The sequence below is a fragment of the Aquarana catesbeiana genome, linkage group LG02 (genome assembly GCF_042186555.1).
Source record: "Aquarana catesbeiana isolate 2022-GZ linkage group LG02, ASM4218655v1, whole genome shotgun sequence".
In the NCBI taxonomy this organism is placed as follows: domain Eukaryota; kingdom Metazoa; phylum Chordata; class Amphibia; order Anura; family Ranidae; genus Aquarana; species Aquarana catesbeiana.
In genome coordinates, this window is record NC_133325.1 from 196,758,979 (window position 1) to 197,222,090 (window position 463,112).

At 42.4% G+C, this 463,112-nt stretch overlaps 1 protein-coding gene across 2 annotated transcripts; it reads left to right on the forward strand.

The window, feature by feature from the left end:
• Positions 1-165,687: 165,687 nt before the first annotated feature.
• On the forward strand, positions 165,688-443,219 carry ERICH6B (glutamate rich 6B). 2 transcript variants are annotated; one of them, XM_073614158.1, is made up of 14 exons: positions 165,688-166,970; positions 247,541-247,884; positions 250,743-250,788; positions 252,721-252,845; positions 269,521-269,589; positions 299,403-299,479; positions 307,389-307,517; positions 316,816-317,042; positions 329,642-329,706; positions 333,759-333,904; positions 374,836-374,918; positions 386,440-386,595; positions 427,215-427,443; positions 439,700-443,219. In XM_073614158.1, the coding sequence occupies exons 2-14, from the start codon at positions 247,629-247,631 to the stop codon at positions 440,063-440,065; spliced, it is 1,974 nt and encodes a 657-aa protein (XP_073470259.1). In that variant the 5' UTR covers positions 165,688-166,970; positions 247,541-247,628; the 3' UTR covers positions 440,066-443,219. The 2 variants fall into 2 exon arrangements, with proteins under 2 accessions (XP_073470259.1, XP_073470260.1); XM_073614159.1 differs by lacking the exon at positions 165,688-166,970 and adding an exon at positions 178,788-178,953.
• Positions 443,220-463,112: the final 19,893 nt, after the last annotated feature.

The window sequence follows — 463,112 nt, forward strand, 5'->3', positions numbered from 1 at the left end:
CAAATGTTAGCTAGCAGGTTTTAAAACTTTACGTGGACAAATGTGTGTTGTGTGATTTTCCGAGCGTGTGTACACAAGTCCATCGGACAAAAGTCCAAAATATAAACATGTATGCTCGGAAGCAAGGACAAGCCAGAAGCAGTCGGTCTTGTAAATTAGCATTCGTAATGGAGAATTAACATTCGTGACGCGGCAAATTATGAATTCTCGAAATGCAGTGCACAATTCTATTCTTCTTTAATGGGATAATAATGAAGCTGCTTTGCTGGTGATACTGATATCGGTTTTGGCCGAGAGGAGATTAGCTGAGAGGAGAATCGCTCTGAATGGCCGCCGAGGAGGATGGAGGAGTCGGAATTGCAAACAAATTTTCAAAGGCTTTTTTATTCTAGTGATATCAAGAGTAATATACTTTTATCATTATTATTTGGGCAAGTTACCACAACATCATTATCCCGTATGTTGGTGTCCCTTGTCAATTTTACATTGTATTTTTTAAAATGTAACTGCCTACTCTCAAAATGTCATTTGAAGTAAAACACATAGCCAAGTATTATTCTCCACATTTTTTTTTTATTGTGCATTTAAAAAAGAAAACAAATAAAATTAGACATGCTATCTGCCAATAGAACTTAACCAAAAAGTGAATTCTATGCATCCAAAAATATAGAAATATACCAAATCAAATCATTATTCAATCAAAAAAATAATGTCAAAGCAATAACTCCAAGGCCAATAATAAATAACACGTTATCTCCTCCGATTCCGCAACATGGGTAGTTGATGAACGGCCATTCAGAAACTAACTGAAAAGTGTGAAATGAAAAGTGCGAAATGAAAAGCGCGAATCAACACTCACCAAACTTCTACTAATGTGACATTAGCAGAAGGAGCCCAAAGGATGGCGCTAAAGATCCGAAAAACAACTTAGTACGTCACTACGTTCGTAATTGTTGGTCAACAATAGTGTGGGCGTGTGTATGCAAGACAAGTTTAGGCCAACCCCCTTTGGAGAAAAGTCCATGGTTTTGTTGGCCAACAATCCAATCGTGTGTACGAGGCTTTAGGCTAAAGTTTTACTTTACTATGACAACTTTGCAACTGTGATATAATAAATATAACCAACATTTTTTAAATCCTTGTTTTGCTGTGGGAGTGAGTGAGCAATATTTAATTTTTTTTTTTATACAACCCATACACAGTGAAATCATAGTTTAGATTCTTTAAATTAACTGTATTGCTAAGAGACATAGGCCGGAGTATGGTCACATTTATTAAGACCTGTTTTTGTTGACCACTATTTTATGTGATATACTGTATGTACAGTATATATTGCCAACCAGTTCTACAAAGTTTTATAAAGTACACAGGTCATTCACATCAGTCCTTGCCCAGTAGTGGTGCAGTCAGGGGTGGCCATTAGGGGAGCACGGGTGCCGCCCCCCCATTCATGCATCCGGTCCCCATGCAGGATGCCGGATGCATAAATTCCAATGGGGGGGGTTTGAAGCACGTGATTAAAGCCAGAGGCTCTAATAGGGTTAAGGGATACAAATACACTATAAAGTATCGAAGGGGTTTTTCCTTCTTTTTTCACTAAGGAGTGATACAATGTTGGTAGAGAGTTGTGACTCTCTCCTCTTCAAAATAAACAATAGGTTGGGAAGAATATTAGGCATACAGTATGGGATAAAGGGTAAAAATAATTGGGAATAAGTAACAAGGGAGGGGGGGTTACTGAAGTTTAGAGTAAAGGGTATAGGGACACAAAAATATTATAACGTATGGAGGTCTTTTTTTTTCTCTCCTTTTCCTATATGAGAGGGGGGAGACTATAGAATATCCCTAACATTTTCTTTCTGTGGGGAGGGTATTCTGAGATTGATCCATGAACTATGTTGATTGTGCGACTATGTGTCGTGTTTTTTTATATATTTGTATGTTAAAGCATGTTTATTTATAAGGTTTTGTAATGAAATGATATGGAATGTTTTTATGTGAAAAATATCTTAATAAAAATAATTAAAACACAAACCACACATGTGAGGTATTGCTGCGATCGGTAGAGCAAGAGCAATAATTCTAGCCATAGACCTCCTCTGTAACTCAAAATATGCAACCTGTAGAATTTTTTAAACATCGCCTATGGAGATTTTTAAGGGTAAAAGTTTGTCGCCATTCCACAAGCGGGTGCAATTTTGAAGTGTGACATGTTGGGTATCAATTTACTCAGCGTAACATTATCTTTCACAAAAAAAAAAAAAAATGGGCTAACTTTACTGTTCTTTCAAAAAAGTGTATTTTTTCCAAAAAAAGTGCGCTTGTAAGACCACTGCGCAATTACGGTGTGACAGAAAGTGTTGCAATGACTGCCAAACAGCAGGGGGCAGAAATTTACCATTCAAATGTATTTTTCTTTTGTTTGAATGGGGCAAAAAACTGTTGGTTTTAAGCTATTTCCTGTGCTGTTAGAATTTTTTTTTATTTAAAGCACAAAATACTGCATCGGAAAATTCCTGTGATGCTTAGCACCATCTAGTGGCTAAATGTGGTATCTTCCATTTTAAATCAATGAAAAACTTTCCTTGTCAAAAGAAGTTTATTGAGTATACAATGTTATAAAGATACATAAAGTAAGTTTACAAGGATCTATAAAGTAAGCTCATTGTTTTACAGTAGGGTTTCTATAGGTAAATATAATGAAATTTCAAATATTAAACATTGGGTTTACGTAAACCTAAATTAAAGATATATATCATTTCCTTAGTTACTTTTGTAGGTATTTAAATGATTTATACCTACTATACATATTGTTTACAAGTAGAGTGTATATAGGTCAAATAAATTCTGATAATGAGCTTTAATCGTAAGGTGGAGAAAAGGAAAGAAAAAGAAGAAAAAGGGTTGAAAGGTAGAGGTATGGTCCACAAGGTTGTCCTGCTCGTCAGTTTATTATTCTTTTTAGTTCTCTTTGAAGCCTTAGAATGGGTGTCTCTGTAAGTCATTTAATCTGTTACCATGGCAACAGGACAGAGTCATTGAAGTTTGACAGGAACTGTTGTTTTATCCAAGGATGCCAAAGTTTTTCAAATTTTGGAATTTGATTTTGATCGATGGCTACAATCTTAGCATGGGACATTGTATTATTCATTCTGTGAATTGTTTCTGCTAGTACCAATGTAGGAGATTTCCATGCCTTGGCCACTGTTTGTTTTGCAGTCGTTATTAGTTGGATCATAAGTTTGAATTGAGAGAGTGTTAACCATTCCGGTTTTAGATTAAGTAAAGTTAAATATGGATCTGGTTGTATTATTTTTTTAAATATTTTAGATGCAATCACGAAGACTTCCTTCCAGAAGGTTTGGATTACCGGGCACGTCCACCATATGTGTAAATATGTGCCTATTTCTGGGCATCCTCGAAAACAAAGAGCTGAGGTATTAGGTGAATATTTTGCCACTTTAGCGGGTACAAGGTACCAGCGAGTTAGGACTTTATAATTTGTCTCCAGTGCTAAGATGTTGGGTGAAGATGACTTAGATGTGAGCCATATGTTAGACCAGTCCGTGTCTTCTAAAGTTCGTCCCAGGTCCTCCTCCCACCTCTGAACGTAAGAGGGTCTATTAAGATTTGCTACTCCATATAATTGATTATAAAGTGATGAAATTGTACCTTTAGCAAATGGATCTTTTGTACAGATTGATTCAAAAATGGATAATTGAGATAATGGTGTATCCCCCTTTAGGAATGGTGTATAGAAATTTTTGATTTGGAGATATCTAAATATCTCAGAGTTTGGTAGATCATATTTTTCTCTAAGCGATGGGAATGAAAGGAATGATTTAGATGCTATGAAGTCATTTAGTGTCTGAATGCCTGATGTTGTCCAAGCTTTAAAAGAATTTGGGTAGATCCATGCCGGATAAAAGGCCGGATTTCTGATAAAAGAAAGGAGAGGATTGTGTGGAGATTGTAACTGATATTTGGTTTTTAGTTTATCCCAGAGAGATAAGAAGTGTTTAGTTATGGGATTATGAATTTTAAAGCGGTCTTTAGGATCAAGCCATAATAAATTTGATATTAATAGTGGGTCATTTTCTGAAGCCTCTATAAATACCCATAATGGGATTTCCTGTTTTGCATGGTATTTGGACAGACTGGCCAAATGTGCTGCTCTGTAGTAGTTAGTAAAATTAGGGTATCCCAGGCCTCCTTTATTTTTGGGAAGATGTAGTGTGTGTATAGGTATACGTGGTTTAGAAGAGCCCCATATAAACGAAGTTGCTCTTTTTTGTACTATTCTCAAAAAATAGGAAGGAATTGGAATAGGGAGGACTCTGAATAGATAAAGCAATTTGGGTAGAATAGTCATTTTGATTGCATTAATCTTCCCTATCCAGGATAAAGGAAGTTGCGACCATTGTTTTATTAGATTTGTGATCTGTCTTAATACAGGAGGATAATTGGTTGAGAATAAGTCAGAATGAGATGCTGTTAAATGAATTCCAAGATATGGGATTGATTTTTCTGCCCATGTGAATGGGAGTGCAGCCCTAGCCGGGATCAATTCCATGTTTGTGAGTGAAATATTAAGCATTAGGCATTTCTTAGGATTAATCATAAGGCCGGATAGGGCTGCAAATCCATCAAGAGCTGGTATTAAGTTAGGACCAGAGACCTGTGGTGATGATAGAAAAAGTAATATATCGTCTGCAAATATACATAATTTGTGTGTAATACCTCCTACTTCAGTGCCAGTTATAGTTTGGTTTGTTCTGATGTATTGGGCCATGGGTTCGAGTATAAGGGCAAATAATAAGGGAGATAATGGGCAACCCTGTCGGGTACCTCTTTCGATATTAAAGGCTTCAGATTTGTATCCAGCATATTTTATATAGGCTTTGGGTTTATTATATAATGCTTTGATCCATGTTAAAAAGTGGGGTCCAAAACCCCATTTTTGTAATGAGTATTGCATATATTGCCAGGATACTGTGTCAAATGCCCTCTTAATATCGAGAGATAGAAAACATAAAGGGATTTTCCGTTTTTTAGCAATATGTGCCAATAACACTGCCCTGCGTATATTATCGCCTGCCTGTCTATTTGGCATGAAGCCTACTTGATCTCTATGTATTAATTTTCCTATAATGCTATTGAGGCGTTTTGCTATTATTTTTGCTAATAATTTAATATCGAGGTTTAACAGAGAGATAGGCCGATAATTCACATAGGAAGTATCATCAGAAAGGGGTTTTGGGATCATACAAACAATTGCCATTAGTGTTTCTTGCCGAAAAGAATGTCCATCTAGAAGTTTGTTAAAAGTTTCAGTGAGAATGGGAGAGAGTATTTCTGAGAATGTTTTATAGTATAAAGCCGAGTAGCCGTCTGGGCCTGGTCTTTTGTTAAGTTTTAGGTCTTTTATGGCGTTAGCAACTTCATCTATAGTTATAGGCTCATCCAAACTGCTTTTTTGATTCTGAGATAACTCAGGTAAGGTTATTTTTGAGAAGAAGGATTCAGCCTCTGTAGGATTAAATTCATTGTTTGTCTTATATAAAGTTGCGAGATGTGAGTGAAATTTATGGACTATTTTAACTGGATTACAAGTGTAAACATTTTTTGATAATTTCAAACGTATTGGTTTGAAAGATTTGTTAGTTGAATTTAATGCCCGAGCCAAATATGTACCTGGTTTGTTTGTATTCATGTAGAAATTGTGTTTGGAGCGTTTGAGGGATTTATCAACTGACTCAGTGAGAAATAGATCGTATTCCAATCTAGATTTTTCCAGATGAGATTTTGTACTCTGAGATGGATTATCTTGAAATGATATGTAGGCTGCATTAAAATTGAGTTCTAGTTTTTTTGCTAGATTTTTGCGTTCCCGTTTAAATAGTGCCATTTGTCTTTGTATTGTACCACGCAAGACAGGCTTATGAGCTTCCCACAGTGTTATTGGGGAGATGTCTGTTGTATTATTAAGTGTTCTTGCATAGCAAGACCACTTACTGTTATCTCACATATATATTATTCTTATTATTATAGCCAAATTTACCACCCTAACTCCTCCCACAGTTTTTACACTACATAGACAAGTAATATACCGAAACGTGCGGATTGTTCCCGAATGGTGTGCTATTACTTTGTGGAACGTTTCGCCGAATGGTTCACGAAATATCGTCGTTTTTGCGGCGAAATTGGTCCCATAGGAATGAATGGGGAAACTAGAGTGGGAGATGACAAAAGCTGGAAAATCAGAACATGATTTCTAAACTGCCGCCACTCCCTCATTTTCAAGCCCACCTACACAAATCTTATATCAAAACGTTCAGCTATCCCTGCTGCCACTAATCATGTCCACGGCTAAGCCATAGTCCTGATAGTTTTCACAATATGACCATTTGTTTGCAACTCACGCCGTCCATTGACATTCATTGAAACTACACTCTAGCCCCCTCCAAATTTGAAGGGCAATTTCTAAACTGCGACTGTGCCTTCATTTTTAATATTTCAGAGACATACTATACATCAAAATCTAGGTCTGGGTCTTGTGATTCTCACAATAAAATATCTTCGCTGTAGGATGTATAGTTTTTAAAATACGGCCATTTGTTTAGAGGTCATTTCAGGAAATTTTAGCCATTAATCAGAGTGTACTGTTAGTGTTTGTTTTGTTGCCATGGTTACCAAAGCTTCTGTTATACACAGGGGGGAAGGTGGCTGGAGCATCTCAGCTGATTACAGAGCCCGGGGGAGGGGACAGACACACCATGTACTGATTTATAATAGAGGAATATGATGGGGCAGTTTTGATGGGGTAATTCTGATGGGGCAGTTTTGATGAAGCAGTATTTGGGAAGCATAAACAGGGCATGAGCGTTGCTAGGAAACAGTGGTTGTAAACACAAGATGCTGAGACACCCCAAATGCATGTGACTTCATCTGCTAGACTTGATAATGCTTGTAGACTCCTCCCACAGTTTTCACACTACAGAGACAAGTAATATACCGAAACGAGCGGATTGTTCCCGATTGGTGTGTTATTACTTTGTGGAATGTTTTGCCGAATGGTCCACGAAATGACGTTTTTGCGGCGAAATTGGTCCCATAGGAATGAATGGCGAAATGTTCAAAACTAGAGTGGGAGGTGACAAAAGCTGACAACCCCATGATCAGCCAAAACATTATGACCACCCCATGATCAGCCAAAACATTATGACCGCCCCATGTAAAAAAAAATATATTTTTGAAAAAAAAAAAATAATTTTTGAAAAAAATAAAAAAAATAATTTTTGAAAAAAAAAATCATTTTTGAAAAAAAAAAAAAATATTTTTGAAAAAAAAAAAATTATTTTTGAAAAAAAAAATATTTTTGAAAAAAAAATTACTTTTAAAAAAAAAATTATTTTTGAAAAAAAAATATATTTGAAAAAAAAAAATTATTTTTGAAAAAAAAATTACTTTAAAAAAAATAATAATTTCGAAAAAAAAATTATTTTTCAAATAAAAAAATTCATTTTTGAAAAAAAAAATTACCTTTGAAAAAAAAAATTACTTTTGAAAAAAAAAATCATTTTTGAAGAAAAAAAAATCATTTTTGATTAAAAAAAATTCATTTTTGAAAAAAAAAATTACTTTTGAAAAAAATGTTCAGCTCTTTCAGCGAATGATGGAACTTTTTTACTACTATTTATACTTTTTAAAATATTAAGCTTTTTAACACTTTTCACAGTTACTCAAGCCACTCCACCCAGTTACTCCGCCCACTCCAGTTGTAGAGGCAAGAACACTTTCACAATTTCCCCAGAAATTGTACCTTTTCTAGTTCTTATTATTATAGCCAAATTTACCACCCTAACTCCTCCCACAGTTTTTACACTACATAGACAAGTAATATACCGAAACGTGCGGATTGTTCCCGAATGGTGTGCTATTACTTTGTGGAACGTTTCGCCGAATGGTTCACGAAATATCGTCGTTTTTGCGGCAAAATTGGTCCCATAGGAATGAATGGGGAAACTAGAGTGGGAGATGACAAAAGCTGGAAAATCAGAACATGATTTCTAAACTGCCGCCACTCCCTCATTTTCAAGCCCACCTACACAAATCTTATATCAAAACGTTCAGCTATCCCTGCTGCCACTAAACATGTCCACGGCTAAGCCATAGTCCTGATAGTTTTCACAATATGACCATTTGTTTGCAACTCACGCCGTCCATTGACATTCATTGAAACTACACTCTAGCCCCCTCCAAATTTGAAGGGCAATTTCTAAACTGCGACTGTGCCTTCATTTTTAATATTTCAGAGACATACTATACATCAAAATCTAGGTCTGTGTCTTGTGATTCTCACAATATAAAGATCTTCGCTGTAGGATGTATAGTTTTTAAAATACGGCCATTTGTTTAGAGGTCATTTCAGGAAATTTTAGCCATTAATCAGAGTGTACTGTTAGTGTTTGTTTTGTTGCCATGGTTACCAAAGCTTCTGTTATACACAGGGGGGAAGGTGGCTGGAGCATCTCAGCTGATTACAGAGCCCGGGGGAGGGGACAGACACACCATGTACTGATTTATAATAGAGGGGCAGTTTTGATGGGGTAATTCTGATGGGGCAGTTTTGATGAAGCAGTATTTGGGAAGCATAAACAGGGCATGAGCGTTGCTAGGAAACAGTGGTTGTAAACACAAGATGCTGAGACACTCCAAATGCATGTGACTTCATCTGCTAGACTTGATAATGCTTGTAGACTCCTCCCACAGTTTTCACACTACAGAGACAAATAATATACCGAAACGAGCGGATTGTTCCCGATTGGTGTGTTATTACTTTGTGGAATGTTTTGCCGAATGGTCCACGAAATGACGTTTTTGCAGCGAAATTGGTCCCATAGGAATGAATGGCGAAATGTTCAAAACTAGAGTGGGAAGTGACAAAAGCTGACAACCCCATGATCAGCCAAAACATTATGACCACCCCATGATCAGCCAAAACATTATGACCGCCCCATGTAAAAAAAAAAATATTTTTGAAAAAAAAAATAATTTTTGAAAAAAGTAAAAAAATAATTTTTGAAAAAAAAAAATCATTTTTGAAAAAAAAAAAATATTTTTGAAAAAAAAAAATATTTTTGAAAAAAAAAAATTATTTTTGAAAAAAAAATATATTTTTGAAAAAAAAATTACTTTTAAAAAAAAAATTATTTTTGAAAAAAAAATATATTTGAAAAAAAAAATTATTTTTGAAAAAAAAAAATATTTTTGAAAAAAAAAAATTATTTTTGAAAAAAAAATTACTTTAAAAAAAATAATAATTTCGAAAAAAAAATTATTTTTGAAATAAAAAAATTCATTTTTGAAAAAAAAAATTACCTTTGAAAAAAAAAATTACTTTTGAAAAAAAAATCATTTTTGAAGAAAAAAAAATCATTTTTGATTAAAAAAAATTCATTTTTGAAAAAAAAAAATTACTTTTGAAAAAAATGTTCAGCTCTTTCAGCGAATGATGGAACTTTTTTACTACTATTTATACTTTTTAAAATATTAAGCTTTTTAACACTTTTCACAGTTACTCAAGCCACTCCACCCAGTTACTCCGCCCACTCCAGTTGTAGAGGCAAGAACACTTTCACAATTTCCCCAGAAATTGTACCTTTTCTAGTTAATTAAGTGTTCTTGCATAGCAAGACCACTTACTGTTATCTCACATATATATTATTCTTATTATTATAGCCAAATTTACCACCCTAACTCCTCCCACAGTTTTTACACTACATAGACAAGTAATATACCGAAACGTGCGGATTGTTCCCGAATGGTGTGCTATTACTTTGTGGAACGTTTCGCCGAATGGTTCACGAAATATCGTCGTTTTTGCGGCGAAATTGGTCCCATAGGAATGAATGGGGAAACTAGAGTGGGAGATGACAAAAGCTGGAAAATCAGAACATGATTTCTAAACTGCTGCCACTCCCTCATTTTCAAGCCCACCTACACAAATCATATATCAAAATGTTCAGCTACCCCTGCTGCCACTAAACATGTCCACGGCTAAGCCATAGTCCTGATAGTTTTCACAATATGACCATTTGTTTGCAACTCACGCCGTCCATTGACATTCATTGAAACTACACTCTAGCCCCCTCCAAATTTGAAGGGCAATTTCTAAACTGCGACTGTGCCTTCATTTTCAATATTTCACAGACATACTATACATCAAAATCTAGGTCTGGGTCTTGTGATTCTCACAATATAAAGATCTTCGCTGTAGGATGTATAGTTTTTAAAATACGGCCATTTGTTTAGAGGTCATTTCAGGAAATTTTAGCCATTAATCAGAGTGTACTGTTAGTGTTTGTTTTGTTGCCATGGTTACCAAAGCTTCTGTTATACACAGGGGGGAAGGTGGCTGGAGCATCTCAGCTGATTACAGAGCCCGGGGGAGGGGACAGACACACCATGTACTGATTTATAATAGAGGAATATGATGGGGCAGTTTTGATAGGGCAATTCTGATGGGGCAGTTTTGATGGGGCAATTATGATGGGGCAGTTTTGATGGGGTAATTCTGATGGGGCAGTTTTGATGAAGCAGTATTTGGGAAGCATAAACAGGGCATGAGCGTTGCTAGGAAACAGTGGTTGTAAACACAAGATGCTGAGACACCCCAAATGCATGTGACTTCATCTGCTAGACTTGATAATGCTTGTAGACTCCTCCCACAGTTTTCACACTACAGAGACAAATAATATACCGAAACGAGCGGATTGTTCCCGATTGGTGTGTTATTACTTTGTGGAATGTTTTGCTGAATGGTCCACGAAATGACGTTTTTGCGGCGAAATTGGTCCCATAGGAATGAATGGCGAAATGTTCAAAACTAGAGTGGGAAGTGACAAAAGCTGACAACCCCATGATCAGCCAAAACATTATGACCACCCCATGATCAGCCAAAACATTATGACCGCCCCATGTAAAAAAAAAAATATTTTTGGAAAAAAAAAAAATTTTGAAAAAAGTAAAAAAATAATTTTTGAAAAAAAAAATCATTTTTGAAAAAAAAAAAATATTTTTGAAAAAAAAAATATTTTTGAAAAAAAAAATTATTTTTGAAAAAAAAAAATATTTTTGAAAAAAAAATTTCTTTTAAAAAAAAAATTATTTTTGAAAAAAAAATATATTTGAAAAAAAAAATATTTTTGAAAAAAAAAAATTATTTTTGAAAAAAAAATTACTTTAAAAAAAATAATAATTTCGAAAAAAAAATTATTTTTGAAATAAAAAAATTCATTTTTGAAAAAAAAAATTACCTTTGAAAAAAAAAATTACTTTTGAAAAAAAAAATCATTTTTGAAGAAAAAAAAATCATTTTTGATTAAAAAAAATTCATTTTTGAAAAAAAAAATTACTTTTGAAAAAAATGTTCAGCTCTTTCAGCGAATGATGGAACTTTTTTACTACTATTTATACTTTTTAAAATATTAAGCTTTTTAACACTTTTCACAGTTACTCAAGCCACTCCACCCCACCCAGTTACTCCGCCCACTCCAGTTGTAGAGGCAAGAACACTTTCACAATTTCCCCAGAAATTGTACCTTTTCTAGTTCTTATTATTATAGCCAAATTTACCACCCTAACTCCTCCCACAGTTTTTACACTACATAGACAAGTAATATACCGAAACGTGCGGATTGTTCCCGATTGGTGTGCTATTACTTTGTGGAACGTTTCGCCGAATGGTTCACAAAATATCGTCGTTTTTGCGGCGAAATTGGTCCCATAGGAATGAATGGGGAAACTAGAGTGGGAGATGACAAAAGCTGGAAAATCAGAACATGATTTCTAAACTGCCGCCACTCCCTCATTTTCAAGCCCACCTACACAAATCTTATATCAAAACGTTCAGCTATCCCTGCTGCCACTAAACATGTCCACGGCTAAGCCATAGTCCTGATAGTTTTCACAATATGACCATTTGTTTGCAACTCACGCCGTCCATTGACATTCATTGAAACTACACTCTAGCCCCCTCCAAATTTGAAGGGCAATTTCTAAACTGCGACTGTGCCTTCATTTTTAATATTTCAGAGACATACTATACATCAAAATCTAGGTCTGGGTCTTGTGATTCTCACAATATAAAGATCTTCGCTGTAGGATGTATAGTTTTTAAAATACGGCCATTTGTTTAGAGGTCATTTCAGGAAATTTTAGCCATTAATCAGAGTGTACTGTTAGTGTTTGTTTTGTTGCCATGGTTACCAAAGCTTCTGTTATACACAGGGGGGAGGTGGCTGGAGCATCTCAGCTGATTACAGAGCCCGGGGGGAGGGGACAGACACACCATGTACTGATTTATAATAGAGGAATATGATGGGGCAGTTTTGATGGGGTAATTCTGATGGGGCAGTTTTGATGAAGCAGTATTTGGGAAGCATAAACAGGGCATGAGCGTTGCTAGGAAACAGTGGTTGTAAACACAAGATGCTGAGACACCCCAAATGCATGTGACTTCATCTGCTAGACTTGATAATGCTTGTAGACTCCTCCCACAGTTTTCACACTACAGAGACAAATAATATACCGAAACGAGCGGATTGTTCCCGATTGGTGTGTTATTACTTTGTGGAATGTTTTGCCGAATGGTCCACGAAATGACGTTTTTGCGGCGAAATTGGTCCCATAGGAATGAATGGCGAAATGTTCAAAACTAGAGTGGGAAGTGACAAAAGCTGACAACCCCATGATCAGCCAAAACATTATGACCGCCCCATGTAAAAAAAAAAATATTTTTGAAAAAAAAAAAAATTTTTGAAAAAAGTAAAAAAATAATTTTTGAAAAAAAAAAATATTTTTGAAAAAAAAAATATATATTTTTGAAAAAAAAAATATTTTTGAAAAAAAAAAATTATTTTTGAAAAAAAAATTTCTTTTAAAAAAAAAAATTATTTTTGAAAAAAAAATATATTTGAAAAAAAAAATATTTTTGAAAAAAAAAATTATTTTTGAAAAAAAAATTACTTTAAAAAAAATAATAATTTCGAAAAAAAAATTATTTTTGAAATAAAAAAATTCATTTTTGAAAAAAAAAATTACCTTTGAAAAAAAAAATCATTTTTGAAGAAAAAAAAATCATTTTTGATTAAAAAAAATTCATTTTTGAAAAAAAAAATTACTTTTGAAAAAAATGTTCAGCTCTTTCAGCGAATGATGGAACTTTTTTACTACTATTTATACTTTTTAAAATATTAAGCTTTTTAACACTTTTCACAGTTACTCAAGCCACTCCACCCCACCCAGTTACTCCGCCCACTCCAGTTGTAGAGGCAAGAACACTTTCACAATTTCCCCAGAAATTGTACCTTTTCTAGTTGATATGTATTCCTTTAAAGCTTGTTCAATGGCCATCTGATGTAGTGGGTGTTTGAGCATTATGTCCAGTAAGTACCACGTTGGGTCATGCGCTTTTGGTATGGCTGAGGCTATAGTAGTGTATACTGCATTATGGTCAGACCACGGAATCGGAATTATATCTGATGCAATAATTTCTGGTATCATTCCTATTGTTAGAAAAATATGATCTATTCTGGTGAAGGTTTGATGAGGGTGCGAGAAATAAGTGAATTTCTTTTTCATTGGGTTACTTTCTCTCCACGAATCTACCAGATTGTATTTGGAAAGAAGTTGAGAAAAAGGTAATCTAGAGGTTATTTTGGATGGTGTAAAAGGTGATTTATCTAGAAATGGGAGGAGGACCTGGTTCGAATCCCCACACATTATCACTGTTCCTATTTTGTGTGTATTAATCACTTGTAATATATGTGAGAGGAATGGTGTAGGTTGTTTGTTAGGAGCGTAGTAGGAAATCACCGTGATTGCTGTATCCATTATATAACCCATGAGTATCAGGTATCTACCTTCTGGGTCTTTAATTTCTGATGATAAGGTGAATGGTGTGGATCGGTGAAATGCAATTAGAGTTCCCCTTTGCTTGGTACAGGCAGAAGCCGTGTAAATTTGTTGATAAAAAGGAGAAATATATTTTGGAGTAGAATCTTTGGTGAAGTGTGTTTCTTGGAGGCATACTATGTGAGCCTTCTTGTTATGGAAAGTACGGAAGGCTTTGGTCCTTTTTTGAGGGACATTTATTCCCTGAACATTCAGGGAAAGTATATTCAGTGGTGCCATGGCAATAGATCAAATAGTTTTGACTTACTTTTTGTTATGCAGAGCTGACTGCGCAGATCAACCTGTGTGGACTGAAGAGATGAATAGATAGAAAAGAAACCAGTGAATTCTGGAGTAAAGAGTAAACAAAAAACATATGAGATTAGATGATACATTGTATAAATTATTTTTTGCAAGTAATCACAATTTACCCGTGAAAGAGAATAAATATCTCTCTCAGGGGAATAAGTGCCTTCGTCACACTCCCACATAATATGGTTGGGAGAATGAGGAGGGCTAATGGGGGTACACGGATCTTCCGCTTACAGGAGAGAAGTGCTATGTCAAAAGACATCAAAATGATGTTTCATTAATTGGAGTGCAGAATATAGTTTTTGTTGAAATTATTTATTCCAGGGTGGATGTATATGGTTAGTCTTGCCCTAGGCTAAATAATTCAGTTAGAAAGGTACTGTTAATAACTTTGGTATTGATGAAGATAGTTTGAATTATTTTGGGATTTTAACCCTTTTAGAGTAAACAATTACATATTTTATTCATATGCAACTGTTTAGATATGTTAACTCATAAAATTGAGGTTGTATTGCTTCAGATTAGAATAAACAAAAACATAATTCTAGGAACTAGTTAGGTAATAATATATTTGTTTTAAGAAAAGAAAGAAAAAGCTTCCATTACTTCTGGATTATTGAACATATTTGTCCTAAAAAGTAATAAATCTATTGTTATTACCTGATAATATATAACTGAACAAGAATTTCCTTATTTCACTTATATATTCTAAGGCTATATGAATCAGAAGTAATAAGAAATATAACTGGAATGTAACATGATCCCACACAGTGTGTGACTATCAGAATGCAGTTACATTCAGTTATAAATATAGGTTTTTTATAGAGAACCATCTCTTAGTATAATAAATGAAGAGATATCAGGAATTAGGATGTCAGTCCATTGAATCTTCTTGGTCCATGGATGATGTGGCATAACGGCCTCTTTTGTGAGAATGATGATTCCCATTTTGTTCTGAAATTTTCTGGGTGCTGCCTGAAGGTGAAGATGACGCCATTCTTCTGCGTGTGGGAGTGTTGCTGCTTGTGGGTTCTGTCAGATTTAATTTTAAAAGGGTTTGTTGTAGTTCATCTGCTGATCTGCTTCTGTAAATTGTACCTTGGTAGTTAAATCTGACTGAAAAGGGGAAGCCCCATTGATACATAATGTTGTGGCGTTGCAGTTCCATTAGTTGGGGTTTCATGGATCGTCTTTTAGTAATAGTAAGTTGGGATAGGTCAGCAAAAATTTGATAATTGTGTCCTTGAAAATTAAGTTCCTTTTTTTCTCTTGCAGCAATTAGTATTTGTTCTTTCGTTCTGTAATAATGAAATTTTGTGATTATATCACGTGGGGGTCCATCTTTCTTTTTGGCTGTGAGGGCTCTGTGTACTCTGTCCAGTTCTAAACGTTCAATAGGGATATCTGGCTTTAGTTCTTGTAATAGAGCAGTAATAGTAGATTGTAGGTCTGTCACAGTTTCAGGTATTCCCCTTATGCGCAAGTTTGAACGTCTGGCTCTATTTTCGTAATCTTCGAGCTTAGTTTGAAGTATTAAATTCTCTTTTTTTAATTGTTCCAATTCTGTTATATTTTCTTGGGTTGTAATTTCAATTTCATCCATTTTTATTTCTAGGGCGGCGGTGCGGTTTCCCAGCTCTCTTATTTCTTTGGTTAGGCTTTTTGTTATTTGGTCTGAGGTTTGTTTTAAAGCCTTATGAAGCATCTTTTCAAATTGTAATAATATTACTGGGGATGCTGAGGAGGCTTGTGGAGAAGTTTGTGAGAGGATTTGTTCTGTATCTGACTCAAATGGAGAGTCTTGCTGTGACATTTTCTGTCTGTGAGAGCGCCCTGATGCTGTATCTTGTGAGGTGACTGGAGCTGCTTCAGCTGCAGTGAGTGCCTGTGAGCTCTTTGTGAGGTGATTTTTATTTCTGCCACGGTTTCCTCCCAGTACCATATTTCCTGCCCAAACTTTCACAGTTTGTTCCCTGGGGCAAAAAGGTTCAAATGGATACCTTTTGAGCCTGCAGGCTCCGCTTTGTCCTTCTCTTCTCTCCTCAGCGGTGTGGAGCTCTAACAATGCATGTCTGCTCTGCTAGGCTCCGCCTCCTGCCCCCCAATGAAAAACTTTCAACCAGCACAGAAAATAGCCTGACAACATTTGTTTTTTGTCTCATTCACACAGAACAAATGTATATGCCCTTTCACCTGGCAAAAATGCTGTGCATTTTTTTTTTTATAAATACAACCCTGGTGTTGGAGATGTGTGTGATTGAGTTAAAAATAAATACATAATTGTTGCTTTGGTTCACTATACAGAACAAGGCTATAGAAAGAATATATATAAATGAATACAGAGTACTAAAATAGACTTGAACACACTCAAGTAATTCAAATTGATCCTATGATGATAAAATGTAAAAAGCAAATGTTACCTCCAACGAAATCTGCATTCCAAAATGACATGATCTTTTCCTGTCACATCTGCCGATGGCACTGTAGAAAGTATATCTGTTGGAGACTGGGTGATTAACTTAAAACGTTTCAAGTCAAGGCATAGAAACATTGAGTATTTTTATACCTACTTACTGTGTTTATCTTTTCCATAAGACATTTCTATTCACTTGCGATGTGCATTTGAACTTGCTAGAAAAATCAGTCAATTCCATAGCATAGCCCCCCCCCCCTCCCTTTTTTTTCTGGAATGTCTAACTACTGTCTGACCCAGCATCTTTGTCCCTCCCATCACCTCCCTACATGTAGCCCTTTATGTAGCTGCCAGGGAGGAGCAAAGAAGAATAATATACAGTGTCAATTAAGCTGACAGCACAGTGCCTAGCAGCATTCGTCCCAGGGCTTTTGGATGTCTATATAATGGACGTTTTACAGGTGAATAACGTGCATAAAATATTTTAAATGCATATATAATCCTATGGGAAATTGTTGTGGATAAGCATTGTCTGGTGACAAGGTCTGTTAAGACAAAACATTTTATTTTTTTTATTTTTGGATAAAGCAGAGAATGACTAAAACCCTATCAGGTTTGTTTTCTCTCTCTGTCCTCTTCCCTTCCTTTCCTGAGGACACAACAAGAAGCAAAAGAAAATCCCACCAAATTGAGCTGAAATCACTTCTTGTCAGGTGTCACCAATGCAATGGCATAGCTTGGGTTACCAGGGTCTGGAGCCATCCTCAACTGCACCAAGCAGCACACTACCACACACTTTGTGGGAGTATTCCACTCAGTCTCTTCAACTCTGCTCACTGCAACCTAGAGCTGCCCAGCTGGACCCGTCCACATATTCTAAGAGGGGGAGAGAGAGGAATTGTGTCACTGACAGAACCAGGACAAGAGCAAACACAGATCAATCTCCCACCTTTTCTCACCCCGATACCTTACTAACTTTGCACTCCTAAGTACAGTGCCTTGCAAACCCCCCTTGGCTTTTTACCTATTTTGTTAAATTACAGCCTTTAGTTCAATGTTTTTTTTTAATCTGAATTATATGTGATGGATCAGTACACAATAGTCTTGGTGAAGTAAAATTAGAAAAATATATACATAAAACTATTTTTCAGAAATAAAAAACTGATAATTGGCATGTGCGTATGTATTCACCCCATTTGTTATGAAGCCCATAAATAGCTCTGGTGCAACCAATTACCTTCAGAAGTCACATAATTAGTGAAATGATGTCCACCTGTGTGCAATCTAAGTGTCACGTGATCTGTCATTACATATACACACCTTTTTGAAAGGCCCCAGAGGCTGCAACACCTAAGCATGAGGCACCACTAACCAAACACTGCCATGAAGACCAAGGAACTCTCCAAACAAGTAAGGGACAATGTTGTTGAGAAATACTATCAGGGTTAGGTTATAAAAAAATATTCAAATCTGTGATGATCCCTAGGAACACCATCAAATTTATCATAACCAAAGGGAAAGAAAATGGCACAACAGCAAACCTGCCAAGAGACAGCCGCACACCAAAACTCACGGCCCGAGCAAGGAGGGCATTAATCAGAGAGGCAGCACAGAGACCTAAGGTAACCCTGCAGGAGCTGCGGAGTTCCACAGACTGGAGTATCTGTACATAGGACAACAATAAGCCGTACGCTCCATAGAGTTGGGCTTTATGGTAGAGTGGCCAGAAAAAAAGCCATTACTTTCAGCAAAAAACAAAATGGAACATTTTGAATTTGCCAAAAGGCATGTCAGAAACTCCCAAAATGTATGGAGGAAGGTGCTCTGGTCTGATGAGACTAAAATTTAACTTTTTGACCATCAAAATGCTATGTCTGGTGCAAACCCAACACATCACATCACCCAAAGAACACCATCCCCACAGTGAAACATGGTGGTGGCAGCATCATGCTGTGGGGATGTTTTTAAGCAGTCGGGACTGGGAAACTGGTCAGAGTTGAGGAAAAGATGGATGGTGCTAAATACAGGGATATTCTTGAGCAAAACCTGTACCAATCTGTGTGTGATTTGTGACTAGGATGGAGGTTCACCTTCCAGCAGGACAATGACCCCAAACACACTGCTAAAGCAACACTTGAGTGGTTTAAGGGGAAACATGTAAACAGGACCGGTACAAGGCAGGGGCGGAAGGGGTGGATGCCCTGGGCGGTACAGTTTGTGAGAGGGAGGGGGGTGCAGGTGAAGTGTCGGCAGTGTGCTTCACAGTACACACTAGCTGGCACCCTTAGCTGTACTGTAGTCGTCTGTACCTTACTGCTGTAATGTGCCAAGTGCGCTCCTGCACCTGGCACAAACCTACACAGTCCACACCAGCTATACCTGTCAGAGCAGCCTCTTCACTCCCCCTATGAAGGCGCTTTGGCAGCCCTCTCCTATCTGACCTGTCATGTAACACATAGCCAGTAGAGGAAGTTTTCTGCACAGCTCACTTCCTCTACTGGCTTTTCTGAGTTAGCTCTGGGCACTCACTGCTGCTGCCCTCGAGCCCTTGTGCACGCTTCTGCTACCAGCGCTGTAAGCCACAGCTGCAGTGACTCTAGAGGCAGTTTGTCCCCACTTGCTGCTGCTACTGAGACATTGTAGCGCGGAGCCGAGGAGCTCTGAAACTCCTCCGCGGCTCTGTGCTACAGCAGGCAGAGCTCTCTGTACTCTGATAAAAAAAAAAAGCCTGCACATACCATAGAGACTGGTGGCTGTCAGAAGAGGTGAGGGATTGCCAAAGCCTGAAGTTGTGCAGAGAGGAGTGCACTGTAAAGGTGTGGGGGATGGGGGAATATGCACTGAAAGAAGAGTGGGTAGCAATTTGTGCAGCGGGAACAGTGAAAGGGGGGGTTAGCAGAGAGGAGAGCTGGGGGGATGTGTGCAGAGAGGGATCTGGGGGCATTTGTACATGGAAGAGAGCTGGGGGGAATGTGTGCAGAGAGGGATCTGGGGGGATTTGTACATGGAGGAGAGCTGGGGGGAATGTGTGCAGAGAAGGGATTTAGGGGGGATTTGTACATGGAGGAGAGCTGGATGGAATGTGTGCAGAGAAGGGATCTAGGAGGGGATTTATACATGGAGGACAGCTGGGGGAAGGTGTGCAGAGAAGGATCTGGGGGTGATTTGTACATGGAGGAGAGCTGGGGGGAATGTGTGCAGAGAGGGGATCTGGAGTGGATTTGTAAAGAAAGGAGAGCTGGGCAAGAATACCTGCAGAAATCCCCAGAGACGCATAGATAGTCTGAACGGTGACAATAATTGGGGGGGCGCAGTTTGCCATGTTCGCCCTGGGCACCAAATGACCTTGTCCCGGCACTGCACGTAAATATGTTGGAATGGCCTAGTCAAAGTCCAGACCTCAATCCAATAGAAAATCTGTGGTCATACGTAAAGAGTGCTGTTGACAAAAGCAAACCATCCAACTTGAAGGAGCTGGAGCAGTTTTACAAGGAGGAATGGGCAAAAATCCCAGTGGCAAGATGTGGCAAGCTCATAGAGACTTATCCAAAGCGACTTGGAGCTGTGATAGCTGCAAAAGGTGGCTCTACAAAGTATTGACTTTAGGGGGGTGAATAGTTATGCACATTGACTTTTTCTGTTATTTTGTCCTATTTGTTGTTTGCTTCACAATAAAAAAAAAACATCTTCAAAGTTGTGGGCATGTTCTGTAAATTAAATGATGCAAATCTTCAAACAATCCATGTTAATTCCAGGTTGTGAGGCAACAAAACACGAAAAATGAAAAGGGGGTGGATACATTTTTGCACCACTGGCAATAAACATCCTAGTGGTTGGCCAGGGAGACATAAATATTCATAATATATATTATAGTATCTGCTTAGTATTGCCAGGGACACTACTCAACATCAGGGAGAAGCAAGCAATAACACTGAGATTAGGAAAAACCTGACAAAAAGCTAAATTCTAAATACATGCTCAGGGTGACTACAGCCTAGCAGTGTTAAATTTAGGCTAGGGACTCTACAGCTTAGGGAAGGGTCCCTATATTTTCATATACTCTCAAATGCCTGGATATATCTACAAATTGTATTTAGTTTCTTCTTTGCAGGGAACAGTTTTATCCTTGGTTTCAATTTGTGTGACTAAGTGTAGTACCCATATCAACCAAAAAATGTACCCATATCAACCATAAAATGTACCCATATCAACCATAAAAATGCTGAATACTGATTAGTTGCTAGGGGTTACTGAATTATAATTTAAGAATAAGAACTTTTAATTGAACAACACTGAAGAAGAGATGCAGATGTTATTCCACATGAAATGTATGTTAACTATACTTTAATTTCCTTTTAACACATTCAGCTAATCTATATAGTAATTTTTTGGTTTGGAATGGATTTGGAATTGACATTTGGACCATGGTGATAGGTAGAAGACATTTAGTATATATGCATATGGATTCAAACAAACATTGAAGGTAGGTAGATTCTGACCCCTGTAGAGCATTTGCAATACAGCACTGCTTACTGAATGCTATTTGTAACCAAGGCTAAGCAATGGCTGCCCATATATATAGTATTACCTTACTTCACATGAAGATCTCCACCCTCTAGGACAGCCATTCTCAACCAGGGTTCCGTGGAACCCTGGGGTTCCTCCAGAGGTTGCTAGGGGTTCCTTGAGTTGTGGCTAATGAACCACCTTTTTGATGTCTACAGAGTTCAAGGTTCAGCATCACTTAGCAAAGCCAGCAGCATGACACAATATATTTTTAGCTGTCTTCAAGGGTGGCATTCTGAGCACCATTTTAAGGGGAACATTCTTCCTATTGACCACCAGTATAAGGGGCATTGTTCTATTGACCCCTGATGAATTGGTTTTAGTAAGGGTTCCTCGAGACTTGAACATTTTTGGGGTTCCTCTAGGCTTAAAAGGTTGAGAAAGCCTGCTCTAGGAGGCTGTAATGTAGGAAAAATGCTGTCTCAATTCTGATGCTGCAATCCATTGTATATCCTGCACCCATGTGAATGCAACCTTAACCACTTGCCGACCGTCGCATGTACATTTACGTCAGCAGAATGGCACGGCTGGGCAAATGGGCGTACCTGTACGTCCCTTTGAATTTGCCGCCGTGTGGTCACGTGCGCCTCTGGCGGGACGCGCGCAACCCTGCCGTGAGCTCCGTGAGTAAAGTCGCGGGTCCTGCAGACTCGATGTCTGCGGGGATACCCGCGATCGCCTCATGGAGCTGAAGAACAGAGAGATGCTAATGTAAACAAGCATCTCCTCGTTCTGCCTAGTGACACTGTCACTGATCATAGCTCCCTGTGATCGGGAGCTATGATCACTGACGTGTCACTCGTAGCCACGCCCCCTAACAGTTAGAATCACTCCCTAGGACACACTTAACCCCTTCCTAGCCATCTAGTGGTTAACCCCTTCACTGCCAGTATCATTTTTACAGTAATCAGTGCAATTTTATAGCACTGATCGCTGTAAAAATGACAATGGTCCCAAAAATGTGTCAAAATTGTCCGATATGTCCGCCATAATATCGCAGTCATGATAAAATTCATACATCGCCGCCATTACTAGTAAAAAAAAAAATTATTAATAAAAATGCCATAAAATTAACCCCTATTTTGTAGATGCTATAACTTTTGCGCAAACCAAACAAACGCTTATTGTGATTTTTTTTTACCAAAAATATGTAGAAAAATACGTATCGGCCTAAACTGAGGAAAAAAATTGTTATTATATTTTTTGGGGAAATTTATTATAGCAAAAAGTAAAAAATAATGCGTTTTTTTTCCAAAATTGCAGCTCTATTTTTGTTTATAGCGCAAAAAAAAAATGCAGAGGTGATCAAATACCACCAAAAGAAAGCTCTATTTGTGGGAAAAAAAGGACGTCAATTTTGTTTGGGAGCCACGTCGCAGGACCGCGCAATTGTAATTTAAAGCTATCGCAAAAAGTGCTCTGGTCTTTGGCCAGCCAAATGGTCTGGAGCTTAAGTGGTTAAGTTGGCCCGACACTGTTTTGTACTTGCCTCAATGAGTGGTCCTGGGGGCCCGCTCCTGCCCAACTTCCCTTCAACTGAAAAAAATCAAGGGAGTTGGGCAGAAAAAGGTCAGCTGAACAGTAGCTGCATGCTGTCAGATGCAGCTGCTGTTTGCATATTTTGACAGGTGACTGGGTTGGCTGTCAAAACAGTATAGGTGCAGCAGGAGATTTGTCCATCCACACTGCATAGGCTGAACTGAAAAAAATCTATATGTGTATGGCCATCTTTAGCCTAATAGAATCTGTCCAATGTCTAGTGAGCTCATCTGTGCATTTCTGTTAGAGCATCACAAGCCCCAAACCAAAAAGTAATGACTTAGATCATTTATTCCTAAAGCAGAACTACACTGCATCTTAGCATCACAAACCAAAAACGCTATTTAATTAATTTTCAATATTCAAAGCAAACTCACCCATCCATCCATGTTTTCATGCTTTATTTTGCTGGGAAATCACTTTGAAAAACACCCCTTTGCATTTCTGGATTTATGTAGAATTTACTTCCTGGAATCCACCTGTCCTTAGCTCAGGCATGCAATCAGGAGAGTGTGCTTAGCTTAGAATCCCCCCCCCCCCACCTCCTGAAGTCACCTGGGATTTATGACAATATTTGCTTAGGCCTGAAAACCAGAAACTGAAGACATAAAAAAACAGTTTAAAATATTAAATAAATAAATAAATAAATTAATATATATTTCCTTATCCCTTTACTAATGCTAGCAGCATAAGGATTAAAAATAGTCAATGTTGATTAAGAGATTGAAGTTCCACTTAAAAAAAAAAAAAAAAAGAAAAAAATAAGTAAATTGGTATGATTAACCGGTTCCTGACTGGCCCACGCAGATATACTGTGGCAAAATGGCTCTCCTGGGCAAAACCCTGTACGGGTATGTTCTATCCTTTTTTTCGGCTACCAGAGGGCACACGCACCCTCTGTATGGCGGGGGACCTGCCAGCTATGCGCGATTGCGTGCACAAATCCCTGTGCTGTAAGAGGAGAAGAGCCATACCGCTTGTTCCTACTTAGTAGGAAAAACAATATGTCTCCTCTCCTAGTCACTCCCATCCCCACACAGTTAGAACACACTGAGGGAACACACACAGTTAACCACTTGATCTCCCCCTAGTAGTAACCCCTTCCCTGCCAGTGACATTTACACAGTAACCAGTGCATTTTTTTATAGCACTGATCGCTGTATAATTGTTGATGGTCCCAAAAAAGTGTCAAAAGTGTCCGATCTGTACATCGCAATGTCGCAGTACCGCTAAAAATCGCAGATCAAACGCCATTACTAGTAAAAATTTTAAAAAATGTAAAAACTAAAAATGCCATAACTCTTTCCCATAATTTGTAGACGCAAACCAATCAATTTACGCCTATTGCAATTTTTTTTACCAAAAATATGTAGAAGAATATATATTGGCCAAAACTGATGAAGAAATGTTTTTTTTTAAATTTTGGGGATATTTATTAAAGCAAAAAGTAAAAAAAATAGTTTTTTTTTCAAAATAGTCACTCTTTTTTTGATTATGGCACAAAAAATAAAACCGCAGAGATGATCAAATACCACCAAAAGAAAGCTCTATTTGTGGGGAAAAAAGACGCAAATTTTGTTTGGGTACAACATCACACGTCCGCGTAATTGTCAGTTAAAGCGACGCAGTGCCCAATTGTAAAAAGTGCTCTGGTCAGGAAGGGGGTAAAATCTTCCGGGGCTGAAGTGGTAAAACATTAATGCACAAGGGGGCTGAAGAGAGGAGAAAGTATTCTGTAGTCCAGAGGGGGAGATCTGCGCATGGCTGCTTAAAGTTTCAGTACAGTAGCTAGTGGTTTTTCTGCACTTATAGCATGTTTAAAGAGAGAAAACAGTAAGAAATGTACATGTATTGCAAAGATGCACTGTGTATATTTTTTTATTTTGCCCAGACATACAATTTTATTTTTATGTGAAAGAGCTACATTTGCTACTGTGTATGCAAAAGTAACCACTTCTGTACAGACATTTACCGATGTTTATCATTTATTTGATTTCATCTGGATAGAAAGGAATTCCTAGGCAGGAAAACATTGGAAAATTACTGGTCACTCAAAATATTGCCTTTACAATCCATAGTATGGCCTGCTCTCATAATCTCCAAATTCATCTATTAACCATTAATGTTAAGAAAATTCTCTTATTCAGCCATCTTGTAATTTACTGTATGATTTTTAATTATTTTCAGCTTACAGTGACCACTTACTGGTGTATTTTGTTTGTTTTTAATATATGACCAAGCATTTGTTCATATCATTGGCCATCTTCTCTAGCCCTGGTAAATCATTTCAGGAGTTCTTTTATGAAATTTAATTTGATGTTGGTGGAGTTTGGCAGGAGAGCGGGGGGGTGCTATTGTAGTATGGCCTATTTTAAGATATTATAAAGTAAATGACATTTTCTGGTAATATGGTGACAAACACAGATAAGCCAATACTATATATAACAGAATAAAAAAGTATTATACAAAATGCAAAAATTAGATTATGTATTAGTATGCATGAATTTTCATGATTCATCTGATAAGCGCTTATTCCAGTAACTAACAGAAATAATTTCCTCTCTTGGTACAAACAGCATTGCCTATACATGTGAACAAAGTATTTCTAAGCCTTGGTTGATCATGCATGAAAACTTCCATTTAATGAGGTCTGATTTTCCAATGAGAAAGTCAGATAGTCAGATACATCCACTAATGGCATGATTAGGATCTTATGAAACATGACTGATAGATTTCACTTATGAATGACAAGGAGGAAATTAAAACTCAAATTCATGCAACAGTTCGTACGTCAATTTTGGATGGCACAAATTTAGAGGCTCACCATCCCACGTGCAGCATAAGTTAATAATGGGGTTTATAAGCTCTTAAGATATAATCAAATATGCTACAGTGCCTTGCAAAAGCATTCACCTCCCTTGGCATTTTTCGTGTTTTGTCGCCTCACAACCTGAAATTAACATGAATTGTTTGAGGATTTGCATCATTTAATTTACAGAACATGCCCACAACTTTGAAGATGTTTTTTTTTTTATTGTGAAGCAAACAACAAATAGGACAAAATAGCAGAAATGTCAATGTGCATAACTATTCACCCCCCTAAAGTCAATACTTTGTAGAGCCACCTCTTGTGGCTATAACAGCTCCAAGTCGCTTTGGATAAGTCTCTATGAGCTTGCCATATCTTACCACTGGGATTTTTGCACATTCCACCTTGCAAAACTGCTCCAGCTCCTTCAAGTTGGATGGTTTGCGCCTGTGAACAGCAATCTTAAAGTCTGACCACAGATATTCTATTGGATTGAGGTCTGGGCTTTGACTAGGCCATTCCAACACATTTAAATGTTTCCCCTTAAACCACTCAAGTGTTGCTTTAGCAGTGTGTTTGGGGTCATTATCCTGCTGGAAGGTGAACCTTTGTCTTAGCCTCAAATCACACACAGAGTAGTACAGGTTTTGCTCAAGAGTATGCCTGTATTTAGCACATCCATCTTTCCCTCAACTCTAACCAGTTTCCCAGTCCCGACTGCTGAAAAGTGGTGTTCTTTGGGTAATGTGATGTGTTGGGTTTGCGCCAGACATAGCATTTTCTTTGATGGCCAAAAAGTTCAATTTTAGTCTCATCAAACCAGAGCACCTTCTCTATACATTTTGGGAGTCTGAAAGTAATGGCTCTCTTCTGGCCACTCTGCCATAAAGCCCAACTCTATGGAGCGTATGGCTTATTGTCGTCCTATGTACAGATACTCCAGTCTCTGCTATGGAACTCCGCAGCTCCTCCAGGGTTACCTTAGGTCTCTGTGCTGCCTCTCTGATTAATGCCCTCCTTGCCCGGTCCGTGAGTTTTGGTGTGTGGCCCTCTCTTGGAAGGTTTGCTGTTGTGCCATGTTCTTTCCATTTGGTTATGATCGATTTGATGGTGCTTCTAGGGATCATCAAGATTTGGATATTTTTTTGTATAACCTAAACCTTGACTTGTACTTCTCAACAACATTGTCCCTTACTTGTTTGGAGAGATCCTTGGTCTTCATGGCAGTGTTTGGTTAGTGGTGCTTCTTGCTTAGGTGTTGCAGCCTTTGGGGCCTTTCAAAAAGGTGTGTATATGTAATGGCAGATCATGTGACGCTTAGATTGCACACAGGTGGACATTGTTCCACTAATTATGTGACTTCTGAAGGTAATTGGTTGCACCAGAGCTTTTGATGGGCTTCATAACAAAGGGGGTGAATACAATGCACATGCCAATTATCAGGGTTTTTTCTGAAAAATAGTTTTATATATATATATTTTTAATTTTACTTCACCAACTTAGACTATTGTGTTCTGATCCATCACATATAATTCAGATTAAAAAAACATTGAACTAAAGGCTGTAATGTAACACAATAGGTAAAAAAGCCAAGGGGGTGAATACTTTTGCAAGGCACTGTATATAAACTGTAGGCACCAATGTGCATAGAATCTTTTTTTTTCCAAAAGGTGTTTTCATGGGTGTGTAAAGTCACAAGAATAGTCTAATGACCAGATGAGATTCATGAATTTCTGGTGACTAAGGCATACATGGTGCAAATTTCTTTCCAGGCAGTGTTGACAGGGGAATCAAAAATCAGCAGGGGGGGGAGGTTATGTGGAAGGGGCTGGAAAATCCATCCCCGCTGGGAGAAGACAGTGATTATTGCTTGGAGCTGTAGCAGCCGCTAGTGATAAGCACAAGAAAATCTGGCAGACTGGTTGTACCCAAGTTGATTGATGGATCAATTTGGTACATTCAGCCTGCCCATTAACAGTTTGAACCGTATATGGCCAGCCTTAGTGAATGAAAGGATTAATCCAATCAGGAAAACAATCACCTGTAAAATTAGAAAAGGTTTAATTCACAAATTTTTAACACATGCCTAAGACATGCTTAAGAACCCCCGATTACTGGTAAATTACCTTGCCTGGAAAGAACTGTCGCTTATCAACATAAGGATCCTTATCATGAAGGGTTAGCCTTGAGAATTGAACCTACCATATTAAAAATATAAGTTGCAGTATGCAGAAGTATACAGTATCTCACAAAAGTGAGTACACCCCTCACATTTTTGTAAATATTTTATTATATCTTTCATGTGACAACACTGAAGAAATGACACTTTGCTACAATGTAAAGTAGTGAGTGTACAGCTTGTATAACAGTGTAAATTTGCTGTCCCCTCAAAATAACAACACACAGCCATTAATGTCTAAACCGCTGGTAACAAAAGTGAGTACACCCCTAAGTGAAAATGTCCAAATTGGAAATTGGGCCCAATGTGACTCGTTAGTGTTACAAGGTCTCAATGTCTTTGGTGTTATCGCTCTCACTCCCTCATACATATATCCGAGGATGTGAAAAAAAGAATTGCTGTGCTACATAAAGATGGCCTTGGCTATAAGAAGATTGCCAAGACCCTGGAACTGAGCTGCAGCACATCGGCCAAGACCATACAGTGGTTTAACAGGACAGGTTCCACTTAGAACAGGCCTTGCCATGGTCGACCAAAGAAGTTGAGTGCACATGAAAAGATATAATAAAATATTTACAAAAATGTGAGGGGTGTACTCACTATTGTGAGATACTGTATATATAGATATATAAATTGACCTCTTTCACCTTTTGGAATGGTATGTGGATGCTAATTTGTTTCTTAGGCTTCTGTCACCACACAAACATTTTATTCTCTCCTTCTCGCTCCATCTCAGTCTTTTTCTCTATTTTGTTTTTTAGATGCTCTCTCTGCTGTTGTTCAGCTGTATTTTGTGTGCTGTTTTTGCAATAGAATTAAATTCAGTTTCATTGACATAGACAAAAATCTTTTCTGATAGCTAAAGCAATAAAAGAGCTATTATGTGTTTGCTAGCTGTGTTTTGTGAAGGAAAAACTCCTAAGACCTTATTAAGGGATGCAAAATGTTATCAACAGAATATGAGTTGAGTAGATGAGTGTTGTGAGGTTCAAGGCTAATGTACTGTAAAGGCGGATAGCATTGATATTTTATTGACATTTATATCTTGCTATCTATATAAAGTATATAGTAAAACAGAAAGTGAGGTGAAATCTCACTGGAGACTTGTACAGCAATCAAACATAAAGCAGAAAATTGTTTCATACTTACCGTAAATTTCTTTTCCTGGTGCCTATCCATGGCAGCATACCTGTGACAAGCTCTGCCTTGGCTCCTCCCTCAGGACTAGTGAATATTATTTAAAAGAAAAGGATTTGTGCACTCCCAGCATTCTACGTAATATAGCATACTGAGGGTGGGATTGTATGCTGCCATGGATAGGCACCAGGAAAAGAAAAAAGTATGAAACAATTTTCTGTTTTCCTGGTGACTCCATGGCAGCATACCTGTGACAAATAACTAGCTGAAATGAGTGGGATGATGCACAGTAAAAGATTTATTTGAAAAAGGATTTAAAATAGGCAAATGCCAGCCTGATAGTCTGTCTGCCAGTTTCTACAGATAAGAAAGCTGCCGGGTCTACTCTGTAACGTCTCATAAACGCATGTTGGGATGACCATGATGCTCCCCTTTAAATCGTTTTGATGGATACGTCTGCTCTGGCTGTCCAAGAGGCAGAAAACAACTGGGTGGCATACAGCCCAACTGAAGAGAGGGTTCTAGACCCCTAGCCCTGTACGCCTTCTTAACCAAGTTATTTATCCATTAAACTATTGTACTAGAGCAGGGATCTGAAAACTATGGCTTCCCAGCTGCCACAGAACCACATGTCCCATGAGGTATTTTAAAGCTCTGATATTCACAGACATGACTAGGCATGATGGATACTGCAGTTACGGAATGGCCGGAGGGCCACATTCTGGGGGCCTCCACCCCAGACGATGCTGCTTTGCCCCTGGTTTTTATTTTTAAAAACATTTTTTGGGGTATTACAAATAGACTAGATGAAAGTCTGTAGGGAGTTGTGGCTTGAAAATAGTGTCTTAGTACCAAAGTAATATCATCTTCATGAAGAAGGTCGAAATTGGATCTGAAAAGATTGGCAGGGCCCAAGGCTCGGAGAAAGTAGAGGCAGAGAAGAACTTAGGGATGAATCCATGTACCGTTCTAAGTTCCACTCTATCCAAGTAGAGAAAATAATATTATTGTCTTCTGATCCCAGAGCCTGAAGTTCCAAGTGAGATTCCACAAGGATGCTGAATCAGATGGGGCAAAAGGCTGTTTGGATAAGGGCTCCAGAGCGATAGAGAGATCCCAAGTGGGAAAGATTTGTTTTAATGGATGGGCTTATCTTCTTGACCGTCTTTAAGAATTGGATCATTAAACGATCTTCGGCCCATCTCTTGTGGTCACAGCAGAGATTGCCACTAGTTTAAATTGCTTAATCCTAATCCTAAATCAGGTCTGTTTGCAGGAAGTCAAGGAGTTTGGAGGAAGAGGGTACATCAGGATTGAAGTTTTGCCATTAGCGAAATATATAAACTTATTCCAAACCTTGTCATACGTATTGTTCGTTGAATGCTCCTGTGCTTTGAGCAGAGTTGAAACAACTCTGGAGGAACATTTTAATGATTAAAGCCTCTGTGTTTTAACATTCTAATGTGAAGGTTCTGTGAGTATTCTGATGGGTGTGATGCCTCAAGCCAGAAGAAAGGGTATCAGAGGAATATTTACTTGTGGCTGGACACTAAGATATATTTCCCTAGGGAATCATGGGTCTCCCTGCAAATAAGGCAGGACTGTTATTACCGTTATTATTGCAAGTCTCAAGAGAATTTTTGGGGTAGGAGGCCGACGTAGGCCTAAATTAGATTGCATGCCCAAGGACTTGACAGGGCATCTATTGATTCTGTAGATGTAAAACAAACCTCCGCAAATTGGTATTGCTTGCTGTAGCAAAATGATGCAGTTCAGGAAAGATTCACTGGCCCACAATCCAACTGAATAACTTTGGTTGTAGGGACCATTTGTTGGGATCCAGGAATCCCTGGGATAGGTGATTGGTGTTTGTGTTTAAGTGGGCTGGAAGATAGACTACTCATAGGTCCTTCAGATTCCCCTCTGCCCAAATTAAGATGGGTTCCACTTCCCTTAGTAAGGAACTGTTGTGGGTTCTGCCTTGGTGGTGTATGTATGATGCTGCAGATCTATTGTCTATCCAAATCAGAACTGATTTGTCAATGATCTGAGCGAGAAAATTCTGTCGATGCAAGATAAACCGCATGGATTTCCAGGATATTTGCGATGATGTCTGCCGCATTGAACGACCTTCTCTCTTTAACCATTATGCAATGTGCCTCCTAGGCTATGGTAACTGTAGTCCAGAAGACATGCCTTAATGGACGTGGCTTTAAAGGCATCTCCCTCTTTGTCCACTAGTGCAGACCCCTGTGTATCAAACTTGTTTGATATATGGATTGGGACCGTATCTTGATAGCGTAGGCCACAGCATCCCCCTGTCAGGGTGCTGCGCACACCACACTGTCCCATGATATGTACACCTGTGCATGGAATGTGACATTCTAAAGGGAACGCCGCTGAGTTTGTGTTCCATTCCACCAGTCTAGCTTTCCTATGTCAGAGCTGGAATCAGCCCTTCTTTCTCTGAGTCAGCTCCCATCTCTCCACAGTTTCTCAGCTGTTGATGGTATCCTGCTCGTCAGTCCTGCCTACTTAAGCCATCCAGTCCAGAGGAGCTCTGCCTTCGCCTTGGTCAACATCACAGAAACCATATCCTGTTCAAGACTTGCTTTGCTGACATCACTTCTGGCTCCAGATCCTGCTTGCTGTTCCACTACATTGATCCCTGACTTCTGGCTAGGCTGACTATCTGTTCCGGTTACTGAACTTTGGCTATGTTTTGACTATGTTTGTTCTTTTTACTTTTATTATTAAACAAGTGTGATTTAACTGTACTTCTGTCTCGGCCTGATTTCATGGTTTCTGACAGTAGGCGAAAGCCATGAATTCAGAAGATGCAGTCAATCCACTTGTTGGTAATATTTTTTTCAGATTGGATGAACTAGATCACCGCATGGATCAGTTTTCCATGGTGTTACAAACACTCCTGAGTCACACGGCTCACCTGGAATCTCCCACTGTGGCCGCCCCGGTACAACCTATGTTGCAGGCCGACCCTGCTGCTGCTCCAGTCTCTGTGCAGGCACCTGCCTTGGGTATTACCTCTATAAGAGGTCTGTCTGGTTCCGCTCCACTTCCCCAGCGATTTGGGGGCAATCCAGTCCAATGTAGAGGGTTTCTCAACCAGGTTGAGATATACTTTGAGATGCCCCAGGCATTTCCCACAGACAAGAGAGAGAAGGACGGTTTCCCATGGACAGAAGTAAAGTAGGTTTCGTGATATCTTTGCTTTCTGAGAGAGCCTTGGCCTGGGCAAACCCTCTATGGGAAACGCAAAAACCTGTTGTCTTGAGCTACCCTGAGTTTGTGGCTTTGTTTAAAAGGGTATTTGACGTTCCCGCATGCTCTGCTTCTGCTGCCAAGTGCCTCATGTTCATCGAACAGAGTACGAGAACTGTTGCCGACTACGCCATTGAATTATATACTCAGGCAGCAGAGGTTGCGTGGAACAATGATGCCGCGTACACACGAGCGGACTTTATGGCAGACTTTGTCCGGCGGACTTTGACGGACTTTACGACGGACTTTCCGAATGAACTGACTTGCCTACACACGATCAACCAAAGTCCGACGAATTCGTACATGATGAGGTACGACCGGACAAAAACAAGGAAGTTCATAGCCAGTAGCCAATAGCTGCCCTAGCGTTGGTTTTTGTCCGTCGGACTAGCATACAGACGAGCGGACTTTTCGACCAGACTTGAGTCCGTCAAAAAGATTTGAAACATGTTTCATTTCTAGGTCCGTCAAACTTTTGGGGAAAAAAAGTTCGCTGGAGCCCACACACGATCGAATTGTCCGACGGACTCCGGTTCACCGGACCAAGTATGCTGTAAATTCCAGTCGTGTGTACGCAGCATTAGGCCCTCGTGGCTGCTTTTTCTCATGGGCTCTCGGATACCATCAAAGATGAGATAGCAGCCCGAGATATACCCACTGAGCTGGAGAAGTTGATCACGTTTGCGTTCCTCATTGACTCCAGACTCAAAGAAAGACTCTCTTTTAAGGAGCGCTTATGGAAGTCTCCTGTACTTTTGTTCGAGCTTTGCAGTCCCACCCGTGCCTCCCTCACCTCCCATGCCTCCTGGTACGGAGTCGGTCAGTGAAGGTGAGCCCATGCACTTGGGCTTTACGCGACTCTCTGTGGAAGAGAGGAGGAGGGAGAGATTGTGCCTTTATTGTGGCTAGGCAGGTAACTTTTTGAAGTCTTGTCCTACCCGTCCAGGGAACGCCTGAACCTTGAGGTCCTGTCACGGACAGACCTTAGGTGGCGTTGCTTCGTCCCCAGTTATCCAGAGCCCAAAGCTACCACAAGGTTTTAAAAATGTGATAAAAATAAAAATAAATAAAAACTGTTTTAAAAAAAATTCAAAGCACCCCTGTCCTCCTGTGCTCACTTGCAAATGCAGGCACGAAGTAGGTCCCGCACGCATGTGTAAACGGTAGTTGCACCACACATGTGACATATCACCATGAACATCAGAGTGAGAGAAATAATTCTAGCACCATTGCTCATGTTTAACTCTAAATGTATAACTTTGAATGGCCCTTAATGTGTCTCCTATTGACAATATTAGGTACCGTAGTTTGTCACCATTGCACAGACGTGCACAATTTTAATTCTGGACATGTTTGGTAAAAATGGGTATTATATTGTGTTTGTGTGTACTAAAATTAATTACAGTGTGTTTTTTTCCTGAAAATGTGTGTTTTATAAATGGCTGCATAAACATTATGTGACATAAAAATTGCAACAGACATCATTTTATTTCCAGGGCCTCTGCTTTCATAAAAATATATAATGTTTCTTCTAAACGTGCAACGTTTAGGAGATATGCACCCTGCATGCAGCCAATGACATCACTGACGCATGCGCTCTGAAGGTCCATCATACCTTTCCGGAAATTCAGAGCTTCATGCCATAACTGAGGGCTCCTGCGTGCATGCGCTGGAGTGACGTGGCTCCAGCCAATCACACGGAGCGCACAAATTCGGAAGAAAAACTGGGGGAAGATGTCAGCCTTCTCAGTGGTGACAGCGCGCCATAGGAGGGCTTCATTCTAAGGTAAGTATTTCAAGGTAAGTATTCCATAATGTGCTATTATGTAATGTATACTAGCATGTTATACAATTGCCTTACAGGTGTTTTGTTTTGTTTTTTTGTTGTTTTTTTTTTTGTTTTTTGTTTTTACCAGCCACGGTTTTTCAACTGCTTTAAACCATTTTTTTAACAAAAATAATAGACCAAAAGAAAACATTGGCGCAGAATTTTCAATGAATGAGAAAAAAAACTAATTACAATCCAACTCCTTTGTGTATACAAAAGGCCTAGAAAACACAGTCTAATATTCTAGTCATATTGGTGTGCATGTAATGTGTGGTCCATTGCTTTTAAACATCATGATGCAGTGTCCAAGAAGGAATTGCAAGAAAGAGTAGCAGAGCCTTAATTGTATAATGAAGAAAAGAGATGTAATAGTCTATTCCCAGAAAGATATATTAAAAAAAAAAAAAAGAAAAAAGAAAATCAAAACACTGCAACAACATATACACAACATCAATCATAAATATGCAATGAATACTTTCTGGGATTTGAAGCAGATTTTTTTCATGTATCTCTCCTTTTTTCACAAGCATATTTTGTCTCAGTGAGAGCAGCTTTCATCAATTATGTTCATTTAATCTGTACTTTTCAAAGTTAGGCCAACTTTCACCATAAACAGTTACCAGAGGTCTGTGAAAAAGTAAATCAATTTGCCTCTGCTAAGATTTTGATTTGCTGCAAGGTGGCTGGCGCAGTTTCACATGCCTTGCGCAGATTCTCTCCAGGTTCTTAAATGGGGCATATCTGTGTTTGGATCTTAAAGTGATTGTAAAGGTTTGTTTTTTTAAATAAAAACATGTTATACTTACCCGCTTCGTGCAACAGTTTTGCACAGAGCAGCCCCAATCCTTTTCTTCTGGGGTGCCCCGGTGGCACTCCAAGCTCCTCCTCTTCATCGGGTGCCCCCCTCAGAGAGCCGCTTTACATGGGGGCACCCATGCGGGGCCAATGGCTCCTACTGCTATCAATCTATCTAATGAGGATGAAGACAGCATCTGGAGTCGCTGAGCTTGTGCACATCGCTGGAACAGACGGGCTCAGGTAAGAATAAGGGGGGCTCTGGGGGCAGCTGCAGCACAGAAGGTTTTTTACTTTAATGCATTCCATGAAACCTGGAGACTTTACAACCCTTTTAATGCTCTGCCCCATGGAGTTTAATAAGTGTTGTGAGGTTCACTTTTACACAATTATGTGCTGCCAAAATTTTGGCACATCCACATTAGCTTTAATAAATCAGCCCCTATATGTTTGTAATTTTATTTGACTTGTTTGTTTTTCCTTTTGCATTGACCTTTTGGATAAACACATGAAAATTACCACAATGGCAAATGATTGTGGAGGTTGGTTACCCACCAGCTAAAATGTACACTGTTCTGCTAAATATGCTAGCCTAAAATTTTAATTACATGGACATAATAGCCATAATAAAAAAAAAAAAATGCTTCCTGGAATTCATTTTCAGTTTTGACTTGCATGTTTAGCAGGAGAATGGTCAATGGTAAATACTGTTTTTTCAGGACTTAATGATTACTCGCACATTTTGTATGTAAATTAAGTAATAATTTGCATAAGCATTTACATGACAAATAAAGCAATAGTTCCATGTTTGTCTCTTGATTTATAAAGGGTCATATTCAGGTAAGTATCACACATCTATTTTGTTTTCATGGGTATTCAAGATTAAACGCACAGAGGAGCACATTGAAACATATTCATGGTTTTTTAATCTTCCCGATGGCAGTCAATGAATAAAAAAGCCTTTATATCCTGAACTGGACAGATCACTAATGTTTCCTATTTATTCTGGGTCACAGCTTTGAATGAAAAATGAAAAACATGAAGCACCAAGTGATTTGTTAAGCGAATTGTTTGTTTCTTTCAATGTTAATTACATGCATACGCACTCCCACATTAATATGCATTAGTAACTAGTGGTAACTAGGCTACACTGAAATAGAATCCAATTTAGATAATCAAGTCCCTCAGAATATTGCCTGAAATTAAAGAAAACAGATAGGTAAGACTGTGCGAAAGAATATTATATACTACTAATTTAGAAGTGGCTGTGCACAATAGATTACTACTGACCAGTTCTTTTCTAAGGTACAGTGCCTTGAAAAAGTATTCATACCATTTGAAATTTTCCACATTTTGTCATGTTACAAACAAAAACATAAATGTATTTAATTGAGATTTTATGTGATAGACCAACACAAAGTGGCACATAAATGTGAAGTGGAAGGAAAATGATAAATGGTTTTCAATTTTTTTTACAAATAAATACGGTATGTGAAAAGTGTGGCATGCATTTGTATTTAGGTCCCTTATTCTGATACCCCTAACTAAAATCTAGTGGAACAAATTGCCTTCAGAAGTCCCCCAATAAGTAAAAAGAGTCCACCTGTGTGTAATTTAATCTCAGTATAAATACAGCTGTTCTGTGAAGCCCTCAGAGCACACCAGACAGGTCAGGGATAAAGTTGTGTAGAAGTTTAAAGCAGGGTTAGGTTATAAAAAAATATTTGAACATCTCATGGAGCACTGTTCAATCCATCATCCAAAAATGGAAAGAGTATGGCACAACTGCAAATCTACCAATACATGGCCATCCACCTAAACTGACAGGCCGGGCAGGGAGAGCATTAATCAGAGAAGCAGCCAAGAGGCCCACGGTAACTCTGGAGGAGCTGCAGAGATCCACAGCTCAGGTGGGAGAATCTGTCCACAGGACAACTATTATGCCCCGTACACACGATCGGACATTGATCGGACATTCCGTCAACAAAATCCATGGATTTTTTCCGACGGATGTTGGCTCAAACTTGTTTTGCGTACACACGGTCGCCCAAAGTTGTAGGAATTTCCGCTCGCTAAGAACGCGGTGACGTACACCACGTATGACAAGACTAGAAAAGGCCATTTCAGAACCAAGCGCGGCACCCTTTGGGCTCCTTTTGCTAATCTCGTGTTAGTAAAAGTTTGGTGAGAGACAATTCACGCTTTTTCAGACTCGTGGTTTTCAGATCGTTTTCTGCTGTTCAGTTTGAGCATGTGGGTTTGTATCTGCTCTTCAGTCCGTGCAAGCAAGCTACGCGTGACTTTGTCATTGTGTTCTTGTTCATTCGTTACTGTTTTTCAGGTCGCTCTTCACAGGCCTTGCTGTTCTTCAATGAGTTCTGTTAGTTCATTCTGAGCAGCAGACCGTTTTCTAGCCATGTTGCGTATATGTACTCCTCGTAGAGTTCGTGCTGTGTGGGCGCTTGGTGTTGGGGTCCTGACCTTGACACAAGTCCAGTCCATGAACAGGGTGGGGAGGAGTTCATGGACCAAGAATTGGTTGCTTCAGTGTGACCAGTTCTGTCATATGCCTTTGCTCCGTGAGATCCGTGAGAATAATCCTGATGATTTCAGGAATTTTCTCCGGATGACGGACACCGTATTTCACCGTTTGTTGGCTTTGCTGACCCCTTATATTAGCAGGCAGGATACCTGCATGAGGCAAGCCATCACTCCGGAGCAGAGGCTCATCGCCACCCTGCGGTACTTGGCGATGGGGAGAAGCCTGCAGGACCTTAAGTTCTCGACAGGCATCTCCCCCAGGCTCTGGGGATCATTATCCCAGAGACCTGTTCTGCCATCATTCAGGTCCTGCAGAAGGAGTATATTAAGGTAAGATTTTTATCCTTTAATATCACATTTTATTGTGTATAATATTTGCTAATATATTGTATTTCTTTCCTCATTCCCTAATTACCATGATTGTAATATGCTGTGAATGTCCCCTTTGTCCTCATGCATGCTGTTTTTTTATTTAATTATTTTTGTTGTCCTTCATACATATTTGCCTTCACTTACCTCCCCAGCATGGTCTCCTGCCCTATATTCACCTCATGTAGTCACTTAACAATGTATTTTATCAGCCCCATAGTAGTGCTTTACCCCAAACACCCCTAAAATGTTTTTAAATGTGATTGGTGCTTCAAATTCAGGAGTGCCAGAGGCTTTTTTTTGGGGTCCCCAAATCATTTTGAACCCTCCCCCCAACTGCTAAGTCAGCTGATACCAATTCTCTATCTATCCTCAATCATCTATCTGCTGACTTTGCCAAGCCCATACACACTATACCCATCTCTTTTGTGCTCAGATTTATGAATGAATTCCCCAAAGCATGTAGTGCAAGGGCCTGCCTGTATACTTTCAAATGGTACTGTTTAAAGTTTTGGTATCCTATTATTATCTTGATAGGTAATAGCAGAATGTCCAAATGTGATAAAATGTGTACAGTGTGTATTTATATCTTTGTATTATGACACTTCTTACCTGTCCAGTGGGCTGTCAATAGTGTAACTAAGAAGGGTCTGTTCAAAGTAATATACATTATTTAGGCATTCATCTCTCAATGAAGTGGAGAGGGTTACCTGTCCAAGAGTTCCCCCCCCTATAATGTTAGAAATGGCGGGGGGGGGGGAATCTGATAGGTGTACCTTATACTTTGATCTTTAAAAATTCCCATAAATAAATGGTATCTTGATTTTGGCCAAGAATGTTTGTGTCTAATCTGCTTTCCATGTTTATGTGCAAAAAGACAATTTTTTTTTGTTTTACTCCACAGTTTCCTTCCACGCCACAGGAATGGCAGACTGTGGCCTCCCACTTTTCCCAGAGGTGGGACTTTCCTAACTGCGGAGGGGCAATTGATGGAAAACACGTCCACATCATCCCACCACCCAACTCGGGGTCATACTATTATAATTATAAGGGGTTCAATAGTATTGTGATGTTGCCGGTGGTGTCGGCTACTTATGAATTTCTGTATGTGGACGTGGGCAAGAATAGCCGGATGTCCGATGGTGGAGTGATCGCCCAGATGGAGTTCTAAAGGCATCTCCAGAATGGCAGCTTGGACTTGCCACCTCCAGAAAACAATGTGGAAGGACTCCCATTCGTCTTCGTTGCGGATGAAGCTTTTGCGCTGGGGGACCATCTTATGCAGCCATTCCCGATGAGGACCCTCACCCCAGACCAGAGGGTTTTTAATTACCGGCTGGCCAGAGCCAGAAGAGTGGTGGAGAACATGTTTGGAATCATGGCCAGCCGGTTCCACCTGTTTCTTACACCCATACATATGGCGGAGTACAAACTGAATCATATTATCCTGGCGTGCTGTGTTCTACACAACTTTTTACAGCAACATTCTGCCAACTATGCTGGCTCAGTTGGGCCTGAGGCCAGAATTCAAAATGAACCAGCCCTGACAGCGCTTGAAAGTGGCCGTCCTGGCTTGCCCCCTGAGTGCCCGTGATGCCTGGCTAAGATACCTTGAATTCTTTGCAGGTAGGGGGCTATCAATATGGCAGACAATGTGTAAAACCTTTTTCAAATAAAATTTAAAAAAATAAGCAAATCTTTGGTGACATTTACTGCTTGTGTTTGTTTTAGCTAACCCTGACAGAAATGTGGTGAGTCCTGAAAATGGCGTGATTGTGTAACCTTACAAAGCGCTGTTGGGTGTTATTTACTTAAGGCAAAGACACTTTGCACTACAAGTGCAGTTTCAAGTTTCAGGATTTGCCCTTAGGATATAACACCCATTGTCACAGAAAACAGCAATTATAGCACCACAAAAGTGTTGTAGCGTTGAGACAATAATCAACACATTCTTGATTAACAATCTTTTTAATACCTGCACAATCACATGTGCATTTAGAAAAGGTTTTTAAAACAAACCAACATGTTTGTTGTATAACAATTTTTGGGGTCACATTAGAAAAAGTAGAAATGTCCATTTAAGATAAAACAGGCATGTTTAAAACCAACAAGAAAGACACAAATCTTGAACTTACAAAGTTCACATTTGGTAGAACTTGAAGGCAATATCAGACATGAGTATTTAGAAACTGTGTTTGATATTGCGTTCAGATGGGGTGAAGTCACCCCAGGAAAAGCCAAATTTTGAAGATGCACACAAATAGCCGAATGTCAACACGTGCTAGCTGCCATCATGGGGGATCAAGGGACGTGTTTTGGGGGTGCAACCCCTTCCTCTCAGCTACTTTATTATTGAGGAAGGGGTTGCACCCCCAAAATGTGTCCATTGATCTCCCATGATGGCAGATAGCACATGTTGACACACTGTGTGCCTCTTCAAAATTTGGCTTTTCTACAATTTGACAAAAAATTTTAAAAAATTGTAGCACACCAAAAAACAAAGGGATTTGGAGGGGTTTTAAACTCTCCCCAAAACATCAATGATGTTCTTATTTTTTTGAAGAACATCATTGATGTTTTTCTTGATGTTTTCCAAGTCCCTATTACACCCCATGATCTCCCCGATCAGGATCTGTGCACTTTCCGAGGTGAAAGGATCTAGATTCACAACATCACGATCACCTAAAAAGATAGAAACCAAAAAAAAACATGTATTATAAATATGCCGGCATCCATCTCTTATCAGAGCCTGTGGTTGCAGACAACTCACCTGTTGTGGTGCCAATTTCCACCACGTCTTCCTCCTCCTGCTCTGTTTGTCTTGGGTGGATTTCCCCATCTTCCAGAGGTGGGGGGTCTGTGGTCTCCTCGGATGAAGGGTGTCCTCCGAGTCTTTTCTCCCCTATGTAAAAAAAAAATGGTATACTTTGCACACAGATATTTGATGGCAGAACTATAAATACGAAACATTGTTTGGAAATATGGTACAATTTTTTTTGTGGCCAGAGTTCTAAGATGTAGCATTTTTCTTGTCCTTTGTCAAGCTTGAATACTTTACCTGTCTTGTACAAGCTTCACAGATGGAGACACCCCTATAGTATACACTGGAGCACCTGTGTGGGCCCCCTAATAAAAAGGGTGTTCTTGTGTCCCACACTAGTGCTCCAGCATCCAGATGTGAAAACTGCTGCTAAGTGTCCTCTCCTTACACAGATTCTAGTTAGCATTTCATTCTAGTTACAAACCAAATTATTTTGAGACAAGTAGGCCCTAAAAAATGTGGCCAAATGCATATGGACAAAACCATGGTGTTTTATAGGCTGAATGAACAATGTTTGATACGAACGAATAATGTGCCCATGAACATGAAAGTTGCCATTTTAAACTGGACAACAGTTAAGAAAAGCACATGGAGCAGCACGAACGTAATAAACATAAAAAGAATAGGAACACAGCACAACTACTTACTTTTTTGCAGCACTCTCCGGATCCTTCTGTACTGCTTGGGCTCCCTTAATTTGAGGTCCGACCACCGCTTTCTGAGCTGATCTTTCGATCGTCATACCCCGAAATTCCAGTGCAGACTCTTGACCACCTCCACCATGATCTTGGCCTTTCGGACATTGGGGTTGGGGTAAGGTCCATACTTTCCATCATAGTCGGCCCTCTTCATTATGTCAACCATCTCCAACATCTCCCCAAAGGACATATTTGAGGCCTTAAATCGTCGACATTTCAGGCTCCGGGCCTTCCTCCTCCTCGTTGCTGTAATTATCTGACACCTGCTGTGTCTCCGCCATGTGCTCTTCCCCCACTGCGACAAACGAGAAGGGGTGGGGAATAGACTAGAAAGAACGTCAGGGGCGGGCGGAGTTTCACGCATGCGCAGTGTCTATAAAGCGTAACACACGTGCGTAGTACGTACCATCTGTGAGCGGAGGAAGGAGTAACGGAGGCGCCGATCGTGATAGGTAAGATTTAACATTGGGCCTATACTGCTTCTAGATTGAGGCCTGTATTTGCACAAGTTTAGAAGACTTTAGGCTGACATTAGGGTTTGTCTTGTGTTGTGTCTTGCAGTGAAAATGGATATCTTGAAAGATAAGGACTTTATGCCAATCTTCATTGATATGTTCAGGGAGCTGCCTTGTCTATGGCAGATAAACCACCCTGAATATAAGAACCAAACAATAAGGAAGGCAGCGCTGGATAATTTGTTTGAATTTGTGAAGACGGTGATCCCCCCGGCAGACATGACCTATTTGAAGGTTCTAATTGGTGGCCTGAGGAGCACTTATCTAAGGGAGCACAAGAAGGTCCAGGATTCCCAGAGATCAGGAGCTGAAGATGACATTTACGTCCCCAGGCTGTGGTACTATGACAGGCTGCATTTTCTGGCAGGTCAGACTGGGGAGAGGGAATCCTGAAAAAGAATAAAGAAAGAAGTTTGTGAGAAGTCTGTGTGAATATGAGCAACAAAACTACTTCATTCTTCTCACATAATAAAGATGAACAGAGTGCGCTGTATTAAACAATTTAAAACATTGCAGCGTGACGAAAGTGCTGTATCCATTCCGAACGCTCATTTTAACAGACTTAGCTGTTCCGTCTCGGAATTTCTTCTGAGCATGCGTGGCACTTTGTGCGTCTGAACTGGCCACACACGGTCGGATTTTGTTGTCGGAAAATTTTATAGCCTGCTCTCAAACTTTGTGTGTCGGAAAATCCGATGGAAAATGTCCGATGGAGCCCACACACAGTCGGAATGTCCGACAACATGCTCCGATTGCATGTTTTCCGTCGGAAAATCCGACCGTGTGTACGGGGCATAAAAGTCACACACTCCACAAATCTGGCCTTTATGGAAGAGTGGCAAGAAGAAAGCTGAAAGCTATTGTTGAAAGAAAGCCATAAGAAGTCCAATTTGCAGTTTACGAGAAGCCATGTGGGGGACACAGCAAACATATGGAAGAAGGTGCTCTGGTCAGACGAGACCAAAATTAAATTTTTTGTCCTTAAAGCAAAACGCTATGTGTGGTGAAAACTAACACTGCACTTCACCCTATATACACCATGAAACATGGTGGTGGCAGCATCACGTCACTCTTTTTACATATTTATTTGTAAAAAATTATGAAAACAATTTATCATTTTCCTTCCACTTCACAATTATGTGCCACTTTGTGTTGGTCTATCACATAAAATCCCAAAAAAATACAATTATGTTTTTGGTTGTTAAATATGAAGTACTTGTGCGCTGCTATGGACCTCACAACCAACCAAAAGTAATGTACACAATAATTACCATATATAATTGCTTGAGTCATATGCATCTGACTTTACATAAAAATATTAACATAAGTCCCAAATAATAAAGTGCTTGTGCATCAAAAAGTGATCACGTGCTCAAAAAACAGTTCTTGAAAATTGTGAACACAATTGCTCCCACCATCCAGGTATCTACCAGGGATGTGCCCTAGCAGAGTTCCTATTTGTCTTGTATGGCCTGTGAATGGCGGTGAGGAGGAGATCCAATACAGCATAGCGTTTATTTATCCCTGGGTTTATGCTATAAGGAGAGGAGAGGAGAGTGGAATGTGATTTTCCATAAAGGATCCATATATTAAAGCCTTGTCAGACCAGTTGAGGATTTCGATACAGGAGAGGAGAGTGGAACGTGAACTGCCATTAAGGATATTTATACCAAAGCGCCACTAGACCTGTTGTGGACTTTTGTTTAAGGTGAGCAGCTAGGGCACATCCCTGGTGGCACTTTATCACTGTTTCACCTATTATCGCATATTATTATTATTATTATACAGGATGCCAACAGTTTGCTCGGCACTTTACAACATGAGGGTAGACAGTACAGTTACAATACAATTCAATACAGGAGGAATCAGAGGGCCCTGCTTGTTAGAGCTTACAATCTAGAAGAGATTACTGTATTTTTTGTTTTTTTGAAATTGGGGTTACTCATTTATGCGCATTTGTCTATTTTTGCTGTTTAGCTTCTTTAAATAGTGCACTCTATCACTGTTTCACTTATTATTGCATATTATCGCATATTACTGCAATTTTTGTTTTGTGTTTGTTTCAAATTATGGATAGGCATTCATGCATATTTGTATATTTTTGCTGCACAGATTCTTGAATTAGCGCACTTCATCACTGTTTCGAATATTATCGCATATTACTGCATTATTTTTTATTAGGTATGGCCATTCATGCACATTTGTCTATTTTTTCTGCATAGCTTCTTGAATTAGCACACCATTTTTTTCATTATTCTAATAATGTTTTTTGGTTGTAACATGACAAAATGTAGTAACATTTCAAGGGGTTTGAATATTTTTTCAAGGCACTATATATGCCAAAAATACCCAATAATTAAAAATATTTATGAATTTGTTTTTATTACTTTAAGATCCTAAAAAACGAATTATTTATTCACATTTTTTTTGTTTGTGTCTTCATGGACCACTTAAGAGCAGAATACTTTGGTAGGTTATAGTAAAAGGTAAGTCCACCACTTGTTGCCACTCACCTTCCAGGGACATCCACCATTCCTTGTCTACTTTGCACTCAGCCTGTTGCCCAAGTTGGGAATTTAAATTCACCCCAGCATTTTTGACGTTATATTGCAAATTCTGTTCTGTTTGGCTACTTCTGGTACTTGTGTTACAGACATTGACATTCTGTCTAAACAACACCCATACCTGCCATTGCAATTCTGTCAGAGTAATGTATTGTATCTCTGCTCATTTACAGTCCCTGCTTTTTTATATCCACAGAAGAGGTAAAGGGGTTCCTACATTTTTCTGTCTTTTTCTAAACTAATGACTAGAACAATAAATAATCATTTAGAGGTCCCTAAAAGAATAACTAGATGAGGAATGTGAGGTTAAAGCATAGGTGTGCGCAGCCTATTGCATTAGTGTGTGCACCCCAAAGCTCCAACACATATATGCATTTGACATATTAACCGGCCTCTTCCCCGCTCTCCATCCTGAAACAATGGGAGAAAGGGGGAGCCAGGGAGCACACAGGGGGACCCGGGCAACAGAAGGAAGAGGAACAGGAACAGGAGGGATGGCGGGGGTGGCATATATTGGTACAGATCCCCTTTATTTTCCTCCTGTGGCAGCTGAATGTTGAGAGGGAGAGGAGGAGAAGCCTACTTTCAGCTGCTGCAGGAGGAAAATACAGATTGATTCCACTAAATTCCACCCCCGCCGCCTCTCCTGTCCAGGTTCTGAGGGTCAGCAAGGAAAGATTGCGGTTTACCTGTCACCTGCCAGTCATTGGCGGGTTGTCAACCACAGGATTAGGGTGTGCCTAGGCACACCTGGCACACCCCTTGCGCACGCCTATGGGTTAGAGATTCATCCCATTCTGCAGACACAGATACAGCATGGAATGATGAAAATCTTTGTGTACAAAAACTAAGATGTCAGGAAGAGATGGTGGTGAGTCTGAGTCCATTTAGGGTATTAGATTAACAAAACTGGCAGCATATCTTGAAAGTACTTCTCTTTATACCATCCACAAATCAAATTGAGATTCCGTGTTGATGGGGGACTCCCTGCCACTGCCTTATTGTATTTTGTCAGTGGGGGCTCTCCCAGACATCAGAATACAATGATCACTGCTGGCGGCTATAGCCGGCAGCAGTTATTGAATATAAAAAGAAACAGGCTAGTTATAGTGAAGTTGATTGATAGTTCAACTTCACTACACCCAGCCTTCCCATAGATGGATCAAAATTGAGCTGGTTCCTGCTGAACTGGCTAAATTTTGATCCGTCTATTGCTGACTCGTTTGGTAAACCCAGTTTGCTGAAGTGAACCAGTAGAGTGGTCTAAGACAATGCAGACCACTCACATTTGTATGGCTTGCAGCCATGCATTGGGAGCCAATAGATATCCCAGTTTAAAGGTAGCTGGATCTTGTGGTGACAACGCTATATTTCATCTGCAGCTCCAATCCCACATTGAAAGAAGTAATATCTATGTTATATTCCACTATCTTAAGCAACTCCTTTAGCTCAACTCCCTTCATTGTCTTCCTTGGGAAACCAAGTTCATCAAAACCCTCTTGCCAGAGGAATAGGATGAGATTTGGCTTGCTTCCCCTAAATGCATTTGAAATATGAAAGTGCTGGAAAACTCTTCTAAGGTAATAGTGCACTGGCACTTTACTCCAGAAAGACTCGCCAATTGCACCCTGACTTATTCTGTCTCTTGTTTTAGAGGGTGCCAGGTAGAGATGAGCTTCGAGTTCGGGTCGAACTCATGTTCGACTCGAACATTGGCTGTTCGCAAGTTCACCGAACAGCGAACAATTTAGGGTGTTCGCGGCAAATTCGAATGCCGCGGAACACCCTTTAAAAGTCAATGTTAGAAATCAAAAGTGCTAATTTTAAAGGCTTGTATGCAAGTTATTGTCATAAAAAGTGTTTGGGGACCCGGGTCCTGCCCCAGGGGACATGGATCAATGCAAAAAAAAATTTTTAAAACGGCCGTTTTTTCAGGAGCAGTAATTTTAATAATGCTTAAAGTCAAACAATAAAAGTGTAATATCCCTTTAAATTTCATAGCTGGGGGGTGTCTATAGTATGCCTGAAAAGGGGCGCATGTTTCCTGTGTTTAGAACAGTCTGACAGCAAAATTATATTTCGAAGGAAAAAACCCATTTAAAACTACTCGCGGCTATTGCATTATACACACATAGAAGTTCATTGATAAAAACGGCATGGGAATTCCCCACAGGGGAAACCCGAACCAAAATTTAAAAAAAAAACGATGTGGGAGTCCCACTAAATTCCATACCAGGCCCTTCAGGTCTGGTATGGATATTAAGGGGAACCCCGCGCCAAAAAAAAAAAAAGAGAAGAGAAGAAAAGAAGAAGAGAAGAAGATGAAGAAGAAGATGAAGAGAAGAGCGGGAGCCTCCCCCCATGCCATGGGTGCGGAGCGGCCCCAGGAGAAGAAGATAGAAGACGCTGCGGAGGAGATGCTGGATGAGAACGCCGGAGGAAGAACCAGAAGAACCAGAAGAAGAAGAAGATGAAGGAAGATAGAAGAAAGAAGAAGCATTTAAATAAAGGAATTGTCAGAAACTGTCTCTTGTCATTTTTAACATTTTTGACAGTTTTTTAGTGAAATGGTAGGGGTAAGTACCCCCTTACCATTTCACACAGGGGGGGGGGGCGGGATCTGGGGGTCCCCTTGTTAAAGGGGGCTTCCAGATTCCGATAAGCCCCCCGCCCGCAGACCCCCACAACCACCGGCCAGGGTTGTGGGGATGAGGCCCTTGTCCTCATCAACATGGGGACAAGGTGTTTTGGGGGGCTACCCCAAAGCACCCTCCCAATGTTGAGGGCATGTGGCCTGGTACGGTTCAGGAGGGGGGGGCGCACTCTCGTCCCCCCCTCTTTTCCTGCGGCCTGCCAGGTTGCGTGCTCAGATAAGGGTCTGGTATGGATTTTTGGGGGGACCCCACGCCTTTTTTTTTTTTTTTGGCGCGGGGTTCCCCTTAAAATCCAAAGCAGACCTGTGGGGAATTCCCATGCCGTTTTTATCAATGAACTTCTATGTGTATTGTCGGCAATGCAATAGCCGCGAGTAGTTTTAAATGGGTTTTTTCCTTCGAAATGTAATTTTGCTGTCAGACTGTTCTAAACACGGGAAACATGCGCCCCTTTACAGGCATACTATAGACACCCCCCAGCTACGAAATTTAAAGGGATATTACACTTTTATTGTTTGACTTTAGGCATTATTAAAATCACTGCTCCTGAAAACTTTTTTTTGCATTGATCCATGTCCCCTGGGGCAGGACCCGGGTCCCCAAACACTTTTTATGACAATAACTTGCATATAAGCCTTTAAAATTAGCACTTTTGATTATTCATGTTCGTGTCCCATAGACTTTAACCGTGTTCGTACGAACTTTTTTCCTGTTCGCATGTTCTGGTGCGAACCGAACAGGGGGTGTTCGGCTCATCCCTAGTGCCAGGACATTGGGAGCATGGTGCTCATCTGGTGGACCTGCCTAAATGTTTACTGCCTATGGAAAAGGGTTTATACTATATTTAATTTAACCCTGCTGATTAATCTCTGAAAGGACCCTTTTGAATATTTATTTAAAAAAAACTTGCTGGCCACTTTATTAGATACACCTTGCTAGTACTGGGTTGGACCCCTTTTGCATTCAGAACTGCCTTAAAGTGGTTCTAAAGCCTTAAAGAGGAACTGCAGTCTGCTCACACAATGTGTAATAAAAACATCTTTGCCATTCTGAAGCTTCCCTCCAACCACTTTGCATATTATTTTATATGTACTGTGATTCTGTACTAGCCAAATATGCTATAGAAATCTCCCTCCACTAAATCTGGCTGCATACATTTTAACTGTGGGCAGCTGAAGCTGCTGCCTGTTAACTTCCAGGATTTACACAGACACACACAGAGGCACACCTGCAGCTCTCATTGGCCCTCTTATGACTCATCCTCCCTCCCTTCCTGGCAAACTCTCAGGAGAGTGAGAGAGAGAGCTGTGCATGTCATAAGCCTAGGCTTTTTACCCAACAAGAAACAGTGGACTGTGTAAGTTATTTACTGGTATAAAAAAATGTTTCACTATCTTAAGTTAAAACAACAAGGGCAGAAGATTTAATAGATGGAAAGATGAAAAAATAACTAAAGGTCCGCTTTAAGGTTCCTCACCCCCCATTTTTCTTACCTGAGCCCAATTCAATCCAGCGATGTGCACGAGTGCAGTGGCTCCAGCTGCTGTCTCCCTCCTTACTGGACAGATTGCTAGCAGCGGGAGCCAATTTCAATCAACTCCTGTGACACGGGAGCGGGGGATGGGGCAGAGTTCTGCTGCCTGTGTCAATGGACGCAGCAGCGGTGCTTAGGAGCAGGCAGGCATGGGTACTCCCATTTCCATGGGACACCCGACGAAGAGGGAGAGTTTGGAGTGCTGGAGAGGAACCCTAGAAGAAGAGGATCAGGGCTGCTCTATGCAAAAGCATTGCACAGAGCAGGTACAGTAAGTATAGATATGTTTGTTATTTTAATGAAAAAAAAGCTTTAGAAACACTTTAATTCATTGTGGCATAGATTCAACAAGGTGTTGGAAACATTCATAAGAGATTTTGGTCCATACTGACATGTTCAGTTGTAGCAGATTTGTCCACTGCACGTCCATAATGCGAAACTCCAGTTCCACCGCATCCCAAAGGTGCTCTATTAGATTAAGATCTGGTGACTGTGGAGGCCATTGGAGTACAGTGAACGTCTTCTTATGTTCAAGAAACCAGTTTGAGATGATCTGAGTTTTGTGACATGGTGCATTATCCTGCTGGAAGGAGCCATCAGAAGATGTGTACACTGTAGTCATAAAGGGATGGACATGGTCAGCAACAATACTCAGGTAGGCCGTGGCATTTAAACGATGCTCAATTGGTACTAAGGGGCCCAAAGTGTGCCAATAAAATATCACCCACACCATTACACCACCAGCGTGAACCAATGATACAAGGCAGGATCGATACATGCTTGTATGATGTTTACACCAAATTTTGACCCTACCATCTGAATGTTGCAGCTGAAATCAAGACTCATCAGACCAGGCAAAGTTTTTCCAATCTTCTATTGTCCAATTTTGGTGAGCCTGTGCAGATTGTAGCCTCAGTTTCCTGTTCTTGGCTGACAGGAGTGACACTCAGTGTGGTCTTCTGCTGCTGTAGCCCATCTGATTTAAGGTTGTGTTGTGCATTCAGAGATGGTATTCTGTATACCTTGGTTGTAACGAGTGGTTATTTGAGTTACTGTTTCTGTTGCCTTTCTATCATCTCAAACCAGTCTGCCCATTCCCCTCTGACCTCTGACATCAACAAGGCATTTTCGTCCACACAACTTCCTATCACTGGATATTTTCTCTTTTTTGGACCATTCTCTGTAAACCCTAGAGATGGTTGCACGTGAAAATCCCAGTGGATGAGCAGTTTTTGAAATACTTAGACCAGCCCATCTGGCACCAACCACCATGACACGTTCAAAGTCACTTAAGTCCTCTTTCTTCCCTATTCTGATGCTCGGTTTGCTGACTTCAGCAAGTCATCTTCACCGCGTCTAGTTACCAAGCAATTGAACAGGTGTACCTAATAAAGTGGCCGGTGAATGTATATCCACAGCTACCAAACAAACCATCACCTTTTCATGGAAATCTCCATCCCTCAACTTTCTGGAAGTCAGAACCATATACAGAGCATATTTAATACTGAAAAATTAACCACCTTACTGGATTTCCATGCCAATAATTTTTTCAATTTTGCAGCCATGGCTCGATTACTACAACCTCTTACAGAAGAACCTATATCGTCTCCACCTCAAACCCAAACTAGACCCTCCACCTAGAATAAACTCTTGCTCTTTTCGATGTACAGACTTTTAAGAGCTAGAATGGAAACCCGAGGACCCTGTTCTCCCTTCTTTCTACCTTTCAATGCCCTCTTTTACCCACCTGTCATCCTTCCTTAGCGTTCTATTTCCTTCTTTTCCCTCATGTCTTCTCTTTCTAATCTAATTTCTCCGCTGTTTTCAGCCTTGCACTTATGGCCTCTGCTACTGAAACACATGTATGTAGAGCTTACCGTTTTCCAACCTTTTTTTCAATTTAAACTAGCCCTCGGGCAACTAGTTTGCGGACGTTTTTTTCAAATCTTATCTTGATCATAATGGTATGCTTATGTTGCTACACAAATGATTGCATCTCATACATTATGTCGCATGATGTTGTGTTTGACCATTACATGTTTCTGCTCATGACATTTATTTAGCCATTATAGGCTTGTATGCATCCTGAATTAATGTAATATGATTGTATCTAGTTCTACAGGGAGCATGCTATATGCCAGTGTTTACTCATCAAAAAACAATTTTGGTAACAGAAATACCCCTGCCACCTATTTTCATACAAACTGTATATTTTGCACCCCTCCATCCTTCTTTGCAAAGTAATTTGTATATTCTAAAATAAGATGTGCAGATTGGACACTAAAACCCAACTGAGATTACTGATGCATTGACATTCCATGCAGCTTTATAAAAATCAAAAAGACGTGTTATGTTTATCAGTCTTTAAAAATAATTAGCTGAGCAATTAGACGTACTAGCAGCTTTGCTAGTAGCTTCACAATGGGAGCTATCATTCACTTCATTTTCTAATTCTATGGGTACGCTTTTGTATTTCACAGTAAATGAATGAGGAGGAAGCCACGGTAAAGCTGTAAAAGCAATAAAAGAAGTTGGTCCCAAAATATACTTTATTATATACAGTTTGTATTGTATGTTAATGTCCTATTCTCATCACATAGTACTGTTTCTTCTTACAGGTTTTTTAACTACTTCTATCTTATTTCTGGAACGGCAAAAAACGTATCTGTAACTCTCAAGTTAAAGCTGAACTTAGGAAAAAGTGCTAATTGCTCAGTTGAAATATGTAAATGGTAGCTTTCAAAGTATTTGTATTTCAGTTTATCCAGTTCTGAGATTTAAATAGCTCTGGCAAACAGCATAGCCAGAATGACAACCTGACAGAATGACAACCTTAGAGTTAAAGTAGAAATTCACCTAAAAAGGGAAGTTCCGCTTTTCCTCCTGCTCCCTCCTCCTCTTTCACTTTTGGATGTTTTGTTTTTTTTCTGGGAGAAAGTATTTATTATTGCCATGTGAGGTGGGGAGCTGGATGTGAAGCCAGAGGAAGTCACAGCCAGCTTCCCACATACAAGATGGCTGGGGAAAGCCCTACAGCAAAAACAAAAGATGGGATAGCTAAAGTGACTGCTGACCTCAAATCAATTTCAAAATGGAATGACAAAACTTGACAATACAATCTGTTATTCCTTTATTGTGGGTCTAATTCTTGTGTGCCTGCTGGAATTACAGAAAGATATAACTGGTGGTGTCCATGAGAATGAGGTGTCTCCTAGGGCTGGACAGGAGCAGAGGACCCAGATCTACCAGTGGCTCCTGCGGGGGGTAGTGCTACACTAGCAGTTAGTGGCAAAAATGTTCCTTACATTGATGATCAGTGGAAAGAAGAATCCTTGTGGAAAAAAGTCTCCTCACACTGGTGCTCATTGGGAGGAAAGAGAAGAAGTCCTCATACATTGGTAGTCTGTTGGAAGAAGAATGGCCCATTACACTAGTGGTCAGTGGAAAGAACGTCACTTACATTAATAGTCAGTGGGAAAAAAAACTCCCTTACTAAGAACTTAAATGGTCTGTGTTGTTAGTGTTTACTGACAGAAAAGATGCTCTTCTGGTACAGTGGCAGGTTGGCAGTTCTCATTTTCCCACCCTTGGTACAATGCTGAGTAGACATTTTGTTTTTGCAGATACTTGCCATACTGCTATATATGTAGAGGACCATTATGCACAAATAGCTTCAATTAGGTCACCTGTGGTCATCCACCTTGGTTAAAGAAGGCAATTAAAACATTAGGATGACATAGTCTATCCTGATTTCTAACGAGAGGGATTTAGCCGCCCTTAATCATTTATGCATACTTTAATCAGAGGCAATTCAACTGTTTAATGATGTCTTTTAGTCTGGTTTTTATGATAAAAAACTTGTAAGGGCTTACCTGGGTTGGAGTCCATGGTGCTGAGATGTATGCTCACCCTTGTAAATACACACAGCCCACGGTAACAAGGTAATAAGCTACCTGGGCTGTGAATCTGTGCACAGGGGCTTGACAGGAATTTGCCAAAGGATAGTCAAGGTAAAGCCGTAGTCAGGGATTCCAGAAGTCAGAATAAACGATAAGCAGAGTTGGGTCATAAGCCGGAGTCAGTCTTGGAACATTGTAACTATAACACAGGAACACTGGAACACAGGCATACTGGAACACAAGCATACTGGAACACAGGCATACTGGAACCTTTGGCAAAACAGGAAGCAATGAACTGACAAAGCCCTCAGAGTGAGGCACTGGAACTTCAAGCGGGACGCAGGCACCGTAACTTCAAGCAGGGACACAGGCACCAGAACTTCAATTGGGGACACAGGCACAGGAACTTCAATTGGGGACACAGGCACAGGAACTCACACAGGCACCGGAACTTCAAGTGGGAACACGGGCACCGGAACTTCAAGCGGGGACACTGGCACCGGAACTTCAGGTGGGGACACCGGCACCGGAACTTCAGGCTGGAAAGCAGGCAGAGATTCAGGGGTAGTAGGAAGGGTCCTAATAGTACCCACTTGAAGAACCTTTGGCCAAGGTGGGCAAGTTGGGCAGAGAGAGATAAAGCGCCCTCTTTATTCACAGTAGAAACAAAGACCATAGTCTCTCCTCCGCTCTCTTTCACCTTTAGATAGCTTGGACCGGATGGCCCCGATCTCCATGGGTTCCACATCTTCCAGGGTAGGTGAGTGTGTATCCTCAGGAGCGTCTAGGCTTTGTGGGGTTAGAGCTTCATAGCTTGGCACATACTGGGATGGCTCGGAGTTGTATCTGTACAGGGTATTCCTGTCCCTGGATACCCGTAGGCCACGTGAACAGAGAGCAGACTTGGGAACACTGGTTTTCTTAGAAACAGGAATGTGAGCGTCCAGAGCAAACATGAACACTTCCCAGCTGTCCAAGACTGGACTCCTTTCCTGTAAAAGCTGATGAGCCCATGTTTTGCATTGTCCAGTGAGCAGGTTGATGGAAGCACAAATCTTTATATAGTCGGTGGCATAGGTCCTAGGCTTAATAGCAAACAATAGCTCACTATCCATCTTAAAGCACACAAATGATGCTCGGCTACCGTCAAACCTCTCTGGCATTACCACAAATGGCTCAGGAGATGCTGGTTCCGGGGCTGGGCGTACTGTGCCTTTAAATAACAGAACTTCTTGCTGCAGTTCCAAAACGGTCTGGCTCAGGCTGGAGACTTGCAGAACAAGGAAGGTGAGCATCTTGTACATCTCTGCGGACTCCATGTTGGTCAGTTCATTATGTAAGGGCTTACCTAGGTTGGAGTCCATGGTGCTGAGATGTATGCTCACCCTTGCAAATACACACAGCCCACGGTAACAAGGTAATAAGTTACCTGGGCTGTGAATCTGTGCACGGGGGCTTGACAGGAATTTGCCAAAGGATAGTCGAGGTAAAGCCGTAGTCAGGGATTCCAGAATCTGATAAAACAATAAGCAGAGCCAGGGTCAGAAGCCGGAGTCTTGGAACGCTGTAACTATAACACAGGAACACTGGAACACAGGAACACAGGAACATTTGGCAAAACAGGAAACAATAAACTGACATAGCCCTCGGAGTGAGGCAGTGTTTTATACCCAGATGATTGGATAAACTGCCTAAGCTGAACCAAGAGTGACAGGTACAATCAGAGTATCGCCCTCAGTACTTCATACAGAACTAGGCATAGCTGGAAAGCAGGCTGAATAGAGAACTGAGGTGTGGCTCAGGGGTAAAGCAACAGGTGCAGCAAATGGAAGGGAAGGTTATGGGTTCAATACCACCTTGAGCCACTTGGGACGTGACCATGCCTGGCTGTCTACTTGGCACAGTAGGGACCGTGACAAAACTTGGTCTTTCTGTTCAGATTATTGAGGAGGAAGGGGGAAGCAGCATGTTGTCCCACTGCCAATTTATCAATAGAAACAAAGGCTTCCAAGGGGATGCTTTTTCTGAAGACAACTGTCTAAGTGTGGCATTTCCTTCAGTTTGTAGAGATTTACTCTCACTTCCTGTTTTGTCTCAATAACAGGATGTGAAGGGAAATCACCCCAATGGGACACAGACTGACAGGGTTTTAAGCTTTCCCTACTATATCCAAAACTGAAAAAATATGCGTATACATACACTTTAACAGCTTTTTCCACAATTCCCTGGTTCTTGAACATGCCAAGGGCAGGTAAGTTGCTCTGCTTCCTTCCCTCAGCAGCTCAGAGAGACCACACACCTGATGAGGCAAAGGTAGTTGGGCAAGTGATCTGCAGCTAGAGGAGAGGCCCTCCACTGTCAGAACTGGCATGCACACAGCATCTCTAAAAGACTCATCTGCTGTGAGGAGCACCTCCCCAATTACTACTTGAGTACCGCAGGTACAGTGAGGCGGCACTTCCTTCTTGTGCCTTGGATCTCATCGGCTGTGTTACCAGAACTGTCCTAAACTTCAGTTTGAGGGATCCTGATTATGAGGAAAAATCACAGTTTGTTATAGAGTTTTTTTAGAGACTATGCTATGCAGTCACATGTTACCCTAACTGAGTGATAAAAGAGTCCATGTTTATACAGCTTTCATTACCTGTTGTTTATTATTCTATAAAGTATGCATGTTATTTGCCATTCTTTTTTTTTCTTTGCAAAATGTTGTTGTTATTTCCAAAAAATATAGGAAAATAATATGAAAAAAAGAACAAAAATTGCGGTTTTACCTTATCACAACATCAGTAAAAATAACATGTGACCATTGAAGATTAGTATCAAATATATAAAATCATTCCATAACATAAAGTTCAGTAATTAAGGTTACATTAATGTTGACAAAGTGAAAACATTAGTTATAATCAATAAAGATATTGCAACTTTTATTGGTCTAAGCCAGGGATGTCCAAACTACGGCCCTCCAGCTGTTGCGGAACTACACTTCCCATGAGGCATTGTAAAACTCTGACATTCACAGACATGACTAGGCATGATGGGAGTTGTAGTTCCTTAACAACTGGAGGGCCATAGTTTGGACACCACTGGTCTAAGCGTTGATGAAATGTCTCCCAAACTGAGAGTTATGCCGCGTACACACGAGCGGACTTTTCGACTGGACTGGTCCGACGGACCGAGTGCGGCGGACAATTCGACCATGTGTGGGCTTCATCGGACCTGCAGCGGACTTTTTCGGTCGAAAATCTGACGGACTTTAGATTTGGAACATGTTTCAAATCTTTCCGACGGACTTGAGTCCAGTCGAAAAGTCCGCTCATCTGTATGCTAGTCCGACAGACGAAAACCGATGCTAGGGCAGCTATTGGCTACTGGCTATCAACTTCCTTATTTTAGTCCGGTCGTACATCATCATGTATGAATCCGTCAGACTTTGGTGTGATCGTGTGTAGGCAAGTCCGTTCGTTGGGAAAGTCCATCGGAAGTCCGACGAAAGTCCGTTGGATAGACCATCGGACCAGTCCGGTTGAAAAGTCCGCCCGTGTGTACAGGGCATAGTTATAATTCCAGAGTATACCAAGAGTATGTTTCTACAAAAATAAGAATAAAAGAAGATAATAATAAACTAAAAATATTTGAGTAGAGAATCCTAGTGTCTTAGCTCTTAGGAAGTGAAACAGTAAGGTTATAGGGGATGTTTATTTACTTGAGTTTTAATCAGCCCAAAGAGTTAGAAAGGGTAGCCTACACTCTGTGTATTGGAATGTTGTCATTAAGAAGGACATTTCAGAATCTATGTAACTATGTCATCTGATAAGGTATGTTCCATGAAAAGTTTCCATCTGTCGAAGAAACGTTTAGTAGGGCCCAAGAACAGGACTATAGTATCAAAAGTTTTGTATATACCTCAAAAATGTTAGTTCTTTCTTCACCATAGTGACCTTTGGAGATGATGGTGATGTCCAGGATTTTAGTGTAACTCTTTGGGCCGTATGTAGACAGTAGTAAAATCGCAGAGAAGGTAAGGATAAATCTGTGAGTTTGAAATACCCAAACAAGCAGAGTGGGGGGTTCTTAGGAATAATCTTAGAAGTGATTCCATTAATAAAATTGAGTACTTGGTCCCAGAATGTTGAAAGTATATGGAAATTTCACATGTGATGACCCAATGTGTGGCGTAGTGTGCCGCACCAAGAACATGTAGATAGTGTAGGATCAGCTTTATCTATCAGAAATGGTATAAAAGCTCTATGCATTACTTTAAACTGTGTCACTCTCCAGTTTTAACTGATGATTCAATTATAAGTTCTACGTAAACCCTCAAGGAGTTTGTCTGCCAGAGTATCATCTGGAAAGTCCTTAAGCTAGCTTTTCAGAAGTTGGTTCCTCTGCGGCTTTGTAAATTGAGAGGTAAATAAAGATTAGATATGGAGTATTGTCAGCGTTGTCTCACTTGATCTATCAGTGATTGTTGGAAAGGGTCCTTTTTTGAGGTATAGCATGACTTAAAGCGGAGTTCCACCAAAAGTGGAACCTCCGCTTATTTACTCCCCCCCGTGCCACGTTTAGCACTTTTCAGGGGGGAGGGGGGAATGGGTACCTGTTTTTGACAGGTCCCTGTCCCCACTTCCAGGAGACAGCGTCGCAGTGCCGTCCCTTGGAAGTTGGCCCCCCCTTCTTCCTCCGACGCAGGGCCAATTAGAAAGCACAATGCACTTCGTGCATTCGCAGTAGGGAATGGTTTCATGGCCGAGATCCTATAGTGGAGATGGCGGCGGCAGTACCCAACAGCCGATCTGAAAATCGGCTGGGGTGCCGACATTGTGGGCTCCCTGGACAGGTAAGTGTCCATATATTAAAAGTCAGCAGCTACAGTATTTGTAGTTGCTGACTTTTATTTGTTTTTTTCCCCAGGCTGGGACACATCTTTAATATGTTTTGCCAACTGATTGTATTAAGCAGCATGGTGATTTGGCAATTGAAACTCCTGGGATATTTCCAAGAACAGTTTCATCCGACAGGGATTTGAATGAAAAAGGATGACACCAAAAGTAGATCTTTTGAATTTCCAAATATTTAAAACTTCATGATCCATGCCATGTATGAACATTGGATTGCCATGTAAGGTGAGATATTTGGAGATTTTATTTTCTATTCTGACCCTGTTTTGCATTATTGATTTTACCTATACAAAAAAACTGCAAGTTACAGTTACTCTCCGGCTGATCTTTCAGCCAATACTGAGCCTGTATTCATGTTACAGTATCAATGCATTATTGGAACACCTGGCCACAAACGGTTAATTGTGGATTACATGAATTCCCTGACCAGTACTGGATTTACCATTAGGCACAAGCCTGATGTACTAAAATGTGATGGCTAGCTTTACAAGGGACAGTCACATAAGAGGTTTTAGATGTATATTTACCTTCCACGTATTTTTTCGTCATCATTAGTAGAAGTACATCACTTATCCCATATATGGTTGTTTCAAATTTTGTGCACATTTCTCATAATAGCTTATTTATCCATGGCCACAATAGCTTTTCCCACGATAGATCCATCAAAGCAATTTTAGTGTAAAAGATGATCCTATTAGAGAGGGGTTGGCTTACGTGCCAAAAGCTGTGTGCTTACAGACTGCAGTGCTGTTAATTTTCGCCTGACTCGACCTAAATAAAATGCATTGTTATGTTGATTTAATTGAAGAGAAAAGAACAATTGTCTATGTCAGTTCATGGCAAAAGTGGTCTATATGCTTTAACTTTCATAAGCATGGCAACCTGAGCATCAGGTACAACACTAATGTACATGACTTTGGTTCCACAAAAGAGAATCATCGTTTATTTCATTTGATGTTAAAAAGATTTAAAAAATCAAGAGAAAAAGGCGGAGCTGGTTTTAGGGCCAATTCACACCACAATGCTGTGTGCATTCCATTGTGGTACGTTAAACAGCCCAACCTTTTTTGTGGATGAAACGCTCGACAACACATGTGAAAATAGGGCAGGCTAGATTTTATCCCAACACAACATACAGGAAGTGTTTAAGAAACAAATTAACACTTCAAATCAGAATATATGCGCAGACATTGTTGTGCGTTGTTTGACGCATGTAAACATTCAACATTAATAATATTATAATAAATAATTATAGTTATATATATATATATATATATATATATATATATATATATATATATATAAAATTATATATCAAAATATAAATGTGCAATAGTCCATTTGTTACCACAACAAAATACCACTAATATAAACCAAAAAATACCTGAATATGCATTTTCCGTGATTATTGAACTTAAATAATGGTCTTAGCTCATATCTCCCATCTTATTGGTTTGCCTCTGGAAGGCGGTATTTGTGCAGGTCTATTCATAATCAGTAGTTAGATATAGTAATTCTGTTTTGTCACCAGAGGTGATATTATTTAATAATTAAGTATACATGCACTTTTTTTATTTATTTTTATTTTAATTAATTTTATTTATGTATTTTAGACAATACATATATATCATTTGACATTATATATTTTACATATATATATATATATATATATATATATATATATATATATATATATACACAGTATCTCACAAAAGTGAGTACACCCCTCACGTTTTTGTAAATATTTTATTATATCTTTTTATGTGAAAACACTGAAGAATTTACACTTTGCTACAATGTAAAGTACTGAGTATACAGCTTGTATAACAGTGTAAATTTGCTGTCCCCTCAAAATAACTCAACACACAGCCATTAATGTCTAAACCTCTGGCAAAAAAAGTGAGTACACCCCTAAGTGAAAATGTCCAAATTGGGCCCAATTAGCCATTTTCCCTCCCCGGTGTCATGTGACTCATTAGTGTTACAAGGTCTCAGGTGTGAATGGGGAGCAGGTGTGTTAAATTTTTTGTTATCGCTCTCAGTCTCTCATACTGGTCACTGGAAGTTCAACACGGCACCTCACAGCAAAGAACTCTGAGGATCTGAAAAAAAAGAATTGTTGCTCTATCATTTGACATTATATATTTTACGTATATATATATATATATATATATATATATATATATATATATATAGTATCTCACAAAAGTGAGTACACCCCTCACGTTTTTGTAAATATTTTATTATATCTTTTTATGTGAAAACACTGAAGAAATTACACTTTGCTACAATGTAAAGTACTGAGTATACAGCTTGTATAACAGTGTAAATTTGCTGTCCCCTCAAAATAACTCAACACACAGCCATTAATGTCTAAACCTCTGGCAACAAAAATGAGTACACCCCTAAGTGAAAATGTCCAAATTGGGCCCAGTTAGCCATTTTCCCTCCCCGGTGTCATGTGACTCATTAGTGTTACAAGGTCTCAGGTGTGAATGGGGAGCAGGTGTGTTAAATTTTTTGTTATCGCTCTCAGTCTCTCATACTGGTCACTGGAAGTTCAACACGGCACCTCACAGCAAAGGACTCTGAGGATCTGAAAAAAAAGAATTGTTGCTCTACATAAAGATGGCCTAGGCTATAAGAAGATTGCCAAGACCCTGAAAACTGAGATGCAGGATGGTGGCCAAGACCATACAGCGGTTTAACAGGACAGGTTCCACTCAGAATAGGCCTCGCCATGGTCGACCAAAGAAGTTGAGTGCACGTGCTCAGCATCATATCCAGAGGTTGTCTTTGGGAAATAGACGTATGAGTGCTGCCAGCAGTGCTGTAGAGGTTGAAGGGGTGGGGGTGAGCGTGTCAGTGCTCAGAACATACGCCGCACACTGCATCAAATTGGTCTGCATGGCTGTCGTTCCAGAAGGAAGCCTCTTCTAAAGATGATGCACAAGAAAGCTTGCAAACAGTTTGCTGAAGACAAGCAGACTAAGGACATGGATTATTGGAACCATGTCCTGTGGTTTGATGAGACCAAGATAAACTTAATTAGTTCAGACGGTGTCAAGCGTGTGTGGCGGCAACCAGGTGAGGAGTACAAAGACGTGTGTCTTGCCTACAGTCAATCATGGTGGTGGGAGTGTCATGGTCTGGGGCTGCATGAGTATAGCACTGGCACTGGGGAGCTATAGTTCATTGAGGGAACCATGAATGCCAACATGTACTGTGACATACTGAAGCAGAGCAAGATCCCCTCCCTTCAGAGACTGGGCAACATGATAACGACCACAAAAACACCCCCAAGTCCACCAGTGCCTTGCTAAAGAAGCTGAGGGTAAAGGTGATGTACTGGCCAAGCATGTCTCCAGACCTAAACCCTATTCAGCATCTGTGGGGCATCCTCAAACAGAATGTGGAGGAGTGCAAGGTCTCTAACATCCACCAGCTCTGTTATGTCATCGTGGAGGAGTGGAAGAGGACTCCAGTGGCAACCGGTGAAGCTCTGGTGAACTCCATGCCCAAGAGGGTTAAGGCAGTGTTGGAAAATAATGGTGGGGACACAAAATATTGACACTTTGGGCCCAATTTGGACATTTTCACTTAGGGGTGTACTCACTTTTATTGCCAGCGGTTTAGACATTAATGGCTGTGTGTTGAGTTATTTTGAGGGGACAGCAAATTTACACTGTTATACAAGCTGTACACTTACTACTTTACATTGTAGCAAAGTGTAATTTCTTCAGTGTTGTCACATGAAAAGATATAATAAAATATTTACAAAAATGTGAGGGATGTACTCACTTTTGTGAGATACTGCATAGTGCAATGCAAAGTTTATTTACATTAGCTGAGGAAGTTTATATACTTACAGTGTGACTAATTGTATCATTATAACCATACTCAAATGTCAACATATATTATGTAACGCATCGCTGAGAATTAATTGCTACTTGCCGATTATACTGTGTACCTGGTGTAAGCATGGTGGCTTGTAAAATGATAGCTAGCATTGCAGTGTGTTATTAAGTAGGGTTTCCATGGCAACATGTAAACTAATTGTCAGTGCCACCCAGCCCCATACCCTGAGGAGGTCATGTGATCTGTGACGTAACGCGATGGGCAGAGCTGATTGATGTTACTTCTGGTACGGAGTGAAACCAGCAAAACGGAGTGAGGTGTGATGAGAAGAGCAGTTTCTATCCCTTAAGTGCCTTTTTTTTGCATTGCCTGCAAGTTTTTTTATGAAATGTGAGTGCATTTTCCTTAATAAAGAAGGTATTAAGTTTTAAATGGTATTATACTATTAGTGGTTTAGGTCCTTATATCTGAGCACTGCTTCCGGTTGCTGTAAGGGTCCTTTAAGGAACCTATACACATATTGGACCCAAGTCCAGGAGTTGGATCCATAGGAAAAGATAAACAGACCAAGATTAGACACTTGAGACCTAGGTCAACATTGAAGGTAAGCGAGTATTTCACAGGTAGAGCACTGATTACAGTTGGAGTGGTGGCACAGTGGCACATGATTTAAAGGATATGATGCATGTTAAGTTAGCACTGGTGTTATATGTATGAACACTTATCCACAGAATACTGACAACATTGGATTGCTTATACCATTAATGAACTATCACTTTGGCAATAAATGGACTTTTGCATACTTACATTACACTATTATTGTTGGACGTCAGTATGCATAAAATAATGCACAAACAGCTTTTATTTTGTATATTCATGTATTTTTTGGTTTATACTTGTGGTATTTTGTTGCGGTAATAATTGGGTTATTGCACATTTATATTTTGATATACAGTATAGCATTATTGCTGGATATTCACATAGTTACATAGTTAGTCTGGTTGAAGTCCATCTAGTTCAACCAATAAAGGGAAAAAGAAAAAAATTATACAATCCTATATACACAATTCTATACCCACAGTTGATCCAGCAAAGGGCAAGAAACCCCAGCAAAGCATGATCCAATTTGCTCTTGCAGGGGAAAAAAATTCCTTCCTGATCCCCTGAGAGGCAATCAGATATTCCCTGGATCAGGGGCGGATCTAGAGTCTAGTTTCAGGAGGGGCGCTGCCATAAAATCATTTTTTTTGTGGGCGATTTATCGGGGAAGTGGCTGGTGTTGGTGCTTCATTCATCCTGACACCATGGTTGTTATGGTGTCAGCATGATTGAAGCGCATTATTTCTATTATTACATTACATGTTATATAAAATGAAATAGTTCAACTCACCATAATACAGAATCAGTGGGAGCCCTAAGTGTGTCACTTGCCACCATCGCCTGCCACCAGACGCGGATTGTCACTTGCCACGTCACCTGCCAGAAGTTGCGGATTGTCACTTGCCACATCACCTGCCACAAGTTGCAGATTGTCACTTGCCACGTTACCTGCCACAAGTTGCAGATTGTCACTTGCCACGTCACCTGCCACAAGTTGCGAATTGTCACTTGCCACACCACCTGCCACAAGTTGCGGATTGTCACATACCACGTCACCTGCCACACGTTGTGGATTGTCACTTGCCACGTCACCTGCCACACATTGCGGATTGTCACTTGACACGTCGCCTGCCACGTGTTGTGGATTGTCACTTGCTATGTCACCTGTCACACGTTGCGGATTGTCACTTGCCACACGTTGTGGATTGTCACTTGCCTGCTACAACTATCACTTTCCTGCTAAGGTGGGGATATTCACTTTCTGTGCTCCAGAGTGAAATCAGGCAGCAGAGAGATAATGTAATCTCTCTGCTGCCCACAGCTGCATGCACAGTGAGGGCGGAACTGCAGGGATAATTGGCCAGCCACCCGCTCACCTGCCAACTGGCCCGCCCGCTCACCCACCGAACCACCCGGCTGCTCACTCACCCACCCACCGAGCTGCCTACCTGCTGAGCCACACACTCACTCACCCACCCGCCAAGCCCACTCACTCACTCACCCACAACCCATTTCTAGGGGGGGGCAATTGCCCCATTGCTCCCCCCTGGATCCGCCCCTGCCTTGGATCAACTTTACCTATAAATGTTAGTAACCTTGTGCGTCAAACAACACATAAGAATGTCTTAATGCACATGTATATTCTGATTTGAAGTATTTTTAATTTGTTTCTTAAAATTATCTGTGCAATATTTATTAAAGAGAAAGAGCAGTGCTGCACTATATTTTATTGTTTATTGAACACATCACAATTGGTAGCAGCAGCTCAAAGCACTATTATTATTTTTAGAGAAGGTGACTGGCAGCGCAGGAATATTCCATTATTCATATCTTAAAGTACCTGCCCTAGAGATTTATTTTCTCTGTTGTTTGCAATGTTCTCTCAGCAACTTCCCTAAAACCATTTATTTAATTTGTAAATTTTTAGAACGCCTGAGATTAAAAACCACTTTTATATAAAGTATTTCAAATGACACAAGTAGCCCCAGCAGTAGGCCTACATATACAATTACATACAAATTAGGTTACAAGAGATATTTATTCTTATTGGTAGTTATTTAAAACACATGTCATAAGAAAAGCATGGAGGATATCCCTTCTTTTCCTTTTAAATAATGTCTGCTCTAGTTTCAATACTTTAAGGTGCTGGTCCAAAAAAAAATCTCTCTCTTTCCTAATATACATACTTGTCCTGGGTAACTAAAAAAGAAGGTCAGCAATTGCAGCTCAATGGTTCTCTCATGACAGGTATACTTTAATATATAGTGTGTTTCTGTAAAAACAGATAGCAAAAGAAGCAAGTCTCACATGTAACCCCACATGTTAACAGGCAAGGAGATGACATAATGATGTGAAGCTCTGCCATCTCTCAGCCTGTAAACATGTGGCTGCTTTGACAGTTATTAATTGTCAGCAGATTCATTCCTATAGAGAGAGGAGATTCCTGTATGAAGCATTTCAGTGCAGACCTGTATTTTGTGGAGGTGAATCGCAAAGAGTTCTTTACAATGATGGTGTGCAGAGGGGAATTTTTAATTACACATATTAATCTTAAAGACAATGGGCTATCATGCCAGGTTCCACCCATGTCAGTTAAGAAAAAAGAGGCTATATTTGGCATGGGATCACCAAAACTTATGACTGAAGCTTAGAAAAAAACATTGCATGCCAACGGTGTATTGCTGTTTTGACATGGTAGGGTAATCATTTGGTACGCACAACACAAATCTAGGAATCCAGCATACAGTAAAAACATCAACTGAGTGTATGTACCTGCCTATGGTGGGCCCAAGTCTTAGCATCCCATGAAATCCAGAAAAGCACATGTCCATCTACCCAAACTTTACATGGGGGGTACCTAGTAAAGTGGCTACTGAACATGTGTCCCTATGGTCAACCCAATGACTAGTACAAACAATGAAAATATTGGATGGTTGATCATTTGTTTTGTTTTTGTATGCTAGTCAGGGCCTGGATTTAAACCCCAAACCTCTGCTGCATGAGGCAATGTCTCTTCTTGCTGAGCTACCTGGAATGCTGGGCAGTTTCTGGGACAATTCCTTGAATGATCCTGTCTTGAACCATGTTTGTCTTGAACCCTGACCTCTTTGCTCCTCCCATGAACGTCCTGATTTAAGCAATGTCTCTGCCCTTCCTGTATGCCAGATTATTGTGCTCTCTCCGGCCAGTATCTCGCTCCTGTCTTTCTTGCTGCTGTCCATATTTTGCTACCTCTCATTTTCAACCCTTGGCTTGTTCCTTGACTACACTTCTGCCTGATCCCAACTTGCAACTACTCATTACTGATCCTTGACTTGTTCCTCAACTACGCTTCTGTTTGATCCCTACCTGCTTATCCGCTACTGGACCCCAGCTTGCTTACCTCTTGGTGGGACAATCCTGAGGACCGTGACCTAGTACTAATACTCAGCTAAATCCATCTCCACCATCAGGAGTTCTGGGCAACACTGGTTAGTGCTTAGACACCGCACCTCAGGTGAGCCCAAGTCATTCACCAGGGTGACTGCCTGTGTACCTATCCTGCTGATCCGTGATAGCTCTGCTACTGCTATAGCAAATGGTCTTTGAGCCTGACTCCTGATCGTGACAGCTAGTCTGATATTGAAAATGAATAGGTTACTAAAGTTATGGAAATTCTAGTAAAACAGAATACAACTTCAGAAGTGATGTAATATGTTGTATTGTATTGTAATGTATTCTTTAGTTTCGGGGCATGCGTGGTCTCGGTCACTCGATTTTTTCTGTACAAATACTATCCTAATTACACAAAAATTGTTCGTTCTGTTAACTTACAAGAAAAAGTTTCATGCTTGTCCCTTCAGATATTTTTGCATGAAGTGTCATGATTGAGTCTCATAAACTGTGTAGCAACAAGTAGATTATCAGACAATGGCTCCAAATGCGTTTTTCTTCCATATGATATTCTCATCATTTGTACTAGGTATAAGAGATCTTCCGGTTATAAGATCCAGAGAAGAACACATCCATCTATCCAAGCACTAGATAGGTATACCTAACAAAGTGGCTCCTGGGTGTATATAGAATAAAGGGTGGAATAAGGGAAAGGGGAAGGGGGAGGAGCAAGCAGCACCTGGTGGTGGTCAAATGAATAACGTGACCGATTAGATCCTACTCCCAATGGGTGTCTGTTGCTGTAACCATAAACGTGAATATAAAAAGAAAAGGTACCCGGTGTAAAGAAAGCCGAGTAGGGGGTTACTTTGGCAACAAGTATTGATCAAACCAAAAGATACAAAAGTATAAACAAGAATTTATTAAATATATTACTTTACAAGTATCAAAAGTAGAGAGTAAATAGATAAAATGCAGTATCAAAAAAACTGATCAAGTCCAAGGATGGACCTTGAAAAGATAGCCATGAACTGATTCAACAAACAGGACAAAACATTTGTCCTGTTTGTTGAATCAGATCATGGCTATTATTTTACAGTCAAAATTGGTGGCCTGAGGAGTCCATATAATAGTGAGCACAATCCGGTCCAGGACTACAGGAACAGCAGCAGATGGCATATCTGTCCCCAGGCTGTGGTCATACTACAGCTTGCATCTTTTGTCAAACCAGACTGAACCCAGACCATCACTCTCTGGTCTTCCTTACACGCTTCCTTCCAGGCTGTGGCTCTGGTGTTGGAGTTGTGGCAGGAGGTGGAGGAGGACCATGGTTCAACTCACAAATGTGGCTTTGGCTTGTGAGTTCGCCCCTCAACCCCTTATTTAGGGCTTATTTAGGGCCAACGCCTCACATAAGAGGCGTTGGCCCTCCTCCATTTCCAGCATTTTGCAGGCTGTCATGTAGGCATAGTCCTCTTGAAGACTGGGGAAATAGGCCAAGCGCTGCCTCCTCCAGGTTACTCTTCTTCCTGGCACTTTTTTGTGGAAGGCCAAGGGGAGGGACCTGGAATTCGGGCAGGCTACTGGGCCTGGACACTTCCTGGCTGCCACTTACCCCAGCCACCTCCTGGTTGCCACTTTTCACGGCCTCCTCCTGGCTGAGATTTTCCTGTGTATGAAAAAGGGACATAGTTTTAGTTTTTGGTTCATCAATCACACACAATTTTCAGCTCATGACTGTTGCAAATTGAATGTTAATAAATAGAAAAGACTATCATTCTGAGCCCAGCATTTTTCATTCTTGTCCCAATCATTTGTGGCCACTACTGTCTATTGATGTGTAAAACACTTTGTGAAATCAGAAATGAGTTATCAAAACTAACATATATTTAACATCATTAATTTGGAAACCAGAAATATTTGTAAGAATGCTATACCTGACTCAAGCTGGGCTCCTCCACATGTTGCTGCCTGGAAGGCCCAGATTGGTTGTCAGAAGCCTTAGCTGGGGGGGAAAGAAGCCTTGAAGGAAGACTGGAGAGTACTGGCCTGGGTTCAGTCTGGCCTGCCAGAAAATGCAGTCTGACATAGTACCACAGCCTGGGTACATAAATGTCATCTGCTGCAGCTCCTGATCTCAGGGAATCCTGGACCTTCTTGCGCTCCCTATTATAAGTGCTCCTCATGCCACCAATTTTGGATGTTAAATACTTGATGTCTGCCGTGGGGATCACCGGCTTCACAAATTCAAGCAGTTTCTCCAGCGCTGCCTGCCTCTTTGATTATTATAAAATGGGTGGTGTACCTGCCACAGACAGGGCAGCTCCCCGAACATATCAATTAATATTACTAGAAATTCCCTATCATTGAAGGGATCCATTTTCTCTGCAAGACACAACACAAGACAAACCCTAATATTAGGCAAACTCTCCTAATCTTGACCCAATATAGGCCTCAATCTATAAGCAGTACAGGCCACTGATGCACCAAGTTAAAATTGTACCCTCGTTATAACGATCGTCGCTTCCGTTACTCCATCCTCCGCTCACAGATCATACGTACAACGCACACGTGTTACGCTTTATATACACTACGCATGCGTGAAACTCCGCCCGCCCCTGATGTTCTTTCTAGTATATTCCCTGCCCCTTATCTTTCGGCGCAGTGGGAGAGCACATGGTGGAGAGGCAACACCTGCATGCAGAGGAGAGCAGCAAAGATGAAAGGCCGGAGCCACGAACCTCCTGATCCCGGAGGAAATTGAAGGCCTCAATTATGGCCTTTATAGAGATGGTGGAGACGGTGGACATCTTCAAGAGGGCCGGCTATGATGGGAAGTATGGACCGTACCCAAACCCAAATGTGAGAAAGGCCAACATCATGCCTAAAGTTGTGAAGAGTCTGCACAGGAATTTTGGGGTATGGCAATCCAAGGATTAACTGAGGAAACAATGGTCAGACCTCAAATTGAGGGAGCAAGATCAGTACAGAAAGATCAGAAAACTGCTTCTAAAAAGTAAGTACGTGTTGTGTGTTTCTATTGTTATTATTACTTGCATGCTGCTCCGTGTGCTTTTCTTTACTGTTGTACAGTTTAAAATGCAACTTTCATGTTCATCTGCACAGTAATCGGTTGTAGAATACATCGTTTGTTCGCCCACTTATAAGATGTTTTTGGCAGATACAGGTTAACTACATTTATTCAGGCCTATTTGTATTAAAATGAGTTTGTTGTGTAGATGGGTTTGTAACTAGAATGAAATGCAAACTTGATTCAGCGTAAGGAGAGGACACTCAGCAGCTATTTACACATCTGGACGCAGGAGCACTAGTGTGCGACACCAGAACAAACTTTTTAGGTTATCCCACACAGGTGCTCCAGTGGATACTAGGGGTGTCTCCATGTGTGATACTTTAACAAAAAAGGGAAGTATTCCAGATTTAGAAAGGAAATAAAATGTTCTTCAGCTTGGAACTCTGCCACAACAGACAATTGTATGACACTTCCAAGCAATGTTTCATATTCTTATTTATGCCCTCAAATATCTGTGTGCTAAGTATACCTATTTTATATTCACATAGGGGAGAAAAGACTCGGGACATCAGAGGACACCAGGGACCCCACACCTCCTAAAGAAGGGGAAATCCCAAAACCACAAGCAGAGGATGAGGAGGGAGATGTTTATGAAGTTGGCTAAATTGTCACCACAACAGGTGAGTGTCTGAGACCACAGCTTCAGATAATAGATGTATGCCTGCATATTTATAATACATGGTGTGTTTTTTTCTTTTAGGTGATGTGGATGTTGTGGAAGAAGAATCTCATTTCACCAGTGAAAGTGCTCAGATTCTCATTGGGAGAGAATGGGGTGCAATCGTGATTTAGAAAATATAAAAGAAAACATCAATAATCTTCAACAAAAAATCAAGAACATCATTGATGTTTTAGGCAGAATATAAAACACACAAAAATTGAACTGTTTTATTGTGTATTTTTGCTTTAAAAACACATTTATAAAGTATTTTAAAAGCCAAATTTTGAATATGCACACGGTGTGTCAACATGTGCTATCTGCCATCACGAGATATCAATGTACGCATTTTGTGGGTGCAACTCAATTAGGTGAGAGGAAGGAGTTGCACCCCCAAAACACGTCCATTGATCCCCCATGATGGGAGCTAGCACATGTTGACATTAGGCCTGGGATCAGGAGGGAAATCCCCAGTTTGAATCCCAAATTGTGTGCATCTTTAAAATGTGGCTTTTACAGGGGTGACATCACCCCATCTGATGAAGGCAATATCAAGACAGTTTGGACATACTCATGTCTGATATTGCCTTCACTTTGTCAAAGTTGAACTTTGTAAGTTCCTGAGTTGTGTATGTTATGCTTTTAAACATGCCTGTTTAACCAAAAAAAGGATATTTACAATGTGAAAAAAAAAGTTATACACCAAAGATGTTGGTTTGTTCCAAAACCCTTTTCTAACGCACATGTGAATGTGCTTTGAGTAAAATGTTTTCTACTCAACAATGTGTGGCTTCTTCTTTCAATGCTCAGTAGCAATTTTTATAGTAAGTTGGTTTTTACAGTGACAATGGGGATTAGTTACTAAAGACAAATACACTTTGCACTACAAGTGTACTTTCAGTGCAGTTTCAAGTGCACTTTTGCAGTGCACTTGAAGTGCAAAGTGGAATTTCTTTTAGTAAATAACACCCACAGTCAGTGCCGGGACAAGGTCCCCCAGCACCCAGGGCGAACTTTTCAAACTGCCCCCCCCCCCCCATCATGTTGCCTACACATGATCATCATACCTACAATTGGAGTGCAGAAGTCAGGATTGGATAAATTACAAAGTGCAAGGAGCAAAAAGAAATGTGAGTGCAGGAGTCAGGAACAGGGTTATTTTTAAAATAATAAATTGGGCCCTGCTTCTAGAGGGTGCGGCTTTCACTGTGCTGGCTATTGGGTGAGGCTTAAAGGGATGCGCAGTGCAAGGGTTCAGATGCAGATTTCAGGGGTCAGTAGTGATGCAGAGTTCAGACCTTTATGACTGTGGAGGGGGGGCATTCATAAGATCCAAATGTTTTTAGGCTTGGGAGGGTCTACTTTAAAGTTCTTTTACTGTTTATGTTCAGTATATCTACAATACTTTAGTGTGCATGAACTGGGGAGTGGTTCAGAAATATTAACCTGAAAAACATAATGTAATATATTGCAGCTTACCAATCATTAGATGTGGTGGCTGCATTTGTTTTTTTAGGCTTTAGGCTCCCACTCTGGATTAAAAAGCACAGGGGGCACAGCAGATAGCAGCACTATCAGTCTGGGGGAAGGGGAATATTAATTTATCTAACAGATTTAGATACACTAGAAATTGAAGTAAAACTCCAGTTTACACTTTATAATTTACTGTAACATATTTTTTCCCCTTTTTTAGTAAAAAGATTTTACTTAAATATATGGTGACCATTGTAAGCACCCCCCTGTCAGTGGTAAATGGTTTGTCTCATCTCTGTATCTGCAAGTGAGCTTGTTCTTTTGAAAAACAACAGACTTGCTGGCTGGATCACCAGATAAAAACAAAAGAAAGAAAGCCTAAAAGAGAAAACAAATACAGCCATCACATCTAGGAATTGGTAACCTGCAATATAATAAATGTTTGTTTGTGGGTTTAATGCCGCTTTAATGTCTATTCCACACTTGTGACCATGTTGCTGGTGACAGGTTTGGTATTGAGAGCAGAGGAAGTCATCACCTGACATTGCTACCATGCTGACAAGCTAGTCCTGCTGCTGGCTAGTTGACACCAACAACTGGATCATAATTGTGACATACTATACTTCAAGTCTGGTTTGCTAGGAGTTGGGTAATCCTGACAGTTTTATCAGTTACTATATCCCTGGTAGTTCCTGTGCCAATTTAGAACATACTGTTTATCACAAGCCTATGGAAAACAGGATCCACCATACCACACTTCAGCACACCTCTACTTTCTGCTTGCCAATTCCAAGTGAACCTGGGAAAGAGAACGAGGAGATCACACTCTGACATGGGGGACTCTGATTCCCAATGAGGTTTATGGCAAATAATGTCTTTGTACAGCTGGAATCTCCCAGCCTTTCTCTCAGCACTGCCCCAGTGTGCACATACACAGAGCTCTGTACTTAGACCTCAGGACTTCTCTTCCATCTCTGCTGACAATGTGGAGGGTCTGTCAGAGGAGATCTGTCCCTGTACCTTTTCCTGTGCTTGCACTGAGCTGTAATTTAGAGGCAGGGGATGAATGAAGCAGGACACACTGACAGAGAGATCAGGGGAGCTGACTGCCATGTTTACACATACAGAGCACAGAGGAAAGAAACTTACATTTTGGCTGGGTTCCTTACATGGCAGCAAGGAATGGGGGCCATCTAACACTGTGCTCCACAACCACTGTATCGATCTTTGCTGCAGCTACAAGTGTCACTCACAGATACAGCAAAGACATGGCATGGAGTTTCTGCACACTCCACACTTTGTGAAACACTGAAAACTCCCTGCATATCTCACCTTATTAAACAGGTTTACTTTTTTTCGTTTAGTGCAGAGTACAGCAGGTTTACAGCACAGCCAGATAGAGTTTAGATTTCAGTATAGATCAGGACTCACAGTTGCAGAAGACAGAAACTATCCATCCATCCATCCATCTGCTCACATCTTCACTCTGCCCTGTGCTGAGCTCTGATGTCTGCAGTGCTGGGCAGGAAGCAGTGATTGGTGCTACAGTGTAGTGTTATCTTCTTGCTCCGCCCCCTGTAGAGAAGCTCTTCCTGTGACAACCCCGATGGAGCCGGCCAGACCGAGAGGAACTCAAGCCCGACCTGGGACAGAGTGTACTCTCTAGCTTCTGAGATAGGACATGGATGTCACTCAGTGACAGTCACTGTACAGAGGAGGCAGCCAATGGGTGTGGGCGCATCGTTAGCCCCGCTTCTGGGCAGACTGTAGCAGCAACAGAGGATGCAGCAAAGAGCGGTGTGAAGCCTGACTATTCTGTGATTCTTATTACTGGCAACCCGGTGCCCCTCCCACACTCCGCCCAGGGCAGCCGCCCCTCCCGCCCCCCCTTGTACCGGCCCTTCCCACAGTGCTTTATAATTTGCCACAATCATGCCATTTTCATGACTCCCCAAAATTCATTCATGGTGCTGAAAATGATGATTTTCTCAGTAATGCATTACATACATTAACAACAAAAACAAGGTGTGTGTGTAGCAGACCCACAACATAATAATAGTTCGCTGAAGAGGAGATTGTCACCTCATGTATTAAATAAATTTCATTTGCACTATTGAAGAAAATATCCAAAAGGAAAAGCCCATTGGAGAACCTAGGAGACAGCTAAAAGAAACCCAGGCAGTAAATCAAAGGAAATCTTCTTTCAGTTTAAGTTCAAAAATTTAGCATAAAATGTTTCTAAAACATTTTCTGGCATATCAATGGCCCCCCACCCGCAAAGTACTCGACATACTTCTGTCTTACTTCATGGGCGCTTTGGTGGGGCAAGCCAGGACGGCCCGCTTCAAGCACCGTCAGGGTTTCTTGTTGAAGTCCGGCCTCAGGCCCAACTGAGGCCACATAGTTCATTGAATTTCTCCTTAAATAGTTGTGTAGAATGCAGCATGTAAGGATTATATGGTTAGGTTTATATTCCACCATGTTGATTGGCGTAAGGAATAGGCAGAACCGGCTGACCATTATCCCGAAAGTGTTCTCCACCACTCTTCTGGCTCTGGCCAGACGGTAGTTATAAACCCTCTGGTCCATGGTGAGGGTCCTCATGATTTCAAAACGGTCGGCTGGTCAGAACGAACTAACAGAAAGCACTGAAAAACAGAAAGGCCGGAGCTGAAAATCAGAACGAGCGGACAAGAACGCACTGAAAATCAAATACATAATATAAATACGAACTCACAAGCACAAAATGAAGAGCAGTAACGATCAGAAAAGCAGGAGGCTGAAAAGCGCGAATCGTCTGTCACCAAACTTCTACTAACACGAGATTAGAGGAAGGAGCCCAAAGGGTGGCGCACTTGGTATTGAACTTCCTCTTTCCAGTGCCGTCGTACATGTTGTATGTCACCGCAATCTTGACGTTCCCAAATTCCGACCAACTTTGTGTGACCGTGTGTATGCAAGACAAGTTTGAGCCAATATCCGTCGGAAAAAAAAACATGGATTTTGTTGTCGGAATGTGCGATCGTGTGTACGCGGCATAACATGTTTATGATTCTAATAGAAAAAAACATATGCCTTTACAATTACTTTAAAAAGGCGTATCTAATGAAGTGGCTAATGAGTGTATGTGCCTTTCTACTATAAGTCTAGGCCTTAGGATTTTACTGAAATTGAGACAAGAGATCTTTCAGTTATAAGATCCAGACAAGAACACACTTTTTTCTACCCAAACACTAGATAGGTGTACCTAATAGCATGGCTTATGAGTGTATGTGGCCATTTATGGTAAGCTTGAGCTTTAGGCTCTTACTGAAATGGAGATCAGTGATGTTTCAGTGATTTTTTTTTTTTTTTTTTTTTTTAATATATTTTTATTAAAGTGAAATATAACAAAAATATACATATATCTCAGAATGATTGCATTCTTGAAAATACAGCAGCAAGAGTTTCAGCACTCACAGATTTCAATGAGTATTTATAGGTTAACCCTCCAATAATTGGTTCAGAAGCTTAACAAAGTGTTGATATAGCATAGGGTTAATACTTTGTGAGCACCTGAAATAAACCAAGATAAGTGTACATAGGAAAAAACCTTACTTTGGTATATAGAAACTGAGAGATAAATAATAACAGAAAAAAATAAAATAAGAGAAATTATATGAAAGAGAAGAGAGTAGGAGAATAAGAAAGGTAAAAGAACAGAAGGTAGGAGGGGGGGTATGGGGGGGGGGGTTGTTGGTGGCATGCATGTCTACGCACCAAAAGGGAATGATATGTTAAGGTGTAGTTGGCTAAGCTTAGACTAGAGGTTTAAGAGGTTTGCGTTATAAGTTCCTTATAGGCAGATGTAGATTGAAATTTTTTCCAAGAATCCCAGGTTAGAGAATGTTTCTTAGAGGTACCTCTAATGTCGTGGGTGATGCTCTCCATAAGATGTACCTTATCGACCATTTGTAACCAATCTCTTATAGAAGGGATTGTTGGTTGACCCCATAAAGTAGGAATTAAAGCTTTGGCCGTGTTTAGTAAATGTGGAATAATTGAACGTTTATATGTTCTTATGGGAGTTTTTGTGGAATGAAAAAGAATAGTCCATGGGTCGTTGGGTATATTGACATCTGAGATCTGTAATATTAGATTGCGGATAGTGTCCCAATAAGGTCGGATGAGTGGGCAAGACCACCAGATGTGTGCGTGAGTGGCTTTGTTCCCACAGTTCCTCCAGCATAATGGGGAACTGGCGGGGAACATTTGTTGTAATCTGACTGGGGTATAGTGCCACCTAGTAAGCAATTTATAGTTGACCTCTGACATTTTTGAGGCCAATGAGGAAGTGTGGACTAATTGGAGGATCTTTTCCTTTTGATTATCTGTAAGGGAAGAATCTAAGTCATGCTCCCATTTGGCCAAGAATGGTGGGAAGTTAGGGTTTTGAAGTGTAATGAGAGCTTTGTAAAATAAAGAAATTCCATGTGAAGGGGGATCTTTTGGATAGAATATTTCTTCTATGGTATTTAATTCACTCAGACCTCTAAGCGGATTGGGAAGGGATCTTAAGAAATGTTGTAATTGGTGATATCTCCATTTATCTAGAAATGTGGTGGGTTTAGGAGTAAGTATCATGTTTAATGGTTTGAGTATATTGTCACGGAGGACATGGTGTAATAGAAGAGGTTCTTCCGTTCCCCATGATTTAAAGCCTGGATCTAATAAACCTGGTAAGAAATATTTATGATTGAGGAGAGGTAGTAGAGGAGAATCATACTTCCATGAGAATTTTTTATGTAGGGCGTCCCAAATATCTAGGGAGGATATAGTGAGAGTCGAGGTAGATCGAGCTAGGTTCCTACAAGAGCGGGGTATCTAGGGGGCTACCGAGAGATCCACACCACTTAAGAAGTACTCAATTTGTACCCATAGTTTCGATCTAAAAGCGTATTTCCAATCAGCCAGCCTGGACAAGATAACTGCTTGATAGTATGCCTTAAAATTAGGAAGTGCCAGACCGCCTGAGCATTTGGCGCGAAATAGTAGCTCTCTCGATATCCTGGAGTGACCGCCCTTCCAGATATATCTGGAAATCAGAGTTTGTAATATAGTGAAGAACCCCACTGGTACTCCCATTGGAAGCATTTGAAAGAAAAAAAGGATGCGGGGTAGTATGTTCATTTTGATTATGTTCACTTTCCCCAACCATGTGTGTGATAAATTGGACCATTTTCGTAGATCCTCCCTGATCCTATTTAGCAAGGGAATATAATTGTGTCGAAATAAAGAATGGAGATTGGGAGTCAGATATATACCTAGGTATTTCATGCTTTTTAATACCCATTTAAAGGGAAATAAGGGCTTAAGGGAGAGAGCTTCGGACTTGGAGATATTGATGTTTAAAATTTCAGATTTGGATAAATTTATTTTGAAGTTAGAAATGGATTGGAAGGTAGAGAATTCAGACATTAAGTTGGGAATTGAGATACGTGGTTGCTGGATAAAAAATAGTACATCATCCGCATATGCCGCGTATTTATGGGATCTTTTGCCTATTTGTATGCCTTTAATATTATCATTATGCCTAATTGTAGCTAGGAAGGGTTCTAAGGTGATAGCAAAGAGGAGAGGGGAGAGAGGGCAGCCTTGTCTGGTTCCATTATGTAAGACAAAGGGGTCACTCAACGTCCCATTAATTCTAATTTGTGCTGAGGGGTTTGAATAAAGGGATGAAATTCGGTGGAACATCCTAGGTCCCAGCCCAAAGTGGCGTAAGGTCATCTTAAGATATTCCCAGTCCACCCTATCAAAAGCTTTTTCAGCATCAGTGGAGAGGAGTAGGGTGGGCTGGGCGCATCTCCTAACGTATTGGATTAGGGATATTGCACGAAGTGAGTTGTCTTTTGCTTCTCTATTGGGTATGAAACCTGATTGGTCTGCTGATATCCAGCTGGGCAGAAGAGGGAGCAGCCGGTTTGCGATTACTTTAGCAAAAAGTTTGATGTCAACGTTAATTAGTGATATTGGCCTAAAACTGTTACATAAAGTGGGGTCCTTATCGGGTTTAGGGATGACAGTGATGTGAGTTGATAGAGATTCTGGGCGTAGACCTGAAGAGTGAGATATAGAGTTTGCATAAGCGGTGAGACGAGGGAGTAGGATATCGCTGAATGTTTTATAATATAGAATGGTGAACCCATCCGGTCCAGGAGCTTTGCCGGATGGGGATGATTTCAATGCTACCAGGAACTCCTCTACCGAGAAATCCTCTTCCATTTCTTTGAGGGCAGATATGGGCAATTTGGGTAGGTTAGCCGCTCTCAAGTAGGAAAGCAGGCGGCTTCTTCTTTCTTTTTGTGGTAGAGAAGACAGGTCATTTTTAACATTATATAGGCCTTCGTAATACTCTCTAAAGGCCTTAGCAATATCTGGGGTTGCATGGGCTAAATTCCCTGTTGGAAGTTTGATTTTGGGAATAAAGGACTGTGATTGTTTAGTCTTTAAAGACCTGGCTAGCAGCTTGCTTGGTTTGTTACCCCATTCATAAAATTTCTGTGATAGACGTTGGAATTTTCTTTTAGTATCTAAATTGAGAAGGGATTTTAGTTCTTCGCGTTTGAGTGTGAGGGATTGAAGGTGCTCTTTATGCATGGAGAGTTTGTGTTGTTTGTCTAGAGCTGCTATTTGCTGTAGAACCTGATCAATCTGTTGACCATGCTCCCTCTTTTTCCTAGCCCCGAGCTCGATAAGACGACCCCTAATAGTAGCCTTATGGGCTTCCCATACAACAGAGGGAGAGGTGTCAGAGGGTTTATTTTCCTTAAAATATTGTGAGAGATGAGAGGCTAACATGGAAACTTCGGCTTCATCAGAGAGAAGGCAATCATTGAGTTTCCAATTGTTAATGCGTCGTGGTAAGGAAGGCACGGTCAACGTCAGTGATACAGGTGCGTGGTCTGATATAGATGCGGTGCCAATGTGAGCAGATTGCAGGAGGGGAAGATGAAAATGATCTAGGAATATATTATCCATTCTGGAATAGGATTGATGTGTTGTGGAAAAGTGTGAATAATCCTTCTCCTTAGGGTGGAGAAGGCGCCAGACATCCATCAATTGAAGATCCAGGAGCTTTTTTTTAACAAGTTTCAGTTGTTTAAAGGAAATATTAGAGCGGCCTTGGGATGTGTCAATTGTTGGATCCAATGGCATGTTAATGTCGCCCGCTAGGATAGTAAGGCCTTTGGCGAAGTTTGAAAGTTTAGTTAGTGTTTGTGAGAGGAAAGTTGACTGATTTTGATTAGGACAGTACACGTTTGCAAGAGTACATTGAGTGTTACCTATGAAGCCCTTTAAGAAAAGGAAGCGACCATGGTCATCTGCCAACATGTCAGATAACCTAAAGGATACATTTCTGCAGAATCCAATGGCCACTCCTTTAGCTTTATTAGTGTCTGATAAACTATAATACCACTGTGGAAAGTGGGATGAGGTTAGCTTAACGGGTGTTGTGTGAGTTAAATGCGTCTCTTGGAGAAAAGCAATTGAACATGTGGTTTTTTTAAGTTCACGTACTAATTGGTGTCTTTTAGCAGCAACATTAAGACCCCTAACATTATACGATATAATCTTTAATGTAGCCATTGTTAAAGCATAGTACGTACCTTCAGCCTATATTTCCATGCATACCAGCCAGAGGGGGGGAGTGGAAATGATGTTCCAGTGATAAGCTCAAGGTACATGTTCATATATCTTAACTAAATGACATTTTGAGATAGATAAGTTTTAGTCACATTCTGCAAGTAACAATGATTGGAAATAAAATATTTTACATTTTAACAATTTGTATAATGAGGGTCAGGTTCATCTTTAAACTTAGTACAAAAAAAAAACAAAAGAGAGATAAAATGTGCATGCCAGGCTCATGTTTATAGTTTTTTTCTGCAGTGTTAGTTTTTCCAAGTAACAAAATGATAATTGTTATTTTTCACTATAAGTAATAGCACTCTAAATTTTCTATAACATTTTCAATTTCACATGCACAATTGTTCCAGACTATAATGATATTGTTACAGCCAAATCCATCTCAAAAAGAAATAAATTATATATAGTTTTCAATTGGTTAATCTGTGGTGCATAGCAAAAGCCTTTCGCCCTCTTGGAATCAATTTTAGCAGTATGCATATGAGGCATAAATTGTGATTTGTATCAGGGCCACAGAGTTCTTGATCCATAACACGGTTTACCTGCGATGGGTAAGTAAAAAAAAAACCTGATTATAAAAATACATGAGGCTGAAAGCAGAAGAAGGTATCATTTATTTTTAGTGCTATATAGAAAAAGAACACATTTTTGTACACATCAATATTTCAAAAGTATTTTGGAATCCCATCCGTCACAGTTAATGCTTACGTGAATAAATGGGAGGCTGGTGACAGACAGTGTCGTTATTTTACTAATTATATAATTTAGCTTTAGGTAAAGCATACAAATGAAAACAACAATTTATTGAATTTTGGAAACCACAGGTATTTGCTTTTCTGTAAATAACCACATGCAGAATTATATATTAAGGCAACAATCATTATACAAAATGTGGTAACCCATAGCAGAAAGCTAGCATTGATCTTCCATTGCTCCAGCTGGTGATATCTCTTTGCTAAATATATGTTAGAACACTTTGCACCTCATCATTGCTTTTTGCACTCTCCTAAAGAGATCCTGACACTCTACAAAAAAATTCAACCCCATAATACAGGTTAAAAAAAAGGCAAGACACGGTCATGTTTCCTTCTGTCCATGCTGCTGAATTCCTCGCCAATACGGAGAACTCTCTTGCTGAGGTGCACACTGAAACTGACACATCTAATGCCGCGTATACATAATCACACATTCCGACAACAAAATCAATGTTTTTTTTCCCGACAGATGTTGGCTCAAACTTGTCTTGCATACACACGGTCACACAAATCTTGTCAGAAATTCCAAATGTCAAGAACGCGGTGACATACAACATGTACGACGAGCCGAGAAAAATGAAGTTCAATAGCCAGTGCTTGATTCCGAGCATGCGTGGAACTTTTTACGTCGGAATTGTGTACACACGATCGGAATTTACGACAACGGATTTTGTTGTCGGAAAATTTGAGATCTAGATCTCAAATTTTGTTTGTCGGAAATTCCGACGGAAAACGTCCGATGGAGCCTATACACGGTTGGAATTTCTGACAACAAGCTCCCATCGAACATTTCCCGTCGGAAAATCCGACCGTGTGTACGCGGCATTGTGACGAAAGCGGGTGTCAGATCCCTGCCCTCCTCGCTAACTTGCAATGAAGGACCGGCCAACCTCATACCACGCTGTCACTTACGTAACAATGCCACTCTCAGCTGCGCCCAGCACAAAGATTTTCCAGCTTGCGGGACCACAATCTAGGTGCGAGCAGCCTGAGAGTGATTGTCACTGGGCTAATTACACAATTAACCCTTTAACTGCCACCACCCCCGTTTAAAAGACCGAGCCGGGGGAGACTCGTAATTTTAGCAATACCAATTATAATTTTAGAATAAGCGTCTGACACACACACTGCCACCACAGACAGGTCTGCTCAGAGTCTTACTCTACAACAGTAGCGCCCTTCAAGAGGCAGGTTCGTTTATAGCTTGCATTAAGAGCTTTAGAGACAAGGTTAACACTTTTCAACATAAGGGTTTATTATGAAAAGGTCAAAGTTGATGCAAATAAAATATTTACAGAAAAAGGATGTTTCAAAAAGATAAAGACAATATACAGCCGCAAAGCAATAAGGTAAAATTGGGAAGAAAGAATACTTTCAATTAATGTCCGAGGGTTGATCAGAGTTCGATCGATGAGCTAGGTAATCGGTTCTCGACTTGGCAGATGTTTCTTCTTGGATGGTAAAAGGAGAACTCACCATTGTCTTGGCATCTCCTCTTTTCTGTCAAATCAAAAGGGGTGTTGACAGCGACCAGTGACCAATCGTCTGGTCATCTTGTTTAGGGGTTGGTTGCTGGGAGGTGTCTACACTCATGACCACGTCCCAGGTAGATTTTGTGATACCTATTCATATATCTGCAGCTATAGTGTTTACAGACTCCAAATATCCATATTATTATTCAGCGTGAGATTTCCTTCAAAACAAGTATAAACATGCTATATCTATAATGTATAGTCTGCTTAGGAGGAATAAGTGGTACCAGTGGTTTCCCATATGACCTGACATAGGGGTGTCTGGACTTGAAACGTTACATATTATCTGAGGAAACTAAATATGTCCATATTATGGCTGTGCTATTACTAAGTTGGAAGTTATGAAACATGATGAAATTTCATACTTATTCCACGGTTTTAAGCTGGATGTGTATTCAGACAATTTACAACCGGGGCCTGTTAGGTCTCTGAATGGAGAGGGTGACAGTTTTACGACAGGCCTGAACGCTCTGCCCTTTCAACATGCTGTTTTTTACTGACCTAGCCTGGTTCTGTTTTCTCTGTTGAGATAACCTTTGCTGTTGAACTTAAAAAGCTTTGAATTCCTAAGACAAGGGAGGAGGGAGGAGGGAGTTCAGATTTCTCTGTAATGTTACATGGTTAGCCAAACTGTTATGGCTACTTCCACACAAGATGGCAGCTAGCTACAGCTTTTCATGTCCCGTACGTGATATCGTTACAGGCATAAGAGTGTTGATCTCCATGAACCCACAACTCATACTTATTCTTCCCTCTGGCCTCCATGTCATTACTGTATCTTGTAATGTGTAGAGGTCATAGGAAGAAACCAGTGAGAGCTGCAGGGGACAAGAGAGGTCAACACTCCTGAATTCAGCTTGAAACATTGCAGACAATTTCTTAATAAGCAAGTGGAGTTCAGTGATGCAGACAGCTGAAAATGTGAATATGTTTCCCCTTCTTTTCCAAGCATAGAGGACCTATGAAGAAAGGTTTACTGAGTTAAATGTATCCTCCCTTGAGAAGAGACATTTAAGGGGATATGGTAACCTTGCATAAATACATAAATGGTCTAGTGGTTTTAAACCCATTTGAAGCTTACCAATTCTTACATGTAGTAGTTGCATTTGTTTTATTTTTTAGGTTTTTATTCTTTTCTTTTCACCTGGTGAATCAGCCAGTAAGTCTGTCATTTTTCAACTTTCTTCAACTGACCAAGCAGTCCACCAAAAGAGGCATTTAGAGGGTTGAGACAAACCATCTAATGCCCCGTACACACGATCAGACTTTGTTCGGACATTCCGACAACAAAATCCTAGGATGTTGGCTCAAACTTGTTTTGCGTACACACGGTCGCACAAAGTTGTCGGAATTTCCGATCGCCAACAACGCGGTGACGTCAAGCACGTACGACGAGACTAGAAAAGGCCGGTTCAGAACCAAGCGCGGCACCCTTTGGGCTCCTTTTGCTAATCTCGTGTTAGTAAAAGTTTGGTGAAAGACGATTCGCGCTTTTTCAGACTCGTGGCTTTCAGATCGTTTTCTGCCGTTCAGTTTGTGCTTGTGGGTTTGTATCTGCTCTTCAGTGCGTGCAAGCAAGTTCCACGTGACTTTAATTAGTCATTGTATTCTTGTTCGTCCGTTACTGTTTTTCAGGTCGCTCTTCACAGGCCTTGCTGTTCTTCAGTGCGTTCTGTTACTTCGTTCTGAGCAGCCGACCGTTTTCTAGCAATGTTGCGTATGCGTACTCCTCGTAGAGTTCGTGCTGTGCTGGGGCTTGGTGTTGGGGTCCTGACCTTGACACAAGTCCAGTCCATGAACAGGGTGGGGAGGAGTTTATGGACCAAGAATTGGTTGCTTCAGCGTGACCAGTTCTCTTATATGCCTTTGCTCCGTGAGATCCGTGAGAATAATCCTGATGATTTCAGGAACTTTCTCAGGATGACGGACCCCGTATTTCACCGTCTGTTGGCTTCGCTGACCCCTTATATTAGCAGGCAGGATACCTGCATGAGGCAAGCCATCACTCCGGAGCAGAGGTTGGTCCCTACCCTGCGGTACTTGGCGACAGGGAGAAGTCTGCAGGACTTGAAGTTCTCGACAGGCATCTCCCCCCAGGCTCTGGATATCATCATCCCAGAGACCTGTTCTGCCATCATCCAGGTCCTGCAGAAGGAGTATATTATTATTATTATTATTATTATACAGGATTTATATAGCGCCGACACTTTACGCAGCGTTTTACAACATTAGGGCAGACAATACAAGTACAATACAATTCAATACAGGAGGAATCAGAGGGCCCTGCTCGTTAGAGCTTACAATCTAGGAGGGAGGGTAAAGTTATACAAAAGGGTAATAGCTGTGGGGGATGAGCTAATGGAGAAAATAGTGCAGTTGTTAGATGGAGGCAGGATAGGCTTCTCTGAAGAGGAAAGTTTTCAGGGATCGCCTAAAAGTGGATAAATTTGGAGACAGTCTGACAGATTGGGGTAGGGAATTCCAGAGGATGGGCGAGGCTCGGGAGAAGTATATGAAGGTAAGATTTTTATCCTTTAATATCACATTTCATTGTATTTAATGTTTGCTAATATATTGTATTTCTTTCCTCATTCCCTAATTACCATGATTGGAATATGCTGTGAATGTCCCCTTTCTCCTCATGCATGCTGGATTTTTATGTAATTATTATTTTAGGTCCTTCATACATATTTTCACTTCAATAACCTCTCCAGCATGGTGTCTCCTGGCCCTATATTCACCTCATGTAGTCACTTAACAATGTATTTTATCAGCTCCATAGTAGTGCTTTACCCCAAACACCCCCTAAAATGTTTTGAAATGTTATTTTTTCTTTAAATTCAGGCAGAGTGCCTGAGGCTTTTTTTTTGTGGTGTCCCCAAATCATTTTTAGTAACCCTCCCTCCCCCAACTGCTAACTCAGCTGATCCCAATTCTCTATCTATCCTCAATCATCTGCTGACTTTGCAAAACCCATACACACTATACCCATCTCTTTTGTGCTCAGATGTATGGATGAATTCCCCAAAGCATGTAGTGCAAGGGCCTGCCTGTATACTTTCAAATTGTACTGTTTAAAGTTTTTGTATTCTATTATTATCTTGATAGGTAATAGCAGAATGTCCAAATGTCCTCAAATGTGTACACTGTGTATTTATATCTTGGTATTATGACACTTCTTAGCCAGTGGGCTGCCAATAGTGTAACTAAGGAGGGGCTGTTCCAAGTAATACCCATTATTTAGGCATTCATCTCTCAATGAAGTGAAGAGGGTTACCTGTCCAAGATTTCCACACACCCCATAATGTTAGAAATGGCCCATGAGAGGGGGGGGGAATATGATAGGTGTACCTTATACTTTGGCGTTGTTAAATTCCCCTTACTAAATGCTATCTGGAGGTTGACCCATAATGTTTGTGCCTAATCTGCTTGCCATGTTTCTGAGCAAAAATAGTAATGTTTTATTTTTTCCCTCAACAGTTTCCTTCCACGCCACAGGAATGGCAGACTGTGGCCTCCCACTTTGCCCAGCGGTGGGACTTTCCTAACTGCGGAGGGGCAATTGATGGGAAACACGTCCACATCGTCCCACCACCCAACTCGGGGTTGTACTATTTCAACTATAAGGGGTTCAATAGTATAGTGATGTTGGCAGTGGTGTCGGCTAATTACGAATTCTTGTATGTGGACGTGGGGAAGAATGGCCGGATGTCCGATGGTGGAGTCATCGCCCAGACGGAGTTCTACAGGCGTCTCCAGAATGGCAGCTTGGACTTGCCAGCTCCAGAGGACAATGTGGAAGGACTCCCATTCGTGTTCGTTGCTGATGAAACGTTTGCGCTTTGGGGACCACCTGATGCGGCCATTCCCGATGAGGACCCTCACCCCGGAACAGAGGGTTTTTAATTACCAGCTGGCCAGAGCCCGAAGAGTGGTGGAGAACACATTTGGAATCCTGGCCAGCCGGTTCCGCCTATTTATGACACCCATCCATATGGCGGAGTATAAACTGAACCATATTATACTGGCGTGCTGTATTCTCCATAACTTTTTAAGGAAACATTCGGCCAACTATGCTGGCTCAGTTGGGCCTGAGGCCGGAGTGATACCTGAAACACTGACGGCGCTTGAAAGCGGCCGTCCTGGCTTGCCCTCCCTGAGTGCCCGTGATGTCCGGTTACGCTATCTGGAGTTCTTTGCGGGTAGGGGGGCTATCAATATGCCAGCAAATCTGTGAAGCCTTTTTATAATAAAAAAAATAATAAATTCTTTGTGGACATTTACTGCTTGTGTTTGTTTTAGCTGACCCTGACAGAAATGTGTTGAGTCCAGAAAATGTCGTGATTGTGTAACCTTATTATACAAAGCACTGCTGGCTGTTATTTACTAAATGCAAAAAAGCATTTCACTACAAGTGCACTTGCAACTGCACTGAAACTGCACTTGTAGTGCCAAGAGGATTTGCCCTTAGTAAATAACCCCCATTTTCACTGAAAACACCAATGACATCACCCCAAAAGTGTTGTAGCGTTGAGACAATAATCCACACATTCTTGCTTAACAAACTTTTTTATACCTGCACAATCACATGTGCATTTACCAAAGGTTTTTCAAACAAACCAACATGTTTGTTGTATAACAATTTTTGGGGTAGCATTATCAAAAATAGAAATGTCCATTTTAGATAAAACAGGCATGTGTAAAACCAACAAGAAAGACACAAATCTTGAACTTACAAACGTCACATTTTGGAGAACTTGAAGGCAATATCAGACATGAGTATTTAGGAACTGTGTTTGATATTGCGTTCAGATGGGGTGAAGTCACCCCTGGAAAAGCCAAATTTGGAAGATGCACAGCAATTTACCAATGTCAACACGTGCGACCTGCCATCAAGGGGGATCAAGGGACGTGTTTTGGGGGAGCAAGCCCTTCCTCACCGCTACTTTATTATTGAGGAAGGGGTTGCACCCCCAAAACGCGTCCATTGATCTCCCGTGATGGCAGATAGCACATGTTGACACACTGTATGCATCCTCCAAATTTGGCTTTGTGAAAAATCACAAAAACATTTTGCACATTGTAGCACACAAAAGAAGAAAGTGATTTGGAGGGGTTTTAAACTCGCCCCAAAACATCAATGAAGTTTTTATTTTTTTGAATAACATCATTGATGTTTTTCTTGATGTTTTACAATTGTAAATTACACCCCATGATCTCCCCGATCAGGATCTGGGCACTTTCGGATGTGAAAGGATCTGGAGCCACAACATCACGATCACCTAAAAAGAGAGGAACCCCCAAAAAAAATTAGGTGTCAAAAATATGCCGCCATCCATCTCTTACCTGAGCCTGTGGTCGCAGACACTCACCTGTTGTGGTGACTAGTTCTACCACGTCTTCCTCCTCCTGCTCTTCTTGGGTTGGGGGGATTTCCCCTTCTTCCAGAGGGGGGGGGGGGCTCTGGTCTCCTCGGATGAGGGGTGTCCTCCAAGTCTTTTTTCCCCTATGTCAAAAAAATGGTATAATTAGCACACAGATATTTGATGGCAGAACTAGAAATAGGAAACATTGCTTGGAAGTGGGGTACAATTGTCAATTTTAGCAGAGTTCCAAAATGTAGCATTTTCAGTGTCCTTTGTCAAGCTTCAATACTTTACCTGTTTGGTACAAGCTTCACAGATGTAGGCCCCCCCCTATAGTATACACTGGAGCACCTGTGTGGCCCCCCTAATAAAAATGGTGTTCTGGGGTCCCACACTAGTGCTCCAGTGTCCAGATGTGAAAAAAGCTGCTCAGTGTCCTCTCCTTACACAGAATCTAGTTTGCATTTCATTCTAGTAACAAAGCCATCTACACAACCCAATTTTTTTAAGACAAGTATAGGGCGTAAAAATGGTGGCCAAATGCATATGGCCTAAACAATGGTATTTTTGAGTCCAAAAGAAAAATGTTTGATACGAACGAATAATGTGCAAACACATGACATGAATTATGTGTTTGCACATGACAAACACATGACATAAATTAGCATGTCAAAAAAATGCTAAGAAGATCACTTCCAGCTCCACAGTACTCAACTGATAACATAGGAAGGCCATAAAGCATTCATGTTTTGTAGTGCACATGTAAGTCCTGAGGAGGCAGCAAGACACTTTGGTGCTCTAAACACATGACAAACACATGACATAAATTAGCATGTCAAAAAAATGCTAAGAAGATCACTTCCAGCTCCACAGTACTCAACTGATAACATAGGAAGGCCATAAAGCATTCATGTTTTGTAGTGCACATGTAAGTCCTGAGGAGGCAGCAAGACACTTTGGTGCTCTAAGCCGGTTAACAGGAAGAGAAAGAGTCCAATAAGCCTCAAATAACAACACCCAAGTGCGGGAGAGTACTTTTTCTTTTTTGTTGGCTATAACTGACAACAGATGCCCACTGGAGTTGAGACACCCTAAGACATGAAGTTTGTTACTGGCTGGATCAACAGGTGAAAAATAAAGGAAACAAAGCCTAAAATAGGAAAAAAAATGCAGCCACCACAAATGAAGACTGGAAAGGTGCAATATATTACATTTTTACTAGCTGTAACTTTTTAAAATCAGCGTGGCCATGCGGGGCTCCGCCACACGGCTGTGTAATTCATTCACACAGCTCTGTGGTTGTTAGCTTGTAGTTCTCAATGAACTACCATGGCGCTGTGGAGTGCCGTGACAGTTCAGTGATTCTTCCTGTCAGATTGTATCTGCTTGCCTGTACAGGATGTAGGGGCACACAGATACACTGAAAGGTCTGAAGGAGACCTGCATGGCACCAGCGATCACTGGTGAAATGCTTTACAGGCTCCAAAAAAATAAATAAATGCACATTTTTTTACCTGCAAAAAATGTGCATTTATATTTTTTTTCTAAAAAGTGAACTTATCCTTCAATGCCACATTATGCAAATGTAGCACCCCCTAATATGCATTCTAGTGTAGTAAAATGTATTTCTGACTCACAGTAGCTGTGTGAGTCTAGTTAATTGGTGGGGGTTATCGTAAGTCAGGCTGTAGGGCTCTACAGGTCAGGCCTCTGGTACCTCCCACTGTTTCTAGAAGCTTGGAGAAGTTTCTAGAAGCTAGTGGGTGGAGGCAACAAGGTAATTATCTGCAAATTTATGGGAATCTGGCCAATCTCCGGGCAGGAGACCTGGCAGGGTGGCTGGATCAGCCCATAAATATTGTGGAGCTGGGCCAGCAGGGGAGTCAGGCCCAAGATGGAGTACTGAGGTGTGTCATGTAGCCTCGAAAGGGACCCTGGAGCTGAGGGCAGGCTGGAGCTTTGGAAGGAAGGAAGAATGACAGAGGAATCTCCACTACCCTACAATCTCTTCTAGGAGACAACCTGGCTAGCATGGGAGGACCAGTACAGCAGGAGGCCTGAACAGCAGTATTCTCAAAAGCAGCAGGATTCCAGGGACAGTGTGGGTACATCTACATCCCTAGGGGGAAAAGGGAAAAAGCTGCCTGATGAAATATCCAGCAAGTTTTCTAGGACAGTGTCAATAAGCTAAACCCAATCCCTTGTTCTGGGACATTTCACCAAACAGCCAAGTTGGCTTGTACTTTAAAGAGAGGGGACATAGAGCTCCTGCAAGTTAGGACTTTTCTCAAATTCCACCCAGGGGACACAGAGTTCCTACAAGGGGAATTTCTATTGCCAATTCCATAAAAAAATGTTGCTGTTCCAGATGGAATACAGTCAAGGATTTGTCATTTTTGAGGTATAGATAGTGAAGGAGATTGTCCTCATTTGTTGTTCTTCAAGTCAAGTTGGGCATCCCATGATCCCTATTCCATATCCAAGTTGTTTTCCCACAATAAAACAAAAAAGCAAGCTCATGAACTGATTTCTGCTTCAAGATGAAAGCTGGAAAGATGTGTATTGCCTGGCTGTGCAGGAATAGGGGAACCCAAAATCCCAGGGGGGGTAGCTCTACACAAATGACACGGGGGCCCTCTTTGCTCCTGGAGGAAAGGAGTTTAACTTCTATATACAAACATGCTGAGTTGGACATTTTGTAGATAGGCAACTCCTATCCTCATATTGATTAGTGGTTCCAAATTAATAATAATTACTTCAGTAGGGAACAAACATAAAAGATACGCTCAGCATCTTTCCAAATAACTGTTCTGCTTTATTATGACACAATTGAAGGTTTTTATACACAGGATTACGTAGGTATCACATTAATATTACAATTGTACGTTTATGGTAACAAGGGACGTTACATAGGCAGGCTAATCAGGACTCGAAAGACTGCAAACATGTACTGAAAATATTATTAGTGCCGTGTGCACAGTGAGGGCAGTGTGCAATACATATAAAATAGAATACAATTATATATAGAACTTACAAATTTCCATTACAGTCTCCTCTCTTTTGATCAATATTTTAATCACTAACCATACCTGCTATCACCTTTAACCTGGAACCCACTCACGCTTAGGTGGAGGTAGTCCTGGCCAAAGAGGCAAAAACTCCATTGTGGAGAAAATAATAACTGAGCAGCTTTTTTCATTACAAAATGACTTTTCATTGTGAAAAACAAATGATTGATAAGACATATTTACAGAGTACTGGCTGTACACTCCTGTGGTCAGAATGGCTTTCTAGCTTAATTGTTGGCATGTTGACTTATCAGCATATGTAAACACAGACAATTCTACATAAAATGGAAAAGGTACAAAAGACAAATATGACTTCAACATGGCTAAACTGCTTTTCAAATATATATATATCCCTTACAATTAAAGTAATTGAATCAAAAAGTACCCTAGTCTGTGATCGCAAGAGGCAAACAAATCAAACACAGAGATTTCTTTAATTTAGTCATTTTTGCAGTGTCTGGTGTGGATCCAGGTGACTTTTCCTTCAAGTTTTGCAAAAACTGTACATGAAATAGATGCTGTATTGAGTCTCCAAACGTTTCCTTATATATAAATGTGTCTTAACAATCCACAAGTCACCTGGCTTTAGTTTTAGATCGTTCCAAACTTTTAGGATCTGGAATTGGGGAGAAAACACATAAATGAGTTTGTCAAAAACCTTAAAAGATCAGCAACATTCTCTGTGAGATCCGAATGGAGGACTTCAGCTGCTGAGACAAAATATAAGCAAGTGAGCAACACACTCACAAACAAAATCCCATAGGGAGAGAGTCCAACATCTCCTTAGGGGCTTGATAAAATATAAGAAAACAATCAGGCAAAAGTTTTCTAGTTTCTTACTCTACTTTTTCCGCTACATTGTAGACAGTAGGGAGTGTAAAAATAAAACCTCAAAACTTCTAGTAAGGACTCTCCTATAAAAATTATTTCCTCTGTTACTCTAGATTCTGCACTCTGAACTTACAAACTACTTCTGATAACAGAAGTAAAAGTGAAATGCAGCACTAAAAATGATAACCAATGGTAAAAGGCACATCAGACATCCGTCACTTCCGGGCTGTAGTGGATGGAATTACCTTCCCTGCTTACAGTTCGGACGAGTGGGAGATATAAGACTGTTTTATAGGCCACAGGAGAGCATGTGACTTCCTTTGTTGCCACATGACTCTCAGGCTTCTAGTGATTGAGACGTGATTTGTCTCTCGAGATTATGTGACTATGTCAGCAGACATGTCACGTGACCATTTCCCTGTGGTTCTTCCTTTTTCCTGCACAGATCCAATAAGAAGGATCGTGCAGTATGCAATACGATTGGCCATGCTAGGAATGATGCGGTCATGTGACCCACACTTCCGGGCTGTGGTGGATGGAATTACCTTCCCTGCTTACAGTCCGGATGAGTGGGAGATATAAGACTGTTCTATTGGCCACATGAGAGCATGTGACTTCCTTTCTTGCCTCATGACTCTCAGGCTTCTAGTGATTGAGACGTGATTCGTCTCTTGAGATCATGTGACTATGTCAGCAGACATGTCACGTGACCATTTCCCTGTGGTTCTTCCTGTTTACTGCACAGATCCAATAAGAAGGATCATGCAGTATGCAATACGATTAGCCATGCTATAAAATAATGCGGTCATGTGACCCACAGGGGGCTTTCATTAATAACCTGCATAATGTTTCCCGGGATACCCACATTTACAATCTGGATTTAGGCATTATGTATATGCTTTTATGACAAATGTACTGATGCATTGTAGAACTCTCTGAGTGGGCACAGATGATTACAGCACTGCGGAAATCATGATCATTTGGGTTCTCTCCCTATCATCTTGATTGTTATTATCTTTATTCTTATTAATTCCCCATTGGTCAAGGGATACGTTCCTTCCCCGTTAGTGGGTGGCCTCATTGGACAGTCCCAGGCAGTCAGCTGATTCCTCTTTGGCCTATCAGGAGTCAATTTGTCACATGACTCCATTGCTGGCGTTTGATTGGCCATATGATTGGCATAGTTTTTATATAAATTTGTACAGTGTAGGAGAGGAGTTTGATGCCCCTGTTGAAGTCCATGTAGACGAAACGCTTTGGGTGAACCTTACTCTTTCCTACACTTGATTTTATTGTTTTACACGTGATCACATTTTTATATCGTTTGTTGATTATTGGTTATATCCAATAAAATACGTCATTTTGATCTGCACTATTGGCGTCCTATCTATCTTTTTGGGAACCATCCATGCTCTGGAGACTTGTTTGTGGCTGAGAATTCCCCCTTGGGCTTCTGAATGGACAGTCGTGACGTAGACCATAGAGGATAGATCCCCCTCAAGATCCGGGATTTCCAGGACCAACCATTGTCCAACCATCGTTCATTAAGGATCTCAGAGTCTGTTTGATTCGGTGTCACCGGCATCCGAATCCACTTCTGCTGGTAAGCGTATTCCATCTATTCACTTCCTATGATCATACAACTCATGATATACAAGAGAAGATTTCTACATCAGTCCAACATTTATATTTAGCCTATGTTTGGGACTCTCTTGTATCAGATTCATAGCCATACATTGGGACTTTACTATATCCCGTCTAATATTAAATTTTTTGGTATTATGCTTCATGTGTTACAGCTATGTATATATTGGTAATGGTCACCATGTCTGATGTGCCTTTTACCATTGGTTATCATTTTTAGCGCTGCATTTCACTTTTACTTCTGTTTACAATATTGGTCATATTTTATGTAGCTGCTTTTCACATTGGGTTAGCGCAGTGTTATTTATATTTTCTTTGAGATACTTCTGATAACACTTTTTACTGTGGCATTTGCAGTAGCATTTGCCACTGGACATCCAGAGAACATGTCCATACAGACAAAATGCACACTCGTTAGATTCTGACTTGGGCATCTGGATATATCTTTTTGTAATCTCCAGAAGGGATGTTCAGCTTTTGGTAACACCTTTGGTAACAGGTAAAACAAGAAGTGGTATGTTATAAAAACAACTATGGTGAACCCTGGCTCTAGCCCATGCTCATTTACTAAGGCAGCCATGACTGCTTGTGACTGATGACATGGTCCATGTGTCAAGCTGGAGGGAAAAGAGTGGCTGGCAGACATAAATGATCACCTTTTCCAAAGTCCTGTTTCATAAGAAGTTGCCCCCCGTGGACCACTTGTTCTTCTCGTTCTGGGGTCCTTAAAGTTGAATTATTGATCCCAGCTATACTGGGCCAGAACTAGGGTGGAATCTGTGAGTTGCATAGACCCAGCAAGTGTCCGGGGCTGTAAATGCAGCATCCTTAGTCACCTGCTCTGCTTCCATGTGTGAGTATTTATGGCTACCTCAGCAAGAACCTGGAAGGCTAAAAACAGCCAATCAAATTAACTTTGCATGCTTGATTGGTTTACCTGCCGAAGTAAAAACAAACTTCTGGCCCTTCAAATGGAACCAAAAGCTCTCTATATCTCGACTATCTATATAAATATACACTATTTTTATAGCTCACAGGCTTTTCTAAAACATGGAGCTCTGCTTCTTGAGCTGGGGGAAAAGGATCCAATGACTCTGAATACAGAGTATCCTTCTGGGTGATAAATTGCATACTCAGTATGGGTATTGCCATCCTCAGTATAAAACCGTGAATAACTCTACAATAAATGAAATATCTGGGAGTGTGTCCTGCACTGGGCAGCTGATTCCTATACCATCAATTTAACACATGTGGTTTTCCTTTGTCTCCAGCCTCCTCCAATAGAGGCAATAAAGTGGCTGGATTCAAATGTACGCATTTTTTCATTGTTAGATTTGTACATAAACAAACTCATATTTTAAAACTTTCATTAGACAAACATTTAGTTAGCTGTATATTTGCTGTGCAGAATGTGGGACCATTAAAAATTAAATATTTGACCAAAATAATGTCTGTAACTTTGTCTAATAGTACCTTTGCATAAAAGCTACAGCTCTGATATATCGGGGTGAACCCTTCATTACTGGGTCCAGCTTGCATACATTATAATGGCTTGCTTTCTATCATGCTGTTTGTGTAAGAACCTCAGTTTCATGTTTCAAAAAGACAACTTTTTCCCGGCAATATTATAATAAATGATAACAATACCCTGCGGTCATGCAGAGATGTCCATAAATCCAAAATATTCTCCTGCTTATACCACGGCACTTACAAGGAAAAGGGGAACATCATTTCACAATCCACACATTCTGATTTGGATTTCAAAAATAAAAATAAATAAAAACAAAAGGACCAACAATCTGTATATGATGGGCCAGAAAGCACTCAGCCACATCAAAATCTATAAAATAATTGGCTGCAGGTGGCATCTATCCTGACAGGGTTTGTGAACTTGATGTGATGGGTCTATTATATTTAAGTTTTATTCATTATTACTCTCACATCACGGACCGCACATCAAGTTATTATCAGACCTTTAGATTTCATTCTTGTAGAAAAACTTCTTATGTATCCCATCCATCTTGGCTTTGTTAAATATTATGACAGCTGTATTCCAATTAACAACCTCATCTTAATCTTTTTTTTTTCCTCTCTCAATAAGGGCTTATTGTATAAATGTAAAATTACAAAATTGTTATCTTAAGCTAAACTAATCCCATTCATTACAAATTTCCCCATTAACCTGGATTTAATTTCCAACCAAAGGTTGTCTAAACCAGTTTCAATATATCTATATTATTAATAAAATTGTTAAACTCATATTAGAAATTAATACTCAAATGATCATTTCAATATCACACACTAATATATATCCACAGATAAATTTCCTTAAAGGGGGACATATTACTTAATTTTACTTAATTTAATGTAACCTTAATTTTACCATGTTTGGAAAACAGATTCAAAAATAATTGTGATCACATTGTTCATCATTAGATTCATTAACCCGGCACATTTTGTTATAAATGTTTTGCCTAAAAAACTGAAATTGGCATGGTGTCCTTCCAGCTTATCACTGACCTTTCATCCCAGCCACATTCTTTCATGAGAGCGCAAAGGAGGGGGTCACATCTGCATACATGTTCCAGCATTCACACACATACACAAATATCTCTCTAAAATTGCTTACATTTTTCCCATTTGTACACAACACATGCATATCATTCTCTCACTTTCTTTTAACTCTTTTAATATTTTCTTGCTTAACTTCTGCTTTCCTTATTTTGTTCTGATATCCTTTGCATCCCATTTATTGTAATATCATACTTCACATAGTCTAGCTTCTATGATTCTATGTTCAGACGGGCAGCCATAGTGCTCATCCCATCTTCCCTCTCTGACAACATATATAAAGTATTCTGTTTTAACTCTCCATTTCTCTGTTACGACTTTACTAGTTGTAGTGCCTGACCCCAAATTCATCCCACAACTTAACATCACAATGTCCCTTTCTGTCTAGTGTCAGCCTTGATCCATCCTGCTCACATAGATAGCTGCTTCTCTAGCTGTTTACTCTGCATGATTCTTAGTCCCTGTGGACTTTGGTGGTAACCCAGTTACCCATTGTGGATACCTGCCCACTTTAACCATTAATCTAGGGGCTCAGTATAGGCGGAACCACACCTTCGGTTCATATATAGGGCTCCTCTTGCGTTGGACAATTTTGAGGATCTCTTACCCTTCGTTCCCTTACTTAATTTATTGCCCATAATGACTGGCCAGTCTTATTTACGTGTGCCTATACCCTCTTGCCTCTAAACTACTTTATCTAGCAGATGTACTACATATACCTGTGAACAGCACTATTCTTCCCTTTCTTATCTATAACACTCCGATGGACAGTAGACAGTGATGACATAACATATAACCACCAATTAATACAGTTCAATTAAGGGGAGTAAAATAGGTACCCTTTGTCCCGAAAATGCCTTACCGATCAAGGAAGTATGATAACTCAAATGTAAGCAAAAGGCTTACCTCAGCCGGCTGATTATCAGAAATTCCTGGATTGTCTCAAGCTCCTTGTTTCGGATACTCAGGGTCACCTGCAAATCCTCTCCTAGGCAAAGCTCTCCACCTGAGTATGACATTTTGTAGATAGGCAACTCCTATCCTCATATCGATTCATGGTTCCAGATTAATAATACCTACTGCAGTAGGGAACAGACACAAAAGATACGCTCAGCAACTTTCCAAATAACTGTTCTGCTTTATTATGACGCAATTGAAGGTTTTTTTTATAAACATGATTACGTAGGTATCACATTAATATTACAATTGTACGTTTATGGTAACAAGGGACGTTACATAGGCAGGCTAATTCTAATCAGGACTCAAAAGAATGCAAACATGTACTGAAAACATTATTAGTGCCGTGTGCACTGTGAGGGCAGTGTGCAATACATATAAAATATAATACAATTATATACAGAACTTACAAATTTCCATTACGATGCTTCATTACAGTAACAGCTATGAAAATAGGGAACATATTTCCCTAAGCATTAGTTCTATTTATCTCTACAGATTGTTTTGAAAGAAGACAGAATACATTTCTACATATACTGAATATACCTAGCTGTTAGTATGTATAATTAATAACACTGTAGATTGTTGATATAGGAAATATCCAACTGCCTTAAGAGATGACTCAAGGGAAACTTTTACTGACTAATTAAGTCCAAATTAGTCCAACTGAGATTGTCTGTTTTCATAATTCTTAGACATCTGTGGGGCCATCTGCCAAAGTTGGAAATGCTTGGGAGACAGCCCCATAGATAATTAATTCTGTGCATGCAGATATTTTTACTGACATATCACATGACATGATCAATATATACCAACTCCATACAAAATAGATTCTGTTGGTTTTAGACTTGGGAAGAGTAAAATTATTATTTTAAGTTTATAATTGTTTGTGACCCCCATTGAGGAAAGTTATACTTCACATCTTATCCCATTGAGTGACACCAGCACAATAAAATAGGAGAACAGTTGTCATTGTAACAAAAAGACATAGACAGTTATTGTCATGAATATTGGAATAGTGACTGATTCATAATGCTGGGACAGATACTGTTAGGAGATGCTGATGTAAATTCCAACACCTGTCTGTCTGTTGTCTGCTAAAATGTGTATTGTAAATAAGTCTCTAGTATGGGATCTAAGAGTCATTAGATCCCCATTGTTGTTTGTGTTAATTAACTCTGCTATTGTGTGAAGAAGAGTCTATGTTGATTGTGATAATGTTGATTGGATTTTCTGAACTACAAGATGGCCAGTCTGGCCTAAAGGTCATGTCTGAGTCATCTAGGCTGTCTAAAGGGACTAGTTAATTAGCTCATGTTAATTAGGTTAATTAGGTTACAGCTGTATTGTTAGAGTAATATGAGCAGGAGGTCTGCACCTCCACTTTTAGTGTATAAAAGCCTGTATTTTGCAATAAAGGATATTCCTGGTTGAACTTACATATAGCCTGCCTGGTGTTTGTTGTGAGCTATCACAACTGGACTAGAACGGCACAGAGCTGTAGTTCTAGTCCCGAAGCATCGGATGACCGAACAGTCAGATGTTGTGATCTGCAGTCTGATTCTATAGCAGCAGAGGAGTGTCGGGAGAGTGGAACTGAGCGAGCAAGGGGCTCGTTACAGTTATAATAACCAGACAGAGGTTGTAACCCTTCCCCATTAACTGAGAAATTGTTCTTGTAAGTTTTTGGCCCCACGGGAGACACACCCTATTGCTTTCTGTTCTCAGAGAATGTGAAGAAAAATCTCTACAAAGGGAATACAGACTGCAATAAAAAAATATATTTCCATTTTGACCAAAACATTTTAATCTGGTTGCTAAAGGATCATTAACTGTTATATTTTACTTGTTTTTTGTTAAATTTACTTAGTTTATATACATTAGGCATACCAATTTTGATGTTTTTACTTCAGTCAGCATACTGTAGGTACTGTATATAAAAGCAAATTACTAATCCTATGCTTTATCTGTGAATTTCAAGTCATTGTGATTGTCACTATTAATTCTACACACTGCTTATTTGACATCTACATTCTCTAATGAAGCACAGCCCATCCATTGCTTTCTGTGACACTTCTCTCTAGATCATGTTAGGATGAAATGATCTAATACAGACTAGACAAATAAATCACTATGGCCACTGGTCAGTCCTCAGTTTCCATTTTATATCTTGATATATGTTGTCCATAAAGAGCCTCACTATGAGGGAATTGAAATTCTTAGCTTCTAACTAAATCATGGAAATGTCCTTTATACTTACCCCAGTGCTTCTCCTTGAAATGTAAATCACAGCATGTCCTAACCTTAGAATTAAAAAAAAAAAAAATACAAAACTTTGGTGATTTACAAGAAAGACAAAAAACTGAATAATACACATTGCTATACTGTGAAATGGACCTATCATAACCAAACTGTCGAAAATCTACCAGTTAGGCCTCGTTCACATCATGGTGCAGAGAAGTGAGAAGTCAAGTTTTTCAAGGGCACAAAAAAAAGCAATTCTTCTCTATGTGCCCTGTTCACACCACAATATGCAGATTTTTTCTGTGCAGGAATCTGCAACGTGTATGTAGTTTTCTTCACGAGAAAAAAACTGACATGACATCATTGGTGTGAACAGGGCACATAACTAACACGCATGAAAACTGATGTCAACGTGCATAAAAATGAATTGAAACGCAGATGAAAATTGATGTGAAACTGATGTAAACCTATGTTTCTGCAAGTGAAATCTGCACAGTTTTCTCATCAGTTCCCATCAGTTTTCATACTTGTATGGTGTGAACAAGCCCTTATACAGTACTTATATGGCAAGAGTTTCCCACCCGCCTTTCTTGTACTGTCCAGTTACCCTCATATAGCAATAGGCTTCCACCAGACTTTCTTGTACTGTTCAACACCCCAATGGATATACACATGTTACATGTGTTGCTGGGTTGTAGCGCCATTTATTTTGAATGGCATCCCAAAACACAATAATAATAGGCCTGCTTTGTAGCACGCCACAATGCACAGTAGTCAGTTGCAGTGCATTGTGTTAGCAAAAATGGTGCATGCCCAATTATCAGCACATTAGGGTGCATTGGAAGCCCATTCATGTCAGTGGGGCTACTTTAACACAATGCACATTAACCACTTCAGCCCCAGAAGATTTTACCCCCTTCCTGACCAGAGCATTCTTTGTGATTCGGCACTGAGTCACTTTAGCTGACAATTGTGCGGTCCTGACATCCTTTTTTTCCCATAAATAGAACTTTCTTTTGGTGGTATTTGATCACCTCTGCTGTCTATATTGATCACGCTGCTGGAGGGCTTCATTTTAAGGTAAGTCTACATGAATATTAGCACATTATGCTCTTAACTTTCAGGGGGAGGGGTTTTTTATGCCGACTTTTACTCCACAATAGAACGCTTTACTGCAAGTGTGTTAAAATGGTTGTAACCCTAAAAAAAAAAAAAAAAAAAAAAAAAATGGATCTTGTTCCCCTAAAGCATGTTACACAGCACAGTACTGCTGAGCCCTGACACTGTGGTCAGTTTACGTGCCTCCGTTATCCGCAGCTCTCCTCTGTCCTCCTCTCCCCCTCCCTCCTTGCCTGTCAGCTGTGTGAGTGCTGATCTGCTCCCCTCATGCTGCTGTCAAACCACAATGACATTCCTACAATCAGCTCTGCTATAGTAAATAATGTCCTCAGTGTTTGTGTTTTTAAAAAAAATGCCTCTGTGTACCTCATTTAATAGCGCCGATCCGCGCTCACATGACCTGCTGCCTCTCTCCTCCGCTCCTCTCCTACTCCTGGCTGACGTCAGCAGGGGTTTCTCAGCCCGGTCTGCCTTGCTGTCAGATCGAGAGAGGAGGGAGGAGGAAGGTCACGTAAGTGCTATGAAATGAGGTACACAATGGCATTTAAAAAAAAAAAAAAAACACATACACTAGGGAGATTATTTAATATAGCAGAGCGGATTGTAAAAATGTCATTGAGTGGTTTAACAACCACTTTAACACAAAAAAAGTAAATGTGCTTGTAATTAAATAAACTACTAAAAACACACTTTCTAAAAGCATTTCAAGCAAAGTATCTCATTACGCAAATTCTAGTGTTCCTAATTTTGTGAAATTTTGAAAGATGAAACTGGTAGTTTCACAGCACAATCAATTTTGCCAAAATCCCTCACCCCTTCCTATAACTGAAACGTCTGTCTTGTTAGACTGAATTCATTCATTTAGAAGGTTTGGAAATGCTTTCTTCAGATAACATTGGGCAATTTTCTCCCTCTTATTCCCCACTGTGGGTCCACTCCAGCCTAATTATCTACATACACATAATCACACAGTACAGTACAGTGAGCATGACTCTTTCAAGACAAGCAGCAGCACTAATGACAAGGCATACTTTTTCGTTTTTATCTATAACTAGCCTCAGGTCAAGCGTGCCTTCATCCTTTGTATCACTATTCTAAAATTGCTTTGAAACTTGAAAGTTTTGACCAACTAGAAATCCCAGTACTATCTATCAATTTCCCTGAGCATTTAAAATGATTAATATTTATCACTACAACTGCCGTTGTACCCAGTGGAATAATTTCATTTGCTGTAAAAGAAAGCTTAGTTAAGGTCAAAACATTTGCAAAAACATATCAGCTTTGCGTTAAATGAGAACATATTACCGTGTTTTAGAATCACAGAAATTCTTGAGATACTTGTATGAATTATTCAGAAACATGTTTTATTGTACTTGAAAACCTGGTAAGCCACGTATATATTCTCTTATATGGGTTATGTCGGTCATGGAAATATTGTAAGACCTTCAGCAATCATAATTTCAGCATTTTATTACATTTGAACATGAAATAGATATACTTCACCAAAATATAAAGAAATGCATTTAACTCCCAGAATCTAATTTCCTGGGATTCTCCACAAACACAAAGTAGGAGATGAATAAAACACACCCAAGTTTCAAGGTCATTTTCATCTGGAAGTATTAGCCATCACCGTACACTTTTTTTTTTTCAGAATTAAACATTTCATTCAATTACTAGCCAGCAGTTTTAGATTTGGACCCCTTTTGAACTCCTCTCCCAATGAATTAAAATTCTTGCCTGGCATTGTCAATTTATGCGGGTAAAGATATCTCAAGAGTTCAGAGCTAATTGAGTTAGATTGATTCAGCAGCTAAGGAGATGACTATACATGCTGAAAAGACATGAAAAAAAGCTTTTAAGAAATTAAAATATCAACCGGAAGGCAGAGCAAGCTTGAGCTAATAAAACATTAAATGTCTTTTCTAAGCATCCATGTCAGAATGCAAGGATGGCCCTGCTTTTATTGCATTAAACTGTCAGGCTGGGGTCTGCAAGATGAGCAAATGGGAAATACATGTTGCTGTTGTTTAAGTACTGTATAACATGTAATACAGAAATACAGTGGTTGATTTACATTGGTCCCAAATAGGTGGGCTTCTCAGGGGTGCCATGCCCAATTTCACATAGTTCACTCAGTGGCTCACTTCATAATGTATTAAAATGGAGGGTGGAGCCATCCAGTGTGCATTGCATCGGAGGCTTCTGTCAGCCCCACTGTGGGCTTCACTACATTTTGGGATGGCAGTGGAACATTTTTAATGGTTGAGATGGGAGGAAGTGAGGGGACAGAGACAGAAGGGGGTTGGTGGTGAGGAGAAAGATATGCATTCTCCATTTTTGTGCTGGGACAAACTGACTTGCAAATCCTGATCTCCACTACAGGAGCACTGAGAGAGGCTTCTTTGAAAATTTAATTTTTGCAGGGTTGTCTTCAGGCTCCATTCATAAATACATTGTAATTATATTAATACAATTTGTTTTAGGATTTAAAACATATCAGACCTGGTGCCCTGAGTGGGATATTTCTACGAATGAATATATACTATACATAAATACATAGATATATGCAGAACAGACACATTTTTTTATTTTAATTAGTGCTGTATAGGAATGAGCCGAACACCCTCCCCCCCAGTTCGGTTTGCAGCAGAACATGCGAACATGCATAAAGTTGGTTTGAATACGCGAACACCGTTAAAGTCTATGGGACACGAACGTTAAAAATCAAAAGTGCTAATTTTAAAGGCTTTTATGCAAGTTATTGCCATAAAAAGTGTCTGGGGACCCGGGTCCTGCCCCAGGGTACATGTATCAATGCAAACATTTTTTTTAAAAATGCCTGTTTTTTCAGGAGCAGTGATTTTAATAATGCTTAAAGTGAAACAATAAAAATGAAATTTTCCTTTAAATATCATGCCTGGGAGGTGTCTACAGTATGCCTGTAAAGTTTTGCCAGGAAAGAAAAGTCATTTAAAACTGCTTGCGTCTGTAATGTATTGTCAGGTCCCGGCAATATAGGATGAAAATCATTGAGAAAAAAGGCATGGATCCCCTCCCCCATGCTATTACCAGGCTCTTTGGGTCTGGTATGGATATTAAGGGGAACTCCGCACCCAAATTATACTATACATCTTGCCCTATATACTCTGCAGAAAATTGTCCCTTAGGTGTTGGTGGTACCAGAACACTGTAAGCCCTCAAAGTTACTCTTGGTGAGCATAAGAACGTGCCCTGCTGTGAAATACTATATCAAAAATTGTAATTAAATGCCCCTGTTAAACAGTGGAAGAAAAATTGGGCCTTTGGTGGTGGTGGTGCCACAACACTATAAGCCCTCACAGTTACTCTTGGTGGGCGCAGGAATGGGCCCTGCTTAATTATTATTTCAAAAATTGTAATTACATGCCCCTATTAAACAGATGCAGAAAAATTGGGCCTTTGGTGGTGGTGCCACAACACTGTAAGCCCTCACAGGTACTCTTGGTGGGGGCAGGAACGGGCCCTGCTGTGAAATATTAGATCAAGAATTGTAATTACATGCCCCTGTTAAACAGGGGCAGAAAAATTGGCCCTTTGGTGGTGGTGGTGGTGCCACAACACTATAAGCCCTCACAGTTACTCTTGGTGGGCGCAGGAATGGGCCCTGCTTAACTATTATTTCAAAAATTGTAATTACATGCCCCTGTTAAACAGATGCAGAAAAATTGGGTCTTAGGAGTGGTGGTGGTGCCCTAAACCAAAAATATTATTAGAAGCTAGTATAATCAAGATTGAGGCGGAATAGGATAGTCACTCTGCATAGGCAGCCTTCAAGGGATGCCACATCCATAGAAAAATCAATCAGTTACATCAGCATCAGGTGCTTGATAGCTGCTGATCCAAGACTGATTCATTTTTATGAATGTGAGCCTATCAATGGAGTCTGTGGACAGGCGCACTCTATGACAACGCCTCCAGCAGCACTGAATGTGCATTCAGAAAGAACGCTGGATGCAGGACAGGCCAGTAGCTCAATTGCATATTGAGCAAGTTCTGGCCAGTGGTCCATCCTCAAGACCCAATAACCCAGTGAATGGTCTGTTGGAAAGGTCTCCAAGTCTGCTCTTGCCCCTAGATATTCCTGTACCATGTAATGCAGACGCTGGCGATGGTTGCTTGAACCGATCAGACCTTGGCGCTGAGGACTGAAAATTGTCCAATGGCATCGGTCAGCCGGCCACCTTCTCCACTGCTCTTTCTCTGACTGAACAAAGCCTCAGCAACACGTTGTCCAGCACCAGGAAATTTTGACCTCCCAGGGTCTGGAAATGCATTGTACAAAACTTTCTTCAAGGCCTCCTGAAGATGTTTCATCCTCTCCTACCTCAGTGAAGGGAGGATGAGTTCTGCAACCTTACCCTTGTAACGTGGATCAAGAAAGGTTGCCAGCCAGTAATGAACCCTCTCCTTGATACCACAAATCCTAGGGTCCTTTCGCAGGCTTTACAGAATCAGGGAGGCCATGCAGCGTAAGTTTGCAGAGGCCTTCAATTCTGAGTCCTCTTGGTCACTAAGGATCACATGTTCTGTAACAACCTCCTCCCAGCCACATACAACTCCTTGGGTTTCTGGGGACTGAAAACCATCCCTTGAAGACTGCTGCTGAGTGTTATCCTCCACGGCCATGCTGACACAATCCTCCTCCTCCTCTTCTTCCTGTGTGTTTGGCGGGCCCGCAGGAATATTATCTGGCTAAAGGGGGCCTTAAGAGGTAAGGAAGTCCTCCTCTTTCTCACACTGTTCTACCTCAAGTTTCTTGTCCATTATTCCACGAAGCATGTGCTCCAACAGGAAGGCAAGAGGGACAGTATCACTGATGCATACATTGTCGCTGCTCACCATCCTCGTGGCCTCCTCAAATGGTGACAGGACAGTGCATGCATCCTTGATCAGTAGCCACTGGTGTGGCAAAAAGAAGCCAAGCTCCCCTGACCCTGTCCTGGTGCCATACTCACACAGGTACTCATTGATGGCCCTCTGCTGCGTGTGCAGCCGCTGCAACATTACCAACGTTGAGTTTCACCTGGTAGGCATGTCACAAATGAGGCGGTTGGTGGGCAGGTTTCATTCCCTTTGAATGTCAGCCAGCCAAGCACTGGCATTGTATGACTGGAGGAAATGACCACAGACTTTTCTGGCCTGCCTCAGGAGATCCTGTAAACCTGGGTACCCGCTCAAGAACTGCTGCGCCACCAAATTCAGGACGTGTGCCAAACATGAGACATGGGTCAAGTGTCCCTGTTGGAGGGCAGAGAGAAGGTTGGTGCCATTTTCGCATACAACCATTCCTTGCTGGCATGGCGTCAACCACCTCCGAGCCTGCCCCTGCAGAGCTGACAGAATCTCTGCCCCAGTGTGACTCCTGTCCCCTAAGCAGACCAACTCAAGCACTGTATGGGATCTTTTTGCCTGAGTGCTTGCGTAGGCCCTTGAACACTTACGGAGCACCGCTGGTTCAGAGGTCAAACCTGCAGAACAGGCCATAGAGGAAGAAGAAGAGGAGGGGGTGGAGGAGAGAGCTGTGGCAGAATCACCACTAGCATTTTGGAGGCGTGGTGGCGGAACAAGCTCCAACAATACTGAACCCTATCCTGCATCCTTCTCAGCTGCCAACAGAGTTACCCAGTGCTCCATGAAGGAAAGGTAATGTCCCTGCCCATGCCTGCTAGACCATGAGTCAGTGGTAATATGCACCTTACTGCTGACCACCCTGTCCAACGAGGACAAAACATTGCCTTCAACATGCCAGTAGAGAGCCGGAATGGCCTTCCGTGAAAAGAAATGGCGTTTTGGAACCTGCCACTGGGGTACAGCACATTCCACAAATTCACGAATGGGGGCAGAGTCTACCAGCTGAAAAGGCAGCAGTTGCAATGCTAGCAATTTGGCCATATAATAAGAAGGTTAACCCCAGTCAAACTGCTGGGGTCAAAAAGTGGCTACTTAAGCAACATCAAGTCAACACCTGGGCATGTATATAAAAAAATCAAAGTTTTTCGCTGAATTAAAAACGACTGCTTCAACATGTATAGACTGCATAAATATGCAAATGAATAACTAGTACACACTATATGCACCGCCAAATGCTCTCAAAGGGAACTGCCTTGGCGTGCAAGAAAAAAATGAAACACAAACCGGACAAAAAGAAAAAGCCACTGACATAAACATACATGAAACAACAGACACACATGTAAAAACAACCACAACACAGACGGTCCGGACGCCGGCTAACCATTCATAGTGAAACCAAAATGCGATAAAAATCGCATAGAGTACACTTCAACAAAGTTGAAACAGCAGAGGAGAGATGGTGACCCCCAAAGGCTAAAATCCCGAAGGGATATTTTCAGTGTCACTATGAATGGCCCCCCAGGGGTGGCACAAGCATGGTCATGGAAGTATAACCTGTTGCAGGATGTGCACATAGGATTGGATGGATGATGTTGCCACAGGGATATTGAGAAACTGCTGTATATGATTAATCATCTAGCAAGTCGCATATAACAGTTCAACCCTGCGATCTTGGACATAAGCGTGACAATAAATTCACGAATTCATATAGTGTGGTCGCAGTGGACAGTCACTCCGAATATCTGTCCATGAAATCAGATGATCCATACATCCATCTTCCTATTAAGGCGTTAAAGTCATTAGTGCTGGCATATGCCGTAGCAGCAGGCACACTTGGCCAAATGAAATGGGGATGAGATAGGAGGTAAAGGATGGAAAGAGTGAATAAAGTTTTAATTACGTTACCACCCTGTAGGTCAGCATGGATTTATCGCTGTGTCAATGCCTTGATCAAGGTCTCCATGAATCGGTCCTCTTCTGGCTACTCCCATGTGATGAGACAATCTCCTCTTGTCACCATGTAGCCATTGAATTGCCCGGAACTTATGGGACCAAACATACGTGACGCTGGTTGGGCGGTGGAAGCGTCTGCCTCTCCTATCTTCTCCTATCCTATGTCTCCTTTCCCATAACAGTGAGCGTATCGTCCAGCCGGCCGGCGTCACATGACCGCTGTGACGTCAACGCGTTTCGCTTAACCAATCAGCGTAGCTTCATCTGGACTAGGCGTGGTTGGGGGCTGTCACTTTCTTTTATTCGTTAAGTCATTCTGACAGCTCCGCCCAAGTTGTTATTTACATCGTAAGCCCATGGCGTGGCTTCGCTTTCAGACTGAAATGGTTCATTTAAAGTGAGGCTATTCACATGCATTTGTTCTCCTCTTGCTCTTTCACGGTGTCGATACTATAATAGACCTGATAGTTCAAGATGTTTTTCTGATTTTTAAGTCTCTAGTCCTGAATTAGTGAAGTCAGAGATGCCTAGAGCTACAGCAGCCTATTTTCTACATTTATGTTTTATTCATAGGCAAACAACCTGATCAAAGAGATCAGTTAGACCATTCCCTTTATCATATTTAAAGAGACAAACTACCAGTGACATAAATAATGACAGGACTCAACACACACAAGGAAAATATGGGCAAGATAGAATAGGATAGAAAAACTCAAAAGAGGATTCAAATAAACTGACTAGAGATTAAAGTTAGATTTGGGAGAATGGAGGATAGTGGGGCCTACAGCTAAAACTGCTGTAGGCTAGCTCACCGAACCATCAGTTCAGGTTCAATAACAAGTAATTTGTTCTGGTTAGCCCAGATGGGGATAGATATACTAAGTGTCTGGATGTTTTACATCTACCAAGGGTCCTAATGGGGATTCAGATAAACATCAACACCCTCCAAGCATACATACAGTCAAGGCCACATGATGAGTACCCCTTGGTTGACCAAGTGTCCTCATCAAATGAGTGGGGGTTTATCTCCCATGAAGGCCGTGACCGCAGGCCCTACAGGGACGGACATGTCCGTCAACTTCATGTTGAAGCAGGCGTTTTTAATTCAGCAATAAACTTTGATATTTTTATATACATGCCCAGGTGTTCACTTGATGTTGCTTAAGTAGCCACTTTTTGACCCCAGCAGTTTGACTGGGGTTAACCTTCTTATTATATGCCTTGTTCTTTGGCTATAGCAACATTGCCATACTCAGGCAAGAGTTATTTAGGTACATAATTACTCCTATCACCAGGGGTGTATAGAGTAGGACCTGGTTTTCCTCTTCTTTTTTTGGTTACATATGCTTTATTTGGACTTCTTAGGGTCCTTTCTTAAACCAGCTCCTACTATTATATTCCTAGCTTCACACTGTTTAAAATCGCTTAGTATACACGTTTAGTTTAAGCTCATATTTATCAACGATGGCGTTTGTTTTGGGAGATGAAATAGACCAAGAGATTAGAGTGGCTTTCCAGAAGGACTCATCCCAATCCACTAGCCTGGAGGAAGACATCAAAAATAAGTTCAAAGAACATAAAAAATAGCTTATAAAGCATTTGAATAGGAAATGGGACGTGTCCTTTTTGGAAACCTACATAGACCGTAAAATTATTCCAAGGGGACTGGGAGACCATACAGTCCCAGCTGAACATCTTCACAATGAAAGGTTCCTCCCTAAGTGGAAGGAACTATGCATAAACCATGGGATTTCAGTCATGGGCCTCATTGTTGAGGAAGAGAAAATACAGCTGGAAGAACTAAAAAAGAAGATAGATACTAGTGCCCAGGACCTAGACCCCCTAAAAAGTCTTGAAGAATTTGCCAGACAGAATGACATCCTCAAGAAGGAAATAGAGAGGGTACAACTTAGTCTTAAAACAACCAAACAATCTAAGTTTAGGAGAGATCTGGCCGACTTTGAAAATGATCAGGTATTTGACCTCACAATCAGAAGGGGAAGGAGTGGTTCTAGTAGGAGAGGATACAGGTCCCGCTCAAGAGGAAGACAGGAGAATTTGGGAGAGGAAGGAAGGGAAGAAGGGATTTCCAAAAATGTGACTTTTTTGGAACAGGAGGGGGAGGTTGTTTTGGAAAACCGCCCCCTGCCCCAAAGATCCAGATACTTAGTATATCTATCCACATCTGGGCTAACCAGAACAAATTACTTGTTATTGAACCTGAACTGATGGTTCGGTGAGCTAGCCTACAGCAGTTTTAGCTGTAGGCCCCACTATCCTCCATTCTCCCAAATCTAACTTTAATCTCTAGTCAGTTTATTTGAATCCTCTTTTGAGTTTTTCTATCCTATTCTATCTTGCCCATATTTTCCTGAGTAGTTTCTGTTGTTCTGAGTGTTTTGTTTTCTTTTTTGTTGTTATTTGACAAGTCTTTTGGTCACAAATAAGTAAAACTGTTTTCTTTTTAACTCCTTTCTCTTCTTTTGTTATTCAGATTTTTTAATTATGTATGTGTGTTTATTTACACGTTCAATTTTTTTGTGTAAGGGGTGCTATGTACCCCTTAGTTATTCACATGAGGGGCTGGTATCTGGGTTCCCCAATTGTTAAAATGGGCTTCCGGATTCCAGTAAGCCCCCACCCACAGACCACCACAACCACCAGATTAGGATTGTGAGGAAGAAGCTCTTGTCCTTATCAACATGGTGATAAGGTGCTTTGCCAGAGGGGTTCCCCTTAACAAGGTACCTTCCATGCTGAGGGCATGTAGACTGGTATGGTTCAGGAGGGGGGGCCCCACGCTCATCCTCCCTTTCCTGGCTGCATGCTTGGATAAAAGTTTGGTGTGGATTTTTGAGGGGGAACTCATGCTTTTTTTGCTTGATTTTTGATTGGAGCACTGATTAAAATTCATACAGACTTGAATTCCCTGGCATTATTTGTGGGAGTAAATCTCTACACCTTTTTTGTTTCTAGTCTATATGGTCAGGGACTTCCAGCCAGTAAATTAATGGGGCCAGTTGAAATCACTGGTTGCTAATGACATGGCGGGTACAGGCACTGTGAGAACCCTCTTTAAATGGTACAGCATTAAGGACAATTACTTACGTCTTCTGTTAAAGGGTTTTTTCTTGACCACTTTTATTAAAACAAAGTTCAAGACATTGCATGGGTTTCCCTCACAGGGATTTTTCAGCATTTTTCTGCCACAAAACAACTGTTCATCAGCCTCCTAACTTACACATGCAGCACTGCTGCTCGGGCCTCAATCCTCAAGCCCTTGTCTGTTTCCTCAAACAGTTTCCTTTTTTGGCCAGGGTGGATTCCTGAACCATAGTCATGTCTCTAATAAAGGCCCCGCCCAATCAATGTGCTTGTTGTCCACAAAACTTGAACCCGCATTTGGAGACTTCATCCCTCCCAAGTATCAAAAACAAGGTTTTATCAATCTCTGTGGAAACTGAAAATCCAGTTCTCTGTATGAGACAAGCACCCTGCAGCCCCTCAACCTTTCTGGATGAGAACCGTGTCTGCATGCAGTGTCCTTTGGTATAAGAAGATGGGCAAGTGCCCGCTCACCAATCCTGTGACAAGAAGGCCCGATAGAAAGATGCTCTGAAACAGGCTCTTTCAGGTTGGCAACCAGGCAACCGGGATGCCCAGCGATGTCGGTACAGGCACCCACACAGCCGATAAGGTGCCTGAGGCGGGGGGTCTGCATCCGACCATGGAGCTGCTGGCAGGAAAGCGGTCGCACCATCCTGTAATAGGAGCTCCTTTCTCCTGCGTCCAGTCCCTCTGCCTCATGGTCTTCTCTCCTTGCTCTCAGGCTGCCTCCTCTGGGCTTGACTCCTCCACTTTCCCTAGACATACTGTGGTATTTACTCTGCCCCCCATGGATTGCTATGGGGCCGCCTGTCTTTGGGATTACATGTGCCAAGATGCTCTACTCCAGTAGTCCTTCTTCTGTATTGGCTCTCTTCCCCTGCCAATGAGGAAGCAGGGGATGGAGCAAAGCAGGCTGGTGTCCCTGCAAGCAGCACAGGGGAGGAAAGGGGGGAAGAAATCCCCCGCAGCTGTGACATGCTCTGTGTCTCTTCCCAGTCTGTCAGCAGTATCAGTGCCACTGCTTATGTCTGGCAGCAGCAGCGGGATGTGCAGGGGGGAGACGGACCCTGGATCTGCACCCGCTACACATGCATTCTTGATTCTTTTTTTTTTTTATTCAAAAGCACGTTAAAAAACATGTCATAAATGCTATAGGCACATTAATAATCATTGCTTCATTCTTCATAATCAAAACATGTGAACAAGCTCTAAAGGATATTGTACTGACTGCTTTATCAGCATTCACTCTTCTGTGCCACTTGTACCAGTGCTATTTCTTTATAGGGTTCAGATAATATCCTGCAAGCGAATGGTCAGCAGTGCACTCATATATCTATTTCAAAGTTTTTCATATTTGCTACACAGCCAAAAGTAATGAATGTTCTAGTGCTCTCTTACGTGCCTCATTTTCTGTTTGGCTCTTGATCTCTTAGCAATAGTGCTTGATGTAATGGACAGGATGGAACACTAACATTTCAGTGTTACTGTAGCCTTCTGAAAATCAATATCTTCAGAAAAACAATACAGTCTAAAGAGTTACGTTTATAAAATATTCAATATTACATTTTTCCACAAATTGCCAATCTGTTCACTACCAATGCTTACAAATATTTTACTTTTCATAGACTGTTATTACAATCAATAAAACAAAGTGATTACCAGCAAAGATACTCATACATTCTGCTGTGACATTTGTTGTTTTCCAAAGCCCTCTATCAGACCTCTGCAATCTAATACAATGCAGTAAAGAATATGTTAACCCCAACATTTTATATTTCTGATATGTGCCTGTTGTACCATGTGCTTGTGTTAAAAAGTATCCTGTTTTCTTTTTATTGCTTCCTTTGTATGAAATACTTGGTGATCCTGGCCGTCCCTCTGCTTTCTTATTTCAAATTGACCACATTAGGGATGAAAGCACATCCATCCCAGCATGGTCAGTTTTCTGCCTGTGCTGGGAGCACAGCCGGCCTGTCCTTCAAAGGCCAAGACTTGTGCTGACACGACCCCCTGCACAACCATTCACTGGAAAGGTCTGTGTATTTCTGTTTCTTCACCTCTAGCTCTCTAAGCTCTTTATGCAGCTGAGAACAGAGATGATGTGATCACTTATAAAAAAAAAAGTATGTATATTGTTTTCTTTATATATACACAAATGTTTTGCCTTTCATTTCTATTTTAAATTGAATGGGTTGTTTTTAAGGTAAGGGTTTAGATATACTTTAACCACCTCAATACAGGGCACTAAGACACCCTTCCTGCCCAGATCAATTTTCAGCTTTCAGCAATCTCACACTATGAATGACAATTACTCAGTCATGCAACACTGTACCCATATGAAATTTGCGTCCTTTTTTCACACAAATAGAGCTTTCTTTTGGTGGTATTTAACAACTAGTGTTTTTTTTATTTTTTGTGCTATAAATAAAAAAAAGACTGTACATTTTGTGAAAAAATGCCTTTTTCTTTGTTTCTGACCTAAAATTTTGCAAATTAGTAATTTTTCTTCATAAATTTTGGCCAAAATTTATACTGCTACATAGCTTTGGTAAAAATTACCCAAATTAGTGTATATTATTTGGTCTTTATGAAAGTTATAGAGTCTACAAACTATGGTGCCAATCACTGAAAATTGATCACATCTGATCAGGCCTTCAGTACATCAGGTGAATCTAATTTCTTGGGACACTAAGCCCCGGTTCGCACAGGGGCAACTTGTCAGGCGACCTAGTCGCCTGACAAGTAGCGTCCCGTTCTGTGTAATGGAACCGTTCTAATCGGAGCGACGCAAGTCGCTCCGACTTAGAGAAAGGTTCCTGTACGACTTTGGGGGCGACTTGCATTGACTTCTATACAGAAGTTGTTTTGCAAGTGGCCGCTGAGTCGTGTCCTGGGTCGCCTGAGGCAGTCGCGCTGTAATCGTGCTGCCTCAGTGTGAATCGACCCTAACAAGTCAGGAAAGTACAAATACCCCCCAAATGACCCCTTTTTAGAAAGTAGACATTCCAAGGTATTAAGTAAGTAGCATGGTGAGTTTTTTTAGGTTGTAATTTTTTCCCACAATTCTTTGCAAAATGAAGATTTTTTTTTTTTTTTACAAAATCATCATATTATCAGGTTATTTCTCACACACAGCATATGCATACAACAAATTACACCCCAAAATACATTCTGCTACTCTTCCCGAGTATGGCAATACCACACGTGTGAGACTTTTACACAGCCTGGCCACATACAAAGGCCCAACATTGAACACCTTCAGGCGTTCTACGAGCATAAATGACACATCTCATTTCTCAATCACCTATTACACTTTTGAAGGCCCTGGAGCACCAGGACAATGGAATTGCCCCCCAAATGACACCATTTTGGAAAGTAAACACCCCAATTTATAATCCATGAGGCATAATGAGTCTTTTGAATGGTTCATTTTTTTCCAGAAGTTTTTGGAAAATGTGGGAAAAAAAATGAAAACGCATTGTTTTTTTACACAAAGTTGTCAATTTATAAGATATTTCTAACTAAATATAGTGGTGGCTAGATGGTACCATGAGATACAGCACCTCATCCCTAAATTAATCAAATAGCTAGTGGATGTGGGGACAGGGGATTATAACGGTGCTAGGGTAAAGAAATTACAAAAAGGACTTACAAAAAAAATTATAGAAAGGTTTTTTTTAAAAGACAAAAATTACAAAGTTTATTATTTGATAATAGTACATACATAGGAAAACACACTTAAATAAATTTACACTTAAAATACATTTGTGTACTGTATGCGACCCAAGGTGAGGTGGAATAGGCCAGATGGAAATGGCCATTGAGATGGAGGCTCGATTTCCTACATGTTTCGCCAAGACATTGGCTTCCTCAGGGAACAAGAGCTCAAAAATACATATATAAGGGTCTATATATATGGGGATACAGAAAGACATCATATAAACAAACTTATTTGACAATACAGTATTATGCACACAGTTGAGAAACTTAGTACTATGGCTGGACAATCATGCAACAAGGTATCACCACCAGTTCCGGTAGCACAGACGTACCTGAAACGTTAACACCCAGGGGGGGGGCGCGGGAGGCGTCGCCACAGGGGAATATTGGGCAAGCCGCGCCGTGTAGTGTGCCTGCAAGGGGTACACAGTAAACCTGGCAAAGGAATGTGTTGACAATATGTGAGTAAATGTTGGATGTTGCATGTAAGGGAGTACTACAAATGGTGCAGTTATGCATCAATTGCATAAAACGAAAATATATATATATATGTGTTCTATTAGATAAAAGTATAATAAACTCACACTCTTCTTTAAAAACAGTAGATTGCAATGGGCACAGGGTGCCTGTAGATGGATGCACACACACAGCAGGGCAATTGGCAGGATCGGCAATCAAATAAACAAAGGCCTAAATAGGGGAATAGGTTGCTTTAGGAGTGAAACTATTGATCGTTATGAGGATAACAAAAGAAAGATCTTCAAGAGGGAACTTACATAATGAGGTGCACTACCAGATGAAAGGCTATTATTAGCGCAGTCAATTGTAAAAGATTAAGTATTGTACGTTTTATTGGAAAGGCAGTAAGTGCAATAAGTCCTAGGGAGAGATGGATATGAGGGGGAAAAAGTTAGGACAACACAGACTATGTTAAGAGGAATAATGAAGCTGCTAAAAAGGCAAGGAACAAATTACCTGATCGGCCATGTGGCAGATAATGTAACTCATATGGGATCAATGTTGAGGATTACCGAAAAAGGATGATAAGTCCAAAATGGCTCCTATAAGGAATAGTTGTGGGCTCAATGAATGATAAGATAGAGACCAAGATTGTGCTAGATGTAAAGAAGAAGGAGGATTACCTTGTTGCTGTGTGTGGAGCATATACAGGCACGTCCCTCGTCCAGCATATGGGCTGAGGGACTGGCCGGTTACTGATATACCCCTCACACCTGATCAAATTGTGATCAGGTGTGCGGACGCAAGTGAGGGGCGCCCGCGCCTGCGCACAATTGCGGTGCCTCGGAACTGCAAGTTCCGACATGCACCGCGTGCGCATGCTCAGAGCAGGCGGGCCGCGTGGCGAATGGAAGAGTGAAACGCCATGGAGTGGGAGGTACCAGGGCGTCCTCACCTCACACTAGCCGTTGGAAAAATGGGGACCAAAAGGTCTGAGTACGGCGCGGACACCCAGGGCAGACAAGAGTAATCTGCCCTGGGCGTCCGTACAGGCACAAACAGCGTTGGCAATGCACCGCCCGAGGGGGGAGCCACAGCCACGCATCCCCCCAATGCGCCGGAGATCCAGGAGGCCAATGCAATCCGGTGGTGGGACACAAAGTGCAAAATAAAAAGTGGGCAGAGACACAGGGTGGGGGGACAGAGCCCCCACTAGCCCGGCAGTCCATAGGGGTCCATAGGGACAGCGGGAAATGCCAGTTACACAAAAGAACATATAATAAAGACAATTCATTATATGACATGAACTAAAACCAGGAAAGCAAATGGGTCAGAGGGGTATGTTGATACTATTGTCCAAATCGCATATTTTGTGAATGCAAACAATAATTGAACAAAAATCCAGACATAATTGAAAATTGTACATATAATGGGGAAAGCAAAATTGACAAATAACGAAGGTCATGATGGTGTAAGGTAACATAAAAAAACTGTAAAGAGGACCACAAGTGGAGCCATGGCAGGGGAATATAAGACCGGAAAAACAGAAAAACATAGGAAAACAGGAAAAGAAGAGAGAAAAGCAAAGGGAAGGAAAAAAGTAAGTGAGAAGGAAAGAGACAGAGAATTGAGAAAAAGGAAAGAAGACAAGTAAAGACTGTAAGCAACGCAAACTGGAAAATGGGCATTAAAGATAGAGATACGTAGTATGTTTGCAAGTATAGCTCATCAAAGTATATATATTTAGAGAAAAGGTTTAAAACTGATATTTTCGTTGAGTCCAGGGAAATTGGTGGCATTTAATGTGTGGATCCATTTTGTTTCAAGCTGTAGTAGTTTGTTATCGATGCTTCCGCCTCTGACATGTAAAGGAACATGTTCAAGTGCGGAAAACAAAATGACGTAAGGATCGAAATTGTGCTGAGAAGCAATGTGCCGGTTGATGGCAGTAGTAGTGATATTTTTATATAACGGTTTGATGTGGTCACGAATACGGATCTGAAAGGGACGCTTGGTTTTGCCAACGTAGTATGAGCCACATTGGCACTATACCAAATAAACGACTCCTACGGTGGCACAAGTGACCCGGTGTCTGATGGTGTGAATGTTTCCATCAGGCAGGGTCACCACTTTGGAGTTAGTGACAAAGGCACATATGTCACATCTGCCGCATTGGTATGTACCTGTGGCAGTGGGCATATGTGCCGTGTCCATCGCATGATGACTATTGATAAGTCGGTCACGAAGTGAGGGGGATCGACGGTATGTGATGTCAGGGTATGTTTTTACATATTTGGCAATAGTGGGATCTGATGTTAATAAGGGCCAAAATTGGTTGAGAATATGCTTAATTTGAGTATGTTGGTTTGAAAATTGAGTAATGAGTCGTGTCGGTTGTCTGGTGTCTGGTGGTTGATCGGAAAAGACGAGGTCCTTTCTGTTAAGTTTCTTTGCCTTATTAAAGGCTTTTTTCAAAAGAGAGTGGCTGTAGCCTCTATCTAAAAGTCTATTGTACAATTCATGTGCTGCCTTGAGGAAGTCTTCCTCTAGGGTGCAATTACGTTTTATCCTCAGGTACTGGCTGAACGGGATACTCCTAAGGAGAGGTCTAGGATGGGCACTGTGGGCATGCAGTATCGTATTGCCCGAAGAGGGCTTACGGTAAAGGGCAGTGTAGATTTGGCCATTGGATTGCAAGCCAATCTGGAGGTCCAAAAAATGGATCTGCGACTGGCTGAACTCCATGGTGAACTTAAGATTGAACGTGTTTAAGGTGAGGTGCTGAACAAACAAAACAAGTTCCTCTTTGGTACCTGACCAGAACAACAGTATGTCGTCTATATACCTGTACCAGGATATAACCCTGGACAGGTAGGGAATAGAGTGGGCCGGATCAAATAGTTCCCTCTCCCACCCCCCAGGTACAGGTTGGCATAGGCAGGGGCACACTTGGTCCCCATAGCCACACCCTGCACCTGGAGGTAGTGGGAGGAGCCGAACATGAAGTAGTTCCGTGTTAGTATAAACTTCAATAGTTCAAGGACGAAGTCCCCATAAGTGTCGTATTTGGGGCCTCTTTCCCGAATAAGTTTTCCAATCACTGAAATGCCTCTATTGTGGGGAATAGTATTGTAAAGACTTTCCACGTCTAGGGCTACCAACCATGTGTTTTTTTTGGTAGGGTTTGACTCTCAAGTATCCGGAGGAGATGGATGGTGTCCTTGATGTATGAGGGCAGGGCAACTACATGGGGTGCCAAGTATTTGTCAACCAACGCACTGGCGGATTCAGTGAGACATTGTCGTCCGGATACAATTGGACGGCCCGGAGGGTGATCAAGGGATTTATGAAGTTTGGGGAGTGAATAGAAAGTAGGAGTTGTGGGTTCTTTGACATTAAGGAACTTCCATGTGTTGGAGTCTATGATGCCCTTTTGGTAGGCTCCGAATATCAGCTGTTGGTATTCGGATATGTAGTGGTCAATCAGTGATTTAGAGATTGGTCTATACCAATCACCGTTGTTGAGGATATCAAGACACATTTGTTCATAAAAGGGTACATCCATCACCACCACGTTGCCACCCTTGTCGGCTGGCTTAATGATCAGTTCTGGATGGTTTTGAAGGGATTTGATGGCTTTGGTAAGAGCCGGAGTTAAATTGGAAGGGGAAGGGAGGGTGGGGTTTAACCCTTCAATGGTGGTGGTAACCTGTTGTACAAAGGCCCAAATGTTGGGGTTTGTGGATAAATTCGGAAAGTTGGTGGATTTGGGTTTGAAGGAAGTAGGAGGGGGGAAGGAGACACCAAGGGCGGAGGCCCTGGGAGCATGTAAGTCCAGGAGGTCGTCGCCGTCAGTGTCGCCCTCCTCCCAAAGTGACATCAGCTCCTCAAAGGCTTGTATTTCAGCTAAAGTAGGGACCTGTTGAGGGAGCCCTCTTTCATGGATGGATGCTGTACTAGAGGAAGATTTGTCGTAGATCACTTTATACAGCAATCTACGTGCAAAGAGGTGAATATCTTTGATAAAGGCAAATTTATCAAAGTCGTTCGATGGGCAAAATGTAAGACCGAGTTGAAGTACATGAATCTGATCCTTATTTAATGGAATGGATGATAGATTAATTACATCGGGAGTGGATGATCTTTGTGGATCGCCAAAGTTTGTGTTTGTGGATTGGGGGTTGGGCTCGAAGGAAAGTCCTGGCCCTGTCCTAAAAAAATAGGTGCAAGTTTGGGATCCGCAGGTAACGAATTAACTGGGAACATAGCAGTGATAGTGGGTTCACTTACCCTCCGAGTGCCAGTGTGCGTTTGAGAGTGAGGGAGTGCCGGTGTGGCTAAAGGTGCCTTGATAGTGGATGATTTTGGTATCGCTGACGACTTAGATTGTGCTTTGGTGAAAGGAGTAGACACGTGAGAGATCTTAGGGTGAACCGTGGATGGGTGAGAAGGAGGAACAGGTCCAAGCGTGCGATGTAGTGATTCCGAGGACGTGGCCGATAGGTCACCTTTTCTTCTTTTAGCCAGTTGTTCCTGTGTCAAATCTTGGTATACAGTGGAGGTGCTGGATGAAAAGGAAGCAGACAGGGTATTAGAAGCATGATTGTTAGAGGTAGGTACCTTGGAAGTAAAGGGCTTATTTCTAGGTTTAGTTTCCTTGGTGTTATCCCATTTGTAGGCATAACCATTTTCATGAGCGGCTAGGTCTCTTAGAAATTTGCTTTCTTTATCATTGATAATTGTGAGTGTGTATTCCTCCAGGTGAGCTCGCAGGGTTTTGTCCCGTTTGCTGTATCTGGGGGAAGACACACCTTGTGCATGGTCTGTGTACCATCGATTGATCGCAACATCAAGTTGTGCCAATTCGGTGGAATATTCATTGCATAGCATGGAAAGCATGTTGAGGGAGCATGACAGAAGGTTGCTCTCCCAAGATGCCTTCAATGAATCATTGATTTTTTTGATATTGGGGAATAGTTGTATTCTTAGTCCCCAAGGGATAATCTTGTGTTCAGCATATTTACCAAAATAGATTTTGTGCCAGTATATTCTGTCTTTCTTTTCCAAGAGACGTTGTAATCTAATAAATGCCCTGTCCAGTTCAGCGTCAGTCATAGTAGAAGCATTTTGAGATGCCTGGATACGCGTCATGAGACCCTCCCAGGCCTCTCCACAGAAGTCTGCCATGGCTGCACTTGGTAGATCCCTAAACAGCACTAAAATTGCACAAAGATAAAGCAGAAGAGATATGAATTTATCACAATGATTCAACAAAATAGACAAGGACAGCCGTAAAAGGTAGTTAAATTGCTAGATAGGCCAAAGCCTACCGGGACAGAAAAAAATACTTGGGTAGCATTAAAGAATGAGAGAAGTAATATAGTGATACTCAATGTTCATACAGGGGACCAAATCTAGCCGGAAGGACAATAAGCATTAAAGCTTTTTAATACTCAGTAAATATAGTGGTGGCTAGATGGTACCATGAGATACAGCACCTCATCCCTAAATTAATCAAATAGCTAGTGGATGTGGGGACAGGGGATTATAACGGTGCTAGGGTAAAGAAATTACAAAAAGGACTTACAAAAAAAATTATAGAAAGGTTTTTTTAAAAGACAAAAATTACAAAGTTTATTATTTGATAATAGTACATACATAGGAAAACACACTTAAATAAATTTACACTTAAAATACATTTGTGTACTGTATGCGACCCAAGGTGAGGTGGAATAGGCCAGATGGAAATGGCCGTTGAGATGGAGGCTCGATTTCCTACATGTTTCGCCAAGACATTGGCTTCCTCAGGGAACAAGAGCTCAAAAATACATATATAAGGGTCTATATATATGGGGATACAGAAAGACATCATATAAACAAACTTATTTGACAATACAGTATTATACACACAGTTGAGAAACTTAGTACTATGGCTGGACAATCATGCAACAAGGTATCACCACCAGTTCCGGTAGCACAGACGTACCTGTTATTTCTAACACATAGCATGTATATAGCAAAAATTACACCCCAGAATACATTCTGCTACTCTTCCGAGTATGGTGATACCACATGTGTGAGACTTTTACACAGCCTGGCCACATACAGAGGCCCAACATTGAAGTAGTTCTAGGAGCATAAATTACACATCTCATTTCATTCTTACCTATCACACTTTTGAAGGTCCTTGAGCACCAGGACAATGGAATTACCCACAAAATGACCCCATTTTGGAAAGCAAACACCCCAACGTATATTCTTTGAGGCATGGGCTGCAGATAGGTACTCTGATACTCTGATGGGCTGCAGATAGGTACTCGGTTACTCTGATGGGCTGGAGACAGGTACTCGGTTACTCTGATGGGCTGATGACAGGTACTCTGATACTCTGATGGGCTGCAGATAGGTACTCGGTTACTCTGATGGGTTGGTTACAGGTACTCGGGTACACCGATGGGCTGGTGACTGGTATTCGGGTACTCTGAAGGGCGGTGACAGGTACTCAGATGGACTGTGACAGGTACTCAGATACTCGGTACTCATATGAAATGTGACAGGTACTCAGGTACTCAGATGGACTGTGACAGGTACTCGGGTACTCAGATGGACTGTGATAGGTACTCAGGTACTCGGGTACTCAGATGGACTGTGACAGGTACTCGGGTACACAGATGGACTGTGACAGGTACTCGGGTACACAGATGGACTGTGACAGGTACTCAGGTACTCAGATGGACTGTGACAGGTACTCAGGTACTCAGATGGACAGTGACAGGTACTGAGATGAACTGTGACAGGTACTGTGATGGGTGGTGACAGGTCCTCTTTATTAGGGGGGGCAATCAGTGTGATTGGTGTACACTGTAGGCGGTAACGAGATGTTACCGCAATCTCCTTCTCACATACAATTGGTTTGTGAGGAGGAGAACCCGGTAACATCTTGTTACCGCTCTCTGTTTACATTTAGTGATCGGCTGTGAAAGGATCATAGCCGATCAAGTGGTAAACAGCCACCAGACAATGGCTGTTTACCAGCGTTGGTGACGAGCAGTGATCCCGGGAATACGCTGCCACCAACGTGCTCGCGATTGCGCGCATGCGCCGTGCAAAGTGGGGCGGTACCATCTGAGATCGGCCATGACTTCATCACGGCCGATCACTTGGTAAACAGCCATGCCCAATGGCTCCCCCCCCGGTGGCGAGCGGTGTCTCCGTGACACAACGCCACCGAAGGTACATGGCTGTGTGCACACGATCGCACGCATGCCCTGTTTAAATGGACGGACGTCATATGATGCCCGCCCAGAACAAGAAACGTGCCGCCTGGCCGTCATATGATGGGCGGCTAACGGTTAACCACTTAAGGACCGCCCACTGCATATATACTGCGGTAGGGTGGCCCTAATGCGCGAAATTACGTACCCATACGTCGTTTCATGCACGAGATACTGTGGCCATGTGCATTCGAGGGTTCTGCAGACATCGCGGACCTGGCTACCCACGATCGCTCCTCAGAGAGGCAGAACGGGCATCCCCATTCTGACAAGGGGAGTACAGTGTGATTGTCTGTTCCTAGTGATCAGGAACAGTGATCTCTCCGTACTCCCAGCCAGTCCACAACCCCACAGTTAGAAACACCTCCCTAGGTCACACTTAACCCCTTGACCATTCTCTAGTGTTAACCCCTTCCATGCCAGTGTCAGTTATACAGTGGATATTTTTAGCTCTGTTCACTGTAATAATTTTACTGGTCCCAAAAAGTCAAAAATGTCAAAAGCGTCTGATCTGTCTGCCGCAATGTCGCAGTCCCACTAAAAAAAAAAAAAAATCGCTGATCATCACCATTAGTAGTAAAAAAAATAATAAAAATGCTATAAATCTATCCCCTTTTTTGTACAAGCTAAAACTTTTGTGCAAACCAATCAATATACGCTTATTGCAATTTTTTTTACCAAAAATATGTAGCAGAATACATATTGGCCTAAACTGATGAAAAAAAATTGTTTTTTATATATTTTTTGGGATATGTATTATAGCAGAAAGTAAAAAATATTGTTTTTTTTTTTTCAAAATTCTTTTTTATGTTTATATAAAGTGAAAACAGTGCAGCGCTAATAATCATATGTTGAGTATTGATATATCAACATACTGTGATATACAAAATAAACTGTTGGCATATACAAAAAACTCTAATGCCCTGTACACACGATCGGACATTGATCGTTCTGATCAGTAAGCGGTGACGTAAAACACGTACTTCGGGACTATAAACGGGGCAGTAGCCAATAGCTTTCGTCTCTTAATTTATTCTGAGCATGCGTGGCCCTTTGGAATTGTCCACACATGGTCGAAATTTACGCAAACGGATTTTGTTGTCAGAAAATTTTATAGCCTGCTCTCAAACTTTGTGTGTCGGAAATTCCGATGGAAAAAGTCCAATGGAGCCCACACATGGTCGGAATTTCCGATAACAAGCTCCAATCAGACATATTCCGTTGGAAAGTCCGACCGTGTGTACAGGGCATAACACCATCATCTGATTAATAGTGTCTCTAAAAAAAAGTGCACTGTGAAAATTGTAATTCCACATTGGTAGTATAGTCCAATTAGTGATTAAAACATTAATCCATTAGTATATATTGATGGGAAGGAATCCAGGAGTGTTGGACTAAAGGAGTCACTGCCGTGTGTGCATCCACCACCCAGGGGAGAAGATTAAATACGCTTAATAGCATCAATCAGGCATGTGATATCAAAGCTCTGGATAGCAAGTGGTGCAATTCCTCCTCCTCAGCTGAATCAGCTGAGTCACCTCCGGCAACCTCGACCCAGCATGTGAGAATATGGATTAGGATGGCAATGTTCCAGATGGTAAAAAACCTCCTTCCACTACAGAACCATTTGGTAGGTTTATGGTTAACAGCATCCATAAAAAAACAACAGAAAGCCTCCACATAGTGAAAAACTGTTTGGTTATGGGTTTTGGAATAAAAAGGCTTTACATAGATTCCAAGATGTATTGCATCAAGTAAAAAATCTCCTCTGTGATCACAAAAGCATAAAATTCAAAAAGGTGCAATGGTATGGAAAGGACTCATCAAACCCATTTCTGAGTTTACAACCACTTTAATACTAGTGAGCTGCATTAATGCATGCTTTACTGGAAAGCATGGTAATTCGCATTATACCCTTCACAATTTTTACCACACATTTCTAAAATTTACTTCCTTCACAATTTTTACCACACATTTCTATACTCACCTTATGTAAAGTGTGATTATTGATTATGGATTATGGAAGCAATCTGAATGCAATGCTCATTTTGCTGCTTATGAGGATGAAAAGAAGGAGACAGATGGATCAGATTAAGCAGAAGAGATGTCATCTCTACTGGGTACATACCTTGACCTCCCAGCTTCCATCTATTGACTACTTTGCCCTCATGTTTAGAGAAATGTGAACTCACTAAGACAAGTTCTACAATTTTACTAGGATGTCGGTGGCAACCTTTGATCAGTTATTAGGCCTTGTAAGAGGACGTCTGAGCAGAATGCATACCAACATGAGACGAAGCACTAGTGCGGAAGAACGGCTGTTAGTGACTTTAAGGTAGGTTTTTGATATGTTGAACAGCTGCTTAAAAATATGCGTAATTTTTTTTTCTTCTGGTTTTCATTTTTTCTCAATTATTTTCAATTTTGTATTGCAGAAACCTTGCCATTGGTTCCAGTTTCACGTCCCTAAACCATCAATTTTTTATGGGAATCTCAACTGTGTCAACAATTGTCTCATCTTGTGGGAAGAACTGAAGAGATCAGTAATGCCAGAACCAACATCCAGCGTGTGGGAAGAAATAGCTGAGTTTTGGGAGAAAACTAACTTTCCAAATTGCATTGGGGCATTAGATGGTAAACCAGTCCGTCTAATCAAGCCACCTAATGCTGGTTCCCTCTTCAACTACAAGAAATATTTCCCAATTCTTCTGCTGGGACTCAGTGATGCCAATATGAAATTTTCTAGCGGTGGATGTTGGGGCCTATGGAAGTTCTGGAGATTCCAGAATATGTTGTAATTCTGTGATGGGTCAGCATTTGCAATACAGGAATTTGACATGCCACAATCAAGGCCTCTGCCTGCCACTTCTGGGCCGGATCTGCCTCTAGTAGTAGTAGCAGATGAGGCATTTGCTTTATCCACCTACCTCCTCAGGCCCTACACGAGGCATGGCTCCAATTCCAGGAAACGCATTTTAAATATCGACTGAGTAGAGCACGTTAAACGGTGGAGTGTGCTTTTGGAATCTGTACATAAAAATGGCATGTTTTATTAACATGTGACTAAACGGTTATTCCTAGATAAAAACCACCCTCTACTAGGTCAACCCCCACTGCGCCTAGGATGTTTCACCCAGATGGTGCTACACATCCGGTGAAATGACACCTACCTATAGCTGCCACTTAATATGTAAGACAAATATGCAATGGAATTTAAATTTGTGCTGAGTGATACCCAATCACCCCCCGTGACAAAATTAAATTGTGGCGCTCTCTCTAAAGAATTAAATCATCTCCTACAGTGAAAAATACAAAATCTAAAATCTAAATCTAACCCACACCCTAATAATGGTGTGTATCTAAATAATAATAAACGACTGTACAACAGGTATCTGAAAAATGCCTGCTGGTACCCTCACAATGTGTTCATTGTAAGAAGTAAGTGAAAACAACAATAGTGACACCAAAAATACCTAATACATAACGTGACTTAGTGTTAATATTAATCAGATGTTGCTATACAGGTTCACATATAGTAGATAGGTGTACAATCTATATATAGGTGCATAAACACAATGCAAAAAATAGTGTCCGTGATGGTAATCAAAACCAACATATGATGTGCAACGACAAGTCCTTCTGCTGTAAGCATGTGAATACTTCTACCAGAAATCTTCCACCACACCTCTGTGCTCAGTGACCACTCTCCCTATGGACAGTCACTCACCAGCTCCTCATGCCTCCACTTTCGTAAGAGGCTAAAAAGGCATAGATGACTGCTGCTACTGGCAAGGATTAGGCCATGTCCATCCAGGAGGTTCGTTCCATATAGAAAAAAAGACTTCCAATAGTGTAATACCGTAAACACTTTAATAATTCACACTGCAAATTACACTACAAAGGTTCCACTCACATTGTGTATAAAACAAACAGCACAGCAAACTCCACAGCACTCTGCCCGATTGAATATCAACCCACAGCTGAGATAAACCTCCTAGGGGGTGTGCGGTCACAGCGGACCCTCTAATCGCCAGCGTTCAAAGTGTCTCTCACCCTCTCGCCGCTTGCTTCATAGATGGGTATAGCTATCCTCCCCACTGGGTAAACTAAACAGCCAGCTTCTTCCTGTCACTAGTACGTGGTGTTCCTCTTCTTACGGCCACGCCCCCGACATGTTTCGATACGCCTGTACCTTAATCATGGGATAGGCCGTTTTGGACATCCATCATCCCTTATATTCCCTCCCATTGTCAATCTGACTGAGGACGCACAAGTGCGCATGCGCGCCTCCATATTCGACGGCCAATCGAATGTTCTCCCTAGTGCGCGTGCGCATCTCTCTCCCCAGCGTCTGCGCTCTACGAGTGTCCCCGTGACCGCAAAACCCCGCTGCTTTGTATAAGACAGCTCATAATGTAGCTGCATATTCTAGCGCTGTAAACTTAATTCCTCCCAGCCAGCATAGATGGTGGGCTACCAGATAGCGCTATTATACCCTGACATGTTAAACGGAACCCTTCCTATACCTTTCACATATTGCAGCGATTCACCTATATAAAAGCATGTATCCACATTATCTTCTCTATATTCTTATACACTCTCATAATACAATCTATTAAAAGCATGGTTACAAACTCTTCTAACCATTGCTGTGGTGAGAAAATTGGTATATCTTATAAGTATTGAATGAACTATATTTACGTATACATATAAAACCAAAAAATTAAAACATTAAATTAAATAAGCAAGAATGGCTGAAATACATTATTTCAAACCCCAACCCTCACTGTTTAGTAAAGGATGGGGAATAGATTCTATAAACTTCATAAAATTACACTACAAATTGATCTGCTCCTAAATTCGATAGACAAATAATGCTCATATTAATAATAATTATAAAATCTACACGAAATAAAAATCCAAAAATTAAAAATTTAAAATTACCCAAAATTATTTTTCACTCGTAGCAGCATGAGTGAATATGGAATATTGGACCATATAGTCTACCTCCAGGGACTATCTAAAAATCATTTAAAAAACAGTTAAGATCTAGTTCGATATTTAAGCCTCTCGGAGTTAAACTCTTAAAAAGAAATATCCATTCCGTCTCTCTCCGTGATAGGTCCCTTACTCGGTTGGAACCCCTCCAGGACGGATGGACCACATCGATACCGCAGAATTGTAACAGCGAAGGGTCTTGTTGATGTTTGGTCTTAAAGTGCATGGATACACTGTGGTACTTGTATCCATTTTTTATGTTGGTGAGGTGTTCACTAATACGGATCTTTAACTGTCTTGTTAAATGTATGAATGTATACGTAAATATAGTTCATTCAATACTTATAAGATATACCAATTTTCTCACCACAGCAATGGTTAGAAGAGTTTGTAACCATGCTTTTAATAGATTGTATTATGAGAGTGTATAAGAATATAGAGAAGATAATGTGGATACATGCTTTTATATAGGTGAATCGCTGCAATATGTGAAAGGTATAGGAAGGGTTCCGTTTAACATGTCAGGGTATAATAGCGCTATCTGGTAGCCCACCATCTATGCTGGCTGGGAGGAATTAAGTTTACAGCGCTAGAATATGCAGCTACATTATGAGCTGTCTTATACAAAGCAGCGGGGTTTTGCGGTCACGGGGACACTCGTAGAGCGCAGACGCTGGGGAGAGAGATGCGCACGCGCACTAGGGTGCCCTTATCTCCGACGGAGAACATTCGATTGGCCGTCGAATATGGAGGCGCGCATGCGCACTTGTGCGTCCTCAGTCAGATTGACAATGGGAGGGAATATAAGGGATGATGGATGTCCAAAACGGCCTATCCCATGATTAAGGTACAGGCGTATCGAAACATGTCGGGGGCGTGGCCGTAAGAAGAGGAACACCACGTACTAGTGACAGGAAGAAGCTGGCTGTTTAGTTTACCCAGTGGGGAGGATAGCTATACCCATCTATGAAGCAAGCGGCGAGAGGGTGAGAGACACTTTGAACGCTGGCGATTAGAGGGTCCGCTGTGACCGCACACCCCCTAGGAGGTTTATCTCAGCTGTGGGTTGATATTCAATCGGGCAGAGTGCTGTGGAGTTTGCTGTGCTGTTTGTTTTATACACAATGTGAGTGGAACCTTTGTAGTGTAATTTGCAGTGTGAATTATTAAAGTGTTTACGGTATTACACTATTGGAAGTCTTTTTTTCTATATGGAACGAACCTCCTGGATGGACATGGCCTAATCCTTGCCAGTAGCAGCAGTCATCTATGCCTTTTTAGCCTCTTACGAAAGTGGAGGCATGAGGAGCTGGTGAGTGACTGTCCATAGGGAGAGTGGTCACTGAGCACAGAGGTGTGGTGGAAGATTTCTGGTAGAAGTATTCACATGCTTACAGCAGAAGGACTTGTCGTTGCACATCATATGTTGGTTTTGATTACCATCACGGACACTATTTTTTGCATTGTGTTTATGCACCTATATATAGATTGTACACCTATCTACTATATGTGAACCTGTATAGCAACATCTGATTAATATTAACACTAAGTCACGTTATGTATTAGGTATTTTTGGTGTCACTATTGTTGTTTTCACTTACTTCTTACAATGAACACATTGTGAGGGTACCAGCAGGCATTTTTCAGATACCTGTTGTACAGTCGTTTATTATTATTTAGATACACACCATTATTAGGGTGTGGGTTAGATTTAGATTTTAGATTTTGTATTTTTCACTGTAGGAGATGATTTAATTCTTTAGAGAGAGCGCCACAATTTAATTTTGTCACGGGGGGTGATTGGGTATCACTCAGCACAAATTTAAATTGCAATGTTTTATTAACATCAATGCATCTGGAGGTTGAGCATGCAGTCAACATAGTTTTGGCATGCTATGCTCGACATAACTTTTTGAGGATAAAGGAGAAGGTGTCCAGTAAATCTCCAGAACTGATCTCAAATGAACCACAAGGTCATTAGGCTAACACTCGTCCCAGTAATCATGCCCTCCAAATATGTGAACATTTTGCAGACTACTTCCTTTCCAATGAAGGACAGGTTCCATGGCAAAATAACTTTATCTAATATTTTTTTTATTAGTTTTCCCATGTTATAAACTTGTTATTACCACTGTTGTACCATTTTATAATTTTAAACATGTTTACTTTTTTGTTACATTTCTATGGATACCAGTTTAAAAATTTTTGATAACATAATTTTAAAAAGTCAAACACCTTTGTCCAATTATATTGGATTTATTTTTAGGTTTGCTTTATGTAAACAAGTAACACACTTGGTAACCTAAGAAAGAAGACCTTAGGTCTTCAAAACACAAAACCTTGATGCTTGCATGTAAAAAAAAAAAAAAAATATGTTTCCTTTGGAATGTTGAGAACATTTTTCAGTTTCAAATATACAACACTATTTCTGACTCAGTATTGAAGGTGTAATAACATGAGTCACAATACATCCCTTACATAAATCACAACAATTTCAAGTATTCCTCTGTCATGTGATGTATCAAAAAATGTTTGTTAATACATATGGGCACTGTGAGCACAGTAAACAGCTTTGTTTCTTACTGGAGAAATTGTCAATAGTTTCTATACACACAAAAAAATATATGCATGCATGACTTGTTCTGAATTACAGGAGTGCAGATAACGACATCAGCCATCCACCTTGGAATCGTTGATAATTAACAGAGATCTTCACAACTTTACTTTATCTATGTAGTGGACGTGAACTACCAACTACTGCGCAGTACTGGGCTTACAGTGGCCATATGTATTACTAGAAAGAAAAAATTTAAACCACTTGGGTTCTGAAATGCACAAACTTCAAAGAGTATCCAACATCCTGCTGAGAGCTATTATGCCCCCTTTGAAGATGTGTCATTATATTGCGTGTGGTGATTTTGTGTCGGTAACCTCTCCTTCATCTCCTCTACTTCATTTACAAAAAAAACAGGAATTGGTTTGGCTAGATTAAACAGGATTTGTGAAGAGTGAAATGTCATTCATCTTATTTGGACACATTCTGGTTTTGCAGGCTATGTGCAGACATGTTGGCTTGTGACTGAAGCAGAGGGCACAAAGGGGAGGTTGAAATGGTAAAATTGAAGCAGTTTGACCATGCCATAATGAAAACCTGTCTTTAGTGGGGATAGCATACATTACAATTAGCAGGAATAAAAACTAACAAAAAATAAAACAGGCATATATATAACAAATTAGAGGCAGTAAACCAAACTCCAAGTTTCCATAAACTGGGTAAAGGGACTGTAAGGAAGAATGGCTTGGTTCCCTGCTCACATCTATGGGTGATTCAGATAGGGAAGACAAAGATGAGGATGGACGATATGGGTTTGACTGCTCATGCATTCTTTGAAAACCCAGATGAGATGGGAAAGGTGTGTTCGATGGGGTCCTGAGTAAGGGCTCATGGCAGGTGTAGTATCATGGTAATGATGGTGGGGCAGTGATTTAGTAAAAGATTCACTAGGTGTATTAAAACCCGATCCAACCCCAAGGCTGAAATCTAGGAAATGGGTGTTGCTGTTTTCAAGCGGAAACTATGAACATAATATATGCATATATCACCCTTGAAAGGCAGGAGAAGCTCAATAGCGACCCCTGCCTATGGGAACAGGGACAAACAAAAAAGGCAGTTCAATTTAAATTAATTTAATTGGTTACTTACCTGTTAACAATAAACTTTATTTAAAACTTCTGGAAGCTTCTGAGAAGGTCAGGTGACTAGAGGAACCTATGAGCAGAAAGAGGAAATTTAATGGTCATCACAATAATGGCAGCAGTTCAAGAAGAAATCATCTCCTGTGTCGGTCTTCTCACCATGGAAAATTTGCTGCGTCAGATGATGGACCGGGCCTCCGTTCCAGATTGGGATTCTTGGATGCGCTTCTGCCTTTCCTCGTTGACTCCACCGGCCCCTTCGGCTTTTTGTTCACCTCCTTCTCCCTCTCTTCCTCTCTCCTACAGCATCATGCCGTTCTGGCTTAACATCCGGGCCCATCTGGTGTGTCACTTCCTCCTAGGGCTCCTCCTCCAGTTCATCCTCCGACTGTTTCCTGGGCTCCCCTGGTGATTGTCAGCGCTTTGACTTCACCTTTAAAGACGTCGGCCGTACCTCAGTTTGCTTCGGTATCTAGCCCAGAGCCTCTGACGGAAGCCAGCGCATGCACAGTGGTTGCTGGCATTGAGCGGTCGGTGAAACAAAAGACGGTCCGCCGGATCGAATCCCAGGGACCTCCACCTAGTAAAAAGCGTAAGAAAAAAGGTAATGTAAAGGATCTTTGCAGAAATTTCCTTCACTGTTGCCTGTTATTTCTGAAAAGCCTGTTGACGGGACTGACCCTCATTTTGACTCAGCATTTTACAATGTTTTGCCTTCCTCCTCATTAATGCCTAATTTGCATACTGATAATATGTTTGACTCTTTGCCTTCTCCAGTTGTGCAGCCTTCATTGCTTACTGATATTGTTGGTGATGTTTCTTCTCCTACAGCTCTCAGTGCCTACTGCACAGACTGTTTCAGATTAATTTCTGGGGTCTTCCAGACCTATGGTTACAGCACAGTCTGTGTCACAGATGACACCTAGTGGTGAATCTGATCAGTTGCATACTTTATTAATGTGGATGTCTTCTTTTGCTTCATTTACAGATAATTTTTAAAAAATGTCTTTCTGCTGGTTTACATGCTGGGTCTTTCCCTACTGTAGACATGAGGCCGCCTGCGCATATTCCGCCGGTCAAAGATATTGCTGTTCTACCATTGTTGCACCCGACTACTCATACGGTGCCTGAAAGTTGTTTGAAAGAGGCCAAAGCGTGTGAGATTTCTCCGCTTGACTTCCATTTGTCGCCCACTATAAAAAATAAAATATGGAAATGCGATTATATTGATCTCCTTTCTTTTTTGCTGTCCTTTAAGGAAAATTGCCTGGATAGTAAAGATTCTGACAAGAATGATGATGATAAGAAAAAAATCTGCTCTGCGCAAGTTTAACAGCTGGCTCCAGGCCTTTTGTATCTTTTCTAGCGTTTTAGGTGAACAACACCCAGAACTATGCAGTGGTTTATTCTGGCATCTTGAAATAATCCTTGAAGCATATAAAAACTTCCTGGGATTGGCACGGTTCTTTTTCGACGAGTCCCTCTGGCAAAAACTTGCCGTGCTTAAAAATCTGAAATGGGGTACAAAAGAAGTAGGTTTGTGGTTGAACCTTCTCATACCACGTAAGCCTACTTTACCGATGCAATGTTCTCAACCTTCCCATTTTAAGAAAGGTTTATGCTTCGGTTTCAATGAGGGGCAATGTAAGTGGTTTAATTTTGTGTCATTATAGGCATGAATGTGCTACTTATTCTAGAGCTCACCCAGCCTCCTGTTGTTTCAAAAAATTACATTTGAACATGGGTCCTCCTTCTTTTAAGAGTAAATTTAGTGCTCGGAGTAACACCGGTGAAATTGTCCACCATGTTACCGTTCCTCCTCATTTGGACAAACCGTCAGACGGCAGACAGGCTCATTGACGGTTTTTCCTCTGGCTTTCAGCTACCGCAATTTTCTGGCCCCGGTTGTTTTTGTTGTAACAACGTTTCTTCTGTTCGCCATTTCCCTGCTGTTGTTTCTGAAAAGATTTCGAAAGAGGTGTCTAAGGGCAGAGTAGCAGGCCCCTTTTTGTTTCCCCATTTGTTGATTTTAGGGTATCTCATTTGGGTTTGGTACCTAAGAAAGAGCCAAATAGTTTCCATCTTATACACCACTTATCTTTCCCTGCTGGAACTTCTCTTGATGATGAAACTGACTCCATTTTGAGTTCTGTTACCTATGCATCTTTGGATGAGGCAGTTTTTAAAAGATACGCCTATTGGGTAAATCTGCCTTAATGGCTAAAGCTGATATTAAGTCAGCATTCCGCTTGTTGCCCATAAACCCTTCAGTGTTAAATTATTTTGGTTTTTGTCATAATGGTTTTTATTATTATGACAAATGTTTACCCATGGATTGTTCTTTATCTTGTACATATTTTGAATCGTTTTCCTCATTTTTAGAATGGGTTGTTACTTTCCTGACCGGTTCGGTAAATATATTGCATTTTCTTGATGATTTTTTTATTTTTCGGTCCAGCTAATTCTGCAGAATGCTTACATTTATTCACGGAATTTCATTTAACTTGTCAACGTTTTGGTGTCCCGTTTGCCCTTGAAAAATCGGTCTGGCCAACAACTTGTATTGAGTTCCTGTGTGTTACTATTGATACTGATAGGATGGAATTTCGTTTACCTCAGGCCAAGTTGGACTGTTTACGATTTATGATTTTGTTTTGTGATTTCCAAACCCAAAGTGACAGTTCGCCTGTTACAATCTTTGTTGGGCTTACTTGCCTTTGCTATTCATGTTATTCCTGTTGGCTGTGTTTTTTCAAAAAGATTATACAAAGCAATTTCTGGTTTTAAATCTCAAAATAATTTTGTGCGCATGACTTCCTCCTTAGTCTCGGATTTGTTGGTTTGAAATGATTTCTTTTCATCATACAATGGTTCCTTTTGGCAAACCCCTTTCCAAGATGCTTCGATTGTTTCTTTGTTCACGGATGCTGCTGGGAGTTCGGGCTATGGTGCTTTTTACGAGGGCCATTGGTCAACTGCATCTTGGCCACGCTATTGGTTTTCCATGGGTTATACGAAGAACATAGTTCTCCTTGAGCTATTCCCAATTTTGGTTTCTTTGGAACTTTGGGGAACTCACCTTCGCAATTCACGTTTGTTATTTCCTTCCGATAACAAAGGGTTTGCATATGCGATTAATTGTTTGTCATCAAAGTCATTGCCTGTTTTAGCAGTTTTACGTTGTATTGTTTTTAAGTGTTTAGAATTTAATTTGTGGATTAAGGTGAAATACATCCCATTATACTAATTATTGCTGATTCTCTGTCCTGTTTTCAGCTGGATCGATTTTGCAAATTGAAGCGGATCACCTTGGTCTACCTTGCCCGGAGCGCTTGTGGTCCGTAGTTTACAATCCGTAAATTCTGCAGTAGTCGACTCTCTAGCGTCTTTCACATGGGCGAATTACAATGCTGCGTGGTCCTTGTGGTGTGTTTTTCTGAGCTCTTTGGGTATTCCTTCCACTTGTATCTCTGGAAGTTTGGTTCTACAATTTTTGGAAAGGAAATGCCACTCACCAAGCCTCCGGACCTCATGCAGTCGCTCTCACCCTCTGGAATTGGATTCAGGTGCAGGCTCTGCACACGTTAGAGCAATGAAGAAATCCTGGACTGCCGCACTCTGAAGAAAGGCATCTTTATTGTAAATAATTAAAATCCGACATAGAATCCTTCACAGGGACAATACAGAGCACAATAGCTAACGTGTTTCACATAATGGATGCTTACTCATAGCTCATGAGTAAGCATCCGTAAGCATCAGAAAGATACCTTTCTTCAGAGTGCGACATTCCAGGATTTCTTCATTGCTTCTACGATTTTTGGACGATTTAATGCAACGCTCTTATTCCTATTCCCACCTAGTGAAAATTTTAGCCAGGATTTCATTCTTTTCCAAATTATGAGGTTTTCCTCCTTGTTCCTCTTTTTTCTTGGTTAAACAGGCCCTCAAAGGTTACTGTAAGCATTGTTTCCGCAGTGATACTCGAGTTCCAGTAACTTTACATCTTTTGCAACATTTGATGTCAGCCTCCTCTTTTGTTTGTTATTCTCCCGAAGAAGCATTACTCTTTAAGGTTTCTTTTAGTTTATTCCGCATTTCCAAACTGCTGTATAATGCCCCATACACACGATTGGAAATTCCGCCAGCAAAAGTCCGATGTGAGCTTTTGGTCGGAAATTCCGACCATGTGTATGCTCCATCGGACTTTTTTTTTTCACAAGAAATGCTCCATCGGACTTTTGCTGGTGGAATTCCCGCCAGCAAAAGATTGAGAGAAGGTTCTCAATTTTTCGGTCAGAAAAAGTTCCGATCAGAAATTCCAATCGTCTGTACCAATTCCGACGTGCAAAATTCCTACGCATGCTCGGAAACAATTTGACGCATGCTCTGAAGCATTGAACTTCATTTTCTTGGCTCATTGTTGTGTTATACGTCACCTCGTTCTTGACAGTCGAAAGTTCAGAGAACTTTTGTGTGACCATGTGTATGCAAGCCAAGCTTAAGTGGAATTCCGTCGGAAAAACCATCCAAGTTTTTTCTGACGGAAAATCCGCTTGTGTGTACGGGGCATAAATCTTCATCTTCATTAGATGGTTTGTTGTTTTCTGACATTTCGCTGGGTCCTGATTTTATTAAGATATTTTTAAATTTCAGCAAGACTGATCAGTAGGGTAAAGGTCGTGGATTGTAATACAACAGTCACCTGGTTCATCCTTCTGTTCTTTTTTCTTGTTATCTAAATATTTAATGTCACAACCCCTTGGTTCGAAACAATTCTCGCTTCACAGCTCTGGTGTCCCTCTTACCCAACGCCAATTTTCAGCTCTGCTTAAGAAATGTCTTACTTATTTGTGTTTAGGCCATTTACATGTTACTAGCCACTCGTTTCGAATTGGCGCAGCGACTGAGGTGGCCAAGCTGGGTTTCTCAGAGCATGATAAAAAAAATTGGGAGGATGTATTATGTGGCTTATTGGACATTCGTTCATTTACTGGGCTAACGTTCGGGCCTCTGACAGAATTTATGGACCTAATTTTAATTTGGACAATGCATCATTTTCTATTCATTGGCATGGCTGCCATGGTATGTCATGGTTTGATTTACGTTCTGTGTTAACTACATTACTTTCTTCATGGTCGCATCCTGATATTATTGTTGTTCACTTGGGGGGGTAATGATTTAAGTGTACATAAGACAGACTTGGTTTCACAAATTAAAATTGACTTCCTGCATTTACGTTCTATCCTTCCTGCTTCTGTTCTGATTTTTTCTGAGATCATTCAGTGATTAAAGTGGTTGCTTGATCCTGATCTCATGTATCTTGAAAAGATCAGAAAAAGGGTAAACAGGATTATTGCTAAATGTATGCCTTCCGTCCAAGGTTTTTCCTACAGACAAGTGGATTTAGAGGGAGGTTTGTATGGTTTTTATCGCCCTGATATGGTCCATCTTTCCGACATTGGGCTCGATATCCTGAACTTGGATTTGTGTAGAGTTGGCCGTGGCCTGGGTGGGGTGCCAGGCTATGTAAGTTTAGCCTGGCGTTGGGGATAGTTGGTGTATATGTGTTAAATATAGTTTGAGCTTTAATGGCTGAGCTATTGGTATGTTAAAGGTTTAAATATAGTTCGAGCTTTGATGGCTGAACTGTTGATATGGAAAAGATGCTGTAAGTTAATGGTGTAATTTTAGTAATATGGTTATAAATAAACTATAATTGGTAAAATTGTATTTGTTATGCCAAAAATAAAGGGCCGCAGCCATTTTTATCCATGTGTACAGTTTGATTGTATTTATTTATTATTAAAGTTTAATATGTGTTTTCAGCCTCTGGTCCCATGAAAGGCAGGGGAAGCTCAATAGCGGCCCCTGCCTATGGGAACAGGGACTGAAACAAAAAAGACAGTTAAATTTAATTTAATTTAATTGGTTACATACCTGTTAACAATAAACGTTATTTAAAACTTCTGGAAGCTTCTGAGAAGGTTAGGTGACTAGATGAACCTATGAGAAGAAAGAAGAAATTTAACGGTCATCAGAATAACGGCAGCAGTTCAAGAAAAAGCATCCCTCCCCCCTCCCTATGTCGCAGTACTTGTTATGTGGCTGCTTCCTTCTGCTGTAAGGGGATAGTTGGTGTATATGTGTTAAATATAGTTCGAGCTTTTATGGCTGAGCTATTGGTATGTTAAAAGTTTAAATATAGTTCAAGCTTTGATGGCTGAACTGTTGATATGTAAAAGATGTAAGTTAATGGTGTAATTTTAGTAATATGGTTGTAAATAAACTATTATTGGTAAAATTTTATTTGTTTTGCCAATAATAAAGGGCCACAGCCATTTTTTATCCATGTGTACCGTTTGATTGCATTTATTTATTATTAACGTTTAATATGTGTTTTCAGCCTTTGGTCCCATGACTTCAGTACGGTTATCAAGAGGAACCTCCCATATTACAGACAGTAACATTCTGCAAAACATCACATCTGGGTTTGAGATAGTGAAGAATTCATCATCATCTTTTGAGGCAGAGTTTTGAGAGTGTTTTTTTAATTCGTCAAGTAGTCGATCAAAATATTCTTTAAAAGGGGGCTCTTGCTGAGTACGGTGTGCTTGACAGGTGGTGGAACTTGACTGGACTCTCCTATTCATATTTGCCTATAAATAGAATGAGAATACAGATTACACTTTTCTAAAAATATGTCACTGCACCAACACCAGCTGCCATTTTTTGGCAATAAGTGGTTTGCAGAAGGAAGTATCAGCAATAAGTGGTTTGCAGAAGGAAGTTGTGGCATGACAATTGTGACATTTTAAAAGAAACGTACCACAGGTGCTTGAGAGGGTGGTTGATTTTCATCAGGAGAAACTGGCTCTGCATTTGTTTCTTGGTTTGTTTCAGCTTCAATTCCATTGTTTGATGATATACTTGCATGCCTTGCTCTTGCAGGAATGCTTGGGATGGTTCTAGGTAAAAATAATAGCATACAACTTTGAGGCTAAAGATTCATGGCTAATGTCTCTACAAACCATATAGTTGTTTTGGCGTTTACATTTTTTTATTAGAATCCTGTCAAGTGTAAATTACATGATTACCCTCTTGCAACAGCTGAGGGAACATTCAAAAAATAGGTCAAATTCCTTTCCAGATAAGAAGTGATTGTAGGAATATTATGCTAAAATAATGATTGCTGCAGACGATAGCAGCGAGCAATATTATCCAGAGACAGAGCAAATAATAAGGTAAAATTAGACAATATCTGAAGCATCTTTGTTAAAAAAAAAAAACACAAAATAAACTTACAATCACATCTCAGTGGTGCACCTTAAAAACGACAAAGCCTCTGCATGGGGGTTAGGCCTACGATGTGTTGGAGGTGCTCCACATCTCGCTGCAGATCTCTCTTCATTTTGTTCCTTCATGTAGTGGTTCCTCCATCTTGTAGAAATCTCCTTTCCTGCAATATATTCCATTGGAAAAAATTAAACATATTACAAACATGATGGATGGAGCATTAATTGACCATAGCAAACAATTACCCTAGGAAACTGCATTTGCTATTTTTTTAGGTTTGGTTGCTATGGGCAACTGATCCCATGTATGTGCACCCCCACACATCAATTGATTCACTCACACTGATTCTCCTGTTCACTTGCAGACATATTTTCCCAGCTTGGAATCAGAAATCAGTACACTTCCTCCCGTTTTCAGTCTCTTCATGAAACTGTCTGAGTATCCTGGGCATTCAGGGTCCCATATCTCTTGTCAGTCATGCACCAAGGCCATTATGGCCTCATGAGAGAAATCACATGCCATCATCTCGCCTCTCTCTATAAGTACGCTCCCTTCAACTTCCTGTGTCATTCCCAGGTATCCTTTGTGATTTTGATGTGCTTCCTGTTGTTTTTCTTTCTTTTGTTGCTGCTGCTATCCGCAGCAATCAGCCTCATAATATGTTTAACAAATCCTCAGCAATCAGCCTCATAATTTTGCTTCACGAAATGCTGCAGGAATTTTGCGCAATACATTAAGAGGGATTGAATTTCCCCCATTGTCCGTAGTTTACTGTTGGTCTATGATTAACCACCTGACAACCATGGTTCTGGGGTTGGGGCGTGTATTTGAGCCCCCTGCCAACTAGGGTTGCACCAATACTATTTTTTTACCACAGAGTACAAGTACTGATACTTTTTTTAGTACTCGACGATACCAATTACCGATACCTATCGCCTAGAAACAGTGGGTAGAGGGGTGGTTTGGATGGGGGGGGTTGTTAGGCAGTTGGGTGAGGGCAGGGGGGATTAGGGGGGTAAGTGAGGGCAGGGTAGTTGAGGGTGGGGTAAAATAGGGATTGTGGGGTGGGAAAGTTAGAATGGAAAGGGCTGTGATTGCTGGGGGGATAAGGATGGGGATGGGAAGGTCATTGGGAGACATGGGGGCAGAGGTGTCAGCTGGTGGAGGGAAGGAGGAGGCAGCAGGCAGAAGTGACAGCAGTGACTGCAGACATGGTACCGGAGACAGTCAGAGACTGCGGATATGATACAGAAGATGGTCAGAGACTGCGGACATGGTACAGGAGACGATCAGAAGCTGCGGATATGGTACAGGACACTATCAGAGGCTGCGGACATGATCAGAGGCTGGGAACATGATCAGAGGCTGTGAACATGGTCAGAGGCTATGGACATGGTCAGAGGCTGCGGACATGGTCAGAGGCTGCGGACATGGTCAGAGGCTGCGGACATGGTCAGAGGCTGCGGACATGGTCAGAGGCTACAGGCATGATCAGAGGCTGTGGACATGATCAGAGGCTGCAGACATGGTCAGAGGCTACAGCCATAATCAGAGACTGCAGACATGGTACAGGAGACGATCAGAGGCTGCAGACATTTAGGGTGGAGAGAGGAGGGCAGAACTAAAAGGACTGGTTTTTTTTTCTCTTTTTTTTTTCTTTTCTCTTTTTATTATTTACTTTGATATTTTCCCATGCCGGATAAGACATTCGGTATAAGTTATTGGAATGTCCGAGGCCTAGGGGACCCAACTAAGAGGGCCATGGTCTTGTCTGCACTGGGGGGAGTGGGGCTGGGCTGCTCTGCCTGCAGGAGACGCATTTGATCAGCATTACTGTGCCACAACTCCGTAACCGGAAGTTCCAATCCCAATACCATTCTGTTCATTCCTCCTATTCAAGGGGGGGTCAGCATAATGGTTGGGAGAGGAGCAGGGGCGGATCCAGGGGGAGGCAACGGGGCAATAGCCCCCCCCCCCAGAAAATAGTACTGACTCCAAGGCTTTCTCCCTCCGCCACCTCACCAGGTTTGCATTACGAGGCTTCTAAATGCAGTTGCAGGGACTTTATTTCTGCTTCCCCTGGCTCTCCCAAAGTCCCAGGTGGCCTAAAATATATTCCCTGGGCCCCATCAGTTCATTTAGAGGGGGCCAGTGGCATCATTATGGGGGTCTGGAAGCGATGTGACACCGGGGCCGCTGCTACACGCTGGCAGATTTGCAGCACAGCGGTGCGAGTGTCACTTCACTTCCCTGTCAGGCAGAGTGATCTCCACCCGACAGGAGCTTTCTAGTCCCGGCTAGTGTGACGTCACGATTCAGAGGCGCGCAGGATTGAAGACAAGATGGACTTGTAGCCAGCTCAGTGCACTGCAAGTGAGTGAGCACTTAGCTAAGGAATTGTTATGTTAATTAGCTACGGTGGGCATTCTTATGTTAATGAGCTACGGCGGGCATTCTTATGTTAATGAGTTAACACCATGCGAAGAGGTTAACGTTTTGGGGGAGGGGGGTTAAATAATTTACAATGGTAATTGTAATATGGCACATAGAGGGGGTTAATGTACTCACTGATGTATTACTGACCAGTGGCAATTAACTCCTTTGTGCTGCATTAATGACAGTGGCACCATCAATGTTAATTAACCCCTTTTATGCTACAGCATGAAGGGGTTTATAAACACTGCCACTAGTGCCACTAATGCAGCACAAAGGGGTTAATTAATTGCCACTGGTCAGTAATACATCAGTGAGTACAATAACCCCCTCCATGTGTCATGTTACAATTACCAATCATCATCATTATCATCATGATAATCACACAGTACAGCTGCGTTGAACCACAGCACCTGTATTGTGTGATTATCATGATAATAATGATGATATAGAATGACAGAAAAATTCATCTTTAGGCTTCATTCACATAGGGCGTGCAGCAGACATGCGTCTAACATGCAGGACTGTGTTTTACTGGCTTGGGGATGCATAAAGTGTTATATGCATCCCAATGCCAGCATCCCATTTATTTCTACTGAGACACACAGCTGCTATGTCCCAATATGTCATGCATGCAGATCCCAGAATGCAGGCAGGGTTTATTCAAGGACCCGCACCAGCATGTCATATTGGGATATAGCGGCTGTGTGTCTCAGTAGAAATAAACGGGATAAAACCACCCCGCTAGCGGCCAAATAGCGGCGCTAAAACAGCGCTAAAAATAGGGTCCTGTATAAATTGTTGGAGTTCACATCGGATAAAGTAGGAATCCCAGCAATTTTGGTAGGAGACTTCAACGAAGTTTTAGATAAGACCCTAAATAGATTTCCACATTGCCCCAACACAACAGGAGAGGGTTGACTATCCCGATTCTTGGAGGAAACGGGGTTGAGCGACATATGGTGAATGCGCAATCCGCAGGAACGGCAATACTCCTGCTTTTCTAGCTCTCACCACACCCTCTCTAGAATAGATATGGCCCTGGGTAATAGGGAAGGAACATTGTTGGTAAGGAACATAGAATATGGCCCAAGAGGAGTCTCAAGCCACTCCCTGCTGGTACTGACAATAAATATCGGGAATAAAGTCCACCCAAGAGAATGTAAAATCAGTCCTTATTGGCTGGAACTGATAGGTGACCCCGGAGAAGTGGTGACCGGATTAAAAGAATTTATTCAAATTAATGTGGCCACGGCTTCGACTGGAGTGGTTTGGGACTCCTTGAAGGCCTATCTTAGAGGCCTTATGATCCAACAAGTTGCAAGAAGCAAGGGGAAATCTAGGAAATGGGAAAGGGACATTATGAATGAGATGATGCAGGCAGAGAGGCGATGTGTCAAAGATCCAACCCCAGATAGGCGAAGGGAATGGCTGGATAAACAGCAAGCTTATAAAATGGCCGTTACAAGGGGGATAGAGAACAATGTCATTTTGGAGAAGGGGAGAGAGTGGGTCTTATACTGTCCCTCTTGATTAGATCTAATACCCCCCCCCCTACGCTGTCTTGGCAGTCAGGACATTGAGTGGAGAGATCTCTACAGACGCAACAGAAATAATGCACACATTTAGTGAATATTATAAGTCCTTGTATAAATCCAACAGAGGGGCTGGGAGTGAAAGGATGGATGGTTTTCTTTGGGGAATAACAATTCCAACTCTGACAGAGAAGGACAGAATGGACACAGAGGCGCCGGTGACTTTGGATGAACTGCAGCGAGCGGTGGCTGGATGTCCAACCAAAAGTCACCAGGCCCGGACGGGCTCCCAATAGAAATATATAAACGTTATGGTGAGATATTGTTCCCAGAATTGCTGAAGACACTGAGGTGGGCATTAATTAATGGCAGACTTCCCACCTCGATGTTGGTAGCTATCATTACAGTGATATACAAGGAGGGGAAGGATCAATTGGATGTATCCTCTTATTGCCCAATATCACTGTTATGTACCAACGTAAAAATTCTGGCCAAAGTGTTAGCAACTAAATGGATGTATTCAAAACCTTATACATCCTGACCAGTCGGGCTTTATTCCCAATAGGTCAACTAGTATTAACAACAGAGGAGTCTTTCTAAACATGCAGATCCCAACAGACAATGAAGGCTCTAGGGTGGTATTGGCCTTGGATCCCACTAAGGCCTTTGATAGTCTGGAATGGGACTACCTATGTCGAGTCCTAGAGAGATTTGGTTTTGGCCCCTCCTTTATTGAATGGGTGAAAATATTATATACTGAACCAAGAGCGAAAATAAAAATCAATAATGAACATTCAGAGCTGTTTCAGTTGGAAAGAGGGACGAGACAGGGCTGTCCTTTGTCCCCCTTGTTGTTCGCCCTCGCAATGGAACCACTTGAAATCAAGACCAGATCAATGTCAGGTATGCAGGGGTTCCGAAGGCAGACGGGGAGGACAGGATAGCACTGTACGCGGACGATGTCCTATTTTTTCTTGGAGACATTGAAACTTCCTTAAACACAGTGATACAAATGGTTGGGGAATTTGGGCGATTTTCTGGCTTGGTTATCAATTGGGAGAAGTCAGCCTTGTTGCTGCTTGACCGACTTGGCAGCCAGATACCATCTGGAGCCCCCACCTAAAAGTAGTGGCAAAGCTGAAATATCTGGGTGTTTGGATCACGAGTGATATAAACTAGTATGTTAATAACAATCTAACCCCATTATTACTTAAATTAAAGCAAAAGGGAGATATCTGGAGTTGACTCCAGCTATCTGTAGCAGGGCGCTGCAATTTAATAAAGATGATATGGTTACCACAGATACTATAGCTGTTTCACAATTCCCTGGTTTGGATAGGCCAAAAGTGGTTTAAAAGAATAGAATCCCTTTTTAGGGAATTAATTTGGAAGAAGGGCCAGTCTAGGATTAGTCTGCAAACTATGCAATTACCGATTAAAAAAGGAGGTATGTCAGTACCGCACCCGAGATCATATTTCTTGGCATCCCAGCTGCAACATCTAGCGGGCTGTGGAGATGCAGGAGGTGGAAATTCTAGTGGCAGAATTATGCTAACGGGGGCTCCACATAACATACTGATGGAGGCAATGGAGGCAGACTCATTCATCCATAGATGCCCGACTATAAAACTAGTTAGCAAAGTATGGCAGGTAACAAAGGCATTAATGGGGTATAATGGGGTGACAGAATATACTCCCCTATGGAATAATAAAAACCTGGCGGAAGTAAGGGGCATAGAGAGGCCCAGGGAGTGGGAGAGGCAGGGTATTTATCGGCTAATCCAATTATACGAGCACAATCTAATGAAAACATTTTCAGATTTAAGGCGGGAATTTAATATATCAAATAACTCTTCTATAAATATCTCCAGATCAGGCACGCTATTCAAGCACAGTTTAAGTCACAAAGAATCGAATGGACCCAGACTCCCAGCCTCCTAAAAATAATCTATTCAGATACAGCTAAAGGACTAATTTCTGAGCTATGTACCAGATTGGGAGCTAGAATATTAAGTGGAATAGGACCCTCTAGGTCTAGGAGTAAAATGGGATGGGGGGCGATGGGAATTTAATATATCAAATAACTCTTCTATAAATATCTCCAGATCAGGCACGCTATTCAAGCACAGTTTAAGTCACAAAGAATCGAATGGACCCAGACTCCCAGACTCCCAGACTCCCAGCCTCCTAAAAATAATCAATTCAGATACAGCTAAAGGACTAATTTCTGAGCTATGTACCAGATTGGGAGCTAGAATATTAAGTGGAATAGGACCCTCTAGGTCTAGGAGTAAAATGGGATGGGGGTAATGACCACGGAAGAGTGGGACAAGATATTAGAACAAGGGGCATTGGTTTCGATTTCCCCTTCACAGAAAGTATCTCACCTGCTCCTAATACATAGAGTCTACTATACCCCTAAAAAAATGTTCAAACTTGGGTGGAGACAGGATGATGAGTGTCCTAGGTGCAAGGCGACAGGTGATTTTATTCACGGTGTGGAAGTGCCCAAAGCTATTTAGATATTGAGTGGAGATAATAGATAGGATAAATAAAATCTTCGGAACCGCATTAGAACTGGCGGCCAAGACATGCCTGCTAGGGAGTATGGAGGAACGTAAAGTCCCTCTCCGCCATCCCCCTGCTCATACTCCTCTTTTGCATAGGACCTAGGTTGTTTTTTTCTTTTCCTTGTTTTTACTTTTTTGGGTATTTTTTCCTTGACACGACCCTTCGCCCCTGGGGGAGCTCTTTTTCCTTTTCCCCTCTGAGGCTCTGTAATAAATAGAAGTAAATATATATTCAATGATTGAGTGGTGTGGGGGAGGGGAGGTAGGGGATGGAATAATAAAGTAATAAATGTTTTAAGTATCGCAAAATATCACATAATGTATCACAATGTTATAACTCCTTTTTGCTATTTGAGAAAGATATCAGAGGCTAGGGACATGATCAGAGGCTGTGGACATGATCAGAGGCTGTGGACATGATCAGAGGCTGTGGACATGGTCAGAAGCTGCGGACATGGTCAGAAGCTGCAGACATGGTCAGAAGCTGCAGACATGGTCAGAAGCTGCAGACATGGTCAGAAGCTGCGGACATGATCAGAGGATGCGGACATGGTCATAGGCTGCGGACATGGTCAGAGGCTGCGGACATGGTCAGAGGCTGTGGACATGATTAGAGGCTGCGGACATGATCAGAGGCTGCGGACATGATCAGAGGCTGCAGACATGGTACGGGAGATGGTCAGAGACTGCAGACATGTTCATCATAGGGAATAGAAAAGTATCCAGCCATTTATTCACTGTAATCACAGTGGGGAACAGCTTAAGTTCAAAAACATGAAAACTTCTGTTCTGTATTTTTCTGTAACATGATCATCCTCTTTCTTCTAATACATATGCAGTGCACTGCAGGTTACCAGCCATGCTTCAGGTATCGGAGCATTTTTGCAAGTACTGATACTCTGAAAATGCTTAGTATCGGCACCGATACTGATTCCGATACTGGTATCGGTGCAATCCTACTGCCAACCCATGCTCTGATTGGGCACAGCATAAGTTTGGCAGCAGATTTCAGCCAAGGATTTCAGGTGAAACCTGCTGATTGGCTGTGTCCAATCACACACAGAGTTTTGTATTAACCACTTGCTTACTGGGCACTTAAACCCCCCTCCTATCCAGACCAATTTTCAGCTTTCAGCACCGACGCACTTTGAATGACAATTGCGCGGTCATACAACACTGTACCCAAATGAAATTTTTATCATTTTTTCACCACAAATAGAGCTTTCTTTTGGTGGTATTTGATCACCTCTGCAGTTTTTACTTTTTGTTAAAAGAATGTAAAAAACTGAATTTTTACACAAAAAATTTTTTTTAATTTTTTTATATTTTGTTATAAAAAATTTAAAACGGGTCATTTTTCTCCTTCATTGATGTACGCTGATGAGGCGGCAATGATGGGCACTGATAGGCGGCAGTGATGGGCACTGATGGGTGGCAGTGATGGGCACTGATGGGTGACAGTGATGGCCAGCACTGCCAGGTGGCACTGATTGGCACTACAGGTGGGCATTGATAGGTGGCACTTGTGGGCACTGTTAGGTGGCACTGTGGGCACTGTTATATAGCACTATTAGGTGGCACTGATGAGGCAGATGTGCCTCTTCCACTTGGAGACTGATGTCCCTCACATCCGAGCCGGTGATCGGCTTTTTTTTCTACACATGCTGTCAACGTGAGTAAAAAAAAAAAACGATTACCAATCTTTTGTTTACAACATGTGATCAGCTGTCATTGGCTGACAGCTGATCACATGGTAAGGGGCCGGGAACGGCCCCTTACTCGGATCGGTGATCAGCCGAGTCTCAGTAACTCGGTGATCACAGCGCGCACGGCGTGCACAGGGGAGGCCGTCATATGACGGCCTCCCAGGAATTCAGATCCGCGCTTTGGCCGTCATTCGGCAATAGCGCGGATGTGTAGTGGTTAAAAAACACAAAGAACTGTGTACAGAGAACAGGGATCTGGCTGTTGTTTCTTCCTGAAAAGCAGGGAAAAAAACAGCCAGATCAATAAATAAAAGCAGCAAACGATTTTCTGATTTTCCTCGTTGTTTCACAGCACGTTGGAACTGAGGTAGGAAATAATGTATGAAAATTTTCATATGACAAAGGCTTTTTTTTTTTTTTCTTTGTTTCTGATCAAGCACAGTCTTTCGTTTCTGATTTTTCTCATGTGAAAATTGCATGAAAACGGTACACATTAAACGAAAATTGTTTATTCTGTTCACATACCAGAAATATTTTGAGTTTGTCCCGTCTGGAAATTTTCATTTGCAAAGTCTGAATCGGATGTCAAAAGTTGTGTACACGCTATACGAAAATCGAATGATCATGCCTCGTACAGGAATTTTCTTCCGATTTTCTTATAGTTTGCACCCCCTTTACACATTAAGCACACAATTAACCCCTTGATTACCCCTTGATGTTAACCCTTTCCCAGCCATTGTCGTTAGTGTATAGTATTATCACTGATCACTGTATTAGGGTCACTAGCAACATCAGTGTCAGTTAGTGACCCTACCAGCCAGTGTCTGTTAGCGCCATATTGCCCACCAAACTATCACAGTCACACCATAAGACACTATAAGTCGCTGATCACCGCCATTACAGTATAGCGTCTAAAGATGCTAAATTCCCATTATATATCATAGTTTGTAGACAATATAACTTTCATACCAATTACTATACCATACACTTAAAAGTGAAAAAACACCTGGCAGTGACCAATGCCCCCCACCCCCCGTTTTACTTACCTGAGCCCTAGAACTTGACCCGGCGGGGATGCGCTGTCTCTGCCCAGGGGGTTCTCAGCTCTTGGTTGGATAGATTGATAGCAGCGCAGCCATTGGCTCCCACTGCTGTCAATCAAATCCAATGACGCGGGGGGCCGGGACCGAGTCATACATTTGGCAGCTATGGACGCTGAATGCTGGACTCGGGAGCGTGCCCACAAGGTAACCCCTCACACACGTACACAGGCACACACCCATATGTACACAGACACACACACACACGAACACAGGCACACACATATGTACACATGCACTGACACACACACATATGTACAAAGACACACACATGCACACACACACACACACACACACACATATGTTCACAGACACACACATGTACACCACCCCACCCTGTTCCTCTTCAGTTGTACATTAGTACTTACTTGGAAAGTGCTGTTCCTGGTCCCAGCTCTTGCGCAAAACACACAAGGAGTGCACATGCTGGAATTTACCGGAGGTGGCAGCAAAGAGCCCGATGTCAGTGACACAGCGGCAGCTGCTGACTCGCACACATTCTGAAAGACAGTGCAGCCACGGAGCTTTCATGCACCCCTCCCTGCCTTCTCTCATCCCCGCCAGACAGCCGGGCCCTTCTAGTCTCTCGGGCCCCTTACAAGTGTGTGGGCTGTACCCCCCTGATGGCGGCCCTGCTTCTCATTTACTAACATATAAATATACATTTTATACATACTGTATAAATGCTTCAACAGATCCTAAGGTATATCACATTTATCAATAGGCTAACATTAAAGAACCCATTCATACTTAGTTATACACTTTTCTTGTTGAAAAAAATCCAAACATGGAAATTGTAGGAGAAATATTGCAAGCATTTTTTGATTCCAGGGATAACACCCTTTTACACCAGTGCTTTTTATTAAATTGAAAATCTGTTTTTCTAAGGCTCATAGAGCTCAGAATCCTGTATAAAAAATCAATTAACAGAATTTGTCTCACTACATAAACTTTTACTGAGATCAGTCAGCCAGTGTGTTCAGTGTTTAATGGAGCCCCTGTAGCATGGCTCATAGAGATCTGCAGCTGCCATGATAAGAGATTACATTTTCAGATATTTTGAATTTCGTAGAGGAAGAATTTGCCAGTGAAATTCTGTTTAAACTACAGCTTTGTTGTGTATGGCATCTATATTTTAAAGCAGAGGTCGCCCCCCCAAATTAAGAGTCAGCAGCTACAAATACCATAGCTGCTGACTTTAATATATAGACACTTACCTGTCCAGGGAGCCCGCAATGTCGGTACCCCAGCTGATCTTCGGATTGGCTGTCAGGTGCAGCCGCTGCCATTCCTGGTAAGGGAACCTAGCAGTGAAGCCTTTGTAATTGGCCCAGTGGCGGAGGGAGGAGGGGGCCGGACTTCCGAGAGATGGCACCGCGGCGCAGTCTCTGGAATTTGGGGAAGGGGAACTGTCAAAAACAGGTCCCCGTTTCCCCCCCCCCCGAAAGGTGCTAAATGTGGCACCGGAGGGGGGGGGGGAAACGAATAAGTGGAGGTTCAACTTTTGGGTGGAACTCCGCTTTAACAAGTGTAACACCTCTGCCAGCCTCTACAATGTTGAGTATGATCCAGGTAAAACTATATGTGTAAGCGCTGCATAAATAATGGAGCTATATAGGTAATACAGTGGGGACAGAAAGTATTCAGACCCCCTTAAATTTTTCACTCTTTGTTATATTGCAGCCATTTGCTAAAATCATTTAAGTTAATTTTTGTTCCTCATTAATGTACACACAGCACCCCATATTGACAGAAAAACACATGATTGTTGACATTTTTGCAGATTTATTAAAAAAGAAAAACTGAAATATCACATGGTCCTAAGTATTCAGACCCTTTGCTGTGACACTCATATATTTAACTTAGGTGCTGTCCATTTCTTCTGAATCTCCTTGAGATAGTTCTATACCTTCATTTGAGTCCAGCTGTGTTTGATTATACTGATTAGACAAGCCACACACCTGTCTATATAAGACCTTACAGCTCACAGTGCATGTCAGAGCAAATGAGAATCATGGGGTCAAAGGAACTGCCTGAAGAGCTCAGAGACAGAATTGTGGCAAGGCACAGATCTGGCCAAGGTTACAAAAAAATTTCTGCAGCACTTAAGGTTCCTAAGAGCACAGTGGCCTCCATAAACCTTAAATGGAAGACGTTTGGGATGACCAGAACCCTTCCTAGAGCTGGCCGTCTAGCCAAACTGAGCTATTTGGGGAGAAGAGCCTTGGTGAGAGAGGTAAAGAAGAACCCAAAGATCACTGTGGCTGAGCTCCAGAGATGCAGTCGGGAGATGGGAGAAAGTTGTAGAAAGTCAACCATCACTGCAGCCCTTCACCAGTCGAGGCTTTATGGCAAAGTGGCCTGACGAAAGCCTCTCCTCAGTGCAAGACACATGAAAGCCCGCATGGAGTTTGCTAAAAAAATACCTGAAGGACTCCAAGATGGTGAGAAATAAGATTCTTTGGTCTGATGAGACCAAGATATAACTTTTTGGCCTTAATTCTAAGCGGTATGTGTGGAGAAAACCAGGCACTGCTCATCACCTGTCCAATACAGTCCCAACAGTGAAGCATGGTGGTGGCAGCATCATGCTGTGGGGGTGTTTTTCAGCTGCAGGGACAGGACGACTGGTTGCAATCGAGGGAAAGATGAATGCGGCCAAGTACAGGTATATCCTGGACAAAAACCTTCTCCAGAATGCTCAGGACCTCAGACTGGGCCGAAGGTTTACCTTCCAACAAGACAATGACCCTAAGCACACAGCTAAAGTAACGAAGGAGTGGCTTCACAACAACTCCGTGACTGTTCTTGAATGGCCAGAGCCCTGACTTAAACCCAATTGAGCATCTCTGGAGAGACCTAAAAATGGCTGTCCACCAACATTTACCATCCAACCTGACAGAACTGGGGAGGATCTGCAAGGAGTAATGGCAGAGGATGCCCAGATCCAGGTGTGAAAAACTTGTTGCATCTTTCCCAAAAAGGCTCATGGCTGTATTAGATCAAAAGGGTGCTTCTACTAAATACTGAGCAAAGGGTCTGAATACTTAGGACCATGTGATATTTCAGTTTTTCTTTTTTAATAAATCTGCAAAAATGTCAACAATTCTGTGTTTTTCTGTCAATATGGGGTGATGTGTGTACATTAATGAGGAAATTAACTTAAATGATTTTAGAAAATGGCTGCAATATAACAAAGAGTGAAACATTTAAGGGGGTCTGAATACTTTTCGTCCCCACTGTATATAAAATAAATAAACTGTAGCACATTTGGGGGTTCCAGGAAGGTAGCTGTGGCTGATGCTTGTTTTCTGACCTTCTCCAGATCACTCCTCAAAGTCTTGACCATGGTGCCTTTGCTATGCATTGTTATTCATTGATTTATCTATTTGTGAGATGAACCAATATATATGATGAAACCTACAGTGAAAGAAACAGAAAAAAGCTGATCAATCATATATACAGTATCGCACAAAAGTGATTACACCCCTCACATTTTTGTAAATATTTTATTATATTTTTTTATGTGACAACTAGGGATGAGCTTCGAGTTCGAGTCGAACTCATGTTCGACTCGAACATTGGCTGTTCGCAAGTTCGCCGAACAGCGAACAATTTGGGGTGTTCGCGGCAAATTCGAATGCCGCGGAACACCCTTTAAAAGTCTATAGGAGAAATCAAAAGTGCTAATTTTAAAGGCCAATATACAGGTTATTGTCATAAAAAGTGTTTGGGGACCCAGGTCCTGCCCCAGGGGACATGGATCAATGCAAAAAAAAGTTTTAAAAACGGCCGTTTTTTCAGGAGCAGTGATTTTAATAATGCTTAAAGTCAAACAATAAAAGTGTAATATCCCTTTAAATTTCGTACCTGGGGGGTGTCTATAGTATGCCTGTAAAGGGGCGCATGTTTCCTGTGTTTAGAACAGTCTGACAGCAAAATGACATTTTGAAGGAAAAAACTCATTTAAAACTACCCGCGGCTATTGGATTGCCGACAATACACATAGAAGTTCATTGATAAAAACGGCATGGGAACCCCGAACCAAAATTTAAAAAAAAAAATGACGTGGGAGTCCCCCTAAATTCCATACCAGCCATGCAATGGGTGCGGAGCGGCCCGAGGAGAAGAAGATAGAAGACGCCGTGGAGGAGATGCTGGACGAGAACGCCGGAGGAAGAACCAGAAGAGCCAGAAGAACCAGAAGAACCAGAAGAACCAGAAGATGAAGGAAGATAGAAGAAAGAAGTATTTAAATAAAGGAATTGTCAAAAACTGTCTCTTGTCATTTTTAACATTTTTGACAGTTTTTTAGTGAAATGGTTACCATTTCACACAGGGGGGGGCCGGGATCTGGGGGTCCCCTTGTTAAAGGGGGCTTCCAGATTCCGATAAGCCCCCCGCCCGCAGACCCCCACAACCACCGGCCAGGGTTGTGGGGATGAGGCCCTTGTCCTCATCAACATGGGGACAAGGTGTTTTGGGGGGCTACCCCAAAGTACCCTCCCAATGTTGAGGGCATGTGGCCTGGTACGGTTCAGGAGGGGGGGGGCCGCACTCTCGTCCCCCCCTCTTTTCCTGCGGCCTGCCAGGTTGCGTGCTCGGATAAGGGTCTGGTATGGATTTTTGGGGGGACCCCACGCCGTTTTTTTTTTTTTTTTTTTTTTGGCGCGGGGTTCCCCTTAAAATCCATACCAGACCTGAAGGGTCTGGTATGGAATTTAGGGGGAACCCCACGTCATTTTTTAAAAAAAATTTTGGCCGGGGTTCCCCTTAATATCCATACCAGACCTGCAGGTACGAAATTTAAAGGGATATTACACTTTTATTGTTTGACTTTAAGCATTATTAAAATCACTGCTCCTGAAAAAACGGCCGTTTTTAAAACTTTTTTTTGCATTGATCAATGTCCCCTGGGGCAGGACCCAGGTCCCCAAACACTTTTTATGACAATAACTTGCATATTAGCTTTTAAAATTAGCACTTTTGATTATTCACGTTCGTGTCCCATAGACTTTAATGGTGTTCGCGTGTTCGAACGAACTTTTTTCCTGTTCGCATGTTCTGGTGCGAACCGAACAGGGGGGTGTTCGGCTCATCCCTAGTGACAACACTGAAGAAATGACATTTTGCTACAATGTAAAGTAGTAAGTGTACAGCTTATAACAGTATAACAGTGTAAATTTGCCGGCAGCACTCATCCCCAGACCATGACACTCCCACCACCATGCTTGACTGTAGGCAAGACACACTTGTCATTGTAGTATTAGGGACTTTTTAGGCAACAAGGGAAAGGATATGAACAAAAATTATATAAATTATATTTATTTATTAAAGAAGATATAAAATTATTCGGGTGCAAACATCACCAAAAGTATAATGGTTAAAAAAAGCATGTTACAAAAGTAAATCATTAGTGCGTGGTAATCTTGTGGATATTTGGCCCGACGTGTTTCAGGACATTTTTGGGGTCCTTTCATCAGGGGCGTTCAAGGCAAGGTGAGACTACCATAGCACATTCTAAAAACAAGACATAAAAATAATAGTAATGGTAGAAAACAAACAGACAAAAGTAAAGAGCAACAAAGAAAGCCCATCATGCACAAGGGTCAAGAGAAGAGGAGCATCGTTGAGACCGAGATTGGGAGATCACCTACCGATTAGATGAACTTGAAATTGCATACACCTCCAAATGATATGCCAACTGGTGTCATAGGGCCGTAACAGCACAGCGGATGCCGTGGGGCAGTGTGAGGTGAAGATGACTAGTTAATTGTGACTGACCAAGAGATTTGCGTGGTTAAGTGCAAGTTGGTACAGCGCCTTGATAGAGCAAATGGCCACTCTCTTGGTGGCAAAATGTCTGCAAGAAAGAAATTGTATAGAAGAATAGTATCTTTAAATACCGAGCTTATAGAAAAAGCCATTGTTATCCACCATGATATTATTATTAATATGAATTATATTTATTTATTGAGGGACCCCCGCCAAGTCATTCATTAATAGACGCAGGTGTTCCTCATAACAATAAGAGTTAGAGGTAGAAGATAAACAGTTTTAATATTGGTCGTTGATAAATATCAAAAGAGGAGGGGCTTAAAATAGAGTCAGTTATATAAGATTATATTTATATATATTTTGTGAGGGGTTAGCTCGGCCCTGGATGGGTTCACCACACAAAATCAGGCACAGCAGACAGTGTTGCAGGTGAAAAAAAAAACAAAGGTGCGGTTTATTTATGCTATATGCAGTGACAAATATAACAGCAAAACAAAAAGAAACATGAAAAGAAATCCTGGTCAGTTTGACCGCTTACTACACACGTAGATTCCCTATCTAACAACTGGGTGCAGCCTTGTGCTGCCCCAATCCCTATCTCTCTTTTAGAAGTTTGCCACACAGGCGTTAACTCACCGCACAGGACAGATTCCACACTTCCCAGTCTACACACACAAATCTGGTTCCAGGATGGAGCATCTCCCTAAGCATTCTAGGGTTTTTTGTATATGTCTTAATGCGCCCACTTACTTCGGCTTTAACTCTTCCCCTGCAGGACTCCCAGCACTCCCCCTAGTGGTATAAGTCAGCATAAAGCCTGAACCTAGGGCATACATATTTTCCATCCTGGATGCAACCAGGTGATTTTACCTGCCTGCTGTCACAACATATATATTATATATATATAATATATATATATATATACACACACATATATATATACACACACACATTATATATATATATATATATATATATATATATATATATATATATATATATATATATATATATATATATATACACACACACACCCACACACACACACATATACATATACATATATATATATATATATATATATATATATATATATATATATATATATATATATATATATATATAGTTTTTAAGCACCTCCTCTTTTTTGATTTGAGCAATCCACCTAATTATGGTTTCCCCTGGCCCGACCTGTCTGAGTACCGCAAATATGAATTTCCAGTCGACGCGATCGAACGCCTTCTCTGCATCGGTGCTAAGAAACACAGAGGGCTTTTGGATCTGATTAGCAGTGTGTAGCAGATTCAGAACTTTAGTTGTACTGTCCCTAGCTTCCCTAGTGGGAATAAATCCCACTTGATCTAAGTGGATCAGGTCTTGGAGATGTCTGTTAAGGCGGGTCGCTAAGATCTTGGTGAACAACTTGAGGTCAGTGTTCAGCAGGGAGATGGGTCTATAGTTGCTACATAATGTCGGGTCATTGAAGAAATTTACCATACGAGGACTTAGTATCGGGAGTAAGGTCTTATAATATTGAAGGGTAAGGCTGTAGAGGCCCGGGGACTTACCCGGCTTGGTCGAGCCAAGAGCTTGTGCCAGTCCCTCTGAAGTTATCGGGGCATCTAGTTCATCTCTACTTTCCGATGACAGCGTAGGGATCTGAGCGGATGATATGTATCCATTTATCCGAGTTTGGGAACCCGTTGGGGCAGATAAGTTATACAGAGACGTGTAGAAATCCCGAAACACCTTGGTGATTTGGGTAGGTAAGCTAATCTTTGGGTCAGTCGGTATTGTGATTTGGGGGATATAGGTTAGTAATTTATTATCCCTGACCATTCTGGCTAGAGTTTTCCCGCACTTGTCTCCAGAATCATATATTGTAAGGCATTTTTGCAGCGCTGCCTTGGCCCTGTAGCGGAGGAGGTCATTGATTTGGGCACAAAGGAAGGTGAGTTCAGCGTCTAAGGGGGGGTTGGGGGAGCATTTATGTTGGGACTCGACGATGTGAAGTTTGGAAAGGAGCAGCTCTAATGGTCTTTCCCTTTCCCTCTTGATCCGAGCACCGTGTTTTATAAGGATACCTCTAATGACAGGTTTGTGGGCCTCCCACACTATTCTCGGGTTGCAGTCCACTGTTGTGTTTGTTTGGAAATAGAAATAATTCCCTGGTCACCTCCTCTAGAACCTCTGGTCTCTGTAGGAGACTTTCATTTAGCCGCCAGAAGCGCATCCTCTGGGAGGGGGCATCAGGAAGAGCATAAGTCGAGACAGGGGCATGGAAGGACCGTGTCCTTTGTCTGATGGAGGAAGCGTGTACTGCGTGAAGCTGGCCATGGGGAACAAGGAAGTAATCTATTCTTGTATAGATTTTGTGGGGGGAGAAATAGAACGTATAGTCCCTCTCCCCTGGGTGTTGAAGGCGCCATACGTCAACCACTTGGTCTCTGTGCAGAGCCTGTGCAATCCACTTGAAAGAGCCAGTGGGGTCAGAGGAAGAGGACGTGTCTACTGTGGGGACTAGGGGGACATTGAGATCCCCTCCTAGAATCAGTTGGCCTTCTTGGAAGTCTGAGAATGGCGGATAACAGTATCCTGATGGGGGCATATATAGTTGCTAGTGTCAATTGTACGTCACCTATAAGCCCTTTGATAAATGCAAAACGTCCCTCTCCATCTATCATGGAGCCTTGAAAGATCCAGGGCAGTTTACTGGATAGGAGGATGGAAACGCCTCTAGGTTTAGTTTTGTTAGTAGAATGGTAGGTGAGGGGATAGAATCTGTTCTTAAGGACGGGTAATTTATCTTCTTTAAGATGAGTTTCTTGAATGAAAGCTATGTCTACCCGTGCCCGCTTTAAGTCATTCATGAGCATGCGCCATTTTTCTGGCGTGTTCAGGCCTTTCACGTTTAAGGAGTATACCTGCAAGCCGTCCATCCTCAACCAGGGTCGTAGGGGAAGAAGATCTAATAGGAAAAAACAGAAGAGGGAGAGGTGGGGGAAGAGACAGAGAGAAGGAGGAAGGGAAGTCCCCTGAGGTGGGGGGGAGTAAGAAAAAAGTCAGAAGTAGGATGTGAGAGTTAGGGTGAATAAGTGTAGAATGAAGATCCAAGAGAATACAAGAGTAGAGTAGAAGTATAGAAGAATAGTTAGAACAAATATAAAAAAGGCTGCAATAAGAGCTAAAAGCCTCCGTCTAAAACCAGTGCTAATAAAAAAGCTTTGCTAAAACGCTCGCCAGTCAGCAAATTCGGGATTGAGCGTAATCCTATTGGGAGGAGAGGTTGGACAGAGCCGGGAAGAGAGCCCAACCCCCGTCCCACCCCACCCAGCAATGGTATTTATTGAACTTAACTTAACGGCATGAAATCAACATTTGATTTCATGCCGTTAAATTAAAACCGATCTGTTGAGATAGAACTAATTGTATAGAATAATCTGAAACCCCCGAAGGTCCATGAGTTCACCTCCGCAGCGATCCCTGAGCTCACCCCAAGGGTGGCACAAACCCCGCACAGAAAGCGTGGGGCTCCTGCCGCACCCAGTAGGAGGGACATAGCTCCCGCAAGACAGTGTGTATAAGGCGATGGTCCCTCACATCTGCCAATCCCCCACTAAGGGTTCGTCTCCCCAACATGTGCTACCTCAGTGAGGCAGTGAGGCAGTTCCCCTAGCGTGAAAGGAGGGAAAATCAAGATTTCCCTACCAGGGTGTCCCCAGCAACAACAGGTGGGCTACACGCCCAGCAGGCACAGCACACCACCCTATCATCCCCTACCTCACCCCAGTATGATCAGGTGGGTGTTCAGTCAGGCTCCAGTGCCTTGGGCCCAGAGGCCAAGCGTGGTCTCCCCCTAAGGGCCAGTAGCCAGTAGGGAAGGTCCCGTTCGAGTCCTAGTGTGTCAAGTCCCACTCACCCACAGTTGTCACATTTTACACAAATCTCGCATCTGCTATAAGTAAACAGTAAGGCACTTGGTCCTGCATGGAGAGAGACAGTCATGGCACATTCCAAGCAGAAAGCAACACTGGCATCATAGAGGGACCTTGTCTTGTAGTGAGGTGCTGATGGAGCCTGCAAGGCCAGGGTCCCAGCTGCATGCATGGCTGTGCCATGTCAGCGATAGCAGGGAGAAAATGTGTACACAATAGTGCCTCTCGAGAGCTCTTGCTGGTATGGGTGCAGGGGGTCGGCAGACAGTCAAGGAAAAAGGAACCTGTGCGGGGCTTTTCGCTGCAGGCAGCCCATGCACAGTACAGAGGTCCCCCATCAGTATCGGGCGGCTACAGAATCGCACCGGTCTGGAGCTGTATCAGAGCTGTGGGTAGGAGTGTGACGGATCCTATCCCACACTCCACTGAGTGCCTCCGTCAATAACACCGCTTCCTCCAGTATGACCATCAGAGAGATATAATATTATAGCTGCATTAAATACAAGTCTAGTCGATAATAGCTTGTAGAATCTTGACTCCTTTATTGGGCAGAATACAGCCTTTTTATACACATTTAACACAAGGGGTTAGATAACGAGGTAGGGCTGACTCATGGACACTCCCCCCCTCCCCTCTAGCAAAAACTTAAAAGACAATAATATAATTAACATGTTAATTAACACAACACTTAAGGCAGACCTGGTGACCAGACAGTTCGTCTCTGCAGGTTAATGTGATCAGCTCTTTCAAGAATCATGTATTGTTCAGAACAAACAACTAAGAATAGTCTTTGGGCAAGTCCAAAAAAATAAAAGATTAATATAGAAATACCAAATAACAGGGTGAATGTGTTCAGAAAAAGGTCCTTGCAGCCAGTGTCCGCGACAGTGCCCCCCCCCCCCGTCCCATAGTCCGGCAGACCCAACTAGATCCACCACGAGTCAGCTTGGGGCTATCCGGGAGAGTTTTATAGTTCAGTTTGCCGGGAAAGTCCATCAGCGTTCCCATTCTGCTTTCCTGGCCGATACTGTATGGTAAAATTGTAGGGCTGCAGCGCCAAACTCCATCGTAACAAACGTCCATTATCCCCAGAGACCCGATTAATGGATTGTGGTCGGTGAGCACCGTAAAAGATCGTCCGTAGAGATAAGGTTGGAATTTCTTGAGAGCCCACACCAGCGCCAAACACTCCTTCTCCACGGCTGCATAACCGACTTCCCTGGGTAGCAGCTTCCGACTGATGTAGGCCACTGGGTGCTCACCGCTATCAGGTCCTACTTGGCTCAGTACTGCCCCCAGCCCGAATGTAGAGGCATCTGTGTGGACACAAAAACGTTTGGTTGGATCAGGGGCAGCTAGAACAGGAGCTGAAGTTAGTGCATTCTTTAATCGTTGGAAGGCAGCTTCACACTCGGGGGACCACAGTACCTGTCAGGGAAGGTGCTTCTTAGTCAGGTCTGTCAGGGGCTTAGTGATGGAACTATATTGCGGGACAAATTTCCTATAGTACCCAGCTGTGCCGAGGAACGCCAGGACCTGGGTTTTAGTACGGGGGGTCGGCCACTTGGCAACTGCCTCAATCTTAGCAGGCTCAGTTCGTTGTTGTCCACTGCCTACTCGATGTCCAAGGTACTGTACCTCGGACATCCCTTTGCTGCATTTCTCTGGCTTAAGGGCTAGTCCTGCAGCCTTGATGCGGTCTAACATGACACCCAGGTGAACCAGATGGTCCTCCCAGGTATCACTGTAGATCGCAATGTCGTCCAGATATGCACAAGCATAGTCCTGGAGGCCATCAAGGAGTTGGTCTACCATCCTCTGGAAAGTCGCCGGTGCATTCTTCATGCCAAATGGCATTACTTTAGACTGGTATAAGCCAAATGGGGTAATGAACGCCGATTTCGGAATAGATTCCGCATCCAGAGGAATTTGCCAGTATCCTTTGCATAGGTCAAGGGTTGTCAGGAATTTTCCCCGAGCAATGCGATCTAACAGATCATCGACCCGGGGCATAGGGTAAGCATCAGTGGTGGTGCACTCATTTAATCTGCGGTAGTCTACACAGAAGCGAGTTGTGCCATCCCGCTTCGGTACAAGGACCACCGGGGAAGCCCAGGGGCTGCTGGATGGCTCAATGACTCCCAATTCAAGCATCTCCTTAATCTCATGACGTATCCCCTCTCTCACTGCGTCAGGTATCCGGTAAGCCGCCTGTCTTAGTGGCAGTTGTCCCGGGGTCTCCACACGGTGCACTGCCATAGTAGTGTACCCAGGGACTGTGGAGAACATTTCCCTTCTCTGACTAAGGACCTGTCTAGCTTGTTCTCTCTGCATCGGCCCTAGCTGATCGTCAAGCTTTATCATCTCTATCCCTGCAGTAATTCTATTTAGCTCCGGGAGCACCAGCAGGGGAAGATTCTCAGAATCTTCCACAGCTGGAGCACATATAGCTACCTCTCCTGATCTTTCCCAGTATGCTTTCAACATGTTCACATGAAAGGTCCGTCGGACTCTTTCATCCGAACATTTAGCCACTAGGTAGGTTGTGTCACAGAGCTTTGCCACAACCCGGTAAGCTCCCTGCCAAGTGGCCTGTAACTTGTCCTGCTTGGTTGGCCCGAGGGCAAGAACCTTCTGCCCAACCTCCAGAGTGCGGTTCCGAGCAGTACAATCGTACCATCGTTTCTGCCGCCTTTGGGCAGCCCGAAGGTTCTCCTGGACAGTGTCCGTGAGCTCCTTCAGTCTGTCCCTAAACTCAAGAACGTATGCTACGATAGAGGACCCTTGGGGATCAATTCCCTCTTCCCAGTGGGCTCTGACTAGATCTAGGGGCCCCCTCACCCGCCTCCCATACAGTAACTCAAATGGGGAGAACCCGGTAGATTCCTGCGGCACCTCCCGATAAGCGAAGAGAAGGTGTGGCAGATATCTCTCCCAATCCCTGTGAGAGGTTGCAAATGTCCTAAGCAGCTGTTTCAGTGTTCCATTGAACCTCTCACACAGTCTGTTGGTCTGGGGGTGATAGGGAGAGCTCTGTAGGGGCTTTATCCCACAGAGCCTCCATAACTGCTGAGTGAGCTCAGCAGTGAACTGGGTCCCCTGGTCAGAGATGATTTCGCGAGGGAAACCCACCCTGGCAAAGATCCGGAGCAAAGCATCAGCCACAGTTTCTGCATGGATATTTGCCAGGGGAATGGCCTCCGGGTACCGGGTGGCATAATCCACCACAGTAAGGATATATCTCTTCCCAGAAGGACTAGGTCTGGGCAATGGTGCAACCAGGTCTACGGCAACGCGGCTAAAGGGTTCATCAATGATCGGTAAAGGGTGTAGGGGAGCTTTCAGCGGGCCCCCATGCTTACCCACCCGCTGGCATGTGTCACAGGTCCGGCAATACTGTCGGACATCCCCTGTAATCCCTGGCCAAAAAAACGACTGAGTCAGACGGTGGAGGGTCCGGGACATCCCCAGGTGTCCGGCTAAGGGTATGTCATGCCCAATGCGCAGCAGGTCATGACGATATTTCTGCAGCACAACCAGCTGCCGCTTGGGTGGATGGGAGGCTGTCTTTCCCTCAGTAACCCGATAGAGTAATCCCTGGACCCACTCTATTCGCTCCCTCTCCAATCCCCCAGGGTCCAATCCTGCTCTTTCCCTATAGCTAGCTAAGGAAGGGTCACTAAGAGTTGCCTGAGCAAATTCTTGGGGAGAAGCCCAAGTTGGGGTAGGGATAGTTGGGGTAGTACATCTAGGTCAGGGGTGACAGGTCTTACCTCGGTCCCGTCCTCGAGGGAGCGCACCTCCATCCGGGTTTGCTGGCGGGTGGTAACAAGATAGGCTTCCGGGATACATCCAGGGAGAAGGCTGAATTTAAACGTCCCAAATCGTTGCCCAACAAAACCTCTGCAGGTAAGTTCTGCATTATTCCCACTTCCACTTCTTTGGCCCCAGAACCCCAATCAAGGTGAACCCTGGCAGTGGGGACCCGCATAACATTTCCCCCGGCCACCCGCACAGCCACAGACCGTCCCGTCTGCTCTGCCAGGTTTATCATTCGGGACTGTATCAGGGTAATAGTAGCTCCCGTGTCCCGCAGTCCCTGGGCAGCCCGACTATTAAACCACACGGCTTGTCGATGGTGCAAACGATTATCTGTAGTGGCAGCTTGCACAGGGTCTGCCTCATGTAGAATTCCAATATTCTCCTCGCTTGGGTAAGTCACATCATCTCTCTCCAGACAGTGTGCAGCAGCCCGGGCAGGTCCAAGGGGCCTGTTGTTCAGCGTGTCCTGGGAAACATTCTGCGGGCAATACCTCCTAACATGCCCTGCTTGGTTGCATCTGTAGCAGAGGTCCCCTTTTCCTCGTGAAGATGGTAGCTGGGTGGGGCCGGGGATCGACGGCTGGTGTGGAGGGGCAACGCTCCGTGGAATGTTGGGGACAGGCCGAGCTGGGGTCTTAGGCTCTGGTTGTACAGTCCGCCTTGAATCCACGTATTGGTCAGCTAGGGTGGCAGCTTCATCTACTGTGACTGGCTTCCGATCCTTTACCCAGTCTCTAACCTCATGTGGGGTATGATCGTAGAATTGTTCCAGGAGGATTAGCTGGAGCGCATCTGCCATGGTAACAGCTTGGCACCCGGTCATCCAACTCTCCGCTGCTTGGGTCATTTGATGAGCCCATTCTGTGTAAGGCTCTCTCTCCTTTCGGCGGAGGTTGCGAAACCTCAAACGGTGTGCTTCTGGAGTAATGCCAAAGCGAGCCAATAGTCTTTCTTTTACCCGGTCATAGTCCTGGCTGATCTCATCAGGGACATTATTGTACGCCTCTGCAGCCCTTCCTGTGAGACGGCTGACCAGGAGCGTGACCCAATCTGCTTTATTGACACCTTGGAGACCGCATTGCCGCTCAAACATTTGCAGGTAAACATCCATCTCATCTTCACCATCTTGAAACATGCGGAAGGCGGCATAGGGTAGCTTTTTGCGGGCCGCTGGAGCTTCCCGGTTGAACATAACTGACGCTCCTTGGTCCCGCTGGAGTTTAGCCATTCGCAGCTGGGACACCTCTGTTAACACTTGACTGATAACCTCCGGTGGGGGGTGAGAACCATACAAGGCCAATCACCACTGGACGTCACGCTGGAACTCTGTCGCCTCTGAGGTGTCTGCTGGTGGGTTGCTGGCCTGGTCAATCTCCATTAGTTCGGTGATGAGAGTCGCTTTGGGTTTGTTGCTGGAGACTTTTCCACGGGCTTCCAAGAGATCCTTCAAGGTGCTGCGCTTGAGTCTGTTCCATCTGCTGTTAGGAGCAGGGGGTCCCAGTGGTGATTTGGGGGTGCCTAGGCAAGAGGAAGCATCCCAGAGCTTGCCACCAATTGTGACGGATCCTATCCCACACTCCACTGAGTGCCTCCGTCAATAACACCGCTTCCTCCAGTATGACCATCAGAGAGATATAATATTATAGCTGCATTAAATACAAGTCTAGTCGATAATAGCTTGTAGAATCTTGACTCCTTTATTGGGCAGAATACAGCCTTTTTATTCACATTTAACACAAGGGGTTAGATAACGAGTTAGGGCTGACTCATGGATACTCCCCCCCCCCTCCCCTCTAGCAAAAACTTAAAAGACAATAATATAATTAACATGTTAATTAACACAACACTTAAGGCAGACCTGGTGACCAGACAGTTCGTCTCTGCAGGTTAATGTGATTAGCTCTTTCAAGAATCATGTATTGTTCAGAACAACTAAGAATAGTCTTTGGGCAAGTCCAAAAAAATAAAAGATTAATCTCGAAATACCAAATAACAGGGTGAATGTGTTCAGAAAAAGGTCCTTGCAGCCAGTGTCCACGACAAGGAGCAGGGCAAAAAGGGCTGATATATGTGAGAAATAAGAGGGGGAGAACCACGATGGAGGCTCCACATCAGAGCTGGTGTAACTGTCGAGCAGTGAGCCACCCTCCGGTCGGGTCAGCAGTAAGGGCAGAGGTGGTCAGGGAGTGAAGCAGAACATGGCGGTTGGCTTAGGACTCACGTGACCGCTCCAGGGAAGGAGCCCGGGATTGTCATAAACCAGATCTGTGTGACTGCGACAGAGTGAACCAGACATAAATAGGTGAGTAAGTTTATTAAGGTAAATGCATATACATGTGAATACACCACCAATACAAACAGAGTGAACAAACCAAACAACCAAACAGTGATAATAACCAACCAGTATATGTAACAAAGGGGAGTACCAGAATCATAGTCAAGCCAGGCCAGGGACATAGAGGGGGGTAGAGAAGGAAGCGCCACCTGAGTGTAGTATTAACAAATGATATTTAATGACACCAGGTAAAAACACACTTACAGGATAAAAACATATAAAAAGCTCATCTGTATAGGTATGTGGTCCTCGGTGTTCCCTCTGATCCTGTGGTGGTGACGCTGCAGGGATGCTGGGCTGCAGAAGGTGGATTTCCAGCTGGGAGCTCCTTCTGTGGCCATCAGGAAGAGACTAGGGGCCGGTGAGGAGCACACGTGGAGCGTGCATGACGTCATAGGTCGTCCGTCTGCTTCCAGGTTCGGTATCCAGGGGAGGGATTGTCCAGGGAGGAGGGCTAGCAGGGAGGTTGAGAGAAGGCTACACGCTCGGAGCCACTATTCCTTCACTGCTCCTTCAATATGTTCATTGGTGACGGTGGATCAGACACTTTATTCTTCATCATCAAGATTTTTTCTACACCTTAATTAAACACTTGGGTGACCATCCTACTAATATTAATGTTATGGACTTTTTAATATCCTACCATTTGCACTGTTGCACATGAAAATGCACTGTTGTATGTTTATTTAAACGCACATGTTTTGTGATGTGTATTATATATATGTTTCATATACCTCTCACAGGGTTTTGCACTTTATGATGGTTAATTGTCATCCATAAAATAATTTTTTCATTAGCGCAGTTCCATTTTCCAAATGATCGATATTACCAGTGGAGAGAACCTTCCCTGACAGGGATCTTTTCCTGTTTCTCTGCGGATGGGCTTACGGTGGGCTATGGTGTGAGAAGAGGCCCAATCTGCCAGTGGGACGTGGGAGGAATTGGAGCCAGTCCGGGACCTGTATGGGGTCTGATTTGAGGAAGGAGAACAGAGCCAACAGTTCCACAGGCGTAAGCAGGGTAAAGGAATCCGTGTCCCTCCCGAACGTAACCGCCAGCGGTGAGTACAGCCTCTTTGCTTTGCCAGTTCCAGGAACGGGCGTAGGAGGGCCCTTCATCGGAGTGTCACCCTAGAGAGGCCTGGCAGGATTTTAATATGGGCTCCATCGTGGTCTACGTCTCTGTGTTCCCATGCGCCGCGTAGGATGTCCTCTTTCTGCGTGTAGCAGCGGAGTCTGCATACCACATCCCGCGGTCTGTTCCAGATCCGTCGACCTTGAGCCCATAACTCTGTGGACTCTGTCGAGCTCAAACTACGCGGGAGGAGCCACCAAGACCCTGCGGAAGATGGCAGCAACCGTCTCCCCCAAATTCTTGGCACCCGCGCCCTCTGGGATACCATGGAGCTGCAGGTTGTTGCGGCGGCTCCAGTCCTCGATGTCCTCCATGTGGAGCTGCAATGCGATGGCCATGCCACGGTGGGTGTCTCGGGATTGCTCCAGGGCCGATACTCGATGTGCCAGAGTGGAGAAGGACGCTTCTCCTGCAGTCACCCTGTCTGAGAGCATGTTCACGTTGTCTCTCACTTCCTGGATGTCTCTGCTGTGATTTTCCTACAGCCGGAGGATCAGGGCCTCAATGTCCATCCTGGTGGGAAGGGCTTGTAGTAGCGACTGCATGTCCTGGTCAAGTTGACTTGCACCTTGTAGATGTGGTGAGGTAGCCATCTCGGGCCGAAAGACTACCGGTGTCTCTGAGAAACAGTCCGAGGTAGTAGAGGGGCTGGGAGACCGAGACCATGAGTCTGAGGCCTGGGCATCTTGGGGGATGCCGCATGAAGCTGCCACTCTAGCTCCCGGGGAGAGTCTCTGAATCTGTGAAAAAATAATGCTGTATATATCCTTTAGATATGCTGGAGCGGGTCACCCATGTTTAGGCTCTTGGTCTTTGTCGTTTTGCCGATAGCATACTGATGGAAGCGGGTTGATTGAGCCGGGAAGGGCAGGGTGAAGCGAGGAGCCACCAAAACGTGCGACTTTACTCAGCCATGTCCAGGCCACGCCCCTCCAAACCAAATAAGTCTATCTTGGTCTGAAAATTTACGAAAATTTGAGGGGTGTACTCACTTTTGTGAGATAGTGTACATAAGAAAATTCCAGCTGATTTGTAAAGTAACTCTTCTTTCCATTCAGGCTAAAGTAAGAGGGTTACTTACACTCACCAGCCACTTTATTAGGTACACCTTGCTAGTTTGACCTTCTTTTTCCTTCAGATCTGCCCTAATTCTTTGTGACATAGATTCAACAAGATGTTAGAAACAATTCCTAAGAGATTTTGGTCCATATTGACATGATGGCATCATGCCGTTGCTGCAGATTTGTTGGCTGCACATCCATGATGCGAATCTCCCATTCCACCACATCCCAAAAGTGCTCTTTTGGATTGAGATCTGGTGATTGTGGAGGCCAATGGAGAACAGTGACCTCATTGTCATGTTCAAGAAACCAGTTTGAGATGATTTGAGCTTTGTGACATGGTGCATTATCCTGCTGGAAGTAGGCAGCAGAAGATGAACAAGATAGTTACCACCGCTCTAGGTGACCGGGTTCAAGCTTCCCGTCCTCCGCTGTGTGGATGATTGTGAGAGCCCCAGGTGCCTAAAATTCACACATGTAGGAATTGAAGCAAAAGCACTTATTCACACATAGACTCCTGCAAATCAGGAGATTATTGGACGCATCATTGTGACAGGACGCTAGTTTTCTGTCCAACTTCCAATTCACATACGTTATCACGTTTTTTGAAAGCTGAAATCGTCGTACACATACACATATATAAAGAATTGCTTTTTATTATTATTTTTTATTATCATTTATATTTTTACCTTTATGTGATTTAATTTTTTATATTTTTTTTATATATATGCACCATACACACATATTCAGTTTTTTTTTTTTTTGTTTTTTTTTGTTTTTTTTTGACACCGCTAGTGGTGTTGGATGCACATTTTTTTACCACATGCATATAGACCCAATTTTCACTCTATACACCATTTACATTATACCGCAGCCACCAGTTCACATAGTTTGCCCATACTTGCGCCTATCCGTATGATAATTTATACGTTTGAACGTCAAATTCCAGCACTCATCTCATTCTTGTGATTTTGGAAAACAACAAATATGTTTTTTCGAAAACCTTGAAAATAATTTTTTATCATTCATATATGTTGACATTTGTCAACATGAACACATTTCATTTATATATTCATGTCTTCATTAGTGATTCCACTATAGGACGCACATCCAATCACATCTATGCCAAAAAAATCCCACACAGACTAACGACCAGCTGTTTAGAATCAGATAATCAATATGTAGTCATGTGGTAGACAAATTATGTGTATATAAGTCGCGATCACTTTTGTACAAACCAGCTATGAGTAAGCGCTCTATGGGAGCGTGAAACGCGTTAGCGGTTATGCTGTATCATCCCAACAAAGCCATGTACGGATTTTAATCATGTTATTACTTTTTCAATAAAGAGGATTTTATTTTTCACTTTTCCAATCCGGAGTGCGGCTGTCCAGATTTTTCCATCACACACATACCATAGGCAGCAGAAGATGATAGACTGCAGTCATAAAGGGATGGACATGGTCAGCAACAATACTCAGGTAGGCCGTGACATTTAAACGATGCTCAATTGGTACTAAGGGGCTCAAAGTGTGCCAAGAAAATATCCCCACATCATTACACCTCCATCAACCTGAACCATTGGTACAAGGCAGGATGGATCCATGCATTCATGTTGTTTACACCAAATTCTGACCCTACCATCTGACTGTTGCAGCTGAAATTGAGACTCATCAGACCAGGCAATGTTTTTACAATCTTCTATTGTTTAATTTTGGTGAGCCTGTGCGAATTGTAGCCTCCGTTTCCTGGTCTTAGCTGACAGGAGTGGAACCCGGTGTGGTCTTCGGTTGCTGTAGCCCATCTGATTCAAGTTTCGATTGGGTTTCGCAGGTTCCGGCGCTGTGATTGGCCGGAGCCGCGATGACGTCACTCCCACGCATGCATGCGGGAGCTGCCGGTCACGGCACAACTACTGAAGGAACGGCATGAGCAAACCGTTTCTTCAGTGCGCATGGGCCGATGGCGTCGGCTCATGCGGATACAGTGATGTTAGTACAGCAATCTTCCTGTGCTGAGCTGTTGTGTTCTGACAGGGGAATTTTCTGTCTTTTTTTGTTCATGAAAATGATTTTTTTTTAAACCCACTGGTGATCAAATATCACCAAAAGATGGTTCTATATGTGAGAAAAACAAGGATACAAATGTCATATATATACAGTGTTGAATGACCTTGCAATTGCCAGCTAAGGTAGCAAAAAATGATTTGGTCATGAAGGGGGTAAAACCTTCTGGTGGTTAAAGGAGAACTATGGGAAACCCAAATAATAGTAGATACATACTCACCTAGATGTCTGCAGCATTGATCTACACCCCCACTGCCAGCTGTACACCACTGATCGCTCCGTTCTCGGGTCTGCTCCGCCTTAAGGTTTTTTTTTTTAATCATACTTACCTAGGTCTGATGCTACATCTGTCCCTTGACAGCTCTAATGCCCTGTACACACGATCTGAAAATCAGACGACAGAACATCCGTTTTTTTTTGCATGCTAGTAGTATCTCGAACCTGAAGAGTTTACTAAAGTTACGAAAATTCTCGTACGACAGAATTAAAAAATCAGAAGTGATGTCATGTGTTGTAGTGTATTTGTATTGTATTTTAAGACGACAACTGTACTGATTAAACGAAAATCGCCCGATCTGGTATCGTACGAGAAAAATTTTCGTGCACGTCCGATCAGATAATATCGGCTGAATTGTCGTGAACGGATCTCGAAAGCATTGTACTAACGATCCGATTATTGTCAAAAGCGGTATTTTTCGTCCTATTTTTGGATCGTGTTTACGGGCCACAAGTCTGAGAACTGAGCGATCAAACACCGCTGATTGCTCAGTTCTCATGAGAGCAGAGAGTCGGTGACTGTCAGTCACTGCTGTCTGCTCGTCCCCCCCCAAACCCCCCACGCTCACTGGAGTTCTGGGCTGTGGAGGGGGCTGGAGTGGCTGACTCAGGCTGAGCCAGGTGCGGGTCCAGGCTCCTGGGTGGATCGCAACCATATTCTTTAGCCAAATTAGATAATCAACAGAACCGCGCTAACAAATACATTTAGGATTGTGGAAAACCACAATTTAAAAAATTATTGAAATAATCTCACAAAGTGTAACAAAATTAAAAAAACACAATATGTATTCCAACCCAGATAGTGATACTTGAAAATCATACGTGACTTAAAATAAATGAATAAAAAAAGTAAACAGTAAATAAATCAGTGAATAGTGGTGACTCCAATATGTGAAAACAATGACTTTAGGGATGACATGCAAATTTAAAGTGTTTTTGACGCATCGCATTCGTCATGAACTCGCATCAGTGTGAACCGAGCCTTAATGACTTTATTACTTCACAAAAGAATTACAAAACAAAATCTGTTTCACTAAATGGGATTGCATATTTGTGAATCCAAGCTGCTTGATAGAAAAAAAAAAAAAAAACATTTGCCAATCTTCTGGAAAGACAGACAGCTTGGCTATACAAAGAAACTGCACTAACATGAGTGACTGTTGCCTTAGAGACAGAACATACAACACAAGACAGGAGGTGAGGACATGCGGAGACAATAGACGGGCCAACAACTTCCACAGACAGAGAGGGAAGGCGGGTTCCAGAACACTTCAGGCCTGCAGAGAACTGGGTCAGGTGCAGTGATTTACTGTTCTCTTTCCAACAAAGACACAAAATAAATCAGACCACTTGTAGCTTAATGATAGAATCAGTAATGTGGAAGCAGCTTGTTTGTATATCAGCAGTGTTGCTCACAGCCTTTTCCAGCCTTCCTTTTGTGAGCACTAATTTCAGAGACATTTAAAGGAGAACTTTAGTAAGGAAAAAAAAAAGTTGTTGAGAGCCTTGATTAAACTTCAGTCTTTGATCACCTCTAGTCCCCCGCTGTTCCTTTTTAATCACTGCCATCGATTGTGGATGCATCCACTTTGACTTTTCACGTACTTTGTCATTAAACTAGCAGCAAGCCAAAAAAAAAACTTGCCAAACATCCTCTCCGGCAATTACAAAACGCAGAACAGGTAAGAAGTTATTTTTACGGCTTATATGTTGTTAAAGTTTGTGTTTTGCCTGGTGCCCCCTTTTAGTTATATTGGATGCTTTTATAACTGTTACATTTTATCCTGTTTGTACTGTGAATGTTGAAACTTTTTTGTCAGTCTATGTTTACTGTTTTCTGGCCTATTTCATGCTGTTGAGTTTTGACGCTGTTACGCTGTGTTTTTTTTTTTTTTTTTAATTTGCAATCAGCCATAACATTATGACTAGAGATGGACTCGGGCGTGTTCGAAATCCTACGTGCCTGATCCCACCAGGAAGCCAACACTGCACAGCGCTAATCACAAGCAGTGAGGCGATTCTCAATTTGCAGCTGCACGGATCAGGAAATGTCTCACTGCCTGTGATTAGCCATGTGTAGTGTCAGCTTCCTGGCGGGATCGGGCATGTGGGATTTCGAACACGCCCATCTCTAATTTAATGCGGCCCTGCGGTTGGTCACAGAACATCATGGGCCTGGTGCTGAGGATTTTGGTGGGCCTTTTTATGGAGATAAATAAAATGAAAATGCGAACAATTTTTGTTAAAACAAATTAAATTAAATAGAGAGGGGGAGTGAGAGAAAGAAGGGTGGGGGGGGGGATGAGAGAGAATAGGTGCCTTTGGGTAATCTTAGTAGGGTAGTAATGTGGCATGCATAGTGCACCATGGCGAATTGTGGGTGGAGCCACACTGCACTGAGCCCTCGTTCACATTGCAGCATTTCGTCATGCGATTTGACAGGTCAAATAGCACGACAAGTCGGAGCCTATTGCCAGCAATGGCACCGCTCTAATCAGAGCGGTGCCATTCCCGACAATACACATGCACTACTTTTCCAATTTCAGGTGTGACTTCATTAGACATCTACAGATTTCTTTCAAGTCGCACTGACAGGCGGCTTTGAAATCCTGCAATTTCAGATGAAGTCACACGATTTCAAAGCTCAATGTGAACAAGGGCTAAGGGTAGGAGGGGCTGCCCTACACGCAATGCATGGGAATGTGCGTGCTCTGTCACATCTGCATGATGTGAATGGAGCCTTACACTTACTAACCATGTAACAGGGGCATTTACTATGAAAGACCCTTCCCTGCCTCGCTGCATCTTTTTCGACCTCCTCTCAGTACACATGTGCATTCTAAATCCCCCTGCTAACCTCTGCACTGTCCCCTGCACCCCCTCATCTCTGCCTAAATCCACTTACCTCTGCTTATCTTTGCATCCCAGCCCCCCTGCACACCCCCTCTTTGGTCATGTTTGCCCTCCAAACTGTAATCCCTTCTCTGCTTACCTCTGGACACCCCCCCCCCCCCCCATATCATTTGCCCACCTTTGCAGTACAGGCTGATAGCAGGCTCAGTGATTGTGGCAGGCAGGTTTTGTTGTACAACCCCAATTACAGCAGCATTCAGCAAAGGTGATGGTGGACGAGGGCTCCAGAGTTTGACATACCTATGAAAGCTCTAATAATTTGCATATCCATGTCACCGTGATTTACACATCAGTCATGTGTACACTGCACAAAGCAGGGCTGGGCAGCATTGTTGACTCACAGCGCTGGGCTGGGCCTATCTTAAGGAATGGGCCTGGAGCTGCAGCTCCAATAGCCCTTATGTTAATCCGGCCCTGACCACCTACCTAATATTGAGTAGCTCCCTCTTTTGCCTTTAAATCAGCCCTGACCCATCAAGGCATGGGCGCCACTAGACCTCTGAAGGTATGCTGTAGTATCTGCCTCAGCCAGCTTGCCTTCTTCCCATAGTGCATCCTGATGCCATCTGTTCTGCAGGTAAACAATACACATGCAACCAGCCATCTATATGATGTAAAATAGTTCATCAAACCAGGCCACCTTGTTTCATTGCTCTGTGGTCCAGTTATGATGCTCACATGCCTATCGTAGATGCTTTTGGCTGAGGACACGGGTCAGCCTGGGCACCCAGACCATCTGTGGCTGCACAGCCCCATACACAACAAATTGCAACGCACTGTGTGTTATGACATATTTCTATCAGAACCAGCATTAATGTTTTCAGCCATTTAAGCTACAGTAGCTCCAGCCTTTGTTTCTCATCAGTGGCAGCCCATGACTCTGTCGCCAGTTTACCGGTTTTCTATCCTTGGACTCATTTTGGTAGGTCCTGATGCCTGCAGACCGGGAACATCCTACAAGAGCTGTAGTTTTAAAGTTGCCTACTACAGATTGATCTTTGTACTATTTCACTGTTATTATGCTACTGATACATATGATCTTTGTCTGCATTAAGGGTAACTCCACTGATTTTCCCAGAAGTCTGCACTAAGATATAAGATATCCCCCTGCAATAGGAATTTTAGTTTTTGTGAGATCATCTACAAAGGTTAAAGAGGAACTAAACTTTCTCAACCAACAATAACTTTTTTTAATCTTTATGCTGACAGCATTAGTTAACAGATATGGTGATATATTAAATGTTCTTTTGTTTTTTTTTGTTTTTTTTTAACATATTCTTCAGTTGTTTCCTGGTTTCTGGCCTAGGCCAGAATGCTGTCATACATCCCATAAGTCTTCATTGACATTTTTTTCTTTTCTCTCGGGAGGAGGGTTGTAACCTGTGTAAAGGTGTAGTTAGCCTTTATTATTATTATTATTTGTATTATTATACAGGATTTATATAGCGCCGACAGTTTACGCAGCGCTTTACAACATTAGGGCAGACAGTACAAGTGCAATACAATTCAATACAGGAGGAATCAGAGGGCCCTGCTCGTTAGAGCTTACAATCTAGGAGGGAGGGTCAAGTTATACAAAGGGTAATAGCTGTGGGGGATGAGCTAATGGAGAAAATAGTGCAGTTGTTAGATGGAGGCAGGATAGGCTTCTCTGAAGAGGAAAGTTTTCAGGGATCGCCTAAAAGTGGATAAAGTTGGAGACAGTCTGACAGATTGGGGTAGGGAATTCCAGAGGATGGGCGAGGCTCGGGAGAAGTCCTGGAGGCGGATATGGGAGGAGGTGATGAGGAAGCTAGAGAGCAGGAGGTCTTGGGAGGAACGGAGATGGCGATTAGGTTGGTATTTTGAGACTAGGTTAGTGATGTAGCTGGGGGCAGAGTTGTGGATGGCTTTGTAACTTATTGTTAGTATTTTGAATTTAATTCGTTGGGCGAGTGGTAGCCAATAGAGGGATTGGCAGAGAGGGGTAGCGGACACTGAGCGGTTTGTAAGGTGGATGAGTCTGGCAGCAGCATTCATGATGGACTGAAGGGGGGGATAGTCTGTTTAAAGGTAAGCCAATGAGGAGTGAGTTGCAGTAGTCAAGGCGAGAGATAACCAGGGAGTGAATCAGGAGCTTTGTGGTTTCATTGGTTAGAAAGGGACGTAGTTTAGAGATGTTGCGGAGGTTGAGGCGGCAAGCTTTGGAAAGTGATTGGATGTGGGGCTGAAAGGAGAGTTCAGAATCCAGGATAACACCTAGTACCCTGACATGTGGGGACGGGTGGATGGTTTTGCCGTTGCTTTTGACAGAGAAGTCGGGGGAAGAGGAACGTGGGGGAGGAAATATTATAAGCTCGGTTTTGGACAAGTTGAGTTTGAGGAAGTGGTGTGACATCCATACAGATATGTCGGTTAGTAAGTTAGTGATGCGTGAGGAGACTGATGGAGTGAGTTGAGGTGTGGAGAGATAGATTTGTGTGTCATCAGCATAGAAATGATATTGAAAGCCTTGAGAGGCTATCAGCTGACCCAGGGAAGAGGTGTAGATTGAAAATAAAAGAGGTCCAAGAACAGAACCTTGGGGGACCCCGACAGAGAAGGGAAGAGGAGTGGAGAAAGTAGAATTGTAAGTGACACTGAAGGTGCGTTGGGATAGGTAGGATGAGAGCCACTGAAGAGCACAGTCACGGAGACCGAGGAAGTAAAGTTTTTTTGAGGAGGAGGGGGTGGTGAACCGTGTCAAAGGCAGCTGAAAGATCCAGAAGTAGGAGTACAGAATAGTGTCCGTTGGTTTTTGCAGTTAGTAGGTCATTTGTGAGTTTTAAAAGAGCAGTTTCTGTGGACTGTTGAGGGCGAAATCCAGATTGAAGGGGATCAAGAAGGTTGTTTTTAATGAGGTGGTCACTCGGTTGTAAACCAGGTGTTCAAGGAGTTTAGAGGAAAAGGGGAGCAAGGAGATTGGGCGTAGGTTGTTAAGATTGGTGGGGTCCAAGGACGGCTTTTTGAGTAAGGGGGTGACCAGTGCATGTTTTAGAGCATCGGGGAAGATGCCAGAGGTGAGGGAGAGATTGAAGATGTGGGTTAGAGAGTGTAGGATGGGGTCAGAGGGTGACCGTAGCATTTGAGAGGGAATAGGGTCCAGGGGACAGGTGGTTAGGTGGGCAATAGAAAGGAGTTTAGCAACTTCATCTGTAGTAGTAGATTTGAATAGGGGGAGTGTCAGTTGTACCTGTTGACATGGGGTCTTAGCTGGGGGAGATACCTGTAGAATGGAGATTTCATCACGGATTGTATCAATCTTGTTTTTGAAGTGATTAGCGATTTCCTGGGCAGTGAGTAAGTCAGTGGGTGGAGGCGGTGGAGGACAAAGTAGAGAGTTGAAGGTAGAGAAGAGTTTACGGGGATTGGATGAGAAAGTGTTAATAAGAGTTGTAAAATAGGTTTGCTTGGCAGTGTGGAGGAAAGAATAGTATATTTGGAGGGCAGATTTGTATTGGTTGAAGTCTTTGAGAGACTTAGTCTTGTGCCACAGACGCTCAAGAGCGCGACTACGTTTTTTGAGAATTTTAGTGTCATCTGTTTGCCAGGGTTGTAGGGGTCGAGGCCTGATTCTGCGTGTAGTGAGGGGAGCGAGCTTGTCCAGGGTGGAGGACAGAGATTTATTGTAGATGGACATGGCTTGGTTGGGGCAGGACAGGGGAGAGATTTTGTCATAGAGGTGGTCAGTAGCAGAATAGAGGAGACAGGAGTTGAAGTTGCGAAAGCTTCTACGGGTGATGATTAGGCGATTGGAGGGAAAGGTGGTGGAAGACAGGGGGCGAGAGAAACTAATAAGGTGGTGGTCGGAAAGAGGAAAAGGATTGTTTGAGAAGTTGCACGGAGTGCATAGGTAGGAGAATACAAGGTCAAGGGTGTTGCCATCAGAGTGAGTAGAAGCCTGTACCCATTGCTTCAGGTCAAATGAAGAGGTTAGACTAAGAAGTTTAGAAGTAGCAGGAGTGTTTGTATTAGCAGGGATGTTGAAATCACTGAGAAGGATTGTGGGAATATCCGAAGAGAGAAAGTAGGGTAGCCAGGCAGAAAACTCATCAAGGAAAGTCGATAATGGTCCAGGGGGCTGGTAGATAACAGCAATTCTTAGGGAAGTAGGAGAGAATAGACGTATACAGTGGGCTTCGAATGATGAGAGGGAAAAAGAGGGAGGAGGGTGAATAACCTGGAAGGTGCTCTGGGGGGATAGGAGGAATCCCACTCCACCTCCCTTGCGTCCATTAGGCCTAGGGGAGTGAGTCCAGTGAAGGCCACCCTGGGAGAGGGAAGCAGGAGAAGGGGTGTCATATTCGTGGAGCCAGGTTTTGGTGAGAGCAAGTAGATTAAAGGAATTAGTGACAAGGAGGTCATGAACAGCAGTGAGTTTGTTGCAGACAGAGCGGGCGTTCCAGAGGGCACAGGAGAGAGGGAGGCTGGCGTTGGGAAGAAGAGGAATGGAGACTAAATTGTGTAGATTTCGACTACTGCCAGAGGGTGTAGGGTGATGGTGATGGTGATGGGTGTGTTGGGCACAGTTAAATAAGGGAGGCCCAGGGTTTGGGGAAATGTCTCCAGCGATTAGGAGAAGCAGAAGAGTGAGGGAGGTAATATGAGAATATGATTTGTATGAGGGGACATGCTTTAGTATCCTGGGGGGTATGTTAGCAAGTGGGCTTAGAGTTAGAAAGAGGTGATGAGTGCAGTAGTAGGGGGAGTGGAGAAGTGAGGGTGATATGTACAGATTGTGTGGTGGAGCAGAGGGATGTAGAAAAGAGAGCTTGAGGAGAGAGGCTGCAATTGTGAAGAGGAGGAGAGGTAAAGAGAGCATGTTTCAGAGAAGGTGAGATAATATGAAAATGAGATCACCTGCAATCTGCTATGGTTAGCTTTGTGCAAATTGCTGAAGTGCAAGAGCAGAAGTGCCACTTATTTTCAGAGCCCCACTTCTTTGGAAGAACCCCCTGTATGTTCCCCCGTAAAGAAGGCCTTGTTATATACTGTGTTGGGTGTGGATGGAATCTGGCAATTAATCAATTAGGAGGGGATATTAGGAACACAGCAAGCAGGGCATAACTTTCACACCGCAATCAAACTGCAAGGGGACTAAAAGGCCAAAATTGTAAAGATAAGGAAACCCATAATTTAGGTAAGACTTAATGGCTAAATAAACATTGAAATAATGTGAGCATGGCTACAGATGTAGTTGAGACAGCGGTGACAAACAGATTTACCAAAAATGTATATAAGCGGTCAGTCAATTTTCAGTTTGCAGGACATGGGAATATAAACGCAGATTACCAAAAATGTATATAAGCCTTTAGGCTGGGTTCACACTTGAGAACGCAGTAGCTCACAGCAGGAGTCCGGTGCGTCTCCATTCACCGTTTCAGGTCTGATTTCAGCCCGAATTTTGAATTCTTAATTCAGACCAGAAGATGCACAGGGCTCCTTTGCAATTTGCACCGGAGCAGCTGCAGAGATGTGTGAACCGGCTCCTTAGAGAGCCGGTCACAATCTCCTGCTATGTGAATTGGATGCAGGGAAACCCTCATCCAAATCACATAAATGTGAACCCAGCCTTAAAGGCAAGTGGCCAAAAATGCCAGCCTTCCATGCCTGCTCTAGGGACGTATGGCATCAGTTTAACCACTTGCTGACCAGCCGCCGCAGTTTTACTGCAGCAGAATGGCACGGCTGGGCGAAACAACGTTTTCTTACGTCGCTTCGCCTTTTGGCCACTAGGGGCGCATGTGTGCCCGCAATGCGTGCCCAGCAGGCGCGATGACCATCGGGCTCCCGCGATCGCTCGTGACCCCTTCCCTGTCAGTGACATTTACACAGTAATCAGTGCATTTTTATAGCACTGATCGCTGTATAATTGTCAATGGTCCCAAAAATGTGTCCGATCTGTCCGCCATAATGTAGCAGTCCCGATAAAAATGGCAGCTCGCCGCCATTACTAGTAAAAAAGAAAAAATAATAATAAAAATGCCATAAATCTATCCCCTATTTTGTAGACAATATAACTTTTGTGCAAACCAATCAATATACGCTTATTGTGATTTTTTTTTTTTTTTTTTTTTTTTTTACCAAAAATATGTAGAAGAATAGATATCGGCCAAACTGAGGAAAAAATTTGTTTCTTGATAAAAAAAAAATGTGGGATATTTATTATAGCAAAAAGTAAAAGATATTGTGTTTTTTTTCAAAATTGTCGCTCTTCTTTTGTTTATAGTGCAAAAAATAAAAACCGCAGAGGTGATCAAATACCACCAAAAGAAAGCTCTATTTGTGAGAAAAAAGTGGCCTCAATTTTGTTTGGGTGCAGCGTCGCATGACCGCGCAATTGTCAGTTAAAGCGACACAGTGCCGAATTGCAAAAAATGGCCTGGTCATTCAGCAACCAAATCTTCCGGGGCTGAAGCGGTTAAGCTAGAATGAACCTCAGCTGTAACTATGAATAAAATGGTGCAGCAATCCATGTTCACATCTATCCAGAGGAAAACAACCTGAGCTGTTAAGCCATGCTGGAATTTTCAGCTAATATAGCTAGAGCTCAATACATAAAAAGCACCTAGCTTTCCTTTGTAAAAGGACTAGTTAAACCTTGTCCTGGTGAGTGAAAAGAATATTCCTGTCGCCAGATCAAGGGTTAATCACAGCTAGCAATGCTGCTTGCAAATACTCTAGGATTAAACAGAATACAAAGAAAGCAAATAGTGTATGAATAAGAACATGAACAAATATGACCTAAATGAGAATGCATGCCAAATTCATATTTAAGCCTCGTACACACGATCGGATTGTTGGCCAACAAAACCGTGGCCTTTTGTCCAAGGGGCATTGTCCCACACTTTTTTGCATGCAAACGGCAAGGAATTGTCGACCAACAAACACAAACGTTCTGATGTACTATGTGGTTTTTCAGCTCTTTAGTAGAAGTTTGGTGAGTGTTGATTCGCGCTTTTCAGTTCGCGCTTTTCAATTCGCGCTTTTCATTTTGTGCTTTTCAGTTAGTTTCTGAACGGCCATTCGTCAACCAGACATGTTGCAGAATCGGAGGAGATAACGTGCTATTTATTATTGGCCTTGGAGTTATTGCTTTGAAAATATTTTTTGGTTGAATAATGATTTGATTTGTTATATTTTCTATATTTTTGGATGTATAGAATTCACTTTTTGTTTACGTTCTATTGGCATATAGCATGTCTAATTTTATTTGTTTTCTTTTTTTAATGCACAATAAAAGAAATTGTGTAGAATAATACTTGGCTATGTGTTTTACTTCAAATTATAGATTGGGAGTAGGCAGTTACATTTAAAAAAATAACTTGCCCAATAAAAAAAAAAAAAAAAAAAAAGCATAATATCATTCTTGATATCACTAGAAAAAAAAAAGCCTTTGAAAATTTGTTTGCAATAACTCCATCAGTATCACCAGCAAAGCAGCTTCATTATTATCCCATTAAAGAAGAAGAGAATGTGCGCTGCATTTCTAGATTTCATAATTTGCCACGTCACGTATGTTCATTCTCCATTACGAGCGCTAGTTTACAAGATCGACCGCTTCTGACTCGTCCTTGCTTCCGAGCATGCGTCTTTGTACTTCGGGCTTTTGTCCGACGGACTTGTGTGCACGCACTCGGAAAATCCATCAACAGACATTTGTCTGCGGAAAGTTTTAAAACCTGCTATCCAACATTTGTCCGTGGCTTTAGTGTCTTTAACTTAATTAAACATTGATGCTCTTAGTCAATTGCCTGGGTTCCTGTGAATGCAGAGTCTCCCCTATTTTCGACCAAGAAACAATGTATGTGTTCTAGATTAGGCTAGGTTCACACCTTTTTAACTCTGAATTTTCCTGTGTTTTTAATATGTTTTTAGGCGCATGATGCATGATTTTATTGCATTTTAATGTGTTTTTTGCTTTGGCCAGTAAAAGTCAATATCTGCTTTGACATCATTAGGTGTCCAGTGTGTTGGATCTGCTTTATGGTTTTCTGTATGGTGTGTTTGTGTGCTATCAGAGCAATCTTGAGCCATGTCTGCTATTCCAGCTTTTTTGCAGCAGCAGATACAGGGGGTTATTACTATACAGGTTTTATATAGCGCCAACAGTTTGTGCAGCTCTTTACAACATGAGGGCAGACATTACAGTTACATTACAATTTGGTACAATAGGAGTCAGAGGGCCCTGCTCGTTTTCTTGTAATATGGAAGCCACCTTCAGAATAAGGATGCCTCTAACCAATGTGAATGAGTAAGGGGTACTTAGTAGCCCTCCTTACTCATTCATGCCCAAAAAATGTATGATGTAAATAAACACATAGACAGCATTGTATTTTATTTTAAAAATAAAAAAATGTTCCATGGTGTAAATCCATCATCAATCATGTCATCCAGTGGTGTAGATCCAGCAATCACAATGAATGATGACCTGCTGACACATACTAAACCTGGAAAGTGCACAATCTGGTGCAGCAGCGCATGGTAGCCAATCAGCTTCTAACTTTAGCTTGTTCATTTAAGCTTTGACCAAAAAAAAAACTAGAAGCTGATTGGTTTCTATGCACAGCCACACCAGATTTTGCACTCTCCAGTTTTAATAAATCAACCCCAATATGCCAACCAATGTCAAGGATTGTCTCTCACTGCAAATGACGACAACCTGACTGGCTGCTGAATGTCAACAAATCGGGTGGATTGTAAATCCAGTGATTGTGACAGTAAATTATGCTTAATGCAATTTCACCGAATATGGTCATGACCATATGAAGAACGTCATTAACCAGGGTCCCCCTGGCCACTTTTACAAATAGAGTAAAAGAGTTTGAAAACAATCCTGATTTTAGGTTAAAAAGATAACGTGCTTTAAAGCACCCATATGATATAAACTTAAACAGAATCTAGCAGATCTTCGTACATCTTAGTGACTGTTGTTTAATCATGTTTGAGATATACTGTAGTGTGTATAATATATTATGGCAGAGCATTGCCCTGCCATGGTGTAGAAGGAGGTTGTGACCCAGAACTTGTCAACTGGACGGCTTGAGGGGCTCCAGGGAGCTTGTAACATGAAGAGGAAACTGGCCTTTCAGTTTCCTTATTGCTTTGGGACCTGGAACTCGTGGATTTCTGAGAGATCCGGGTGGGATGAAATCCCTAGTCCTGGGTCCTGATTTTAAGAATAGCCAGCATATTAATTGGTCAAGTGTGTGCTGGGCTTTTAGTAACAACCTGACCATGGTTCTGGGCTCCACCCAGCAGATAGGAAGTCTGCGTACCAGGAGTCAGGAGGGCTCCATGGGGGAGCCAGTGCAGCAAGAGGCTGCTAGCTGTGTGCACCAAGTTGGTCGGTGAAACAGTCTGTATGAGACAGATAAGGGCCTGGCGTGTAAGGCCAGAGCAGCAGTGCTGCAAGTGAGAGCCAAGTAGGCCGAATGTCATTTTGTTGATGGGAAAAGGGATGCTGAAAACCCTGCGAGGGAAACCTATGTAGTGGGCACCTACTTTTATGTAGGTGACCTCTTTGTTAGCTTACAATTTCAGGTAAATTTAGGCAGGCTTGTACCATATAGCAGGCCTGTTTGTTTATTTGGGATCTGAGTGACAGGTAGTTTGTGTGCGAGTTCTGGCCAATCATTAATTTGTTTGGCAGGAGGCGGGACTCTCATATAAAAAGCCGGTTCACATGGTGAGTGAGGAGTTCAAGTTTGGAGAGAAGCCCAGCCTGGTTCCAGGAGGGGAGAGGTTCCCCCTCTGGGGAGCCAATGGAGCCCCCCCTGCGAGGAGGGTGGGGAACCGGCACCCATAGAGGAGTAGATGACACCGTACAGCATGTAGTCGCTGGTGTCGTTGGCCGCCCCTGCGGGGAAGGGAGCGTGCCAGAAAAGAGGAAAGGGATGAAAGAATCATTGCAGAAGAAGTAGCAACTAAGCGGAAGGAAACTGGGCGATCGATCGTATGAGTGGCATGGACTATTGATCACTTGAGTGAAAACCCAAGGGTAGGGTGCTACCAGAGGCTGAGGGATGTTGGTACGCAAGTCAGTGAGACAGGTGGTGATGGCCTGTGACTTTGGGTTCAGCAAAGCCCCGGGATTCCAATCAGTCAAGCAGGAAAAGTTATTCAGAGTGACTTTTCTTTGGCTCAACTTGGGAGTACCATGCAGATGGGAAGTAGTGGTAAAGAGGTGGCGGTAAAGCTACTAGTACACACATAGAGATACAGACTCTCCTTGAAAAGTTCTGCAGATGAAGTTATTCAGAGTGACTCATTATCAATTATTCTCTATCAAATCTCCTTCCATCTTCCCTGATGAAGAAATCACATAGAGTGATTTCATATTATCCGCAATGATTCTAGGTCTTTGCATGAGAGGCAAAGGAAAAAATTACAAAGCACCAAAAGAGCATCTCAGAGAACCCTTCTCCTATCCAAGTTTATGTTACTTAAATAAAAGCAAGAGCAAAATGCAATATGGACTGTTTCTGATTGTATGGGCTGCGATGGGTCAGGTGGTAAATGTGAATTACGGATGTAATAATTAATCAGCCGCTCCTTCAGGGGTAAGCGCTACACCTATGTTTGTCTTCTGAACTTGCTTTTAATAAAAATGGGCAAACAAAGCCCTTAAAAAGAAGAACCAGCCAGTGGCGGTGTCCTTAAAGCTCTACATTTGACGCTGGTCCTTTACACATGGTGGAGAATGTGGGCACAATCTGAGATCCCTACAATCAAGTAAGTTCATCTGTTATGTGAACTGTGTTTTGATGCATGAGACTGCATAATTTGTGTGTGCAGGTGAGGAGAACCTGCAAGAGAAAGATAACTAGCCTTAAAGAGACAGTGCTCCAATTTGTTGCTGAACTGTGCAGTTATCCTGGAGTGACTGAGTATGGGGCGGTCAAAGCTCCTAAAAGAAGCAAGGATGGCTGAGATGATAGATAGGGCTCTGTGACTAGAGGGGTTGTTACCACCTGAACGAGCCCCATGCCCTAAACAGAGTTTGCCAAGGAGAAGGAGGGCTGTTGTTACCCCTAGCAACACTGGTGCAATAAGTGCACAGGTGACTGCGAGTATAGAGAATCCACCAAATTCTGAGTCTGCAGTGGATTGGTGCAAGCGGCACCTGGCAGCACTGAACCAGGTTAAAGAGGAAAGCAACCCAACCCTTAGTGTAAGGAGAGAGCGGCTGGATGCTCATATCTAGGGGAGGGGTGTTGTTGCCCCTGGCAATGCTGGTGCAAGTAGGTCAGCTATCAAGGTGCAGAGGCCTAAGCTTGAAAGCAGTGTGGGAAGCCCTGACAAGACATGGAACCAAGTGCGCTGTTTGCGGTGCAGTGAGTGGGGGCATGCAGTCTCCAAGTACTCTTTGTCCCAGGCTCCAGTGCAAAGCTTCCTAGCAAAGCAAAGGTCTGCATCTATGTTTGAGAAGCCTGCTTTGAGTGCTAGGAGTGAGCAACAGGCTTACCAGAAGTTTGAAAGGAGTGCAGTTGCCCATAGCAACCCCTATGATGTCAGGTCGGAGAACTGCAAGACAGATATTGCCTATAGAGGATCGTGGTAAGTTTAAAGTGACACCGCTTCATAGAAAGAGAAGTCTACGTGTTTGGGAGAGCCAGCAAAGTGCAGCTGGGAAAGCACAGTTTCCGTTAGCAACTAGAGAAAATGTGCCAATGGGAATGAGGAGCTACAAGAAAGAGGTGGCTCATCATCCTCATAGAGATTCCAGTGAGATCCTGCATGTTGGGAGAGTGCCATCTCCCTTAGCAACAGGAGAAAGTCACCAAGTATCATGCCTGGAATGTGGTCAACTGGGGCATGGGATTTTTTCTCGTACCAGATTGTGGAATATGGCTGCTGATATTGTTGCTGGGCTTAACTCTTCGCCTGCAAGCCTGGATTCCTGTATTAAAATGTTTGCAGTCACCCCTGGCAACAGAGAGGAAATTCCTGTTGTGCCTGCTGTAGTTTCATCCCCTCGCCACCAGAGGGAGTTGGCCAGTAGAAGTGCAGTACAAGAAAGTCAACATACTCAAATAAACATGGCAAGACCTGTTACTCGAATGGGTAAGACTGTTGCTGTTGAAGTCATGGGAAAGACTGACTGTGGGATTGCTCACACTGAAGTGGAAGTGATCCCAGAGGGGAGATCCACTATTGGTGCAGAAAAGGACTTGCCTCACTGCAGTGCCCTGACCAGTGGGGAGGCAAGTGTTAAAATTGAATTTGATGATGTGAAACTTACTGAGGAGTATGTTCATACTGGGATTGAGTTAACTAATGGTGATAATGTGATGCTTAATGAGGTAGGGCTATTCCCTTTAGCAATAGTATATAAGGCTGCAGAGGTGTCCATAGAAACCTCAAGAGAGCTCTGTGTGTTGGAGCAAGAGGTTGCCCGGGACAACTGTGGTGCCACTCTGATGGATAAGAGGGTACTTGACCTTGGTGATAATGTGTCAAATGGTAAAACTAAAATGTCTGAAATTACCTGTGGTGATAATGGGTTACTGCGGTCTGTCGCTGCTGACAGCAAAAGTCTTCATGAGTTTAATGAAGCCCCACCCGAGCAAGGTGGTGAAGTTATGGTATTGCAGCCTGCTGTGTTTTAAAAATGTTTTGATTTAAACAAAAGTGATATGTGCAATGTGCCTGCTGTGGAGCCACTCTGTCCTGTGTCTCCTTTGGCAGTTGGAGCGGTACTGCGTAGTACCTCTGATGGGAGCACAGAGAAAATAGACTGGGACAGATGGGCAACAAGTCTGTTGGCTTTATTGAAAGAAGTCTCAGTGTGTAACAATGGAGCGGACACCATTTCATACTTGCCAACAATCCCGATTTTCCAGGGACAATCACGATTTTTGGACCCTCGTCCAGATTTCAGCTTGTCCCCGATTTTTTTTTTTTTTTCCCCCAGGGATTTTGTTTTTGTCCCAGGAAAATCGGGAATGTTTTGGCCTAAAAACGGCAGCGGGCTACACAAAGATGGCCGCTGCCTTTGCCAGGAGTATTGTTTCCCCTTGTGTTCAGTGGAGAGGAGAGGGCAGCCAATCTGCTTCTCTCTTCAGTGCTGCAGGGATTGGAAACCCCTCCCCTCTCCACTGAACACAGCAGGAGGAGATCAGCCACAGCCAACCCCCGTGGAGCAACAAGTGACCACTCCCCTTCGTATTAGTGATGGTTTAGATCCTCCTTCCAGTATGTGGGAAAGCAAAGCAAAGAAGTGAGTGAGGAAAACATGTCATGCTGATTAACCTGCCTAGATACTTGTTTTTTTTTATTGTTAATGCCATATAATTCCAAGGTGATTTATTAAGGGGTTACTCTGAGATGTTTGCCTGAGATTGTTATATTTATGCCCATGGCTTTATTATTTGTGCCTGCCCTGGGTGTAAACAAATTTACTGAGGAACCACAAGAGCCAGCATGCCTTGCTTGTTTTTATACTAAAATGGCATTTCATCCAGCATAGACACCATTAGATACAGTAAGTGGTTTGTAGAACTACAAGAACCAGCATGACTTGTTTGCTATATAATGACATTGCATCACCCAGCATGGTCTAGGGTCCCTGATACTAGTGATACCAGGAGATAAGTGGTCTCTAGAACTACAAGACCCAGCATGCACTGAGGGACTTGGTATGACTGCAGCATTTACAGATAACTAGGCTGAGGAACTACAAGAGCCAAAATGCCTTGTTTGCTATATAATGACATTTCATCATCCAGAATGATCTGGGGTCCCTGATACTAGTAACACCAGGAGACACGTCTGTAGAACTACAAGAGCCAGCATTCACCGGGGTACTTGGTAAACATTTCCACATTTACAGATATCTAGTCTATAGAACTACAAGAGCCAGCATTCACCGGGGTACTTGGTATGTTGGTATGATTGCAGCATTTACAGATAACAAGGCTGAAGAACTACAAGAGCCAGGATGGGTTGTTTGCTATATAAAGACATTGCACCATTCAGCATATGTGATCTGTAGAACTACAAGAGCCAGCATGCCTTGTTTGCTACATAATGGCATTGCATCATCCAGCATGGTCGTACCCCACAGCATGCTGCCTCTTGTAGTTCTACAGACCACTTATCTTCTGCTGTCACCAAGGACCCTAGACCACGTTGTATGATGCAATGTTTGTGTATAGCAAGCAGGGCGGGCTGGCTCTTGTAGTTCTTTAGCCAACGTATCTGTAAATGCTGTAACTTGCATTAGGTACCCCAGTGATTGCTGGTTCTTCTTATTCTGTTGATTGTTTATCACATGCCACCACTTCTCCCAGGTACCCCAGTGCATGCTGGCTCTTGCAGTTCTTTATCCCATTTATCTCCTGCTGTCACCTGTACCAGGGACCATAGACCATGCTGGGTAATACAATGTCATATAGCAAACAAGGCATGCTGGCTCTTGTAGTTCGTCACCCTAGTTTGTACCAAGTACTCCAGTGCATGCTGGATCTTGTAGTTCTACAGACCACTAATCTCCTGGTGTCACTAGTATCAGGCACCCCAGACCATGCCGAGTGATGCAATGTCATTATATAGCAAACAAGGCGTGCTGGCTCTTGTGGTTCTTCAGCCTAGTTATCTGTAAATGCTCTAATTATAGCAAGTACCCTAATGCATTCTGGCTCTTGTAGTTGTATAGACTAGTTTTCTTTGGATGCTGTCTCTTATACCAAGAACCCTAGATCATGCCGGCTCTTTAGTTCTATAGACTAGATATCTGTAAATGTGGCAATGTTTACCAAGTACCCCGGTGAATGCTGGCTCTTGTAGTTCTACAGAGAACGTGTCTCCTGGTGTTACTAGTATCAGGGACCCCAGACCATGCTGGATGATGCAATGCCATTGTGTAGCCAACAAGGCATGCTGGCTCTTGTAGTTCTACAGATGAGTCCTATGCCTACATACGTTTGCTAGTAGGTGTCCCTCATTCCCATTGCAAAATGTTGGGAGGTGTGCTATGAATAGGGATGAGCTTCGTGTTCGAGTCGAACCCATGTTCGTCTCGAACATCGGCTGTTCGATCGTTCGCCGAATTGCGAACGTTATGGGCCGTTCGCGCTAAATTCGTGTGGCGCGTCACGGCCCATAATTCACTGCGGCATCGCAGTGCATTGCTGGCTGATGATTGGCCAAGCATGCACTATGACCCGCATGCTTGGCCAATCACAGCGCCGTCAGTAGAGAGAGCTGTAATTGGCCAAAGCCAGGGTGGCTTTGGCCAATTATGGCTCAGGGGATTTAGTACACACCCCACACTATATAAGGCCGCCTGCACGGCGGCCCTGTGTAGTGTGTGTTGCGGTGTGCTGAGAGATAGAGAGAGAGAGTGTCATTTGATTTGAGTTAGATAGATTAGGCAGAACAGTCAGTTAGCTGCACTTACAGTGTATTGTGTATATATATGCATCCCAGGTGTTGCATATATATATATACACTGTATTCAGTTTAGCTAGATCCGTTCCTGTTATCTTCTATCTAGACTATTTACATTTAATGCAGTGCGTCCTGCTCACAGTGTTCAGCTAGATCCGTTCCTGCTATTTACATTTAGTGCAGTGCGTCCTGCTCACAGTGTTCAGCTAGATCCGTTCCTGTTATCTTCTAGACTATTTACATTTAGTGCAGTGCGTCCTGCTCACAGTGTTCAGCTAGATCCGTTCCTGCAATTTACATTTAGTGCAGTGCGTCCTGCTCACAGTGTTCAGCTAGATCCGTTCCTGCTATTTACATTTAGTGCAGTGCGTCCTGCTCACAGTGTTCAGCTAGATCCGTTCCTGCTATTTACATTTAGTGCAGTGCGTCCTGCTCACAGTGTTCAGCTAGATCCGTTCCTGCTATTTACATTTAGTGCAGTGCGTCCTGCTCACAGTGTTCAGCTAGATCCGTTCCTGTTATCTTCTAGACTATTTACATTTAGTGCAGTGCGTCCTGCTCACAGTGTTCAGCTAGATCCGTTCCTGCAATTTACATTTAGTGCAGTGCGTCCTGCTCACAGTGTTCAGCTAGATCCGTTCCTGCTATTTACATTTAGTGCAGTGCGTCCTGCTCACAGTGTTCAGCTAGATCCGTTCCTGCTATTTACATTTAGTGCAGTGCGTCCTGCTCACAGTGTTCAGCTAGATCCGTTCCTGCTATTTACATTTAGTGCAGTGCGTCCTGCTCACAGTGTTCAGCTAGATCCGTTCCTGCTATTTACATTTAGTGCAGTGCGTCCTGCGCACAGTGTTCAGCTAGAGCCGTTCCTGCTATTTACATTTAGTGCAGTGCGTCCTGCTCACAGTGTTCAGCTAGATCCGTTCCTGTTATCTTCTAGACTATTTACATTTAGTGCAGTGCGTCCTGCTCACAGTGTTCAGCTAGATCCGTTCCTGCTATTTACATTTAGTGCAGTGCGTCCTGCTCACAGTGTTCAGCTAGATCCGTTCCTGCTATTTACATTTAGTGCAGTGCGTCCTGCTCACAGTGTTCAGCTAGATCCGTTCCTGTTATCTTCTAGACTATTTACATTTAGTGCAGTGCGTCCTGCTCACAGTGTTCAGCTAGATCCGTTCCTGTTATCTTCTAGACTATTTACATTTAGTGCAGTGCGTCCTGCTCACAGTGTTCAGCTAGATCCGTTCCTGCTATTTACATTTAGTGCAGTGCGTCCTGCTCACAGTGTTCAGCTAGATCCGTTCCTGTTAAATTCCTACTGACCGGCAGGCTTGTCTGGTTACAGTATATAAAGCTACCTGAAGAAAATTACAGGTGTTCTATTTGATCCTATTAGTACCACGGTCAGGCAGCTAGACTATTTACATTTAGTACAGTGCGTCCTGCTCACAGTGTTCAGCTAGATCCGTTCCTGTTATCTTCCTACTGACAGGCAGGCTTGTCTGGTTACAGTATATAAAGCTACTTGAAGAAAATTACAGGTGTTCTATCCCAGCTTAGTGCAGCTACAGGCCATTAGTATGTCTGGAAGGCCAAGAAGGAGAGGCAGACAGTCACAAGCCAATAAGAGAGGGCAAGCAGGCTCTGTGTCTAGTGCTGGTCGTGGAGACGGTGCATCCTCATCAGCACGTGGCCATGGGACACGCTTGGCCTTTTTTTCGGCAGCTGGCCATGTTGAGCCGCAACATGCGGAAGACTTGGTCGAGTGGATGACCAAGCCGTCCTCATCCTCCTCATCCTCTCTCACCCATGCCCAGGGTGCTTTGTCTGGCAAAGCAGCGGCCTCTTCCCTCAGCTCAATGTCATCAGTGACTCCTTCCCTAGCTCCACCATGTCCTCATGAGGATTCCCTCGAACTGTTTGACCACAGTGTTGGGTACATGCTCCAGGAGGATGCCCAGCGTTTGGAAGGCTCTGATGACGATACTGAGCTCGATGAAGGCAGTAACATGAGCGCGGACAGAGGGGGTGCCCAAGAAGGACAGCAATCTGGCAGTCATGCTCCCCCTGCTGCAGCATACTGCCAGGTTTGCTCCAGTGATGAGGAGGGAGGGGATGATGAGGTCACTGACTCAACGTGGGTGCCTGATAGGAGAGAGGAGGAGGAGGAGGAGGAGGAGGAGGAGGAGGCGGCAGCACATCACCAACGAGGCAGGATGCCCTCCAGGGGCCAGCCTAAGGGCAGCACATTGACTGCATCACACCCCAAAGCTCCACATGTGCAGGGCGCTGCAGTCTCTGCGCGTTATTCAAAAAGTTCTTTGGTGTGGGCCTTTTTTGAGACGAGTGCATCAGATCGCACCGCTGCTATTTGCAACATATGTCTCAAGCGTATCTCGCGTGGCCAAAATATCTCCCGCTTGGGTACCACATGCTTGACCAGACATATGTTGACCTGCCATGCAGTTCTTTGGCAAGCGTATCTAAAAGACCCACACCAAAGAACAAAGAGGATCTCTCCTTGCTCCTCATCAGCTGAGATTTCCAACCCCACTAGACCTTCAGTCCTCTCTGAGACCTGCAGTGAGAGGAATGAAGGTGTAAAATTAGGTGTGTCACAGCCAAGTACTTGTGGGCAATCTGCTTTTGGTACACCGACGTCAGATTGTACCAGGCAAATTTCCCTGCCCCAGCTGCTGCACCGCCGAAAGAAGTTTGCTCCCAGCCATCCACATGCCCAGCGGTTGAATGCTAGCTTGGCAAAATTGCTAGCACTTCAACTGCTGCCTTTTCAGTTGGTAGACTCTGCCCCCTTCCGTGAGTTTGTGGAATGTGCGGTTCCTCAGTGGCAGGTACCCAAACGCCACTTTTTCTCACGGAAGGCGATTCCGGCTCTCTACCGGCATGTGGAAGGCAATGTCCATGCCTCGCTGGACAGGGCGGTCAGCGGTAAGGTGCATATTACCGCTGACTCATGGTCCAGCAGGCATGGACAGGGACGTTACCTAAGTTTCACGGCGCATTGGGTGACTCTGCTGGCAGCTGGGAAGGATGCAGGACAAGGTGCAGTAGTGTTGGAGGTTGTTCCGCCACCACGCCTCCAAAATGCTGATTGTGACACACCTCTCTCCTCCACCCCCTCCTCTTCTTCTTCCTCCATGGCCTCTTCCTCGGAACCAGCGGTGCTCCGTAGGCGTTCAAGGGGCTACGCAAGTACGCAGGCCAAAAGATGCCATGCGGTGCTTGAGCTGGTGTGCTTGGGGGACAGGAGCCACACTGGGGCAGAGGTTCTGTCAGCTCTGCAGGGGCAGGTTCAGAGGTGGTTGACGCCACGCCAACTTAAGGCAGGAATGGTGGTTTGCGACAATGGCACCAACCTCCTCTCTGCCCTCCGACAGGGACAAATGACCCATGTGCCCTGTTTGGCTCACGTCCTTAACTTGGTGGTGCAGCGGTTCTTGGGCAGGTACCCGGGCTTACAGGATGTCCTGAGGCAGGCCAGGAAAGTCTGTGTGCATTTCCGCCGGTCATATAATGCCAGTGCTCGGCTGACGGACCTCCAAAAGGAGTTTAACCTGCCCAAGAACCGCCTAATCTGTGACATGCCCACCAGGTGGAACTCAACGTTGGCCATGCTGCAGCGGCTGCACACGCAGCAGAGGGCCATCAATGAGTACCTGTGCGACTATGGCACCAGGACAGGGTCAGGGGAGCTTGGTTTTTTTTCCCCACGCCAGTGGGCCATGATCAGGGATGCATGCACTGTCCTGTCACCATTCGAGGAGGCCACGAGGATGGTGAGCAGTGACAGTGCATGCATCAGTGACACTGTCCCCCTTGTCCACCTGTTGGAGCACACGCTGCGTGGAATAATGGACAGGGCACTTGAGGCAGAACAGAGGCAGGAAGAGGAGGACTTCCTTAGCTCTCAAGGCCCCCTTTATCCAGACAGTGTTCCTGCGTGCCCGCCGATCACACAGGAAGAGGACGAGGAGGAAGAGGAGGAGGAGGAAGATTGTGTCAGTATGGAGGTGGAGCCTGGCACTCAGCATCAGCAGCAGTCTTTAAGGGATCAGTCCCAAGAAACACATGGACTTGTACGTGGCTGGGAGGAGGTGGCTGCGGACCATGTCGTTCTTAGTGACCCAGAGGACTCCGGACCGAATGCCTCAGCAAACCTACGCTGCATGGCCTCCCTGATCCTGCAAAGCCTGCGTAAGGATCCTCGTATTCGTGGTATCAAGGAGAAGGACCAATACTGGCTGGCAACCCTCCTTGATCCACGTTACAAGGGTAAGGTTGCGGACCTTATCTTGCCATCGCAGAGGGAGCAGAGGATGAAACATCTTCGGGAGGCCTTGCAGAAAGGTCTGTGCAACGCGTTCCCAGAGACTGGGAGGTTACAAACTCCTGTTTCTGGACAACGTGTTGCTGAGGCTTCGGTCAGTCAAAGAAGGAGCGGTGGAGAAGGTGGCCGTCTGACCGATGCGTTCAGACAATTTTTTGGTCCGCAGCCCCAAGGTATGATCGGTTCCAGCAACCATCGCCAGCGTCTGTTTTACATGGTGCAGGAATACCTAGGGGCAAGATCAGACTTGGACACCTTTCCCACCGAAAATCCTCTGGGTTACTGGGTCTTGAGGATGGATCACTGGCCAGAGCTTGCACAGTATGCAATTGAGCTACTGGCCTGTCCTGCATCCAGCGTTCTTTCGGAACGCACATTCAGTGCTGCTGGAGGCGTGGTAACCGATCACAGGGTGCGTCTGTCCACCGACTCGGTCGATCGGCTGACCTTCATAAAAATGAATGAGTCTTGGATCACCACCAGCTACCAAGCACCTGATGCTGATGTAACCGAATAATTTTTTTTGAAATCTCAGATCCCTTCAAAGACTGCCTATGCTGATGCTGAGTGACTATCCCTGAGTAATTATCCTCTTCCTCCTCAATCATCACGCTGATAGCTTGTAAGAACATTTTTGGTTCTGGGCGCCACCACCAGTGCCTAAGGCACAATTTTTCAGCCCCTGTTTAACAGGGGCGTGTAATTACAATTTTTGATGTAATACTTTGCAGCAGGGCTCGTTCCTGCATTCCAACTAGAGTGTCTGTGAGGGGTTGCAGTGTTGTGGCACCAGCACCAGTGCCTAGGGCCCAATTTTTCTGCCCCTGTCTAACAGGGGCGTGTAATTACAATTTTTGATGCAATACTTTGCAGCAGGGCTCGTTCCTGCGTTCCAACTAGAGTGTCTGTGAGGGGTTGCAGTGTTGTGGCACCAGCACCAGTGCCTAAGGCCTAATTTTTCAGCTCCTGTTCAACAGGGGCATGTAATTACAATTCTTGATCTAATATTTCACAGCAGGGCCCTGTGAGGGCTTACAGTGTTGTGGCCACAGCAACACCTAAGGCCCAAATTTCTGCCGAGTATATAGGGCAGGACCCTACTTTCAAACATCTAACTTACAAACGACTCCTACTTGCAAACGGAAGGAGACAACAGGAAGTGAGATGAAATCTACCCCTAGGAAGGGAAATTCTCTCCTGTAAGAGTTAATATGGGAAAACAATTTCTCCTTTCCACTGATGCTTTCCAATCCTTGTTCCACAAAAAAACCCAAATTTTCAAAAAACATTTTTCATTGGGACAAAAAAGTGAGGTGAAATCTTCTGAAGAGGAGGAAAGACAGCAAAACAAATGTCACAGGGGTGATAACCCTTCCCTATGTTTTCCAAAAAGCTTAGAAAAGATTTTTTGGCTGGAGCTAAACACGTTAAAAATGTTCAAAATTACAAACAGATTCTACTTAACAACAAACCTACAGTCCCTGTCTTGTTTGCACCGCCTGTATACTGCTGTTCAGAGTATATAGGGCCTGGTGGCCCCACACCTTTCCTTATTTTAATTTGGGTGCGGGGTTCCCCTTAATATCCATACAAGACCCAAAGGGCCTGGTAATGGACTGGGGGGTACCCATGCCGTTTGTCTCACTGATTTTCATCCATATTGCCATGACCCGACATGACATTAAACCCGCAAGCAGTTTTAAATGAGATTTTTTCCTTTAAAAATGACATTTGGTGCAGGGACTGTTCTAAACATGGGAAACACGCGTCACTTTACAGGCATACTATAGACACCCCCCAGGTACGATATTTAAAGGAATATTTCACTTTTTTTTTTTACTTTAAGCATCATTAAAATCACTGCTCCCGAAAAAACGGCCGTTTTTAAAAGTTTTTTTTGCATTGATACATGTCCCCTGGGGTAGGACCCGGGTCCCCAAACCCTTTTTAGGACAATACCATGCAAATTAGCCTTTAAAATGAGCACTTTTGATTTCGAACGTTCGAGTCCCATAGACGTCAATGGGGTTCTAACGTTCGTGCGAACTTTCGGTCCGTTCGCGGGTTCTGGTGCGAACCGAACCGGGGGGTGTTCGGCTCATCCCTAGCTATGAAGCTTAAAGAGGAACTGCAGTCTGCTCACATAATTTGTAATAAAAATATCTTTGCCATTCTGAAGCTTCCCTCCAACCACTTTGCATATCATTTTATATATACTGTGATTTTGTACTTGCCAAATATGCTGCAAAAATCTCCCTCCACTGAGTCTGGCCGCAACCGTTTTCATACTTGCCAACAGTCCTGATTTTTCCCGGGACAATCCAGATTTTTGGACCCTCGTCCCGATTTAAGCTTGTCCCGATTATTTTCCTGGGATTTTGCCTTTGTCCCGGGAAGATCTTCTGGACACGGCTGCTACACGTGACCTCCAGACTGGGTTTCTATCCTCCCCAGTATGTTGCTGGTGCCCTTCCATGTTCCACCAGGCAGTAGTTAGTGTAGTGAGTGTTTGTAGTAATCAGTGTAGTGGGTGTTGTAATCGGTGTAGTGTAGTGGGTGGTGTAGTGGTAATCAGTGTAGTGTAGTGGACAGGTAGGTCAGTATACTGGTCAGTAGAGGAATCAGGTAGGTCAGTGTAGTGGACAGATAGGTGGGTGTAATGGTCAGTCTAGGAATCATGTAGGTCAGTGTAGAGGTCAGTATAGGAATCGGGTAAGTCAGTGAAGGAATCAGGCTGGTAAGTACTATTGTAAGAAGGGAAGGTACTCAGGGAGTGCTAAAAGTCTGTAGGTTAGGGGGCGCAAATTTCTTGCCTTGCACCGGGCGCTGACAACCCACGCTACGCCACTGCTGCTGGGGGCACCTGATGCAAGGAGGGACTCTGGTGGGGGCACCTGATGCAAGGAGGGACTCTGGTGGGGGCACCTGATGCAAGGAGGGACTCTGCTGGGGGCACCTGATGCAAGGACGGACTCTGCTGGGGGCACCTGATGGCATCTGGTGGCAGGTGACGTGGCAGTTGACATGCTCAGGGGTCCCACTGATTCTGCATTATGCTGAGTTGAATTATTTAATTTTATATTACAATGTAATAATAGAAATGATGCGCTTCAATCATCCTGACACCATAACAACCATGGTGCCGGGTTGATTGAAGCGCTAACACCAGGTGTTAGGAGTATCTTTATCTGCTGATTGTTAAACTCTGGAATACACATATTTCTATTGTGGTGTAGGATCTGGGGCTGCTGTCCCTCCATCCCTCTCCCCCTCCTTTCCCCCTCCATCCCTCATTCATCTCAGACTCTAACCACACCCCCTTTGAGCTATGCCCATTTAAGCCACACCCACTATTTTGCATAAACCATACCATTTTTACTTCTTACCCTGTGCCACACCTACAAACGCATGCCCCACCCCCTAGTAATTATAATACGACTCTGCCTACAGCCAAAAAAGTGTCCCTAAAATTTTTTTTACAATGTTGGCAACTATGCCATTTCTGCTGTCCTAAATGGAGGGACTGCAGAGCAGCTTCTGGATCAGTGCTCACTTGCTGCTGTTGCAGAGGATATTCCTCAGGAGATGGAAGGGACAAGAGAGATTGAGCACATAGCAGAGGTTGTGTCCACAACCTATAAAGGAGTTATTGATGTGATATACCAAACTAATGCTATCCATAGAGAAGACCAGGAACAGATCATTGACACTGAGCCTGAGAGTTTTGTGGTGACTCCCTCGCCTGGCTGCGCTCTAGGAGAGCACCAGGTACAGGAAGATGAATAATGGTATGACAGACACAGAAGAGGGGATAGGTTCAAGAGTGTAATTCTGGGAAAGATTTCCATAGGTCCAGGAACCTCCCAAGTTGCAAGAGTAAAAGTTCTGAGGACACTGACCCAAAGCTTAACAAGACGTCATTAAAAGAGTTTAATTCCCAAATAAAAGTGCCCACACTTATGGCTAAAAAGGTGTTTAAAAATGTGACCACTTTAGAAGTAAAGAGAAAACGGTTGGGAAAAAATGTCCAAGTCCTTAGTAAGTCCCCTAGTGTTAAAGTGTTTGAAGGTGTGGCCCCAAAGAAAATGAGCAGATGGCGTTTTTGGAAGCGCACCCGTAAGAAGGAACAGGGGTATCTTTTTAGTACCCAAGTCAGTGTAGCAGGGGGACACGGTGAAAGTCACCTGATAAGACTAGGTGTGGGTGATAGCTGGCACAGAGGTGCCAATCTGAAGAGGTTTGGCTGGTGTGTTACGCTCCCCCCGGGGTCGAAACAGGAGGGGAGGATATGTGGCAGAGCGTTGCCCTGCCATGGTCTAGAAGGAGGTTGTGACCCAGAATTCTCAACTGGATGGGTTGAGGGGCTCCAGGGAGCTTGGAAAATGAAGAGGAAACTGGCCTTTCTGTTTCCTCAGTGTTTTGAAAAGTCCACTTTGGGACCTGGAGCTTGGGGATTTTGGAGAGATGCGGGTGGGATGAAATCCCTAGTCCTGGGTCCTGATTTTGAGAACAGCCAGCATACTAATTGGTCAGGTGTGTGCTGGGCTTTTAGTAACAACCTGACCATGGTTCTGGGCTCAACCTGGCAGATAGGAAGTCTGAGTACCAGGAGTCAGGAGGGCTCCACGGAGGAGCCAGTGCAGCAAGAGGCTGCTAGCTGTGTGCACCAAGCTGGTCAGTGACGAGACAGGCAAGGGCCTGGCGTGTAAGGCCAGAGTAGCAGTGCTGCACGTGAGAGCCAAGTAGGCTGAATGTCATTTTGTTGATGGGAAAAGGATTGCTGAAAACCCCTGCGAGGGAAACTTGTTTGTCTTCTGAACTTGCTTTTAATAAAAATGGGCGGACAAGGCCCTTAAAAAGAAGAACCAGCGAGTGGCAGTGTCCTTAAAGCTCTACATTTGACGCTAGTCCTTTACTATATGTGTGTATATGTGTGTGTGTATATATGTATGTGTGTGTGTGTGTGTGTGTGTGTGTGTGTGTGTGTGTGTGTGTGTGTGTGTGTGTGTATGTATATATATATATATATATATATATATATATATATATATATATATATATTATACACTCTCACACACACACACAGCTAACAATCTGGTGTAGTGTGTGCAATAAGATACCCTGTGGGTTTTGAGGACCAACATAAACTGTAATCTGGCAATGGTCCATTTCAGCTTGTTGTATTATTGGAGCGTCAGAGCATACAAATGGCACTGCCAGGAATCCATATCAGGCTTTTGGCAGAACTGATGTGCAGAGGCTTGAAACAAACAAAATGTGTGGTAGGCTTATGATCACTAATAAAAAAAAAAACCCATAAGAGCCAGAAGGTCTTTCTTAATGTCAAAGGTTGCAGAGTCAGGCAAACTACCGCATTTTGCTGAAAGATCTCCTTTCTTGAGAGCTTTTAAAATGTCCTCTCAGGCGTCTGATTTATGCATTTAATAGTGTCACTTAGTTCAAAAAAGTAATGTCCCACTGGAGACCAGTATTTTCAGTCTTGAAGATATGTCACGATGTGTCTATATATAAATTAATTCTGTCCTGTGACTCTTGGTCTGTGTCACTAATATAAAATGAACTGGTGTACCTATTCTTTCTAATACTTGGATGAGTAAATCAACTAGTAGTAGACTTGAAGGATCTTATTTCATCACCTAATCTAACATGGAGAACATGCCAAAGAACACACCAAGGAGAAAATGGGGGATCTGATTCTCTGACTAAAATGTGTGTGTATTTTTGATAAATAGATATGTTATCATATATTAATGTTCTTAAAGTGGACATTCAGTAATTTTTTCAACTTTCCATCTATTAAATCTTCTGCCCTTGTTTTAACTTTGGGTAGTAATTTTTTTTTTCTGCCAGTATATACCTTATACAGCCCACTTCCTGTTTCTTGTCTGGTCATTAGCCTAGGCCAGTGATGGCGAACCTTGGCACCCTGGATGTTTTGGAACTACATTTCCCATGATGCTCATGCACTCTGCAGTGTAGTTGCACATCATGGCAAATGTAGTTCCAAAACATCCAGGGTGCCAAGGTTCGCCATCACTGGCCTAGACTTATGACATCATGCACAGCTTTCTCTCTCTCTCTCTCTCCCTGCCCAAGCCATTTTTCAGCTTTCGGCGCTGTTGCACTTTAAATGACAATTGCGCGGTCATACAACACTGTACCCAGATTAAATTGTTATCATTTTTTACCCACAAATAGAGCTTTCTTTTGGTGGTATTTGATCACCTCTGCGGTTTTTATTTTTTGCGCTTTAAACAAAAGAAGAGTGACAAGTTTGAAAAAAAAACACAAAATTTTATACTTTTATACGATAATAAATATCCAATTTTTTTTTTTTCTTTAAAACCAATTTTTTCCTCAGTTTAGGCCGATATGTATTCTTCTACATATTTTTGGTAAAAAAATCGCAATAAGCGTATATTGATTGGTTTGCGCAAAAGTTATAGCGTCTACAAAATAGGGGATAGATTTATAACATTTTTATTATTTTTTTTTTTTTGTACTAGTAATGGTGGCGATCTGCGATTTTTATCGTGACTGCGATATTGTGGCGGACATATCGGACACTTTTGACACATTTTGGGGACCATTCACATTTATACAGCGATCCGTGCTATAAAAATGCACTGATTACTGTATAAATGTGGCTGGCAGGAAAGGGGTTAACACTAGGTGGTGATCGAGGGGTTAACTGTGTTTGCTAGGGAGTGTTTCTAACTGTAGGGGGAGGGGACTCACTAGGGGAGGAGACCGATTGGTGTTCCTCTGTACTGGGAACACACCATCGGTCTCCTCTCCTCTGACAGGACCGTGGAGCTGTGTGTTTACACACACAGCTCCACGGTCCTGCTGTGTTACTGGCAATCGCAGGTGCCCGGCGGACATCGCGGGAGCCGGGCACGCGCACCGGGTGCCCCCGGTGAGCTGGGAAAGTGAGGCCGTCATATGACGCCCGCCCGCCCGCAATGAGAGCTGCGCCGCCTGGCCGTCAATTGACAGCCGGTGGTCAGCAAGCAGTTAAAATAATCTCTCCATCTCACTCAGTGGTGATTTTATGGGTGGCTTTCTATAACATAAAAACAATATGTTAATTGCTTGTAGACTTTGTATTTATATTTTTTCTTAATAGATATTCATAACTGTTTGCTTTTTTTTCTTTTTCACATTTTTTATTGGACATTTTAGATACACAACACAGAAAAAATGATGGCAAAGTAATGTGGATTGTAGTATGACAACTAAAGAGTATAATGGTTTTAGAATTCAGTCAGGGGCAATCTTCATATACTGGTATTATGTCATATGTGGTACTAATATCAGCACAGTGGTTAGCTGTCTCAGATGGTACAGGAGGAGAAAACCAATCTACAGTTTGGATGACTCTTAATTGGTAAGTGTTATATCTTACCCTTGTAGAACACTTATCAGTAAACTTTACATTTGTCCAGTCAAGTTTGTCAAGTTTTATCCCTATTGTGGGGTCACCAGTACAGTATTTGTAAATTGAAATCATATCCCCTCTCAAGCGTCTCTTCTCCAGAGAGAATAAGTTCAGCGCTCACAACCTTTCCTCATAACTAAGATCCTCCAGACCCTTTATTAGCTTTGATGCCCTTCTTTGTATTCGCTCCATTTCCAGTACATCCTTCCTGAGGACTGGTGCCCAGAACTGGACAGCATACTCTAGGTCCGGCCGGACCACAGTCTTGTAGAGCGGGAGAATTATCGTTTTATCTCTGGAGTTAATCCCCTTTTTAATGCATTCCAAAATTCTGTTTGCTTTGTTAGCAGCAGCTTGGCATTGCATGCCATTGCTGAGCCTATCATCTACTAGGACCCCCAGGTCCTTTTCCATCCTAGATTCCACCAGAGATTCACCCCCCCGTGTATAGATTGCATTCATATTTTTGCCACCCAAATGCATTATTTTACATTTTTCTACATCAAAACCTCAGTTGCCATGTATTTGCCCACCCCATTAATTTGTTCAGATCTTTTTGCAAGGTTTCCACATCCTGCAGAGAAATTATTGCCCTGCTTAGCTTAGTATCGTCCGCAAATACAGAGATTGAACTGTTTACCCCATCCTCCAGGTAATTTATGAACAAATTAAACAGGATTGGTCCCAGCACAGAACCCTGGGGGACCCCTCTACCCACCCCTGACCATTCCGAGTACTCCCCATTTATCACCACCCTCTGAACTCGCCCTTGTAGCCAGTTTTCATTTTTTCAATCCATGTGCTCACCCTGTGGTCCATGCCAACGGACCTTATTTTGTACAGTAAACGTTTATGGGGAACTGTGTCAAATGCTTTTGCAAAATCCAGATACACCACATCTACGGGCCTTCTTTTATCTAGATGGCAACTCACCTCCTCGTAGAACATTAATAGATTGGTTTGGCAAGAACGATTCTTCATGAATCCATGCTGATTACTAGGGATGGGCCGAACGGACCCCTGTTCGGTTCAGACCAGAATGCGAACACCGCGAAATTTCGGACCCGAATAAAGAACCCCATTGAAGTCAATGGGACCTGAACGTCAAATCTCAAAAGTGGCCATTTTGAAGGCTTATATGCAAGTAATTAGGCATACAATGGTTATATGGGTCCGGGTCCTGCCCTGGGGGACATGGATCAATAAAAAAAAAGTTTGTGGAAAACTTCATTTTTAAATGAGCAGTGATTTTTTTTGATTTTTTAATGTGAAAGCCTAAAAATGAAAAAATTCCTTCCAATATAGTGCCAGGGGGGTCCCCTTAGTCTAACTGTAAAATGGCAGATCTGTACCATGTCTAGAATCTGCTGCAGCAATAATTGAATTTGTAAAGCGAAAAAAAATGACATTTTTCCTGCAAGCTGCCTTTATTTTGCTCAGCAACAGCTGGGGAGCCAGTGTGTATGATAAGGCCACAATGTAGTGCACTGAGAACAAGATTAGAGAGATTTTGGATACATTCTGGTGTCACTTTGACTTTGGATAGAAGTAACGGGTGCGTTAAAATCGGTCTTTGGGTGTCGGTGACGCCTTCCCATCGTAACCCTATAGAGATAATCTTGATGAAAGCAAGAATTTGCCTTGCTGTAAAAAATTGCAATGATATGCACCTGTCAAACAGGTTCAGAAAAATTGGTCTTTGGCTGTCAGTGGTGCCTTCCCACCTTAACCCTATAGAGGTACTCTATACAGACAGGTGCAGAAAAATTGGTCTTTGGGTGTTAATTGTGCCCATGAAACCTATACCAAAAACATTCTTCCAGATAAAATGATTGAACACTCTCAAAGCTAGGCAGCCTCAAAGTCCTGCAGAGATTCCACATCCCAAAAATACTTAATCTGTGACATCGGCATCAGGGGCTTCATAGCTGGTAATCCACGACTGATTCATTTTATTAAAATTGAAACGGTCCACAGAGTCTGTGGACAGACGCGTTCTATGATAAGTAACAAAACCTCCTGCAGCACTGAATGCCCGTTCTGAAAGCACACTGGATGCAGGGCAGCCCAACAACCCAATAACATACTGGGCAAGTTTTGGCCAGTGGTCTATTCTCATGACCCAGTAAGCCAGTGGATTGTCAGCTGGAAAGCTCTCCATCTCTGTTTTGGCCCCGAGGTAATCGTCCACCATGTGATGCAGACGCTGCCGATGGGATGTGGAAGCTGACAGCCCTGGGTGGCGAGAACTAAAAAAATTCCGAAATGCCTCACTTAGGCGGATGCCTTCTTCAACGCTCCTTTCTTGACCAACGGAAGATTCAAAACAACGTTTTCCACCACACTGTAACCTACTAGAGTCAGGAAAAACGTTCAATAAAATCTTCTTTAATGTGTCCTCAAGAGATTTTATCCTCTGCACTCTCTGTGGAGACGGGTGAGTTCAGAGACCTTATAACGGTGGTCAAGGAGGGTTGCCAACCAGTAATCATCCTTCTCCTTTATGCCACGTATTCTTGGGTCCTTTTGCAGACTTTGAAGCCACGTACTACTCCCAAGGGTCCTGGGGTTGGAAAGCCATTGCTTGCAGATTGACGCATGTCTTCCTCTTCTTCAAAGCCTATGAAAGTGCCAGAATCCTCCTCCTCATCCTCCTCCCCTCTCTCCTCCTGTGTGGTCTGTGACATAGGAATGATGGTGTCTGCAAAAAGTGGGCCTTGAGAGGAAAGGAAGTCCTCCTCTTCCTCCTGCTGCTCTGCCTCCAGTGCTCTGTCCATAATACCACGCAGAGTCTGCTCCAGCAGGAACATAACAGGGATTGTGTCACTGATGCATGCACTGTCACTGCTCAACATCCTTGTGGCCTCCTCAAATGGTGACAATACAGTGCATGCATCCTTAATGATCAGCCATTGGCGTGGGGAAAAAAAGCCGAGGCGGCCTGAGCCTGTCATTGTGCCGTACTGACACAAGTACTCGTTGATGGCCCTCTGCTGCATGTATAGCTGCTGCAGCATTCCCAAAGTTGAGTTCCACCTGGTGGGCATGTGACAAATCAGGCGGTTTACAGGCAGGTGGAATTCCCGCTGAATTTCAGCCAACCGAACACTGGCTGGGTATGACCGCCTGAAATGGCTACAGACTCTTCTGGCCTGCTTTAGTACATCTTGCAACCCTGGGTACGTACTTAGGAAATGCTGCACCACCAAATTGAGGACATGTGCCAGGCATGGCACATGTCAACTTTCCCTGTCTAAGGGCGGACAGGAGGTTTGAGCCATTATCGGAGACCACCATTTCTGGCTCCAGCTGGTGTGGTGTGAACCACCTCTGGGCCTGTCTTTGCAGAGCTGCAAGAATCTCTGCTCCGGTGTGGTTCCTGTCCCCTAAACACACCAGCTAAAGCACTGCATGGCACCTTTTAGCCTGACTCTGGGAAAAGCCATTTGAACGCTTAGGGCGTACCTGATGTTCATAGGACAATTCTGCAGAGGAGAGCATGGAGGTGGCGGAGGAGGATGGGGTAGAGCTCACAGGTCTGGCATCATCGCCGCCAGCTGTATGGAGACGTGGGGGCACAAAAAGCTGCAGCACTGAGCCCTGTCCTGCATCCTTTCGAGTTGCAAGCAGCGTTACCCAGTGTGCTGTTAATGAAATCGTTGCCCATGCTTGCTGGACCATGTGTCAGAAGTAAGGTGGATTTTACGGCTGACTGCCTTGCCCAACGATGCCAGAACATTCCCTTCTACGTGATGGTAGGGAGATGGAACGGCCTTACGTGAAAAGTAGTATGAACTGGGAACCTGCCATTGTGGTACAGCACAGAATCCACCAGGCTGGAAGGCAGAAGTTGGAGAGAAGTTGGAGAGCCCACAGCTTTGACAAGCTTGCATTCAGGCGCTGGGCATGTGGGTGGCAGGGACTGTATTTTTTTTTTCCGCTGCAGAGAAATTTGCCAGCTACAATCTACAGCTGGTGGTGTGCTGCTGGTAGATGAGCTGCTAGGACCTTGGACACCCTGTGCTATACCATCATCTCCTGTCAGTGGAGGCTGATGAAAGGTAATGACTCAGTATCACAGGGGCAGACTGAAGTGGGTGAGGAGGAGGGACAGATTTATGCCCCTTTTGTGTGGCTTTTAGGTGCTCTTGCCAACGGGCTGAGTGGTTGGACGTTAAATGCCTTGTTAGGCATGTGGTACCCAAATGGTTGGTGTTTTTGCCACGTTTGATGTGCCTGTGACACAGTTTGCAGATAGCAACAGTGCGATCTGCTGCAGATGTGCTGAAAAAGGCCCAGTCAGCTGACCTGTGGGGAGTGGGTCGGGAGATAACAGTTCCAGAATGTGATGGAATAGTGGTTTCTTGTTGCCAACCTCCTTGGGGTTGTCGCCTCACCTTCAGTTTCCTCCTCTGCTCTATCTGGCACCCAAGTCGCACCAGTGACATCATCATCATCACCACCACTGGAGACAACTTGGCAATATGCTGCGGCTTGGGGAACATGAATGCCAATTTGTCTACCAGTGTCCCTCCCTCTCTCTAGGCTCATGTTACTGTCATCCTCAACCTCAGAACCAGCATCTGAATCCAGTAATGGCTGGGCATCATCGAGGAGCAAGTGGCTGACGCTGTGGTCAAATAACTCAGCTGACTCCTCAATGGCTGATGTTAGGGCTATGGCAGGAATAGATGTGGAGAAGGAGGCAGGTTTATCCACTCTGGAAACTGCAGGGGACTGCACACTTGTCTCTGCTTGTGTGACATAGGATGAGGAGGATGAGGAAGGTTTAGTAAGGCAGTCCACCACCTCCCCTGCATGCTGTGGCTCGATAGCATGGGCAAACTCACTAAACAGAGGAAATGATGCTCTGCCTGAGGACTGACCACCACGTCCACCTTTGCCTGTGGACACATTTGTTGCTGGCCCCGTTACAGTGCCAAGGGAACGTCTGCCTCTCCTTGTTGTTCTCCCAGACATTATTGGGAGGGAGAGGGTGGTGCTTATAAGCAAATGTAAAGGAGAAGTTGAAATCTGTATGTAGATGCACTTTAATCAATGTAAAGAGGTGTTTGGTGCCCTTTAATTTGAGTACTCACACTTCCGGACTGCCGCACGCCAATGTACGTCCAAACTTTGAAGGGGGATATCGTTGTTATGGCAGCAGCTAGCTGCCATAACCCCGGTATCCCCGTTTTCGTGCGGCGGTCCTCTTTCTGATAAAAGTGGTCCCTGCAGTGGATTCGCCGCGAGATCACTTTTATCGGTGGCGGGAGAGGGTCCCCCCCTCCAGCCGTGATCCGGTGCCCTCCGCCGCTTACTGGAGCCGTCGGTAGCGGCGGAGGCGATCGCGTCCATCTCACTCCTGTGCCTGGAGATGAGTGAGGCTAAGATGGCGCCCACTCGTCTCCATGACACTGCTGGGCGGAAGCGACGTCAAAACGTCACTTCCGCCCATGCCTCTTAAAGGCATATTTTTTTTCAATGTCATTTTTTTAAATGACTTTTTTTTTTTTTTTATTGCATTTTAGTGTAAATATGAGATCAGAGGTCTTTTTGACCCCCTGATCTCATATTTAAGAGGTCCTGTCATGCTTTTTTCTATTACAAGGGATGTTTACATTCCTTGTAATAGGAATAAAAGTGACATCATTTTTTTTTTTAACTGTGTAAAAATAAAAAAAATAATGTAAAATAAATAATAAAAATAACCCCCCCCCCCCGTCCTGACGAGCTCACGCGCAGAAGTGAACGCATACGCGAGTAGAGCGGGTGCAATTTTGAAGCGTGACATGTTGGGTATCAATTTACTTGGCGTAACATTTATATTTCACAATATAAAAAAAAAATTGGGCTAACTTTACTGTTGCTTATTTTTTTATTCAAAAAAGTGAATTTTTTTCCAAAAAAAGTGCACTTATAAGACCGCTGCGCAAATACGGTGCAAAAAAAAGTATTGCAACAACCGCCATTTTATTCTTTAGGGTGTTAGAAAAAAAAACATATATAATGTTTGGGGGTTCTAAGTAATTTTTTAGCAAAAAAACCTGTTTTAAACATGTAAACACCTAAAATCCAAAACGAGGCTAGTCCTTAAGTGGTTAAGATATTCAAAAAACGATTTACACCCCCCCCCCCCCCCCCCCCAATACAAACTACACATTACAACCCTGCAGTCTAGCCAGCACACCCTGGTATTATTGTGCAATATAACTGTACCTACAGCAGCATGGCTCTCACAGATACCCAGTATTTGATTCTTCTTCAGGTTGAAAGCTTTGCATGTTATTTTCTCCCCATAAGAGAAAAATCTAGATTATTCCAAAGAGATGTGTGTACCAGTATTAGGAAATGCCTTGCAGATTCCTTTCTATATTGTAACTTGTCACACAATATACTTCCGCAATAAGGATAACCACAGTGGCTTATGTTTATGGTTATTCATTTGCACAGAAGTGGTGGTTCCCTACAAAGGGTGAATGAAGAAGAGAAGCAGGGTCCCTGCAATAGTATATAGTAATCTGGCCATTCCAATGAGACTGCTCACCATTTCTTTATCCCCCTTCAGGCATGGAGGTCAGAGCCAAGGTAAACACTGTAGAGCAGTGGTCATCAACCCTGTCCTCAGGGCCCACTAACAGGCCAGGTTTGCAAGATGACTGAAATACATCACAGGTGATATCATTTGCTGCTCAGTGATTGGAGTATTCTAGTCTGCATCTCCCCCAAGGTAATACATAAAACCTGGCCTATTAGTGGACCCTGAGGACAGGGTTGATGACCACTGCTAGAGGACTCATTTTACCAGGGCAGCTTGAAGATGAAGACGACCCAACAGTGCTCAGGGTCACATTCACCTATTCGCAATACATTGTTGAACTATTGGAACTCTGCACTTTTTGATGAAACTGCAGTAATCCTTTAAGCACTATCTGACAGCAATCTGAGTGACACACAGACTCCATCAATCACTTTCCCAGCATTTTTATCGCCAGGGAAATGGAAATGCTCAGCAAGAATATTAATGGGGAACAGTAGGAGACTGACATTTAAAGTGTAACTCCATTTTTGTTGAGGAAATGAGGAAAGAAACAAATCTCTCCATGTTAAAATGAACAAGAAGATTCTAAGGAAGTTTTGAGTTAGAGATGGCAAAAAAATTGTCAAACGGGAATTCTGTACATATTACAGATGGCCCCATTGTTGCCATGTCTACAAGTAATTAACAAAATATTTTTTTCAGTTATAGAAAACCATCCATAAAATCACTCCAGACTGAGATGGAGAGATCATTTTAATAACCTTAAATTACAAAATAGCTTGTGTAGCAGTTAAATATGTAATGGTGCTGTTTCTTTTCTTTTTTTTTTTTTTTTTTTTTTTTTTGTAATTACCTTTTAAAAACCTGCTTTAAATATAAGCACACAGATCCAAGCCTATCAACACAGTGGGAATGTCCCAGTAAATGTATTTGCTAAACCCACATTTGATGTATATGGAAATTAACATTTAGGTTATCAACAACTTTATTACTAATGGAAAGAAAAGAGAGACTAAAGAATAGGAAGGATCCTAATCCAAATCCCATCAGATGATTGTCGCTTGTCCATTAGAATGATACTGAATTTTTCATTAATCTTCATTTTCAGAAATGTTGGTCTTTCCAGGTTATGTTCTGTTCTATGGTGTTGTTTCATTTGAGGCAGTTCTCACACAGTAGATTGCTGCAGGAAAATGCGCATTCAACACCTATAAGAATATCTAAATAGATCCAAACAGGGCTCTTTTTTTCTCAGAGAATAGGTGCAGAAACTCAACTACAACACCCTCCACCACCCTCCAGGGGGAGTGGTAGCATGGCACATCAAATGGTTGGCTTGGCCAAATTGCACTAAGAGTGGTAAGGTCCTAAAGGGGCAATATATACCAGGAACATGCTACATACAGAGTGAAGGGTTCAGAAGTGTGTTATACACAAGGCGCAGTGTTCAGGAGTGCACTATACACCAAGTGCAGAGTTTAGGAGTGCCTTACATACAGAGTGCAAAGTTCAGGGGCACACTGCGTACAATGCAGCTTTCAGAAGTGCCTCTTCCACAGCTCTTTATTTTGCATCCCACTCTGCAACCCTCATCCACATCTCACTTCCACCCCTCCTCAGCTCAGAAATCTGTACACACATTCCCCCCGCTTCCTTAAAAGCTCTATCACCTTCCAGGTGGCATATCTTTGTTGCTGTATTAGCTGAACCACCTGGCCCAGCTCTAGTACCTCCCCATTCTAGGCAGCTCCACCAATTGCACTTGCAGCAAGACATTCAGCAGGGGCATCAGCACCAAGCAACAGATGGGGATCGCAGAGGGTGCCCCCTACCATGGTATGCCCCCTCCCACTCGTGTTTGCACTGCACTGCACTTTTGACACCTGCATCTGACTTGTACTCACCCTGAGTGCAGAATAGGAAGGGATCTGTGAATCTGTGAGAGCCCCTGGCAGAGGTGAGCTGTCACTTCTAAACACAGAAGGCGGGCTTTTGTGTTTAGAAGAGACAGTGTTGAGTGGGGAACAGAAGGCTAGAGCCCAAGGTGGTCAAACTGAGTTCTGCCAAATTCCATCTGAAAAAAGCCCTGGGTCCCAGCCTCACTCTTAACCAACACATAAAACCTTTTAGTTTACAAACCCTTTTCAAATATATAAAATAAGTGAGATAAATGTACAAAGAAAACTATAGCATAATAAGTAACCATAATCATGGTGTACGTTTATAAATCATGACATCACCAGTGTAAAGAGCAGACACTCCTAACCATCACCTCTGGTGATTGTTGGGGTTTGTTTAGCCTCTCCTGTAACATAATCCCTGACCCAGGATGCTAAATGCTCCAGTAAACGCAGGGAACCCCTTCTGTGGATCTCTTGGTGTGAACAACTGAGGGTAACAGTCCACATACAGCAGTGCTGCCATGGCTATAATCCTTCCTGTCTGTAGTTTCGCAGCCTGCCTCCCAAGAAGTGAATAGAAACCATGGAATGTGTTATTCCCAAGACCAGCATGTTTTCTCCTTCTTTGGAGTTTTTCTGTTCATGTCCTCAGTAGTAGTGTGCTATGCTTTCAATCTGATAGTTCGTGCCTGCACCGTGTTTCAGTGCACATTCCAGAAGCCACTTCACAAGGAAAAACTAAAGTGATTACATTCCAGTGCATGTATCATTCTGAGAATTTGAAGTGAGCGGCTCTCATGCAGTGGCCATCTTGATCTTGGGCGAGCACTGCCCCAGTGGCCATATTCGGTTTGCTCAAACACTGTTCATCGGCCATCTTGAAAATAGACAAAGTATGCAGATTGGCCAGGAGATGGGGGCAGGTAAGAGTGGAGAAAATGGTTTTCAAAAGCTGGCGGCTTATCTATTATTGTGTTCAAAAGCTAAGTTTTGCATGCCAAATATTACAGTATCTCACAAAAGTGAGTACACCCCTCACATTTCTGTAAATATTTTATTATATCTTTTCAAGTGACAACACTGAAGAAATTACACTTTGCTACAATGTAAAGTAGTGAGTGTACAGCTTGTATAACAGCGTAAATCTGCTGTCCCCTCAAGATAACTCAACACACAGCATTTAATTTCTAAACCACTGGCAACAAAAAGTGAGTACACCCCTAAGTGAAAATGTCCAAATAGGGCCCAATTAGCCATTTTCCCTCCCCGATTTCATGTGACTTGTTAGTGTTACAAGGTCTCAAGTGTGAATGGGGAGCAAGTGTGTTAAATTTGGTGTTATCGCTCCCACTCTCTCATATTGGTCACTGGAAGTTCAACATGGCACCTCATGGCAAAGAACTCTCTGAGGATCTGAAAAAAAAGAATTTTTGCTCTACATAAAAATGGCCTAGGCTGTAAGAAGATTACCAAGACCCTGAAACTGAGCTGCAGCATGGTAGCCAAAACCATACAACGGTTTAACAGGACAGGCTCCACTCAGAACAGGTCTCGCCATGGTCGACCAAAGAAGTTGAGTGCATGTGCTCAGCGTCATATCCAGAGGTTGTCTTTGGGAAATAGATGTAGGAGTGCTGCCAGCATTGCTGCAGAGGTTGAAGGGGTGGGGGGGTGGGGGTCAGCCTGTCAATGCTCAGACCAAACGCAGCACACTACACCGCACAGTGCATCAAATTGGTCTGCATGGCTGTCATTCCCAGAAGGAAGCCTCTTCTAAAGATGATGCACAAGAAAGCCAGCAAACAGCTTGCTGAAGACAAGCAGACTAAGGACATGGATTACTGGAACCATGCCCTGCGGTCTGATCAGACCAAGATAAACTTATTTTGTTCAGATGGTGTCAAGCGTGTGTGGCAGCAACCAGGTGAGGAGTATAAAGACAAGTGTGTCTTGCCTACAGTCAAGCATGGTGGTGGGAGTGTCATGGTCTGGGGCTACATGAGTGCTGTCGGCACTGGGGAGCTACAGTTCATTGAGGGAACCATGAATGCCAACATGTACTGTGACATACTGAACCAGATCCCCTCCCTTTGGAGACTGGGCCGCAGGGCACTTGATGAAGACCCCAAACACACCTCCAAGACAAACACTGCCTTGCTAAAGAAGCTGAGGGTAAAGGTGATGGACTGGCCAAGCATGTCTCCAGACCTAAACCCTATTGAGTATCTGTGGGGCATCCTCAAATGGAAATTGGAGGAGCACAGGGTCTCTAACATTCACCAGCTCCATGATGTCGTCATGGAGGAGTGGAAGAGGACTCTAGTGGCAACCTGTGAAGCTCTGGTGAACTCCATGCCCAAGAGGGTTAAGGCAGTGCTGGAAAATAATGGTGGCCACACAAAATATTGACACTTTGGGCCCAATTTGGACATATTCACTTAGGGGTGTACTCACTTTTGTTGCCAGCAGTTTAGACATTAGTGACTGTGAGTTGAGTTATTTTGAGGGGACAGCAAATTTACACTGTTTATAAAAGCTGTACACTAATTACTTTACATTGTAGCAAAGTTTCATTTCTTCAGTGTTGTCACATGAAAAGATATATTAAAATATTTACAAAAATGTGAGGGGTGTACTCACGTCTGTGAGATACTGTATATCACTCAGCAGCTGCAGCCAAACTGCCAATAGTAGCACAGTGTTCCAAATTTGTACAGCAATTACTACTACATGTATCTGCATGTGCAGCAATCACAATTGATTATGGGGCAATGATCTTTATAGCAAAAATCACCCACGTGTGCCCAATGTTAATGTCCGGAAGCAATACGTGTGTAGCTTTGTATCATAATCTGATCTCTCTACTTAAAAGCAGCTCAATGTTCTGGTATTAAGCTTAGCTTTGTGACACATTTGACCTTTTTCAGGTAAAATTGAGAAATATGTGTTCTCCTGCTCTTATCACTTTTTGTGCATACTTTTTTGTGCATATTTGTGTTCTGCTTGTCTTGGAATCGGACAGAACACTAGCTGCATGGAGTTTGCATGTACCTCCTGTGCTTGTTTAGCTTTCTTCCGGGTACTCAGGTTTCCTCCCACACTCCAAAGACATGCGGTTAAGTTAATTGGCTCGTGTCCAAATTTAGGCTGGCCATACATTATACAATTTCTTGTTCAATTTTCCTTTATATTTACCAAAACCATATAAAATGAGGTCAAACCTAAACACTTTCAATTTGTATGCAATCAGACAGGCCTTTGCACTACATAGTTGAAGGTAAATCTAAAGGAAATTGAATAAGAAAATTGTATAATGTATGGCCAGCATTACTCTAGTATGTGTGTGCATGTTCATATGATAGGCATGTCATGTGAGATAAGGACCTAAAGCTAGTCATAGATGGATCGAAGTTCAGCCACTTTAGCAGGGACTGGACAAATTAAAATTTACCTATGGGTTGAGAGGAGTCAACCTAGTGTTCAACTCCTCTCGAATGGGACTGCTAGAAAATTTGTGTTCGATCAGCACATGCAGCCAATCAGCTGCAGCACTGATCAGTTTATTCTGGCAGAAGAGAAATCCAGCAGTCAGAATACAATAATACAGCAGGGAGGATTCCTTTATCCACCTTGAATGTGTGGATGGGGGAATCTATTGTTTTTTTTTTTTTTCTTTCTTTTTCTTTTTCTTTTTTTGATCACCTGCCTGGCTGATAAAAAAAATAATAATCTGTGGCCAGATTTAGATTGTAAGCCTTGAGTGCATGGAGTGATGTGCATGTGCAATATGTAAAGTGCTGCGTAAAATATCTGCGATTATTTAAAAACATGTATCTGTTTAGTTAAAAGAGGTTTAATTTACACATTTGCAGATACATGCGTAAGCTACAGAGCCCTGTCAAGGCATCCCAGTATTTTGTCCTCCACAGCGGAAGCACATGCATTATCTCAAAATTTAAAGTTGGGACTACAGAAAATACTGGGGTGCCTTGACGGGCCTCTGTAGCTTATGTATGTATTTACAAATGTGTGCAAACTAAACCCCTATTTTTAATACGTACTGTTAGACAGAATGATTTGGTTGGTTGCAGGCTGGTCGGTAAGTTGAGATGGGAATTTCTTGCATTTGTTGTCCCTCCATGTGCTCCTTGCTGCAAAGGCCAGTTATAGGTGAGGGCAGTGGCCATTTGTTTGAACTGTGTTTTTTATTTAAATACCTATATAATAATGATGATGTAGAACCCTCCTAGGTAGGTGCTAGAAGAGAGTATAGTTTTTGATCTTTCTGCTTACCAGGAAGATGGTCAGGTTATTAAACTCCCTTTCACAAAAAAGTTTTATCCCTATTGTGGGGTCACCAGTATGGTATTTGTAAATTGAAATCATATCCCTTCTCAAGCGTCTCTTCTCGAGAGAGAATAAGTTCAGTGCTCGCAACCTTTCCTCATAACTAATATCCTCCAGACCCTTTATTAGCTTAGTTGCCCTTCTTTGTACTCGCTCCATTTCCAGTACATCTCCTGGACATGTACCCAAGAAATGCTATGTCTTCTCAAGTAAAGTGCTGGAGTGTCAGTGAAAGAAAGATGTGTTGCACTGTGGAGGAAGGTGATGTCTGCTTCACAGTAATCGGTGCAAGTATGCTTTCAAGTGGTGTTCAAAAAAGCAGTAACCCGGGATGCAGGGAAATGGAAATGTCTGCCATGCAGCTAGGAACAGCGGGACAGTTTCCAGCAGCAGTGAGAGAGTCGGCTGACATGTGAGCAAGAGAGTGTAGCTCAGGCTCGAGTGTCGGCAGATGGGTGTGTGTCCATGGCAGGGAACACAGTCTGCATTACAGTTCCATTCATGGAAGCTGGGCAGCGTGATGGCAGCAGTGAAGGAGTTACTGTACCGAACGGGAGAGAGCGCGCTAAAGAGATCTGCCTAGCAGGAGGAGCCAATCGTCAGAGAGTCAGCTAGTCCGGGGCCGAGTCGCCACTCGCGGGCCGTCAATCGGAGGAGGGGAAGAGAGCTACGATGTCACTTCTGCCTTCGGGTGTAGCTGCAGAGGAGACACGTGCGAGCAGTAGCAAGATGGTGGGTACCGGAGTAAGTGCAGATGCTATCGCTTGTGTTGACGGAGAGCCTGCAGAGTGGAATGAGTCACAGAATCCAACCCTGTGGGATACAGGGGTCCGATTACTGCCCAGAGGAGTTCTGGCGCTGTGCAGTGAAGGAGATATGGAGCATCTTGGGCTGGTATGTAACAAGTGCCTGACATATCTGTGAGGCTGCGGGCATGGCGTCAGTGTGGGCACTGCGGCGACATGTTACTGCGACTAGAGCGGAATGATTGCCAGTCCAGAAAGCTGTATGTGAACTGGGAAGTAGGAAACACTTCAGAGATACTGACACCCATAATGGCTATTCCATTTGGGAGAGGATGGGGTGTGACGAGAACACCCCTGGGGCCGGGACCAGTGGTGCATACCCGCACCACCATCTCCCAGACCAGGGAGACCCATGTATCGGAGGTGCAATGTTTGCAAGTCGTGAAGGCCGATTCACGGCATCAGGGTGCATCAGTAACAGTCGCAGCAAGCAAAAGTCCAGCTCTTAAAGAGGCAGAGGGGCTTCAATGGAGCCAAAAGTGGAAGTCCTCCAGTTTGTCCAGTGAGGAGGAGGCAGAGATCATTGATGTGGGGTTACCCTGATTCGAGCACTGATTTGAGTCCCTGGAAGAGGGAATCAGTGATTGGGGATCAGAGGCAGAGAATGAGTGGGATTAAGGGACTGACTGAAGAAGAAGCTCCCCAAGTCCCAGTTCACTCAGTGAAGAGTCAGAGGCAGCAGTCGTTCGCATGAGGTGTGCGAGGAATCTGGGGTTCTGTGAGGCCTACGCCACAAGGGTCCCAGACCTATCCCCACCCCGCACCTATGCCCGGGCCCTAGCACAAAATGACGCCTATGAGAGACTGATCACCAAAGTGGAGCCCCACCTGGGAGAGGTGATAGGCAGAAACTCCCCAGGTTCTCCCATTTCCAACGTCTTATACAGAGGAAGGTGGCCATGGAGTATGGACACGACTATCCATATACCCCGAGGAGGATCATGGAGGAGATTGAGAGCAAGAGGGATGCCTGGTGTGATAAAGCTGTCTGGGACTTCTTATATGTCCCCAAGCCACACCAGAACTCATCCAGATCACCGCTATGGGACACCTTCCTCTCCATCAAGGAGATTTGGAATCTGGGGTGGTTGATGCACATTGACCGAGTGGAAATCATTGATTATAAGAATAATAAAGTATTCAGATGGCAAATCAATGAGGTACCAGCCACCGTTAATGTTACCATTAACTAAGGGAGGTTCCACCTATACCCTCCCGTATCTGATTTCACCAGGGCAGTAAGGACCCCTGTCCAGAGTTATCCCCAAACTCAGGGTCCCCCCATAGGGGACCACCCTCTGGCAGGTCCAGGGGGAGGGGAGGACGCCCATCCTACCCTAAGGGTAATCCCATTAGAGTTAACAATAGGTTTGAGTGTCTAGGTAGTGACCAAAACATTGGTAATCGATATATTACCGAACATCCCTCGGATTGGCATCAGGAATGGGAACAAGGTAGAGATTATTCTCCTGGTTTTTACAATGGAGATACAGTGGCCACAACACAGATACCCTCCAAGACATGAAAATCTTGGTAGGGGTGGTTCTGATTATAGCATAATACCATAATATATTTTTTTTTCCCAGGGGGCCACCAAATATAAAAAGGCTGATCGACCCAAAAGAGGCACCAGAGGGAGGAGGAGGGTCTGCTGAAAAAAGAAGGCAGGTTTGAGGGACTCAGGTTTGTTTAATTTGAGCACAGCAGTGATTTCCAAAGAAGATAAATATGTGCTCAATCATGGTCTCAAATTTGTTCCTCATCGACTGTTGAACAAGCTTGAGACCTTTTATTGATATCCAGAAATTTGTCCGTAAAATGCATATCAACAGATTATTTGATTACTAATCCCTTCCGTTTGGGAAACGGGGGTCCCACTGTGTTTAGAAACACCTCTTTGGCTAATGCCTCTGTTTTTAATCCTCCAGGCCATTTGGCTGCATCTGTTTCCGTATTCAAGATTTGGTCACCAAGGACCTTGAGCAATTGAAACCTAGGAGGAATAGGGGTGATTATATGTTTAGGAAAGGTCTTGAAACTTTGAAATCCCGTAAAGACATAGTGGTACGCAAAGCGAACAAGGGGGAGGGATTGTGATACTGCATTCAGATGCTTACAAGGGAGAAATGCTTCATCTTCTTTCGGATAGAGACACTTATGTCCCTCTCACTGGAAACCCCACCATAAAGTTTAAAAAGGATTTTGTTTCTCTTGTGGAGGATGGTTTCCAGAGGAAGATCTTACCCAAGAAGGAGAAGCTCTTTTTGGTTCTGGTAGCCTCCAGGGTGCTGGTTATATATTATCTTTCGAAGGTGCACAAGGACCCGGTACACCCCCCTGGAAGACCGATTGTTAGTGGCATTGATTCGGTTACGTCCAGTGTGGGTAAGTACATTGACCATTTCCTGCAACCGTTAGTGGTTAAAACACCTTAATTCCTACGGGATTCCATGCAAGTTATTAAGCTGCTTAACCACTTCCCGACCAGCGCACACCGATGTACGTCGGCAGAATGGCACGGCTGGGCAAATGGACTTACAGGTACGTCTATTTGAACTCCCCGCCGTGCTAATGTGCGCGCGCCGGCCGGGAGCTCCATGAGTCAGGTCGCGGATCCTGCGAACTCGATCGCCGCAGGGATACCCGCGATCCCCTCACGGAGGGGACGAACGGGGAGATGCTGATGTAAACAGCATCTCCCCGTTCTGCCTAGTGACAAGTGTCACTGATCACTGCTCCCTGTAATTGGGAGCAGTGATCAGCGTAGTGACACACACAGCCCACCCCCCCTACAGTTAGAATCACTCCCCTAGGACATACTTAACCCCTCCCTGCCCCCTAGTGGTTAACCCCTTCACTGCCAGTGTCATTTACACAGTAATCGGTGCATTTTTAATCGCACCGATCGCTGTATAAATGGCAATGGTCCCAAAAATGTGTCAAAAATGTCCGACATGTCCGCCATAACGTCTCAGTCACAATAAAAATCGCTGATCGCCGCCATTACTAGTAAAAAAAAAATTATTAATAAAAATGCCATAAAACTATCCCCTATTTTGTAAACGCTATAACTTTTGCGCAAACCAATCAATAAACGCTTATTGCAATTTTTTTTTTTTTTTTTTTTTTACCAAAAATATGTAGAAGAATACGATCAGCCTAAACTGAGGAAAAAAAATGTTTTTTTTTTATATATTTTTGGGGGATATTTATTATAGCAAAATGTAATAAATAATGCATTTTTTTTTCAAAATTCTCGCTCTTTATTTTGTTTATAGCGCAAAAAATAAAAATTGCAGAGGTGATAAAATACCACCAAAAGAAAGCTCTATTTGTGGGAAAAAAAGGACGTCAATTTTGTTTGAATCACGTCGCACGACCGCGCAATTGTCAGTTAAAGCGACGCAGTGCCGAAACGCAAAAAGTGCTCTGGTCAGGAAGGGGGTAAAATCTTCCAGAGCTGAAGCGGTTAAAGATGTTGAGTGGAAGGATGGCTATATCTTCGCCACTGCAGATGTGTCATCCTTATATACTATCATCTCACATCAACACGGTCAGGAAGCGGTCAGGCATTTCTTGAATTTGGATGATCTCATTGCTCCTTGGCTTGAATTTATCCTGGCATTGCTTGATTACTCCATAAGTCATAATTTCTTTTGGTTTTGGGGCTCCTATTACCTACAGAATAGAGGTGTGGCCATTGGGGCCAAATTTTCACTCAGCATGGCCAACCTCTTTATGGCCAAATGGGAAGAGGACGTCATCTATAGTAGACCTAGACCAGAGTTGGGGACTAGTCTTCCCTCGATGGATTTATGATGGACCTTAACAACAATGATAGAGGTATTAGATTCCAACATGAGTGTTGAGGTTCACTTCCTTGACCTAAGAATAAGGGTGGTGGAGGGATTGATTATTAACTCCACGTACTTTAAGGAGACTGACCAGCAAAAAGCCCTTATGTTTGCTCAAGTGCTGTTTGGAAAAGAAAGAGAAAGGACACTTTGCGAAGATTCGTTTGTATTTATGTGAGTTGCTACCCTGTGAGGAAAAAAAGGGGGTAGTGCCTCATTGTCTGTTCAGAGAAGGAGAGTGCCAGAGAGAAAGGGCTCCATTGAACAGTTTCTACAAACACTCACAAGTAGGCCAGCTATTGCTCAGGCTCCAGCACTAACAGCCGGCTGCCAGGAGAAGTTGTGTTGCCTCGGTGCCGCAGAAGGAAGGACACTCCGGTCATCAGTCGGATGGACTCTGCACCTGTTCATCCTAACTTGTGGGTCTGACTAGGATAGGCAAGAGTCAGTACCCTGGTAATTGAGTGGGACTGAATCTATTGCTAGTCATATGGTTCTCAAATGTGAAATGTGTCCAGTTAGTCAGACTAATGCCCTGTACACGCGGTCGGATTTTCCGATGGAAAATGTGTGATAGGACCTTGTTGTCGGAAATTTCGACCGTGTGTGTGCTCCATCACACATTTTCCATTGGAATTTCCGACACACAAAGTTTGAGAGCTTGCTATAAAATTTTCCGACAACAAAATCCGTTGTCGGAAATTCCGATCATGTGTACACAAATCCGACGCACAAAGTGCCACGCATGCTCAGAATAAATTAAGAGAGGAAAGCTATTGGCTACTGCCCCGTTTATAGTCCCAACGTACGTGTTTTACGTCACCGCGTTCAGAACGATCGGATTTTCCGACAACTTTGTGTGACCGTGTGTATGCAAGTTTGAGCCAACATCCGTCGGAAAAAAATCCATGGATTTTGTTGTCGGAATGTCCGATCAATGTCCGATCGCGTGTACAGGGCATAAGATGTTGTTCTGTTTTGTCTATTGCAGGAACACTACAGGACGGCGAGTCAAGAATTGCCCTTAGGGGGCTGGATACATCTGCAATGTGATGATTAGTGATAGGGATTGGTAAAGTGAGGAGGTTGCCTCTGAGGAGAGGACAGTCTCACTAAGTATATAGGGTGAATGATGCTATATACTTGTGTTTCTTTTCTTTGCAGGCATGCAAGAAATCTTAATGCCTCGGCAGAGGTTGTCCTCAGTCCATTTGTATATATAATAATATTTTGTACATATGTAAAAATGTTATGTGCAGCATAGTTAGGGGTTTTCAGTGTTTTCCCCGTCAATCAGTTTGTTTGGTGGGGAATGCACTAACATTGTGCACCTGGCAAAAATGCTCTTTAAAAAAAATGTAAATATTGGTACAGCAGATGTCTATATACTTTTCTATGTTATTTATTGTGCTAACTGGCCACATATGGGGGTATGCGCCATGGCCCTGTACATATGTTACTTCTCTTTTCCCCCTTTCCAAGTTTGTGGGATGCTCCGTATATATTTTTGTACAGGTATTTTTGTAGGGGCGGATGCCCAAAGCCAATGAGGATATGGCTTGTTTTGGTGGGGGGTGGATGTAGCACCCTCCTAGGTAGGTGCTAGAAGAGAGTTTAGTTTTTTTATCTTTCTGCTTATGAGGAAGATGGGCAGGTAATGTGTAGTGCTCTCTGCCTACAAGGGAGCAGGATCCAATGGTTAGGTCTGCTCATTGTGCTCAGGTATAGCTCAGCTTGTTTGACTGTCCCTCACTGGTCCAATAGGGAGGCATATTGGACAGTGGGAGGGGACCTGACAAGTGAGTGCACAGGCTTTGTTACAGTCCTGGCAATTGGCAGAGGAGAAGTGCTGCATTGCATGCTGGGATAATGTGTTTAAAGCCCTGGGGACGTGGTGGCTGCCCTCTCCTCCGCGGAGGTGGCTGTGCAGCCCTGGGTGGTCGACTCAGGGGCCTAGAGAGAGAAGCTGAACCCGGAAGTCCTGCAGTGCTGACTGAAAGGGAGACACCAGGAAGGATCTGATTCTGCCTACTGTGAGTACAGATCAGTGTCTTTGGGGCCTGTTGACTGAGGGCCGCCCCCTTCAGCTGGAAGAGTCAGTGGACAGGTGTCAGTAAAGGGGATGCTAGAGAGTGTCCTGAAGATAATGTAGTGCATCAATTCCGCTGCTAGTGAGAGCAAGAAGACTTTATTCCTCCATACATGTGGCTGTATGGCTAAAGCAGCGTGACTGCTTCCACAAGTAATCCGGTGAGGTCAAGTGAGAGTTGTTCTTGTCCATTGTGAATAGTTCCATTTGGAGTATCCCACTAATCCCTCCTCCCATCCAAGTTCCAAAATAAAATACAAAAACAGAAATACCCTGGACTGGTCATTGGGTAACAAGCAAGTGGGAGAAGGGTGGGACAAGCGGGAACTCCTTGCAACCAAATGGGAACCCTTAGCATCCAGCTGCTGGTAACCAGAGAGAGGCCTAAGAAGTCAACACTCAGCAAGCTCTATGGTGACAGTGCTACAATAATGAAGGGTAGAGCACTAATGCGCTACCAAAAAGTATTAATGACAAGAAAAGTGCTTAATGTAAAGTGCTTAATGTAAATTGCTTAGTGAAAGATTATAAACAGCTACAGCTAAACTTCTGTAGTGTTACCAACACCAGTAAGTATGTATATATGTAGTGAAGCAGCGCTAATTAGTTAAAAAAACAGAAATAAAGCAAAAGTACCAGAAATACTTTGCAAAGTGTATCTTAACAAAAAAACATTCATATAGATATGTTCAATTAAAATAATTCAAAAATAGAAAAAAATTCAAAAATAGAAATAGAAATAATCCGATAATAAAGTGCATCACATCATAATAATAAACAAATTAAATCAATTGAGTGAAAATAGTCCAATAATAGTTCAAAAAGTGCATCCAGAAAGAATTCAGAGAGATAGTCAGTCAGTCTCTTGTTTAAGCTTTAAATCAATCAATAAATTCCTATGCAGACAAGCGGAGATGAGGGGAACAGGGACAGGTAAGGGAGTCCAATTTACAAATGTAAAATGATGATATATAAACAGTCCTTTCAGAATCCTCCCCCAGTGGTGCTAGCCTCTCACCTTATGGATAGACCCCAAAGGGTCTAGTGGTGCATCAATGAACGTCAAGACGGTTCCTTTATCCACCTTGGGGTATGCAAGACTGGGAATCGCTGCAGCTTTTCCTCCAATCTCCATAGTCTTTTTTTCCTCACATACAAGCTAGGTAGGTACACCCTCTCGCTCTCCTCAGGTAGGTTAGTAGTTTGGTAGGTGGACTCTCACCTCTCCTCACAATGTGCGCACGGCGGTCGGTAACTGGTTAAAAAGCACAGCAAACGTGGCCCACTTTCTATCACAAGCATAGGCATGCACAGCCTATTGCATTAGGGTGTGTACACCAAAACTCAATCACACACACTGGACATGTCAGTAGGTGAAAGTTTGGTGTCAGTAAGACAGTGAACAGTGTCAGTGGTTTTTTAGTTTTATTTTATTTTCTATTTTTTACTATTTTTCTTTTTTTTGTTTAGTTTTTTAAAATATTATTTTTTCAACAATATTTTTAGGAGCCCCGTTAGGAGGCTTTGGTGAAATATCAGGGGTCTAAACAGACCCCTGATCACTTTTGAGACAGAGAAAGGGACTGAGGACACAGATTCCCCAGTCCCTTTTTCTTCAGCATCGACTGCACTGAACAGTGAATGAATGGGGAGTGCTCTGTGCTGAGAGGCTTCCTGTTCATTCACAAACTGAAACATCGTAAACGCAGTGTACAATGCTTCAGTTATGAATGAACACAGTGTGCAATCGCTCTCCATCCTGAAACATCCCCCTGTGTGCCCACAGCAGCAGCTGGCGGGAGAAGAGTGGATGGAAGCTTGTAGCTCTGGAGGGGGGGGGTGGTCAGCAGAGGGAATCTGCACTGCACTGGGTGTTTACGTTGTGCCCAGGCACAACTGGCACACCCGCGTGCGTACACCTATGATCACAAATAAAATGTTTCTAAAGAGCCAGCTGTACAAAAATGCGGGGAGGGAATATATATTTTCTGACCTTGTCAGGCGTGTGTGTGTGTGTGTGTGTGTGTGTGTATGTGTCGATTTATGCTTGAGGTACCGAGTGCTATAAGCAAAGCAGATAAGGATAGTCTGGAAAACATGAAAATGATTAGGGAGTGGCTGTAAATGCACTGTATGCCGGACCTTTAGAGTGCATGCACTGGTGATGTCACCGGCTGCATGCACTCTGAATATCTCCTAAACGGTGCAAGTTTAGGAGATATTCACAGTATCTGCAGGTAAGCCTTACTGTAGACTTACCTGTAGGTACAAGTGGTAGAACAGAGTTTACTACCACTTTAACCACTTGCCTACTGGGCACTTTTACCCCTTTCCTGCCCAGGTCAATTTTCAGCTTTCAGCGCTCTCACACTTTGACAATTGCATGGTCATGCAACACTGTACCCAAATAACATTTTATCATTTTTTCACAGTTTAATCACTGCTGGGTTTTTGATTTTTTTTTTGCTAAAAAAAAAATTAAAAAACGAAAATTTTGAAAAAAATAAATAAAAAAGTTTCCTTAGTTTCTGTCAGTAATTTTTTTTTTTTTTTCACTTATGTACGCTGATGAGGTGGCACTGATGGGGAGCACTAATATGCTGCACTGATAAGGGGCACTGATAGGTGACACTGGTGGTCACTGATTGGTGGTACTGGTGGGTACTGATAGGCGGCACAGATGGATGGCACTGATGGGCAGCACTGATGAGCAGGCACTGAAAGGCAGCACTGACTGCCACCACTAATTGCCACTAAATTGGTGTCACTGATGGGCACTGATTGGTGTCACTGATGGGCACTGCTGGGGCTGTACTGTAATTAGGGATGATCCGTGCCCCGATTTAACTGTACAGGTTTCACCAGTGAGGAGATGCCGCTGATCGGTTCTTCTCACCTCACACTCTGTCAGTGTGAGCCAAGGAGAGCCAATAAAGGCACTTGTTTACATGTGACCGGCTGTGATTGAACACAGCCAATTACATGGGTAAAGAGCCGCGTCATCGATTATTTACTGAGAACGGGGTCGCGCCGCTGGAGAGTTCCTCTTACTTCATCTATGAAAGAATGTCAACAGGACAAGAGGTGAGGGTATACCTCTCTAAGGCCTCATTCACACAGTCGTACCTATACATACTCCTGTACAAAGGGCCATCTTGGTCCACATGTGGTACACAGGTATTCTAATGTATTCACATGCAGGCAGTCCCAGTCATGTCTTTTGGAACGCAGCAGATTTATGGACATAGCCACTGGTCCCAATCTGCACAGTCTGCATTCGAGGACACGCACCTGCATGGTTGTCAAATTGGGACCAACTGCTACGTCTGTTCAGCCTCTGCGTCCCAATAGACAAGAATGAGACTGCCTGCATGTGGAAGCATGGAACACCTATGCATCCCATACAAGCAACAATGATCCTTTGCAAGGGTTTACAGATAAGTATATCCATGTGTATGAGGTCTAATAGTTCTCCAGATAGCAGTAAAAACCCAACAGGAATAGAAATCCTTCCTCACTCTATACAAAATTAGAACCAAAATCAGAACTTTGGATAACAGTACTAAGATGACAGGGGCTCTAACCTTTCTCACTCTATGTAAAAGTAAAGAAAATGGTTTTGGCTTGACATTCATTGAAATAAACTGGAATATATATATTTAATAATATAGAAATATACTGTAAAAAACTGATTGCACTATATAATACCATTCTTTAGTGCTACCAATTTAATATATAGAAATTATACTAATTATACTAAATGTGAAATTTACTAATTCACATCCACTTTGCACAACTTATGTTGACAAGTGTGCCGCTATGCAGTAATGGAAGGAGTAAAATACCCCTCCCTGAAGAACAAATCCTGCCAGCAATATAACATTGGGATTGGAAGAAACATTTGTGTTGCTGTAGAAAAGATTTCTGAGCTGGGACATTTTGATAAACCTGGACAGCACCCTATAAATCATTTTTTAGGTCTGAGATTATGTTCCTGAAAATTTTGCAAACAAGATAAACAGTTCAGGACATTTATCTTTGATTCTTTACAGTTGTAGGACAAGGAGACATTCTTCACAAAATACCAGACATGAAACAACATAAACATTTCAGGAATTCACCTTTTATCATTTAGAATGGTGACTACGCTCTTTCGAAAATACCAGATTACATTTTGCCTTCAAGAGGTTGCCCTAAACGTAACCTGCACTTTGATAAATGAAGGCAGTTCTGCTGATGCCAACAAACACATCAGCTGTGATTGCCACTGAGAATTAAAGGGGTTACTGATGCATGGAAGAACACAGTCATGGGAAAAATATCGAGCAACCTGCAAAGCATTATAATCTTTTAAGCGTGTTCATTTTATAATCCTCATAACCACTGGCTTAGTCTATGTGTTATTAGGATACTATTTAAATGAGAAATCATAAAGATAATTTGGTAGAATGTATTTTATCAAACTCATTTCCATAACCTTCTTCGATCCGCCTAGTAACGTCTTCAGGGGATCCATCATATTTTCGTGCTCTCAATTAAAACTCTCTCATAGGACATCCTTATATTGGCATTTATTCATCAATCAGTTTAATTCATCACATTTCATTTTAAAGCAACCAAACTTGCAGAAAAAAAATCTCATGAGAGCCATGGCAATTATAAGCATCTCCAGCCTTGCTGCTTCATTTACATGTGGAAATGAAGACAACTGCTGTATCTACTGTACTGTGTCACTTTTTTCATATCAAGAGAAAGTCTTATACAGTGATGGAATAGCGGTGTGTTTCATGTGTTGTAAAGACCCATTTGTGTATAGCAATCTTACAAGATAAATCAGGTACCAATAGCTAACACACCAAGCTACAGATTCACAGAACTAAAGGACCATTTAAGTGGATGTAAACCCTTACTGTATATTTAGCTTGCTAAACCACTATGTATCATAAACCACTGCCATTTTTTTATTTTTTATTAAGAACTATTTTTGATCTCTGCATGCTGCCCTGCGCCTTCTTTTCTTTTATTTCTGTACACATGCATATACGCTAGCACTGGCTACAGGTGATTGCTTAGGATGGGCTTCTTGAGGGGACAACAAAGCAACATGCCTATGTGTCAAGTACCTTGGGGCAGAGCCTGACGTGTAGAGGGAGACCTCTCTTACAGCCCCGGCTCAAGGACCACTGATGTTGCGACAGTGGCTGTGAGAGCGCTGTGAGGCAAGAGTGCCTGTAAGATCTTCAGTTGGTCACAGAGGTGCGTGGCAGGTGCATCTCCAGAGTTGGGCTGGACAGCTGAAGCAGTGGATGACAGCAGGAACAGCAGACCCCAGGCTGGGTAGGCAGGAGCTGGTAGCAGATGCAGTAAGACTGCAGCACACAGCAGATAGAGGACCAGCATTACCAGGCACAATGCAGAGCAGGACAGACGGATGACTGGATGCATAGTCAGACAAGCCAGGTCAGCAACGGACGATCGGGTATAAGCATAAACGGTAGGCAGAGAATGGTTGGGATGCAGGCAAAGGTTGGCAACAGGATATCAGGCAGATGTGTAGAAATAAATGAAGTCTTAAGGCAAGCTGAGGTCAGGACAGGTGGAGAGCATGCATGGTCAGGATAAGCCGGTCAAACACAGGCATCAAACAGAGGACACAGGAACAGGAACACAGGTAAAGCTGCAGATCAGACAGCAATGTACTAGTGCAGCTGCTGCACTTGTATAGGCCATTTGGCGCCAGCATTAATGGCAGATGCACGCATGCGCATAGGCGTTCCCATCTGCATGCAGATATTTGTACACATATTCGTGCGCATTTCGACAAGACGGGCACAACACCTTTAGGGCCAAGCCTGCACATGCGCATTTGCTTTTGCCTCGCAGCTTCATCATTATGCATTATGGCCAGCACATCCCTGACATTATGTAATTAGAGTCTGCATAGCTACTTATAGTCTCCAATGAGAGAGCATGTGACAACCTTGATGAACAATTGGGAGACAGGGACATATTTGTCACCCTAGAGATAGTACTTGAAAAAGGACAGTCATGGCTGGATTACCAAGTATTTACAGAAAGCTGTAGATTTAAACAATTAAAATGGATTTTTGAAATTACAAAAATATCTTAAAATGTATACAACATTTTTGTTTACAATTTCACTTTTATTGATTTTCAACTTTTAGACAAACATACAAAAATATATATAACACTTTTTATGATATTTGGATATTCTAATAGTTTAATAAAACAAATCGTATATTAAAAATACTCCTTCATCTTACTATAGTTTCCCTCTTCGTATAGAGCTAATGTATAAGGTATACCTTAGACTGTTCTCTCATCTATTATTCAACCTACACCTCTATACATACTACTAAATGACAGGACAAACATACATCCAACACACACACTCTACAAAACAAAAAAAGGAGGGGGTTTCCGGTCTATCATTACCTATAGATACTGTGTGAATTTTGTAGAGGTCCAAAATTCTTCTTATTATTGCCACATTTCCAGGGATTTGTTTACTCACTTTCTCTTCTATTAAAATTAATTCCTCCAGGAATCGCATCAAGCTCATTTCAATGTATACAACATTTTAATGATTGGGTTTGAATGTACTATACGTGGAGGGCACTGTAAAGATTTCTGCACATTTTGATATACAGTATCTTACAAAAGGGAGTACACCCCTCACGTTTTTGTAAATATTTTATTATATCTTTTCATCTGACAACACTGAAGAAATAACACTGCTACAATATAAAGTAGTGAGTGTACAGCTTGTATAACAGTGTAAATTTGCTGTCCCCTAAAAATAACTCAACACACAGCCATTAATGTCCAAACCACTGGCAACAAAAGTGCGTACACCCCTAAGTGAAAATGTCCAAATTGGGCCCAAAGTGTCAATATTTTGTGTGGCCACCATTATTTTCCAGCACTGCCTTAACCCTCTTGGGTATGGAGTTCACCAGAGCTTCACAGGTTACCACTGGAGTCCTCTTCCACTCCTCCATGACAACATCACAAAGCTGGTAGATGTTGGAGACCTTGCGCTCCTCCACCTTCCTGTTTGAGAATGCCCCACAGATGCTCAATAGAGTTTAGGTCTGGAGACATGCTTGGCCAGTCCATCACCTTTACCCTGAGCTTCTTTAGCAAGACAGTGGTCGTTTTGAAGGTGTGTTTGGGGTCGTTATCATGTTGGAATACTGCCCTGCGGCCCAGTCTCTGGGGGCTCTGCTACAGTATGTCACAGTACATGTTGGCATTCATGGTTCCCTCAATGAACTGTAGCTCCCCAGTCCCGGCAGCACTCATGCAGACCCAGACCATGACACTTCCACCACCATGCTTGACTGTAGGCAAGACACACTTGTCTTTGTACTCCTCACCTGGTTGCTACCACACACACTTGACACCATCTGAATCAAATAGGTTTATCTTGGTCTCATCAGGCCACAGGACATGTTTTCAGTAATCCATGTCCTTAGTCTGCTTGTCTTCAGCAAAGTGTTTGCAGGTTTTCTTGCATATCATCTTTGGAAGAGGCTTCCTTCTGAAACGACAGCCACGCAGACCAATTTAATACAGTATGCACCATGAGGTGCTATGTTGAACTTCCAGTGACCAGTATGAGAGAGTGAGAGCGATAACACCAAATTTAACACACCTGCTCCCCATTCACACCTGAGACCTTGTAACACTAATGAGTCACGAGCCACCGGGGAGGGAAAATGGCTAATTGGGCCCAATTTGGACATTTTCACTTAGGGGTGTACTAACTTTTGTTTCCAGTGGTTTAAACATTAGTGGCTGTGTGTTGAATTATTTTGAGGGGACAGCAAATTTACACTGTTATACAAGCTGTACACTCACTGTTTTACATTGTAGCAAAGTGTAATTTCTTCAGTGTTGTAACATGAAAAGATATAATAAAGTATCTCAAAAAATGTGAGGGGTGTACTCACTTTTGTGAGATACTGTGTGTGTGTGTGTGTGTTTATCTATGTATGTATGTATTTATATATATATATATATATATATATATATATATACATATATAGTTACAATTTTATTTTATTTTTAGTACAATGCTACAGTTTGTGTCTGTTGCTATGGTAGGTTCTATCCCCAAAATTAGGGGGTACATCCATTATATTTTATACCATGTTACTTGCTGCATGACTAGCAGTGCTATACTTGGAAAAAGCCATTTTTTTCCTTTACATGAATGTGTTCCTTGATAAAAGTGAGATCTGTTTCACAGAAATGTTGGGTGAGATATAAGCAAACTCCTGGTTTGTTTCATATCATAAAGGCCTCTTCGATATTTGGAAAGATATGAAGATTGATTCATTACTTTGAAGTACATCAGTCAGTCTGTTACTAGATGTTTTGTATATACTGAGCACCTGATGCCTTGCCATTTTCCTGTGAACATCTAAATCAATAAGATATTACTACACAATCTTCATGATAATGTAGCATTTGATATTCCTTTGTATAGTTCAATATATCCACTAACAAGGTGGCAATGAGTTTGAATCATGTGATCTTGTGATGTGCTTTGCATTATAATACAATAGCAAATGTGTGCCTGTTTGTTGAATGGACTGAAGAAAAAAAAGATGCATAGGAGAAGCATACCAACTCCAAGTAAATAGTGTTCATTGAAAATCCTAGACCAGGGATCTGTAAATGCAAAACCATTGTGCCACATAACCTCTGCGCTAGTGTGGATTCCATGTTTTTACTTTAAAACATTGACAGAAAAAATAGTAAAGTAAGTCAGTATTAGAAAAGCTTGAAGACTGACATTGATAAAGTCCCTGGCGACATATATTTTTATGTTAAAGTTCAACTCCAGACACAGCTATTTTTGTTTTTTATAATTTTTAATCAGCTCTCATGCATGTATACCCCATATGGCCATTTTTTACATTAACACTATGGACCTTTTTTATTTGGCAATATGTTTGTCAATACTTAAAGTGTATTTTTAATTTTGCAGCCAAATTGGGATAACAACTACTTTTTATTTGTTACATGTTCTTATTCAGATAGCACAACATAAAGCCTAAGTCTAGTTAACAAAAAAAAAAAAAAAGAAGAAAAATAAGAAAATAAGATTAGATAAAGTTATTTTGCCATGGAACCTGTCCTTCATCGGAAAGGAAGTAGTCCGCAAAATGTTCACGTATTTGGAGTGCTTGATTACTGTGACAAGTGCCAGTCAGATGACATCGGGGTTCATTTGAGATCAGTTCTGGAGATTCACTGGACACATTGTCCTTTATTCTTAAAAAGTTATGTAGAGCACAGCACGGCAAAACTACATTGACTGCATGCTCCACCCCCAGGTGCATTGATATTAATAAATCACGCCATTTTTATGTACAGATTCCAAAAGAACACTCCACCATGAGGCCTGATATATTCAGTCGATATTTAAAAATGCGTTCCTGGAATTGAGACCATGCATCATGTAGGGCCTGTGGAGGTAGGTGGATAAAGCAAATGCCTCATCTGCTAGAACTACTAAAGGCAGATCCGGCCCAGCAGCACCAGGCAGAGGCCTTGATTGTGGCACATCAAATTCCCCATATTGGAAACGCCGACCCATCACAGAATTTCTAAATATTCTAGGATCTTCAGAACTTCCATAGGCCTCAACATCCACTGCTGTAAATTTCATATCGGCATCACTGAGTCCCAGCAGAACAATTGAAAAATATTTTTTGTAGTTGAAGAAGCAGGAACCAGATTTATGTGACTTGATGAGGCGGACATGTTTACCATCCAATGTCCCCAATGCAATTTGGGAAGCTAGTTTTCTCCCAAAACTCCTCAGCTTTTTCTTCCCACACACTGGACGTTGGTTCTGGCATTACTGAGCTTTTCAGTTCTTCCCACAGAACGAGACAAGTGTCATGCACAATTGTTGACACAGTTGAGATTCCCATTTAAAAATTGATGGTGAAGGGAGGTGCAACTGGCACCAGTGGCAAGGTATCTGCAATAAAAAATTGAGAAAAATTCAGAAAGAATGAAATTGGAAGAAAAATAATTACACATATTTTTAAGCATCTGTTCAACATATGGAAAACCTACCTTAAAGTCACTAACAGCCATTCTTCCGCACTAATGCTTTGTCTCATGTTGATATACCTTCGGCTCAGACATCCTCTTACAAGGTCTAATAACTGATCAAAGGTTACATAGTTACATAGTAGATGAGGTTGAAAAAAGACACAAGTTTATCAAGTCCAACCTATGTGTGTGATTATATGTCAGTATTATATTGTATATCCCTGTATATGGGATATACAATGTATATGTGGTCACCGGGTGATGTTGACCAGGCCCCCCTAAACCGTCACAGTCCCAGCATGCCCAGGGACTGTGACGGCATAAGGGGGCGGGGTCTCCACCTATATAAGTCACATCGGAACACTCAGAGAGCATTCCAGCCTGAGAGACCGTCGTGTCAACATGGGAAGAAGCCCAGAAGCCAAGAAGCAAAAGGGCGGCATGAAGACATCGGAGGAGCTGGCAGAAGAACTGGAACACCGGGAGAAGAGGCCAGAGAGAGCGGAGAAGAACCAACCGGACGCCGGGAGAAGAGGAACCGGAGGGACCCCCGAAGTCGGACGAAGACCCCCAAAGCCGGAAGAAACCCCCCCCCTGGAGCTGTCGAATAAATTACTTTAAAAACCTGTGTAGTGTGTTTTATTATTGACACTTTTTCCCTAGGTGAATGGGTAGGGGTACCATGTACCCCATACTCATTCACACAGGGTGGGGGGCCGGGATCTGGGGGCCCTCTTATTAAAGGGGGCTTCCGGATTCCGATAAGCCCCCCAATCGCAGACCCCGACAACCAACGGCCAGGGTTGTCGGGAAGAGGCCCTTGTCCTCATCAACATGGGGACAAGGTGCTTTGGGGTGGGGGGGCCCCGCAGGGCGCCCCCTCCCCCAAAGCACCCACTCCCCCATGTTGAGGGCATGCGGCCTGGTACGGTTCAGGAGGGGGGGGCGCTCGCTCGTCCCCACCCCCTTTCCTGACTGGCCGGGCTGCGTGCTCGGATCGGGGTCTGGTATGGATTCTAGGGCATAGGGGGTTCCCTTTAAAATCCATATCAGACTTAAGGGCCTGGTATGCCCCGCGCTCGCCGAAATAGGAAAATGTGTTTTTCCTATTGCAGCGAGCGCGAGATGCAATACCCTGCCCGTGCGTCATATCTGGTCCGTCGGACCAGCATACAGACGACCGAGACGAACTGGCTTTCCGTCAGGAACTGAGTCCGGCGGACCAAGATTTGAAACATGCTCCAAATCTAGGTACGGCAGACTTTTGGGGAAAAAAAGTCCGCCGGAGCCTACACACGATCGGATTGTGCGGCGGACTCTGGTCCACCGGACCAAGTATGCCGGAAAGTCCGCTCGTGTGTAAGCGGCATAAGGTCCTTGGTGGTGAAAGGAAAATTACATCCCTTTGTTTGGTCACCCTACATTTAAATCATTATGATCAAAATGGCAAAATAGCAGGATACGCTTTGTTCATATTTCATATCTGAGGTTTACAACCACTTTAAATTTAGCTGTGAGATGGGTAATGGGACCAGAGAGGCTGGCTGATGTCATTGACCACACATGGCCATATTTGGTCAATGACATCAGCCAGCATTCCAGGCTCCACTGTTTACAGTAAATAGGGCTGGGGATGCCTCATTGGTTGCTGGAATTCTGGCACCTCATCCCTGAATAGGAAACTGTCATACCAGCTCTAATAAATTACTTCCTGCACAGCCAGAGGTTCTCTGTGGTCAGTGAAAAGGCCATTTATTATGCTTGTTTGCAAAGCATAAACTGCTAGAAGTCCTGTTGTGTTGTCTCATTTAAAGGATCAGACCACTCATCCACCTAACAGTATTTTTTCTTGTAGACTCTGTTGCTTGAGCATTCCTGGATTTGCAATCACATTACCAAATGATTTATTTTTTGTTTATCACTGAGAGTTCAGCATAGTGCGGAGAGTGCAGGAGGAGCATTAGTGCACAAGAACAAATAACACTCCCAGGTGGACAGGAACAATCAAAAAATATGAACAGGAAGATCTCACAGTTTGGGTTTCCAAACATATAAGAAGGCAAAGGCTTACTCAGCTCACAAATCTCTGCATATAACTAAAGTATCCATTTTAGGTACTCTGACTCTTTAAATATGGATTAAAGATAAAATAAAATCTATACTTTAAAGCTGAACTCCTGGCACAAAGGCTATAAGTTACCTTTGTGTGCAACAAATTCCTTTGCAAACCTAGTTATTACCTTGTAAAAGTAGCAATGATATCATTGCTGTTCTGTACATATACTGTGCAGAGAGCAAAACTGTAGGAGGGACCTAGAAGATCCTCCCTCTACAAGCTGCCTGCAAAAAATAACAGGTGGGGGTGGATACAAGACCCGTGACCCTGCACAATAGAGAGAGCAGCAGTGACCGTTTTTCTTTACAAAAAACAAACCATATGTTACCAGAATCAGTTTTACTAGAATGTGCTGGCCTTTCAATGCATTATTATAGTGAATATTGCCTAAATGCTTTTTCTTTTTTTACTACAAGATAGTGCTTTTGATCCTTTTTAGCCTGGATCACTGAATGCTGGGAGATGTAGTTTGGGTCAGAAGAGATGCCAATATCTTTGCAAACAAAAGAAACTACCAGATCCAGTGTGCCTAGAGGCGGGGGGAACGAGATAAATAGAAAAGCCCAGAAAAACTCAGAGGCATTTGGGAGTTAACTGCTGGTGTGTGAAGAAGGGAAAGTCCTGTGTTAGAGAGGGAGAGCCCCTTTTAAACACTTTCTGCATCGGTTTCAGGACTCGCATGTCTTGGAGAGCGGGGAGGTCAGCCGCAGACCACTGGACTGAGACAGAGTCAGATTTGTTTCCTGCTGCAGAAAGCGTCTGCCCTGAGGCCTATAGCTGGTGCCCCAGAGGACTTGAAGCACTGAACCCAGTCTAGCTGGCCACTGCCATTTCTATACAAAGTCCCATTGAGGTTCACAGCTGCATTTCAGAATCCACCACTTGTCAGAACGCTGCAGGAAGCCTTCTGCGATTTAACACCATATTAAAGGGGGCTCCCAAAGGAAGTTTGATTCTACAACTACAGAGGAGCTGGTGAATGCGCCATTAACCCATTAGTGATCCCTTATGCTGACTTCCTCCCTAATCGTGTGGAGATTTTTTGCTTTCCCTCATTCCTACTGACCTCTCCCATCTGCTCACTACTAAACACGGATAGTCATGCTGGCCCAAATATACTGTATATACAGTATTATTATTATTATTATTATACAGGATTTGTATAGCACCAACAGTTTGCGTAGCACTTTACAACATGAGGGCAGACAGTACACTTACAATACAAATCAATACAGGAGGGATCAGAGGGCCCTACTCGTTACAGCTTACAATCTAGAAGGGAGGGTCAAGTGGAAACAAAAGGTAATAACTGTGGGGGGGGGGGGGGGGGGGAGCTGATGGAGGAAATGAAAATACAGTTGTTAGGCGGGGGAAGGATAGGCTTCTCTGAAGAGAAGGGTTTTCAGGGATCGTCTAAAAGCTAATAAAGTAGGAGATAAGTGGACAGATTGGGTTAAGGCATTCCATAGGATTGGAGAGGATTTGGAAAAGTCCTGGAGGCGAGCATGGGAGGAAGTGACGAGGGAGCTAGAGAGCAGGAGGTCTTGAGAGGAACGAAGAGAACGAGTAGGTTGGTATTTAGAGACTAGGCTAGCGATGTAGCTGGGGGCTAAATTGTAGATGGCTTTGTAAGTAGTTGTTAGTATTTTGAATTTAATTTGTTGGGTGATAGAGAGGAGTAGCAGACACAGAGCGATTGGTAAGGTGGATGAGTCTGACAGCAGCATTCATGATGGATTGAAGAGGTGATAGACTATGTAGAGGTAAGCCAATGACAAGGGATGACCAGCGAGTGAATTAAGAGCTTTGTTGTGTCATTGGTTAGAAAGGGGCATATTTTGGAGATGTTGCGGAGGTTTAGGCGGCAAGATTTGACAGCGATTGGACGTGGTGCTTAAAGGAGAGTTCAGAGTAGAGGACTACACCTAAAACCTTGGCATGTGAGGATGGGCTTATAGTTGTGCCATCGATTTTGAGCACCTAACAGTATTTTTTCTTGTAGACTCTGTTGAAAATATTTCTGTGCTTGAGCATTCCTGGATTTGCAATCACATTACCAAATGATTTTTTTTTTGTTTATTGTATATCACTGAGAGTTTAGCATAGTGCGGAGAGAGCAGGAGGGATTGTCTAAAAGCTAATAGAGTAGGAGATGGCAGCACTCATACGTCTATTTCCCAAAAGAGAACTTCTGGATATGACACTGAGCACATGCACTTCTTTGATCGACCATGGCGTGGCCTGTTCTGAGTGGAACCTGTCCTGCTAAACCACTGTATGGTCTTGGCCACCGTGCTGCAGCTCAGTTTCAGGGTCTTGGCAATCTTCTTATAGTCCCATTCACACCTGAGACCTTGTAACACTAACAAGTCACATGGCACGGGGGAGGGAAAATGGTTAATTGGACCCAATTTTGATATTTTCACTTAGGGGTGTACTCACTTTTGTTGCCAGCAGTTTAGACATTAATGGCTGTGTTGAGTTATTTTAACTTACATTGTTATACAAGCTGTACACTCACTACTTTACATTGTAGCAAAGTGTCATTTCTTCAGTGTTGTCACATGAAAAGATATAATAAAATATTTACCAAAATGTGAGGGGTATGCTCACTTTTGTGAGATACTGTGTGTGTGTGTGTGTGTGTGTGTGTGTGTGTGTGTGTGTATACAGTGTAATATATATATATATATATATATATATATATATATATATATATATAGATAGATAGTAATAAAAATAACTAAAAATAACCCCTGCAGATTTTGTAAGTTTGCCCACTTACAAAGAAATGAAGGGTCTATAATTTTTATCATAGGTCTATTTTAAATGATAGAGACAGAATATCAACCAAAAATCCAGAAAAAACACATGATATAAATGTTATAAATTTGAGTTGCCGTTCAGTGAGTAAAATATGTATTTGATCCCCAAGCAAAACATGACTTAGTACTTGGTGGAGAAACCCTTGTTGGCAACAAAAACAACAGGCACATACCATGAATGTAGAACTGCGTTGTGACATCCGTCGCTCCAAAGATCATTCAGCATGAGGATGGTGAGGATATAATCAGTGGTGCCATTGCACATATTTATACATCCACCCCAGGCCGAGATGCCCCGCAAGTCATGCCCACAGTGACGTCAAATGGCCCGGCTGTAAGGTCACCGCACATGCATCCAAGGTCTGCGCATCCGCCATGGGGCCCAGACCTCCACGCGCCGCACCCTCTACATCCAGGGGAGATGGTGATGCGACGTTTGGCGGCTGCATAGCTGCAAAATGTTGCCTCACGAGGCACAAGGACCACGGCTAGGCTTGCATGTGGACAAAGAAGACAAACGGCCAGCTTGGTTAGAAACATGCAACAGGGTTGGGGACCCGCAGGACCCCGCATAAACATAAATATCAATTGCATTTCAAGAGGTTTTTGATCAAGAATAAGAATCTAGTATAACAGAATAGGAAAAATTCAGATATAGCCGTTGGTTAGCTTTATCTGGTATTTAAAAAAAAAAAAAATTAAGCAGGTATTAACCGAACATCGGAAGCAGTGACATCCTAACGGTGCAGACACAAACATTGAACAGATCAGATTGATATCTGCGAAAAGGCAAAAACGATAAGGACACAGAGGATCCCAGCCTAAGGAAGATACAAACATTCTTCTGCGCTGGGTCCTGCGAATCTTTGCATTATGTGTATGGGTTGATAAACAGTCAGCATGTGTTATTTCAATATGTGCTATGTACTGATTTTTTTATGCACACCAGTCTTTTGTTTTAAAGATGTATTGTTGTTTCTCTGTTTTATATGGAATGTAAGCCTAAGTTCTTGAAGAAACGTTTATGCGCGTAACATGTAGAGCCGATCTACTGCACGCTATGATCAACTCACACCAAGCCTGATAGAACAATAACTGTTTCAATAAGGACAATGTCATGATCATTCAGGAGTATATTTCTTGGTGTATGGGTTGTGTGCTGTAATAGCATATAGACAATTTCTACTTTGCAAAGTTTTTAAACTAGTGTCTGTCTGGTTGTTCTTTTTTAATCAGTTTGTAATAAATTTGTTTAAACATCTCAGTGCTTACTGGTGATTTTAGTCAACTAAAATATGACTAAAACAATTCAGATAACTAAAATATGACTAAAACTAAAATGGCATTTCAGTCAAAAGACTAACTAAAACTAAATCAAAATTTGAAGTCAAAATTAACACTGACTGCAACTCAATTTATAACATTTGTATCATATGTTTTTTCTGAATTTTTTGTTGATATTCTGTTTCTATCATTTAAAATACACCTATGATAAAAATTATAGACCCTCTTTTTCAACCAGGGTGCTTTTGGTTTTCTTTAGGGGTGCCTTGGTAAATGCCAAAAAAATTGCCCCAAAACTGTATACAAGCCAGTGGGTGGATCAAGCCTTCCTTTTAGTTACACAAAGCCACGGGTTTTCATTTTGCACCATTACATAGTGTTCTTGTTTGCCCCTCCCCTGCCCCTTCCTGTAAGCACTGGAGTCACATTAGCTGGGCAAGAGAGAGAAACTGAGGGATAAGGTAAACCATTGGACTACTTTTCAGTACCTATGTGCAAAGGTGTATTTGTTGTGGAAGAATAAATCACCTCTAATGTTGGGTGTCCTATGTGTGTGGCTGCTGTTGCATTATGTAAAACTATTATTTTCTTTTTTTTTTATTTTAGAATTGGGTACAAAGGGAGTGTGCATAACTTTAAAGGGCTCCTTGACTGAAAAAAGTTTGAGAAAAACCGGTATATACAACCATAATCATATCTCAAAGTGTTAACCCCCATGTGGCCACTTCCTAGTTAGTGCTCCAAAAAGTCCATTATTTTCTATGACTGACTTACTGTTTTTGCAGGGTTATTCCCCCCGACCTAACATGCACACCAACGTCTTTAAGGGCCCCAACATAGGCAGCAGAAGACTAACCTTAAAGTGGTGTTCCGGCCGAAATTATACTTTTTAAATAAAAATACCCCTATAATACACAAGCTTAATGTATTCTAGTAAAGTTAGTCTGTAAACTAAGGTCTGTTTTGTTCGTTTATAGCAGTAGTTTGTTATTTTATAAACTTACAGCAGGCCGTGGCCATCTTAAGTGTGGGCATCTGAAGCCAGACTGTATTTCTTCCTGGATCTCATCCTTGCAGATCTCGCACATGCTCAGTGCAGCACAAGCAGTGTAATAGGTTTCAGGTCAGGTTTCCATAGCAGCTGCAGTTTCAGAGGGTTGCCGCCCCACATGCTCAGTGCAGCACAAGCAGTGTAATAGGTTTCAGATCAGGTTTCCATAGCAACGGCAGTTTCAGAGAAAGTTGCTGCCCCTTCCCAGAAGGCATTGCAAACAGGAAATGATGCGATGGGCCGCGGCCAGGGAGGAGGAAGTGAAAAATGAATACAGCAGATATACAGTAGGTGCTGAGAAAAAAAAAGTTTAGTGAGTTTAGTGAGGGATGCTGAAGAGTTGTAAAAGTGGGTGGAACTCCACTTTAAAGACTGTACACAATTCACCCACTAAATAACACAATTTTCAGCATATTTATCTTTCTCTGTTGCTAATAAGCCTAGGTTTAGCTCTCTCACCCCAAGGGCCATAGACAAAGTAGCCCTGATCTGCATTAGTACCAGTTTATTGTTGCCCTATGCTGTTCATTTAGTAGGAAGAGCTACAGTTTATGCTGGTTTTGGTTTGACGTTAAGGTAGTGCTCTAACTATATCAAATGAAGCCATATTATATTGTATTTCCTTTTCTGAACATTATTTGTCAATATCCTCTGTTACGTTACCGCAAGGCCTTCAGTTTCATTTCAGGGTGACCCTGAGGTATTAACAAAAGCTATTAATCTCTACCTATTGTTGTGTATACCAGAGTTGCCAGTGGTGCTGAGCTCTTTTCCAAGATTGAGGTAAGAACAGAGGACCCAACATAACCAATGGCTCCTGTGGCGGTAGCGCTACACAAGTGTAATGTAAAAATACAACGTACACGAGCCTCTTGCCTTTAGACAATACCTTCTTATTCTGGAGTTCAGCTTAAAGAATATTTCCTATGGCAGTTGAACTCCATATTGTTTTTGATAATCATCTTAATTTGTTTCCAATAGAATTTATCAAGAATTTGTTGTTCAAGTTGAAGATAACCCAAAGAACTTGACTTGAAAACAGCCTCTCTGTATGTATCATTTGCCGCAACGTTCATCAACTCATCTAACTGACATTCTTGTCAGCAGAAAGAAGCAGGTTAATGATGTTTGTTGTTATTTCAATACTGTAGCAGCTACAGCAGCCTTTTCATCTGAAGTAAGCCTTACCAAGAAGAGGTGGAGAAAAAAGTAATTGAGATCAGATGATGAATAGGCTTCATGTTTCAAATCGACTTGTCTGTTCCTCTCCAGCAAGGTGTTGGATTGAGAAAAGACTGTGTTTTTATTAAGCAGGACCGTTATTGCTTTTCACCTATCTATCCAATCTTCCTGTTATGACTGCAGTATTGTGAAAGGAGGGGGAACCAGCGACTACCCAGCAAATGTAATGAGTCAGTACCTATTTCTACACGGTTGTTCAAGATTTTCCCAAAGTTTTGTAATTAAAAAAAAAAAAAAACCCCAGCAAGCACTATTTTTGTCTAAATTTGTAAACCTATACATGTTGCTGTAGAAGACATTTATGTCTAAAGTTTTCCTCATGCTTCTTACTGGCAGAACAAATACTTAAAAATGTTCACATTTTCAGTTTTGTATGTGGTACTGAGCTCGCTTACATAGTTTAGAATGAGACTGTGTTTAATAGGGAATGTACAGGACAGTATCTTTGGAGTTACATTGGAGGGGCCAAGGCCCAACATTAGACGTTGGGATACCTGTTCAGGGGGCAGCAGTAAGTGACTCACTTGCTACTGACCCCTGACCTCTGCATCACTACAACCCCTGCTTTATGCATCACTTACTACTGACCTCTACATCACTACTGAACCTCTGAAATCTGTGTTACTTACTACTGACCTCTGGTTAACTACTAACCTCTGAACTCTGAGTCACTACTGATCTCTGAACTTTGCATCACTTAATACTGATGTCTGATCTCTACATCACTTACTTCTGACCTCTACGTCACTTGCTACAGACTTCTGCATAACTATTTCATTTACCACTAACCTTTAAACTCTGCATCCTTTACTACTGACCTCTGAACTGTATCTCTTACTACTGAGTTCAGAGGTCAAAGGTTAGTGATGCAGAGCTCAGAGGGTCAGCAGTGACACAGAGTGCAGTAGTTAGTGAGGTTCTATCTCACAGTACAGTCAAACAGCATCTCCTTCCCTGCCATGCACAGCTTACCTCCTTACCTTGTTCTCACTCTCCTGCAGTTCTGTCTCTCATCCTCTTCCCTGGTCTAGTAGGTGGGGATAAACATCACAGCCAATCACAACCCTGCTGCAGCCCCCCCCCCCCCAGCACCCCTGGCATAAATAAACATTGTTTCTGCTTCAGCTGCTTGTGAGAAGCACAGCTGTAGCTGAGAGAGAAGTGGAAACAAATGCTATTTCTCCAACACATCAGTGTTCCCTACCCTAACCCCCCCCCCCGCTCTACTGAAGGCCCTTTCTGATATGACTCATGCAGCAGGGCAGGCTAGAACCCCAGGTGCATATTTGGCCACCTTCGGCCAGTAGTATATCCTTGACACCCAGTATTTAATTAGAATGAATCCTTGCAAACATTTTAGCTACAGCCCGGTTGTCCCTGCTTGTGTTGGTTTTGACTAGGGGTAGAGAAGGCCGTGCAATAAAAATGTTTTAAAATAATAAAAAAATGGAAAGTATAAAAAATAGGGATGGTGGGCGGGAAAATGTGGAACTGCCCAGGTCATGAACTAGAAGAAGGCAGTTTTCCCCAGTGCCAATCAGGAAAAAAAAGACATGGGAAGGTTATTACTGGAGATGGTGGGGTGGATGTAGGCAAGTGCTGCTTTGAGTTGCAAGGCTTCACTCTGGAAAAAGGGCAGTCAGTCTATGGCTGTAGGATTGTATGCCTAATATTGCTGCTACTGGCCCTCCCCCGCTTGTGTCATAACCTGGGACCTCTTCTGTGTCTGGCATTGACTCTTCTCGCTGAGCTATGTGGGATGCTGGACAGCTCCCTGCCTGATCTATTGAACAATCCTGCCTGATCCATTGGACAACCCTGCCTTGTGTCTTGATTGCTGTTGAACTTTGAACTCCTTGCTCCTCCCATGAACTTCCTACATAAGCCTTGCCTCTGCACTTCCTGTCGCTAGATTGTGGTCTGATCCTGCATACTTTTGGCTTGGGACCCAGACTACGAAACTCTCTCCTGCATCGACCTTGGCTTGTGACCTCGACTACAAAACTCTCTCTTGCGCCGACCTTGGCTTGTGAACCTAAAACTGATTATCAGTCTAGCAATTCAGACTTTCAAATCTCTTGCAGACCTGAGAACTTCCTCATAAATAGTGGCATACCATAATCAGCAAATAAGACTATAATAACACACTAAAAACAGCGCTAATGTTGAGCTATAACGGATATATGTGGCCAACTTCACAAACAAAAGTCCTTTGAGAGAGAAGGGCAGTAGACACAGTGGTTCAGAAAGTGTTCATAGGTGATCACAGTATAGAAATTCAGTGTGCACCTTCCACCGATCCATCCACTTCCACCCTGTGAGAACACACTCCCCTCAGGGGGTTAAACTCACCAGAGCCTAATAATCATAAGCTTCCAAGGAAAGAAAAATCCAAGCCACAGGCCACTGTCAGCACCCCTCCGGAGGAATCCCAGACGATCAGGGCTCACAAATCACCAAACAAACCACCATATCCTTTCCTTAATGGGCTTCCATTTTCTTTCCAAATTCTATTAAATGGTTTCCACTTTTATGTGTATTTTTCTGCAAGTGGTATCATAGTTATTTTTCCCCAAACTGCAAATTCCTGTTCCATAATGGTAGCTTAGCTAATTATGGCCCCCGGCTGGTCTCCCCTAAGCTCAGTCAGCCAGGATCTGTAGCTGCTGTGTGCTGTATATTGAATATACAATATACAGCACACAGCAGCTACAGATCCTGGCTTACTGAGCTTAGGGGAGACCAGCCGGGGGCCATAACTAACTAGCTAACTAGGCGCTACCTCTCGTTGTAGAGTTGGGTACACAACCAAAGGCCCCCACCTGTTAGCCTAGGAACAATACAATACTTATTTTTTAATTCCCATCAACACCTTTCCTGTGTTATTCCCTAGGTTTTGTGGCCTGCTTTTTGTTTATAGCATTCTTTAATAAAATAAATGATTGACTTACCAGTCCTTAGATGTGGTGGATGCATGATTCTGTAATCTTTAGAGAGCTGGGAGCAATGGAATTCATAAAGGTCCACAAAGGCAGGCAGTGTTTAACTAGTCAAACAGGTATAAAGAAAACCCATCAATTGTGTATTGGCCAGACCAAAAGGGGCCAAATTTTATTGTTTACATACACTTTAATATTAGCATTGGCTATAGTAGAAAATGGTTAACTTCTATTTGACATGCTGTGTTAGAATGCCAGGGTGTCACTGGGACAGAAAGTCCCAGAAAGCAGTAACGCTCTAACCCTTTCCACACTATCCAAAACATTTTTTTTATATTGGCTGGAGTTAGGCTTAAATATCAATTCTGTTGTGAATTCTACATGGTTAAAAATATCTAATCTCCGTAACCTCATCTTGACAACGGATTTGCATCAAGCAGTCTCCACTGAAGTACTATATATATATAAAATGTGTGTGTGTGTATGTGTGTGTATGTATGTATGTATGTGTGTGTGTGTGTGTGTGTGTGTGTGTGTGTGTGTGTGTATATGTGTATATATATATATATATATATATATATATATTATAAAATATTTATAATATATATGTATGTCACAAGATGATTAATATTAACACTTTAATGAAGTAATGTTTCAAAGTTAATCTATTGGCTTGGCACAGTACAAGTTGTCAGACTGCTCTTACTGCCAACCAAAACCTGCTGTACCTTGATCCCATATGCAAAGCTAGCCTAGCAGTCTCTATCATTAGTATGTAGAAAAGTGACAGTGACTAATGCCAGCACCCAACACTGGAACTGTTCTCTGAGAATGTATCGATTTTAAAGGTGGAAAATACAATTTATTCAGTGCTCATTTTGGATTTACAAATTGCATTTTTATTTATGGGATTTTTATTCTGAATTATGAATGTTCACATAAAAAAGGAAATCATCTTCTCCAAGCAACTCTTCATGTAGCGAAACATTAAACAAAATATGAGAAATTGCCATTATTGATAAAGACAACAAAGATTATTAGGCACATGTTGAGCTGGGAAGGATTTATTAATACTCCTTTTTGTAGAATTCAGAAGTTATCGGCACTGGTATTTTTCAGTTCAGAGTTGTCTGCAAGATTGAAGATTTAGTAGAGTTGCTCACCAAACAGGGAACATTTACCGTAGTTTAAAGTTGTAGCTTAGTGTTAGGGCCAGGAATTAGGGAATTACATTTAAAGTTGAACTACAGATACAACTTTTTTTTTTTTTTTTGGATAGAGTAAGGAAGGGTAAAGAAAACCCTGTCAAGTTTTTTTTTCTGCCATCTGTGCCCTATTGGGAAGTGAGAGAAAATCCCTCCTAAGTGATGAAATCCCTCACTCAGGTCACTCAGGGTCACCAGAGCTAGTGTCTCTATTGGAAGATTTTTCCTCTATTACTGTCCTGTAGACAACCCTGGATTTGGGATCTTCTTTTACTTTCACTTTCGATGATAATTGTAAGCATGACAAATAGAGAGGGTGAATCGTATGGGGGCACAGGCAGCAATAAAATGGGCGCTCTAATCCCTCTCCACTCTATCCAAAAAAGATTTCCCTTTATTTATACTTTATGTTTAAAAGATTAACGTTAGGTTTGCCTCTTGGTTGAACAGACTGCAAGAATCCTTATATTAACTGCTTCCAGAATGCCCCACATGCATTTACTGCGGCAGGACGGCCTCAGCTGCGTAAAATCACGTACCTGTACGTGATTTCGTGCACACGGTTTAGGGGGCACACGCATGCCGCTCCCGCTGTGTTTGGACACAGTGGGAGCCAATCGGCAGGTCCAACCCACCGATCGTTCGGAAGAGAACCGGAGCAGCGGTGTGCCGATGTAAACAAAGCACATCGCTACTCTGTCAGGGAGGAAAAGAGACAGAGATCGTGTTTCAGTTAAGCTGAATCACAACCTCTCTTTTCCTCCAGTGAATCCACTCCCCCCACAGTTAGAAAACGCCTCCCAAGGAACACATTTAACCCCTTCATCACCCCTGGTGTTAACTCCTTCCCTGCCAGTGTCATTTATACATTGATCAATGCATTTTTTGTTAGCACTGATCACTGTATTGGTGTCACTGGTCTCCAAAAAGTGTCACTTTGGGTCAGATTTGTCCGTCGCAATGTCGCAGTCCCACTAAAAATTGCAGATCGCCGCCATCACCAGTAAAATAAATAAATAATTACATAAAAGTCCATAAATCTATCCGGTAAGTTGTAGACGCTATAACTTTTCCACAAACCATTTAACATACGTTTATTGGGATTTTTTTTACCAAAAAGATGTACACAATACATAAATGGCCTAAATTGATGAAGAAATTCGTTTTTTTTGGATATGTATTATAGCAGAAAGTAAAAAATATTGTTTTTTTTTTTTTTTAAATTGTCTGTCTTTTTTTGTTTTTAGCGCAAAAAATAAAAACCGTAGAGGTGATCAAATACCACCAAAAGAAAGCTCTATTTGTGGGAAAAAAGGACATCAATTTTATTTGGGTACAGAGTCACATGACCGCACAATTGTCAGTTAAAGCGATGCAGTGCCGTATTGCAAAAAATGGCCTGGTCAGGAAGTGGGTAAAGAGGCACATTACAAACAGTACTTCACTATCAGTTCCTTCTCTGTCTCGCGGATGATTACGATCTATTAACTTTGAACACCCATGGGAACAACTTTTGTGAGAGGCTTCTGAGAAATCCATTTGTCCTAGACTAGATCTTACAGATCATAGCGCTTTTGACCCCAAACGGCAAAGCTGTGGATTCATGCAATTTGGTGAGTGGGGTCACAAGAGGGGAGTGTGGCACACAACACCGGCAATATTTTTTGGAGCACCAGCAATGTTTTTGAAGCACTCGTGCACTTTTGGAGCACTTAACACTTTATATACAGTTTATCTGTTCAATGTTTGATGGCTTTTTCACTATTTGTATAGGGTCATATCTATATTGTGGTTATGTCATTTATTTGCACCTTTAGTAAGCTGTATTGTTACATTCTGCCAGCGATGTTTATATCTATCCATTCTCCCAGGAAGTGGGTAAAACCTTCCAGTGCTGAAGTGGTTAAGGTGTATTTCCACTTTTACAGACAAACTGAGATAACACCTACTTTATAATTGTTACATGTTATCATTCACATAGCAAAAAGATGCTGCTTACCATTTCAGATCCTTTTTCTGATAACTCCAGCAGTGACAATTCCTAACTAGTTTTCTTTGTTCGTAAGGGGGCTGGAGAGCTGTATTTGCCATAATTAACCCTGTCTTTACAGTACTGGTAGATCTCATTATCAGTTGTAAACTAGATATAAATTCTTTTTTTCCTAACAAAAAGTTAAATACATTCATAAGGTCACACCTGTTAGTGTTGACAATCTGCTAGGAGTACAATTTTCTCAGCCTGGTTGCCCACCCCAGAAATCTGATGTCATAAAAATGGATCAGAGGACAGTAATGATCTATTGCACAGTTCTTCTTAAATGATGACTGAAGGATGAAACGTGTGCAAACTTGCCAGTTGCATGGTTTAAAGCGCCCTGGTGTCAGTGGTTTTTTGTGATGAGAATGATTGTGCTACCATAGAGAATAGTCCCTCTCCTTCCATCCACCATTACCCTGTTACTCCTCATCCTCTCCCATTTAGTTAGCCTTTATCCTCTATTTATATCCCCATTTGTAAATAAGCAAAACCCTTATTTAACCCCTTTTCAGCCCCTGCATCCCTTTAAGTTGGTCATTATGCCTGGGGGTTGAGAAGGAATTCCCTATCACATGATGTGGCCTGCGAGTGCACGTAGGTCTGCGAGTGGTCTGCGAGTGCACGTAGGTCTGCGAGTGCACGTAGATCTGCGAGTGGCCTGAGAGTGCACGTAGGTCTGCGGGTGCATGTGGGTCTGTGACTGTTCTGCGAGTGCACGTAGGTCTGTGAGTACCTGTGTATTGTCTTGTTGTGTACCTGTGTATTGTTTTGAGTATTAGTGTCAGGAAGCTAGCAATCCTCACAAAATTTAATAGGTACGATGCCCGGCGGGTGTGGAGAGACGACTCTTTGTACATCTTGCTGCATGTATGCGTTCCTTGATCATCCGAACGAGGGCGAATACTGCTGTGCAAAATGTAAGCACATTGTTTCCCTGGAAGCCCAGGTTCTGAATCTGGGAAAGCAACTGTCAGCACTGAGAAGTCCCTCCTTACTAAAGGAGAGCCAGGAACGGCAGGGGCCAGCACAGAGGCAGGTGGGGACAAAGAGGAGGACTGGAGCATCCCAATAAGTACGCTCCATCAGGGCTGTGTTTTGGCCTAGGCCGACAAGGCCTAGGCCTAGGGCAGGACTTTGCGGGGGGCGCCAAAAAAAGCCGCCCCCTGCATGAGAGAAAGTCCCCCCACCCGATTCCCGGCTCCCGCGGCCGCCCCCCACACACATGCAGCCCACGGCGGTCGCCTTGCTGTAGCGGTGCTGCTGCGTATGGGTGTGCTTGGCAGAGGGTGGAGGGGCGTGTGAATGGGTGTGCTTACCATGAGCTCACGCCCCTCCACCCTCTGCCAAGCACACCCATACACAGCAGCGCCGCCCGCTACAGCAAGGCAGCAGCCATGGGCTGCATGTGTGCGGGGGGCGGGCGCGGGAGCCAGGAATCAGGTGGGGGGACTTTCTCTGATGCGGGGGCGGCTTGTGACTCACACCCCCATAAGCGGTCGGTGACTGGCAGAGGTGGAGCCTTATGCTCCGCCTACCCTCCTCCGCACTGCTTTCCTTAACTCTTCTACTCGGCACTGGGGTGGGGTCTGGCAGTGACGTCAGGAGGAGAGAGAGAGAAGCACAAGGGAACCCCCCAGGACAGCAGGTAAAGTCATTTAATAAATTATATCAGTGTTATGGGAACAGTGTTGGCATTTGATGGCACAGTGGCTACAATTGATGGGCACAGTGGCTACGTTTGTGGGCACAATGGCTGCGTTTGTGGGCACAGTGGCTGCGTTTGATGGGCACAGTGGCTGCAATTGATTGGCACAGTGGCTGCGTTTGGTGGGCACAGTGGCTGCGTTTGATGGCCCAGTGGCTGTGTTTGATTTCCCAGTGGCTGCAATTGATGGGCACAGTGGCTGCGTTTGGTGGGCACAGTGGCTGCGTTTGGTTGGCACAGTGGCTGCATTTGGTGGGCACAGTGGCTGCGTTTGGCCCAGTGGCTACAATTGATGGGCACAGTGGCTGCATTTGATGGAACAGTGGCTGTGTTTGATGGGGCACAGTGAGGCTGCAATTGATGTCTTTTTTTTTCTGAATTTTTTAGTTTGTTTGCACCCCCCCAGAAATTTTGAGCACCAGCCGCCACTGGCATGTGTAAAGAGCTCCATGCATGCTAAAATCAATGCAAACCCTTTAAACAGTCCACATTTAGTGAAAGTGCATTAATATGCAGATCATGATATTGCAATAAAGTGCTCCATCAATGCTGAAATCAATGCAAACTCATTAAAGGGGAGTCCCGCCCCACCCTGTGAAAACATTAAAACTCAGCAGCTACAAATACTGTAGCTGCTGACTTTTAATATTAGGACACTTACCTGTCCAGGGATCCCGCGATGTCAACACCTCAGCCGATTTTCGGATTGGCTCTCGGGTTTTGCCACCATCATTCATGGTAAGGGAAACCAGACGGTTCACTACTGCACGTGTGCGAAGCGCGTTGCACTTTCTGAATGCCCCAGTGGAGGAAGGAGGAGGGGGGCCGAACTTCAGAGGGGTCAGCGTAGTCTCCAGGAAGTGGAGAAGGGTACCTGTCAAAAACAGGTACCTGTTCTCCCCTCCTCCCTGAAAGGTGCCAAATGAGCCTAAAGAGGAAGGGGTGTGGTTTACAGATGATAGGTTGGGTCTTAAATAGGAAGGGGTGTGGCCTCGGCAGCAAGGGGTGGGTCGTACTTAAATTAGGGGGAGTCCATGAGTTTAGTCAGGCCTAGGGCAGCACAAAACCTAAATACACCACTGCGCTCCATTGATTGACATTGGTGAAACCGGTCAGGGACCAGCACTGCTGGAACTGAGGGACTCTTCTAGCTGCCGGGGAAGAACTCCTCCAGTGAGAGTGGGGGGGCAGCGAAGGGAAAGGAAAGACAGATTCTGGTGGTAGGGGACTCAATTCTTAGAAGGACAGAGAGGGCAATCTGTAACAAAGACCTGAAGCGCCGAACAGTATGTTGTCTACCGGGCGCTCGGGTTCGGCACATTACGGATCTTGTGGACAGATTACTGGGAGGGGCTGGGGAAGACCCGGCTGTCATGGTGCAGGTTGGCAACAATGACAAAGTCAGAGGCAGATGGAGTGTCCTAAAGAACGATTTTAGGGACTTAGGAGCTAAATTGAGGAAAAGGACCTCCAAGGTAGTATTCTCAGGAATACTACCGGTACATCGAGCCACACCAGAAAGGCAGAGGGAGATTAGGGAAGTAAACAAGTGGCTGGTGTAGTAAGGAGGGGTTTGGGTTCCTGGAGAATTAGGCTGACTTCTCAGTCGATAACCGGTACTATAGAAGGGACGGACTGCACCTAAATGAGGAGGGTGCAGATCTGCTGGGAATGAAGATGGCCAAAAAGTTAGAGGGGTTTTTAAACTAGGCGATGGGGGGAGGGTCCAGAGGTAGAGATAGTCAGCGCGGAAGATATTCCAGAGGGTAGTATTGGGGGTATTAGTGGTAGGTTGACCAAAGCACAAAAACACAAGGTAAATAGTAGTAGTAGTAGTAGCAGCTCCTAGTTGCAATCTCGAAACACCCAATACGAGGACAATATGCGACCGGTCTAAACTGTGTGGCATGTTCACCAATGCCAGGAGCATGGCGGACAAGATGGGTGAACTTGAGATACTGTTGTACGAGGAGGATTTGGATTTTGTGGGAAATTCAGAGACCTGGGTATACCCTTTACCGCAAAGACAGAGAGGGTAAAAAAGGGGGAGGGGTATGCCTATATATCAAGAATAATGTACAAGTGAATGTGAGAGATGACATCACTAAGGGAGCTAGGGAGGAGGTGGAATCCTTATGGGTAGAGCTCCAAAGGGATGAAACTAAGGGGAAAATAATACTGGGAGCATGCTATAGGCCCCCTAACCTGAGGGAGGAAGTGGAGACAGATCTCCTATCACAATTTGGATTAGCAGCAAGGATGGGAAGTGTTATCATAACGGGGGATTTTAATTATCCAGACATAGCCTGGGCGGAGGGAACCGCGCATTCATTTAAGGCTCGCCAGTTCCTTAGTGTCTTGCAGGACAATTTTATGGGTCAGATGGTAGACGCACCAACTAGAAATAAAACATTACTGGATCTACTAATTACCAACAATACAGACCTGATCACGGATGTAGAAATACGGGGCAATTTAGGTAACAGCGATCACAGGTCAATTAGTTTCAGTATAAATCACACAAATAGGAAACATAAAGGGAATACAAAAACACTGAATTTCAAAAGAGCCAACTTCCCTAAACTACAAACCTTGCTAAAAGGCATAAATTGGGATAAAATATTAGGAACAAAGAACACGGAAGAGAGATGGGTTTGCTTTAAGAGCATATTAAATAAGGGCATTAGCCAATGCATCCCATTGGGTAACAAATTTAAAAGCGCAAACAAAAGTCCTGGGTGGGTTAACGCCAATGTAAAAATGCATATAAAAGCAAAGGAGGAAGCCTTCAAAAAATACAAGGTTGAGGGATCATCCTCAGCATTCAGACTTTATAAAGAATGCAACAAAAAATGTAAGGGTGCAATTAGGATAGCTACGATAGAACATGAAAGACACATAGCAGAGGAGAGCAAAAAAAAATCCCAAGAAATTCTTTAAGTATGTAAACAGTAAAAAAGGGAGGACAGACCATATTGGCCCCATAAAGAATGAGGAAGGACATCTGGTTACAAAGGATGGGGAGATAGCGAAGGTATTGAATTTATTTTTCTCCTCAGTCTTCACGAGTGATTCGGGGGGCTTCAGTAACCAAAACTGCAGTGTTTATCCTCATGACACAACAAAGGAAGCACCTCCATGGTTAACAGAGGACAGAATTAAAATTACACTTGAGAAACTTAACATTAATAAATCACCGGGACCAGATGGCTTGCATCCGAGGGTACTTAGGGAACTCAGTCAAGTGATTGCCAGACCGTTGTTCCTAATTTTTACAGACAGTCTACTGACTGGAATGGTACCAGCTGATTGGAAAAAAGCCAGTGTAGCACCAATATTTAAAAAGGGTCCAAAATACGTCCCTGGGAATTACAAACCAGTTAGCTTAACATCAATAGTATGTAAACTCTTGGAGGGGATGATAAGGGACTATATAAAAGATTTTAGTAATGAGAACGGTATCAGCAGTAATCAGCATGAATTCATGAAGGATCGTTCTTGCCAAACCAATCTACTAACCTTCTATGAGGAGGTGAGTTGCCATCGAGATAAAGGAAGGCCTGTAGACGTGGTGTATCTGGATTTTGCAAAAGCATTTGACACAGTTCCCCATAAACGTTTACTGTACAAAATAAGGTCCGTTGGCATGGACCATAGGGTGAGTACATGGATTGAAAACTGGCTACAAGGGCGAGTTCAGAGGGTGGTGATAAATGGGGAGTACTGGGAATGGTCAGGGGTGGGTAGTGGGGTTCCCCAGGGTTCTGTGCTGGGACCAATCCTATTTAATTTGTTCATAAACAACCTGGAGGATTGGGTAAACAGTTCAATCTCTGTATTTGCAGATGATACTAAGCTAAGCAGGGCAATAACTTGCAAAAACCTTGCAAAAAGATCTGAACAAATTAATGGGGTGGGCAACTACATGGCAAATGAGGTTCAATGTACAAAAATGTACAATAATGCATTTGGGTGGCAAAAATATGAATGCAATCTATACACTGGGGGGAGAACCTCTGGGGGAATCTAGGATGGAAAAGGACCTGGGGGTCCTAGTAGATGATAGGCTCAGCAATGGCATGCAATGCCAAGCTGCTGCTAACAAAGCAAACAGAATATTGGCATGCATTAAAAAGGGAACAACTCCAGAGATAAAACGATAATTCTCCCACTCTACAAGACTCTGGTCCGACCGCACCTAGAGTATGCTGTTAAGTTCTGGGCACCAGTCCTCAGGAAGGATGTACTGGAAATGGAGCAAGTACAAAGAAGGACAACAAAGCTAATAAAGGGTCAGGAGGATCTTAGTTATGAGGAAAGGTTGCGAGCACTGAACTTATTCTCTCTGGAGAAGAGACGCTTGAGAGGGGATATGATTTCAATATACAAATACCGTACTGGTGACCCTACAATAGAAATAAAACTTTTTCGCACAAGAGAGTTTAACAAGACTCGTGGCCACTCATTAAAATTAGAAGAAAAGAGGTTTAACCTTAAACTACATAGAGGGTTCTTTTACTGTAAGAGCGGCAAGGATGTGGAATTCCCTTCCACAGGCGGTGGTCTCAGCGGGGAGCATCAATAGCTTTAAGAAACTATTAGACAAGCACCTGAATGACCACAACATACAGGGATATACAATGTAATACTGACACATAATCGCACATAGGTTGGACTTGATGGACTTGTGTCTTTTTTCAACTTCACCTACTATGTAACTATGTAACTCTGTAACTATGACCAGTGTGATTGGCTTTTACAATGGTCACATGATCAGGAGGCCATCCCATTCGATTTTGACTAGACACCCAATTTGCACATATAGGCAGTCCCCGAGTTACGAACGGGCTAGGGACTGTAGGTTTGTTCTTAAAGTGGATGTAAACCCAATGTCATCCTTTCTAAACTACTGCCATAGGGGTTATCTATAAGGATATACATGCCTCCTGCATGTATCTTTACCTGTCAAATGTCTCCCCTCTGTCTGTTATGAGACCCAAAAAACTGCAGATTCTGTGGGTGGGTCTGTTGTCTGGAGCTCAGTGGGTGGAGTCGTGATGTCAGTAGACTCCCCACCCACCTCTACACTCCCCTTGTCAATATGCATTTTCTCCTGTTTATTTCTTACACTGAACTTCTGCTATGATCTCTAATATCCAGTGAAAAGACAGGAAAGTAACCACATGACTTCAGCATGCCAAATCATGCTGAGGTGTGGAACAGCCAATCCTTGCAGAGCTGCTGAAGAAAGGAGTGGGGGTGGGAATTAAAAAATAATGCATGTCTTAGGCTAGTGCACGAGATATGTAAATCACCTGTCACTCACAGCAAGGGGAGGATTTGACAAAGTTTTTCTCTGTTTGTCAAGTTTTATCTCACTGAACAATAAAAGAGGATTGCTCAGAGCTGGATTAACTCTTTGTGGCAAGACTGGGCTCAAATGATAGGAAATCTTATACTCTACATTATGACATAAAAAAAAAAAAATTCGGGTTTACATCCACTTTAAGTCGAATATGTTCGTAAGTCGGAACAGCATGGGCAGAACGGCAGATATGTTGTTTTCTGATGTTCCGTTGACCGTGGCCGCCGTCGAAAAAGGGTCCGTCGAATGTGCGCGCCATCGAAAAGGTTCCGTCGAATGTGCCCGCCATCAAAAAGGTTCCGTTGAATGTGCCCGCCGTCCCATTCGTAAGTAGGAGTTATTCGCAAGTCGGATGTTTGTAACTCGGGGACTCCCTGTATGTGTTATGTAAACGGCATAAGGTCTAATTGTCCATTAAAATCAATACATCCCAAATAGAATACATCATACACCCCCAGATCCATTAAATGATTCTTCTTTTGAGATTGGTAGGCTGGAGAACGTCTTTAGTGTGCAGAATTTGTATAGACAGACAAGACAATCTCATGTCTATAGGATCCTTTACTCCTGAATTAGCAGACTGCGTTCTAATGAACACTTCTCATCCATACAGTGAGTGACTCTGAGTTCTAGTATACAATGTATCAAAGAAAGATTATTTATACGTATGTTGCATTTATATATTGACCTAATTTTTGTTTCCATTTTGCAGAATGCTTTATCACAATGAACATGTTTGATGAATTAAATAACTAAAACAGTAAAACAGTACAGTCACATACCTTCTAAAGGAAATCATAATGGATAATAAATCTAAAGAACATCTCAAAGGGCAAGCACCAAGTCACAGTACTCTAACAGTGGAAAATGTGACCAAATTAGAGCTTCATTATGAATCTGTGGATGGGGATCTGAGGAAAGTGGAAGAATACATCAGGAAAAGCCAACATTTTGAGCAACAACAGAAAAGTGCATTGTCCTCTCATCCCATACTGCAGCCAGAAGAAGCTTTCAAGAACAGTGGGACTGGCACAGCAGAAGATTCCAGTATTGATGGTACGTTACTGTATCTTCTGAAATATATTGTTGGCCTACCGGTGACGGGTTCTAGGTAACACTGTACATGGAGACCCATTTACCAAAGTGCATTGTTAAGTAAGAAAAAGGTAGATGTTGGTGTATTTATTTTAACGGGCTGCCTTAAAAATCTGTTTGTGTTGCTCACATCATCAGTAACATTCTACTGTTCTAATGGCTGGAATATCTGAATCGAATTGGTGGCTGTCGGCAAGAAAAATTAGCAAAAACATGACCCGTGTTTTCTGGAGAAAAATGTCTGGTTGCCAACTGCATGCTGCTGATCTAATCTCAGCAAATCTTTATGCTTTTCTGTTAGGGCAACTCAGTATTCCTGGTTTCTGCTGGTCACTTGATATGTAATTTCAGCACTCTCACTCTTTCCAAGCCTTGTCTGTATTGATCTGTATGTCTATAAAGTGACACATACAACTTTTATTTTCAGAGGCTCTGAGAAAAACTAGAACATAAAGTAATATCCCTTTAAGCAGGCAAAGGCTACTTCAACCAGGCTTCTCCAAAATACACCCCAACACCAAAATAGCAAGGAATGTGTGCACCAGAGTGGCACTACATATCTAGTTTCTAACTGTAAATAAATTAGATATTAATTATTTGCTTATAAAAGCATGCAGCAAGGTTTGCTTGAAGGTGAGTGCCATATTTTACTTAAATGTAAAATCAGTGGTATAACTTGGGTATCTTGCCTAAGTCAAACACACATAATCATCCTTTCAAAGTTTATATACAGTATGTATACTTCTTTACTTTATTAGATATCCACATTAAAGCGAACCTTCAGTCATTTTTTTCTACTTTCCATCTATTAAATCCTCTGCCCTTGTTGTTTTAACTTTGGATAGTAAAACATTTTTTTCTGCCAGTAAATACCTTATACAGCCCACTTCCTGTTTCTTGTCTGGAAAAAAGCCTAGTCTTATGATATTGTGCACAGCGCCCTCTCTCTCCATCTCGTGAGAGTTTGTCAGCAAGGGAGGGGGATGAGTCGTAAGAGGGCTAATGAGTGCTGCAGAGCTGGAGATGTGCCTCTGTGTGTCTGTGTAAATCCAGGAAGTGAACAGGCAGCAGCTTCAGCTGCCCACAGTTAAAATGGTTGCAGCCAGGCTCAGAGGAGGGAGATTTCTGCAGCATATTTGTCAAGTACAGAATCAAAGTATATATTAAATAATATGCAAAGTGGTTGAAGAGAAGCTTCAGAATCACAAAGATGTTTTTATTACAAATTATGTGTGCAGACTGCAGTTCCTCTTTGAGTAAAAAACAAGTAGAACACTTGGTGGGGAACTTGTGCCAATTTACAAGAGGCATCCTCAGGGCCACTGTTAGAAATGATGGGGCCCCCCGTACAGCCTCCCTGATGGTCCCTCCTTCAACCCTGCCCTCGAACCTACCACTGGCCCCGCATTGAAACAGGATGCAGGTTTGTTGGCATTTACATATGTGTGTTGGACCGATGTGCACGTTCGCAATTGCACATGAGCACGGAGGAGCAGGCCGGTTTAAAATTATTTTTAATTTAATTTTATTATTTATTGTATTGTATAAAAAAATGTTTACACTGTATCTTTAATTTTTTCCTCTCTTTTATTGCTATCACAAGGGTTTAACAACATCCTTTGTGGTAGCACGGGCCATGACAGGTTCTCTTTATGGAGAGACCTGGGGTCTATTAGATCCCAGATCTATCCTCCGACCTCCAAAGCATGACATATATGGGGATGTGGAGTGTGTATGGATGATATATAGGGAACATGCGGATGGTGTACAGATGTTACATAGAGGGATAGTTTAAGAACACTCACCTAGATACGACGGATGGAACGTAGAGGGATCAGACAGATACAGTATGGACGTGAAGGTCGGGCAGTGTGAGCAGTCAAGTGCTCATTGTGAACAGTAGAGATCAGTGATGACAGCTAAGAGAAAGACCAGCTGTCTCTGTATACTAATAGTCACAAACACTGCCCCCGCCCCCACCCCTCCAGGACTCGCCCAATTGGATCCTGTATGGGATGGCTGCTCGCCTGCTGGTGTGTGTGTACCACGGTGGGAACTTCAAAGCTGTGGAGATACTTCCACGAGCCAGGACCATGTGGCCGGTTTTCTTGCTGGACGGGGAGTGTAGATTAGCGAAGCTGGGTTCCGCGAATGCCAGTGATACAAAGCATTGCTGAGCTGAGCAGAGAATCATAGTATCACTCCACCAGGGAAGGCAGCAGCAGCCGGGACTAATTGAGTAGCCGAGCTACATGCGGGGCAGAATGATGTACATGCTCCCTGAAAAAGTTCCTCCACTACGCTTACCTCCTGGGCCCCTCTGTTGACCTGATGGGGCCCAGGAAATTTGAATTACACCCCCCATAAGCACGTAAGAGTGAGGGAAAAGTTCAGCAAGTCATATTTTTTATAATGAAGTAATGAAATGCAATGATGCCCCCGTGGAGCTAATGGGGCCGGGCCCGGTACAACAGGGCCAGTTGTACTGCCCAGCAGCAGCCCTGGGCATCCTACTTGTACATAGAGGTCTTAACAGCCTCCACTGCAGCTACAGGTTGGTTTGTTTTGCCAGACATGATACAACTGCTTTGGAAACCATGATTTTATCACGTTTCTAAGGCTTTGCCATTGGACAAAGAAAAGAAGCCACTTTCATCCCATCGAGTAGGATTTACTATCATTTTAACGTAAAAAACCCAATCAAGACTTATGCCAGATTTATTTACAGTACTTGAATACAAACACAAACTGTACATTGTAGCTCTTTCACCATTTTACATCCTGGTAAATAATAAATACATTTTTTTTTTTATTTGCAGGCAAGGAAAAAAAAATGCAAATATATTCTGAAACAAAAAAGAAAAGGTATGGGCTTTTCTATTCTTGTCAAGAACTTTAAAAAATGAATCACAGTTAGGAAGTAGAGGATATCTAATAGAAAGAAACTATTCTTTCAGGCTTATCAGATAGTTTGATTTAGAAACTTCAATTTTGTTGAGGACTAAAGCTTTATTTGTCCAACCTTTAAGCCTCATGCACACTAGCAGCCGTCAAACGCCTGTTGTATAGGCATATTACTTTTTTTTTCCTGCCCTTAAACGCTGTTGTATGTTAGCCTATGTGTCAGTGAAAGCCTATATGTTTAGAGTCAGGGGCTTTTAGGGGCAGAAATCTGAATGCACCAAAAGAACCAGGAGAAGAGTGTTTGGGCAGAAAAAACACCCGATGTGCCTAAACATTAGGCACATGTAGTGCTTCAGCATTCATTCATTTCAATGGGCAGAATAAATAATATTCTGGCCAATTAAATGAATGAACTACCAAATGCTTGATGTGCCTGAATACTTCTATGCATGCCAAAATGTGTTTAAAAACGCAGAGAAAAGCAGCGTTAAAGACAAGCCGAAAGCCATGGTTTTTAAACACATTTAGGCGCATTTTTAACACTGCTTTTCTCCCTTTTTTGCTGTCTGTGTCCCATTAGAGGGATTTTCTTTCACTTTCTCTCCCAGAGACACAATCCAAAGTCAGAGAAATCTCACTTTATCACTTTCTCTCCCAATGGCAAATGTCACAGGACAAATAAAGTAGATGATTTGCCTAAACAGGTGCACAGGCAACATTAAAAACCTTGTAGATATTCTAACTGTTCTAAAACTGTACCTAAAACTAAAAAAATAAATAAATAAAAATGTTAGAGATGCACTTTAACCTAATAAACCCATTTGTTTAATTCTTTGTCTGCTTAAACTGATATATAGCATTTTACATCATCTAATATGCACCTTATCTATGGCTCTGACATGTATCTGTTCTAAATGCATACTGTTTACTAAACTTATGGTTTCACTGCCCTGGTTTACTATATTTAAATAGTTTTTTTTTAAAGAAGGGGTATTACATTTTATTGAAGTAATTCTAAGAGAAATTTAAGGAATGTAATTTGTGACATTTTGAAAATGCTAGCTGCCTGTATGTTGATCCACAGGTTTCAGTACTTGCTAAGTCACTGGTAAAGAACCGTGCAGGTCAGGAAAGTCAAAAAAGAATTGGAAGTCCTTGCCTTATTCTGAGTCAGTGGCTCAAAGTATTAAAGGCCAACTCTAAGCTCCCCCAGAGAGACCCTGTTAGTTTGAGACTCCCTGCCAGCAATATTTTATGTTTTTTTCCATACTTACCTTTTTCTGATGTATTCTGGCTGATCATCTGGGTCCTAGTCTTCAGGCAGTAAGCATTCCTGGATGATGCATAGAGTCAAGCTGGCAAGATGACATCAGTACCACACTCTGCATCAACAGTATGTGAGTGCTGGGTGCCAAGTTAAGGGGACACCCTGAGCTCATAAACTTTCCTCAGTCTTCCAGGTTGAGTGACCCTGGACATCTTGTGGTGAAGAAGAGGTTCAGTGAAGAGCAACCCTGGATTGAAGGTAAGTATTGCAGTCAGAGCTATTTTGGGTTTTAAAATCAGAGAGTCTGCATACGAGCCAGACAACTAGCATTTTCAGGAAAGAGAGCTCAGCAATGATTCTTAAGGTCTTGTATTACTACTTACTATATATCCTAACCCTCTTGAATTGTATTATATTGTAATTGTACTGTCTCCTTTTATATTGAAAAGCACTTCACAAACTGTTGCTGCTATATAAATCTTGGTATAATAATAATTGTATAATTGAAAAATGTGTGACTCCTAGGTAGTTCTGTGAATTTTGTGTGATAACAATTATTAAAAAAAAAACACTGAAAACATTTATAGACCTTACAAGTTATTTGAATATTTGTCTTATTCATACAGCAAAGTTCCTGTGACAACCAGTGGGAGAAAGCCGTTGGTAAATACAGAAAAATGTCAATATAAAAGTGTTCAAACACAAACAGAATGGATCTTGTCAGCTCTATCCCCAGCCATCAGTGGAAATGGTGAGTTAAAATCTATGAATTGGTTCTTTTCTGTCTTCTAATTTTTTAAAGGGAGCCTATGAAAACAGGAATATGGGAACTGCCATTACTGTTTTCTACTTATGTTTATATTGGAAAGTCTTTCACATAGAAATAAATATACAAGACAATGATGTGGCAAGTTAGGTTAGGATATAATATGGATACAGTGGTATAAATATAGAGCCTGTCCATATAATCCAATAGGAGGAGGATGGTAACACAGCTTCCATATAGCCGGGAGCCCAAGAGTAGGGGTGATTAAAAGGTGTCTACCACATACTTCCCTTTTTAAGCACATGATACTGTACCTGTCAACCTTTAATTAAAGGAAATGACTCCGTCTTTCAAACTAAAAGGTCTATGCTTACTGATATAGGAGGTGGACATTAAATCTTTTAAATGATAATCCAACATCCAATAATTATGTACCAGAAGAAATCAACCATACCCAACTTCCCACTTAAGCCTAACTTGATGTATTTTGTGAATTTAAAGCAATATTTTGTAGCCATGAAACCCATACTTAATTTAAAAAATGCAAGCTTAACTTGGGGTGTGGAGGATAGCTGCTTTATATGATGCATCCAGCTAGTTTTGTTGATTAGGGTTTGAACTGTAGTACGGGATTTTGCCATAATTTGGAAAAAACACATTTGGGTGCTATGCATATGTTACTAGTTTATGCATATACAACTGTGCTCAAAAGTTTGCATACCTGTGGAGAATTGGTAATAGCGTGTATCCTTTAAAAGAAAACATGAGTGAGTAGGCAAAACACATTTATTTTATTTCTTATGTGATTCATATTCAACTGTAGGCCATGACAGAAAGGCACAATCATAAAACAAAACATTGCAATAGGTAAACTAATGAAATTACCCCTGTTCAAAAGTCTGCATTCCCTTAGTTCTTAGCACTGTGTATTGCCCCCTTTAGCATCAATGAAAGTGTGCAGTCTTATGTATTAGTCATCTATGAGGCCCTGAATTCTTGCAGGTGGTGTAGCTGCCCATTTGCCTTGGCAAAATGCCTCCAGGTCACGCAAAGTTTTAGGTCGTCTTGCATGAACCACACGTTTGATATCTCACCAGAGTGGCTTGCTGATATTAAGGTGAGAAGACTGTGATGACCACTCCAGGACCTTTTTTTGCTGTAACCACTGGAGAGTCAACTTGGCCTTGTGCTTAGGGTTATTGTAATGCTGGAAAGTCCAAGAGCGTCCCAAACATAGCTTTCATGCAGAAGAATGCAAATTGTCTGCCAGTATTTTCTGAGAACATGCTGTATTCATCTTTCCTTCAATTTTCACAAGATTCCCCATGCCTTTAGACAGGGGTTTTTTTCTCAGAGAGAAGGTGGAGGAACTCGCCCCCCTTACCTAGGTAACGACTGTCTCTGCCCCCTATCCACTCTTTGAACCGCCCCTAGGACCACCCCTTGTCTCCACTCCTACACACCTAGCACCGCCCCCTTTAGCGAACAGGGAGCCAAGTATAATTTGGGGGGGATATATAAGGTATTTTTGTATGGAATTTGATAATAAAAAGCAAAGAAGTACAAAATATTAGAAATATCCAGTGCTTACCAAAATAATCTCAGAGGCACTTCCGGATATCCCCACATTCAGCAAGAAACAATTCCATATATACAGCAAGAGACAGTCCACAGATACAGCAAGAGACAGCCCACATACTGTATATCTTGAATCAGGAAGGCTGGCAACTCGGATGCTCTTGAATATAAGTACTTTATTTGTTACATGGATACACGGGTACAGGCTATATGCTGATGCGTTTCGGCTATGAAGCCTTCATCAAAGCTTTGATGAAGGCTTCATAGCCGAAACGCATAGGAATATAGCCTGTACCCGTGTATCCATGTAACAAATAAAGTACTTTTATTCAAGAGCATCCGAGTTGCCAGCTTCCTGATTCAAGAATTGCACCTGTGGGGCATGAACGCCCTGGCTAGAGCTCCAGATCACAGTTCGTGGACTCTTATATTGGCATTGGAGCTGGGGTAACATTTTGTTTCTTTCATATACTGTATATCTAGCAAGAGACAGCCCACATATAACCAGCAAGAGACAGCCCCATATATTTTCAGCAAGAGACAGCCCCATATATATCCAGCAAGAGACAGTCCCATATACTGTATATCCAGCAAGAGACAGCCCACATATAACCAGCAAGAGACAGCCCCATATATTTTTAGCAAGAGACAGCCCCATATATATCCAGCAAGAGACAGTCCCATATATAACCAGCAAGAGACAACCCTATATATATCCAGCAAGAGACAGCCCTATATATATCCAGCAAGAGACAGCCCTATATATATCCAGCAAGAGAAGCCCTATATATATCCAGCAAGAGACAGCCCTATATATTTCCAGCAAGAGACAGCCCAATATATATCCAGCAAGAGACAGCCCTATATATATCCAGCAAGAGTCAGCCCCCATATATATCCAGCAGGAGACAGCCCCATATATATCCAGCAAAAGACAACCCACATATAACCAGCAAGAGACAGTCCCATATATATCCAGCAAGAGACAGCCCTATATATATATCGAGGAAGAGACAGCACTATATATATCCAGCAAGAGTCAGCCCACATAAATATCCAGCAAGAGACAGCCCCATATATATCCAGGAAGAGACAGCCCACAGATATCCAGCAAGAGTCAGCCCACATATATATCAAGCAGGAGACAGCCCCATATATATCCAGCAAGAGACAGTCCCATATATATCCAGTAGGGATGAGCCCGATGTTCGAGTCGAGCGTAAGTTCGACTCGAACATCGGGTGTTTGCCCGTTCGCCGAGTTTAGAACATTATGGGGCGATCACGGGAAATTCGAGTGCCCGCAGAACGCCCCATATCCACTGTGAGGTTGTCAATGCACTGCGAGATTGGCTAAAACTTTGCATGCTGACCTGCATGCTTTGACCAATCACAGCACACTCTGCTGTGAGAGCCATGATTGGCCAAAGGTAGGGTGCCTTTGGCCAATCATGGCTCAGGGGTCAAGCCCACGCCCCACACTATGTAAGGCTGCTTACATAGTGGCCATACATAGTGTAATGAATGAAAGCAGCAAAATAACATTTCTAAAGGAAAAAATGTAATTTAAAACTGCTCGCGGCTGTAATGTATTGCCGGATCCTGGCAATATACATAAAAATAATTGAAAAAAACAGCGTGAGTTACCTCCCACCCCCCCCCCCAGTCGATTACCAGACCTTAAGGGGAGCCCCGCGCCAAAATTTAAAAAAAATGGAGTGGGGGGTCCCCCCAAAATCCATACCAGGCCCCTCAGGTCTGGTGTGGATTTTAAGGGGAACCCTGCACAAAGATTAAAAAAACAGAGTGGGGCTTCCCCCAAAATCCATACCAGACCCTTATCCAAGCTCGCAACCTGGCAGGCCGCAGGAAAAGGGGGGGACGAGAGAGCGCCCCCCTCCTGAACCGCACCAGGCCACGTGCCCTCAACATGGGGAGGTTACTTTGGGTTCCCCCCCAAAACACCTTGTCCCCATGTTGATGGAGACAAGGGTCTCTTCCTCACAACCCTTGCCGGTGGTTGGGGGTGTCTGCGGGCAGGGGCCTTATCAGAATCTGGAAGCCCCCTTTAACAAGGGGGCCCCCAGATCCCACCCCCCCATGTGAATGGGTATGGGGTACATTGTACCCCTACTCATTCACCCAAAAAAGTGTCAAAAAAGGTAAAAATGACAGGAGACAGTTTTGGGCAATTCCTTTATTAAAAGAAAAATTGTCCCGCGATGTCCATCCATCTTCATTCACAGTGCCTTCCAGATTCCGATAAGCCCCCTGCCTGAAGACCCCCACAACCACCGGGCAAGGGTTGTGGGGATGAGGCCCTTGTCCCCCCCTTCTTTTTTTGCAGTCTGCCAGGTTGCGTGCTCAGATAAGGGTCCACACCAGATTCAAAGGGCCTGGTAATGGCCTGGGGGGGGGACCCACGCTGTTTTTTTCAATGATTTTTATCTACCGGGGTCGGTCGGGATCCAACAATACATTATAGCTGTGAGCAGTTTTAAATGACATTTTTTGACATTTACTGTTATGAACATAGGAAAGATGCGCTATTCTACAGGCAGACTAAGGAGACCCGCCAGGCATGATGTTTAAAGGAATATTTAATTTTTATTGTTTCACTTTAAGCATTATTAAAATCACTGCTCCTGAAAAAACTTCAATTTTTGTAACTTTTTTTTGCATTGATACATGTCCCCTTGGGCAGTACCCGGGTCCCCATACAATTTTTATGGCAATAACGTGCATATAAGCCTTTAAAATTAGCACTTTTGATTTTTCACATTCGTGTCCCATAGACTTTAATGGTGTTCGCACAAATTTTTTGCCTGTTCGCATGTTCTGCTGCGAACCGAACCGGGGGGTGTTCGGCTCATCTCTAATATCCAGCAAGAGACAGTGAGTACATCCCTCACCTTTATGTAAATATTTTAATATATCTTTTCACGTGACAACACTGAAGAAATGACACTTTGCTACAATAAGGAAGCCTCTTCTAAAGATGATGCACAAGAAAGCCTGCAAACAGTTTGCTGAAGACAAGCAGACTAAGGACATGGATTACTGGAACCATGTCCTGCGGTTTGATGAGATCAAAATAAACTTATTTGGTTCAGATGGTGTCAAGTGTGTGTGGCGGCAACCAGGTGAGAACTACAAAGACAAGTGTGTCTTGCCTACAGTCAAGCATGGTGGCGGGAGTGTCATGGTCTGGGGCTGCATGAGTGCTGCCGGCACTGGGGAGCTACAGTTCATTGAGGGAACCATGAATGCCAACCTGTACTGTGACATACTGAAGCCGAGCATAATCCCCTCCCTTTGGAGACTGGGCCCCAGGGCAGTATTCCAACATAACCCCAAACACACCTCCAAGATGACCTGCCTTGCTAAAGAAGCTGAGGGTAAAGGTGATGAACTGGTCTAGCATGTCTCCAGACCTAAACTCTATTGAGCATCTGTGGGGCATCCTCAAACGGAAGGTTGAGGCGCGCAAGGTCTCTAAACCTGTGAAGCTCTGGGGAACTCCATGCCCAAGAGGGTTAAGGCAGTGCTGGAAAACAATGGTGGCCACACAAAATATTGACACTTTGGGCCTAATTTAGACATTTTCACTTAGGGGTGTACTCACTTTTGTTTCCAGCGGTTTAGACATTAATGGCTGTATGTTGAGTTATTTTGAGGGGACAGCAAATTTACACTGTTATACAAGCTGTACACTCACTACTTTACATTGTAGCAAAGTGTCATTTCTTCAGTGTTGTCACATGAAAAGATAGAATAAAATATTTACAAACATGTGAGGGGTGTACTCACTTTTGTGAGATACTGTATATATTTTTTATTATCTTTATATATCCTTTTCCATCTTTAAAAAGTTCTATTACCTTCTTGCACAGGTCCTTTGACAGTTCTTTTCTGCTTCCCATGGCTCAGTATCTAGCCTGCTCAGTGCATCCACGCTGGAGATAAAAAGAAACTCACTGACTATTTATATACAGACATTAATTGCAATTTAAAGAGCCAAAGAAATTGGGAAATTAACCTTTAATTGCCATTTTAACCTGTGTGTGTGTCTGTACCAAGGCCAAACATTCCAGGGTATGTAAACTTTTGATCAGGGCTATTTGGGTTATTTCTGTTATCGATATTATCAAAAAAGGAGCCAAACAACTATGTGATAGTAAATGACTTCATATAATCATTTATTTACATAAAAGTTTTTTTGGCATAATCAGCCATACTTTCAATATCAATGCCAAGATTTTATGATTTCTGCCAGAGTATGCAAACTTTGGAGTACAACTATATTTTCTGTACACATTTAAACTAATAAATCAGAAGGTAACTCTGACATAAGATAAAGTGGATAAACCCTGTACAGCTGTGTATGTGCACCAGTCATGCACGTTGCTGCAACAAATTTGATCTGCGTTCAGCTACATTTTTCCCTGCCAAGTGATACCACAAATAGAATATATTTATACCCTTTTTCTAAGGCCCCTTTCACACTGGGGCGGTTTGCAGGAGCTATTGCGCTAATAATAGCGCCTGCAAACCGACCTGAAACAGCCGCTGCTGTCTCTCCAGTGTGAAAGCCCCGAGGGCTTCATACTGGAGGGGTGCGCTGGCAGGACGGGGAAAAAAATCCTGCTAGCAGCATCTTCGGAGCGGGGAAGGAGCGGTGCAGAGGCGCTTTGCTGTGGTTTTTAACCCTTTCTCTGCCACTAGCGGGGAGGTTTTACCGACTACCAAATACCGACGGTAAAGCGCCGCTAACTAAAGCGGCGCTTTACCGCTGACGCCGCCCCCGCCCCAGTGTAAAAGGGCCGTTACTATATTGGGAGATGTGTGTCCTCAAATAATATAGCTCAATTGTCTTCTTGACTCATTGATAACTGAAAAGCTATTTTCCCAAAAGTCCTAGAATGCAAGGAAATAGTATGTAAGATAGAGAGTAGGCCATCAATTGACTTGCTGATTCGGGATCAAGGCCGTTTTTAATCAAAAGCTGATTTCAACCCAGTGTTGGTTTTCAGCATTCCAATAAAAAAAATTGGGCCAGGCTGACAGTTTTTTACTAATACTAGGAAAACATAGGAAGTCCAAGTGCTTCTTGTGTCTTATATACAGCTATTTTTGTACATCTTTTTCTTCTTTTTTTTTTTTTTTTTTTTTTGTCTAGTCATCCAAACCATATCAAATGTGTTTGACAGTCTTAAAATCGTCAGGGTGATTTTGGAAAGACTTGAACTAGGTATAGTGTAGAGGAGAAAATGTTTAATCATTCCGCCCAGTAATGATATGTTATATGTGTGTCACGGCCTGCAGGTGCAGGGGGGTTAGTGGCTTGATTTTTATCTTTTGAGGATCATGCTAGCTAAACACCCTAATATTTTAAAATGTTACTAAACTCACAACAGTAAAATCATTCTGTATATGCAATAAAGCATGCTTGTTACATTCACCGTGGAACCTAAGGGGTAAACCCTGTGCATTGTGTAAAAAGGTTGTTTCATCCGGTCTTCTCTGATCCTCCCCTTCTTCCACTGTCCCCAATCCATCTCCTGACAGTACAGAGCCATGGGGGCAATCTGCGCATGCTCAGTTTGGTGTGTATTGCTAGAGTGTTTTTTTTTTTCTTGGGAGGGTGCATGTGATCAGCACAGGGCCAATCAGCACTGTCCAGAGAGAGGATCAGGGGTCATGCAGCCTCATAGGACAGTCAGGAGAATGAAAACTCCTCCTACAAACTTTAAGCAGACACTGATAGAAATCACAAGACTGCTATATACTGCTGATGAGAAAAGGTATTTAGCCGTTTATATTTACTGAAATAGTTGCATTTCCATGTTCTGTGTACTGTGGTAAACCAGATATAGTGAATGCAGGGTCCTGGGTTTAGTAACCCTTTAAGCTTTGGCTTTCCAATTTCCACTATCAATCAAAACAAGGATTGCTTACTGGGGAGATATTATTGTTAAAGACTGCTGATTTATTTGAACTAATTTTAAAACCTGAGACCTCACAGACCCTCATTCTGTGAGGGAAAACGAACTGCAGAGTGAAACAGTTTGGCCTGTCATTATTATAGAGTCCCCTTCCTCTTATTTTGTCCCTGTATGCTCTGTGATTGCCTAACCAGTGCCACACATGGCCAATGCCTCACTACATGGTAGGTCACTAACATGTAACAAATATACAGCAAATTAAAGCAGTGTTAACCAAAAGGAAACATTAATTATATTGCAGCTTACCAATTCTTAGGTGTGATGGCTTCATTCGTTTTCTTTTTTTAGGCTTTTTTACTTTTATTTTCAGCTGGTGTATCTAAATCTGCTAGTACATCTAACCTCCCCCCGGATTATGCTGTTGTCCAAAGGTGCCCCCTGTGCTCCCTCATGTGGGTGGGGGAGTGGAGGCACTCTAATACAGGGGGTGTGTTACTGGGCAGATAACCAGGTGAAAACAGAGGGGGAAAAAAAACTAAAAAATAAAACTAATGCAGCCACTACATCTAATTGGTAAGCAATATATTACATTTTTGGTTCAGGGTTTAATACCACTTTAATTTTTTTACCTAGATGCATGTTCCAGCCAGTGGTTCAGTAGTGAAACAAGAATAACAATGACCCCAACAAAAGCTTGCACCTCAAAAAACAAGTAGTTAGTGACAGTGACTCCATTTCTTTCCTGTCAGGCTTCCCTTAAGTCTAGGTTCACATCTATGTGGGCTGCGCTCCATGCATTATTCAGGCACGTTCTGTAGTGCATTTTGCATTTTTAAACCCTTGTTTTTTGTGCGTTTTTGCATGCAGCTTTCATGCATTTTGCGTTTTTTTTTTCCCTTAAACACGCTGTAAAATAGCTGGTTGCTAAGGAGAGATCCAGGAAACCACCCGCGGCGTCCTTAACAACCAATGAGTCATCAGCTGTCAGCGGGGGGTTCCCCGCTGACAGCTAAATGTAAAAAAAAAATTGACGGTAAAAAAAAACATGAAAAAAATGGCATGTGGTCCCCCCCCAAAATCCATACAAAATAAAAAACAGTCTTCCTCAGATGACTTCACCCAGAGGCCCTGCCCCTTATGACATCACGTGATGACACAAGAGGTCTCCGGGTGACATCAGCGGATGGCCACGACCTATGTCTATATAAGAAATGTCAGACAGCGGTAGCCGACACAACGGAGGCAGCCAGCATCGGGGAAGACCGTGTTTTTTATTTTTTAGCGGGCAACGGCGGTGGCAGATGTAGAAGACATCACTGAAGAGAGAAGAGGGAGAAGAAACCAGCGGAGAGAGAAGGAGAAGAAACACCAGAGGGAGAAGAAATACCGGAGGAATAAGGAATAATACCAGCGGTATTATTAAAAATACCGGAGGAATAAGATTCCACCGGAGAGAGAAGAAGGAGAAGAAACACCAGAGGGAGAAGAAACGCCTTAGGAAGTAGATACCACCTGAGAGAGAAGAGGGAGAAGAAACACCAGTTTAATAAAGGACTTGTCAAAAAACATCTCTTGTGTTTTGTAACACTACGCTTTTTTTTTTTTTTGGTGAATGGGTAGGGGTACAATGTACCACATACTTATTCACAAGGGGGGGCCAGGATCTGGGGGTCCCCTTGTTAAAGGGGGCTTCCAGATTCCAATAAGCCCCCTGCCCATAGACCCCCCACAACCACCGCCCAGGGTTGTCAGGAAGAGCCCCTTGTCTCCATTAACATGGGGGCCAGGTGCTTTGGGGTGGGGGCACCCCAAAGCACCCCTACCATGCTGAGGAAATGCGGTCTGGTAAGTTTTCAGGAGAGGGGGCTCGCCCCCCTCCCTTTTCTGACCTGCTGGACTGCATGCTCGGATAAGGGTCTGGTATGAATTTTGGGGGGTGTCCCCTCCCAAATTTTTTTATTTTTTTTTGCCGGCAATTTTTATTTTTTACATTCAGCTGTCTATTACACACAACACGGGAAAAATGTCCCCGATCCTTTCCAAAAACACACTGGCTGCAAAATGCATAGATGTGAATGTGTACCATAGGAAACCATGTTAAATGGACTGTAGTGCGTTTCTGCAAACTGCAAAACACACTAAAAAATGCATAGGTGTGAACCTGGGGTAAAGGAAGAACCTTTCATTAGAAAAATACAGTGTGGAGACATATGAACATTTTTGCCAAAGTTTTTTTTATCTATCATTGAGAGATAGGTTGTCCATTATGATGTTATCCTGGCCTACTATGTACCAATCACACCTGTTTACTTAGTTTTGCTACTTTTTCCAGTTAGGCTCAGTTCACGCAGGGGCAACCCGACTTACAGCACGACTTTGCAAGGCTATTTGGAGGCGACTTCAACATGACTTCAGCGTGACTTTGCGCAACTTACAATGCGACTTCAAGTTGCCTCCAGGACAGACGACTTTGGCTGTGGCCAATCACAGAATAATCAGCTCTGTGGGAGGGAGGGGGTTGCCTGGGTAAACGTTTGAAGTACCTGGGTAAATTATTTTCTTTTTCCTGTAAAGTTGCTTCAATATAGATGGAGAACCAACTTGGAGGCAACTTCCATTGAAATCTATGGGTACAAGTTGCCTAGAAGTCGCCTTGAAGTAGTACAGGAACCTTTTCTGAAGTCGGAGCAACTTCAGTAGTGTACATTCTCATTCACTTCAATGGAATTTCTTATGTCCAACAACTTGGGGCAACTTGAGGTCTGATAAGTCGGATCCCAAGTTGCTGTAGTGTGAACCGGCACTTAGGGTATTTCTGGGAAAACAGGTGTATTTCTGTAATCAGTGGACCTAAAAAAATCAACGGGAAGGATATTTAAAGTAAAAATATTTTGAATCTTATAAAACTCCCTGTCACATATGATTGACATAGCAAATTGTTTGTGCAAGTCAGTGGTGTATTATTTCAGAACAGATACTGTATGCCATAAATATGATTCAGAATACTCACCTCACTCTGCAGAATAAAAGATACTTAAAAATATTTTATCCACTTTTATCAGTTTCAGTCAGCTGAAATAATGAAAGATTATTGTTAATTGGCTACTATGGTGTTTTCACACTTTATAATCCTGTTCACACTTTTCTTTGCCTTATTAAAAACTCATATCATTGATATTTTCTTTGAAGTGTTTTTTTTTAAAGGGAATATATAATGATTTTGTAATTGTTTTTGTATGTTTGTCTTTATCTTTCATGTTTAGGGCAAAAAATAAATTTCTTAAAAACATTTTGCAACCCATCTTTGAGGTATGCATTCCTTACTGTATAACATACAGCAAATGAACATAATACCATGCTGCATTTTTTTCAGAACCATCCCTATATCCTTTCTTAACCACTTCAATACTGGGACCTTTCACCCCCTTCCTGCCCAGGCCAATTTTCAGCTTTCAGCGCTGTCACATTTTGAATCACAATAGCACGGTCATGCAATGCTGTACCCATATGAATTTTTTATCATTTTACACAAAAAGAGCTTTCTTTTGGTGGTATTTAATCCCAGCTGGGTTTTTAATTTTTTGCTAAATAAACGAAAAAAGACAGAGAATTAAAAAAATAAAAGTTTTTCTTTGTTTTTGTTATAACATTAGTAAATAAATAATCTTTTTTGTGAACTGTATTCTGCTAAATTTCTTTGGTGAACCCAAACCAGTGTTTTTTATTTAATCTGTAGGAAAGTTACGTGTCCATAAACTATGGTATAGACCAGTGATGGCGAACCTTGGCACCCCAGATGTTTTGGAACTACATTTCCCATGATGCTCAACTACACTGCAGAGTGCATGAGCATCATAAGAAATTTAGTTCAAAAACATCTGGGGTGCCATCACTGGTATAGACAGTATATCTGAAAATTGATCAATCCTGATGTGCTGACGGTTTATCTCATTTCTTGAGGCCTGAAAATGCCAGGACAGTCCAAGGTATTTAGTAAGAGGCATGGCCTGTTTTTGAAGTTGTCATTTTTTGTCATAATTTTTTGGAAAATTAAGAAATTTAAAAAAAGATGTTTTTTTTCAGTGCAGTACAGCATTATCATATAACAGGTGTGGTGGTGAAAAAAATTAATTATTTCTTTTTTTAATTTCTTTTTTATTTTTATTACTGTGACAGGGGTCACTTTGAGTGGGGGGGTTTGTGCAACTCAGCTTAACTTGGAGAGCTCTAGAAACTCTGTGTCCAGGTTCCCCCGACCCCTCTTATGTGTAAATCACCCTGTATCTCTAATAGGGGCACAGGATGAATGAGAACCCCACTATGATCTGTGCTAGTCAGACTCAATGTTGTATATATGTATATATAAATATTGTGTGTTGTCTCATGCTGTTGTGTAATATTTGCTGTGATCGTTTGGGGTGTGACTGTATTCTATTGTTCTATTGTGGCTGTCTGCCTCAACTATTATGGGATGTGTAAGTGTGTTTACTGTGAGGAAAGAGGGAGGGGGATTCCTCCAGCAGCCCCCCAGCTCTCCCCTGCTGATAAGACTGTTAACTGATGAGAAGTTTGAACACACCTGACCTGTGTGTCTGTTGTCATGGACAGATTAACCCGCCCTGTTTCCAAGGGTGGGGGGGAAGAGTCTCTGAGTTATTTTTCTGTGGTGTCCATGTGTGATAATAAATCAGTTTGTTGTTTGCCACTCTACACTTGTGTTGTCTGGTGACTGGGTTGGCTAAAGAGTCTTGGATAGTGCTGGTTTTGAAGAAATAAATAATACAGCGCTGCGTAAGATGTGAGTAAACAGCGGCCAACACACCTATAGACCCAAGTAATAAATAAAAATTTTAAAAAGTGTAGCGCTATGAACTCAAAGTTAAATGAATGGCATCGCAGAGCCAAATAAAGTGTATATATAACAACATACCATATAATTAAATATTAGTATGAAAATGCTATAATGCACTATATACAATGCAAATATATTATACAAAAGTGTAACCCAATATACAAAAAACCAATGCAGTACACTGTATATAGTGTGTATATGGTGTACAAAGCTATAAGAAAAAACACCAAAACATGTGAACAGTGATCCAAATATAAATAAAAAAGTAAAAAAAACTGATAAAGTCCAAAAAGTTCGAAATGGAATTAACACTACAGAGAACCATAATGTCAAAGTCCACCAACATTGTTGGAAATTGTGGAAAGAGTGAGAAAGCCACCACCCAGGGTCTTAGGGGGCTTACCAAAGATAGATGACTTGGGACGACTTATGCACTTATGTGGACCCTTCACAATTACCGCTACCTGATCTTTGTACTTTTGATGATCTACTAATATGTGAGTTTATTTTTGATACCTTAATAAACCAGTGTTTACGTTATTACGCTATGTGAGTCTTTCCATTTCTCGCATGGTATATGAATATTCATTTGTGGCCTTCCATTGGGATATCACTTTTTATGCTGTTGAGGATTGCTGTGGATGCTAAGCTGCTGCCTCGGTTTGAAATCTATTGAGGATATCTAAGGAGATGCACCTTTCCGACCAGTTGGTCTCTAAGCCTTTTTTGACTTGGATGACATAAGTCTTCCCAAGTCAACTACTTCTGGTAAGCCCTTTTAATATCTTCGGTGACAGCTTCTTCATCATCAATACCCTCCCTGTTTATTCTGGTTGCTTCTAAGCCTCTACACAGCTCCCTCACCTATCTTCTACTCCAATCTGCGATTCAGCATGGCCGCTTAAGGAGTTCTATCCTCGTGACCAGTTGGTCTCACACCTTTTTGCGACTTGGCCGACATAAGTCGTCCCAAGTCATCTATCTTTGGTAAGCCCCCTAAGACCCTGGGTGGTGGCTTTCTCACTCTTTCCACAATTTCCAACAATGTTGGTGGACTTTGACATTATGGTTCTCTGTAGTGTTAATTCCATTTAGAACTTTTTGGACTTTATCAGTTTTTTTTTTTACTTTTTTATTTATATTTGGATCACTGTTCACATGTTTTGGTGTTTTTTCTTATAGCTTTGTACACCATATACACACTATATGCAGTGTACTGCATTGGTTTTTTGTATATTGGGTTACACTTTTGTATAATATATATGCATTGTATATAGTGCTTAATAGCATTTTCATACTAATATTTAATTATATGGTATGTCGTTATATATACACTTTATTTGGCTCTGAGATGCCATTCATTTAACTTTCTGAGTTCATAGCGCAGTAGACACAGTCGGCGACAGATCGTGTCACAGCATTCTGCCCAGCCATCATTTGACAATTGGCTGGACTGGAAGTGGTTAAAGGCCACCAAATAATGTGATTCAAACACGACAATACGTTTTCAAATATATGCAGATGTAGCACCCTCATAGAGCAGGATGCTAGGCAATTTTAGTTTTTGGTGCCTTCTGTAATCAAGGGAGCAGTGGTTGTTTGTTCTGGTCTGTTCAGGGTTCATGGGCTGGGAGTTTGATTGCTTCCCTCTGCCTCTGGATGAAGCCTCCAGATCATAAGGAGGGAAATTCAAATGATTAGCCTGAATATTTATCATGGTCTGGGCAATCCCAGGAGAGGAGTGTACAGAAGCTGACAGGGGGTGATGATAAATAGTCTAAAGCCCTGGAGAGATTGTTCTGTCTCCCCAGGAGGGTCTCAAACCCTAAGGGGTACTGCTGGCCCTGGGTATCCTGTGGACTGTGTAGTTGTTCTTTAGGCCTCAGTGGTGTCATGGCTGAGGAACTGGTGTCATTTTCTAAGGGGCTTGCTGTAGGACTTCACCACAGGGATCGAGTCTGGTGAAGGATTGTCTCCCTCACTGGACTGTGTCTGGAGAAAGCTGGAAGGTGTGCAGCTGACCTGGGACTTGTGAGCAATGACCCTGAACTGATTCTTGGTGACAGTGGGTGCTTTTGGGATAAAAGTGCCAGAGGTAGCTTGGACAATGAGGGTTCTCACTGAGTCTCAGAGTACTGACCACTCCCCATCGTCAGCAGAATTCTGGAGTTTGAGCCTAGAGAAGAGTATCCTCTTGTTATTGTGCAGTGTTTTGCAGTGTCCCATGCCCTAACCTCTCTCCTGTTTAAAGTTCTGCAAGCAGATTTCAAAAAGACATCCTCTAGACTGAATTATTGAGTTATTGGGGCTGGAGTGCATGGACTGGTGCTTGTTGTGGTGAGCAGCCTCTGTGGTGGCAGCCCCTAGCCTCACACGCAATGAAGCAAAAAGAAAATGGGGGATGCAGCCTCTGAGGTGGCAGCCCCTAGCTTCACATGCAATGAAGCAAAAAGAAAATGGGTGGGGATGCAGGTGGGTAGGGGGGAATACATCTTGATGTCTTTTTCTGTTCTTTTTGTTGTTTTGAATAAAGATGTCCAACAATGTTGTCTTACAGCTGTCTGCATGGAGTGAATCACTTGATAATACCACAGTGGGTATATTGGCCATCCAGTCAATACAGGAGTCTAAGGTTTTAAAAGTTAACCTGCCTTCCCAAACGAAGAAAAAGGTTTAAAACTTAAACTGTTTGACAATTCAGGCAGATTTTGGGCATCCTCAGCAACCATGCACCCATCATAAATGGATTTGTTGATTTCCAGTTTCCAAAAATATGTTTTATGACTTTTTAGTCCTGTTACTGTATTTTAATGTTTTGCATTGTTCTTTTGAGCCAGCAGGAGGACCTTTAGATTCCTCTTCATTTTCCCAGGCTCTCACTTGCTGCAATCCTTATGTTTTTACACAGAATTCGACGACTCAGCTGTAGTAACTTATAACTTTTTAAATCAGTCCACAGTCACTAACTTTGCATTCAGGAGAGGATTTTTTAAGCATAAAAAACACTTGTTAGCTGTGTTTATGGGTGTTCAAGTGTTAATACATACTAATATCCAGAATAAATTAGCATTCTGGCCAATAGACTGCATTAATGCCAGACACGTGATGAGCATGAACGCACATGCAAAAACACAGCTTTTTACCCCGTTTTTTGGTTGCTAAACTGTAGGAGAAAAAGCATCATAGAGAATACAGTGTGCATGTGGCCTAAAGCTGAAGTATGACCAAAGATCATTTTTGTACATTTCCACAGTAAAAATAAGTTACCTCCAATGAAGAGTGCCCCATCTCTGGCTGCTGAAGTGTATGTCAAATCTTTTGCTCTTGATTAGCCCTGCATTCTGCGGTTGGCACTGAACATGCGCTGGGACTTCTTGCTTGACACCTTCTCCATTCAGAAAAAGTCCTGCCTTAAGAGTAGGAAAGATTGGGAGATTCACCTGCACCTTCTTCATTCACAGAATGCAAAGCTTTCTCTGAATATATTGTATATCTCTAGGCAAAACTTTTTTTTACATATGTGAGCAAAGAGCGGCAAAGGAATAAATCTTCTGTCAAGTTTTTATTGCAGCGTGTTTCTCCATTCGGAGATTCACCATTCTAATTGTACTGGTGACAGAAGTGAGGGGAAGTCAAAAAGATTAGAGTTGCCACAAGATCAAAAGGGAAGGCAAACATTTCCATTGGGGCAAGGGCAGCTGTCTCACTTTATATTCCCTCTAACTTCCTATTGCATCTCTGAGACAGGAGGTTTGACCTCCCTATTCTTTCCAAAGCTTAAAAAAAAAAAAAAAAGTTTTGGCAATGCATACAATTTTAATGCTATTGGTGTGATAAGTAAGATTCCTTGGAAGTACGGAAAGCAAAAAAAGAGTATAAATGGTTAAACTATGGTGGTGGTGGTTTCCTGGAAAATAGTATGGCTTCCTAGGCTGATCTCCTACCTTGTGACACAGATCAATAAACTTGCTGGTCAATCACCACAACCCTGCTGACCATGTAACCAAATAGTTGCACATCCTCCAGGAGCTGCACCTCAACCACACAGGCACAGTAGATACTGCCTGGCCTGTAAAATGGAATCACTACTGCATGGTTTGGGGGACTGTGTCATGGTGACAGAACCCTGCACTCACCACCACTACACTAATAGTAATCTGCACTTGCTGCTTCTGCATGTGTCACCACTGCAATGATGCGCACTTCTGCAATCACCACCTATGCAACTAATGCTAAATTCTGCACTCATTGTCACTGTATCAACACGCATTTACTCATTTTCACAGGACTAACAGAGACAGAAGATCGACATGCAATGTTGTCAACAGCATCATCCCTAAAATCAAGAGCAAAGAGTATGTAAACTTTGATTTCATATACATCATGTTGTATAGAATCTGTATATTGCATGCAAAATATTATGGCCAAGTAGTTGAGGCTATATAGAATACATTCAGCGAAGTATAAGCCCATGCACTTAGAGGCCCAAGTCTCACAAAATACTGGATTTCATTAACATTTGAAGGCATTATTGCGTTAATTCTAATGTCAAAGCCATTTTTTTTGTGTCTGTAATAGAGTAAGAAGGGCTAAAACTATTGCCACATTTTTATTCTGTGTCTCCATTGGGGAGATGTTTTCCTTCACTTCCTTCTCTCAGTGATACATCAGGAAGTCGAAACCTTCCAAAAATTTCAGAGAAAGCCCACCTCTGATATGTGCACATAACAAATGTCCCCATTGTTGAGTGACATTGTTCTGTGCCATCGAGACCTGTAAAATGTTGGATCTCTCTTATTTTCTCTCCTACAAATAGGACAAATAGTGAGGTTATAACTACCCAAAGGAGATACAAACAGCAATAAAACCTAGAAGTAAAGGTTGAGAGCTCCAGTCCACTGATTTGTGTTCATATTCCTTTTATTATTCGTTGCACTCAATAAAAGTGTCCAAAATGTTTTAAGGGTTCCAGACATCACCTTTCATTAGGGGTACAAGGAAAAGAAAAGCTGGCCAGACATGGGTCAGGGTTTTTTGTTCAACCACCTGGATGAACAAAAAAACTGACCTGAATACCCCATCCACACATTTCAGGTGGATGGGGGAATCCTCCCCACTGTTTTGTTGTATTCTGACAGCGAGGAGACTCGCCACCTTCATAGTACACAGATCAGTGCTGCAATCTTTTGCCCGCAACAATGATCAAGCAATAATAAACCAAAAAGGTGGCTTAACAGAATTCGATCAATGGATCGATTCTGTTCAACCACAGTGGCCACACCTGGATCAAAATTTGGCCAATACCCACTGAATCAGCCAAATTTCAATCCATATATGGCCAGCTTAAAGTGGAAGTAAACCCTACTATCGTTTTCAGCAAAGGATGCTGCCATCTTGACCTCTGTTTAACCACTTTAAAACCGGGCCTTTTTTTCAGACTCGGTGTTTACAAGTTAAAAACAGTTTTTTTTGCTAGAAAATTTATTAGAAACCACAAACATTATACTTTTTTTTTTCTAACACCCTAGGGAATAAAATGGAGGTCATTGCAATACTTTTTGTCACACCGTATTTGCACAGAGGTCTTACAAGTGCACTTCTTTTGGAAAAAAATCATTTTTTTGAATAAAAAAATAAGATAAAAGTAAAGTTAGCCCAATTTTTTTTAATATTGTGAAAGATATTGTTATGCCGAGTAAATTGATACCCAACATGTCACGCTTCAAAATTGCACCCGCTCGTGGAATGGCATCAACTTTTACCCTTAAAAATCTTAATAGGTGACGTTTAAATTCTACAGGTTGCATGTTTTGAGTTACAGAGGAGGTCTAGGGCTAGAATTATTGCTCTCGCTCTAACGATCATGGCAATACCTCACATGTGTGGTTTGACCACCATTTTCATATGCGGGTCTTCTGCGCACAAGCTCGTCGGGATGAGGCGCTTTAAAAAAAAATAAATTTTTCTTATTTATTTAATTCTATTTATTTTTACACTTTTTTTTTTTTTTTTAAATGGTCACTTTTATTCCTATTACAAGGAATGTAAACATCCCATAATAGAAAAAAGCATGACAGGTCTTCTTAAATATGAGATCTGGGGTCAAAAAGACCTCAGATCTCATATTTAGACTAAAATGCAATAAAAGAAAAAAAAAATTTGTAATTTGAACAAAATGACAACAGAAAAATGTGCCTTTAAGACGTATGGGCGGAATGACATTTTGACGTCGCTTCTGCCCTGCTATGGTATGGAGACAGATGGGGGCCATCTTCGCCTCATTCATCTCCATACCCAGACACGGATAGGTCCCGATCGCCTCCACCGCTGCCAATGGCTCTGGTAAGTGGCGGAGGGAGCGGGAGAGCTGCAAATCTGCCGCAGAGACCACCATTATCATTAACCGAAACGCCGCCTGAAGAGATGGATATCTCGGTTGTGGCAGCAGCTGCTGCCATTGCCGAGATATCCCTCTTCAACGTCAGGACGTATATAGTCGTGCGGCGGTCGGTAAGTGGTAAGTAAGTCTAAGTAAGTCGGTAAGTCTACAGTTGCCATGATGCTGCACATGTGATCAGTTATGACACCAGCCACTGGATGGTTTGAAAGTTTGGTTGAGAGCCCAACCAATGGGAATGCTACGTTTCCAGCATGTGCCGGAAATGTAACGTTTTTTTAAACTGTTAAATGGAAGGGGTTTACTTCCGCTTTAAGATCTGTATACAGTATAATCATCTTATCCATCTGCAAACAAAATGATAATGTACAGTAGACAGCGTCAAATTCAATTATACATAAATACATACTATTTACATAAGATTGACTAACATTGATAAAATATACATACAATCATTCATATACATACTATCATCCAATCAATCTTACAACCACTACTGTTTATTTTTATTATTCTAGATGTAAAAATGACAGTTATTTTTTTGCTGATAGGTGGCTAGTTATATAATTTCAAAAATGTTACTTTAGATGTAGATGTAGAGGGGAATAAACAAAAAACAAACAATATGACAATAGCCAATAAACTTTAATGGAAATTTCTATCTATTGAAGTGGTATTAAATGTAATCCATGTTTAGATGTTTTTATGATATCTTTGAAATAATCTTTTTAATTTGGCTGTGATATGTACTCTAGATTCAGTTTGGCGATCCTTGAACACGCCTTATAAATTCTCATTTGTACCTCACATGTTATATAATTTGAAATAGTAATGGGTTATATTCCTTTTTTTATTGATCATCATACTTTTCTAACATGCAACTGTGTGCTGAACATACTTATCCTTGATACATGTTTCTGTAGCCCTGATGAAGGGGGACTTCTGGAACCTCTGAAGTGGTTGTCTGCTGTTAATGAATGCAATGAATAATAAAATTATTTGGAACTGGGCTGGCCTGGTTCTATCCTCTTTTACTCTTCTTCTGGCTGAGGTTCCTGTACGAATAGAGCACTTTGTGTGATTATACACAGCATTAAAATACATCCAACCAGGACTAGAATTGTGCCTATAGGTTCAGCACTCCACCATCCCACCACAATATAAGCTATTAAAACATGACAAGGACAAAACCTTCCCCTACTCCATCCACAACTCTAAAAAAAATAAATGTTTTGGCTAAAAATATACTTTAAGCCAGTGTTAAGACTTTGCTTTGTTTTAGTAAGCTTTTTTAAAGTTTGTATTGTCAACTTATGAAAAAGGGTCCATTCACTCGCCACTACACTCAACATATGTGATTCTTCCACTGAGGCATTAGGTAGCAGATTCCTAATCACTAGGCTGCAATGCCCCAAAACACACAAATAAAAAGGTGTGGGCTCCATTATTTTCTACAGTGCACGCACAGCACATGACATGGTGCATTATAGTGCACTGCTGCACATTGTAGCACATTTGTGTTGTGGAGGTACACCAGTGTGTCATTTAAGTGACTGGCACTGCAGTACACCGATGACTATAACCTGCATTACCTTCACACTTGCAGTGAATTTCCAAATGTAATTATGATTTTCAAGGTAATGGTAGATAACTAAACTGCACATTTTGCAGAATGGCAATATCTGATCCAGAACTGGAGGAATCTAAGGAATGTAACTGAATTCCTTAGATTTTCTCATTTTGCTTATTTTGGATAGAATAGAATACAGAGAGATTATAAATGAGAAAAGCTTGCTTTTCATTTATTCGGGTCTTATTTGTTCTGCTTTCATATGTTACGTTTTCTATTTTGTATATCATGAAGATGATGCAGTGATTATTTTGCATTCATAAGCAACTATTCCATCACTTCACCCTTTTCGTCCGGTTCAATTTGTGGTATCATCATTCAGACATTGTCCTATTTATTCACTATCTGCATCACACACAGCTCAACCGAATCACGCACAATTTTCTCTATGAGCAAATAGAGATGAAAATCCCTTTGGCAATCAGACTTAAAAGAAGCGGGCTATTTATTTTATTTTGCAATAGTGAATTATGCATCTGTGCATCTATATTTGGTGCTGTCTCTGCTTTTTCTATGAAGTAGATGCTCTTCAAAGTGCTTTGCCCTCTTATCTGTAAGTGTAGCAAAACACATCTAGTTTTCCACAATGTTTCAGGAAATGATAGTTGTTTTTTTTTTCAAGAGGATGGAATGTTGCCTACAGAAACATAACTTAAAAATTCAACTTCTGGGATCTTGACAATGTTACAAGGCTTAACCTATACTTGGCTTCCCTCTGTGTTCCACTGCAATCAGAAGGCTTGTTCAGTTGACCCAAACAACCTGAAGACACTTTCTTGATCTAGATTTCTTAGGCTTTATCTGCTCCCTGTGGCTGCGTTGCTCTTTTTATAATCACTTCCATGATGCTTAAAGTTTGCAGACTCAATCTATAGCCTCCAAGGAAGCAAAATCTTCATTTACTTCAACGAGGCATCATTCAGGGAAGGACTGAAAAGTATCTGACCCAATGCATATACAGCACATCACAGCACAGTTGTTTATTTTCTAAAATATCCTTTGGTCTTACACAGAAATGAGAGAATCGATTTAAATGAAAAGAGATTCAACTGAGATCTTGCAGATTCACTGTAAGCAGACATTCAAAATGTGCTTAAAAAGTCTGGTGCATTTTAAATTGAACTGTGTGGATATAAACATTTTTTTTTATCAGGTAAATATGAAATATTGCTTATTAGTATTTTGTTTTCATTTTTGGCCAGCAGGTGAACTGTGGGTCCCTTTTTTTTGCTTGCCAGATTAGTTTTTGCTTTGCTAAACATAAACCTGTTCATAAAGCTCAACAGCTCATGCTGAAATATGCATATACAAGTGATTGAGCAGTCCTCACCTTTTCCCACTTGACTAAAGGACTCATTGATCACCGATCCTAAATTAAACAATACCAAGCCATATATAGTGTTGACAATGTTACCACAAAGGGGGCCTTTAGGTAGACTTTAAACACACTATTTAAACTGGTATCTCCCTTGTACTTACCCACACCACACTGACTCAAAGATGTTACAAGACTCACATGCTCTTAATTTGCACCAGGGAACCTAGTTCCTTTGGGAATCTCCAGCAACCAAGTAGAAGTCCCATACCACCCAATTTTTGTAACAATTTGACAATTCCATAGGACCTCCCCAAAAAATCTCCTAAACCCGCTAAGCGGCTGGGACAATCCTTTCTTCCCTATGACCTAAATGTCCATTGTTTATCCCAATAATAATTTCCCTTTCCAGCTGCACATTCTGTAATGAAGCCCTAGGAATCTTTACAGGATCAACCCTTCCTTCCTGCTTCTCTGACCTTTAAACTCCAATCAGGTAAGACCTCCACACACTGAACTTTTCACTCTCTCTTGGACCACTTCCTTCTCCTAGTCAGGCAGACCCTCCATCCATTTATTCTTCTTCAGGTCTTACTTTTCTCTCACAGAGGATCCACTTCACTCCAAGCCTTTAATCATCCTTTGTTTTAATGGAAATCTAAAAAAAATATTATTCTTACAGGTACTTATACAGTATAGCACAGACAATTTACACAGCGCTTTACATATATATTATACATTCACATTAGTCCCTGTCCTTAAGGAGGTTACAATCTAAGGTCCCTAATTTACATTAATACATTCAGATACTAAGGCCAATTAAGACAGTAGTCAATTGGTCAATTAGAGGCTCTGAGGAAGAGGAATTTCTCGAAATGCGTTAGCCATCCTATGCCTCCACAGAGGTAGTCCCATGTGATGTGCACAGTTTCATGGACCCATGTGGGGGACCAATAAGACATGCTTTTATCAAGTCTTTGCGAGGATGACACCTACCTTCGCATTTAAAAAAATATCTTTAAGGATAATGCGCTAGTAATGTGCTAGGTCCATGTGCCTTCTGTTTCTTTTCGTGTTACAGTGCTTCAGATTCCACAGTCTGTTGAGGGCAGCGAGAAGTGCATTATTCATCACTAAGCATCAAAGCAAAGAGCTCACAGCTCTATAGAGGCACACTACACAGCCCAGGAGATTGATTTGTGTAGTTTTTGGTCAATTAGTCAAACAGCATGTCTTTGGAGTGTGGGAGGAATGCGGAGTACCCAGAGGAAACCCACGCAGGCACACGGAGAACATGAAAACTCCAAGCAGGAGGTACTCTAGTACTGCCAGATGGAAGTGCTAACCACTGTGCTCTAGTGTTTGTAATATACACCCTGTAAGGTGCAAATAGTATTTTTTCCTTCTATAAAAATGGATGATTTCCAGAGTTATGTTTTTAGTGTATTCAGATTGGAATTTTTTCCACTGGTTTTTGCCTCCTGGTACCAACACACATATTATATACTTTTTCATACATTTGCTTCATACTGGCTTTTCATAACAATTTTAGATTCAATTTAGATTAGAAAATGTAATTTAGAGGTTAGATGAAAGATTTAGTGCAGCATAACACTTTTAGTAGTTTAGTACAAAAAGGACAACTGAGAAGGAAGGAGGGACCTCTTTTCAAAAGTGGTACAGTCAAAATTAAGGACCATTGGGAGCTATGTATATACAGTGGGCCAAATACATCTAGATTTATATATTAACAGCCTCACTGTTCTAAATAATGACAGAATATGTGGGTTTTATGGATAACTAAATTTGGTTTCACTTTAGGTCACAGAGGAATTTAGGCATATCAATGCATGACCTTTTTGCATTGTTTTTTTAACCCTATCACAATCTATCTAAATCACAAAAAACTTTTGGTTGGCATTCTGTTCAATTACCAATAACAATTTATTTTGCACATTGCTTGTCTGTTTGATGTGAGGCTAAAGCCAGCAGAAACCAGCTGAGATTTGAACCATTATTGGGCAGGCTGAATGTACCAAGATGATCTTGAGTACAACTAGGCTGCCCGATTTGCTTGTGACTATCGCAAGTGGCTGCTATTGCCGCCAGTGCTTATCATTGTCTTCTCCCGAACGGGAATGACTTCCCCCTGGGAATCGTGCAAGAAAGAAATTCGCACTGTCTATGGCCTGCCTAAATTTAGATCATCACTCACAACTAAACAGTAAATAGGTATAGTGGCAAACTAAAGATGGGCCTTGTGATAGCCTAATGCATGTTTTCCCCTGTTTTAAATTGTACTGGCACTTTAACCCATAGAAAGATATATATTTTGTTATACAGCTGCTTATATGGCTGCTTTGCCACCTACTCTGTGTATTTACCATACAGCCCTTCACATTGACCTTGTCCACGGTAGACTAACGTTTAACACAGCCAGATTTGAATTCCAGTGCAGTGCTACAATAACATTAAGCACTTTCTTGGAAATTGTTCAGTACATCACTGATCATCCATTATGTACTTTCATTAAATGTCTGATTTTGCATATCTTTATGTGGCTCTCTTTTATCTGCTTATGCTGCATAATCCATCTTGGCTCTTGAGCCCTGACACAAGTTTAGTATAGTGGTAGTATTGTAGCTGGGTACCTGTTTGTGAAATATACTGCCCCCTAAAACCTGCCACATGTATTTATTGATGTGTTGTGAATATGATGATGCTTCTTTAATTTCTATGATAAACCACTAGAAACAAGTAGATCTTTGGTTATAGAATTGTAAAAAAAAAAAAAAGCCTTGTATTTAAAAAAAGAAATGTAAGGGTAAATCAACATTTGTGCTTTTATCTCTGTAAATAAACATGTATATGTATTATAATATAAATATATATATATACAGTTGTGCTTATAAGTTTACATACCATGGCAGAATTTATGATTTCTTTGCCACTGGACTGCGCGTTTGAGAACTCCCCAGAGTGGCTCAATGATATTGAGGTCAGGAGACTGAGATGGCCACTCCAGAACCTTCACTTTATCCTGCTGTAGCCAATGAAAGGTCAACTTATGCAGCGTACACAAGAGCAGACTTTTCGACCGGACTGGCCTGATGGGCCGAGTCCTGCGGACAATCCGATTGTGTGTGGGCTTCAGCGGACTGTCGAAAGTCTGACGGTCTTTGGATTTGGAACATGCTTCAAATCTTTAGGTCGTAACTCCGCCGGACCCAGAAATCTGCTCGTCTGTATGCTAGTCCGACGGACAAAAACCAACGCTAGGGAAGCTATTGGCTATCAACTTCCTTATTTTAGTCCGGTGTACGTCATCACGTACCAATCCGTTGGACTTTGGTGTGATCGTGTGTTGGCAAGTCCGTTCGTTAAAAAGTCCATCTGAAGTCCGTTGAAAGTCCGTCGGACTAGTCCGGTCGAAAAGTCCGCCCGTGTGTACGTGGCTTTAGTCTTGTGTTCTGGATCATTGTCATGTTGGAATGTCCAAGTACGTCCCATGCGCAGCTTCCTGGCTGATGAATGCAAATTTTCCTCCAGTATTTTTTGATCACATACTGCATTCATCTTGCCATCAGTTTTGACCAAATTTCCTGTGCCTTTGTAGCTCACAAATCCCCAAAACATCAGAGATCCACCTCCGTGTTTCACAGTAGGAATGGTGTACCTTTCATCATAGGCCTTGTTGACTTCAAATGTAGTGTTTATGGTTGTGGGCAAAAAGCTCAATTTTGGTCTCATCACTCCAAAAGACTTTGTGCCAGAAGGTTTGAGGCTTATCTCTGTGCTGTTTGGCATATTGTAAGCGGAATACATTGTGGCATTTGCGTAATAATGGCCTTCTTGTAGCGATTTGACCATGCAGCCCATCTTTCTTCAAGTGCCTCATTACTGTGCATCTTGAAACAGCCACACCACATGTTTTCAGAGAGTCCTGTATTTCGCCAGTTATTTGTGGGTTTTTCTTTACATCCCAAACAATTTTCCTGGCAGTTGTGGCTGAAATTTTAGTTGGCATACCTGACCGTGGTTTGGTTTCAACAGAACCCCTCATTTTCCACTTCTTGATTAGAGTTTGAACACTGCTGATTGGCATTCTCAATTCCTTGGATTGCTTTTTATATCCCTTTCCTGTTTTATACAGTTCAACTACCTTTACCCGCCAGATCCTTTGAGAATTCTTTTGCTTTCCCCATGACTCAGAATCCAGAAACGTCAGTGCAGAACTGGATGAAAGATGTAAGGGTCTGTTAGGAGTCCAGAAACCCATTGACCTTTTATATACACACACTAATTACAAGCAAATGGATCACAGGTGAGGATGGTTACCTTTGATAGCCATTCAAACCCATTTGTATCAACTTGTGTGCATGTTATCAGGCCAAAAACACCAGGGTGTGTAAACTTTTGATCCAGCCAAACACTAACCATGAGTGAAAAATGGCCAAGAAATCATAAATTCTGCCAGGGTATGTAAACTTATGAGCACAACTGTGTGTGTGTGTGTGTGTGTGTGTGTGTGTATATATATATATATATATATATATATATTGTGGTAGTGTGGTACCCCACCAGCGGAAGGACGCAGGGTTTTCAACTAGGCAGGTTGAGGGGCTCCAGGGAATTTGTTTATTTGGGAGGAAACTGTTTTCAGTTTCCTAATTGTTTAAGAAAATCAGTTTTTAGATCTGGAGCCTGGGGATTTCGTAGCGATCCGAGTGGGATGAAATCCCCAGTCCTGGGTCCGGGTTTTGAGATCCACCAGCATACTGACTAGTCAGGTGTGTGCTGGGCTATTTGTAGACACCTGACCATGGTTCTGGGCTCCGCCCTCCTGAGGAGTCCAGGCAAGCAAGGGAGAAGTGTGCATGTCTGCACAGGTCTGTCTGTCAGAGCAGACAGAGGGTCCAAGCCTCTGGGCTGGAACAGCAAGGAAGCTAGAAGAGTGCTGAGGTACAGAGTGTACAGGAACTCCGTTATAGAGCCGAGAGGGCTAAAGCATAAGCATGAGCAGCAGTGCTACTAAAGAGAGCCAGGTGGCTTGGTATTTTCGTTCATTACTGCTGTGAAACTGAAGCCCCTGTGTGGGCAACTCTTCTGTTATCGGTCTTGTTTTCTTTTTCCTTTTAATAAACGTGAGCCAACAAGTTCTTAAACGGCAAATCTGGTGTGGACTCAGCTCACTGGTAGGCTCTACACTAAGCTAAACAACCCCCAATGTTACAATATATATATCTATACTCACCAGCCACTTTATTAGGTATACCTTGCTACTACCAGGTTGGTTCTCAGCTGCACAACCATGATGCAAATCTTCTGTTCCATCGCATCCCAAAAGTGCTCTATTGGATTGAGATCTGGTGACTGTGGAAGTCATTGGAGTACAGTGATCTCATTGTCATGTTCAAGAAACTACTTTGAGATGATTTGAGCTTTGTGACATGGTGCATTATCCTGCTGGAAGTAGCCATCAGAAGATGGGTACACTGTAGTCCTAAAGGGATGGACATGGTCAGCAACAATACTCAGGTAGGCCGTGGCATTTAAACAATGCTCAATTGGTACTAAGAGGCCCAAAGTGTACCAAGAAAATATCCCCCACACCAGTGGCGTCGCTAGGGGGTGGCTTTTGGGGCTATAGCCCCGAATCTGGAGCCCATAGCCCCGAGTCTCTGCAGGGGTCTCCAAGGGGAGGGGAGGCTCTCTGGGGACCCTGGTTTAAGTAGGGGGGCTCTCTGGGGACCCTGATGTAAGGGGGAGGCTCTCTGGGGACTCTGATTTTAAGGGGAAGGCTCTCTGGGGACTCTGATTTTAAGGGGAAGGCTCTCTGGGGACCCTGATTTTAAGGGGGAGGCTCTCTGGGGACCCTGATTTAATGGGGAGGCTCTCTGGGGACCCTGGTTTAAGGGGGAGGCTCTCTGGGGACCCTAATGTAAGGGGGGCTCTCTGGGAACCCTGATGTAAGTGTGGGGCTCTGTGGGGACCCTGATGCAAGGGGGAGGCTCTCAAGGGACCCCGATGTAAGGGGGGGTTCTCTGGGGACCCTGATGTAAGGGGGGTTCTCTGGGGACCTTAATGTAAGTGGGGGGCTCTCTGGGGATACATACACACACACACACACGTATATTGCTGTATATACATGTGTATGCCCGCCCAAGCGTATGACTTTCTTTACTACGCTGCTATGGGCTCTAGCCCCAGATCTTTTGTAGACCTAGCAATGCCCCTGCCCCACACCATTACACCACCACCACCAGCCTGAACTGTTGATACAAGGCAGGATGGATCCATGCTTTCATGTTGTTTATACCAAATTCTGACCCTACCATCTGAATGTCGCAGCTGAAATCCAGACTCATCAGACCAGGCAACTTTTTTTCAATCTTCTATTGTCCAATTTTGGTGAGCCTGAGGGAATTGAAGCCTCAGTTTCCTGTTCTGAGCTGACACACTGACACACCACCTGGTGTGGTCTTCTGGTGCTGTAGCTCATCTGCTTCAAGGTTCGATGTGTTGTGTGTTCAGAGATGGTATTCTGCATACCTTGGTTGTAATGTGTGGTTATTTGAGTTACATAGTTACCTTTCTATCATCTCAAACCAGTCTGCCCATTCTCCTCTGACATCAACAAGGCATTTTCATCCACACAACTGTCGGCCACTGGATATTTTCTCTTTTTCTAACCATTCTCTGTAAACCATAGAGATGTTTGTGCCTGAAAATCCCAGTAGATCAGCACTTTTTGAAATACTCCAACCAGTCCACCTGGCACCAACAACCATGTCACGTTCAAAGTCACTTAAATCCCCTTTCTTCCCCATTCTGATGCTCGGTTTGAACTTCAGCAAGTCGTCTTCACCACATCTAGTTGCCTAAATGCATTGAGTTGCTGAAATGTGATTGGCTGATTAGCAATTTGTGTGACCAAGCAATTGAACAGGTGTACCTAATAAAGTGACTGGTGAGTGGTATATACTCAACATGAGTATATATTGTAGGTTAGTAAGTGGGTACTTATGAACATAGAAATGCATGGTGTCAAAGGATACAAGTGTATTGGGTAAGCTGTGCAGGAGTATGTGGTGATGGAAATGAGACACCCCTTTTAATGTTGATCACTTGGATGCCTCTGCAGAGGAACCAGTAATCAGTGATGAGCAATTTGATTTTCAAACTGGTGAGTTGTACATTTAATGATCTATTTGAATATATGTATGCAGATTTGTCTAGTCTTTTGAGAGTCATTCAATTAGTGAATCACAAACTCCTGGATTCTTGAATTGCAGAGTTTTATGCGAGATCATTCAAATATTTACATTCATTTAAACATGTGGCATCACCATTTCTCCTGGTTTAGTAATCACTTCCAGGAAAATTGAACTCATGCAGGTTGACATGTAGATTGCCATCATCCCTATTATAATGGAAATATGAGTTACGTCATGAAATGGGATTTTAAAGGCAATTTGTGAACAATAAAGATTGTATTTTCATAAAAAATGTAAAAATGTATTTATACAGTTAGGACATGATAAAAGCATTTTCACAAAAGGGATCCAAAAAAGACAATAACACACATGTACATGTATCATATTACAAAAATAACACAAATGGCATCTACCCACTACACACAAAATACCATCCATGAGAGAAATGAATGATAATGGGTGGTGGGAGTATCCAAATGATACTATCATGTCCTAACTGTATAAATACATTTTTCATTTTTTTATGAAAATATAATCTTTATTCACAAATTGCCTTTAAAATCCCATTTCATGAGGTATCTCGTATTTCCGTAATCACTTCCAGGAAGGAGAAGATGTTTTAGTTGTGGTGATGCCAGCATTGGCACAACTGGCGCACAACAAGTAGTGAGTGGTCGAGTGTGGCAAAAACAAAAAAGGAATCATCACTATAATTATCTAGGAAGACCTGGCAGGCTCAATGTACCTTAGAAGCAGAGGGAGAGAGGCGGGCTATGATTAAGTGGCACCATTGCTAAAAGGGATGAAATGTGGAGCGCAAAATGATAATACACATCAAAGTTGCGTTTTTTTAAATTAAATATGAATAAGAATTTTCATAATACAACACTAGTCAGACAACATTATTGTAACCGTATAAGAAATGTGATTTGCTTCTGATTTAGTGCACTTCATACAGGACTTATCCGGCAAATAGAACAATTTGATTCACTCTTTTGTGCATACAAATCTTTTATCAAATTATGTTGGTTCTCACGTTTTCTTCAGCGTACATGCTTAAATGTTAATTACAGCTTGTATTCTTCTGTTTTCATAAGGTTTTCTTTTTCATTCATTATTCTTTCACAGCCACACTAGGTATTTTTCTCAAAGCACAGCTTGCTGTTAAAGCACCTCGAGCTATTAAAACATTGAATATTGTGCTGCTAACAGTAAAGAAACACAAGCTGTGTTCTTGAGCCCTTCAACAAAAGTTTCTTTTCTTTTAATGCGAAGTCTGCAGTAGAAATATTTGTCCCTGGACCCATGGCTTCAAGAACGCCAACACTACAAAGGCCATACAATAGAACTCCAATTCAATTTCACAGTAATACTCCTTTTATATGTCAAATTTTAGAATGATGTCTATGAACTAGTTCAGTTCTAGCAATATGTTAGTGCATTCCGACTAGATTCAATTTTTTATTTTATGGTCTGTTAAGGGAAAGTTTAAAACGCTACCACTGTTTCTATTATGTTTCCTTTAATTAAAGTGTAACTAAAGGCAAAACTTTGTTTTGTTTTGGCTAGAGTGGAGGGGGATTAGAACACTTGTCATTTTTTATTGCTGCCTGTGCTCCAGTTAGGGAGCTTCACACTCTCTATTTGTCCTGTTTACGGCTATCATCGAAAGTGAAAATAAAAGAAAATCCCAAATTTTGGCTTGACATCAGAACAGTAATAGAAAGGAAATGTTCCAATGGGGACACCAATTCTGGTGACATATCGGTATTTCCTCACTTTGGAGGGGTTACCTCTAACTTCCTATTTTGGCTATGGGACACGAGGTGAAGGAAAATCTCCACAATGGGACACCGATGGCAAAAAAAACACAAAAAAATGACAGGGATTATAACCCTCCCTTACTCTCTACAAAATGGAAAAAAAAAAAGGTTTTGCTTTTATTTACCCTTTAGACCTCATGGACGTTTTTGGCACTGCTACTGGGAATGTATGGCTTTTTTTTGCCTCTAAATGCCTTTGCATGTTAGCCTTTGTAATACATAATGGCAAAAATCAGTGTCCAGCTTACATCCCTGTGGCTACTGATCCCAGCACCACCTCTTCAGGCACTGCCAGCCAGCCAGCCTGGCTGCAGCTTCCCATTTCACTAGCCCTCCTGGCTACTCCTTCAGTCCTCCCAGACTGACATTCACTCACTAGCCCACCTGACTGACTCCTTTGGAGAACTCCTCGAAGTGCTGACCTGCTCCCACTGTCCTCTTCTTGCTCCCATGCCTCCAGGAAGGATTTCCTCCATGTATTGTAGAGGGTCCATCCAGTATCCGAGCCCCAGGCTGAGGTCACCCCCCAGACTAGGGGGCATCTTCAAGGGCCATAAACAGCCTCCTCAGCACTCCTACGCCATCTTCCACCTGACTGCCCCTGCTGGCCTGATGCATGAGTATTTATGAGGTACCTGCCCCCTGCCAGCTCATTTGCTGGGGATTGGCTGGGGCCCTCATCAATACTCGAGGCCACTCCTCCTAGACTCCAACCTCTGCTTCTGGAAGTTACCAGGGATCCTGCTTGCTGAGTCATGTAGCCTCCCTGAGTCACTCAGCCCTGATGCAGATTTAACCAAGGCCTGGCTCTCAGCCATGCCAAATTTTCCTACACCAACAACTACAAAACCTACACAAACAACCCTAGCACACTAGAGTGTGCTACGCATAGGAGTACTTTAATATATCCATGTGCATGAGGGCTTAGGGGTGTTTCCCTGGTTTAGTTTGGTACAAAATAATTCTTTGGGAGATGAGGTGCAAATGGGGAAAGTGCCCTGTGGCAAGCTGAAAGTGAATAATGTACTGAACTTCCTACCCTTTTCAAAAAGAACAGGGCTCATGCCCAATGGATAACTGGAGTTATATGCAGTTGCATCATTTCATTCACAGTTTGGGACCTAGCTGAAGGACAGTAGAAATGCTGACAGATTTTGAAAAATGTGTTTATTGAAAAATTCAGATGTTAAGCCCCTCTTATGGGCAAATAAGCTGCTTCTAAGCATGGAACCGCAGACTTACCCATACTTCCTCAGAGTGGAAGAAGGACTTGGGGTTCAGCCTGACAGAGTGCATCGACCTGAAGGAGGAACTGTAGAGAGGATGGTATATTTTTACTTGCGTGGTAGGAGAATCCCCTTATTAAACCTTTTGGTTTGCTTTTGTTTTTGTTCTGTTGTTATGCAACCTTCAACGGTACCTTTTAAAATTTAGATCCCAGTTGAGCCACTTGTGGTTCTAGTCCATGCAACCCTCACCTCCATTAAATGGTATACAATTTCTTATACACCCTATCTCTGGAATAGCGAATAAAGCACCCACCTTAAAGGATTGGTTTACTAAAAGAAATTAAATAATGAAGAAAGGGCAGTGGGTGTATAAATAACATAGTATATGTTACTATATGTTACTGCAATTCAGTTTGTTTTAAAAGACAGGGAAAAGGTTTTACATAACTTACTTATGGATAAGATGGTAGAAATGGAGAAACACAGTAGCACCATCACATCTTTGTATATGTAGTCTATATACATCTTGCAACCATGTATTTTTAAGGCCTCCTGTGGTGAAAAAAACAATAGATCACTTATAGGACCAATTGTACTTGAACACGTACACAGTACATATAAACATGTACACTCTACAATGGAAAATGTAATGCCTTGCTATATTTGCCCGTCATTTTATGCACAAATAAAGATTATAAAAATAAATATATGTACAGTTACTTTGTCACACTGTATACACTGCAATGTGCACTATATATCCTGTCACTGTCCATTTGATTGTCTGTTACATAATCAATGTCTCCTCAGGCAATATTTTGCTTATTCGTAATAAAAAAAACATGAAAACATTTGCAAACATGTCATGTCCAGAAGACTCTCGTCTGTGCAGTGTTTCTCTAATCTATGGTAGTACTACTATTGGGGCAAACAGTATACAGCTAAAATTGAACAGAGGTCTACTTAAGTTGGCCATAGATGGTTAGAATTTCAAATGAAAATGCCTATGAAAAGAATATTCTAAAAACAATTTATTCAGTTTTCTAATTATTAGTAGAGTCAAATCGAAATTCATTTTTAACCGCAGTGATGAGAAAATTCAGAGGAGCAGGATGGAATTTTTTTCTCAAATGAATTAATTTCTAACAGTGTGTGGTTTTAATTTGGTAAAGTCCATTCATTAATGCAAATGAAATCTTTTGAACAACATTTAAATGTTCTGATATTTTCCATACCAATTTTCCTAAGACTTTTTGTTCAAAATTCTATCCATCTATGGCCAGTTTTAAGTTTACCCAGTTTTCCCAATACTACAATAATACATAAAGGGTCATGACATGCACAGTACAGCTAAAGGCTTCTCATGGGCAGTAAGGCGCAACTAAACCAAAGTACCATAGGCCAAAGACCTGCTATATAGAAATGTTGATCTATTAAACCTGTTTCTCATGTATACCAAAAAAATAAAAAATAAATGCCACGCAGCTTCCATATATATTTACAAATATATAAGAGGGAGACCACTGTATTTATTATAAGTTAGATGCCTAGCAGGACTGGTGCTGGGGAAATTCATTTTGTGTATTGCGCACCTAGTAAACAATACCTATTAGTGTTCATCTCCCTAGCTATTTCTATACTGATTGTGTGGCTTGCCGTTTTCTCAACCTACAGGGTTGTAGATGGTCGCATCTGTTCAAATTGATTTGTGACACCTACAGAATGTAATTAAATTCTAGATAATACTAGATTTGTTGCAGAATCAATCATCCGGGCAATACCAAAAAAGTCAGGCCACCTGAATAAAGAATACTGTTTCTGATTAGGCCAATAAACCTCTAGGTTTGGGGGGTTTGGAGGAGACATATTGAGCACAGCAAGTCAGCATACATACGTACAGAGAATGCTAAGCACACATTTGAAATTGTAAAAAGATAAGTTATTTGTCTAGGAATTTTCCCATAAATGTCCTATTAGAAGATCCTATTATTAAAGAGATACTATAACAGAGAAGATATCAATCCTTTAAATATATTGCACAGAGTACAAGTAGAGAAATAAAGAAATAAATATAATGTACGGTTCAGACTTATAACAATCTGATACAAGTATTAATACCCAATTCTAGGGCTTCTTTAAAAGTAACAGTTGTAGCAGAGCGTCCCAGAGAGAGCCAGGAAAAGTCCTGTTCGGGGTTTATACATCTCCCAGGCTCCGCTCATACACGTTCAGGAATCTCTGATCCATGGTCCAATTCAGGTCTTGGTCCTCTCCCCCAGGCTAATTTAAGCTCACCTGAGCAGACAGCCTTTGCTCTTGGCCTGGGATACTCAGACAACTTCTGTGTAGGAGAGCAAAAAGGTATGTGGAAGCTGACAAGCTGTAGGCTTGCTCAGCCTGGTAGTTAGGAACTGTAAATATTGTTTAGTTAGTGCCGAGACACGGCTAGGTTTTGTTTTGGCTATTTTTGTTCCTATTTGTTTTTTTTTTTTGGAACACTGTACAGCACCTGTACATAGACTTGTATATATCACAAATAAACACCGCACTGTTTGTCACTATTTCACTGGATTTGGTATCTGTGCCTGAAAGACTGCTCATCCCAGGGAGCTTTGTACCTGCTACCTGTCCCCCAGGTTACATATGGTGGAGACTGCGACCAGCTGTAGTAAGTTACTACTTAAAAGGCCAGTTCCTAGAATGACTAAACATGGAGGAAATCCTAAAACAATTGGTGATATCCCACACTGCACAGCAACAATCCAATGCTGCACAGCAACAAGCAAACGCTGCACTGCATCAAGCAAACGCTACACAGCAGCAAACAAACGCTATCGCACAGGAGCAAACCAAGGCGCTGTGCCAACAGATTGGTGCTGTACAGGAGCTATCGCAGAGGCTGTTTGAACAGCTAGCCACTGATGCAAAAGAGGATAGGAAAACCCTGGCTGCAGTTGTGGAGACGCTAGCACAGTGGTCACCTGCTAAAGTTAATGTTGTTGGAGACAAGCCCTCAGCCATCCATGTGGGTCGCTTTCTTTCTAAGATGACTGCAGATGATGATCCAGAGGCCTTTCTCTTAACCACTTGAGCCCCGGACCATTATGCTGCCTAAGGACCAGAGGTCTTTTTCCAATTTGGCACTGCGTCGCTTTAACTGCTAATTGCGCGGTCATGCAATGCTGTACCCAAACGAAATTTGCGTCCTTTTCTTCCCACAAATAGAGCTTTCTTTTGATGGTATTTGATCACCTCTGCGGTTTTTATTTTTTGCGCTATAAACGGAAAAAGACCGAAAATTTTGAAAAAAAATGATATTTTCTACTTTTTGTTATAAAAAAAATCCAATAAACTAAATTTTAGTCATACATTTAGGCCAAAATGTATTCGGCCACATGTCTTTGGTAAAAAAAATGTCAATAAGCGTATATTTATTGGTTTGCGCAAAAGTTATAGCGTCTACAAACTAGGGTACATTTTCTGGAATTTACACAGCTTTTAGTTTATGACTGCCTATGTCATTTCTTGAGGTGCTAAAATGGCAGGGCAGTACAAAACCCCCCCAAATGACCCCATTTTGGAAAGTAGACACCCCAAGGAAATTGCTGAGAGGCATGTTGAACCCATTGAATATTTATTTTTTTTGTCCCAAGTGATTGAAAAATGACAAAAAAAAAAAAAAAAAAAAATATTTACAAAAAGTCGTCACTAAATGATATATTGCTCACACAGGCCATGGGCCTATGTGGAATTGCACCCCAAAATACATTTAGCTGCTTCTCCTGAGTATGGGGATACCACATGTGTGGGACTTTTTGGGAGCCTAGCCGCGTACGGGGCCCCAAAAACCAATCACCGCCTTCAGGATTTCTAAGGGTGTAAATTTTTGCTTTCACTCTTCACTGCCTATCACAGTTTCGGAGGCCATGGAATGCCCAGGTGGCACAAAACCCCCCAAAATGACCCCATTTTGGAAAGTAGACACCCCAAGCTATTTGCTGAGAGGCATATTGAGTCCATGGAATATTTTATATTTTGACACAAGTTGCGGGAAAGTGACACTTTTTTTTTTTTTTTTTTTTTTTTTTTTTCATAAAGTTGTCACTAAATGATATATTGCTCACACAGGCCATGGGCATATGTGGAATTGCACCCCAAAATACATTTAGCTGCTTCTCCTGAGTATGGGGATACCACATGTGTGGGACTTTTTGGGAGCCTAGCCGCGTACTGGACCCCGAAAACCAATCACTGCCTTCAGGATTTCTAAGGGTGAAAATTTTTGATTTCACTCTTTACTGCCTATCACAGTTTCGGAGGCCATGGAATGCCCAGGTGGCACAAAACCCCCCCAAATGACCCCATTTTGGAAAGTAGACACCCCAAGCTATTTGCTGAAAGGCATGGTGAGTATTTTGCAGCTCTCATTTGTTTTTGAAAATGAAGAAAGACAAGAAAAAACATTTTTTTTTTTTTCTTTTTTCAATTTTCAAAACTTTGTGACAAAAAGTGAGGTCTGCAAAATACTCACTATACCTCTCAGTAAATAGCTTGGGGTGTCTACTTTCCAAAATGGGGTCATTTGGGGGGGTTTTGTGCCACCTGGGCATTCCATGGCCTCCGAAACTGTGATAGGCAGTGAAGAGTGAAATCAAAAATTCACGCCCTTAGAAAGCCTGAAGGCGGTGCTTGGTTTTCGGGGTCCCGTACGCGGCTAGGCTCCCAAAAAGTCTCACACATGTGGTATCCCCGTACTCAGGAGAAGCAGCAGAATGTATTTTGGGGTGTAATTTCACATATTTCCATGGCATGTTTGAGCAATATATCATTTAGTGACAACTTTGTGCAAAAAAAAAAAAAAAAAAAAAAAAATTTGTCTCTTTCCCGCAACTTGTGTCGCAATATAAAATATTCCATGGACTCGACATGCCTCTCAGCAAATAGCTTGGGGTGTCTACTTTCCAAAATGGGGTCATTTGGGGGGGTTTTGAACTGTCCTGGCATTTTATGCACAACATTTAGAAGCTTATGTCACACATCACCCACTCTTCTAACCACTTGAAGACAAAGCCCTTTCTGACACTTATTGTTTACATGAAAAAGTTTTTTTTTTTTGCAAAAAAATTACTTTGAACCCCCAAACATTATATATTTTTTTAAAGCAAATGCCCTACAGATTAAAATGGTGGGTGTTTCATTTTTTTTTTTCACACAGTAATTGCGCAGCGATTTTTCAAACGCATTTTTTGGGGAAAAAACACACTTTTTTTAATTTTAATGCACTAAAACACGCTATATTGCCCAAATGTTTGATGAAATAAAAAAGATGATCTTAGGCCGAGTACATGGATACCAAACATGACATGCTTTAAAATTGCGCACAAACGTGCAGTGGCAACAAAATAAATACATGTTTAAAAGCCTTCAAAAGCCTTTACAGGTTACCACTTTAGATTTACAGAGGAGGTCTACTGGAAAAATTACTGCACTCGATCTGGCCTTCGCGGTGATACCTCACATGCATGGTGCAATTGCTGTTTATGTTTGACGACAGACCGCCGCTTGCGTTCGCCTTAGCGCGAGAGCAGGGGGCGACAGGGGTGTTTTTTTTTTTTTGTTTTTTTTTTTTCTTTATTATTTTTTTGCTTTTTTAATCTTACTTTTAAACTGTTCCTTTCATATTTTTTTTTTTAATCATTTTTATTGTTATCTCGGGGAATGTAAATATCCCCTATGATAGCAATAGGTAGTGACAGGTACTCTTTTTTGAAAAAATTGTGGTCTATTAGACCCTAGATCTCTCCTCTGCCCTCAAAGCATCTGACCACACCAAGATCGGTGTGATAAAATGCTTCCCCAATTTCCCAATGGCGCTATTTACATCCGGCGAAATCTAAGTCATGAAATACTCGTAGCTTCCGGTTTCTTAGGCCATAGAGATGTTTGGAGCCACTCTGGTCTCTGATCAGCTCTATGGTCAGCTGGCTGAATCACCGGCTGCATTCTCAGGTTCCCTGTTGAGACAGGAGAGCCAGAGAAAAACACGGAAGACGGTGGGGGGGGGGCATTCCCTCCCACGGCTTGTAAAAGCAGTCTAGAGGCTAATTAGCCGCTAGGATTGCTTTTACATGAAAGCCGACCGCTGGCTGAAAAGAATGATACCAAGATGATACCTAAACCTGCAGGCATCATTCTGGTATAACCACTCAAAGTCGTGAATGGCGTACCTGAAGACAAAAAAATGGTTAACAATGGTTAACAATAAAGCACAGTAAAGTGTAAATAATTACACACCTGAAAAACAAACATGATAAAACATAATAACAATAACAATAACAATAAAACATTGCAGAATAGAATACAGTAAAAAAGAGCAGAACAATAGAGAGAGAGAATAGAGAGAGAGAGAACAATAAAACAACAACTATTTTTTTTTATTTCATATTTTTTTTTTTTTTACACTTTTTTTGTAACTAACTTTTATAACGGTAACCGGTTCCAGGTTCGGGTCTCTCAAAATGCGATGGCATCTTGGGAGACCCTGTGAAAGTGTGCCTAGTCTGTGCAATGCTGTACCCTACGCTAATACTCAACTAGTGAATGGTAGCGTTCAAAACATTCACCAATGCAAAGACCAGGATTGTCAGGACAGGAGGGACAATAATAGTGGGTGTCACGCCTATATCCGCGCTTGCTGCAGACACGACATCTTTTTTTGGGGGGTTCGTTGGGTAGGGGTACTCGGGAGGACATAAAGAAAATGCCTCTCATGCAGCCGACTGCATTTGGTAGGGGATGTGAATGGGGGAAGTACGGGCGCTGCAGAAGCGGTGGGTTCCCAATTAGGATTGGCGAATGCAGCAGGAAGGGCACTATGGGCACGATGGGCCTGTGTTTGTCTTTTTGGTGGCAGCGGGACACTACTTGTGCTTGCCACCTCACCAGCTTCAACTGCACTTATGGGACTCGCCACGTCACCACGTGTTACTGCAGTGCTGGTTTGACTACGACCGGGGTGTACTAGGCCGCTGGCGCTTGCCAGTTCACCAAAACGCTACCAAAAAACGTTAGCGATCGCAGGGATCAGGCCTGACTCTGCGAACGCTGCAGTTATGCGTTTAGTGTTTTGTAAGTGTCAGTGATCGATCGATACTGCACTTGGGTGGGCTGGGCCGGGCGGAGGGGCAAAACGCAGGTGCTAGCAGGTATCTGGGCTGATCCCGCTAACACTGCGTTTTTGGGAACCCTAAACTGCTGGTGACGCTAGTATAGATCTGATCGGATCAGATATTGATGCGATCAGATACTATACCACTAAGGGAGGTGTACGGTGCGTGCGTGGGTGTTAGCGGTACTGGCGCTAATCTGACGCTGCCTGGGGCTGGTGCTTGCCAGTTCACCAAAACGCTACAAAAAAAACTGTTAGCGATCGCAGGGATCAGGCCTGACTCTGCGAACGCTGCAGTTATGCGTTTAGTGTTTTGTAAGTGTCAGTGATCGATCGATACTGCACTTGGGTGGGCTGGGCTGGGCCGGGCGGAGGGGCAAAACGCAGGTGCTAGCAGGTATCTGGGCTGATTCCGCTAACACTGCGTTTTTGGGAACCCTAAACTGCTGGGGACGCTAGTATAGATCTGATCGGATCAGATATTGATCCGTTCAGATACTATACCACTAAGGGAGGCGTATGCTGCGTGCGTGGGTGTTAGCGGTACTGGCGCTAACCTGACGCCTGAGGCTGGTGCTTGCCAGTTCACCAAAATGCTACCAAAAAAACTGTTAGCGATCGCAGGGATCAGGCCTGACTCTGCGAACGCTGCAGTTATGCGTTTAGTGTTTTGTAAGTGACAGTGATCGATCGATACTGCACTTGGGTGGGCTGGGCGGAGGCACAAAACGCAGGTGCTAGCAGGTATCTGGGCTGATCCCGCTAACACTGCGTTTTTGGGAACCCTAAACTGCTGGGGACGCTAGTATAGATCTGATCGGATCAGATATTGATCCGATCAGATACTATACCACTAAGGGAGGCGTATGCTGCATGCGTGGGTGTTAGCGGTACTGGCGCTAATCTGACGCTGCCTGGGGCGACGCATATCACCGCCGAGCGATCAGGGGGCTAAACCTTTATTTGGTAATAAACGGCGGGTGCCCTGACACTATAAAAAATAAACGAACTAACCAGCGTCATCCGTAACGGTTATACGGTGATCAGTGGTGAAAGGGTTAACTAGGGGGCAATCAAGGGGTTAAAACATTTATTAGGTAGTATATGGGGGTCCCTGACGCTATAAAACGCTGACGGCGAACCTAAATATTTACCTCACTAACTAGCGTCACCAGCGACACTAATACAGCGATCAGAAAAATGATCGCTTAGTGACACTGGTGACAGGGGGTGATCAAGGGGTTAAAACTTTATTAGGGGGGGTTAGGGGGGTACCCTAGACCTAAAGGGGGGTAATACTCACTGTCCCAACACTGTAACTGTCACAAACTGACACTATGCAGTAATCAGAAAAAAAAAAAAAAAAAAACTGCTGGTGTCAGTTTGTGACAGGGGGGGGGGGTGATTGGGGGGGGATCGGGGGGCGATCGGGGGGGGGATCGGGGTGTTTTGTGTGCCTGGCATGTTCTACTGTGTGTGTGTGTGTTGGTGCACTCACATAGATGTCTTCTCTCCTCGGGCCGGAACGGAAAATACCGACCCGAGGGGAGATGACATCACTTCCTTTGCTGCTGTTTAGCATACAGCAGCAAAGGAGTGTTTTCATTGGCCGGCGGCGATCGCGAGGGGGGGGCCACGAACGGATGGTCTCCCCCTCATCACCGATCGCCGCTGGACAAAAGACGACCGCCTCGGGCACCGGGGGGGGGTCCGATCGGACCCCCCACCCGCGGAAGGCAAATCACGTACCCTGTACGTGATTTTGCCTGTCCGTGCCACTTTGCCGACGTACATCGGCGTGAGGCGGTCGTCAAGTGGTTAACGTTTGAATGGACCGCTGAGAGGGAAGGTTGGCCCAAAACCCAGTGGGCAGGACTGGTCGCCCCCTTGCTGTCTGGAGAATCACAGAAGGCCTACTATGATTTGGAGTCAGCAGAAGCAGGAGACTATGGCGCGACTTGGTGTCACCTTGGCAGTTCGAGCACAGCGGGTCCACAGCTGGGTCTTCCAAGATGAGAGGCCCCCAAGATCGCAGATGTTCGACCTAATTCACTTGGTGAGAAAATGGCTACAGCCGGAGTCCCTGTCTGGGCCACAAATAGTGGAGCGTGTGGTCATGGACCGGTTCCTGAGGTCACTACCAGTTCCCCTGCAGAAGTGGGTGAGTCAAGGAGACCCCAACTCGGCGGACAACCTCGTGGAACTCGTTGAAAGGTACTTTGCTGCAGAGAGCCTGGTCACCACGCTTACAGCCGCACGGACTTTCCACCCAAAGCCACGCTCTCCCCAGGCAACCGGTAAGACTGTTCCAGGGGAAGTGGGTGGTAAGCATGGCAAGGAAATAGGGGGGAGGATTTTTGGTGCCAGGACTGAAGTTTGGCGTCCCAAACAAGGGAAGCTACTGCCTGTCAGCAAACCAAACTGGGAAAACATCAGGTGTTTTAGTTGCCAAGAACTGGGACATGTTGCAGTAAACTGTCCATTGACAGATGAACCAATGCAGTGTGATCTATCTATTAGAAAGCAGTCTATGTTTGCTGCTGTTTCATGCGCTGCAGCACCAAGTATGGGAAAACACATGTGCCAAATGACTGTTAATAATAAGCCTATTACGGCCTTGCTGGACTCTGGAAGTCTAGTGACTTTGGTTACAGCTGAGATGGTTGAAACTGTGAATTTGCATGCTAAAAAAGTGTGATCTGTGTACATGGGGATACCGACGAGTATCCTATAGCCACTGTTCAGTTTAAAACTGGCTTAGGTACGGTGACCCATCCGGTCGGACTTGTGCCCCACTTGGTGCATGAGGCCATCGTTGGTAGGGACTTCCCTAAGTTTTGGGAACTGTGGGATCGTCCCGACCCGGTCGCAGTAGCTGACTCAGTGAAAGAGCCAGAACTCCTGGCCGCTACTGACAATGTGGGTTCAGGGGAATCTTCTCAGGGCTCCCTGGGTTTTCTTTTCTCAGTTATGGCAGGAGAGCTGGAGGAGCCTGAGGAGGTCCCCACAACCATTGGAGCTGGACAGCCATCTGCTGAATCTGAGCCTACGTTGGAGTTTGCTGAGGAAAATTTTGGTACCGAGCAGAGAAAAGACCCAACCCTTGCCTGGGCCTGGGAAAATGTAATGGTGATTAATGATGTACCTGTCAAATCAGGGGACAGGCTCTGCTTTCCTTATTTTAGCAGCAATGAGGATTTACTGTATCGAGTATGTAAAAAAAATTATGAAGTGGTTGAACAGTTGATGGTCCCTAAGCCATACAGATGGGTGGTGTTGGAACTTGCCAATGGGCACTTGCTAGGAGGTCATTTAGGGGTTGAGAAAACTACTGAAAGGGTGTTGCGCAGGTTTTATTGGCCCGGGATACAGAAGGATATTGAGAATTATTGTCAATCCTGTCCTGTGTGTCAGATGTCAGCCCCACTACAACACTTCCGAAGTCCTTTAGTGCCCCCTTGCCCATTATTGAAGTGCCCTTTGAGAGGATTGCCATGGACCTTGTGGGTCCACTCCCCAAGTCTGCCCGAGGTCATCAGCATATCCTTGTAATCATGGATTATGCTACCCGTTACACCGAGGCCATTCCCTTACGCACCACGTCTGCTAAAAACATTGCCAAAGAGCTGTTTATGGTGTTCAGTCGTGTTGGAATCCCTAAAGAAGTCCTTAGAGACCAGGGAACCCCATTTATGTCAGGAATAACTAGAGAGCTGTGCAAGTTATTTAAGGTGTCGCAATTGCGAACCTTGGTGTACCATCCTCAAACGGATGGCTTGGTGGAACGCTTCAATAAGACATTAAAGAGCATGTTAAAAAAGGTTGTTAACAAGGATGGGAAAAACTGGGACTTCCTGATACCATACTTGATGTTTGCCATCAAGGAGGTTCCCCAGTCCTCCACGGGGTACTCTCCATTTGAGTTGCTTTATGGGAGACACCCTTGGGGACTCTTAGACATAGCCAAAGAAACTTGGGAGGGGGAGCAGACACCCCATAAAAGTGTCATTGAGCATATCGCTCAAATGCAGGACAGGATTGCAGCAATTATGCCGATGGTAAAAGAACACTTACTGCAGGCCCAAGCAGCCCAACAGAGGATATACAACAGGGGGGCCCAACTCCGTGTTTTCTCACCTGGTGACAGGGTCCTGGTGTTAGTTCCCACTGTTGAGAGCAAGTTCCTGGCTAAGTGGCAGAGTCCCTTTGAAGTAATTGAAAGAGTTGGGGAGGTCAATTACAAGGTATATCAACCAGGGAAAAGGAAGCCCGAACAAATTTACCATATAAACCTGTTAAAGCCCTGGAAGGATAGACTGGCGTTAACTGCGAGGTCCCTCCCGGTAATGCCTAAGGGTGGTGAGTCCCTTCTGATCCCGAGGTCACTATTCCAGACACCCTGTCATATTCCCAAAAGCAGGAAACTAGAGAATTCCTGATAAGAAATAGAGAGAAATTTTCAGAGTTACCTGGCACGACTTCAGCAGTTCAGCATGATATTGTTACTGAACCAGGGGTCCGTGTCAAGCTCAAACCGTACCGAATTCCTGAAGCGAGGAGAAAGGACATCAGCGAGGAAGTTAAAAGAATGTTGGAGCTAGATGTCATTGAGGAATCCAATAGTGACTGGTCTAGCCCCATCGTGTTAGTCCCAAAACCGGATGGCACTTGGAGGTTCTGTAATGACTTCAGGAAGCTTAATGCAGTGACAAAGTTTGACACGTACCCAATGCCCAGAGTGGACGAACTTATAGACCGACTTGGCAAGGCTCGCTATCTGACCACTTTGGACTTGACAAAAGGTTATTGGCAAATACCCCTGACTGGTAGCGCCAAAGAGAAGACTGCATTTGTGACCCCGGAGGGTTCCTTTCAATATAAAAAAAATGCCTTTTGGGTTGCAAAATGCCCTCGCGACATTTCAGAGGGCCATGGACAGGACTCTAAGATCCCACCGACAATATGCAGCAGCATATCTAGATGACATAGTGGTACATAGCACTGACTGGGAGTCTCACTTGCCCCGTGTCCAGGCTGTCCTTGATTCCCTCTTCAAAGAAGGTTTTACAGCAAATCCAAAAAAATGTGCCATTGGTCTAGAGGAAGCCAAGTATTTGGGCTACACTATTGGGCGTGGTGGCATAAAACCTCAAGTGAATAAAATAGAAGCCATCCAGGAATGGCCACGTCCTGCAAATGAGAAGCAGGTCAGGGCCTTTCTTGGCATTGCGGGGTATTATAGAAGATTTATCCCAAATTTTGCAACTATAGCTGCCCCACTGACAGACCTTACGAAAGGGAAAGACTCTGTAATGATGAAATGGTCCTCAGTAGCAGAGGAATCTTTCCAAGTCCTGCAGAAGGCTCTTTGTGCACAACCAGTACTGTACTCCCCTGATTTCTCCAAAGATTTTTTGGTTCAGACAGATGCGTCTGATGTTGGTATCGGGGCAGTTCTATCACAGGTACACAATGGGGAAGAACACCCTGTGGTGTACCTAAGCAGAAAGCTCAATGACCATGAGCAAAGGTATGCAGTCATTGAAAAGGAGTGTTTAGCCATATAGTGGGCCATGGATGCACTCAGGTACTATTTGTTAGGGCGCCAGTTTGAGTTAATAACTGACCATGCTCCTCTGAAATGGATGGCCCAAAAGAGGGAGACTAATAGACGTGTGAACCGGTGGTTTTTGGCTCTACAGGATTACTCATTCACTGTAAATAACAGGCCAGGTGTTGAGATGGGGAATGTAGATGCCATGTCCCGTGTTCACTCCTGTTGGGCTACAGGTGTTCCAACCCTGGGGGTGAAACAAGGGGGGAGGATATGTAGCAGAGCGTCCCAGAGAGAGCCAGGAAAAGTCCTGTTCGGGGTTTATACATCTCCCAGGCTCCGCTCATACACGTTCAGGGATCTCTGATCCATGGTCCAGTTCAGGTCTTGGTCCTCTCCCCCAGGCTAATTTAAGCTCACCTGAGCAGACAGCCTTTGCTCTTGGCCTGGGATACTCAGACAACTTCTGTGTAGGAGAGCAAAAAGGTATGTGGAAGCTGACAAGCTGTAGGCTTGCTCAGCCTGGTAGTTAGGAACTGTAAATATTGTTTAGTTAGTGCCGAGACACGGCTAGGTTTTGTTTTGGCTATTTTTGTTCCTATTTGTTTTTTTGGAACACTGTACAGCACCTGTATATAGACCTGTATATATCACAAATAAACACCGCACTGTTTGTCACTATTTCACTGGATTTGGTATCTGTGCCTGAAAGACTGCTCATCCCAGGGAGCTTTGTACCTGCTACCTGTCCCCCAGGTTACACAGTACTTAGGTTTTTTATTGCATTGAGTGCCCACTGGTCTTTAACGCATAGTGTAAGGCCCCTTTCACACTTTTACAACTTGTCCCACGATTTTGTACTGCAAAATCGCATGGCAAGTCATTCTCCATGATTTTCAATGACTACCATTCATATTGGCACTACTTTAAGTCATACCAACTTCAAAGTAGTCCCTGCACTACTTTGGTCCAACTTCCATGCGAGTTGATGTCCATAGACCTCAATGTTAAACCCTCAAGTAGCATGCAAATCATAACTGAATAATATAGACACGATTTCAGTATGACTTTGTAAGCACAAGCAGCTTTTGTAAACCCCAACCCTGTAAAGTCGTACAAAGTAGTACTGATCCCAAATCGTGGCAAAATCGCGGTAAAATCACGGCAAAGTCGCGGCCGTGAAATCGCAGTAAAATTGCGCGACTTTGAAGTCGCACAAGTGTGAAAGGGGTCTAAATGACACACTCAAGCCAGTGGAAGTGAAAAAGTGTATCTAGAGCACAACATGAAGGTGATGAAAAGTATTCTGGGCTAAATATTTGAACATTCTTTATCTGAATAGAACACTAGACATATCACTATTTATAAATTAGTACTTTTCATATTATTATTATTATTATTATTATTATTACTGTTCTCTTTCCTGTGGTGAATGTGATATTTTGTTTTTGTTTCTCTATTGTTTTAATATATGTTAAAGAAAAGAAAACCCAATCAAACTGGATGTGTTGCTTATAGTAACTAATCAGGCTTAATTCTTTACTTTTTGGGAAAATTAAAAAAAGCAATCAGATTTTTACTGATAATATGCTAGAGATGGTTCTACGGTGCCAGAAATCAGGGGGATGTTTTATAGTAATAGGTAGTAAGCAATATCACAATCTGAGTTTCTATTCTAACATAATCATCAAGTAGATACAAACATTCAAATATTTAAATATATTACTAAAGTAGACACCAGTATTATGCTGTTGCTTTTACATTGAAGATCTACAATCATAAAATGTAACCGTAAAAAAGTTACCCCACATATTGTTGTCATCCTTTCTTTTTTGTAGATTCCATAACTATTGAAACCCCTCCAGAGAGTAAGTCTGTAGATTCAGAAGATGGTGAGGTTCCAGGATCAGCAGAGGTAAAGCACTAAACTATTAAAGTGTTACTAAATCTACAACAGTAAAATCGGTCTGTATATGCAGTAAAACATGCTTGCTATACTCACCGTGGAACCTAAGGGGTTAATCCTCTGCATTGTGTAAAAAGGCTGTTTGATTCTGTCTTCTCTGATCATCCCCTTCTTTCACAGTCCCCAATCAATCTGCTGATAGAACAGAGAGTTGGGGGCACTCTGCATATGCTCAGTTTGGTGCGTATTGCTAAAAATGTTTTACTGTGGGAGACCAGATATGGTGCATGCAGGCTCCTGGGTTAAGTAACACTTTAAGCCAAAAATAATAACTAAATAAAACCTTAAATGCATAAAAAAATGTTGTGAAGAATACAGAATAAGTGTAATGCCCCGTACACACGGTCGGATTTTCCGACGGGAAATGTGCGATCGGAGCATGTTGTCGGACATTCCGACCGTGTGTGGGCTCCATCGGACATTTTCCATCGGATTTTCTGACACACAAAGTTTGAGAGCAGGCTATAAAATTTTCCGACAACAAAATCCGATCGCGTCAATTCCAACCGTGTGTGTGTGGACAATTCCGACGCACAAAGTGCCATGCATGCTCAGAAGAAATTCTGAGACGGAACAGCTCGGTCTGGTAAAATTAGCGTTCGGAATGGATACAGCACTTTCGTCACGCTGCAATGTTTTAAATAGTTTAATACAGCGCACTCTGTTCATCTTTATAATGTGAGAAGAATAAAGCAGTTTTGCTGCTCATATTCACACAGACTTCTCACAAACTACTTTCTTTATTCTTTATCGGTATTCCCTCAATATATTTTAATTTGTCACATCTGAACAAATTTTTTTTTGGTTGTTTTTAATTTTTTAAAAATTTTTTTCAAGGCTGTTTAATTTTTTTGGGGGGGTTTTTAATTTTTTTCAAGGCTGTTTTTTCTTTTTTTTTGGTTTTTACGCCAGAATATTTTTGTGTGTGTTTTGTGTGTCAAGTTACCACAACACCATTGATATCTTGTATTATTTAATCTCAAGGAGATTGTTTGGTGTTGGTGTCTCTTGTTAATTTCACATTGTAGTTGTGTAGTTGTATATTTGAAATGGACCTGCCTCCTCACAAACAAACTGTCCTTTTTGAAGGAAAACACACATAGGCAAGTATAATTAAAACAAAAATTCCTTTATTAAGGGCTCAGAACCAAACAAAGAGGGAGGCAACGCTGGAGAAACAGCTGAAATTGGCGAAGCCTTTGACCCCCAGGGCAGACATCAATTCTTTTCCAGCAAAATTGGTGGCCTGAGGAGCCCATATCTAAGGGAGTGCAGTCTGGTCCAGAAGTCCCAGAGATCATGAAAGCAGCAGATGACATGTATGTTCCCAGGCTGTGGTACCACAAGAGGCTGCATATTTGGCCAGACCAGACTGAACCCAGGGTCACCACTCTCTGGTCTTCCTTAGACACTTCCTTCCACGCTGTGGCTCTGGTGTTGGAGATGTGGCAGGAGGAGGAGTAGGACCTGGAGGAGGAGTAGGAGGAGGAGAATGTGTGAGGTCACAAATGTGGGTAGCACGTTATTTGGCCCCTCAACCCCTTATTGAGAGCTTCCAAAATTAGGAACTCACACAGGATTCATTGGCCCTCCTCCATCTGCATCATTTTGCAGGCAGTTATGCCAGCAAAGTCCTCCTCCACAGTGTGGGGGGTTCTCAGGGCCTCTGTAACCTTCCAAAAGAGGCCTATGGCAGCCTCTTCCAGGTTACTCCTCTTCCTGGCACTTTGTCTTTGAAGGTGTAGGGGAGGGACCTGGATATCAGGCAGCCTGCTTGGCCCGGCCACCTCCTGGCTGAGACTTCCCTGTGTATGAAAAAGGGACATGGTTTTAGTTTTTGCTTCATCAATTACAATCATAAATTAGTACTCCTAACTAACATCTAGTTAACATCATTGATTGGACAACCAGCGATATTTAGAAGAATGCTATACCTGGCTCAAGCTGGGCTCCTCCACATGCTGCTGCCTGGAAGGCCCAGGTTGGGCGTCAGAAGCCTCAGCTGGGGGGGGAAGGAAGCGTGGAATGAAGACTGGAGAGTGCTGGCCTGGGTTCAGTCTGACCTGCCAGAAAATGCAGCCTGTCATAGTACCACAGCCTGGGGACATAGATGTCATCTGCTGCTCCTGATCTCTGGGAATCCTGGACCTTCTTGTGCTCCCTTAGATAAGTGCTCCTCAGGCCACCAGTTAGAACCTTCAAATAGGTCCTGTCTGCTGTGGGGATCACCGTCTTCAGAAATTCCAACAAATTATCCAGCGCTGCCTTCCTCTTTGGTTCTTATATTCAGGGTGGTTTATCTGCCACAGACAAGGCAACTCCCTGAACATATCAATGAAGATTGGCATAAAGTCCTTATCTTTCAAGATATCCATTTTCACTGCAAGACACAACACAAGACAAACCCTAAAGTCTACTAAACTTGTGCAAATACAGGCCTAAATCTAGAAGCAATATAGGCCCAATGTTAAATCTTACCTTCGCTATCACGATCGGCGCCTCCATTACTCTTTCCTCCGCTCACAGATCGTACGTACTACGCACGCGTGTTACACTTTATAGACACTGCGCATGCGTGAAACTCCGCCCGCCCCTGACGTTCTTTCTAGTCTATTCCCTGCCCACTCTCGTTCGTCGCAGTGGGGGAAGAGCACATGGCGGAGACACAGCAGGTGTCAAATAATTACACCAATGAGGAGGAGGAGGAGGAAAGCCCGGAGCCTGAAACGTCCAGATCCAGAAGGAGACGATATAAGGCATCAAATATGTCCTTTGGGGAGATGTTGGAGATGGTCGATATAATGAAGAGGGCCGAGTATGACGGGAAGTATGGACCTTACCCCAACCCCAATGTCAGAAAGGCCAAGATCATGGAAAGTGGTCAAGAGTCTGCACCGGAATTTCGGGGTACAACGATCGAAAGATCAGCTCAGGAAACGGTGGTCGGACCTCAAATTAAGGGAGCACGAGCAGTACAGAAAGATCCGGAGAGTGCTGCAAAAAAGTAAGTAGTTGTGCTGTGTTCCTATTCTTTTTATGTTTATTACGTTCGTGCTGCTCCATGTGCTTTTCTTAACTGTTGTCCTGTTTAAAATGGCAACTTTCATGTTCATGGGCACATTATTCGTTCGTATCAAACATTGTTCGTTTGGCCTAGAAAACACCATGGTTTTGTCCATATGCATTTGGCCACATTTTTTTGGGCCTAATTGTCTGAAACTAATTTGGTTGGGTAGATGGGTTTGTAACTAGAATGAAATGCAAACTAGATTCTGTGCAAGGAGAGGACACTCAGCAGCAGTTTTCACATCTGGACGCTGGAGCACTAGTGTGGGACACATGAACACCCTTTTTATTAGGGGGCCTACACAGGTGCTTCAGTGTATACTATAGGGGTGTCTCCATCTGTGAAGCTTGTACAAGACAGGTAAAGTATTCAAGCATGACAAAGGACAAGAAAAATGCTACATCTTGGAACTCTGGCCACAAAAAAAATTGTACCCCACTTCCAAACAATGTTTCATATTTATAGTTCTGCCATCAAATATCTGTGTGATAAGTATACCTTTTTTTTTTACATAGGGGAGAAAAGACTCGGAAGACACCCCTCATCTGAGGAGACCAGAGACCCCCCCACCTCTGGAAGAAGGGCAAATCCACCCAAGACACACAGAGCAGGAGGAGGAAGACGTGGTGGAAATTGGCACCACAACAGGTGAGTGTCTGCGACCACAGGCTCAGGTAAGAGATGGATGCCGGCATATTTATAATGCATGTTTTTTTTTTGTTTTCTATCTTTTTAGGTGATCGTGATGTTGTGGATCCAGATCCTTTCACCTCGGAAAGTGCACAGATCCTGATCGGGGAGATCATGGGGTGTAATAGGGACTTGGAAAACATCAAGAAAAACATCAATGATGTTCTTCAAAAAAATAAGAACATCAATAATGTTTTGGGGAGAGTTTAAAACCCCTCCAAATGCCTATGCTTTTTGGTGTGCTACAATTTTGTAACATGTCTGATATTGCCTTCAAGTTCTACCAAATATGAACTTTGTAAGTTCAAGATTTGTGTCTTTCTTGTTGGTTTTAAACATGCCTGTTTTATCTTAAATGGACATTTCTACTTTTTCTAATGTGACCCCAAAAATTGTTATACAACAAAAATGTTGGTTTGTTTTAAAAACCTTTTCTAAATGCACATGTGATTGTGCAAGTATTAAAAAGATTGTTAATCCAAAATGTGTGGATTATTTTCTCAACGCTACAACACTTTTGTGGTGCTCTAATTGCTGTTTTCTGTGACAATGGGTGTTATTTCCTAAGGGCAAATCCACTTTGCACTACAAGTGCAGTTTAAACTGCACTTGTAGTGCAAAGTGTCTTTGCCTTTAGTAAATAACACCCAACAGTGCTTTGTAAGGTTACACAATCATGCCATTTTCAGGACTCGCCACATTTCTGTCAGGGTCAGCTAAAACAAACACAAGCAGTAAAGTCAGGGTTGGTTCATTTTGAATTCCGGCCTCAGGCCCAACTGAGCCAGCATAGTTGGCAGAATGTTGCCATAAAAAGTTGTGTAGAACACAGCACGCCAGGATAATGTGATTCAGTTTGTACTCCGCCATATGTATGGGTCTAAGAAATTGGCGGAACCGGCTGGCCATGATTTCAAACGTGTTCTCCACCACTCTTCTGGCTCTGGCCAGCCAGTAATTAAAAACCCTCTGGCCCGGGGTGAGGGTCCTCATCGGGAATGGCCGCATAAGATGGTCCCCCAGCGCACAAGCTTCATCCGCAACGAAGACGAATGGGAGTCCTTCCACATTGTCTTCTGGAGGTGGCAAGTCCAAGCTGCCATTCTGGAGACGCCTGTAGAACTCCGTCTGGGCGATGACTCCACCATCGGACATCCGGCCATTCTTCCCCTCGTCCACATACAGAAATTCATAATTAGCCGACACCACCGCCAACATCACAATACTATTGAACCCCTTATAATTATAATAGTACGACCCCGAGTTGGGTGGTGAGACGATGTGGATGTGTTTCCCATCAATTGCCCCTCCGCAGTTAGGAAAGTCCCACCGCTGGGCAAAGTGGGAGGCCACAGTCTGCCATTCCTGTGGCGTGGAAGGAAACTGTGGAGTAAAACAAAAAATTAGTTCTTTTGCACATAAACATGGAAAGCAGATTAGACACAAACATTCTTGGCCAACATCAAGATACCATTTATTTATGGGAAGTTTTAAAGACCAAAGTATAAGGTACACCTATCAGATTCACCCTCCCCCCCCCTCTCATGGGCCATTTGTAACATTATAGGGGGGGAAACTCTCTCCACTTCATTGAGAGATGAATGCCTAAATAATGTGTATTACTTTGAACAGACCCTCCTTAGTTACACTATTGACAGCCCACTGGACAGGTAAGAAGTGTCATAATACAAAGATAGAAATACACATTGTACCCATTTTAGAACATTTTTACATTCTGCTATTACCTATCAAGATAATAATAGTATACAGAAACTTGAAACCGTACCATTTGAAAGTATACAGGCAGGCCCTTTCACTACATGCTTTGGGGAATTCATCCATAAATCTGAGCACAAAAGTGATGGGTATAGTGTGTATGGGTTTGGCAAAGTCAGCAGATAGATGATTGAGGATAGATAGAGAATTGGTATCAGCTTACTTAGCAGTTGGGGGGGAGGGAGGGTTCCAAATGATTTGGGGACCCCCAGAAAAAAGCCTCTGGCACTCTGCCTGAATTTGAAGCACCAATCACATTTTTTAAAACATTTTAGGGGTGTTTGGGGTAAAGCACTACTATGGAGCTGATAAAATACATTGTTAAGTGACTACATGAGGTGAATCTAGGGCCAGGAGACCATGCTGGGGAGGTAAGTGAAGGCAAATATGTATGAAGGACAAAAAAAAATAATTACATAAAAATCCAGCATGCATGAGGACAAAGGGGACATTCACAGCATATTACAATCATGGTAATTAGGGAATAAGGAAAGAAATACAATATATTAGCAAACATTAAATACAATAAAATGTGATATTAAAGGATAAAAATCTTACCTTAATATACTCCTTCTGCAGGACCTGTATGATGGCAGAACAGGTCTCCGGGATAATGATCCCCAGAGCCTGGAGGGAGATGCCTGTCGAGAACTTCAAGTCCTGCAGACTTCTCCCCATCGCCAAGTACCGCAAGGTGGCGACTAGCCTCTGCTCTGGAGTGATGGCTTGCCTCATTCAGGTATCCTGCCTGCTGATATAAGGGGTCAGAAAGCCAACAAACAGTGAAATACGGGGTCCATCATCCGGAGAAAGTTCCTGAAATCATCAGGATTATTCTCACGGAGCAAAGGCATATGACAGAACTGGTCACACTGAAGCAACCAATTCTTGGTCCATGAACTCCTCCCCACCCTGTTCATGGACTGAGCTTGTGCCAAGGTCAGGACCCCAACACCAAGCCCCGCACAGCACGAACTCTACGAGGAGTACGTATACGCAACATGGCTAGAAAACGGTCGGCTGCTCAGAACGAAGTAACAGAACGCACTGAAGAACAGCAAGGCCTGTGAAGAGCGACCTGAAAAACAGTAATAGTACAGAATAGCACAATACGAACTGACTGCACGCACTGAAGAGCAGATACAAACCCACAAGCACAAACCGAACAGCAGAAAATTATCTGAAAACCACGAGTCTGAAAAAGCGCGAATCGTCTCTCACCAAACTTTTACTAACACGAGATTAGCAAAAGGAGCCCAAAGGGTGCCGCGCTTGGTTCTGAAATGGCCTTTTCTAGTCTCGTCGTACGTGGTGTACGTCACCGCGTTCTTAGCGAGCGGAAATTCTGACAACTTTGTGCGACCGTGTGTATGCAAAACAAGTTTGAGCCAACATCCATCGGAAAAAATCCATGGATTTTGTTGTCGGAATGTCCGATCAATGTCCGACCGTGTGTACGGGGCATAAGGTGTAGTAACCTATAGCAGTCAATCAGAATTCACTTTGCTGAAGTAAGGTCAGTATTCTGATTGGCTACTGTGGCTACTGATTTTTTCCTTGCATGTTTTTTTGAATAAACACATAAGTATGTTCCTAAGAACCAGCTTTTTAAGACTATTTGTGTCCTGTCTGCATCAAGCTGTGCTCAGCGCGAGAGACCCCTTCACAATCAGTGGCTTATACCATATGGGCAGTGGCCCCACTGTGTACATGTACACGTACCAAGTGCAGTGCAAGCTTTTTAAAGAGTATGTCCTGCTCAGATTCTCTACACTGCACACAGCAAAACATGCTTTTAAAAGGCTATTTACATGACCCCCAATAGTGTTGCAATATAGGTGTTCTTTTTAGAAATCTGATTACAAAATGACCTTACTCAAAATGAGAGTATCTTCAGCCTGGAGGTTCTAGAATTGGCTAACAGCTACTGCATAATAAGCACATTTAATTAGACAATAATATTATATTTACCTACCAGAATTTGGTTAGCATGCCAACTAATCCTGTAGAGCTTTCCAAAGACTTTAGACATTTTGAAACTGAAGAATAGTAATTAACAGATTATTTTGAAATCACTGTATGTGGTGTGAGATCTGATGCTGGGAACACCTCAATGTGATTTTGAACCTCCTGGAGATTGTACTGCCCTCACAGAGGTATATGAATCGCTATTATAAAATGTGCTATTGCTATTCTAATGTCTTATGTATGTAAATTATAGTCTGCGTATGGAAAACATATATCCGAATATAGAAAACATATTGAATTATTCTATATGTTGTCTTTTGCTGTTGAATTCAAACTACATCTGTATTTTCTCTTTAGATTACTTTAAGTGTTGAAGAATATCCCCAAAGAGAAGTCAGTGAAGATCTTGTGAGTTGTGACTTCTGCCTGAAGCCCAAGAAGCCTTTTCCATCAGTAGAGCAAGTAATTTCCGAACCTTCTGGCATGGTAAAAGTCTAGTGTTTTTTACTGAGTCTGACAGCTGTGCTCTGTACATTCATTTAACACTAAAGAATACTGTTTTAAAAAAATAAATTGGTTGGGTAAGCAGCAAAGGATTTAATGTGAGTGCATTTATATAAACTACATTGAGGTTAGTAACATTAGACATCTTTATCTTGTTTCTACTACAATACAGGGACTGATAAACAGGCTTTATTTAATACATCAATGAAAAGAGAAAAAACAATGGGATTGATTTATTAAAGTAGTAGCACATTATCACTTTGAAAAATTAATTTTCACTTACCTAATGAAGGGGAAGTTGTGCTGACTTCAAGCAATCATGTGCAAGCAAAACATTGTTTTTTTTTTTTATGCACACGATTGGATATTTTTTGCAAAGGGAGTTTTCTCCTAGTTTCACCTCATTCATTAAAGTAAGTGACCATTCACTTTACAAATTGAACATGCACTACTCCCAGTAAATCAACTACAATGTATAAAGTGCAGTAACCTGTAGTAATCAATCATATTTCAATTTACTGAATCAAGATCACTAAAAAAGATTTTTGATTGGTTGCTTACTGGACTTTGCACATTGATCTTTGCCTTACTGAATAAGTCTGGATGCTGGAAATTTAATATTTTTCCTATTGCAGTAAATGTATTTACTTTCAATGTAAAATAAGCACAGTTAATCTCAATCCATTTCAACGTTTGTGTATTTATGAACTAAACTTTTACAATCCTTTTGTCATTTTAATTTGGTAGTGTTTGTCTTTATGTTGAATCTGTATGTATAATTTATGATTGGTTATTTTAAAGTTGCTGTCATCATATGATGCTATTAGTACTCAAGCGCTGGTATAATAATGAACAATAGAATTTAAATATATCTATAAGTGATAAAAGCTGCAACCAAAATGGTGATCTCTCACTCATATGAATAATGAAAATATAAATATATGGTGCGCTAATATCCTAAATGCTGATATTGATAAGTGCTTTGTGCTGTAGTGAGTCCTATAAGTTTCTAAACCACTATATAAAGTGCCAAGTGCCTCAGAATAACTAGTGATTAACAAAAGTAAACAAAATGTGCTAAATGTTGAATGTGCACAATAAACTCATTCCCACTATAGTGGTAAATGCAACAAAAATGTAAAAAATACGTGTATATCAATCACATCCAAAAATAGATCCTGCTAGTACCATAGGACCAGGTATATACACTATAAAATAGCAATGAACCAGATATCAATAATATTGGCTAATTATCAGCAGAGAGTACATATTTAGGAAGTCCCATCTATTATTGTTTCTGCTGATGAAACTGCAGCCAAGTGAGAAAGCATAAAAAATCAATAGCGAAAGATAAAATATCAGATCTTCCAGAGGATAGCTACTGCATACGATGGCTTGATGGCAAAATTTAAACAGCTGGTGCGATCACCCCTTTCTAGTAATAATCTCCATATCTTCCAGAGCTCAAACATATAACAAAAGAGAAAACAATAGTGTGATATTGCAGAGACTGGTGTCAGCTGTCTACAGCTGATACACTCACGTGCATTCACTGGTATAACATCGTGTAAGGCAGTCAGGCTCAACTCCTCCTCACAGCCCGTCTGAGTAGCTGTACACTCGTGGCTGACGTCACTGGCTCCTCCTCCCGACGCGTTGCGTCACAGGTCACAAGATATTCTCAAGGGAATGATATCATCATATACCTCTTGGTGTATACTGCATTTGACAATCATCAGCGGAGGTTGCACTGTAGGTACCCAAGGCATAAAATGATTGTCACCCCATCCAGCTAAAAACAATCATATGCCTATGGGCTATTCCTCTTCTGTGCAAAAATTCTGATTTAACCAATCTTGGGGCAAAAATCTATCAGAATGGATGACCGCAGCTGACTGCCAATATTGTTCCCCTGAAATAAACCTGGTGCTTGGATTGTTTGCACAGGGCATAAAAGTACATGCTTTTCTGGTGTGATTGTGCACATTTATGGTGTGATTGTTCTATAGAATGATGCATGCTGGAGGAATCTTTCAACTACCCTCTTATATTTATGGGTACCTCAATTATTTCCATTCTACAAGCAATGGAAACTAAAGCATCAAGGTGTCCATAGATGGGGACTATCTGAAATTGCCCTTATTAGCCAGGTTAGGCAACAAACTAGCACTGTGAACTACAGTAGCTGCAGAAGCCAAAACCTGTGGCGTGGTTTATTAGATGAATAATTGCACAGGTTAGATAAAGCAGTGCTGGAATTTGTGCTTTGGAACCATATTCCAAACATGAACAGTCACTCAAGACAGCCATTTGTGTTTAGATATGTCATAGTTAACAAAGATGGCTACAGGTGGGCAGACTATGCCAGGTTACAATAATCCCATCATAAAAGAAATATTGGAGCTTCCATTGTTTTGCTTCTTCTAGTTCACTGGTTTTAATGCTGACCCTTTGAATTTAACGCTTCCCAAGTCACAAACTTGGAGCAATTATGCAGATCAGAAAAGTCAGAGAGAATTTATAAATCCTTATCTGATCCAGTAATTAAAGTAATATTGCAAGAGGATCAGTATGCAGCCCACAACTAGCAGTTTTAGAATTACTGTAGATACCTGCAAGGACAAACTTCATGTTCCTCTCATCACAGGTTTCACTCAAGTTCACTATCCGTGAGATGAGATCAAACTGTGTGCCAATGTCAGGCAGCAGGCAATTTTATTGGGATTAAGCAGGAATTTTATTGATTTGTTTTTATCATCAGAGCAATAGCTTATCAAAGGGGTTCAAATCATATCTAGCCAACTCACCAAAACAGACTTTTTTATTGTATGTAAACCCTAACAAAAAACATTTCTTATTTAGTCCATTTTGGTCTTTTAACTATATAATTTAAGGCATTTTGTTATCCGTTCAATAAGTGCAAAAAAGACATGTTGTTCCTGCCATAAATCTTGTCAACTGATAACTTGTCAATTAATGCTCCTTGCCCTTGAACCTAAGTTGACTTTAGAGTCTCCATTCCAGCAGCATCTATGTCCCCCATTCAGCGTATTCCACTGAGGGTGCAGGTCAGGCTAGGATTCTGCCCTGACTCCATATAATCGCAGAACAAGAAGAAAAAATCTGCAGTCTTATCAGTTATACTGTAATTAGTTATCTCTCAGGACAACAGAACCCCTTCCCCTATAGTATGAAAATGAGAAGAGGGGAGTTGTTCATGGTTTGATTTAGTAGAACTGCTTAGGGTGACAATGCTGCTTGTCCATTAATACAGTATCCATATATACAGTAATTGAGTGTTTTGTCACATTTTTTGGAGTTGTGTTTGATATTTGCAAAGAGAGATCATGCAAATACTTAAAAGTTTAACATTTATTAACCGCTTTAGCCCCGGAAGATTTTACCCCCTTCCTGACCAGAGCGTTTTTTGTGATTCGGCACTGCGTCGCTTTAACTGACAATTGCGCGGTCGTGCGACGTGGCTCCCAAACAAAATTGACGTCCTTTTTTCCCCACAAATAGAGCTTTCTTTTGGTGGTATTTTATCGCCTCTGCGATTTTTATTTTTTGCGCTATAAATAAAAGAAGAGCGACAATTTTGAAAAAAACACATTATTTTTTACATTTTGCTATAATAAATATCCCCCAAAAATATATAAAAAAACATTTTTTTTCCTCAGTTTAGGCCGATACGTATTTTTCTACATATTTTTGATAAAAAAAAAATCGCAATAAGCGTTTATTGATTGGTTTGCGCAAAAGTTATATCGTTTACTAAATAGGGGATAGTTTTATGGCATTTTTATTAATAATTTTTTTTTTACTAGTAATGGCGGCGATCAGCGATTTTTATTGTGACTGCAACGTTATGGCGGACATGTCGGACATTTTTGACACATTTTTGGGACCATTGTTATTTATACAGTGATCAGTGCGATTAAAAATGCACTGATTACTGTGTAAATGACACTGGCAGTGAAGGGGTTAACCACTAGGGGGCGAGGAGGGGTTAAGTGTGTCCTAGGGGAGTGATTACTAACTGTAGGGGGATGGGCTAGCATTGTCATTACTCTGATCACAGCTCCCGATGACAGGGAGCTGTGATCAGTGACACTTGTCACTAGGCAGAACGGGGAGATGCTGCTTACATCAGCATCTCCCCGTTCGTCCTCTCCGTGAGCCGATTGCGGGTATCCCCGCGGCGATCGAGTCCGCAGGACCCGTGACCTGACTCACGGAGCTCCAGGCCGGCGCGTGCGCGCCTCCGGCGGCATGCACGCAATGGCATGGCGGGGAATTCAAATGGACGTGCAGGTACGCCCATTTGCCCAGCCGTGCCATTCTGCCGACGTACATCGGCGTGCGCCAGTCGGGAACCGGTTAACCACTTCCCGCCCGGCCTATAGCAGAATGATGGCTGGGCCGTGGTTCTGTTATCCTGACTGGGCGTCATATGACGTCCAGCAGGATAAGCCGCGATTGCGTGCCAGCAGGGGCACGCAGCACGGCGATCTGTGTTGTGGTGTGTCAGTCTGACACACCGCAACTCCGATCTAGGTAAAGAGCCTCTGATGTAGACTGATCACAGCGTGTAACCAGGAAGTGCCGCTAAACAGCTTTCCTTGGTTCACGCTGACATGGAGAGCCGATCGTTGGCTCTCCCTGTCAGAGGGGGGCTCTGAGCTGATAATCAGCGCATTGATTATCAGCTCAGCCCCCATCAGAGGTGCCACCACAGCTGCCAATAAGTGCCCATCAAAGTGCCAATCAGTGCCCCTCAGTAATGCCTGTCAGTGCCCATGTCAGATGCCAATCAGTACCTCATTGTCAGTGCTGCCTATCAGTGCCATCTATTAGAGCCCATCAGTGCCATCTGTCAGTGCCCATCAGTGCTGCTTATCAGTGCCCATAAGTGCCACCTATCAGTGCCTATCAGTGCTGCATATCAGTGCCGCCTATCGGTGCCCATCAGTGCCGCCTATCAGTGCCCATCAATTCTACATATTAGTGCCTCCTCATCAGTGCCCATCAGTGCCACCTTATCAGTGCTGCCTTATCAGTGCCCATCAGTGCAGCCTCAGCAGTGTCCGTCAGTTAAGGAGAAAACAAAATTTTATAACAGGAACAAAGAAAAACTTTTTTTAGTTTGTTTAGCAAAAAATAAAAATCCCAGTGATGATCAAATACCACCAAAAGAAAGCTCATTTGTGGGAGGAAAATGATAAAACTTTAGTTTGGGTACAGTGTTGTATGACCGCGCAATTGTCATTCAAAATGTGACAGTGCTGAAAGCTGAAAATTTTCCTGGGCAGGAAGGGTGGGGAAGTGCCCTGTATTGAAGTGGTTAAAGAGAATGAAAGATACAGATACGGATAAAGAAAATATGACAAGAATACTTAACTAAAGATGCTGTTTCACCAATGAGCCCCCCCCTGCTGTTCATACAGCATGGCCATGTAATCAGACAGACGCATTCCTAATGGCAGCTCTCTGTTACAAGACTAACCTATTCCAGTTTGGGCTGTGGTATTTAGACTTGTGTATAAGGAATAGACAACCCCCAAGCCAACTCCCTTTGCAATATAACCCCTCAAGAACTTGGTCAATTTACAAAAAAAAAGTGACAAAACCTTGAGCATTGCCACCCAAGGGCATTAAGGCCCCATTCACATGGGCATATGAATTGAATTTATGCTCTAAATACGCTGGAATTTTTCTTCCAGAACTTGGCAGAAAAAGGCCTCTAATGTTGCATATGTGTGTGTATTTATGTGTGTATGGTGTTGAGCATAACAGCATTCTACTGGCTAGAATATACATTTTTTCTGGCCATTGGAATACACTCACACATGTTTATATGCATTCAAGCATGTAAATTATGCTTATGAGCACCTCTCTGAACACAGCTTGGGTGCATTTTTTGTTATGCCTCTAAATGCTCTTAAAATACTGATCTAAAAGATTGTTGTGCATGGCCTCATAGGCTAACATAGAACTGCATTTAGAGGCATAAAAGAATATGTTGTACATCTGTAAAAGCAGCCTTTTTTATGCCCGTGTGCATGAGGCCTAAGTGTCCCATGCATAGGGAATGGGTAAAATGGAGACTTTCTTAAAAATGCTGTATGTATTTTTGTCATCTCTTACTACACTATGCTGATTGACAAGATCGCTTTTTTAAAATATAAAAAACCCCAGCTGCATCATGGAAGTAGAACTTTCCTTTTGGTCCATACCGGGGCAACTATCATGTGCTAAAGAGGCGAAGGGGCCACATACCAATTCAATTTTCCTGAATTCATCCACATTCATCTGTTGGAGGGCTGGAAATCTGTAAACCATAAATTATTTAAATGGGTCGTTGTTGCGTTAAAATTGTATAAGGCCGGGTTCACACTGGTACGACCAACACTCCGACATTGGGAGCTCATGTCGCATGACATGTGAAAATCAATGTTTTCCTATGAGAGCCGTCTTAACTGGTCCGACACAAGTCGGTCCGGCTTTGAAAATGCTCCCTGCACTACTTTGGTCTGACTTTGATCCTACTTCAGCCTATTGAATATAACTGAAGTCAAATAAAGGTCGGATCGCCGTCTTGACTGATCCGACTTTGGCATGCGACTTGTGCTCTGATCTTGAAGGGGAACTCCACGCCAAATAAAAAAAAAAAAACGGGCATGGGTTCCCCCTCCAAGAGCATACCAGGCCCTTCGGTCTGGTATGGATTTTAAGGGGAACCAGTATGGGTCCCCCCAAAATTCATACCAGACCCTTATCGGAGCACACAGCCCGGCAGGTCAGGAAAGGGGGTGGGGACGAGCGCCCCCCCCCCCCCCCTGAACCGTACAAGGCCGAATGCCCTCAATATGGGGTGGGTGCTTTGGGCCACCCCCTTTCCTGACCTGCCAGGCTGTGTGCTTGGATAGAGGTCTGGTATGGATTTTGGGGGCATTTTTTTCTGCGTGGGGGTTCCCCTGAGAATCCATACCAGACCGAAGGGCCTGGTATGGTCTTGAAGGGGAACCCATGCTGTTTTTTTTTAACATTTTGCGTGGAGTTTCCCTTAAAGATTCATACCAGACAGTGCATGGTATTGTCTGGGATCAAAGTCGGATCCTGTTCATTGAAGCGGGACGCATGTCGGACTTCAAGTTGCAGGGCAAAGTCGGATCCAAAGTGGTACTACTGTCGTGTCGTACCAGTGTGAACCCGGCCTTATGGTCGTTTTCGGTATACAGTTTAGAACCGTTGCTATTTGCTACTTTCGTTGGTCAAACTTTAACCACTTCAATACAGTGCATTTTCGCCCCCTTCCTGCCCAAGTCATTTTTCAGCTTTCAGCGCTGTCACATTTTGAATGACAATTGCGCGGTCATACAACACTGTACCCAAATGAAATTGTTATCATTTTTTCCCCACAAATAGCGCTTTCTTTTAGTGGTATTTGATCACCTCTGCGGTTTTTATTTTTTGCGCTATAAACAAAAGAAGAGTGACAAGTTTACAAAAAAACAATAATTTTTACCTTTTGCGATAATAAATATCCAATTTTTTTTTCTTTAAAACAAATTTTTTCTCAGTTTAGGCCGATATGTATTCTTGTACATATTTTTGGTAAAAAAATCACAATAAGCGTATATAGATTGGTTTGCGCAAAAGTTATAGCGTCTACAAAATAGGAGATAGATTTATAACATTTTAATTTTTTTTTACTAGTAATGGCGGCGATCTGCGATTTTTATCGTGACTGCGATATTGCGGCGGACATATAGGACACTTTTGACACATATTTGGGACCATTCACATTTATACAGCAATCCGTGCTATAAAAATGCATTGATTACTGTATAAATGTGACAGGCAGGGAAGAGGTTAACACTAGGTGGTGATCGAGGGGTTAACTGTGTTTGCTAGGGAGTGATTCTAACTGTAGGGGGTGGGGACTCACTAGGGAAGGAGACCGATCGGTGTTCCTCTGTACTGGGAACACACCATCGGTCTCCTCTCCTCTGACAGGACCGTGGATCTGTGTGTTTACACACAGATCCACGGTCCTGCTGTGTTACCGGTAATCGCGGGTGCCCGGAGGACATCGCGGGCACCGGGCACGCGCACCGGTGCTTAGTGACACGGCAATCGCGCGCCCCCTGGTGGCCTGGGAAAGCGAGGCTGTCATATGACGCCCGCGCGCCACGAGAGCTGCGCCGCCTGGCCGTCAATTGACGGCTGGCGGTCAGCAAGCAGTTAATTCTCCAAAAGGTTGCAGCTGACAAAATACATATGAGAAGAAAAACTCTCCATCATGCTATATACACTATATTGTCAAAAGTATTGGGATGCCTGCCTTTACACACATACATGAACTTTTATGGCATTCCAGTCTTCGTCCACAGGGTCCAATATTAAGTTGGCCCACCCTTTGCAGCTATGACGGCTTCAACTCTTCTGGGAAGGCTGTCCACAAGGTTTAGGAGTGTGTCTATGGGAATGTTTGACCATTCTTCCAGAAGCATTTGTTAGGTGAGGCACTGATGTTGGACGAGAAGGCCTGGCTCACAGTCTCTATTCTAATTCACCCCAAAGGTGTTCTATTGGGTTGAGGTCATGACTGAGGTCATTGGGTGGGCCAACTCAATATTGAACCCTACGGACTAAGACTGGAATGCCATTATAGTTCATACTAGTTCATACTATATGCCATTATAGTATGTGTGTGTAAAGGCAGGTGTCCCAATCCTTTTGACAATATAGGGTATGTGATTAGGATTAGTTAACAAATGTTCTTAAAACCCGAATAATGCAATAACAAACCATGTGTACTAAGTACGTAAAACAATTTTTCCCTGTGTCTGAGCTGTTTACTTAGATTTGTCTCTTATTCCTCTACTGTATCTAATGACTGGCGAGGTGACACAAGAGATTGTCTGGATGGATCCGTTATTTTGCAGGAGGAGTTTTGTTCATGTGATTATTTGCTTGACATCCTCTAGACTGCTGTTTCTGGAGAGGGACTCATTTTGCCATGAAGTACCTTTTTAATTTGTTGTCCTAAACATAATCATTATTGTGCGTTGTCTTTTTTTTTGCCCCCGGTTATTTTGTTGAGTGGAAAACCAGAAACTATATCAATTCAGTATCGTGTTGATGTGATTATTTCCTTGAAGTTCTTGTGACAGCTGCTGTGTCTGAAGAGGGACACATTATACTTTGTCTGCTGCTGTAATGTAAATTTTAATTTGTTGTTCTAAACATAAACTGTATGTATTTTTGCCACCAGCTATTTTGTTGTTTGAAAAGCCAGAAACTATTTCAATTCATGATTATGGATACCATCAAGACCCATACACCAGAGGAAACTGATGGAAAAATTGAGATTTTAACAAAGGAAGCTGAAGATAAAAATGAAGTTAAAGAACAAGAATTTAAAAAAAAATATAGTGATGACTCTCCACCAACACTTCATAATTCTGAAGATATTAAAGCCCTGAACACTCTAAGAGAAGAGTAAGTAGTACAGGAGAACATGGATACTGTATTATAATTCACTCCTTTTTGGGGTTTTTTTTTAATAGAACTGCATTATAAGAATAGTTTTGGTATACATAATTGACAATAATCTTGAATTTCTCAGGCTTTTCTGACTGGCAGCAGGATGGAAATTAACATTTAATAGATTGATTTTGGAATTTACAAGCTTAGCTAGGTAATCAAGCCAGAGTCAGTGTCGTGGAAGACCATTGCACCCTAATGAATTGCACCAAAATTAATTACACCACCGCTCCCCACCTATCCTACCTGCAGTAACTGTTTTTGTTGTATGGTAAGGGAACTCTCCAAATTTACAATGCCCTACTAACCCACTGAAACCATTGGGGCTCATTTATACTTGCTTTGGCTTCAACACAAACTAACGGCTAGTTTACACTTGCTTCAAAACACAGCTTCGGAGAGGCTTTGTTAAAGCTCTCGGAACACTAGTCAAAGATCCTGTAACTAAATAAAATGGTTAGCTTACAGTCCTGTTTACACCTGGCTTTTACTTTGCTTCAGCTTTGCTTCCAAATTTATACCCCATGTAGCTTTAGTGGTGCTTCAAAACGTCTTCAAAGCCTCCATATAAGTCTATGACAAAGCTTGCTTATAGCCCCACTGAAGCCGCACTGAAACCTCATCGAAGCCCCTCGAAGCCTCACAGAAGACCCACCAAAGGCTCATCGAAGCCTATGACTATGACTGGTATTCAAGAGAGCTTTAACAAAGCGTGTCCAAAGTGATGTTTTGAAGCAAGTAAACTAGTCCTTGGTGTCTCTATATTTTTGAAACCACATAACAGACAGAGTGGCCTGTTATATGCTGTAGCTCTTGGCATCGCTCAAAGCAACGGTGAAAGTATATCCCTGTGTCCTATAGCATGAGGTGCCATGACTAAGCCCCGGTGGCCAGGGATAAATGCATCAGGGTATGTGGTGTGGTGGAGACATGTAGGCTGAGGCCGCTCCTTAGGCTGGGTTCACACCTGTGTGGTGCGAATTGAAGCTCCATTTTCACAGCTAGTTGACAAAGTAGTTGTGCAGCATTTCAGGTCAGTTTTTAGTCAGGATTGCATCAGTATCAGGTCAGGTTTACATCAGGATCAGGTCAGGATTTTATCCTGTTCAAAACTGAATGACATGTGCGATTCAGAAGCGTTCCCATAGAAGTCAATGGGCCTGAATTCGCACCCGAGAAGGACTGCATTGCTCAGAAAACTGACAGGACTTGTTTTCAATTCGCACTAAATCCGCACCCTGGCTGCACCGGATATACGTGAACAGGCACAATAGAAAGTAATGTTCTTTCACATGTCATGCGAATTGGATGCAGTTCAAAATGCATCCAATTTGCATATGTGTGAACCTAGCCTTATCGTTTATTCACCTAGGCTGATCAGGAGTAGCGGTGATAGTAGGTGAGGTTGAAAAAAGACACAAGTCCATCAAGTCCAACCTATGTGTGTGATTATGTGTCAGTATTACATTACATATCCCTGTATGTTGCGGTCATTCAGGTGATTATCTAATAGTTTCTTGAAGCTATCAATGCTCCCCGCTGAGACCACCGCCTGTGGAAGGGAATTCCACATCCTTGCCGCTCTTACAGTAAAGAACCCTCTACGTAGTTTAAGGTTAAACCTCTTTTCTTCTAATTGTAATGAGTGGCCACGAGTCTTATTAAACTCTCTTCTGCGAAAAAGTTTTATCCCTATTGTGGGGTCACCAGTACAGTATTTGTAAATTGAAATCATATCCCCTCTCAAGCGTCTCTTCTCCAGAGAGAATAAGTTCAGTGCTCGCAACCTTTCCTCATAACTAAGATCCTCCAGACCCTTTATTAGCTTTGTTGCCCTTCTTTGTACTCGCTCCATTTCCAGTACGTCCCTCCTGAGGACTGGTGCCCAGAACTGGACAGCATACTCCAGGTGCGGGCGGACCAGAGTCTTGTAGAGCGGGAGAATTATCGTTTTATCTCTGCAGTTGATCCCCCTTTTAATGCATGCCAATATTCTGTTTGCTTTATTAGCAGCAGCTTGGCATTGCATGTCATTGCTGAGCCTATCATCTACTAGGACCCCCAAGTCCTTTTCCATCCTAGATTCCCCCAGAGGTTCTCCCCCCAGTGTATAGATTGCATTCATATTTTTGCCACCCAAATGCATTATTTTACATTTTTCTACATTGAACCTCATTTGCCATGTAGTCGCCCACCCCATTAGTTTGTTCAGGTCTTTTTGCAAGATTTCCACATCCTGCGGAGAAGTTATTGCCCTGCTTAGCTTAGTATCATCTGCAAATACAGAGATTGAACTGTTTATCTCATCCTCCAGGTCGTTTATAAACAAATTAAATAGGATTGGTCCCAGCACAGAACCCTGGGGAACCCCACTACCCACCCCTGACCATTCTGAGTACTCCCCATTTATCACCACCCTCTGAACACGCCCTTGTAGCCAGTTTTCAATCCATGTACTCACCCTATGGTCCATGCCAACGCACCTTATTTTGTACAGTAAACGTTTATGGGGAACTGTGTCAAATGCTTTTGCAAAATCCAGATACACCACGTCTACGGGCCTTCCTTTATCTAGATGGCAACTCACCTCCTCATAGAAGGTTAAAAGATTGGTTTGGCAAGAACGATTCTTCATGAATCCATGCTGATTACTGCTAATGATATCATTCTTATTACTAAAATCTTGTATATAGTCCCTTATCATCCCCTCCAAGAGTTTACATACTATTGATGTTAGGCTAACTGGTCTGTAATTCCCAGGGATGTTTTTTGGGCCCTTTTTAAATATTGGTGCTACATTGGCTTTTCTCCAATCAGCTGGTACCATTCCAGTCAATAGACTGTCTGTAAAAATTAGGAACAATGGTCTGGCAATCACCTGACTGAGTTCCCTAAGTACCCTCGGATGCAAGCCATCTGGTCCCGGTGATTTATTAATGTTAAGTTTCTCAAGTCTAATTTTAATTCCGTCCTCTGTTAACCATGTAGGTGCTTCCTGTGTTGTGTCATGAGGATAAACACTGCAGTTTTGGTTATTGAAGCCCCCCGATTCACTCGTGAAGACTGAGGAGAAGAATAAATTCAATACCTTTGCCATCTCCCCATCCTTTGTAACCAGATGTCCTTCCTCATTCTTTATGGGGCCAATATGGTCTGTCCTCCCTTTTTTACTGTTTACATACTTAAAGAATTTCTTGGGATTTTTTTTGCTCTCCTCCGCTATGTGTCTTTCATGTTCTATCTTAGCCATCCTAATTGCACCCTTACATTTCTTATTGCATTCTTTATAAATTCTGAATGCTGTGGATGATCCCTCAACCTTGTATTTTTTGAAGGCCTTCTCCTTTGCTTTTATATGCATTATTACATTGGAGTTAAGCCATCCAGGATGTTTGTTCGCTCTTTTAAATTTATTACCCAATGGGATACATTGGCTAATGCCCTTATTTAATATGCTCTTAAAGCAAACCCATCTCTCCTCCGTATTCTTTGTTCCTAATATTTTATCCCAATTTATGCCTTTTAGCAAGGTTTGTAGTTTAGGGAAGTTGGCTCTTTTGAAATTCAGTGTCTTTGTGTTCCCTTCATGTCTCCTATTTGTGTGATTTATACTGAAACTAATTGACCTGTGATCGCTGTTACCTAAATTGCCCCGTATTTCCACATCTGTTATCAGGTCTGTATTGTTGGTAATCAGTAGATCTAGTAATGTTTTATTTCTAGTTGGTGCGTCTACCATCTGACCCATAAAATTGTCCTGCAAGACACTAAGGAACTGGCGAGCCTTAAATGAATGCGCGGTTCCCTCCGCCCAGTCTATGTCTGGATAATTAAAATCCCCCATTATGATAACACTTCCCATCCTTGCTGCTAATCCAATTTGTGATAGGAGATCCGTCTCCACTTCCTCCCTCAGGTTAGGGGGCCTATAGCATACTCCCAGTATTATTTTCCCCTTAGCTTCATCCCTTTGGAGCTCTACCCATAAAGATTCCACCTCCTCCCTAGCCCCCTCAGTGATGTCATCTCTCACATTCACTTGTACATTATTCTTGATATATAGGCATACCCCTCCCCCTTTTTTACCCTCTCTATCCTTGCGGTATAGGGTATACCCTTGAATGTTTGCCAGCCAATCATGAGAGCTGTTGAACCAGGTCTCTGAAATTCAAACAAAATCCAAATCCTCCTTGTACAACAGTATCTCTAGTTCACCCATCTTGTCCGCCAGGCTCCTGGCATTGGTGAACATGCCACATAGTTTAGACTGGTCGCATATTGTCCTCGTATTGGGTGTTTCAAGATTGCAACTTGGACTTGCTACTATACTCACCTTGTGTTTTTGTGCTTTGGTTAACCTACCACTAATGCCCCCAATACTACCCTCTGGAATATCTTCCGCGCTGGCTATCACTGTCTCTGGACCCTCCCCCCCCTCGCCTAGTTTAAAAACCCCTCTAACTTTTTGGCCATCTTCATTCCCAGCAGATCTGCACCCTCCTCATTTAGGTGCAGTCCGTCCCTTCTATAGTACCGGTTACCGACTGAGAAGTCGGCCCAGTCCTCCAGGAACCCAAACCCTCCTTTTCTCTTTTTTCCTCCTTTTTTCTTTACATAACTGACATAGACATGAAGAACTTCACTGCAATCATCCCCACAACAGGCAGCTGGAGTTGAGGAAAATCACAGCTGGGATACATACAACTGAATAAACAGGTAGTCATTCACAATGAGAGCCCCACCGTTCCTTGTCCATGTAATCCATACCAGCCTGTAGTATAGCAAGACTGGCTCTTGTTATAAAGGCAGGCAGCAGAAGCTTGTAGGCAGGTGCAGTCTGTACTCCCCACTGTAGGTAGCACTCAACCGAAGTGATAATACAGAAGGGTGAAGGAAGTCTTAAGGAACTTGGTTCCTCTATAAATTCCTATGGTCACTAGGGGAGACAGCTGTCCGATTGGATGCTGGCGCCTCAAGTGACCTTAGCAGCCATCTTGGGTCAGGACAGTGTCTATTTAAGACTTGACTCCCATGTCTGGCACCCTTTATGCCAGTGGATAGTGTAGGAACAGGTTCCCCCGTCTGGCAGGGATAATGCAAAGCGGCAGGTAAAGGTTCTTGAGGAATAGGAAAAGTGCAAGGACTACGCTCGCTCCCCCCTGGGAGGCCTCCGATTTGGGTGTGGGCCGGCCAGGCCGCATTCCCGCTCCTCGCAGCAGAAGCTGTCGGCAGCATTTCAAGGAACGATCCTCTGTTACTATTTGTAAGTGGCTCCAGTCAGGCTCCTACCAGTAAAAACAAATGACTAAACTTGTGATGGGTCCAGGGGCGGACTGATAACTCATGGGGCCCCCGGGCAATAGGAGATTATGGGGCCCCCAGTCAATCAGAGATTATGGGGCCACACAGTATACACACAAACAGTATACAATCACACAGTATACACATACATGTACACATAGTATACACAGACAAATGTACAAAAAACACACATTTATACATACTGTCCCTGGTTTTACTGAGGCTGGCAACCCTGATGGGGCCCCCTAGTGGCCCAGGGCCCTCGGGCAGTGCCCGAGTGGCTCAATGGTCAGTCCGCCCCTGGATGGGTCCATTATCCAAATGTGGGCAATGAGGTCTGGCACGTTCAAGAAGAAACCTTCTATCCTTAGCTCATCTGGTCCAATATTCCTGCAGTTTAAAAGGACTTGATCCCTGCTGTCTGCCTCAATGGAAAGGCCTGTAAGGCAGGGCATATTAACATTTTAAATCCAAGACCCAAATAAGAAGACCGTTACAGTACCGAGACCAAGAGGAGAAATATTAACAAAATGTCAGCAAACCATATAAAGACAAATAACAAACATACAAACAGTAAACACATTTGATTCCATTCAAGTGTAGCAGCCCCTGTGTACATAGCGTAGATAGTGTAGGTAAATTTTGTTTCTACTGTTGCCAGTAGAGCCAGGGTTAATTGGGTTGTTTATGGTTTCTGCCAGGCTCTGAGGGCTGAGACTCTGTCGCCTCCCCCTGGCTTCTGGAATTTATGGGATCTCTACTAATCCATGAGTGAGGATGGTCCACAAGGTGGAGAGATGGTCCATAAATATTCTGGAGCCTGGCCATGTGGGGGGAGAGTCCAGGATCCAGAGGGGAGCCATTTGGATCTGTTCAGCAGGAGAACTGTTAAGAAGTCACTGCATGTACTGCAGGACTTACAAGGGACTGAGTGACCTCAATTTATCCACCCCCAATCCCTATAGGAGAGAATCAGCCAGGTGCAATACTCTACAGCTAACCTTGCCCCTGCTTGGGGAATTCTAAGTTGGGAGCCAGGTGCTTTGGCATTTTGTGAGGAGGAATAGAGTACCTGCAAACAGTGTTGGAGTGGAACCTTTTGTTCCCGTCAGACTGTACAGTCATTTCTACGGGAGTACAGTCTGGGATTTTGTGCTAGATACCAGAGACAGGGCGGCCGCTCTGCTTTGCATCACTTAGATGTACGTGGTCCGGGCTTTCTTGGTAGAGGGTGTGCGTGCGTGTGCCCACCACCCCATCTGTGTTGTGATTTGGTACAGCACAAGTTGGTCAGCAGGTCCTGACCAATGATTTACAGTGGGGACGGAAAGTCTTCAGACCCCCTTAAATTTTTCACTCTTTGTTATATTGCAGCCATTTGCTAAAATCATTTAAGTTCATTTTTTTCCTCATTAATGTACACACAGCACCCCATATTGACAGAAAAACACAGAATTGTTGATATTTTTGCAGATTTATTAAAAAAGAAAAACTGAAATATCACATGGTCCTAAGTATTCAGACCTTTTGCTGTGACACTCATATATTTAACTCGGGTGCTGTCCATTTCTTCTGATCATCCTTGAGATGGTTCTACACCTTCATTTGAGTCCAGCTGTGTTTGATTATACTGATTGGACTTGATTAGGAAAGCCACACACCTGTCTATATAAGACCTTACAGCTCACAGTGCATGTCAGAGCAAATGAGAATCATGAGGTCAAAGGAACTGCCTGAAGAGCTCAGAGACAGAATTGTGGCAAGGCACAGATCTGGCCAAGGTTACAAAAAAATTTCTGCTGCACTTAAGGTTCCTAAGGGCACAGTGGCCTCCATAATATGTCTGGATAATGTCTGAGAAGTCGGCCCAAACCCCTCCTTACTACACCAGCTCTTCAACCACTTGTTTACTTCCCTAATCTTCCTCTGCCTTTCTTGTGTGGCTCGATGTACCGGTAGTATTCCTGAGACTACTACCTTGGAGGTCCTTTTTCCTCAATTTAGCTCCTAAGTCCCTAAAATCGTTCTTTAGGACACTCCATCTGCCTCCGACTTTGTCATTGGTGCCAACGTGCACCATGACAGCTGGGTCTTCCCCAGCCCCTCCCAGTAATCTGTCCACCAGATCCGTGATGTGCCGAACCCGAGCACTCGGTAGACAACATACTGTTCGGCGCTTCAGGTCTTTGTTACAGATTGCCCTCTCTGTCCTTCTAAGAATTGAGTTCCCTACCACCAGAATCTGTCTTTCCTTTCCCTTTGCTTCCCCCCTTCCCCCCCACTCTCACTGGAGGAGTTCTTCCCCTGGCAGCTAGTCCCTCAGCTCCAGCAGTGCTGGTCCTTGACTGGTTTCACCAATGTCACTCAATGGAGCTTACTTATTGGGATGCTCCGGCCCTGGATTGGCCTCCCTGGCACTTTCCCCTCTACCCTTCCTGACTGTCACCCATCTACTGTTTGCTAGTGCCTGCACCTCTTTGTTTCCACCCGCCTCTGTGCTGGCCCCTACCAGCACCTGCCGTGTACGTTCCTGGCTCTCCTTTAGTATGGAGGGACTTCTCAGTGCTGACAGTTGCTTCCCCAGATTCAGAACCTGGGCTTCCAGGGAAACAATAAAAGGGTCTGGAGGATATTAGTTATGAAGAAAGGTTGCAAGCACTGAACTTATTCTCTCTGGAGAAGAGACGCTTGAGAGGGGATATGATTTCAATATACAAATACCATACTGGTGACCCCACAACAGGAATAAAACTTTTTCGCAGAAGAGAGTTTAACAAGACACATGGCCATTCATTAAAATTAGAAGAAAAGAGGTTTAACCTTAAACTATGTAGAGGGTTCTTTACTGTAAGAGCGGCAAGGATGTGGAATTCCCTTCCACAGGCTGTGGTCTCAGCGGGGGGCATCGATAGTTTCAAGAAACTATTAGATAAGCACCTGAATGTCCACAACATACAGAGATATACAATGTAATACTGACATATAATGACACACATAGGTTGGACTTGATGGACTTGTGTCTTTTTTCAACCTCACCTACTATGTAGCTATATATAATCCTTAAATGGAAGATGTTTGGTATGACCAGAACCCTTCCTAGAGCTGGCCGTCCGGCCAAACTGAGCTATCGGGGGAGAAAAGCCTTGGTGAGAGAGGTAAAGAAGAACCCAAAGATCACTGTGGTTGAGCTCCAGAGATGCAGTCGGGAGATGGGAGAAAGTTGTAGAAAGTCAACCATCACTGCAGCCCTCCACCAGTCGGGGCTTTATGGCAGAGTGGCCCGATGGAAGCCTCTCCTCAGTGCAAGACACAGGAAAGCCCACATGGAGTTTGCTAAAAACACCTGAAGGACTCCAAGATGGGGAGAAATAAGATTCTTTGGTCTGATGAGACCAAGATAGAACTTTTTGGCCTTAATTCTTAATTAAGCATCTCTGGAGAGATCTAAAAATGTCTGTCCACCAATGTTTACCATCCAACCTGACAGAACTGGAGAGGATCTGCAAGGAGGAATGGCAGAGGATCCCCAAATCCAGGTGTGAAAAACTTGTTGCATCTTTCCCAAAAAGACTCAAGACTGTATTAGATCAAAAGGGTGCTTCTACTAAATATTGAGCAAAGGGTCTGAATACTTAGGACCATGTGATATTTCAGTTTTCCTTTTTTAATAAATCTGCAAAAATGTCAACAATTCTGTGTTTTTCTGTCAATATGGGGTGCTGTGTGTACATTAATGAGGAAAAAAATAACTTAAATGATTTTAGCAAATGGCTGCAATATAACAAAGAGTAAAAAATTTAAGGGGGTCTAAATACTTTCCGTCCCCACTGTATGGTCGGAACTTGCTGATCAGCTTAGCAAAATTATAGTACAGAGCCCTGTGTTTACTAATAACACTTGGCTCTGTACACAGAGCAGTGAACCTCATCAATTGGTAAAAGCAGGACATATTACATACGGTTAAGCACACAGTTAACACCTTGATTGACCGTAGATGTTAACCCCTTCCCAGCCAGTGTCATTAGTACAGTGACAGTGTCTAGTATTATCACTGATCATTGTTAGTGTCACTGGTGATGTCACTTAGTCAGTTCCCACAGTTAGTGTCAGATTGTTCGCCACACTATCACAGCCCCACTATAAGTCGCTGATCACCGCCATTACTAATATAAAATAAATAAAAAGTACAGTATATACCATAATTTGTAACGCAATAACTTTCATGCAAACCAATCAATATACGCTTATTGGGATTTTTTTTTTAACCAAAGACATTTTGCCTAAATACCTAAACACACTTTGCCCTAAAGTTATGAAGAATTTTTTTTTTTTATTGGATATGTTTTATAGTAGAAAGTAAAAAAATGTGTTTTATTTTTTTTTTCAAAATGTTTGGTCTTTTTTATTCGGGTACAGTGTTGCATGACAACGTAATTGCCAGTTAAAGTAGCGCAGTGCTGAATAGCAAAAAAATGCCCTGGTCATAAAGGGGGTAGAATCTTCCGGAGCTAAAGATAAAGGATGGAGAATGATAAAGATAGGATAAAGATATGTTAATTCAGCTTTGTAATAATACGCCAGGATTCTTTAATGCAGGCAGTGTAAAGACCTGAATTTGATTTGGTATTAACCTCTTTAACCTCTGTGTAGATCTCTCCACTCCCCTCTTTGCACGGGTGCTGATTTTCCTTCACATTATTATAGTTCGCGTGCTATATCACTTACCTTTAATCAACTGATTTTGCACATGGACAAATTAAGTCACACAGTCAAGTGGTAACCTTTTACAAATACCTCTGCTACCTAATTTGGGTTCCGACCAATAGTTTTAGAAACACTGACTAAGGCTTCATGCACACTAGAAAGTTAAAAACTGCTAAAAAAAAAAAAAAAAAAAGCTGGACAAAAAAATGCTAATATTTTAGCACAGTGTGTAAGCTACATTCAGTTAGCATTAAGGAGCGGGGCCGCCACATCCTTAACAACCAGTGAATAATTGTTTGTTAAGGAGTGGGCCGGCAAGCTGGCCATCGCGTCTGTAACAGCGGATGAGTCATCAGCTGTCAGCGGTGTTCCCCGCTGGCAGCTGAATGTGAAGAAAACAATTGCCGACAATAAAAAATTGTGAAATTGTCTGGTGTGGATTTCAAGGGTAACCCCACACCAAAATAAGAAAAAAAAAACTGCGTGGGCTTCCCCCCCCAAATCTATTTTCGACCCTTATCCGAGTATGCAGCCTTGCAGGCCAGGAAAGGCGGGGTGAGCGCGTGCCCCCTCTCCCCCTTCTGAACCATACCAGGCCACATGCCCTCAACATGGGGGGGTGCTTTGATGATGTTGAGGACAAGAGCCTCTTCCCCATAACTCTGACCCGGCGGTTGTGGTGGTGCGGGGGGGGTGACTTAACTTTAACAAGGGAACCCCAGATCCTGCCCCCCCTTATGTGAATGAGTATGGGGTATCCATCATCAATCACAACGAACGCCAGCCACCAACCCCCAAGAAAGGAAAAAAAGAGGGTCTGCACCCGACAAAGGCTACCACCCAGTCATGTCACAGGCAGCTCCTCCCCCATGTGACGTCTTTGACCCAGCTGTAAATGGCGGTAGCCTTCGGTGGGTGCAGGTTTTTTAAACCTTTTTTCAGGTCAGCGACTGGCGTTCATCGTGATTGATGATGGATCTACACTGGGGGACATTGTTTTTCATTTTTTGTTTTCTTTTATAAAAGGACTTGTCAAAAACTGTGTGTATAGTTATTTACTTTCTGACACATGAAGGAGGCCCGGGATCTGGGAGCCCCCTTGTTAAAGGGGGCTTCCAGATTCCAGCAAGTCAACCCCCACAACCACCGGCCCAAGGTTATAGGGAAAGGCCCTTGTCCTCATCAACACGGAGACAAGGTGCTTTGGGGGGGCAAAGCACCCCCCCCATGTTGAGGGCATGTTGACTGGTATGGCCTGGGGGGCGCTCGCTGGTCTCCCCCTTTTCCTAGCCTGCCAGGCTGCATGATCATATAAGAACCTGGTATAGATTTTGAGGGGGACGCCATTTTTTTTTTTCAATTTAGGTGTGGGGTTCCCCTTAAAATGCATACCAGACCCGAAGGGCTTGGTATGGTTTGGGAACCAATTTTTTTTTCTGGCAATTTTTTTTTTTTTACATTCAGCTGTCAGCGGGGAACCCCTCTGATAGCTGATGACTTATCTGTTGTTAAGGAAGCCACGGCCAGCTTGCCGCCCGCTCCTTAACAACCAGCTATTCACTGCTTGCTAAGGATACTGGTGGCCTCCGCTTAGAAAAAAAAAACACTTGGCACCGGCGTTTAGCAGAGTTTAGGAGAGTGTTGGAGCTGTCAGCATTTTTTCTGCCAAAATGCTGCTGCTCCAGAACGCACTGACAGTGGGGTTTTTTTTTCTGCCACTAAACTCTCCTGCCACAACATGCTGCTAAAAGCCTATGTGTGCAAGAACACATAGAATAACATGCAGTGGAATTTAGAGGCAGGAAAAAAAAAAAAAAAATCTGACGCCCAAAAAAGCAGCTGTAAACACGCCCAGTGTGCATGAGGCCTTACAGAGGAACTGCAGTCTGCTCGCATAATTTGTAATAAAAACATCTTTGCCACTTTGAAGCTTCCCTCTAACCACTTTGCATATTGTTTTATATATACTGCGATTCTGTACTTGCCAAATGTGCTGCAGAAATCTCCCTCCACTAAGTCTGGATGCAACCATTTTAACTGTGGGCAGCTGAAGCTGCTGCCTGTTCACTTCCTGGATTTACACAGACACACAGAGGCAAACCACCTGCTCTGGTGCCCTGAAGCTCTCATTGGCCCTCTTATGACTCATCCCCCTCCCTTCCTGGCAAACTCTCACGAGAGTGAGAGAAAGAGTTGTGCATGATGTCATAAGCCTAGGCTAATGACCATACAAGAAACAGGAAGTGGGCTGTATAAGGTATTTACTGGCAGAATTTTTTTTTTTTTTTTTTTTTTTTTACTATCCAAAGTTAAAACAACAAGGGCAGAAGATTTAATAGCTGGAAAGATGAAAAAAAATGACTGAAGGTCTGCTTTAAGGATTTATGTTGTACTGCCACACAGCTATCTGGCATTCTGCTCACTTAATCTGCTTTTGCTACAGTTTATTCCTAAATTTAAAAGAAACAGACATTGTGAAAATTGACTTTATCTATTTATGTACATAATATCCTTTTTATTGATTATTTTGTCTGTTTTACTTCTTCAAGGCTGGAGAAAGTGAATACAAAGGAGTATATAACATCTCTATCAAATCACTTGATTTCATATGGATGTAAGTGCTGTTAATTAAAACCTTAATATCCACTAAATAGGTCAACGGTAATACATAGTGTTTATTTTACTGATATAATATGCAATGAGATTTTGGAATACGTTTTGGGTATAGAAAAGAGAATATATACTGTACTTGGGGCCCTTTGAATAGAAGGTGCTGTTTTAGAGCAAGCAAGGCTGTTTCCTTCATTTTTCTCATCCCAGCGAACATTATATTATTTAGAGAACACTGTTTTCCCTCAACACAAAATAAATTGCCACATATTAAAACTGTTTGAGGAAAAAAGCTACAGATATCATTTATACCCAGAGAAATAGACATTTTTTTTATAGACAGAAAAGACCATATTATAACAAAGAAGGGCCACATGATGAGTTGAGGAATTATTCTAATAAATCTCAGTTTAAGGACAGTAAATCATATATCTTTTGCAGTAGAGTAGTTTTAGCAAATTGAACCAATTTTCAGGCCAGCATAGTTACTGAATTCTTCAGACATATGGATTTTAATTCAAAAAGAGTATGAATTTTTCAGATCAAAAAGAAAAGAAACCATTATTTCTGAAAATTTCATTGGTCTTTATGAAATTCTTTATAAAAATGTTTATTATACTCATAGGAGACAGTGGGAGCTACAAAGCGGGAGTTACAGCAATTATCTTATGTTGTCTAGTCTCAAATCCTACCCATGTTACACTATGGTATTTAATTACTAAAACTTAGTTTTATTAAAGAAGAATTTGAAAAAGAAGTGCTTATATCCACACTGAGCCCTTTAAATGAAATTGCAGTTTTATGGAAAAAAACAACCCTCTTTGTGCACAATGATACTCAGGCTATGTTTAGGTATGCTGCTGTTATTGTCGTACCTCTAAAAATCACTTTGAATAAAAGTGGATAATTTTAAGAGGTGCTTGACAGGCAGTGAGCAGATGACAGACCACATACACTATATTACCAAAAGTATTGTGACGCCTTCCTTTACACGCACCTGAACTATAATGGTATCCCAGTCTTAGTCCGTTGAGATGGCCCACCCTTTGCAGTTATAACAGCTTCAGCTCTTCTGGGAAGGTTGTCCACAAGGTTTAGGAGTGTGTCTATGGGAATGTTTGATCATTCTTCCAGAAGTGCAGGCCAGTCCAGTTCCTCCACCCCAAACTCGCTCATCTATGTCTTTTATGGACCTTTCTTTGTTCACTGGTCCAAATCATTTGGTGGAGGGGGATTATGATGTGGGGTTGTTTTTCAGGGGTTGGACTTGGCCCCTTAGTTCCAGTGAAGGGAACTCTTAAGGTGTCAACATACTAAGACATTTTGGACAATTTCATGCTCCCAACATTGTGGGAATAGTTTGGGGATGGCCCTTTCCTGTTCCAACATGACTGCCCACCAGTGCACAAAGCAAGGTCAATAAAGACATGGATGAACGAGTTTGGGGTGGAGGAACTTGACTGGTCTGCACAGAGTCTTGACCTCAACCGGATAGAACTCCTTAAGGATGAATTAGAGCAGAGACTGCGAGACAGGCTTTTTCGTGCCAGACCTCACAAATGCATTTCTGAAAGAATGTTTAAACATTCCCATAGACAAACTCCTAAACCTTGTGGACAGCCTTCCCAGAAGAGTTGGAGCTGTTATTGCCGCAAAGGGTGGGCCAACTCAATATTGAACCCTATGGACTAAGACTGGGATGCTATTAAATTTCATGTGCATGTAAAGGCAGGCGTCCCAATACTTTTGGTAATATGTATTTTATAATACCGCACCACAGCCATATTTGCTTAAGTGGGTCGCATTCAGCTGCCATACTGCTTACCAAATGCAATGGAGTATCATTTTTTAAGAAAAGCATCACAGCCACTGCATGGATACACCCTCATCTGGCTGCCTTTGAAACTTGAGATGGGAAGTTGGAGGTTGGTAAAAATGCAGAGCAACAACCTGGTTTTTCCACCCCCAAAATGCAAGTCTAAACAAACCCTTACTGTTTTTGGGATCCACAAAGCTCTCACAGTGCATAAAAATTCAAGCATGCAGAATTCACACGTGGCTTTGCTACTTTATGTGCACTTATACTGCAAGTAGATTGGCAAGCATAAATTGGTATTCCATGCTACCCTAGTGTTGTGACTCTCTCTGACACTAGCTGGTGCTGTGTGGTAAGGTAGGGGGCGCTGGTGTTGATATATCAAGTGATGACAAACAACTATAAGGCTCGGTTCACACTAGGGGCGGCACGACTTGCAGGTCGCCTCACCGAGGCGACCTGCACACAACATCCACGGCGACTTGCAAAACTACTTCTGTATAGAAGTCTATGCAAGTCGCCTCAAGTCGCCCCAAAAGAAGTACAGGAACCTTTTTCTAAGTCGGAGCGACTTGCGTCGCTCCTATTAGAACGGTTCCATTGTACAGAACGGGAGGCGACTTGTCAGGCGACTAGGTCGCCTGACAAGTCGCCCCTGTGTGAACCGCCACTAAGACAGTGAATAGTAAATGGATACACAAAAATGCAAATGTAACAAAAAAAACAAAACGGTTGAACAAATGACAATGAAGCAAAATGTGATTACGTAAATGTGTAAATAAAAAGTCCCAAACAAAAGAAGTTTCCTTCTATGTGGAGATTTCTTCCAAACAAGTAATCAGTGATCCTTCACCAAGCACTAGGACAACACCCAAAGTGTACCGGATAAGTGATCTGCTTACCAGAAAGATTTGACTTCTTTAGTTATAAAGAAAGTCAAAAGTCGCTTTGGCAGGATGATGCCTGCTCGCGTATAGTATGACTGGAGATGTATAGGAACCTTCCTCCTCATAGTGTTAGGCAGGATATGTGAAAGCAATAATAAACGTCCATAGCGTAATACTGTTTAATTAAAACCTTCTAGAAAAGAAATGGCCAAATGGCTGCTTACATACAGGGGCGTAACTAGAAATAGCAGGGCCCCATAGCAAAATGTTGTATGGGGCCCCCCTGCAAACAGCCCCCCCCCCCCCCCACAGCTGCCCTAGTGTCAATGCAGCGTGACCTGTGCCACATACAGCGTGACCTGTGCCCAATACAGCGTGACCTGTGCCCAATACAGCCTGGTCTGCCTGTGCCCCATACAGCCCCAACTATGCAGAGGAAGAGGCAAGCCACCCGGATCAGCAGAGAGCGGGATTGCCCGCTGTAATAGCTTTCATTTGAATTTCCTGTCTTCCCGGGGCTCATCGTCACATAGCCCCACCTCTTGGCCCGATGCCTTTGATGACGTCACATGTCCCGCATTGGATCGGCGTTCTGTCTATCAAAGGCACGGGGCCAAAAGGTGGAGCTATGTGACGTGAGCCCCGGGAACACTGGAAGTTCTAATGAAAGCTCTTACATCGGGCAATTCAGCTCTCTGCTGATACAAACAGTTCGCCTCTTCCTTTCCTCTCTCTTCCCCTGGCTGGGAGACTGTGCCGGCGCTGCTCTTATCCTCACTGGGCCCCACTCAGCTGTGGGCCCCATAGCGCCCGCATGGGTCGCTATGGTGGTAGTTACGCCCCTGCTTACATATAAAAGTGCCTTGACCTGACACTAGGGCTTCTGGCTTGTCTCAAGATAGTGGCTGCATGTGCCCAGCGTCCACCTCCATGGATGGCGTGCGTTCCACTGACCGGAAGTACAACCAGAGGGACCGGAAATGGCATGGAAAAGCGTGACCAGGTACCGCCTCGACGTACGTTTTGTGATTACATCTTCAGGAAGCTGGTGCTGTGCATATACAATTTAATAAACCTGAGTTCAAATAGGGAAAAAAAACTACTTTCTGCTGATACTGAAATTCTGATATTCCCATGAATCCTGTAATTCATGATACATATAAATGGCTAATTAGTCTGGTCGTTGACTTTGCTACAGGAACATATTCACTTATTGAGGGCTTGGGTAGATCTTATCAAATACAAAAAAAACTTAAAACAAATATGTTTTTACATGCAAGTGCATATTGCTTTGTTTGGTTGGATCTGTACATTTTCTGTAATGGTAATCTTTGTTTTTTACTCTCATTTCAGCTCTGTTTGTAACAGAAAAAATTACCTTTTCACTGGAATCCGCCAATGACAGCATTACATATATGCAGTCAGCTAACCCAGATATTCATATGGTTCCCAACATTGATGATTTTTTTCATCCAGTACTGGACAGCAGAACAATAAAAGTAAGTTACTCTGTCTTCCATATGAAGTCACAATAGCCTCACATATCTTACATGCTGCTCTTAGCCTTTACTCATTAAATCTCATTACTTTTTTTACTCACTTCAATACAGGGCTATTTTACCCCCTTCCCGCCCAGGCCAATTTTCAGCTTTCAGGGCTGTTGTACTTTGAATGACAATTGTTTGGTCATGTAACACTGTACCCATATGAAATTTTTATTTAATTTTTTTTCACACAAATAGCACTTTCTTTGGTGGTATTTAATCACCACAAATAGAGCTTTCTTTGGTGGCATTTAACCACTTGCCCACTGGGCACTTAAACCCTCTTCCTAACCAGACCAATTTTCAGCTTTCAGTGCTCTCACACTTTGAATAACAATTACTCAGTCATGCAACACTGTACCCATATGAAATTTTTGTCCTTTTTTCACATAAATAGAGCTTTCTTTTGGTGGTATTTAATCACCACTGGGTTTTTTTATTTTTTGCGCTATAAATGAAAAAAAAAACGAAAATTCTGTAAAAAAAAAAATAAATTAAATTCTTTGTTTCTGTTATAAAATTTTGCAAATTCATAATTTTTCTTCAAAAATTTTGGCCAAAATGTATACTGCTACATAACTTTGGTAAAAATTATCCAAATTGGAGTATATTATTTGGTCTGTGTGAAAGTTATAGAGTCCGCAAGCTATGGTGCCAATCACTGAAAATTGATCACACCTGAAGTACTGACGGCCTAATTTCTGACGGCCTCTCATTTCTTGAGACCCTAACAAGCCAGGACAGTACAAATACCCCCTAAATGACCCTTTTTGGAAAGTAGACATTTAAATGTATTTAGTAAGAGGCATGGTGAGTTTTTTGAAGTTATATTTTTTTTCCCACAATTTTTTGCAAAATCAAGATTTTTTTTTTTTCTCAAAAAATTGTCATATTAGCAGGTTATTTCTCACACACAGCATATGCATACCACAAATTACACCCCAAAACACATTCTACTACTCCTCCTGAGTCTTGCGACACCACATGTGATACTTTTACACAGCGTGGCCACATACAGAGGCCCAACATGCAGGGAGCACCGTCAGGCGTTCTAGGAGCAAAAGCTACACATATAATTTCTTGACTACCTCTTGCACTTTTGAAGGCCCTGGAGCACCAGGACAATGGAAACGCCCAAAAAATGACCCCATTTTGGAAAGAAAACACCCCAAAGTATAATCTATGAGGCAAAATGAGTCTTTTGAACATGTCTTTTTTTTTTACAAGTTTTTGGAAAATGTGGAAAGAAAATGAAAACTCTTTTTTTTTTTTTACACAGAGTTTTCTATTTATACAATATTTCTAACACATAGCATGTGCATAGCAAAAATTACATCCCAAAATAGATTTTCCTACTCCTCCTGGGTATGGCGACTTTTACACAGCCTGGCCACATACAGAGGCCCAACATGCAGGGAGCACCATCAGGGGTTCTAGGGGCATAAATTTCAAAACTCATTTGACTACCTATTACACTTTGAGGCACTGTAGTGGCACTGATGGACACTGTAGTGGCACTGATGGGCACTGTAGTGGCATGGATGTGGCATGGATGCAAACTGATGTGGCATGGATGAGCCGTGGATGGGGATGGCTGAGCATGGTTGAGCCCGGTCGGCAAGTGGTTAATCGCCACAAATAGAGCTTTCTTTGGTGGTATTTAATCACTGTTTTTTTGTTTTTTTTATGCTAAATAAATGAAAAAAGGCCAAAAATGTTGAGTTTTTCTTTGTTTGTTTCTGTTAAAAATTTGGCAAACAATTAATCTTCCTTCATAAATTTAGGCCGAACTGTTTTCTGCTACATTTCTTTGGTGAAAATAACCCAAATTGGTTTTTATTAGTTGGTCTGTAGAAAAGTTATAGAGTTCACAAACTATGGTATATACAGTATCTCACAAAAATGAGTACACCCCTCACATTTTTGTAAATATTTTATTATATCTTTTCATGTGACAACACTGAAGAAATTACACTTTGCTACAATGTAAAGTAGTGAGTGTACAGCTTGTATAACAGTATAAATTTGCTGTCTCCTCAAAATAACTCAACACACAGCCATTAATGTCTAAACCGCTGGCAACAAAACTGAGTACACCTCTAAGTGAAAATGTCCAAATTGGGCCCAAAGTGTCAATATTTTGTGTGGCCACCATTATTTTTCAGCACTGCCCTAACCCTCCTGGGCATGGAGTTCACCAGAGCTTCACAGGTTGCCACTGGAGTCCTCTTCCACTCCTCCATGGTGACATCACGGAGCTGGTGTATGTTAGAGACCTTGCGCTCCTCCACCTTCTGTTTGAGGATGCCCCACAGATGCTCAATAGGGTTAAGGTATGGAGACATGCTTGGCCAGGTCATCACCTTTACCCTCAGCTTCTTTAGCAAGGCAGTGCTTGCTGTCTCCAAAGGCAGGGGATCATGCTCTGCTTCAGTATGTCACAGTACATGTTGGCATTCGTGGTTCCCTCAGTGAACCGTCAAATACAGCTGGACTCAAATGAAGGTGTACAACCATCTCTAGGATGATCAGAAGAAATGGACAGCACCTGAGTTAAATATATGAGTGTCACAGCAAAGGATCTGAATACTTAGGACCATGTGATATTTCAGTTTTTCTTTTTTAATAAATCTGTAAAAATGTCAACAATTCTGTGTTTTTCTGTCAATATGGGGTGCTGTGTGTACATTAATGAGGAAAAAAATGAACTTAAATGATTTTACCAAATGGCTGCAATACAACAAAGAGTGAAAAATGTAAGGGGGTCTGAATACTTTCCGTCCCCACTGTATATATATATTTTTACATACTGTGACCAGAGCAATACAGTGTTACCATGGTAACACTGTACCGCTCTAGGGAGTTGATCAGGATTTTTTTTTACATACTATGTTTGCTTATGGCAGTGAATTTCACTGCTATAAGCAAATATTTTTACTGAATGACAGTGTGTAGACATTGTTTATTGCTGTGATTGGCCACAGCTAATCACATGGTACAGATGGGCTGTGATTGGCCCTGTCTGTACCATGTTATCACTGTGACCAATTACAGGTAGCAACACAATTGTTTCCAATGAATGAATGAAGAACTGCTGTGTTTGGTCACAGTGGTCACATGTTACTGGCAGTGGGCCAGTACACTGATCAGTCATCCACTGTGTCCGATGGACACAGTGGATAACAGATCACACTGGAGCATGGCCTGTTCTCGGGAGGACATCATATGAAATCCTCCCAGAACAATAGGGTTTCCGCCCGCCCATCATTTTACAATGACGTGGGCGGCAAGCAGTTACGGTGTGTCTAAAGCCCCAAACTGTTTTTTTAATTATTTTTTAAAAGTTTTGACTTTAGATAAACTAACAAAAGAAGAAACCAATCACTCAGCTACAAAATCTGTGACATTTGTTATTTTAATTTCAGTGTTTTTCAGTTTGCAGCTTACCAATCATTAGATGTGGTGGCTGAATTTATTTGTTTTTTTTTTTTTTTCTAGGTTCTTTTCCATTCTGTTTTCACCTGGTGATCTGACCAGTAATACACCTTCTGTATTAGAATGCCTCCACTCTGGATGAAGGAGCAACAGAGACACTTTTGGGAGAGAGGGGGTGTTAGATGTACTAGCAGATTTAAATACAATAACAGATTGAAGCCAAACTCCAGATAACACCTCTCAGCCTCTATACTGCTACATCTGCAGGACAGCTGGTTCTGGACATACTGGTCAGATCACAAGAAGAAAATAAAATAAAGCTAAAAAAGAAAATGAATGCAGCCACATTTAAGAATTGGTAACCTGCAATATAATGAACTTTGAGTGTAAATATCAGCTTGAGCTATTGATTTATGTTAACAATGGCATTTTTTTTTTTATTTAAAAAAAAAGCAGACAGTCTACAAAATGTGAGTCTACAGCTCAAAAGGAGAATTTTGAATATTAATATGAAAAATGTCATATTTACTTGACTAAAAATAGAAGAAATCATTGCTATTTTTAATAACCACTTCAATACCAGGCACTTAGACACCTTCCTGCCCAAGCCAATTTTCACCTTTCAGCACTGTCGCAATTTGAATGACAATTGTGCGGTCATCCAACACTGTACCCAAACAAATGTTTTATCATTTTGTTCCCACAAATAGAGATTTCTTTTGGTGGTATTTGATGACCTCTGGGATTTTTATTTTTTGCGCAACAAATAAAAAAAGATCGAAAATTTTGAAAAAAAACAAGTTTTTCTTTGTTTCTGTTAAAAAATGTTGTAAATAAGTAAGTTTTCTCCTTCAATGATGGGCACTGATATGGCTGCACTGACGGGCACTGATAAGACGGCACTGATGGGCACCGATGAGGTGGCTCGGATGAGGTGACAGTGACGGGCACTGATGGGCACTGATAGGTGGCACTGATGGGCACTTGTAGGTGACACTGATGGGTACTTATGGGTGGCACTGATGGGTACTTATGGGTGGCACTGATAGGTGGCACAGATGGGGACTGATGGGCACTGATAGGTGGGCACTGATGGGCATGGATGGGCACTGACAGGTGGCACTGATGGGTTGCACTGATGTCACTGATGGGTGGCACTGATGATACTGATGGGTGGCATTGCTGGGCATCACTGATGTGTAAGTACATACTGGTGCCAATCAGTGCCCATTTGTGGGCACTGATTAGCACAGATTGGGCATTCATTTGAACATGTGGATGGCCATGGGTTACATATCTGGCCATCCACATGTTGCCCCCTTCCCTGGTGGTCCTAGTGGCGTCCCTGGTGGTCCAGCGTGGTCATCTGAGGCATTGTTTATCAGCGCAGACCCCCCCTGTCAGGAAAGCTGCCGATCGGCTCTCCTCTACTCGCGTCTGTCAGACGCGAGTGAGGAAAAGCCGATCAACGGCTCTTCCTATTTACATCGTGATCAGCTGTGATTGGACACGGCTGATCACGTGGTAAAGAGCCTCCGCCGGATCTCGGTGTAGCGTTGTGAGTCAGACTGACACACCGCTCCACCGATCGCCGCGATGCGCGCCCGTTATCCTGAAGGACATCATATGACGCCCAGTCAGGATAACTGAACCACCGCCTGGCCGTCATTTTGCTATAGGCCGGGCGGGAAGTGGTTAAGAAAAAAAACATATCCAAATACCCACTATACATTCCCTTTATTAAAGAGACTGAAAAGAGGTCAGCCTGCACATTGACACCGTATTACCCAAGAAATAGGGGTTGATTTATTAAAGGCAAATAGACTGTGCACTTTCCAAAGTGCAGTTGCACTCTGCAAGAGCAGTTGTACAGAGCTTGCTAAATGAGCAAAAGCTCTGCTGAATTCCATCATCCAATCATGTGCAAGCAAAAATGCATTTTTTTTTTCCTTGCTCGTGATTGGGCACTTTTTGCAGAGTGAAGCTTTACCTAATTTACTAAGCTCTGGAGCAACTGCACTTGCAGAGCACAACTGCACTTTGCAAAGTGCACAGTCTTTTTGTCTTTAGTATAGTGTGAAAGCTGTTATTTGTTGGGATTCTCCAGTCTGTGATTGGCGCACATCAAACTGGTAGCTTTGCTGAGCTTCACAAGTTTTTGATAAAAGTTGGGGAAAATGTCAAGCTGTTTTTTTCAGCCTCCAGAAAAAAACTTTACCAGTTCCCACCAGCATTATTGTCAGTGACACAGTCTATCAATGGCTAGAGTGTCATAAAGAGCATCTGAGTGAACTATAGAAGGTTATTTCACATGCCATCCTCCACACTTAGTTGTGACGGATGTACTTGTTCTTTGGGAGCAATGTTTTCCTTTTCTGCCTTACCGAATTTAATGATACTTCATATAGCCCCCAGTGTCAGAATCACAGTAGAATGAGACAATAAAAAAGATTTCTCTACTATAGGTAGAAGAATATATTAACAGACTACATAAAATATGAATTCTTGTGCTTGTTCACAACCTTCATACTTATGGTAAATCAAACAGATTGGGTCATCGTGACACATTTTATATGTCCCTAAGGTCAGACGACAGTAAATATCTGACTTAGACTAGCTCATTCCCTGGTGACCAGAGTTTTTCATTTTTAATGTTTAGATCAAAGAGAGATCCAGAAAATAAACTGCTCTGAAAAAATATTTTTAGTACGGATGCCTTGTATGGTGCTTGAAGAATGCATGCATAGTATATCTACTTTATTTTATGAGTGCTTCTTAATGCTATCCTGCTGGAAGGGTTTCCAGAAGCCACTGAGCTATATAAAATATTTAATAGGAAAGCTTATTAGAAAATGTTCTTCCCCAGATACGTTGTGAGACTTCAGTGTTTGCTTCTGCTAGTGTAAGCAATGTACTAATACTAAGTATATAATATAAATAAAGCCATGGGAGCTAAAATAATTTGGGTATATACAATATATGCCTTCCATTCCCAATTTGTCATAATTTACTTTTCATCCAAATGAACACTACATATACATAACATTACCATCATCGATGATTAATGTAAAGTGTACTTATATAACATTAGTAAAACAACATGATTATACATTTCAAGTCAGAGTTCCATTGTTAGTACTGAAATTACTTTGATTTGTGTTCCACTCTATTACATCCCCCAAGATTAAACACGCATTATTTAAATCCTTAATATGCAGAGGCACCCACATATAATTGTTTGTAAGCTGTTCAGAGTTCATCTTTAAAAAAATACACATAGTAAATGTCAAAATGACTTTTTTTTTGGTTGTGGCCATTGCTTTTGCAGTTCAAATGTTTCTAGACTTTCCTACACCACTTGGTGGAGCACTACGGTTCTAGGGTCCAGGCTAATTAGGCTGCTTCTAATTGATAATTATATTAATAAAGGCACAAATGGAAATGTGTCACTGATATTAGCATTAGCATAGTTTTTCTTCCACTTTTAATTTTAGTTGTGAAGCATACAGGAACCTTATCCCCATCAAAGGGGATGGAAAAATCTAGGATGGAAAAGGACCTGGGGGTCCTAGTAGATGATAGGCTCAGCAATGGCATGCAATGCCAAGCTGCTGCTAACAAAGCAAACAGAATATTGGCATGCATTAAAAAGGGGATCAACTCCAGAGATAAAACGATAATTCTCCCGCTCTACAAGACTCTGGTCCGCCCGCACCTAGAGTATGCTGTCCAGTTCTGGGCACCAGTCCTCAGGAAGGATGTACTGGAAATGGAGCGAGTACAAAGTAGAGCAACAAAGCTAATAAAGGGTCTGGAGGATCTTAGTTATGAGGAAAGGTTGCAAGCACTGAACTTATTCTCTCTGGAGAAGAGACGCTTGAGAGGGGATATGATTTCAATACACAAATACCATACTGGTGACCCCACAATAGGGATAAAACTTTTTCGCGAAGGGAGTTTAACAAGACACGTGGCCACTCATTAAAATTAGAAGAAAATAGGTTTAACCTTAAACTACGTAGAGGGTTCTTTACTGTAAGAGCGGCAAGGATGTGGAATTCCCTTCCACAGGCGGTGGTCTCAGCGGGGGGGCATCGATAGTTTCAAGAAACTATTAGATAAGCACCTGAAATACAGGGATATACAATGTAATACTGACACATAATCACACACACATAGGTTGGACTTGATGGACTTGTCTTTTTTCGACCTCACCTACTATGTAACTATGTATGTAACATAGAAGCTGAGCTACAAGGTTATTGGAAGTAATATATTTCATTTAGGGAGCAAAGAAAGGAGGAGAGGGACATGCTGAAACTCTGGCTTTTGCAGCATAATGCTGTTATTTGCATATTTACATACTCATGCACAGGGTGTGTGCCAGGTGTGCCTAATCACTGCACGCGATGACAATTCCCCTACTGCCCCTGTTTCCCCCTGTGTTGCTGCTCCCCCCCCCCCCCCGCAGTGCTACTGGCTTTCCTCCTTTTCTTCCCCCCGGCTGCTGCAAGGGATATTTCAGGAGAGCGGGGAGTAGGGCTATTGAATATGTCATTTACCAGCCCTTCCTTTTCTAAATGAACTCTCATTGTGTTCATTCATAACTGAAGCATAGTAAACTGTATTTACTGTGCTTCAGCTTGTGAATGAACAGGAAGCCACTCAGCATAGAGCACTTCCCATTCATTCACTGCCCCATGCAGCTGAGGCTGCAGAGAAAGCAATAATCCAATAAGCTGCGCACACCTATGCATATTTAGTAGTCTAGGTTTGGGGTTCCCAATGTGCTCTGAAGGATAAGCAAAGGTAAGAGCCAGGTTGCCTTTTATTTCTTATCCAGTTTAACCATGTTGATCACTTGGCAGGTTTTAAAACAAAATCTATTGCAAAAATGTTACCCAAGGGAGCCCTCTCCAGTATGTTTCCACATTTTAGTATCCTGTTGGTGCCCTTCAGTTTTGTTAAACCTATTACTGTACATATAATTTGAATCATTTTTAATTGTTATCGTGATTGCTTTGAAGCGTTCTAGCACAAAGTACTGTGAACATGCAACATTATTATTAATAATGCAATTAGTGTTACTGCTCCCTTTATTGATTTGACCTGTTAATGTATTCAGTAGGAAATTATCTTCTTAATGTAGTTAACAATGTAATGAAATAGGCATTCTTAACCTTGGATTTACTTTGATAAAAAAAAAATACTACATTTTTAAAACCAATGTGATGGTAATATTAATAGCCAAGACTCTTACATTTCAAAACACTTTCAAATTTAATTAATATATTCATTTAATTTTAATAGCATAATTGTAAAGATATACCACAGCAGGAGATTAAATGTCTACTTGACCTTGCAGAGATTTGATCCTTTAATCTCCCTGGATTATGATAATAAATCTCTTGTAACAAAAACATATTTTGGATTTTCTAGTATCCATCGTAAGCTTTTAGTATCCCACAGTGTGACCTGCTTAATGCAATTCAAACTTAAAGAAACACTGCAGCCTTGCAGGGCAAAGTAGCAGTGTCTTTGTAAAGGGCCCCCTCTGACCCAATTAGACTCACCTTGCCAATGAACCCTTAACCCTACTTGTGACTTTCTCCTATGTGATGGTGTCCAGGTCCAGCAGCCAGTCGCTAGTTATGAGCACTGCCAAAGTGACATCACTACTTCCTCTATTGTTCAACACCAGCAGACACTCTGGGGTTAATTTACTTAGGCCCCATTCACACCTGAGCGTTTTGTAGCTAGAAGCCTGAAGCTACAAAACGTTGTAGGGGAAAAAAATCAATTATTCTCTATGAAGATGGTTCACATTTCCACTCCAAAACACCTGAAGCTCCAAAACGCCTGAAGTTCAAACAAGTTCTGGAACCTTTTTTTTTAGGCAGATTTGGGTGTTTTTCTGCTTTTTACAGTGGTGACCTTTTTACCTGTACAAAATCGCGTCAAAAACGCATCAAAGTCGCAACAAAAACGCGGTAAAACCATGTAAAAAATCGCAGTAAAATCGCGCATCTTTCTGCCTGAAAACGCTACGCTCAGGTGTGAATGGGGCCTTAACCACTTGCCGACCGCCGCATGTATATATACGTCCCTTTTTGGGGACGGATATCATTGTTATGGCAGCGGCTAGCTGCCATAACCCGGCATCCCCGTGTTCGACTGGCGTCAACTACAAGATAAAAGTGGTCTCTGCAGCGGATTCGCCGCAAGAGCACTTTTATCAGTGGCGGGAGAGGGGCCCCCCCTCCCGCCGCGATCCGGTGCCCTCCGCCGCTTACCTTTGCCGTCGGCAGTGGCGGAGGCGATCGTGTCTGTCCCCTGGGCTGACATGGAGATGAGTGAGGGGAAGATGGCCCCCACCCGTCTCCATGACACTGCAGGGCAGAAGCGACATCAAAACATCACTTCCGCCCATACCTCTTAAAGGCACATTTTTTCAATGTCATTTTTTCAAATGTTTTTTTTAATTGCATTTAAGTCAAATTATGAGATCTGTGGACTTTTTGACCCCAGATCTCATATTTAAGAGGACCTGTCATGCTTTTTTTATTACAAGGGATGTTTACATTCCTTGTAATAGGAATAAAAATGACCCTTTTTTAAAAAAAAAAAACAGTGTAAAAATAAATAAGTAAAGTAAATAAGAAAAAAAAATTTTTTTAAAACTCCCCATCCCGAATGCATACGTGAGTAGCGCCCGCATATGAAAACGGTGGTCAAACCACACATGTGAGGTATTGACACGATTGGTATAGCGAGAGCAATAATTCTAGCCCTAGACCTCCTCTGTAACGCAAAATATGTAACCTGTAGAATTTTTTTAATTGTCCCTATGGTAAAAGTTTGACGCCATTCCACGAGCGTGCGCAATGTTGGGTATCAATTTACTCTGCGTAACATTATCTTTCACAATATAAAAAACTTTACTGTTGTCTTATTTTTTTATTCAAAAAAGTATATTTTTTCAAAAAAAAGTGCGCTTGTAAGACCGCTGCTCAAATACGGTGTGAAAAAAGGTATTGCAATGACCGCCATTTTATTCTCTAGGGTGTTAGAAAAAAAATATATATAATGTTTGGGGGTTCTAAGTAATTTTCTAGCATAAAAAACTGTTTTAAACATGTATACACCAAAATCTCAGAACGAGGCTGGTCTTTAAGTGGTGGAGAATGCAAAATCGGGTGCAGCTCTGCATAGAAACCAGTCAGCTCCCAGGTTTTATTGTCAAAGCTTAACTTCACAAGCTGACGTTAGATGTTGTTTGGCTACCATGCACAGCTGCACCAGATTTTGCACTCTCCAGTTTTAGTAAATTAACCCCTCTGTGACAAGGGAAGAGAAGGTGTTGACACTGTTACATTGCCCTTGATGGCCAAGGTGGCAATGGGTTTTTAACTCCTCTGATAAAATATAGTGCAGGCAATGTATATAACCTTCGTACCCATCGCCCGATTTTTTTACATGACTTGTCAGTTATATCTTAAATGAAACATGTCATAAGAGACATATGGTGGTTGCCACTAGTGATCTCTCCAGAAAATTGCTAGCTTTCTGGTTGCCATGCCAGTCAAAAAGTGTGAAAAACCAATAACTCCGTAATAAGTCATATATAATCAAAACTCAAATAAAAGACTTCATACACAATATGCATCAAAATACTTGGTGAAGTGTCCATCTCAGAACAAATCATTAAAACGTGTGCATAATAAAAGGGTAAGCTTCAAAAATCAACTATTCAATTCCACTTGTGAGATCTTGAAAATAAGTGAAAATCCATGTGCAAAAGTCCTAAACCACCTTGATATCAAGTGTGCCAGTTCCCTTACCAAATGGTAATGATCTCCAAATTATAAGAGATCAACAGCGCGAAAATCATTCAATCAACGGCCATCAAACTAAATATTGTAGACTCCAGAGTCTACAGGGTCCTCCACTGGTTAGCCAAAGACCACTCCTCAGAACAGAGATAAATGGAGGAAAGAGAGTAGTATTGCTTAAAACCACATAATTTATTGCTGCCTGACTGCCCTCACCATGTTTTCCCACCTGTAGGACTGGAACCAACATGGCAGGTGTCAGCGGGTGAAGTGGAGGGAGATCAGTGAACATCTGTTTACAGATCTCCCCTCCAGTGAATGTACAAGGATGTGAACTGTATTACATCACTTCTGGGTTCAGTGCTATCATGATTTTTGTTCCATCAGCTGTGGTGGACTGCAGAGGAGACATCATGGGTCTGGTAGATCCCTGATGTCTCATCAATAAAGAGAACTTGTCATTACAGTGTCCTATCACATAGGGGGCCGTTCGCCCCCAATATGATAGCAATAAAGTTAAATATGAAAAAAATAAATAAAGTAACCCATAACAAATAAAAACAAAACAATGCACACACGCTTAAGAACATAAAACATGTGTCGGTGTGCCTACATATGAGAACAACGACTGTACATACATGTGAGGTATTGCCACGAACTTTAGCGTGAGCGCAATATTTCTAGAGCCATCATTCATGGTTAACGCTAAACTGATAACCTGTGTAGCGCTACCCCCATGAGGGCCACTTAAAGGTTTTGTAACCCACTGGTTGTCCTGACCTTGCAAGTCCTTTGACACTTCTTGTGATGACAAAAGATACTTAGAAATACACACAGTCAAGTAAAGCAACTGAATCTTATTTACTGAAGGATTACTAGCAACACAATTCAATAACATATAATTGTCACCTTTTAAGGAATTACTACAACAAATAACCCTGACAGCAGAAACCGTCAAAGAATGATAACTGATTGCAGTATAATATAAAAATGTGGAACCAATAACTCTGCTTGTGTTTGAGCTCTATGAACACAGGCAGAAGGAGGGCAGGGGAATGACCAGGTTCAGGTCAGACCACTCCCTTCTGTCCCCTGACACCACAGTCTCAAAGAGCTGTATGAATCCTGTATTTAGTTGAATACAAATGCTATGACCCTTGGGTCTTTAGACCCATTCTTTTTAGTAGATAGAGACCTTGGTGAAGGCCCTTAAAACCCTGAAAACAGAGGGGAAAAAGCCAAAGAAACCACAACATCTAATGATTTGTAAGGTGCAATATAACACATTTTTGGTTTTGGGTTTAATACCACTTTAATTTCCAAAAATAGTGGCAAAAAGTTAGATCACCCTGGGGTGTTCGCTTTTCAAAATGGAGTCATTTTGAGGGTTTATGTACTCTTCTGCCATTTTTGGGGGGATATATTTTATACTAGAAATTAGTGGAAACAGGGTTTTTTTCCTGTCTGTCTTTCCTTTTATATAGTAAAAAGTAAAAAAAAAAAACAGAAAAAAAACAGTTATTAAATCTCACCAAAAGAAAGCACTGTCTGAAAAAAAATGGTTTCAAATTATTTGGTTACAGTGTTACATAAAGGAGTAATTGTCATTCAAACTATCACAGCACAGAAAAATGGCCTGCACAGGAAAGGGCTGTAACATAATGGTCCTGAAGTGGTTAAAGAACAATGACATGCAATAGGTGAAAGCAGTCAGCAAGCTAAAAGATTATGAAGTATCCCTCCGTTGACTTATTCAGCTATATGTTTGTTACAATTAGACCTGAACAGCAGGAGATAAAATTACATGAGCAATTCGGGCTATTCACAGCATAACTTAATAATAAATCACTGTAGAAAACCTCGAGTCAGCAGCCTCTAGCATGCTGGGATGGTAAATGTGAACTATCCATACACCGTATTTAGAGAGCAAATACTTTTTTTTTTTTTTTTTTTTGAAAATGTATTTTTGTACATAAATAATGTACCTTAGGTATCAATAGGTCACAATTACTCACTGACGGAACCCATGCCTGGTCTGCTATGGCTCTAGTTAGACATTTATTTTTTACACCTTTACAGCTCCATTTCTTCTTACCTGAGGCATATGGTGCCATTATAAATGGTCTCCAATTCCACAAAAACAGCATAGGTGAGAAAACACGAGTGGTTCCCCCAGGGAAAATAAAGTTTCTGCATGCAAAATATTTTAGCCTTAAAAAATATGTTCATAAACTTTAATTGTAGCCCTGATGTGACTTTTCTTACATACAAATTCTGCTTTTACATGAACTCTGATAACAGGTTACGCTAGTATTTTTTTTCTTTCATATGTCCCTTACACCAGAGAGGTTAGTTCATGTCTTCTAATAGCAGGTGACTCAGCGCTCAACTGACAGACAGTCACATAAAGTCCATGGGAAACAATGCAGGGAGATGGTGATCTTGATAGGAGAAAGGACACATACATTCACCGGCAGCTCCTCAATGGGTTAGGGATCCCCTCAAAAGGCATAAAAACAATTTCTCTGCCTGTCTGTAGACTCACCTTCATGGCATGTGTGAGAGCCCAGGACGCTGTCTGCTTTCTCTGTGGCGGGTCCCGGCTTGTGCCTGCAGTTGCTCTCCAGTCCATCAAGACCGCTGCCTTATAACCAAGCATACCATACCAGCCCTGCGTGCAGCTTACAGCAGTTTTACATGTACAGTGGATCTAAAAAGCCTACACACCCCTGTTAAAATATTAGGTTTCTGTGATGTATAAAAATGAGACAAAGATAAATAATTTCAGAACTTTTTCCACCTTTAATGTAACCTATAAACTGTACAACTCAATTGAACAACAAACTGAAATCTTTTAGGTGGAGGGAAGTAAAAATAAAAAAATAGAATAATATGGTTGCATAAGTCTGCACACTCTTAAACTAATACTTTGTTGATGCACCTTTTGATTTTATTACAGCACTCAGGCTTTTTGGGTATGAGTCTATCAGCATGGCACATCTTGACTTGGCAATATTTGCCCACTCTTCTTTGCAAAAACACTCCAAATCTGTCAGATTGCGAGGGAATCTCCTGTGCACAGCCCTCTTCAGATCACCCCACAGATTTTCAATGGGATTTAGGTCTGGGCTCTGGCTGGGCCATTCCAAAACTTTAATCTTCTTCTGGTGAAGCCATTCCTTGATTTGGATGTATGCTTTGGGTTGTTGTCATGTTGAAAATGACGTTCCTCTTTATGTTCAGCTTTCTAACAGAAGCCTGAAGGTTTTCTGCCAATATTGACTTGTATTTGGAACTGTTCATAATTCCCTCTACCTTGACTAAGTCCCCTGTTCCAGCTGAAGAAAAACAGCTCCAAAGCATGATGCTGCCACCACCATGCTTTAATCTGGGTATAGTGTTCTTTTGGTGATGTGCAGTGTTGTTTTTGCACAAAACATATCTTTTGGAATTATGGCCAAAAAGTTCAACCTTGGTTTCATCACACCATAACACATTTCCCCACATGCTTTTGAGAGACTTCAGGTGTGTTTTTGCAAAATTTAGCTGGGCTTGGATGTTTTTCTTCGTAAGAAAAGGCTTCCATTTTGCCACTCTAAACCATAGCCCAGACATATGAAGAATATGGGAGATTGTTGTCACATGTACCACATAGCCAGTACTTGCCAGCTATTCCTGCAGCTACTTTATGTCCTATACACACGGTCGGACATTGATCGGACATTCCAACAACAAAATCCATGGATTTTTTCTGACTGATGTTGGCTCAAACTTGTCTTGCATACACACGGTCACACAAAGTTCTCGGAAAATCCGATCGTTTTGAATGCAGTGACGTAAAACATGTATGTCGGGACTATAAATGGGGCAGTAGCCAATAGCTTTCGTCTCTTAATTTATTCTGAGCATGCATGGCACTTTGTGCGTCGGATTTGTGTACACACGATCGGCATTTCCGACAACGGATTTTGTTGTCGGAAAATTTTATAGCAAGCTCTCAAACTTTGTGTGTCGGAAATTCCGATGGAAAATGTGTGCTGGAGCCCACACACGGTCGGAATTTCTGACAAAAAAGTCCTATCACACATTTTCCGTCGGAAAATCCGGCCGTGTGTACAGGGCATTAATGTTGCTGTATCCCTCTTGCCAGCCTCCCCAACCAGTTTTCTTCTCGTCTTTTCATCAATTTTTGAGGGACTGTCTTCACTGTGTTCCATGGTATATCTAATGCCTTGGAAATTCTTTTGTACCCTTCTTTTGACTGATGCCTTTTACCTTCAAGTTGTAAAGTGCTGCGTAAACTGTTGGCACTATATAAATCCTGTATATTAATAATGATAACAATGAGATCCCTCTGATGCTTTGGAAGCTCTCTGCGGACCATGGCTTTTGCTGTAGGATGTAACTAAGAAAAATGTCAGGAAAGACCTACTAGAACAGCTGAACTTTATTTGGGGTTAATTAGAACCACTTTCAATGATGGCCGGTGTGTATTGACTCCTATTTAACATGAGTTTGAATGTGGTTGCTTAATTCTGAACATAACTACATCCCCAGTTACAGTGCCTTGAAAAAGCATTCGTACCCCTTGACATTTTCCACATTTTGTCATGTTACAACCAAAAACGTAAATGTGTTTTATTGGGATTTTATGTGATAGACCAACACAAAGTGGCACATAATTGTGAAGTGGAAGGATATGATAAATAGTTTTCCACATTTTTTACAAATAAATGTCTGAAAAGTGTGGCATGCATTTGTGTTCAGCCCACTTTACTCTGATACTCCTAACTAAAATCTAGTGGAACCAACTGCCCTCAGAAGTCACCTAATTAGTAGTCACCTAACCAAAAAGGTAAATGTATTTTATTGGGATTTTATGTGATAGACCAACACAAAGTGGCACATAATTGTGAAGTGGAAGGAAATGATAAATAGCTTTCCACATTTTTTACAAATAAATGTCTGAAAAGTGTGGCAAGGAGAGCATCAATCAGAGAAACAGCCAAGAGGCCCATGGTAACTCTGGAGGAGCTGCAGAGATCCACAGCTCAGGTGGGAGAATCTGTCCATAGGACAACTATTAGTCGTGCACTCCACAAATCTGGCCTTTATGGAAGAGTGGCAAGAAGAAAGCCATTGTTGAAAGAAAGCCATAAGAGGTCCCGTTTGCAGTTTGCGAGAAGCCATGTTGGGACACAGTAAATATGTGGAAGAAGATGCTCTGGTCAGATGAGACCAAAATTAAACTTTTTGACCTAAAAGCAAAACCCTACGTGTGGCGGAAAATTAACACTGCACATCACCCTGAACACCCCTGTGAGACCTAGCCGGGAAAGAGACTTTTGGAGGGGACTGTATGCTAGCCTCTTGCCGATCGATCGGGGGCCCTTGCATTTGGGGGAACAGTGCTCTTTGTGAGCTGTATGTCTGGGGACCCTGGATTTGCCATATTGGAATAGTGGCTGATTCATAATGCTGGGACAGATACTGTTAGGAGATGCTGATGTAAATTCCAACACTTGTCTGTCTATTGTCTGCTAAAAATGTGTATTGTAAATAAGTCTACTATGGGATCTAAGAGTCATTAGATCCCCATTGTTATTTGTCTTAATTAACTCTGCTATTGTGTGAAGAAGAGTCTATGTTGATTGTGATAATGTTGATTGGACTTTCTGAACTATAAGACGGCCAGTCTGGCCTAACGGTCATGTCTGAGTCATCTAGGCTGTCTAAAGGGATTAGTTAATTAGCTCATGTTAATTAGGTTATTAGGTTACAGCTGTATTGTTAGAGTAATATGAGCAGGAGGTCTGCACCTACACTTTGAGTGTATAAAAGCCTGTATTTTGTCAATAAAGAGAGATTCCTGATTGAACTTACATACAGCCTGCCTGGTGTTTGTTCTGAGCTATCACAACTGGGTTAGAACGGCACATAGCTGAAGTTCTAATCCCTGAGCGTTGGATGACCGAACCATCAGACGTTGCAATCTGATTCAATAGCTGCAGAGGAGTGTCGGGAGAGTGGACCCGAGCGAGCAAAAGGGGCTCGTTACAACCCCATCCCCACCGTGAAACATGGTGGTGGCAGCATCATGTTGGGGGGATGCTTTTCTTCAGCAGGGACAGGGAAGCCGGTCAGAGTTGATGGGAAGATGGATGGAGCTAAAAACAGGGCAATCTTAGAAGAAAACTTGTCAGAGTCTGCAAAAGACTTGAGACTGTGGCGGAGGTTCACCTTCCAGCAGGGCAATGACCCTAAACATACAGTCAGAGCTACAATGAAATGGTTTAAATCACAGCATATTCATATGTTTGAATGGCCCAGTCAAAGCCCAGACCTAAATCCAATTGAGAATCTGTGGCAAGACTTGAAAATTGCTGTTCACAGACACTCTCCATCCAATATGACAGAGTTTGAGTAATTTTCAAAGAAGAATGGACAAAAATATCACTTTCTAGATGTAGAAAGCTGGTAGAGACATACCCAAAAAGATATACAGCTGTAATTGCAGTGAAAGGTGGTTCTACAAAGTATTGACTCAGGGGGGGCTGAATACAAATGCACGCCACACTTTTCAGATATTTATTTGTAAAGATTTTTGAAACCATTCATCATTTTCCTTCCACTTGACAATTATGTGCCACTTTGTGTTGTCTATCAAATAAAATCCCAATAAAATACATTTACGTTTTTGGTTGTAACATGACAACATTCTAAGGGGTATGAATACTTTTTCAAGGCACTGTATAAGAGGGTGTGCACGCTTATGCAACCACATTATTTTACTTTTTTTACTTTTACTCTCCCCCCCCCCCTTTCCTAAAAGATTTCTGTTTGTTTTTCAACTGAGTTGTACAGTTTATAGGTCACATTAAGGTAGAAAAGTTCTGAAATGATTTATCTTTGTCTCATTTGTTTACATCACAGAAACCTGACATTTTAACAGGGGTGTGAAGACTTTTTTATATCAGTTGTAAGTGATACTGAATAAATTGCATTGTTTACATAATTTATGTCTTCTAAATGCCTTAAATGGCTTTTCTGAACCGCCCTTAAAGGCCATTCCCAGGTTGGGAGCTCCTCAGACGGTTGATTCCCCCCACTTTTCTTGCAGACCTTTCTCCACTGTACTTTTGTTAAAGGTTTTTTAGAATACATACTTTTTTATTTGTCCTCAAACTTGTCATTTGATGCATTCGGTCGTCTTCCTTCTCTTTTTTTCTTTGGCTGGTGGGAAAATCCTGAAACCTGTAGAATATTGGTAATTAATGATGTGGTGCTATGCTTTGCAGTATTTTCATGTGAGCTTGGGGTGGCTTGACGACACACTCCAGAGGACAGGCCCTTGAAACACTATGTTAACTTGAAAATCGTTAAATTACTGCTGCTATTAAACCCAGAAAAGAACAGACATTGAACCTTGCTAAGGAAAAGCTAGGTATAGTAGCCAAAGCTGCTTTTTTTATTTTAAAAACACTTGGGCGTTATTCATTTTAATTTTTACTTAAACCACTTCAATACACAGCATTTTCACCCCCTTCCTACCCAGACCAATTTTCAGCTTTCAGCACTGTCTCACTTTGAATGACAATTGTGTGTTCATGCAACACTGTACGCATATGACATTTTTAGCTTTTTTTTTCACACAAATAGAGCTTTCTTTTGGTGGTATTTACAGCAATCACTACAGTGTTTTTTTAAATTTTTTGCTAAATAAACAACAAATTACAGAAAATTAAAAAGAAAAAACTGTTTTTCTTTGTTTCCGTTAAAAAAATGTAGCAAATAAATAATCTTCATAAATGTAGGCCAAAATGTATTCTGTTACATTTCTTTGCTGAAAATAACCCAAAGAAGTGTTTATTATTTAGTCTGTAGGAAAGTCCACAAATTTTGGTACTGTATACAAATCTGAAAATTGATCAATCCTGATGTACTGAGGCCCTATCTAATTTCTTTAGGCCCTAAAATGCCAGGACAGTACAAATATACCCTGGGCTGTCTACTTTCTCAAAGGGGGCCATTTGGGGGATTTAGTAAGAGGCATGGCAAGTTATTTAAAGTTGTCATTTTTGTCCAATTTTTTGGAAAATTAAGAAATTAAATCTATTTTTCTCAATTCATTTTTTTTAACATACTGTCACTAGTACAGTACAATGTTATATAACAGGTGTGGCAGTGATCGGGGACACTGACTGGTGACAATATATAAGTAAATAAATACTTTTTTCATTATTTTATTTCCTTATTACATTTTTTTAACATACTGTGGCCAGAGCAATACAGTGTTACCATAGTAACACTGTACTACTCAGGGGAAGTGATCAAGATTTTTATTTATTTTTTACACGTATGATTGCTTATACCTGTGAATTTCATTGGTATAAGCAACCATTTTTACTGAATGGAACTGATTCATTCAGTGTGTTTTGTTGTGATTAGCTGTGCTTTGCCATCAGCAGCAGCCATCAGCCTATGTTGGTTTTGTAGAGCCAGCGACCGTCTTCAGAGTGAAAGTAATGTGGCTCCTTCATAGCTGCCGACCACTTTCACAGAGCCAGCTGCGAGGTGCCCCCTTCCTGCCAGTGGCCCATCCGCCTCCTGTGGTTCCCAGGCTGTCCAGGGCTTACCGCATGGGCATAGCATAAGGGGTTGCAGGGATCACAATCGCAACCCCGCCCCTTAGCTCCAGGGGGCCCCTGCAGCCTCCCTGTCATATTATCATATCCTCCACAAAGTCCAGCTCCGATCTGCCCTAGGGCCCCATAGCCACATTCCAATACTGGGCTTCCACTTTGCCTTTCACAGTCCACACCCCTCTGTTCTCTTTGGCTGGGGAGAAGCTATGTGTCATTTCCTGAATGGAGAGGAGCATTGGGGGGGCGGGGATGGGGAAGTGTCTGTGCTGTGTGCTGGCAACATGGAATGGTAACCGAGCTCAGCGAGTTAAGAGGAGAAGAGTGCCATCCTGTAGCCACAATGGGATGGATGTTACTGGTGAGGTAAGACACCGCTCAGTGTCTCCTAGTCACCAGCTGTGATTCTTTGTACCCCCCACCCGGAGATGTCTGCTTACCCACTTTCCTGGCAACTGGGAAAAAGACACACACCTCTGGGAGGTGACCTTCCCCCAACACCTGCCAACACTGACAAAGAAACCTTCAGAAATTGCTAAAACAATTCCCTTAACACCTCCTGAGGGGCCCCTGAGGGGCTGCAGGCTCCAGATTTTGTGTCACATGGCTTTGCCCTCCCCCCAGATCTAAGTTGAGCACCCCCAAATCCCCCTGACCACCCCCTCCACCCTACATGCTATGCCCGGCTGCTGAGCTCCTTTCCCATTACAGCACTCTATACTGCTCCTCCTCCGCAGGGCTGAAATCACATTCATTTACAACACAGCCAGTTAGCCATGATCTGCACAGGGTGTATTTGCCTACTGCAACTAAAGGGTCCCCCTAGAAATAAATGGTAGCTGACCATTTATCACGCTGGGTAGGTTAGGCACAGCGGAGCTCTGCAGTGGAGGACCATCCCGATGGTGTCTGTATGGGAACAATAAGATGATAATTCATGGAAATATATGACAAGTGGGGGATCCCTTGCAATTCCAGAATCATTATACAACTTGAAAATACCTTTATTATAATTTTTTCCTTTTGCTGGTTATGATATCAACTTTCAATTATCAGTCTCGCCTGACCAATACCTCACAGATTAGCTTAAAATTTTGCTGATGAGATGTCCCTGTATCCCTTGCTGTGCCATGGACACCATCCTTTGTCTGTTATTTGACTATAGTAATAATATGCCCTAGACTCCTGAAGCAGGGTTTTGGAGTATGCGTAACATGTAGAGCTGAGCTGAAGTACGACACACTGCCTATCATACTCCACAACACCATATTATTTCATAGAGATTGGTTCTTGTTTTTTTGTTACTAAGTAGCCTATTATTACCCCTGTTCTATAGGTGGTGTGTTGTATGCTTTAAGGCAACATTGTGAATAGTCAATTATTTTAATATTGTTCGAAGTGTAATTTTGTAAATAAAATTTTTATCATTTTAATTACGTGGTTAGTTAATTCTGTGCCTATAAAGTCCATCATTCAATTTTTTTCTTCAAATTCCAATATATTGGGATGTGGCGTGTACAGTATATACCCATTTTTCATATCCACAGTACCACTCTGTGATGATGTGAATTTAATTTGCCCAAAAATTAGCATCACCTTTTTTTCTACAGAGCTTCTGCTTTCAGAAAATATATAATGTTCGGGGGATTTATGAAATTTTATTGTCAAAAATTAGGATTTTTACATGTATGCGACAAAGAAAAAAATTGCTCTGGAGCTGTTTGGGTTAAAATCAGGGCCGTCTTTAATATTGATTAGACCCTGGGCAAGAAATGTCTTGCCCCCCCCCCCCCATGCAATTTTACTCTCCACCTGCTCTGTGACATACAATAATTAGCAGCTAGATTCTAAATCAGTTTACTGTATCAGATCAGGCAGCAATTGCGATTGGTTGCCAAAGGTTAATGCATATCATTACAGCTTACTGACTGGTTGCTAGAGGTTACAGCACATCATCCCCTCACTGCCTGCACACCATGGACTGGGGAGGTGAGCAGACCCATCAATAGACAGAAAACTCCTAGGTATCCTAGAACTTCTGGGATCAGTGGCCGTGCTGGGGGTGGGGAGGGTGTGATCAATGGAAATGCAGATTTTTTTTACCGATTACCAATATAAAGAGGAGTTTCAACACTGGCCATCAATATAATAGGGGTTTACACTGACCACTAATGTAATAGAAGAATTCAGAGTAACCATCAATGTAAGGAGGGATTTACACTAATCACCAATGTAAGGGGAGCATTCACACTGGCCATTAGTGTGAATGAAAGGATTCTACACCAAGCCCTAATGTAATGAGAAGATTTACACTGACCACCAATGTAACTGAGAAATTTAGCCTGCGTTCACATTTATGTGTCGAGAACACATGCAAAATCGCTTTCCTGACACCACAGAAACGCGCTGCCCTTTAGCAGATACACAGCAGTGCCGTCAGTTGTTAATGACACCCTAACGCATCTGCTGACATGTGATGTGGCACAGTGTTATCTTGAAAAAGGGTTAGGGACTTTCTTCTGCATTTTTACCGCATAGAGCAGCCTATTGAAATGGATGGGCTGCCCTACGTGCTACCTACACCTTTATCTACCCTGTCAGTACACCTTTTGCATCCTAAAACCCCTGCTATCCTCTGCACTCCAAACCTCCCCCATTCTCTCCACTCCAACCCTCCCCACCTTTAACTCTACCTGTCTCCTCTGTTCATCTTTGCACCCAAGTTCCTTATCCATATATATCCCCTCCTTGCTTACTTGTGCACCCCAAACTGTAATTCCTCCTCTGCACCCCCCCCCCCCCCCCCCCCGCCAATTTGCTTACCTTTGCAGAACAGGCTGATGTTAGGCTTAATGACCACAGTTGCAGGCAGGACTTTCAAGCATGCCCCTTTATGTCCCCAGTGGGCAGCATTCAGCAGAGGTGATGGTGGATATGACCTCACGGGGGCACGATGTACATATAAATGCTGCCTTCATTTAAATATCAATGCTGCTGGCCACCGCTATTTACATGTGAATGCCGGTTATTTGCATGTAAATATGGGGTCTGCAGGTGAGTCATCTGTACACAACAATAGGGCAGAGCTGGGCACCATTAATAGCAGCACTTCATACTGAGATATCGGGACACAGCACAAGACTAAAACTTCCGGGGACAAGGGAATTTAAACCAGGATAGTTGGCAAGCATGAGGCAGCTGCTTTGGGCCCCAAAACAATGACAGGGCCCAGGGCTGCTGCCCCTTTTGCCCTGACTTAAAGACGGCCCTGATTAAAATACTTGATTTTTGTATGCTTTTACCTGCAATTTATTAAGTTAATGACCATGACTCTTTAAGCTCACTGCAGCCTTATTCATGCACAAGTGGGAGATTAAAAGTCATGTCAAGGAGAGGCCAAAATTTTCTAAAATTCTAGCTGTCTGCCTGTCTCAGGCTTCAGTACTCTGAGTCACTGCCCCAGAACAAGCATGCAGGCTAGAAAGTCAGTGATGTCAGAACCTTTGCATACTTATAGGTTAGCAGCTTTGGGACAATTAGAGTAATTAGATCAGGATGATAGCCATGCAACTAGCATTTTTGGAGATAAGTTAGAAATGGCAGCCTCCACAGTCTCTGAGTTCAGGTTTTCTTTTAGGAATATTAAGCTGGTATTCTGCCATCAGCACAATTGCAGTTTTTACCTGGACTTTCAGAGGGAAGTCAGACAATTCATAGCAACTAATCATTTTCAAATCTGCCCCCAAACTAACAAAGAATAAAAGTTTGAATATGGCTGGTTACTCTGTGTTGCCTGAGGCAGTTCTTTCCTCAGACAGTTGTATAAACAAGACTAGACTTTACAAATTCTCCAGAGAGGCTCTTTAAATTAAAATGTCACTCGCAGGGCATATCAGTTAGTTACAGGTGAAATTTCTCCATGCGCACTTGCTAGTCACCATAGAATGAGGAAATGGAGAGCCACCACCTTTCAAAGAAATGAATAGATAAGGCAGGTGGATTGAATTAATTATGAACACATTTCACACATACATTAAATTTTTAAACATGCCATTTCCAAAAAAGAACTGTTATTGTAATTTAGCAAGTAGCACTATGGAAATAAACAATTGCATCTGCTTCCCTGTACCTGATGGGTGTCTGGTATGGACATTAGTCACTTTTAACTGGCACACTACCATGTGAAAGAAAGAGCATGCAGGATACTGCACCTATGGTAAATGTAATGATGGCATGTAAGCACCCCCTAGCTACCAGTTGTGCCCGTGCTTTGCAATTAGCTTGGGGCATTCTAATATAAAAAGTAGGGACTTTTCCCTTCTAGCTGCTCACTGCAGCCTATAAGAGTTGCTTTCTCTGTGTACAATGTTAGGTCATATCTTTCCATCTTCTGATCTGTGCAACTCCCCATGTGCCCAGAGCTACTCTTGTGCAGTTGTATATTAGGGCTCCATAATCTAACTCAGTGGTCTCCAAACTGCAGCCTGGGGGTTGGATGCACCCTTTGCTCGCCTTTATCCGGCCCTTGGGGCACAATTTCTCCCACTGATACAAGGCACCATTCCTCCAACTGACACCAACAGTGGAGCATAATTCTCTCACTGGCACCAGTGATGGGGTACTATTCCTCCCACTGATATGAATGATGGGGCACTATACCTTCCCCTGATACCAACAATGGAGCACTGTGCCTCCCACTAATACCAATGATGAAGTATTGTTTATTCCCATTGATGCCAGGGCATTTTTTCTTCACGCTTGCGCAGTTCAGCCCCATCAAAGTCTGAAGAACAGTAAACTGACCCTTTGTTTAGAAAGTTTAAAGACCCCTGATCTAACTGAACATCTGAGGTCCATGGTACATGGGGGCCCAGGCCATCTAAGGCATGATATACTCAGGGGAACTATGCTCACACCACCACTCCCTTTCTCCAGAGGGGGGTGTGCTCTCACTCTACACTCTTCTCATGACTGCATGAGTTGTACACAGGCTTGGACCCAGAACTTCTCCCCCTCCACCTCCTCATCCTCCTGACTAATATAGAGAGAGGGCTGGTCTTTTGAGCACCACACGCATCCAAAGGAGACATGCCTATATGCTAAAGGGAAACCCCTTTTACAGGCAGAGTAATCAAGATCAGATAACTAACTCCAGACAAAGTCACATAAACCAGTACTGCATAGGTCAGGGAAAAAGCCGAGATGATAAAAAACAAGAGAGAAACAAAATACAAGAGAGTCAAACACGGGATCTCAGGACAATATAAAGTTGATAAAAGACCCCCAGGGATTTTTACATAGCTACGTCTTAGTCTACTATTGCACAACCTTGAATATACTTGTAAAAGCATTGGATTCCTGTACTAGATTTGCCCTCAAATTGCTGAAACCATTTTTCCATGACATTTATGAAGTTTGCTTTTTAAAAAGATGAATAACGTTTTTTAGCACCGTGACTTTAAAAATCTGATCAACCTTTATTTATGGGCTAAGCTGTCATTATTTTAAGTACACAGTTCAGGTATGCATATAGTAACTATTAATAAAGAGCTATACAATAGAGTGGGTCTCTTTTTTACAAACAAACTAGAATAACAGCCAAAGGGTTTGTCACAGACAGACTGGGTAGAGTTTAGATCGGTCAGGTGTTTCTTGCTATCAGTCTGAAGTTTCACAAAGTTCACTTTACCCATCGTTCTCTTCGTTCCTCCCAAGACCTTCTAGCTCCTTTGTCACCTCCTCCCATTCTCACCTCCAGGACTTCTACTGAGAATCTCCAATCCAATGGAACTCCCTACCCCAATCTATCCGACTATCTCCTATTCTGTCCACTTTTAGGCGATCCCTGAAAATCCTTCTTACCCTTATCACTTAACCCTCCCTTTTAGATTGTAAGCTCTAACAAGCAGGGCCCTCTTATTCCTCCTGTATTGAATTGTGTTGTATCAGTACTGCCTGCCCTCATGTTGTAAAGCGCTATGCAAACTGTTGGAGCTATAAATATAAATCCCGTATTAAAATTTCTAAAACTCCACCAATCATGGCATATCATGTAGTGGATCTTCATCTATTAAAACAATTCACAAAGGGACTGAAAATCTAACCAGTGAGAAAGCTGCATGAGAATGAGTATCTGCATGTGTAAAAAAGTAACAGCATAATGGACGTTTATTTAAAATAATACAATCATGTGACATGGAAAAGCTCTATATTATTAGTACAGTCTTCTATCAATCCATTTTTGAATAGTTAACATAAAGTAGAACCATGGCCTCCCATTAAAAAATATGTGCTACAGCACTTAATTCATGTGTGCATTTCACAATTATTTGTGCAAAATCTCACAAATACCTGTTGATCCTGCCAGTGAAGTCCACCTCATGCAGCTTCTTGTGATTGTGTGGCAATGATGCTGCACTGCTACTGAATTTAGAAAAAATTTGCAACTCAAATGTAAGCTGTGCCTGTAACGTAGGTGGGGTGGTTGATCATCACGTCCTCTGTTTCCCTCCTCATTAGGTGCCAAGCAAGGGTCACATGAAAGGCCTACCCCGGGGTAGGTTCTTCTGGGCTATACTAGGCACTTAGGATAGGGTCACTGCATTACACATGGGGTACCTTTACTGTAACAGACGACTGAACTCTAATAAACTCTTCTGATGTTATTCACCACGAGCACTTGTGCATCTAGGAGGGACATGCAGAGCCCTAGCCCTCTCCTGTCCAGCGTATCACGGCTACCTCACTCCCAAAAACAGTATGGGGTTCTGCCGTGCACCTAGCGCAGACTCCATGCGTGCACTTCACTTAACTCTTTCTCTTCTGTACCTGTACGCAGGATGGGAGATGGATTACTGCTGAAGGAGTGCCGAAAACATCTTCCTCACTGCAAGAGGATCATCTGTCACATGTACACGCTTTCAAATGGATGCTAGAGAGACCTTTGTTCCCTTGATAACCACTATATCTTCACACTGCATTAACTCTTGTACCGTTATCTGCATACCCCAATGTGTATAGTGACCCGAGTTGTAAACTGTATGTGCCAGTTACTTGCATTACACCCCTTGAGTAACTTCAGACCAGGCAAAGGTAAAGTTTCAAACTTTTTACTTGAATAAATTCCCATGATGACATATACAGACAACACACCTAAATACATTGCTGTCTTTTTCCTAACATCCCTAGTCCCTAACTCAAGCTTGTTGTTGCCCCAGCATAGCTGCATAGGAAAAAGTCCATAACTGGTTGAGTCCATGGATGGTACTGAACTCCGATCTCAGCATGACACTGGAAATTCCGACTCCGGCAACAACGACAAGTAAGGGTCCTCTTAGTAAGCCAGAACAGACCAGAACTCAGCCGAACTGAACCCGAGCTGAATCCCCCAAGGGTCCAGGCCTCTGTCCTTTTTATAGCACACAAAACTGGTGGGGTCGGACAAGAAAACCCACCAAGAAAAAACACGGGAATCTCAGTTAACTCCAGCCTTCCTAGTCAGCAGCAGCATTAACCACTACCTGCTAGGGATGAGCTTCGAGTTCGAGTCGAACTCATGTTCGACTCGAACATCAGCTGTTTGCAAGTTCGCCGAACAGCGAACAATTTGGGGTGTTCGCGGCAAATTCGAATGCCGCGGAACACCCTTTAAAAGTCTATGGGAGAAATCAAAAGTGCTAATTTTAAAGGCAAAAAATGCAAAAAAAGTTTAAAAAACGGCCGTTTTTTCGGGAGCAGTGATTTTAATAATGCTTAAAGTGAAACAATAAAAGTGTAATATCCCTTTAAATTTCGTAGCTGGGGGGTGTCTATAGTATGCCTGTAAAGGGGCGCATGTTTCCCGTGTTTAGAACAGTCTGACAGCAAAATGACATTTCAAAGGAAAAAAAGTCATTTAAAACTACTCGCGGCTATTAATGCATTGCCGGTCCGACACCCCGAACCAAAATTAAAAAAAAAAATAACGGGGGGGGTCCCCCTAAATTCCCAGCCAAAATTTTTTTAAAAAATGACGTGGGGTTCCCCCTAAATTCCATACCAGACCCTTCAGGTCTGGTATGGATATTAAGGTGAACCCTGTGCCAAAATTTAAAAAAAAAATGGCGTGGGGTCCCCCCAAAAATCCATACCAGACCCTTATCCGAGCACGCAACCTGGCAGGCCGCAGGAAAAGAGGGGGGACGAGAGAGCGCCCCCCCTCCTGAACCGTACCAGGCCACATGCCCTCAACATTGGGAGGGTGCTTTGGGGTAGCCCCCCAAAACACCTTGTCCCCATGTTGATGAGGACAAGGGCCTCATCCCCACAACCCTGGCCGGTGGTTGTGGGGGTCTGCGGGCAGGGGGCTTATCGGAATCTGGAAGCCCCCTTTAACAAGGGGACCCCCAGATCCCGGCCCTCCCCCCTGTGTGAAATGGTAAGGGAGTACCCCTACCATTTCACTAAAAAACTGTCAAAATTGTTAAAAATGACAAGAGACAGTTTTTGACAATTCCTTTATTTAAATGCTTCTTCTTTCTTCTATCTTCCTTCATCTTCTGGTTCTTCTGGTTCTTCCTCCGGTGTTCTCGTCCAGCATCTCCTCCGCGGCGTCTTCTTCCCTTCTTCACCTTAGGCCGCTCCACATCCATGGCATGGAGGGAGGCTCCCGTTCTTCTCTTCATCTTCTTCTCTTCTTCATCTTCTTCTCTTCTTCATCTTCTTCTCCGGGCCGCTCCGCATCCATGGCATGGAGGGAGGCTTCCGCTGTGTGACGCTTCTCCTCTTCTGACTGCTCTTAAATAATGGGGGGGGGGCACCTGGTGACCCCGCCCCCTCTGATGCACGGGACATGACTGGACTCCCCTGTGGCATTCCCCGTGACGTCACAGGGAAGTCCTGTCAAGTCACCGTGCGTCAGAGGGGGGCGCCCCCCGTTATTTAAGAACCGTCAGAAGAGGAGAAGCGTCACACAGCGGGAGCCTCCCTCCATGCCATGGATGTGGAGCGGCCCAGAAAAGAAGATGAAAAAGAGAAGAAGATTAAGAGAAGAGCGGGAGCCTCCCTCCATGCCATGGATGCGGAGTGGCCCGAGGAGAAGAAGGGAAGAAGACGCTGCGGAGGAGATGCTGGACGAGAACACCGGAGGAAGAACCAGAAGAGCCAGAAGAAGAAGAAGATGAAGGAAGATAGAAGAAAGAAGAAAGAAGAAGCATTTAAATAAAGGAATTGTCAAAAACTGTCTCTTGTCATTTTTAACATTTTTGACAGTTTTTTAGTGAAATGGTAGGGGTACCCCCTTACCATTTCACACAGGGGGGGGCGGGATCTGGGGGTCCCCTTGTTAAAGGGGGCTTCCAGATTCTGATAAGCCCCCCGCCCGCAGACCCCCACAACCACCGGCCAGGGTTGTGGGGATGAGGCCTTTGTCCTCATCAACATGGGGACAAGGTGTTTTGGGGGGCTACCCCAAAGCACCCTCCCAATATTGAGGGCATGTGGCCTGGTACGGTTCAGAAGGGGGGCGCTCTCTCGTCCCCCCTCTTTTCCTGCGGCCTGCCAGGTTGCGTGCTCGGATAAGGGTCTGGTATGGATTTTTGGGGCGACCCCACGCCGTTTTTCTTTCTTTAATGTTGGAACAGGGTTCCCCTTAAAATCCATACCAGACCTGAAGGGTCTGGTATGGAATTTAGGGGGACCCCTACGTCATTTTTAAAAAAAATTTTGGCCGGGGTTCCCCTTAATATCCATACCAGACCTGAAGGGCCTGGTATGGAATTTAGGGGGACCCCCCACGTCTTTTTTTTTTTTTAATCTTGGTTCGGGGTTCCCCTGTGGGGAATTCCCATGCCGTTTTTATCAATGAACTTCTATGTGTATTGTCGGACCGGCAATGCATTATTAGCCGCGAGTAGTTTTAAATGACTTTTTTTCCTTTGAAACGTCATTTTGCTTTCAGACTGTTCTAAACACGGGAAACATGCGCCCCTTTACAGGCATACTATAGACACCCCCCAGGTATGAACTTTAAAGGGATATTACACTTTTATTGTTTCACTTTAAGCATTATTAAAATCACTGCTCCCGAAAAAACGGCCGTTTTTAAAACTTTTTTTTGCATTGATCCATGTCCCCTGGGGCAGGACCCAGGTCCCCAAACACTTTTTATGACAATAACTTGCATATAAGCCTTTAAAATTAACACTTTTGATTATTCATGTTCGTGTCCCATAGACTTTAACGGTGTTCACGTGTTCAAACAAACTTTTTTCCTGTTCGCATGTTCTGGTACGAACCGAACAGGGGGGTGTTCGGCTCATCCCTACTACCTGCCTGCATGCCTGTTTGTACTATAATGGGATAAAGAAATGTTGCAGGAGGAGTGGCTCAGTGGCGGAACTACCAGGGTCGCAAGAGTCGCATTTGCAACCGGTCTGCCCCCCCCCTCCAAGATGGGAGAGGAGAGAGAGCACTGAATCTGCTTCTCCTCCTCCCCCCTCCTCCTGTGTGTGTCCGTGGCCCCGCCCACTTTCCGATCCCCGGCAGCACTGTGCTTTACAAAGGAGATGAGGGGGGGAAGCCCAGGAGCATGCAACTATCTAGTGCAGGAATGTGCTTTCAGCCCGAGCCTCCATCTATGGTGAGTGAAGTGCAGACTCTGCAGTAACAGGAGCTCTGGGAACTGTGATCAAAGGGGAATGCTGGGAACGATGATGTAAGTGGGGGCTCTGGTTACCAGGGACCCCCTTATATCATAGTTACACTTTACACAAGAGTCTGCAGTGTTCCCCCTTACATCAAAGTTCTCACTGTTCTTACTTAAATCAAATTCCCCAGAGTTCTCCGTTATATCAGAGTTTACAGTGTAATGGAACTCTGCAAGTTTAGATATAAAGGGGAACTCTGGATTCAGACCTAAATGGGCAACCCTGCAGATTCAGATGTAAAGTGGACCTCTGTGGATTCAGATGTAAGGCATAACTTTGGATTCAGAAGTAAAGAGGAAACTCTGTAAATGCTGATGTAAGGGGGGGACCCTTGTGAATGAATATATACAATTAGAATTGGTATTCAACCACAAAATATAAGTATAGTGTATACTACAGAAAAAAAATTGCAACGCACCGCTAAAGTCTTCGGTTTGGCTTAAAGAAAAGATGACAACCCTACCCAAGACGGCAGGAAGGAGTCCCGCTCCAGGACCATAATAAAGGACCCTGCAACGTGAGAAAAGGACCCTGGGACTAGAGGTCAGCAGGACCCTTCATGGTTTCTTGCAACAGGGCCCTAAAGGTTCTAGTTACACCTCTGGAGTGTCTATTAGAATTGTAGCCTGTAGCTTGTCAATCAACACCTGGACATACCTAGTCCTAACCACTGCTTTCTGAATAGACAGCACTGCCTTGTGCTAAAACTCTGAAAGCTGCTGTGTCTGGGATGGGGAGCATGTGGGACACAAACGAAGGAGGACTTGGCTTAGTCAGAGAGGGTAATTGGATTTGGTATTTAAGACTGTTTTAAAGGAGCCTTTAGTTGTATTTTAATCATACAGAAGTGTGAAGTTTGTTTCATTATCAGGTGAAATGAACGATATGTGATGATTAATTGCCTTTATAATGAAGCTGTAGTTGTGGTTTTATTATCTGTGTGTCTAAACTTGATAAAGGACACTGAGAAGTGAGAACAAAGAATGAGGTCTGAAACTTTGCTGTTTTTCACGTTACAAAATGGTTTGTACTTCTTCTTAGCATATAGCATTCATATCTTTTATATATTTGTAGCAATAACTCTCGGTGGAGCTGCTGGTTTAAAGCGAGCTGTTACCGTCACCTTCGCCACCTCTATTTCACCAGAACCGGGTCTAGGGTCCCGTTGAGTTTAATTACCAGACAATGTAGGCACCGGACACTTGAGTATCTTTTCCAATGCTTTAATAAACGTAAATTGAAGGAAGTAGCAGGAAAGAGGTAGAAGGAGAGTTGCAGGGAAGTTCAAATACCTTTTCTTGGTGTAGTATTAGGAATTGAGAGCTTGTAGATAGATGTATTCTCTCTTTATAATTGAATCTTTGCCGGCCTGGATAGGTTTCTCTCACTAACCCAGCAGCCAGTACGCAGCATGAACAAAAGTCTCTGCCACAGACTTGATTGGAACAAAACCCGTACGATCCTCTGCCACAGGATGTAATGGTTTAGGATGAACAGCGAACACAGCACTAGAACCTTTAAGCCGACCCGGCAGTACTATGAGGTAGGGTTACTTTAGGATGCGTCCTCCAACTGAGTCACCAGGCCCCTCTCCAGACCAGCACTCTGCATGATCCTTCCATGATGGGTCCTCCCCTGGGATCTTCTCAGTTGTCCAGCTTCTTCCCATAGGACAGACAGCCCAGGACCATTCCTCTGCCGCTGTGGTAGGCCCCAGATAGGCTTCTGGGCCCACCCACACACCGCAACGACGTGGGCCTCCCGGACGGAGGACCACGAGGTAGTACTCCTAGCACATACCTGTCGGCCAGGAGGGCCAGCAGGTGTAATGAAACAAACCCTAGAACATGGCGTCTGTCCCATAAATACCCTCTCCCAGAATGCAACTCGGAGGACCACCTCCACCGAGTTATCTCCGGGACAGAGGAGCACTCATACACTTCAGCGTGTTGCCTTTCCAACACCGACCCATGGCTGCAACGACACCCACAGGCACAGTGTGAAACTACATGCAACTCAGCCAAGCTGGAACAGAGGCAAATCTGACTATGTATGAACAGATAACCCACTAAATTTACCTATCAGCAGTAGATTGAAAATCTACCAGCGCTACATACTTCCCCCACTACAATAGACGTTGTCCTCAACGTCTGTCAAAATAACTCCCAAGCCTGAGAGTAGGTATTTGAACTTAAGACTTGGATAAGGGCAAGGAAGAAGAAAAGACAGTATAGAGATAATACAGTTTCAACATTTATAAAACAACATGTTCACATCCGCAAACAAAATCACATTATGATTGTCACAACCCCACTGTCTATCTAGCTGAAAAGCCTAACAGCTTGATAGTAGATCCAATTGTTCCTGAGAAAAAACAAAGTTAGACACACACTAAATATGTGCAGTACCCTCAATAAACAGTTTAGGAGCAAAGTCTCGTTCCAAAAGAAGAATGACACTCTCTTCCCATATATTTTTCCTTTTAATGAAACGAACTAAAGTAACTTGAGAAGTCCATCCCTATTTTTAAGTAAATCACATCCTTTCAATGAAGAAAATCCAGCTAGCAAATAGTCTTTGGATTTAGAAACGTTGAGATGAACATTATCTCTTGACCACGAAGATCCCTAAACACTGACACTCTCTAACTATACACCCCAAAGTTCTCTGTTCATAATTACCAATAAAACCGAGGATCTGGCAATGTCAGTTTCTTTCCCAGTTTATCCACTGTAATGATAAAGTACACAATGTCATCTTTTCCGGGTCTGCAAATGACCACTTTGTCAGCATAGATGTGCTGACCATAGTTCCAGTGTAGGAAACATCCATTGAAACGTTCGTCCATGGCAACAGAATATCCAGTTTTCCGGAAAGGCTTTGGCACAGACAAATAGTCCCAAACAGCTTCACTGTACCACAGTTCCCGGTTAGCCTCAATTTCCTGCATAATCTCCTGGGTAACATAGGGAAACTCCAGACCATATTCTGTGGCAACACGTTTGGTAAGCACTCTCTGTAAACGTGCAAGTTTAGGCATAGATCTATTTTTCCCCAAACCAGGAGGCACACAAGAGTTCAGTGATTTACTCACCATAGACCCGACGGGTGTCGGAAGCAAATTAACAACTTTAGATAATGTCTCCTTAGTAGTACTGTGCGGCTCCACACAAGGTGATGTCTTCCCAGAGTTCATGGCTGTCCACTCTGAGAAAGTCAAGGCAGAAGCAACATCTTCGCCCTGGGCCCACAATCGTTCCTGTGACATTGTCGCAAACAAATCATCATCACCGGAGAGATCTGACATGGAATCTATCTCTGAATCTCTCAACTCTCCTGCTGGCAAATATTTACAAAGAGTGCCAGATATGTCCCCCTTTGATCTCTCACCCGTTCCTGACGTGGACTTCTCCGGATCCAGTTCGGGTAGTCTCTGGGGCAGGCCTCGACCACGGCCGCGGGAAGCCTTTACATATCCCACCTACCTTTGGACAGGTGCAACGGGGATAGGTGTAGTAGACGTGGAAATGAAAGTGACGTCCGCTGATGAAGTAGCGACAGCGGTATCTCCCTCAGGAACACTCTCCGTGGCAACAGGTGAAATCATGGTCTGTTGTTCTCCAACAGCAACGGTAGCAGCTTTCACTGTAGCAATACCTATAGCCCAGTCCACCCGATAAGCACGGGGCGACATAGTAGGTTGCTCCACTATGAACAAATATTCTCCGCACTGCAAACAACAGACAAATGGATGGAAATGTATGGCCAGTCTTTCACACTTGTGGCAAAGCATGCCCAGCCCTTCGATATCTCCAACTGTGTAGAGAACGAACCTCCCCTGCGGCTTCAGACGAATACCGGTATCTGTCAGCAGGGTTCCGGTCAACATAGCACCCGCAGCGGTACTTATAGGGAACATCTTAGGTCCCATAGTTGGTGGTATCAACGAAAAAGAAGACATGGCTGCACTCTGATCTTCTTAGCACGATCACGAGGCCTCTCTTATCCTCTGGCGCCAAACACACACACACGCGTCCCACGCGGTAACAAGTAAGTTGGGCTCCTCCCACTTGTTCTTCTGAGCACGTAGCTCCCGGGCTTTTACTTCTCACCCACAGCCTACGCAGTCAGAAATAAAGTCATGCACTTTAACCCCTTCCTCTCTCAAAAAAAATTGACAAAGTCCAGAAACGTATTCCAACGTAAACTCCCGGTGAAATACTTCTCAGGGTTGTGGGAAGTTGACGGCTAACAATCCTGGACGACGCCCCCACATGTAGCAATAACTCTCGGTGGAGCTGCTGGTTTAAAGCGGGCTGTTACCGTCACCTTCACCACTTCTATTTCACCAGAACCGAGTCTAGGGTCCCGTTGAGTTTAATACCAGACAATGTAGGCACCGGACACTTGAGTATCTTTTCCAATGCTTTAATAAACGTAAATTGAAGGAAGTAGCAGGAAAGAGGTAGGAGGGTTGCAGGGAATTTCAAATACCTTTTCTTGGTCTAGTATTAGGAATTGAGAGCTTGTAGATAGATGTAGTCTCTCTTTATAATTGAATCTTTGCCCGCCTGGATAGGTTTCTCTCACTAACCCAGCAGCCAGTACGCAGCATGAACAAAAGTCTCTGCCACAGACTTGATTGGAACAAAATCCGTACGATCCTCTGCCACAGGATGTAATGGTTTAGGATGAACAGCAAACACAGCACTAGAACCTTTAAGCCAACCCAGCAGTACTATGCGGTAGGGTTAATTTAGGATGCGTCCTCCAACTGAGTCACGAGGCCCCTCTCTAGACCAGCACTCTGCACGATCCTTCCATGACGGGTCCTCCCATGGGATCTTCTCAGTTGTCCAGCTTCTTCCCATAGGACAGACAGCCCAGGACCATTCCTCTGCCGCTGTGGTAGGCCCCAGATAGGTTTCTGGGCCCACCCACACTCCGCAACGACGTGGGCCTCCCGGACGGAGGACCACGAGGTAGTACTCCTAGCACATACCTGTCGGCCAGGAGGGCCAGCAGGTGGAACGAAACGAACCCTAGAACATGGCGTCTGTCCCATAAATACCCTCTCCCAGAATGCAACTCGGAGGACCACCTCTACCGAGTTATCTCCGGGACAGAGGAGCACTCATACACTTCAGCGTGTTGCCTTTCCAACACCGACCCATGGCTGCAACGACACCCACAGGCACAGTGTGAAACTACATGCAACTCAGCCAAGCTGGAACAGAGGCAAATCTGACTATGTATGAACAGATAACCCACTAAATTTACCTATCAGCAGTAGATTGAAAATCTACCAGTGCTACATATTTTTAAAGGACTGGTGCTAGTGAGCTCTATTTGTTATTGCAATCAATTTACTCGGTGTACTGTAGGGGATCTTGCCATTGTAAGGATTGCCATTCAGACTTTTAAAGTGTACACTCTTTAATATATTCTTAATCATTTATAAAGCAGATGAACGATGTATCTGTGGAATAATTAACGCCCAGGCTAATTTTTTAGGCTAATTCTTTTCCGTTGAAAAGGCACTGTTATTTTTTCTAACAATGTTTCAACTCTCCATGGCTTCCTGCACTCACAGCATGTCACATGGTTATAATACCCCAAACCTTCCAAACAATTGACAGTGTAGGCACTGAAGATAACAATGACATCCAGCTAATATATCCCTCTAGTGATTAAAATGACGACTGATTCGCCAGTGTGAATGAGCTGAGTAATGACTTGGATGGCTGGCCTGACACTGTAATAAAGAAATGTCAAGCTCAGGTTTGTGTCATTGAGCCAGGATGGGTCTTATCTGAGATTGCAACTCAACAGACAAAGATTTGCTGAGCCCTTGTATAGTGAACTGAATAAACCCTCTGACACTGCATTATACATTTCTGCAATGTGTTTAGTATCTTTATTTATCTTCTATTTACTTCTATACAAGGTATGCATCTGGAGGAAATAGATTTAAGCACCCCCATTACATTTGGCCTGTATACCAGATCTTTTATAACACTGTTATTATGTCTTATCCTTCTCAAATGGAGCATATATATATATATATATATATATATATATATATATATATATATATATATATATATATATATATATACACACAATATTGAGTTGGCCCATCATTTGCAGCTATAACAGCTTCAACTCTTCTGGGAAGGCTGTCCACAAGGTTTAGGAGTGTGTCCATGGGAAAGTTTGACCATTCTTCCAGAAGTTAAAGCTATAGCTGCAAAGGGTGGGCAACTCAATATTGAACACCACTAACTAAGACCAGGATGATATTAAAGTTCATATGCATGTAAAGGCAGACGTCCTAATACTTTTGGCAATATAGTGTGTGTGTGTGTATATGTATGTGTATATGTATATATATATATATATATATATATATATATATATATATATATATATACTATACTATACTATATATCTTGCCACCTATACTGTGTTTTATGTGGCTGTTACTATCTTCGTGACCACACCTGAAGTTAGGAGATCACTGTAAAGAGAACAAATACAGCTATAAAAACTCGGAAAAGATTTTCACTATTCTTCCACTCTACAGTAGAAAAAAGTTTCTGTCTGTGCCCCTGTTCTGTCAAAATAGCCAACTCGTCAGAAACTCAAACTACTTAACTTCCGGTTTCTTTAAACCATCAGTAATTGGAGATTTTGAAGAATTGCTGTTTGGACACACCACCGGCAACCAAATAGAGTCCGGTGCACGATATTATAAGTGGAGATTGTTACTCCGCTCCGATACTAGCCAGAAAAATGGCCGCCCCCAAGGCAGCGACAACTTTGTCCTCGTTAGCCGCTGTGCTGTCAAAACAGCTAAATCTTTCTGTAAATCTGATTGTATTTGGTTGCCAGTGTTGTGTCCAAACAGCAATTTGTCAAAATCTCCAATTACTGATAATTTAAAGAAGCCGGAAGTGACGTGGTTGGGGTTTCTGACGAGTTGGCTAATTTGTCAGAACACCCCCACTGGTTTTGCTCACTTCCTGTCTTAGTAACCTCATAGGAAATTTGGGAAATTGCAATAGGTACAAAATGACTTCTGTTGAAAACTACAAATCGTTGCAGCTGTATCCTCTTGGCAGAGCCAGCTGCATGACACTAATGATCTTTTTAGCTGTCTGTAAAAATGTCATTCTGACCAACACTGTAAGTGAGGCATTTGTGCCGCTGGCCACCAATGTACAGGGCATTTTTCTCACTGACTGACAATGATTTGTTTCTAGCAGGGGTTCCCCAACACTTAAAAAATATTTTAAGGGTTCCAATAGGGTGAGAAGGTTGAAAAAGCCTGCATTAGTCTGAGTTTGTCTGATTTGTCAAGTCAACCCACTGATATATAAGATTAATATGGGGAGAGATGGAATTTACATGCAGCTTACATTACGTTGACAAAAATATAACATTTTGGGGGTTATTTACTAAAGGAAAATCCACTTTGCACTGCAAGTGCACTTGAAAGTAAAGTCGCTGTAGAGCCGAGGGGGACATGCAAGGAAAATAAAAACAGCATTTTAGCTTGCACATGATTGGATGATAAAATCAGCAGAGCTTCCACTCATTTCAGATCTACCCCTTAGATTTAGAGCGACTGCATTTCCAAGTGCACTTTCAGTGCAAAGTGGATTTGCCTTTCGTAAATAACCACCATTGCTTCCAAAACAAAAGACATAGAATTTAAAAAAATATTTGCAACATAGCATGTAGAGCAATATGACTACAAATCTATACCACCTTCATCCCCCTCTAATAAATACATTGTTCCTGCAGATCCTATTTAAAGCTTTAGCCCTCTACATTAAATAAGACACACATAGGTCCGTGTCTTCTGGGCTGTCTGCTGTAAGGTGTCACTATGCGATTATCTCCAGTGTGAAGATGGTGTAGATTATCTCATTCAGTAGCCACATTCTTTGCCCTTCCTTCCGAGGTCTTTTCACAAATTATTAGATTCACACATTTTCCATTCGAACAAAAGATCTGCGAAATTGGATAAAAGATAGCAATCTTGTTTTATGATTGGAGTTGACACAAGGGTCACATCTCAGAGAGTTAAAAAATAAGATCAACTGGTCTCTCAATTTTATCATTTCCACTGATGGCTATCAACACGCTTTTGCCATATTCTCCTTCATTCACTAAATTGCAAAGTGGTGGAACACAACTCAAACATATAAATCCTTGATTTGGTATTAATACTTATATTGCTCCTTCAAATGGAATTTACAGCTCCATATAGAAAAGATTGAACCAGTCACATCAGTCCATGCTCCCAAATTGAGTGAAAGAATAAATGCAGCGCTAAACAAAAATTCATAAGAGTTAACTAGCACAGTGTATACTAGTAACATATATGTGACAACTAATCATTCAACGTGATAAAAATTGACAACCACATTGAAACAAGTGGGGGAGTAAACCTCAATGGCTAAAAGTAATGTTCATAATAAAATGAAAGTTCATCCGCCTAGGCAACGTGATTCTGGTGCCAGAGAGGAAGAGCGTATGTGATTAGTACACTTAGATCGCATAGGTGGTCTTCATATGCTGAAAATCCACAGGAAAAAATGGAAGGGGTAAATACGCTTACCGGAAATGGTGGACACATTCACCGTATGGCTAAGTGTCATTCAGGCTTGTGGATCCACCGATCCAAACAGATGCTTGTGGAGAGACGTTAGTGATGGATTCCAATAAATACTTCTGAGGCGACCGTGGACAGCCGTGGGAAACGGATGGTGTTCGGATCCACAGAGGGTGGATGAATTCACCTTCACAGCAAATGGATGGCTGGAGGATATAGCTTTCACTACGCCAGTGTGAGGGCATGCAGAGAAGGGAAAAAACTTGACATAGTGCATGGATCAGTAAAATCATGTTTATTGCAAACCACCAAAAAAATACAGGTTCTTAAGCAGACCACAAATGAGATGAAATAAAAAAGTGATCACAGATTAAATAAAATTGCGTGGTACCGGGGAACAGATGGCTTTCAGCATTCTGACATGTTTCGGACAAGAGGTCCTTCTATTGGGGCATACCTAGTAGTACCGTGGTAGTTGGGCTGGGCTTCAGTGCCTCAGTATAGAGTCTGATGCCATTGGTGCTCGGGGAGCAAGACCAAAATCTGGGGAGGCACAGCCCACCCCCAGCACCCCATAGATCTGGCCCTACTTCCCTTCAGCTTCAAACCACAGCATGTGGAACGGGTGACATCATTCCCCTTTTTGTCCAGATCTGGGGAAAACTGTGTTGCAGTGTCTTTTTGCGAGATTTTATGGAGTAAGCCCTCCAATCATGATCCAAGCTAGGCCAACCAATGCGACATCAGCCTGGTTTGATATACTCAGAGCCAAGGGGGAGGTAACTCTCTCTCTGGGGAACAGCAGCGATCAGAATGGAACTAAAGGGTAATTATGGAAAAGGTCTGTCTTACTTGTAACTTAGATTACTGGTTTAAGGAATATACTCTGTATTCCTTCATGTAAATAGTTTATTTCAACCTAATATTTTCTTCCTTGGTGTAAGACGATAGATAGATGACTGTGTATTAGCTAGACTTTCAACTGCTTCCTAATAAATGTTATTATATTTGAAGCTTTCACTCTTGGTGGAAAAGAACTCTTATTTAACCCAAATCATATCTATGAGATATGAAAAATCTTAAATATAGATTTTTCAGGGTAACATCACCATTCCCTGGGGTCATGTAGGCAAAAGAATAAAGTCTCCCCTTAAAGTCAGCTGAGTAAATATATTATCTTTTTTTGTTTTAAATACTGCTTTTCAGTAAGGGGTAGTCCACCTTAATTTGTGCCATAGAGATCAATTGTCAACTAAACTTATCAGAACATTTCTGATAGCTTTTTTCTAGATTTTCCACGTTGCTTATGGGGTGGAATTATAGATTACCTATATAATAGCGAGCATCATTATTATTGGTACTCTTTGTGCTGAAAATAGAGGACAATAAATTGTGCAAGTATTACTGTGTAATGAGGCAACAAGTGAAGATATATGGCATGTCCATTCTTGGCAGCAGAATGCAGACAACCTTTATTACCAAGAACTGCAGTATATTAATATTCTTCCTCTGAGGATTTAATATAGCATATGAAAATTCAATATGTCTTATGTATCATTTGCTTTTGCTTTTTAGACTGGAATATAGAATACGATGGCACAATATAAATAATAGATAAAGTGATGATCTTGGTTAATGATTATAGTAATTTGTTGTTTCTTTTAAACAGATGCCTAAGAAGATTGTCAGTGAATGTTACAACTCTGGGTCAAGTTTCCTCATTCTCTTTACTGACGGAACTGGGCAAGTTCTGTATCCAGCAATTATAAGGCCGTTATATGTTGTTCTCAGATTGTACTGACTATATGATACTTACAAACGTCTACCCATTCATGAATGGGGTAGTTCTAAAACTCAGTGCAGGTTAACGATTATTGTAACTTTGTGTATTGTTTCATTTAAAATAATTAATGCTGGATAATCTAATTTTTGTACATACGCTATATTGTCAAAAGTATTGGGACACCTGCCTTTACACGCACATGAACTTTAATGGCATCCCAGTCTTCGTTCGTATGGTTCAATATTGAGTTGGCCTATCCTTTGCAGCTATAACAGCTTAATCTTGTCTGGGAAGGCTGTCCACAAGGTTTAGGAGTGTGTCTATGGGAATGTTTGACCATTCTTCCAAAAGAGCATTTGTGAGGTCAGGCACTGATGTTGGACGAGAAGGCCTGGCTCGCAGTCTCCGCTCTAATTCATCCCAAAGGTGTTCTATCAGGTTGAGGTCAGGACTCTGTTCCTCCACCCCAAACTCGCACATCCATGTCTTTATGGACTTTGCTAAGGGCAGGGTCCCAATACTTTTGACAATATAGTTTATGTGTCATGGAGTGAAATAACATGATTATTACAGCCAAATTGGACAGAGCAGGAAAAGCAGGTACAAAATCTCTGACTCATTGTATGGAAAGAATACTGTAAAAATTGGAGATTACAGAGACATAAAATGAATGGAAGCCTCAAAGCGTGGCATATTCTTACAGCATTGTCCTTCTAACCCCATTAAAAGTTATATAAGTTCTAAATGAGTAGAAAAGAAATAGGACTGGATTTTTACAATATTTTTTATGTACTGTATGTAAGTGTACATCACAAAGGAACATGCAGTGCTCCTAGAGGTGTTGCTTGAATGAATTGTGCATCATACCTTTTGCCTGAACAGGGATACCTTTGCAGAAAGATTCCATAGGGCAACAATAGTTGATAAATTGAAGTAGCCAGAATGACAATTGTTGGCCAAAAAGGGCTATCATCCAGTCAGATGCAGGCACTGCTCAGGTATTTTGAAAGTATTTTTGAAAGCTTTGAAAGTATTTGCTGGAGATATGTCCATCTGCACTGTTTAGCTTGGAGAGAGGAATGTTAGATTTTTTTCATTCAGCCTACAGGGTGAATAAACAAAATCTATATGTGTATGGCCAGCTTTAAAGTGATTCTAAAGGTTTTTTCTTTAAATAACAAACATCTTATACCTGCTCTGTGCAATACTTTTGAACAGAGCAGCCCCAATCCTCTTCTTTTTGGGTCCCCCGCCAGCGGTCCTGGTTCCTGCCCCCTGCTGAGTGCCCCCAATAGCAAGTCTCTTGATATGGGGGCACTTGAGCTTGATTGCTCCCAAACCGTGCTCCTGAGAATGGATATTGTCTATTCACACACACAGTGTGGCTCAGCTCCGCCCCCCCCTCTCTCTCCTCATTGGCTCATGATGTGATTTACAGCAGTGGGAGTCAATGGCGCCTGCTGCTGTGTGAGCCAATGAGGAGAGAGAGTGACCCAGAAGTGTCACTGCTCTCATGCACATCGCTGGATCCAGATGGAGCTCAGGTAAATATAAAGGGGGGCTGTGGGGGGAAGCTGCACCCAAAAGGTTTTTTAATGTAAAGAATGCATTAAAGTAAAAAACCTTCTGCCTTTAGAACCAATTTAACCTCTAATTCCCATTGGCTGACATTGCTACTGAGAGCAAGTTAGGCAGACCCCGCTCTCCCATGCATATGTTTAGCTACATCAGCGGTTAAGCTCCTAAAGAGGCCCAGACTAGAGTGAAACAACAAGCTCAGCCAGCAAAGTTTTTAAGGCTGGTTTCACATATGAACCGCATACAGCTCACAGCAGGGGTCCGTTGTGTCCTGGTTCATCGTTTCAGGTCCAATTTCAGCCTGAATTTATGGCTGAATTCGGACCTGAAACGGACCAAAAGACGCACAATTTTTTTTTATTACTTTTATTGCTGTCACTAAGAATGTAAACATTCCTTGTGACAATAATAGGTGGTGACAGGTACTCTTTGTGGAGGGATTGGGGGTCTAAAAGACCCCCAATCCCTCCTTTGCACTTCAAAGTATTCAGATCGCCAAAAAAAGCGATTCTGAGTACTGTCATTTTTTTAAATCACTACCATTAGCAGCCGACTAAACAAGAAGTGAAGTGGGGACGTTGCTTCCTTGTTTACACATAAGAGACTGGAACAAAGCCATTTCCAGCTTCCTTCAAGTCTCACTCTAGCCGGCGGAAGTGCTGGATCGTGGCTCGGGTCTCCCGGTGGGATGGAAAGCCCGGAAAGAGCAGCGGAAGGCGGTGGGAGGGGGGGCATCAGATCCCGCTCCTCCAGGATAACACCCAAGCAGCTTTTAGCCACATTGGTTGTTATCCCTGAAAAGCCAACCGCCCACTCTAAAAAACAGTACCAGGATGATGCCTGCAGCTGCAGGCATCACCCCAGTATAACCCCTGAAAGCCGAGGCCGCATATGTGCGTACGGTCGGCGCTAAGGGGTTATATATACTGTGATTCTGTACTGGCCAAATATGCTGCAGAAATCTGCCTCCACTAAGTCTGGCTGCATCCATTTTAACTGTGGGCAGCTGAAGCTGCTGCCTGTTCATTTCCTGGATTTGCACAGAGGCACACCTCCAGCTCTAAAGCCTTGCAGCTCTCATTGGCCCTCTTATGACTCATCCCCCCTCCCTTTCTGGCAAACTCTCATGAGAGTGAGAGAGAGAGCTGTGCATGATGTCATAAGCCTAGGCTTTTTACCAGACAAGAAACAGAAAGTCTATTGCACGAAACAACGTACCTGTACGTCATTTCGTGCAATTGATACTGTGGACGCGCCTGCTGCACGGAGCGGAAGCCAATCAGCGGGTCCAGCGGGCCCGATGTCCGCCGGCCTCCTGCAATCGCTCCACAGAGAGGCATAACAGGGATCTACCTATATAAACAAGTCAGATCCCCGTTCTGACAGGGAAGTACACAGAGATCTTCTGTTCCTTGTATGCAGAAACACATATCTCTGTGTTCTTCCTGTCAGTCCATCCCCCACACAGTTAGGAAACACTACCAGGGAACACACTTAACCCTTTGTTAGCCCCTGATGTTAACCCCTTCCCTGCCACAGTGTCATTTATACAGTAACCGTGCATTTTTTTAACACTGATCACTATATTGGTGTCACTTAGCCCAGGTTCGCACTGAGCTGCGGGAATGAAGTTCATTTCACTCCCGCATGTCAGTCCCGATTTTGGCGGTGATTTCACAGACATCTGTGCGGGTTTCTGCACAAATGTCAATGGAAATCGTAGAAAGTAGTACAGAAACTACTTTTTGAAATCGGTGCGGCGTCACACTGATTAGGATGGTGCCATTGCTGCTGATTTGACATATCAAATCACACCAGTGTGAACCAGGGCTTAGTGTCAGATTTGTCCGCTGCAATGTCGCAGTCCTGCTAAAAATCGCACACCATTGCCAGTGAAAACAATTTAAAAAAATTAAAAGTCCATAAGTCTATCCCAAAGTTTGTAGACGCTATAACTTTTGGGCAAACCAATTAATATATGCTTATTGCTATTTTTTTTACCAAAAATAAGTAGAAGAATACATATTGGCCTAAACTGATAAAGAAATTCATTTTTTTTTTCAAAATTGTTGGTCTTCTTTTGATTATAGCGCAAAAAATAAAAACCATAAAGGTATTCAAATTCCACCGAAAGAAAGCTCTTTTTTTCGGAAAAAAAGGACATCAATTTTATTTGGGTACAGTGTCGCATGTCCGTGCAATTGTCAGTTAAAATAACGCAGTGCCATATTGCAAAAAATGGCCTGGTCATTAAGGGGGGTAAAACCTTCCGGGACTGAAATGGTTAAAATCATGTATTTTGACATACACATTTAAAAAAATAAATTAATATTCAGCAGTAGCACAAAACGACTAATTCCTGTTAGGTTCCATTGTGTGCTTTGAGTTCGGTTTTGTATCAGGCAAGAAAGATGTAAATGAAGACTAGAAACACACAAGATATATGTGATCGGGTATTTATGGGCGGCTATATTTTGTTGCAGGATAATCCTTATACAGCATAATGTACTCTCTGATGTTACTGTTGTAAAATGATATAGAGACACTTAGGGACCTGAGCATGTTTGTTTTCAGGTGAATTACTACATGACTGCCCATTTCATTTGGTGCACACCCACACACACTTACACTTACCAAGATATATTGTAAGGCACTAATGGAAACAGCACAGCAGTACAGTATAGTAGTTTTTTGTGCTCTTGTGTATAATTATCATTAAGAAGTGACTCAAAGAGCATTAGCCTAGTAATAACTTATCATTTTAGATGTATGTTATCTTTTAAACCCATGCAGAGATAACAGAGCCTGTCCCTGGTTGGTAGCAATGCCTTTTAAAATATTATTTTGTATGAATTCACACAATAGTGTACTTAAGGAGCCTGTGTGAAATATAGGAGTTGCTGCTGCTGCTGACTTGTTTTTGAAGTTGAATGCACCATGGCAGTCTGCTTTCTTTTCATTTCACTACTTAGTGAGTCAAGAACCTGAGTAACAAGTGTCCTGAAACCTAATGTATACTGCTTGTTCTGGGTCTGGGGTCTAAATAATGACCTTTACTTACGGATTTTCTTTAAAACTCTGTTAACCTTTCTGTTAACTGTCTGTAACTCAAACACGAAGCCAGGGGATATGCAATGTATTTTATTTGCACAGAAAAATCTATGAAGAGTCTATGAAAAAGTCCTGTATTTTAGTACTTGGTATCAATGAACTTTGGAATTTACTGTATCCTCCAGTAGCACTGGAGTCAGGCTTCCGGATATTTCAGCATAGCCCTGTTATATACCTTACAGAAAACAGATGTTACATCCTCTTAACTAGCTGATAACTTAAAGGCTAAGTCCACCTTTTGCAAATAAATAAATGCTCATTAAAAAATTAAATGCACATATATTTGCAGCTAAAAAATGTGCAGTTATTATTTTTTATCAGAGGTTCACAGGTGCAATACACAGGCCCCTGCAGACCTTTCCTCCAGCTCTATGTCTGTACCGTGGTACGGCCTTTCAGTTACTGAGCAGGAGGAAGTGTCAGTAGACTACGCGTGAGGTAATCATCACACTTGTGTGTCATTGATAGCTCAACTCCATCTAAAATAATTTATTCGTTCACAGATTTCTGTGAATCAATGATGCAGCTCTGCAGGTGAAGAACAACTACTGTGGAGGTGAGGGATACGCTTGAAACCATGTTACATGTTACACTCTAAAAATATGGGTGCAACATGGTCTAAAAAATAGAGTTAGCCTTTAACTTATGACCTTACAAAGTAAATGTAAGTCATATGATGTGTCAATGATGTATACTACATTAGAATGTTTTACTTTAGATAAGTGCTGATAGCTAAAATTGATTGTTTCTACTAACTGGTGATAGTTCAAAAAAATATTAATCTTGAAATTAGGAAGTTGTTTCTTGTGGAGCATTAAAGAGACTGCCACTGTGATTTTTCCCATTCAGGAAAAGTGACAGGTTCTCTTGTAAAAAAAAAAACAAAAAAAACTACTCGATAATTACCTTCTATGCGCTCCTCCACCACTCTATTCACTGAGTACTCAAAAACTCTTTCCAAACGGTTGTTGCCACTTAACAGGGGGCAGCATTAGGTTTTAGGTGTTTTAAAGGAGGTTACATGTTTCTCCATATCTGAGCATTATGTTTTTTTTTAAAGGAGAGCACAGCAGAAGCTGTTTGCTTTCAGACTGTTTCTTGATGATTGACCGTGTCTATGGAGTTGTACAGTGTGGGGAAAAGGAAGAGGGAAGGGGGCTGAATCATTCTTCTGACTCATTCTGCTGTGCCTATGCAGTTTCAGCTTCAGCTAATGACTTCTGCAAAAATATGCTTTTCCAGGAAAGCAGTTAAGATCAGTCGGGTCAATACATGAATAGGAGCCTAGTTCCACCTGCTTGCTGGCAAAAGATAAATATTAAATATTCATGTGAAAGATTTTACAATTACCTGACTACAACAAAATTATTGAATACTTTTAAAATTATGTTATTTATTTTCTGTTTCAATATTTTTTTTGAAGTTTCAAGAATCATAACAAGCCACAGTTTGCCCACGCAGGGGCAACATCGGACAGGCATGTAAAGAAACAGCGTATGAACATGTAATGAGTAACATAACAGAAAACTGTTACCATAGAGGACCAAATTAGGAATTAGGCAGATATCACAGGCTATAATACTCTATTCCCTGGAGGACAGCAATCTATATTAATAGCCTTCATATCAGGAATGAAGGGAGAAAGGAGTAAACAGGGAAAGGGAAAAAAAGAGAGAGAAAGAAGAGAGAAGAGGAGAGCGGCCCCAAGAGAGGGCAAGTACCATGGATGTGGGACCTATGCAAACAAGGTTTAAAGTCCACCATAGCTAGTCAGGGGCAGAGACGGGAAAGAATAACTTATCCACGGCTCACAGATTTTCAAAAATTTTGCATGTGAATCCCTCAATACACTGGACATCTGCTCATTAACCATCAGAGCGGTCATTCTGGTTTTCACCCCCTGGAAGGTAACAGCTGGGGTCTTCCAGGCATGGGCATTGGTCCGCTTTGTCAGAAATAAAAAGGTATGAGGCCAATTTATGCTGGGGTGCAAAGAGGCCCAGTATAGGGCAATGTAAGAGAGCCAGCCAGGCATACTTTCGGACCGTCACATGGAATAATGTCTGCAGTTGGTCAAAGACTCTGGACCAGAAGGCGATCAAACATGGGCAAGACCACCATATATGCAAGACATCCCTACGCTGACCAAAATTCCAAAAACATCCATCACTGCTTCCGGAATAAGCATGGCCAAGCCTAGTCGGGACCCAGTACCACCACAGGAGCACTTTTTAAGCAGCCTCGAGGGTGGTAGTGTTGAATGAACATGTTGCTATTGTGGTCGAGGCCTTACTCCAGTCCTCCCCCTTAATACTAGATCCAAGCTCTCGCTCCCATTGTGTCACATAGGAGAGGGTTGATATAGATGATCTACCATTAAGAAAGGCATAAAGCCACGACATAAGACCAGGAGACCCCAGAGACTTTAAACAAGTATGCTCAAAAGACGTCTTTCGAAAAGGAAAGGTAGATGTACGGCAAAGAGACACAATCCAATTGCATGATAAGTGCCAATGATGGAAGTGCTCCTGCCTGGGGATCTTGTGCATCTCCTGAAGGGTCTCCAATGAAGGAAAACAAGCAGGCAGTAAAGAAGTGATGTACCCCAGTAAAGCCGTGGGAGACACACCAGGAGCAGGAACGAGGTTGTTCCAACCCCGGCAGAAAAAGGGGATTATTAGTGATTGGTAAAAGAGATAAGAAAAGGGACATCAAGTTTCTGGAATATCAAACAGAATCCCACAGCTTCAGGAAACATTAGGGGCTTATTGTTAAGGGACGCAATTTATGGGGAAGCCAAAGCAATGCTTGTAAAGAAATTGAAGCACAATTAGGTAGTTCCAAAAGCACCCACAATGGGATGTCACAGGTGGCATGTCACATGGATAGTTGAGAGATCTGAGATCATGAGATGCCAAATAATACCTGGCCATGTTGGGAGCTCCCAGGCCACCTTGCAATCTATGGGTGTAAAGCGTCAATATGGGGAATCTGGGGACTCTGGGGTGCTTACGAGCCCAGATAAACTGAAGGATTCTGTTCTGTAATAGACGTTGAAAAAGGGAAGGAATGTGAGAAAAGTTTTTAGTTTTTGGTGGTGACAATGCTGCTGAATAGGGCTGCTGAGAGACTGCCTCTTCCTGGACTGGGCTGGGCTGTGTCTTGCTGGACTGGGCTGTCTCTTGTTGGACTGAGCTGTCTCTTGCTGGACTGAGCTGTCTCTTGCTGGACTGGGCTGCAGCTGTCTCTTGTTGGACTGGGCTGTGGCTGTCTCTTGTTGGACTGGACTGGGCTGTCTCTTGCTGGACCAGCCTGTTGCTGTCTCTTTACTGTACTGGGCTGCAGCTGTCTCTTTGCTGGACTGGGCTGTGGCTGTCTCTTTGCTGGACTGGGCCATTACTGTCTCTTTGTTGGACTGGGCCGTGGCTGTCTGTTTGCTGGACTGGGCCGTGACTGTCTTTTTGCTGGACTGGGCCGTGGCTGTCTTTTTGATGGACTGGGCTGTCTGTTACTGGACTAGACTGGGCTGTCTTTGCTGGACTGAGCTGTGGCTGTCTCTTTGCTGGACTGGGCTGTGGCTATCTCTTTGCTGGACTGGGCCATGACTGTCTCTTTGCTGGACTGGGCCGTGACTGTCTCTTTGCTGGACTGGGCTGTGACTGTCTCTTTGCTGGACTGGGCCGTGGCTGTCTCTTTGCTGGACTGGGCCGTGACTGTCTCTTTGCTGGACTGTCTCTTTGCCAGAGCCACGCAGTCTACGACCCGGAGGAGACCAAGTCAACCCTTGGTGCGCTACACCTCTTATCCCCGTGGGATGCCACCAGCAGTCCGGTGCGGCACTTTGGCGCCCAGCCTCCTTCCAATCATCTGAGTTACATTTAGGAGAAAGTTGGAAGCCGCAAGCGCTCCCTCCCTCATACCCCCCAGACTCAAATATGATGCGTAATTCTTCCCTTGACAGGCACTCTCTGAGTGGGGCAGCCCCCTCCTCTGATACTCTATCAGAAACGAACATGTGCTCTCTTCTGCGGACTTATGGCTTAATGGATGTCTGGAGGGAACTAATCTAATCCACACCAGAGCTCCTTCAGAATCGACCACGTATTCACTCACCTTCAACATCTACCATTGGTGGATAGGATCTCAATCTCAGCCTCCACCTGGTCAGACCATGACCCCTTGGTTTCTGCTGGTGAACCTTGTGGACCTCCCAAGACCTACCTATCAATGGAAACTGAATGAGTCCCTACTCACCAGTCAGGCCTCCTATGTTCAGATACAGTCACACATTCAATGCTATTTTTCCGAGAACCCGGGTTTAGTGACTTCTGCTGTTTTCCTATGGGAGGCTCATAAGGCCACTATAGGGGTCACCTGATCCGTATTGCCATCTCTAGGAAACGGGCTAGGCAAAAGAGAGTACAGGAGCTGACTTCTCACCTGGCTCAGGCAGGTGAGAAGTCAGCTGGCGTCCAAAAATGGAAAGAGTATGGCATAAATGCAAACCTACCAAGACATGGCCGCCCACCTAAACTGACAGGTCGGGCAAGATGAGCATTAATCAGAGAAGCAGCCAAGGGGCCCATAGTAACTCTGGAGGAGCTGCAGAGATCCACAGCTCAGGTGGGAGAATCTGTCCAAAGGACAACTACTCCACAAATCTGGCCTTTTTGGAAGAGTGACAAGAAGAAAGCCATTGTTGAAAGAAAGCCATAAGAAGTCCCGTTTGCAGTTTGCGAGAAGCCATGTGGGGGACATCAAACATCTGGAAGAAAGTGCTCTGGTCAGATGAGACCAAAAATGAACTTTTTGGCCTAAAAGCAAAATGCTATGTGTGGCGGAAAACTAACACTGCACATCACCCCCAACACAACATCCCATGTTGTGGGGATGCTTTTCTTCAGCAGGGACAGGGAAGCTGGTCAGAGTTGATGGGAAGATGGATGGAGCCAAATACAGGGCAATCTTAGAAGAAAACCTGTTAGAGTCTAAAAAAAACTTGATACTGGGGCAGAGGTTCACCAGGACAATGACCCTAAACATACAGCCAGAGCTACAATAGAATGGTTTATGGTTTAGATTGAAGCATATTCATGTGTTATGCCCTGTACACACGGTCGGACATTGATCGGACATTCCGACAACAAAATCCATGGATTTTTTCCGACGGATGTTGGCTCAAACTTGTCTTGCATACACACGGTCACACAAAGTTATCGGAAAATCCGATCGTTCTAAACGCGGTGACGTAAAACACGTACGTCGGAACTATAAACTGGGCAGTAGCCAATAGCTTTCGTCTCTTAATTTATTCTGAGCATGCGTGCCACTTTGTGCGTCGGATTTGTGTACACACGATCGGAATTTCCGACAACGGATTTTGTTGTCTGAAAATTTTATAGCAAGCTCTCAAACTTTGTGTGTCGGAAATTCCGATGGAAAATGTGTGATGGAGCCCACACACGGTCGGAATTTCCGACAACAAGGTCCTATCACACATTTTCCATCGGAAAATCCGACCGTGTGTACAGGGCATTAGAGTGGCCCAGTCAAAGTCCAGACCTAAATCCAATTAAGAATCTGTGGCAAGACTTTGCTGTTCCCAGACGCTCCCCAGACATGCTCCATCCAATCTGACAGAGCTTGACCTATTTTGCAAATAAGAATGTGCAAAAATTTCAAACTCTAGATGTGTAAAGCTGTTAGAGAAATACCCAAAAAGACTTGCAGCTGTAATTGCAGCGAAAGGTGGTTCTACAAAGTATTGACTCAAACTTTTCACATATTTATTTGTAAAAAAAAAAAATATGAAAACCATTTATCATTTTCCTTCCACTTCACAATTATGTGCCACTTTGTGTTGGTCTATCACAGGGATATGCTCTATCACATACAATCCCAATAAAATACATTTCTGTTTTTGGTTGTAACATGACAAAATGTGGAAAATTTGAAGGGGTATAAATACTTTTTCAAGGCACTGTAGGTTTGGGTCACCTAAGCTTTTTATTACTTAATGTTTTTTTTTTTAAACTACTCGCACTCATTTGCAACAATAATATCACAAAAAAGAGATTCAATGACATACTAAATTTATTTTAAAACGCACCTACAGTCTCACACCTTTTTTTGCTCTTTATAATCTTGTATCATTTTATATTATTAATTTTTAAGCAATATATCTTTATTATAGCCTACAATAAATAGTTATTAACATTGCATAAATTCACAGACTGTACAGCCCCCAACCCCAGTCATTTTTGTCCAGATAATCAACATCCCATTATTGATCGGTTTGATAGACATGTTCTATTAATAGATACATATCAGAGTGTGAGTATCTGACTTTTACTTTAAAAAAGCTTTTTCTTTCAAAGGAAATGTACTTACTTCTCTTCTGCAGTACTGTATGGCATAGATGAGTAGCAGCCACACTCCTCATCGTGTCCTTACACAGACTTACACAGTGCTGAGGAAAAAATAATGTATTTCTATTTTTGTGACTTCAGTTGGGCTTTAACGTTTGGTAACCTAGGAGTTTATTTTACAATGGTCATCTCCTTTTATACTGGCAAATCTAATACAAACATAAAAACCCAGCACATATGACATAACAGATACTGTTTTAATGTTTTATATGGTTAAATGATACACATATTTTTGGTATTTACATCAGGTTTACCTGAGATTCTTCGGGAGCTTTTTCATATGTTATGGTCTCTTAATATGCTCAGTAACATGTTTTTCATCTAGAATTTCTTGAGTTATTACAATAATCTCTTGTCCTTAACTATAAATCAGCTATCCATCAGGAAATATTGGTATCTTGATTGCCCGCTCAAAATCCACCCAATTAACCTTCATCGTCATGGAAGATACGAAGCACAAACCACAAATACAAGCTGTTTTTATGAGTAATGGTCACGCAGCCTGCTACCATCTGAATGGGAGTCTTTGGTAAGTAAAAAGAGGAATGATAAATTAAAAAAAACAATCTTGAAGTAAGGAACTGAAGGAAAGATGATAGCATTAAATCAAACCAGAGTGACTGGAATAATTTAAAAAGCAACACAAAGATTTGCCAAAGTACAGTAAAACCTTGGATTGCGAGCATAATTTGTTCCAGAAACATGCTTGTAATCCAAAGCACTTGTATATCAAAGTGAATTTCCCCATAAGATAAAATGGAAACTCAGATGATTTGTTCCACAACCATTTATTCAAGTCCTTCCGTTTATAGTCCATATAAAAAGATTATAGAGATGGGATAGGTTCTGTAACCGTAAAATGTCCATCCTCAAATGGCAGCCTCCACAAGGGGAATAAAAGCAAAATCCAGCAGGAGCTACAGAGTATAAAAAAGAAGAGAGGCACCTCTAAGTGTAGCAATATGGTTACGTTTAATGAAGGTACATTTACATGGTTGATGATTAAAAGAGGCACATCTAAGTATGCAGGCATCTGGGGTAAAGCTGTCCACATAGAACATCCTCCGCACTGCCGGCTCTTACCACTATCACTGTGCAATCATAACCGGGAAGGCTACCCTGCAGTAGAGCGATCTAAAAGCAAGGTTTGAGGCGCTCATGAAGCGCAGCGTGGAAGTGATGACATTGATGGCAGTATGGAGAATGGTGGTCTATCTATGTGGACAGCTTTACCCCGGATGCCTGCATACTTAGATGTGCCTCTTTTAATCATCAATCAGGTAAGTTGCTAAATGTTGTACCTTCATCAAATGTAACCATATTACTACACCTAGAGGCACCGCTCTTCTCTTTTTTTTTTTACTCAGTTGTGATATGACGCTACTTGTATATCAAGACATCGCTCTTTAATCAAGTCAAAATTCATTTAATAAATTTGCTTGTCTTGCAAAACACTTTCAAACCAAGTTACTCTCAATCCAAGGTTTTACTGTATTAGCAATCAGGATGTAGTGAAACTTTTGATACAGGGGGCTTTATATTGCCCTGAAACACAGGCAATTACAATGACAATATACCATATTATTATTTTGTAATTAAATGACCACATTTTCAATCATAAATTATTGATTAAAAAAAATAAAAAGGAGACAAAGTAGCATTTTAAAGGCTGTCAAATAGTTATAGTAATTTTTGCATTTTACATGTAACTTCCATGAGACAACAGAGGGGTAATTTCAGTGTCATCAGACTGGGGAATAAGGATGCGCTCTGGCGTGTTTGCACAGCCCACGTGCAGAGCCCACCAGGAAGTCGGCACTGCGCTAATCACAGGCAGTGAGACATTTCCCGATCTCTGCAGCCGCCCATCGGGACAATGTCTCACAGCCTGTGATTAGCGCAGCGCAGTGCCGACTTCCTGGCGGGCTCTGCACGTGGGCTGTGCGAACACGCCTGAGCTCATCCTTACTGGGGAATGGTTATTTGGGTATCTTCAGATTGGGGCATGCCTTTTTTTGGGTGAATGTTTGTTTTTATTGGATATAGCATAGTAAAATAAGTATGAATTGCTTCATATCGATTTAACACAAGCTAGAAATAATTGTGATGGAACAAATCTGGCAAACTTGTTATGATGTTAAGAAAAGATGGTTATATGTCAGCGTGCTTAGATTAATATGATCCTCACCAAGCATGATTTGGTGAGATATGAAACTCACTGAAGTTGAGAAAGGAGAGGGCAGGAGAGAAAGTGAAGAAAAAATGATGGAATGGGTTAACATAGATGCTGTGAGTGGTTCTAGAGAAGGGGGTGACTGTTCAGTGGGTGTGGCGATGTACAATTAATTCAATTATGCATGCAAAGTCTGCAAAGCTGGAGTCTCTCAAGCAGAGACCACATATTCTCTCTCTCTCTCTCTCTCTCTCTCTCTCTCTCTCTCTTATCTTTTTTGTGAGCGGCAAGGATGTGGAATTCCCTTCCACAGGCGGTGGTCTCAGTGGGGGGCATTTGATAGTTTCAAGATACTATTAGATAAGCATCTGAACGACCGCAGCATACAGGGATATACAATGTAATACTTACATATAATCACGCAAATAGGTTGGACTTGATGGACTTGTGTCTTTTTTCAACCTCACCTACTATGTAACTATGTAACATTAATCAAATCTGCAAGAGGTATGTCTTGCCAAATAACACTTATTTTCTATGATACATGAAGGCAATTGGATCATTTCTCTAAATCCGTTATTTCTGATTGGGGTTTACATTTTTTTTAAACCATAAAAATTTTTTTAAAAAATATGTAAAGCTTAATTGGTTCTCCAAATTTTCTAAATCTGAATTTCCGTCACGTGTTTTGTATTATTTTATGGCTGGCTGAATTAAGTACAAAATAAATGTACCTATATTTTTAATTTTGGAATATTGGGGGTATGATGATCCACATAAAATGGAACTTATCTGTGATATCTAAGATCTTGATATTTAAGAGCAGGGCTAACAAAAATACATATCAGGAACAACGAGCTGCCAGCAAAATGTATAAAGGCAGTCTATTACTGAAAAAGACATTGAGGATTACTGAAAAAGACATTGAGCTGGATTATTATTAGTGTGCGCTAAAATGAGTGTTATTGACCACCTGATGTTCCAGTGGAGTGCTGATCTCCTTCCTCAAGGGCCACTGACTTTTATTTTGTTTACACCATAAAAAACTCCAGCTCAGTACCTCCCTCAGTGATTGATTGTACATACATATAATATATAATACTCTATATACATTACATGCGTAGTCACCTAGATATAAATGACTCAGTGATCCAGTAAAGTCCATTAAAAGACAGGAATAATCTGATGCAATCACAACATTCTGTAAGATTTAAAGACTTTAACAATGTGAATTGCCATGATGCTTGATGTACTACTTATTTCTAGAGTGAAAATTGGATTTTTGCAAAACCTGGTTAATTCTCTCTGGAGTATACTTCCAATGCGGGCATTATCATAAACATAACCTTTTTTTTCTTCTTATGATCTGTGACTTTCAAATGCATATGAATTATTTTCTGAATAACAACAAATAAGCAAAAGGAGATAAAGAACATATGAATTACTAACTTGGAAAAGAAAGCCATTTCTGTAGTAAAACTGCATTGCTTTTCCATGTCTTGAGATTTGTCCCAGAGGCACTAAGTGCCAATTGCACTTAATCGAATTCCACATGGCACAAGGAGAGTAAATCTAACTTGACATCTACTATTCCTGAGTGTTCATTCACAATGAAGCGAGAATACAAATTAGACATTTAAAACTCTATATAAGTGCTACGTTGCTATAGAACAAAAGAGAGCTTGTTAGAAAACATACAGTAGTATATTTGATGCACTGTAATGTTCATCAGAGATTTAAAACATGCCCATTCAAACTTTATTGTATTTTCTGCTGAATGATTGAGAATTAAGATCAAGGCTGTTCTTCATGGCTCTGCTTGGATTGTTTTATCTACAGTTAGTGAATATTATGCACTTTCTCCTAAAGATGAACTTCACTCTACTTATGCAAAGCAAATTGTGGTCTTTCTAATAAGTCTCCTTGTATGATTTGAAAAGACAAAATCCTTACTAGTCCAAGGAGTCCAGCATAGTCTTCCCGTAGCTGAAGTTCTCCTTCTATTGCTCGCTTCCACTCCACCATCTTGAACCTCCTGTCATTGGGAGACAGCTGTTACGTCCTAATTTTCACAGCTGGCCCCCAGATGACACGCTATGTAATCTCGCACATGCGTAGACATGCCGCACGTCTTTCTGCCAGGTGCCAAGTACCCGAATGGTGCCCAGTTTTAAAATCTTGCTATATTTGATCTCTTACTGAAACACTGTCTCCTAGAATGTAGGTGGCTGATCACTGCATCATCCTCGCCTGGGAGAGGAATCAGGAAGTGGCAGGCTGCACCACCATTTTAAAATAACATTTTAAAAACAGGTATTGTATTTGAACAAACTTAGAAATACTAACTGGGGTTGTGTAAGAGGGAGGGGGGGAAAGTAGATGAGATGAAGTTCATTCTGAGCTGGAAGGTCTGCTAAAACAAAGTAATTGTGGGATTTTTGATCTGCATAATATCCACAACTGCTACTGTAAAAATGTGTAGGACATAAAGGGACCATAACAATTAAATGTTTCACTTGCAATGAGAACCTAAAAGATCTTACACTCCAAAATTGAAGAGAATGCATGTGAAGGTTGGGTAATATACCCTAAGAAGTTGACCTGAGTTAGTGAATAGTTGTAGTGAATCTAGGTTTTTACAGCATTTTAAAAAGAAGTGTGCAGTGTATAGATATTCTGGAGGATCAGTGAGAATCTGGCCACATTTAGAAACTGATTTCAGCAAAAGGTTACATCATCTTCAGGATCTCTTGTTTTAATCATAAAGACAAGCAACATATGTTTCTAACACAAAGGTAATCTTCCAATAGCCATAGTTAAATGAAGAATACAAACAGATATAATCAATTTTCAATATAGCATTACCTAATTGCGGGCTCCGCTTCTGTGTTTTCTAAATGACATTTTAATGAAATAAACCAAAATTCAATTAGTTTTTACTTAGCGAGATCCAAGACCCAATCCATGCTTGGATAGGCCAGCATAGGAACACTCTAAATAATGAATATAATTAGAAAAGTTTAGTATAATCCAGTATTGTTCATGAAACGTGCTGTGTATCAATATGTTTTAAAAAAGCTGGGTTGATTGACACGTGATATACAGATTAAAGATAGTCTAAGATGAAATGCCTTATATAAAATAGAAAAGTAATAACCTGTCTGAAGATGAAAGAGAAAGCTGATGGCTCACACTCTTTTTACAGACTATGCCGTTAACAAATTGATTGTTCTTTGTGTGTGAAGGATGGTCATTAAAGAAGATTCTCTCTTCAGGCAGCACAAATAAATAATATTTTATAATCCATGTTTTGATTTATAGTGATTTAATATTTGAACCTGATAGTTTTAGGAAACTGAACACCAGTGCTTTGTACCAGCAATCACCACACTAATTTACTTCTATCATATGCATTTAAAACTTAAAGCCCAATTCCAGTTTGGGCAAATAAGCTACAAATGGATTTTTTGAAAGCCGGTAAAAATAAGTTATTCTAGCTGTTATTCTGACCTCTTCTGCGGCACCAACTCCCACAGGCTTACCTACTCAGGGATCCAGTGCTGTTCATCTTCAGAGTTTAATGCCCAGAGTCATTCTACCAAATTCTTGTGAGCCCAGGAAGTCAAGATTCTGCCTCCTGTCCTCTTGACATACAGGAGAATGCTGCAGAGAGGGGAGCCATATCATTATGTGGTGCTGCCCTCTGCAGAATTTAAGATCCACCCAACACGGAGGAAGTATAAAGTGAGGAAGGCATGTAATGTCACTTGACCGACTACACCTAAAAAGAGATAAAGCGATCAGATGCTTGGTCCCCAACCAAACCTCCTTAGAGAACAGGGGCAATTGGACTATCTCGGTTCAGTATAGGGGGGTTAATTCAGATGTATAAACAAATATGTGAAAAATTAATTGATATAAAAGTTTATTAATACAAAATTAATAACACATAATAAGTAATTCAAATACAAATTAAAAGCAAAGGTAACAATCCATGTGTATCACCAAGATAATGATCCCCAAACGGGGAAGATCACAGTGGGATAGTTGATCACGGATAGTATTTCAACTAGTTTTGAAGTCTGATGCTGCTTCGTCAGGAGGATATCTGTAATTTGATTAACAGGTGATCAATAACAATACGCTTGACCAAAATGGTAACAACATTAAATATGGTATCAAAGGCAATGTTATAAAACAGGGGGGGGAGAGAGCAGAGCTGCTTACCTGGAACAATGGTGTGCACAAGGTGCAGGAGGTCACCAGAGAGGTCCCCCAAAGCGACTAGGGGGGATTTACAAGACACTGGACTGGTATCTAAAAGGATGGGGTAAACCAGATGGTATAGGTAAACTATGTATATGGAGGGAAAAACTGGGAGTGAGAGGTTTTGACTGGAATGGGTGTGATGGGAAGGGGATGAATTGGTGAGGAGATGTGAAGTGAAAAAAATAGGAAGGAGGAGGGGTTGGTGTGGAAGGGGGTGGTGGGCAGAGGGAAAGTGTGTGTTGGAGGTAGTGGTTGTGAATGGGTATAGGATGATGAGGGAAGGGAGGAGAAGGGGGGGAAGGAGGAAGGGGGAGGAAGGGAAAGGAAAGGGGGGGGAAGGGGGGGCAAAAGGAGAGGAGAAAAGGGGGGAGATGGGGGTGGTTGAGTGGGAGAGGGAAAGAAAGGGGGGGGAGAGGGGAAGGAAAGGAAGGAAAAGGAGGGGAGTGGAAGGGGAGAAAAGGGGAAGGAGATTAAAGATAAGAAGGTATTTATTATGTCCCTCATAATCTCTCCTCTTCCTCCTCCTCCTCCCCCTCACTAGTTCCTATTCCCCCTTTCCCCTCTCCCCCCTTTATTTTTCCTTTTCTCTCTCCTCCTCTCTTCCCGCCTCCTTTTCCTTTCCCTCTCTTCTCCTTCCCTTCCTTCTTAGCTTCAATGTCCTTTCCCTTTTCTCCCCTTCCTCTTTCCCCCTTCCCCCCCCCCCTTTTCCTTCCTTTCCTTCCCTTTCCCTCTTTCTCCCTTTTCTTTCCCTCATTTTCCCTCTCCCACTCAACAACCACCCCCCTTTTCTCCACCCCTTTTGCCCCCCTTTTTCTTTCCCCCTTTCCCTCCCTCCCCCTTCCTCCTCCTCCTTCCCCACTTCCCCTCCCTTCCCTCATCATCCTATACCCATTCACAACCACTACCCCCAACACACACTTCCCCTCTGCCCACCACCCCTTTCCACACCAACCCCCCCCCCTATTTTTTTCACTTCACATCTCACCAATTCATCCCCTTCCCAACACACCCATTCCAGTCACAACCCCTCAATCCCAGTTTTTCCCTCCATATACATAGTTTACTTACGCCATCTGGTTTACCCAATCCTTTTAGATACCAGTCCAGTGTCTTGTAAATCCCCCCTAGTCGCTGCGGGGGACCTCTCTGGTGACATCCTGAACCTTGTGCACGCCAGTGTTCTGGGTAATATAACATTATCTTTGATACTACTGTATTTAATGTTGTTACCATTTTGGTCAAGCATATTGTTATTGATCACCTGTTAATCAAATTACAGATATCTTCTGATGAAGCGGCATTAGACCGCAAAACTGGTTGAGATGCTATCCGTGATCAACTATCCCACTGTGATCTTGCCCGTTTGGGGATCATTATCTTGGTGATACACATGGACTATGCTTTTAATTTGTATTTGATTTACTTATTATGTGTTATTAATTTTGTATTAATAAACTTTTATATCAATTGATTTTTCACATATTTGTCTATACATATGAATTTACCCTCCTATACCGTACCGAGATAGTCCAATTGCCTCTATACTCTAAGGAGGTTTGGTTGGGCACCAAGCTACCGATCGCTTTATCTCTAAGTTCCTGGATGATGGTACAAATGGTTTACTTTTTCTTTATTATTTTATTGCTATAGAGGCTACCTCTATCTCTTTACACCTAAAAAGGGTATGTATAGGGATTTTTTTTTTTTTTTACAGCTGCAGGGATTGAGGTGTTCCAGTAGGGCGTAGTGTACAAATAGGAGGGGGACCTGACGAGCCTGGAGTTGGGCTTTTTCACCCTTTTCATAAAACTTGCAACAAAGTCACCTTTAGAAATGTTTAGTAATGAAATGCTATCAACATATACTTATAGATAATTGCAAGCTTTTTAACCGGTTCCCGACCAGCCGCCATAGTTATACTGCGTCAGGATGACTCCCCTGGGTGAGCCGTCGTAGCTGTACGTTGGCTCTTTAGGACGCTGTAGGAGGCTGCAGCGTGTCCCCGGAGCCGATGCGAGTGCCCAGCGGGCGCGATGACCGCCGGGCACCCGCGATCGCTCTTGACAGACCGTGAGAACGGGGATCTGTGTGTGTAAACACACAGATCTCGGTTCTCTCAGGGTAGAGGAGACCGATCGTGTGTTCCTACTAGGAACACACGATCGGTCTCCTCTCCTAGTCAGTCCCATCCCCCCCACAGTTAGAACACACCTAGGGAACACAGTTAAATCCTTGATCGGCCCCTAGTGTTAACCCCTTCCCTTCCAGTGATATTTATACAGTATATACAGCATTTTTATAGCACTGATCTCTAAATAAGTGTCACTGGTCCCAAAAATGTGTCAAACGTGTCCGATTTGTCCGCCACAATATCGCAGTCCCGATAAAAATCGCTGATCGCCGCCATTACTAGTAAAAAAAAAATAATAATAAAAATGCCATAAATCTATCCCCTATTTTGTGGAGGTTATAACGTTTGCACAAACCAATCAATATACGCTTATTGCTATTTTTTTTACCAAAAATATGTAGAAGAATACATATTGGCCTAAACTGAGGAAAAACATTGTTTTTTTTTTTAAAAAAAAATTGGAATATTTATTATAAAAAAAGTAAAAGATATTGTGTTTTTTTCAAAATTGTCACTCATTTGTTTATAGCGCAAAAAATAAAAACCGCAGAGGTGATCAAATACCACCAAAAGAAAGCTCTATTTGTGGGGAAAAAATGATGTAAATTTTGTTTGGGTACAGCGCCGCACGACCGCACAATTGTCAGTTAAACGACGCAGTTCCGTATCGCAAAAAATAGCCTGGTCAGGAAGGGGGTAAATTCTTTGTTCTTTGTATACCTATGCATACCTTTTTTTTTTTTTCCTGTCCTTCCCATTCTTATCACAATTGCCATTTTTACTAAGGGCAGATTAATCCATCTCCCTTTACTTCCTGGAACTCTGGGTCTGCCTCCTGGAACATGTGACAGGAACTTCACATGATGCTGCTGTAAGGTCCTGGTAACATCACCAGTGCTTTACTAACCAGGAAGTGGAAAAACGGTACTTGTAAGTATACACCAAAAAAGTTTGTTTAATGTAAAATGATTTCATATCAGAGTGCACAGATGTATGCTGATGTAATTTTTAGTGAAAGGGAAGAAAGGTCAGCTTTAGGAGCAAACTCTGGCAACAAGCAAGTTTATTTAACTGCTTATTCCATTTGGTGGACCCTTTAAATATATAATGTTTAAAGGTTCAGTGAGTTTACAAAAATGGGTGTCAGAAATTCTAGATCAGTCAGATTTAGGATTTCTCACAGGGCTTCTAGGTAGGACCGTAGTCTTATGTCACATGATTCATTGTTGTATAGCCTCCATCCCATATCCCCATGTATGGGTGAGAGTATAATACAGACTAGCTTGCAGGCTCATTAATTATAAAGGGCCCTCTGACTTTTCAGTTTTTATCTTGAAGGCAATTCCGCTATCAAAATCTGTGCCGTTCTAGTGTAGAAAAACAAACAGCATCATGCTAATAAGCTTAGCACCAAAATGGCAAGAGTGAGTACCTAAATATGAATTCATTGTAGCCTATTTACATACTCATTACTGTAAGCATGCCAGTGTAATTCTAATTAGTTCCTAATTATTCATAATGGTTCTTGCTGTTGTGTAGCCAGACAGACCGTTGAGCCTTAGGGCCATGATTTATTCTTTGTGTATTACACTCCTAGCGTGGGCTTCTGTGGCTATGGTTACAGTATGTGTTCACATAGAGAATTACTGAATAATGCTTAAAGGCAGCCCTAGGTAACACAGGAGACAGCAGAGAGACACTGCTGGGTCTACTAATTAGGACATTTAAAGGAAACCTATACCCTTCCTTACACTTTTAAAAGTACCAACGAAAAGGCATCACAATATATCTGATATTACATGTAAAAACTAGTAAAGATTCTTCTGTGGCACCCTCTCAATTTTGGTTCACTTTGTAGCCGGGACCTGATTTATCCTGACTTCATGGATAAGCCCTGTTAACTGCAATTCCACCATGCAGTAAGTCAGTAATGGCAGTGCCATTGGAAAAGGGTGGAGCTTTTGGCCAATAAATAAAATAGTCAGCAACTTCTGATGTTGACTTTTAGACTTGATTTTGAGCCCATGCAAACCATTGTACTACGGTAATGCATGTTACATGTGTTCGTGTACTGTGGTGCCATTCATTGTGAATGGCACCTCAACGCACCTGCTTTGCAGTGCACTGTGTTGGTGAAGATGTTGCAGGTCCAACTTTTTTGTTCCTTCTTGGTAAGTTAAGCAACCCATTCAAATTATTAGACTACCCAAATGCAATGCATGTTAACACAGTGTAACATGCATCATTGTACCATAATGGACTATCTAGGTGTGAATGGGCCCTTAGCTTTAAAAGTTTAAAATTGAATACAGGTTCACATTAACTGAAAATCAGGATTTTTAGGGCATTTTGGGGCAAAATACTGTTTGATGCATAGCCACCCTTCAGGCTATTTGCTCTAGTTATAGTTATAAAACACATTTACTAGCCACACTGAATTGAATTGCATTTGCCACCAATCACAATTATGCATTTCCATAGATTAGTGTTATAAACATGTGATAGAAAGGGTGGGGGAGGGGGAAAATAAAAAAGGGAAAAAAGGTGAGGGGGAGTAAAAGGAGATGAGGTGGGGGGGTAAAGGGGGTCCACGGCATGGGTGACAGTGCAGAAAAGATGTAAAGATAAATACAATTGCAGCGCAAGTCTATGAAGAATCAACAATTGTATAGACAATTCCAAACTAATATATATATTTATTCTAAAAAATATATGGACTTCCTATGGTTCTTAAATTACCAGCACCTTCCTAGCACACTCTGCCACTATTTCATATATAAAAATCAACATAAATTATGTAATTAATTATATGCAAAAAATAAACTGCAAATACTGTTTATAAGTGTCTATATAAAGTGCAAGTGCTAATTCAATAAGTGTATGTCCATGATGGTACAAAATTCAATGTGATGCAAGCAAAACCCTCTTTGCAATAAACAATGGTGTGTGTAATACTAATTAACTCCTACAAAAAACTGTTAATTAAATATTATGTGAAAGAAATGAGTATAAAAAAAAAAACACCTACTAAAACCAAACCTACTATATGTGCAGCCTATCTCAAACTGTACAAACACATATGTGTACCATAATTGAAAATAATTAATTAGTCCAACTTATCAAACAACCAAAAAAAAAGGTTCTTAATCTCCCCCAAACTGCATATGTGCAATAAAAGTTCTAAACACCAGATTGCAATTCTCAAAAAAAAAAAATAAATAAATCCAATACTTCGTATATTCTGATGTCAGATGTGCTCCTTCGTCAAAAAAGTCCTAAAGTGACTCACCAGAGACTGTGGCTGGTAAAGTTATAAACCAGCAATTGCACAGGATTAAATGCTTGGACAAATCCACTGTCCACTCTTTAAACTTCAACTTCTCAACCTGTTATTTATCCTTCCAAAGATTGTGGATGGTCTGATTCCAAGCTAGCAATAGTGAGATGTTATATCCCTCTCCACTCTGCTGATTCCAATTTCTCCACCTGTCAGTTTCTCTCCCGTGTTGGATGACCAGCAATTAAGGGGAAGAAAAAAGGAAGATTTCCATAGCGTAATCTTTTTTTAAAATTGTTTAGTTTATTAAAACTTTTTAAATTACACTCACATTTCTTAAGTGTCAACCCGAAACTAGGGAACAATCGCGTATTATTTGTAATGAGTGTCTTTGCTCCTGGCTGTAGTCCAAAAACCAAGAGCCGGATCTCTGCAAAAGGCTTGATGGTGTCAGCGTCCTAGCCCCCCGCTCTACTAGTTTAGTTGTATAACATCCTCTTGCCGCTCCATGAGTATGTTACACAACAAAACTAGTAGAGCGGGATTGAAGTCCACAATTGCCAGTCATTTCTGTAGCGCTGATTCCTCTTTTGGTTTTGTCTGAAAGGTTGTACCCTCATTGAGAAAAGGTCCCAGATCAGAAGTACGATAAGTATTCTTTAGAAAACGGGGAACAAGTCCCATTGGGACAAGCGTGTATCTCTTATTAGACATTGGAGGGAGAAGAACTATTCTATAGGAGGAGAAGAACTCTTCAGCCATAAAAGGATAAGCATGTGTGTTTACAGGCATTCCTATTGAAGTCTAATGCCCTGTACACACAGTCGGACATTGATCGGACATTCCGACAACAAAATCCATGGATTTTTTCCGACGGATGTTGGCTCAAACTTGTCTTGCATACACATGGTCACACAAAGTTGTCGGAAAATCCAATCGTTCTGAACGCGGTGATGTAAAACGTATGTCGGGACTATAAACAGGGCAGTAGCCAATAGCTTTCGTCTCTTAATTTATTCTGAGTATGCGTGGCACTTCGTGCGTCGGATTTGTATACACACGATCGGAATTTCCGACAACGGATTTTGTGTCGGAAATTCCGATGGAAAATGTGTGATGGAGCCCACACACGGTCGGAATTTCCGACAACAAGGTCCTATCACACATTTTCCGTCGGAAAATCCGACCGTGTGTACGGGGCATAAAGGATCAAAAACACCTGAACAGCTCATTTACTATTTTGAGCATAAGGCATAGAAAAAAAAAACTGGTGCTTCAACAAAGTATTAGTTTAAGGGTGTGCACACTTATACAACCATATTATTTTATTTTTTATTTTTACTTATCTCCACCTAAAAGATTTCAGTTTGTTGTTCAATTAAGTTGTACAGTTTATAGGTCACATTAAAGGTGGAAAAAAGTCTGAAATTATTTATCGTTTCTCATTTTTTTACATTACAAAAACCTGACATTTTAACAGGGGTGTGTAGACTTTTTATATCCACTGTATATACTGTATATAAAAAAAGTATACATAGTCTCTAAAAAGTCCATAAGTCCACACTTGGAGCAGCCCATTCTATAAAAGCTAGAAGGAAACTCTGTGACCAGAAGGGGAGGTAGAGAACGGCGCTTCTAAGTGTAGTATTTAAAAAGACACTTTAATAATAAAAGTCAGCAACTCACAATGGAATAAAGGAAAAGCGCTTTGTAACACATGAAAGTCTCGCTCCATGGCAACCAGGGAAAGTCTCACTGTGCCTGCATCTCTGTAGTCCAGCTGGTGGTTCGTGCGGGTGGATTCCAGCACTGACAGCTCAGTCTGGATTGCTGAGAATGCGGAGGGCTTGAGGGCTCAGAGATCACATGACTACTGGGTCAGGAGCAGAGGAGGCGGCTTCGCATTTGGCGCATGCATGCTCTTTCCTCAGACCTGCTGATGAAGCTGTGTTCCGGCAATGGTACAGGCACTTCCCATCACATTCCTGGAACAAAATAAAGTCAGGCTGCTCAGCCATTCACAGAAAGCCTTGGATTTTATGACTCAATACAAGGCTTCCTCTGATTGGCAGAGGTGGAGAAGTGGGTGGATGACATCATGATTTCCACCTCGCCAATCAGAGGAAGCCTTGTATTCATTCAAAAAAATACAAAGCTTCCTGTGAATGGCGCTCAGCTTGGCTTGATTTTGTACTGGGAACTGGACGTCCCAGTACTGCCAGAATGTGGCGCTGTATACTGTATGCAGCTGATGCCACATCCAGTTTATACAAAGACAAATTCCTGTTGTGATGAAACACTGCATCTGGAGGTGTGGCCAAGACACGTACTGGTATTTACCTTCTGACGTCTTTCAAGTAGAGCACTCTGGAGCCAAGTAAAGGTGAGAGATGCTTGATACAACTGTGATACATTTGTTGCAGTGACACAGAGGTTCAATCAAATTAAGCTTGTCATTTCGGTGCAGACTGTTGCACCATAAAATGTGAGGGCATGTACCAGTGGTGTTTTTGTTTGTGATTTTAAAGTATAACTAAATGTAAAACTTATTTTTTTAGTTTTGGATAGAGTGGAGATGCCAGTGTCAGTTTAAATTGCTGTCTGTGCCCCCATTAGGGAGATTCACCCTCTCTACTTGTCCTGTTTACCATTGTCATTGAAAGTTAAAGTAAAACAAAACCCACATTTTGGGTTGTCCCCAGCAAAGTAATAGAGGGAAAATGCTCCAATGGGGACACTAGTTCTGGTGACCTGGGGGTCCCCAAGAGATTCTCTTAATTTGCAGGGATTTCCTCTGACTTCCTTTTTGGCTATAGGCCAGGAAGTGAAGGTAAATCTCCCCAATGTGACAAAGATGGCAAAAATAAGCCTTACAGGGTTTTTAACCCTCCCTTACTCTATCCAAAATGGAAAAAAAGTTTTGCCTATAGTTCCACTTTAAATAAGATGTGTTTTTTTTTTTTAAACTGCGTTTTTTATTAATCTTTAACATAGAAAGAATACATTATAAGCAAAGTACATAGTAAATGTTGTGCGCCTTTAACAATTCGTCAGTGACATATATAGTCTTTTCCCATACATACAGTGAGGATGGAAAGTATTCAGACCCCCTTAAATTGTTCACTCTTTGTTATATTGCAGCCGTTTGCTAAAATCATTTAAGTTCATTTTTTCCTCATTATTGTACACATAGCACCCCATATTGTCAGAAAAACACAGAATTGTTGACATTTTTGCAGATTTATTAAAAAAGAAAAACTGAAATATCACATGGTCCTAAGTATTCAGACCCTTTGCTGTGACACTCATATATTTAACTCAGGTGCTGTCCATTTCTTCGGATCATCCTTGAGATGGTTCTACACATTCATTTGAGCCCAGCTGTGTTTGATTATACTGATTGGACTTGACACACAGCTGTCTATATAAGACCTTACAGCTCACAGTGCATGTCAGAGCAAATGAGAATCATGAGGTCAAAGGAACTGCCTGAAGAGCTCAGAGACAGAATTGTGGCAAGGCACAGATCTGGCCAAGGTTACAAAAAATTTCTGCTACACTTAAGGTTCCTAAGAGCACAGTGGCCTCCATAATCCTTAAATGGAAGACGTTTGAGACGACCACAACCCTTCCTAGAGCTTGCCGTTCCGGCCAAACTGAGCTATCGTGGGAGAAGAGCCTTGGTGATTGAGGTAAAGAAGAACCCAAAGATCACTGTGGCTGAGCTGCAGAGATGCAGTCGGGAGTTGGGAGAAAGTCATAGAAAGTCAACCATCACTGCAGCCCTCCACCAGTCGGGGCTTTATGGCAGAGTGGCCCGACCGAAGCCTCTCCTCAGTGCAAGACACATGAAAGCCTGCATGAAGTTCGCTAAAAACACCTGAAGGACTCCAAGATGGTGAGAAATAAGATTCTCTGGTCTGATGAGACCAAGATAGAACTTTTTGGCCTTAATTCTAAGCGGTATGTGTGGAGAAAACCAGGCACTGCTCATCAACTGTCCAATATAGTCCCAACAGTGAAGCATGGTGGTGGCAGTATCATGCTGTGGGGGTGTTTTTCAGCTACAGGGACAGGACGACTGGTTGCAATCAAGGGAAAGATGAATACAGCCAAGTACAGGGATATCCTGGACAAAAACCTTCTCCAGAGTGCTCAGGACCTCAGACTGGGCCGAAGGTTTACCTTCCAACAAGACAATGACCCTAAGCACACAGTTAAAATAACGAAAGAGTGGCTTCACAACAACTCCATGACTGTTCTTGAATGGCCCAGCCAGAGCCCTAACTTAAACCCAATTGAGCATCTCTGGAGAGACCTAAAAATGGCTGTCCACCAACGTTTACTTTCCAACCTGACAGAACTGGAGAGGATCTGCAAGGAGGAATGGCAGAGGATCCCCAAATCCAGGTGTGAAAAACTTGTTGCATCTTTCCCAAAAAGACTCATGGCTGTATTAGATCAAAAGGGTGCTTCTACTAAATACTGAGCAAAGGGTCTGAATACTTAGGACTATGTGATATTTCTGTTTTTCTTTTTTAATAAATCTGCAAAAATGTGTACAATTCTGTGTTTTTCTGTCAATATGGGGTGCTGTGTGTACATTAATGAGGAAAACAATGAACTTAAATGATTTTAGCAAATGTCTGCAATATAACAAAGAGTGAAAAATTTAAGGGGGTCTAAATACTTTCCGTCCCCACTGTATATTCAATACGAGAGGTTTTGTATTCAGTTCCCAAGCAAATTGAAAAATTTTACATTTATTCATTAAACAACCCTAACCATCTAAACACTTGCACATATATCAATTAAAAATAAAGATTTTTTTAAAGACGCCATAGTTCTTGTTTCTTAGGTAATATAGGTAAATAGGATTTTTAGTCCCCATCTCATTTGGGTATATTCAGTTCTTATGATCACACAACAGGAGTTTGGCCCATCATTCAAGGATGTCACATGCATCCGTAAGTTCCGTTCATTCTCCCCATATTTTCATAAATTTACCAGCGCATCCCCAAATAAGATGTGTTGTTAATTGTATAACACCATTTGGAGCACTGCATATCTAATTTTACGTATTGTTTGGGTACAATGTGATGTCGCTTTTACGGTGGTGAATCAGCGGAAGAATTGAACTAATAGTTGGTTGATAAAAGAGCATGATACCTGAAATAGTAGTAAGGTCATACACTTCTGGTGAGTGGCTAATTATAGAATTATGGAAAAAAATCCTGCGAGCCACAATTATCCAGTGCCTTAATGGAAATTCAACCAAACAGCTACCCGGCTGCAGGCGCAGATCACGTATTCATGACCGTGCGATAAATGATATATGAAAAAAATGCGCCGCGCCTAGGGGTGTAACTGAATAACTGTAAATCTAAGTACAAATCATAGATAATAAAGAGTGCAAATCAAATAGAGCCTAAAGCTCTGATCACTTACTAAGATCACCTGCTGTGTGAATCCTAAAGCTCTGATCACTTACTAAGATCACCTGCTGTGTGAATCCTATGAACAAACACACTAACAAATAACTAGTGCAATAAAACACAAAGTGCAATGTGCATAGAAAAACGTAATAAGATAAATATACAATCCACAGTGATTAAAATATAATCATTCCTAATAAGGTGTATATGCTAAAAAATGTTACACATATGTAGATCCACTGTGATTAAAATGAAAAAGAAAAAAAAAAAAAAAAAAAAAAATTAAATAAAACAATATATATATATTCGTAAAGCACAAACAGAGTAAATCAATCACATGCATGGGCGAATTGAAACTATAATCGCCCTAATAAAGGTGTTCAAATCACATCCGTGAAAGAATCTTCCAATCCAGTAACATAAAGTGACCAAGTTCAAATAAAAGTCAGTGTAATGGTGATGGTTCAAAGAAAAAGTTCCGGTTTTGAATCAAACGTGCCCAAAGAAAAACATGCTGTGAAGTGCCTTGGTGACCCCCAATGTGATTGCGCTCACCTTGGAGCGTGTGACACAGGGTTTAATTGTGTCAATACACGCTTTTGGAGCCACCCCTGGGCTCAGTATTAGGTACAGCTGATTCCCACACTAGATTCTTTATGGCTCCACTCACATCAGACCATATAAAAGAAAAAGGCTAATATAGTATAATACCGTAGGATACTTTTATTAAAATCACATCCAATCCCCACATGGGGTACTCACATTTATAAGGTGCTCATGTGCACCAAACATAACATAGGAAAAAACGGCTGTGCGGCGTGCTGCGGGGTGTGAGAGCTCCACAACCCAGCTCTGTGCTGATCGCTCCGTCCTGGCCCCTCCAGGACGGAGCCAGCACAGAGCTGGGTTGTGGAGCTCTCACACCCCGCAGCACGCCGCACAGCCGTTTTTTCCTATGTTATGTTTGGTGCACATGAGCACCTTATAAATGTGAGTACCCCATGTGGGGATTGGATGTGATTTTAATAAAAGTATCCTACGGTATTATACTATATTAGCCTTTTTCTTTTATATGGTCTGATGTGAGTGGAGCCATAAAGAATCTAGTGTGGGAATCAGCTGTACCTAATACTGAGCCCAGGGGTGGCTCCAAAAGCGTGTATTGACACAATTAAAACCTGTGTCACACGCTCCAAGGTGAGCGCAATCACATTGGGGGTCACCAAGGCACTTCACAGCATGTTTTTCTTTGGGCACGTTTGATTCAAAACCGGAACTTTTTCTTTGAACCATCACCATTACACTGACTTTTATTTGAACTTGGTCACTTTATGTTACTGGATTGGAAGATTCTTTCACGGATGTGATTTGAACACCTTTATTAGGGCGATTATAGTTTCAATTCGCCCATGCATGTGATTGATTTACTCTGTTTGTGCTTTACGAATATATATATATTGTTTTATTTAATTTTTTTTTTTTTTTTCTTTTTCATTTTAATCACAGTGGATCTACATATGTGTAACATTTTTTAGCATATACACCTTATTAGGAATGATTATATTTTAATCACTGTGGATTGTATATTTATCTTATTACGTTTTTCTATGCACATTGCACTTTGTGTTTTATTGCACTAGTTATTTGTTAGTGTGTTTGTTCATAGGATTCACACAGCAGGTGATCTTAGTAAGTGATCAGAGCTTTAGGATTCACACAGCAGGTGATCTTAGTAAGTGATCAGAGCTTTAGGCTCTATTTGATTTGCACTCTTTATTATCTATGATTTGTACTTAGATTTACAGTTATTCAGTTACACCCCTAGGCGCTGCGCATTTTTTTCATATATCATTTATCGAGTGGCTAATTATACTCAGGTGGTGCACACACATATTGCTGAAGTTTGGCACTTTTTTAAGAGGTTGAAGAATATAGAAAGATGATTTATGGACACTGCTTAATTTAAAGTGGTTGTAAACCCTTACATGTACCCAGTAAAGTGATTGGCCTCAGGTGATACACAGAGATTAAACAAATCATCCTTCATAAGTTGTATCTGTCTATCTGCAGTCTTCTCCTCTCTACAGCTGTTCAAAGTCCATAATTTATAAAGCTTGTCTGAGCAGTCAGAAGACAGGGAGTAGAGAGCTGAAATTACACTCTGCATAGCTCAATGGGGAGAACTCTGAGAACTGATTGGAAGGAAGGGACACACCCTCCTTTACACAGCACACAGGAACAGAACTGAGGCAATCACGCTTTGTGTGCTGGAGCTCTCTCCCCATCACCTTTTTTCTCTTGGTCTCATGAAAACTTGTCAAAAGTGATTCGTGCAAATAGCAGAGGAAGGGGGCAGCAGACAAAAATGACACTTAGTGCTCAGGAGGATTGAGCTGCGCTGCCTGATTTTTATATGGTATTTTTAGTAAGAGCAGATAGAGCTTTTTTGGTAAGCTGTAGTTGTTTTTTATAGTATATTTAAAATAGCGTTTTATATATATATATGTATATGTATGTACACATACACAGTATATATATTCACTGGAGTTGAGGAAAGCAGCACCCGGTCTGTAAATTTTTAAGTGCAACAATCCTTTGGACATTATATATATATATATATATATATATATATATATATATATATATACACACACACAGTATCTCACATAAGTGAGTACACCCCTCACATTTTTGTAAATATTTTATTATATTTTTTCATGTGACAACACAGCCATTAATGTCTAAACCGCTGGCCACAAAAGTGAGTCAAAATGTCCAAATTGGGCTCAAAGTGTCAATATTTTGTGTGGCCACCATTATTTTCCAGCACTGCCCTCTTGGGTATGGAGTTCTCCAGGGCTTCAGGGGTTGCCACTGGAGTCCTCTTTTACTCCTCCATGATGACATCACGGAGCTCGTTGATGTTAGAGACCTTGCACTCCTCCACCTTCAGTTTGAGGATGCCCCATGGATGCTCAATAGGATTTAGGTCTAGAGACATGCTTGGCCAGTCCACCACCTTTACCCTCAGCTTCTTTAGCAAGGCAGTGGTCATCTTGGAGGTGTGTTTGGGGGTCGTTATTATGTTGGAATACTGCCCTGTGGCCCAGTCTCGTAAGGGAGGGGATCATGCTCTGCTTCAGTATGTCACAGTACATGTTGGTATTCATGGCCCCCTCAATGAACTGTAGCTCCCCAGTGCCAGCAGCACTCATGCAGCCCCAGACCATGACACTCCCACCATCATGCTTGACTGGAGGCAAGACACTTGTCTTTGTACTCCTCACCTGGTTGCCACCACACATGCTTGACACCATCTGAACCAAATAAGTGTATTTTGGTCTCATCATACCACAGGACATGGTTCCAGTAATCCATGTCCTTAGTCTGCTTGCCTTCAGCAAACTGTTTGCGGGCTTTCTTGTGCATCATCTTTAGAAGAGGGTTCCTTCTGGGATGACAGCCATGCAGACCAATTTGATGCAGAGTGCGGCGTATGGTCTAAGCACTGACAGGCTGACCCCCCCACCCCTTCAATCTCTGCAACAATGCTGGCAGCACTCATACGTCTATTTCCCAAAGACAACCTCTGGATATGATGCTGAGCATGTGCACTCAGCGTCTTTGGTCGACCATAGCGAGGCCTGTTGTGAGTGGAACCTGTCCTGTTAAACCGCTGTATGGTCTTGGCCACCGTGCTGCAGCTCAGTTTCAGGGTCTTGGCAATCTCCTTATAGCCTAGGCCATCTTTATGTAGAGTAACAATTCTTTTTTTCATATCCTCAAAGAGTTGTTTGCCATGAGGTGCCATGTTGAACTTCCAGTGACCAGTATGAGGGAGTGGGAGCGATAACAGCAAATTTAACACACCTGCTTCCCATTCACACCTGAGACCCTGTAACACTAACGAGTTACATGACACCGGGGAGGGAAAATGGCTAATTGGGCCCAATTTGTGCATTTTCACTTAGGGGTGTACTCACTTTTGTTGCCAGACATTAATGGCTGTGTGTTGAGTTATTTTGAGGGGACAGCAAATTTACACTGTTATACAAGCTGTACACTCACTACTTTACATTGTAGCAAAGTGTCATTTCTTCAGTGTTGTCACATGAAAAGATATAATAAAATATTTACAAAAATATGAGGGGTGTACTCACTTTTGAGAGATACTGTATATATATATATATATATATATATATATATATATATATATATATATACACACATACATAGTTTTAGGCAGGTGTGAAAAATTTGCTGTAAATTAAGAATGCTTTTAGAAATAGAAGTTTTTTTCAGCAATTTTATCAATGAACAAGATCGTAAGTAAATGAACAGAAGAGAAATCCAAATCAAGTTGATATTTGATGTGACCACCCTTTACTTTCAAAACAGCATTAATTCTTCTAGGTACACTTGCACACAGTTTTTGATGGAAATTGGCAGATAGGTTGTTCCAAACATCTTGGAGAACTAACCACAGATCTTCTGTGGATGTAGGCTGCCTCAATCCTTCTGTCTTTTCATCAGTGGCGGTGAGTCCATTAGGGATGCTCAGGCACCACCCTCTCTCCAGCCACCCCCATGGGGTACTATAGATAGATTAATGCATTGCATGAACCTATCCACGGCCGTTGTAGACACCCCCTATTCAGGTCTCCGGCCCCTTTTCGGGCACTGGGTGTCTCAATTATAGCGGCGGGGGGGTGTTTTTGAAGCACCTGATTAGAGCCATAGGCTCTAATAGGCGTAAAAAAATGTGACCTGCAAACACAATCCATTGCGCTTGCAGTACACCCAGCTGTGTTAGCAAAGCAAATAAATACAGTTAATTTGCTTTTGCGCACAGTTGGCTGCATATGATGAGCACAGAGCCTGCATATTATGGGCACAGTTGGCTGCATATGATGGACACAGAGTCTGCATATTATGGGCACAGTTGGCTGCATATGATGGGTACAGGTGGTTGCATATGATGGACACAGTTGACTGCATATTATGGGCACAGTTTGCTGCATATGATGGGCACAGTTGGCTGCATATGATGGGCATATGATGCCCCGTTTATAGTCCCAACGTACGTGTTTTACGTCACCGCGTATAGAACGATCGGATTTTCCGACAACTTTGTGTGACCGTGTGTATGCAAGACAAGTTTGAGCCAACATCCGTCGGAAAAAATCCTAGGATTTTGTTGTCGGAATGTCCGAACAAAGTCCGACCGTGTGTACGGGGCATTAGGCTGCAATTTATGATTTTGTTTCAGTATTTTTTGCTATTTTACGCTGAAGATAGTTCTTAATGACATTGGCTGTATGTTTGGGATCGTTGACCTGCTATAGAATAAATTTAGGGCCAATCACACGCCTCCCTGATGGTATGGCATGATGGATAAGTATCTGCCTGTATTTCTGAGTATTGAGGGCACCACTTATTCTGACCAAATCTCCAACTACATTTACCGAAATGCAGCCCCAAGCTTGCAAGGAACCTCCACCATACTTCACTGTTACCTGCAGACACTCATTATTGTACCACTCTCTTGAACAAACTAATTATCTCCTGCTACAGGCAAATATTTCAAATTTTGACTCATCAGTCCAGAGCACCTGCTGCCATTTTTGTGCACCCTAGTTCCTATGTTTTCATGAATAGTTGAGTAGCTTAGCCTTGCTTCCATGTCCTATGCATGAAAACTGGGGTAGAAAAAAACTAAAATTTGATCTAACATTCAATGGCCTAATTATTGTATTGGAAATTTTAACACTTTCCAATCATTTTCAATATTAAACTTTTTTCCGATTTATTTCTAATACTACTCCTAATGCACCTGCAAATTTTATTTAAACGTTTTTCAAATGATTGACCTACAAATAATTAGAAAATCAAGTGTTCCAAAAATAAATTTCCAACATGTTCATTCTTTAATTTTTGATCTTGAAACAGAAATCAACTGTTGCAGTAAGCACACTAACCATACAAAAAATCAAACTAGTGATCTACTGACTGATTTTTCTTGCAATTTCCATCCATTTCCTATACAGGTATGGCCAGTTTCAGTAAATGAAATAGTTCATCAGGACCATCTTGGCCAAAAAGAACTATTTAAAGTGGGTGAAATCTGGAGTTAGGCTTTAAGAATCTTTTGCTCAATAAATCACTAAAGTGTGAATCCAGCCTAAATGCATGATCTGTGAAGTCCAGGGGAAAATTCAACACAGGGCAGATGTCTGAGAATCAAGAATAATAAATTACCTTACCTAAAGTGAATTTAATCAGCAGTTTACTAAACATGATAAAAAAAACTTTGAAACACAAGCATTCATAGTTAGCAAAGAGCGACTTTAAAAAAGAGGCAGTCAATCCCAAAATAATTCTTATGTAGAGCGTTCAAGTTTATCAGCATGTACTTTTAAGGCTGGTACAACAGAAACCGGCCGAAATTTGGCCAGTGTGTACAGCATTCTGTCGGACAGAAGTCGGTCTAACAACCAGCTTCTGTCAAATGGGCATGCTGGAAAACCAGCATCTGATCAGCGCTAGCAGACAATGGCAGTCCTCCTGTCAGAAGACAAAGGCACAGCGGGGGGGGAGATTGCTGCACTAACATCACTTAGTTAGTACAGCGACCTTTCCGTTTTTTTTTCCTTCAGCCACTGAGTTGAATGAAAAAGAAAACTTCTAGTGTGTACCTAGCATTAAATCCACTTCTTTTAATGTCTTCGATGTCTTTGCCTATGGGATTCCTTTACACATATTAAGAAGTGATACACAAATACAACAAGCCTATATGCATAAAACTCTATGTCAGTTGTGTGTTTTACTGCATGTCCAAGGACTGGTCAGAGTAATTTTGAAATTGCTATTACTGCTCCTTTCTAAATATACGAGTGCCTAATGGAAGCCTGGGAGAAAAGCCAAATCTTTACCAATTGTTACTATCAATTCACCTTTCTGACAAGCAGAGCTCCAAATCCCAGGATTACTACCATGGCAGTGTATGCACTTGTGCTTGTCTTCAATGTCAACACATGAAAAAATAACCCAAGAACTATACTGTTTTGCATTTTATTTTAAAGATAGAGTTTTCTGGTCAATAGGGATATACACATAACATAACACTTGTGCATTACTGGTGTTTTTTAGTTACTTTCGTTAAGAGGTCTTGTATGTGGCCATAATTTATAGCAGAGTCAAATACGGCTGTCATTGGGGAACCCATGAGCCAAAGCTGCAGTGTATTTTTGGCCATAGGAAGTATTATAGAAGACAAGACTGCTCCGAAGTTTAGGCTGGGTTCATGCTAGAGCACTTTATCTGTCCTGCAGCTGTCCACTCCTGTCTGCACAAGGGGGCAGTGTGGTGCACAATTCAGCTCATCATATGGCCCTTTATTTTTGTTGTTTTGGACAATCTTTATTTGAAGTGTAAAAAATGTACACTTCATTCATGGTGCTGTACAGTGTCATGCGATAAAATGCAGCATGTCTGTAATTTATCGCAGCACACTGCAGCACAGCTTTGGGCTGCTCTGTGCAAAATCATTGCACAGATAGGTAAGTATAACATGTTTGTTATTTTAAAAAAAATATTCTTTACAATCACTTTAAAGCAACCATACTATAAAAAAAAAAAAACTTGTTCCTATCTAACACCTTATTAGCCTTTGGTTAACACTACTCAGCCCTAAATAACTCCTTTCTCCCTTTAGCTATTCTTTTTCTGCTTATTTTGCCTACATCAATCATAATTACTTAAACGTTTTTTATCCTCAGTTGTTTTGTTTTTTTGTCTTTAGTTTTTTGTTGTTGTTTTTTTATAGTATTGCATTAAAAAATTGCAAAGTTGAAAAAAACACAGTATTTTATTTGTAAATAACTGTGCAATGCTTTGTACCAGAATTTAAATGTTATTGTAATTTTAAACAGGACAAATTGTAGAATAAAATAACACTTTTTACCTACAGTAACATTTCTAATATCTAAAAGTAGCATGGTTAAATGTAGATAAAAGTACATTTTTTAAAAAAAATTACATCTTTTGTTTTATAGACTACATGGAAAATAAAATAATTTTTGCAGTACAATATCACCAAAAGAAAGCATTGTTTATCTCAAAAAAATGTATATGTATGTTGTGTTACTTCTAAATAGTGACAAAGGTATTGCAGAATCAGTAGGTCCATAGCAGAAATGTAAAAAAATGATCTGGTTCATAAGGGGTATAGAGATGTGAGAGAAAAACTGCTTAAGCAATATTTAAAGTAACAATAAAGTTTTTTTTTTCTGTTTTTGTTTTTTAAATAACATGTCATATTTCCCTATTATGTGCAATGGTTTTGCACAGAGCAGCCCTGGTGTTCGTCTTCCAGTGCTCCTGGCTCCTCCCCCTTGACCAGTGCCCCCCAAATGCAAGCCACTTGCTATGGGGGCACTGAAGCGTGTACACTCGCAGCTCGGCCCCACCCCCGCTCTCTCCTCATTGGCTCACTGGCCAAGGGCTCCCACTGCTGTATCTCAGCCAATGAGGAGAGAGAGACCTAGGACAGCCAAGACTCACGTGCACATCGGGGCTAAGGAGAGTATTGGGAGGAGGTGGGGCTGTGGGGGGAGGAGTACAAAGAAGGTTTTTTACCTTTATTTACAGAATGTGTGAAGTTAAAAAAACCTTCAGCATTTACAACCACTTTAAAGAGTATTTTCAGGCAACAAGTGATGATAACTGTGTTGTTATGGATATTTTTGGGTGGTTTTATAGTGTAGTTATATGTGAATTGTTGGATTTTAAGACCATGTGCTGCATTTTAAAGCTAAGCCTCCCCTAGACATATGCTAGTATATGTGGTTAGTTTGTGAATAAGAATGGGCTTGGGTGTGTTCGAAACGAACCTGCCAGGACGCCAGCACTGCACACTGCCAATCATATGTAGCATATGTATGTGCAGCTGTTAGTCTGGAAATGTCTCACTGCCTATGATTGGGGGTGTGCAGTGACAGCTTCCTGGTGGATTCCATCCGAACACACCCGAGCCCATCCCTATTTGTGAAGCTTCTTACAGGATATGAGGTAGCAGGAAACGGGGAGGGGAATAGGACTTTGAACAGGCCATGCGCTCAGACAAAGGGCAGAGTTGTTCTGGAAACAAAGAAGAAGCAATACTTGTTCTGGAGATCTCGGAGGAAACAGATATTTTGTGTTGGACTCTAAGAAGCAAGGCGATTCCATCACTAGGAAAACCCAAGTTAAGTAGCTGATTAGTATCCTTAAAAAAATCCCAAAAAATACCCATTGCAACACAATAACCAGTGGGCTACTAATGCATTTCAGCAACCTCTGTAGTTGCGCAAAACCCACAAGGTTCACTTAATTGTCCTTAATCTAAATGAGAGGCCACTTCTCAGGGTATCTGGGAGTGTTCTTCCTGAACATTGTGCTATGTAACTTCCTGTATCACTAATCACATTCAAACTTCCAAGGAAGAATTATTGACAGCAACAGTTTCTTAGTACTGGTATTGTAATTTGTAGATGATTAAGACATTGATGAAATTCATTTTGTTCCTTACCTGAATATGAATTAATATGCATTCAGTTTTAAATAGATACCATAACAAGCTTATCTGGGAGGCTTTCTATGTGTGAGAAAGAAAAAGGAGACTATAGGGCTCATTCACACCACTTATGTGCAATGGTTCACTACAGTGATATTCACAACACACCTACACTGCTGTGTCCTGCAACCTGTATTAATGCACTGCAGTGAGCTTTCAAAATTGAAGTAGGTGCAATTTTTGGACTGTTATGGTGTGCTAGATAGTGCACATTAGAGTGCGATTTACTGTGTATATGTTAAAATGGAACTAAACCTGACTTGTCAAACTGCAAGCTGGCAGCTCTTTATTGCAGAAGAGACATGCTACGTCTCTTCTGCAATAATACACTCTTGCCCTGCCTGCTCGCAGTTTTCTATTGAAGGTACACTGAGCTGCACAGCTCAAGGCGCATTGTGCCGGAATGACTGACTCCCGCATGCAGGCATGGGATGATGTCATCCCCCACCAGTCAATCAAGAGGCCAAAAACCCAACACCGGGGGGGAGAAGATGACAGCAGCCGGCAAGGGATGTAACTGCCGCATTGCTGGAAGGCGGAGATGAGTATATTCAGGAGTTTAGTTCTGCCTTTTTAGGTGCACACAACAGACTGCCAAAGTGTGAATTAGTCCTTTAGCTTGCATGTTTTGGAATCTCACTTCAGAGGGAACCAGTGGAGGTTTTCAGATTACCAGAATCTGGACCAATTTGGTGGCTAGTGTACAATAGTAATGCCTGCAGAAAACAGTGGAATGCTGAGAGGGAGGACTGTGCTGTGCTCCCTATGCATATCCAGGCTTTATTTTACATTTTGACTGGAGTACTCCTATTTCTTTCTATATAAGGTTTATATCACTAGATCACTTTTTCTATCAGAATTGCCATTCAACCATGCCCTATAAATTACATGCATATTTTGGCCTCCGACATTTATAGGACCCTCCATCATGCTTCCATTTTCTTTTATGGCCACACATTTTCACAGTGATGACATCATTATTGTTTATAAGACAACACAGGTTTGTGTAAACCTCTAAATGAGAAAACTTACTATGGGATAGGCACAACATTATTTTAAGAATTTTCAACTTGAGGGGAATTTAAAGGTAATTGAATCTTTCAAGTGAAGCCAATTACATTGTTAAATTGGATGCCTGCATTTATTTATATAGTGATACCAACTGTGTGGTGTCCCCCAAGTTTGCCATCCTTCTAATAGATTTGCTAATGGCAAGTATTGCAAAAAAACACTGCCAGGAATAGGAACCGCAGAACATATTTATCTCAGCTTGACCCTGTCTAGATAAGAAAACCTCTTTCACATAACTAATGATGTGGCTGCCATATCAGATGCCTCCACTTAAGAGCTGCATACTATTAATGTGTCTGTGTGCTGAATACAGATAACTCCTCACTGCAAAGTAATACATTGTGTTTAGGGATGCACCAATACCATTTTTTTTACAATGAGTACAAGTACCGATTTTTTTTTTTTAGTACTCTCCGATACCAAATACCGATACCTACCGCAACTGTTTTGTTTTAACTTCAGCTGTCAGCAATGGTACAAAGCATTGTAAAGTTATTTACAAATGAAATAAATAGATTTTTTTTAAATTTAGTGCTTTTTCAGTGTGAAATGTGTAAATATATGTTAATATAACTAACAAAGCAAACACAAAAAAAAGTTTTAATTGTTTAACGTTTATTAAATAGACGTGAATAAAAAAAAAAAAAAACGGGAAAATAATAATTAAATGGAGGAGTATAGGGAGTTAATTAAGGCTGATTAGAGTAAATTAAGGGTTATTAAGGGGTTAATCAGAGGAACATTTGTTCATCCCTTTGATCTGCAGATGAAGAAACAGAAATATACAAAAATAAACAATGTTTCTTTTATTTCAGTGTTTCAGGGCTGAGCAATGTTGTTAATAAACATTTAAAATAAAAATAAAAAACTTGGTTTAAAAAAAAAATAAAAAAGATTGGTTAATAAACATTGATGGCTGCTTTTTTTTTTTTTTTGACAGCTTCAATTACCAGACTTCTTTAACACTGGGGAGACCCACTGACAGCTCAAAGAACCAAGCCTGAAAGTATCGGTTTCAGGTATTGGTGCATTTGCACAAGTACCGATACTTGTGCAAATACTCGGTATCGGCACCAATACCGATACTAGTATTGGCGCAACACTAATTGTGTTCACTAAAATACATCACCATCACCATGAACGGTGTGTTGCAAACTAAAAAATATATATGTATATTATATACACTATATTACCAAAAGTATTGGACACCTGCCTTTACACGCACATGAACTTTAATGGCATCTCAGTCTTAGTCTGTAGGGTTCAATATTGAGTTGACCCACCCTTTGCAGTTATAACAGCTTCAACTTTTCTGGGAAGGCTGTCCACAAGGTTTTGGAGTGTGTCTATGGGAATGTTTGACCATTCTTCCAGAAGCACATTTGTGAGGTCAGGCACTGATGTGGACAAGAAGGCCTGAGTTGCAGTCTCTGCTCTAATTCATCCCAAAGGTGTTCTATTGGCTTGAGGTCAGGACTCTATGCAGGCCAGTCAAGTTCCTCCACCCCAAACTTGGTCATCCATGTCTTTATGGATCTTGCTTTGTGTACTGGCGCATAGTCATGTTGGAACAGGAAGGGCCATCCCCAAACTGTTCCCACATAGTTGGGAGCATGAAGTTGTCCAAAATGTCTCTTGGTATGCTGACGCCTTAAGAGTTCCCTTCACTTGAACTAAGTTGCCAAGCCCAACCCCTGAAAAACAACCCCACACCATAATCCCCTCTCTACCAAATGATTTGGACCAGTGCACAAACCAAGGTCCATAAAGACATGGATGAGCAAGTTTGGGGTGGAGTCTTGACCTCAAACCGATAGAACACCTTTGGGATGAATTAGAGAGGAAACTGCGAGCCAGGCCTTTTCGTCCACAACAGCTCCTGACCTCACAAATGCGCTTCTGGAAGAATGATCAAGCATGGGCAATGCAGTTTGTTGTGTAAGGGGCTGCATAGCGCAGCCTGTCAGAGTGCCCATGCTGACCCATGTCCACAGCTAAAAGCAAATGAGCATGTGAGCATCAGAACTGGACCACAGAGCAATGGAGAAAGGTGGCCTGGTCTGATGAATCACATTTTCTTTTACATCATGTGGATGGCCAGGTGTGTGTGCGCACTGCTTACCAGGGGAAGAGATGGTACCAGGCTATACTATGAGAAGAAGCCAAGCTGGCAAGGAGGCAGTGTGAAGCTTTAGGCAATATTCTGCTGGAAAATCTTGATTTTGTTACTGATGTGGATATTACTTGACTTCCACAAACAATACCCCATCATTTTCCAGCACTGTTCAAATAGAAAGAAGAAACCGCGCTGCAGAGCAAACTATAAAGAAAACAAATTGATAGCTGCACTTAAAACACACCAATATCTGTGTATACCATGAAAAATAAAAAATAAAAAGTGCGCTTACAATATAGAAATGCACAAATGAATACAAATAATTAAATGTGCAAACCAGGGTGTAGTGAGAACAAACTGATGGCTCAATACGTTGCATAAGTGTATACGTGTGAAACGTAAAAACTAAGTGGGATAACAAGGTGAGACCTGTGAAAAGTGTACATATGAAATGCAGAAAATAAATACAAAGTGTATAAAAATAAAAATGTGAAAATTACAAATCCCAGTCCGTGAATTAAATCATAAAAAGTTCATCAGTGAAAGCACTTTCATCCACTATGCAGCTTTGCAACAATCAATATCCCCATAGATGGATCGGCAAAGGAGAGGGATGTGCAAGGTGGTGCAACTCCACTGGCGATGACTCCAATAAATAAGAATGAAAAAGGTGGACCCTTACCCTCCGTGTTGGACCCCCTCGCTGGCAGGGTCTATCGAGCATGCAGATTTTGCCCTCTGCAGGGACCGTATGTTGAGATAATCTCCGCAGCAGCTGTCAGGAATGCTGTCTTCGGTCCGTGCTGGTCCAAGTGATACGCCTGGAGGGGGGGGGGAGAAGCTCTCTTGCTCCCAGTGTGGCAAAGGAAAAAGCAAAAGAGCGGGGCTCCAATAGTGTAAAAAAAGTTTCAAAATTTATTGATAAAAATGCAAACCAAAAGGAGAGTGCACACTCCGTAAGGTAATAGAACAATTAAAAACAAGCCGGCATGAAAGAACTAGCAGTAACCCGTGCAGAACATGGGGCAATCGTGACGGCTTACAACGTTAGGGAAGGGAGGTTAGGGAAGTGTAAGTCACCAGCTGCAGCAGCCTGGGTAGTGTGAATGGTATTGAGCAGATACCGCTGCCAGAACAAACTCCATGCTGTGTTGCCTGAACATCAGCTGCTGACTGTGAAGACAATAACCTTTCTGCTATAGTGTGTCATATACAACAAAGCTGGGGCGTGAAGGGGTCAGAAAGGAGGCAGCTTTCTTTTCAAACATTGAAAGTAAAAATGTAATAACTAATAAAGCATAAAATAGTGATAAAGTGCGCAAGTAAACCATAAGGTAATACAATATTACATAAAGTGTATAATATATCAAATCAACCAGTGAATCATACATTTTATGACAAAAGAAGTCCAACAAAAATTTTAAGTTATGGATACAGACAAATGTATATATATTTCATGTTCTAATCTTTGGCGGTTCTTCCACATTTTTGGCTATCGCTTTCCTAAGGCCTGGGGCCTTCCTATAGATAAAAGATGGCTTGCGGGGCAAAATCTTATTTAAGGTGTTGTCCTTCAACAGGATATGCCAGAACTTTTTTCGGGACTTTTTATAATCCAAGTTGAAACCAGTGACAAAGGCCAACTCAAATTTGTTCTCCTTTCTCCTAGCTCGTTCTATCAAGTCACCTCTATTACTATTGAATACCTCCAGTCTGACCTTCTCGAGGTCACATAGGTTGTATCCCTTCTCAATGAATCTTCTTATCAATACCTCTGAATATAACTGACTGATTATTTTGCTATTTATGCCATCCATGATTGGATTGAGGTCCGGCTAATTTTGGAAACAGCTGAATAGAGCTGTATGTGGCTTGGAAGATTTTAGCAAAAGGAGCCAAAGGAGGAAGGATCCCTTTATTATATGCCTGGTGGTCACTTTGTGGCCAAAGATATCCGGTAAGCACATTTATTTGTCAATTCAGGTGAAGCACTTTCTTTCAAGATAAGAAGCACACTGCACTTTAGGAGGCACGGCGTTGGAGTTTATTTAGAAGACCCGAATTATCACATTTGTTTATATCCATAACTTAAAATTTTTGTTGGACTTCTTTTGTCATAAAATTTATGATTCACTGGTTGATTTGATATATTATACACTTTATGTAATATTGTATTACCTTATGGTTTTCTTTTCAAACATGCAGGAAATTGATAGTGCTGGGCACATGTCTCCTGCTGGGTCCCAGCACTTTAGCTGCCATTTTCAAAATAATTAGTGCTGCTGGCCACTGTGCTGCAACCTGCACCAAGCCCCTGCCATGTTATCACAGAACAACACACATCTCTCCATTCTCGGCTAGTAGAAGCAGTATTGAGAAGATCCTGTCGCCAGAACTAACTTACCTCCATGTGGCTCACAGGCTCTGACCAAACATCAGCTGCTGGGGGAGGAGGTAGGGGGAGGGATCGATCCCCATGTTTTCTGTGGGCACCCCGTCTGGCAGCACACACAAATTCCCGCCTCCTATGATACACTCAGCCACAGACATGCGACAGAGCAGCCTGAGCGGCCGCCGTGGCCTTATTCCATTTGACCGCTCGGACTGCTCTGTCGCATGTCTGTGGCTGAGTGACAGGCCCAGCCGGGAAATCTCCTGGCGCTTATGGGTGTCCGGGAGCCCGCAGCCAAATGTGGGAGACTCCTGCGACCTGTGGGAGAGTTGGGATATCTGACATAAGCACAGTGAAATCATTTCTTTTAGGCTTCAATTACACTTGTTTTTTTGGGATTGGTAAAACACATGGCTCTGTGTTTTTATAGCCCACCAACCGCTCCCCTTTATGCTGCAAAGGCAGCAGCGGGGGAGTACATATAATGTTGCTATGATGCTTTTAACATGACAAAAGTTATACCCACTGTTGCACTTATCAGGCAGTACTTCCCACTAAACAAGGACCCATTAACTGCTAGTGTAGGGTTTTTTATGCCTTCTTCACATGGCCGTTTAGCTGCATCCACCAGATTCTGGCAACAGGAATCAGTGGATTCTTGCGGCTAGAATGATGGGTGCATGCAAATAGCAGTGGCTGCTTAGCCTGTGTAAAGTATTGAAAGCCTGAACAGCCATCGCTGCTCACATGTAGCCACATACTAAGCGGGTATCTTCGGTTAGGGTCATGTGTCTGAGCCTGTACACATCTGACTTGGACATCTGCCCTAACCACAGGTAACCGCTTGGTGTGTGCAGGTTGAGTGGCTGCTACTATTCGCATGCACCTGTCATCCCAGCAGCAAAAATCCACTGATTTCACTAAGTGATTCCACTATTCCACTAAGTGGTCAAAACGGGTGGTGATAAGGCAAGACAGTACCTTCTTATTTCCTGCCAAATGTTCTCTCAAGAGCAATCCTGATGTGGATAGCTCTTCAGAGAGCTATGCTAGTGCAAGCTAGCACTGGACTTCTGTTGGGTTTTTATTTTTGTCTCTGTCCCTGCTGGGGTGTTTTCTTTTACTCCCTACCGCAGTGACAACATTGCCAGAAGGACAGAAAATTAGGGTAAATCTCCCAATGGGGACACTATAAAAATATGTAACAGATTCTAAAGCCTCGTACACATGATCAGATTTTCGGCAGGGAATTGTGTGCTGACAGACTGTTGGCCTACAATTCGACCGTTAAAACGTTTCCATCAGACAAATGTTGTCCAACTTTCCGCCAATAAATGTTGGATGGCAGGCTAGTACAGACAACGGTCTGTTGTTAGATTTTCCTATTGTCTGTACACAAGTCCGTCACACAAAAGTTGAAAGTGCAAACACGCATACTCAGAATCAATGCTCACCAAACACGACATTAGCAGAAGGTGCCCAAAGGGTGGCGCTCAAGAGCTGAAATTCCTTGTAGTACGTCACTACGTTCGTGTTTGTTGGTCAACAATTGTGTACCGTTTGTATGCAAGACAAGTTCCTGGCACACGCCCTTCAGACAAAAGTCAGACGCTTTGTTGGCCAACAATCTGATCGTGAGTACCAGGCTTAACTCTTTCCCGTCACATAAAGATTAGGTTGGACTCGTGCTCTACATTACAACATAGTTCATATGTAAAAGAAAAAATCCTACTAACCAAAATGAACCTAGTGCTAAATATAAACACTACACAGCTGCATGCATGAACCACGTCTTGTAATGTGTGTATATAACAAATAAATAAATAATGATGCGCTAAAGTGTGCTAGATGTGCCCCTATCACGATACAAAAAAATAATATAATATTATAGTGCATATACAAATGGGTACAAAGGTGTATACCCCACTACAAATAAAATCGCATAAACATAATGTGTACAACAGTACAATTAGCATATAAATAATAATAATCAATTAAAACACTTTTGCTTCAAATATAATACATACGTGCAAATGGATGCCAAAAAGTGTCATGTGCCAAACAAAAGTGCTAAGTGCCCCACAATACATGTACATACTAGTCCATCATGAACTACATGGATATATACTGAGCAAAAAAGTCCTGCAAAAAAAGTGCTGGTGTATGATCTTCAATGGTAATATATTCAAACGTGCTTAAATCTCCACGTGCCACAGGTCATGCGATGGTGCAACATAAGTGACCCCCCAAGGTAATGCGCTCACCTTAGAGAATGTGACTAAGTCATTAGACAAAGTCAGAAAACGCTTTTGAGCCGCCCAGGGCTCTGTGTGGGTCAAAGGATCACAGGCTTCAGCCTGGCAATAAACAATAGATGGGAAAAAGGACCATATAGTGTAATATATTTTAAAATATTTATTCAAAGTCAGACAAAACTCTCCCCCAAATGGGGTACTCACGTTCTAAGGGTGCGTCAGTGCACCACTCTAAACAAAAGAAAATAAGAGGTTGCGCTAGTACCAATAGAACACAATAAATACTTTACAGTGAAGAAAGAATTCATATGAGGATTATAAATAAATCAATGTGCAAAACTCAGTAGAAAAAAAATTATATATAAAATATCATAGATTAAAACATCACTCAAGTGTTGTGAAAAAGTCCATGAGAATAAAATATCAATGAAGTGTTATAAAACGTCCAAATCACCAAAAAAAATTGTGATGTAATAAAGATTGAAAAAAATCCAAGTGATAGATACTCAAGATCTGTGTTAACTAGGAGGGGTCCACCACCAGATATTGAAGGGGTTACTCCTTACCAGAAGGCCATGACCCCCCACTACAGAGGATCACAGCAAGCAGAGATCTTTAAAGCCAAAATGGGGATTACCAGCGGTGTCCACTAGGGGTCATCTCGTCAGCAGCCTCTCCAATAGCCCAGGGCATGGGTACCAAAAAATAGAAGGGGCTCACATAGTGTAAAACCACTTTAACATTTTATTAAAAATTGATAAAAACAGATATACACTTACAAAGTGTCAAATGGAAAACAGCCTTAAGTCCGGCTCCGTGGCCACCGGAGCACGGACAAACCCGTCCTACTGGAAAGCAGCTCGCTTGGGGGTGACGTCAGCGCGTCGTCTGGCTCCGTCCTACGCGTTTCGTGACATCATCACGTCTGCCCCTGGAAGACGTGATGATGTCACGAAACGCGTAGGGCGGAGCCAGACGACGCGCTGACGTCACCCCCAAGCGAGCTGCTTTCCAGTAGGATGGGTTTGTCCGTGCTCCGGTGGCCACGGAGCCGGACTTAAGGCTGTTTTCCATTTGACACTTTGTAAGTGTATATCTGTTTTTATCTATTTTTAATAAAATGTTAAAGTGGTTTTACACTATGTGAGCCCCTTCTATTTTTTGGTACCCATGACCTGGGCTATTGGAGAGGCTGCTGACGAGATGACCCCTAGTGGACACCGCTGGTAATCCCCATTTTGGCTTTAAAGATCTCTGCTTGCTGTGATCCTCTGTAGTGGGGGGTCATGGCCTTCTGGTAAGGAGTAACCCCTTCAATATCTGGTGGTGGACCCCTCCTAGTTAACACAGATCTTGAGTATCTATCACTTGGATTTTTTTCAATCTTTATTACATCACAATTTTTTTTGGTGATTTGGACGTTTTATAACACTTCATTGATATTTTATTCTCATGGACTTTTTCACAACACTTGAGTGATGTTTTAATCTATGGACTTTTATATATAATTTTTTTTCTACTGAGTTTTGCACATTGATTTATTTATAATCCTCATATGAATTCTTTCTTCACTGTAAAGTATTTATTGTGTTCTATTGGTACTAGCGCAACCTCTTATTTTCTTTATGCCTTTTCACAATTGATGTTTTTGTGAGGATTGCTGCTTTTCATTGTATTTTATTTTGTACTTGGTTTTTAGCGCAGTTTCTCCCACCATTTTTCCCAACCACTCTAAACAAGCATGTTGATGGATAAAGCAGTAAGGATATGGCGTCCGTCCCAACACCAACAGCTGCCGCTGCCTAATGCTGTGTACACACGAGCGGACTTTACGGCAGACTTGGTCCGGCGTACCGGATTTCGTCGGACAATTCGATCGTGTGTGGGCTCCAGCGAACTTTGTTTTCTCAAAAGTTGGACGGACTTAGATTTGAAACATGTTTCAAATCTATCCGACGGACTCGAGTCCGGTCGAAAAGTCCGCTCGTCTGTATGCTAGTTCGACGGACAAAAAGCCACACTAGGGCAGCTATTGGCTACTGGCTATGAACTTCCTTGTTTTAGTCCGGTCGTACGTCATCACGTACGAGTTCGTCAGACTTTGGTTGATTGTGTGTAGGCAAGTCCGTTCATTCAGAAAGTCCGTCGTAAAGTCAGTCGAAAAGTCCACCGGGCAAAGTCTGCCGTAAAGTCCGCTTGTGTGTACGCGGCATATCACTCCGTCCTAGCCCTCCCCTACACGTTTCGACACAGGGCATATGTATCATTCCCCCTGATGATGACACGTATGCCCTGTGTCGCTGACGTGTAAGGGAGGGGCTAGGACAGAGTGTTAGGCAGCGGCAGCTGTTGGTGTTGGGACGGACGCCATATCCTTACTGCTTTATCCATCTACATGCTTGTTTAGAGTGGTGCACTGACGCACCCTTAGAATGTGAGTACCCCATTTGGGGGGGAGTTTTGTCTGACTTTGAATGAATATTTTAAACGATATTACACTACATGGTCCTTTTTCCCATCTATTGTTTATTGCCGTGCTGAAGCCTGTGATCCTGTGACCCACACAGAGCCCTGGGCGGCTCAAAAGCGTTTTCTGACTTTGTCTAACAACTTAGTCACATTCTCTAAGGTGATCGCATTACCTTGGGGGGGGGGTCACTTATGTTGCACCATCGCATGACCTGTGGCACGTGGAGCTTTAAGCACGTTTGAGTATATTACCATTGAAGAACACACACCAGCACTTTTTTTGCAGGACTTTTTTGCTCATTATATATCCATGTAGTTCACGATGGACTAGTATGTACATGTATTGTGGGGCACTTAGCACTTTTGTTTGGCACATGACACTTTTTGGCATCCATTTGCACGTATGTATTATATTTGAAGCAAAAATGTTTTAATTGATTATTATTATTTATATGCTAATTGTACTGTTCACTTGTGCACATTATGTTTATGCGATTTTATTTGTAGTGGGGTATACACCTTTGTACCTATTTGTATATGCAATATAATATTATATTATTTTTTTGTGCCGTGATAGGGGCACATCTAGCACACTTTAGCGCATCATTATTTATTTAATAGTTCATATATAGCCAGGTCATCAATAAACCATTTCAAAAGTTTAAGGACTTTCCTGAGTACCAGTAACCCTCTGGGTTGAGCTGCTCAGTGGAATTCTTCTGCATCAAGCTCCAGAAATGTACTCTAAGCACTTGCTTTCGGTGCAAATATGTGCAAAGCTAAAATGTCCCATGGTGTGCATAAGGGCATACGGGTTAAGAATTGCTACAACAAGGACATGGCTGGATCTACCAGATCAGTCACACATTTCTTACCAATAATACAAATACAATACAGATCACTACAGTCAATACAAATAAAGAAATCCCATATCAGCATATTTACACAGCAACAATGCTCTATGATTGATCAGAGCCAATAAAAAAAAGAGCTTGGTAGTGATGACACGGCTACTCCCTGTTACTATGGTGACATGTCTAGCAAAGGTCGGGACTCTGTGATAATTCCACAGTTGCTATGGTCACCCATCTAGAAAAACTCAGGCCTCTGTAGTGATGACACTACTACTCCCTGTTGCTATGGTGACATGTCTAGAAAATGTCAGGCCTCTGTGATGAGGACGCTGCTTCTGCCTGTTGCTATGGTGACCCCACTGGAAAAGGCCAGGCCTCTGTAGTGATGACACTGCTACTCCTGCTGTTATGGTGACATGTCCTTTCTTGCTCTAAAAAAGCACTATAGAAACATATGTGTTTTCAATGAAAATCTTGTTCATCTACAGTGGTTAATATGTCACAAAACCCTCATGTTTGTTTTCCAGGGTTGCAGGGGTTGCAAATAGAGAAAAAAAACTCCCCACAAATACTTGAATATTGCTATGGTGTCCTTTATAGAAGGGGACAGGCCTCTGTAGTTGTGGCACTGCTACGCCCTTTTGCTATAGTGACAGGTCTCACAATGGTCAGGCCTCTGTAGTGGTCCCACTGTTGATGCATGTTGTTATGGTGAGCCTTCTAGAAAAAGCCAGGACATTGCTACTCCCTGTTGCTATGGTGACATGTCGGAAAAGGTCAGGACTCTGTGATGATGACACTGCTACTGCCAATTGCTATGGTGACCCCACTAGAAGAGGCCAGGCCTATGTAGTGCTGACACTGCTACTCCCTGTTACTATGGTAACATGTAGAAGAGTTCAGGCCTTTGTAATGACAATTGGCTTTTTTCTTTTATGAACTGGTTTTACAAATAAAACTTTTGTACTTTTGGACGTTTGTTTGGTGCTCTCATTAACCTCTTGCCAACCGTGCTATAGCCGAATGATGACTACAGCGTGGCCGGCCAGTACTAGGAGGGCGTTATATGTCTTCTAGACACAGCTGATCACAGATTGGGGTAAAGAACCAATCAGTGGCTCTTTACCACGTTATCAGCTGTGTCCAATCACAGCTAAACATGATGTAAACACAAGCCGATTATAGGCATTCCTTTCCTCACGCTGACAGTGTGAGGAGAGGAGAGCCTATAATAACCAGCTTGTGTGAAAGGGACATCTACACTGATAATCAGGGCACTAATTATCAGTGCAGTCCCACTGGTGCTGCCAATCCATCAGTGCTGCAAATCAGTGCCCATTAATGCCCCCTCATCAGTGTCACCTATCAGTGCCACCTATCATTGCCCTCATTAGTTCCATCTATCAGTGACACCTATCAGTGCCCATCAGTGTCACCTCATCAATGCCCATCAGTGCAGCCTATCAGTGCCAATCATCAGCTCCCATCAGTGAAGGAGAAAAATTACCTGTTTGGAAATTTTGAAAAAAACAAAATGTTTTCATAGTTTGTTTAAAATATTGCATTTTTTTTTTTGTTTATTTAGCAAGAATTAAAAAAAACCCAGTGGTGATTAAATAACACCAAAAGAAAACTCTATTTAGGTGAAGAAAAAAATGATAAAAATATTAGTACAGTGTTGCATGACCGCACAATTGTCATTCAAAGAATGACAGCGCTGAAAGCTGAAAATTGGCCTGGGCAGGAAGGGAGTAAAAGTGCTAAGTAGGCAAGCGGTTAAACTATATACACATGGAGTCTCACTCTGGATTTTTCAGGGTTCTACCCCTTTTCTCAGGAATGTCTCCATTTTGTAGAGTGCTGCCAAATCAGAGCTGGTGTGCCCAGTGATATTTTGATTGACCAAGTGTCCATTGTCCTCGCTTTTACTTGTGTTTAATTATAATAGCTGCCAGTGTGGAATGTGGGAGTTGATTGATTTCTTTCATACAATGTTTTGTATAACAAAAGTGATCCTAGCAGAGGTAGGACACCAAATGTTGCATGTATATAAACTCCAAAAATGGAAATCTGGCCCATGACTATTTCTAGCAATCAAATAAAAAAAGAATTAAAATACTTTATATATTTTTTACTAAATGGAACCCTCTTCAACAAAGCCAATCATGCTGATATTTTCTATCCTGCTCTTATCTACACTCTTAGGCTCGGTTCACACGGGGGCGACTTGTCAGGCGACCTAGCCGCCTGACAAGTCGCCTCCCGTTCTGTACAATGGAACCGTTCTAATCGGAGCGACGCAAGTCGCTCCGACTTAGAAGAAAGGTTCCTGTACTACTTTGGGGGCGACTTGCATAGACTTCTATACAGAGGCGACCTGCAAGTCGTGCCGCGTCTCGTGTGAACCGGCACTTAGGCAGTGCCAGGACAAGGTCATCCATTGCACATGGCCAATATAAAGGAATAGTAGAGGTAAAAAAAAAAAGCCTTTGTGGATTTAATTAACCTTTTTTTTGGTTAATTCTCCTTTAAGGGGGTGTGGCAGGAGGCGTGTCCTATGCCTACATACGTTTGCTAGTAGGTGTCCCTCATTCCCAGATGAAAATGTTGGGAGGTATGCATAAGTTTGATGCTGGTCTAACGCGGGAGAAGGGATCTGGGTTCAGGTGAGGCACTGATTGGCTGGCAGCGCCTGAATATCCCCCTTTCACACATGATCCACCATCACACCTATATTCAAGTTTTACCAGTTGGACAGAGCCTGGAGTTGCTGACAGGTGAGTGTCAGGTGGTTTATACAGAATTCCAAGTGGTCTTTATCATATGGTTATTTCGTACTTTCGTAAATAATACATTTTAGTATATTTGGTGCTGCAATCTTCTTGAGTAGCTGTAATTTGAATTGTCTGATAAACCTGCTTAAATACACAATGAAACCACAACGTGAAATGAGAAATAACCGTCTTTTGTACACTTAGCAATTTTGATGACAATGTGATGTTGCAGATTTCTGTTTTTTACCGTACTAATGTTGGAAGATTTCATTTTTATTACTGTGTTTTATTAATTTTTTTTTTTTTTTTTACATGAAAGGGTTGTGCTGGATCCATATGGAGGCTTATATTTGGATGAAAATGGGACACAGCAGAAACAGTGGGCATGGTGGGATTCCAGTCAGCATGTGCACGCTCCACCCTTTCAGCCAATCACCTTGAAGCTCAATGCCAACATTGAAGTAAAAATGTTGACCCAGGATCGTATTTTTCTGACATACACAAGAGAGAAGGAGAAAGTAACATTCAACGTTGGGTCTAAACTCATGGTATGTAAAAACACCATTTTATAGGAGTATAATGTGGAGTGGGTTTGGAGAAACTGAGATTACTTCGTGAGATGCAGAGTATTTGTAGAAACCTGTACTGCGACTTCTCTCTTCCTGAAAATGCCTAGTTGCCTGGTTGCCCTGCTAATCCAAAAATGTTAGTATTTTCAAACTCATTGGCCATTAAGCTAGAAGTAAACCCAACCTGAATAGTTATAGTTATAGTTTGTTGAAGCACTGCATATGATAAACTGTTTTTTTTAAATAAATGACAGTTTTCACCCTTTTTATATCATTCTTTGTTACATCTCAGTGATGCTTGGTTCTGTCTGCCTTTTTGCAGACACTTCTTCTCTACCTGCATGCATTTTAACAACAACTGTGTGGCATTTTTTAGGGTGGGTTTCCTAAAACACTGAAAATACTGGAAAATGCCTGTGTACTGTAATGTGCCCTTTGCACGGGCACTTTTTCAGTCTTCTATGGGGAGGGTGTAACAATGCAGAGAAACAATTTGGAGGGAGGGAGAGAGAAAGCAGGCAGAATAACACATTTTTCGTCCTTAGATGGCTATGTTATTTGTTTATGGAGCCATAATTGTCACCCTAGGCTGCTCTTTTGATATGGACTACAAACGTCTCCGTATCTCTTTATCTCCATTACATGGGGGGGCAGGCAAGGCAATTGGTAGTTTACAGAAGATAGCTAAGAAGGAAGATGTTCTTCAGTGCAGTTTACAGAAATTGACAAGGACACTGCATTTCTGGTATGATTAACAGATATTTCTCTATTTACTAAAAATGTTCTTAGCTTGAATAAAAAAGAAAACTTAAAGTGGAAGCCAATGCAAAATCTAAAATCCCTGCATTTATAGACACCGGGGATCTAACACTAACCTCTGCATCCCTGTCAAGAAAAGATGAGTATACATACCTTTTTGGAAGCCAATTTGACCCGCTCCGACCCGATCTCGAGTGCCGGAAACTCTGCAGAGGGCACAGACAACAAAGGGCGTGAAATGAATGGGAAGTGATGTCACCCATAGAGTTACTATGGGGCTTCCATTGTCCTCCGTGTCCTCTGCACCCACCTACACAGAGAAGCCGCGGCTGACAGCTCAGTGTGGGATGCGGTTGGAGCGGGTCAGATCAGCTTCCAAAAAGGTATGTATACTTGTTTTTTCTTTGCATGGACTTCCACTTTAACCAGGGTAATAGTTTTTTTTCCATTCAACCCAGCAGGTTGAACAGGAAAAAAACTGACAGCTCTGGTCGAAGTCGCTGTACCAACAATCTGACATTAGTACAGTGATCTCCCCATCTAAGATCTAAACACTAATCAAAAGACTTGTCCATAAATGCAACTTTGAGTAAAGATTTGGGTTGTCTATTTCATCATGAATTTCTCCAGCCCAGTTAGCTATAGTTTGTGAAATCGCTAAAGTGACAGCAGTAGGGCCGGTCCTGCTAGCAAAGGAGGTTTTCAGAAGAGTCTTATCCACTGAGTCTTTAAAGGATGGAGTACCCTCAATACAGATGGTAGTGTCAGCATTAGGCACAAGAATGGCCTGGTCCACTGTTAGGACAGACTATGTATTGCTAAATTCTGTGTTTATAGAAAAATAAGGCTTTAAATCTACCAAGATGGAGAAATGACCTCTCCAAATTTGGCCAACCATTAAATAAGGCATCATTCAGTCAGGCGCTGACACCTGACTTGGCGTACATGGGCATTTGTTTTTTTCATGCCTGCATCCACCCCGAGCTGCATGCAGGCTGTGAATCATAGCCAATCAGCCTCTAACTACAGCTTGTTCAATTAAGCTTTGACAATAAGCTTAATGGAAGCGGATGCGAGCGAGGGTGCACAGACACAGCTACGTGTCAAATTTGGACAGACACACAGGAGCAGGTGCACAAATAAGAACACTGTAGGGGGATTTACTAAAACTGGTGCACACAGAACCTGGTGCAGCTGTACATGGTAGCCAATCGGCCTCTAACTTCAGCTTGTTCAATTAAGCTTTGACAATAAGGCCGGGTTCACACTGGTACGACAAATGCTCCGACATTTGGAGCTCATGTCGCATGAAAATCAATGTTTCCCTATGGGAGCCGTCTTAACTGGTCTGACACAAACCAAAGTAACGTTATGTGTGCTTCAACTACATCACTGCACTCGTCAGGCACTGACTCACACACACTGTTGTTGAGTGCTGTCTGAGCCTGCTGTTACACCGTCCGACCACCGGGGTGCGCCGGCCCAGGTTGTTGGGCACGGCTTGGGCTGAGGGAGGCTCTGTCAGTAGGGAGGGGCGGGGCCGGGGGCTCCATTGACGCTCTGACCCTGCCTTGCCCCATGTAGCTTGTATGGGCTTGGAGCAGAGAGTAGGCACTGTGAGTGCCTCCCCTGCAAAGTCTCTGGTCATTTCCTGTAGTCGCAGTCTCTGGTCATTCCCTGTAGTCACAGCCACAGTCTCTGGTCATTCCCTGTAGTCACAGCCACAGTCTCTGGTCATTCCCTGTAGTTGCAGCTGCAGTCTCTGGTCATTCCCTGTAGTCGCAGCCACAGTCTCTGGTCATTCCCTGTAGTCGCAGCCGCAGTCTCTGGTCATTCCCTGTAGTCGCAGCTGCAGTCTCTGGTCATTTCCTGTAGTGGCAGCCGCAGTCTCTGGTCATTTCCTGTAGTCGCGGCCGCAGTCTCTGGTCATTTCCTCTAGTTGCAGCTGCAGTCTCTGGTCATTTCCTCTAGTCGCAGTCTTTGATCATTCCCTGTAGTCGCAGCCGCAGTCTCTGATCATTCCCTGTAGTCACATCTGCAGTATCTTGTCATTCCCTGTAGTCACATCCGCAGTCTCTGGTCATTTCCTGTAGTCGCAGTCTCTGGTCATTCCCTGTAGTCACAAGCCGCAGTCTCTGTTCATTCCCTGTAGCCGCAGCCGCAGTCTCAGGTCATTCCCTGTAGTCGCAGCCGCAGTCTCTGGTCATTCCCTGTAGTCGCATCCGCAGTCTCTGGTCATTTCCTGTAATCCATCCTCAGTCTCTGGTCATTTCCTGTAGTCGCATCTGCAGTCTCTGATTATCTGTGCATTTGGCTTGTGGCTGCGGCAACTGTGACATAAATGGGCAAGTTTAATGGCGGCACCGTAAGGCTAAGCATTGATGTCACGGCAATGTATAGTCAACGATGCAGCTGCTATGTTCATATAGAGGTAGGTGGTCAAGAGGTGGTTCTGTTTAATCATCCCCTTTGAGTCCTCGTTCACATTGATTGCGGCTTTGAAATTGTGGAACTTCATCTGAAATCGCATGATTTCAAAGCCGCATGTGAGCGCGACTTCAGGTGTGACTTGCAAGACATCTGTGCGGCTTCATGCACTGATGTCTATCCAAGTCGCACCTGAAATAAGTAGTGGAGGAACTACTTTTTCAAATCGGCATTTGAACATGGCCATTGCCAGTAATAGGGTATGGCTTGTCATGCGATTTGACAGGTCAAATTGCACAAGTTGCTCCAATGTGAACGGGGGGGCTTAGGCCATTCTTATACCCAATTTGGTCATGCCCACTACTTTCTGTGGCATGCTCAACAGAATTAGTTTTTCAACTGTATCCCAGGAGGGTTGGTATTTTGTCACACTGCTGTAATCTCTAGCAACTAATCAGTGAGAGGTAATGATAAGAAGTAATCTATAACTACCAATCAATGAGCAGTAATATGCAGTAACCTCTAGCAACCAATCAGCAAGCAGAAATTATGTGCAGTAACCTCTAGCAACTAATCAGTGAGCTGTAACGTGTGCTGTAACCTCTGGCAACCAATCACAATCGCTGCCTGATCTGCCGCAGTAAACTGATTTTGAAAATGTTTGCCCAAGGTCCATTCTATTTTAAAAAGGGGTCCTGGCTCTCACTGCTCCTTCCTCCACACTTCAGTGCCCCCAGGTTCCTTTATATGAGATCATGTCTTCTTGACTTGTCCAGCCACAGCCACCAGGACAGGAGGCAGCACTGAGAAAAGTGGGAGCGAAAGACACCTACCCGCCCACCAGTCCTCTCTATTTCCATTGGCTCCGCCTCCTTGCAGTGCAGCTTCCCACCTTTGACTGCTGCTTGGGTGAGGAGCTGGACGCTCAAGGGTGCTGTTAGCCACCAGCCTTCCACGTGGACATGGATGTGGATGATCTGAAGTGCTGCTGGCTGCTGCTGCTGTCCATTGACTCAGTCCCCTCCAGGTCACCAGGTGTGTCCCTCTTTTCCTTGTGTCCTCCTTAGTCAGGCTAGCTTAGAACTGCAGTGCTGCAGAATTTCTTCCTGTAATTCTACTGGTATCTGAGATTGTGGCACCTGCTGGCAAAGATGGTGATTGAGGCGCTGGACTGAGTCTTACATAATTGCTGTTGTGTTAGCCTGTAAGCCACATGTAGCAATTTGGGATTGTGGGCAGAATATTGCTGTGATTCTGCCCGCCACCGCGCCCTGATTCCGAATCACACTGCAATGCTGGCAAAACGCAGCCCATGTGTTTGTGTTCCATTCATTTTTACTGGCACCACAGTGTGGTGTGTTTTTCCTGTGTTTGCTGAGCTAATTATCGCACAACAAGCATCCAAAACCACACTGTTTTGGTACCACTAAAAATGAATGGAGTACAAACACGTGCTGCGTTTTGCCAGTATTGCAGTGTGATTTGGAATTGTGGACAGAATCACAGCAATTCTGCCCACAATCCCAAATTGCTACATGTGAACAGTCAGTGCCTAACAGGCTAACACAACAGCAATTATGGAAGACTCAGCCTCAGCATATTTTATAGGTGCAAGGAAGCCCAGGTTTTGTTTAACCGTGTCCCTTAAGACCCTCCCAGTATCATGTTTGGCCACACCCACTTTTTTGCACGCGGCGCAGGACACTGCTCCTCTGTCAAGTTTATAGGTACGTTCTATATGTATGGACTCTGCACAGTACCACTTCTCTTGTCTAGTATCCTGGGTTAACAAAAAATCAGTGAGTGTGCTGCCTTCCACAAGATGGTGCCCTTTGCACCTGCCCAGTAAGATTGACTATTACAGTGCACCACCCTGTGATAGGCAGTCCAATGGCAGAGAGCACTGATCCGTCAGGTTTTTTTTATTTTTTCGTTCCGTCAGTACCAGGCCTTAGACTGGACAATAGCCAACCTCACTGGGCAATGTTCATAAAAACTGGAAGAAGGCAAAACTGAAAACAGGTTCAATTTTCAAGAGGATATGAGAAAATAGAATGAAGGTTGTGATTGCTTACTATGAGCAACACATAGCTTTTCCTTTTTACAGTCTTTATGAATTGGCGCAATTTGTTTTGCTTAGTACCTGCTGCTGACCCCCCCCCCCCACACACACACACTACTTTGGTCCAACTTTGATCCTACTTCAGCCCGTTGAATATCACTGAAGTCAGATCAAAGTCAGATCGCCGTCTTGACTGATCTTGAAGGGGGACTCCACACCAAATTAAAAAAAAAACGGCATGGGTTCCCCCTCCAAGAGCATACCAGGCCCTTCGGTCTGGTATGGGTTTTAAGGGGAACCCCTATGCCGAAAAAACGGCGTGGGGGTCCCCCCAAGATCCATACCAGACCCTTATCCATGCACGCAGCCCCGCAGGTCAGGAAAGGGGGTGGGGACGAGCGAGACCGCATGCCAGGCCGCATGTCCTCAACTTGGGGGGTGGGTGCTTTGGGGCAGGGTGCCCTGCGCCCCCCCACCCCAAAGCACCTTGTCCCTATGTTGATGAGGACAAGGGCCTCTTCCCGACAACCCTGGCCGTTGGTTGTCGGGGTCTGCGGGTGGAGGGCTTATCGGAATCTGGAAGCCCCCTTTGACAAAGGGGCCCCCAGATCCCCCCACCCCCCACCCTATGTGAATGAAAAAAAAGTGTCAAAAATAAAACACAGCACACAGGGTGTTAAAAGTAATTTATTAAGGCAGCTCCAGCGTCTCTTCCGACTTTTTCTCCCCTCTCCGAGTCTTCTCCGCTGATGTCTTCTAGTCCTCTCCAGTTCTTCCCCCTCTGTCCGCTGTCTTCTGCCTCTGCTGGGTCTTCTCCGCTATCTTCTCGCTCTTTTGACTCGATGTTGACTCAACGCTCTCTCCTGCTCTAATGCCGGGTGCGCGGTGTGCCACTACTTATATAGGCATTGGGCGGGGTCACTGGAGACCTGCTCCTTATGACGTCTCCACCCATCATGCCCCTGGAGGTGACGGCATAAGGGGTGGGGCCTCCGGATGACATCACACTGTGACCCCGCCCCATGCCAATATAAGTAGTGGCACACCGCGCATCCGGCATTACAGCGGGAGAGAGCATCGAGTCAACATCAGAAGAAGAACAGAGAGAAGACAGCAGAGAAGACCCAGCAAAAGAGCGAGAATATAGCGGAGAAGACCCAGCAGAGGCAGAAGACAGCGGACAGAGGGAGAAGAACCGGAGAGAGAGTGGAGAAGAACCAGAGAGGGCTAGAAGACATCAGCGGAGAAGACCCGGAGAGGGGAGAAGTCAGAAGAGACGCCGGAGCTGCCTTAATAAATTACTTTTAACACCCTGTGTGCTGTGTTTTATTTTTGACACTTTTTTCAGGTGAATGGGTATGGTTACAATGTACCCCATACTCATTCACATAGGGTGGGGGGACAGGATCTGGGGGCCCCCTTTTTAAAGGGGGCTTCCAGATTCCGATAAGCCCCCCACCCGCAGACCCTGACAACCAACGGCCAGGGTTGTTGGGAAGAGGCCCTTGTCCTCATCAACATGGGAACAAGGTGCTTTAGGGTGGGGGGGCGCAGGGCCCCCCCGCCCCAAAGCACCCACCCCTCCAATGTTGAGGGCATGCGGCCTGGTACGGCTCAGGGGGTTCTCTTGCTCGTCCTCACCCCCTTTCCTGACCTGCTGGGCTGCATGCTCGGATAAGGGTCTGGTATGGATTTTTTTGGCGTAGGGGTTCCCCTTAAAATCCATACCAGACCAATGGAGTCTGGTATGCTCTTGGAGGGGGAACCCATGCCATTTTTTTTTTAATTTGGCGTGGAGTTTCCCCTAAAGATTCATACCAGACACAGTGTCTGGTATTGTCAAGGCTCAAAGTTGGATCCCTGTTCATTGAAGTCGGATGCATGTCGAACTTCAAGTTGCAGGGCAAAGTCGGATCCAAAGTGGTTAAAGGGGGCTTCCAAATATTGATAAGCTCCCCGGCAACCAACCACCAGGGTTGTCGGGAAGAGGCCCTTGTCCTCATCAACATGGGGACAAGGGGCTTTGCCCCCCAACCCAAATCACCCACCCCCTATGTTGAGGGCATGCGGCCTGGTACGGTTCAGGGGGGGGGGGGGGGGCGCTCGCTTGTCCCCACTCCCTTTCCTGACCTGCCGGGCTGCATGCTCGGATAAGGGTCTGGTATGGATTTTGGGGGGACCACCACGCTGTTTTTTTGCGCAGGGGTTCCCCTTAAAATCCACACCAGACCGAAGGGCCTGGTGTGCTCTTGGAGGGGGAAACCATGCCTTTTTTTTTTTTTTTTTAATTTGGCGTGGAGTTCCCCTTCAAGATCATGAGAGCACAAGTCGCACGCCAAAGTCAGATCAGTCAAGACGGCGATCCGACTTTGATACAACTTCAGCGATATTCAATGGACTGGAGTAGGATCAAAGTCGGACCAAAGTAGAGCAGGGAGCATTTTCAAAGTCGGACTGACTTGTGTCAGACCAGTTAAGATGGCTCCCATAGGGAAACATTGATTTTCACACGTCATGCGACATGAGCTCCCAATGTCAGAGTGTTTGTCGTACCAGTGTGAACCTGGCCTAAGACCTAGAAGCTGATTGGTTATTATGTACAGCTGCACCAGATTCTGCGTGCACCAGTTTTAGTAAACCTCCCCGTGTGTTGCATTCACACTGCAGAGTGCACATTGCTTTGATCAATAAATCAACAGTAACCAGCATATGGCAAGAGGATAAGGAAAGAACTTGTGGAAGAGAGAAATCTCAAGGTGTCTGGCAGAAAATCCACATACCATTTGGTTTGTGTCACATTTGGTTTGTGTCACAGTGGGTGCAACAGGCAAATCTTTTGGATGAGCCGAGGCCGAATCAAGCTTGTAGGTCAGACATGGTGGCTGTGAATTCAGCCTTAGTCAAACAAGTTGCGTGCAGTGTGCCTGTAAGGGAGCTGGAGTTATGGGGTCTGTGCAGTGACAGTGTTAGACTTTGCTCCAAACCAAGGGAACCACTTGTAACTTGAGAGAAACTTGAAATTTCCTCTGAGTCTGCAGAAAACTTTCTGCCATCTGCCCCTTGTGTTCCAACTCCTGAGCACCTGAAATCCCACATTGCTTAGTGATGATATTCCCCTGCAGGCTACTTGTGGAATGGACTTGGACAAATGGGGTTCAGGATGACTAATATGAAGGAAACACAGTAACCCAGGTGCTAACAGAGTTCCAGTGGCTGTTTCCTTTTGAAGTTGGGCAACAGGGGGTGTGGCAAATGAGCAGTTTCCGCTTTCGGCAAAAAATGGCATTCGTAAGTACACAGCTAAGAGTCTTAGCTGGAAAGGAACTTTTGGTTGAGAGGTGGAAAAGAACCCCCAAATTTGAATGGTGAACGCTATAATGACATTACCAATTAGGCCGAATAGTGAGAAAATACAGTTAGGCTAATCCACTAATGCCCCCTACACACGATCAGAAATGCCCCCAGCAAAACTCCGATGAGAGGTTTTGGTCGGAAAAACGACTCTGTGTATGCTCCATCGGACTTTTGCTGACGGAATTTCAGCCAGCAAAAGATTGAGAGCATGTTCCTTATTTTTTGGTCGGAAAAAGTTCCTATCCGAAAATGCGTTCTTCTGTATGCAATTCGGACACGCAAAAAATCACACATGCTCAGAAACAATTTGACACAAGCTCAGAAGCATTGAACTTAATTTTCTCGGCTCGTCGTAGTGTTGTACGTCACCACGTTCTTGGCGGTCGAAAGTTCAGAGAACTTTTGTGTGACCGTGTGTATGCAAGGCAAGCTTGAGCTGAATCCTGTCGGAAAAGCCATCATACCTTTTTCTGACCAAAATTCCAATCGTGTGTACACGGCATAAGACTTCAAGTTCACTTACACCTGTACCCTATGAAGTGCTTATAGGCAGAATGCTGCAGTATGTCTTGTAGAATAAAGATGTAGTTTATACTGCAAAGCAATCATCCTTGGGCATACCCTGAGAAGGGTCTTCAAGGTCTGGGTGCCATAGGAATGGACCATGGACGCGTATAGCACACTGCGTCTAATTGAATTAAATTAACCTAGGATTAACACCTAGGTTTCACAGTAAGTAAAACAAGCATGCGTTACTGCATATACACACTGATTTTACTGTAGCACCCTGATGTTTAGGCAGGGTTGCTAGTAAATTTATTTGCCAAGTGATAGTTGCCTTGGCCAATTCATAGGAGGTCAATTGATTTCACCACAATTCTGGAATTGCTGCACTTCTCTCTTCTGCCACTAGATGGCCGGGTATCTGGTGGCTTTAGATAAGACAAGGGCATTGCAAGGACAGATTAGGAATGAATGGGGTGTCTCAGCCAATGGGCAGGGATTTCCTTAGGTCCCTTGGCATGCTGGGAGAGCCTATTTATTTGGGTGAGGTCAGGTGATCGGGCTCTGTGACACCTGGTTTGGCTGTCTGGGTGGATGTGTGATGTGCTGCTCGGGGCTGCTAGGACAGAGTCTGCGGCCTATCCCAGGGACATCTGGCTGCTAGGCTGTCTGAGGGCCTATCCAGAAGCAAGAGAGCAGCATTGGGTTGGGATTGCGGCTTGCAGTCCAACCAGAAGTGACGGTTCTGCCGGCCGGAAAATCTGTCGTAGTCGGAGGTAGAGGGGAAGCTTTCGCCACTAAGGGACCATCCACCTTGTTACCGGGGACCACTGTGAGTAGTTGAAACAAGTACCAGAGCAGTATTCTCACCAACCAGGAATGGTGAAGAATTGGGAAATTTCAGCAGATGTCAAGCCAGGCACCCAGCCAGTGGAGGTGACGCTTGCAGAGAATTATTGTGTGCAAAGCCACGAACAAAGCAGGCCAGTGGGGTGACACTTGAGGAGTATCTATGAGTGCCAAGCTAGGGACCCAGCAGGGATGCAGGTGTGACGCTTGAGGAAGATACTGAATGAGAAGATTGGAAGAGCTCAGGGGATCCAGGGCGCAGTGGACCAGCAAGTCTAAGTGATAGACTGGGAGCTCAGTTGAGTGAAGATCTACAATAGTATAGAGAGAGATTGTAGAAGAAGTGAACAAGTTCATTACAACCTTTGTTATAAACTGTTTCAAGATTGTTGCCATAGGAGACAGCGGTCCTACTCATGCAGATGTGGTGTCCGCATTGATGCTTTTCCCTGCATGGCTGTCTACCTATAGAAGTCTTGAAGTCTGCTAAATTAACATTGCAACTACTAAAATGTGTCCTGGCCCTAAACCTCTCTTCCACAGTTCTGTTTAACCGCTTCAGCCCCGGAAGATTTTACCCCCTTCCTGACAAGACTTTTTACAATTTGGCGCTTTAACTGTGTCGCTTTAACTGACAATTGCGCGGTCATGCAATGCTGTACCCAAACTAAATTTGCGTCCTTTTTACTCACAAACAGAGCTTTCTTTTGGTGGTATTTGATCACCTCTGTGGTTTTTATTTTTTGCGCTATAAACAAAAAAATTTGAAAAAAAAAACAATATTTTTTACTTTTTTTTTATAATAAATATCCCCAAAAATGTGTTTAAACAAATTTCTTCATCAGTTTAGGCCAATCTATATTCTTCAACATATTTTTGGTAAAAAAAAATCGCAATAAGCGTATATTGATTGATTTGCGCAAAAGTTATAGCGTCTACAAACTATGGGAAAGATTTATGGCATTTTTATTTTATTTATTTTTTTACTAGTAATGGCGGTGATGTGCGTTTTTTTGCGGCACTGCGACATTGCGACTTTTGACACATTTTTGGGACCATTGACCTTCATACAGCGATCAGTGTTATAAAAATGCACTGATTACTGTGTAAATGTCACTGGCAGGAAAGGGGTTAACACTAGTTAATGTTTCCAACTGTATGGGGATGTGACTGACTGGGGGAGGAGACATATCGCTGTTCCTACCTAGTATGAACAAACAATATGTCTCCTCTCCCCTGACAGAACAGGGATTTGTGTGTTTACACACACAAATCCCCGTGCAGGCACTCGTGACCGCGATTGCGGGTATCCAGCTGAGATCGCGCCCGCCGGCCAGGCGCATCAGGTCCCCCCGCCGTGCAGCAAGCGTGTGCGCGCCCCCTGGCGGCTCTTAAAGGGTACAACGGACCCACACTGGGTTTCGCCCAGCAAAGCCATTCTGCCGACGGATATCGGCATGAGCCGGTTGGCAAGTGGTTAAGAGACAATAAATCTCATTGCATCCAAGAAGTGTTTGGTGCCCATTAATCTACCTTACACTGCACCCACCATGCCTTGTAACCCACTCTACACAGAAGGATGTTGGCTGTCCCTGACTCTGGAGGTCACCATTAGGCCTGGAGAGGCCCAGGACTTGGCTACATTACTTTTGTGGGCTTAGTAATACTTTAAGGACACTAGCAAAAAAACTGGCGCTTCAGTTCTATGGGGACACTAGGGGTGGACCTCAGCTAAGTTTTTGTCAATGTCCAAACACCTGAAGGCAGCGGCATATAACCCCTGATCTATGAATCTATGTCTGTGTCCTGTACTGTCTGACAAACATATTTTTTTTTTATTATTATTCTTTTTGTCTATAGATTACATAGAGAATAAAAATAACTTTTGCAATACGATATTGCCAAAAAAATGCCTAGTCTGTATGTATTGTTATCTTTAACTATGACAAAGTTATTAATATGAATGGTGCACAATGCACTTCAACAACATGCATGCTTTACAGCACACTACAATGTACAATAACACAATACTGTGCATTGCACTGCATTAACAGAAATGCGGCAGACGCAATTTTTAGTCTATTATTGTAAATTGCTAGCCAGCCTATTCAAATAAACAGACTGCCTTAACAATAAGCGTGCTAATGTGCTGCCATAGTGGGAATGGGTCCGTATGGCTGATAAGCAGAGATAGATATATAAAGCCAACAATTCAAGAAAATTTCCAGCTGCTACAGTTTTACATACATTGCCATTGTGTTTTTATTCTTCCTCTTGCAGTTAAAAGACCCTGACAGTCTCTCCCAGCTGATGTCAAGGACTGCTGATGCCGAGTGCTACCTCTGTTCAAAACATCTTCAAATCAGCATTCTTTTGAATAACATCAGAGACTTATTAAGGATCTCACACAGTTCCCATAGCACTATAAAGACAATGCAAGAGTATGTAAAGCAGCTGCAGAAGTCACTTGACTATATTACTGGACTTGCTAGCAAACTGTCAGATTCTGCTGAAAAGCAAGAAAAGAAATCAATACAACAAAATGTGACCACAGTGAAGAAAAAGCCTCACAGGACACCATCGCTGAAAACTGAATGTAATGTCGTAGAAAATAAGAAAGGCAGACGAAAAGGCAATGGAAAGTAGAACACAATGACCAAACAGGAAACAGCTTGCTTAGTTTTGTATGTCCAATCACATTTCATCATTGCTTTAAAGTTCATTGAGTGATCATTTTCATAATTGTCATGGTAAACACTTATCTTACCACAATTCACAAGCAACATCAACTTGGAATTTAGCTAATTGTATTGTCTGTTGTGTACTAAGCCAAATGATTTACTTTAACCACTTCAGCCCCGGAAAGGATTTACCCCCCCTTCCTGACCAGGCCATTTTTTGTGATACGGCGCTGCGTTATTTTAACTGACAATTGTGCGGTCGTGCGATGCTGTACCTAAATAAAATTGATGTCCTTTTTTTCCCCCACAAATAGAACTTTCTTTTGGTGGTATTTGATCACCCCTGCGTTTTTTATTTTTGCGCTATAAACAAAATAGAGCAGCAATTTTGAATAAAAATCAATATTCCTTACTTTCTGCTATAAAACATCCCCAATAAAAAAAAACATTAAAAAAAAAAATCGAATTTCTTCATCAGTTTAGGCCAATATGTATTCTGCTACATTTTTTTGATAAAAAAAAAAGTCCCATTAAGCATTTATTGATTGGTTTGTGCAAAAGTTATCACATCTACAAACTATGGGTTAGATTTATGGCATTTTTACTTTATTTTTTAGTAGTAATGTTGGCTATCTGCGATTTTTAGCGGGACTGCGACATTGTGGTGGACAAATCTGACCCTAAGTCACACTTTTTGGGGACCAGTGACACCAATACAGTGATCAGTGCTAAACAAGATGTACTGATCCCTGTATAAATGACACTGGCAGGGAAGGGGTTAACACTAGAGGGTGATCAAGGGGTTAAGTGTGTCCTAGGGATGTGTTTCTAACTGGGGGTGGGGTGGGGGGGTGGTACACTGGAGGAAAACAGGGATCGTGTGTCAGCTTAGCTGAAACAGAAGATCTCTCTTTTCCTCACTGACAGATCAGCGGTGTGCCTTGTTTACACACACTGCTGCTCTGTGTCTCCTGTGAACGATCGCGGCCGCCGGACCCACTGATTGGCTCTCGCTGTGTTCAATCACAGTGGGAGCGGCGCTCCAGCGGCGCACGTGCACCCCCTACACCTCGTGCACAAAATCACATACAAGTACGTGATTTTGCACAGCCGGGCCGCCCTGCCCCAGTATATGTACGGTGGGCGGTCCAGAAGCAGTTAAAGGGGAGATCCAGGCAAGCAGCTAAATACATAGTTAAAAGATATATTAAGAAGCTGTTGTACTTTCAGACAGACACACTGTCAGAAACCATGAAATCAGGCCAAGACAGAAGTACAGTTAAATCGTACTTGTTTATTAATAAAAGTAAAAAGAACAAATGTAGTCAAAACATAGCCAAAGTTCAGTAACCAAAACGGATAGTCAGCCAAGCCAGAAGTCAGGGATCAATATAGTGGAATAGCAAGCAGGATCTGGAGCCAGAAGGGATGTCAGCAAAGCAAGTCTTGAACAGGATTGGAGGAGATGTTTCTGTGATGTGACCAAGGCGAAGGCAGAGCTCCTCTGGACTGGACGGCTTAAGTAGGCAGGACTGACGAGCAGGATATCATCAACAGCTGAGTAACTGTGGAGAGATAGGAGCTTGCAATTAGCCAACAGATGAGCGGCCAGCTCTGAGAAGGAAGGGCGGAGCCCAGCCCTGACACACACACTCTCACGAGATTCTGCGGCACACACACACAGCACGAGGATAGCTGCATCTACACACAGACAAACATCTGATTCAATCTTCATCTTAAGAATATTATACATTATTAATGACATTCTATATTTTGATATTGTTCTTGTAATATTTTGCTATTTTTATTATTAAATCAATTTTTGAGTTTTTACACGAGAACTGAACGGACTTTCTTGGAACTTCCCTCATCAATATGAATTATTGAAATATCGTTATTACCGTAAAAACGAGAATCTTACAGACATAGATACGAAAAAAAAATAATAATAATATTCCTCCATCCACACAAAGAAGGAGAATGGAGGAATCCCCCCCATTCCCCTCCCCCTCCACCAGGGCATTGCATTCTGAGGAACCCGCCGCTGTCAGAATACGCTGATCAGTAACTGCAGCCAACGAAAGTATTCTGGCATGTCTGAGGCAGCCACACACTGCTGAACAGGATGAATTTGGATCGGTCCATGGCCAGCTTAAGCTGTGTTGATGTCAGTCATCCATAACACATAATTGTTTACCTCTGACATGGGACTTTAAAGGCAACCAATCAAATGAGTGCCGCCAGCACATGGTACTTGTGCTCTCCTGCATCAGACAAGCTGAGTAGAGAGGGCATCACCATAGACTGCCAAACTTGGCATTCATTGGTGTCTGCCTCCATTGCCTTCACAGTTGTTCAAACATTTGGGGCTTTGTGCGCCGGGCACTTTTTAAAAGATTAAATAATTGTTTAATATAATGATGAATGATATTTCAGACTGTAGAGTGCTACTTAAGTCACGGTGAAACTTAATAAAGGAACTTAAAAAAACAAGAATAGCATAGCAGCCAGACAGCTAAAGGAAACTGATGGAAAAGTTTAGTGCAAATTATTCTTTATCTCATGAATAACTCAATGTATTCTAATAAGTGTATTTTATGATTGGATAATTATAATGAATATGGGATCTTCCCCCTTATTATAAAGGAAATATGTCATCCAAACATGTACCCCTTATTGGTGGAAAATCATTAATAACACCCATCTCATCCTGTGTACTTAAGATGAAACAGGCCAAAATAAACAAGTCTTTGCTCTTCAGTGTCTGTGTCTGATTGGGCGGGACTTCCGGGGCTCTGTAGCTAAGGCTAAAAGGTAAGAGGGAGACCAATGGTAGAATTTAACCCCTACACTTTTTATCTAAGGGCCTCACCCAGGAGATAGCAGACCCGGAAGGATAACAGGGGGGACGTCTGTGTACAATGAAACATAAAGAAAGTGTACTTTATGAATATGATTGTAAATCATTATGTGTGGTAACGTGTCCCTGAGGAAGAGAATGTTGTGAAAAAACCTCAAAACGCGTTGGAGACCCAGTCGGAGTTATATGATTGCAGGGGTTGTGAAACCAGCAACTGGGAATACCACTATGTTCAATGGATACTGATGTAACTGTGTTAACCCACATAATATATATATATATATATATATATAATATATATATTGCTCTAGAGAAAGGAGGACACAGGGAGGGGAAAGAGGGAATGCTGCTCACCCCTATTGATCAGAACAAAAAAGGAAAAAGGTTTCCCCAAATGGGGTTTTTAGGCAGCAAAATTAAAATATTAAACCAATGTATGTAAAAAAGATTATATTTTATTGTACAAAGGTTGCTTCAACAGACCGGTTAAAAAATGAGCTCCAATACAGAGTGTTTAACAAGTCTCGTGACACCCAACACATATAATGCAGACATGTTTTCATAACAACATTGTATGTATATTAACAGTATCAGAAAAATGGAACTGACGCGTTTCGACCTATATATTCCAGGTCTTCTTCAAAGGTCAATCTGCTAGAAATATACAACAAAGGTACATATATCAAAATTTGATTGCATGAATTTCAAAGAAGGTATACCATATGTTAACATGACATAATTACCCAATGGTGCGTGTCCTAAGACGAGAAGCTTCCTATAAGGAGGTCCCCTTAAAATCAAAAAATTGCCTGCTCACTTTCCCCCAGAGGTCTTATGACATCACTGCTGCAGCCTCCAATCCCAGGGCAGAATCCCAAAGATGTGGCTTACGAGAGTTCACACTATAATTTTGCTGCCTAAAAACCCCATTTGGGGAAACCTTTTTCCTTTTTTATATATATTGCTCTTACCACTTTTTTGTATGTTTTGGATGATATTTTGAAATATTTTATCTATAGAAATCCTTTTGGATTCCTTTTTTTTAAAAATAACAAATAAAAAGTTATATTATAACCTTTAATTCATTTGATTGGTTCCCATGTCAGAGGTAAAACAATGAGTGTTATACAAAACTAGGGATGGTGGCAACATAGATTTGTTTTTGTCTTCCTGATTTCAGTCATCCAATCAGGTGCTAGAAAAGATCCTCCTTTTTTTTTTCTCTCTCTTGAATATTATTGTAATCACCTTCTTTACTAAGAATTTGGAAAGGACAAAAATAGTCAACTGAAAGCACCACATCCCATAATTAACTATAAAGTGAAAAATATGAAAGGGACAGGAGGGGAAAAAAAAAAAAAAGTTATCTCTCCCCCCAGGGACTTTTAAGGTGCTCTTTAAATCAATGGTTTAATCACACAATTTCTGTACATTTATATAAAAAAGGTTTTTATTAGATCCAGATTAAAACATCAATGCCTCACATAGGAGGCTAAGACATGATTCTAAAATGCCTAGACATGATTCTAAAATACCTAGACATAAACACTTTCACCTAGATTCTTTCACATTAAACAGTGTAACATATGGCAACTAATCAAAGGTGCCATGACAATCTGCCACTTGCTCTGCTCGACATGTTTCGCTCTAAATGAGAGCTTCTTCAGGAGTTTTTAAAGGGCAACGATTGTAGTAGACTCAGGCTACAGTGCACCAATGTGACGTAAATGCTTGAATAGTGTAAATCTACTGCCAATTTCAAACAGGGGTATTCTCATATAGGAGGGACCTCACCGCCATAAGGGGACCACAGGGGAATATAAAGTATTCAAAGAAGGCCCTTTTATGGAACCAATGTATAAATCCTGGCCTGGAACATAAAAGTCCCACAGCCCAAATGGCATCGGTGCCGTCTTGCAGGGGAGGCGAGGGGTTCTCCCCAATCCTTGTGCCGTATCAACGTTTTAAAAAAGACTGTTGGAGGGGAATCGCTCTTTGTGGATATTTAAGCTTTGCAGTCGCCAGTGGTTAGTTCGCCATAGGGTGGTGTCATTTCTAGTCACTGTATCCGTTTGGGCTGTGGGACTTTTATTATGGTAATATTTACCATACCTGCAAAGCAAATACAAAAAAAAACATAGTAAAAAATAAAACATTTAACGCAACCTGTGCCTACCTAAAATATATATATGCCGAAGCATGGGGGCATCCTCCCACAAAAGGCAGGAGCAAATCGCTCCTCCACCCACTGCTGACCCTACGCTTCGGCATATATGCTGAAGTATGTAACTGTGGTGGTGAAATCACCTCCGACAGCGCTGGAGTCACGGCTTTATGTGGGAGCAAACGCTGTTGCTGTCAAGATAAATAAATCCGCACTGCAGCTGAATGGCGTACCTGAAAACAAAAAAATGGTTAAAACACAGTAAACTATAAAAAAATTACATACCTGAAAAGCAAACATGATAAAACATAACAATAAAACATTTGCAGAATAGAATACAGTAAAAAAGAGCAGAACAATAGAGAGAAAATAGAGAGAGAGAGAACAATAAAACGACAACTATTTTTTTTTTTTTATTTTATATTTTTTTTGTGTATATTTTTTTTTTTTTTTTTTTACATTTTTTTTTATAACTGTAACTTTTAAAACTGTAACGGTTCCAGGTTTGGGTCTCTCAAAATGCGATGGCATCTTGGGAGACCCTGTGAAAGTGTGTCCTAGTCTGTGCAATGCTGTACCCTACGCTAAAACTCAACTAGTGTATGGTAGCGCTCAAAACATTCACCAATGCAAAGATCAGGATTGCCAGGACAGGAGGGACAATAATACCTGGTGTCACGCCTAAATCCGCGCTTTCTGCAGACACGACATTTTCTTTGGGGGGCTCGTTGGGTAGGGGTACTCTGGAGGACATAAGGAAAATGCCTCTCATGCAGCCGGCTTACTAAACGTCGCTATAAAACACTGACGGCGAACCTATATACTTACCTCCCTAACTAGCGTCACCTGTGTCACTAATACAGCGATCAGAAAAACGATCGCTTAGTGACACTGGCGACAGGGGGTGATCACGGGGGTTAAAACTTTATTAGGGGGGGTTAGGGGGGTACCCTAGACCTAAAGGGGGGTACCCCAGACCTAAAGGGGGCTAGCCCTAACTGCCCTAACACTTATAACTGTCACAAACTGACAACAATGCAATAATCAGAAAAAAAGAAAAACTGCTTTTGGTGTCAGTGTGACAGGGGGTACAGGGGGGTGATCAGGGGGTGACTGGGGGGTGACAAGTGTGCCTGCGTGTTCTACTGTTAGTGTAGTGTTGGTGCAAACTTACTTGGATGTCTTCTCTCCTCAGCGCCGGAACGAAAAGACCGGCTCGAGGAGAGTGACATCACTTCCTCCGCTTCCGTTTACATTCACAGAAGCCGAGGAAGCCCGTCATTGGCCAGGAGCAATCGCGAGGGGGGAGCCAATGTTACTTTGTTTTTTGTTAACCATCATTTGCTTAGCAGGTACGCCATTCAGTTGCAGCGCGGCTTTATTTATCTTGACAGCAACAGCGTTTGCTCCCACGATACATAAAGCCGTGACTCCAGCGCTTTTGGAGGTGATTTCACCAAAACAGTTACATACTTCAGCATATATGCCGAAGCGTGGGGGCAGCAGTGGGTGGAGGAGCGATTTGCTCCTGCCTTTTGCGGGAGGATGCCCCCATGCTTCGGCATATATAAACGGTGCATATATGCCCATCATTAGAAGTGGGTGGATGAAGGGAGGTATTCTAATGGTGGGCATACCCAACGATCAATATCTTTTTTTCGTTCAGCCCACAGGCTGCATGAAAAAAAAGTTTACAATATATGCCCAAGGACCAGCAACTTACTGGTATGTTGCTGGACTTTGAGTGGTTATACCAGAATGATGCCTGCAGGTTTAGGTATCATCTTGGTATCATTCTTTTCAGCCAGAGGTCGGCTTTCATGTAAAAGCAATCCTAGCAGCTAATTAGCCTCTAGACTGCTTTTACAAGCAGTGGGAGGGAATAACCCCCCCCCCCCCACCATCTTCCATGTTTTTCTCTGGCTCTCCTGTCCCAAAAGGGAATCTGAGAATGCAGCCGGTGATTCAGCCAGCTGACCATAGAGCTGATTAGAGACCAGAATGGCTCCAAATATCTCTATGGCCTAAGAAACCGGAAGCTACGAGCATTTCATGACTTAGATTTTGCTGGATGTAAACAGCGCCATTGGGAAATTGGGAAAGCATTTTATCACACCGATTTTGGTGTGGTCAGATGCTTTGAGGACAGAGGAGAGATCTAGGGTCTAATAGACCCCAATTTTTTCAAAAAAGAGTACCTGTCACTACCTATTGCTATCATAGGGGATATTTACATTCCCTGAGATAACAATAAAAATGATTAAAAAAAAATAAAAATGAAAGGAACAGTTTAAAAATAAGATAAAAAAGCAAAAAAATAACAAAGAAAAAAAAAAAAAAAGCACCCCTGTCCCCCCCTGCTCTCGCGCAAAGGCGAACGCAAGCGTCGGTCTGGCATCAAATGTAAACAGCAATTGCACCATGCATGTGAGGTATCACCGCGAAGGTCAGATCAAGGGCAGTAATTTTAGCAGTAGACCTCCTCTGTAAATCTAAAGTGGTAACCTATAAAGGCTTTTAAAGGCTTTAAAAAATGTATTTAGTTTGTCGCCACTGCAACGTTTGTGCGCAATTTTAAAGCATGTCATGTTTGGTATCCATGTACTCGGCCTAAGATCATTTTTTTATTTCATCAAACATTTGGGCAATATAGTGTGTTTTAGTGCATTAAAATTTTAAAAAGTGTGTTTTTTCCCAAAAAAAATGCGTTTGAAAAATCACTGCGCAAATACTGTGTGAAAAAAAAAATGAAACACCCACCACTTTAATCTGTAGGGCATTTGCTTTAAAAAAATATATAATGTTTGGGGGTTCAAAGTAATTTTCTTGCAAAAAAAAAATAATTTTTTCATGCAAACAAAAAGTGTCAGAAAGGGCTTTGTCTTCAAGTGGTTAGAAGAGTGGGTGATGTGTGACATAAGCTTCTAAATGTTGTGCATAAAATGCCAGGACAGTTCAACCCCCCCCCAAATGACCCCATTTTGGAAAGTAGACACCCCAAGCTATTTGCTGAGAGGCATGTCGAGTCCATGGAATATTTTATATTGTGACATAAGTTGCGGGAAAAAGACAAATTTTTTTTTTTTTTTTTTTTGCACAAAGTTGTCACTAAATGATATATTGCTCAAACGTGCCATGGGAATATGTGAAATTACACCCCAAAATACATTCTATTGCTTCTCCTGAGTACGGGGATACCACATGTTTAGGACTTTTTGGGAGCCAAGCCGCGTACGGGACCCCGAAAACCAAGCACCGCCTTCAGGCTTTCTAAGGGCGTAAATTTTTTATTTCACTCTTCACTGCCTATCACAGTTTCGGAGGCCATGGAATGCCCAGATGGCACAAACCCCCCCCACAATGACCCCATTTTGGAAAGTAGACACCCCAAGCTATTTACTGAGAGGTATAGTTAGTATTTTGCAGACCTCACTTTTTGTCACAAACTTTTGAAAATTGAAAAAAGAAAAAAAAATACATTTTTCTTGTCTTTCTTCATCTTCAAAAACAAATGAGACCTGCAAAATACTCACCATGCCTCTCAGCAAATAGCTTGGGGTGTCTACTTTCCAAAATGGGGTCATTTTGGGGGGTTTTGTGCTATCTTGGCATTTTATGGCCTTCGAAACTGTGATAGGTAGTGAGGAGTAAAATCAAAAATTTACGCCCTTAGAAATCCTGAAGGCGGTGATTGGATTTCGGGGCCCCGTATGAAGCTAGGCTCCCAAAAAGTCCCACACATGTGGTATCCCCGTACTCAGGAGAAGCAGCAGAATGTATTTTGGGGTGTAATTCCACATATGCCCATGGCATGTTTGAGCAAAATATCATTTAGTGACAACTTTGTGCAAAAAAAAAAAAAAAAATTGTCACTTTCCTGCAACTTGTGTCAAGATATAAAATATTCCATGGACTCAACATGCCTCTCAGCAAATAGCTTGGGTTGTCTACTTTCCAAAAGGGGGTCATTTGGGGGGGGGGTTGTGCCATCTGGGCATTTTATGGCCTTCAAAACTGTGATAGGTAGTGAGGAGTGAAATCAAAACTTTACGCCCTTAGAAATCCTGAAGGCGGTGCTTGGTTTTCGGGGCCCCGTACGCGGCTAGGCTCCCAAAAAGTCCCACACATGTGGTATCCCCGTACTCAGGAGAATCAGCAGAATGTATTTTGGGGTGCAATTCCACATATGCCCATGGCCTGTGTGAGCAATATATCATTTAGTGACAACTTTGTGCAAAAAAAATAAAAGTTTGTCATTTTCCTGCAACTTTTGGCAAAATATAAAATATTCCATGGACTCAACATGCCTCTCAGCAAATAGCTTGGGGTGTCTACTTTCCAAAATGGGGTCATTTGGGGGGGTTTTGTGCCATCTTGGCATTTTATGGCCTTCAAAACTGTGATAGGTAGTGAGGAGTGAAATCAAAAATTTACGCCCTTAGAAATCCTGAAGGCGGTGCTTGGTTTTCGGGGCCCCATACGTGGCTAGGCTCCCAAAAAGTCCTAAACATGTGGTATCCCTGTACTCAGGAGAAGCAGCTGAATGTATTTTGGGGTGCAATTCCACATATGCCCATGGCCTGTGTGAGCAATATATCATTTAGTGACAACTTTTTGTAAATTTTTTTTTTTGTCATTATTCAATCACTTGGGACAAAAAATAAATATTCAATGGGCTCAACATGCCTCTCAACAATTTCCTTGGGGTGTCTACTTTCCAAAATGGGGTCATTTGGGGGGGGGTTTGTACTGCCTTGCCATTTTAGCACCTCAAGAAATGATATAGGCAGTCATAAACTAAAAGCTGTGTAAATTCCAGAAAATGTACCCTAGTTTGTAGACGCTATAACTTTTGCACAAACCAATAAATATACGCTTATTGACATTTTTTTTTTACCAAAGACATGTGGCCGAACACATTTTGGCCTAAATGTATGACTAAAATTGAGTTTATTGGATTTTTTTATAACAAAAAGTAGAAAATATCATTTTTTTTCAAAATTTTCGGTCTTTTTCCGTTTATAGCGCAAAAAAAAAACCGAAACGGCAGAGGTGATCAAATACCATCAAAAGAAAGCTCTATTTGTGGGAAGAAAAGGACGCAAATTTCGTTTGGGTACAGCATTGCATGACCGCGCAATTAGCAGTTAAAGCGACGCAGTGCCAAATTGTAAAAAGTGCTCTGGTCAGGAAGGGGGTAAATCCTTCCGGGGCTGAAGTGGTTAAGTGGTTAATGTTGCTGCGATTTCTTGGTGGTATAGGTTATCACTGTAAATCAGATGAGAGTGCTAGGCATCTCCATGCTATGCTACAAGAAAAATCAGTCCAGGAAATCTACAGATGGTAACAGTGCAAGGTAATGTAAATTTGCATTCAAACATCTGGATAGTAAAAGCTGAATGCGGTATAGAAATATAAAACTATAGGGAGGAAGAAATTGACTTGTGGTGGTGATCCCATGAAACTAGTGATATGTAAAAATGAATAAACTATTTGAATGGCTTTTGAAAAACTGCACAACAAGGCAGAACATTTAAAGTGCACCTATCAGTAAAACTCACACTTGATTCATATAAATCATTAGGACAAAGTTGCCATTACCAAATCTCATTGTTTTATATACAGAACTTCCACCTTCTTCCAATTAAGAAACAGAGAAGAAAACTAATGCGCAAAACCAAGGCGAGCCAAAGCAGCTAAAGAGGACTAAGAAGCCGCTACACATACGGCAGTGTTCCCACACAGAAAAACAATAAGGTAAATAGAGATATGTGGCGCTAACTCAAAGTGCATACATGTGATGAAATAAATATAATACAATTCTTCAAGTAAAGTGCATATGCGTAAAGAGCAAAATCACTGAAATAAAGCGACTAAACATCTATTAAATTCATAAAAAGTGACATTGGATAAATAACAGTGAAATTCATGAAATATGACATCAAATAAATAAACAATTCAAATGAAGGTGAATAAATCCAAAAATAGTCTAAAAGTGCATCAAGATGAAAAAAAATCACAAATTTAGAAAAAATTGAGAAAAATTGCATGAGATAAAAAAAAAGTCGCATGCAATAACAAAAATTGCATAAAGTGCAAAAAAGTGCAGAAACGCTATAAAATTAGCCACTAGTCAATCCAATTAATGTAATACAGTTCCAACTTGAACAAAGTGAGTCTTCATAAAACAGTTTGTGCAAAAAATAGATGAAAAAAGTGCAAGTGCTAACGATGATAGGTGACAGATTCCTCCTAATAACCGTACTCCGTGGTGAGCCACACGTTTCCCCCAGCCTCTCACCTCTAGCAAAGACCCCTAGGGTCAAGTCGAGCCTGCAATCAGGAAGTGGATGGAACACCATCAATCGATCAGTCTCCTCCGATCGTCACAGGTCTGGCAAATATCCAATGGAAGGCCTCAAGTTCGGCAAGTTGGGTGGAGGCATGCAATAGAAAGGAGTATCCCCATTGTGCAGTATTCAAAACAGGTTTATTCAAAACAACATAGTAACTTACATGTACAGCATAAAATGAACAGCACAGATCCCAGTACTTCCAGTCTCCCCAAGTGCCATCACTACACAATGGGGATACTCCTTTCTATTGCATGCCTCCATCCAACTTGCCGAACTTGAGGCCTTCCATTGGAGATTTGCCAGACCTGTGATGATTGGAGGAGACAGATCGATTGATGGTGTTTCATCCACTTCCTGATTGCAGGCTCGACTTGACCCTAGGGGTCTTTGCTAGAGGTGAGAGGCTGGGGGAAACGTGTGGCTCACCACGGAGTACGGTTATTAGGAGGAATCTGTCACCTATCATCGTTTGCACTTGCACTTTTTTCATCTATTTTTTGCACAAACTGTTTTATGAAGACTCACTTTGTTCAAGTTGGAACTGTATTACATTAATTGGATTGACTAGTGGCTATTTTTATAGCGTTTCTGCACTTTTTTGCACTTTATGCAATTTTTGTTATTGCATGCGACTTTTTTTTATCTAATGCGATTTTTCTCAATTTTTTCTAAATTTGTGATTTTTTTTCATCTTGATGCACTTTTAGACTATTTTTGGATTTATTCACCTTCATTTGAATTGTTTATTTATTTATTTGATGTCATATTTCATGAATTTCACTGTTATTTATCCAATGTCACTTTTTATGAATTTAATGGATGTTTAGTCACTTTATTTATGTGATTTTGCTCTTTACGCATATGCACTTTACTTGAAGAATTGGATTATATTTATTGTATCACATTTATGCACTTTAAGTTAGCGCCACATATCTTTATTTACCTTCTTCAAATAAACAGCTGAATGGGTAAGATACAGTCATGCCCCGTACACACAATAGGATTTTCCGACGGAAAATGTTCGATGGGAGCTTGTTGTCGGAAATTCCAATTGTGTATTGGCTCCATCGGACATTTTCCATCGGAATTTCCGACACAAAATTTGAGATCTGGATCTCAAATTTTCCGACAACAAAATCCATTGTTGTAAATTCCGATCGTGTGTACACATTTCCGACGTACAAAGTTCCACGCATGCTCGGAATCAAGCAGAAGAGCCGCACTAGCTATTGAACTTCATTTTCTCGGCTCGTCGTACGTGTTGTACATCACTGCGTTCTTGATGTTTGGAATTTCTGACAAGATTTGTGTGACCGTGTGTATGCAAGACAAGTTTGAGCCAACATCCGTCGGAAAAAAAACATGGATTTTGTTGTCGTGTGTACAGGGCATAAGACTCGGTTCACACCTAAACTCGCTGCGGATCGCACAGCAACGCTGTCCGTCCCTGTTCTCCATTTCAGGGATGAATCAGGGCAGAATCTTTGCCTGAATTCGGCACTGAAATTGGGGTGTTTCTGTGCAGTGCGCTCCGCAGCCGCCCTGGAGACATGAGAGCCGGTCATATTCTCCTGCTATGTGGATTGGATGCGGAGAAATCCATATCCAATTTGCATAGGTGTGAACCTAGCCCGAGAGGGGAAAAAAAGTATTTGATCCCCTGCTGATTTTGTACGTTTGCCCATTGGCAAAGAAATGATCAGTCTATAATTTTAATAGTAGTAGTAAAAAACATATAAATTGATTTCCATTTTAATGAGTTAAATAAGTATTTGACCCCTTCACAAAACATGACTTAGTACTTGGTGACAAAACTCTTGTTGGCAATCACAGATTGTAGAAGTATGCACGATAGGGGGGGATTATTTACGAAAGGCAAATACACTTTGCACTACTAGTCCCTGTAAATCTAAGGGGTAGATCTGAAATGAGGGGGGGAAGCTCTGCTGATTTTATCATCCAATCATGTGCAAGCTAAAATGCTGTTTTTTATATTCCTTGCATGCCCCCCTCGGATTTACAGTGACTGCTATTCAAAGTGCACTTGTAGTGCAAAGTGGATTTGCCTTTCGTAAATAACCCCCATGGTGTTGGCTACAAAACTTCAAAATACTTGTCTTTAGTGATGTGCATTGTCACTAGCATCCAGCAGATTGGATGAAAACAGAAGGAATCCACTGTCCTGCGGTATTCAGAGATGGTGTTCAACCTATTGAAAAAATGCCTCAAAGAAAGAGCAGAGCTGGATCAACAGGTATTTATTGAACATTTACTCACACCAGTATAAAAAAAACGTTCACTAGTACATTTAAAAATCAAAAAGGGAGCTGTGTACACATTAGTGTGTGGGTTTATGTACACTTAAAAACTAAGGGGGTGGATTTAAATTTCACAACGTATGGGTTGAGACTATTCAGCACATGGCTGTCATGCTTTCTCAGTAACGGACCCAAACAATTTCCATCTTAATTGACTTCACTTGCAACTTGCTTGTTTCAGGTCAGATATTAAAAGCACTTAAACCAAAGATTGACCACTATTATTTCCAGGTTAGTTTTAGCAGTCTATACCTTTCTCTCATGACAGGTATTTTTTAAGGTGGTCCTGAATTTGAAGTGGCTCTACATCTTAAATCTTTGATATAAAATATTTTGGCCATGCTCTGTGCATCGTAAATAGCCATTTATGTAACCTTAAAGCCGTTGTAAGGGTATTTTTTTAAATTAAAATAATAAACATGGTACACTTATGTGCTCTGTGCAATGGTATTGCACAGAACAGCTCAGAACCTCCTCTTCTGGGGACCCACACCGGCTCACTGCTCCTCCTTTTTTCTGTATGCCACCATAGGAAGCCACTTCCCATGGTGGCACACCTGCAGGCTTGCTCCCTAGCCTACTACTGATCTACTGAGAAAGCCCAATCAGAGGGCGATACGCGTATAGAGGGGAGGAGCTGAGCCCATGAAGTCACGCAGCCACCGCAAGAGAGTGTCAGTGGTGAGCGAGTGGATGCAAGAGACAATTTTATGTATAAGCACAGTCATGGAGACCAAAGGTTTAAAGCCCCATACACACTATTAGATTTTCTGCAGATTTTTGTCTTCAGATTTACCAAAACCATGGAGTGCAAGGGCCTGCCTGATAGCATACAAATTGAAACTCTTAAGGTTTGACCTCATATTATATGGTTTTGTTAAATCTGAAGGAAAAAAAATCTACAGAAAATTGTATAGTGTGTATCCAGCTTTAGGCTGGGTTTACACCTATGCGAATTGGATGCAGGTGTCCCTGCATCCAATTTGCATAGCAGGAGACTGTGACCGTCTCTCTATGGAGCCAATTCACACATCTCCGCATCGGCTCCAATACAAATTGGTCCATTTCAGGTCCAAATTCAGATCAAAATTCTGGCTGAAATCAGACCTGAAGCGGTAAATGGAGACGCACCAGACTCCTGCTGTGAGCCTCTGCGTTCTCAAGTGTGAACCCAGCCTAAAGGGTTTTTGAGGAGGAGGAGGTTGTCAATTGTATCAAAGGCAGCTGAAAGGTCCAGAAGTAGAAGTACAGAATAGTGTCCATTTGCTTTCGCTGCTAATAAATAGTTTGTGATTTTTTAGGAGAGCAGTTTCTGTGGAGTGATGAGGGCGAAATGCAGACTGAAGAGGAAGAAGGAGGTTATTCTTAATGAGGTGGTCTGTAGACCAGACGTGCAAGGCATTTGGAGGAAAAAGGGAGAAAGGAGATGGGGCATAGGTTAAGTTTAGTGGGATCCAAGGAGGGCTTTTTAAGTATGGGGGGTGACTAGTGCATGTTTTAGAGAGTTGGGGAAGATGCCAGAAGAGAGGGAGAAATTGGAGACGTGAGTAAGAGAGTATGATAGAGCCAGAGGGTGACTGCAGTATTTGAGAGGGACTAGGGTCCAGGGGGTAGGTGGTTAGGTGGGCACTGGCAAAAAAAAAAAAGTTTAGCAACCCTGTCTATAGTAGCGGGGTTGAATAAGGGAAGTGTTGAGTGTACCTGTGGACTGTGGATGGTGTGTGTGTGTGTGTGTGTGTGTGTGTGTGTGTGTGTGTGTGTGTGTGTGTGTGTTGGGGGGGGGACATATGTAGAGTGATTTCATCATGAATCGTATCAATCAAGGTAGAGAAGAGCTGATGTGAACTGGATGAGAAGGTGTTAATGAGTGATAAAATAGTTCTGCTTGGCAGTGTGGAGGGAAGATTTATATAGGTTATAGTCTTTGGGAGACTTAGTCCTATGCCACAGACACTCAAGAGCTCGGTTACGTTTTTTGAGACTTCTGGTGTCATCCGCTTGCCGGGGTTGTGGGGGTCAGGGCTTGATCCTGTGTGTAGCAGAGGACAGGGATCTGGTTTAAACAGAGGTGGATAGATTGGGGCAGGACAGGGGTGAGACTTTGTCAAAGAGGTGGTCGGTAGCAGAATAGAGAAGAGAAGGGTTGAAGTAGCAAAGGTTTCTACCGGTAATTGTTAAGAGGTTGGAAGGAGAGGTGGTGAAAGACAGGGAGAAAGAAAAACTAATAAGGTGCTGATCAGAGAGAGGAAAATGATTGTTGGAGAGGTTGCACGGAGTGCATAGGTAGGAGAATACAAGGTTGAGGGTGTTGCCATCAGAGTGAGTAGAAGCATGAACCCATTGCTTCAGGTCAAATTAAGAGGTTAGACTAAGAAGATTAGAGGTAGCAGGAGTGTTATCAACAGGTTGAAGTCGCCGAGAATAATTGTGGGCATTTCAGAAGGGAGAAAGTAGGATAGCCAGGCAGAGAAGTCATCAAGGAAAGTTGAGGCCTGTAGATTACAGCAATTCTTAAAGAAATTGGAGAAAAGAGACCTATACAGTGAGCTTCAAATGATGAGAGAGACAGAGAAGGAGGAGAGTTAAAGAACCTGAAAGGTGCTGTGTGGGGGATAAGATGATTCCCACTCCACCTCCCTTGCATTCACTGGGTCAGTGAAACATCACCTGACCTGACTGGTCAGTATGCCTGAAAAGAGGGCATACCCTGAATGTAAGAAAAAGTATTATGAGTATGTATGAAGATTGGGGGAAACTGGTGGGTGGGAACCCAGAAACGCCGATGAGCCCTGGCCTGACAGAGGAGGAGGCTTAAATAGCCCTCTCAAACTCCTCCCACAAATACAGGCTAGCTTCCGGCTAGCCTTTACACTGGTAGTCAGAGTCTTCGAGTGAGAAAGTGATACTCCTAAGCACCAAGGCCTGAGGTGTGCCTTGGCCTGACTGGTCAGTATGCCTGAAAAGAGGGCAAAAAGACACAAATTTAGGTGAAGAAGGGAAGGTAACAATCCATCAAGTGGAGTAGCGCGCGCCCGGATGGCAACAGTATATATCCGATAAGTGTCCGCTACGACAGAAGAACCCCCCCCCCCCCCCCGACTCCTGACTTGGTGATGAGACAGAAACTGCGAAGCTACCCAGAACCCAACTAAACGTCCCGTGAACGATTGGACAGAGCCTGAAGCCCGAGACGAACCAGACATGAGAATTATCTGCTTGTGAATGAGAGGATGCATGGGGGAAGGGGAGCCATGGCTGTCCCGAGGAGCCCCTGCAAAATGATAGCCGAGAAGATCGAAACTTCAACCGGACACCAATGAAGTGCTCAGTGAAACCCCCCCCAAGCCCTGGTCTACCCATACTGGTATGGGGAAGTGAGAGGCTGCGTGCCAAAGGACAACTGGCAGGAGTTCAAAATGCTAAATACCTGAAGGATGTGATGGAGTAGGTGGATGAGGCCCATGCACTATGGAAATAAGCATTGACAACATGGAGAAACCATGCCAGACACAGAATACTGGTCCCACCTGATTCGATTGGGTCGTGCTTCAGCCTGTGACCTGGCAACCGAGTCTGAATCCTGAACCGAGGTAGGAGGGCCAGACTCCACCCCGGGGAAATAAGTCCCATGGCATGAAACAATCATACCCAAAGTGACTGAAACCCCCCTACCTGGAACCGACTGGGGAACGTAAAAGATGACTGGACTGACGTCCCTGAGCAGTCTTCCAGGCCACATCCTAGACAAGAGATCAGGGCCGAGAGTGGAATCCAGAATCATGACGACGTTTGCCCAAACCTACCACTTAAGGACCAACAAGGGGATGATGAATGCCAATACAGTCCAACCTGAGAACATGAACAAGAGAAATGACAGACAACAAGACATGAGAACAACAATGCCCCTCTGTGCCTACCCAAGTATGAGAACATGAGCAGAAATGTCAAGACCACTGCGCGTGAATGAACCTGATGACGGACCCCCCCCACCCTCGTGTAAGTAGCGAGTGAGCCCAAGTAACCTGCCGTGTAGAGACAGGTAATTAACTGAAAACTCAGGGCTGGTGTATCCACAGACCGTGGTGGGTAATCGTACAGGTGTGGTGAATGAACGTGCATCGTATGATGAATGTTATATGGGCGAGAAGATTGTGGTCAACAATCATTAACAAACGAAACCTCAGCCCGTATGGATCTGTAGACGTGACAGATCCTGACATGTGAGCCCTAACTGACCCAGGTACAAACATGAACAAAAAACGATGAGACATGATAAACAACGAAGATGAAAACAGCTACTGGAGTATATGCCGTGACTGAACAACAATGCCCCTCTGAGAAATGCTGAGACTAAACACTGAGGCAGAAACGTTATGACAGAAATCTCGGGGCAGAAACACAAGGACAGCAACTTTATGACAGAAAATGCTATGACAGAAATGCTGAAACTAAATGCTGAGACAGAAAAGTAATGACCGAAAAACCTGGGGCAGAAATTTAATGACAGAAACGCTGAGGCAAAAATGCCATGACAGAAACCCTGAGGCAGAAATGCCATGACAGAAACCCTGAGGCAGAAATGCCATGACAGAAACCCTGAGGCAGAAATGCCATGACAGAAACCCTGAGGCAGAAATGCCATGACAGAAACCCTGAGGCAGAAATGCCATGACAGAAACCCTGAGGCAGAAATGCCACGACAGAAACCCTGAGGCAGAAATGCCATGACAAAAACCCTGAGGCAGAAATGCCATGACAGAAAGGCTGAGACTGAAATACTGATGGCAGAAATGCAAAGACAGAATCCTGGGGCAGAAACGCTATGACAGAAATGTCGAGACAGAAAAAGTTGAGACGCTGAGGCAGAAATGCTGGGGCAGAACACTATGACAGAAAACGCCATGACAGAAATCCTGGGGCAGAGACACTATGACAGAAATCCTGGGGCAGAGACGCTATGACAGAAATCCTGGGGCAGAGACGCTATGACAGAAATCCTGGGGCAGAGACGCTATGACAGAAATCCTGGGGCAGAGACGCTATGACAGAAATCCTGGGGCAGAGACGCTATGACAGAAATCCTGGGGCAGAGACGCTATGACAGAAATGCCGAGACTGTACGCCAAAAATGCAGGGGCAGAACACTGAGACGGAAATGCTAGGGCAGAACGCTAAGACGGAAATGCTGAACGCTTATGACAGAAATGCTAGGGCAGAACGTTAACACAGAAATGCTGAACGCTATGACAGAAATGCTGAACGCTATGACAGAAATGCTGAACGCTATGACAGAAATGCTGGGCAGAACGCTATGACAGAAATGCTGGGCAGAACGTTAAGACAGAAATGCTGAACGCTACAACAGAACTGCTGGGGCAGAAACACCATGACAGAAATAATGGGGCCGAACGCCATGACAGAAATGCTGGGGCAGAACGCTACAACAGAAATGCTGAGACAGAAACGCTATGACAGAAAAACAAGCACTGAGACTAAACGCCTAAACAGAAACGCTATGACAGAAAACCTGTGCCGAAAAGCTATAACAGAATTCCTGGGGCCGAAATGCCACGATATGAACACTTGTGACTGAAGCGGTGGATGGATGGTAGAAGGATGAATGAATGGACAGACGCCCCCCCCTCCCCCGCTGGCGTGAGCGCCGGGAGAAGTGGGCGGGCGGCCCCTACAGCACTGTCAGGAACAGAGGGATGAAAGGGAGAAGAGGGCGGTGCCCCCCCAACTATGCAGGATTGCGCCCAGCTACGGTGATGGATGGACGCCCCCTGGCATAGGAGCTGGGAGAAGCGGGCGGGCAGCGCCCTGACCAGATGGAGCTGTGGGGAAAGAGGGTGGGTGGATGATGGACGGACGCCCCCCCCACTCCCCCCGGCATGAGCGCCGGGAGAAGCGGGCGGCCCTCGCAGCTCTGGCAGGCACATTAGGATGAAAGGGAGAAGCAGGCGGCAGCTAAGGTAATGGACGGACCCCCCCCCCAGCATGAGCGCCGGGAGAAGCAGAAGGCCCCCACAGCTCTGACAGGCACATTAGCATTAGTATTAGTATGAGTAGCGGGCAGCAGCTAAGGTAATGGACGGATGCCCCCCCCTTCCCCCCCGGCATGAGCGCTGGGAGAAGCAGGCGGACAGCACCCTGACTAGATGAAGCCGAGAGGAAGGAGGGTGGGTGGAGGATGGATGGATGGATGCCCCCCTCCCCCCGGCATAAGCGCCGGGAGAAGCGGGCGGCCCCCTCGTGGAACCATTTGAGAGGAGGAGCAGGCGGCTGGCTGAACATCCCCCCAGAACACCCGGAGAAGCGGGCGGGCGGCTCCCTCGTGAAGCTAGATTTACATGGGGAGAGGAGTCGGCGGCAGGCGGCCGATCACCCCCCCGCTGGAACACCGGGAGAAGCGGGGACCTGTGAATGTGGGTGCCGAGGGGAGACCAGGTGGGTGGGCAGGCAAACTCCCCGGTGGAGCACCGAGAGAAACACCGCCACCATGTTGCAGCCGACCGTGGCTTAGCAAGGACCCGGAAGTGACGTGTAAGCCCCACCCCCTTCTGAACCCAGAAATGCAGACGAGCCCTGGCCTGACAGAGGAGGAGGCTTAAAATAGCCCTCTTAGACTCCTCCCACAAATACAGGGTAGCCTCCGGCTAGCCTTTACACTTATAATTATTACATTTTTTCAAAGGAAGTCTGGGGCCCCCTCTAGGAGGGGGTCCAGGGCAATTGTCCCTTTGCCTCCTTATAAATGCAGCACTGGAGCCAAGTATAACTGAGCCTGGTATTCATAACGGTGTGAATATAACGGTGGCAGAACTACCAGTGTCACAAGAGTTGCACTTGTGACCAGGCCCTGGACTGCCGCCCATGTGGGGGGGGGCCCAAAAGCCCAGAATGTGGCTCCAGGGTTGCAGTTATGAGCAGAGAATGTCTAGTGCACTCTCTCACACTGACCAGAGCCAGCACTGACAGCACACCCCGCCCCCCTCCTCCCCACACAGACAGGAGAGGAGATGGATTGCTCCTCCTCCTCTGGCCCCTCTCTTCCTGTGCGTGCCCGCAAGCCTGCCAACTATTCAATCCCCAGGATTGGGTGGGAAAGCCCAACAGCCTGCAACTATCTAGTGGAGAAAAATGTGCAGTCAGCCTGTGCCTCCATCTATGGTGAGTGAAGCGCCCCCCCCTTCTCTCACCAGCCTCTGAGCACACCAATGTAAGGGAGAGCTCTATGGACTGTAATGAAAGGGGGACTCTGATGTAAGTGGGGTTTTTTTTTTGAGCAGAGCAACCCTTACATCCGAGCTCCCTTTAGGGCCTTTTCACTCTGCCAAGGCGATCTGTCTGCTCGGCGGGAAAGCTGATCCCTGCTGAGCAGGCGGAAGACCGGTCCGTGTCCACTCTGCATGTGGAGAGTGGACACACAGACACAGCACGCTGTTCTCTATGAGGCGGTCAGATGTAAAATGGCCCACCTGTCCATTTACATTTGACTGTCATTGGATCTGATCTGCCAGGCTGGTGGGGAACGTATGTTTTCAATGGATTGGATCGGATGCAAGCAGGTGTAAACGGACACGTCTGCTTACATCCGCCTCCCCATACAGAACAATGGGTAGTGCGATCAGTCCGCCCATGTAAATGGACCTTTACAATGCAAGTGGAAATTCTGCAGATTCTGAAGGAACAGGGGCTTTGGGAACCGTGATTAAAGGGGAATGCTGGGAACAATTATGTAAGTGGGGACTCTGGTTACCAGGGACCCCCATATATCAAAGTTACCCTTTACACCAGAGTCTGCAGTGTTCCCCCCTTACAGAGTTCTCACTGTTCTTCCTTAAATAAAAGTCTGCAGAGTTCTCCCTTATAGCAGAGTCCCCCTTACGGTGTAAAGAACTCTGTGGATTCAGACGTAAAGCGGAACTCTGTGGATTCAGACGTAAAGCGGAACTCTGTGGATTCAGACGTAAAGCGGAACTCTGTGGATTCAGACGTAAAGCGGAACTCTGTGGATTCAGACGTAAAGCGGAACTCTGTGGATTCAGACGTAAAGCGGAACTCTGTGGATTCAGACGTAAAGCGGAACTCTGTGGATTCAGACGTAAAGCGGAACTCTGTGGATTCAGACGTAAAGCGGAACTCTGTGGATTCAGACGTAAAGCGGAACTCTGTGGATTCAGACGTAAAGCGGAACTCCGTGAATTCAGACGTAAAGCGGAACTCCGTGAATTCAGACGTAAAGCGGAACTCCGTGGATTCAGACGTAAAGCGGAACTCCGTGGATTCAGACGTAAAGCGGAACTCTGTGGATTCAGATGTGAATGGGAAAACTGCGGATTCAGAGGTAAATGGGGAAACTGCGGATTCAGAGGTAAATGGGGAAACTGCGGATTCAGACGTAAAGCAGAACTCTGGATTCAAACGTAAAGCGGGGCTCTGTGGATTCAGATGTAAAGCAGGGCTTTGGATTCTGATGTAAGGGGGGACTCATGTGATTAATTATATACAATTAGAATTATTTAATCAAAAAATATAAGTATAGTGTATACTCAAAAAAAAAAATTTGCCGTGCGCCTCTAAAGTCTTCGGGTTTGGCTTGAAGAAAAGGTGGCAACCCTAGCCAAAACCACAGGAAGGGGTCCCACTGCAGAACCATAATAAAAGGGCCCCATGACAGGAGAAAAGGATCCCAGGATCAGCGGGAAGGGCCCCGGGACTAGAGGTCAGGGGCCCCCTTCATGGTTTTTTTGCACCAGGGCCCTGAAGGTTCTAGTTACGCCTCCAGAATATAACAAGCAGTGAGAATCTTCCTTTCATTCTTTAAGATGCATTAGGTAAGGAACAGCTGAGGTGCGATTGGCTGCTATGAACACAGGTCTTAATTTTTAGCATTCTTATGGGCCTATAGCAATCTCAATGACTGCGAGAATGGTGTGTGAATGGAGGACAAGATTACCCTGCAAACTGCTCTAGATTGTGTTCCAAGTTTCACGTGCAGTAAGTGATGCAACTGGATTAACCAGCAAGAACGTCATAATGCATAACAAAAACACACTGACTTAACCTTAGGAACCAAACCCTTTATTTAAAAAGTTACTAAAACAAAGTTATTCCAGCCAATTTAAATATATTGATTTTTATTTACATTTGTATCTAATCCCTATTAAACTGTACACAGAGGAACAATTTGTTACATTTCATAGCATTACTTTTTTTTATTGTTTCTCAGTGTGCTTTACAAATGACATAATGAAATACTGTTCCCCAATTTTAAATATCTCTCATTATAACTACAATCTTCCTGTACA

What these genes read in the sequence shown, in the direction of transcription:
- ERICH6B (XM_073614158.1), top strand. Translation starts at nt 247,629, where the DNA reads ATGGATAATAAATCTAAAGAACATCTCAAAGGGCAAGCACCAAGTCAC. An exon ending in TCACTTGATTTCATATGGAT is followed by an intron (nt 329,707 to 333,758) that starts GTAAGTGCTGTT and finishes CTCTCATTTCAG; the next exon opens with CTCTGTTTGTAACAGAAAAA. An exon ending in TGGACAGCAGAACAATAAAA is followed by an intron (nt 333,905 to 374,835) that starts GTAAGTTACTCT and finishes TCTTTTAAACAG; the next exon opens with ATGCCTAAGAAGATTGTCAG.